Source organism: Pagrus pagrus (genome assembly GCF_965226575.1).
Source record: "Pagrus pagrus genome assembly, chromosome: 7".
NCBI lineage: Eukaryota > Metazoa > Chordata > Actinopteri > Spariformes > Sparidae > Pagrus > Pagrus pagrus.
Window position 1 is genome coordinate 12,347,722 of NC_140191.1, and position 481,066 is coordinate 12,828,787.

Genomic DNA, 481,066 nt, shown 5'->3' on the forward strand with positions numbered 1-481,066 from the left:
TCATTTTTACAGTGCGGTGAGGAATGCTCGCTCTACAGGGTGGCTGGTGCTCAGTGGAGCGACTCAACTCCCATGTCTCACACTCATCCCATGTGTCTCCTATTAGCTACACTCAGCAAAGAGAGGAGGAGGAGGAGGAGGAGGGACGGAGAGAAAGAGGGGGAGTCAGAAAGAGAGAAGAGAGAGAGGGGGAGGGGGAGGAGAGTGAGGAATTTGATATGCTTTGTGCATGAGTGACTTGTATAAAACAAAGAAAGGGCAAATAGTATGAATGTATGTGAGAGAACGGGAAAAAATAGTATGAATACGCAAGAGACTAGCAAAAAAAGATTATAATTTATTTCCAGATTTTTTTGCCTTCATTTGCATCTTGTTTCACAAGGTAAATTGAAAATAAAAAATAAAAATAAAAACCGACTGCCATACCATGAAAATGTAAAAAAATAATACAAATAATATGTACTGTATATATAATTATATCATTATCAACAAACAGACAACATTAATCATAATAACAATACTATTGATCATAAACATAACACTAAATTGCTGGTCTCATGCATATAGAACGCCCCTCAGATACAAAAGAGGGGGGAATTACTAAAAATAGAACCAAAAGTTCCACCAGTTCAGAATAAGCGCCTAGCTACATGCAATGACATAAAAGAGACTCATTTACACATTCCTTCTGGCATCAAGTATTTTACACATACTTCACTATTGCCGCCCCCATCTAATATACTGTACAGTGCACGATACAAAACAGGACTGGAGTTTGAGAACATGATGCAGGGAAGCGCTGGAGCCTGGACCTTCAACGTGGTGCAGTTAGCAGGGACCGTGTGCGACGTTTTCACGCCATCCTCCCTCTTCTGTTAATCCTTTAAAATCTTCTTGTTTTCTTCAGTCAGTTCCCCCGTCCATTAGTCCAGCTTTTGTTTCGAGTCTTTGTTCCTTCATTGTTTTTCAGTGCTTCTGTTGTATTACTTTTGCGCACATTCTCCCTCGGTTTTCTCCATGCTGCTCTTTGTCGTGCCCCTCCCTCACAGGGTCTTGTCACTTTCTTTCTTCAGGTGACTGGAGGGGTCAAAGGAGAAACAATGTTAGAGTGCAATTTAAAGTTTGGGACACACTTTGAAAGCTTTATTTGAATCCATAGATTGCATTTTGCTGGATTCCAATATGTACAGAGATTATGTAAATTTCTCACTCACGAGTAGAGAAAACATCCCCTGTGCCGTGGAGCCAAGCTGCCTTTTACAGCTTAAATACATCAGAATCTTGTACAGCATTTTAAGAGTAAATTCAAGCAATCTCAGGGTACCTAAAGCAATAATTTCTTTGTCATCACATCTAAATTCTTACTATAAATGCTATTACAACAAAGGAAGTTAATAGAATTCCTTTAAACCCAAATCAATCAAGTTATATTTGCCACTTTCTTTCTTTCTTTCTTTCTTTCTTCAAGTGACTGAAAAGGTGAAACAATGTGTAATTTAAAGTTTGGAAAGGTGCTTTTGGGACACATTTTAAAAGCTTTTTTGGAATCCATAGATTGTGTTAAACACGATTCAAATACGTACAAATGTTATTTACATTTTGCGACAATTCAGGGTAGAGAAAACGTCCCCTGTGCCAGTTTAAATACATCACAATTTTGCCAGCTAACTACAGGGTTCGTAGAGCTTTCTAAGAATAAAATTTAAGCACTTTCAAGGTACCCAAATAAAAAATGAAGCAGTTAATATCACAACTTAAGGCTCATTTATGGTCAACGTGCGATACACTTATGCATACCAACAGTGCCTTCTGCGTTTATTTCGGAGCAGTACCTCCGGTAGTCGTGGGGGGCAGTGTAGCAGTGTAGCCGATAGTTAAACGAGACAGGACCACAAGACAAGAGGAAGAAGTTCTTTTAAAAAGTTATGTGAGTTGGTGAGATGTTTTAAAAAAACTTAAAACAGAACAGATGAGAGGAGGTTGGACGGTGGCGAAGGAAATATGAAGGTGACTGATTTGACTCTGAGCGGCGCCCTCTAGTGGTTGTATTGCTTAACATCCATGCCGACGTGAAGGACGCATAAAAGTACAGTATTTGGGCAGTGTTGTAGCTTGGTTTATTGGCCCAGATATTCACATACACTTTGGTTGTATGCTTATTTAATTTTTGCTAATTTCGATTGGAGGAGACGACAAACTGGATTGTTTCATTTCAAATATAAACAGGATTTTTGGTTTCTTGAGTGGCTGTGTAGAAATGTTTACAGGTTATGTTAACAATCAAGCATTTTTCAAAGAGTATATTCAAATTCAAGTGTGTTCCTAACCTTGAAAACATAAATTACGCATTATCCAAACGTTCAAGATTTGTACGAACAGATATAGAAAAAAACAATCCACAGATGAATCGAGGATGAAAACAATTGTTAGTGGAAACCTTAAAGACTATATTCAATCTCTACTGCATTAACAGTGGCAGTTACACAAACACACAGAGCGTTTGTACCTGTAATACTCGTCCTGGGTGAGGGAGTGGTGGTGATGGTGATGGATCCACTGTTGTTCCAGGGCCAGTCTCTGGATCTGCAGCTCTGCGCTCTGGGCCTGCTGCATGGCCTGGAGCTGATGGGCTGCTGACATTGGACCAGTGAGGGAGGACGGCTGGGGCAGGTCACGGAAAGGAGCGCCTGCAAAGAAATGGAAAAAACAGAGGAAAGAGGAGGAGCAGGTGGGGACACAAAAAGAAAACGACACCAAGGTCAGTCATCATCATCGTATTCAAAAAGTCTGCTCAGAAACTTTTTTAGCACTGGAGTTTTTAGAGAAAAAAACTGAACAAGTACATGGACGAGGAGCCTTCTCCTCACCGAACAGCTGTTGGCGGAGCACCTCGCTGTCAGTGAGGGGGTGAGCCAGGATGGGGGTGCCTAGTGTGGCTCCTGGGTAAGGGAGGCGTGCCAAAGGAGACCCCGACGCCAACGGGTCCATCAGGGGGTGAACCCCGCCCGTCGCTGGATGCCAATGATGTAATAGGAAATACAGGATATATTCAATAAGAGTCCAAGCAGTGAAATTCAAAACAACAATGATTAACATGGCATGAAAAGACTTTAATGCTGCATTTAATTGATGTCAGATTCTTGCTGACACATTATAAACAGTTGAACAGTCACAGAAGTCTGGATTCAGTTTACTAAAGAGGACCACAAGTGTCACGGAAATAGTGATTAAAGCCTTTTTTATTAATTATTAACTTACTGTGCAATAAAAATAGCGAGAAATTACAAAGTAATTCATTATTTATTGTTTTAATGGACAAAAAAAAGAAAACTGGCAATAAAAAGAATTTCAAATTAAATATGAATCCATTATTAAAAAGGGATTTCCAAAAACAACACAAAACAGCCAAAGTGCATCATTTTAAAATACATGAATGGATTCATAAATAAATAATGGCAGTTATCTAGAACTTTTTTAGATAACTGGATTCACAAATTGAATCAAGACTACAGATTTAAATTACTGCTTTAAAACTATTTCCATGTCATTCTTGGTCCTCCGTCGAATGCAACATCAATATTTATATGCACATTTATACTTCAAATATGTTTGAGTTTGATCAAAGAGACAAAGACCTTCTCTTATTTGTCAGACATAATCTGTTGATTGGTGTTAGCAGACTGAGATCTGAGTTTACAAACATCTATACATAGATATATGCGATAAAACGAGTGAACTTAAACAAATAGGTGAACTCTAAATCAAAATATCACTCAAAATCATGTAATTTCTTCAATACTGAACTGGACTAACACAAAAATAATTTCAGTTAAAGGATAAGGCTGGCTTTCCTCTTTGATTTTCTACTTTCAGTGTCTTCTCTTCTAAAAATGTACTTTTACTGGAAAACATCCTGATTTAATCTAATTTGCCTCCTTTTTTCATGTTGTTTTAATTAAGATTTTTGCTCTTCTTTTTGTTTTTTTATGTTAAGCACTCTGTACTTTGGTTTGATAAGTGCTCTGACATTTAGTGTGTTATTATTTATATTTATCCCTCCAGTCCACAACTCCGATGAAAAGACAGAGGCTGCTGTCGAGTAGTCAAAAATATTTCGTCCTAACGTCTTTTCCTATACAATTTTCCTTGACTTTGATCGAAAATGTTACAAGGTCCTGGAAATATGTGAAGGAGAATTCATAAGAACTGAGGAAAAGCCAATTGTGGCTCAAAGCTATGACTGCACAAGAAATTGTGGGACAGCATTACCTCCTCTTCTTTCATAAAGGCTGATGTATACCAGTGTGATATCGATACCTTGACTTCGATACCAGTTCCTGAACAATACTTTTTTCAATACCAATTTTGTGAAATACCTTTTAACAAAAGATTACATTACACAAACACGTGGTGAGCCACATCTCTGGGCATAGCCTAGTGTCTTTCCTGCATGCCTCGAGACAGCCAATCACCAGCACTATTAGATCCTGGCACAACAAGCATGCTGGATGCTTACTGGCTCACTGTCGCTGATGAGATTAACTCCTTAGGTGTTGAAATTTAGTACTGAATGACAAGACATTTTCCGATACTCAATAGTATCAAGGCACTTCAGTCGGTGCCATAAAAGTATCGAAACTTGATGCCCAGCCCAAGTCAGGTGTGATCCTGGCTAAAGGAGATAATTAAGGAAGTATTTAAGCACATCTCCTTTGCATTTAGAGAGTTGAACTAGCTCTTATCATGGCTGCCATGATTTGCTTCCTGGGCAAAAAATACTATTTGACTGCAGCCTGAAACCATCAATGTATTAGTCTGTCTCTCAATACTTTTCTACTCCTGTGGCAAACAACCCCAATCCCATCTGTGCCCACTGAAGGTGTAAATGGGTAAAAAATGTGTCATAAATCTAGTTGCTAAAACAGCTGGGCATTTTAGTTTTAAGTAAATATTACTAGAGGAATAAATACTGCATTTCTTTGGGATTATTTTCAGATGCAGATATGGACACATTTGATGTGTCAATCCAATGTACACGGCAACACAGTATGGCTAAAGATGGAAGATGTCATCCAGTGCAACGTTATGGCTCTGAGACTTGTTTTGAATAGATTTTGAACTTTAATGGAGGTCAATAGTCTGTAGAGTATCGCTAACCTTATCCTTTAACTTTTAGTACACAATACAAGGCAGTTGATAGTGACAATGACAGCATTGTTAGTAACAGTGGGTACCTGTGTCTTGCTGGTGCAGGTGAAGATGTGAGTGGATGTGTGAATGCTGGTGATGATGAGGTGTCACGTTTAACATCTGGAGACGTCCCAGATTCTCTCCTCCACCTCCTCCACCTGATCCTCCTCCACTTCCCCCTCCTCCTCCTCCTCCACCACTTCCCCCCCTTTCTCTCTCCCTTTCTCTTTCTCGCTCTCTGTCCCCAAATGCCGGCAAAGTTGCTCTGTCTCTGTCTCTCTCCCTCTCCCTCTCTCCACTTCTTTCTCGCTCATAAGAGGCAGGAGAGCGAGTGGGAGTGGGGTAGGTCTCAGGGGGAGCGGCTGGGGCAGGGGCGGGTGGCAGATGAGAGGACAGGGAGCTGGGAAAAGAAGAATGGGGGACTGGGTGATGGAGTGAGGCGGCGTTGGAGGTCGGTGGAGCAGGTGGAGGTGGAGGTGGAGCTGGCGGAGGAGCAGTGGGGCCTGCTGGGGCTGGGGGGGCAGCCGGGGGTGCAGATGTTGGGTGAGACGGGAGAGAGGGTGGGAGGAGAGATGAAGGGGGTGGATTGGACAGGGACTGAGGGGCAGGAGGGTTGGGAGGTCGAGTTATTGGTGCCAGAGCCGGGTTCTGGAGGTGCGGGGGGCCAGCGGGAGCAGGTGGGGGAGGAGTGCCATAGAGTGATACCTCATTAGCTCCTGCTGCACCTCCTGCAAGGAGCAGAGAGTGTGCATGCGCTTGAGCATTGGCGTGGGCATGATGAGAATGAGAGTGAGCAAGGGCAAGAGCTGCAGGATCAGGTATGGACCCTGGTGGGTAAACCCGCTCATCACTCTTAAATTCAAACCCCTGCTTTATTCGCTCTCGATGTGCAGCCATTGCATGCGGAAAGCCGACTCCTCCCAACCCTGCACCCCCGATCCCTCCAGGTATCGGGCCTCCTGCTACACCAGCATGGCCTCCAACACCTGGACCACCTTCAAGGCTGCCACCATACAAAAAGCCCAAGATGGCTGCAGCTGTAGCTGCATCAGTAGGCAGGTGGTGCGGGTGGCCTAAAGCGTGATTCTGGAACTGAGGAAGGAAGAATGAGGGGTGGACATGGGGGTGGCCGTGGTGTACTTGTTGGTGATGTGCTTGGGCACGGCTTGCTGCCCCCAGTGGAGACATAGCATGAGGGCGGGCATACTCGCTCAGGGTTCTCAGCGCTGGGGTGTCAGGGCCCAGATATGGACCTCCTATACCTATTCCTAGTGCCCCCTGAGGGCCAACCACTGTTGTTGCCCCACCCATGGACGGCAGGAGGAGGGAGTGGGGGATAGAGTGAGCGAGGGAGGGGTGGATATGGTGTGCTTGAGCAAGGTGAGCATGCGGGTGTGAGGGATGATGCTGGGGGTGAATGGAAGGGTGGGAGACAGAGTTCCCAGAAGAAGACGAGGAAGAAGATGAAGGGTCAAGGATGATTGAAGACGAGGAGGGGAAGAAGAGAGAGGAGCCCTGGCGACACCCTGCAGCGGCATTGACATCCTTCTGCTGCTGCAGAGAAAACAGTAAAAGACAGTAAATCACATCTGCCCTGATCTGCTTTACTCCCCATCCATTAAAATGATCAATTTAATCTACATCAAATCCATTCAATCTGACACGCTACATAATTATCACGCTCAAATGTGCACACCTGTAGATGTCGTTCCAGTTCCCTCTCACGCTCGCGCTCCCTCTCTCGTTCCCTCTCTTTTTCTCTTAAATCTCTGGCCCGCTGCTCGACCTCCCTGCGCGCCCTCTCAATCACCTCATTCCTCTTCTTCCACAGTTTGGAGCCGTCCAGTGGGACAAAGAGGACATCACTGCGGGCACACGAATTCCCACTGCCACGGTCAAGGACCTTGTGAAACCTAGACAAGAGTGACACAGCAATTAGTGGATCATTACTACAACCATCAGGAGTCAGAATCACCACCATAACAGTTACCATTACTGCTAATTACATCTGATCACATAAAGAAGGGCCGAACAAAGTATCAAGATGTAATTTGGACTTTACCGTGCTGATTGGCTGGCGTGGATGGGAATGTCTACAAGTTTGGGTTCAGGGGAAGGGCTTCTCAACACGGGTGGTGGGCTTTCACTCTCTTCCCTTTCTTCTATTGGTTCCTCTTTGATAACAGGTGTCGGAGGTGGGCCTGAATCCGAATGTCCATCTCCACCAGGGAGTGAAGAACTAGAGCCAGGGGTCGAAATACTGTTGTTGTTGTTGGCTGAGTTACTAAGAGGTGGAGGTCCTTTTGAGACATTCTGAGGCGAGAGCGATTGCGAGTTGGTATTGCTGCTATTGGGCGCGCTGCTGTTGCTATTGCTGTTAGCCATGTTACTGCCACTATTCCCATTGGAGTGGTATGTTCCACTGAATGGAGGGTGGTTGTTCAAAGTGCCATGGAAAGGGGAAGGGCGACATCCAGGTGAACAGCTGGATGACACACCTTGTCCAGGAAGTGGCATGTTGGGTCCAGAGGAGGAGCCAGGGGGGAAAGATGAGAAGCCTCCCATCTGATTTGTGGATGGGCTGGGCAACGGAGAGAGAGGTGTTGGAGGAGTCTGGTTGGAGGACTGGTAATGTGGCGGACGTACATTGGGTGCTACACCTGATGGAGGTGGCTGGGTGTGGGAGGTTTGAGGTGGCGGTAGAGGAGCTTGAGGTGGTGGAGGGGGATAAGGAGCATTTGGAGGGTGTCCATGATGGCTGGAAGAGGAGGAAGGAGAGAGTGCAGGAGGCTGATTTGGGCCTCCGCGGTTTTGGTACAGTGCAGACTCTCGCAGGTTTGAGTCTCTCTCTGTGTCTCTGGGCCTGGACTGGTAGTGGGGGTGAGGTGGGTGGGGGTGATGGGCTCCTCCAGGCCCTGAATACTCTCGTCCGAGGTTCGGAGTCACCCCAGGGGGGCTGAGGTACTCTCGATTTGTGCCAGTCGAAGGAGGTGCCCCAGCAGGAAAATCTTTCCCTCCAGTGGATGGGTATTCTCTGTGAAAGTGGTCCGCTCCAGAGGAGGGGGTTTGTGCCTGGTCCATGGGAGGAGGGAAGTCTCGGTTGGATGAGTTTGGGGGATGTGGGTGGGGGTGTGGGGGCAGGGAGGAATGGGAAGGGTGACTAGGGTTGTTTTGGGGTGATGCAGGTGGGTCTCGGTTCAGCATGGGGGTGACAGGTAGTCCGCTGGTTGAACTTGGGGGGTTTCCCTGGGGGATGGAGTTGTTGTTTGGGTTACTGTTGCCTACATCTCTTGTCTGGCCCCCAAACTCAACCCATCTGCCTCCATCTTTGTCTCTGGGATGCCCCCCTCCAGTTCCATTGGGGCCAAAGTCTCTACTCTGGTTTTGGTTTGGCAGAGGAAACTCCCTCCCTGCATCTCGGTCTCGGTCCCGTTCCCTTTCTCGCTCTCTGTCTCTGAAAGCTGGACCAAAGTCTCTTCTCTCAGGACCCAAGGTAGGTCCATCTCTCCCAGAACCTTGAAACTCCCGGTTCTGACCCACTGAAATTCCCCCAAACTCCCTCCCTTGGATGCTGTTGGACCCAGCCATCCCACCACAAGTGCTATTACTATTGCCCCCACTACTATTGTTGCTGCTGTTGCCAATGGGAGCAGAGAACTCCCTGTTGATCTCCCTCCCCCCACACTCCCCCCTCACTCCCCTCTCCCTCTCTCCTGCAGCACCCCTCTCTCTGTCCCCTCCCCCTCCAGCGTACCTGGGAAGGTACTCCCTGTGGGGGTGAGGGTGAGGATGGGGGAGGTAAGAGGGGTGGGAGGAGGAATGGCGAGAGGATGGAGGGTTGTACACAGAGGGGAGTTGCTGCTGCTGCACTGGGGGCTGGTGCTGTGGTTGGTGTGGGTGGTGGTTTCCAGTGTAACGGCTGTAGCCCCAGCTCCCCTGGCAACCAGTGGTTGTGCCACCCTGCCAGCTGGTGGAGCCATAGTGGTGAGGAGGGTGGGTGGAGGGTTGGGTCTGAGGCTGGGACTGTGGCGGTGGGCCGGTCTGTGGCAACAGAGAAGGAGGAGTGGACTGAGACTTGTCCAAGAGCTTGTCTGCCTTTTCTATTTTGTCTCTTTCCGTCTTAACCTCAGCAGGCAGGTTTTGTCCGCCAAGCTCCAAGGGCTTCAGCGCAGGTGGAGGAGGAAGAGGAGGGGGTAAAGAGTGGGGAAGGTTGGGGCTGTTATGGGAAAAATCTCCTCCAGAGATAGTTGTCTTGGTCACACACTGTGTGTTGGCTTTGGAATTCATTCTGCTGACACCGAGTGCACCGTCAACTCCAGCCGGTCCACCGTACTCGACTTTACACATCAATTTGGAGTCCAGGGAGAAATAGGACTTCCTCCCACTATTGCTGTCATTTGATGAATCCCCTGCTCCACGGAGAGAGGGAGTCAGACCAGAGGAAGCGCACGGAGTGGAGGGGGGCTTAAGAGACGGACAGTCTTCAATTCGTACATCCACTTCCCGCTTTTCTCCGTCTCCACAGGACTCCTCACCTCTCCCCTCTCGTAGTGCCCTTCTATCCTCTCCTGTCACCTTCCCCGCTCCTCCCTCCTTTCCTTTCTCCCTCTCTCCTTGCTTTGGTGAGTCGGGGCCATCAGAATCAGAGTCCAGGCTACCCAGAGGGGATGCAGAGAGACTTGGGGATGAGGAACGATTGTCCTGGTCTATATCTCGCCCACTGCTCAGACTACTGCTGCTATTGGCCAGGCTCCCTACAACTGAGCTCCTGCTGCCCTGGGATTGGCCATCTTCATTGTCACTCTCACGGGATTGGCTGGCAACTGAGGTTGGAGGTGGGACAGTGGAAGGAGCCGAGCTTTCAGTCGAGTGTGTTGATGTTGGAGGGTTTGGGGTAGAGGCCGAATCCTGAGGATGAGGTAAAAATGTATATTTTGTGAATGTGCTACTATTGGCTGTTTCTGTATTTGTAGAAACAAAGAATATAACTCTTAACTGAGCCTTTTGGGAGATTTAGCTGAATCAAAGCTTCATAATTAGTCTTTATATAACAGGTTGATGAAATGTAACACAAACCTGAACTTTCTGCCTCTTTGGAGGAGACACAAGTTCCTCCCCCTCACTCTCTGATGAATCATGCCCTTGTGATCTGCGACTGAAGCGATTTCCAGCCAATTCCTCACCAGCACCTCTTTGCTAAAACAACACAAGACTTTTTAATTCTGTAGTGATGCCTTTGAATACCTAACAGGCCTATGACTGTTTTTAGAACAAAGCCACACACACACATATGCAAAACATCAATGTCAAACATAAAAGATTTCAAAGTGCTAGGCTGTAAAACACACTATCGAACAATACTGACACTGCAAGGGTATGTCTGTGGCAATCATACTGATGACTCATACGACAGCGCACACACACACACACACACACACACACAAAATGCAATACACAGAGGCAGCTCTTTATTCTAAATGACTCCTGGACTTGCATGTACACACTTATCCTGTAAACTTAAGGCCAAAGCAATGACAGGAAAGAAAGGAGACAAAAGAGGAAGGCGCTAACCGTCTGCCTATCGTTGCGTTCGGGGCGAGTGGGGCTGGGGTGAGGGCGTCTACCCCTTCTCTCCTCGCTTGCCCCCCGCCGTCGCCCACTGCGCATGGGCATCTGCAGAACCCAGAGTCCAGCAAAGGAGGAAGATATGGAAGGGAGGGAAATGGAATTAAATGTTAAAACAGGGTAGAGTTAGAGAGAAATGTAGTGATAGAAAAATAGAGTTAACACAAGCCAAAGAAATGTCACGTTCATTCAATTGAAGGCAGAATGTAGCAGCGGCAACAACAAGTGAAGAGCAAGAATAAAAAGGGGAGGGAGGTGAAAAGAAGAACAGGCCATAATAGAAAGAAGGCAGAAGGACAGAGAGAAGAGGGAGAAAGAGCAAAATATGAACCTGGAATCTCAAAACCAAATAAATTACTTCTTAGTCATCCTGGTCATTATGAAATACTATCACATATTGAACTAATTATGATGCAGCCATACTCCCATATGCACTACATAAAGTACAAGAATGAAGCAGGTACACTCCCTGACATCATTGTGAAAAAAAAAAGACGTAGGCCTTGTTCATACCGATTCTTTGTGTGTCCGTGTTTTCATTATGTCTTCTTTAAAACATCCATTTTACAACACAAGCCATTGCCAGGACTGAACTGGTTCCGTTTGCTGACTGACTGGGATGTTTGTTACACCATGAGAGCTAGCAAAACCTGTAAAGAAGCATAAACAAAGAAGGCATTAATAAATAAAAACAGGCTTTATGTAACAATTTGTAGAAATTTACATGTAGTAATCACTTTTTTTTATTGATCACATGCAAGTGGATTGTAACGGCATGTAAAAATGAGACCTTCCCCGTCTCTGTTGGTTGCGGACAAGGCACGTTCTTGAGTGTCTCGTCTCAGTGCCTCTCTCAGAAAGCAACAGTAACTAACGTTAGTTTAAAAAAGTCCACTGACATAATAAAGAATAATCCAAAATAATTGTTTTGTTTATCTCTGTGTAAGTATTCTGACAAGGTCTGTCAGCCAATAGAATAAGGCAGGTGGAATCATGTGGTATCTGTGTTTTGTCAGCATCAAGAGTCTTGGTAGTTGCCAGTTTGTGGGGAAAAAAAGTAAAAAAAAAATGGATGAGTTCTACAGTATGCACCTACAGTAGCATACTATGCTGCCCTAATGTTAGCTAGCATTAGCGACGTTAACCTTAACTAGCGTTAGTAATGTTAGGTAGTGTAACCAACTGTCAACCACTTCAGGGGGCAGATGACTCATCAGTGCATGGAAGGATGCAGAAATAAGCATTATCGTTTGCTATCCGCACTGAGTAGGAATAGGAAAATAAAGGATTTTATCGTGGATCGTGATAAAAAACCCTCACAGCAGGTTGATCGGTAATTGTGAGTATCCTCACGAGTGACTTGCAAAGCCGTCTAGCTCACTGACGGTGTACAGTACAGTCCTATATTGCTTTCATGATTTATTTTGAATTGCCTAAGCCTGTCACAATGGCTGAAGGCATGGCCTGCAGTTAAATCAGATGTGTGTAATTATTACAGATTCCAAACTACGTAACGACAAGGTGATGAGGTTTATTTGCACAGGAAGATCTCTGATTATTTATTTAAGATTATTTGATTGTTTATTTTTCACTGTGTGTCTAGGGGCTCCAGGCGAACTTTTCCCACTAGCAGCACTGGTGCTCTCTACTGAAAATTTTAGGAGCACCAGCACAAAATTTAGAAGCACCACTTAAATCGTCATGCAACATAACATATTCTCCGCTATCTTAACTTAATCACTGATAAATGCTTTGGTAATAAATAGACAATTTCCAAAAATAACAATGTTCTTCATTTTAGAGGATGAATCCACAAAGTTTAGTAGCGCTGGGCAGCAACATATACTGACAGACTATGTATTGATGACCGTATACTGATTGGTCACGAAATCTTTTGTTTTCTTTTGTGATTTAAAAAAAAATGTAATGATGTGGCGGCCATGGAAAAACCGTCAAAAGCAGAAACACTGCCGTTTCACATGATATATAATGATATTAAAAACAGGGGGCATACATGCAAGTGCACTGGTGGTCCTAGTTATAAAATTTAGTGCACTGGTAAAAAATGGTAAAAAAAATGGTAGCAACATGAGACAAAATGGTCGTAGTCCTGAACCCTGGTGTCCTATCTGTGATGCAAAAAAAAATATTTGTCTCTGAACTTAACGTAAGGTTAAAGTGATTCCAGTGTGTTTTAGTACAATCGATAAGAGTTTTAAGAATATTTTGATGATTATCTGGATAATATCATGAATTGTAGTTATGTTGGACAGGGTAATCGTGACATTAAATTTTCATTTTGTCCCATGCCGAGCATCGAGTGTGGCATTCAAGAATTTGTGACACTATAAAAAGGATCAGAGTTTAAAACTGCAAAAGCACTGTTACAATATTTAAATTCCCAGCATGCTTCACACTGTATTGGCACAACTGCACTCAAGACAGTTTCCTCTCTGCCTCCTGTCTTCACCGACAGGCACAAAAGGTTAGCCCACTCACAGTAAGAGAATGCACTGGTTTGGGTGGTATGACATTGAAACAACAGATAGAGAAAAGGTGCTGATTGGTGGACTGCATTTTGGTTGGCAGTCTGCAGAAGACTCCTGCAAACATCTTGGGAACATGCTGCCACACCCCCCTCCTTCCTTCCACCTTCACCACAACAGCCCAAACCCACAGCCACTTGTGGTTAACCCACATGACCTGGTTATGGCCGCCAGAATCACATGCTTATTTACCCAGCCAGCCAACCATTAGGGAAATGTACAATGTCAAGATCCATTATCCATTTGGGTGTGCCATGCTGACAACATAGGTGGACTAGTTTGCGAGGCCTCGTCTAATCCGTTCATTCATGGACCACTATGATGAAAAAATGGCTCATGTATATTGAATGAGGATATAAATAGTGCACACCACTGGATGAAAAAAGGATATATTTAGTGAGCTGATGCACACTCTATAGTAGCGACACACAGATTTTTACAGACAAGCTCCCTGCTCCACTACACATGGCTATGCATTAATTATTAGTGCATGCTGCAGTGACCGATTCAATCAGTCTTAAGAGCAGAACCTTAACTGTCACAATCACTGCTCACACTTCATATGCATGGAAGATGGCACATGTCTTTACAGGCGATGATGCAGCGGCTTAATGAGTAGAAAACAGTCAGAGCCCGGTGGGTTACTGTGCACATCATGCATCTCAGTTACAGGTGGCAGCTACTGGCCTGTCTGTGGTGTCTGTGGTCAGTAAACAACACACACCAGCCCTACACTGCACATGCATTATCAACAAATTGACCACTGCATGTGATGCAAAGCAGCAGCATGCAGTTGCTGTGCTTACATCACCAGCGAGCGGGCACTGCAACGACTCTTTCTTCTTTCTTCTTCCTGCGAATGTTATTGATACACATGCAGAGGAGACCGGCCGAGGCTGCTGCTGCTGCTGCTGCTGCTGCACAGCCTCGGCGGAACACGGTCCACCTACGACGGAGGGGAGTCGTGTTCAGCAGCACATACATGTTCACAATCAGAATGGATGCCTCTGCAGGGCTGTTTCTTCCAGACCTTAAAAAAGAAAGATGATATGGAATGGCGAATCTCTCTCTCTCTCTCTCTCTCTTTCAGTCTCTCTGTGTGTCTCTCTCCCCTTTTGCTCGCAGGAATGTGGGTGCGCGTCGTGCACTCTATTAGCATTAATTCACCGGGACATAATCTAGCCATAACGCAGGAGTATGCTGATAATTAACGCACAAAGGAAAAAAAAAAAAAAAAAAAAAAACATGGGAGGGAGAGCACAAACGTGGCCAGCAGGAATAGCTACCAAAACACAAGAGTATAAGCATCCATTTTTTTCCCCCCTTCTCCTTACCTATGATATCCAGCGATGCGTGCTCTCACTCTCACTCTCCCTTTGCTTTCCTTTTCCTTTCTCTCCCTCTGTTTTGTCGTTTTATGTTGCACGCTGACACGCACACCTCACAGCCCAGGCGTCTGTCAACAGAGGCTCGGGCTGGCTCATATTGCAACGGGCTCCGATCATAACAATAATGCAGAAGAAGAAGGAGAAGAAGAAGAAGGAGAAGGAGGAGAAGAAGAAAATCTCTTTCTATTCGTTGCAGGGAGAAAACTGGGGTGCCAACTGAAGACTACAAATTGATGCGTACCCTCGCCTCTTCCCCACCCCCTTTCGCCCCCTTTTTTCTTTTTTTTTTTTTGTTGCCCCCCCTCTCCCACCCTACCTACTCCCCCTCTTCTTCCTCTAAGACGACTTGCACTTTTTTTTTTTTTTTTTACAGGCTACCCCTCTCCGGTCTTACAGTCACAATTTTTTTTTTTTTTTTAGCGGAGGGGTGAGCCGGAGAGAGGGATGCACGTCGGGTGAGAGAAAGGGAGAGAGGAGAGGGCGTGATTTGCATGAGGAGAGAGAGAGAGTGAGAGAGAGAGAGAGAGAGGGGGGAGGCTTGAAGAGGAGGAGGAGGAGGAGGAGGAGGAAGGAGGAAGAGAGGCGCAGAGAGAGGGCCAAAACTCTGAAGAGGGAGGGGATCAAGAGGGAGGGTCTCTCTCTCTCTCTCTCTCTCTCTCTCTCTCTCTGTGTGTGTGTGTGTGTGTGTGTGTCTGTTGCCTGGTCCCTCCAGAGTCACCTTTACTGTGTGGAGAGGCTCGGCTTCACGCTGAATATGTGGCTTTTCTCGCGATGAGGAGGAAGAAATGTCCTGGAGGTCTTTGTTCTCACAGGCCTCACCGCCAAACGAGCTGAAACAGAAAATATGAAGCTGGCCGTGTGAGCGTTTTAATGACTTAACAAAGACAGCTCCAACTCGTTTGGGATAATTAATGAATCAACGAACAGACAATTATATCGTGGTGTGTCTGTCTGTCTGTCTTGTCTGTCTGTCTGCATGTCTGTCTGGGAAAAGCTTGCAGCGGTGTGTCCAGTCAAGCGGCTCTGCAGACCTCCTCCTCCTCCTCCTCCTCCTCCCCTCCGCTCCGCTGCTGTCGTTCTCTCCCTCTCTCTCCCCCTCGCGCAGCCCCCTGTCCCGTCTCCTATTGTGTGGTAACCATGGCAACCCGGCCGGAGACTGTACCCGGTGCGCATGCGCGGCTCTAGCCTTCCTTCATCATCATCAGCAGCAGCCCGGCACGAGACAGGAACAGACGAGAGGCCTCGTCGCGCTCGCGCTCCCCCCGCTGGTCAGAGTGCGTCACGACCGGCGCGTGCAGGCAAGCCTGATGATCGATCTGCAGCCGCGAGACGTTTCAATACAGCTGATGTGATGCTGTCAGGGTCGAGTGTGAGCTCAGGATCCACTTATTACGAGGCACAATATTTTAAATATGTTACAATTCTAATGAAAACATTTAATGAAATATATCCTTTTTTATACAGGCCAATACAATTATCGATCTTCTACTGCACGAGAGAGTGGTGCAGCTATAAAACCACCTATATTTATTTATTTATTTTAGATAGGTAGCGATGGAGCACTGTCTTTCTCTTGCCTCATAAATATATAATTCAAAACAGAATCAAAGAGATTATATCCAAAATTTTACACAGGTACTATCCTGTAAAAGACAATATTTGTTGGGTTTTCCCTGATGTAAACAACAGATGCTCTTTTTGTGATTGTGAGGGAGAAACTACTGAACATGTTTTTACAGATTGTTTCCTTACTACTGCCTTTTGGCTTGATTAACAGAGATACCTTTCTTCTCCCCAGATGAAATGTATATAATTCATTTAATTATTATTTCAGCAAAATATTACATTCATAAAATGAAATAGCTTGAAAGATTGCTTGAAAATTTAAACCTAAAAAAACAGAAATTGGCAAAAACAATTAGACTATTTAGACATTTCAAATTTACTCCTTTTAGTTAGCAGACCTCTCAACTGTATTTTGTTTTGTTTGGTGAGTGGTGTAATTTGTACTCCGGTTCTCAAAGTCTGAACTGATTTTTGGTTAAATGCCCAAAATAAGGTCTGTGGTTACCACAGACTTAAGATATTTACAAGTTTTGTTCTACGGCAAATCGAATTCAAAAATCCCATAGGCTTTTTGTCGAGAAAACCGCCAACACAATTTCATACTGTTTTACTTTGTTTATGTGTGGCGGACCCTGCCACCTTTCTAGCTTCAAACAGTGTTCTGGACCTTATTTTCCTCTGAGAACAGATTGTTATTCAGTCAAGGAAAAGATAAATACTTCCGAGTTTGTATTATTACCTCATTAATATTGTAAATATTAAAAATTTGAGTTTAAATTTCTCCTCTAAAACCAGTTAGTGCACCTTTAATGTGTTATTATCTATATAGGCTATAATTAAAAAGAAATATTATAAGAATGCCTATATTTTCCTGCAAAGTCATAACAGCTTTTCCTTCCTTCCTCCATGTCAAGACCTCGAGAAAAATCTTTTTATAATACTGAAGAAAATTCAGACAATACTTCCTGAGTTACTGCAGGATTCTTACTGAATTCTCGTTGGCTCTCTTCTAAATTCCCAAAGGATTCCTTCATGAGTCTTAAAATATTCTGCAGAAAAATTTGCAGGATTCCTGTAAGTCATTTTTTTTCTAAGAAATGTCAAACAGCTACTGTGACTTTAATATTTAATGTGCAGTGAAGAAGTGCAACATGCTTGAATGTTTCTACTTTGTAGAGAACATTGCAGCAGTGGTTTCCTGGTTTTCAGCCATATAGAAGCAAAAAAATAAATGACACACGACTCTTCTCATTTTATTTTGTGTCTCCTCTTCCCCTCTCTTCCATCCTCCTTCGTGTGACCTATGAATTGATGTCAGTGCACCATCTTGAAAGATGTTTCAATTCCTAAAATGCATCTCGAGGAGAGAGGAGGCTTGCCGGAGGAGCAATGAGCGAGGATGCACAGCTGTATCCTTGCAGAACATCTTTAATCGTGACGCAAAGCTGGACTATGCAAACCATTGTGAGAGAGGGTTCTACAACTGTTCCTGTGTATTCAGAAGATGTGAAAACGATGCTCTGAAACACACACGTCTCAGTTAGTTAAATGCATGTTAACTCGACTCCTCTCTCCTCAGGTCTCTTCTTTGCCTCCTCCGCTCGCAGGTGAGGAAAAGAATCGAGGGTGTACAAACTGAGAAATGAGAAAAAGAGAGAGCAGACCCTCGTCTTTGAACAAACACACAGAGATCTTTGTTCCAGTTGACATGTATCCATCTCTTTATTAAGCTTAACCTCAACAGACAACGTAACAGATACAACTGCGTGGCAAGCTGCTGAGTGTTCACATCAAAAACAACATGAGGAACGGGAGGAAGTGGAAACGACAGGGCACGAAAGATCAAAACAACTTCTGCCATGAGTCAGAAGGAGACAGCCAGAGGGATCAGGAAAGAGAAAGTGCTCGTCTGCTGAGAGGTGAAACACTGATTTTTTTTCTCCAGGCTTTGCTGCAACCGGCTGCAGTCAATTAAGTCAATCACTTACTGAAGCGTGAGGTCAATATACTGTAGCCACAGTGCATTATCTTTAAGGTTTTTGAAAACTAATTAGTCGCAATGCTTTAAAGTGTGTTTGGAGTGTTATTATGTAATTACTATGCATGTGTCAGGGGAGTATAACATGATTTGTATGTATGCAGGCTTTCTTGTTTGCCATTGATAATGACACTGGCACTCAAATGGCACTGGGGTTGCGGAAGTTGTGCCCAGCATAACGGGCCTGCTCACCCAACTCTTCCTCAATCCTGAGAGGAAGAGGGGGTGAGGGAAGCAGGTTGTGAAACAGCAGATGACACAGAGAGGGAAAGAAGAGGAGAGATGTTAAAGTGGTATTAGTGTTATAAGAGATGTTAAAGATTAACTCTACATACACACACATGCAAATCAAGCTATGAATACACACCTCATGAGCTGATTGTACTTGGCCAGACGTTCTGATCGACAGGGAGCTCCAGTCTTGATCTGAAGGGAGACGAACATACCAAGGATCACAGAGCGGCTGCAGTATTACCAACACTTCATGTTTGGACAGTGATTTACAGTTATTTTCACTATGAAGAGATCTTTCGGTTGCTTTTTTAGATGAATCATATAGTCTGAGTTTTGTTGGTTATTGAATCCCCAAATAAAAATTACAAAGATGGCTCTTTGGATAGTAACGACAGTCAACCATGTCTTACTTAAACACCTAGATAAAGTATTCACATTTCAGCGTCTGTAATATTATATTTTGAAGCTGTAATCAGCAAATGTCTGAGTTTTTTTCTTGAAGTTATTTAGTAATATAACTGATATTGCGAAAACTGCAATACTTACCTGCCCTATTTATTACACGACCTTATACTTGAGCAACTTTTGCACTGTTTCATGAAGTATTACTGCAGCAGGATTTTCTCCACTCCTCTAAAGTTAGTTTAAAAATTGAGTCCACTAACTTAAACTAATGAGTGGCTTCCAGCACAACACAGAAGGTCCACAGAGCCCCTTTAAATTGGGGACTTGAGATTGGGCGACCCTCCTCATTGTGTTGTGTGTTTATGCGTTACCTGTCCAGTGCAGAGTCCAACCACCAGGTCGGCTATAAAGGTGTCCTCTGTTTCTCCTGAGCGGTGGCTCACCATCACACCCCAGCCGTTTCCCTGGGCCAGCTTACACCTGAGAGGAAGAGGCAGTTTAACTATGATGCACACTCTCACATGCAGGTACGTACAATGTCTATGCATCAAATGCACACAAAACCAACTCACGCCTTGATGGCCTCTGTAACGGAGCCGATCTGATTGACTTTAAGCAGCAGGCAGTTGCAGGCCTTGTCGTCCACGGCTCGTTGTATCCTGCGTGGGTTAGTGACCGTCAGATCGTCTCCAACCACCTGCACAGTTTGTATGACACAGTTACAGACAGACTGAAGTGCATTTTGTAGATTTAACACTGAAGAGATTTATTGGTCACACGCATATTTGGACATCTACAACTGCAGTGAAATGAAACTGCAACAACTCCGTCAACCAAATGAGGATAAATCTGGAAGCAGTGAAATGATAATGATTTGTCACAGCAGTGTGACATTTGAGTGTCCCACCCTAAGAGGGACATCAGAGGAAAATGGCCACCATGTGAGTAGGGTCCATTGGGTTTCATTATGGACGTTGCAGAATCCAACATTTTGCAGCCACACTAGCAACTAAAAATCAGGATTTCAAGTTCAACAGTCAAAACCCTTTAAGGACCATCTGAACTAATTCACTTCCACATAACAAGGACATGGTGTGATATCATACCTGGATGCCCACTGAGGCTGTGAACTGTGACCAAGCAGGCCAGTCGTCCTGGTCAAAAGGATCTTCAATAGACACCACTGGAGGAGAGAGCGGTGATTATTTATGTGCATGAGTCGAACATTACCACCCGCTTTGAGAAGCCCTCGTTTTTTCTCTGACTCACCTACAAGTCAGAGTGCCAGTGGTGTTGCCATTAAAGGTTCGAATGGGAGTAATGTCTTAAAATGCACTCACATTTCACACAAACACACACTTGTCCACACAAGCAGGAAGCACACCATTGACAGGGTAAAGAGCCACATCAGAGTAGGTCCCTGCTGGCCAAATGTGCACTGTAGCGCATAATTAAAACCTCTTTAACAGACCCAAATGTCAGGAGCAGAGAGGAGGCTGTGGAGACATTACGAACGCTTGTTCTCTTCGTTTATTTGTTAAGAGGTGATGAAAGAAATATGGGAATTGTAGAAATATGAAAATTACGCTGGTGTTTCCAGTTTCTGATAGAAGTTCAATCAGCTATTAGCCCTGATTGTGTTTTTCCATGAGCATGTGGAATCAATAGGTTTATCTTATTTTAAAGGAACAGTTCACCCCAAAATAAAAATACATATTTTTCCTCTTATCTGTAGTCTGGAGTTTTGGAGATATCAGCCGTAAAGATGTCTGCCTTCTCGTGAACATAATAGAAAGGGCAATGAAAAAGGGGAGTCTCCGGTTTGGCAAGTATGCTCTATCTAATATGTGTATTTTAGGTTTTGGGGTGAACTGTCCCTTTAAATGCCCATAATGAATCAGATTTGCCCACATCATGTTCTCTTTGTGAAACTTTCTGACATGTATTTGACCCATTTCTGGCCAGAAATCTGACACACAGACTCACACACAGCACCTCACACCTGGGTAGTTGTTGATGAAGCCCTGGTAGATGCTGGCCAGCTCGTCAGCGCTGATGTTGCGGGCAGCGTTGGGCGGGGACTTAAAGTCCAGGTCGTACTTGCCCTCACTGAAAAACTCTGAAGCGGCAACATCCATCCCAATCACCACTTTGTCTGTGAAGCCAGCTTTCTCTATAGCTGTCTTTATCAGCTCCAGGGCTGATGGAGAGAAACAGAGAGATGGAGGGTAAAATCACAGGAAATCAAGAGAGGGACTACATTACATTATAGCTCTGCTTACCTTCACTGTTCTCTTGTATATTAGGAGCAAACCCTCCCTCATCTCCCACATTTGTAGCATCCTGACCATATTTCTCCTTGATGACACCTCTCAGAGTCTGGTAGAGCTCCGCCCCCATGCGCAGAGCATCACGGAAAGACTCCGCCCCTACAGGAAGTACCATGAACTCCTGCATCGCCAGCCTGTTACCAGCATGGGATCCCCCGTTGATCACATTAAAAGCCTGAGCCGGGGAACAGAGAAGGAAGATTAGATTGTGTTCGGGCTTTTGTGTTACATTTACATTTTTGCACAAGGACTCACAGGAACTGGGAGCACCAAGTCACTGTTTCCTGCTAGATCGGCAATGTGACGGTACAGGGGGACACCTTTCTCTGCTGCGCCAGCTTTGCATATGGCCAGCGATACTCCAAGAATAGAATTGGCCCCAAACTTAGCTGGGAGGAACACACAACACGAGGACGCAGTCAGTGGTGCGGAAACATGTCATAGCACAAATATTAGCCACCAGTACATGAGGTATGAGTGAGGCTTACATTTGTTGTCAGTGCCGTCCATTTCAATCATCGTGTTGTCCAGTTTGTCCTGCTCCAACACACTGATTCCCTGATGGAAAAACACAGCATCCCTCAGAATAATTCTTCAGTCTTCATTATATTGATTAAAATGGATAAAATTCTGCACTGCTACTCACAGACTTTATGAGGGCAGGTCCAAGGGTGTCATTAATGTGATTAACAGCTTTGGTCACACCTTAGCAGCAGGACAGAGGGAGAAGGAAAACGAATACTGTCAGACCACATAAAAACAGCCTCAAAGCAAAAGCAGACACACCAGCAAAGACAAGAGACGAGAAGCACGGACAATACATCTCATTATGAGTGTTCACCTTTGCCCTTGTAGCGAGTCTTGTCTCCATCACGGAGCTCCAGAGCCTCGTAGATGCCGGTGGATGCACCGCTGGGCACAGCAGCCCTGAACAGACCTGGCATGGAGAGATGAGGATTGGTGGGTGAGGAGAGAGGTTTTCAGCCTATACAGATAACCGATAATTACCTACTACTCATGACCGATACTGATCAGAAATTATGTTTACATTTTTGTATTGAAAAAAAAAAAGAGTCCTAACCTGTAGTTTCTCCACACCTGTGCGTTACAAAAGGCTAAGATGTCTGCCCATACAAATGACAACATTTTGGCTCTCTAGTCTACACTGGGTGTCTCTGCCCAGGTGCAGCAATGAGCTGTGCTTTCTCTTCTTCTGTGTTTTTTTGTTGGATCACAAACCCACTTTAAAAGGTGCATTCAGCTGCCTGCCTAAGTCAATAAACGCTTTTTTGACTTGGTATTATTGGCTCCATTTAGTGACTATTATTTCACAGATAACAATATAGCAGGTAAAATAATATTTCCAATATCGGTCCAATACATATCAAGCATCACTATTAAGATCACCAATGGCTTACACCAAAAAACCATACACCTAAAGTGTATATTCACACTCAGCTGCTCTGTTTTGTGCCAGTTCAAGTAGTGCAAAGAAGCAGTAAAAGTGGTGCAAAGATATAAAGAATAATACTAGATAAATATGCATACATGGGGTGGATGGGGTATGTAGGTTTAGATTAGACACGGTAAACTGTCGAGCCCATTATCAGACAAAAACTGTTGCTTTTGATAATGTGTAACCACCAATTGTTCGCATAAAAGTGTGTTTACAGCTCTGGAGGAAGCTGCATGTAATCTGACGAATTGCTTCCAGTGATGTCACTCCATGCTAAGGGTATTCTGGGTAAAGTAGGCACCAGGTTTTGAAAAGCAGTCCACTGGTCTAGTGTTGCTCTCCTATAACACTGTTGGACTCATTGTGAAAAGTTTAAAAAATAAATGATAAAAATCGATGCAGGAGAGCCACAGATATCACCTTCTTTATTCCACACATCCTTCTTCCTTTTCAAAACCTGGTGCCTACATTACCCACAATGCCTATAAGCCACTGAGTGACATCACTGGAGGCGATGTATCTGCTGACATGCAGCTTCCTCTGAAGCCACAAAAGGCTTCATACTGTTTTTTTTCCACATTTGTAGTAGTCCTCCCCAAGACCTGTAAACACACTTTAATGTGTAAAACAGGTGGAGTTACCCTTTAATGGATTTATTTTTTTAACCTTTGCCAGTATGCACATCCACTTCCACAGTTGGGTTTCCCCTGGAGTCCAGGATCTCCCTGGCAACAATATTCACAATGGACATCCTGTAAAAAAACAACAACAAGAAAACAGCTTTATGTAACCATGAGCAGACACATTACAACTCGGTGCTCACACACAACATGTTGCAATCGTTCCATCTCTTTAGATTTTTAAAGAGGATGAGGATGAAAAAGGGAGACGGACGCATATGAAAAATCTCAGACAAATATTACATTTCATCACAGCTAACAGTGTTGTTGACGTGCCCTAATTTTGCATTATTCACAAGGACTTCACACCCCTCTTCCTCTACCTCACATACACACACAGTGTGATGATAGTGACGCTGCCTTAGGGATGGATAGCTGTGGAAAATACGCTCCCTAGGAAGATGCTGGCACGCACACCCACATATACACATACACACCTATATATACAGAGAGAAGGAAACATAAATCAAAAGCTAATAAAGCATACCTATTTATGGATCTACTGTCAACCTGTTCCGGACCACAAGCCAGTTCAATTTTCTGTGCTGTTTCAGTCAGTGAATATGAATATGAACCAATGAAGAGGGAGCAGACGGTGAGAAAACACAGAGCAGGAGGAGGGGGAGGAGAAGGATGGAGGAGGCTTAGAAGGATGGAGAGTATGAAGAAATAGATCAATCTTTTTAAACGTTACCTGCAGCGTGTTTGAAGCCTGCTGGTGGAGAAAGTGAGCGAATGTGGGCGAATGAGAGGGAGAGATAGAGGGATGGGGAGGTGGGAGGAGAGGGGGTGAAAGCATATGACACGCAGGGGGGAGGGGGAGCGTGTGAGTCATTGGAAGATGCAGAGAGGAGGGGAGGGAACGAAACTGGGAGAGGAGGAAAAAGGATGGAGTGGCAAGAGTTGCTTGTATGTTTCAGTGATGATGCAGGAAAATAAGTCAGAGAAAAAGCAAGATGTGCACTGAAATCTTTCAGTCTTTGCATTTCAAAATTGTCTTCCTGACTTCTTACAAGCCCCGTGATTCGTTTGGCACTCCTTGCTGTGCATACATCTGCTCATCTGCTAACTCACAACAGCAGCACTCATGACATGTGTGCAAATATTGTCCCAGCAAACCGCTAAAATCAAAGCATAACTTGCTGCCAAATCCAGGCGGTGTTGTCATCGCTGGCTGAAAAGTAAAGATGGGCTGGAAATAATGGAAACAAACATCTGTATATTTAGACGTGGCTGACAGGTATAAAGGAGGATACATCTAAGGGAAGGCTGATGCACAAAATGAGCTGCCTTGTTGGAGAACTTTAGAGATCTAATGATGGGGATTAAAGGAGACAGGAAGACAGGTGACAAGAGCAGTGCATGCTGGAGGGGAGGAAGTGCATTTAAAAATAGTTGAGGTGGATGTAATTAAAGATACAGCGAGCACAGACGGAGGCAGGCAGGGAGCCTGCTATGGGAGTGATTTGTCAAAAGAGAGAATGGTTTTCATTGGCTGCTCCACTTGTGTGCTCCATCTGGATGTCACATGACCTGCAGACATGGTGGCACTGGGAGGAGGAAACATACGGATGGAGGAACATGCAGTTCAGGAGGGAACAGCAGCAGCAGAATAAGAGATTTGCACAATGAACAGCTGCAGCAAACCAACGACTGTAAATACAAATGACAGAGAAGCAAAAGAGAACCGCGTATTGACAGATTTTGTTGCATATATTAATTGTTTTCAAGCTCAATTCGGTTTTCTAAAACACACACTTAAGACATCAGATCTTTAACAACCACAACAGAGACACATTTTGTAATTATCTAACAATGTTTAATGAACTTTTATTTAGTTAGATTAATTAGTTAACAGTATACAATTCAATTCACTGACACACTAGTGTCTTCACAAACATAAAATGGACTGTACAGCAGATGTACTGTATACTGTAGCACTTTAGTGCAGTGGGCAAAAACACATGTCAAGTTTTGAGAATGAGTATATATAAAGTGAGTGTAGTTAGACCCATGTTTACACAGGGGTGCCACTGTGTGTGTGTGTGTGTGTGTGTGCATGTGTGTGTTTGTATGTGTGTGTGTGTGTGTGTGCAGTGTAACAGTGGAGAAGGAGAGCTGGAAATGTAACTAGCAATTGTGTGGGGTTTTGTTATGTATGTGTGCATGGGTGTGTGTGTGTGTTTATGTCGTTTATGTAAAGACAGTCCAGTCATATCAAACATTTATGACGGGCAGTTGTGACGATCATCAACTTCCGTCTTCAGCGTGGTTCACAGCATCGGGGAAATCTTCCCTCCACTCCTTACGTCTGGTCGCTCACCTGGGACACCTGCAAGGAGAGTGAGCAGTGATTAATATGGCAGCTTGCATCAAAATGAATAATTTTAACTCTGCTGCCAAGATTTTGCTGCCAATGCCCTGGTGCAAGATGCTCGGGACAGCCCCAGAGGTCCTGTGTCCACGGTGGGGCCTTCATGGAAGGATAGGCTGCCATTGAGGGAGTGGCAGTGCCATGAGCAGTATCGGGGGTTACACGTTACATAGTAAATACTCATAACTTTTTTTGATGTAACGAGAAAGGGAATGCAATAGTTTTGCGATTTCAATTAATCAATTATGTAGTTACATTTGCAGATAAGGAATCCGTTATTTCACCGTAATTCTTGCATATTGCCCCGTCCATTTTGTTGACGCACTAGCACTTTTTCTGATTCTCTCCTCTTCTTGGCAGGCAGTACGTGGCCTCTTGCGGATGTGTAAGTGCTGTTGTGTTCTGTTGGTGCGCCGGTCAGCTAGCAAGGCAGCTGTTACGTCGTGGAGGTATTCGCATTATATTGAATTTGTAGAGGAAAGGGACAAGAGCATCACAGTGAAATGCAAAATTGTGCCTGGTTGATAAGCCATAAGGCTGCGCAGCTACTACCGGTCAGGAACCCTCCATTTCTGTCTACTTTCATGTAGCCTACAGCAAATACTTAAACCCTTTTCATTGCAGATGAATTGCAAAAAAAAAAAATAGTTATGTTAAATGTTAATAGAACTTGCTAGGCTTTAATAAGCACCCCTGTACAGATTGATTTTACATAATCAAACATAAAGTGATTAATCAGGAGTCGTGAATGGGATATTGTGTCATTCCTGTTATTAAAAGCCTGCAGATTTATGGCTTGTAATATATGATATCCAATGTCAGTAGAGTCAATAGATTCAAAGGAAGATGTGCATCCTCTGGGCAATATAAGCAGCAACACGTGCAAGGAATCGCAAAAGGGTTTTCATTTTTGGTAAGGCAAAAGTTACTTTTCTCTGTAGGCAACGCTGTAATGTAACTAGTTACTTTCAAAAGTAAGTCTATCTAACTGGCCACGAGGAAGTGTAATTTGTATGCAACTATGTTTATGTGGGTGCTACATGTCAAGTGCCACATAAATGTCAGGACTCAACATTTCCCAGCAAAGCGATGCATTGTAATGAGATGATCAATGTTTTCCACTTCACCTGTTAGCAAAATTAGAACCAGATCCCTCACTAAACCCATGAGGTCGGGCTGAAGTTGACTGATCCCGGCCTGAGAACCAACCCTGTAAATACTCTTTGCTCGCTCTTACCTCTCACCAGTCGTAACGTGGACGGGTGTGAGTCTGACGGTGTCTGGGGGACTCGTGCCGATGGCCTGGTGGGGACGATGAGCTGGGAGGGGCAGTGAGGGCCAGCTGCTGTCCTCCCCGTCGATCTCGGCCATACTCCAACGCCCGGACGTTCGGGTTACCGTATCTACCTGCCTCCCTCCTCCACTCCTCATCAAACGCGTCAGCTTCACCTAGTGGGGGCAATGGGCAGGTTGTTAAGTGACACAAATAACATATCTTCTCACTGCAGCAATGTCAAATGTTTTTAAGTGTTTTACTACCATGGAGTTAGCCTAGAACGTACCCTCATCAAGGTTAATATAGTCTTGGCGCTCCTCGCGGTCTCCGGTGCGGCGATTTCGTGAACGCTCCATGATGTGTGCACGATCCCCAATGTGGTGACCGATGGCAAGACGCTCGAGGCCACTCTCACTGTCCCTCATGGACTGCCGTGTCTCACGGAGCTGAGGTGAGAAGTGACAGCAGGTCAGTTTACTAAAACTTGCAGGATGTTCTGCACTCTGGATGAACTCTGACTGAATTGTTTGTATGACAACTATGATATTTATACTGTACATGATCTATTTATTGTCACTACAATTACAGCTGATTTCTTGTGTAAATGAGGCCAGAAGGAAACAGTCATGCCTTGACTAACAAAGCATGAAGGCCACATGTCCAGTCAGTTATTGGAAGTTGAGGAAAGTAAGTATGCGCTGTAATAAATGAAAAAACTGCTAGTTATTCTCACCCCTCCAGGGCCGGTTCTCGTTTGACTGGTCTGTTGATAAACTTCAGGAGGCCCTGAGTCTGAAGAGGAGTAAGAGATCACTGTTGAAGAGGAAAACGTCTGACAGTTTGGTGAACCGGACATTCTTTCCTAAAAGAAGAAAATAATACAGATCAAAGACGTCCTGTTCAATAAACAGGTTTCCCTCGTGAGGGTAAATACTTTCTGCTAATTTGAAACTGCTTGACAGAACTACTCACCATGTTTCCCATTATTTCTCCCATCATGCCAAACATATCCATGAACCCTCCTCCACCCTGCAGAAAGAAATTAAAGGAGAGCTTTTAGAGTTTTGTTTGATTTAACATCAAGTCTAAACAGACTGAAACATCTCGAAAACAACAGCGCTCATTGTCAGTTCAGTGCCGCTGGGGTCATTCTTTGAGCTCTGCCCTCGTCTTTTCAGAACAAAAAGATGCATTAAACACACTTTTCATTTGGCAAAGAAACCATTCACGTAATCTTATTCTTGATTGACAAAAACAAAGCAAACATGGTTGGTTGTTGGTCGTGTCATTACTGGTAATGCTGTTAATAATTTTCTCAACTCATTGTCCGCTTGCTTTTGGCCATATAGTGTATACCTGTTGACTGACTTTCACACAACACTGTGCTTTCTACCTAAAGCTCTTTTTGATGACACTGCTAAGTAGTGTTGTTGAACTTGAGATCAGTCTCGGTCTTGAGACCGGTCTCAAGACTATTTTTTAAAACTCTCGGTTTTATCTTAGAATTGAAAGCATTTTTCTTGGTCTTGTCTCAGTCTCAGAAAAATAAGATTCTGGTCTGATTCAAGACCACAACCGCAAGGATATCGCTGTGTTGAATAATTGCTTCATGAAAGTTTGTATTGAAAGCTAAGAATCACCCAGAAAACCTCATGCGTTACAAAAAATTGTATTGTGTTAGGTGGATGGTAAAGCACAGATAAGGAGGGTTAAAATCAAAAAAGTTAAGTTGATTTTTGCTCCTTCGTGTTTGTATAAGTCTTGGTCTTGTCTCGATGTCGGTACAGTCTGGTCTAGGTCATGACTTCTTCTCAATTTATGAAGTCTCGACTACAACATTGCTAAGTCACATGATAGTACAAGTGTAATCTAATATCTGATTTCAGGAGATACTTTTAAACATATAATTTCTATTTTTGCAGGTATGGAAGGAGGTCTTAAAATGAGCTACTCACCATTCCCATCATGCCAAACGGGGCCAGTGGACCAGCCTGGAGGAAAATGTACACATTAAACTCAAAAATATAATTTAGCAAATGAGAATACCAAATTGATGAGACACACAAAACACATGAAAACAGTCTATCAACATAGACATTTACCTGTCTGCGCGGTGCGCGGGGTGGCTGTATCTGGGGGGCGAGGGCAAAGGGGTCCATGCCAAATGGTCCAAACATGGCCCTCATCTGCTGCCTGTGAGCTGCAAATGGATCCCTAGAAGAAATAACAGATTACGATGATAATGTTTGACTTCTTAAGAGTTTCTGTGAATTGACTGAGTGACCAGACTCACGTACAGAATGTGAGTGCAAGCTGAAAATAACATGCAGACGGAGGCTTGTTAAAGTTACGAGTAGCATGTGATGGATCAGTAAATGTGTCCATATTACAGAAAACCTTGGAGTACTGAAAACGGGCATAGAGTCTAATCTTGTTAATCAATTCTTTTATCAGAATTGGCTTTATTGGCCAAGCATGTGTAAAAAAAAAAACTAGGAACAATGACTCCGGTTTACATTACCCTCTCCGTGTACTGCACAGAAACAGACAGAGCAAACGAGGACGACTAATAAACTGAGCAAAGAGGTAATAAGATGATAAACAATAAAGAATAAGAATTGTGAATGTTCAGGAGTGTACTGTACAATAGCATGTGACAAAGAAAATAGTTGTGTGTACAGTATATTAAAAAACACCATGGCCAACACCATGAAAGCATACGACATAAGTCTGTGCACAGGTCAAACGTTCTGTACAAAGTACAAGTACTGCAAAGAAGCAATAAAGGTAGTGCATAGAAATATAAAATAAACATTGGTTAAAATATGTTCACATGCGTACACACATTATCAAATGCTGATGGATTTCAATCCTTACTGCACCACTTATGGACTGTATTTCATTTCTTAAATAGCTTTCATGATGTAATTTAATTGAGAATTTATTTTTGAAAAGGAAAAACAGGTTTTGTAAAACAAACATGTCTATTTTTGTCACAGTAAGGTGTCGAAACAAATACGACTTTGGAATCAGCGCCAAAACTCCAGATTTGAATCCGTCTCAGATTTAAAAATGTCAGAATGATAGTTCACTCTACATATTAACAGAACACAGTTCCCAAAGACCTAATGAAGCCAGAAATTAATGAGTTGTCATTCAAGTACTTCATCATATTTTATATTAGTCTGGTGTAAATGGTTTACATATGCTAGATTTGCTGACCTTGCTGCTAGTAATCAAGTCACACCAATGCCACTTTCACCCTGTAATATTACTTTTGTTGCTCTTGTTCAGCTGCTTAGTTTCTACTTAACCTTACTTGAGTCTTGTATGCATGTCTTACTATTTATTTTGTTTTAGTTTCTCTATTTATCTGTACTGATTGACTGACTGTACTGACTGAATTGTCCTTCTGCTGCTGTGACAACCAAATTTCCCCTCTGGAGATCAATAAAAGTTTATCTTAGCTTATCATATTGAGCAGCTAACACCTATTTTTAATTTTGGTTAATATATTTATTATCTTTTCAAAGTCTACAAAGTGTTAGAAAAAAATGAAAAATGTCCTAAACAACTTCCCAGACCCTGAGATCTTCACTTTATAATGATATTAAACCGACAAAACCACAGGTCCTCACATTTAAGAGGCATTTTCACTTAATTGTCATAATTGTTGCCAGTTATCAATTATCATCAACTACAAATCAAGTCATACATTTGAGCATGATTTCCTACTTTTGTTTTGCTTTCAAGAGCATGGAAGGAGTTAAAAAAAACTTCAACACACAATCAACAGAAAATTGTTGGACAACTACTAATAACTGAATAACAGTTTTAAAACAAATGAAACAAATTTGCTCTAATGTGAAGATTTGACGCTTTTCTTTGTCATACATGATAGAAAACTGGAGATCTTGGGGTTTTGGACTGTCAAACTAAATAAGACATTTGTAAACATCACATTGGGCTGTGGGGAAAGTTACTATTTTTAACATTTAAAAGACAAAATGGTTCATTGAGAAAACACTTAGACTTTACAGTGATGGTAATATATTTCTGACCCTCAGTGGCTTTTATCTTGTGCTGTTGCTAATGGTGTGACAGGTGATGAACATGCTAGAAGGAAACTGAAAGAGAGCCACCTAAGTTTCAGTAGAAGTGCATCATTTAACAGTAATGATAAAGCATGTCTGTACATAGAACCAGATTTACTCAACCCTTTCAAATCAGTCTGTTGTCAGTGCTAATAAATATACATTTTATCAGCAGCAATGTTCAGCTCCGTGCACTTGGCATCATGTAGGAAAACACTCTTTAGGTGTTATGTAAGGGTAGAAGATCATCCACCATCTGTCCCCAATTAGCTACATTTAAATCTCAAAGTTATGTTGGAAAACAACGTTAAGTTTTACGTGATGCTAATCTGATATTTTAGCTACTGATTGGTGAACAGAGTCCTGTTGAGCTTTGACAGCTTTTTTTTGTTATTGTCTATCCAATATGGTGGACCACTGTAGGCCCCCACAGCTGGCTACAGTAACGTTAGGTACCTGCTGAAGACACACAGAAAAAATGACCTAGCGTGCCAATATGCACATTTTCCATCTCCTGCTATACGCAGAGTGATATCAGTGTCTTAACTAAAGGGAGTTAAAGTCAATACTTACATCATGAAGGGGTCGTCATCAACGTCATTCAAGAACCGAAACATGCTAGGTGATTTAACTCAGCTGGCTGATGCTAGCCAGCTAGCTAGGTAAACAGTCGTGTTTTTCAACGATGAAATAAGATGACGGACGTTTACTCTGGCTAGGTTGAAATGAAGGACCTTTTACCAGCTCCGTCACGAAAACCCCAAATCACTGCTACTGTTTATCAAAGTGACAGACAGCTCAGTCTCACAAGACAGTAAATTCCAGAAACCTGGACCAAACATGAAAACGGAAGTCGGTCCTCTGACAAAGAGAAGCAACACTGCTGTCAAGTTAGCATCAGAGCTAACAACGGCCACTTCCGGTTGCTATAATTTTCCAAAATAAAGTATTTCCGTGGAGGCTTCAATAAAATAATGTGTAAAATTAAAGTAATTGTTCTAATATAATATACACGACTCCAAATTAGTTATGGATATTAGGAGATGTTGGTGTTCCACTTGTTCATTGTGTGACAGATCTGATCTTTTATTTTGTGTTTTGTGAATATTTTTGGTCCCCAAAAATAATGCAACACATTTAATTTGACTTTTATTACATAGCCATGCACATGCATGCACCCACATCCCAGTATCCCAAACTAATTTGGAGTAGCTGTAAATATAAATATGAGAGGGGTAGATGATATTCAGCATTTTTTCGATCATTGGTATCAGTGATTTTTTTTGTCAGATTGCTGATTAAATATACAAATTTAAGAAGGTGCTACTTTGGCTCTGATGCAGCATCCTCTCATACAATGTCCCCGCTTACAGCAATATCTGATTGGTAACATAGCCAATAAAAACTGAATAATCTGAATCTGCACAGTAACTAGTAACTAAATGTATCAAATAAATGTAGTAGTGGAAGTATAAAGCAGCAGAAAATGGAAATACTCAAGTAAAGTACCTGAAAATTCAAATAATCAGTATTGGTATTGGCCCTGAAAAAGCCATATTGACCCCTAAAATATAATTTTGGGTGTGAAATATTGTAAACTAGATTATTAATTATTATTATTATTATTATTATTATATTATTATTATTATTATTATTATTATTATTATTATTATAATTATTATTATCAATAAAGCATGTCATAACTGACTCATACATGAGTTTATTTTATAGAAGTTGAGTTTATATCAACAGATGCCAAAACAGCGCTATGCTATTAGATCTTTTTCTATAGAAGACACTAGCACTGGTGACACTAAACATGGCTCAGTGTACTCAGTGAGCAGGTGAGCAACTCTGAGGCAATTAAATGCACCCATCATTAAATTTATCATTTAAACCTGTGTCACGTCAAACTTCCTCCATGAAATGGCTTAACAAGGAGGACCAAGACTGCAGGTTCAACTGTGATATTAAGTATGTCATAGTTTCATTGATTTCAAATGTCTTTTTGTAGCCTATATTTTTTTCATATTGTTCTCAGAATCAACTTTAGTGGCCAAGAATGTTGAATTTTTAATCCTGTTCTCAGGAAGGAATGATGGGATATGATACTGGTAATCACTCTTTACACAGAGATGGTTTTGTGTGCTTATATTGAAAATATATACATACACAAATATACATTCTGCTAAGACCTGTATGAAAGGATATTAAGTACATGCTATTGTACAGTATTTTCTTACACTATTATGTACATGCAGCAGTGTCCAGCAGTGTTATTTCACAGGAATTGTTGAATGAAACATTTGAAGATGAGAAAATGTTGGTAATATGTCAGCTGAAGTTAATTAATCAGTAATCACACTTAATTTAAGATTATAGACAGACAGACAGACAGACAGATAGATAGATAGATAGATAGATAGATAGATAGATAGATAGATAGATAGATAGATATCGATCTGCTGTGTGTGGTTCTGTCCAGCAGGCGGCGGTGTTTCGATTCTACAGCATGGACCGTGGCTCGTTTGTTCTGCGCCTGCGCAGAAAGTAATTCGACCCTCAAACCCGGATGTAACCAACGCCTAACCTGTCTGAGGAAAAACGGTGAGTAGAGTTAGAAAAACAGTCTCAAATAACTATTTATGCTTTACTAAGCTGCGGGACACATGTAGCAGAGTCCCTTCGACTGTATACAGTTTGTACCGAGAGGAAAAGCTTGTTCATTGTTTTATTTTTCATAAATTCGCGGTGTGTTAAAGTTTCGTGGCCATCAGGTTAATTTAGTGTTGGCTAACATCGATCTGGTTAATGAAGTTGTAACAATCACTACCACTGATAGTGCGATTAGTTTCTTGTGTTTGTCGTTAAACGTTGAGCTTTTCCTAGTTTATGTATGTATGCTAACTGAGGTAACACTGACAGTTGACAGACTGTCTCTCTATATCAATCTCAGCTAATACAATCACTTATTAACTAAAGCCACAATCAGGCTCAGCTAAAACTAATGGTTTCATGCTGGTTATCGCCTCTAAATGTCACGTTTCAACACTTTTCAGCTCTCAGTTTGTCCGATGAACTGCTCATTTAGCGGAAGTGTGGGGCAGTATCCGCTTCTAAATTAGCTTCATTGGGCTAATAGGCCGTGGGTTTTTTTTTCCTTTAACATCTCTGGTATGTAGTCTATGCGGAAGTGATTCACATCATCAATAATCTTATGGCATGCACATGTAATAACAAGTATAGCACGACTAATGTGAAGACTCTTTCTTTTATCCTCCACTGCCCTCAGCCACTGAGAACTCGTTTTACTTACCATCCAAAATAATACAAAATAGGAATATAAATATTAAATAAGAGTACTTTTAAACTGTGTAAAGTTGTCAGCTAATTCAGGCCTAGTTACTAAACTGTAGTAGACAAACTATATTATTTTTACAGTTGATACTAGCTCTGTTTGTGTGCTTTAATAAATAATGGTGTAATTGGCTGGTCTTTCAATTGACAGCTCACAGAAAGAAGATTTTAATCTTTCTTAAATCTTTCCAAAAACACCTCAAGACCCATACTACAATACTTCTATTGTCTCGTTCACCCCAATTCTATAATTTAAGGCTAAATAAAAAAAAAAAAACACCTCTATGTAAAATGTAATACAGTTCAACAGCACCGCAGACTACATCTCCCTAAATGAGCATGAAGTTGAATCAACATCCCTCAACAGTTTCGACAAAAACTGAACATTATCATGAAGGTACAATTTACTGTAGGACCGTTGTATTAGACTACATAAGGTTTTAAAATCCTAAAACTAAAAAATACTAAGTTACTTAAGCTGTCAAATAAATCCAGTAGATAAAGAAATTATAATATTTAACATTTAAGGAACATTCATTGTTGTGGCTGGTCTAGGTGGAGCCATGTTAAGTAATCAATAGTCTATATATACCACAAAAAAGTTAAGTTTGCACAATTTTGTAAGTAACAGTATGTAAGTATTATTGGCAAAACACAGTAGCAAAAGTAAAAATACTCTGCAAAAAACAGGCAGTGTGAGTGTTATTATATTTTTTAATCAAAACTCACCCATAATTATGTGGACTGATTCCTCTGATCTTCTGTTAAATTGTTGATAAAATAAGCTAATTTAAAAATGTGCTACTTTGGCAGTGACGCAGCATCCTCTCACACAATGTCCCACCCACAACAATATCTGATTGGTAACACGTCACAGCTCACAGCCTATAAACACCGAATAATCTGAATATGCAAAGTGACTAATAACTAAATAGGTGATAAAGTAACCAAAAGGTACTAATACGTTAAAATTGTTTTTTACCCTTAACATTGCCTGGCCTGTTGATGTTAATATGTGGCCATTTTTCACATTGTTTCACTCGTATATGAGGCCATATTTCATGTTTTCTTTGTGGAGATAATATTTAGCCTTGTTGTGCATAACTTCCTCTCTCAGTGTGTGGTTTAATGTGTGGTATACTGTATTCGTCAAAACAGTCTTTTGATGTTTCCTGTTTTCTCTTTGTCCCTGTAGATGCAGACTATAAAATGTGTAGTGGTAGGGGACGGTGCAGTAGGAAAGACCTGCTTACTGATCTCCTACACAACCAACAAATTCCCCTCGGAGTATGTGCCTACGGTAAGAAGATTTAATATAGATCAAGTATTGTTTAAAAAGTACTGTATGTTGAGGTAGAACCACACTTTCCTTTTAATACTTCTTCATGAATGCAATCACACAAGCTGCCTTTTGTTTTAATCAAATTATTTGTCCTCTTTTCAAAGGTTTTTGACAACTATGCAGTGACAGTGATGATTGGGGGAGAGCCCTATACACTTGGCCTATTTGACACAGCAGGTAACACCAATGTCTTCGAAGTCTCTCTTACATCTCTTAACTGTGTCACTCTGAAAAAAAAGGAAAAACATTTCTCTTGTGATTGTTGTTCTCAGGTCAGGAGGATTACGACCGGCTGCGTCCACTCAGCTATCCACAGACAGACGTATTCCTTGTATGTTTCTCCGTTGTCTCACCCTCATCGTTTGAAAACGTCAAAGAGAAGGTCAGTTTTCAGATCATTTTTTCACTGAATGTGGAGAAACATGACTATGACTGTTGTTGTTAAATGCACTGATGCATCATTTGTTTGACAGACACGTAGAAGAAGGATTGTTTTCATTATCAATAGTTCAGCAGATTATTTTCTTAACTATTTGATCAATCGTTCTGTGTATAAACTGTAAGAAAAATAGGGAAAAATACCCAACTAAATTTCGTTGCTCTTTATGACGGCGTCATATTAAAAGGCAGAGGATTGTATTAAATGTTTTGAAACTAGAGCAGTACAGTGCAATACAATACAATACAATACCTGAGTTATGGCACTGATATTAAAAAGACAATTTTTAGAATTCCTGACTCTTTTTTTTTTCATTTCGCAGTGTTATTGATAACATTCAGCCACTAAACATGGCACTCCATTTCTCCCCTTCCATTGTATTCACGTTACAACACCGCTGTTGTTCAAATCAACTGCCCACTCAAGTTTTTTCCAGTTTGTGCACTAGCTTACGTTGCTCATGCTAGCTAGTTAACATTAGTGCATCACAGTATGTTGGGTGCAAACTGTCGAAATAAATTGGCACCTGCCAAGACTGATGATCGCTGACGAAACACAGATACCATGTGATACCAAAGGTGTTATACTATTGGCTGATAAACATTGGGAAAAGCTAGAACCAACTGTCAAAATCATTTTGGACCCGACAAACATTTTAAAATGATTGATTCATAATCATAATAATGTTTTTAAGGAAAAGAGATGCTTTTATTCACCTCCCTTGAACAAGATCTGTTAATATATTATTTTTGTCAAATTATTTGTCTACATAAAAATGTTATCAATATGACCTTTAACAAAAAAGCACCACACAAAGTTCAAAAATATTAAACGTTGAGGAACAATCTGATCAAAAAATAAGAACAAGACTACGAATGCGACCAGAAATTCAGTGCCAGCTTTAGACCGTTTTTTACAGACATTTTGTGAAGGAAGGAAGAAAATGTTTATTTAATCTGTTTATCTTCTTTTCCCCAGTGGGTTCCTGAGATTTCTCACCACTGCCCACGCACACCCTTCCTGTTAGTGGGCACACAAGTGGACTTGCGGGAAGACAGCAACACGATCGAGAAGCTGGCAAAGAACAAACAGCGCCCCCTATATCCTGAGGCAGGAGAGAAGCTGGCTCGTGAGCTGAAGGCTGTCAAATACGTGGAGTGCTCTGCTCTGACACAGGTACGTGTGTTACCGTTGTTGCATTGTCATGACACTGTTAAACTGAAATCAGCAGAGTTTAATTTTTGCCCTGTGTCCTGTTTCCTGTTCTTTTCAACCAGCGAGGGCTTAAGAACGTGTTTGACGAGGCCATCCTGGCGGCCTTGGAGCCTCCTGAGACCAAAACCAAGAGAAAGTGCATGCTGCTATAGATGAACAACGGCAGTGAGAGGTGTGACAGTATAAGAAATAGGCTGGGTGAATCAAAGCGTCAGAAAGATCAATGGCCATTATGAAAAAAAAGGACGAAGCAAAAGGGGAAGGGAGGTACAATGCCATTGAGAGTTATTCTAATACAAGTGTACACTGATTGTGCCTTCAAAATAAACTTTGAAAGAGGCTGAGGAAGCAAAACTTCAGCAAGCAGTCAATGCAGCAAGTGTCACCTATCTCTTTTTCTGAAAGCTTTTAAAATTGCAGTGTTCTCTCTACAATTACTCAGGTGGGGCGGGCCCCCCCTGCCTGTCTCTGTCGCTCCACTTAACAGAAAAGAGATTTCTTTTATTTAGTCGCCTTCGGCCTCCTCTGTGTTTGACTTTTTATGGCTTATTAACGCTTTTAAACCCAGTGTTGGGAAATAACAATGGGAAACACTTTACACATTGAGTTTTTTTAATGAACTTTGGTTAGTGCGTTTAAAGGGGCAACTTAATGTTAAGTGGTACTCTGTTTGCTTTCTTTTCTGTCCCTTTTGGATTGAATAATGAAAGCACAAGAGATTTATCATCACTCCAAACTAAGGCAAATGTCTGTAATGCTTCCTCTTTTCCAATTCTCTGAGACTCCTGCAGAGGCCAAGAGCATTTTCACCTTCAATTTCCCTTCTTCAGTTGACTCACGAATTTCTATTTTATTCTTCTTTTGTGTATATTGTATTAATTCTGTGACTCTGTTTTGGGAAATTCTGTTAGCAGTTATTCATTTTGAAACTTGAGTTTTTATTTTATCAAGATTTTTTTTATTGCTAAACAACCAACTTTGAGCGATGGATAATATAACAAATTAAGTTGTAATAATGTAATATTTTGAATAGATCTTAATCTTGATAGAGATTGAGATGATAACCTTTGCTAGTAAAATTCTGGGTGTTTGTAATCACAGGATATTTTTAATAAAAACAGTTTAATGACATGGAGAGTAGCCTTTGTTTTGTGTGTTTGAACCAGAATGCTGATAAAAAACATGGTAAGGGTGTCGTGTGGTGTTTTTCCTATGAACAAGTAGCTATGTTTACATAGTTATTCTCACTAAGCACATTGTGTATCCTTGAGGCCTAACAAGTGTGTTAAATTAATTTCCTTCTCCAAAAAGCAAAGCCAGAATTTGTATATTTTGAAACCTACATCAGTTGTAGTTTTTTTTTAAACCTTTATGTATTCAGGGTCTGTTCAACGAGAGCATTGCTCTCTTTTCCAGGAACGCCCTGATCACATTCACATCTGGAAGCTGCTCGGTACTACACAGTAGACCTACTGGCACTGAGCAGTTCCACTGAAGTGGTTGGGGTTAAGGGCCTTGCTCAAGGGCACCTCAGTGGTGGTAATGAGAAAGAGGGAAGCGCTGCCTTTTACTTTCCTCACTCAGATTTATCCTGCTGATCTGAAGATTTTAACTGGTGACCCATGTGGTAGTGAAGAAATAACACACATACATCATACAAAAATCTGCACATATTTCAATGACGCAGCCCATGAACACTTCCAAACTGAAAATGTGTATGTTCCAGCCTTAAGGCCGGAGATACACTTGCTTTTAACAGCGCATTAGGATGTGCGTGAGGGCTGGCCTGCGTATCCTTCGTCTGATTGGAGCGTTTGTTGTGCACGTCTTCAGAAACTAACACTTTGCGTCCGCAAGATGCAATATGCACATGAGCAGTACGAGGATGTGACAGGGTCAGGATTCAGTAAGCACGTCAGCAGTAGCAGGGACAACAACATTGTGCGCCATCTAGTGTTATCCTCCAGTAACACGTGTAGTAAATGGGCAGCTATGTGAACAGCTACGTTCAAGGCCTTCAACTGGCCAGCGACATCAAAACATTGCTCCATACTGCCTCCAGTGGTCAAAAACTCCACAGTGAATCTTTAACTTTGCAGCTTGCCTATGTGCCCCGGTGAGAACATTTCACACGTGAAAATATTTTACACACATCCGGTCAATAAAACAAACTCAAGAAACGCATATTTTGGATAAAACTACTGTATTTATTAGATTTTTTTGAACAGACCTAATAGCACTGCTTGTATAGGAACATACAGAAGAGTTTCACATGAAGGTGAGGGACAAAAAAAACAAGACAGACACTGATGTAAGTAGAAGTTATTCTCGCTATTTAAGATATTGCTGCTGGAGGCTGGAGTGAAGCAAAGACTCAGATATATAAATAAATAAACCAGAATAGAGAAGAAGACATAAATACAGCCAATGTTCAAAGACCTGCTAGTCTATGATACAATGTGAATAGTTTGCATAAAATCAAAATAGTGCTGCTGTGTTTCCCTGTTAGTTCTGGTTACGTTCAGCTTTAAAAGCTTTGTCAGTTCAATGTGAGATTAACCGTTGCGTGTGCTCGTGTGTGTTTGTGTAAATTCCCACCTGTCGGTCTCTGAAGGTGATCTTTGTTTCTACCTTTCTCTCACTATTGTTGAAAATGAGTTGACTGCTCTCAGCCAGACTTTAAAATAATTTGGAGCTAAAGGTGTTTGTGTCTGTCTAGTGGTTTGCTCAGGTCTTTCTGCTCAGGCGGTTTGGTCTCGTGGGGGGTCTCTCAGACTCTGCAGGTGTGAATGGTGACTGTGTTCTTGCACTGCTGGCAGCGGACTGAGCAGCACCAGGAAAACTTGCAGGAGCAGCGCTGCACCACCTCGGCCCGGCCCGCTCTGTAACCCGGCCCGCAGCACACCAGCTCACAGCCGTCTGGTGCCAGCCGAGAGGTTCCTGGGTTTGTTTCAGAAGAGAGCGACATCAGTTTCTGTATTTTTTTTAAAATAATGTGTTGGATTTCTTCAATGCCTTTCCTGTGAGATGGTCTTGCTCTTACCGTTACATCTCCTACCAGCAGTCCCAGGGATACCGTTGTCAGGGTCAAGATGGCAGAAATCCGGAGAGGGCGCAAGGTACAGAAGGTCTCTGGCAGCAGGAGGTTTGACCTGGGGGTCACGGGGGAGCAAGGCTGTCCTGGATCCTATGCGTGTCAGGCGAACCTAAGAGGAGGAGGTGTTGAGAGAGTTAGACAGACTGAGAACCTCCAAAGTTTCACAGGAGGTTGTGGTGTACTCTGATACCTCTGTGGCTCCATCAAAGCGTTCCTTGAGCACGACGCCAACACGCCTGAAAGGAGGCATGACCTTCCAGCAGGTCCTCAACTCACAGGAGCCAGAGACGCCATGACACTTACACTCCACCTGCATGTTGTGAAGGATGGCCTGAGGATGAGAGGATAGTGCATATAATTGTTTCATTTATAAAATAACCTCAGACCCTCAGCTGTGCCCTCCCTGTCCATTCCTAAGTCCTGCCTTGTCACAAACCTTGCTTTTGCAGCAAGGGACCCCTCGTTCATGGACTCCCTACCTGAGGATCTAAGGCGAGCAACTTCAGTGTCCTCTTTTAAATTACATTTTAAAACCTGGTATTATATAAAAGCCTGACCAGTAAAGCTTGGAAATTTAAATGTGTCGAGACAATGCACTTTTTCATTTTTTCTTGTCTGCTGTGTTTATTAGTTTTCACAAGTGGAAAAAGAAAAAAATAGTACAGGAAACAAACAATGCACATTTATAATCTAAGAACTAGGTGGTCTGTTTGATTATTGCATATTCCCTCTGCTTCAACAGCCTGTTAAAGTGTGGCATACATCCCACAGACCGCCAGTTAAATAGGTCTGTTCCACAAGAAGACAATGGAGTGGAAGCGCTGCTATTTCTGGTGATCACATACAGGTGATCTTTGTAAACTCCTGGTGTACTTATTCCATCTTGTGAGGGGCTTATGCATGAGTTAACTATAATCTTGATAAAAAATATAACATGCAAGTCTCCTTCAAAAGCATTCCAAGACACACTGCAGGATTTGTGTCAAATTAAAATGCGTTGGTCTGTTCTACATGTTGTGCATTGTGTAACGCCCTCCACTGATGACGCATCCCAGACAACAATGGTTGTGCTCAAAAGTGGTGGAAACGTGGGCCGGTCCGCTGGATAGCACCAAGGTTCCAAGAGCTTTGAACAGAGCTGGTTCGAGAAAATTTGTAAAGGAGTGCTACCACCAACCTTTCGACCAGCCTCGTTGTTATGGAGGTTCATGAGTGGTCGCCCCGCTGACAGCCCTTTGGCACGTTCTGGTTCATCCACAAATGTTTGGGAGAAAGCCACGCCATAGGACAGGTTGTCACTGCACCCTGACCACTGGAAACCTGTGGAGAGAGAGTGTAGAGGATCATTGCACCCTTGAAACAAATGCACATTTAAATTCAAAGCTGAAAAAGATAGATTGTAACTCAGCTCAGGTGTAGTACCTGTGACAGCTGATGGGAAAATACTCTGACATCGCTTCAGGGATATGGACATTAGAGCTTCATACTTTAAAGTTTTAAACCGACAGAAAACAGTGTAGCACCAGTGTTTTTGGTCTGGTGTTTGTGGATTTATCTGTTACATTTTCATGCAAGCTCACCCTCGGGGCTGACCCCCCTGACCTTCCTGTCACAGCCACACCTCTCCAGCTCCCCGCGGGTGCAGGCCCGGGTCACAGCCACTGCCACGGCTGCTGAGGACAGAGCATGCACAAAGGCCGCCTCACGAGTCCCTGAATCCAAAATAGAGATGCAGAAATTCTTATTCTCGTGTGCATATGAGGGTTGCAAAATGTGTGGTAATTCTCCATGACACATTTTCAATTTACCTTGGTTCATGACTCTGCCAAATACATTGATCCCACGTGGGGTGGTGGAACAGTTCCAGCGGCGATTCCTGAACTGGTGCTGGCACTGAGTAAGACAGTAACATGCAAAGCAGTGAGATCGGAGGCTCTCATGTAAAATTCATCAGGCCCAACTCACACTACTAATGCTGATAATGATAGCATTATGAAATTAGTCTGGGCTTTGAGTCAAGCGCAGGTCATGACCCTGAGACTTAATGCCCTCTGACCATACCTCTTCTATGACCATCTCGGCTGCCTTGCGTACCGACTCCATGACCTCCCCTCGCGCCCTGCACACCCCCACCTGCCCTGGGGTCAGCCCCCTCAGCCGCGCACATGGGGCAGCACCGGACACGGGCCTGGAGCGAGGCAGCCTCGCCAGGGAGCTGGGACACAGAAGGTGGGGAGCGTTATAGTGACTCAGAGTGGGCTCGGAAGGGGAAATTATTGGGCAAGGGGGGCAAAAAAGCGAGGATGCATAATGAAGGAAAGGGGGAGGGAGTGAAAGAGGAAGAGAAAAGGGGGCACAAAAAGGATGAAGAGGTAACGACCGGGCAAAGAAGACAGAGCAGGCAGAGAGAAAGAAAAGAGAAAAGGTCACCAGGAGTGAGACAAAGGAAGCGAGGGGAGTGACTGAAAGAGATTTAGAGACATGTCACCATCTTTTAAAAGTTATAGCTTGACAAACAAACTCCCTCTTTCTCTTCCTCCCTTGCACGCTAGACTTACAGCCAGTTGGTTGCCATGGTGGGGTGGGTTGCCCATAGCAGCAGGAGGAGGAGTGGTGCCGTGAGATTGACAGTGGAGACAGTTGGCATCAGACTGTCCGTCTGTCTGTCCGTCTCCGTGCGTCAGGATGGGTCTTTGGACAGCACGCTGCCCGTCTCCACAGCTGAAGAGATCTGTCTGTCTGTCTGTCTGTCTGTCTGGGCGTCTGTTGTTGTTTTGGTTTATGCTTGTAGCCCAGAGTCTGGGGATGATCCCCGCATATCTGTTGAAATTAAAAAGATAACAGGTCAGTGACTGTGTATCATCCCTTCTTTATTTTACAGATCATTATTCAACAATTTTTGTTTTGTTTGTTTTGCAATAGTAACACTGCCTCTTACCAGTTCATAGTCCTGTGATATCCAGCTATCCTTCTTTTCGATATTGAGTTGATCAAATTGAAATTTAATCCCAATTTCTTTCAATAAAGTTGTTCATCAGTTTCTTCCCTTGTGCTGTCAGTGACAGCAAAAAGCATGCTCACGGGAATGTTTTACAAACTGCAAGCAGCACTCATCCTTCCAACACATAAATAACTCCACGTCCCAATTTAATTGAACTAACTACCACCCAAAAAGCAGAACTTAAAATCCAGAAGTGCTAGTAAAATAAAAAGTAAAAGAGCCTTGTGTCAGCAAGCGCTCAGATTCGTTCCCAACAAAACAAACGTGTCCATTCCAGGTTGAAAGAGCGAGAATGAGTGAGAGCAGTGAGATGGGAGTGATGGGTTATAAAGGAGGTAGAGAATGAGGGTGGGAGAGAGAGGACAGGCGTGATCCAGGGTGTGGAGTGATGCCGAGGGAGGGGAGGAGGAGGCTTTGGGAAGGATAATAGCTGCACTAAGTAAGTATTAAGAGTGCAAGTATGCTTTTTATTGCATTTGTTTGGCTTGAGACCTCAAATCTGAGCCCAAAGATAAGATCATTTGAATGATTATCACAAATGTGTTTTTTTTTAAATCCATGCATGTAAATGTGTGTGCTGAAAAACACTACATGACAACACAAACTGTAGCCTTTTCAGAAACACTCAGCGGGAACGTTGATCCATCAGATGCCCCGCAGAATCGCCACATCAAAAACTATGACACAGCACTTCTGTTACCACGTATATGTATATGCATGTGAAAGAGTGTCTTACCTAATGTTTAATTTTCCCAAACTTTGTTGCTCATTTTACGAGTTTCCCCCCTCCTCCCCTTCCTCTATTCCCCCCGCATTTGCCCTCTCGTTCTCCCTCTCTCCCACTCCCTATATTGTCTTAGAAGAAGGGGTGACATTTAGACAAGGGGAAGAAAACACACTGCCGACAAATATTGGAACTGGGGCAAATAAATCACGAGATAGGAGGGGAAGGAGGGCATGAGGAGAGAGAGTTACACTGGGGTTAGGAAGAAAGCAGTAAAGAATAACAAAGCAGGTTTGTGACATATGAGAAAATGAATGACATTATGTGTGTGGGTTTAATAGTCGAGAGGGGAAGCTAAATTCATGTTTTATTAATTTATGTTGGCACTGAGGAACACGCAGCATAACATGTAAACTATATTGCATTATTAATCTTTATGTACTGAAGATCATTTGCACAATGTATAGTTATTAAACTTAAGAGACCTTTTTTTGTACTGTTTATTTGGTAGATTTCCCTCCTTTTGTCTCTTTCTGTTTAACCAATGATGTAACATTACAGAGAATCTCTCACACTTCTAAGAATAGGATGTAACTGCAAGGACAAGGCTGGACTATCACACCAGCACGCATTACCCATATATAATTTGATCTGTCGATAAAAGACGTGTTGCAGCTCCACTTTCAATTTTTGTTCATTTTTATTTCTTTGAGCTGTATGAGTTGTAGCCGAAAAAGAGCATGAATTCTCTTTTATTCCACAGGAGAGTTGACATAATCCCAATTCTGTGCTCAGTTTGAATGTCTTTTTATTGTGCAATAGACTTCTACCCAGTCATGAATTTTAACATGATCATTTTATGCCTTTTTAGGCTGATTTTTCCTTCCTTTGCCTTAAAAACGAAAAAGAAAACCATCCTCTGTAAAAAAAAACAAAACAAAACATAGGCTTATACAAATTTTAGCCAGGAGTTTATTTGTTTTTACTTTTACCCAATTATGATGATATTTAGGTTAATTTATGGAGTATAACAAACTCATTTAGGGGCCTATTAAGATGCTGAAGCATGAAAAATATATTTCACATGAGACAGGTAGGTAAAAGTTGTTAAGCTAGCTCTAACTTTAGGGCTTGCTGTGGCTATCTTACCGGCAAGGTTTAACTAACCAGCAGGCACTCACTGCTGTGTCATTTGCTGTGTTGTTTCTTTCAAAAAATACATATTTCTATGGCATAATAATTTTGACTCATATGTTGGATTCTTCTGTGTTTTGGCTCTGTTTTAGGCCTAGGCTTTGTTGTTTTATTTTATGGGTTTGTGTTTAGTGTCTCCTGTGTTCAGTGTTGTCTGATGAAGATGGGAGCTCACAGACATTTCTTTAATCCTAGAGGCCATTAAAGTAAAAAAGGTTGTGCTACAACCTTGTCCCACCTGATGAAACTTATTTACTGCTCTTAAGGGCTCATTTGTTGAATCAGATGAGTCAGTGCAGCACTGGAACCAAACATTTGCACTCTGTCGCAGTCCCTGTCCAGGATTAGGTGGCCCATTTACCTGAACCCTGTGACACCCAGCTCCTGAGTAAATGGTCACCCCATCCACACATCCTCCCTCTCTTACGCACACTTTCCACTGTCTATATCTGCAAAGACAGGTTTCTTGTAGGCCCCCTTCCCTCCTTTTTTTTGTCCTCCTCATGTCGTATTCCTCCTTTGTGTCCCCTGTTTCTCCAAGTGACGTCTTCCGCTGTCTCCCACAGCAACGCCATGGTGATGAGCTGGCCACTGTCATGTCCGGCGCCTCTGTTATGCTCATCCCTTCACCCCTCTCTCGTAAATAACTTGCCCTCTTTTTTTTTTTTATCTTTATCTTTCCCCCATTTTGTGGACATTTTATCATGCTGAAATGGTCCAGTACTGATTGACTGTAGCCAGGTTGCAGAGCCTAAAGAGATGCTTGTTAAAGCTTCAGCATGACATATATGCTGAGATGACTTGCATTCCCTTTGTTGTAGTCGGAGGACGTAGCAGACTTTGAGAGAGCCTGCTGTGAGGTGGGGCAACTCTCAACTAATCTCTGTCCACTGATGCTTGCCATGGGAAAGATGATGGGCCTCATTCAGAGATGGTTGCCTCAGGGTGACTCGGGACTTCATGAACATATTTCCCGCCCAAGGTCACTGTGAGAGAGAAATGTGACCCACCACCACCACCTTTTGCTCTCGCTCCTTCGTTTGCTTTGTTACTTCTCTGCACTTGAGGGCTACCTGCCTCAGCAGCCTGAGTGCAGATGGAATAATCATAGCAGGCAGAAACATGACTGCTGTGCATGAGCACGCTCACATTGCTCAGGCATCTCTGCCAACAAAGGGCTGCATGCACTGCTGTGTATGAATGTGTGTGGAGCGTGTGCATGAATATTATGGGATGGCGGGCGGTGGTGTTGTCAGGCAGGGAAGTGGGGGTGGCAGAGTGGGAGGTGAGCTGTGTGCACATGGGGGGAGGGGGCAGAGGGAATGGACGACCCATGAATATTATGGAATGATGGTGGTGGTGGTGGTGGTGCTGAGGGGGGTGTGCAGTGCATGTGAGGTGGAAAGATAGCTGTGCATATGGGATAGAGAGAGTAGGAGGAGGTGTCGGTGACGGCGTTGCACGTGAGTGCCTGTGCACGCGCATACATGCGTGTGCAAGGGGCATTCAAGCGATGGTAACAGACAACGGCCAGACATAGGCCTTTGTTGCTATGCGATCTGCATGTACTGCACTATGGGGAATATTGCAGACTGGACATCGTAGAAGAGGAAGCAGTCGAAGGCCTCTGGGCTCACGTTTTGACTGTTCCTGCCCTATTCTCTCAGCCCAACATGTGGAAAATACCATCTCTGACACGAGAGTAATCTCAGTTGTTATGAGCAAAGACCTGAATTAATACAGCCTTTGCATGAAATATTGTTTTTTGCGGTCAATGCATGTATTTCTGGCCTTCAGGGAGCAAAGGACAGACCTACAAGTCAAAAGGTGTTAGCTCAGAACTTACAGATCACATCCATGTTATTCTAGCACCTAAAACTAAAGCACACGTGGAAATGCAGTGTGTTATCGCAGTATTGTAATCTATGGTTGTCAGTAACAATGGTAACTTGTCTTAACAAGCAGCAGCCTGCCAGTGGGTCAGCAAGTCATTACAAAACTCTTGATCAGCAGCCAAACACAGTTCAAACAAACAAAACTGTATTTTGAATCCAAATAAAGATCACAAAATGTCTTCACATATCAAACGTGTCAGGCTTAATTTTGAGTAAATGTTAAAATGATGCACAATACATCTAATGAATATCGCCATGAAACACATCATCATAAAGCTTCAAAACAGAGCTGGTACAAGATGATGCCAGTGTGGGTTGAGTTGAGATGAGAGGGGAAGCAAAATGAAAACATTTGTATGTTACAAGGAGATTAATTAATTCCTAATTTTTAAGATTTTGTCTGACAGCAGCCAAAATGTGTGTGTAGACAAATGCCTCAAATTCCTGTGTGTGTGTGTGTGTGTGTGTGTGTGTGTGTGTGAAAGAGAAACAGAGAGGAAGATGTTGTTAATACTGTCACATATTTGCACACGTCCAAATAAGATTCTGTGTGATTACAAAGTGCAATTAAAAGCAGCAGAAAGGACTGAATGCCTCTCACATTGTTTCAGTGAATTGCAGTGTGATCATGTGGCCTTCAAGTTCTCCTACTAAGCTCCAAACCTTTCAAACTGGAACTGTTCACTATTCAAGTGTTGCCACTTTAAAATATTGTTAAAAGACAGAACAAAAACCCTGAGATGCCTAGTTGTTTGGCAGACATTTTTATTTTGTTTTGTAAAGGTTTTAGAAATCAAGCAGCATTAAGCTTCGATGTGCTGCAGCAACAATAACTAAGTGTAGAAATGGGGCTTTTTAGCCTTTATTTGACAGAACAGCTAAGAGAGTGACAGGAAACAGGGGAGAGAGAGTGTGGGCTCGTTATTGAACAATTTTTACAGGTATAGTTGTGTCCTTTAGTTGACATAACTTCTATGTCACATTATTGTATCATAGAAAAACCATGTGCAACAGCTCTAAGTGTATTTACTGCATTACAAGCTGACCTTGAAGGCAGCATTTTGCATCCCACAACAGCCCAACAAACTAATGGGTTGGGACCATTCTTGTGTTTTTGCTCACCTCTTGGCCTTTCTTCTCAGTCAGTGGGACATGCTGTATGTGCTGCTGTCTAGCTGTAATGACAACATTATGACAGAAGGCCTCAGGCTACTTCAGGGATGCTGAGCAGGGTTGTTAGCATTGCTATAGCTTAATCTGATTCAGTTACATAAAAATAAATAAGTGCAATTGAGAGAGGGGGAAATGAGTCTCTTACAGCATATCAATAAAGACTCACATGTGGCTTTAAAGGGCTCTCTCTTAGCTTTTATTTCGACTTGTTGCACATTCAAGTGCTTTTATTTTGAAATGGTGTTATGAACAACAGAGACCCTGCCGAGCAAAGACTCAGTGGCCACTTGTATTTTTAAAAGATTTTAGAAAGCAAGCAGCATAAATCCAATGAGCCGCAGCACCAGGACTTAGCGGAGAAATGTGCAGCTGTGGCAGACATGCAATGGATGCTTTAGTTAATTTATGTGACACTTTTTGTTCTGTTGCCTACAGCATAATTGCCATCTGTAGCTGATGTGCTCAGATCCTTGGATGTCACATTGCGGCAGTTCTCGTACCACTAAATAAACTATCTTTGACAGTCTTAGTAACTGTTTTGACTGTATTTATTTACTGCATTACAATCTGAACCTGAAGGCAACATTTTGAGTGGAGTTTACTCAACTTTGACCTGCAGCCCACAACATCAGACCAAATAGGATGTGTACCTGCCACCACTCTTGGGTCTTTGCACACCTGTTGGCCCTTGCTGCACTTGAAGGACTCGACCCAACATTGTAAAATCACAGTGTTGGTGGTGGATGATACAGATGTGTTGCAGTGTAACTGTAACAACACCACTGTGACAGGAGGCCTCAGCGTGCTCCAGGGATGCTGAGCAGGGTTGAAGACATCATCAAAGTATTTGACACACATCCAGCTCTGTGGCTCTGCAGGCCTGTTTGACCTGCACGCAGCACATGTAGCGCACCTGTGTGTGGACTGCAGGAACAAAAGTCTTTGACTTCTTGTCAGAGTCACGCTCACTCTCAGGTGGATGCTCAGTGAGTATTATGGGCTGTCACCAGTGGACTTGAGCTCCCTTGGAGACCATGTGACTGGTATTTTTTCTTTCCTGGCTTTTTAGGAGTTGTATATTATGGGATGTATGCTGCTACTGCTGGAGTATTATGGTCTGTCGGGGAGCTGCAGGGAGGGGGTGTCACCATGACAACGGGGTTGCTAAGGGGGCTGGGACTACCAGTGGAAAGGGGAAGGAGTGTGCGTGCAAAGAGCCTGGTGCATGCACGTGTGGTGGTGGTAGTGTACGTGCGTATGTGCGTGCGCTCGCGCGCCTGGTGGAGGGGGGTGGGGGCAGGCAGAGTATTATGGTCTGTCCGTTGCGAGGTAACTATGCAGAGTCCTGTGTGAGTGTGGGAGGGGGGGATTATTATGGGATGTCTGCCCCCTTTGTGTGTTTGTGAGGATGTTAGCTAAGCTCTGCCTGTAAGGTTGGGGGAGAGAGAAGAGGGGGACGGAGCAACGTGTTTTGGGTCATTGACGGCTCATTTTTTTAATTTCGCTGATCACTGGTTCAGCCGGAGCTTAATGAATGAGCACTAAATGACAACAACTGCCGTGCAAACAGCCTGACTTGTATTAATTCCTGCACCGACAGAGAGAGAGAGGGAGAGAGGGAGGGAGCACACCTCGACCCGGGACTATTACACACACTACAGTAAGTTTCTAATGTGTGAAGGTTGGCTTTCAACGCTTAAACTTTTCTTTGATGTATTGTTTTAACTCGACAGCGCGAATTTGCCGCTCATACTTGAGACAATGATGGATGCCACACTTAACTTCATTCACTCCTGTGTAGAAAAATACCTGCGAATCAACAACACATAATGTCAAAGCGTGGATAATCTAGTTATCCAACTTGTTTGAGCACGCAGGTGGTCAATTACACGCAGTGTAAATAATGAGGAATAAAGCAAGGATTAGCTACCAACCAATGCCATTTATTTATTTATTTTTATTTTTTTCCCCAGCACCCTCCACCCCCTCCCTTCCTGGACACCCCCGGTCCATTCTCCAACAGTCCCACGTCATTTTCCCTCCTCCCTCGCCGACCGAGGAGCAAGGTTTAGGGGGGATTAATTCGACCAGCAAGGAATAAAATAAAAACGCTGGGAAAATGTCGGGCAGCGAGGATGAGAGGGAAGACTTCGGAGCCGCGGAGGAGCACTCACTTCTTCACGGTAAGCTCGCTTTTCTCCCTCTGAAGAAGGTCCATCTCTCTCTGTCACTTGAGCTCGCCGAGGCTAACGTTAGCTTAAAGCTAGCCATGAGTAGTCTGCTCGGGCCGTCCGTCACTCGCCGTCAGTTAGCTAACTTGTCAAGCAAGTGTTGATAGTTTTGCTTTCATTTCTCCAGCCCCTCATGTACCCCAAACCTCACACGTGTCCTCTCGAGTGCGGGCGTGAACTGTCAAAGTTTCAAACACACAAGTTTCAACCTGCGCTGTTGTGGCATTCACGGTGCATGTGTGTGTGCGTGCGTGCACGGGCATGGTGCTAAGTCGTGCCAGTGCGCGGGCTGCTCCTGTCTCCCACCGGCCTGCAGCACTGCCTCCCGTCCGTGTGTGTGTGTGTGTGTGCGCACCGTCTCCTCGCGCTAATTAAAAAGCGTGTCACCCGCAGGTGAGGACGAGCCGGAGGATGCTGTGTCTGATGTAGACGAGGTACCCAAGTCGAAGAAGAAGAAGAAAGCCAAGAAGAGCAGCCGTGAGAGCAGGAGCAGCAAGAGGCAGAGACCCATCAGAGAGGTTAGTTTGCTGTTTTTGACAAACTTTTCATGTTTGAAGTAAAGGATACTCCGAGATTTGACCAGGTAAACAATTCTCTCTGCAGCTGTCAACTCACCACGTGGGGTCACAACAGGGGGGAGTTTGGTGCCTGCCTAATAGGACACACTTAAGCAATTAGTAGGGACGCCTGTGAGTCAATTAGATCAGTTTAGGACCCACAGATCTACAGGACATTCACAAAACATCCCTAAGTGATGGATTTTATACAGCCAAATAGTGAGTTAATCCACGAGTTCACAGTGGACGGTAAACCAGCTGTGAAAAAGATTTAGAAATCATCTTTTCTGTGGATGTGTGATGAAATTATCAATATATTTATTTTGTGTTTTGTGAATATTTTTTGGTCCCCAAATATAATGCGACACATTTCATCTGACCTTTATTTCATATTCATGCTAGTGTACAACAAGAGTAGTAACTACATTTCCTGAAATTAGGTCTGCAACAAACAATTAGTTTAATTGTTGATTATATTATAAAGTATCTTTTGGTAGTGGAGAATGGAAGATGACACATTCAAAATGCTTGGTTTATCTAAACATCCAACTGTCCTAAAGGCAAACATATTCAGATAATGATGATACCAAGTGATCTAGTGCTGCAACAATAACTCAGTTTGTCAATCAATAGAAGATTAATCAATAAAATCAGTTCAAACCATGCATGGACCAATGCAGCTCCATTGATGACTTCCCCATCTTAAGTGGCATAATTATCACAATAAATCAAATATAAAGGAACAAACTTTAATTTATAATTTATATAATGTATAAAAGTATACAATACCAGTGTCTTCTTGTAATTTGCAAAGTTGCATTTTGTCTTGCAGGAGTTGCCAGTCAGCTCCCCGGAGCACCTGATTGGAGTCGAAGCAGCAGAGAGAGATGCAGACGAGGGAGGTGTGCGGTCAGAGAGTGAGGGAAGTGATTATGCCCCCGGGAGGAAAAAGAAGAAACGCTCCAGCTCTGCCAAAGATAAGAAGAAAGGAGGTGCGGCAGCAGAGAAAGGAGGCTCATCCAGCTCGAAGAGCAAACGCAAAGATCCAGAACCAGAAGATGACGAGGATGATGACGATGATTGCCAGGTAAAGATTTATTCAGATGTGATAGTTAGTTAATTCTGTCTTTCTGTCTTCATGACAAACTGACCTCTCCCTCTCGCCCCGCCTCAGCCTAAAAGCTCTGCCCAGCTGCTGGAGGCCTGGGGCATGAAAGACATTGACCATGTCTTTACTCAGGAAGACTACAGCTCCCTCACTAACTACAAGGCCTTCAGCCAGTTTGTCAGGTGAGTAAACCCATTTTATGTTAACCATAGATATTATTGTTTTCCTCAACCTTGTTTTTAAGGAACTATTAATGTATGAAAATAAGTTAACTATATTTCTTGTAAAATTTCTGTCCTTAGGCCTTTAATTGCAGCTAAGAACCCCAAAATTGCAGTGTCCAAGATGATGACGTTAATGATGGCTAAGTGGAGAGAATTCAGCACCAACAACCCTCTGAAGGTATTGCAATTACAAACAAGGTTGGAAGTCTGACTTATAATGAGTGAGTCATTCAGAATTGCTGTCCTCTTGTGTGTTTGACAGTAGAGACCAGAGTTTCTCACTCTGTGCCGTGTCCCCTTGTAGGGCTGTGCCACTGCCAATGCAGCCCTGGCAGCTGCCAATGTGGCTGCCGCTGTAGAGAACATGGTGGTGGCAGGGACAGACGGAGGGGCAGAGACCGGTGCTACCGCTTCACCTGCTACCACTCCTGCTCCAGCCCCTGCTCCTACACCTGCTGCACCCCCACCACCCCCGGCACCTCCGCTACGCAAGGCCAAGACCAAAGAGGGAAAAGGTAAAGTAGGATAAACGTAAAACACGAATATTTTGCTTTGTGTGATAATTGTGTCTTTGTGTCATGAAAATCTGCTATTTCAGAATGTTTTTAACTAGTTCAATTGTTGTATTGATTAAACTTTAATCTCTGTTCTTCTCAGGTCCCAACGCTCGCAAGAAGTCGAAGTCCGCGTCTAAGCCTCCGCCGAAACCCAAACCTAAGAAGGTGGCTCCACTCAAGATCAAACTGGGGGGCCTCAACAGCAAAAGGAAGCGCTCCTCTGTAATATACTTTCTGTTTGGCAGTTTTTTGCTTCCCTCTACCTCTGAGAATTAAACAATCTTTGAATCAGAATTTTGATAATATGTACCATAATATAACCTGGTGTTTCGCTCATTCTCAACGTCTGTCAGAGTGATGAAGATGAACCCGATGTCGACAGTGACTTCGATGATGGGAGTTTCTCCGTGTCAGATGGTTCCAACCGCAGCAACCGTCCCAAGAAGAAACCCAAGAGTGCGAAGAAAAAGAAGAAAGGTTCGCATGGAAATATTACAAAAATAAAAAGTTTGTTCTGTTATCTATGCATCAGGCCAGTGCAGGAGGTTTTATTTTGTTTTGTTGAATAAGATCATCATTGTCCTCACTTTCTTTCAGTGGAGACGGAGGACGGCGATGGCTACGAGACAGACCACCAGGACTACTGTGAGGTGTGCCAGCAGGGAGGAGAGATCATTTTGTGTGACACCTGTCCCAGAGCTTATCACATGGTCTGTCTAGACCCTGACATGGAGAAAGCACCTGAGGGCAAGTGGAGCTGCCCACACTGTGTGAGTACCGTGAGCTCAACTCTCTGTGCAGACCATTATATTGTATGTTAGAGAAGATTTTGTGTGATTCCTGAAGTATGAAACCGCAGGGCAAAAATTACACCTGTCTGTAAAATACTGCTGAAGTGTATCAGTGGAAAGTTGTATTGACAAGAGAGTTGATTGTTGGAAAATAGACTTTGTTAAAGGTGATTTTAACATTTTTATATGATCTCTTTGTCCTCTGCTGCCCCCCCCACCCTATTGCTCATGTTCTCGTCTATCCTCTCCTATTCCACACCACACGTCTCCCCCCCTCCCCCATCCCCCATTTCCTCTTCTTGTCCCTCCCCTCCCATTCCCTCCACTATCGCTCCACACGGCAACATGCACACGCACGCAATGCACCCCCCCACACACTCCCTGCGCTCTTGAAAATCACCCCACACCCCTCCCTTTTTTCCTTTCACTCTGTTCCGCATACCTTCCCTGCCTGTCTGCCCCCCCCGCCTTCCTCCCCCTCACACACTCACACCACCTCCCTCCGTCTGTAATTCTGCCACCAGGAGAAGGAGGGGATTCAGTGGGAGGCCAGGGATGAGCTCTCTGAGGCCGAAGGGGAAGATGAGGAAGACAGGAGGGATGAAGGGGTGGAGGAAGAAGATGACCACCACATTGAGTTCTGCCGGGTGTGCAAGGACGGAGGGGAGCTGCTATGCTGTGACACTTGCCCCTCCTCCTACCACATCCACTGCCTCAACCCTCCTCTCCCTGAAATCCCCAATGGAGAATGGATCTGCCCCCGCTGCAAGGTGAGTGATGTGCACTGGTGCACACAAGTCTGCGCATGCATGTGCTCATGTGGGTGTGTGGTGATGCAGATTCCATCTTGTGCATGCCCACAGCATTTTAGAGAAACCATGGCAGCCTTTTAGTTTTAATTTGCTGGTTTATCATGTCCTAAACTTGGTATTTTTCCAAACATAATTTTTTATCAGACAAATGGCATTTGCTAATTAACAAGCATCATATCCTTAATTATTTCCTCTCCTACTTCCTGACAGTGTCCGCCGATGAAGGGCAAAGTCCAGAAGGTTTTAACATGGCGATGGGGGGAGCCGCCAGCCCCCACGCCTGTCCCTCGTCCTGCTGACCTCCCTGCTGATGCTCCTGATCCCCCTCCGCTGGCGGGCCGCAGGGAGAGGGAGTTCTTTGTCAAATGGTGCAATATGTCCTACTGGCACTGCTCCTGGGTGCTGGAGCTACAGGTACCAAACACTCTCTGTAACTATATCCACGTGTAGTTGAGAATATAGATTTTTCTGTGCACTTCCCTCACATAGACTCACACAAACCTAATGGTCCTTTATTTATCTCCCTGCTGCTCGTCCTCAGCTGGAGCTGAACTGCCAGGTGATGTTCCGCAACTACCAGAGAAAGACTGACATGGACGAACCGCCGCCTGTGGATTTTGGCGGTGAGGGTGATGAAAACAAAAGCACCAAGAGGAAGAATAAGGATCCTCTCTTTATCCACATGGAGGAGGAGTTTTACCGTTATGGAGTCAAGATGGAGTGGCTGATGATCCATCGCATCCTCAACCACAGGTAGGACAAGTATAATCTCATTATAAATACACAGTTCATCTTTAAAAAGAAGCCTACTGTAGATTTTGTTTGCGCTGAAGGTGTGTAACCAGACTGAAATTGTATTTTAGCCTTCAAATTGTTGTGTTAACAGGTGATTATTCTGTTTTGATGTGAATTTCTTTAGTTAGTGCCTTAGAAATTGTACGTCTTAAAAAAAGCAAAAAGCACCTTACTACAATATAATTTAACCACCTAAGAAAGATGAATGAAGACAAACTTGTTTTTATTATTATCTATACTTGTTAACACCTGAAGAGCAAACACAGTAATCATGCGTTATCATAACTCCATCTTTTCTGTCTGTTTTTTTTCTTTTTATGTCAGTGTTGATAAAAAGAACAACGTACATTACTTGATCAAATGGAGGGATCTGGCTTACGACCAATCAACCTGGGAGAGCGAGGAGATGGACGTCCCAGAGTTTGACACCTACAAACAGACATATTGGAATCACAGGTAAGGGGAGATTTACAAAAGCCCAGATAATTATTCTGTTGTGGTACAGGTTGAAAATATGTTTTATCTCACATACTGTCATTGTCTTTCAGGGAGTTGATGGTGGGTGATGAGGGCAGACCCGGTAAGAAGATAAAGAAGGCAGTCAAAGTGAAGAAGGCAGAGCGACCACCTGCGAATCCAGTTGTAGATGTAAGTATTTTGAAACTTTGAACAAAATATAAATTAATGGTTTATTTATGATAACAGGAAGCAACACAGTCGAGCGCTTTCACTTGGCAGAATAAAAGCAGCTTGAATCAGGATGGATGTCGAATTGATATTCTTCTGTCTTCCTTCCAGCCCACCATCAAGTTTGATCGGCAGCCTGACTACCTGGACAGCACAGGAGGCACTCTGCATCCTTACCAGCTGGAGGGGTTGAACTGGCTGAGGTTTTCTTGGGCTCAGGCCACAGACACGATCCTGGCTGATGAGATGGGTTTAGGCAAGACTGTGCAGACGGCTGTCTTCCTCTACTCATTGTACAAGGAGGTAAGAATTATGATATTTTTGATTGTCTTCAAATAATTTTAAGCATGTTCTTCGTAATTAATAAGGCTAAAGATTGCTTTAAGCCTACTTATGCAAACATGTTAAATATAAAATGAAATAAAATGTATTTCCTGCAAGTTCCTGATGCAATTTTGTCCAATCTGCCCTCCCCTGTCAATCAGTGTTAGTGGGTGGGTTTGCAGACATGTGACACACAGTAACTCTGTCCATTAAAGGGGATGAGCTCTAAGTAAGGAACTCTATCCTAAAGGCAGGGCAAGACAATTACAGTTGTTTACATATCTTGAATTTTTGCTGAATAAACTGCGGCTGTGGCTCAGGAGGTAGTCTGGGCCAGCACCTGTAAAGCTCTTTGGATAAATGCAGCTATATAAATAACATGACTCTCTCTTTCACTCTTGCAGGGTCACTCCAAGGGTCCATTCCTGGTTAGCGCCCCCCTGTCCACCATCATTAACTGGGAGAGAGAGTTTGAGATGTGGGCCCCTGACATGTATGTGGTGACCTACGTAGGGGACAAAGACAGCAGGGCTGTCATCAGGGAGAACGAGTTCTCCTTTGAGGGAAATGCCATACGAGGCGGGAAAAAAGCATCCAAGATGAAGGTAAGGAAGAAGTAGAGAAAAGAGCAAGAATGATGATTAATTTGTTCAAGCTCTCTTAAAGGAAAAGTGATGAAAAGAATAGTCTGTTTGAATTTGTAGCCTGTAAACTAGCACTTGATTTCTTGTAAAGAATTGATGGCTACATTGCTGCTAAATTATATAAAAGTTCGACTAATAATTTTAGTTTGTGGTGCTATATTAACAGTGGAAACAATTCCTTACAGCCCTAGTAATTGTTTTTTCTGTTTTGCGGCTCTACTAATGTCCTCTTTGTCTGTGCTTTACAGAAAGACTCAACAGTCAAGTTCCACGTCCTGCTGACCTCCTATGAGTTGATTACCATTGACCAGGCTGTGCTAGGCTCCATTGAGTGGGCCTGTCTGGTTGTTGACGAGGCTCACAGACTCAAAAACAACCAGTCCAAGGTGATAACATATAGTACTTTCAAGTAGAATTCTGATTGATCAAAAATGTGTTTGCAACTGTATCACTCCTGTTTTTCACATGCTATAATCAGTCTTATAAAAAGTCCTGCTTGAGTAAAAGTAAAGATATCGTGTCAAAATATTACGTTGGTAAAAGTGAAAGCCACCCATAGGAGTATTACTTGAGTAAAAGTCTTAAAATATCTGATATTAAATGTACTCAAGTATCAAAGTAAAAGTAAATTATACACATGTTTGGCTCTGATGCAGCATCTAATCTGCAAAGTAACTAAAGTTATCAAATCAATGTAGTGTAAAAATAGAGGAAAAAGCAGGAGATGGAAAGTCAAACCACCTCAAAATTGTACTTAAGTACAGTACCTGAGTAAATGTGTTTAGTTACAGTCCACTCCTGGCTATAATGCTAACTGTTATGTGCTGTCATGTTTTTATTATTAAATCTGGTGCCTCTCCTTTCTCCCTGCCTGTTATTAGTTCTTCCGAGTGTTGAATAACTACCCGCTGCAACACAAGCTGCTGCTCACTGGCACTCCCCTTCAGAACAACCTGGAGGAGCTCTTCCACTTGCTGAACTTCCTGACCCCAGAGAGATTCAAGTTAGTAGCCCCATATGCGACTATATTGCAGATGCAATGAAAACACCCACGCTTCCCCTATGTTTATGTATTTTTCTTTTTCCTTTTTTTTTCTCTCTGCAGCAACCTGGAAGGGTTTCTGGAGGAGTTTGCAGACATTGCCAAAGAGGACCAGATCAAGAAGCTCCATGACATGCTGGGACCACACATGCTTAGGAGGCTGAAGGCTGATGTTTTCAAACACATGCCTTCAAAGACCGAGCTCATAGTTAGAGTGGAGCTGAGCCCCATGCAGAAGTAAGCTTAGAGACCATGTGTAGAAATATAGTTACAGTTGTTAAAGTATGCACCCATGAAAGTTAAAGCAGGCTACATACTGAAGACGATTGGTGTTTTCCCACTGGCACTTTTGGTCTCACTGAGGCAAACCAAGTCACAATGATTTGCATTTCCATTACCAGTTTTACTGTGCCAAGTTGAACAAAGCCACAACTGGGATGGACCTACCCTGGAGTAGGGCCTCTAGGCGGTCCGCAGAGACGTCCACCCAGTGACCACCCCCTTTTCTTCCTCAAACAAGCCTATGTTGCGAGACTTAACTCATGTCTGTGCAGGGAATCTGAGAGAAAGCTGCTTTTAGTTTAGTTTATCTTGTGTCGTGTTAAGTTACTGCTGGTGAAAACCTACCATTTCCTGATTTTGCTGATTCATAAAAGCTTCTAAATAACAAGACAACGGAGGAGTTTTATTGTAAAGAATTTGCAGGAAATTAAACTTTTTTTGATAGTGCTGTAGGGAGGAAGAGTGTTTACAGCCGATCCCCTGACCGCTACACAACCCAAGCACGTCATCAGTTAAATTCACACCTTCAACAGGTAGCCCTGTTCTAATGAAGATGCAAATCCTGGGCTGATGAGCCGAGTGAAACCAAGTAGAGCCAGGCCGACACATGTGATATATAAACACTATATGGGTTGGCATTATTCATTTCTAAAAGTTCTGGATCGTGTAGAGTTTAAAGTTTTCTTTTCTCATTAGTTTATAACATTGTGTCTGTGTTCTAACCCAGGAAATACTACAAGTTCATCCTGACTCGTAACTTTGAGGCCCTGAACACTCGTGGAGGAGGAAATCAAGTCTCTCTGCTGAATGTGGTGATGGACCTGAAAAAATGCTGCAATCATCCCTACCTCTTTCCTGCAGCTGCCATGGTACGATTTAAGTCTTTTTTACACAATTATATGGAAACAAATAGTTTCTTGTGTTCTGTTATCACACTGAACTATGTCTGCATATTGAAAAATGTTTAAATGCAGTTGTATTCAGAATGTTTCTCTGGATTGTAGGAGGCGCCGAAACTTCCAAATGGCATGTATGAGGGCAATGCTTTGACCAAGTCCTCAGGAAAACTGACGCTGCTGCAGAAGATGATGAGGAAGCTGAAGGAAGGGGGCCACAGGGTTCTGGTCTTCTCCCAAATGACCAAAATGCTAGACCTTCTGGAGGACTTCCTGGAAAACGAAGGATACAAATATGAGAGAATTGATGGAGGAGTCACTGGCAACTTGAGACAGGAGGCCATCGATCGTTTTAATGGTGAGACATAGACATAGACTGTTTGTGTAGTCTAAATCAGCTGGTATGGTGTCTTATCAGTGTTCTGACTTTCTGTCCCCTTTTCAGCTCCCGGTGCTCCTCAGTTTGCTTTCCTCCTCTCTACCAGAGCTGGCGGTTTGGGCATCAATCTCGCCTCCGCTGACACCGTCATCATCTACGACTCTGACTGGAACCCCCACAATGACATCCAGGTATATAAGCTCTACATCTCACATCCACGGCAGTATGTTTGTTTATGATAGGATGATATTTTGATGTTTGTTTCATGCTTGTCCTTCGTAGGCGTTCAGCAGAGCTCACAGAATCGGCCAGAACAGGAAAGTGATGATTTATCGCTTCGTTACCAAAGCCTCTGTGGAGGAGAGGATCACACAGGTCTGTGAGAAGGAACACTGCAAGAGATAACACACAGACCATGACAGGATTCTGTGATCACCTGCTCACCGGTTGTCTGTCTTCCCTTTACCAGGTGGCGAAGAAGAAGATGATGCTCACCCATCTGGTGGTGCGTCCTGGTCTCGGCTCCAAGACTGGCTCCATGTCCAAACAGGAGCTCGATGACATCCTCAAGTTTGGAACTGAAGAGCTGTTCAAGTATGAACTTGGAGAAGGTGAGTCGACTTTAATCACATGAATCTATTCTTAATCTGTTTATAATGTTTATTTGCATTTCATTTGTTATCACGACAGTAACCTGAATATCTTTTATTTCAAACAAAAAATATATTTGAGGATGTCACCTTGGGCTGTTGAGTTATTTTTTTTTCACCATTTTGTGGCATTTATGGATCAACCAACTAATTCAATTGATCGAAAAATGTTTGACAACTTGATAATGAAAATAATCGTCAGTTTATAATATAAATAAGTCCCATTAAGATGTAATTTACAAGAGAGACCTGAGAACACATGTCGGTCAAAAAATACAATTCAAGAAGCACCGTGTCATAATTAAAATATTATCAATAATTATGTGATGATCAATATTCAATCGTGATGAATAAAGATACAGTAATAGTAACACAATATTAATGTATGATAAATATCCTTAAATTAATTAATACACATAAGGCATTAAAACCAGTTTAACGCCCTGTTAAAAACATTTGCAGCCCTGCAGAACATCAGAGGTGACTCATGAATCAGATCCGGGCAAATTCACATTGATATTGGCAATTATGAGCAAAATCCAATTTTGAGCCATTGCTTGTTTTAAACCATTCTGATCTAGTGTCATATCAATCATAAACCAATATTATCCATGGCTTGCTGCAGCCTATTTGTGAAAGTCGTGAATTATATTTTATTGTTTGCTTGTTTTTCTGAAAAAAAAAAAAAAAAGAAAGCCATTAGTGTAAATCTGTTATTGTTGTTTGAAAACCTAAATTGGATAGGTTTTTGATAATTTAAATGTACTTTACTGCACATTGTTATGCTTGTGTTTTGCAGATAAGCAGTACTCTAACACTAGTTTGATTTGATAGTTTGATTTGAGGGATTGAGGCTGAACACGGGGAGTGACTTGGGTGGAAAGATCATTTCATCACTGGAATATCTGATGTCTGATTTCTGATTTCTTCTTCCTGTATTTATATTTGACTTATCGTTCTTTTAGGGGACAACAAGGAGGATGACAGCAGTGTGATCCACTACGATGACCATGCCATTGACCGCTTGCTTGACAGGAACCAGGATGCCACAGATGACACTGAGCTCCAGAGCATGAACGAGTACCTCAGCTCGTTTAAAGTGGCCCAGTATGTGGTCAAAGATGAAGACGACGAGGTATGAGCTTCCCAACAAAATGTAGGGTGAATATATAACTTAATATAAGTTGATTGTATTTTTCAACTTTTTTATAACCAGGAACAAGATGCCTGTCAAAAAATGTCCTGAAATGAATGCATTTTAGTCTTAAATGCAGCTTCAGACACAGACCAAGCTTTGACCTAGATCTAGCATTATTCTAAGCTAAATCCAAAGGCTGTGTGTGCATTCTTAATATATACATCATATTAATTGCTCTTGGCCTTTTTTTGAGGAGGAGGAGGTGGAGAGAGAGGTGATCAAGCAGGAGGAAAGTGTTGATCCCGATTACTGGGAGAAACTTCTCCGTCACCACTATGAGCAGCAGCAAGAGGATCTCGCCCGAAATTTGGGCAAAGGCAAACGAACTCGAAAGCCGGTCAACTACAATGACGGCTCCCAAGAGGAACGAGGTATTAGACAGGGTACAGAACAATATCTAAAGCAACCTCTTCTTGTGTGTGTATGTGTTGTGCAGTGCTGTTGGTGATGTTGTGTTGGTGCTGCAGATTTACTTCTCGCTCAGAACATGCATGTTTAACAGCGTGAATTGAGGAAAGGAACATTACAAAGTTGTCTGGGTAAATTTTGTTAAATAATATCTCTTCAGAATCTCTTCAGATCTGAAACATAGTGATGTATGAAGAACTGCCTCGATTTCTCCTCGGTGCAGTTATCCAGCTGACTTTGTAATCCTGCTTTATGAGATATGTGCAAACTAAATAACCAGAGTAAGAATCACTGAAGTAGTGAGTTCAGGTCCTATTTAATTAATTTATAGTTGTATTAATATAATCCAAACCAATTACAGAAATGACCCCAAAGAGGGTGCTAGTATAGCACAACTGTTGGCCTCGCCTGTTTGATTGTTAGAACCAAAAACAAGGAGCAGTAGCAGATTTTGCAGGATAGAAAGGACGTCAGCATCAGACCAATAGTAGATACAGTTTTACTGATTCACTTGCAAGTAGGCAAGGCAACCTTGTATCACACTACATACATCAGGGCAATTCACTGAGCTTAACAGGGTAATAGAGAGACCGAAAAGGTAAAATATTTACTGTTTTGAAAAAGTTGATGCAAGCAATCCAAGAGATCAAAAATTTCAAAGTAAACTAGTTCAGTTTGAATAAACTGAAAATAAAAAGATTAAAGAGCACAGCAAATCTAATCAAATCGAAGTTTATAGCTGTTACTGGGTAACAAATGTTGTAGCCTTGACTTAAAAATTGTTAGTTTTCAGGGCTTGTCTAATATCAGATGGTAGGTTATTTCAGGTCTGCGTTGGATGATAACAAATTGCTGCATCATCATATTTTGTATTTATTCTTCCTGGGACAACCAGTGGATGTCCTCAGGACTATTGGAGGTTGATATACTACAAGCACATCAGAGATGTGTTGGTTTTTAGCCTAAAAATAAACAGCTATTGCATTTGTAACCGTCATCACATCTGTTTGGATGAATATATTTCTATCAATCTATTAAATAAAAATGTATAATGATTCAACAATATTGCACAAAAAGAAGCATTACAGCTGCATGTTTATATTTTCTCAGAAAATAGAGCAATGACGTAAGCCTACGAATGTAAAATTTTACTGGCAAAACCAAATTGAAGTAAAACCATAATAAACATTCTCTTTCCATCCTCATCCCTTTCGGTTCGCTTTATACAGACTTATTTGAACAAAGTGAATACAAGATTACAAAGACAGCAGCAGCGGACTATTAAAAAAATATTTACTAAAAAAATGTAATTTAAAGAATTCTTCTGCACAAAGAGTAAATCATCAGCACTGTATGTTATGTGTGTTGAATGTTGTGACTTGAATTTGTTGTCATGTTGTGGTTTATTTTATCTATCAGGCAGTACAAACTAAAAATCACTTAGGCTTAATCCAAAGCAGACAAACAACAGGTGTAACTGTACTCATACACATTAAGAATAAGTTCTAGTCTAAAGTTAAATGATAAAACGATTCCCTTGTTGATTTTGGGAATATTTAATAAAACTGTGGTTCTGCAGCAGTGGCTCCCCCTGCTGGCTAAAAGCCTGGATGACTAATTTAATGGGGCTGCGTCTCCACAAGGAGTTTGGATGTTGCCATGGATCAATATTTTTATTTTCTCCCTCCTTAATGTTTCTCTATCTTTGCTTATTTCAGACTGGCAGGAGGATCAGTCTGATAACCAGTCTGACTACTCGGTGGCCTCGGAGGAAGGCGACGAGGACTTTGATGAACGGAGTGAAGGTAAAGCTCAGCATTTTCATCACTGCTGTTAAGAGAAGAGCGAGTGTGCTGGAGTGTGATTGCAACCAAATTCCAAGTTATTATGTTAACATATAGACGATACATTGAAGTTAGTCATTAAGATGTACCTGAGTTTAAGATCTTAAGGACTTTCCTGTTAATAAGGAACCTCTACTGTCCCAGTTCTTTCATCCACTAACATCCTTCAAACCACCCCTGCAGATGTTTATTCAGATTCAGACGACAGCTATGATGTCCTCATTGACAACCTCAACAACAACTCAGGGAAAAACACTTGTATCTGCGCCATCTGTGTTGGGCGTACAGATGCAAGAGAAGAGAAAAGGAAAAAGAGAAAGGAAGAAAAGAGAAGGAAAAGAGCAAAAAAACAGGAAAAGCAAAGAAGGAAACAGGGAAAGAAAATTCAAATGAATGGTTTCTCGGCCAGCTGAACTGTCCACTTGCACTTTAAAGGGATCGTTTGTGTTCATTTCAACTGTTAATTAAGTTCTTTTGAAATGCACTTTACACAGTTTTCTTCCAAACTTATTTAAGAACAAATTGTTCCCTTTGTATTTATACAGTTTCTATAAGTTTATACAAAACAATGTACATGTTTTGTTTTGATTGTATTTAATAATGGCTCTGTTACTTCACTTTCATTAAATGAAGTATAACAAATGACCACTTTCAGTTGTTAATGTTCTGAAAGTTTTACGCTTCAAGAAGCATTGAATGTAGAAGTGCCGAGAGATTGTGAGGAGGGAGAGCTTCAGCAGGATCAGATTGTGCCGTGACGAGCCGTAAGTGGAATATCCTCACCGAGCACTATAGGACGTTAAGAACACACATGATGATACAAAATCGAGTTTGATTTTAACTTCACAGCTTCAGTGAAACGTTGCTGCCTTGAATATGTTTCTGTAACTGTCTCATTTTGTTTTCAGCTAATGCCCGCAGACCAAACCGTAAAGGGCTGAGGAACGATCGGGACAAACCTCTGCCTCCACTGCTGGCCAGAGTGGGCGGGAATATCGAGGTGAGTTCCTACAGATGACAAATGACCTAACAACAAAATGCAAAGCGAGGATGAAGGCCTTGAACGTGGCCTCTTATCACATGTTCTTTATGTCACCTCACCTTCTGTTATTTCCTTTAAGCATTTGCAAACATCTTGACCCTTTTTTTCCTTACCTGTCAGGTTTTGGGCTTCAATGCACGACAGAGGAAGGCTTTCTTGAATGCAGTGATGCGTTATGGGATGCCTCCCCAGGATGCTTTCACCAACCAGTGGCTGGTCAGGGACCTTCGAGGGAAGTCTGAGAAAGAGTTCAAGTGAGTTTCAAATTGATATTTTTCTGCTCACTTGCATATTAAACCTCAATACTTTTGGTATTATTACACAAACTGTGTCTGGAGCACAAAGTAGTGAAAACTGTCCAGTACCGAAACTAAAGCAGGTCAGAATCATAACCTTTTCTACTTAATCTTCAATTGCAGTGTTCCTGATTTTAAACTTCAATTTGCTTGTATTTGCAGACCTTTCTGTCAAACCTGTGTCTGACTCACAGATTTTGACATTTTCCGTATAAATATTCATGGTTACATCTCTCCACCTTCTTCTCCACACTCTCAGGGCCTATGTGTCTCTGTTCATGCGTCACCTCTGTGAGCCGGGGGCTGATGGAGCTGAAACTTTTGCGGATGGTGTCCCACGCGAGGGTCTGTCCCGGCAACATGTGCTCACCCGTATTGGTGTGATGTCACTCATAAGGAAAAAGGTATGATTTACCTCAAAATATGTTGAAATAATAAAAGTATTTAAACACTGAGCTGTGGACTGATAGGTTCACATGTTGATGAACAGGTGCAGGAGTTTGAGCACGTGAACGGTCAGTGGTCGATGCCCTGGATGGCCGAGCTGGAGGAGAACAAGAGAGCTGCTGCTCTGGCTGCAGGTGAAGACCCGAAGACTCCTTCTACTGGGACACCTGCTGACACTCAGCCCAACACTCCCATCCCAGGTACACACACCCCCTTCATACTTAGTCTGGATTATTAAAACAACATGTTAAATTCCCTTTGAGTTCTTTCAACGTAGAAACAAACGATTACTACAGTCAGATAATTTCATTTCAGCTTCATGGTGCACAAGCTGTAGTTAGACTGAAAGAGAAACTTCTGTTGCGATGACAACCATCACAGACACATAAAATATATACTGTATGTTGTAACACTTTTCTTGTGGGGATCCTTTAACAAATGACATGCATTTCCTTTTCCTCTCTGCCTAACCTCAGCATCACATGCTTTGCCTCTAACTTTTAAGTTTGAATTGTAAAGTTTTTTGAGTTGCACTGAAACATATTCTGTTATCATTTCGTCTCAGTTCAGTCCCAAATAAAAGTACGTCTTGACTGCCGGCTCACTCCCTGATCAGAAAACAAACAATGACTTCACAAGACAGACTTTTTTGGCCTATTCAACCATTTAGCCTCGGAACTGTAATTATTTATTGAGTGACAGCTACAACAGAGACGGGATATAAATACTCACTTTGCAGTGTGTTCTGCTTTGTTAGAAGATTTGTCTAAATCAGACGACAAGGAAGAAATGAAGAAGGAGGGTGAGGATGGCAAAGGAGCCAAGAAGGGAGATGATCCAGAGGTAAATTCTGCTTTTATATCCATGTCACTCGTTTTTGTTGTCTAATCAGTTTTGAGCAGTGACATTATACTTGTATTTGCAGATTTTTCTAATCTGAAAGTGGCTACCCCTTCTCTCCTTTTAGATTATTGAAATCCCGGATGAGTCTGAAAAATCCCCTGTCCTTGAAAAGAAAGAAGGCGAGGTAGACGCCACTACAGCGAAGGAGGAGAAAGAGAAGGAGACAGGAAATGGAGATGAAGGCAAGGAGAAGGAGGCTGAAGATGCGAGCAAGGAGAAAGAAGAGAAGGAGAAGACTTCAGAGACAGACAAGGACACTCCTGAGGTGAAGGGCGAAGGTTCGGAGGGCAAGACGGAGTCAGAGGAGGACAAGGTTAAAGGTGAGGCAGGTGTTCTGTGTTTTTTCACTGTGTCTCGCTTCCTTTGTTTTATGTCTTTCTGACAGTTCTTCTCTTGTTTCAGCTGAGGAGGGAAAAGATGAGAAGATGGACACCAGTTCCCCAACAGAAGAGAAGAGAGGTGCATACATGTCACCACTCTCTCACACACACTTTGCAATGAAAGGAAATTTAAAAGTTAATAGTGTCGAATTAGAATTTATGAGGTCTTAATTGACACAAACTTTTCATCTTATTTCATTTATCTTTTAATTTTCATTTCTTTTTGTAAAAATTAGTCAAGCTCTTCTGCATCAAAGTCCACTTTTCTGTTGTTGGAAATCTATAAATATAATAATGTCGTTTTACTTTATGCCTGCACTTACTTGTTGGCAAAATGTTAGAGGAACCTAAAAATAAAGAGCACTCTAATAATGATATACTGACATAAAACCTGCCTCTCGATTACTTATATATTACTAACCTTTATATTTACCTGCTATGCTTGAATAAGAATGATCCGTTCAAAAATCAGCCTCTAATTTGGTTAAAAATTACCTTGAAATGTCTGAAAAAGCATTTAATTAAGGCGTCCGTAGAGATCCTGTAAAAACGTACACATCAAACGTCAATAATTTAATTCCACCCATGTGTCTTTAATGAGTCTTAAACTTTGCTGCTGACATGTTTCTGTTGTTTCCTCACAGAACAAAAAGAGGAAAAGGACGGTGTGAAAACAGACGAGTTTAACAAACTGCAGAACGGAGAGAACACCAAAGAAGGAGCAACAGCTGCGCCGGTGGTTAACGTCAGTGAAGAGAAGAAAAAAGCCACCAAGCAGAGGTTCATGTTCAACATTGCTGACGGCGGATTCACAGGTGGACACACACACACACACAAACACTTTTTTGTCCTCTCTCTTTCTCTTCTCTTTTTTCTATTTAGTTTCTGTCGTTTGACCTTTCTGTCGTCCTCTCCAGAGCTTCACTCTTTATGGCAGAACGAAGAGAGGGCAGCCACCGTTACCAAGAAGACCTTTGAGATCTGGCACCGTCGCCATGACTACTGGCTGCTGGCTGGCATCATACAGTATCCTTTCAAACGGGCACACAGATCCTGTTAAACTCTCATGTGTGATTGATATCTTCCCATCACATTAGAAATTAAATTCTTAGTTGACTAATTCATTAAATGGAGATGTTTTGGTTCTGACTTCTTATATATGAATATATTTGCTGGTCTTTTGAGGCCACTTTGATAGAAAGTTGAAAATCTGTGGGGTATCTTTGCTGTTGGCTCGACAGCACTACTCATTTGAAGGGGTTAGTCTGGGGTTTGGGAATTTAACTGTTAGTATGAAGTACACAAAAGCCATGCTGCACTTTCAGCCCTTCTTTTATAGTCTGCTGTAGCGAGAGTGAGGTGTTTATGTGGATTAATAATTAATTAGTCTGATTTATTCAAAAGACCACAAATTAAAGCCAGGTTCTCCCAGGAAGGGTGTTTTCAAAATAAGAGGAGGAAGTTAACTTCAATTAATTAGTTTAGGAATATTTGTAGTGCACATTGATTTGCCCAAGTCCCTAAGTATAAACGTATCCACACACAATAATCAGCATTTATTGCTGTATTATAATCCTTCACAAGACCCTCATGAGACAGTTATGTTGTTACACTTGACCTTGGCGTCTCTCAGACACGGCTACGCTCGCTGGCAGGATGTGCAGAACGATGTGAGGTTTGCCATCCTCAACGAGCCCTTCAAAGGGGAAATGAGCAGAGGAAACTTCCTGGAGATCAAGAACAAGTTTCTGGCCCGCAGGTTCAAGGTGAACTGAGTGCACTGACTATTATCACGTTACTTCACTGTCTGTGTTTCTGTCAAATCTCACTGGTCATGTTGTGTTTCTTTGCTTCCTGTATAGTTACTGGAACAGGCGTTGGTGATTGAGGAGCAGTTGCGTAGGGCAGCTTACCTGAACATGACAGAGGACCCGGCCCACCCCTCCATGGCCCTCAACACTCGCTTCAGTGAGGTCGAGTGTCTCGCAGAGTCCCACCAGCACCTCAGCAAGGAGTCCATGTCTGGAAACAAGCCTGCCAATGCAGTTTTGCATAAAGGTAAAACATTATGAGGGTTCTCATTGACCTGGAATAGAACAAATTGATCATCAAGGAAAATAGTTTAAACTATTATAAATTGTCATCTTTCAATAATTTTCCTTTATCTTGAATTGAACAGTCTGTTGCGTCTAATGCAACAGTTTCCATTCCTATAAAAAACTACGAATAAGCAGAAGTTGTGTTTGTGTGTGTGCTGTCATGATGGTATCAGTAGCAGGGAAAAAGGAGCTATTATGTAAACACATATTTAAATTTGTGGCCCTAATAATAGCTGCCAATGTAACCAGCAACAGATGGACATGTGCAACGCTGTGGTTAAAAATACAACAGCTCTTTCATTACCTCTTCAGAAAATAAAAACTACACCCACCCGGTCGCCATCTTTGGGGTTCTCTCGACCTCTAATTGGATGGAGGAAGCTTTTTGTTAATTATGTCGCTAATCAAAACCAACGGCAACAACGCAACAGGTGCACTTTGATGTTTGTACAAAACAATGGCTTGAGTAGGCCTACGTTGAATAGGACAGGTTGCATCATAATCGGTGTATTTACAGGAGGGATGTAACACCATAGAGCGTCTCTCTCTTTCTCTGCAAAGCATGTGTGATTGACAGGAGACAAGAGAGGAAGCGCAAGGGCAGATTGTCCACTAGATAATTGATCGCGGATGGCACCTTTCTCTTGGATGGTTAAAAGAAATTTAAGTGAAAACTGCTGAAATGGGTCGCCAAATATACCTGGGTGGGTGTTTATATACCTGGGTGGCTCACCCAAGTAAAATCTGTATGTGTGAAACACTGCATAAAGCACCTTCATTTGTAACTCTCAATATTAAAAGAGGTTTAAGTGATTAAAATGGATTAAAAAAATCTACAGTCACACTGCTAAAAATCTATTAAAGAAGATGTAAATAGATTAAAAGGGATCAGCTTTTCTAGTTTCAAGAGTTTTAGCACAATGACAGTAAAATGTCTGATTAAATGCTGGTTGTTAGCAACTTTGTGGACTGCTGTTAGCCTGCTAGCTACATTAGCTTAGGCAGTGCATGTTTACAACCCTGCCAATACCATTTCCTGTCCCGTTCTGCATTTTGTTGCACCATTTGTGTAATTTCTGTCAGATAGAATCTGGTCTGACTCCAGTTTAACACTAAAATATGGTCATTTTAAATCTTAAAGTTCACCAGACACAAAAGCAACTAAAAAACTAAAACAGTCCTGCATTTTGATTATCATGATGGTGCTCATAGCTGATTTAGTTGTTGTATTTCCAGTTCTCAAACAGCTCGAGGAACTGCTGAGTGACATGAAGGCTGACGTCACGCGTCTCCCGGCAACCATCGCCAGGATACCCCCTGTCGCTGTGCGGCTGCAAATGTCCGAGAGGAACATCCTCAGCCGACTGGCCAGCCGGGGCCCCGAGGTCACCGCTCAGAACCAATCACAGACCTCACAGCAGATGCAGGTGCAGCGCTGACCAATCAGCTCACACGTTTCACTCTCACTGACTGAGGCCAGTCGCTGTCACCTCACCGCCATGTAGCAGACGTCCTCCCCCTCATCCACCATGTACAGCACAGTCAGGTTAGTCCTCCTCGTTCTGCACCCACAACCCATCTCTGGACTCAGAAGAGCTTCAGCTGTGCTGCTGGATGTGAAAAGACTGAACCTTTTAGATGTAGGATGGGAGCGAATGGAAGAATCACTACTTTCTGTGGCAGACTAGAGACAAGTCTTTCTCCTCCACTGGGATTCAGATTCAACTCCTGTAACCTGAGCACTGTCGGACTGCGGGAAGCTCCCCTGACCTGTCCTGCTCTGTCTTTACAGCAGGGTCAAACGTGTGTTTGTAACTATATGTAACATGAAGCTGAAGACGTTAGACAGGAGAAGAAGCAGCATGTTTGGAGTATACTGGTGCTTTGTAGTAATTTTTTGGATTATTAAAGAATTCAAGGGATTTTATTGTGCTCATTTTCACCTTTAGAAAATTGTGAAACTTTTTTTTTTTTTAAAAGTCATTCAACTCTGGTGTCCTCACCTGTATGTGTGTGTGTAGAGAGGATGAATGTTTCCAGTACGTATGTATAAAATAGGGCATATTAACGTGCACCTCTACTGCAGAATACTGACACTGAGAGACTGTTACTGTCACTTTTCTATCAGTCGGTCAGGTCTGTTACCTCCTCCTGCCTCCTTACCCTCTATCCCAAACCTCCACCTCTCTCGTCGTCAGGTGACCCAATCCAGGATCAGCTCTCTGTGCTCAAACCCAAACAAGCACCTCGACATTCCTAACGGCATCACAGATTCCCCCCCTGGAAACTCCCCCTGCGTTTGCCCGAAATACGGACATGCAGTAGCTCCACAGCTTCTAGGTACTTGGCATGGTTCTGAGAACGATGGCAATCTTTAAGTTAATTTAATTTCTTACTGTCCGTTGTTATGTTGTTTTACATTAAATACAATATTATTATTATGGTTACCACCTTGTTGTTTTTATCATTGCTGTTCGTTTTTATGGACTACAATAAAAAGTCAACAGTTTTTTCATGTTTTTGTCAGTTTTTTAAAGAATTACTTACATATTTTTGGTAGCGCTCGACCAAAACCCGTTTTTTGGGGGCAAATGCAGATACCAACATTAGGAAATAAAAAATTCTGATATTGATATATGGGCCGATATATATATACTCTGAAATATATATATTATGTGACATATGTAATAAAAGCTGGAAATATTACAGTTAAACAATAATCCATATTGTCCAAAATAACATCAGTGCACTGTGACAGTAAATGTCACTAGGAATGTAATAATTAAAAATGACTGTAATCATCTATTTCTGCATTATTTTCTGGAAAAGAGTTTCAATATCGGCGCAAATAGGACAACATAAACACCAACACGGTATATGTGTGATACGCCTCTAACAGCTGATGAAGTCCGCAGGATACTATTTTTTTTTTTGTCATCTCAACAGTTGGACTGATTGTCATGACATTTTCGACAGACCCTGGGAGGGTTAATCCTCGGATTTTTGCGCTTGCGCCACCCCGACATGGACATTTGCTGCACGATATGGACAAAAAATCATATTGCCATCATTTTAATAAATCTGATTCACAACAAGTAGGAAAGATAATTTTTGCATAGCAATTAAAATTTTCATTTATTTGGGTCTGCACCAAACAAACCTGGCAGGGACGTCTCTGCAGCACTACTGTACTTAATTTGAATGCTGTTTTGTCTCATATGTTACCTTTGCAGCTTCTGCGATATGGATATTGCACTGACCTACTTCAATTTTTATAATATTACAATAACATGTGTAGCCCTATTAGTTGGTTACAAAATATCTTCCAACCTGATAACATTCTCATAAAACCTCCGCTGAGCTTTATCATAAATGCAAATTAGCAAATGTTAGCATGCGTTCATGCTAAACTAAGATGATAAACATTATACCTGCTAAACATTAGCATGTCATACTGTTATTGTGAGCATGTTAGCATGCTGACGTGCTGATGTTAGCACTCCAGCGCCACTATGCCTAAATACAATATCATAAATCTGATAGTACGAACACAATCTCTCAAATTGGATTAATTAAAGGGGAAATTTTACTGAACTGACTGTTGGGCCATCATGTCTTGGCACAGATTATTCAGGTGTCTTCAACTCTACTGGAGGGATGAACACTTAACACAATAAATCTTCCTAATCTCTCCCATACAACTCCTTTAATACTTACTCATCAAACCTTTCAGTGACCCCTGTATGTTTTTGTTCATCTTTAATTGGTCATCCTTGCTCATGTAAGAAAATAATGCTGTGGATGCTTGAGGGAAGTATAACTGTTCAAATGAACAGCATAAAGAGCGTGACATACTTTGCATACAAGCCTCAAAGACCAGGCTGAATTTACATGGAGGCAAATGTTGAAATTCAGGGGATATGGAAAAGCAGGAGAGCCTTTACGCATGGAAGAGGTCCTGAGAGGAGGAGCAGGAGAAGAAGGGAACCGGAACAGGCAGATTTTCTCCAATAGATAGTCGGCTAATTAAGAAAATTAGAGTAAATTACAGGGCGGGAGGACTGGCTAGGCTGGTAATGAGCCTTGATGTGTTATCATCAGAGAGTTGGAGGCTAAACATGAGTTAGGTTGGGCACAAGTGAATACAGGAAGTAAGAACAAGGGAAGCAAACTTGGACTGGAGAAATGCAATAGCTGCTATCAATGTGACCTGACGGTTTCTGTGAGTTGTACTGAACATCATCAGAGACAACACCGCGGAGAGAGGCTGGATTCAACCCGTCACTTCCTGCTACAGAAGAGCCCGGACTGCCAGTGAGTCTCAACAAAATGTCTTGTCGGTGAGTGTCATGATTTATTATTTTGTGTGTGTGTGCTCAAGCTAAAAACAAGTACAGTGACATGTATTTGAATTTTGTCAACTCTTGTTTACAGTCCTTTAAATGTTATTTGTCAGTGTTTGATATGTGCTTTGGTGTTACTATTAAACACCAGTGTCTGTCAACTACCTCTGCACCAAGGCCGTAACCATGAAGTCAACATAGGGGGGACCAGACCTGCTGTGAGGTCTGAGGGTCGGCCCTCAAAACATTTAAAAAACTCATTGCTTCAATTCTAAAATATCCAAACATTCACTAACACTTTTTATTTTTTACAATAATGTGAACTGCATAAACAAGTGATGGGAGCAATAATATATTCTAACTTTATGCAAAGCAAGCGAGCGTGATATGCTCAATGTATGGGCTGTTTGCTAGCTAATTTAGGCTAGCTAGCTAACGTTCTGGCTGGGAGACGATAACTACTCATAAAATGAAGACTAACAAACAAAACAGACAAAAGCTACCACAGTCAGTGATACAGCCTACGTAACGGCCATATTACATTCTCATATTGTTCGACATTGATTGTACTGACCCACAGCAGTCGAGCCAAGGAAGCTGCTGGGGTGTGGCAACATCACTCAGACAAACTACACACACAAGTTCAGTACAGTGTAGTAGTAATAAACAGCTCCAGCTCCATAACCATAGGGGGCAGCATAACTGCTAACTGCTGCTCACTATAGCCTTTTCTGTAGTTATCTTTGGTTGAAGTGTGCAGTCGCAAGCTAAGTTGCCCTTTTAGCTGACGGATGCCTACCTGGATCACTGAAATAAAACCAAGAGTGGCTAATACGGATAAATTCTTCTATCACAGTATATGTGGTTTTATATTGCAATATATATCGGGATATACTCAGTCTTATGGAAAAAAAAAATACTAAAATGTAATAATAAAACATCTGCAATGACAATGACCTAACACACCAAGACATGTTGTATACATACTGGGAGAGTAACCAGGGTATAAGTATCATTACAAGATTTCTTACACTTTCACATTGTCTCATGGTCGTACATATTACACAAAGTTCCCCAAAACGTGCCTCTGTGATTAGAATAACATTTGTGAAAAGTGCAACTCAAGTGCTTGAAAATAGTACAAAGCTTTCACAGTTTCCCAGAGCCCAAGTAACGCCCTCAAATGACTTCTCTTTAATTTACAAAGATATGAAATGGAGAGAAGCAGCAAATCCTCAAGGAGCAGGAAGCAGTGACTTTGGGGAATAATTAACTAATTCTTTGTTATATTATTAAAAAATATATATTATAAGATTTTCGAGGTGTGGGCAGAGGAGGGAAGGAACAGAACAGCATGTACAGTGAATTCCTCTAAACAGACACAATTTGACACATTGCAACAGCCTCACACGTTGCAACACTCAAAACGAATGACCAAATCTTGGAAACATCTTTGTTGTCACTGAGGCTGTGAGAAAAGAAACCCCACCGCATGTGTGTTTTCGTTTGTCACACTACTGCGCGAGTGAAGCTCAGTCGTGTCAGAAGGGAAGAGACGTCAAACCAGACTCAACTGTTAGACATACGACTCTGTGAGGAGGAGACTAATGCAAACTGCAATAGCTGGCGTTAACCACGACACCTGCCTTGCTTTGTGTGTGTGTGTGTGTGTGTGTGTGTGTGTGTGTGTGTGTGTGGAGGGAGAGGATCGGGGTGGGGCTACAGCAAACACTCTCTATATTGTAGTTTTTCCCACTTTTTCTTTGCTTTTTGTCCAGAATTTTACATATTTCTGCATTTTTACATCACTCAACACTATAACGTAGCTTACAGTTCACAGTCTAATGAGAACGATGTGTTTATAGCTGAAACACCGTAGTTCTCATGAATACAGATGCCTCCTCGGAAAGCTCTTGTTGGTAAATATGATTTGCAAGTTAAATGTAGATTTTTCCTGTTTGCTTCACAGGTGTCAGATCAGGTGTTTGTGGTGTTTGTTCAACACGTTGGGTTTGCAGCAGTGTTGTTAAAAGTAACCAAAAGTCTTTCTTGAGTCAAAGTAAAGACATCATGTTAAAAATATTACTTTGGTAAACGTGAAACCACCCGTAAGACCAGTAATTATCAACATAATGTGAAGAAAGAAGAGTTTTGATGTCATATCATAGACATCTTTTAACTGTGCTGCACAGAAATCTACTGAAGTAAGCATGCTAACCAGCCTAGACCTGTCCTTTTTCATAACACTCCAAGCTTCCAGTCCGGACCGCTAGCTGCAGCTACAGTTAGCGGCAGTTAGCAGTTACTTTGGTGAAATGCTGCCCCCAGGTGGCCAATACTTACAAATTGCCCATTTAAATGTATTTTACCATCAAAACTAATTTTCTGTAACTTAAATGTGCAATATGTAAGAATATTAGTTCAAAACATTCAAAAAATAACAAATATTATCAACAGAATAAAAAGAAATAACAGTTCTGACGTAATGACTGTTGTTGTGTTGCAGAGCTATTTACTGAGGTTAGCATGCTAACCAGCTAGCCCCTTCACATCCTCATTCTCACTCCTCCAGTGTTTCTAGCTCCCAGTCTGGACTGCTAGCTGCACGGCTAACTGAGCTAACTAGCGAATGGCAGCTTCAGTTAACAGCAGTTAGCAATTACTGGTGATATGCTGCCCCCTATTTGTTTGGAGTATATATTCAACTGGTGGCCAATTGTTATATATTGCACCTTTAAGTTCATTTTCCTGATTATCAGAATCAGTTTTTTTCTTGTTTTTTAACTCTGATTGCTGATAAAATAAATCCATTTTAAAATGTGCTACTTTAGCTCTGATGCAGCATGTAGTCTGCAAAGTAACTAGTAACTAAAGTTATCAAATAAATGAAGTACAAGTACTTGAATGCAGTAATTGAGTTAATGTAACATCACTTTTTGAGCCCCCCTTATGGTGCAGTAGAATTATGTTGCATTATGGGGAAGCTAATGTCTCTTGCAGCTGTGGATTAAAATGAAAACACATTTAAAATTATCAGTCTCACGTCTTCAGTCAGTTGCTTCAGTTGTCTGATAATGAGCACACAGTTGCAAATGGTTCACCAGCTGAAAGCAGCTCTCACGCACACAAAGAGATGCATATATATAGAGAGGGGGAAGGTTGAACTGCAAATAAGGAAGTGTTCTCCGACTTTGACCTTTGTGTGTTACATTCACACACACACACACACACACACACACACACACACACACACACACACACACACACCTGGAAGTAAAGAACAAACAGACAGCTATAGTAGCAGACAGGTGGGCAGACTGAGGGGAAAAGCTTTGCAGATAGCTGACTGAGAGGCACAGTTTCGGCTCGAAGGAACTGTAGTTTTTGGGGATTTTTTTATCACCAAGGTGGACTTACTGGACAGACACTCTCGCTCATGATTCACCGATGGATTGAACAGTTTGAACCATCAAGACCGGTGTGATGGGACATCAGAGAGCAAGTTCCCAGACTTTAACTCTACTCTGATCTTAAATATGATGAGTTTTTGTTTTGGTTGTCTTTAAAAAAAAAAAAGGTCTCTCTCTGTTAGAGGAATTCCAGCCTGTCAGCTATTTTGGTTCCTGTCTTGTTGCTTTCACTATTTTGTGAAAGGAGACGTAAAAAGGAAGGAAGGGGAGAGCTTGAACAGAGAGAGGAGGAGAGAGAGAGAGACGTATACGGTCGCCGCGTCTCGGCGGGTGTCAGTTGTTTTCAGAGGCAGCTGTGAAGCGTAAGTGTTTACCTGCTTTCCTATTGGGACGGAGAGAGAGGCTGGATAGGAGGGGGATTGGGTGGAGGGAAGCGTAGAAGGAGAGGAGGAGGAGAGTGCGGGTAGTTTGAGGGTTGATTTGTGCTTCAGAGAGTTTTGTTATTAGATGGATGTTTGTAAGTGTCAGAATAAGTGTGTGAAAGAGCAAAAAAAACATGAGAATGAAAGTGAGTTACCGTCTATCCAAGCGAGTGTGCAGCTGTAAATTGAGGAAGTGTTGAGGAACTGGCTGTTTCTTTTTAAAATCAGAGATAAAGAATACTTGTGCACATGTGCAGGTAGATGTGACTATCTTCTTCTTCTCTTCTTCTTCTCTTTGGTCCCAGAAGAAGTGAAAAGGCAACATGGTTCGGTGAGTCAAGCCCCCCGACAGACCGTCTAACGCTCCGTTCGACTCTTATTGTGTACTCTGTGTTTTGTGCAAGGCGTGATGACAACTTCTCTCTTTCCATTCCTCCTTCTCTGTCTTTCCCCAGCTGTCGACTCATCCTGCTCTGTTCCTCTATCATGTGATTAAATGTCTGTTTAAGTGTGTCATGAATGACTTGTACGTACAGTGGTTGAGTGAGAAACACTTTATTTATATCTGCAGGCTCTTCAGAGGTTTCCTCTCAAGGTTCCCTTCACCTTGGCTCGATGAGTCTTTCCTTCTGTGTATGAACAGTTGTCGTATACAAGCTCTCTTGTGGTGACCCAAAGTTGAAGGGGAACCACATATTTAACTGCACACACAACCTAACTGTCTAAACAAGGGCATATACAGGGTTCCCTGTGCTTAAATGTTGTATGCCACGAGATTTCAAGCTTTAAATTGTACAATTTAATGCTTCAACTGTGAAGAATAAGTTCAATTGTCTGATATTTTTGACTACAAGCTGATTTTCTTTTTAAAAAAGCAGCAGGCTGCGTTGCAGGGAAGCTGTTGTTATGAGAAATTGTTAGCTGAACATTCGGATGGTATTTTTATATATGAGCGGCTTCTGGTGCTGCAACTAACTTACTATTTTCAGTGTCGATTATTTTCTCAATTCATCGCTAAAAGTGTCAGGAAATGGTCAAAACTGTCAATCAGTGTTTCCCACCACCCAAAGATATTCAGTTTACCGTCACAGGGGAGGAAAGAAACCAGAAAATATTCATATTGAAGGAGCTGGAATCAGATAATTTTGACTTTTTTTCCCTTAAGAAATTACTCAAACTGATAAATGGATTGTCCAAATAGTTTGTGATTAATCTGATGATTATCTTCTTGAGTCATTGATTAGTTGTCGGTCAATTAAATGTCAGAAAATGGTGAAAAATGTTGATCAGTGTTTCCCAGAGCTCAAGATGATGTCCCTAAATGTCTTGTTTAGTCCACAACCCCGAGACATTCAGCTCACTGTCGTAAAGTAAAACAACTCTAACCATTAATAAGCTGGAATCAGATCATTCTGACTCTTTATCCGCTTTAAAAATCAACTCAATCTATTAAAATAGTTGGTGATTTATTTAATAGCCGACGACTAATCGACTCAACGTTGCAAACTTAAAAAAAGAAAAAAAAAAGTCTTCAGATGTTTTCGGGTTAGCTCAGAGGTTGTGTGCCAAGTTTGACCACAAGGCACTTTTTCCACCCTCAACGTGCTCCAGGAAATGATAAAATAGCAGATATTCAGTCCGAAGTGATGCAATTATGTTACACTGAGTTGCTGAATCCAAGCCAGAGCTTTACTGCACTTTTCTGTGATGAAGTTACACAGATGTACGGTGTAATGTTGTTACTATTAGTAAAAGTGGGCCTTAATTGGGCGAGTGGTGACGGTGTTGACAAAAGTTTTTACATGAAAGGCTCATTTGCAGAAATATAAATCTTCATTTTGATTTATTTTCCTAAATCATGTTTCTTTCCAATCAAATCAATCAAATGGGTGTTGCTTTATTAATTTAAGACTGACTTTTATGTGTTTTTACTCATACTACTTCATATACAAGTGAAATAATGTGGTTAAGCGTATTAGATAATGTTCCTTCCCGTCTATCAGAGCTGTGGTTGATACGGAATGAAAATAAACAAATATTTATAGTTTGTATAATGAATAATAATCAACCAACTGATGGTTTAATCCTAAAAGAATGACAAATTCTCATCACAAGTTAATTGTGCTATATATTTATAAATAACTGATAAGATTATAATAGTTGTTCGTTTTCATTTTCATCATTTTGTAATCATTTCAGAATTTGACAAGACTGTGGTGAGACCTGCTGTGTGGAAAAACATTCATTAACAAACACGATCTCTTTAAACAGACTGAACATTTTGCACGTGTACTTTATATTTAGACTATTTTACTAGACTTATTCTTATTCTAGACTATTCTATATTTAGATTTATAAAACAAACTGAATGTTGCGAGGAAACAGTACTGGGTGTGTATGTGTATGTGTGTATGTGTGTATGTGTCAGTAAAGGCATATTCATTTTTATTTTTCTGATTCAAGTGTTATCTTGTGCTCGCTGCAGTTACATTCACGGTATTTGTCGAGTGTATTTTGACTTTATGCACATGTGTGTCGATGCAGGTGGTTCCACAGAGACATCACAGGCCTGCAGGCCGAGGAAATGCTGAAGACTCGAGGCATTCATGGCAGCTTTTTGGCACGACCCAGCAAGAAAAATGTGGGAGATTTCTCCCTGTCTGTCAGGTAATAATGTCTCCAAAACACTCTTAGGAATAAGAATACTTACTTATTGTTCCTTTAAAATTGTGCTTTAAGCTCACTCACGTTCTTTATCCACTTACCACGCCTTAAACCAGATCATAAATGACAAGAAATTCAGTTTAAATGTCACATGAAGAACCTGATCATCTGTCGCACCTTTACTGCACGTCTTTAAAGTCATCGTCATGCGCCTTTAAAACTTTATTACCAAACTGTGTTACGACTTAGGGATTAAGAGATGTGCTGATAATGTGAATACTCTTGCTCTGTGATGACGGATATCAAACTTTCCACTGCTCTGCGTGCGTACGCCAAAGTCACACCTCATATTTATAAATGTGATATTGCTACATACATGTGTACAGATAAGAGCTGATGACGTATTTTACTTGCCCCACTTTAAGGTTTCAATTCAGAATGAAATAAAAATACTCTTACAAATGAGTAAAATAATTGGACTTTAATGCTGAATGTGTTGAGAATTCTGACAGGACAAAGAAAAATACTCCTTGCTTAAATTAGGTTTGACTGTTGAGATGTTTTCATGTTTGTTTGTGTGGTTTTATTGATGTAAAGCGTACATGCCTGAGCGTCATATACTGACCACAGGGCTGTGGTCTGTGCTTCAAAGGGGTGAAAGTTTAAATTTGTGTAAATGTACTGCAGTTGTATTGAAGAAGTCAAGTTTACTGGATGTATGGCCATTTATATTAATAGCAATCTAATACAGAAGCCAAATCTTCACAGAGATATTTGGGTCATATGCACGTAACTGTACGGTACATTTATGAGAAATGCTGTTCCTATGTTAATGTTCCTGTTTAGCAGGGACTCTGAGTGCTTGAACGTATGAGATCATTAAGCTGTCGATCGCAGAACAGCAGGCTGTAGGTGTACGAGGAAAAAGTTTAAGTTTTTCCGAATAATTGACCCCCACAGTAGCAGCATTTCATACTCGCGCTACCCTTCCAACAAGCCTTCTGGCCTTTCTGAGAGGTTTTTACATGTTCTCATGTTCACAGGTTTTTTTTTTGTACGTACAAACTTATCAGGTAGACTTGAGTCTTTAAACTGCATGAACGGGATGCGTTCGTTTTGTGACGCTGGCTCAAAAAAGCCCTAAAAATAAACAAAACTTTGGCGCTGACAGAAATGTCTTCTTATTTGTTGTGGGCAGAAAATGGACGTGTTTCAGACAGAAGCGATCATCAGTACTGATCATCAGCAGTCGTGGAAAGAGTGCTGAAAATCTGTACTCAAATACGAGCACAGTTACATCACTGAAATATTACTAAAGTACAAGTAAAACTACTGCTATTAAAACAATACTTCAGTAAAGGTGCACATTATTCTTCTCAAACGCTGCTCAGAGTACTAGTTACATTTAACCGTTCATGTTTAATGTGTTATAAATTAATTCAATCAATTCTTTCTGATTCCTCAAATCTTCAGTCTGAATGTTCTGCTCACTGGTCACAGTCACCTCTTCAAACCTGCGCCTGCTGCAGAATTTTGTGTTTTTGTCTGTAAGTCAGGTTGATTTTAAAATAACTGGCTGGATTACATAGTGTCATGCATACTTAAGTACGAGTACAGTACAGAAAAAAATGACTTTCAGTAATTTGAGTAGATATAATTAGTTACTTCCACCCCTGATCATCACAGCTGTCGATGGCCTCTAGCTGACACATTTGCGTTGTTTCGAAGACCTGTTCTCTGTGAGTGCTGGAGTTTAGTTTATTTCTTATCCTTGCTACGACAGTGCACCCATATAATTGTTAAAGTTTTGAAGCGCTGCTATTTATTCATGCCCCAAACCTAGAAAAGAATTCAAAATAATGAACCTTTAGGTTTGCAGATGTTTCTCTTTACCTCAGTTTTGCTGTTTTTACTGTATGTATGATTATCTGACAGTTGGACCTCTTCTTCTCAAAACTACGTCCATCAAAACTCTGATTCTCGGTCTTAAATAATAATACACTGTCAAGTTCAAAAATTGACTTTACTCTAAAAAAGTCAAGAAACCTGTTTCCTTAGTTGTACAAGATAAAAATGTTTTTAAAACGACTTTACTCGTTAATCGGTTTTCTCGATTTTACAGTGTAGGAATCAACAAAATCATAGAAGCTTAAGCTAATAAAAGCCTGTCTGACTGTACTGACTGTCTTTGCATAATGACAGAGAATGTGCCGATAAGTGTGCAGAAGTGGGACAGATAAATATAGCTACTCTATACAGAGCATACAGTACACGGACAGGGTTCAGCTGCAGAATCTGTGAAGATCAAATCAGGCTCTGAGGATCTGATTTGTGCAACGTTTCTTGCTGTTCTAACTTTTGAGGCAATAAAAAGGTCTTTAAAAATATTATTGTTCAGTTTTACCTCCTAAAATAGAAATGTTTCTCTTTAGTTTTTCATCACGGAAAATCTTGTGTGACCTGACCGGTTTATCTCCTCAGGGTGGGCGAGATGGTGACCCACATCCGGATCCAGAACACAGGAGACTTCTACGACCTGTACGGCGGGGAGAAGTTCGCCACCCTGTCAGAGCTGGTGGATTACTACACGGCGGAGAACGGCATCCTGCAGGACAAGGACGGCACCATCATCGAGCTCAAATACCCCCTGAACAGCTCCGACCCCACCACAGAGAGGTGTGTGAGCTCTTACTTCACCTTCCAGGCTCACTGCGGGTTAATGTGGCCCACGCTCACCGGCTGCTCTGAGCTGCCTCCACCTTCACTCTCAGCTTCAGAGTACTAGGTTTGATTAGGCGGTTCAGTCAACGACAGTCAGCTATGATGTTTATTTACTGGGGGTAATAAGTGTCAATGTTTTCCTCTGGTCTAGAAGCATCTTTGTCAGAATGTGAGTCAGTAAACAAACACCCACACTCCAGACAACAAGAGCCCACAGCTGGCGAGGCTTCGTTCCTTCATCAGCTTCTCTGCTGCAGTTGCTGGGTTACATGCTATCAGGGTCGACTGTATCACATGTACAGGACATCTACTCCTGTACGATTAGTGGACTTTTCTTTTTACTCAGTGACATACACAGTACAATTGTAAGTGTTATATTGTAGGCAACTGGACTTGTTTCAGTTTCTTGAAGACATCTCACCTCTCATCCAAGAGGCTTCTTCTCTTCTAACTAACTGGAGGGGAGTTGCTGGCTGTTAAACTCTGTGTGGGAGTGTCCGTACAGAGATTTGTTAAGGTCACGTGAGAGCTCTGAGTTTCAGAGTCGTTAAGGCCACTTGTGGGTTCTTGGCCCAACCGTCCTTCATGTGGGTTGCGAACCCAGGTGTGAACTGCATTGTAGGTGGGTGATAACTTGTGTTGTAGACTACGATACTACTTATCACCCACCTAGATAGCTCAACAACCATTCACATCTGGGCTCACCTAGCCCTCGCAACCCACATGAAGGACGGTCACCGACATACGCAGTGCACATACACAGCATTTTGTACCACTAAGAAATAAAAAATCAATTGATTTTGTATATATTATTTGTATATACATCATGATTTATCTGAAAGTTTATAATAGCATACATCCTAAAAGGAGTGTAACATTTATGGCAGCTGAAAGTGTTCGTGTTCGTGAGGTTGTGTGTGCGCGTGTTCATATAGATGCATGTGCGTGCAGTATGTGGTCACAGAGATATAGAGCTTCTGTTTTATTAATTAAAGACCCCAGTCCAGAGATGTTTAAAGACATAAGTCTGCGTGGAATAATAATCATGACGTCCGATAGGGTTTTTCTAATATTGCATGTTCTCCCAAATCTATGAAATGCGAATATTGTTTATTTCACACTTTCACCACTAATAAGCACAGGATGTAGCTGCTGCTTTACTAAAAAGCTCACGTCTTAGATGCATATTGGACAACAGTAGGCCTCTAGACCAGTTTTGATGACACAAATTCATGCTCGTATATACACGTGGTAAAAGTGGCTGCAGAGAAACTTTCCATCGTCAGCACCTGAGTGTGAAAAACACCTTTCTGGTGTCTTAACATGCACACACATCGTTCTGCTCAGTGTAGGTCAAACATCACAGTGAAGTCGCTGCAAATAAAACACGAAGGCAGGGTGTAACTTTTTCCATAACCGAGCAAGCCTTCACACATGAAACTGGCAAATACTGATCAAGGCTGTCCAACAGGTAGACAACACTATCTGAATGTAAAACTCCTCATTAAGAATATAATAGAAACATTTACTTCCTTTCATGTTTTCTTCTTTATATAAATTGAAAAATGAGACCCATCTCTAATGATTATTAGCTGTTGTGATCAGTGATTCAAACGAGGCAAGATCTGTTGTGATTTTTAAACATTCTGGCAAATCAGGTGTTGTCTGACAAACCTGCCGGTGCAAGTCCAGTGATCCGAGAGGCTTGATGGGAAGATTCTGGAAATGATCTATGCAACCTCCCCCCACTTGATTACTCATCTCCAAAAAGTAGAGGCAAAAGAGTGTTTCCACATTCAATAAAGAACCCGCCTCAGTCAATGCATCTTCTGTATCTGACGGCTGTACTTCCTGGGTGCCTTGCAGACTAAAATTTAATATTTAACATGAGATAAAAATATCTGCATGTCGGGAAGTTCTCTTGTATCTCTGTGTTGTAACACGCATATACACAGCTTTTTACTCAGCACGTGCAGAGAGTAGCTTGAATTTCCTCTCAATATTTCCTCTCAATTAAGATTTGCAAGATTTTACTTTAATTAACGCTTTTGAGTACAGGACTTGTTGTGCTGGAGGTAATTTTTTTATGTAGGTGGACTCCATTTCTAAACTAACATTAGCTTCTTTTGCTCTGAGAACATGCATAATGTCTCAGTATTTGGACTTCCAACCCGAGTCCTTCATAAAGAAATCCACAGTCCAGCAGCACTAAACTCAAATGAATCATCCACAGGCTTGAATAGGCAACAGAGAGAGACGGGCAAGGTCTTGTTTTTTATTTCACGTTACAATCCGCTCACACATGGCCTATAAAAAAGTGATGAATACATGTAAAGGCCTGTAAATTGACATAGAGCCTCTTCAATCAGTCTTTGACTTTTATTTTTCACTGGTAGTAGCTGTCATTATCTTGCATCTACCTCTGTTAGCTAAATATAGCTGTCAGATAACTTTACAGATAATTTTCTAACGTAAGTGATTGCGTGCAGAGCCCTCCACATTAAAGACTCCTCCAGACTGTTGCCGTAAATGAGATACAAATCTTGAAAGCTATTTAAAGTTACAAAAACATTTGATATTCGTGTTTGTATTAAAACATTTTCTCCAAGCCGGAAACATTGTGCAACTGTAGGCTGCTTGAAGTAGGTTAATGTCCAACTGGTACTGATAAATAATGCTTTTATGAGTCAAGGAGGACACTACTTTCTATCGTGTGTGTGTGTGTGTGTGACAGTGTACTTTACCCGAGCTGGAAGCTCTACCCTCTGCCCCCCCTTCTGTCAGTTGTCTAACTTCCCTTTTGTTGCTGCGGTTGGAAACTTTAAGTTTTGACACTTTTGAAAGCAATGGCCAGACCCTGCTCGTCTTCCTCTATTGCACACTCCATCATGTTCTTGCTCACTCGCTGTCTTCCTCATCTCACCCAGCCTCCCTCTAATCACCCGATCTCTCTCCGTCACCTCAGCAGGTCAACGTGCGTTTGCTCTCATACTTCAGACAGCTTATCTCTTCTCAGAAAATACGATGAATACGATCATTGTCGTCTTAAACTTGTCCACTCACTGTACAGCACTCCATCAGTTATTCCTCTGCACAGCTTCTGCAGATATGCACGGTCTGTACATGCTGCAGATGCTTCATGCAACTATTTTTAAAAAGAATATAAATATAAATATATATAAATATATTTAAAAAAAACATCAGGTGGAGTCTAATTTCAGCATAAACTGTGATTTGACAAGCATGTAAATCAAAGAACGAAATCGTTAAAAGGCATAAAGAGAGCGGGCATGGTGTGTGGTGGAGGGTGGGGAGGTGTGGGGGGTTATCTGTGGATGTTACATATCGAAAGGGGGGAGGGAGGGAGGGGGGCTTGAGGCTAAAAATACTTTGTCCTCTTCAGCCACGAAATCTGTCATCAGAAATTTTCCGACCACAAAGCAGGAAGTTTCGAAGAAGAAATCGAGAACAGTGCCTAAAATTAAGTCACAGCCCAGCAAGGCCGACTGTGCATATTCACTAATTCACACACTCTCCACAAACACACACACTCGCACACAGACAGAGCACGGTGGTGAACAAAAATAAGACCTGCATCTAACAGCAGCATCTGTACATGCTGTTTTTAACTATCCGCCATAACGCACCTGATTCGGTTGTGGCTTTCTATTTCTGCTCACTGTATTGTGCTCACAACAGTCCAGCGTACCACATCAGTGAGTGACTTACAACCGCTTAGTCCTGAATAGATGCTGCAGTAACGGCTTCTCTGCTCTCATACAGTAAGAAGGACCCAGTCAAAAGAAAAGTGAAGTTGTTTAATTGTGACAGACAATTTGCATCAGACAGAAGATGTTTTGGGTTATTTGTGTTTTTGCAGGTCACAGCAGTGAAGCGTGACAAAAAATGACACACATATTTAGCGAAGTGCATAAATAAAACTAAAACATGTTGATGTCACATAGGCCTCACCACAAACCCTCAGCAGAGATGTGGACTATCAGAGTCCATGTGGCTCAGGCTCACGTTGGCTGGAATCCCTGTTCTGATGACTTACAACTTGACCTGACAGACACTCGACTTCAACTTCAAAGTTAAAGGAAACATATTATGCTAGTTTTCAGGTACATTATTTTATTTTGGGTTACTATTGGAGTAGGTTTTCATGCTTTAATACTCACAAAACAACAAATAGAAACTAAGAAATATTTATTTTTCCCATAACTGAATAAACAAGCTGTTCTCAGAGGAAAATAATGTCCCCATAACACTGTTTGAAGCATATAAATGTAAAACAGTATGAAAATTTTGTTGTGCTTTAAGGTCAGTTTGTTTATTCAGTCATTGAAACAAATAATTTATTTATTTAGTTTGTTTAGGCATAAAAATCTCATTCAATGAAGATCTTTATCCTCTGATTACAATGTCTTCCCCAAAACTACATACTGCACCTTTAACTAATGACTTGACTTCACTTGTTGACTTGCACAAGAAAAATCGACTTGGGACTTGCTCGACACTCGGCCCAAATGTCTTGAGTCTCATGTCTGACCCATTGGTGCCTCTGTGTCTCAGGTGGTATCACGGTCACCTGTCTGGGCCGAACGCAGAGAAGCTGCTGCTGACACGAGACGAGCCGGACACCTTCCTGGTCAGAGAGTCGCTGTCCAAACCTGGAGACTTTGTCCTGTCGGTCCTGACGAACGAGAAGAGCAAAACTGGAGGGAAGAGGGTCTCCCACATCAAGATCATGTGTCAGGTGCTTGCTCGTCCTTGTGTTCGTTCCAGTGTGTGATCATGTGTGTCTGGGACATACAAGGTGAAGCGTTGCTGAAACTAGAGGTGGTTTTGATCAGTGATTTGTTTTAAAAAGGAGTCTCCTCAATAGATTCACATCATGTAGACATGCTGAGGGGTATTCCCAAAGTTGTGTTGTGCTCTTTGAAATAGGTTTAAAGTCTCATTTCCCCTGTCTTATGCAATAAAAGACTGTTGCTCAAACGTCAGCTCAGCACAGTTTTATTTCCTGGTAAAACCAGATTTGTGAAGAGCCTTTATTTTATTATTAGTTAATATAGTCACATTGATGGGCTGCTAATAATAGTCACAGTACAGAAACGGTTCACACTGCGGTCTCTCTAACTCATTTTCATAGTCGCCAGTCACCGTCAAAAGCTTTGCATTTTTTTTCGAGCGGCAGCTCACCTCATAGAAAACATCCGTCAGCTTTCATTTAAAAGGGACACATTGTTTTTGTGCAGGAGATTAATGTCAGATTAGTGGAAGGGTCACAAACGCCTTTTCATGAGCACGTGGCAGAGATCAGGAGAGTTTCCTCCGCTCTAAACTTCAGCCTGTTAACTGCTGCTGGTACCAGATGAATGTGAACACAAAAAAATTATTTTATGTCCAGTGTCATTTATGTGGTTAAAGTATTGATTAAAGGATATATACAAATAATTTTACAAAGTCTTTCATTAAAGTGCCCTTGTTTTCATTTTTTGCATGATTGCCTCCCAGCTGGTCAGTCCCTATTTAGAAAATGCGTTCTTTATTTTCACACAATTTGGCATGACCAAATGTATCCAGAAAGATATATTGTCTTGTTTTTGTGTGTGTGCTCAGAATGACCGGTACACAGTGGGAGGTTCAGAGATGTTTGACACGCTGACGGACTTGGTGGAGTACTATAAGCGCAAAGGCATCGAGGAGATCTCTGGGAACTGGGTGTATTTCAAACAGGTAAACTCTTTATTGCATCCTAACAATGTAGATGAAACATGTCAGAATGTGTAACATGTCTCACAAAGTGAATGTCAGGGAGCTGTGAAAAGTTGATGGATTATTTGAAAAGACAAGCAGCCCACATAAAGGAAATATTACTCACATCTTTGAGCTTGTCTTAATGTTGATGACTGATGATGACGGTGTTGTCTAATGCGCTCACTGGCTCCTCTTTCATCTCTATTATAAGATCTCTCCTTCCTCACTGTCTCTCTGTCTCTCCCGGCAGCCGTATTACTCCACCAGAGTGAATGCAGCAGACATCGACAGCAGAGTGAGACAGCTGGATCTGACCTTACAGCAGCAGCAGGAGGCCGAGGGAGAGAAGAGCAAGGCGGGCTTCTGGGAGGAGTTTGATGTAAGATTTGACCTGGTTATTTTCAACATGACTGTCTCGTACCACCTGAGGTGTAAGAACCAGGGGGGTTGTCCTGAAGCGGGAAAAAGTATATTATACATTAGACTTACTACAAAATGACTGAAGTGTCTGAAAGCCTTTAATGTCCCAGAGTTACTTCCTTACTGTGGGCACAACTAGAGGTAGTATACTACCATCTTGTGGTGAAGGAACACACTAAAGTCTCAGTGCTGTATTACCAAGTAACACTTAGTTCACACTGAGGGGAGAGACCAAATAAAGCTAACTTAAAATGCTTATTATCTTACTAAAAAAATGTAGTACTTACAAGCAGCACCTTTAAGTAAAAGTAATAATACCACAGTATAAAAAGGCTTTGTTACAAGTAAAAGTCCAGCATCCAAAATCTTAAGTACAAGAGTATTACCATTAAATAAGCTACTTAAAGTGCCAAAAATAAAAGTACTCATTATGCAGAGCGGCCCATTTCAGAAAAATATATCACATATTATTAAATTATAATTTTGGATGTGTTGATGTGTTCATCACTTTAATAACGCAGCTGTTAAAGAAGAAGGTAGTTTTAATCACTTTATATATTGCTGGGTGGCTTAATCCATAAAAATACATCAAAACGATTTATGTTTTTGTAATTATTATCTGAATGTTCAAAGATACTAATACTGTCAAATAAATGTAGTGAAGTAAGAAGTGCAATATTTCCCTCTGAGCTGAAGTGGATAGTAGTAGAAAGTAGCAGGAAGTGGAAATACTCAAGTAAAGTCCAACTAAAGTCAAGTAAAAAAAATTGTTTTGGTTTTTCTGTTTTTTTAAAAGGGGATGTTTTTTTCATTTAACATAGTACACAGTGTACGGTAAGAAAAGACAAACCTCACAAACGTTACAATAAGTAACATAGGCCAAGAAAATATATGTCTTTATACATATATATGTATATATTAAAATAAAATTTGGGAGCAGGAGCAACATTATCTGAGAAAATGCACACAGTCACAACATTTTAAGAGATAATTTAAAGTGGCTCACATATGTCGAGTCAAATAGATTAAAGTTAAAGTTAAAGTTACTTTCTACCAGTGATAAAATGTCAGAAAATTGTGAAAAATGGCAATCACAGTTTCCCAGAGCTCAGTGTGACCTATTTAGATTTCTCATTTTGTCTTACTGTAAGATATTCAGTTAATAATATCAGAAGAAAAAGAGGATAAGGGCCACAAACTTCACAATCAGGAAGCTGACTCAAGAAGGTTTGGCATTTTTGCTTCAACTTAAACGATTATTAAAACAGTCACCATTTAATTTTCTTTCAATCAACTAACAATTAACTGTCTCATCTCTAGTGGGGAAACAGCTCCACTAAGATCTTGTACCCTTTTGTGAGGTTTTATCAGTAGCTGCACCATCGAGTCACAGTTTGATTGACACATTTTATTATTTCCTGTCAGAGGAAAACTGTAAAACATGTACCGTTGGTTCTCAAACCTTTTCTGTCATGTCGTCCTTCAAAGGGTGGAAAAAAGTAAATGCGCCACAATTTTTTTTCAATCTATTAACAATAATTATGGAAGAATAATTAATAATCTATTTACTAATAAGGAAAAGGGATCAGAGTTGAATTTGAGTGTGGTAAAGGTCAGTGCGATAACAATCAGCAAACTTTTTTAACCCCTGTCTCTGCATTAATGATATTCATTCAACTTAGTTTCACTTCATAGTTTCCCTGCATATTAACATGCAGTCTGACAGTGGGTGTGAAACAGTCATCTCTCTCCTGCAGGCTCTCCAAAAGTTGGAGGCGAAGGTGAAGAAGAGCCGAGAGGAGGGGCAGAGACCTGAGAATAAGAGCAAAAACAGATACAAGAATATTCTTCCCTGTGAGTTTTTAACCTTCTCAGTATCATTATTCACTAAAAGAACCAAATCTTATGAATAAGTACCGAGACAGTAAGACAGTACCGACGTTAACCACATGCTGTTGTTTTCCTTCACTCCACCCGCTTGTTTCCACAAGTCAATGACACCAGGGTCATCCTGAAGAGCGCTGATCCTGATGTTGTGGGTTCAGATTACATCAACGGCAACTACGTCAGAGTGAGTGTCCCGAGTCACTGTCCTCATGGTAACAAACAAACTGTCAGGTATTCTGGTCTCCATCATTCGTGGTGTTTGTTTACTGAAGAGCGTTCACTGTGTGCGTGTCTGTAGAACACTCTGTGGGAGTCCGGAAATCAGAAAGTTTACATCGCCACCCAGGGCTGCCTAGCAACGACTATCACCGACTTCTGGCAGATGGTGTGGCAGGAGAACACGAGGGTGATCGTCATGACAACAAGGGAGGTGGAGAAAGGACGGGTCAGTACCAAAACAACGATCAGGAAACTGTCAAAAAGGCCCAAAAGTCCAAACTTTTGTTGAGATTTGGTGCCACAGTATATAAATACAATTGGTTTGACTTGATTTGGCTTCATATGGTTCCAGGGTTTCCTTATAGAGAAACCCTTTTCCCTGTGTCTCCTCTGTTTTTTTCCCCATAATTATAATAGCGTAATTTTTCCATGTCCTCAGTGAGGTCACCGTTCCCCGCGGGTCACTTTGGTTTCTTGGTTATAGTTTTCGTATTGTTGTTGTTGCAATGTGAAGTCCTTTGAGAATGAAAGTGTAAATAATGATCATATAAATAAATGAATCAGTGTTGACTAGATTTTGGATTCAAATAGTTCACACAGCTTTTGACTTAAAAAAAACTATAAAGTTTAGTGGAGTTTAATTGAGTTAACTTCATGCAGTTATAATAAACATACAAACAATAAACCTTATTATATTAAATGCACAAAATACCTCAAATCTCAATAAATACAGGGCGTCTACAGGTCCCCAAAAAGTCTTCAAATGTTTTAAATTCAATTTTGAATTGCCTAAAAAAATCATGTTACAGTCTTAGTTTTTGTTTTGTGAAGTTTTACTGCCACAAACATTTGATCAAATTTTATTGATCAGCTTTGTAGTTTTTCTTTTTGTGAGAGGTTTCTTTAACATGACATATGCCCTGCTGATAAAGTTGGAATATAATTGATTTATTCTTTATTTTTATGCAGAATAAATGTGTGCCATACTGGCCCGACAACCAGAGCTCCAAGGAAGCCGGTCCATACTTGCTGTCCTGTAAATCAGAGAGGGAAGCTACTGATTACAAAGTGCGAGTTTTGGAGATCACTCCTGTGGACGAGGTAACCTCCAAACACCGGCCTCTCTCCTCTCTGTGTATGCTCTATTATTACTATTACATTTATTTTTGTAATCTTTTCTCTTTCTCAGCCAAAACTAAGTCGCACCATCTGGCACTACCAGTACATGAGCTGGCCCGACCACGGCGTCCCTCAGGAGCCGGGTGGTGTCCTCAGCTTCCTCAATCAAGTGAACGCTAAGCAGGCTGAATATCCTGATGCTGGTCCCATGATCATCCACTGCAGGTACCAGACAGCTGCGGGATGGAGACCCGACTTAATGAGTGTGGGGCCCCAGAGCCGAACGCCACAGGCATCGTTGATATTTTTCATTGCGTCAGAGCAAATTAGTAGCGGCACCTCAGCATGAATCCCCCATTAAAGTTAGGAGGGGATTCAAACTGTGAAGGTGGGATTTTTAGAGCATTGATTGCAATATTATGGCTGCAACTGATGATCATTTTCACTGATTAATTAGTTGACCACTTTTTAAAACACGGATTATTCCACACGTCAGAGATCATAAATCCTCAAACTTCCAACATGTGATGTGCTGGAAGACATCTGTACTGGGGTGATTGTGAAAAACGCCACATCACTGCGTTTACCGTGCTCATATTTCACAATGAGGTGATAACACTCAAAGGTTTAAGATTAAAATGATCCTAGTTTTAGGATTTAGATTAGTTTCAGCTGAACAAAAGGTTTTGAGTCGACCGACAGATTATCCTTTTGGAATTTTGCCCGTGTGATGTGAGGGATACTGAGGCCGCTTGTGCTTTTTAAAAACTTGTTGTTTGAATGATTATATGCCGCTTGTGTAAGTATTTTGGTATGTAAGCGTGTTAACAAACATGTTTGACATGTGACCCCCTCACCACCTCTTGTGACAGGCAGCAAGTCTCTGAGTCACGAGCAGGGTGATGTTCCTTTCTAATTTTATTTTATTATTTAGTTTCGGTGGCCTGAAGCTAAATAACTACCACATATTTTTATAATTCGGATTTAGCATTCAGTTCAGCCTCACAGAGCTGCTAGCATGGCTGTAGACTTTTAGTGGAGTTAGTACGTTTAATTATGTAAACTGATATATCAACTTTGTTCTTCTGTGAATTTTTGCAGCGCTGGGATTGGTCGAACAGGCACGATTGTGGTGATTGACATGATCATCGAGACCATTGACACTATAGGTTCATATTTATATTTATATTTATATTTATATTTATTGTTTATTTTCCATTTCCTCATACCACCTCCATTCACTGCTTTCCTATCTCACTTCCCTTTGCAGGTCTTGACTGTGATATCGACATCCCAAAATACATCCAGATGGTGCGAGAGCAGCGCTCTGGTATGGTGCAGACAGAGGCTCAGTACAGGTTCATCTACCTGTCTGTGTCCGAGTACATACAGACCACCAAGGCCAAAGACTGTGCCTACATGGTGAGTAACAGGGACAGAAAATCCAGGAAGACGACGAAGAAAAATACAGAAATATTTTTTTTCTTGTGGATGAAATATAGATTGATTACATGAAGGGCAAACAGGAGCAAGATTAAATGTATGTATGTCAATAGGCCTTTGCACTTCTGGCTGCTGATTCGAACACCAGAGCCGATTAGTTCAATGCTAGTAGAGTGATAAGTTATCAGAGTGGCTTGTGAAAGACGAACGTTGACCCAGAGGCAGAAAAAAAAACAGCCACACAGACTAAACCAGCCGCATGACCTCTCTCTTTGTTTGAGTAATCAGTCGCATCCGAAATGTCTCTGTTTCTCTCTTCCCCAGGAAACTGATACAGAGTATGGAAATCTGCAACTCAAACATCAACCAGCGAGCAGGAAGGCCTCAAAGTGAGTGGGCGGGTGTGTCTGAGCGTCTGTGTGAATTGGGTGTCCTTAAAACATTCACATGTCTCCTCTAAACCTCACACGGCCGCCCTACTTTCTTTTCCAAAACATATCTTTGTCAGCGTCTTCAGCCTCGTGTCAGCAGTCTCAGTTTGTAGAGAGGAGGAGTGGTGGGTGGAGGGAGAATGTCACTGCAGCTGGACTCGATTTCATCAGTTCAGTTTTTCAATTTTTAATCTTTGGGACTACACTGCAAAAAATTATTCATTTTATGACATGATTTTATATTTATTGGCGTGTTTAAGGTGCGCTATGAAGATTTGGGGAAGACTTTTTGAATCAAATATTTAGCTGACCTATGTTCTTATATTCTCCCAAATATTTCCAACAGTGTTAAAAGGCAGGCTCATGTATCAGAATGAAGCCATTAGATGTTGCTGCTTGATCTGACTTGCTGATAATACACAAATCAATCTGTGACACTGACCGCAGATTACAGCCAGTTATCACCACATGACACGACAGCAATGTTACATAGCACACATTAGATGTCTCTTGTGTTTGGTGTGCACGGAGAAATTAAATATCTCGTGGGAGAAAACATGAATGCTTTTAGTGCTATTTAGAAATGGAGTAGTGGTGCACTTCAGCCTCTTGTGGTCCAAATGAGTATTACAAAAACATAAGAAAATTCTCCCACCAAAACTTGTTTTTCACTCTTCACTTTTTTTCACTTGATTTCACATTTAAATTTTTTTTTTCTCTAGAATTTTTTTTGTCACGTGCTTTTTTTTTGTTTGATAAAACAATTTGGATCTTCACTTGCCCCTCAGAGCTTCCGTATCCGCCTGAGTCACGTCAAATATATTTTCATCAGCAATAGTAGCTGAATAACAATGAAGACAACAATTCCCATGATCCCATGCTACTTTACGACATCATCAAACTCCGTCTTTTGTTGTTCATTTGATTGCGGGACCCTAGCAGCAGAAAAGAAGAATGATCATAATCAAAGCAACAGAGGCTGAGATATCCTAGCTTTTATTCTATATCTTGGGTTAAGCTTCAAATAATGCTGGATCCTACAATTCCCATAATGCATTTCAATGGTCTTCTCTGGTTAACATCATCATCGCTATTTTTCTAACTTTGGAAAGTCCCTCCAGACCAGCAGATTTTCAGTTTCTTGACGCAATCCACCTCCCATCCGTGAGCCTCTTGGATGAGAGGTGAAACGTCTTCAGGAAACTGAAACAAGTCCAGTTGCGTATGATACAGCACTTAGAGTTACCATAACCTGGATGACTGAGAACCTTCATCAACATTTAAGATAATATACAGAAAGTAAGCAACTCAACAAAATATAGAAAAAGGTCTAGAAGTTTTAATGCATAAACGTTACATGTTACATCTTTAAAGGGGCACTCCACCAGTTTAACACATGAAGTTCAATTTACTCGTATCGAGGACAGAAAATTGTAAAATAACGTAACATATTTCCAACAATGTTCAAACCCAGATAAATCTACAATGGTGCATTTCATTTAGTCACCTGTTGCAATCATTTCTGGGATAAAGGCGGCGAACAAGAGGAAACATAACAAGAATACAACTTTCACACGTGACCTTTTCTGTGAGAGTTTTATCAGCAATTGTGCTTGATTAACAATGAAGACAACAACTCGCATGATCCCACGTTACATATGTTTCTTTACTGGGGGCCCCTATTGGCAGAAATGACATAGTGTCCCTTCAATAAATCTTTTTCTTTTTTTGGAGTGACACCCAGCTCGTCTGATTAATGGCCCCCAGAGGATTTACCCTAATGACCTTGGTGGTCCTCTTACATTTCCTCCAGTTGTTGTGTCTTAATACTTTGGTTTATCGACCAAATACCTGCAGAAGTGACAGCTCTACTTTTTTTGCTTGGTTGTTTTGTTTCTTTTAGCAAATATCAGCTTGTCAAAACATTAAATTAAGCTCGAATAAGCTCGTCTCTGATCTGTTGTCTGAATAATGTTTCTGCGACCTGTGACCCCTGTGAGCTGAGTGTTGTTCTTTTCTAATTAAGCAGTTAGAAAAGATAAAACAACTGAGAACAATGAACTGTTCAGCCCCCCAACACTGTAAACTTTGACCCACTTGGAGCGCTGAGTAGTTGGCTGCCAGCTTTGAGTGATTGATTCACGGTTGGTTGGTCTGTTTAAATTGTTCTGATGCTGCAGCCTTTCCAGTGTCACTTCTCACAAAACTGTATCCAATCAGTGGTGGCAAGTGTATAAAACTATACAGGATGGAGGAAATCGCTGATCAGCATTTTTCTGTGTCTATTTCCAGAAACAAGGAGGACGTTTACGAGAATCTGTCAAAAGCGAAGAAGGATATGAAGAAGCAGAAGTCCGACAAGAAAAGTGGCTCAGTAAAGAAAAGATAGAAGAGGCTGAGAACGTTTTTATCGTCATTTTGTTATATTTATGCAGGCACTCTTTTGTTAAAGATTTATATTTTAGTGGAGAACTTTTACAAAATAAAATGTGAGGTGTAAAATCAGAAGAAAAGGAAACCTGATTTGTCACATGAAAGCTTGGTTGATGCTTTTGTTGAAAATAAAGGCAGAGCATTAGTAAACACTTTGTCGTTTAATCGTCTTTATTTAAACATTTTTTGTGATTTGAATAAAGACACCATCATCTTTGTGGGATGCTTCAATGTTAAGGACAGAAGCTACTTTTTCATCAGGGACTTTGTTTGATCGGCTCTTCATTTTTCAATCCTCTAGCTTCATGTATTTTATAGTTAGACGCATATTAATAAACAGTAATGCATCAAGAGCAGGACATTATATAATGGGAAGCACATTTTGCCAGTTAAAGAAAAAAAATGTTTCATCAGTTCTTTTTCATTTTTTTCACTGTAAAAATGCTGTACCTTGTTAATACTGTATGATGTGTCCTTCTTACTTTATATGTATGTATTTTTTCACGTTTTGTCTTTATTTAATCTTTTTCTGTATTATTTAAAAACAAAAGAACACAGATAGGGATGTTACAAGCTCTCATTCCCAACACTGATTGACATATTTTATTTAACATTAACATCAGACAGTGTTGTTTTGTTAAAGGTTTGCTTACATCAGTGTTTCAGTTATTTAATCCTATCAGCGTTTTGTCAGCTGCTGTTTCCAAGGTCAAGAATGAACTTTGAACCTCGGCTTTTAAGTCCTTCAAGCTCTCTGAACGACAACAGCAGTACTGTTTCAGGCAATTGATCAACACAAAATGCTCATAGGTTATCTAAAAATAAAATTCATCCGTTTTTTTTAATGAGGCTTTTACAGATCCAAAAAACAAAGCAAAACCCAAAATACAGATTGAGCTTTTGATCTTGTTACTGGGAGGTGGAGTGTTACAGAATTTATGTATTATATGAGTGTGTTTTTCCAACAAAGGGATTTGAACAGGAGCGTGTCTCCCTAAATCTGAAACAGCAACAGCAGCAGCAGCAACAACAGTCATAATAACTTTATTTGTAGAGCTTTTCTATAAACAGTGTTTGTGCTTTACATGGCAAAAAGGCGACAACAAATAAACAACAGACCAACAAACGAGATACAGTTAAGAACATATTTAAAGTAGAATACGAGAAAAAGAAAATACAGAAGACTGAAACAGCACAGATTCACATAAAAGCCTTTTTATAAAACAGAGTGAAGAAATGAAACTTTGACTTTTGACCCCGTTCCCACTTCCCGCAGGTAAGGCAGCTCCTCTGTTATCTGAAGCGTTACGTTGCTCGTCACTGACGTCACGAATGCGCCGGAAACAGTTGTGACAGAAGAGAAAACAACAATAGACCCATTGTGAAAGAAGCCTCTGTAAAACGGTGGATAAATCATTTTGAGCGTCACAACCCCCGCGAAATGACTCGTTTCACTATCATCATTTGAGCCTTTTGTCCAATAACATTTGGAAAGTCTAGAAAAGCCGCACAATTACATTATTTTATCGCCCTTCAAGTTACCCGGGCGCTAAACCGGAAGTTAGCCGGCTCGGTCGGCGATCCAGGTGTTTTCATATCCGGGAAGTCGATCTTTTTTCAGCTTTCATAGGAATGAACGAGGCTCCACCTCCGACACTGTGTCCAGTAATTAAACCTACTTAATAGATCGCATCCCAAATTCATTCTTTATTAATGCACCACCACCTGATGTTGATAACGCGTCATCATTTCGCGCGGTAGATTTGAGCGCCCCATGGTTCACCCGGGTCTTACGTTGAGATCAATGCCAAGCTGATGTGAAACAAACCTGTGTACTGCAGAGTCATCTGACCCGGGTGTAAATGCAGAGTGTGCACATTCCCATTGCACACAAAAGCCTGATCTTAGAGGGTTTAAGTGGGATTTTTGACCAGTGTCGGGGTATTAAAGGTGCACTACGTAGTTTTGGGAAATACATTTTAATCAGAAGAGAAAAATCTTCATCGACTGATTTTTTTTTTTATGCCTGAACAAACTAAATAAACAAACTATTTTTGTTTTCAAGACTAAATAAACAAACTGACCCTTAAAAGACAACACAATTTCGTACTGTTTTACTTTGTTTATATTTGGCGGACCCTGCCACCTTTTTATCTTCAAACAGTGTTCTGGGGACTTTTTTTCCCCTCTGAGAACGGCTTGTTTATTCTGAGTTTGTATTATTCACTCATTAATATATTGTAAATATTAAAATCTTGATTTTTAATTTCTTCTCCAAAACTATATAGTACCCAATTAAGTAAGGAAATGTGAGTATTTCTTGCATCCCTGAGACACCCTACTGGGACTGGTAACATACTGGCCAGCTCCCATTATGAACACACGCACACACACACACACACACACTCCCCTCCCACCACAATGTTAATGACCCAAAGCACCGCCTCTGCCTGCATATGATCCCTCTGAGTACAGACAGATGCATGATCCTCCCCCTGCATGTGGTCCTGCAGGAACAATCCGACTGAGTCACAGCTGCCTGGAAACGATTTCCACAAATCCAGAGTGAGTCTCCGCCAGAGAGGAGTCACATACATCCAGTGAGGAGCAGCCGAGCTTCAAACTCCGAGCAACGGAACAGCAACAGGCTCATTTTACGCACATTCCCGTCGGTCCCAGGCTTTGTCCAGAGACGCTGCGTCAGTGAAACTGATATCAAACCAGGCGACAGCTCATCTGAGGGATCCAGACTCGAGTCGAAGGAAAGAAGGAGGGAAAGTAGAGATTTCAGCTCGTGTGGATCAAAATGTCTAAACCTAATTACTCCGGTGTGTTTCACATGGTGGAACAGGACAATATGGACGCCTACCTCGCAGCTTTAGGTAAGACTCTTATTGTTGCATTAGTGTGCATTTTAAACAATTTCGCTGCCCTTTATTTTAAACAAATTGCATATTTGTATTCCTTTGTTGAACTGAGGTCATCCTTTATTGTGATCTTCTTTATTGATTTCAGTGATGTGGTTCATTTTCATTTGCAGCAGCACATATCACAATCATGAAGTCACCACCTTGTCCTCTCTATGACCCCGGACTCCTCCACACACACCCACACTCACTGTCTCCAGCTCATGTTTCTATTGATTTTTTTTTTTTATTAATTCCAGATATTAATTTTGCTCTGAGGAAGATTGTGTGTCTGCTGAAGCCCACCAAAGAGATCACCCACGACCCGGCCACAGGAAGCATGAAGATCCGCACTATCACCACCTTCAAGAACTTCAACATGGATTTCAACATTGGGCAAGAGTTCACTGAAGATCTGCAGCCGGTGGACGGTCGAACCTGCCAGGTGTGTGTTGATGTGTCTCTGAATATGCACATTGACTTGTGTGGACATGTGTACAGGCCTCTTGATACAGCGGATATACAGTATCACTACTTGCTGTACAAGTTTTCTCTTTGTGTGTTTAATTTGGAATGTCTCGGGGAAGTCGACCCACCCACCGCTGTGATTTCTGTGTTGTAACCACCCCCTGCTGCTCAAAGCCTGGCGATGAAAAAACCCCCTTTCATAGTCTTCAGATTACAAATCCCTTCATGAAACCAGTGCATGAATCAGAATCGGCAGCATCTTCTTACAAAAATCGAGAGAAAAGAGCAAACGGAAGTAAAAGAACAGGAAAATAAATGGTTTTGAATTCACAGTGACCCTTTCACACCGCACAAAGACTCTTGTCCCTGTGTGATCGAACTTGTGAGCTACTTTACATACTAATTACACGCATTAACACATCATCTCTGTGCCTGTGCAGACTACAGTGAGCTGGGAAGGAGACAACCTGATGTGTGTACAGCGAGGGGAGAAAGAAGGACGAGGCTGGACGCACTGGCTGGAGGGCGACAAGCTGCATTTGGTGAGGATGTGAAAAGAAAAGAGGGAGAAGGGAAATGGACAAGGAAAAAGATGCCATAATAGATATGCTAAATGAGGGGAGAACATGCAAATAAGGCAGAGTTTGGAAGTTATTCATTGCCTCATTCAGCTGCACTGCGCTGTCTTTGTGAGAAGAGGTACTTTATGAAAAGGTTTGTGGAGCTGGAGGGGGGGAAAGAAAGGAAGGCGAACACAAAAGAGGGAGAAGACTGTTGAATGCATGTCTTAATAAAGTGCTACAATAACTTTGAACCAATGGCGAGGGTTGGTTCTGCTCATTTTGAGAGTTTCAAGCCTATAGATGATCTGTCGATGCCGATTAAGATTTAAAACAATCAGTATTGTTCCCGTAAACAGCTCTCAAAGGATTTCTAATACCTCTGTTGCAGCGAGGACAAAGCGACGTGTTGTTGACGTCGAGAGAATTGGGAAAGAAATGCCAGCGAGGATCAGGGCTCTAAAATGGTGGATTTTTTTAAAGGTTACACAAAGCAGGAGAAGGGAGCAGCGAGAGGCTAATGAAGAGTGAGTGAGGGGGGAGATAAGTAGATGGAGAAAGAGTGGGAGACGGATTACGAGGTCAAAGGATGAGGGGGGGAGGGGGGGAATGGGATTGAATTTTGGATACACTCCCAGGTTTGTGCATCACTCATTTAACGCTCCCTTGATGTGCCAAACTACTCTTTACACCCCTCACCCCCTTTCCCTCCCCTCCTTCTATCTCCTTTCCCCCTCCTCCTCCTCCTCACTGGTCATTTCCCTCTCTGCAGGAGATGAGAGTTCAAGGCGTGGTGGCCAAGCAAGTCTTCAAGAAGGCTGATTGAAGTAAATGAAGATTTTTTTTAGCGGATAACCTCGATTTATTCATAATGGAATATAGTGATGGACACAGTACAACATTTGAATAATGTTTATAGTTTTTTTTATTTTAATCAACATTAGTCTAAAGCATCACATGAGACCGAATATCTGTGAAAATCACTGATCTGTACATGTTTCTGTCCGATGGTACTAACTGAGAAGAGAGCAGTGGAGCACTTGTACTTGTGTAAACATTCCCACCGTGCTTCCTCATATTGCACTATCTGTCTTCATAATGTCATAAACAAATCATACATCTGCTGGCTGTCACTGCTGCGTCATTCTCCAGACTTTAAATGTCAGTATGTTGCTGGTGCATATCTTCAACGTTTCATATAAGTTCATAAATACTGAAAGTCACTAGAAATTCACATGACAATGTACAATTTTAAGATAAACAGAATTTTTTGGTTGCTTGAACCAGTTTTCATGTACAATTCTCAATCTGGTAGGAACAATATAAATTAAATTAGAAATTCTTTAAAATAAAATTACAACAACACATCTTACATTACAGTAAAACAAGAATTCTTATATTTTTCTTATTGTCAACAAATCCCATGAAAACACCAAGGATTGTATGTATGAGTATGTACCCCCAGTATGTATGAAATAAATTGTCCTCAAGGGTGAAAGGAACAAAAAAGAACTAGAGAGACGTACCCTCAAGAACGTCTTTCAATTTCTGACTTCTCTGTGGCACTCAAGCCCGTTTGTTCTTACAAAGATGTAATTTTTTTTAAACGGGCCAAAATATTTAGTTTCTTTTTTTTAAAAAAAACTATATTTTTCCAGAACAGCGGGGCACTGTAGTTTTTAGCAAATGTTACTCAATCAGCAGTAAAAAGAGAATTTCTCAGGGACTATTTTCTGCTGCGGATTGATCCATATTTAGTGAACATTTTTTCAGCAACAAAACGTGGGCTTGATTTATTAAACTACAGTGCACATGTTCGATGTAATGAAGTAACATAGTCACCCAGTGCAACAGTGTGGCTCATTCATGCGTTTTAAATAGTTTTTTGGACAATGGAGCTCTGTCTGAGGATAAGCCACATCAGGCTTTGATTACACATACATACTTGTTGGCACATTCATTGTCAACTATTGGTTTTGGTCTTTTTCATGAGATTTGTCTAAAGTAAGAAAACTCTAGAATATACAGTTATTTTTAAATAGAGACACCTCTGAGCTGTCGGTAAAAACACTTGGGAAGCTCCCATCTAAGACTAATTCACATCAAAGGAAAATACTCAAGTACAGAGCTGCGCCAGTGGGCTTTACACACAGAATTAGCACATTATTTGTGCTGAAATTCTCATTGAAGTCCTGCAGGGGGCAGCAAACTTTCTTTTTTTCTTTGGTATAAATACTGTAGGTCCAGTTTGACGCTGGAAAGAGACTCGTGGCTCTGGGTAAACGTTGGTGTAACTTTGACTTGATTATGTCCCACACCACTCGTCCTCCTGTGGCTCTGAGTGGGTCCTAAAGAAGCTGTTGCAGTGTACGGCATTTCCATTCCTGTGGTTGGGTTCAGTGAATGAAACTGACACCTTCAGTGGAGTTATCGGACTGTAGCTGTCCACGCTGTCCTGCGGGCTGTCACTGACCACATTATCATCTGAGGAGGAGATTAGAAAAATCAATATTTAGTGTGATCATCCTTCAGAGTAATGTCTCGTCAAATGCTTTGGTCTCTGTGGTTTATGGCCTTCTTAATGGGGCTTATAGCACTTATGAGCATGGAAAGTTTTTCACTCCAAATATACAGAACGTTGACGATTTAAAGGCAAAATGAACATAGTGTCTTAGCTTGTGGGGGGGCCACAACGAGCTGCCTGAACAGCAGCAGTGCTCTTTGGCATAGATACTCGGAGACTTTGAAACACAGGAGGGATGAACAACGTTTTTTAAAATCTCCATTCCTTTACTCAGGGTTCATTTTAACTTGTCACCCGTCTGCACATCTTCATGTTATTCAAACATCCATGCAAACCTTGTAATAATGACAGAGACAACTGGGTGACATCACTGGAGGTTATGTCAGGTTATCAGATTACATGCAGCTTCCTCTGGAGTCACAAAAGGCTTTATACTACTTTTTTTCCACAAATGCAGCAGTACTCTCCAAGACCTATAAACACACTTGAGTGTGTAATTTGGTGTACTTACCCTTTAAAAGTAAAGGTAGTGACCATGAACCACAATGTCACTGATTTAAGTCTGGCTGGAGACGTCTCTAACTCTCTCTTCTGTCAAAACCTCTAACAAAGGCATAAAAATGCCCCCCCAAAACAAAAAACCCTAAACTAAAGAAATGATTTAATATTTTTTAGAGTTGGTGTGTGTGTGCATGTAGCAGGTTGAGAGATTTGTCACCTTGCTTAAAAAGTGGTAAATCGCAGCCGTCTACAGTGCAGCTCTCTTGGCAGTAACTTTTCAGCTCTGTGGTCGGTAAAGGCAGATCCAGTGGACTGTCGGGCGCTGCTGGAACCATATCAATCAAGGTAACTGGAACAATGGGGATGGCTGTCACACAGAAGATAACACAAATAGAGTCAAAAACAAAAGTCTTCAATATCACTCCTACAAAGACAACTTTATGATCATGATCAAGAGATTGCATTAAATCAAATGCATCATACAGCAGATTAACAACTTTTAACTTGGTGACTTGTTATCTGTTATGATACTGATTGGCCTATAGGTGGCACTTGAATCTTTAAAAAACAAAACAAGTCACTCAGATGTGAAGTGTGATCCTGAAAAATATCTCAACAAGCACATAAATCTCCTTTCTAGGAAAACTTTGTCGCACTTTTTCATTAATAAATCTGTCAATTTCAAACAGGTCGTTGTGACTCAATATTGGAGTGATACTCCTCTCCGTTATCTGAGGATCAAACACTCACACTCCTGTACTTGTGAAAGGTGCTTGTAAGAAATTTGTAGTTTCCTTTTTCACAGAAAAAGGCTGTGGTCAGATTTGACTCACAGCATTTAAAGCATATGGAGTGGAAAAATGTGTCAAACTCTTCAATGAAAAATTGTAAATTTGCCCCAGCAGCATAAATCTCTTCTCTGATGTCTGTATGAATGTTCAGTATTTTCCAAACAGTCATCAGTTTGCCCTTAAATGGCTTAATGAACTGCTTTTTATATACTTGTTGTCAATACTGGATTCCAATGAAGTCATAACGAAGCTGAGTTTCCTCTCTGACAAGGTAAATGTTTTACAGCAAACTCTCAAACCTACAGGAAGCAGTACTGTAGTACCAACCAGGTGAAGCTGGCAGCTGAACCTCAGGGGCCTGAAAGAGCCCTTATCCATTGTGTGTAAGGTGGTCAGTTTGTGGTATTTCGATTAATTGCAAATAGACTCGGTAATGTTTACCACTATTGCACACTATCACCCGAACTGATAAGGGGCTATGCTTTGCATCATTATCTGTCTTGTGTAGCAGCCTTGTAGAGACCTTGTTGGGTCTAACCAAATACACTACATAAAGGGGCTTATTTAAAGCTACTAAGCAACTTTCTTTTCTTTTCTTTTTTTTAAACCCATGTGGACAAGAGGATGAGTCATTAATCATCTGTAACCACTTTCCTTTCGCCGAGTGGCGAGGCACACCCTGTCGCCAGTTAATCAAAGGGCTGACATATAGGGATAAACAACCATTCACACCTACGGGCAATTTAGAGTTACCAAGTAACCTCACTTGCATGTCTTTGTACTCTGAAAGGAAGCCGGAGAGAACATGCAAAGAGCCGGGTCTTGAACCCAGGACCTTCTTGAGGTGACAGTGCTAACCACTGCCCTAAAAGAGGATGATGATGAAAGAAAGTAAGCTCTGTTTTAGTGCCATACAGTACCACCAGACTACAAAGAAGTGTCTTCCCTTAGGCTGTGAGACCCCTCAAAATCAGCCTCAGCAGGCAGCTGCTATTCAAATCTGTGCAAAATAGCCTCTGTAACAGGTTTTATCTAATCACTCTGTACACATTTATTTTTGTTTCCCTGGAAGGTTTTTTAAAGTAATTTTTTAGGGTTGAGAATTGTGCCTCTCTATTAGAAAATAAATGTACACATGTACTTATACAGTGAATCAAAAACTCATTTATTACTTGTTGTGTAGTTGCATATTGCAATAACAATCAAGGGTTGTTACAAAATCCCACGGCACACTTGGACTTGCCTCACAGCACATCAGTATGGAACCACTGCTTTAGACCACGATTTCTCCACTACTATTGTAACTTCCAGTCTCAGTGTATGTGAACTACAGGTTTCCACATCACACATTAGTAAGTTGCATAATGGACCATGTCAGTTGTGATGTCACAAGCTCCTGCTTGTATGTACGTGAGTCAAACTCAGATTTAAGGTGAGCGCAGAGAACCTTGAAGCAGATGAAAAGGAAAACAGACGTCTTGTGTCAAAGTCTGCATGCACATCATTCTGCATCGCCGAGCTCAAACATCACAGTGAAGTTACAATAAACAAAACACTTTTTTGTGTTCGACAACTTGCTGTTCCAGATGAAAAAAGTCCTGGTTTCTGTGCTAAAGCTGTTTCTTTGGAATACATTTGTGGTTATAAAGAGTGCTTGCTGCACAAACCATATCTTAGCAAACAAAACCAAAACTATGTTCATGGCACGCTACTACATCAAGTGGGAAAATACCAGTGTCCTTTTTAGTAATTTGCATGTAAATAACCCTTTGAAGTTACCTCCATACTGATAAAGTTAGATATAAAGAAAATCCAGATGTATTATGATAAGCATAGAGACTCTTACTGGCAATCATAAACATCATCACAAACATTACCAACTAACACGGATGCAGTCTTTTCAAACTGGCCCTTTTGATTGGAAGCACAGATCCGACTTTCAGATTGTCAGAACCACACACTTCTTCAAGCCCGACCTTCTCTCGTTAGTTGTACTTCATGAGTAAATTCCAGTATTGGCACATGCTTCAGTGGAAATACAGTAAATGTCAATGAAATACGACAGAACGTCAGGCAAAACAATCAATGATGGGACTGTGCCGCATACGTAGGATCTGTTTCTCAGTATGAGTTAGCTACCTGTGAAGTGTGCGTCACATTGTACCAAATAACTATGTCAGCCTGAATATGCACAGGATGTGGTTTACCCATTCAGTTTGTCATGTTTGCTGAGCTTGTTTAGTAACACAGTTCCTTATTTATCCTGTCTGGGTTGTACTAACTCATAAATGTTCTGCTTCTCTGCAAAAAACAACGTAAATTACGCTTATTTGAACTTCACACTTGATTCAAATTAATAGCAGATAATCAGGTATGAATAGAGAGCTTTTTAATGAATTCTCTGTAAAGGAAGCTGTGCGTGGGTATGTTTGAAAGAGACGAGCAGCGACCTTCAACTGTATGACTTCAAAGCAAACTGTGTCTCACAGTTGTGGCTGACAACGTGCGTAGACTGCCAGTGCGTAGGCCAGCCTTTGCACTGCTTCATCGCCCCTTCAGGAAGACTTTTTTAAAAGCGTGAGAGCAAAAGTGTCAAAAACAATGATGAAACACACCCACACATGTTACATGTTGTACACACCTGTTCTGTATGACTTGCGTTTTTCCCTCCAGCAGATAAGAATGAACAGGACGACTGCGGTCAACACGAGTCCCGACCACAGGCCTGCGGGTAATATCCAGTTACAACCTGATACGCAGACAGAAAGAAAGAGAGAGGGGTTTTCACAGGGACCCAAATACATAATAAGCTTTTCCTCCTGATTGCACAAGTAACTTCTGGTAAATTAAGTGGGAGTGAGTGATTACTAAAAACCGCTCGTGTTTCCGCATTAATTATATTGTCAGCAAGGTGATGAATGAAATGAATGTGACTATAAAAGATGACAAAAAAGCTTTCAGCAGTTTCCTCAACAAAGGCCAATATGAATGAATAATCATTCAATTTGCATTTCATTCACAATGCTGACATCAGAACAGTCACACCTTATTTAACATTTATAAGCAGCATTTAAACACCTAATAAGGGGTTTATAACACGCTATAATACATTTTTGAAGTGTTTATGGTTGTCTGAAACATCCATAACTGTAGAAACAGTTCACTCATGCTTAATAACCCTAACACCTTATGATTACAGACATAAACAAACCCTTAGAGTGTGTTATAAAGCAACATTATGTAACTTTCTAACCTTAAAATAACAGCTTCAAAATCATTTTGATGGTACAGTGTCTTGTAATAGGGTGAGTGGTGTCTCTGTCTCAGCCACTCTGCCCCCCATCACTTGTCTCTGCTCTATGTAACTTCAGTGAGAGGGTAGGATCACAGCGTTACATACATGTTTACTTTACATAAAAGGTTTCAACACACTGTGATGATGTAATGAGTTTTGTTTGTAGTGAGCACCTACATGATGTCTGACAAAGCATTGCAGACCTGGGATTTGTATTTATGACAATTGTGGGAGTGTCAAATCCCACAAAATGCTAATTTCTACATAATGTGGCCTTAAAAATATACATATCTTTTACAGGCGGGTTTAAAACTGTACAAATGTTAGCAACATAATCATATACACACGTGTATATAATGCCAGTTTGTTATTATATTTTCAAGCAGTAATTGTACTGTACCACTTACAGAGGTGGGACGTAACTAAGAACAAATACTTTATTGATGTACTTGTCAGTAGATTTTTCAGGAATATGTACTTTACTTGAGTATTTATTTTTCTGAAAATGTTTTACTTTTACTCGCTACATTTTAACAGAAATATCTGCATTTTATACTCAGAACAGGCTCGTTACTTAAACGTTAATGCAACTGACGTAAATTATCGATTATTTTAATCTTGCGTCATTGCACGCTACCTTCCCAAGATCACAAGAGTGATTTCAACCTACAGTATCAGTGCTTATCACACGTCACCAAATGACGTCAAAGATGTAACGAGACAGAAATAGACGGAGAGGGAGACTCACATGCAGAAAAAAACCCGCTGACCCTGCCGCCCTCTGCCTGAATTTTCCTATTTTGTCAATTTGTCGCCATGCTTGTGACGCTTTATCAACCCAAAATGTCGCTATGTGACGTCCTGGGAATGAGACTCAACAATAAAATATCTTTCTGGTGCATTTCTGAACAACTCAGACAAATCCTCCTGATTCTGCCTTTAAGTTTAACAGTGTTTGAAACATATTACTATGACGGGAGGTTCAGTTAGCTCTGCATAAAAATGTCCTTCAGATGGATACTTTGAGTACATTTCAGAGCCTGTACGTTCTTACTTGAGTAAAGAAGTTGAATCAGTACTTCTACTTTTACCAGAAGGTTTTTTTTATACACATATATGTGCTTCTACTTTTGCCGCCTCTGACGACTTATAAATAGGTGGGATTAAAACAAGAGTTACTGCTGCCTTCTAAGCACCTGTGGTCGGAATAACCTTTTCCTTTTGCGTTATGAAGTAGTTTTGTTTCCACGTAAAAGTCACTGGCAAATTTTACACACATGTTAGATCTGTATATTATGCTCATATGATGTGTTTCACTACTTTTTTGACTGGAGTAAAGAGAACAGCTGGTTTCAGACAATGATGTGACTAAAACACACGAATAGGAAAGTTTTTCTGAGTGCACGTTTTGATGTCTAAAATCTGACTGAATTCGTAGACCTGTCCTAGTATTCATTCTGTTGTCAGCTCTTTGTTTTCCTTGACACATACTAACTCTCATGACAATTCAGAGCCAGCCACTTCCTCCCGCCCTGCATTAACCCCTTTCCCGCCACCCCCCTCACCTGACCTTTCCCGCCCACCTGCACACCTGTTTCCCTCTCTTGCAGTATGTGCATGCCCCTTTCTTCTCATTCCCTGCCAGACAGTCTATTGTGCTTTGTGCTTTCCAGCCTTTTTTCTTCCTGTCTGACTTTGCCTGCGTGATCTCCGTCCTGACCGTTGGACTTCTGTATCCCTGCCTGACTCTTTTGTTTTAGATACATTTGCTTGCCTGCCTTGATCTGCTTCCTGGTATTGATCTTCGCCAGTTTTTGACTAAAAGTAAACACGTACCTGCCGGTGAGTCAAAAGATAGTTTGGATTCAAGTCTGTTCTTCTCTGAGCCTTCACAAGATCACGTTTACTTGTCTTTAATCTCTTTAATTGTGGACACTGGTAAACAAAACTCAAGACAAATGGCGCCTGTGTGCACATCATGGATGTTTTTTATAGATGTATATTAACTTTTATACAACCTGTCTTCTATTTCTGTTGGTGGTCTGAGTTTAGCTGCGTAAACTTCAATAAGTCTCAATCATTCTTCCTGTTTAACACTGCTAGGCAAGTTGCTGGCAGGTAGAAGTGAGTATATGTGGGTCTCATGACTCACTAGCACCAGCTTCGGAGTAGTGGACTAGTTTTGAAGACCAAAACAAAAAAATCTCTGTAAAGTTTTTGAAGCATAGCAGGTCCACAACAGCCATTAACTTTCACCACACTAGCTGCATGGCTCTAGGGATGGCAGTGTCGGCTGGTCCACCACTTTGGTTCAGACTAAGATGTCGCAGCATCTCCTGGATGGATCTGGAACTGGAATTTTTTTTCCCAGAGCATGAACCCTAATGACCCTCTAACTTTTCTCTTGTGTCACCATGTGGTTGACATTTGTGGTTTTCAGCTAAAAGTCTGGATAACTTTTAGATGGATTGCCATGGCATTTGGCACACATGTTCTTGTCCCCCTCATGCTGAACTGCAATCTTTTTGGTAACCCTCTGACTGTTCGACCCAAGCCCCCAGGACAAGCGGCAGGCTTTGAAGCCAACACTCATAGTGGCCAAAACGTGTCATCACAATGTCACATCATGCACTGGGGCCATAAGCTCACATTGTGAAAGAAGTGGCTCAGTCTCATTCCCTTGAACCTACAATAAATTATGTTCTTGGCCACTCTGTGTCATCAGAATGAATTGTGACAAATTTAAGCTCATGTGATGCACTTGTTAGCAACAGTTGCTTTTTCAACACATCCAGCAGTTACAGAGAAACATCGTTCTTTCAGTCATTTTTCAAGTCCGACACTCGTCCTCTTTTATCCCTGCTTTTGGTCTTCTGCTGGAAATACGTGGCTCTTTAGCTACTAAATGCTCCACTTCTGTACATTCACCATCTAGTTGACAATTATTGGTGGGTTTTTAGAGCTGTTTGGTTACAAAAAAACATGTGCGTTGTAGCCGAGAGTGGTGAGAGTGAATCAAAACAGTCAAGTTGTGGGCTGGACATCTAAACAATGAAACTCACTATAAAGCTCTGTAAAGCCGAGGGTAGCCACAGTTTCAGATGACTGAGTACTCTGCAGCTTCATCTTCACCCCCTTTCACATTGTGATACTGTCATCTGATCAGTCACAACTTTAATCTTTATCCTCTAAAGGAGAAATGACTCTTTGCAGCCAGTCACAATCACATAATCACTCCTACCTCCTGTCAGAGACTAATACTGATGCAACAAGTGTCTTTCTCTGGAATGGTTTCCCATCTCTACTCTACTTCCTCTCTAAATAACTTGGTCATATGACATATTGGAACTGAAGGTCAACAGGAACTCTCTGAGTCGCTAAAACATCCGCTACATTGCATTGCAGGATTTCAAGATCTGAAAATCAGATACACATTTGAAACAACAGCCTAGAAGTAAAAATGGAGACCTACGAGTTATGAAGTCACCACAGATGGCGTCAGTTTTGGCGGTTCCTCTGGTTTTCTGCACTTTACCGAAGTCCTCACATCTGGAAACAGCACACAGAGACAAACAAATAAATATTCAGGTTTTGTTTATTTTGACGTTTGTCTGACTAAAACTGCATCAAATTTTCAGACGTTACACCATTCCTACACTGTGGATAACATATAGTCACAGTAGGTGTGATGTGGGATGTTTCGGGTTTGTAGACTGAGGATGTGGACCAAAATAAAACTTCTGCAGTGAGTCGTTGGATGACTAATGAATGATTCAGCCACATTTGGTCACAATACATGTATCGATATCCTGCTTGCACTTTGATAACAGTAATGAAAGTATTAGCGGAGATGCAGTCTGACCTGGTATGCGGTTTACAGGATGAAAGGAAATCTGTTACGTTGCTGTAGGTCCCTTCTTTACACGGAGCACAGATTGTGTCATTCATGCCAATGGCTGCAAGAAGGAATGAAATGTTTGTACTGCGTTTTGGCAAAATGTGAATGAAGTACATGATGATTTATTTTGCATTTTACAATGTAAGCCTACCTGGAGCCTCGACCCCATAACCCTCAGAGCACCGGGTCGCTGGCGTACAGTGGTCACAGACATCATTAGCGCAGTAATAACCAGTCACGCATTCGCACACCGCATCCTCGTGAGCTTTACACTCCGTTACATTCCTCTGGTTGTTACCTGAAAGAGACAAAGAGTGAAAGAGTCAGTCCAGTAAGAGGTGTCCATCTTTTGTTGCTCCTGCAGAGGTCACACCCACATTGTGTGTATGACTTTCTTTGTGAGAATCAGTTTGAGTTTCAGACCTTGGAGGCGAGGACATTTTTGGACAGACCTTTAAAACGCTGTTTAAGAGTTCAAACTTGGTTTTAAAGGTGAGGTTTAGGTAAAGGTTGGGATTAGGCATTTTATTTTGATGGTTAATGTGGGTTAATAAGGGTCCTCAGTAGAAGTACAAATGTCCTTGTGTCTGAACGTGACTTAGACCAATTTCAGGGACACATTTCATATTCAAGACCAGTTGGGGGACAGAAGTTATGTCCCAAATTGGAAAATAGCTGATTTTTGGGTCACAGTTTGGTCAAGTCAAGGTTAGGGTTATGGTTAGGATTAGGGTTAGACAAGTAGCGGTTAAGATTAGGTTTAGTCTCCAGGAAGTGAATACAAGTCTATGAATTCCCCAAAAGTGACCTAAGTAAGACATGCGGCTGTGTTGTTTTGAGTCAGAAGAGACAAAACAACCACTCAGGCAACTACCAGGAGCCACAAAACAACTTCAGAGAGAAAAAATTCATTATAATAGAATTAACACAACCTGTTAGGTCCTCTGATACAGATCATTTTAGGACACATAAATAAAACTGAGTGGACTTGACTTGAGAGTAAATGACAAAGTTAAACTGTCAACGTTTTTCTTCTTTCATTTCCACACTGTGAAATGGAGCACAAGTCCCCCGACTGCCTTAGAAATGTGACTCACAGAACTAAACTTGAACTAGAATGGCTCTCGGTGGAGCGCATACCTCCACCAAGGCCTCTGATTCAATCAAGCCTAATCCAATATCAAACTCGATAGCCTTGTATCAATCTAAACTTTAAACCACCCTTAACTGCTTAATCACAATTTAAGCTCACCAGATCTAAGATCCACATCAAATTGTACTCACTCATAGATATCAGCCACTCGTCCCACTCTGATACAATACCCCCATCATATGCCTTTGACTCACATTAGTTACTATAGATTTAAACAATAATGTGTTTTTCATAGTTAATGAATGAATAGTTAATGTGAAAAAAACAAAGACCTAGCCAGCCAGCCACTTTTGACTGTACTGTGTACAATCCGCAACTCCCCCCCAGCCAACTCAAGATTTACATCTTTGACCCCATCTGGCCGTCCCGAAGAGGAATTACTTGGGGCACCACTGGTTCACTGAACTTAAGTACAAATTCAACAGGCTCGAAATATTAAGCAACTCTAGACCACAGTTAGTTTTGCTTTCCGGATACATTCTCAGTTCGAAAAGGTCACACAGCGCTCTGCACCAGAATTGTTTAATTAGACGTGTGGGAGGTAATTACCTTCAAGGCTGTTAAAATCATCTTTACAGCATATTTTCATGTACAGGCTTGTTCCAGCTCTTGACTGAAACTACATTACGTACAATGAGTGGCATATTCAAATCAAAAACTGCAGCTTTTTTTTTTTTCTTTTCTTTTATACCTGCAGCAGATATATTGTGATTCACTATATACGTATTTCCCCCAAACTAACACTAGAATACTTGGTATTTTTCAAAACTGAAAATTGTGCCACACATCTCACCCTGACTGATCCAGTAATACATGGTAAACTATATATATATATATATATATATATATATACATCGTATAACTACAGTACAAGTATTACAAACATTATTTGCAACTTTATGATAAATAATTTCTTACTAAATGGTTTATAAACCATTTAATTATTTGTTAACTGTAAAATTACTATCAGCTAAGGTTTAATTTACTGTAAATTTACAATTTATTAATAATGGTTATTATAAGTGGTGTCAGTGAGGGGTTAATGGATTAAAAAAGAAAAGAGGAAGATGTTGATTTGTGATGGTGTTCACATGAAGAAACCATTGCAAAACATACATCTATAGTCTATTAAAAGGCAACGGGGGTCTGAAGAGGAAGGAAACGGCTTTTGTTTGCAGTACAGGAAAGCGTGTGCGTCCGTGCATATACAGTAATGACTTACTGGAACTGCAGACCTTGCAGAAGTGACAATTTCGCAACTGATTCATTGTGGCTGTGAATTGTCCAATTTCACATTTGGCACACTCGATTGCCTTCGATCCATCACACCCAGCTTTCAGGTACGTCCCTGATGATGACAGTTGAGAAAATAGAGATATACAGAAGAATCAGATGTCATGCAAATACAGTGTGAGACGAACACTGAAAAGCTGAGTGTTTACACAGAACAGATACACAGTACAAAGCGTGCCGCGGTTTGCACAGTCCTACAAAGAAGTTTGTTATCCAAACAGAAAAGAAATGTAAGTAATGAAAGCTCTAAGGTTTCGACTGACCTGGTTTGCATTGATCGCAGCATTTCCCATGTCTGTTGAACGGAGTTGAGCAATTTTTCCCATCCATTTGTAGCCCATTCGATTACAGTCCTCCACCTGTGTGTAAAATATCTTCAACAACCGTCTTCCTGTACACTCTTCTCCTAAACTTACTCCTCACCTTTGAACGACAGACGTTTAATTTATCTGAGCTGACTGAGCATCACTCAAGGTGCAGTATCTTCCTCTTTTTCGGACGTTCACTTATTCACTGCTCACATTCGTCTGTCTCCTCTCTCTCTTTCTGCCGTCTGAGCTGTCTGTGACTGCATGTATGTTGCCCCCTCACTCAGCCTTACCTACTTCTCATGTCTTTTCTAACCCTACACGGTGGAAAACCCCAGTGACCCTTATCTGCTGTTTTCCCCTCAGTCTCTCTCTCTCTGTCTCTCTCTCTCTCTCTCTGTGTCTCTGTCTCTCCTCATTTCCTTCCTGTGCTAGCCCTCTCACTGCGAGGTAAGCAGTGCGTGTGTTTCCGTAGAGCTACAGGACCAAAGGCTGATTTTGGCACTCTTTAACTACGCAAAGCAACGCAGCACAATGAAACATTTCCTCTCTCCTCTACACCCTTTCCTTTCACTCCATCTCCATTGTTCCCACTGAACCTTTGCCCCAGTACTGCAGGAATGTTGTTGAGTTAAAACTGCACAGAGATGATGTAGTAACAGTCAATCTAAAAGGTTTTTTGGCCAAGTCTATCTTCCTGCCATCCCATTTACCCACAGCCACTCCTTTGTTACTGCAAACACACAAAAACAGTCTACAAATAGATTTATAAAATGCCTACGATCGCAAAATATGTGTGAGAGAGAAAGGGGGGCAGCGAGGAAGAGCGAGGGATGGAAACTAAATTATTGTGAAAAGGGGAAGGAGAGATTTTATTTGGGGAGAGATTTGATCGGATCACGATGTTGCGATTAAGGTGGGTCTGGATTTTTTCATTTTACTACTATTAAACAGATACTTACTACTCATAAAGCTTAAAGTTGATGATGGATTTGGTCATAACATTGTGATTTTGTGATTATCTTTCTTAACTTTGTGGACCATTTTCCTCACTTCCTTCCTTAACAATTTCCACTCCCTTTAAATTTCTTATCTTCCATCCTTCCATCAGTCTCCTGCTTCTCCTGCTCTTACACTTGACGGCCTCCTCCACGCTGCTGGGATGGGTGGAGTCTCCAGGGTATCCCAGTGGATACCTGCCCCACGCCAGTCTAAACTGGAGCAGGTGTGCCCCCAAAGGTCACACCATCTCCATCAGGCTCATCCACCTGGACCTCGAGGACAGCCAAGACTGTGAAAACGATGCCGTGAAGGTCAGGGGTCAAGATTTAAATGCTTTTACTTTAAGAAGTCAGTACTAGTCAGTACTACTAATTGATGCCAGTGCTGTTATGGTGTCCTGTTTTCATCTTTTCCAGGTCTTTTCAAATGGAAACCTAATTTCCGTTCTGTGTGGCAGAAGGGAATTTGAGGAGCTTCAGTCCACTGTAAATCCCTTGCTCCTCTCTGCGCCGGGCGGCTGCCTCTCTCTGTCGTTCCACTCCGACTACTCAAACACCAAGAGGCACACCGGCTTCAGGGGCTTTTATACCGATCAAGGTGAGACATAGATGAGAAAAACAAGTGAGTCCCACCAAACTCCATTGTATTTGTGTCCAATTGTTTTTTTTCCACATTCCTCAGGAGAGCCCAGTTTTAGTACATGGATGTATTTCACCATTGTGGAAACTTTTGTAATCATAATGCTGGAAAGGTAGTATTTTTAGACAACAATTCACAATGGTTTATATTGTTTAAAACATACTTGGAAACAGTTTGACATGTTTTTCATGTCATAAATGAAAAAAGCAGAAATAATTGGTGTGTAAAGTATGAGACTATCAGTTTCAGCTCAAAGGTGCTGACAGGGCTGCAGTGACTAATGTCTCATTGAAACCTAAATTCAGCCTAACAGTATCGGTTAACACAATCTCTTCTGTAGAAAATGAGTGATTAAAAAAATGTCAGTCTTTCATGTATACAGTAACTTGTGATTCAGTGTGTGACTATGGTGTAGATTCATTAATCAAACATCTGTAATTAAAATCCCAAGAGGGTAGAATCGATGCAGTAAGCTGTCTTGACTTTAACCCTCGTATACTCACTTCTGACTAATACATTCTGCTTGCTCGTGCATAAACAAGGTGAACAGATACAAAACTGTAGACAGCTCTCAGATATGTTATCTGAACATTAAGTGGCAATAATATACACATAATTTTTATTTTTATTTAAAAAAAATAATTTTTCTGAGATAATCAAGAGTTTTGATCCAGATGTTGGGTAAATATGAAGCTACAGCCAGAGGATGGTTAGCTTAGCTTAGCACAAACACTAGAAACAAGGGTAAACTGTTAGCCTGCCTCTGTCAAAAAGTAAACAAAACAAAATAGATATATAAAATGTTAATCAGCAAGCTTTAGAGGTGCTGGTAGGCTGTTTTTGTTACCTTTTTAATGGGGCAAGTGAGAGTTTACCCCTCATTTCCAGACTTTTTTATGCTAAGCTAAGCTAACCAGCTGCTGGCTCCAGAGGATGTTTTTTCTGCCAGCTGTTTGAAGTATGTTGCTACATGTGAATGTGTGTGCGTTAAAGGAAAAGCAATTTAAATTAAGTGAAAAAAATGCCGCAAGAAATGTATCAAGAAATTGATTTTTACTGCTCAATACTTGAGCTTCTAATGAAATAGTCATACTTTAAAGAACTAAGACTGACAGAGCAGTATGATCTACTTGAATATCTCCTACTAACCTATCCCACGACCTGATTAAGAAAAGTACAGCGATGATCAGGTAACCCATAAACGTCAAACAAAGCAAACGGCATGCTTTCTGATGATTCCTGTGCAGCAAGCTTTTCTACATCTGACCTTTCATCAATTTATCTCCCTCAGACTTTGACGAATGTCAGGACGACCCTGACAACAGATGCACACAGTTCTGTCACAACTTCATCGGAGGGTACTACTGCTCCTGTCGCCATGGTTACCACCTGGACACGGACAAACACACTTGCACTGGTACAAATAATTGTGTTATTATAAACGGTGCACAGAATGAGACAAATAAAGGAAGAAGGAACCAAACCGAAACATGAAGTGAAACATGGGGAAAACAGAGGAAGCAGAAGCGAGCAATCGAAGGGGAGGAATAAGGAAGGGAAAGAGGGAAATTAAATGAGAAGACAGCTGATTTTGTAATAATTATGTTGATTGAGATCATGATAGTGATGAGAATGAACTCTTTGCTTCAACACAGTGAGCTGTGCTGAGGATCTGTCAGGGCTGAAGACAGGTGACATATCCAGCCCCTCCTGGCCTGCTCCGTATGCAGAGAACGCCAACTGTCAGTACACCCTGTCCGTGGAGAATCATCTGCAGCTGGAGCTGCACTTCTCTGAGGGTTTTGATGTGGAGCAAAGACCTGATGGTCAATGCATAGACACACTGAAGGTAGGTGTTGATCAGAATATTCGAACAGGAATATGGTCTAGACCTGCTCAATAAAATAATGAGTGATTGATTGATTGATTGATTGATTGATTGATTGATTGATTGATTGATTGATTGACCTCCTGGAGGTGTGTCTTTCTAAAAGGTATAACTTTACATAACAGAGAACAAAGAGGAAGTTCAGATTAAAGTGTTGAAACCGTCGATTTGAAAAACTAGTACACAGCTTATTTTAGCCAAAGTCTATCCGTAACCAGTGATGCATGAGTTTCAATGTATGGTGTCTATCCAAATAAAGGGAGGATATACTTTGCAAACATGTATTTCATATTTGGGGTGAATAATCTTTAACGGCACTCTAAATATTGGAGGACACAAACATATCACAAAACGTAAATGTTGTAAGATTACCATCTTGTGTTGCAGATTGAGACTCCTTCTGGGACTCTGGGGCCGTTCTGCGGCCACACGCCTCCCCCATCTCCCTTCCTCACTCACTCACATCATGTCCGTATCCACTTCAGCTCCGATGGTTTTGGCACGAACAAAGGCTTCGCTCTCCACTTCAAGACACAAGGTACTGCAGCCTCCTCAACTGTGACGCAACAGGAGAGGAACGTTTGTTGAAAAATTGATCACAATTTATTGTTCTTTTCATATGTTAATTGCAGACAAGACGTGTCCTACAGTGGTAACCCCGCACTCCACTGCGACTCCTCAGCTAGCAGAATATCTTCGGGGTCAAACAGTGACAGTCACCTGTGATATTGGCTATGTTCCGAATACTGTGAGTGTGCAGAGAGCCAAAATCTTTCATAGCTTTATGATAGATGTATTTAAGTCCGTATCAGGCTAATTATTTTCTCCTTTTGCGTAGCAGGAAGGCACCAAGACAATGTCATCACAGTATGAGACGACATGCCAGACTACAGGAATATGGACTCCCAGTTACATCTGTGAACGTGAGGACCACTGCCTTTTATTGTTTTTCCAGAAATGTTTTTACGCTGTCTTTCGTAATATTTGGTCTTTTGTCCCCGACATATTCTCACATGTAGCGGTGGATTGCGGTTTTCCTAACATTCCAAAAGATGGCATCCTTCAATTGGTGGACTCGGAAAATTCAAACACTCAGTACAAAGATCAGATCCACGTGAACTGCAGTTCAAACTACTACAAACTGGAAGGAGATGGTGATTATAGGAAGCTTGTCTGCATCATTTGTCTGTTTCCTTGGCTCAAATAACTTTAAAGACTACACATTTTTCTGCTTTTATTTATACACTTTCTTCAATCTTTCAGACACTTACACTTGCAATGCCAATGGTGAATGGGAATCAGGGGACGGCGGAACGGAGATGTCGAAATGCATCGAAGGTACAACTTTAAATTGATACTTTCTCATATTTGCCATACTTTCTTTAGAGATGTTTCCTTTTTAATTTTTTTTATCAATGATGATTCTTTGTTTATTTCAGTGTGCGGGGTGCCTAAAAAACACCCTTCGAGTGCAGGCAGAATTTTGGGAGGTCAGAATGCAAACCTGGGAGAAATACCTTGGCATCTTTTGATAAAAGAGCCGAAAAGAGGAGGAGCATCATTGATCAATGACCGCTGGGCTGTTACAGCAGCTCATGTTGTGGAAAATGTACCGCAAACCTCTCTGCGCCTGTACGGTGGACTGGTAGATGGAAGATTAACAAGCAGTAGATCGTCTGGTGTAGTTTTCATTAACAGTGAGAGGATCATCATTCATCCCAACTACATCCAGGGCGTTGAAGACCCCATCAATTTTGACAATGATATTGCTCTAATCCGATTTGCTTCCAGGGTGACTTTAGGCCCAAATCTCCTTCCCATTTGTCTTCCAGAGGGAGGCGGGAGCTTGGTGGATGGTGAGCAAGGCACAGTGTCAGGCTTTGGATTTACAGAAGGGAGGAGTCATAATTTTGTCACGTCTGCCTTCCTGAAATACGCACATATTGGGGTGTACCCCCTTAGCGAGTGTCAGAACACACCTACCACAGCTAACAACAAACGCATGCGCTTCACTGATAACATGTTCTGTGCCGGAGCACAGGGAAAGGACAGCTGCAAGAAAGACAGTGGAGGTCCGTTTGTTTCGCCAATGTTGTCTGAAGGCAGAGAGCCTTATTATCTGACCGGCCTTGTGTCCTGGGGACCCCCCTGTGCAGAGAGACAGTACAAGGGCTACTACACCAAGGTGGAGAATTATGTAGATTGGATTAAGGCGACAATAGACGCAACAGAAAAATCTTTAAGAGAGTAAAGATGAGGGAGAAAACACTTTGCAACTAACCATGACGATGTAATACATGCCAAGACTGATTCAGAGCTCTAAAATGTAGATGAAAATAAAGACTATATTCTTGTAATCAAATGTAACCAACATTAACAACTCTGATTACTGACTTGAAAATTCACTTTTGTATTAAAGGAATTTGCAAATCAACTACTGAGAATGTGCGTTTTATCCAACAATAAAGTGTTTTCTTCATACACTGGAATACTTCATTATTTACTACTACATTAAAATCTATAATGTTGTGAAGCCTTGTATGGACACAGTGATATGTTTGGAAATAGTAGAACAAATTTGACTTGGCACTTTTTCACTATTGATAAATATCATGGTATAGAAAAAAAACACAAATAAAATCAGCAAAATGATTTTCAATGCAGTGTGTTTCTCTGATAATGCTTTTTTTTTTATTCGTACCATAAACTGCTGAAACAGTTGTCTTAACTTCTATGACGTGGACTAAAAACACATGGGTCTGTTTATACTGTACCAACAACCTGCATGAGCTATACACACACATACTGTATATTGTTTTCACACAATCTTTTAAACCACTGCATATGCCCACTTTTTTAAATAAATACAGTTTTCTCATTATGTGCAAACAAAATCTTACTCTCTCTCTTTAAAAAATATGGTTCTGGTGTCACTTCCCGTAAGTTACGCTGCAGCATTTGGAGAACAGGCGATGCTCTACTACCACTCAGTGGTGTCAGAGATGTATTGAAATCTTAGCATCAGTTAAAGCTCTTTGTCTTTTTTGCTGTATCTACCTGTAAGTTTCCATATCTTTATTATTCTGCACTTTATTCATTCCAGGATTCATTTTTACGTTTGTATTAATGTATGCTTTTCGTATATGACCATAAGGAGGCAGAACCATGATTTTTGGGCCTCTATTTAATCAACCACAGTAAGATATTGTCTCAATTAGATGTTGCTTTGTAGAAAAAGAGAATGATGAGATCAATTTCATCCTATGCTGTGCCAAGCAGCAATCAACCGCCTCAATCAGCTGCTTCATGCACTGTTAGGACACCGAATGTTTCACCAACATGTCTGAAATTGTTTACGTGACTGAGGATGCTGAGAAAGTCTACCAGCCCCCTCTGGTGGTAGAATTCAAATATCAGGAAAAGGCTTGAGAGCCCAATCAGGCCAGTTTTTAAAATATTTTGAGTTATTCTGAGGAGATAAGAATCTAAACAATTAGATTTGCATTTTACCAGAGGTGTCTTGTTCATAAGATCTTCACAAATGTCTATTTTAGAGGAACCAGTTTCCCTACAATTGAAAGTCAAGTGTTCATTTGATTTTGCCAAGACAAACAAGGCATATTCCTGGCATTAACGCAGTGAGTTGCTAAACACTGGAAACGACAGACTTTGAGGCATTAATGTTTCACTTGATTGTGAGACATTTGCTCCTGCAACAGCAGATCAATTCACTCACGGATTTAGTATTTGATGCAGAGATGGGGTGGACCTTCTGTGTCATCTGGTAAGTTTAGATGGGATTTTGAATTAGTTTTTATGTTGTGCTTAAAAGTTATTGTAGATTTTGAAATTAATTTCGAGATTTATTCGAAAATTGACCGTGTATACCTACAACTGTGGTGCTGCTACTTAAACCATTGTGTGCTGACTTCTGTACATTATTACAGACGAGCAAAGTGTTATAGGATGACTGAGTGATGCATCTCAGTATCCATATATAAAGCCTCAACAGTATTATATGGTTGCGACAGCTGTGTTGATTTCGTCACTGTTTGCTCTTTTTCTGTTTGCATCAACTTTGGACCACAAACTGATAAACAGATCGAACTTTCTCTGTTCATGCACCTTTCCAGGTTTCTCTACATGTATGTGTCAGTGAGTGAGTGTGGGCCGCTTCCTGACTCTGAGCCTCTAATGTATGGGGAGGTCCAGTCCCCCCAGTATCCCCAGCCGTAACCGCAGATTCCACTGGATACGGTACAGCTACGTTACGGCTGCGTTACGGCTCCGGTACGATTGTGCTCCGTCGTCCTCGTCCGGCAACCCCCACCAGTTGCGTTTTGAGTCCGCTACGGCGCAGCTCCGCCGATCAGCTGGAGAAACGAAACCGAGGAATTCCCGCGATAATTACATAATCACACACGAACGCAGTTATCTGTATGTGTTATAAACACAACAACACGAAGTGTTCCCGACCGACAGATTAGAAGAAGAGCTTGTATTTGTCTCTTTTTTGAGGTTTTTGTGTTTGTATCAACACGGAGTGTTTTATTTTGAAAATCAACCGGATTTCTTGTTGTTGTTTCGTGTCTGACTTCCTGTCTGCTCTGTGCTAAATTCGGCTGAATTGCTGCGTTGTGTTGCGGCGTCCGCCAGAATAGAAGTCCTGCGTATCTGCTCCGCAGGGCTGCGGACTGCCGGAGCTGGCACGCAGCAGACACGCAGCGCAGCGGACCTGGTGGAAATTAACACATAGACTAAAGTGTTACGGATCAGCTCCGCCGCCGTGGCGGAGCTGTAACGCAGCCGTACCGTATCCAGTGGAATATGGGGGTTACCCTCCCAACCTGCAGCGACAGTGGGACCTCAGCGTGCCCGAGGGATACCAGATCCGACTCACCTTCACGCACCTGGACATCGAAGCTTCTGCAGGCTGCCATTACGACGCCCTGACAGTCAGAACTACATTTCACATACGATCACAAACAATAGAGCATTGTTAAAGTGTTTGAGTTCTAGACTTCAGTATGAATCAATATACCAGTTTTGACAATCTCCGGTTTCAACATTGAGGACTCAAAGGGTCACTCCACCAATTTAACACATCTAAGTACAACTGCATTTGTTAAAAAATCCAGAGGAAGCTGCATGATTAATTGCCTTCAGTGATGTCACTCAGTGGCTAAGCTGAATTGTGGGTAATGTAGGCTCCACATTTTTGAAAAGCAGCCCGCTGGTCTAGCCTTGCACTTTTGGACTCAGTGTGGCCACTTCAAAAACAAATGATCAAAATCGATACTGTAGAACCAGAGATATCAGCTTTTTACTCCACGCATCCTTCATTTTCAAAACCTGGTGACTACATTACCCACAATGCAACCTAACCACTAAGTGAGTCAGTGGAGGCAATAGAGAGACAAAGTCACACTGCTTCCGGTGTGCCCCATAGGACCTTATTTCAGAAAAAAATATGTATGGTGGTGAATGGCGAGATAAATAATCTCTTTATCCTGGTTGAATTGAGCCATGAATCACTCATATGATGGTTGTCAATTTAAAAGGTATTTTTTCTGCTGGAGAAAGTTGCAGTTTGTTGTAAAGATAGTAAAACACCACTTTTTTTTACATGTACACTACTCCCCAAGACCTGTAAACACACTTTAATGTGTAGTCAAAGTTGGTGAAGTTACCTTTGAACCTACAATACTTTCTCTAGCATCTACGTACACACCGTTTCTCTGTCATTGCCAAAATTTGTGTTGGTGTATCCCAGTATGATACATGACGGTTATTTAGGTAAGCGATTTGAGGGGGAATGCTATCTGCAGCTGAAAACAATGTCGATGAAAGCAGTGGGACTTAACAAAAACAGTAAAGTTGTGGGCTGTTAAAGCGAAACATGACTAAGAGATGCTTAAAAACCTTCATGGAGCTGAGGGGAAGTACAGATTCGGGGGATAACTGTTGGTGGGTTCTTCAATAAGAGCACGTCACTGATTATCATATCAACTTGTGTTAATATAAAAAAAAAACAGATTTTTAGCAGCTTTAAGCAACAGAGCATCTTGAGACCTAGACTCACATTCAAAGATAGCAGACTTAGGATGCGACTTTGGCTCAAGGTTTGGTGTCTCATCAAAAGATTTGGCTGCTGATAAGTGCTGCGTGGTGCATTACATCTTTATCAGCATTTGTGTGATAAATAACTTTCTAACAACTTCTGCGTCACAAAGCACAGACTCATTTAAAATTGTCCTCATCATGATTACAATAATATCCCTTATATGATCCTTCAGGTTCTCTATGATGATAAGGTCCTGGAAAAGTTTTGTGGCAACGAGTTCTCTGCTGATGGGCGTCACCCAGGCACTGAGCCCATATTGTCTCCAGGCAACAGACTCACCCTCCTTTTCCAGACTGATGACAGCAACCCAGAGCGCCGCCAGAACGTTGGCTTCTCTGCTCAGTACCAGGCAATAGGTAGCACTTATCCATCTACTGTCAGCTTTTCTGTAACTGCATTATTGAACCACCTCCCACTAACTTCATGTCTCTGTGATTATTAGACATAGATGAGTGTTCTCTGCCAGAGCCTGCAGATGGCTCAGGTCCACTCTGCTCTCAGATCTGCCTCAACACCCTAGGCTCATACCTCTGCTCCTTTCACCACGGCTACGAGCTGCGCTCTGACCAGCGCACCTTTCTGTGAGAGTATTGAACAAAATACAATCTCCTTCCCATTTGTCTTCCAGAGGCAGGCAGGGGCTTGGTGGAAGATGAGCAAGGCACATTGTCAGGCTTTGGGTATACAGAAGGGAGGAATCATGATTTTGTCACGTCTGCCTTCCTGAAATACGCACATATTGGGGCGTACCCCCTTAGCCAGTGTCAGAACACACCTACCACAGCTACCAACAAACGCATGCGCTTCACTAATAACATGTTCTGTGCCTGAGCACAGGGAAAGGACAGCTGCAAGGAAGACAGCGGAGGTCCGTTTGTTTCACCAGTGTTGTCTGAAGGCATGGAGCCTTATTATCTGACCGGCCTTGTGTCCTGGGGACCCCCCTGTGCAGAGAGACAGTACAAGGGCTACTACACCAAGGTGGAGAATTATGTAGATTGGATTAAGGAGACAATAGATGCAACAGAAAAATCTTTAAGTGAGTAAAAATGAGGGAGAAAACACTTTGCAACTAACCATGACAATGTAATACATGCCAAGACTGATTCAGATCTCTAAAATGTAGATGAAAATAAAGACTATATTCATGTAATCAAATGTAACCAACATGAACAACTCTGATCACACAAGGTACTGCAGCCTCCTCACCTGTGACACAATGGGAAAAGAACGTTTGCTGAAAACTGATCACAATTTCTTGTTCTTTTCATATGTTAATTGCAGACAAGACGTGTCCTACAGTGGTAAGCCCGCACTCCACTGCGACTCCTCAGCAAGCAGAATATCTTCAGGGTCAAACAGTGACAGTCACCTGTGATACTGGCTATGTTCTGAATACTGTGAGTGTGCAGAGAGCCAAAATCTTTCATAGCTTTATGATAGATGTATTTAAGTCACTATCAGGCTAATTATTTTCTCCTTTTGCAAAGCAGGAAGGCACCCAGACAATGTTATCACAGTACAAGACGAGATGCCAGACTACAGGAATATGGACTCCCAATTACATCTGTGAACGTGAGGACCACTACCTTTTATTGTTTTTCCAGGAAATGTCCTATTTTTTTACACTGTCTTTCGTAATATTTGGTCTTTTGTCCCTGACATATTCTCACATGTAGCGGTGGATTGCGGTTTTCCTAACATTCTTAAAGATGGCATCCTTCAATTGGTGGACTCGGAAAATCCAAACACTCAGTACAAAGATCAGATCCACGTGAACTGCAGTTCAAACTACTACAAACTGGAAGGAGATGGTGATTATAGGAAGCTTGTCTGCATCCGTTTTCTGTTTCTTTGGCTCAAATAACTTTAAAGACTTCACATTTTTCTGCTTTTGTTTATACACTTTCTTCAATCTTTCAGACACTTACACTTGCAATGCCAATGGTGAATGGGAATCAGGGGACGGGAAAACGGAGATGTCGAAATGCATCGAAGGTACAACTTTAAATTGATACTTTCTCATATTTGCCATACTTTCTTTAGAGATGTTTCCTTTTTAATTTTTTTTTTTATCAATGATGATTCTTTGTTTATTTCAGTGTGCGGGGAGCCTAAAAAACACCCTTCGAGTGCAGGCAGAATTTTGGGAGGTCAGAATGCAAACCTGGGAGAAATACCTTGGCATCTTTTGATAAAAGAGCCAAAGAGAGGAGGAGCATCATTGATCAATGACCGCTGGGCTGTTACAGCAGCTCAAATCGTGGAAAACGTACCGCAAACCTCTCTGCGCCTGTACGGTGGACTGGTACATAGCATATTTACAAGCAATAGATCGTCTGGTGTAGTTTTCATTAACAGTGAGAGGATTATAATTCATCCCAACTACATCCAGGGCGTTGAAGACCCCATCAATTTTGACAATGATATTGCTCTAATCCGATTTGCTTCCAGGGTGACTTTAGGCCCAAATCTCCTTCCCATTTGTCTTCCAGAAGCAGGCAGGGGCTTGGTGGATGGTGAGCAAGGCACAGTGTCAGGCTTTGGATTTACAGAAGGGAGGAATCATAATTTTGTCACGTCTGCCTTCCTGAAATATGCACATATTGGGGCGTACCCCCTTAGCGAGTGTGAGAACACACCTACCACAGCTACCAACAAACGCATGCGCTTCACTGATAACATGTTCTGTGCCGGAGCAGAGGGAAAGGACAGCTGCAAGAAAGACAGCGGAGGTCCGTTTGTTTCACCAATGTTGTCTGAAGGCATGGAGCCTTATTATCTGACCGGCCTTGTGTCCTGGGGACCCCCCTGTGCAGAGAGACAGTACAAGGGCTACTACACCAAGGTGGAGAATTATGTAGATTGGATTAAGGAGACAATAGACACAACAGAAAAATCTTTAAGTGAGTAAAGATGAGGGAGAAAACACTTTGCAACTAACCATGACGATGTAATACATGCCAAGACTGATTCAGAGCTCTAAAATGTAGATGAAAATAAAGACTATATTCATGTAATCAAATGTAACCAACATTAACAACTCTGATCACACAAGGTACTGCAGCCTCCTCACCTGTGACACAACGGGAAAGGAACGTTTGTTGAAAAATTGATCACAATTTCTTGTTCTTTTCATATGTTAATTGCAGACAAGACGTGTCCTACAGTGGTAAGCCCGCACTCCACTGCGACTCCTCAGCTAGCAGAATATCTTCAGGGTCAAACAGTGACAGTCACCTGTGATACTGGCTATGTTCTGAATACTGTGAGTGTGCAGAGAGCCAAAATCTTTCATAGCTTTATGATAGATGTATTTAAGTCACTATCAGGCTAATTATTTTCTCCTTTTGCAAAGCAGGAAGGCACCCAGACAATGTTTTCACAGTACAAGACGAGATGCCAGACTACAGGAATATGGACTCCCAGTTACATCTGTGAACGTGAGGACCACTACCTTTTATTGTTTTTCCAGAAATGTTTTTACGCTGTCTTTCGTAATATTTGGTCTTTTGTCCCTGACATATTCTCACATGTAGCGGTGGATTGCGGTTTTCCTAACATTCCAAAAGATGGCATCCTTCAATTGGTGGACTCGGAAAATTCAAACACTCAGTACAAAGATCAGATCCATGTGAACTGCAGTTCAAACTACTACAAACTGGAAGGAGATGGTGATTATAGGAAGCTTGTCTGCATCCGTTTTCTGTTTCTTTGGCTCAAATAACTTTAAAGACTTCACATTTTTCTGCTTTTGTTTATACACTTTCTTCAATCTTTCAGACACTTACACTTGCAATGCCAATGGTGAATGGGAATCAGGGGACGGGAAAACGGAGATGTCGAAATGCATCGAAGGTACAACTTTAAATTGATACTTTCTCATATTTGCCATACTTTCTTTAGAGATGTTTCCTTTTAATTTTTTTTTTTATCAATGATGATTCTTTGTTTATTTCAGTGTGTGGGGAGCCTAAAAAACACCCTTCGAGTGCAGGCAGAATTTTGGGAGGTCAGAATGCAAACCTTGGAGAAATACCTTGGCATCTTTTGATAAAAGAGCCAAAGAGAGGAGGAGCATCATTGATCAATGACCGCTGGGCTGTTACAGCAGCTCAAATCGTGGAAAACGCACCGCAAACCTCTCTGCGCCTGTACGGTGGACTGGTAGATGGAAGATTAACAAGCAGTAGATCGTCTGGTGTAGTTTTCATTAACAGTGAGAGGATTATAATTCATCCCAACTACATCCAGGGCGTTGACGACCCCATCAATTTTGACAATGATATTGCTCTTATCAGATTTGCTTCCAGGGTGACTTTAGGCCCAAATCTCCTTCCCATTTGTCTTCCAGAGGCAGGCAGGGGCTTGGTGGACGGTGAGCAAGGCACAGTGTCAGGCTTTGGGTATACAGAAGGGAGGAGTCATAATTTGGTCACGTCTGCCTTCCTGAAATACGCACATATTGGGGCGTACCCCCTTAGCGAGTGTGAGAACACACCTACCACAGCTACCAACAAACGCATGCGCTTCACTGATAACATGTTTTGTGCCGGAGCACAGGGAAAGGACAGCTGCAAGAAAGACAGCGGAGGTCCATTTGTTTCACCAATGTTGTCTGAAGGCATGGAGCCTTATTATCTGACCGGCCTTGTGTCCTGGGGACCCCCCTGTGCAGAGAGACAGTACAAGGGCTACTACACCAAGGTGGAGAATTATGTAGATTGGATTAAGGCGACAATAGACGCAACAGAAAAATCTTTAAGAGAGTAAAGATGAGGGAGAAAACACTTTGCAACTAACCATGACGATGTAATACATGCCAAGACTGATTCAGATCTCTAAAATGTAGATGAAAATAAAGACTATATTCTTGTAATCAAATGTAACCAACATTAACAACTCTGATTACTGACTTGAAAATTCACTTTTGTATTAAAGGAATTTGCAAATCAACTGCTGAGAATGTGCGTTTTATCCAACAATAAAGTGTTTTCTTCATACACTGGAATACTTCATTATTTACTACTACATTAAAATCTATAATGTTGTGAAGCCTTGTATGGACACAGTGATATGTTTGGAAATAGTAGGACAAATTTGACTTGGCACTTTTTCACTATTGATAAATATCACGGTATAGAAAAAAAACACAAATAAAATCAGCAAAATGATTTTCAATGCAGTGTTTCTCTGATAATGCATTTTTTTTTTATTCGTACCATAAACCGCTGAAACAGTTGTCTTAACTTCTATGACATGTGGACTAAAAACACATGGGTCTGTTTATACCAACAGCCTGCATGAGCTATACACACACATACTGTATATTGTTTTCACACAATCTTTTAAACCACTGCATATGCCCACTTTTTAAAATAAATACAGTTTTTTCATTGTGTGCAAACAAAATCTTACTCTCTCTCTTTAAAAAATGTGGTTCTGGTGTCACTTCCCGTAAGTTACGCTGCAGCATTTGGAGAACAGGCGATGCTCTACTACCACTCAGTGGTGTCAGAGATGTATTGAAATCTTAGCATCAGTTAAAGCTCTTTGTCTTTTTTGCTGTATCTACCTGTAAGTTTCCATATCTTTATTATTCTGCACTTTATTCATTCCAGGATTCATTTTTACGTTTGTATTAATGTATGCTTTTCGTATATGACCATAAGGAGGCAGAACCATGATTTTTGGGCCTCTATTTAATCAACCACAGTAAGATATTGTCTCAATTAGATGTTGCTTTGTAGAAAAAGAGAATGATGAGATCAATTTCATCCTATGCTGTGCCAAGCAGCAATCAACCGCCTCAATCAGCTGCTTCATGCACTGTTAGGACACCGAATGTTTCACCAACATGTCTGAAATTGTTTACGTGACTGAGGATGCTGAGAAAGTCTACCAGCCCCCTCTGGTGGTAGAATTCAAATATCAGGAAAAGGCTTGAGAGCCCAATCAGGCCAGTTTTTAAAATATTTTGAGTTATTCTGAGGAGATAAGAATCTAAACAATTAGATTTGCATTTTACCAGAGGTGTCTTGTTCATAAGATCTTCACAAATGTCTATTTTAGAGGAACCAGTTTCCCTACAATTGAAAGTCAAGTGTTCATTTGATTTTGCCAAGACAAACAAGGCATATTCCTGGCATTAACGCAGTGAGTTGCTAAACACTGGAAACGACAGACTTTGAGGCATTAATGTTTCACTTGATTGTGAGACATTTGCTCCTGCAACAGCAGATCAATTCACTCACGGATTTAGTATTTGATGCAGAGATGGGGTGGACCTTCTGTGTCATCTGGTAAGTTTAGATGGGATTTTGAATTAGTTTTTATGTTGTGCTTAAAAGTTATTGTAGATTTTGAAATTAATTTCGAGATTTATTCGAAATTTGACCGTGTATACCTACAACTGTGGTGCTGCTACTTAAACCATTGTGTGCTGACTTCTGTACATTATTACAGCCGAGCAAAGTGTTATAGGATGACTGAGTGATGCATCTCAGTATCCATATATAAAGCCTCAACAGTATTATATGGTTGCGACAGCTGTGTTGATTTCGTCACTGTTTGCTCTTCTTCTGTTTGCATCAACTTTGGACCACAAACTGATAAACAGATCGAACTTTCTCCGTTCATGCACCTTTCCAGGTTTCTCTATGTGTCAGTGAGTGAGTGCGGGCCGCTTCCTGACTCTGAGCCTCTAATGTATGGGGAGGTCCAGTCCCCCCAGTATCCCCAGCCTTACCCTCCCAACCTGCAGCGACAGTGGGACCTCAGTGTGCCCGAGGGATACCAGATCCGACTCACCTTCACGCACCTGGACATCGAAGCTTCTGCAGGCTGCCATTACGACGCCCTGACAGTCAGAACTACATTTCACATACGATCACAAAAAATAGAGCATTGTTAAAGTGTTTGAGTTCTAGACTTCAGTATGAATCAATATACCAGTTTTGACAATCTCAGGCTTGAATATTGAGGACTCAAAGGGTCACTCCACCAATTTAACACATCTAAGTACAACTGCATTTGTTAAAAAAATCCAGAGGAAGCTGCAAGATTAATTGCCTTCAGTGATGTCACTCAGTGGCTAAGCTGAATTGTGGGTAATGTAGGCTCCACATTTTTGAAAAGCAGCCCGCTGGTCTAGCCTTGCACTTTTGGACTCAGTGTGGCCACTTCAAAAACAAATGATCAAAATCGATACTGTAGAACCAGAGATATCAGCTTTTTACTCCACGCATCCTTCATTTTCAAAACCTGGTGACTACATTACCCACAATGCAACCTAACCACTAAGTGAGTCAGTGGAGGCAATAGAGAGACAAAGTCACACTGCTTCCGGTGTGCCCCATAGGACCTTTTTCAGAAAAAAATATGTATGGTGGTGAATGGCGAGATAAATAATCTCTTTATCCTGTTTGAATTGAGCCATGAATCACTCATATGATGGTTGTCAATTAGGTATTTTTTCTGCTGGAGAAAGTTGCAGTTTGTTGTAAAGATAGTAAAACACCACTTTTGTTTTTTACATATACACTAGTCCCCAAGACCTGTAAACACACTTTAATGTGTAGTCAAAGTTGGTGAAGTTACCTTTGAACCTACAATACTTTCTATAGCATCTACGTACACACCGTTTCTCTGTCATTGCCAAAATTTGTGTTGGTGTATCCCAGTTTGATACATGACGGTTATTTAGGTAAGCGATTTGAGGGGGAATGCCATCTGCAGCTGAAAACAATGTTGATGAAAGCAGTGGTACTTAACAAAAACAGTAAAGTTGTGGGCTGTTAAAGCAAAACATGACTAAGAGATGCTTAAAAACCTTCATGGAGCTGAGGGGAAGTACAGATTCGGGGGATAACTGTTGGTGGGTTCTTCAATAAGAGCACGTCACTGATTATCATATCAACTTGTGTTAATGTGAAAAAAACAGATTTTTAGCAGCTTTAAGCAACAGAGCATCTTGAGACCTAGACTCACATTCAAAGATAGTGCAACTTTGACTCAAGGTTTGGTGTCTCATCAAAAGATTTGGCTGCTGATAAGTGCTGCGTGGTGTATTACATCTTTATCAGCATTTGTGTGATAAATAACTTTCTAACAACTTCTGCGTCACAAAGCACAGACTCATTTAAAAATGTCCTCATCATGATTACAATAATATCCCTTATACGATCCTTCAGGTTCTCTATGATGATAAGGTCCTGGAAAAGTTTTGTGGCAACGAGTTCTCTGCTGATGGGCGTCACCCAGGCACTGAGCCCATATTGTCTCCAGGCAACAGACTCACCCTCCTTTTCCAGACTGATGACAGCAACCCAGAGCGCCGCCAGAACGTTGGCTTCTCTGCTCAGTACCAGGCAATAGGTAGCACTTATCCATCAACTGTCAGCTTTTCTGTAACTGCATTATTGAACCACCTCCCACTAACTTCATGTCTCTGTGATTATTAGACATAGATGAGTGTTCTCTGCCAGAGCCTGCAGATGGCTCAGGTCCACTCTGCTCTCAGATCTGCCTCAACACCCTAGGCTCATACCTCTGCTCCTGTCACCACGGCTACGCGCTGCGCTCTGACCAGCGCACCTGTCTGTGTGAGTATTGAACAAAACAGAGCAACCAGGATGTGGAGCACAGGAAAAAAAATTCTCAGTCAAGTTTCACCTACTTTGACTCAAACCCAGACATCTATTTCTGACCATTCATGACAAATGGTTGTACAATTAGATTTGGCAGTAAAGGATTTTCTCTTTTAGTCTCCAATAATCTGAGCAGTTACATTGGCTCTGCTAGAAGTAATCCCCACTTAACAAACACATTAATGAAGAGTTGATTTTAGTAAAGTCAACAACACCAAAAGCCTAACCTGGCAGCAAAAGGTACTGGAGTGACTCTATCAGCAGAGGAGTCACTTTAAAGTGTGGGATAATAAGGACAAACTCTACACCTGTTTGAATATGATTGGATGGTATTAGTTTGCTGATAGCCAAGCAGCTCCAGGAACTTTTCCAGGTGCAAAACTACTACCCTGACTCATTCAGAAATACACCTATCAACAGCGGACAGAAAGTAAAAAAGTGTACCAACTCTTAAACACCTGGTTAAAGTTAATGGGTCAATTTGTGAGAAAGTTACTACTAAAGACACTGACGCTTTGGGTTTCCCAACTCGTCAAATACTGATGCTTTGGGATTGTGGGTCGGGTCGGTAGCCCAAAGCATCAGCATTCAACAAGTTGTTAATTTGAATTCTAAGCAAAAGTTATTTTCCGATTGCCCAGTGGCCTGCAGCGGTGGTATATTTGATGAGCCAGAGGGACATCTGTTCAGTCCAGGATACCCCAACCCTGCACCTCATGCTGTGTCCTGTCAGTACATCATTGCTGTAGAGTCTGGCTTCACTGTCTCTCTTAACTTCACTGACAACTTCCACATTGAGAGCGTGGACACTGAGCAAGGCCCAAACTGTCACTATCACTGGTTGCAGGTAATGATAAGCAGCTTCCATACACTATAAAAAGAAAAGCTGGGTCAATAAACAGATATGTTATACAATAATTGAGCTGTGTACTCCCTCTATTAAAAGGTGACCATTCCAGACAAAGAGCCAACGAAGCTGTGTGGTGGAAAGAGTCCAGGTCTGATTGAGACAAACTCCAACACTGTCACGCTGGAGTACCACACTGATAGTGCCGGCCAGAGCAGCGGCTGGAGCCTGGACTACAGCACACAGAGTGAGGGGGAGAGGAATGAGTGTAGAAATAAGCCAGTGAACAATTAAACCGCATTTAGTGGCCCTGAAATAGATTTTCTAGCATTCTGTCTGATCGCAACTTATAGCTGGATAACTATAGTTACGCCATTGATGTTAACTGTCTGCTTGTCTATGATGTTTCCAGGAGTGAAGTGTCCACTTCCCGGTAAAGTAGCTAAGGGCAGAGTGACTCCTAGCTTGACTGAATATCTCTACAGAGACTACATCTTTGTGCGCTGTGACCAAGGATACAAGCTGATGATGGTTAGATGTCTTGTCCTTAACATCAACAGAGGGCACTTTCACAAATTTCCCCATTTGCGGGACTAATAAAGGAATTCTGATTCTTGTTTATTTGTTTGTTGTTTGTTTGTTTGTTTATTTTTCTCTGTCAGGAGGGGCAGGAGATAAAGAGTTTCTCAACCATGTGCCAAAGTAACGGACAGTGGCACCTCCCTCTGCCAGAATGCCAGAGTATGTTACATTTGAGCTCGGAAAATTGCAAAATCTATGAAAACTTCAAGTTAAGTGTTCCTGATCATTTCCTGTGTCTCATTTGCAAAATATTAAAGTGAACTTGTTTTGTTCCTCTGCAGTATTTGACTGTGGAGAACCCAAACCTTTGCTGAATGGTGGCGTGAACTTCCTGTCTGGATTTCAGAATCAGTACGGTTCTGTGGTTCAGTATTACTGCAATGAGCCATTTTACTCTCTCCTTGGGGGATTAACTGGTGAGATATTTACAAAGTGTTCCATGAAGTACTATTCCCAACTGATTTTTCTACCAGCCATTGGTTTCCATTAGCAGACTCTGAAAACTTGTCTGATGTGTATAATTCATCATGGTAAACAGTGTCACATTATCGATGCGTGGTTATGTAGTTTAATAATTGATTTCTCAAGTGCATGGCTTCTTTACATTAATGTAGATTTCACAATGAGTGTTGCAGACTTGGTGTCAACAGAGTGCTTAAAGGAAACCAATGTAAGCCGGGGAATACATTTAATAAAAAATCTATTTAAAAAACATTTACAGATACAGATTTTTAAAGCAAGCTATTAGCAGAATGGTTAGCTGTTGAGTAATGTATATATGATTTATCATAAATGGGCTAATGCATGCAAAGTACCTAAAGAGTAACGCAAGACCAAGCAGAAAACCATAACTGCCCTCAGAGCTTCATTAAGAGGTGTTCTCAGAAGTGTGCTTGGTTGCATCTGTAACCACACTCACCGGTGATGTCACTGCGTACTGACACACCCTGGAGTGCACTTCTACATCACTGAAGATAAACATGAAACTATTTCTGTTTTGTTGTCTCTCTACTCTTCAGTTGTCTTCACCTGTGACGCAGACAGAAAGTGGAGATCCAACAATGAGATTGTTATCAGTCCGACATGTATACCAGGTATTTCTATTTGCCTTTTCTAGATCTTAGTCTAGAATAACTTGTTTAACTGGAACATGAAGTCTTCGATGAAACTTTATACCAACGTGTTCATCTGTATCACATCTAGTCTGTGGCCAGCCTACAAACATCATCCCTGCCTACCAGAGGATCATTGGAGGTAGTGAAGCTCCAGAAAATACCATCCCTTGGCAAGTGTTACTGAGTATAGATGGACAAAGAGCAGGAGGCATGGTGGTTGCAGACCGCTGGATTATGACTGCAGCTCATGTCCTCGTACATGGAGGAAACAGAGTACCAAAGGAGTCTGTACGGGTAAGTTGACAGGTATAGATGCTATCTGCATGCCCCTTGCTTCGATGTTTTTGAATTGAAAAGTATTTACTCCTGTGTTGTTGTTCTGCAGGTTTACATGGGACTCACGAATGTTAGAACCCTGTTGAGCTCTCCTGTGTTCGCTGACTCAGTCCACGTTCACCCTGAATACAGCAACCCCACTGATGAAGACTACAACAATGACATTGCTCTGATCAAACTCCAGAACCCAATCACGTTCAACTCATCCGTTATGCCAATATGTTTGCCAGCAGAGGGTTCCACCTACGTCACTGGCATGATGGGGTAAAGAAACAACTGCTGGGTTTCAGTGAATAATGCTGTATAATCAACTTTAGATTATTTAATTGTCTCTGCTTTAAGTTTAGTGAACTCAGTCGTGTCACTTTATTTCCACCCTACCGTCTTCTAAACAGGAAGACCTGATTTTGCGTTTTCGTATTGAGTTCACCATCACTGTCTCTTCTACATTTGTTTTTCAGACTGGTGTCAGGCTTCGGGCTCACAGAAAAGGGTAGACGACGGATTTTAACAAATAAGCTGAAGTACGTGCAGCTGCCTGTGGTCGAGCAGGATACATGCAGTAATTCAATCACTTTGGCGAGGAGGACGAGGGAACATGTACCGAGTCTGACAAATAACATGTTTTGTGCTGGAGTCCCTGAAGGTGGGAAGGACTCCTGTCAGGGTGACAGTGGAGGCCCCTTCGCCATGAGTGATGACGACGGACGGTTCTGGGCTGCTGGTGTTGTCAGCTGGGGGGTTGACTGTGGACGGCAGGGAACATACGGAGTCTATACCAGAGTCACCAGCTACGTGGACTGGATCAACAAGACTATGCAGGAGAATTAAAACTTACTGTGATTAATTACAACAAGATGCGAAAATGCTGATTGAACAAAAGTAAAACCAAAAACATATACAATACAATAAATACAAAATTTGCTCTGAAACTACTCTAGGTTCAAGCACATGTTGTGATAATAAAGCTATGACTGTGTACAATCTTCCATGTCTACTTATCATGATTGGAACCAACTTCAGAAAATGACTGAACAAATGTCATAATGATTGTAAAGTAATCACATTGTATTGAAATCTCCTAAAAGCATTTTTGAATAAAGTGACATAATAAAGACGTGCATGTGCCTTTTCATCTATGTAGCTCAGATCTGTGGTTAAGACAATAACCAGATTAGTATCCACTTCTACTACCTCTCACCAAATTTGTTGCTGTCACTGTAATACACTAAGGCAGATGCCACTATTTTATGTTGTTGTTAATTATTGTGTGTCTACTACATACTGTAAGGACTATTTACTTTATCTCCATGAACACACAAAAAACAGTAGGCTCTGCTTTCGTTGACCTTTTTGGGTCTTCTCTGTACTGTGCACTGTGCTCATAATCTGTTTTGGTCTTGTAGTTCTGTAAGTCAAACTTACTGAGCCATTATTGGCCCTGTTCTTCTACAGCTCATACCTGTATTTACTTTTGCCAAGACAAACAAATCCTGGAGGCTAAATCCCATTGCAACAGACTTAAAACTACAGCCTGTGTAATGTTAATGGTCGAGGTGTGCATGAGACATTTTGCCTAAAGCTGCAGTCGAACCGAGACACACTTACTGCAGACATGGGATGGACCGTCTGTGTTACATGGTAAGCTTTGACCGATGTTTTACACCTTCATGTTGCATGTCTTAGTGAGTCTTTCTTTTTCATGAATTTCTACCTTTAAGAAAAAGTGCAGTCTATACATACTAATAATGTTGAACTACACTACAGCACTGTCTATGAGCATTGTTAAGGGGTTCATTTTAAATGATTTCAAAGTACCATATACAAATCTAAAACAATATGATCTGGTTGCAAAAGTTAATGATTGTCTCTTTGTGTTTGTTCTGTTTCTGTTTGCATCAGCTTTGGACTTGCACCTTTATTTCAACTCTGTTTATGCACAACTCCAGGTTTCTGTGTTTGTTGGTGGCCGCCTCTGAGTCTGTATTGCATGGGGAGGTCCACTCCCCTCAGTATCCCCGGCCATACCCTCCCAACCGGCTGAAGAAATGGGACCTCTCAGTTCCTGAGGGCTACCGTATCCAGCTGTCTCTAACACACCTGGATATTAAAGTGTCTCCAGGCTGTTCTCAAGACTCTCTGACGGTCAGAGCCATACTGTATTGCAAACTAATATTATACACTATTCCAAAACCAGTTTTCATATTCTAGTCCAGAACCTGAAATTTTAGTCTCATATTTATCACTTAATTTTGACTTGAATATTGATGACCTGCGCAAATTCAGGTCGCAAGTTGGAATCAGGGACTATACCACTTTTTTGACAAACTAGAAATCATTGCAGGTCAGTCCCTATTGTGTAACTCTCCTGATATCCAGTAACCTCTTGTTTACTGGCAAGCTCTGCCTTTCACTGGGCACACGGGGATGAAATGGGCGGCCTGCAAATGTGGAAGTGACGTGGATGAGTGCGGAGAAATGGCACCCAGGTTTTGTTCCTGTCTGAATTCAGTGGTTTGCTGCTTGTCAGAGAGTGCCTTGTCACGACCTAGTCTTACAATATCTATTTTGCTCTTTACACATTTCAGGTTCTCCATGATCAAGAGGTCTTGGGGGAGTTTTGTGGGCAGAAAAATTCAACGGATCACCCAGATAGAGAGTCAATCCTTTCTCAAAGCAACAGACTGACCCTCATTTTCCGAACAAGTGGCTCCACGTCTGAGCTCCAACAACACACTGGCTTCTCGGCCACCTATAAGGCAATAGGTAGAGTCTTTATCATCACTTCCCTTTTCTCTACAATCCGTTACTTCCTCCAACCCTTCAAGAGAATACCAACCTTAAAACATCATTAACATGGGGTTTTACCAGGCATTTTGGTCAGTCTGATCAATATCAACCAATATACTGTATATCTGTAACAACTGCTTCTTTGTGCTGGAAATAAGAGCATCAAAACTTTCAAAGACTCAAATCGAAATGTGCCTGTAACGCAGTGAATTCACCACGACTGCTGTCATTATGTGATTTCTCTGTATATAAAATTACAATGTTGATCCTGTGCTGACCAGCCTGACATGAGTCACCTTCAAACTCACAAAGTTGTTCCTTATTATCAGACATTGATGAGTGTTCAAAAACAGACCCTGGAGATGGATCAGGTCCACTCTGCTCTCAGATCTGCTTCAACACTCTTGGTTCTTATCACTGCTCCTGCCACAGTGGTTACAAACTTCATTTAGACCAGCGCTCATGTTTGAGTAAGTAACATATACGGTAAATGCATGACATTGAACATACCTTAATGTATGTATTATTGATTCTGCTCAGTTATTCTGCTCAGCGGCATAGACAAGGTCTATGCCGCTGCTTTCTACAATAATATTTGCTTTTGTCATGTCCAGTGTCCTGTGATATTGCCGTATTTGACAAGCATGAGGGACACCTATCCAGTCCAAGGTACCCTCGCCCCTCACCTCCTTTTCTGTCCTGCAATTACATCATCTCTGTGGAGTCAAGATCCAATGTCATTTTAAATTTTACTGACAAATTCCACATAGAGAGTGTAAACACTCCACAAGGCCCCAGGTGTCTACATCACTGGCTGCAGGTATTGGCAAAGGTCTTCCTTACAGCAAATGACAATAAAAAGGGGGCCCCTCTGATATACCAACATATCTATAAATAAACTTTCTACTCCCCTCCCCTCCTCCCCTTGGAGGTGACAATCCCAGGCAGCGAGCCCATCAAGCTTTGTGGCAGAAAGAGTCCAGGTGTCATAGCTACAAATTCCAGTATTGTGAGACTGGACTACCACACTGAAGATGAAGGTCTGAGTCACGGCTGGAGCCTGGACTACAGCACACAATGTGAGTGATGAAGGGAGACAGACCAGCAACAATCACATATCTACAACTACAATATGTTATGATATATGTTATCATGTCCTTTTCTACAGGTCAAATATCCATTTGATGTGACTCCTGTCTTAACTGAATATTTCTACTACATCTTGTGAGCTATAACCAAGGATAAAGGCTGTTGATAAATTATTATGTCCTTGTTTTGTTCCTCTACAGCAAATGACTGTGGAGAACCCGAACCCTTACTGAATGGAGGGGTGACCTTCCTGTCTGGAGTTCAGAATCAGTACGGTTCTGTTTTTCAGTATCACTGTAATGAACCGTTTTACTCTCTCCCTGAGGATGCAAATAGTGAGCTATTCACCTATATTATTCCAAAAATATAATAAATACAATATAAAATGTTTGATGTATCTTAACTGAAAAATATATTTTTAATATTCTTCTTGTCTTCAGTTAGTTTCACCTGTGAAGCAGACAGAAAGTGGAGATCCAACCACAGGGTCACTCCAACATGTATACCTGGTATTGAAACACCCTGTTTTACTTTTTTATTTTTTTTAAAACGTGAAGTCTATGTCTGTGTGAACCTATTTTTTTTTGTCTATCTCATCCAGTCTGTGGCCAGCCCACAAAACTCATCTCTACCTATCAGAGGATCATTGGAGGCAGTGGAGCTCCAGATAATACCATCCCCTGGCAAGCGCTACTGAATATAGATGGAATAAGAGTAGGAGGCATGGTGATTGCAGATCGCTGGATTATGACAGCAGCTCATGACCTAACACATAATGGAGCAGTATCAAATGGGACTGTACTGGTAAGTGCACTGTTACAGATATTATCTACATGCACATTGCTTCAGTGTGTTTTAATTTCCTCCTGTGGTGTTAATTTGCAGATCTATATGGGACATACTGATCTTAAACCACTTTTGAGAACTCCTGTGTATGCTGCTTCAGTCCATATCCACCCTGATTACAACAACCCCAAAGGTGGCGACTACAATAATGACATTGCGTTGATCAAACTGCAAGACCCATTGACGTTCAACTCATCCATTATGCCAATATGTCTGCCAGCAGAGGGTGCCACAAATGTCACTGACATGATGGGGTAAACAAACAACTGAGAGTTCTCATTCCATAATGCTACATAATTCATTTTACAGAGGTTCATTTATTTTCTTTGATAATTTTATCTAGCATTTTTTTCTTTTTTCTTTTTTTCTCTTGCTGTTCCAACATGTTAATCTTCTTTTCAGAATGGTGTCAGGTTTTGGCATTATGGAAATTTACCCGCCACGGATAACAAAGAAGCTGAAGTATGTGCACCTCCCTGTGGTGGAGCAGACGATATGCCATAATTCAGTCGATAATCTGAAGAAGACGAGGGGCAATGTACCAAGTCTGACAAATAACATGTTTTGTGCTGGACTCCCAGAAGGTGGGAGGGACACCTGTATAGGTGACAGTGGAGGCCCCTTCGCCCTGAGGGATGACGACGGACGGTTCTGGGCTGCTGGGATTGTTAGCTGGGGGGTTGACTGTGGACAGCAGGGGAGATACAGAGTATATACTAAAGTCACTAACTACCTGGACTGGATAAACAAGACTATGCAGGAGAATGGAAATTGAAAGAAGAAAACTAATTCTGCTCTAAATATATTCCTTCTCCAATGTTAATGCACATGGTGACAGTTTCATTAAAATGTATATTGTGTATGTTTCATAAATTCATGATTATTTGAGTTCATAATGTAGTTAAAAGTGATTAAAATTGTAATAAATATGGTGCTAACAGAGTGAAAAGGTTGACAAGAAAGGTGTCTAAAAGGTTTTTCAAATGTGTGGTCAAAAATGTATTGCTTTTTATGTAAAAACTTTATTTAATGTAGAATATAACAAGACCACAGTTTAGTTCAGGGCATTGTGGGAAAGGTCGTGATGCCGTGTGGTGATGTCACAGGTGAGTAGCATTATGGGTCAGAACCAACATGGCTGCAGAGGAAGAACGTACGGCTCCAAAAAAGCGTTATTCTATATGGGATCCAAGAGGCTCACACGTTAATTGTCTTTCATTTGTTTCATAATTATGTATAATGTTGTTAACATGCTCTCAATGGACATTGGTGATACATGTTTGGTCATTTTATTTGGTTTCAGTACATTCCTGTAGTGCTAACATATGTGTTTACTTTTGCTATGACAAACAAATGCTGAAGGTTAAATTCCACTGCAAAATCCAACCACAGCCTGTGTGATACCAATGGTTCATTTGTGCAAGAGACATTTAGCCAGTGACACTCAGATAAACTTATTGCGGTCATGGGATGGACCTACTCCGTTATATGGTAATCCTACATGTTGCATGTTTCTGTGAATTTTCTTTTTTATGATTTTTTGTCTTTAAAGTGCAGTATATACATCCTATTAGTTTGGAACTACACTATAGCACTGTAGGGAAGTTTATTTTAAGGTTGAGTGATCAACTTCTAGTTAGTAAGCTAAGTACCACAGTGAAATATAAAGCAAAAGTACATGGTTGAGTAAAAAAAACCCAAAAAAACCCAAAACGTGCCACTGTGTTTGCTCTTTTTCTGTTTGCATCAACTCTGGATGCGCACCTTAGTTCAAAATCTCTGTTTATGTTTAATTTCAGGTTTCTGTGTTTGCCAGTGAGTGAGAGCTGGCAGCTGCTGGACTCTGAGCCTGTAATGCATGGGGAGGTCCATTCCCCTCAGTATCCCCAGCCTTACCTTCCCAATGTGCTGAAGCAATGGGATCTCTGGGTGTCTGAGGGCTACCAGATCCAGCTGACCATAAAACATCTGGATATTGAAACTTCTCTGGACTGCCATCAAAATTCTCTGACGGTCAGAGCCATATTGAAACCGAATATTATACAATATTCCAAACAATAGATCAGTGTTTTTGAGATCCTGAGGTATTCCCAAGAAGGATGGGGTATATAATCTCTCCATCTTGTACTGGGTCCACTCCAGGGTCTCCTACTACCTGGTAGTTGCTAGAAAACGGCAAAAATGGCTCCTTTGACATAACGGAGCAGCTGTTCAACTACAAGACTCTCTGAGCTCTGAACTCCCTGTTTAATCGTTGGTCTAACAACGTCTTTTTGGCTCTTTGCATTTCTCAGGTTCTCCATGATCAAGAAGTCTTGGGGAGGTTTTGTGGGCAGAAAGATTCAACTGATCACCCCGACAAAGAGTCGATCCTTTCTCCAGGAAACAGACTGACTCTCATTTTCCAAACAAGTGACTCCACTCCAGAGCTTCAGCAACACACTGGCTTCTCGGCTACCTACAAAGCAATAGGTAGAGCTTTTCTGGTCACTTCTCTCTTCCCAGTAATGCGTTATAGCCCCAATTTAAGATAAATTCTTAAAATCTAATCAACATGGTGCTTTTCCAGGTATTTTGGTCAGTAAGATCAATATTAACCAACATATATAACAACTGTATCTCTTGAGCTGGAAATAAGACTACCAAAACATCTAAAGAATCAAACTAAGATGTACCTGTATCGCAGTGAATTTGCCATGACTGTTGTCAATTCAAAGGGGCTTTATTGACATGAAAGTTTTACAACAATGTTGCCAGAGCATCAATTTGGGATGATCAATTTGTCAATTTGTTCAAGAGCACTTAAAAACTAAGCCAAACAATATGAATGTACATGAATAGCCTAAATGAAACTTTAGGTTAGGTTTTCCGTGTAATTACTTTCTCATTATCAGATGTGGATGAGTGTTCAAAACCAGACCCTGGAGATGGATCAGGTCCACTCTGCTCTCAGATCTGCGTCAACACCCCTGGTTCTTATCGCTGCTCCTGCCACAGTGGTTACAAACTTCATTTAGACCAGCGCTCATGTTTGTGTGAGTAAATGAATGCTTTGTACAGTAAGTACCTTAATTTGTACCATGCTGTGAAGCTCAGTAGTTAGAGCAAGGCTGCCGAGTCAGTGTAAAAGAGATACTTTATTTTGAGGTGAAGTACTGAAGCGCTTCCTCTTTCTCCAATAATACATGTCTTGGCTCCATGTTCAGTATCCTGTGGTGGTTGTATATTTGACAAGCAAGAGGGACATCTATCCAGTCCTGGGTATCCTGGCGCTTCACCTCCAAATTTGTCCTGCAAGTACATTATCTCTGTGAAACCCAGATTAACTGTCACTCTCAACTTCGCTAACAACTTTCACATAGTGAGTGTAAACACTTTGCAAGGTCCCGGGTGTCTACATCACTGGCTGCAGGTATTAGCAAAGGTCTTTCTTACATTGAATGAGAATAAAAAGAGTACAACTCTGAGATGCCTCAGTGTACATAAATGAACTTTACACAACTTCTTCCCTTGAGGTGACCATCCCAGGCAGAGAGCCCATGAAGCTTTGTGGCAGAAAGAGTCCAGGTGTGATAGTTACAAATTCCAGTACTGTGAGACTGGACTACCACACTGATGATGAAAGCCTGAGTCACGGCTGGAGCCTGGACTACAGCACACAAGGTGAAGGATGAAGTGAAAGAGATATGGCGTCTTGTTTAGTCAGCAACTGTTTTACAACTGCAGATACATGATTAATGATGTCATTTCCAGAGGTCAAATTACCATTTCTGGGGAATGTGGCTAAAGTGGCTCCTGTCTTTATAACATTTTTTGACTCAAATGTAGCTTAACCATATCATGTGATATTCGAAAATCAGTAAACTTAAAAAACAAATATTACTGGGACCAATACAGAACATTTGCAGATGAACATTTAATATCCAGGAATTTACATTGTAGACACTACCACTGACTATCCGTGTCACATTTTGGCCACAATATAACATGACATCTAGTACACTATCCAGCCGTATACTAGGCTTAAAATACACGCCTGATTAAACTGTGCACTCAAAGATGAAAACATACAGCAACTGCATCATCAACAAATGTCCACAGCAAAAAAAATACACCCTCAAAAGCACACTACTCAATATTTCTGTCATATAACAACTACAACCTAATGCATTTCCCTGTGTCACTGGCAGCAACATAAGAATATGTTCTTGTTTTGTTTTTCTGCAGTCATTGATTGTGGAGAACCTGAACCTTTGCTGAATGGAGGTGTGACCTTCCTGTCTGGCTTTCAGAATCAGTATCGTTCTGTTATTCAGTATTACTGCAATGAACCGTTTTACTCTTTCCTTGGGGGTGTAAATGGTGAGATATTTAACATATTATTGTGACAAAATCATTAATTAAATAAGATTGATACATCTTTACTTGAAATAAATGAAATCATCTTGTTTCCTCTGGTCTTCAGTAAATTTCACCTGTGAAGCAGATGGAAAGTGGAGATCCAAACACAACGATGTCACTCCAACATGTATACCTGGTATTGAAACAACCTGAGATAACCAATATTATTTCTTTTATTTAAAATATGAAGTCTACATCTGTGTGAACCTATCTTTATGTCTGTCTCATCCAGTCTGTGGCCAGCCTACAAACCTCATCCCTGCCTACCAGAGGATCATTGGAGGTAGTGAAGCTCCAGAAAATACCATCCCTTGGCAAGTGTTACTGAGTATAGATGGACACAGAGCAGGAGGCATGGTGGTTGCAGACCGCTGGATTATGACTGCAGCTACTTCCCTCGTACATAAAGGAAATATAGCACCAAAGGAGTCTGTACGGGTAAGCTGACAGGTATAGATGCTATCTGCATGCCCCTTGCCTCGATGTTTTTGAATTGAAATGTATTTCCCCCTGTGCTGTTGATCTGCAGGTTTACATGGGACTCACGAATGTTAGAACCCTGTTGAGCTCTCCTGTGTTCGCTGCCTCAGTCCACGTTCACCCTGAATACAGCAACCCCACTGATGAAGACTACAACAATGACATTGCTCTGATTAAACTGCAGAACCCAATCACGTTCAACTCATCCGTTATGCCAATATGTTTGCCAGCAGAGGGTGCCACATACGTCATTGGCATGATGGGGTAAAGAAACAACTCCATAGTATATTATTTTATCTTCTCTGCTTGTACTGTGGTTCAGTGAACTCAGTCCTTTGAACTTGCTTCCACACCACCATCTTCTAATCAGGAGGCTCTGATTTGCTTTTTTGTATCGACTTCACCATCACTGTCTCTTCTACATCTATTTTTCAGACTGGTGTCAGGCTTCGGGCTCACAGTAGAGAAGAAACGACGGATTTTAACAAATAAGCTTAAGTACGTCCAGCTGCCTGTGGTCGAGCAGGATACATGCAGTAATTCAATCACTTTGGCGAGGAGGACGAGGGAACATGTACCGAGTCTGACAAATAACATGTTTTGTGCTGGAGTCCCTGAAGGTGGGAAGGACTCCTGTCAGGGTGACAGTGGAAGCCCCTTCGCCATGAGTGATGACGACGGACGGTTCTGGGCTGCTGGGATCGTCAGCTGGGGGGTTGACTGCGGACGGCAGGGAACATACGGAGTCTATACCAGAGTCACCAGCTACGTGGACTGGATCAACAAGACTATGAAGGAGAACTGAAATTTACAATAATTCATTGGAACATAATGTGACGATATGACACAAAAGTAAAATCATATCCAATAAAATCAGCAAAAGCAACATGTTTTTCTCTAAATATACTCCTTCTTCAATGGTAATGCATACTCTGACAAAAAAGGTTATGAATAACATAATCTGTCATGTCTTCATAAAGTCATTGCATTGCACACTTAAAATAAAGTGAAATATTACAAATCTCTGGTAAAAACAATAACTCTCAACTCCCTCTTACCAACTTGGTATTTGTCAGTAGCTGCAGTACCTGTGTATATCTACTGTGTGAGTATTAGTTACTTCATCTCTTAGGAATTTACAAAGTCAGGAGGCTCCACTTCCACTCTTTTGGGTCTTCACTGTACTGTGCGTTGTGCTCATAGCCTGGAACTTTATAGTGTGTACACACACACACACACACACACACACACACACACAGTCCTCTGGACCATATCAGACTTGATCCCATGACTGGCTTTCACTACAGGTTCCTTGAGGCTCCTGAGCTTGGTAGATCTGCTTTTAGTTTTTATTCCCGACCACTCGGAATGTTTACAAAGCAGCTTAAAAATGACTACTTTGGTAACCCTTAGTGTATTCAAATCCTTGATCAAAAACCATACCGTCTCTGTTTGTTCCTGTTTTAACTGATCGTTTTTGTATTTTGTATTTTGTTTTACGTACAGTATTTACACACCTGTACACACTGGCAAATAAAGAAATCGGCCTTGCTCTGCAGAAGACAAACAAATCCTGGAGGTTAAATTCCACTGCAAATTACCAGAAACCACAGCCTGTGTTACATCAGTGGTCCATTTGTGCATTAGACATTTAGCCTAAAACTACGGTCACACTGAGATAAACTTATTGCCGACATGGGATGGACCTACACTGTTATATGGTAAGCTTGATAAAAACAAAATTACCTTCATTTTGCAAAATTTAGTAATTTTTTCTCTTTCATGACATTTTTTTTTATTAATTTGGAACTACAAAACAGACCGTCTTTTTTAAGGTTCAGTATAGCTAAGTACCATCTATAAAACTAAATCAGTAGTAAATGGTTGCAAACGTTAAAAATGATTGTGCCTCTCTGTTTGCATCAACTTTGGACTATCACCCTCGTTCTAACTATCTAACTGTTTATGCACAATTCAAGGTTTCTGTGTTTGTCAGGAAGAGGGAGTTGGCAGCAGCTCAACTCTGAGCCTGAGATACATGGGGAGGTCCACTCCCCTCAGTATCCGGGGCCTTATCTTCCAAACCAGAAAAAGGAATGGGATCTCTGGGTTCCTGAGAGCTACCAGATCCGGCTGTCTCTAACACTCCTTGATATTAAAGCTTCTTCCGGCTGCTATCAAGACTCTGTGACGGTCAGAGCCATATTTAAACCTAATGTTAAATTGTCTCACTGTAACTGAATTTGAAGGGGAATGAGTTTGTCTTTACACAATCCAGGTTCTCCATGATCAAGAGGTCTTGGGGAGGTTTTGTGGGCAGAAAAATTCAACTGATCACCCCGACAAAGAGTCGATCCTTTCTCCAGGAAACAGACTGACTCTCATTTTCCAAACAAGTGACTCCACTCCAGAGCTTCAACAACACACTGGCTTCTCGGCTACCTACAAGGCAATAGGTAGAGCTTTTCTGGTCACTTCTTTCTTTACTACAATGTGTTATATCCCCCAACTTTCACGAGAAATCCCATCGTAGAACATAATTAACATGGTGTTTTTCCAGGCATTTGCTTCAATAAGATTGATATCAACAAATATATAAACATAACATTTCCCTGATATTACCTTCTCATTGTTAGACATCGATGAGTGTTCAAAACCAGACCCTGGAGATGGATCAGGTCCACTCTGCTCTCAGATCTGCGTCAACACCCCTGGTTCTTATCACTGCTCCTGCCACAGTGGTTACAAACTTCATTTAGACCAGCACACATGTTTGTGTGAGTACTGTTAAAACCTAAATGCACGTTTCTTTGTATGCAGCTTAAAGAGGCATTATGTAAGATATGACCAGAAATATATTTTAAAACATTGAAAAAATTTACCGACAATATAAACAGAATGTGAAGACACAACAGTGTTGACGTTATGTCAAAGATTTCTTTGTATTGTACTGAAATGCAGAAGTTATCATGCTAACTAGCCAGCCACCAACAGCATTGTCTTGCAATACCACTTTGTATTTCTAGAGGCAATAGTTTAGTGTAATAAATAATCAAAATCAACTCACAAAATGTCAAGAAAGTAAATACTCTTACACATATTTCTTTAGGGACCTAAGACGAACTTAACTGCTTTGTTATCTCATCGCAAAACACAGCCGTTGAAACAACAGACACAAAAAATACCAAAACTATTGAATCTCTTGCTGTTGTCATAATAATACCTTCTTTTCCCCCTTGTCCAGTCTCCTGTGTTGATTGTATATTTGACAAGCATGAGGGACATCTGTTCAGTCCTGGGTATCCTGGCCCTTCACCTCCGATTCTGTCCTGCAAGTACATCATCTCTGTGGAGCCCAAATTCACCGTCACTCTAAACTTCAGTGAAAACTTCCACATAGAGAGTGTCCACACTCAGCAAGGTCCCATGTGTCTACATCACTGGCTGCAGGTATTGGCAAAGGTCTTCCTCACAAGAAATGACAATATCTGCCTCAGTGTACATAGATAAATGTTCTACTGCTTCTCCCCTTGTAGGTGACCACCCCAGAAGGGGGGCCAATGAAGCTGTGTGGCAGAAACAGTCCAGGTGTGATAGCTACAAATTCCAGCACTGTCAGACTGGACTACCACACTGATGGTGAAGGCCTGAGTCATGGCTGGAGCCTGGACTACATCACATACAGTGAAGGCATGAGACGTGGTGTTTCGTTTGTTTGACTGTAACAGTTGAAAAACTGCATATGTTAATGTTTGCGTATCATGTTCTTTCCAGAGGTCAAATGTCCATTTCCAGGTAATGTGGCTAAAGGCAGAGTGACTCCTATGCTTACTGAATATTTCTACAGAGACTACATCCACGTGACCTGTAAGCGAGGATACAGGCTGATAATGGTTCGACGTTTTCTTTCTTTCTTTCTTTCTTTCCTTCTTTCACCGTCTGCTTTTTAAGACCAAAAAGACATAGCTTGATTTTCTTTTCTGCTTATTTGTTCCACTGTGTGAAGTAGACGAACATTCATGAAATGTAATTCACTCAGTGAATCCAATTTCTTTGCTAGGATGGTCAAAAGATCACGTGGTTTTCAGCCATGTGTCAAAGTGATGGACAGTGGCAGCTCCCTCTGCCAGAATGCCAGCGTAGGTCTTTTTTGAGCCCAAATTATCTTAAAGAGAAAATACTAGAATCAACTACATTTCTTGAGTCATTAGTAATTTAATATATCCTTGTTTTGTGTTTTTACAGTAATTGATTGTGAAGAACCCAAACCTTTGCTGAATGGAGGGTTGACCGTCCTGTCTGGAGTTCAGAATCAGTATGGTTCTGTTGTTCAGTATCACTGTAATGAACCATTTTACTCTCTCCCTGGGGATGGAAATGGTGAGATATTTACATATATTATTCCAAATATATAATTCATAAAAACTGTTTTTTTCATAAAGCTTAATTAAAAATAAGTGCCATTATCTCGTTCCCTGTGGTCTATAGTTACTTTTACCTGTAAAGCAGATGGAAAGTGGAGATCAAACCAAAACGATGCCACTCTAACATGTATACCAGGTAAATAAAACCCTATGATACTTCACTTTACTTACTTACACTTTCATTAAAACATAGTCTTTTTGTTTGTTCAAATCTGTTTTTGTCTGTCACATCCAGTCTGTGGTAAACCCAGAAAACTCATCTCTACTTATCAGAGGACTGTTGGAGGAAGTGAAGGTCCTGACAATTCCATCCCCTGGCATGTGCTATTATATATAAATGGACAAATAGGAGGAGGCATGGTGATCGCAGACCGCTGGATTATGACTGCAGCTCATATCCTAACACATGATGGCAATCTAGTATCAAAAGATGACGTACGAGTAAGTGGACTACCGTAGTTGTTATCTGCCAATTGCCTCAATGTTTCAGAACTGACATTTATTTCCACCTCTGCTGTCGATTGGCAGATTACCATGGGACTTATCGATGTTCAAACCTCGTTGGGCTCTCATGCGTATGCTGCTTCAGTCCATATTCACCCTGAGTACAACAACCCCAACAGCTTAGACTACAATAATGACATTGCCTTGATCAAACTGCAACACCCAATCACGTTCAACTCATCCATTATGCCAATATGTTTGCCAGCAGAGGGTGCTTCATACGTCACTGACATGATAGGGTAAAGAGCTATCAACTCCCAAATATTTCATGCCTAAATGCTATCTAATTCAATAAATCAGAGTTATTTTTCTTAACTCAATCATTTTGTTTTTTATCAAAATATAAACATTCAGCTTGTCAGACTCTGAATATTTATATTGAGTTCACCATAACTGTCTCCTCTACGTTTTTTATTTCAGATTGGTGTCAGGCTTTACCATTAGAGACACTGACAACTACCGGATTTTAACAAATAACATAAAGTACGTGCACCTCCTTGTGGTGGAGCAGGAGACATGCAGTACTTCAGTGAATGAGCTAAAGAAGACAAAGGACAACTTACCAAGTCTGACAAACAACATGTTTTGTGCTGGAGTCCCTGACGGCGGGAAGGACTCCTGCCACGGTGACAATGGAAGCCCCCTTTCTGTGAAGGATGGCGGGCGGTTCTGGGCTGCTGGGATTGTCAGCTGGGGCGTTGACTGCAGACATCCAGGAACATATGGAATCTATACCAGAGTTGCTAACTACCTGGACTGGATCAACAAGACTATGCAGGAGAAATGAATTAACTACACTTCATCACTCGGCTTATAAAACTGTGTGTGCTGCTGAACAAAAACAGTAACAAATATAGCCGAATAAAAAAAAATTAACTTGACTCGTATTGTCCTTCCTTATCCAACTTACAGTAAACATTATACTTTAATAAGAATTTTGCATTTGAAATAGAATTAAATTATCTCAATTACATCATACAGTAAGTAAATTCTTCTTTGAGCACAATTAACCACAACACGGTCAATACACAACAAATCACACAGTAAGGAAAGGTCACCTATTGATACATGTTTTTAAATTAATGAAAGCAGCATTAGTTGTATTGTATGTTTGTCAGTGTGGTTCCTGAAATTGTTTTGAATTTGTTTTGTTCCAGCTTGCAGGGTGTGTGATATTTCATCACGTAAGAACCGATGGGGGTGCTGTCCCGTGGGCGGCTCTGGCCCGGGTGCCTAAAGGGCTTTGCACCTTGGTGTGGAGCCTCCCGTGTGCCTGGGCTGGGGTGGTCCCTGTTGCAGCGCCCCCTGCGGTCATGGACCATGATTTCTCTCGGTGTGCGTGGCCCCCAAAGGTAGCTTCTTCCTCACCTCAGGTCTCGGTGCCCAGCCATGTCTCCTCAGTCACAGCCAGTGTAGGTGTGTGGGTGTGGGTATGAGCGTGTGTGTGTGTGTCTGTCTGTCTGTCTGTCTGTGTGTATGCCTGCGTTTGTGTCTGAGTGTGTATGTATTTCTATGTGTTTATTTGTGGGGGTGGGAGGTTTGGGTTTTTAAGGTTATTCTTTGTTGTTCTCAGTTCTTCTTTTATGTTTTTATCCTCTGTGAGGCACTTTGTGTTACTATATGTATGAAAAGTGCCATACAAATAAAAATAAAGTAAAAAAAATAAAGTTAAAGAAAAGTCAACAGCAATGACCACTGGTGAAATTGAGGCAAATAGTGAACATTAAACAACATTGTGGTTATAGCCCTGATTTAGACTGGCAGCAACCCCCTAAAATCCAGTTACAACATCAATGTGTCACAAAAAACACAAATCTGTGTAATCATTTTTATAATTTGTTTATTTGTAGGTTGAAAGGAAGACAATATTGATTAGTATTTCTCCAAGTCAAATTTGGTCTACATGAAGATGTAATTGAAATGCATTTAATGTTTCATATAAAATGTCATAATAACGGAACTATAAGCTATCATTTGATCAGTTGATAATATAAAATTATTGATTATTGCATTTTCCCTAATTGCACCTTTTGATAGTGTAGTGGAGTTTAGTGAGTTTACTCCTTATGATTTAGTAGAAAGGAGTAAACTTAAAAACTTTGCTTTTTCGCAGAGATATATGAGGAAACCATCACCACTCTCACGTTACTGTAGAGGTAACACTACAGCTAGCAGCCAGCTAGCTCAACTTAGCTCAAATATGATTAGTAACAGGGGTCAGAAACTAGCTTGCTCTGTCCAAAAGTAACAAAATCATTCTACTAGCATCTCTAAAGCTCACTTATTAAGATAGAATATCTCATTTGTATAGCCAAAGTGTAGGATAGCTGTTTTCAGCATTGTTTACACTGAGTTAGCTAGCCGGCTTGTGGCTGTAGCATTAGCATGTCGGCAAAAAGTTATCAACCGCACTTCTACTACCATAACTACGGGAAGCTCCATCCACGTTTCAAACAAATACAAATTAATCCCCTTTTAAGGACTTCATTACATTAAAAAGCTTTTAAAAAACGAGCTTACAGGTTGATTTCAGTGAAAGACGGTGTGCTGGTGGTGCCTGTTTCCATAGTGACCCATGACCCGCCGCCTGCTGCTCTGTCATTGGACAGATCCTGTCTGCTCACTTTCACTTTTGCACGTTCACTGCTGCTCTGTGCGCATGCGCCGCACAGCGAGACTGGCTCGTATCTCCTCGACTACCTCAAGAGTTTAACAATATATCATCTTATATTCATCGCTATTATATGTATCGCAGCACAGCTCGTGATCGATGGGATGCCAGAAAAGCTGTGAAATAGTCCGTGTTGTGGCTCAGTGAGCTCTCGTTAGAAATCAAAAGTGAAAGTGTGGAGGTGCTTGTGTGTTCTACGCAGTTATTTCAGTTTATCTTGTTGTATTAACGTTTAACATTGTCTGCAACACTTAAAACACAAAAACTAGACTCCATGATGCTGTTTGAAGTACTTTTCTTTGGATGCTTTCTGACGTGCGGTTATGGTAAGAGCATTGATCTTTGCATTTCGATGCAGCACTGATGGTAGACATGGACGTAGTAGTCCTAAAAATGTGACCTTAAGTTGGCTGTCGAGCTCAGTAATAAACTTTCATGTCACAGTGTCTGACAGAGCTCATTATGTTATTGTTTTATAATGCAGCTCTGTGAAATCCTTAAAAAAGAAAGAAAAAAAGAAACACACACATAATTGGCACTAATTATTAATTTTAAGCAAAATAGAGACAGTGTTCATTTTGTACACTTCCATTTAATTAATTAAATTAACTGCTTATCTTGTGTAGTCTGTAATATTAAGTCAGTGCATGGCAGGTCAGATGAACATGCAAGAAGTGTCTGAAAGCAAGTAAACAGTTGAGCACATATGAAGAAAAAAGCTTTCAATAATGAATGAATAAATATTTATTTGGGCTTGAATCCACACAACTAAACAAATAGAAATAGGTCTTAGAACTCTGTCTTATATTTATTTATTTATATTTGTCTGAATATGTGCAAAATTAAATTACATTTCCAGGAAACTTTAAATATATTGAATAGTAATGTAATAATCTTTGTCCTGGTTAATAAAACTCTCTGGGATTAATTTACCTGATTATGTTAAAAATGTGAACTTTTCAGTAAGTTAAAGATGGTTAATCTCCACTATTTTACTGTGTATAGTTAAAACTTGTCACTTATTAAATCCAGACGACAACATAACATTTAAAGATTGTTGATTTATTTTAATCTGTCTTCTTTCTCAGCTAATGGCGTTGCAGATGTGGTACTGTCCTGCAGCCTGGTGGAGGAGGGAGTTGGAATGGGTGGAATGGGAGGAGGCTCCCTTTTCACACGGACTCCAGCCACTCTCGTCTTAAGAGAGGTTGCAGTGGCTCCTGACGAATCACTTGAAACACTCACTCCGTTTGTCCCGCCTTCTGTCCCGGACCCAGATGCCATCCTGTTAGAAGCCAAAGGTTTTCCCTGCCCTCTCTAACTATAAAGTTTGGTGTAATATAAACACAACCCGTGTTGAACTTCTCCTCTCATCCCTCTGTGACAGTCTCATCACCTGAGATCCCCGATGCAGATGTGTTGCTCCACGCCGACTGCAATGAGCAGGAGGTGATGTGTGAAATAAGCCGTTATTCCCCTCATGGATCCCAGGACAGTTCAGACTCTGCTTATTTCATGGTTTCCCTGAATGTGGAGGGAGTTGAGTTCAGCACTGCGTTGATCCTGAAGGCTTTGACGGTTAAGAGGGACCAGTCGACCATCATACAAAATAAACTGGGTCTGCCTCTTAGCCAGTCGGGGACTCTTCTGACTGAGGGTGAGATCTAGAGTTTAACTGTTTCCATTTTGTTTTGTTAGACAGGCAATAACATCAGTCTAACTACTTTGTTGTCTTTGCTTCCTTCCCCTCAGTATTATTCCTGGTGTTTTCCCACATTAAGTCTGTGTCTGCACCTCTGAGAGGTGATGTTCTCCTCAACTGTGGCTTCAAGCAGCAGGAGATACCTTTAGCACAGGAGTTGGGCATTGAATGGCGACTGCAGCACAGGGGGAAAGGGCGAAAAGTGCTTGAAATGAAGACGAGGCTGGACGATGCAGAAGGGAGCACAGTGGGTAAGTGTGTGCCAGTGTCCCTATCCAGGGTCTTAACTGTAAGGATAACTTTTTGTGGCTCTTATGATGGTACATTAGTGCCACTTGGCTTAATTGGTCTGGAAGTTCATGAATAAATAAATGCAAGTGGACTCTAAATGCTAATTTTTGGTGAGAGTTTGAGAAAAGTGCTGGCCAACTTCAGAAACAAGAAAGGAGCCTTGCCAAGCAGCAGTTTTAACATTAAACAAAACTAAATTTTAACTTAACTTATTTGGGATATACGGTTATTTTTTATCTGTATAACTCAGTTGATGCAGAATAAGTAAAAAGCATTTAAATTTGTGTTATTTCAAAAGTTGCATTAATCAGCAGAATATTGCATCATGAAATGAGCTGTCAAACCACAAGACCTACAACATGAATTATGGATAATTACAAAAGTTACAGACAAAACATGAATACTATTGATGTGATCCAGTCTTTGACACCTTCAAGACACCAGTTTGTGTGTTCAATTACTTAACAACATTACTTAACGTAATTTTATTCAAGGTAATGGTGCATTTCAGTAGTTCCCTGGTGACTTCCGGGGAAACACCAGATGATACGATGATGTTCGAAGAAGCACTGATAAAACTTGTTAAATCAAGTAAAAGTAAGAAAGTACAGGCTCTGAAATGTACTCAAGGTATAAAAGTAAAAAGTTTCCCTCTGACAGACATTTCTCTGCAAAGCGAACTGGACCTCACGTCATCTATGTCATTGCCTTTCTCACTACACACCCTTTCTCCCCATTCGAGTCTCCCTCTCTGTCTGTTTATGTCGTGTTACGTCGTTTCATCTCGCTATGTCTGCTGCGTGTAAAATGCACTGATGGGTTGAAATCAGTCACTTGTGATATTTAGGAAGGCGGTGACGCAAAATAAAAACAATCAATGATTCCCCTAAAATGAATTAAAACTGAAGTAATGAGCCTGTTTTTAAAAATACAGATAGAATATAAGAGTATAGAATGTAAAGTAGAGATATTGGTGTTAAAATGTGAGGAATTAAATAAGAAGTCCGACAAAAAATACTTTTAAGTACAGAACGTAAAGTACAGATACCTGAAAAATTGACTTAACTACAACAAACAGCATGTAAGAGGATATTGATTTAAAGCTGTTTATCAACTGTTGTTGTAATTGTTTGTCCTCAGTGCATGAGGAAAGGAAGGGCTCAAGCATGGATGCGGCCCGGGTCGTCAGTGAGGGAGACACCTCTGTGACTCTGACCAAGCTGAAGGTTTCTGATGAGGGGACGTACATCTGTACTGTCAGTGTAGGTCCCTTCCATGCCCAGCAGGTCATTCAACTCCTCATTAAACGTAAGTTTCAATCTAATCTCTCAATTCAGAAAAAATCCACAGAATGTCTTTCACGTCTTCTCTCTGTTGCTCTTTGCTTCAGAACCGCCGCATGTTTTACTCTCAGAGGAGAAGTTGGTAATGAGGGCGAGCTCACCTCCGACACTGAGCTGCCACTGCAATAAATACTATCCACTGGATGCTCAGGTCTGTAACTAGTATGTTCGTAGATAGTACAGTCTTCTATTAGGAGCCAAATCTGTCTCCAGATATGTAATCACAAAAACCTCTATGAAAGGTGCAATACAAATAAAGTTTGATAGATTTATGTTGTTTCTGTCTTTCAGATGGAGTGGTTATCCCTCTCTCCAACAGACACAGAGCCTACATTGTTGCCAGATCAGGGCTCTCTATCCAGCCATCGACAGCATGGTGATGGGACTTATTCCCTGTCATCTCAGCTCACCGTGCCCTCCAGTGTCTCCCCTGGGACTAAAATCATCTGCAGGGTGTCCCACGTGGCCATGGACACTCCCCTGTCTGTCAGTCTGGTGGTAGAAAGTCCACCACCAGGTATTACACTGTACACGTGTGGCTGTTGTGTATTGTTAAAGAAATAGTTTGACATTTTGGTAAACAATCTTTCATCGAGTTAGCATAGGTCACAGGTCTTTCTGTGTATTGTTCTCTTAACTGTTCTGTGTCTTTCTCTCTACAGATTCCTATTGGTGGGTTTTGGGTTTCCTGATCATCACTGTGCTTTTCTTCTACCAGGTCATGAGATAAGTTAGAAGGGGATATTCTTGCAAACAATCCTGACTGGAAACTGAGCTCAGAAAAACATACTTTGTGTCATATGCAGGTCTGTAAGTTATAAGTGATTTTATTAGAAGCCCTCACTGGTTATTTTAACTCTTCTTGCCTTTAACTGAACTGAAAAAAAATCAAATTTGGGGGGAAACTACTGTATTTGAATATTTAGATGTATCATTTTCTATGCTCCGTAAATTTGTTTTTCAATATCATTGGCAGAGGTTTATCTACTTACTGAAGTTGCACTGAGCAGGTTTGGAGCTTGAATTTACGTCACCTGCATAATATGGAATTGTAAGCATTTGCCATAAAACCCACATTTTGAATCCCAAACGATACTTTGCAGCAAAAAACATGAATTACCCACTGCAGTTTCATTATTTCTCAAATACTGTGCTATGAACCGTGCCTACCTGTGGGTGGTGTTGGAAACTTAATTTACATTGTTACATCAGAGTATCAGAGGACTTAAGTTTCTTTTTTACTCTCTGAAGTTTGTAGGTAGTGATAATTAGGTTGAATCGTGCATGTGTAGGCAGTAGGCCCTCTCAGCTCCTCCAGGCTGTGCATTACTGCTCACACAAATTTAATCATGGCACTCATTCAATCTGTGGCACTATGAATATGGGTATCTAAGAGATGACTTTAATAGTTATGTAATTCATTTTGTTCAATTTGTATAGTATATGAAAGACTTTTTTTTCGATGCTGTTGCCCATCAATAAATTTCCAAAGTTGTATCAATCCTAGACAAGACAAGCATCTTAGACTGAAGCGAGATGTTACACGCTAGACGACATGCAATAAGACATAATGTTATTGGTCTGATTCAAACAGGATTGAGTTATTCAAGCCTTTCTTTTTTTTCTTCTTGTTCACACTGTGAATTTTTAGCTTCTTTGTTCCACTGATCAGTACAGGGCCATGGACCTTTTTCCTCCCTTTTTTAAATTTTTTTTTTTTCATGTGTTTCACCTGAGTACTTGTAACTGCTGATATACTGTAAGTTGCCATTTTACTTTCCAACCCCACTCAACCGCCAGTCATTACAAACTCATGCTGTGTGTCCAAACATTGTTAAAACCAACAGAAATTTGTTTTAAACTCTAGTTGAGGTAAAGTGTCAGAAGTTTATTTTCCAAATATGTCCATTTGATGGATTGGTGCAGCTATTAAAAAAGAGTTTTGGGTTCGAATATTTGACTCAGTGTGAATAAAATGCAGCTCCATTGAAAAGTTGCAACATACCAACACATAATATGGAATTAGGGAAATCTGAGGTTTTTTTTCCTGTTTGCACTGTTTTCATTGGTACCATTTTAAATGTTTGTGTGGCTTGTTCTTGCTTGTTTTTGTGTGTGGTATCGATATTGTGACTGTTCTTGTAGTTTACTTTTCACAATGAAAGATTTTGTGACCTAGCAACATTTTTTAAGTTATTTGACAATATCAATATAAGTACATTTATTTAATTAGCTCTATTTTTAATTTTGTTGATTGATGCTTTGTGGTAGACAAATCACAGGGTTTCTCATTTATAAAATGGCTTCCATCAGAATGTGTATACCAGACCTATTCAACTGGCAGCCCTTTGAAAACCCCATTACTGCTCTTTGATCATTTTGTTTTTTGTTAAATCATTAGTTGTGTCTGTTGCTGATCACAAAAATACTAATTTTTTCAAATCTAGCCCTTCTTAAAGAGTAGTTGAATACGCCTGGTGTATACTGTAATAAGAAAGAATTTATTTTTTTTAATAAGGTCTGAATCGGCCTGATGTGTCAAGAGTATATAATAAAGGTCAGCACTCAGTTCGGTTGATGTTTTATTTATTGGCATCAGCAAAAGTGTTAAGCATGCATTTGTTTTTTTCGCAAATCCAGTTGCATCTCATACTGCATTTTCAGGTTGTAAATCACGAAACAATGTTCTCATATCTCATGTGGTAATTACCTAATAATATGTTGCACATTATTATCAGATAATTATGGTTATCTGCTACAATTATGCATAAATGCATTTTTCACATAAAGGTTGTTCATATTTTCTTAATTTGATCAGCTCTCAAAATCAGTCCGAAGAGAGGAGAATTAACTTTTCTTTTATATCCAACAACCCTCCCAGAAAACCTGAAAGAATCTATAAACACATTTTCAGGAGCATAATCTGACAGATGGTACTATTGTTCTATCCATACAATACTACATGTTTTTAACAGTTCACTATAGTAGCAGTTGTTTGCAGTCTCTGAATATTATTTTTGTCTCAAAAGCAGGTGAAATTAACAAAATCTTAACAGACTCTTGAGCATCATTGCATTGCATAAGCAGTAATTATCAGATCAGAAAGACATTATACACAGGTCCTTTAAACGACTAACAAAAGAAAATGTACAATCGGCAGTTAGATTCAGAAATGGCAGATACACAGGTCACACAAATAGGCAAAACTATGGACACCGTTTGCCATGCAAGTTAGAAACAAACACCTCATTTTGGCCGTTACCATACTGCAGGTGACAGGTGAGTCTTTTCATGTGAGTGAGGGGGGGAGCGTTTCTAAATCATGTCCTCTCTCCCGTTTTCCTGCTTTTTGAGGATCAGCTCAACTCAAACAACAATCAAAGAAACACTTTGTCTGCAAACCTTTCCAAACCTGTTTGCTTGAAATGTGACGCTACACATTCATCTGTCTATGGCTGTGACTCTGTCGGAGCAGTCTGCTCATGTGTACGGTAGATTGTCTGTTAGTGGCTGCTTGTCTGTTTGTCTGTGTGTGCATGTTACTATGCCACCACCTGTGGTACAAAGAACCGAGGTAAAGTGAAGCATAGTTATACACCTAATTTATAAATAATTGTTTATCAGTCCAGACTTAACTGTTTTATTTATACAGGACATAAATGCTGCATTCTTACATCTTTTCCCTGAATCATTTCTTCCTTTCCTCATATCCTCACACAGTCTCGTACATTTTTCAAATTTCTTTCTCTTATCGTCTTATTATTGAACATTGCAAACTACATAAGAGAAAGTTAGACAGGAAACGAAAAACGTTACTAATAAAAGCTTATCAGCTAAACTTGGAAAAAGCTATTGGCTACAATGCTTCGAATCACAAATACACACACACGCATACAACAAAAATATCCATAATCTTAATCTAACATGACCTTGTGTTAGTAATTAATGGTGGGAGCAGGTGTGACAGGAGGAGTGTGTTAGTTGGGCATGTAATATCAATTTACAAATGTAGGACTCTCAAAAAAGGTAATATGAACAAGCTTTGGCGTATCTGGGGAAGAAAGGACTGCAAACTCTTGTTCAATCTCCCTGCACATATTCACCACCTGTACATTGTTCATTTCCCCCCAGTGCTCCCTTCAGAGGGCTTAGCCCTGTGTGTTCCCTGTGTCACATGAATTTTCTCTCTCCCTCCTTCCCTTTTCTTTCTTCCTCTTTCCCTCCGCCTGCTGCGTCCTTCAATAATACATGAGGTGCAGAGACAAGAGAGAGTGAGTGAGACTAGACGCTCAAAGGAGTGGAAGAAAGCAAGAAGAAGGGAGGGAAAGGAGGGACGAAGAGAGCAGAGACACCTAGAAACACTACTGTCATGTGTAAGTGCAAGATGGTTTGATGGAAGACTGTGTGAAGAGAGGAAGGAGAGGACGGATAAAAGGGGGCGCTTGGGTTTCTTTTTTTTTTCTCTTCCCTCTCATATCATTCTCAAGTCCGTATCCATCCGTATTGATGGGCTGAGCTCAGTAGAAGAAGTACACTGCAAATGAAGGAGAGGGGAAGTCATTAGTCTAATGGATCTGGCAAAACATCAGCAAATACAGAAGAGTCAGCCGAGCTCTCTCCGTCTGATAAAGTGTTTACAGGTTTGTTTTTACATTTAAAAAAGACTGGTCAGATTGGTGTTATATCAATAATTTACTGTAATGAGGAGTTATGAATAATTGACAATTAGAGCAGAAGCAGGCCGGCCAGATGTGGGCTTGTTAGAGCAGAAATACAAATGATATCTCGGTTCCTCTCCGTGTTTTTCCAGCCAGTGCTGTTTGATATCTACCTTTCTACTACTGTGGTACGTACATTTTAAGTAATGTTTATTGTCTACTTTATACTTTTTTTATACTTTTATTTTAGGTTACTACTAGAATAGGTTTACATCCTTAACACTCAAAAACCTCATCCGATTTCTCAAACTGTCCGGTGCTGCTGCACTGTATTCCCCCTCTGTCTCAAACACTCTGTTTTAGCTCCTGTCTCTTTAAGGCCCCTCCTCCTGAATACCCAGTCTCCTCTGATTGGTCAGCTCAAACACTCTTGATGACAGCACCGGCAACAACATGCCAAACTAGCCGCTAGGCATAAATGTGTGACATGGTGATGTAATGTGATGTCACAGAGTCACAGGATTAAAGGAGGGGCTACTGACGAGGCGTTTCAGGAGCAGTGTTTTCTGTGGGAGAGAGGAGCTTCTGTTGGTGCTATGACCTATTTAGCTTTCAAGATCTCTGACATGCACATGAACATAAAACACTGAAGGGAAGGAAAAAACAGAAAAGCGTATTAAGTCTCCTTTAAGGGGGGATTTCTAAATGGATGCAACTTTTTCTATTGTTGAGGCTTATTGTTGTTCATGATAAGTTGATCTTCTGGGAATTTTACTAGTATGCCTATCAAGTCAACCTTTCTAATTGTGAGCCCTACCTACCTCCAGCTGGTGCTGGATTAGGTCCTCATCAGGGGTTATTAAAGAGTATGTGGCTCTTTGTACTGTTTGGCATCAAAACGTTCACATTGAATAAAGTTTGTTGCCCTAATCCATGCGCTTGGTTTGTATTCCTGTTTTTCCTGATAATTTCTTAGTGCCATCTTTTACCTGCCAGCATCCTTTAAAGGAGCACTATGAAGATTTGAAGAAGAAATTAAAACTCTGAATTTTAATATTTACAATATTAATGAGGTAATAATACAAACTCAGAAATATTTATTGTTTCCATAACTGAATAAACAAGTTGTTCTCAGAGGAAAATAAGGTCCCCAGAACACTGTTTGAAGCTAGAAAGGTGGCAGGGTCCGCCACATATAAAAAAAACAGTATGAAACTGTGTTGTCCTTTAAGGTCAGTTTGTTTACTCACCTTGTTCAGTCATGAAAACAAAGAGTTTGTTTATTTAGTTTGTTTGGGCATTAAAAATGTGTGAAGATCTTTCACTTCTGATTAAAATATCGTCCCCAAAACTACATAGTGCACCTTTAAAAAAATCATCTCTGTATCTTAATTTCCTGTAAAATTAACAGCACTAATACATAAACACTATCACATACTGACAGGCTAACACCATATGAGCAGTTATATGCTATTCATAAAAGCCTGTACATCAACCTGTCTGTCATAGACAGTCAATAGTCGTATCAATCTTTGTATTAATATCAAGATCTTCTACTCACAGAATATTATTCCAACCACAATGACTCCAATGATCCCCATCATGATCATCATCTGAAAGGAGAAAACAACAACATTAAGTGACCCTCCGATTGTGTGTGCAGTTCTAAAAGAAATATTAAAAGACACCTGAGATTATTTGCGTTTGCTGTAGTGGTGCAATCTCTTGAGTATTTCTGAGTTGCTACAATAACAGACCTCTTTTTTCTCATTTTCCCCAAAGCATCTGCTCAGTCTTCCACAGCAGCTCATTAACAGATTAGTGTGTGGAACAGACGCTGTGTGTTCACCTCAGCATGAACAGTAGTTTGATGCTCTAAAATAAAAGAGCTGAGGATCTGATTCAAACACTCTAATACATAATATACCTCTGTACATCACTAATAGATTATATTGTGAGTATCTTTCGGTAACAACAATCTGTTTAATGCACCCACACTAATGTGCTCACCTTGCAGTTCTTCCACCAGTACTTGTTCTTTAGCTTGGCTGCGCAGCTTTCAAACTGGGAGGCTCCGGCTTGGAGAGCGTCCGCCCTGTCATCCAGCTCTGAAAGCTTCTGGTCCCTTTCCAAAACCTTGTCAACATTCACCCTCATGATGTCCACCACCTAGCCCACAGCGGCGAGGATGAGAAAGCATTTGGCAGGGGTGGGGTGGGAGGGGGGAGACAAAGAGGATGACAAGCATGGTTAAAGGAAAGCAACATGGGGGACAAAAGGCTTTCTGAAGCTACACCCCATATCATAAATGAGTAGACGCTATGCATTTGCAAATTGCAGCATTACATACGAGGCTATATTTAGTATGTTAAGGAAAAGCCCCACAGATTTCTTTTCTGTTCAAGGTAAAAACCCAACATTTGTTTTGGAAACCGTCAAAACATGTGGCTGCACAAACTTTTGAGTCCACATATTTATCTTTCTTTATTCTTATCCAAAGTTGATTTTCTTTTTAAAATGCAAGAAGTCTGAACACAAGCATTTGATGTAACTCCTTGAAGTTTATGAGTTACTTGGTCATTAGTCAAATAGGTTTTCTTCTTTATCACAAAAAACCTTGTATTTTAAGTGCTGTAAATTAAATTATAACAATCCATTTTAATAGGATAGAATAAGAACAGAGTTTTCCAGAGAACATAAGAGCAACAACAGCATTTTTACATGCTGGTTTGTCTCTGGCTTAAGCACTGTGCATACACAGTAAATCCAGATATTTCTTGACTGACGCATCGGGCCTGCTCCAGCTCACCTCTTCGACTTGGGCCTGTGTCTGCTGTAGCCTGCGGTTGCTGGAGGTATTGGGTGGGCCTGCAGGTGGGCCGCCGCCTGGGGCTCCATCTGCACCGGGGGCTCCTGGAGCACCGGGGGCTCCGGCTGCGGCATCTGGGGCAGACCTAAGATGAAGCACGAGGAGGAGGAGGAGGAGAAATTGAGTTGATATTCTGATAAGTGATGTATGTTCATCTCATGTAGAGAGCACTTGACTTTATTCTCATTGGGAAAAAAAATGCTGAGATCTAACCTTTAGCACATAACAAAAGAAGACAACTGCACATCATGCAAGGGATGTAAAGGGGATGAGAGGATGAGGAAGAGAGAGGATGAAAAAAGGAGCAGGTGAAGGATGGGATAGGATAAAAAAAGAAGATGCACCGGTAAGAAAGAAAATATAGGCCACATATGGAAAGCAAGAAACATAAAGTCCTCTGAGAGCAGGAGATTATGGTGGGAACAAAAGAGGGGAGAAGTTCTTGTGATGGATTACAGCGAGCTGGGCCGGATTTAGAGGAGAAGGTAAGGCTGGAAAGTGAGGTGTGGAAAGGGTGAAAGGGTTAATCCAGCAGAGGGGAGAGGAGGAATGGGTACCGGAGGTTTAAAACTGAGCAAACAAGCTCCTCAGCGGATCATGCCTGGTGGACAATTTAATATAAATCACAGCCACTGCAGCAGCAGGACGAAAAAGTCATGAAGCATCAGTCATTTGACAACAAAGCAGGTGATGGTGACCTCAAACCCTCAGAACCACAATGAGATATAACATTATCATTTTTTTCCGTGTAAAATGATCTAAAAAGCTCAAAATAACTCTACCCGAGGCTCTAGAGTGGCAGCAGTCAACCCCTGCATACATAATTCAGTGATGCTGTGACGGAAAATTTTACTTGCGTCAGCAAAATCCATCAGGCTGAAAGAAATCAGTTCAGTTTCAGAGCCCCTCATTGAAAAACATGCAAGGAAATGAGCTGGTTTGAATGCATTTTCATCTAGAGCAGCTTGAGAGAGGTTTTGCATTTTGTTGTAGTGAAAAGAGCGCAGCAGAAAAGCCGCATTAATACTCACATCTTCTATGCAGCTGTTTGAACTGACTCACGGCCAGCGGAGGAGGATGAGGAAGAGGAGGAGGAGGAGGAAGAGGAGGAGGAGGGGAGGCAGGAGAGGGAGGGTCTGAAGTACAAGAAGAAGAAGAAGAAGAAGGAGAAGAAAAAAACAACAGCAGGATCAATGAAAAAAAAGAGACGAGGATTTCCAGGCAGTGGCGCAAACAAAAGTCCAATTTCTCAGTGAGTGAAGTGAGTAAAGTGGCGTGCGGACAGTCAGCAGAGGAGGGGGACTCTTGGCGCAGTGGAGCAGATCTTCTAGCGGTGCGTTTATACTGCAAGTCGTCAGCAAAGTACCGCAATACCGAGACACGTTCAAAGGCTCAGGTGATAATTCACTGTGTGAGCAGGAAGTGAGGGAGCTCAGGAGAAAAGTACTTCTGAATTATAATCCATGCAGGATGAATGGTCATAAAAAAAATATCCACGGATGCTGCTTCCAGCTCGTCCGAGTGATGATGCTGGCTTTATAGAGTCCTTGCAGAGCTGCTGCTGCTGGAGGCTGAGGCGCAGCGGTGATTGGCTGCTCGCTCGAGTTGCCTCTTCTGAGAGCTACTGGCAAATGCGTGCAATTTCAAAAATTAAGGGAGACGACAAAAAAAACAGAAGAAGAAAAAAAAAGTCCAGTCATGAGAATTCAGTTGTCTGTCTTGGATTTCTGTCACCCCCCACCTCTCTCTCTCTCTCTCTCTCTCTCTCTCTCTCTCTCTCGGATGTGCGTGTTGTGCGGTAGTTTCGCCCGTGCAAAGTGCTGTGGCACTGTAAGGCTACTGCAATAATGCGTCTCTCCTCCTGCCTTCTCCACTTGGACTCGTAACGACAGTGCGGTACCCCCCTCCCCCTCTTCTCCTCTCCTCTCCTCTCCTCGTCTCCCCTCCTCCCCTCCTCTCTCTGCCTTCACACTTTGCAGTACTGCAGCTCTCTGTGTCGGATAGGGCGGCAGGACGACACTGCGGTACAGTGGATGCCTACAGAGTGTTGACTCGACTGTTTCCTCCCAGGCCTGGGATTCTCCCCCATCCTACTGCTCCTGCATGACATTTCCCTTTGTGTTTGCTCTCATTTAATCCCGACTCCCTTTGAGCCTGCAACCTCTGCTCCCTTTTACATTGTGATCATCAGTTCTGTGCATGTGTAAGAGTGAAGTCAGCCGTGAAAAAAAAAAAGGGAAAAGTCTCAGGAGAAATGGCCATCAGAGGAAGGGAACATGAAACAAAACAAAATAACACATATACTCTATATTGCCAAATGTATTTGGACACCCTTATCTGCATATTCCTTGCACTTTGGTTCTGTGGATGTTTTGGACTTCCATCCAAGCACACAAGGACATTTTGGACCAGTGTCTCAAACCTTTTTTTTCCACTGGTGATCCCTTAAATCAAATAATTTGTTTTTCCCACAGTTTGTATATGTTTGTGAGCTGTAGAAAGACAAACAATGTGGCACAATTTGTAGCAGATGCATGTTTTTTTTTCTTTCTCTTATCTCAGGGCCACTCAGATGTACCTTATGGTCAAAGGTTAGTTTTAGGCTTTCCACAAAACTCCCTGTACTCCCTTTTTATCAGAGAAGTTGTTTGGCCTGTACACAGCTCTGACCTCAACTCCATCCTTCACCTTTAGGATGAAGGATTCAGGTTTTATCAACCAACATCTGAGCCTGACCTCACTCGTGCTCGTGTAGTGGAATAGGAGAAAATAGCTGCCATCTAGTTCCATATTCCCCTCAGCCCTTGGTGTTACATTAATATTGTGGGAGAGCTTTGATGAAAAGCATCAAAGTGCATATTATTAGAATTAAATATTCTTAATTCACATCTGCTCTCGTGTTCACATGCTGGGAGATAAAAGGGGATCGTGCTTCAGCTGGTTTAGCCCCGACACTGTGAATCAAACTCCCCGTTAATATCAGATCAGCTGAGTCAGTGCAGTTTTAAAAACACACCTTACAAACAAGCAAGTGGATATTTACATGTCTCCCTCAAATGTTTAAACGGCTTTTGTTAATATTGATATTTTTACCTATGACAAGGAGGTTGTTTTCACCCGTGTCTGTTTGTTTGTTGGTTGGTTTGTCAGCAGGATGAAACAAAATCTATTGAACGGATCTCCACAAGACTTGGATGCAGGATGGGTCTCAGCCCAGAATAGAACCCATTAACTTTTGGTGTGGATCCAGATAGAGGAACAAATGCAGGAACATTGTGAAACAGGGCGTTTTCGACATTTTCCTTAATTTCTCAGGGAATAATGCATGGATCTTAAGGGGAAAAAAAACAGGCGTATTAGGTGGCTGGTGTCCATGAGGGAGTACAAAAGGGGACTGGTCTCTACCGAGTACCATTCTCGTTTATCTACATCTTTCTGGTTTTGTTGCTCTTGAAATCTGGTTGCACCAATTTCTCTCTGATTTGCTATCTTCGTAGCTATATTGTATGGCAACTCTGGTTTTAAAAAGGCGCTTTAGAAAGAAAGTTTATTATTATAAATGTCATCATTATGGAAAAAACTATTGATGCACATATTCATTGATGCTTTGAAAATGGTCTGTGGCTTTAGAGCAAACCCGAGCATCAACACTGTATTCATTGTTGGCCCGCGAATAAGCACACTCACCGTTTATTTAATATTTTAATGGCTCCCCTCATTCTCATCTCTGAACTGTCTGAGTTGATGCTCATTCTTTATTCTGAGATAAGAATGAAAGAAGAATCACAGCAAATGCAACCAGCTTGTTGGTGTCTGGGAGATAAAGGAAGTTTGTTGGTTAGAATAAGTAAAAAAGAAAAGGCTTCATTTCTGTTTTTTATATCATGTATTTCAATGGGACCAAAAACAAACAAACAGGAACACAGGAAGTGTGCCACTCTGAAACACACACTATTTCTCTTTATATGATATTAACTTAGAAAAAATGGCAATATACAGCTATTGACAGCATGAAATCACACCGATTCAAACAGTCCTTATTGGCTGGTCTGATGTATTTGCCAGTTTAGTTTCTTCCATGTTAGCGGTGTTTGCCAGTGCGGTTGAAGCGTCTGTAGAGGAAGCGGAGCCTCTTCTCCAGGTTATGTCTGTCCAGAGTCATCATTCTGTCTCCCACCATCCTCTTCTTTCTAATCAGACGCTGCAGTTCGTTGCCTTTGAAAGCCTTCACCCAGCAGGGAGCCACGATTAGGTCTTTGGGATGAGCTTTAAAGTCCCCTGCAGACACAAAGTGAGGAGATAGGTTTGTATATGCACCGTAGTTGGGATAAAGAAGAGAGAAAGAAAGAAAGGCTTTAACTGGTTCTGGAGACTTACCTAAGATGCCGATGTTATCATAAACTCCATACATGCTCCTCTTCTCAGTCCACCTGTCCACCTTCTTCAGCTCAGGGATGGCATGCATCCTGATCAGGCAGCATGTACCTGAAGCAGACACATCGTTTCATGTCAGTATTGAGTACTTGAATGTGATTTGCACTTAGTGCTGCTACAAGTAGATTGATTACAAGATCAACATAAAATTAACCAAGACATTTTTTGCAATCCTTTTTCAGTAAGTCATTTATCCTGAACTGTTTCTACTTTGTATCACTGTAAACTGGACATATTTGTGTTTTAGACTGTTGTTCAGACAAACAAAACTAATTATTTGAAAACATTTGGACACAGTAATAGGCATTACAAACAATCATTTTATGCAATCATTTTAAAAACAAAACAATAATGAAAATCACAGATGGATCGGACCACTAAATCATCACCATGTTTATCGGGATTATCTAGCCGATAAACAGAGCAGAAAATATGAGGCTAAATTGCCTACATTGACTTATCAAACGCAGCATCGCAGCACCCTCTGAGTTTGTATTGTTACCTCAATAATATTGTTAAGTTTAATATAAAACTGAGTTTGAATTTCTTCTGCAAAACTACATAGTGCCCCTTTAATGCACACTGGGAAGTAAATATAAGTATACTGACCTTAGGTGATGTATAAAGCTTTTCCTATTGTACATTTTTCCATCTTAATGTTTGCTCTCCTTTCCTTCTTTATACTGGCAGACGGTTTCTAGTTTTGATTTATGGTGCCGTTGTACTAGTTTTGGATCCCTATGTGCTCTGTTTCTGGTGCTGTTGCTGACCTAATTTCTACAGTGGGGAATTAAGACTGTCTTGATTGATTTTATTTCACCCAGTGGCCATGCATAGTCACTGACATAATTAACAAGAGTATGCACTGTAGGCATAACAAGTAACGCTGATGCTGCAGTGCAGACACAAAACAAACCGATTGAGGCTACACATCAATTATCAGTACATATTAAAATCAGTAACAGTGCTCACCTGTAGAAAAGGTCCTTGCTGTGTGGAGCAGAGTCCCAGCAGACTGACAGAAGGACGCTCCAGCCTTCAGTAACCCTCCCAGCGCAGACATGACTGACGTTGTCTACGTGAACACAATAAAATTCAGCTTTACATTTAAGGTTTTCCGTTTTAAAATGGTTATTCGACGCTTATTCTCTGTGTTTTAACGTGTTATTAGGTCAGGGTTTCTTTCTATCAAACACAGCATTAGCTTCGTTAGCTTTTCAAGTATCTTCACATTGACCCTTAGCTTTAGCTTTCGCTAGCACGTTAGCTACATTAAATGCGGTATAACCGCGAACATTACCCGTTTCCAGCTCCAGCAGCGATGATGTGTCAATTTAAACTTTGATGTTGTTACAACACAACATAAATAATAGCCTTATACAGTTATATGACACTTAAAACTTTATGTTATTGAGGCTTCAACATGCTCCTGCTGGCCGCCTCCATCTTACTCTGTGTCCCACAATGCATAGCGCTGGTACCGTATTGTCATTGGAGAGGCGCAAAAACAATCGCTCGACAGTCTTTGCTGTTTTTACTACATTTTTAACCCAGTAGAGGGAGTTAGCAGTACCAGAGGACCAAGGTAGAAAAACACTTGTCTAGAAAGTCATGAGCTCTGAAAAACAGCCTGTTTTCAGCTTTGTGTTTTATTATGGCAAACTCTATATTACATGAAGAAAATGAGTACACTGTCAGCTTTCATGTGGCCTAGTTATAATGTATTTAAGTGTTGGAGAACTGAAAGTTTGCAGGTCTTCGTTCAAACTAAAAAAAAATCTGAAAACCTGATCAGTTTTAATTAGTGAGATCAGCTGGTATGAAAACATTAAAACCTGCAGACATCCATGATGTTATCTACTCTCTCTCTCTCTGTCTTTGTCTCTGTCTCTCTCGTCACACATACACACCCAAAACACACAGACGCACATACACAGATACTGATACTTTCAGTCTTACTGTTCTAAAGACCTAGATGGAATATTTTGTCATTTTCAAAGAAGCAAGTACGCCAAAACTGATCTTTGTCTTAATTTCATTATGGCTAAGACGTCGGTATGTGTGTGGAAATTCAAACCAGACAAAACATTTTTTAAAAAAACATTAGATTCCATTCAGCTTTAACGTAAACCACACTGCAATGACCTGTGCAGAGAAGAGCTGCTGTCTTACTGTAAGTGCCTGCATGTGTGCTGCAAGAAACTTTTTTAACCTTCTTTTAAATATGCAAAAAGATAGCTGAGAGACTTTGGATCCACAGTAGCCTAAAAAGACACAATACAAATGATAAAGGATAAATCGATACGTACGTGCAGGATGAGTAATCAAAGATTAGCATGCAGTATTTGTTTACCTAATCATTTCCAGAAGAAACTTTTATTATGCATTAGTTGTTGCATCACAGATAAGCAGTCATGTTTCCATGTCGCACTCAGCACAGCGCTGACCAAAATGCTGACTTAACAAAATTAAGAATTTCTCAGTAGAGCAGCATGTGTTAATCTGAGTGCTGCTTCCTCTGCCAGTAAAACCCAGTGGAACATCATAAATCATCACCTACACATACGGTCCAGAATACTGTGAAATAATCATGTCAGTTATTGAAATTATACCAGTGTTTACAATAAGTCAGACAGTCTTACACCTGAGTATTTAATGTGTTTTCTTGCTTGTTAAGGGTTAATGCAAGAACAATGACGTGAGAGCTTGAAACAGGAACAAACTACTCACTTGCTGTATTTCTACAGAAGCAATCTGATTTGACTATTTTCCAAGCGTGTCCTTATTAACATAATCATCTGCATTTCCTCACGCTCGAAGCTCAATTGTTTCCATGTGAGGGGCATTTTCCTTCGCATAACTTTCACCTCATATTCAGATACAGTGCAGGTGACTAATCATCAGCTCTAGGAAAGACCACCTCACACATGTGACCCACAGATGCCCCCAACACAGCCCCCAACACAGTTTGAACAGTTTGTTCTTATTTGAAGCCCCAGTCTGAAACAAGTGCGACACTGATTTAAATTTGAAGGCTGACAGCCTTTAGTGCGAGTAGGAAGTTCGAGGTGGATGAGATGAAAAGACTTAAGGCTTACAGTATCACTCACGCAGCAGTCACACCATGGCGGTTACCAGGGAAAACGTCTCCACAAGATTAAGAAAAACAGCTCTGTGGTTTCACCCACATATTCTCAGTTGTATCCATCTATGCATCAATCTGTGTATCTATCACAATCAGCTATCTATCTAGCTGTGCTTTCGACTTAAAGTAGTTTTCCCAAACCTTTTTTTCATTACAGTTTTTCTAGACTTCTGTGTTTGTTGAAAAATGCAAAAACACCTGACACATGAGCTGTAAAGCTAACTGTTATATTTTCCTGATTTTCCTCTGTAAGGTAACCTTTCATTTGTCACAGTAAGATCAGCTTTTCTTTTCTCTGTCACAAGTGTCTTATATCAGTTGATCAATTCCCCAAATCTTTGTCTTGAAGGACCTAACAGGACCCTTAAAGGGTAACTCCACCAATTTTACACATTAAAGTGTGTTTACAGGTCTTGGGGAGTACTACTACATATGTGGAAAAAAAGTAGTATGAAACCTTTTGTGGCTCCAGATGAAGCTGCACGTTATCTAATAAACTGCCTCCAGTGATCTCACTCAATGGCTAAGTTGCATTGTGGGTAATGTAAGCACCAGGTTTTGAAAAGCAGTCTATTCCTGTAGCATTTCACTCCTTTAAGAGTGTTGAACATAGTATGGAAACAAAAATTGGCTGTTTTAAACTATATATTCTTCTTCTCTTTCAAAACCTAGCACCTACATTACCCACAATGCAACTTAGCTGCTGAGTGACATCACTGGAGGCACATATGCATTTTCACATATGTAGTAGTACTCTCCAAGACCTGTAAACACACTTTAATGTGTAAAATTGGTGGAGTTACCCTTTAAATAGTAGTTAAAGTTTAAGTATTGGTAAGTGTGCGAGAAAAGTCTGGCTAGCGAAAAAAGGGGCCGATAAAAAAAAGAGTAGCATCTGTATGTTGTGGGGCACCAGCACGCAGAAAGTCATGACATGGGAACTTCACTACATTTTTTCCACTGGAAGGGCACCCTATAGGATACTTTATCATGTTTTCTCCACTAGAAGGGCACCTATGGGCATTATGCCAATAAAAGCTTAAAACACAGGCAGAGCTAGCACCAGTTGTAAAACAAAATAAAAAGATATTACTCTATAAAACTCAACCTATTTATTTTTTTTTACTTTCACATTTACAATGAACCACAATCCCTATGGTTGACATTCATTGAAATATGCTAAAACCTAGGCTGTTAAACAAACATTTGACTGGCAGTGTAGGCCTGTTTCGTTGCTGTAAGAACTGACGCAAAAGGAAAACAGAGAAGTGAGAAAGATGAGGATGATTCACTTTCATGAATATCCACCAGAACAGGATACCATATTACTGAAGGGCCTCGTTCTCACCAAACTGCTGCTGCTGCTGATGGTTATGATGGGAGCTGTGAGTTAACCAGCGGTGACTGGCAGTGACGGAGGAGGATTGGTTTGGCGTTGCACTTCTGCCATTTCGGTTTCAAAGCAACAACTAGAGCTTCCGTGAATCATGCTGAAGTGATTTGTAAACAGGTAACATTCAATGCAGTATGAAGAATAATTGTGACATACTACTTATTTTGGATAAAAGCATTTTCAAAATAATTACTGCATTTTGAGGTACAAATACAGTTTGTCTTACTATAGATGTTACTGCACTTTGTCTGTGTTTCTTGTGTATGCTGTGGCTTTCAACTTGAATAATGTTACATCTTTTTGGTAAGGTAGGCTATTTGATGTGAAGAAACCCGAACGAATGAGAGAGAATCCGTGGGCGAGTGTGGGTCTCCCTGTTTACATCTCTGTCTTACAGTTTCCAAGCTGACACAGACAGACCACATCAAAGCCAGAAGTCACATGATCAGACAGAGGAACATATATACCTCATCAACCCCACCTACGAAAACACATGAGAGAGCGCATCGAGCAGAGAGAACGACAGACCTAGGGAGGCTGAAAACAGAGTCAGTAGAAGCTCAAGAGAGGGAGATTAAAGTTACGTTTTTACCAAAACAAAAGCAACAAAAAGATGCTGTCGGAGTGTTTCATCTTTGGTGTGATTACCTTTCTTATAACAGGTAAATTTGTGACAACTTTTGGCAATAAAATGTTCATCAGATGTACATTTTTGGCAGCCTTTTCTTTCTTTTCTTTCTTTTAATTGTTTCATGTTTTCTTCCTCAGGGGCTCAATGTCAAGAAACGGTGTTCGCTGAAGCAGGCTCTCAGGCTGTGCTGCCCTGTAAATGCAGCTCTTCATCCAGATTCGCCCCTGCCATCATGTGGAGCAAAGTCAACAAAGGGTAAGACACAAGTTTAGTTTGCTGCCTCTCCTTGCTTTGTGTATCCAGCTCCAAACACCCTCACTATCTTCCTTCAAGACTTAAGACTTGTCTCTGTACACTGATGACACTGTATTGTTTGTGACACCTTCCTCTGCAGCACTGTTTGGAGAAAGGAAAAGAACGGTCTGCAGTACTGGGGCTCTAGCTGGTCACCCAAAGGGACCCAACGCGCAAAATGCCCCCACTCCCAGTTTGAACGAGGCGACTTCAGCCTGCAGATTAACGACGTGAGAGAGGAGGACGGAGGAATTTACTCTTGCAGGGTGGCAAACGATCACAGGGCCACTGAAAACATGGTCAAGCTCATAATCATTAAAGGTACGAAAATAATATGCAGCTTTAAAGCCCCCGAATTTTTGATTGTCTATTCTTGAATGGTGGTTTTCTTTGTTAAATCAATGCAGAAGAACTTTTTTCACTTTGTTTATTCAGTTTTTAAAGCAAAAAAGTGAGTCTCATCCCCAGGTCTTCAAAGACAGATGCTTTGGGTTGGTGTCCGTCCTGAGCTGCCAACCCAAAGTGTCCGTGGGATGAGACTCAAAAATCAACTGTCTTTCGCTTTAAAATAGAAGTCAGTCATTCATAAAATAAAAATTTACTACAGAATATACATTTTTGATGTTACAGAACCCATGAACTAAGGGCTCTCATTTCATTAGACCTGAATGTGTACATCTGGATCAGAAACCAGCTGTAATACATGGCAATAATCTCATCCTCACCTGTACCCTTTACAGTGTCTGTCTCTCCGTTGGAGCCCATGTTGGGGAATGACGTTTCAATCAGGTGTGACATGACTCCAGAGCCTTACGGAGTCACTGTGCGGTGGATGCTGAACAACAGCCCATTTGGGACTGCTAAAAGTGTTCTGGAGGAAAAGGCATCTGCGACAATGACAGGAAACTGGACCTGTGTCGTGGGCTACGAGGGCAAAGAGGGGCGAGCTTCGGCAACCCTGAATGTGAAGGGTAAGACTCAAAAGAGATGCAGAAAACTGAAATATCTTGAGCTGTTTGGTTCATCTTTTTTCATGACAAATGTTCCTAAACCCTCCTCTTTCTCTCACAGGAATCATCCAACCATCCAAAGACGACACTAAAGTCTACGCTGCTGTGGGATCTGCCGTCACGCTCCCCTGTGTGTTCAGCCCTGAGTTATTGCCAACTGAACCAGCCTGGGCGAAACTCAAACCTGGGTCTCTTTTCATACACACTCCTGATCGCCTCCCTGCTTCTTTCATTGCATCCTCGCCGTCCTCTCAGCCCACCTTGGATCAGTCTGCCACTTTGAAAGAGGTTGAGTTTGAGGACGAGGGCACGTACAGATGCTCTGGGATCGTAAAGGAACATCGGCTGGCTCGAAACATGCAGCTTGTCGTTGCTAAAAGTAAGCCTCCACAGATTCAGTTAAAGCTCGAGTTTCAGCTGTTTGTTTTTTTATCTTAAAATAATACATTTAATCGTCCTGTTTTTCTCTCAGTTGACAGCAGCACCCCGTCAAAGAAAAGAGACTCCATGACACTGACCTGCCAGCTGACCGACACAAGCGAAGTCGTCGACTACGAGTGGGTTCATGTGGTTTATGACCTCAACGGCACCCAGTCAGTCGGGCCCATCCAGAAAGGGAAGACGCTAAGCTTAGGCAAGGTGTCGGAGGAGAACCAGGGCGAATGGACATGCCGTTTCTATGGGAAAGAGGGCATTCTGGGAAATGTAACACACCATATTCCACTGATGGGTAAGCTATGAATAAATATACTCAAAATATATCAACATACTGGATTGATGCCATTAATCATATTGTGCCTTTATCTGACTGTGTTATTGTTGTTTTTCCTCGCAGGTGGTCTGAGTGGACGAAAATCATCGGGTGTCTCAAATAACACCATTGCCGTGGTCGGTCTCAGCATTCTCCTCCTCGTTCTGCTGCTGGTTTTGGTTAAGATGTTCCTGAACCACCAAAGGGTAAGACCAGTACTTCATAGTGCTGGGAAAAGTCATTTAACCCTGTATTAAATTTTAGAAATTAAAATCCAAAAATTAAAAATACAATTTTTGTTATTTTAGAGAAGGAAAAACAAAACAAAACAAAGACAGATGTATGGGATGATTCCAGTTTTCAAATGTCTTGCAAAATCTTGAAATAAGGGAACATTTTGTGTTGGATTCAAGAAAATGTTTTGCATTTGTTTTTTAATGGAGTGAAATGATCTTATCTTATTTACCGATTTCTAATGTTATATAAGAAATAAATGCTAAACATGAATTATAGATACATGCATTCACGCATCACATTTTTTGAAGTGGACTCCAGTGTTGCTCATTTAAACAACTTTACATATCTTTCTTCCCACAGAGGAAAAGGATCTTCCAGTACCCCGCGCTGGAGACGATTGTTCATACCACCTCCAACGAGCGGGAGGAGAGAGAAAGGAGCCGAGAGAAAAAGTAAAGACACATTGAAGCAGAGGCGTCGCAGGACAGATCTCACGGTCCTAAACTGAAGTGAGATCCGTCTTCTTCATGCCTTCAACACCTTGGGAAACTGTTGTTTGCACAAGTTTTGTAAATATAATTTCAGAGCAGACGTTGTAGCAGCACTGTTGTCGAATTTGAAATGTATTATCCTGTAATCTGAGTTGTAACTGTTTTTGGTTGTTTTACTGTATGTGAGGATCTGTTTCTATATGTAACTACTAAGAATAAAATGTTTTGAAATAAAGCAAACGCAACAGAAATAGATCTGGTTTCTTTTATTACATTATTTACAAACACAAGCTCTCTTTCTCATGACTGATATAAATAATATATACAGAAATTTACAGTGTCCGTCTCTCCGTTGGCGGCCGCATCAGCAAACAATGTTTCAATAATATATACACTAATTTATAAAAATAATGTTTCATTATATTAACACAAAACACTGACCACATGTTTATGTATAATTCTAAATACTCATTATACATTATTATACATTAATTACAGGATTATTGTGGCCTATAAATTCAGATTGAAGACCTTTGTGCCAAGTGCTGGGAAGATGTTTAATTTACTCTGTTTGCAAAGGTCCATTTCCTCTTCTGTGTGCTTCAGTTTTTCATGAACAATCCCTCTGTCCTTATTAATTTGTCTCTGCAGTTCATATTCATGGACTGAATTTTGAGTTTGCATTATTCAGTCCATTGGCAGTCTAGTTCTGGATCCAAACAGTGACTACAGGACACAGTACAGCTTCAGAGCTACACCTGACTACACTCTCCGTCATCATGTCCTTGAAGGTCCCAAAAGGCCAAAGATCGGCTGATGCCCTCCAGAAGCCCCTCATGTCCGGGTTCTAAATGATCCATGACTTCATCATCATCAAAGCACCAACCGGACCAGTCCACGTTTACACCGTCCGAAAAGACAACACTGAAGGACGGATGGAAAACAGAAGGTCAATCTCTGTATCAAGTTGCATTGTAACTTTATAATGATAACTGCAAAGACTAAATGCTGTCTATGGGCCAAAAAAGTATAAAATATTGGCATGCCCAATATGATAATCAACACATTATCCAGGGTATTCAACATCTGAAGATTATGAGAAATAAAAGAGACAAAGAGCTTAAACAATGCTCTGTACAGAGTAAGACATTAAATCAGTAGAAAGCAAAAACAAAGTTTTAGCAAACGTTTCATGAGATACAACATGCACTTGTTATGCAAATTAGGACTTGAGCAGGCACACAGCACTCTGAGGTGAGAAACATGGAACAAACGGTAATTTTATGTTTCCATTCTCACCGAACAGTCTGTCCATTACGAGCCTACTCAACACCGAAAACTAATTTCAATAGTAAAGATCTGACTGCAGTTTAAAAATACATGTCCTTATTAAGGGGAAAACAAACTGAGAATATATTAAGAGCATATTGAAATCTAACTGTCTGTTATTTAAGAGAGAAGCAAAGAGAAGCGAGACATCTGTGATGCCAATGACATGTTCTGCGTCAAAGGCAGTAAATGGAGACTCAGACAATGTAGATCATCTTAATAACACAAACAATTTGAATCTCAAAGAACATCTAGATTGTGTAAAAAGAGGACCTGGGCTTTCGTCAGAGAGCATCCTACACCCTACTGAAGCAAAATGATGCATCAACACTAGTTCAGCCTTTTATTCTGTCAATTGTTGGTTTTTCTCGTGTTGTTTTTGTTCTGTTTTCAACAAGTAAACTGTTAACTTTGTACATTGTGCCTTAAAGTTCCCACACTCAAACTAGAATTTGCTGTTCTTGAGCTATGGCGTTGAATAATGGTAATTTTTACCAAAATATTATAATGTCACAGAGCATTTAACCTTCATTTCATTGTTCTGCCTCTCCTGTCACCGGCACAGAGCCATAGATGATCATTTGCTTAAAGCAGTGACTTTAAGTATTTTAATAACATATTATATATATCATTATATATATTATATATATACTTATGTATGTATTTTAATGTAGATTTTCCATCTGATTTTATTGCACAAGTTCAATGTAAAGGGTCACAGTTAATGCAAGTGTTTCTAACATGTTGATTCAATGTGAATTAATTAAATAACGTATTAAAATACATTTAATGCAAACTTATACATAAACGTGTTTATTTAATACTTACATATAAAGTTAAGGGGGAACTTCTACATATCATAAGTGTTTAAGTGTTTATTATTCAATACGTATATTCATAAATAATAGTATTGCACTTCAAATAGGTTATTCTGCCTCTTGTGATAAATCACACATCACAAAGTTTACATGTAATTAAAATTCCTGAAGTCAGTGTTTTTCGGCAAATTACTTTTTTTGAGGGCAGATAGCCGGATCAACAAAAACACACACCTCCGAGAGCCTCACTCGCTCTACTTACTTTTGCTAATCCAGTTATGTGCCTGTTCTGGGGCTCACGGGCTCACAGACTGAACAGACTAAACTGCTAGATAAATAAACAAACAGGTAAAGTTTCTTCATGTGTTGAAAACTGGGGACTGCTTCTACATGCAAAACTGTGGCTTTCAGATGCCGAGACTGAGAATACTGAAGTCCCACCACGATTTGGAAGACAAAGGGATATTCCACTCTTGAGTCACACATCAATTTCAATAATTGACATGTGACACCTGCATGTTTCTTCTTTTGACAAATTTTGAAGCTCTCTTTTCATAATCACTCCCTTCTTTATTGTATTTTTGTTTATCAATGACTGCCTATTTGGAAATGCGACAAATTGTGCTTTCTGTTTCTAGTATTGTAGTCTGACTTGTTTTGCACTGTGAATGGGCGGCCAGATGCTTTTTTTCCAGACATTACCCACCTAATTAACAACTTGTTAATTAGTCAAACAATGACTAACATGTGAAAGTAAAGCACACTTCGTCATACTAACCTGTCCCTCTTCTCATCTTCATCTCCATCCACCAGCTGCTCCTTCCATCCTTTACTCACTGTGAGAGCTCTATGTCGCATCAACGCCACCTCCTCCTCCCACCCTGTGTCTCTGTCTCCATCACTGGGCGGTGGTGAGGGTGTGGTGGAAAACGAGGGGGAGGGAGAAGGATTCCTTGACCTTAAGTTGGTTGTTTTGAAGTTTCTGTCTCTTTTGAGTCCGTCCTTTACCCTCACTCTCCCATTGGCTCTTTCCAGAAGACCCTCCAGAGGTGAATTGTGTCCATTGGGATCCTGTCCCGAGATGGTGAATCGTGCATCCTTTGCTTGGGGTATTGTGTAAAGACTATTAGAGTACAGACGAAGTCCATGGTCTCCTTCAATGATGATGTTAGGATTGGACACACTCCTTTGGGTTTTTATTTTGGGCCTTTTGTTGTTAAAGTTAAGATCGGGCAGCTCGGACTCAGACATTGTTTGGGGGTCTGAAGAGTCTCTATCTTCCCTGTTCCAAAACATCCCCTTGTTCGGCTTCAGGGAGCCCAGCTTTAGCACCCGATGTGAATCTGAGCTTTGGCCAGAAGGAAGAGAGTTTCTCTTGACATTTGTGTTGTCGTCTGAGCCAGAGTTGGAGGGAGAGGAAGCCTGTTCTGAACTCTGAAAGAAGTGCCGAGTAGAGGGACCCTGATGGATGCTGACTGGCCTCCTCCTGCGTAACCCAGGTGACCTCAAATTTTTGGAGAAACTCCAAGCCTCTTGAGACGTCTCCATGTCTCCAGACTGGCTGTAGATGGAATTTCTCCTTGTGTCCTGGTTCACAGACTGGGAATCTGAGCCTCTCCATGATGGTATTCCTCCTTCTTCCGGTACTCTTAACAGCTCAGGCCCCTCCTTGGATATTGTTGGTTGGTTAGCAGGTTGTGAACTACTATCTTCGTCAATTGGGTAGTCAACATCTGGATATCCACCTAGTAGGAGAACGTGCGGTCCAGTTGTGTTGTATCTTAATGGATCAGATGCGCTACTACGAGCAAAATGATCCAGGTTAGGGGCAGATTGCCTGTGGCTCCAGGTCACAGTTCGCTCTTTAATCATGAGAGATTCAGCTTCTTCCTCCGTATGGATCCCAATTTGTTGTCTTCTCACTCCCATTTCTATCCATTCACATCCTCTGATTGCTTGTTGCCGACCAGCGAAGCTCCTTCGCACTAATTTACGATCATTGTCGTTGGGCTTGGAGTTCATAAAAGGTACAACAGTTGTCTTAGTGGCATCAACTGGAGGATTCAGTTCTTCTGCTTCTTTAGATGCCAGCCTCCCGTTTATCGATTGGTGGATTATAAAATCCTTTGTAAGTTCATCCACAAAAGTCTCTTCTCCCGATTGATTAAGAGGTCGCTCTTCTGTCTCCATATCGTCTGTCTTGGCTACTGTAACAGGTTTGGCCTCCAGCTGCTGGATTTTCCAGATTTCCATTTGTCTTTTGCTCTCCGCCTGTCTCCAGCTCTTCAGTGTTTCCTGACAACATGAAATCGAAATAAATAGAAAATTCAACAATGAATGTTAAGAAATCTTACTAGATTACTATAATTTCAAAACTTTTGGTCAGGTACATCAGTTTTTACCTTTGCCTGGTGGATGGTGGAGACCCACGTGGAGCAGCTCTCTGAGGTGCTGGCTGCAAATATGTAGACATTCATAGCACTCTGGAGCTCACCTACCTCCACAAGAACAAATGAACCTGGGAGAAAGGAAACAACCATTATGGGATCTATTATGTATGTACTCAGAACTGTCCAACTGTCTCGTATCTTGACCATAAGAAAGTGTTACTCACAGCCATCTTTCAGCGCTATACAAAACGTTCTGTCGAGGGCCAGAGGAGGTCGAACCACTTTCAGTCGCTCTCCTTTCTTCTGGACTTTGGTCATTAGAAGAACATCTGAGAAGAGTAGAGCCACCACCTCCAGCTGCATCATACCATGTGCGAGGGAAAAAAAAGTAAGTTAAAAAGCAATGACAATGATGTTGTGAAGAGATGAACAGTAACTGAGTGCACTGGCTGTCCTCACCTTACTGTCTTTTCTCCCCCGAATCTTCAAGTTCTCCTCCAGCAGCAGCTTACGTACGACTTCAGGACCCACTCCTCTGATGGGGCAAGAAAGGTCAAACTGGCAGACCTCTCTCACATGCTGTCAAGGAAATCCATCATGAGTAATCATTATGTAGAAAAACATTTTAGTGCAAACATTAGTTTATCTCTGTAGAAATCTATAATGTTCAGTATTGTTAATGCAGCCTGACATTTTGCATGAACTCTCATATCCTGTGTGATATTAAGAAGTAATAAAATAGTTTTTTTAAACTGTATTCCAGTGATACTAAACTTAACTAACCAACCTATTAGCCTTGTTTTAAATAGTTCATTTTGTACATATTAAATACAGCACACAGAGTATACAGAACCTTGTGAGCTTATATTTCTTCTGCATTGAAAAGAAATATACAGCCTTTACTGGAAAACATCATATTTTACCTTGTCAATCTCTTCGTTTATTCCCTCCACCTCGTATCCCTCCACCCTCTGAGCAGAGATGTTGAGAGCGAGCTCCTCATCCTTTAGTCTCAGGTAGTCATTGATGCCCTCCAAAAAACTGTTTACACTGGATAACTGGAGAGGAGCAAGCAGGATGGTACAACTGAAAATACTTGATACGGCTTCATTTAATTTAAAATATAAGCCATCCTTTTAATTGGTAAAGCTCTTCAAGATTTAAAAGTATCTCACCATGCCTCTGATGGTGTGTTGCACGTTAGTGTCCTCAGTGTATTTCAGCACAGCCTTGAGCAGTAGAGGGTACTTTGTGACCCTCTGATGGGGTTTGGCCTGCATGTCCCCAAGACGCATCCGCTCACACTGAGGGTGAGTCTCCACCCACTGGACACAAATGAGAAAAAATATGAAAAAGTCTGAATTTATACGGTTATACGGTTAAACGATGTTTTAAAATGTATTTTGTTTGTGCTTCTCAGATGTTATGTATAGAGCAAGAGGTTTGTTTTCAGGGATGTCTGTGGATTAACTTGATTAACCAAGAAATTACTCTTTCATTATTCAACGCCACAGCATTAGATTGATGGCAGACCAAATCTACCAAAACAAAACCTCCCACAAGGTATAAGTGAGTTGTTTTTGTTTTGTTTGATTCGGATGAGAAGACCCCTTAACACCCTACACATTTTACCAGGAAATGGTCCATTTCCTGGTGAAATGTGTCTGCTGTGTTGTTAAACAAAAAAACATCACCTCCCACTCTGGTTGAAGTGTGATGGTGTGACATAAGTGAAAAAGCAGGTGTTAAGTAAATACATTTTACAGGGGTGGCACCTGGGTCTTTACACAAGTGCCGGGTTTGTATAAAAATGTGATTAAAATTCTGGCTTTTCGTCTTCCAGGCTTTTATGTAACTGTTTTAGAAGTGCTTACAGGGCACACTTGTCTTGCAGTTCCTGAAAATGTCTTGACCTCAGTTCTGTGAACAAGAAATCATTTTAAATGCTGTCGAGCTCTGAATCATTTGGAGAAGACGTTAGTGACAAGTTGTGAACTATGACAGTTCAATCACAAGGATGTGAAAGCATCACAAACCACACTGTGCCACCATTAATAATACAGCACTTAGTCATTACAGTGAATTCCATTGAGGTGTACCGAATGGTAATAACGGGGTTTGTGTGTGTGCTTGTTCAAGTGTGCGAGCTTTGAATGTTGTGCATGTGGGTGTCGGCTGCTCATTGTACCTGGACGAACGTGAGAAAATGTTGGTTGCTCTCCATCTGTCTGCGCGTGAACTCCATATTGTTTTCCTCCTCCCAACAATAATGCTGATAGCAAGAGAAGCGCTGATGGAACTGGGGACACAAATGAAAGGATATATAACATATAACATCAGTCCTGCAACCAAAAGTGTATGGAAATTTAGTGGTACCAGGTACTACAGCATATGTGGAAAAAGTAGTCAAGCTCTAGAGTGGAATGTGCAAACTCTGATTAAAAAGTATGTGGGACGCAGAGTAAGACTGAAGAAGTGATGTCATGTGATGAGACAATGTCTGAAGACAACAAGGACAACAAGGTGTGGGTGTGGCGTTAGAAAGAAATGAGCTTCAGGGTTACAAGGATCCTTGAAATCAGTGAACATTTGTGAATTTCAAGAAAAGATTAAGGCCTTAACATTTTTGGTCAAAGATGCTAAATATTTACATTTTGTGCAAGAACAAAAATTGAAGCTCTTTTTTTTTTTCTTTTTACTTAAAGCAGTATTATGTAGAAATTGTCAACACCGCCGTTGTGAATGCAAATCTCAGGTCCGTAACTATTTGTCACACGTAATGTAGGTGCTAACTACAAGCAAACTCATTGCATCATAAAAATGTTATGAGTTGACAGAGACACCATTCACCCTATTACAAGACACTGTACCATCAACATGATTGGGGAGCTGTTATGTGAAGGTAATAAAGTTATGTTTATGTATACATAATGTTGCTTTAACGTTAGTAAATAGGCTTCGTTCAGCTGTCTGCATGTATGTCTTCTGTTTTCAATTGTTGTCCGTGAGCTTCTGTAAAGCCTGCTTGTTCTCATCATAACAATTCTTAGTATTGTTACAGTAGTTAACCTTGATCCGTGTCTCAAAATATGCCGCGTTGGATCCTTGAACTTTAGAGAATTTGGTCTGGAAAGTCCGTAAAGAGTCATTGAATTAGATGTTTAAGAAGGCGTGGGAACCCTTGAGCTCACAAGACCTAAGGGTAATGTAGGTGCCAGGTTTTTACAAGCTGAAAAATGCATGCGATCAAAAAAGATCTTATCTCAGGTTCTGCTGGTTCAAAAAAAAAAAAAAAAAAAAATTTTATTGCAAGGCTGGCAGTGGTAAAGGAGTACAATGCTTAACAATGTGGAGTACTCTTGTCAACAAACATTGTGGAGTCGTCTCTAGCTCTGTGACTCCATTTCGGACTGAAATCCAAAGCAACCAACAAAAAATATTTTTAATTGAGCTGATGTGAGTAAGCTGACAGAACTTGAAAGTAGGACGAATGATAAATACTTACTGAGAACGCTGCTCTTATCTCTCATCTTATTGTCTTATCAGAAATAACTTTCTAAGAAGTGTCGGACCAACTTAATACCCGCGGAGAGAATTACTCATAACTTGAGAATCCGGAAGGCTTAAAGCTCTAAAGTGATTATTCATCCACATTCATTACATATTATTTTATTTACCTTTAATTCCCGTACTGAGGATTCTTGATTCATTTTAGATTTTTTCACACATGTTAAAAAGGTCCTTCTGATTTTGTTTTGTTTATTTGATCATTTTAAAATGTCAGTCAAAAGAGAATTCAAGAAAATAAAATGACTTTAGTGCATAACTGTTATAAGCAATTTTTTATTAAAATATGTGGAGTTAAAGAGCTATTTGTGAAATAGACTGGCTCCTTTTATGTTATTTTGTCACATTATGTCCTGTTAAATGATTACATGTTATATTATTGGACACAGTGATGGAGTGTAACTAAGTACATTTAATTTTATATGATTCTGAGGTACTTGTACTTAACTTGAGTATTTCTATTTTCTGCTACATTATACTTCCACATCATTTTTGGGGTAGATATTGTACTTTTTAGGCCACTACATTTATTTCATAACTGTAGTTACTAGTTACTTTGCACACTGCGTGTTGCACCAGCACCAAAGTTAAGAAAAATTAATTAATGCATTTTATCAACAATGGGATAAAAAAAAAGTCTTAATTTTGAATATTGAAGCCAGTAATCAATCGATCCTTGGCATGTAGTGTACATGTTAATATAAGTACAATTTACTTTTACTGTTACTTTTGATACTTAAGTACAGTTAATATCAGATACATAAAGAGTTTTAGGTGACTTTCACCTTTGCCAAAGTAATACTTGAACACGATATCTTTGCTTTTACTTTTAAAGTAGGACTTTTGGGTATTTTTTACAACACTGACTGGACTTATTTCTGATCATTTAATTGGTAACCAGCAATTTGATGTTGCAGCTGGTTGTAGTTGGAGCTTTTTTAAACTATTTTGTATGCTGTTGGGTCGTTTTATTTAAACTCGTACAATCTATTAGAATTTACATACACAAATATGTTCTTGGAAATCTTTACATTACGATGAAACTGGGAACTTGAGCTGTCCGATACATTTAGTGGAGTAAAGAGTATAAAAGGGTGTGGTAAAAAAAAAAGTATAGTATAGGGGAATATAAGTATAGTAGCATAACATTGTAATACCCCCGTGAACTGTATGTAAGTAAAGTACTTGCATAAAAGTACATAGTTACATTCTATGAACACACTTCTGAATGTGTGTGTGATCTTGCAGACAGTGAGTTCATACCTGCAGGCAGCCGGCCTCTAACCTCATGGGGTCAAAGGGCATGCCTGTCCTCCGGACCTCGTGTAACATGGGATAAATCACCTCCTGCCAGAACAGCTGGTGTGCGGCGAGGATGGAGGAAAGGTTGGAGAAAAGCAGCTCAGGGGTCGCCTGTCACAGGAGGAAGTCAAAGCAAAATAAAAATCATAGCGTTAAAGTTTAACGCCCCTGCTTTTTGATATTTTTCCATCTGCTCAATGGAAATCTGTCGCTGTGCTTCATTTTCCACTTGTGTGTTGTATTCTGTATGAGCCTGAGCGGATGTTGTTGTTGTGCCAGTCAATATATGTCAGTGGTATGCAGATCAGTGGAAAATAGGCCTTTAGACGAAGTGTGTGTTGTGCTGCATGTTTGTGTGTTTCCACTCTAGATGAGGCTGCATGCTCTGCACACTGACCTCCAGGAGAAATCCATGTTGGTGCATGTTGACAAGAGCTGCCATAACCAACTGTGAGAAGCAGACACAGCTTTGTTAAACATCCTGTGGAAAATCCCTCGTCAGCTCTGACATATATAAGAAGAAATAATGAGACAATGTCAGCAGGTAGAGAATGAGAAACGTACGTCTTTTATGATAATGAGCTTGTTGATGTAAGTGAGCTCAGTGTGGACAAACTCCCACAGCGCCTCCTGCTGGTGCCTCTGCGTCTTTGTCATTGTCTGAAAAATTAAAACAAAACAGAAAAGGGGACAAGAAAGAAGAGATGATTACGAGAGATGCATCATGAATTGATTGAGTCATTTTACAGTAAGAGCAGAAGAATATGGCAAGAGTCTCAAGTTCAGCAAATCCAATGACACCACAAAGCACTCGTAAGTGGTGGAACGTATATTTTAAAGTACTTTTACTCAACTAACTTTTGAGGTGCTTTATTTGATTCTTTTCATATTTTGCTTTTTTGTTTGCTGCAATTATTTGATCACTTACAAGTTACTGTACAGATCTAGATTATTGATACAAAATCAAATACAAATCATCGATTATGATGTATTATTATAGATTAAGAAGTAATGGTCATTAGCTCCGTCTTTGCCAGCTGCAACATTAAACAAATAAACACATTAATGTGTCAATAATTACAATCCAATAATATGATATATAATTCTGAAATGGCAAAATGATCTGAATACTTTTCCTCCACTGGTGTTATTTCATTTTTCATTTTTTTCCCACTTCCCCAGCTTGTTGGAAGCTCTGAGCTCTAACCTATACCCATTCATTCCTACAATGCACATAAATCTTTAAAAACTGGTCATGAAAATGCTCTTTTATATTCAAATAATGCTAAATAATTTCCCAGAAAAAATCAGGGCACTGTAGTTGCTCCAATAGGAGTAAATAGTTGTTTTTGTTGGGGACTATTTTCATTCATTTTGAACTACAATGCCCATGTTCATAGTAATTAAGGAGCATGTCACCAAGTACAACTGTGTGGCTCAATGATGTGTTTTTTCCTTTATAGTTTTGGACATTGAAGCTCTTTGACACGGAGGAATAAACTACAGCATATCAGGCTTTTGATACACGGACAATACTTGTTAGCAGTGCTGTGAAAAGTACCCAAAAGTCATGCTCGAGTAAAAGTAAAGACATCTTGTTAAAACATTACTTTGGTAAAGAACTTGAGTAAAAGTAAATTATACATCTGTTTTCATGCATGTAGTATTTACTGTATACTATAGGTCGACCGATTATCAGCCTGGCCGGTTGCCGGATCAATATTCAGCATTTTTCTGATTATTGGAATCAGTGTTTGTCTTTATCCTATTGCAGACACAATAGAAGTAACTTAAGTTATAAAATAAATGTAGAGAAGTAAAAAGTACAATAATTGCCTCCAAAATGTAGTGGAGTGGAAGTATACAGTAGCAGAAAGCCAAAATACTCAAGTAAAGTAAAAGTACACGTGAGTAAATGTACTTAGTTACATTCCATCACTGCCTGTTAGTAGGATCAATTCATTGCTGGTTTTGGGGTTTGTTGACAGTGACAAAAATGTTAATAGTTAAATGAGTTATACTCTACGGGCCCGTACAGAATGAGAGTCCACTATCTCTGTCCAGTTCTTCTCCAGCGTTGTTCCCTGACTTTCCTCCTTCCACCTCCACCTTAGACTAACTGGCACAGCGTAACTCCCCAGATCCTGTTTCAACACATCCAGCTGACCTCGCTCCTAAGAGGGGGGGAAACAGAGATGACAAACAGAGGAATTAAGAATAGGAAGAAAAAAACAGAAGTCAGGGAGAAAAAAAACAGAAGTCAGAGAGAAAAAAGAGGAATTTCTGAGTCAGTGATTCCTTTGAAAAGGTCATTAGCTGTTCTTGTGAATACCGTTCACAAACAGAGCAGTACTGTAGAAGCACTGCTGCAGGTTCTTTCAGTCATATGATTGCATGGACACAGTTAGAGCAAGTCTGTATCTGTTTTTGAGCATGTCAGCATGTAGTGTGACGAGCAGGAGACAAGATAATACCTCAGACGCAGGGTTTTTCTCAGACACTCCCTGGCTGAACAGGACCTGTCTCAGAGCAGCTCTGGGTTTGGCCCCTGCAGACGTTCCCTTAGTCACTGTTGCAAAGTCAGTCACCACCTTCTGCTTCGTGCGGCGCTGGAAAGACAGAATGTCAGGCGTTTCTGTTTCAGGTTGATTTACAAACATGGACAAACTCAGTAAAAAAATACATTAAAAGTAACAGTAATAGTCACATTTTAATGAACATTTTCACATGAATTACATATTACATATGCAATTGGCTTTTTTTCACATGTGGGTCAGTAAAATATACTTAAAGTAACAAAAGTAAAATAGCTTGTTATGTAAAAGTCCCTTTTTTAGTGTCAGGTATATAAGAGGATTATTATCACTGATGCAGTAATGTGTAAGCAGAATGTGATGCTTTCTTAAACTGTTCACTCTGCAAAACCCTCAAAGTTATATAGACATTAATGTCTGTAAGAGTCCTCAGAGCTTTTTTTGCAGAACAGTGAGAATATTTTGACCTGTTTTTAATTATTAACCATTTTTTTAAAGTATGTTTTATTAATAAAGGTCAGTATCTTGAAACAAGAGAGATTAAGGGACTGTCGCTGCACTAGAATCATAAAAAAGTTGATTAGGAAAAGTTGATCTGTGTTAAAATGAGGTTCAAATATTAATAAAACATTGGCAGAAAGAAATACAACTTAAACGACTCAATTCCAGACTGAAACGTCTTGATTAGAGGTATTTCTCTCACTGAAAAAAGTCAGTTTTAGACGAGCAATCATATTCTTAGAGTTAAAAACTCCAGGTGAAAGTAGTGGAGTAAAAGTACCTCTCTGAAATGTAGTGGAGTCTGGAAATACTCAAGTAAAGCAGCACAAAACTGTATTTAACCACAATGCTTGAGTACATGTGCTTAGTTGCATTTCACCACTGGTGATTTCAGGACAGGAAGCTGCCACCACCCTCACACTTCTGTTTCATTTCCCTCACCTGATAGCCAAACGTATTGAACCTGTGTTTCTCGTGTTTCTCTGCTGACCCCCGGCGGTGAGTGTTGATCTCTGCAGCTGCTGTCGTCCCTTCAACAACATCTGGCTCTCTGGTATCCACGTCCCTCTGCCTTTCCCCGTCCACACCGTCTCGCCACGGCACCATTGTTTCTTCCATCAGTGACTCATTTCCCCCACCGTTGTTTACATGCGGTGCTTTTGAGGAAAGGCTGAGGACAAGCACACAGGGTTACTCATTACCAAAATAAGGTGTGTGAGGGAACCAGAGAGAAGAGTGGGTTATGACAAAAGGCTTCCCATGAGAGTGGACGACAGAATGGAGGAACATTGTGGGCTTTGTTATCATTTCAAGCAATTTACTAAAGCTTTACAAATGCTACAAAAACTAACAAACACAGAAGACTTAATCTTTTAAGACAGTGGCTTCTAACATTTTTACTTCTGACCCTTCAAAATGAAGGATGTCTGCTGTTTCATGTGTCTATTGGTTGTGAACAGCTCAACCAAAGAGTTTTTTCCCTTTTTTTTTTATTGTTTAATGTTTATTTTTAAAGAGACAAGTGAACCAGTGCCACACGCTACAGCGTTTATTGCCTAAACTAGATTGCAGTGGCACTGGATTAACTTTAAAATGCATAAACCTTAAGAAGGAAATAGCACAAACCACAAATAACCAGATTTTTTAGAAAACTTTTTCAACTGCATTTCAAAACAATCTCAGATTTGACAACAATCTCACATGTTTCACATGTCGAACCCGTGAACAAAAAAATGTCTGAATGAAAATGTACAAAAAGGCACTGTATGGTTCCTTGTCTGTGTTTCTGAGCCGGAAAACCTGAGAGGTACCATCAGAGCGCTGAGCACATGAAAAGCCTGCTTATTCAGGCGTTAATTGATGAGCTTAAAGGTTAAGTTCACCCAAAAATGACCCTCAAGGACAGAGGATATTGTTCACTGTACTGATTGTAAAGCCCACTGAGGCAATGTGTTTGTGATTATGGGCTATATAAATAAAAAATTGATTTGATTTTGATTATGAGAGTTAGGTGAATTTTTGTAGCCCACAAAACATCTCTGTGACATACAGTAACAGTGTTTCAGCATTCTCGTAAACAACTGACATTAAAAAACATGTCTCCATACAGCTCGTCCGCCGTAATCCAAATTTGATTTCCTTCACCCGTAGCTGCTAAAGTGGGTGCACAAGTTGACTGGATGTCCAGGGTGTAAACGATGTCTTTTGAAATCATTTTGGGATCTCAGGACTTCCAGAGACTTGGATTATGCTGGGCGAGCTGTATGAAGCCATTTTTTTTCTTCAGTTGTTTTTTTTTTTTTACATGTTTTAAAAGAAGTCCCCATCTGCTTCAGTTATTTAGGAGAATGTGCAACACAGTTTTGCTGTGAAGCTCCAGAAATGTTTTGTTTCTACGAAACTTCACTCGACTTTCCATCAGCATTGCAGATAATGACTAAATTGTTATTTTTTGTTGAACTTATCCTTTAATATTGGCAAATTTAAGAAAGCAATCAGAACTTAACATTTCACTTTCTTCAGAATTGGTTGGTCAGATCTAAACGGCATCCTGTACCAACTTTTTATGTATTACCACACGACCTGAACTTCTCCACTCATCCAGTTACTTACAAGAACTTTTGTATGGCAGAAATGTGTTTTTCTTTTATCTTATACCATTTAGATTTATCTCGCATCCTAAAACGCTCTTGGATTGATTCTTTACAACGAACAGACGCATTTTCTTTTTCATTGGTTGTATGCTTTTGTGATGCCCCATGTTCTTTTGTACGTTGTTTTTTTGTTTTTTCCCACTTCTGCAAATCAAGCTTCCCCTTGAGGGACAATAAACGTCTGAACTGAACTTAACTGAACTGAATCCTGAGCCTGAAATATCCTGAAATATAGCACAGTATATGTAGATTTTATATCATCTTGAAAAGAAGAAGAAGAAGTTAACTATTGCTTTCTAAGGACTGTCAGAGATGTACAGATTAAATACCAGAAGTCAGTCAGATAACCAGGCTGTCAGAGAAACAGAAATCACCACTGTTGCGTCTCACAGACAGTGGCACTGATTTAACAGGACACCAACAGTTTCACATAGTTTCAGCTCCTGTTACACGGTCGTGCGGGTCAAAGTGTAACTCCAGGACTCATCTGACATCAGTTCCCACAAGTCCAACACCGTCCTAACTTGCAGAACGTCCTGCTGCAGATTTAAGTTACAGCAAAGAGAAATGTGTCTGCATTCTCGATATGTTTGACCTCTTACTGATGTAGCCGTTAAAAAAAGTGACCTTTTTACTGTAAGTGTGGTGTGAGTTTACTGCAGTAACTGGTAATCACGATCCTATTTAATCAGTTAGTAGAGGTTACTCCAAAAGCAAACACACTGCTGACAGGTACGCGGCACTAATCTGCTCAGCCTATGCTGTCAAACATCAAAGGACTGACGCAAGCGTTTTCATCACGGTGTCATACCTGTTTACAATCACCGTCTGTCCCCCGGTAACACACGAAAGACGGTAGATCATACAGCAGCTGTAAAACTAATTTAAAGATTGATAATGGGTCTGATTGATAATGAACAGGCCTTCAGGAAGTTTTATAGCCTCAGTAAATCAATAAGACAGCACACACAGGACAGTCCGTGGATCCACAGAGCAAGTGACTTACTGTAATGAAGACATGAGGTAAAATGTTCCTCTTAAATATCCTGCACCCTCGCCTCCTCACCTTCCCAGCAGTTCCTTTTAAATAGATACAATTATAGACTTTACCTGGGCTTGCTTGAGTCCATTTTGTTTCACCCAGTCATCTTGGTTTCTGTTAGCTTTCTCCTCCTCTTTGCTTCTCTCTGCCTGGATTCGGTCCCTCCCTCTCTTCCTTTCACCTGCACCCCTGCCCTCTGCAACTGGCCCGACGGGAACGACTGGATTCTGCAGCCAACAAATCAGTGCTCAGGGCTGGTTAATGTGTCGCAGGTAAAAGTGCTTAGAGGAGTGGAGGCGGTGACTGATTTTTCTTTGAGGATGGTCTATTGTCATTTCATGTCAATCAGGGTTATTGATCACCTTGAGCAAACAGGAGGAAAGCATTTTAAGAGGGGAAGTGAGGTCTTGTGTGTATTTATAGCAAATTTGTAGCACATCAGTGTTTTTTTGTTTTTTTTTGCTCATTACTTGACAGAAAGAGAGGTATTCATGTGAAATTGACCATGACAATCTGGTGTTATGGGCAAGTGGACAAGATCAAAGAATGTACTTACAGGAAAGACAAAAGGTCAGGTCAAAAAAGACTTAACAGTTAAACGTTAAAGAGGACAAATGTTGTTACAAACGTGACTAAATGTTTGAAAGCTAGAGCTGGAATGTCGACCGGCAGCGTCCCTGAGGTTAAAGACATGATCACGTCCTCATTAACACTCAAATATTTTCTCACATTTACACCTCATCCACACCCTCTCATGTGATCTCAGCCTGTTGATGGTGTTTTGAACCTCCAGACAAATGTACTGCACAATTCAGAAACACACATGAAGATAAATTATATAATGATTTATTGAATGTTTTTGTATTATACAGGGTGATATAGAAAAAAAGTGCTTTGGAGTGACACGTCTTCAGTCGCTACTGATTCATATCTGAATCTGCACGCCAAGACTGGTATTATATAAAAGTAGCTTGGCTGAGGCATACTGAGACAAGGCGTGTCCTGGTTTCTCCAACAGTCATTGTAATGCTTGTATGAGGGGGCTTAGAAGAATGCGAATGTGGCTGTGAAAAGCCTGTGAAAACTGACAGGGGTCTGGTCTACATTAAGGAACTATAAACTTCCCTCGCTTTGTTATTGTTCCTGGAGAAGATGACTAAAATTGCTTTCAACAGCGTAACCAGGAACTACTGTCATATACATACACACATAACCAGTTACCCTTGTGGCTGATCAGTCTTTGGGTTTTGCACTTCCCTTTGCTCCCCCCAAAAAACTATTGGCAATAAATGTAGCTTAAGTTTCAGGAAAATTGGATAAAACAGTTTGTGGTTCAGAAAAAAAGCAACACTGATACAACTTATTTTTGCTGTATAATAATAAAAAAGTGATCAGTCTATAGTTACCATATTCCCAAAGCAACAGCACATCTGAGAGAAGAATTAGTTTGACATTATGGGAGACAGGCCTTTTCACACTTTCATGTTTGTATTGTATGTACAAAGTTGAAGTTTAGCTTAGCATAAAGACTGGAAATGCTAGCTAACATGGTCTACCTGTAGCTCTATATCTCTGTCTCAAAGCCAGTGGGCTTCTGAATGGGTTTTTAGTTAAGTGCCTGAAATAAGGTCTGTGGTCAACACAGGCTTAAGAGAAAAAATACTAAGTGGTGAAAATTATCTTGCTGAACAAAAGTATTATAAGCTTGTGTTTGCCACGAGGCTTATTTTCAGCAATAATTCAACCAACTCAAAAATCCCACAGGCTTTTTGTCGAGGGAACCATGGCGATGCTAACTCCCAGGTTAGCCTACAAAAATACGTCACCCCAGCAGCAATCTATAGCTCACTGCTCCAAAACAAGAAATAGTTCCAGCACCAAACTGATCCTTTAATACTTCGTTTTTTTTTTTGTTCAGATTAAAGAACCAAGGGGTAACCCCCACCTATACACCACTTGGTAGCGCTGCACCCCGTATAAAGTCTGAGACCTCAGCAATGGCCGCGTCGATTTTGACCCAATGGCACGTTGCTGCAAGATCTTCAGCTGTCCTGTCTTAATCAGGGCACAAAAAGAACCTCAAAAGGAAAAACAAACGAACAAAAAACGAACAAGAAATAACATGGTATTCATCGAGCTTTGAAGGTGCTGGTAGGACGACAGAACCATTTTGAGTCCTGTTGAGCTAACTGTGCAACAAAGTGAATAAGCGTAGTTCCCCCAAATGTCTAACTATTCCTTGAAGATTTTAAAAAAACATATACTGAAATGCTAAAAGTTCTTTACAAATTTAAAGCAGTGAAAAATCACATTGGTGTTCACTCTGCCTCCAACACCCATTTGATCTGTGGCTCTCAGTAGTCTGACCCTGTCAGCTCAGCGAGTGACTGGCAGGACGAGAGGTAGAGTGTTCAGTGATGCTGGTTGCTGTGAAATGAAACTGCTTTGGTGGTAGCACCGTGTTGGTTTGTAGGCTTGGAGTCTGTCCGTGAGAGAACAATACTTGGTTTCATGAGCTTTTTGATGCACTTGGCAGGCATTGAGAATTCACTGAATGCCGTACTTTGTCCCCAGCTCCTCTGCTGCCCGTCCCAGGTGCATCTTTCTCAGTTCGTCCAACATGTCCTGCAACAGAGGCCAGTGCAGCATTCCACCTGCACGTGACCCTCTCTCTGCCCACACCCTCAGCATCTGGTAGTGAGCCTCCCGACAGGAGTGATGGTCCAGCTCTGCTTGTTCGATCTCTGTGTCCCTCACACCGAGAGAACGCACCAGCTGCTTTACCTGCAGCACAGGAACCAGATCCAGCACGGTGTAGATCAGGTCAGGGACTGAGAGTGGTAAGAAGAAGAGATAAGAGTTAGAACAATAGTTTCCTGTATATTTGAGCCAAAGCAAACTGGACCTGTGCTATGTGCAGTATAAAATACACTCACTCTTGATTTCAAACGGGACACAGTCAGGCAGATTGGACAGCTGCTCTTGTTCGCTCACAGGACTTTCGGGAGTAGCCTTGACATTGTTGTTGTCTGGAGCATCCCCGTGTATCAGGACCTGCTACGAGACGAGGAAAAATCTAATTTTATTGACTGTTGATGTGCATCCAAGAGAGAAAAGTAACCACAGACAGTCCGATGAGCGTACCTTGCATGAGTCTGTGGAGACTTCAGATGACTGGGAAGACATTCCCAGCAATCTCTTCTTGGTAGACCATTTGGTGACCATGTGGGTGATGGCAACCGCCACCGCGAACACTACCGCAATCGCAGCTGTAACTCCAGCAATTAAATTTAACAGATTTTTCGTATCAGGACCAGGAGCTACAGAAAATAAGAAGCACAATAAAATGATGAGTTTCATTAGTGAGGTTCTCGTACAGCATCAGAACAGGACAAGAGTCATAATGCTTGACTGCTACGCACGGCTGTGGCTATCTATAGTACTGCGCTCGCACATGTACATGAAGACCCATCATTGGACAGATTTTAGTTAAAGACAAAAGATAAAAAAATATATGGCATATGTACAGGACAGTGAACCTGTGTTCGGCTTGTATTGGACCCTTCATGTCAGACTGCTCTTCAGTACCTGGTTGCGACTATCTTTACAGTGCAGATGTGGTTCACTGCACATACACATCTCAAAACCACAGAATAATACCAGATCTTGCATTTTTCATAGTGACAGTTAATTCTACACTTTCTGCTAAAGCTTCAGCGTTTTTGCAAAATAAGAAGAACAAAGTCTATGACTAAGTAGGCTAAAGGTTTTCAGCAATATTTACAGTAGGGTGACTGTATGGTTGTGCTCACCTTTTGTATTCAGAGGGGGAAGTGGTGAACAGAGATGCTTGCACCCAGTGGTACAACTGTGGAGAACAGAGAGGACGTTTCACAACATTAGGGAGGAAGTAGCACATCTTAAGAGGAAGCGATGAACACAAAAGCCGATGTACTTTTTTAACGCCAGCGAGTGAGTTGAAAGAACCGCTTGTTAAGTATCGCTTCACAGTCAAACAGGAGACTGCTACTAACTGAAGTAGATATGATCATCTGTCACAATCACAAGTAATGGCTATGTTCTTGCCTTTGTGTGGACAAGAGTGTAGCTAAGAATTATGGGAGATATGGGCAGTTGGTTCCACTGGGCCCCCTTCCTTTTTCACCTTTTATTTATGACAAATATTGGTGTCTGTCCACCAACTTAACACTTAATAAACACCTCTTGATCTGATAGGATTCATATTGCTGCCCTGTTCATATCTTCACTCGTAAATCACCTTTTCAAATGCCTATGAAATAAGTATTATTTTCGTCAAATCACATGTATCTCACATGTGTATGTTACTGATTTTGAGGGTTTTAAAATGGATCTCTGTATTAAACAAATGAGCACTTGTTAAATGTCAACATGGCAACGACCCAGTCATAGTGTCGTGTAACTTCTCTTTTGTTGCAAACATGGAAAGATTGAACAGTCAGAAGTCGGACGTGTGCTGCAAGTTTCAATTCAACAAACAAACTTCCGCATTAGCAACTTTAAATAAAGCTGTTGCAAACAGAAGGCTGGGAACAATGCATGTGCCAAAACCTCATAAACATTAGTATACTCACTTGTCGCAGTGTTCACACTTGACTTTGCCCTTGACTCTGTAGTAGTTCTCTTTACATTCACACACGGTGTTATTGTCTGGTGTACCTGTGCACAACAAAAATACTTCTATTTAGACTGGGCGAACTAAGTATTACTGTAATTGACTACATTGCCAGATGTTAAGACTTACATTTTTGTATTTCCTTTTCATCTGGTCCACACGGTCTACATTTGCGACAATCGTATGTTTCTCTGTCGATAATGAATTTGTAATAACCGTCCTTACAGCGACAAATAGTGTTCTGGCGTCTTCCACATGCTGTTTCCTCTACCTCATTTTTTCGTGCTGTGAGAGAATGGACGTGAGAGAAAAAGTGAGCAGAGCAAACCAACACCTGAGACAGTACTGCCAAATCAAAGTGGAAAAGTCACTCTACCTCTGCAGCGTCTGCAAGATTTGCAGTTGGGTTCGTAGTTTATATTGTCCATGTATAGTCCAACATCACAGGGTGTGCAGTTACTTCGCTGGCCTGCAGAATGGCACTTTTCTACAAGCCTATAACCTGAAAAACATTAACATCACATGTAAACACAATTAAGACTTGACTTGAGAGACTGGAATTGATTTAACAGAGGAAGAAGTGTGATGTTTCCAATAATGAGCCTGGTACCTGAAGGGCATTTGGGGCAACAAATTCCCTGATCAGTGAGAATGTCCCCCTCTGGACACAGCTTCTCATGTGAAGGCTGTACCAACGTCAGCGTGGGGATAAACATGCACTGCAACAGAAAACATGCAAAGAAATGCTTTATTGTCCACCACAAGGAAAATTTCAAGAATTCATGCTACTCCAAAGTATTAAGTGAATTCGTTTTTTTTTTACCATAAGGAGCAGTATTGTGCCATTCCATCTTCCTCTGTGGACACCTCCCTCCATTATCTCCCAGGTTTAACTCAATCCATCTGAGGCCACCTGCAAGGAAAACAATGTAATTAGTAATATCCCTCACAGGCCTCGTGACTTTTGGGATGAGTCCTTCTTTTGCTGAATGATGGGCAGAAAATTAAGTACTATTTAATTCCTTAAATGGCCTGAAAACAGAATCAAGATTATAACGACGTCATTGAGGTTGTGTTTTCATCCGTTTGTTTGTTTGTCAGCAGGATTACACACAAACTAATGAACAGACTTCCACAAAACTTTTGGTATTGATCCTGATAAAGGAACAGATCCTTATCTTTCGATATCCAGTTTTTTCTCACTTTTTTTTAACTTTGCGAGATGGCGCATTTTTCAACATTTTTGTTAATTTTTCAGGGAATGATGCATGGATCTTGATGAAAAAAAATAGGCATATTTAGGTGGCTGTTCTCTAAGAGTTAGTTTGATTTGATGTGGATAAAGGTGACTCTTGGTACTTGTCAGAGGTTTGTGCAATACATCAAATTTCTATTGTTTGTGATATGAGACTATATATCATATTAGATTATGGATATTGTTAATTCTTGATATGACATAAGTGTTGTCTTTCCCTGGTTTTAAAGGCAACATTACAGTAAAGTCCCTTGTTACCTACATCAGTAATACGGCAACATGGAACATAAACACGAGCCATATCATATAAAGGTCAAGCAAAGACTGTACTTCCTCAGGCAACTGATGTAGTATCTTGTCAACAAACACCTGCTGGTCCACTTCTCTGAAAACATCACAGAGAGCATCCTCACATCATCATTTCTCATTGCCTGGTAGATCAGATAGTCGCTCCAACATAAAACTGGACTGTCAGTAAAGCCTCCAACATAATTAATTGGCAGTGACCTTTCTTCAGTCAGCTCACTGTATATAAAGCGGACCTTCAACCGAGCAACTAAATTAACCAGCAACACCTCCCACCCAGCCCACAACCTCATTCAGCTTCTTACCACTCGATTCAAAAACAGCGTCTTTCCTACAGCAGTCAAAACACTTAACGGCCCTTGCTAATATCGCCTGATCTATCAATTACCACCAGCAGGTCACAGTTTGTCTTACACAACAGTCCATGACAGGATATTTCTAGAAACAAAAATTACCATCAGCTCAGCTGCACTCACATGAAAACATGAGCATGCTAGCATTATAAATATTAGCATTTTAGATTAACAGAAACATGCAAAAACAAGAACAGCTGGGCTCTATTATTAGCCCCATTAATCCCCCAGTCCTCCCATTCTCCACTCCACTGCCCGACCCCAGGTTTGTGTTGTGTGTAGTATTTGATAAAAACAAAGTACTCTGAGAATATGCAACATACGTATACTGTACACACAAGGTCAAATTGTGCCCATTTAGTACTGTGAGGCTTGAGTCCACCTGAGGCTGAAAAAAAAACAAAAAAACTCTGATGTAGTCTGATGTAGAGTTGAGTCAGATGAGATGAGTCCTAACACGACCAGAGTAAAGAGACATAATCTCTAAAAACAGAAATCTGTATATGAACGCAGAATCTGCAGGCAATGGACAGGACTGTGATATCAGAAGTGTCCTGGTGTCCGTTTGTAGTCTGAGTAGCGTTGACCAGACATGTTTGAGTAGGCTTTGGCTGCATGGAGCTGCATGTCTGTGTGGAGAGCAAAAGAGGTGGAATGCAATTGGCAAAATTCAATTTCAGATCCCATCAGCTATTGTCTGAGAAGTTTTATTACTTTTTTCTTTTTTCCATTTTATCTGCATTTATATGCCCATAAACAAATGAAACGCTGAGGTTGTAGATGTCATCTCTTAACTTCTGAAGTTGCTAATCAGACTGTAACCAACAACTGGTGCTAGGAAGAGGAAGTCTTGGCCCTGATATCTGTTATCTGTATATTTCTGCTGGCTCCACCTAAAACCCTGAAACACTGGACAATGAGGATAAATCCCTCTGATCTTGGTAACAACAGCCTTTACTCACGTCATATTTCAAATGTTTCTTTCTCTCTATTCTTGTATTCACTGATAGTATGTAAGGAATTCAAAGAATTTACATTGTTCAAATTTGACATTTATCCAAACTCAATCAACTCTTGATTCTTGACCTGATTACCTTAAAGGGCCAGTGTGTTGGATTCAGTGGCACTTAGCGGTCTTAGAAGACTGCAACCAACTGAATACCCCTCCCTTCACCTTCGTCTTCCAAGTCTATTTTTGATGGACGCAGACCACAATGTGCACCGAACAGATTGAGCAAGACAGGAAGTCAGGCAGCGGAATGCCATAATGCATCCAGTCAGTTTTCAAAATAAAACAACTGCGTGCCGACTCAGGATCTACAATAAACACCCTCAAAACAGACAAATAATGAAACGATTAAACTATGTAGCCCACTCAACCACAGTAGAAGCACAAAAATCAAAGAAAAATTATAACTAAAGTCAACAACATCAGGCAGGCATGACGCTCTGCTTCTGAAACGGTGTGGTGGACAGGACAAATCAATGGCGCTAACGGAGACGGGCCCGGTCGAATCAAAGGTTTAGTAATTATCTTCAACCCCCCCGCCCTAATCCTACATGGTGGACCTTTAAAGGGTCATTTCACCTGGTAATTTATTTTAGATTTACCTGGTGAGATTTCGAGGCGGGGGGTCCCTGGGGGGCCCCATTACCCCTGTGGCTCTGCCCCTGCATCCACCTCGATGCTCTAATAAACACAGTTTTCTGAGAAAGTACCACTTTGCCAAGAAATACTCTGAATGAAAACAGCTCAGATGTTTGTTGATTAACCTTTAAACCATCCAGCAGAGTGGGCTGCAGTTTCAGAGGTGACTTTTATCAACAACCAAGCAGGTAAATCGAAACTATCTTCAAGTTCAGAAATAGGTAAACAACAGTAAACGCCACCATACCATACATGCCAAACATGTTAATTCACCCGTAAACTGAGATTAATTGCCGGCTTTCTTAGCTGAACTGTTTATAAAATTCCTACCATGTAGGACTAAGTAAACGACTGCCACAGACAATCACATATTTCTACGCCACTTGGCAGCTCCAACATCCCCTCCACCCTCCCGTCGCACTCAAATACTGAGATTAGACTGAACTTTGGACCGCTGCGGTCACTTTAAAACCTCCAAAAACGAAACGACCACCGATAACGTTGAAATATTTTAATGCTAAAAAGGCACAGTCGAGATTTTAGTGTTTTTGTTTCTTGTCTGACTGGTTTCGATTTGTCTAATACACCACATAACGCCCACTACACTCAGCCTCAGGTCTGATATGAATCTGCTCTCCCCACAGACCGATATGCAGAGGAATGTTTACCGACACTTACCTGGACATTCACCGTTACAGCGACGAGCTACTCGTTCATTCCAAGTCCATGAATCCACATTAATGTCCGTTTTGTTGAATGTTTCAGTCAAAAAGCAGACTGGCTTAACCGGTTCCCCTCTCCTCTGAGCGCGTGCGGGGGCGGACTAAACGGGAAATAGCTGCGTCACGAGCTGTTTCAAGGAATTGTGTATCAGAGAGAAGCAGGACTGGCTGAGGGCAATAACACTGCAACACATCAGAGCACAGGTGAGCGCCCCTACACCACTTTATAATATCTGCACATCCACTGCACTCACTCCACCACATTCATTTTTCCCAAATTAACAAAAGACGCCATAAAACTACTTAAAAGGGGAAAAAAAGGCTGAATTACAGAAAGAAATGTATAGATTTCACATTAGTTTGCACGATGACCTTAAACGACTCCTTGATTTTCTTTAACCTCATCTTAAGGTCAGGGGAAAAGTTGGAAATTTGTCATTAAAGGGTAAGTTCGCCCCAAAAATGAAAATTTAGTCATCATCTACTGACCCAATCTCAGGGATGAATAGGGTGGTGTAGCAATCACGTATTTTTGTGGGCTGACCCGGAAGTTAGCACCGCCCTGGTTCCCTCGACAGAAAGCCTACGGCATTTTTGTATTGGATTTTGGAATATCGCTGAGGTTTATGACACTAAACTGTTTTGATGAACACCACTTTTTTTTTTTTTTGATGAACACCGCTTTTGTGATTATTTAAGTGTAAATGAAATCGCTACAATAAAAAGCAAATATTAGGCTATAAACAGACTACATGCGGTCGCATGGCTTGAACGTCACCACCGCTAAGCGTCTTACTACACAATTACTATAGGCTACACGTTTTCTATAAATTGATCAGTCTACAAGTTGTAAAGTTCGAGTTAGAACAGTTTGTAGCTAAAGTCGGCCGGTAAAGACGGACTAGTGAGTAGATGAGTCTCTGTGTTTGGCATGATGACGTTTAATGTCCCTGACCTCTGTAGTCTCATTTAGCCACTTGTTAGCAACCGCTGTTTTAAGACACGTAAGCGCTTTATAATTAAATTGTGGGAGATTTAAAGGTATAGTTGGTAATCCTGTTCAGAAACACTGTTTGTTATACTGGGTGAAATGGTCTTCCCATCCTGAGAGTAGTCCATACATAATGTGTTCAGAAAAAGGAACGAAATAAATCAGACCTCTGTGGCAGCTGCAGGCCTGTAAAAACTGACCAATCCCTCCCTCTCGGTCCGAGTTGAAAGAACCAATCAGATGCCTTCATGTCTCGTCCTGCCTGCACCCCCCTCTGTCCCCCCCTCCTCCCTGCGTGCACTCATCACGTGTCACCGTTGCCGGATATATTCAGCACACTGCATATGGAGTTAGCAGGAGATCCACTCCAGGTCAGAAGGTGGCGGTAATGCACACCTAACAGTTGTTTGCCAACAGCCATAAAACAACTGAAGAAGAAGAGTTAGCACAGTTAGCAAGAGACAACAATGGCAGAGAAAATGCAGCCAAAAGTAGCACTTCCAGAAGTGATGCAGAGGTTGCTGTCTTTCTGTTGGACAGGTAATTATTTGTTTTGCTTCGGGGGATTTGTTATTTTCATGAAATATGTAACGTTAGCCAACTTAGCTACTTTTGTAGCTCGTATTAGCCCAATGCTAACGGCTCTCCTCTGCCCTGCTGACGGACCTTCTGATGCGCGTTCAAGTTTGTGGGGGCGGGGCTTTGGACGGAGCACTGACGGGAGGGGGAGAAGGGGGTGGAGCTTAGACGAGGTGCCACTTTAAAATCTTGCTAGCTCTCCAACATTACCAACTATACCTTTAATGATGAATTATATGTCGTAGAACAAAACGTGTAAATATCTTAATCCTGTGGTAACCACAGAGCTTATTTCAGGCAACCGAAAACCAATTCAAAAACCTCACAGACTTTGAGAGGAGGGAACCGGATGTGCAAAAATGCTAACTGATTTTAGGACTAAAAACTACACCACTCTATGTTAGCTAAGTATGTTACTGTTTCTTTATGTTGAAACTTTACGTTCGTTTAGGTTAAATTTTCTGTTTCTCTCTAGTCACAATGCTGTGCTTATGGTCTTCTTTGGTTTAGGCACAAAAAACACTTTGTTACGGGTCAGAAAATCATCATAGTTATGGCCTGTTTTGTTATGGATCCTATGTCTCACATAACCTCTCTCCAGCCAATCAATGGCAACAATGACAATTACAGGCACCATAATTAAGGACAAGAGTAGGCTGGAGTCTGAAGGCTGCTTGGCTACTGTATTCATGAGGCCAGTCGAGTGTAGCGTCACGTGTTTTTGCTGGTACACTACATGAAAGAGCTCAGTCAGCAGAGCAAGACAAGTGCTTCCTCAGAAAAACCACATCCTTTATCGCCACACTTCCTCTCTCTGTCTCTCTCCCTCTCTCTCTCTCTCTCTCTTTGTGTCACACACACAAACTGTCAAGGACCTACACTGCCACATGTGGTGCACTTAACTAGGTCTTCTCACAGCTCACACGCACGTGCAAACACTCACACTGGTGGTGAGTTTCATACAGCCTGTGAGGCCAGCTGTGATGACTGAACAGCCCAGCTCTGCATGGAGATTTTGTGGTTCAGGCCGAGCAAAAAGTAGATTTTTGTCAAGTATCTGTTTACTTCAACACAACACGGTCAACATGTTCCTGGCAAAGATGCCTCTGAGGTTCTAACGTATGAATCCTCACAGTCAAGGAGCCTAATTCTGAAACCTCATGATAAGCATGACCAGGTTTGCTCTAAGTCAGTTCAGACTGATTTTGATGCTCAGTCATCTCTTCCAGTCATCTCAGTACTCCGTTTGAGTGGCGCCGAGAGCCACACCGTGCCCTGGCAGCCCCTTTCTGTTCCTGCTTCGTCAACCTTAGGCCCCGTTTCACAGTTGACTGGAGGTCACGTGTTGTGGCCTGGTTTCTGTAAAAAATGACTGGGCTGTTGAGATAAGAACATGACAGCTGAATGGTGGACAAACTGAAGAAAAGCCTCAAATATCCTGCCACCCGCTGTCTAATTCGGGTTGAGATGGTGCTGAAGTGGAGACACAACTTTACAAAAAAAGTGGTTGATTCTTCTTTGAGCCGTCAGGTATCCTCTGGTCTTCTCAGGCTCCATGTCTCTCTCTCTTGGCAGGCAGTTTCACACAAAATTAAGAAATGTCTCCAGGTTTTCTTAAGCGCAGAAATGCTGTGTCCGCAGACAGGAGTTTGGCAGGCTTCTTTCATAAAAAGTTCTGCTCCCAGAATTGGCTTCAGCATGAAGCTAATGTCTGGGCGGCAAGTGGTCCAAAACATAGAGTCCACAGAAGAGACTACAAGGGGTGAGAGGAGCGTCCCAAAAAGAGAGCAATCCTAGGATTTCTTCTTTGTCTTACACTTTCTCGTGAAGAGGAGGTGGCAGTTTGATGTCAGTGATGCAACACCTCACACGTCCTCTGTAGCCCTCCTGTCTGACACTTTCTTAGTTCTTTCTAAGGAATTACTGACATTTGTTATAAGTTTGAGGTTAACATTTTTTAAAGCGTGGCACTCTGCAGAATTTACAGGATATTGGGTGTAAATGAAGTATAATGGCAATCAGGTTACAAATATCAAACATGTAAATGTATGTATCCATAAGTATATTTATATGCATGGCAAGTATGAAACAGTGAAACAAAATCAGAACATGTTGTTTCCTGGAATAGTCTCAAAGGATTTCCCTTTGTCTGTTTTCATTGTGTGGATTTGGAACTGCAGGAAAGGTTGGGTTGGCAAATAAAAGCAACATTGTGTAACTTTTTTACCTTAAAATAACAGCTTCAAAATCATTTTGATGGTACAGTGTCTTGTAATAGTCTGAATGGTGTCCCTGTCCCAGCCACTCCACCCCCCGATCACTTGTTTCTGTTTGCTCCAGGGAGGAACTCTTCTTCTTACTGGAAAAACCTAATACGTCGGACTACTTCCCAAGGTAATCTACTTCCTGCCGAGGTCTGCCAAAGTCTATTCCTTCTGTTCACAATAAAAATGTAACTTACTCCATATCGTGTCACTTGTTTTGTTTCTATTAAAAGTCTCTCCTTGAATTATGCTTCTGCATTGAATCCACATCCCACTTACAGTGTAGCTTCTGTGTAGGTGCATTCCCTACACCGTAGCCTGATGTGCACCTTCCCCAGAAATGTAACTGCACATGACAACAACACAGGCCATAACGACTCTAATTGGTCTGTTTGGTCAGTCGCATTTTCCAGCTGCTCCTCCGTGCTTAGCCGAGGAGCAAATAACGGGGACGGTGACCTGTAGTTTCCCCAGTAAACACACCGCACTCATCGGTTGTTGCATACCTTCCTGACCGGCCGGCTGCTGCTCTTCCTAGGGTTATACTTCTCCTCCTCCTGGACTAGAGAGAGTGGACAGGCTGGATGTGTGAAGGTTGGACTGCTCCTCTGCGAGCAACCTGTTGGCAAGCACTACCTTGCAGGAGCCCTGCACTTATTTTGCACCTCCCAATATGTTGCATCTAAAGCCAGACATTTCAGATCATCCCTACAGTAAATTTTGCATCTTGATATCTGCTTTTTGACATTTATAATCAGATGACTAATGTCACTTCCATATTAAGGAAGTTTGATCATATCTTTGCATCTAGTATTGTTTACAAGAATCTCCTTTTATTGCTCATAAAGGAACAGAGCAGCATCATCTGCATGATGCGATTTCTTGGAATAATGTTCTTCTCAACGGCTTTTTGTAAGAACAACAGGATGGCTTGGTCTTAAATGAGTGGTATATGATATTCTTACTGAAATGAGCTCATCATCCAAGTGGCAGAGAAAACATTAATTTGTTTGCAGCAAAAAAAAGACTGATTTTGGATGAAACGAGAGAGATGGCGCCTGTGGAAAAAAGAGGAGGCTGCATGGGCATGTTTTTGTGCCGAGCCAGGGGGTCGCAGCAGAGAAACAGAGAGAGGATGAAAGAGCGGGGCTGACAGATATCAAAGACAACGGTATAGTCTTAGCCTTTTTCGAAATGAGTCATCAGTCATCTCTGACATTTTATGAATAATCCCCTGACACACTTCTGGTCCCCTGTTCAGTCTTACACTCAGAGGGTCTCAGGTCACATCTTCTCTCGCCTTCTCAGCCAGGGTAAGTCAAGACTGTAGAAAGACTTTTTCAGCTGTATCTGTCACATAAAAGTGTCCTGTCGAGTTGAATGTTAGTAGATGTATTTACTAATGTTCCTGTTAACTCATTGGCAGTGAAGTTACTAGTGTTTGTACCGTTACCAGGCTGAATTTCTCTGACAGTTCTGTTGTATGTTATATGTCTTACAAATCTGAATCGTGAGTATACGGTGCATTGTGATGCTTCACTCCCAAATTCTGTATCCATTATCAATTGTGTGAATATTGAAAGCATTATAGACTTTGCCATTTTTTCAAAGATGCATGTAATTTCACTGTCTGTTAGTGTTAGTATGTGAATATATCTGACCACATAAATGACTATTTTCCTTTACCTCCTACCTTTCTTCTCATCCTCCTCCTCCTTTTCTTCTTCCTCTTGGTCTCTTCCTTCCAGATGCAGCCACTCTTTTATATCACTTTTACTTTCCTGTGCAGTCTGTCTTTCCTCCCTTTTGTTCTTTCTATGCAGTGTAATAAGACACAATATCGCTGGCCATCGAAACAACCCCAATTTTGCTGTGACAGTTGCCCACCAGGTACAATGACTTCTTTTCATCTTGATGGATGTCATTTTTCAGTTTTGATGCAAACAGCTCATACACTACTGTAACTGTAAATTACTGTGTGTTTTCCAGGTACACATTTGATCCGTCGTGCTATTGACAGTTGTAAAATTGATTGCAAATCTTGCGTGGATAAGCTTTTCAGTGATGCCTATGACGTGGAATTGACCTGCAAATTTTGTGCAAACTGCGAAAAACGTGAGTAATTGTACAGTTCTTCTCTCATATGTTTTTACTTAAGTAAAAGTAATAAAGTACAGTACTCTCAGTACTCTGACATGTACTCAAAGTAAACAAGTAAAAAGTATCCCTCTGAGGGACATTTCTACTCACCATTTCTGTGCATACTGTAGCTCACAGAACCTCACGTCATATTAATTTGATTCAAAGACTACTAAACTTAAAGGTATAATCAGTGCGATTTGTCCAAACTGTTCACCAGAAAGATGTTTCCAGGATGTCAAATACAGACATTTTGAGTTTGCAAAGCAAAAAAATGAGAAAATAAGAAGGGCTGCAGGGTCTCTGCAGATACAAGACACTTAACACGCCTGCTCTCCTCAGTCGAGTCTCCCTCTTTGTCTGTTTCCATCTTGTTACGTCAATTACGTAGTTTCTTCTTGCTACATCTGCTGTGTGTGATATGCACTGACAGGTTGAAATCAGTCCTAGCAATGAGGCAAAATAAAAAAAATCTATAATTTTGAAAATTATCTGTTTATTATCTGTTTTGAAACTGTAAGGAGTAGACAGTACAGATATTTGTGTTACAGTATAGGGAGTAAAAGTAAAAAGTACATACTCAAGTAAAGTACAAATACCTAAAAAATCTACTTAAGTACAGTAACAAAGTATTTGTACTTTGACAGAAACAGCCTGCAACCACAATATCATTATGTTTGTATGATGTTCAGCTCACGTGCCACTACTCACAGAGCTACAAGGATTTTTGAGCCCCCTTTGTTTTGATACTTTGCCTTGTGATAATGCATGTATCATAACCCATTATATAGAGAATAAAAGTGTCAAGTCTGTAGATTACCAATGCGCAAATACTGTATAAAATTATCAAATGTGCAGGTTGAGGAGGAAAGCTAACAATCCTAAAATCTTGAAAAACAGAGCTTAACAATGAAAAACAGAGCAGTAAATGTCATGTGTCACATCTGAAATTCAGCCCCATGTGAAACATCCTGGTTCCCTGTTTATTTTACGTGTGTGTCATGTGTGATGTCTGTGAGTCTGTCTTTTGAACATGAAATCTGAGTGACTCATCATTTCTTTCTAGTCCTGACCACCAACTTCGTCCAGTTACGGCACAAAGCCTTATAAAAGACAGGTTGTTAGCTGTTACTCAACTCTGTCTATAGAGAACATGATTTCAGAGAAATTTGCCCAGACAAAACTTAAGGTCACATCTGCAAGGGTATTCCCCTATGTGTGTGTCATGGTGGGATACAGTCAGAGAGAGATTCATAGGCGGAGGGGGGATGAGGTGGGTCTGAGAAACCCTCTGAGAAGCAGCTCAGGGGGGTATCAAGGTGGGATTCTGCAGGAGAACTTCATGTTTTACATGGTAATAACAGCAGTATCAGCACAACAGCCCACCAGTTGTGGCAAAGGCAGGAGGAGGTTCATAAAGCAGACCATCATTGTGTCAGTGGAAAAAAAAGAAAAACACAGAAAAGTGGTAAACATCGGAAAGAGGAGCAGACATAAATGTCATGTTCTGTACTATTACTCAGGTCTCTGCCCTGCGACAGGTGAGCAATAACAGCCTGTTTTGCTTATTTTCAAATGTCACTGTGGAAAACATAGAAGAGAGAAAACACACAAGTGAGATAAAGTCTGAATTTTTGGGTACATTAATATTTTAACAGAGACAAGACATAGCATATTTCTAAGTCGCAGTGCAGCAGTAAACAAACCTTTTCTGACCTGACCTTACATTCTGCAGTCTTTGATATCTGTTGTAGAATCTGAGGTGATGAAGGTGGGTGGTGAAAATGTCATAAAAACTTGAATCGTGCAGGGGCTTTATACCAATTAACGGCAATGGAAACTAATTTAAGTGGAAATGATTCGACCCACGCAAAAAATTCACACACTGCTCTTGCAATACAACAGCTTAATGTTTTTTTGGGTTATACTTTGGTCTTCTTCAACTTCGTTCTCATATCCCCTTTAATCCGTTGCATTATCAGTCATATCTGCTGCTCTGAATCTGCAGTCCCCCATAACTTTTACGCTTGTTTCTGTCTTCTACATTTACATTCATATCCGATGAGAATCCAGTGTAGATATCCTAGAATAACAGCATTTGAAGACTTCCAGAGTTATTTTTTTTCATTCACCTACAAAAGGTCATTGTGGCACAGCAGACGGAAGTCACCTCTTAACCCTGCTCAAGAACCCCTGTCAAATGTATGATTATGTTACTCACCTGCAGAGTTTTTAGATAATCTGCGCTAAATATCAAGTTTAAAATGTGCTCGTGGAGACATTTTGTCGTCAGCACTGGGTCACAGTGGGGTGTAGCACACTGAGTGCACTGACGATAATAATATAGTAGTAATAATGTAATTACACCCAGCAAACATAATGAAAACGTGTCTGTGTTTGAGGCTATAATTAAGTTTTGACTGTCGGCACGTGTGGTTACATCAGTGCATGCTCAAAATTTAAAGGGACAGTTCACCCCTAAATCAAACCAATTTTTTAGATATCGTAGAGAAGTCTGCCTTCTGTCATATCTAATGGGATTAGATGGCACTTGGCTTGTGGTGCATTTGAAATACGCTTGAAAAATTCAACAGAAATGTCTCTTTGCAGAAATCATGACCTGGTTACTAGCTACCTACCAAGCTAGCTAGCTAAAATAGCTAACACTACAGCCCAGATGAGGAGGACTCCATGAATATTTATATTCTGCGCTGTCACTTGCATAAAAACACATCTTACACATCAAACTGCTCAGGACAAGGTCTGTGGATTATCTTGAGTAAACGAGAGAGACATGACAATGACTCTCTCGACATGACAAGCCGAGTGCCGTCCAACATTATATTTGAGAGACGGCTGACATCTCTGCAGCCAATATCTCCAAAACACAGCAACTGACACAAAAATTATCTAGATGGATAAATATCCCTACAGGTAAGAGGAAAAATATATGTGTTTGATTTTGGGTTGAACTGTCCCTTTAACCACTACGATCCAAAGGTCCTCTCTGAACTATATATGACCGTAAAAGACACAAAACTTGATCATCATTGAAGCAGTTTTATAAACTATGTTGTATTGGTTATAACAAATGTTTTGTGATGACTATGGGGGCTCATTCAAGTAGTTTGGTCTTTGTTCATTTCTGAATTTACTTTGAAGTATGCGTGTTAAAGCATTTGGTAACAGAGAATGTTTTATCAAACTGAAACCCGGCTTTTACTGAGAAGTAACAGCTGTCTGTAAAAAATGGGTTTCTAGCGTGATAATATAACCGTCTTATGACTTTAATCCAGAATCATTACCTGCCATGCCTTGTGAGTCATTTTTCATTTTCTGATTTGTGTCATATTTCACCTTTGTGCATATGTGTGTTCATCACACACACTAACATACTCTTTTAATGATAATGTTTTTTGTTTGTTTGTTTCTTTTTTACAGCGAACATGGAGTATGAGTCAAAATGTAACCACACTCATAACGCTGTGTGCAGATGTAAAGATGGCTACCAATGCAGAGAACAACCCTGTCTGGAGTGTGAGCCGATACCAAGTACCACCACACCCATAACCCCTACATCGACTACAGGTAGGATTTATTCATTTAGATTGTTTGTACAAGGTGAGCTTTTTTTTAAATTTTGAGTTGATGTGAACATCGGACACCTGAGAGTCAGCATACGGTACAATACAGAAAAGACTGGGAACGCAAGGATGCGATGTGACCATAGAGGTGATCATACAGGTAGCCACCGACATCACTGTTGGGTTTGGTTAGAAATGCAAAATACATTCACACATATGCTGTATACACAATATAAACTAATCAAGAGGAATCTCTCTCTCACATAAGGTAAAGTCGCTAGGTTTTGGGTTTTTAATTTTAAAGCCACGTTGCCTCTTTTGGGCTTGTTTCCTTAGATCTGGTTGCTTGTTTCTCCCGTTAGATCTGGCAACACTGATAATAATGCAGCACTGCCAGCTGATGAACACAGTGGAGCATTAAGCAGCTAAAGAGCTAATTATTTCCCTCAGGGGTTGATGGAGGACAAACACAGCAAAACAAGGAGAGGGAGAAACATGAAAAATTACTCCAAATGAATGTCATGTTGCTGAGTGTCTGCTGGATATGTAAAAAGGCGATTGTTTGCTAGCTTCTGAGGTGATAACATGTCAGTGTTGTGTTTGTTTTGCTGTCTGAAAGCAGCCAAAACTTTGACTTTTACTGTTTTAAAGGGCCCTGAGCAGATTTAGACTCAGTAGTTGATGTCTTCCCTAATCATTGCTCCATAAAAAGTGGCACCCTTTTGTACTCCCTGAGAAAGGCTAACTTGAACTGCAACCGTGACAACATGTTGCGCTGCAGAGAGTACTTTAACCATGGCAACATCCTGCTACAGCATTCCAGGCTGGCTGCCAAGTTCAGCTGAAACAGATCGGTGCTGATGTAATCATTAAAAATAATACAAACAAATCTTTATTTAAATGTTCACAGTTAGCGAATGTTTTTATACTCTCTGGTATCCACTGAGTAAAGTCCTGTGTCCTATGACACAAGTTCATAATAAATCCTGTTTTGTGATAATAAATGACTTCCTGACCACAGAGTTAAAAATAAGAGAGTGAGCTCAATGACTAATCTGAACCATAAACGGTTTCCAATTTCCATTGAATTTTTAAATGCGTCGAAGTCTAAATGTGAGCTGATATAATTTTTAATCTCTTCCCTCCAGCCCTGAAACCTGCAACCAGCACTGCCACACCCCCGGACAGTAAATCACTCGGAGGTAAAGTACAGGTTTCGTTTGTGCCAGTACACAACAAGGAAATACTTGATCTTGATCTCTTGATCTTCATCTAAAAAACTCAGAAAATGTCTGTCTTCCTTGTTCTTGCAGATACAGTGTGGTTCCTGGTGATAACTGCCCTACTGACTGCAGTAATCTTACTCGTTGTTGTAACAAATAGCAAGCCCTTTCTGCGCTGGATCAGATGCAAGTGTGGTAAGTACACTGTTATCAAGATACAGATAACCCTGCACAAGAGTACACATGCAGGAGCTGCAATGAGCATTGTACTTTATCATTTTATAACACCTTAAGTGATCATTACGTCATAATGAATTCACGCTTCCCCCATTCTCTTGTTGCTCAGGCTTCAACCTTTTTCCTAAACCACAACCACAACCACCAACACCGTACACCCAGGACGGAGACGTATCCAAGCCTGTCCAGGAGGCAGGAAATGTGACCAACCTCAAGACAGATCCTGAACTTGGATTATCACTAATTTCACAGACAGTCATTCAGTGACAAGTGACTTGTTGCTTCGGACATTTTTATAACAAATGGCAGCAAACGTCACTCGGGTCATGCTGATGAATGGAACCACACAACATTTGTTTCAAGACTTATGCTGTTTGCTGAGATGAAACATGACTGTCTGACATCTGTGACGTTAAAATGAGTGTATAAAAGGACAGATTATGCACCTGAAAGACACTGAGATGCGACACTGTGAAGGTTATGCAGTATATTGCAAAACAGTGGTATGTACTATGGTACACAACAGTTAAAGATATTTCACATCTTTACATTTATAGGTGTATATAAATAGACTTCTTCCTGCATATTCGCAGTCCGATTATACATATATGTGAATGCTTTTAACTTACGTACATTTCTACATAGTTTGATTCAAAATAAAATTTCATTGCCAACCAAATGCCTATTATTTATGCAAAACATTAAACATGCAGGTACTTTAGAGATAGCTGCCAGAGCTTATTAACGAGTATTTACATCGTAAATTATAACTTACAAAGGAGAGTCCAGCTGTTCTTCCCAGAGTTAAAGTTTCTGATGTGCACTGAACACACGTTTTCCCAGAGCCTGCAGATGAAAATGTCTGTAGAACGCTGTGATTCACAGTTTGCCAGAGAAAGATAAATATGCTCCTCCCTCATCTGTGGTTTCACAATTTCACGGTCCCGTCCTTCTCAAAGAATGTTTTTGGAATCAGTCAGGACTGCAGCGGTCACAACCACCGCTACAAATCTTCTGAGGTTTTTACGGTGCATCATAGCGCCTCCTCTTTGGACACGTGGTAATCCTTCCCCTGCTCCTGGGCGGGAAAGAAATAGCTGTCAATCTCTCCACTCCTCTCCTCCTCAGAGAGATGAATACTGGGAGAGGATGTGGGATGAAACACAGGACAGTCCCTCTCTTCTTCTTCTTCTTCTTCTTCTTCTTTGGCGCTCCTCCTCTCGGCCGCCTTCCCAGCTTCAACTGTCAAACCAACTTGGCCTGTGAACTGACTGAGCAAGCTAAAGATGACCGTCCCCGGATTGTGGACATGTACTGGACCTACAGAGACAAAAACAAGCAAATAGTGCATTTAAAGGAATGATTTAATTGACCCATAGAAGTTAATTTACACAGTGAAACAACTAGTCACAACTCAGACTCATAACAGTAACACAGCTGCATCTTTTACATGTTTTGTTTTCAAAATGACCCCACAGAGTGTCAAGTATGGCAAATGAAAGTGTTCATTTCACTCATCAGTACCCAGATTGGCTGCTGAAAGGGATGGTGGCTGCTTTGCACTGAATGAGTCTCTGGGGAACTGATGCGTTGACTCCTTTGACTTGTGAGAAGCATCTCGACCTCTCTAAAGAAGAACACGTGACGATCATCAGTGTGGGGCAAACAAAAGAGAAATGGTGCCATATATGGAGGTACATGATAGAATGAAGGTTTGAAATTAGCCACTTACCTCATTGCATATCAGCAATGCAATAGCTGGGGAAAAAATAGATAAATAAATTAAAAGAAGAAAGTCCTTCAGGATTTGCCCACCAATGATGACTCAACATGTAAATGGTTTACACAGAAACTAACCATCTATAACATATCTGCAAAGCTAATGAAACATTTCTTGGTGACCATAAAGTTAGAGGGTTCGACTGGTTAAATTGAGACTCCAGTTACTGAACGTAAACAAAATCTTACCTTGCTTGAAACATGATTCGTCTCCAGGCCGACGAACGAAGAACAGGATCATGAGGGCCACACATCCAATGATAACCACTGGACACAAGATGGCTGCCAGCTGACCGCTCATCTTGTCTGAGAAAAAGAAACAAGATTAAGAGTCCACAGCTACTTAGTGGCTCTATGAGGCTGTACTAAGGCAAAGCAGTGCTTTCAGCTAAATGCTAACATGCTCACAATGACAATGCTAAGCGGGTGATGAAAGCAGGCAATATTGAGCAGAAACCCCAACATAATTTAGCCTACATCAACAGCACAAGTCAATGGTTAACTCAACAATGACTAAGTTATAACTCAAGATAACAAAGCAAATTTCTCTTGTGCTAGTTAATTAATTTATATCATTATGTAGAGAAAACAAAAGGCTGATTTCTCAAGATCAAAAGGTGGGGGAGACCAGGGGCAATTGCTGATCGATGTGGAAGCAGTGAAATAATAACTATATGTCAGATCCCTTGCGTCTATGCGGCTTGCAATCTGGAACACAGTAGTACCACAGTTGAGATTCCCACCCTGAGCGTGAAAAATGGCCGCTTGTAGCATTTTTTTGTTTTAAAGTCATTATTCAAAAACCTCTTAAACTATTTAAATGTAATTTTTACGTAGGTAACTTCTTTATGTGTTCTATGTGTTCACAGTCATCAGATGCTTTCACAAGCCATGTTAGAGTAGAGAGATGTAGAGATGAAAAAAAAAGACTCAAATTTGAAGTACAGTATAAGTCACTAGTTTGTCATTTGGCAGAAAGAGACGTGTCATCATAGAACATGTGTATTATCATTTTCATGGTTCTGTCTCATTTCTGCTTCTTGTAATTTGATGTTGCAGTTGCCCCCACTCTCCCGTAACTTATTGCAAGAAAATAACTTGAACTTTAACTTAACTAAGTTTTCTCAAGATCAGAGATAATTATGGAGAACTGAAAAATGAGTAGCTGATTGATTCATCCTTCAAGATCTGTGATGACTGTCAGGGAGAATTCATAACTAAATAGTACAGTTATATGCTGTAGTAGTACTGAAGGGCATTCGCATGTCAAGTTGCAGCCAGGCAGCTAAATGTAACTCTGACAATCCATCCCGCAGCTGTAGAGCCATTTCACATAAAACCTTAAACTTGAACCTCCTGGTTGTGCCAGTGGACACGTCAGAGGATCATCAAAGTCAGTAGAAATAATCCTCTGGGTATCATTAATGTTTGTTCAAATTTTTGTTCCAGTTAGTACAGTATATGTTGAGACATATCACAGCATGTAAAAGTTTAAACAGCTGATACATCATACTGACTTTGGAATCACCAAAGTCAGTATGATGTATCCTCTAGGAACCGTGAACAAGTGTACTTAATTCCAAGGCAATCCAAAAGTTGTCTGGATATTTCACTAATGGCACTAGATATATAACAGCTGGTGGCACTAGAGAAAAGGTCAGGGGATCACCCATGTCAACAGGATTCTTCCTCTGGGAATCAACAATGTCTGCACAAAAGCATTCATGCATTTGCAGAAAAATAAAGGGGAGGGGGGACAGTGAAGTCTGGACCCCTTTCCTGGAAAAACAGATCCTTGAGCCTCAAAACAGTAACAATGAATTATATTCTACACTTCCTGATCTCACGCTTTCTTTTTTTCTTGTAAACACTGACCTGGTTTGAGATGCGGGCTATTTGCTGTTGCTGGGACTGTCGGAGAGCCACATCTGTGTGAGATAAAAGTGAAGGGTTAAAGTATAATATGTGACCCCATGAACAAGGACTGTATTAATAACATCTGTAAAGTCTATTATAAGTCATCTAGACTGAATCTGTCATGAGAATGTGGAGTTTTAACACTCTGCTCTGTGAGGTGTTTATTATGCGCTGCATCGACGGAAATCCATGACTCACTTGGGGAATCGGCAGGGCTTGGCAGGAGTGCTGCTATGTCCTGAGGAAGCTGAGGAAGGCGTTTGTTTATCTCGGTCCGAGATAATGGCTCCTGCTTCTGGAGGACACAAATCATCACAACAGTAATGAATACATTTAAAAAAAAAAAACATCACAGGTTTGGTTTCAGATTTACAAAGAACAAACGAAACAGAACCTCACTGACATCTTGTGGCAATAAGTGCAACAAACGGTACAGATATACACAGATGTACATAAATGTGTGACACAGGGTCCTTTTTGTAGAATTGCCAATATAAGCCAAACAAAATCCAAACAATTACTCCAGGGGGGTCTTAAGGTAAAATTGGCTTCAATAAAATTCATAGTCGAGCAAGTGAAAGTACAATGTACAGCATGAGGCAGAAGAAATCTGTGAGGTTTAATGCTTTTTGTCTCAAAACACCCATATTTGGAACATTATTCCTTATTGTCATCCTTCCTTTATGTACTTTTGTTAAGTTAAAGTCCTCTCTTAAACCCCAGCTTGTAACGTTTTCACCTTGTGAGTCTGTGTGTTTGTTTGTGTCATCATGGCAAAATGTAGTCCCGGTGACACCTCTTGCGGCAGGAAACTACCACAGAAGCAGTTCTGAGGACTTGGCCAGGTGTTTATTTTTCTGTCTGTGGACAGATTTTGTCAGCACGATAGCGTCAAAGCCATTAAAGGTGCAGTCACAAAATTTTACAGGTGTGTACTTGAGGTCAAAATGAAGGATTTGAAGATGGGGTGGTCCAAGCCACTGGGCCAGAAGTAAGGACATGGCCCGCCTCACTTTGCGCCCCTGGCTCATAACTGTGTTCCTGGAGACACCTGATGTAGTGTTGACGACCACAGACGCAGTTTTGAGTATTTTGCCAGGTGTTTGTCTCTGTTTGCGGACAGATTTAGTCAGTGTGATAGCAACACAACTGTGCAAAAAACGTGACATCTGTGTAGCTGAGATAAAAATGAAGGCCGAGTTCAAAGATGGCTGTCATGAAGTAATGTATTAAATACTACTGAGTAGTCACGGGTCCAAATGTAAACATGATAGATGATAGAAGTGCTATATAAATAAAGTGGATTATTCTTATTCTTATTATCATAATATGTTTGTGGCACTTTAGGGGTCAACGGTCTAGGAGTTAACGCACTGACCATGAACTGCACGGGTTAGCGTCCGACCAAGGACCTTTGTTGCATTCCTGTCTCTCGCTCCCTCTTTCCTCATTTCCTGTCATCTCTCTCTCAAGAAAGGCATAAAATGTCCCACCAAATAGTCCAGTCCAGACTTACTGATACTGTGATAAACAGTCGAGGTCCAGCCTGACTGAGATGCACTTTTGATTGATTGACTTGTCTCGACCTGCATGTAACCTTACAACTAATCTGAAAGCATAGCATTCATTTCATTTGTTTCACATTTCCTCATCATCAGTGTTGAAGTTGTACATGAGACCTTTAACGAAAATTCATTAAAAAAAAAATTCATACACTATTTTGTTTAAATATTTGAGTATATTTTCTTGCCAGTGCTTGCTCATGTGTACTCAAGTAGGACTTAATACGGGACTATTGGTAGTAATGATTTATTTGTGGCAGTGTTCACCTCACTGAGAGGGGGAGTCCCCAGAGCTCACTTATAACTCACAACTTCTTCATACTGTCACATGTGTATATGACTAATGTACAGTCTTTGGGATTACTATAGGTCATTTCTTTTACAGTCAGCGAAAACTCCTGAAGTGTATTTTTTTTTGTCACGATATCCCCTGCTGGTTGAGGCCGTTCTCATCTGACAGAATTGAGTCTGTTTTGTATTTACCAGTTGTTCCCTGGATCTTTTCGCAGTATTTGCAGCGCTTTGAGAAAGAATCCCAGTCAGAGCATTTAAAACCAGCCTCACAGATGCACTTCACGTCGGACTTGCTGGTGCAATTCTGAACCACCTTCAGATGAAAAACTGAGACATAAAGGGAAAATAGAGACGATTTTAGGTATTTTAATCACAGGAAAATGTCATTTCCAGAAATGCAAAAAGGATGAGAGTAATAGATTTTCATTTTAATACAGAAACCTAAAGATCACTGGTATCATCACAGTCCTGACTGGGCTGGGTGAAACTGTTAGCTGGGCAGAAATGACTATGAGTTTCTGTACCTGATCTGCAGTCTAGGTAGCAGAGATGGCAGCTGTCTTCTTTGTTCGGTTCACTTGTGTATCTTTCAGCAGGACAGGGCACGCACTCTGTACAAGACTTCTTATACGTACCTGACAGAACAGAAAGAAACAAATGAGCCAACAACCGGATGACAAGGAGAGCGAGACAGAGACTGCTCACCCAGAGTGCATATTAATGAAGGATGTGGTCATACAGCATAAACCAGTGTGCAGCGTGCGTCATTTTTCATCAAGACAAACAGAGAGAAGTGCAAAAAAAAAAAAAAAACAGAGAGAAAGAGAGAGATACTGTATGCTTCACTGCTCTGTAATTATTTCCAAATATGAACATCTGCTGATTCAACCATTAAAACCAGTGAGTCAAAGCTAGATGAGGACAGAAACAGATCCAGAAACGGAAGAAACTCAAGCCCATATTGTGTTTTTCTCACCTGCAGGGCACATTCTTTCACACGTTGTGCCTTTCATAGAGTCCTGTTAACACATTAAAACAATTAGACACAAACAACTATACTAGAGCAAAGTCCTGATTAATTTGTTTACACATGTACAGACACAGTTTACTCATTTGCTCTTTCTTATTCTTGAAAAGCAAACAACATAACATTTTTCTGTGAGATTACAGATAAACTGAAGAGGAAGGGCTATATTACCGCCGGATAGGTGAAGGCCGACTTTGCAGATAACATCAAGACTATCACAAAACATTGCACGAGTCCCATCCTATAGAGAAACATTTACAACATAGGAAAATAAAAGGCAGATATCAAGTGGTCAGTTAGAAACACCATATTGAAAGGCAGGACACATTCTGTAAAGTCTGCAAAATGATAAAACAAGGCGTGACATGAACATTTCATGTAAATTTAACAGAAAAACATCATTTTTACCTTCAGTATGATGCGTCTTTTGTTCTCCTTCTATTGTTTGGTTAACTTCCTTAAGGTGTGACTCTCCCTCTCTCTTTCTCTCTGTCCTCACACTCACTCTACCCATCCTATGTCTCACTGTTTCCTTACCTGGTGACATCTTCCTGTCTCCCCCGCCCACTGATCTTTACCAGTCCTCTGCTGCTGCTGCTGCTGCTGCTGCGGTCCTGTTTACCCGTTCAGCTCTCAGGCGGAGACCCGTAATGCATCAAAGCCTCATTACTTTCCATACAAACTGTCAGATCTGACGAAGTCAAAGAACTGCTCTCTGTGCAGCGTGTCAACAGCATGATGGAAGAACAGATCTTTTAGATAGTGACGGTTACGATTCTGAATAAGTCATGTTTGGTTTTTTACCATATTTGTCTAGATTTCGTTAGATTTCCTTGATCAAATGGAGTCTGGAGGTCAATTAAAGGGTTAGTTCACCAAAATTCACAAAAAGAAATCAACAACTTATTCTTAGTGGTACCATATAGATAGTCGGTGGTTGTAGCACAGAAGTATCATCAGCTAAATAGACTTCAAGACTCCAAACTTAAGGGTCGGGCCTCCGAAAAGGGACTGTGAGATAATTGATGGTAGAGGAAAGAAGTAAAAAATGTGTCACTTGTTCGGGGGATTTTTTCTCTCTTTCTCTTTATGTGTAAATTACGCAATAATTTGACCTCTTTGGGCTTTGAGCAGTTATTTAAACAAAGCCTCTGAGAAATTTAGTGAGGAAATATCTCTTTGATGGAATGGATTCCAGCTCATAGACGTCTAAAACTTGACAGAGGGGTAACCCATCAGACATTGCTTGTAAAATGTTGGGAGGTTTGAAAAATAAAAGCATCATATGCAGGATTTGTCAGTTGTTTGAACACATGAATCAAAGTTGGCCCCTCCTCTCTCGTTCAACGGGCAAGACGGATAACCACTTTTACACCAGAACTGCCTTCACATTGTTAGTGGACGAGTTTGCCTTTCCTTTTTTTAATATTTCCTTTCTTGTGTGTTATGTTCGTCATCACGCCAGAAAAACAGGGAATAGTAGAAAGCGGCAGATCATATACCTCTTCAGACTTCATCCAGAAGGTTTTAACGCTAACATTCTGAATACGTCACATCGTAGTGAGACTTCCACTTCTTCTCTCATCTCTGTTGAGAGTTGCACATGCGCAGTACTGATCAGGCAGCTCAGAAGCCACCCCAGGGGTTTCTTTTTTTAAAATATATTTTACTTCAGTCTCTCTTTCAAACTCGTTAACTTTAACACACTGCATCGTGCCTGAAGAGTGGCCAATATTAGTGTGGTCACCTGGGCGGTACATTATAGCTGATACGAAGTGGAGACGATGTATACCTGTGACTACTGCAGAGTCACTTCAGGAGTGATTGCCCATTGTAGACATTCACACTGAAGACAGAAGCCAGATGTAAGGAGGTGTCAGCAGATTTTTTTGACCAGAAAACAATAAAGATTTGACTTACAAAATGCATTACCAGAATTTCCTCACTTGTCTCTCTGGACTTCTGTATAATACCGTATAATGCCCTCATCCTCTCTGGACTTCCCTATAAATATCTCACATCTTGAGAATTCAACACAATAGGTGCTTGCTTTTGGCCCGTAGTCCACCATTGAGTTGAGAAAAAGCCCCAATTTAAACAATTATTCTTTCTTATGAAGTCATCAGTGACGAAAATCTTATTCTAAAAAAGTAACTATAGTAACTATAGCTTTTAAATAAATGTAGTGAAAAGTGCAATATTTCCAATTCCTCAAATTGCACTTAAGGATGTTTCTTTCCACCTCTGCAGATAGTTTTAGTTTCAGTCACAAACGTTTTGAGATTTTTATCACAAACCCAACACAATGGAGAGCTGTAGTGTTCAGATTTACTCACTTTCCATGGTGGACAGAAAAAGCTGAATGGAAATTGTCGTGTATCGACTTCTTAATCTTTGTTTGTCCAAAAAGGTGTTTCAGAGTTTCAAAAAGTCACCGATAAAAGGAAATAATCTCCAGGAGTCCTCCAAAGCTGAGTGCAGTAATGTTTAATTGTCGACAATGAAACATGGGATCATATAGACAAAAGTTCATCCGATAAGACCCAACTTCTCAATACAAAACATACTCCTTATATTCACTAATTTGGGGGCTGGGCCGCATGGTTTGTCCAATCCTGGCTCGTTCTTTTGTTTACATCCAAATTTTGCTCACTTACTTTCCTTCTCGTGGCAAAAACAGGTGCCCCCTCCCCTTTCTGCTTGTGCCCGTCTTAAGACCTCTCTACGATATTCTCTGCTCATCCTTTTCTGCTCTACCATGGCGCCAACTTCAAATCTTGGAGGCCGGGCAAGGCGGAGCTGGAAAGGCGGGGCTGGCAGCTGCACTGACTCCTTATCTACATGTTTGGCCTTGGCTTTTCTGTGAGCAGAGCAACTCCTTCTCTCCTCCATGATCTGCTCTACTGACTGAACAACAATAATATAACATGACTTCACGCTTTCATTTGTGGTTATATTTCACTCCAAAGTAACACAATTCAGTAGTTTAATCATCACTTCAATCAATAGGTGCTTGTTCAATCAACTAGTGCAGAGCAATATGTGTTTTAACCATTCATTTATGATTCATTCACATTTAGATTAGATTCTTTAATATTTCAGTACTTGTTACCGGTTGTTATATGTTACCACTAACTACTTATTTATGATTATATGATTATATTACACTACAAAATACACAGAAATAACAAATAATGACACATTTTTCTTGTTGCTCAGTTGCATCTTTTATTCTATCAGTCTCTCTTGACACATTACATACTGTAGCTCTGCAGTGAAGCTTGTTTAGCCTAGATTACTGTCTTGATATTTAAAGCTGCATAGTCACACATCTGGAGTATTCAGTCAACATTATAATGAGAAAAATCGAATCAGAGTACTTTTGAAAAAAGGCTTCTCCTCTGAAGTGACAAGTTTTTGTCACTCACTGCCTTTGTTTACATTAAATAGCTAAATAGAGCAATCAGGTCATTTCATCTCAATTGAAAACTTAAAGCAGTTTTCTTTTCAGGTGCGTGACTGTGGACAATCTTCTTCTGCAGTCTTTGAAAACAAGTATATATCCAAAGCTATATTTCCTTTACACATATATTATCAATGCCATCAGTACAGTCATTTCGCTAAAGCATTTGCATTTCAGTATTTTTTTTACTTGAGTTATTTTTAAATTGACTTTATTTGGCAACCCCATACACTCATAAAGAAAGAGTACCAATGGAAAACATATCTCCATTGTCATTTGATTTGAATATCTACAATTTTGTCAAAAGACACTTCAGTCTCAAATTTCTCTTGTTAAGTCAATTGGACTTGTAATGTTTCCTTCTTCTTCTTCATGTTGTACATTTGCCCCAGTAAAAGTCTTTTTTAAAAAACACTCACGTTACAGACATAACACCCAAAAACACACACACTGACACATGCATACATAGAGACTCACTCAGTGTGTGAAAGTAAACCTGTACAAAGGGAAATGGTGTGTTTTTATGTCTCACACAGTTCATCTCTGACATCCTCCTTCTGTTTAGTGAAACATTGCGATTAGCGTTCAGCTGATTCCAACAGCCACACATGCAGGAGTTTATATAAGCTTCAATTAAACGGTCCTCCAAGTGAAATAAAGTCTTGAAGTCGCAGTCGAAGCAGAAGAAAAACATTTCACCTGGTTCAACCACACAGAAGAAACTACAGCCAGGACTACATTTAGTCAACAGTGTCTGATAATACAGCAGTGATAGCAGGGGGGCCGGTCCCCTGACAGTTACTGTAGCAGAGTGTCAGAGTTAAAGTTAGTTAAATGTGCACAGAAAACATAAATAAAGTAAAAATGAGGTGTTCGTGTTAATTTGTTATTCTAGTACCCCACCAGCAACATGTAAAATATGAGGAAATATGAATTGAAGAAATATAATTTTCTATTTTTACATTTGTCATTACATGTTCTACAATTAATAGTGCTGATTGTTTCATTTACATTTTTGCTTTGCTCTTCCTTTCTATGTGCAAACGCTTACAGGCTCAAAAATAGGTTTAGTTATATACATCAAGCACCTTGGTGAAATAGCTTCGGCAGCTATATTTAGTCAATCTTTTTTTTTTTCTTCCAGCAATTTCCTGTTGTTCCTTAACCTGACCATTTTATTTTGGCACTCAGCAGCTAACTTCTTTTACTATCCTTACACGGATTCAGCTCAACCATGCAGCTCTGCTCGAATAACACCGGATCCGTCTCTAATCGAAGCATTCTGTAGCAGTCACACACTTGTCACTTGTCACACTTGACTTTTCTTGTCTGGGTGTCAGTGACACAGAGAGCAGAAGGAACTGACTCAAGATCAGCTTTGAGAGGGTGCTGACTGAGTTTTAACAGCACAGGACGAAGATTGCGGCTACATTTAGAACTGAAAACAACACCTTTACGTTTCTTATGAAGCACCATGAATAGAAAATACACACCTCTGAATAGGGATGAGCGATATGGTGTCTTTTTGTAGCTAGTAAATACCTGCTTCTCATTGCCGATAAGATAAACACCAGTTTTATATTTTTCCTAACCTGTCCATAGCTCTAATAATGTATGTTAAAACACATCCTCTCTAAACCTTTTGCAGAACATTTATTGCAAATTGCAATCATGCTGTCTTCCTCCGAAACCGTAAAAAACGTGCATGCCGGCGATGACATGTTTGACTGGTGCTGCAGTTTGATGTCATGAGTTTGACAACAACGTGCTGCGCTTGTTGTTGTTCTTCTTCTGTGTCTATTGGTGGATCGCAAACCAACTTTAAAAGGTGCATATTGACACCCACTGTATCGGAGTGTGTACATGCTGCGCTTAAGTCAGTGAAAGCAACTTGGCTTTGTATTAACGGCTCTATTTATCAGCTATAGTTTGATTTTCGGCAGATAATCTATCAGTCCAGTATATATTGTGTGCCTCAAACTGTTTATCTTCGATGTTCGACGCATCTCAGATGTGTTTTTTGTTATATGATATAAATGGTGTTTCCCTAGTTGGGGTTCTAACTTTCCTTAAAAATGCTTCTGCTTCTACTTAGTTACAGACCAAATTCATTTCCAACAATTCTCACTGAGAAATTGATGTCGGTGCCTCTGTCTGGTTTCCTCTTTTCCTAAGCCTGACACCAAACAGATGGTGATTTTTAAAGCCAATAATGTAAGTACTGATTGTAGTGTGATATTTATTCATTCATAGGTTTAATGCAACGTTTACTGAGCTAGGAGCTCCAAAGTACCTCAGCGATGGATAAGATGGTTCAACTGTTGAACTGGTGGATTTCTCCCATAAACTCTAGTTTGGATGCAGCTAAATCAGAGCAAACAAACTTTCTTTTTTACTGTTTTCAGTATCATATCAAATTTATATTAGCAAGGAGGAGGAGGCACGAGGCAAAACTCTGCTGCTCCCATTTACACACACCTAAAGATTTGGTTGTTTCTTAAAATAAAATGACCACTTTTTGCTTTGCTGAATAAAGCAAAGATGTTATGATTTATTTATAACCAAGAGATGTAAGTAATTTTTCCATTTTTTGTTAAAATGTCTAAAAATGACTAGACCTTTCATATATTTTTTTGAGTTGCGTTTGTGTTACATTATATTCCCAACATTGTTCAAACAGAGAAATCCATAATAATTTTATCCAAGGTAACGCGCGTTTTATTTGGTTGCCTGTTGCTATAACTACCGGGGAAACACCAGAGGATATGGCGGGAGGTGGGGAAGGAAGTAGGCGAGGGTGACTAAACCTAACATGAGTAAAACTTTAAAACATGCCCTCATCCTTGAACTTTTCTGTCTCAGTCACATCATTTTCAACTGCAGTGGTGGTTAATAATAAAGACAACAACTCCCACGATCCATGAAACTTTTGGTCATTAGGTTTCATTGCAGCAACATACTGTGCGTTTAAGGTTTGCCTGTGATTTAGTCTGTTAGTGTACACACACAAGCTCAGAGGCTGCAGCTGTAAGGCAGTAAAATGCTGAATCATGACATCTTATTAGACATTCAAGACGCACGCTCATCATTATTAATACCAAACTCGCTGATCATTCTCAGACATACACTCATTACCTCCAGGACAACCTTTGTTGCACAACTCAGACCATCCTGCTCTGTTTTTTTTCTGTGTTTACTGGTAGAAGGTAAATAATCAGCCTGTAAATTGGTGTGAAACGGACATGAGGTTCCTCGCTTGACTAGCTGTGAGTTATCCACTATTCTTTTTATTGTGCGTGGGGTGAAAGTCATACTATGTTTTCCTGTATCCTACAGTACTGTCTCACTACACAACAAGACAAGAACAGCAATGATAAATTCAGGATCTGCAACGTTCTGAATCTTCACAGGACAATCATTTGTAATATTCATTTTCTTAAGCACCTAACACAAGATTACAGGGTCCAGCTACGAGAAGAGCTCTCCCCTCTTCAGGGCAGTGACATCTGCATGAAGGAGTCAGGACAAAAAATCAGCTCTGCTACTCAATCACAGTTCAAATGCTCAAAGTCTCCTCAGACCAAAGCTGACCGCAGGAGGAATAAACAGCATGACTCAGTAAATGAAAAGGTCTGTATGTAAACATGGTGTTGTCATAGTTACAGGTGTGTATTGCGATGGTGTGGTACTGTAGCGGGATGTCAGCAGAGGTCACGTCCCCTTTGCTGCCGGAGGGATGAAGTGTCAAGATCTCACGGCGCTCGAGGAAGATGGTGGAGATGCTGAAGAGCGGTCGCTGTCGTCAGTGGACGCAGGTGCTGCAGGGTTACTGTGATGAAGAAATACAATTTTATGTGGCACCGGAAAAAGAAAAGTGACAGTCTGCCAGTTTTCTGCCATACTTTGAGTTGCAGCGATGGCAGAAAACTGCAGGAAACCCACATGCAGACTATAAATTCAAGCACTCTCAATAACAAATGCCTATCAAAATCAAATTCCCATCTGTCAAGGATTTCAAGGACCCACGAGAATCCTGCTGTCAACTACAACTCCTCCTGTGAGCGCTCATGAGTGGAAACAGACCATGAATGCCTGTATAGTAAAGTACACTTGTAATCATTATATGTTAAAATATGTCTTCACAAATATTGTACACTAAGAAATACTTAGAAATGTAATCATAGCTGTTTAAAACAACATTGTATCATGTCGTAGACCATTTAGTAAATGTTTGAAAACTGCTTAAATGTGCTATAATGGGACTTAAAGTAAAGTGTTACTGTAGGAAACTAAAGGTCCTGTAAAATAAAGCGTTAGCTAAAGAAACAAAATGGAGGGACAGGACTGGCAGAAAGATAACACAGACTGAATCCAGTGTGTGTGAGTGTCACCTGTCTCCACTCTGTGTGATGAGTCTCCTGCAGGTCTCCATCTGAACATCCAGGCCTCTCTTCATGGAGCACATCTCCATGTACTCGTGCAGGTGTCGGTTCATGTCACTCTTCGCTGTGGCCAGTTCCAGCTGGAGTCAGAAAACACACGGTCAGACATATTTGGAATGTGTGTTTTCCATGAAAAAGTTTATTTATTTATAAGCTTCACATGCCTTTTATGTCTGCTGAAAGAACAATTTCTCAAGATGTTGAATTACTCATGTCAGAGATTGGGTAAGGGTGTATGATGTTGAAAGACCCGAAACACCCAATGACCCCAGGTTCCATCACTGATGATGTGTCTAAGTGCATCAATAGATGTATATTTAACTAAAGAAAATATGCATTACAATGCAAGTTAACAAGAAAACAGGAAGGACAGATGTATAATGGGGCTCTTGAGCCTTGATTCAGGAATGTATCAAAGCATCATGATTCACCATTAAAGATGAACAAATCAAAAACAGAAACAGAAGAACTGTGTGACACTGAATGCTGAGCCATGGCTTAAATTTGCAGGCAACAGAGCACTGCAAAAGCCTTAGGCGCATTTATAAGCAGGAAGAAAAGCTCTTGAGCTCAATGCACAATGCAAAGGGCACGATAAAAAAAAAAAGCTGACAGTACTTTTGTAACTATTTGTAATTTAGAAATATGGAGCAAGTGTCTGACCTCAATCTGGTCAATTGTCTCTTGGTATTCCTTCTCTCGGGACTTGAAAAGACATTCAGTGTCATTAATCACCTGTTCCAGACAGTCCTCCTGCTGGAGAGAAAGAGATTTTGAGTGTGTGTGTGGAGGTGGACATACATGTGACAAAATGCAGAAACATCGAGCAGTAAACAGAAATGAGTTTGTGTGCTAATCATTAAAGCAAAGTTTTATGCTCCATCAGCTCAGATTTCACTGACTAATGCAGCTCCACCCTGCAGACTGTTCGGACACCACACAGCCGGTGAATGAAAACAAACACCTACATGCATTTCTTGGAAACAAACACACTGTACACCAATACAAGCCAGACACTGCATCTGTCTCAGTGTGTGCGTGTGTGTGTGTGTGTGTGTTGTTCTGTCCTCAGATGGCCTTGCCACAGTGGAGCTGTGAAGGTCGGTGGATTCCAATGGACATCAGCTCTCATGACGTCAGAACTTTAAAAGCTTTTTTGAAATCTGAACCAACAATGTCAACACGCATGCAGCCGTCTGTAGGATGACGAGTGAAAAAGTGCACGGACTGATTCTGCTTTCTCAGCGTCGTCCTCCCTGAGAATTACACACACTGACTGAGTCAGACATCCGCTGCATCTGTAAGCCAGACATTAGTGGTGGGAGAAAAAACCCCAATTCTCAACATTATGATCACTGATAACAGACCGGGCTGTATGTCTCTTATGGCTGAATCAAGTGGATAACAAACATAAACATGTGTATCCCTTAACGTTCCAAGCTAGGCAATTTAGCTCTGCTTTGATTTGTGTATGTCTTCTTTATTATTGTCCTACTTGTTTGTCTTATATCTATGGCGACACATGGTTTTTCCAGCGCTCTGGCTTCATGGTTCTGCAGAGTGAGGCTGGACTCACACATTAAAATCCTAACCCATTCTGAAATTTAGTTGTGTCAACTAATGGCAAATCACACTACAGATTAGGTTATCATACCAGAGGGAGCAATGCACCCCCTCATGTGATCGCATGGGGTTAAGCTCCATAAAGTTCAAATATGTTGCAGCTGTTGTATTGGATTGCATGACTTGTCTAGGTGTTGCCTTTCGTTTATAGTAGAAAGATGTGTAACATTACCACATTAAAATGTCTAAAACAACTAGATCTTTGTTATTTTCTTTTGGATTTGTACTCAAATCATCCCACGTGTTTCCTACAATGATCAAACCCAGAGTGAATGTTTTATTCAAGGTACCGCTTGTCTTGATGTGTCAGAGAGTGAGGAAGGAAGTCAGCAACAGGGCTTAATGTAACATGAAACTTTAAAACATGACGTCATTTGTGAAAATTTCACGGCAGATAGATTTTCATTGGCAAACGCAGATGTCCAACAGTGCAGACAACAATTCCCATGATCCCACGCTACTTCAAGACATCATCAAGTCTTCTCTCTCATGACAGAAATGACATACTGATGGTTTAAAACCAGAGCTCAGAGGTCTCATTGGAGTGAGTCATGTGACCGCAGCCTACCTCTCCTGGTGGGTGGGTGGGGTCAGGAGGTAAAGTGCATCCTGGGAAGTCTTCCCAAAGAAGCAGCGTCTCCTCAGTTTCCTCCCAGGCCAGACTGTCACAATCATCCTCAAACTCACATTCACGCCTTAAAATAAAAACAGACATACGCACATTGAAATATAATTAGCCAAAGTGCAGGACTGAAGGACACTGACATTACACTCATCGTATCGCAAAGTCAGACCACTCACAGTTGGTTCAGCATCCTCTGCATCTCCTCATTGATCTGATTGGCCGATGAACTGCAGTGCTCTTCGTCTTTGACCACGCCCCCGTCAGTCTCAGAGGTGCTGACTGTTTTGTCACAATCACTGACGTTCAAGGACAGGGGCGTTTGTTTCCGGTGGCAGTTCAGGGGAGATTGGTTGTTTGGAACCTGCTGGGAAATATTCAGGATTCAGACCAACGATATCAACATATACAGCACAAACCTTCACAGTAAGTGGATTTGATAAATTAACTTCCTGGTACCTGGTACATCTGGATCACATCTTCGCAGTTCCTCTGCTGAGCGACGTCACAGAGGCGAGCGGTGATATCGATCCTGCGGCAGATGTCCATGTCGACCTTCATGGCTTTCTCCTGGATCTTACTGTCCAACTCTGATAAGTTCTACAGAGAGGATGCAGGGAACCAGATGAGACAGACAAAAGGGAAAACTTTCTAGAAAATACTTCTATCTACAGCTGTATAAAAGCCAAAAAATCACAGATTTTTGGATCAATGAAGAAATTAAATGAAGAAGAATAACTTTTGGGTTGCAAAAACTCTCTGGTTGACTGATTTCTTCCTCTAGCATGACCTCGTATTTCTATAACATACATATGTTTCTATTTGATAGTAATGCAGGTATAAATGTAGGTACTTCATGTAAGGTCAGTGGGTTTCTTTCTTATTCTAATAACCCACCCAGTCTGCAGGTGTAAATATGAATCAGTTGATAATAAGTTGACTGGCTCCGTAGCCCTGCATCAAATGGTAAAAAGGTTTGGCATTGGTCCAGTAGATCACCTCAGCTGGAAGTTGCAACGTTCATCAAAGTACGTCCACTGAAAGCGACTGTTTTTGCCACTGACAGACTGGCATTGTTGTTGTGAAGTGTCTGACAACATTATGGCATCCTCACAAAAAGATAAACCTTTTTATTCGAGAGTAAAATCCTAACCAGAATCAGATCTTAACCAGAAAGAGACACTATGCTGATCTCACCAAATCCACCAGACTCCATTTACAGACACATTAATCTTATCACCGTAAAACAGACTTCATTTAAACTCAGCAGGTTCCGCTTTCCACTGTTCCGACAACATCACCAACTCTGGTTTGGTCAAATTAAACCCTTAATTCACCACATTAGATGTAAGAATATCGGGAAAGGAGCAAGAGGGAGGGCAGACATCACTGTAGCAGTGGGGGGGAAACACAAGTGTGTAGAGCCATAACATTTTCTGATCTAACTTGGTGGACTAAGGGTTTAAATCAACCAAACCGTCTTTATCTTTATTTTAATGTTAATGTTGTTGAATGGTTTACGATAATAAAATTACTGTTTCTCTCCATTTTTTCCTCAGCATTATCAAACACTTATAATAACAATCTGAGCCAGTCAGGGGGAAAAAACAAGCACTTTTAGTGGACCTCAAAGGTAATGTTGCAGCCAGTGTCACAGCTGTGGGCTGAGGTCATCTACTGGACCGGTTCCAAAACCTTTTGTACCCATTAGTCAGTTGGTCAAAGCGTTGGAGGGGTCCTCCTCGTAAAGGTCTAGCTAAAAAGACGAGCTGGAGGAGGATAAACACCTCCCAGAGATCTCTTTCCACTGGCAACAAACCTGGCAACCCAAAGTTAATGGATTATTACTGACACCTAAAACATGACTCATTATGGAGTTTTGTTTAAGATATCACACTCAAGCCATCGGTTTCAACTTATACAGCTTTTATACAGGGTTTCTTAGTAACAATACATAATAATATAATTTTACTTTAGTGATTTAAAGAGTTGAATGCTAGGCTCACATTGCTCATGAGGCCTTTGAAGAGAACCAGCTCTGCCTTCAGATGCTGAACTCTGAGAGCCAGCTCGTCCTGACAGCCTTCACTCTCCTGCAGGTCCTGCACACATAAAGAAAGCCATGAAGACCACACATGAACAGTACATGTAAGTGCAAACATGCCCACATACACACACAGAGCAGGCCTGGCACATCAGTTGACTCTACTGGATATTAGCCTACGTCGGCAAACAGCACAAAAACATCGTAAATCCTAAATGCATAATCTTCTCAGGGGAACTGCAGATTTGACTGATGGCATCATAATTCTCTCTTCTCCCTGATGACTTATTCATACAGTATGTGCTGCAAGTCTGGTCCGGCTTTTTCAAGTTTCAGCTGGCGGTTTGCTGCTTGTGGTCTCATGTCAATGTGGTGCTGCAGGCAAAACAGGGTCAGGTGCAGATAGATTCCTGGCAATGATAAACGTGCACTCGAACTCACAAGTACATAAACACGTGCACACACCTACCCACCCACACAGGAAATCAACAAAGCATTTGTTGGAAGGAAGCACAAACACAACAGCAGGTGTCAGATAAAAAGCAAAGCTCCATTTTATCCAGAATAGAAGATTTCTGCAACTTTTAAATGAGACGAGTTCGTGCACTTTAATGAGTTGCTGGTCAGTGGTCAAAGACAAACAGAAAACAAATTATAAGAGTGCAGCAGCTTTGAATGAGTCAGGACTTGAACCAATGTAATAATGATAGATGTTGCAGAAAGGAGATGATCAGTGCCTTCAGAGTGAGAGCTTACCGCCTCCTGCAGCTGCACTATACTCTATTTAAACCAGCTCATCAGTTTAATGAGAACTAAACATCTAAGATATTTAACCACTGACCAGAAAACACGCCTGGTAGCTTGCTGTCACCACTTACAATTTATTTTGGTTGTCTTAATGAGTCATGCTGATGTCAAAGCTGTCAAACAAATATGAGGACATAAGACGCTTCGATTAAGACACACTGCATTGTTGACCTCCTGCCATGTGTACCCACACACACACACACAAAGATTTGCATAATGTTACCTCCTGTAGGTCAGCAATTTTCTGTTGCAGATCCATCCTCATAGTGTATTCCTCTTCCCATCTAAGAGACACACGGATAAAATGAGAAAACAATCTTTTAGTGTTTATCTTAATGTAAACAGAGAGACAGAGAACATACAGGCCATGGGTTACATCCATTATTGTGTACATATAAATATGTGACTGTGTATTTGGCCCCATGTGCCCAAGGTCACGGGCAGGTATAAATGGACCCATGACTAAACTACTTCAGAGGTGTTAAAGGGAAAAAAGGCTAAAATCACTCAAGCCAGATTTTATACAACTTTAAGTGGATCTGTCTTGCCAAACCACCACAATATGACAATCTCCTCCCAACACATATCATCACATGACGCTGGCGTTCAGGATTCTCCAAAAAGCAGACGGATTATAGAATTAGATGTATGAAGCTGTAACCTTTGACAGACTCTGTAATGGTGACACTGTTTCTAAATGACCTAAAATCTAGTTAAGCATTTCTGTACATCTGCTGAAATAGAAACAACAATAAGCTGCTATCGGTCCAGCTCAACATGAAAATGGCATCCGCTACTAACATAAAACATCTGACTGGACACTTAATTCACTTAAAAGTTCAAGTAGTGCTATGGCGCTGTGTTTCTGTGTGTGAGGTGTCATGGTTTCACACTATTCACTGATCTGCATCTGGTGCTAACACACCAAGAAATGCAGCAATGAACCAGCACAGACACGGAAGACAGCAAGTAAACATGGTTGTAAAGAGGGATGGAAACCAAGAAACAGAACTGTTGAGGCCCGGTTCCAAACTCTCTGATCCATCACAATCATACGCCTCTGAGCTTACCAATTCCTTGTATCGATGCGGGCAGGTTTTTCTGACAGCTGTGCATTGCAAAACAATGACATCACACCCATGCGTCTACCTTGGTGGAAACAACAAGGAGGAGTCATGACGTAGGGGAAGAAATGGTGCAAATCGCGGCTTCATTTCACCAAGAATGATGACAACAGTGCTCGTTGTAATTTTTGGTAAAATGGTAATTTCAAGCCAGGGTGGAAATACCAGCGATATGCTGAAACATCGGTCTACACAGCCTAAATTCCAGGAATGTCTGCATGTAGTTTTCGTGGCTTCATTTGACAGGACAGGTGAAGAGCAACAGAAAACGAGGAGAAAGAGGGAGAGAAGACATCTAGCAAAGGGCCACAGGCTGGGATCAACCTGAGCTGCTGCACCCAGGACACAGCCTCTGGGGTGCACGCTCTACATGTTGAGCTCCTGGGGCACCACAGCAATGCTATGTATCTCTACACTCTACACATGAGTGGCACTACTTCCCAAATAAGCAGCATGTCTGTTACTGAGGGTAAATGTCTAATGTAATAATAACATCAGTGCCACGCAGATAGGCTTCGCATATTTTTTCTATGAATATAAAAACCTAAACTAGATAGATAACCAATAGAAAAAGCTTTATTTTTAATAAGTACCCAGTTAAGTGTGGACATAATAATAATAAATAATGAGAGACAGTTGCTACAGCCAAATTGTGAATGTTTAACAGCTTTGCAAATGTTATTTGAACGAAAACACACTCAAGGACACACACAAGGCATTTTGGTGAGTAACACTGGATGTTAACATAAATGTTGTTGTTTACGAGAAAACTCCATATGGCACCTTAAGAATAACCCTAAAAAACTGCATTTCTGCATCAGTCAACGCCAAATGCAAGTTGAGGAACGACACAAGCACAAGAGGCTGACCATCAAGTGCTAGATTATCATTTTATATGCACAAAAATTGCAACTGGATTTCAATCTGGCTGATTGCCTCTCGATCTGACATTAAAATGTAAATGCAGTTTGCAAGTTGCATGAAACAATCGGGTGTAAATGGGAAAAGTGTGACTGAGTCAGTGAGTGATTTGCTTATTCACTCCCTAATGAATCGCTGGTTTGATGAATTGTGTGCATGAATCTGAGCTTTAATACATCTAAAAGCCTGAGCACCGATCCTGCATGTGACTTCATACAACACACGTGCCCATGGGGGGGACATCCACTCACTGCAGAGTCTGTAGCCTCTTATATAAATGCTGTTTGAAATGCAGAATGCTGCGGCACGTCTACACCTATAGGGAATACTAAATCTGAAAGAAACTGAGTCATGAAGCAGGAGTTGTTGTTGTCGTAGAGGAGGTGTGTTTGATCGGTAAGGTGAGAGCGTGCAGAAAGCAGAGAAGTGCTTCCTTCTGCAAGCCAAGCCCCCGTCCGGCCGTTACAGCTTGCAGTGCATGCTGCATTGCAGATACAGCGTGGAGAGGGGAGAGGGGAGAGGGGGGTGCGCAGTGGGAAGAAAGGGGGAGAGGAAGTGCTCAGCGTGTGAGGTTTCTGTGCGAAAGAGAAGGTGAAACTGTGGTGGGCAGAGTGGAAGGAATGAGGGGGCAGAAGGAGGGTTAAGAAGAGCTGGAAGAAGGTAAAAAAAAAAGATTGACTAAAGACGGAAAAAGCACCAAAATCTTTAGAAACAAATGGGATACATAGGTGGTTATTAAGTCCTCAAAAAGATGGAAAATGACTCACAGGGGCAACAAAAAGCATTTCATTATTGAATTGAGATCTGTTGTAAATATCTGACTGCATCAGTAATGATCATTTATCTGAACGAGCGAGTTTCGCTGGGAGGAACAGACTTAAATGTCCCCATTGTACCGAGGTAAACTGACACCTACAGTCAGCTCACATTGGCTGAGGAACAGCCCAGAGCCCGAACAGAAGGCTGAACAGAAACTGATTGAACACCGAGTGGGATAAACAAAAACAAACCAAAACAAAAGTGTTGATGGTAAAAACCATCCACTCTTGAGTCCCTGCGTACGGTTACATCACTTGTCTGGTGTCACACACTCCTGGGCAGTTTGTTCACAAAGAGCCCACTGTGCTGCGGTCGGTATCTCCTCTGTGAAGAATGCATGGCTGCTCATTTGGACCTAACTTGAGGGAATTCGGTGATGAATGTGCTGGAGGCTACTGGAGCTCACGCAGGGCAGATAACACGTAACCAAATTCACGATAAGTCGACTAGACGTGGGCTGATTTCTCCAAGAAAGAGAGCTCACCTTGTGCTGAAAAGTGATCAGCTTTCTCCTGGAAATCACATTTAAACAGGTGATGTCATCAGGTGACACACTGTTGTAAAATGGTACGATGATGATAAATAAGAAGTGACTGTGTGTTCAGGGAAGTTCTGTTTGAGTTCGATTGTTTTCATAATGAATAAACTGTTTTGTCTATAAAATGTGATTAAAAAAAGTCTGAAATGCCCCTCAGAGTGCCCCAGACCTGAGAGTAATGTCATCAAATTGCTCATTTTCTTCCAAAATGCAAAAATATTTATTCAATTGTCGTATGAATCAGAACAACACTTTCACATTTATCAAGTTAGAATGTTTATTAAATGTCACTTTATTTTGGAAGGAAACGAAAGAAGAGGAATGGCTGGATTTGAAAAAGAAGATATCTCTGGTTGTCCATAATGAGTCCAGCAGTGTTATAGGAGTGCGATGCAACCTGCCTTCTACATTACCCACAATGCAACTTAGCCACTGAGTGACATCACTGGAGGCAATTTAAGACCCCAAGACCTGGAAACACACTTTGATGTGTAAAATTGACCGAGTTACCCTTTAAGTAAAAAAGATAATCATATTCTGTTTTTGTCTGTTTTTGTCTCTCTCGCTGTCTTTCTTTTTTTTCCTGAGAGGTAGTAAATGTTTTTTTTATGTATTTAGGTTGTGTTTGTGTAGTTTTGGTGCTGTGTTTATCGTTTTTGTCTGTTCTTTGGTGAGTAATGTGATGTGTTTGTTAATAAAAGGAAAAAAAAACAGAACAATAATCTTACTTTCTGAGAAGCGACAAGACGGAAACAATTAATCTATTACAAAAATAGCTCCATCTAATCATCTCAGCTTGAGATCCAACATAAGTTTTAAGGCTGTGAATCACAAATGTCCCAGTAAAATCACTCTTGGTGCTGGTAAATTGGGTTGCAGCTAACAGTTAGTTTCATTGTCAGTTAATCAGAAGTTTATTTTCCTGATTAATCTGTTAATTGTTTGGTCAGAAGATGTCGATCGATGTGACGTCCTCACGTCTTGTTTTGTCCACAACCCAAACATATTCAGTTTACTGTGATAGAGGAGTAAAGAAACCAGACAACATAACTTAAATATATATTTTTCTTTAAAAAACTACTCAAACTGATTAATCGATTATCAAATAGCTAATAGGTGAAAACTAATCAGATCTACAGTTAAAGCACCAGAGGTTTGTTTCAATAAGAGGCCTGTCTGGACCACCTCCTAGATTTGTCTTTAGATGACATCATCAGTACCTCTTGACACCATCTTGTCCAGTTTCACAAGATAAAAACCTGCTGCTTAATCATCATGAACTCTGTTTGTGTGGATTTTCCCTAATATTCCTGTAACTGAGCCACCCATGGGTGAGTCATGGAGCTTTGAAGTGAACATTTGTGCCACAGACTGATCTTCACACCTCTCTTTTAAGCTCTGACCTTCATTCTTCTTTATATTTAGCTCATGACAGGTGGGTTTTTTTATTTTTTTTTATTTCTAGCAGCAGCACCTGCCTCGGTGGTCAGCCATGAAGCGGACGCAGGGTCAGGCTGGAGGTGATGGATGGATGGTTGGATGGAGCGGCTTTGTGCTGACTCTGCTTGGGGTGGAGACAGCTGGGCTGCAGCTGCTTTACGGCTCCAAAGCAGAACATTACACACACTTAAGAAAGCTACATGTGCCCTGCAGGCCTGTTACAAGCGTAATAAAAGGCTTTCACTCCATTTACCTGCGTTTGTACTCGTCTCTCTCCCTCTTCACTTTGGCCAGGACGTTGTACAGCGCTCTAATCTCGGGGGTGATGGTGTCAATCTGGACCCCGACTCCATCGGGGTGCATCCAGGACACTCCTGGGCTGGTCAGACGCTCCGCACCAGAGCCAAACTTGCGGGTGTGGTTGTAGGACCAGATGGTGCCTGGGAGGAAGCGTGGAGGAGGGTTGGTGGAGGTCCCCTGGGCTGTGGTGGTGTTGAGGGCAGATCTAGGGGCCGAGCCAGGGGAGTCCACACAGGGAGAGGACTGGCTGATGGTGATGGACGGGTTACAGGTGTTTGTTTGGGTTGAGCTGGAGTTTTCGGCTGCGGGTGGGAACAGTGTTGTAGGCCTCCTGGCTGAGTTGTTGGTGTTGTGGAAGGGGAGGGATCCGGGCCTCAGCGGTATGGTCCCCACAAATCCTGTCTGCACACCTGTCTCCTGGGTCTCACAGCATCCACCTTGACAGCCCTTGTTGGCATCCAGCGCCTGTTGTAGCTGCTTCTCTAAAATCTTATTCCTGCGCTCTAACTCGTGCACTTTCGCCAAAAAGCATCTGAACCTCAGGTTGAGGGTTTTCAGGACGCTGATGTTGGATCCCAGGTCGTTTCTGAGAGCCATGGCTGCGGGGGGATGCGGCACAGCGCGGGGCTGGTAGTGGCTGCTGGGGTGGAGGTAAGGTGACGTCTGGGAGGGTGCGGTGAAGTCAGGCCCCGGCTGATCAGGCCCGGAGTCAGGCTGCTCACCCAGGAGGAAAGACGCCGGGTCGGCACCGAAAAGGGCGTCGGGGAGGAGGCCTGAGGGCGAGTCTGGGTGTCCGGGAGTGTGGCTCTGCTGCGGATGCTGTTGGAGATGCGTATTGGCCCCCAACAAAGGATTCATGCTATGGTATGGAAAACTAAAGCGCTGCAGATCTGGCATGAACACGGACGGGAATTATCTTGCTCCAAATGACTGAATGAATAATAAATAGCTGTTAAACCAACGCCGTGCGCACAGAAGAAGCCAGTATTCACCTGCTTATATAACCGCCTCTAAATAAGAATCTTTATCCTTAAAGCTGAGCGGTCTTAACGTCGGCGGGTGGATCCGTGATCCTTCACCGTCCGCAAACTAAACACCAAGAAGCGGCTCCAGACGGGCTGCGAGCGGGGAGAGCAACGCGGGACCGGAGCCTCGGTCGGATGCTCTGCAAAAAACAAACGCGATTTAACGAAGGAAAAAAGACGCAGAGCGTGAATGAATAACAATGAAATCCAGTGTCACCGCGTCACTGAAGTTCTGGCAACAAGATGTGACCGCAGGCTGGAGGAGAGCTGCGGGATTGGAAGAGGGCAGCTACCGTAAATACCCGACCAGAGGCGCGCTGATCCGTTAACTCTTTGTTTTCTGTGGAGTACGACACTCATCAGGGCTGGACTTCATGGAGAAATAGGAGCCAGTCATGAGTGATAAACACAAACTAGAATACAATCTTCAAAAGCTTAATAAAGCACGTTAAAAAAAAATGGATTGATTAGGTTATTAATCAGGCAGCTGCCCCAAAACACAGGAGCCCAGAGCCAGCAGGCCTCACTTTCACTGTTTGTGATCACCTGATTATTGGAAGTTAATATCAACTGACATGATAATTGGAGCTGTGATTAGTCATTTCATTACTGTTTTTCAGCCATTTTTCAAGCATTAATGTAAGAAATATCCTTTTTCCAGCTTCTTAAAGGCACAGTTCACCCAAAAATCAAAAATATACAGGCTTGTTTTCATCTTATCTGCAGTGCTATTCATCCATCTAGATCAGTGTTTTCTCAAACGCTTTCAGACCAGGGACAGTTGAACCAATAAAAAAAAGACCACAGACCATTAAGGAATCTGAAGTTTTGATTTAAAAAGACAGTTAAGATGTTATACAGCATTTTTTTTAAAAGTAAATACACAAACCAAAGTGTAAAAATGACAACTATCTGTTTGAATGAGATGTCATGTTCCCAGAAACTGGACTATAGAGAGCTGAAGTCCCGCTCCCTCCAGTTAGCTCCATGGGACCTTATTTTTTGGAAAATAATTATATGGTGGTGAATGTAGAGAGACAAATTTTCAATCCTGCATGTTGTGCCATGAATCACACATATGATGTTTGACAATTTAAGATCATTTCCCAAGTCCAGACAGTCAGTTTGACATAAAACTAATGGAACATAAGACTGAAAATGCATAATTATAAAGACTACACAGTCAGTGTAGCTGCCGCATTAGCGTTGTCGTCTTGTTAAACGGTCACTTAAACCAGTAACTTAAACATTGTAGAGCTGGTCCTATATATTAGCAGCTCGCAGAACTGACAAAGTACCTTTTAACATAACTGCAGTTGTCAATATGACCAGATTTATTGAGAGTTTCACCTTTTTTGGTACCTTTTCTGTACCAAGTTGGCGCCATGTTGGTGTTGGGGATGTGTGTTGAGCCAGACGATGTAGTACAAAACTAGATGGTATTTCACTTTAATTACTACAAAAAGCGACTTTTTTGACTTGGAAAATTATCTTTTAAATTGACAAACATCATATGTGTGATTCATGACACAATCCAAGTGGGATCAAAAAATGACTTGTCTCACTACAAGTTTTTCTGAAACAAAGTTCCCTGGGGCGAACCGGAAGGGGAAGTTTTTAAATACGAATGACAAGACAACAAGAAAAGAAAGACAATTGTTTTGTTTGAGTAGAAGAAATAATTATTTTTAATTGTTGCTCAGAAAACTTGCACTTAAAGAAGGTTACTTAACGTCTTCAAGAAACTGAAACACATCCAGTTGCCTACGATACAGCACTTACAATTACCATGACCTGGATGACCTGGATGACTGAGAACCTTCATCAACATATCTATTATCTAGTAGCGTTATCTGGCCAGGAGTCTGTTCCCTCGCTGCTCCGTCGGCTCTTCTGCTTCTTCAGACTTCTATTTTTTCTTTCCATAGAGGAGGACATGGGGTGGCTCCTGTTCCTCCCAAAGCTCCGGCAGTAGGAGAGACTGATGCTCCCTTAAAGAAAAGAGAAGAAAAAGAGACTCAAGACAACAAAACAAAAACTTTCCTTTTAAAGACAACGACCTCAGGAAACAGTGATGTTGCTTACTTTCATATAAACTATCCCTTCTCGCCTGCCCCCGCCCCCTCTCTGCTTGGCCGAACACCATCACATAGACGTCATCCCTGAATTCCCGGTTCATGATCTGGTAGATTAAAGGGTTGATCATAGAGTGGGACTTGGCAAACATCGCAGGGATCAAGGTGACAACAGGTGGAAGAGCGGAGAACAGCTGGGGGCTCTTGATCATTGGCTCAGCGTGTTTGCTCGGGCTGGAGGTGATGGAGACTGAACTGGTGTTGTTCACTTCACTCCACTTGTTCTCAGGAGTGTAAATCTGTCTGTATCCTTCTGTAACGGTCCAGTTGAGCAATGAGGGGATGTCCAGGATCTTTGGAGCGTTTAGAGAGCTCGAGGCCACGGCCGTTGACTCGTCCACCACAGTCTGTAAAGTGCTGCCGGCCTCTTGGTCGTCTCTGGGCATGAGTGCAGAGATCAGAGACACGGTAGCATAGGGCAGCCAGGCCAGGAGGAAGGTGCTGCACACCACAGCAGCCATCTGAAATAAAGACACAGATTATTTTTCCTGCAGGATGTTTATCAAAGAAATGATCCTCACTAGGGTTTACCTTTGTAAGTCTCAGGTCTTTGCTGGTGTGACTGACAGAGGAGGACGAGATAGATGCCAGAGTTCGATTAGATTTGTAGACCTGGAAACAGAAGCAAGCGTTAATGCTGCTTTCTGTGATTATACCACAATTTACAAGCACTTTATTTCTCAGAGGACAACATATATAAAACACTCATGTACATATTTTAACATATGCATGTGAAGAATTTCTCATTTCTCTAATTATAGCTTATTTTAAACTATTCTGATGGCATACTGGACGTTGTTGTTTCCAGGATTCCTGATTTCACTGCTGTTACGCAAGTTGTGAGCTTTTATTGTATTATTTAGCAGCTTGTACTTATTTTACATACAGCAAACACATCTCAACATGACAATGTCAACTATTTTTTAGTAGAAGGGTGTTTGCCTTTACTTTTGTTTGCTTTGTTTCGATAGTGTAGGAAATCCCAGTCAGCTGATGGTTTATTATCCTTTAATCTTCATGTCAGACAGGTAGGTAGATCTGTTATATTACTGTGATTGCTTTGACACTTGCAGGCTATTATTCTTTTGTAGTTCTCCTATATTGTTTATTTTATGCGTCTTGATTTTTGGAGCCAGAAGTGACCCCATTTGGACGAGACAGGGAGGATACTGATTGGATCTGACTGAGAACCTGAGGGCATGCCGTGGTAGTGACTTGTCAATCACGAGGTAGCCTCGCCCTAAATCATAGCCTGCCTTTTGTCTGGTTTACTCCAAATGTGTGTCATGGTCCTGTCATTTCAGTGTTACTGCTTACTGTATTTACCTAACTGCCCCAGAATGCATTGCGTCTGTTCTGATGGCGGGCTCCAAGGCAGACAGTTCAAGCACCACTCTGGAGCTGCATTTATAATTTTCAGATTTATTTTATTTTATTTATTTAACTTCACTTCTGAGAATATAAACCTTATAAGATAATGTACAGATCCAGACACAAATCCTCCTCCTCCTCCTCCTCCTCCTGCTCCTCCTCCTCCTCCTGCTCCTGCTCCTGCTCCTCCTCCTCCTGCTCCTGCTCCTGCTCCTGCTCCTGCTCCTGCTCCTCCTCCTCCTCCTCCTCCTCCTCCTGCTCCTGCTCCTGCTCCTGCTCCCAGCTCAGCAGCCTGCTCTTCTGCTCATTAAAACAGACTGACAGGAGCTGTTAACAGCCTAAGTCCAGTCACGTCCATTCCCACTGTTATCTTTAATAAAACATCCATTGATTCGCCCGCCTGCCTGCCCTCTCCTGCATCGGATCCACCACGTCTGCTCTCAGCAGATGGAGGGATTATAATTTTCAGCATGGACATCATGCTGTATTGAAGAAGCCTTGAAACTTGTTATTGATACCAGCAGTTCATTAGGAAACAGTTGACTAAGGTAATAAATCAAGTGAGAAAAAAGGTCTTTTTCTTATGAGCTTACATACGAACAGACTTATTTTTGAAACCAGTGGAGTCGGCCTCTGCTGGCCATTAGAAAGAATGCAGGTGTAAGACATATTTCATACAGTCAGTGGCTCTAACAGTGCTTCAGGTTTGATATTCTCAAAGAAATCTACAAATGATATAATTACGACAAACCAATTGACACATAATGAATGAAGGTCCTTTGGGGCCCCTGAGCATCAGGGCTAATAGAGCTTTTTCACACTGTGCTCATCTGGAAATCCCCTGGGTCCCTGAGGAGGTAGTGGCATACACTGCTTTCTGCTGACTAATGCATTGAAACAAAATAATTACACAATATACACACACAGCTTCCACATCCACCATTTTGTTGTCCTCACCGTCAGCAGGATGACCAAATACGAGGTGATGATGGTGATGGTTGGAAATCCGAAGCACAAAGTCAGGATGAGGAAAATGTAGATTCTGTCATTTAGAGACGACCTCATTCTCCACCTTGAATCAAGAGTACAATTCAGAAACAACACAGATGTCTAGCTGTAGGGCATCAAGCAGCACTGAAAGTGAAATGAGAGATTACCAGTTGATGGTGCAGCTGGTCCCATAAGGTTCTGGTCCATAACTTCCAAAGCCAAAAGCAGGCAGGAAGGCCCAGAACAACGTGCAAACCCATACCAGAGCTATGGACAGAGACACATGGCGCCTTTCGATCCATTGACCTAGAGAGGCAAGAAGCAGGCAAACCACTTATTAACTATTCAAGCAGTGTGTTAAGGTGTAAGCATAATGTGCACTTGAGGGAATTCTTGACATTTCACTTTTCCGTTTTCTTGAAACATCAGCAAGTTTAATTGGTCTTTAGTGTCACATAAGCACGGAGCCGCTTTTAAATCAGTCTTTAAATCATTACAACAACAACAACAACAAAAGAGGTATGTTGTGTAAGAAGGCCAAGGAAGAGAGAAATCTGTTCAGGAAGAGTCAGATGGATTTTGAGTGCAGTAATGCCTGTGTGGATTGTTCAGCTTGTGTCTGTGTTAGAAGAAGTTGCCAGACTCGCCATATCTTAAGCAGCAGATCTTCAGGCAGCGGTCCACAGAGATGAGACAGGTGGTGAGCAGAGAGCCGATGCCACACACAAAGCCCTGGATGCCGTACCAGAGGCACCCAGCCTCCCCGAACACCCAGGCATGGCACAGGCTGACAGAGAGAGAGAAGGCTTAATGGATCATCACCTTCTGTCTCCGACAAGTGGCTGCTGATGTAACCCTTGTTAGTGTTAAACTCACCACAAATCCAGGCCTGGCTGCTTATTGGTTGATACAAAATAAAATAAAACATGTAAAAGTGTTCTGTACCTGGAAATGATGAAAAATGGTGCTCCCAAGAGGCTGAAGCCAAAATCACAGAGAGCCAGGTTGATGGTCATGAGCTCTGGAGGTCTGAGCTTCTTTCTTTTCCTGCAGTAGACTAACAACACTGTGCCGTTTCCCAGCACGGATAAGACACCTGCAGAGAGAGTAACTGAGGAAATTAAAAGGACATGTAGCAGAAGCTCACAGTGTCTGTAAATGTGTTGCACATGATTACATGAAGTGGGTCACAGAGTGGATCGATGCACAGTTTTTCCACCTAGTTTCCTCTAAATCACACACTAACAAGCCGCTCTCCACTCATGCTGCCCCACAGGGAGCAAACCAACCCGGAGAAAGCCCGACACAAATGAGCTGAAGTTTGACTGTGACAGGAGAACATCTGTTCTTCTGCACCGATTTGTTGTGTAGAGCAAACTGTGAGGTTGATGCTTGAGATTCAGAGTATTTTTCTCTTGTTCAGCTTGATGTTAGCTGTTTTCATCCTGCTGTTAATGAGATAACGTCTGGTTTGTTCTTTTGTGTTGAGCAAAGAACAAAAAGTAAGAGGGTAGGGAAGTGTGTTGCCCTTTAAGGTCAGTTTGTTTGTTCAGTTTAATCAGTCGTGAGAACAAAGAGAGTTTGTTTATTTAAAATAAAATCAGTCAGTGAAGATCTTTGTCTTCTGATTAAAACTTCTTCCCCAAAACTACACAGTGCACCTTTAAACAAAAACTTTTTTTTTATCACTTTATGTAATCTGGCCTGATATATTTGGTATTTTGGGGAAACCTGACCATAGATTTCAGTGTGTCTTCAAACCATCTCTCCTCAGAAAAATGAACCAGAGATTATTTAGTAAAAGTATTCTCTTGCTTACCCGTGAAGGTGAGGAAGGCAGCGACGGCGAGGTCTGCAGAAGGGGACAGCTGGGAGAGGAACAGCGGCTGGACGGACGAGGGGACGAACCAGGAGCCGCCCTGCGAGCCCGACTCTCCCATGGATGTACTGCACCGACCCACAGCAGCATACAGAGATGAGAGGCAGCCTCAAAGAGGAGAATAATAAAAAAAAAACTGCATAGATAAAGACTTGTCATGACTCGTGAGGAGGGAAATGTCAGGCAGCTGAGGAATTATTCTGTCAAACATGTCCTGATCTCTGTGTGGTCTCCGCTGAAATGCTCATTCAATTCTTATCTCTCCTCTGCTTTTAAAGTGCAGACAGAAATAACAGTAGAGCAGAAGATCAGGAGACAGTGACTGAGAGAGACAGCGGGATATTTTCAAAGTAGTATTCACTTTACAAATTATATTCATAAAATATTTATATTATATTATATCAGTTTTCCACATTATTTAGATTTAGACTTTAAAATCACAAGAAAACTCCAAGGCACTCTCTTTATAAGTATTAAAATAGCATTATTGTCTTGGTATAGTCATGTTAGAGCTGACATAAAGATATTTGCCTTGGAGTTTTCTTATGATATGTATGTCTACATTCATCCCTGTCCAAAGAGCACCTCTAACAAACTGAATTTAAGTTCAGGAAGCGCTCCTAGCCTTTCATTTTTTTTGATTATTTAGCTTGTCTTTCTAGTTAGCTTCTGTTTTCCTCTGCCAAAGCATTATCATGATGTAATGGATGATATCAGCTGACATTTACATAGATGAATGTAAATGAACGCAGATCAAACAGTCACGCCATCTTGCCTCTGCTGGCTGACAGATCCTCTCTGGATGCAACATAATTTGCATCTCTAATGGTGAAAATCTGACATTCCTTCAGACACTTCACAGTTTTGCACTGATTGTAAATATTTTGGTAATATCTCAGGAAACTTGTGAATCAGAAGAGTGTATCATTTACAAAGTTCAAGGTTCAAGGTAGCTTTACTGTTGCGATTTTTTTTTTTTTTTTTTTTGTAGCTCGTTTGTTTTGTTCCCTTGTGCTTTTAAATTAATTCATATTATGATGTGATTTTTCTACTGGTGTGGAGAAGAAGGAAGTATAGATTCTACCTTGGTAGTGGCTACTGGGGATCTGAATCAATCAATCAATCAATAAATAAATAAATAACATGCACTGAGCTTACCAATATAATGTGCGGTGAAATGCACTTCAGACACTCCAAGATCAGCTTATAGCTCGTAAAATTAAAAAAGTAGTGACAAGATATGGAGATGAAAAGATCAAGATAAGATATTATAACATGTCTACACACTGGATGCATGCATGATCACTGTTCTTGTACGATTCATATTGCCGTGTGTTTTATGCTTAATATTGTCATATTGTCACCTCTGTAGTAGCTCAGGCTATGCAAGTTTTTTCCTGCTGTAACCATCCTTTAAGATCTGCCCATTCATTGCTTAAAATCACACATGTTGAAGACTATTTAACTTGTTTCATCTGAGCTCCTGTGTCCACACCCCTTTCCAACACAAAGTGCTGCCCTTGTACACAACTATAGACAAATAGTAACACAAATAGTGAAAGTGGCAATGTGCAGTAATGAGTTAGATGGTGCAAACGGTGATATGAGGATACAAATGGATAAAATGGTTAAAAGTAGATTAACAGTGCAGTGCTCTTCATAATTCTGTCTGCCTAAGAGACAGAGCTTCTCCACGGCCTCTCTGTCCGTGCCTTCAGGCTGCAGAAGCAGCATCCTGACAATTAAATGTAACAATTAAAGGCTTGTTAATGATCCTTGTGGACATCACACAAGGACTCTTTTCTGCAGGACTTTATGTGATGATCCCTCTGATGATTGCAGCAGTTGGTCAGCTGAGTCTCATGAGGGACAGCAGGGTGATAAACTCAAACATAAAAAGATGAATGAACGCAGTCACATCAAGACAGCAAGTGAGAAACAAAAACAGAGGTCTCCTGAGATAATCAAAATCCCTCCACACTTTCCTCTATGCTCTCTCTTTATCCAAGATGCACAAAAGCAAACACACACCGGGAGGAAAACACATTACACATCACACCAAAACAAGCACCAGCACTCACCTTCCCCTTGTCTGTCTGTCAGTCCCCCCCCTGTGAACTCTCAGCTGGTCTTTATGTTAAAGATCTTCTTGTAGATTATCAAATAATCTTAATCTGAACCCTCGTGCTGTTAATCCATGTGGCATTTCTCTGGAGAGCTGGAGAGAAATTTTGCAGTTGTCAATCTGGCTTAGAAATAATCAGTGATGGAGAGGCACGCGAACTGAGAGTGTGTGAGTGGGAAACAGAGGGAGAGAAGAGAGGGGGTGGGAGTACTCGAGGCTTTAACCTCTGTCCCGCCTTTTATCTCCCCTCCATTATCCAATGTCTTTGTTTTGTTATCCACAAAATCCACACATCAATGTGTGTCAATGGGATCCAGTTTTACATCGCTTTAATTATGATGCTCATTGTTGTCACTCTAAAAGTACACAAAGGAACAGAGACATGGATACATTTGAATACAGTCTATATGAGCGTTCACACAGAAAGAACATCGTGTTAACTAATCAGGTGTTACATCAGAACTGTGGCCTCTATTCTGCAGGTGCAAGCAAAAGGTAGAGGCGTCAGAAAATAATGAGACTCATAAATAATAAATAATGGTATCCGATCATCAATTTGACTCTAATTGAAGGAATTACCAATCTGATGTTTTGATTACAGTTTTGTCCTGTAGTTTAAACACTGGAGCTCAATTTCTCCAACAGTCGACCATTCTGTCAAAATGAAAACACACTCTCTCTTGTCAAAGCTGATTCTCTCCACAGAAACGGTGTGCAGAGCTATCATATGAATATCTTTTGCAGCAAATAACGTTTTTTCTACATTTAATACACACATAACTTTGGGCCACAAAAAAATCCCCTAAATGTTACAAAAAACTGAAAAAGATACCAGTTTTATGGAGAGCTAAACAGAACAAAGCCGATATTGATTTTGTAAATATAGATGATGCTTATAGATGAGATTGAGCTGGATATTCACATATGAAACATTTAGACCAGTTAACTGGTGAAAGTTCTGGACACAATAAAAAAATGCTCTTTATATATTTATGTTATTTTATGTTCTATTATTGCTCATATATGTATTACTGGTAGATTTTATTTTATGGTGAGCTGATGGTGTCTAAGAATCCCATGTGACACACAAATACAAATTAACAAACTATACTTTTTTTGACCATTAATGTATGATGCATACAGTTTAAAGACTGTTGCAATAATGTAACACAAAACTGACAATCATTGTATCAGAGCAGCGAAGTTGTTCAGATCTAATAAGAAACATGGACTCGCCTTCATCTTCCTCTGTTTTCCCCAAACCAGTCCATGTCGCCTGTAGACCTCCTTCATGCTCTGACAGGTGATGGAGGTGTTTGGCCAGATGACTTTTCAACAGGTGAGTGAGACTAATTGGTGATCAAAGTGTGGCATTTTGAAGGCAAGTGTCTTCCAGGCGAACAAAGTGAGCTAAATAATGAGATTTGTGCTTAGAGTTTGGCGGTCAGGCATTTTGTTTTTGACAGATGAGCAAATTGCGTGCACAGTTCCAGTTGTGTGTACAATGGAAGAAAACTGACACACACACACACACACACACACACACACACACACACACACACACACACACACACACACACACACACACACACACACACACACACACACACACACACACACACACACACACACACACACACACACACACACACACACACACACACACACACACACACACACACACACACACACACACACACACACACACACACACACACACACACACACGGGACTGACTGAAAAAGACTCCGGTTGACTAAGCTCTTAAAACTGCATCCAGTCATATTCATATAAAACAGGGGGGGAAAAATAAATCATTAAAAAATAAATTAACAAGATTCAATGGAGGTTAAAAATCATCTTGAGAGCAAAATTGAGGGAAATACCATTAAATTTGCCAACAATGAGCATGTTCCTATCGGCATGGTGTTATAATCAATAAATTCTTCTCATTTACAGTCGATCAGCGGAGTTGCTCGAGGACATCTTATCCTCGAGCAACTCACCTCCATTAAAACCAGTGATTCGGACAAATGATCAAAATAGACGGATCAGTGAGCAAAGTCACAATAACAACTTGTTGAATGAACTTTCAGCGCTCTTGACATTTTGAGAGTGAATCACCAGCAGGCAGACTTCATAAAGCCTCTTATTGAGCCATTGTAGCTGGCTTTTGTCAGGTTGTTAGCTATGCTGCAGTACTCTCCCAAATGGACCAGGTATTGAACGGGACCAGAGGGAAATACATTTAAAAAATGGATTGTGTGACTGTTCTGAGAATTGATTTGAAAAAGGCCAACATGCAGAAATTATCCTCTTTAGTCTCAATTACTCAAGAAACCAAGCAATTAAGAGGTGTTGGTGTATTCCCACAGGAGGGAATTGATCTTAACTTCTGTTAGGCTGGAGTCACTGACCCCTTTAAAGAATCCATCTACAGATTTCAGCATTTATCCCTTAGGAGGAGTTTCTCTATAGGTCTGTTCGGTGCAGGGATAAAAAAAAGAGAAAAGGAGGACTTGAATCTCACAAACAGAGGACTTTATTCCACCACTGACTGCAGCACTTCAGCACTACAGACAGAATCTCTCACACCTTCACTCCATCTCACACAAGAACAGAACAGGGAATTTAAACAAATACAAAAAAGGTAATTGGTCACCAATTTGAATCTTTTTCGTTTGCTCTGTGGGTTTTTTTTTCCTCAGGCATCAGATGGGGGTCTACTATCTTGATGGAACCGGGCAGAATCATAGCAATACAATGTCTTATTGTACACGTATAACTCTGGTATCAGGAGAATTGTGTGTGGTGACGGTCGATCGGCAGGTTTGGTTTACTCCTTGGTGGCCATGTGGGCCATCAGGTCGCAGACACGGTTGCTGTAGCCGAACTCATTGTCGTACCTGGTTAAGAAACAAGAGAAAGGAGTCAAGATGAGTCTGTGGAAGTAGATATTTGGATATGAAAGCCATCCATGATGAAGGCGTACCATGAGACCAGCTTGACAAAGTGTTCGTTGAGGGCGATGCCAGCGCCAGCATCAAAGATGGAGGAGTGGCAGTCGCCGTTGAAGTCTGTGGAGACGACCTGCAGGAGAGCGAAAGAGGTTAACGAGAAAACTGTCAAACTTTTCCAAGATCATAGAGAAGAGACAAACGCATACCTGGTGCTCTGTGTATGCCAGGAAGCCCTTCATGGGTCCCTCAGCCGCAGCCTTGACGACCTTCTTGATGTCATCGTATTTGGCCTGTTGACAAGAAAAGAAGAAATGCATTTATCACACAAAATTACATTTGTTAGAAACATAAAATAACAGTAAAAAAGAAAAAGTCTAGCAATGTTCAAACACAGGCAACCAAATAAAAACGCATCATTATCTCAGTATTTGCAGTGTGGTTTGTGTTCACTCACAGGTTTCTCCAGACGGACTGTCAGGTCAACCACTGACACGTTGGGGGTGGGGACACGGAAGGCCATGCCGGTCAGCTTGCTGTAAATTACAGACAAACCAATAGGTGAATGTCACACTAAATGAAGAGGATTTAGTGCATTAACATACTACGCTGCGATACAAGTCATGTGTTTTTGGCACTGACCCGTTGAGCTCGGGGATGACCTTGCCGACAGCTTTGGCAGCACCGGTGGAGGCGGGGATGATGTTCTGGCTGGCACCACGGCCATCCCTCCACAGCTTGCCGGAGGGACCGTCCACGGTCTTCTGGGTGGCAGTGATGGCATGAACTGTGCTCTGATGGACACAGAGAGGAAGAGAAAGGAGGATGATTGAATATGGCTTAACGCGCCTGTAACTTTTTAATGTCATGTTGCCATTTTGGGCCGTTTGTTAATCTGGTTTTAGGGGCTGCTGAGCGTCTCTCTGCCAGATTGTTTCTCAGCCAGCGGAGTGTTTTAATCCTCACCATCAGACCCTCGATGATGTGGAAGTTGTCGTTGATGACCTTGGCCAGGGGGGCCAGGCAGTTGGTTGTGCAGGAAGCATTGCTACGGATAGGCAAAAAGGGTGAAAGCATCAGTTTTTGGTTTTTTTTAAATCTTGTAACACTTGAATTTCCCCTGCTGCACGATCAATAAATAAAGTTTCTATAATTATCCGAGTTCTGAGGATTTTCAAAATAAAATACAGAGTCATAGGAGTGTCAAAAAAATAAATCTGCTGAAGAAAATGAAAATACATTTGAAAATCTGAAGACTAAATAAAAGAATTACATAAAAAAAAAACGTAGAATTATAAAAATAAAGATTCTTAAATTATGACTCAATAATAATAATAATAATAATAATAATAATAATATGATTTTTTTGAACTGCAGCCTTCAGATTTAAAATCTCTGTTGCAAATTTTCAAGTTTAAAAACAGACATGGACACTAGTAGATTGACCAGACTGGCTGTCTGTGAGACACTTTGATTCTTACCTGACGACTTTGAGGGACTTGTCGTACTTCTCATGGTTGACACCCATGACAAACATGGGAGCGTCGGCGCTGGGTGCAGAGATGATGACTCTCTTGGCACCACCCTTCAAGTGAGCCTGCAATTTTAAAAAAAATATTTGTTAATCTACATCCTTCTTGGCCAAGTGCACATCACATGTCCCAATTATCTTTACATGATATTTTTGTAATGGGACTGAGTACGTACAGAGGCCTTCTCGATGGTGGTGAACACACCAGTGGACTCAACCACGTACTGGGCACCAGCATCACCCCATTTGATGTTAGCGGGGTCCCTCCTGAAAACAGAGACAGAGAGAACATGAAAGTTAGGGGTCAGTTCTTCCTTTTGCTAATGTGCATCTTTATAAAAATGACCATCCTGTCTACATTTAAAGCGAACTCACTCGTGGAAAACGGAGATTTTATGTCCATCGATGACGAGCTTGTCACCCTCCATCTTGACCTCGCCATGGTAGCGGCCGTGGGTGGAGTCATACTTGAACATGTAGACCTAAAGAGGAAAAATAAAAAATAAAACGGTTCAGTTTTCACTAAACGGTGACTGATGATAAATGCAGAAGAGATGCCAATTTGAAATTAATTTATATATAAAGATGACAAACGCATCTCAGACCACAAAAGACTTCATTAATATTTCATTTCAATGTTATAAAAAGTACTCAAAAGTCAAATAAAATGTTACCCATAGGAAAAGTACTTGGGTAAAAGTCCAGTTATCAGCTCCAATATTCAGCATGTTTCCTCAATATTTGAATTAAAACATTTTATTAAGAAATGCACTTCTTTGGCTCTGATGCAGCTGGTAATCTGCAAAGTAACTAGTTACTATAGTCATCAAATGAATGCAGTGGAGTAAAAAGTATATTTACCTCCAAAATGTAGTGAAGTGTAAAGATAAAAGTACCTCAAAGTGTTACTTAAGTGCAGTATTTGAGTAAATGTACTGCTTAAATTTAGCCAGTGTTCAAAGACACAAGATGCATTTGCCAAGTGAATGCACACCAATGGAAATGACATGAGAAAATATTTTACTTTTTTTTTTATTCACCATAATTCTGAGTAAATATCATCGTTTTCAGACTGTATTTTAGTTTCAAAGCTCCTAAAACAGCTGAAAAAGTTTCCAGCCGTCACCTACAGTTTGTTTGGCTGATGGCTGGTGTGAATTTCAAACCCAAACCCTGATGGTCTGATCTTTACGTACCATGTACTCCAGGTCGATGAAGGGGTCATTGATGGCCACAATCTCTACCTTCTTGGAAGTGAATCCAGCACGGGTCACCAGACGACCGATGCGGCCGAATCTGAAAAGTGGACAGTGTTGTTTTTTAGTTTGGCCTCTAGATGGTGGTGCAATACCATGTTAGTCTGACTAAAGTCAGTTGATGAGATTACAGTCATGTCTGAAATAATCAGTCATGAATATGTAGAATTGTGTTTCTGACACTTCAACCTAAGCGTGGCCTACAATCTGTTATTGTTGAAGCCTTCTCCCTTTGTGTGAGATAAATAACTCCCGAGGAGACCTGAAACAGCCGACAGAAGGCCAAGGTTCAGGAGGAGGGGCAAAGGGAGGTGTGTTGCCTTGCACACTCTCCTCTCTGGGGGCTAAAGTCGAACTGAACCTCTAATGTGGTAATCCTGGTGACGGCTGTGCGCTGTTTGATCAAGCGGCTGAGTTACTTTTTAACCGAGGGTCCAAAATCCTGGCACAGAAACGCTCTGTTCTCAGACAGTGGTGGAGGAGGAGGAGGAGGAAGAGGAGGGGCGGGGAGATAAAGAACAGATCCATGAAACAGATAGGGAGCCTTTAACGTCACATCATGCGTGTTCAATAATATTTAAGTTACGCAGGTCCTCTTCAGTCTGCTTCAGGCAGCAGAAAAACAAGAATGACCCTCGTCATGTTGAGGCCCTCATTGTTATCTGCTCAGGGGCAAAGTGCAACACCAGGTGACTGTTCACAGGTCGCCATTATGTGCATCTGTGCATGTCCTCCAGTACAGAACCTCTCTGTGCTGTACAGAGTCACCATTAGTTAATCACAAAGAGACTGTAGTTATCCTCAGAGCACAAGGTTGAGTCAGTCACAGATAAAGACAGTCTGTGCCAGTCTTTTTATTGAGCTCTTGCTCCATATTGAGGGATGTAAATGCTGTGGATTCTTTTGAAGTGTCCCACAGCTTCAGAACACTCAATATAAAGTGTTATTAAGGGTTAATCTTTTAACTGTCTCTAGTATCAATAAACTACAGACATGTTTATTTACTTTCAGTAGACAAAGTGGAAGAAGTTTTCAGATCTTTTACTTAAGTACAGTGGTGGATAGAGTACTGAAAATCTGTTCTCAAGTACAAGTATATTGCTCAGTTCTGTAACACGTAATTGAAGGTACAAAGTATTCTTCTGAAACACTACTCCGAGGATTAGTTACTTTGTTTACCGTTGATGTTTAGCGTATCATCAATAGCAGACGTTCAGTCGAAAGGGTTTCTGCTTGTGATCAGTTAGCCTTATTGGCTACAAAAATGAAGATGAAAGGTCTGGATATTAATTCAAATTATACTCAATTATGAAAAGGAACCAAGTAGATTGCATGGTGTCATGCATACTTAAGTGCGAGCAAAATTACAGACTTGAAAGAAAAAAAATGACTTAAAGAAGTCATTATGCTTTCGGGGTTTTTGCCTTTCCTTTACTGTGTTATGAACATTTGTGTGCATGTGAAAGGTCTGCAAAGTGAAAAAGCCCAAAGTCCACAACAAAGGGAGCGACTCTCTCCCACAGAAAACACTGCACTGCCTGAAACGCCTCCAAAGATTGAACAGAGGCGAGATGTCTCTCTCTCTCTCTCTCTCTCTCTCTTAAATTGAGCATTCAAGACAGTGTGAAAAGGGGAGCAGCAGCAATGCACCATGAGAGAAAAATATTGTTTTTTGAAAATTAAAGTTTGTAAACCTATTCTACTAAGACCCCCAAATAAAAGTATGAACCTGAAAATTAGTATAATATGATATATGGTTTGAGTAGTTGTAATCAGTTACTTCCACCACTGCAAAAGTAGCAATACCACAGTGTAGGAATACCCTGTTACATGTAAAAGTCCAATATAACTTAAGTAAAAGTTAAAAGCACATTACACAGAATGGCCCATCTCAGAAAATATATATTATATTATTGGATTATAAACAGTTGCATCAAGTGTTCATTTCTTCAGTTACAGCTGATGACAGTGGAGCTGATTCAACTGATTACTGGGCAAATTACAGTAGTCTCAAATGATACATCATAATCAGTGATATATTTTATATTCATGAACTGAATCTCCAAACTGAGAAGTAAATGTGGAAGAAAAAAAAATGGTATAAAGTTGCTTCAAATGGAAACACTCAAGTACAAGTGCCTCAAACTGCACTCAAGTACAGTACTTGAGTAAATGTGATAAGTTAGATTCAATCATTGACGGTAGATCTCTTTAAAGTGTTCACTGTGCACACAGAGGGGTGTGGCATTGTGAGTTAGGGGTGCAGAGGTCTACAAAGGTAGTGTTGCTCATTTAGTTGTGTAAGGGGACTAAGGGGATGAATGAAAAGGAGCTCTTACCCATTGATACCAACTTTCACCATTTTGCCTGGGTTGTTTTAGTCCTCTGTAAGGAGAAACAAGAGGAGGGTTAGTGCATCCTGTTAAATTAATGATACACCATCATTTATGATGCCATATATTAGCTTTAACTCAATGACAGACACTTCACAAAAGGTTGTATGTTGAGATAAGCAAAGAGTTTAAATGAACAAGGTAAAGACTTCCACTGATAAGCTATCTGTGACCACAGAACAAGAAAATGTAAATGCAAATCTGCAGACCAGAACTTTCCCTGCAAGGGTAAAACCTACTGAAAATCAACTTCACTGCCTCAGAAGTAACAAGTAAGCAAGTAAGCAAAGTCAATTTCATTTAACTTTACAACCACTTCTGCTTTAAAATTAGTTCCAATCAAGCCCCTGCAGATTGTCCCCAGGTGATCTAAATCAAGTTATCCAGTCATGCAGCCTGTTGCTGAGGCCCTGCAGGCTCCTGACCCTCTCTGACTGCAATCATTTCATCATCATTGCAGGTATTTACCGTTTGTGAGATGCCTCAGTCTGTCTTGCTACTCCGGGTGTGAGTGGGGAAGAGCAAAGTTTAGCTGTGTGTTTTTATGATTAACCAGAGGTTGAAGCCACGCCCCATTCTCATAGGTCACTGCTCCTCGCCCCGCCCCCTCTGAATGTCAAGGTCGTCAGCCTGCAGAGAGAAATGCAAGCTGGCCCCTGCAACTTCATGTGATTAAACAGACCAGAAGTTTCTGTCTTAGCATCCCATTTCTGCTGCTAATTATAGGTCCAAAATTGTCAAATGTGTTGTTTGGATTCACATTTTTCAGCACAAGTTTCCAACTTCCTCGTCTGAATATAGATACTCAGATATTAAAGTCCTCAGATAGTGGACTGAAAACAGAGAGGGGGCCCTCACTGACCTTCTCAGTAAATACAGACACACAGAAGGAGCAAGTGAGGGATCAAATCTCTGTCTTAGTGACTGTGACATTTAATGTCCAAAGACCATGACCCTTCACTTTCTGCCCTTCATCCTCTGTCTCCGAGTCTCCTCAGCAGAAGTCAAAGTTGACTCTGGGTTACTGAACATGAACGCATGATCATTACGCATGTGCAGAGGAGGCGTCTTCGGTCTGCTGGAGTCCATCTTGTTGCTTTGTCAGGTTAATTAGAAATGATTAACTCCAACAGACTCTGAATGCTAAAACATGTCACTGAGAGACAGTTTCCTTTGTCCGAATACACATGCTGCACTCTGTGATGCATTATGCTGCTGTCTTCACTTTTATTCATTATGCACAGACTACGTGACACGTCAGTTCTCTGAGTTCATTTTGACTTTTTATCTGGCAGCAGAGTTTGCATTTGAAAAGAAAATCACCCCAGAGGCTAAAATAAAATGTTGAATCAGTATAATGAGGATGTCACTTTGACCCAGCAGGTCGTTCAAGGTGAATCCTGCAGGAAATATTCCTGCTCCCTTGTGGAACAAGAATATTTTGACATATGCTGAAAAATGGAACATTATATATTAAAAAATACATTTAATTTAAGGAAAGAGGCCACATTTATCTGACGATGCATACATCATTTTGTTGTTTTGCTAAGGATAAGTTCTCCAATTTATCTACTCACCCATATGCAAAACAGAGTTTTTATTTTTGGGTGAACTGCTTCTTTAAAGAATATATGACAAAATATAATGAATTTACATTTTAGTCAAACATTGTTCATATATACTATATATATATATATGTATATATATGTGTGTGTGTGTGTGTATACAATATATGAAATGCATGTTTGTCAATATATAGAGAATATATAATTTATCAATATACTGCAAATACATTATTAAATATATACTTCAATATGTATGAAGACACTTAATTCAAACACAAGCTTGTGCCAACTCTTCACATCAGTGTGAAATGTCTTTACAAGTCAAAATAATCTCATAAAACTGTTGAATTAAAAAAAATAATGAAAAGAAACTTAAACATGCAAAATCTGAGGCCACCTCTCAAACTCCAAACACGTTGGGGGCAGCATATCACCAGAGTAAGCACGAACTGCTGCTAACTGCAGCTAGCTCAGTTAGCCATGCAGCTAGCGGTCCGCACTGGGAGCTGGGAGTGGTTTTATGGAAACAGGACGAGCTGGGGCTAGCTGGTAAGCATGCTGACTTCAGCAGATCTGAAAAACATTACATCACTTTGAACTAACGTCAAATCTCCTATTTATTTGCATTCTGTTGATAATTTAAGTTAATTCTCGAGTATTTCAAACTTAAATTCTTACATATTGCACCTTTTAAAATGATAATTAGATCTAGGTACAGTATATGTCAAATATAATTCTGTTACATCAGGGCTGGCTGCATACTGGGCCTCAGCAGCAGGCGGTCCAGACAGTGAACTGATACCTTACCCATGACATGGCATCTCTTCACCACAGCTGACCATAATGGTGCAGTACAATACAAAACTAACTTGACCAAAGAAAACATTCACTAACTAACACTATATATTTATATGTATTTTCCACCTCAGCAGGTCAGGTGGTCAGACATGTTTTGCAGCAGGCTAACAGACATGTAGCTCTGCAGCAGGACTGAACAGCGCATATTTTATGGCTGCTGTCCAGATGTCCAGGCATTGCTGAACTACCACAACCCCAAATGTGTGCCAGTCTTGGCCTCTGCTTTGCAGTTTAAGGTCAAAGAGGGGAAGTAAAGGTCAGGCTAAGATTAGATGCTGGCTGGCTAATCAACACTTGGACCATGTTGCGCTTCCAGTACTGTAAATGCTGCCTCATACAGATCACATGTTTTCTGGTCAAACTACCAACTGTAGGGAGAGAAGTGAGCAGCCATGGAATAAAATATCTGGGGGGATGATTATTTCAAGCTCAAGATTATAAGGAAATCTATCATTATATCACCATTTTAACTCAATCACAGCAGCATGTCTGTAAATTAGTCTTATTTCTCAAAATATCGGTTATATTTTAGTTTACTTTATCATGAAGTGCAGCGACAGCAAAACATAAGCAGGGCAGTTTGGTGATCTATGCACAGCTGAGCGCACATGTAAAAAGGGCCCTTCACTAGATTTATACAACTTGTGTCCTACACTGAAGTCCGGTGCAAAGTCCAGAGGTCAGCTCTGTGAGGTGGAGAACAAATAAACACATGATGGAGTTAGACTGCCATCTAGTGTGGCAACAGAAGCAATAAACAGACTATATGGTAGGAAACTGTTGTAATTGGTGTAAGAAAATGTGAGTTCAGTTACCTACCAGTTAGTTGATCAGCTTCAAGTAGACAAGGTGAACAGACCCTAGTTCACCCAAAAATATAATAAATCAGTGTTTATCTACTCACCTCCATGCTGATGAAAAAGTTTTGTAGTCCACAAAATATGCCTGGAGCTTCACGGTGGTCTCCTAAACAACTGAAGTAGATGTGGACGTTTTAAAATGTTAAAGGTCTTAAGATGTCTCTGTAGAGCTCATCTGCTGTAATCCAAGTCTCCAGAAGCTCAGAAATCAGAAATGTTTTGTGGACTGCGAAACGTCACCTGACTTTCCATCTGCACAGGAGCGGGTAGATAAGCTCATTTTTTGTTAAAGTTGACTAAACAGCCTCATTAAGTAGCTGCTCTGGAGCTTTCAGTCATATCAGTTTTTTTTTTTTTGTGACCTATTAGTGATTAATATGATGTGATATAACGAAATGGATCCCGAGGTGAGACAGCAAACTGCTGTTTCCAAAATTGAGAGTGAACTGTGTGTTAACTTTTAAACCAAAATGGACAGGAGCTCCTTAAATGCTCTGAACATTTACTTTCATAATTGGCTTCTTATTATGTAATACATTTTCAACATCAGAGATTCCTGTGTTTGTTTCTGTCACTGTGCTCTTGTCACTGGTTTAAAGTGGGTGGGTCAGTGGGTCCTTGCACCAATCAGGACTTAGGGAGATTTAAATCAGAATCTGATGACAGTCGGTGGCTTCATGAGTGTTAAACTCTCAATATATGACACCTAAACATGTTTTTTAGTACTTTGATTGCTTATTTAGTCACAATTTTTAAAGTTGTAGGAAATTCTTGCCATTCTTTGACCAAAGATTTCTCATGATTGCTCCAGAATAGCTTCTAAATGTACCATGAGGTGAGATTGATTTGGCACATCGCCTTTAAGTTTAAAATAATTCATTTGTTGTTCTCAAACTGGGCACATTGCTGGTGCAGAGACCAGCACAACTGCATCATATTTATCTACATTATACACATACTTTATAAATATTGGGTGGAATATTAAATGAGATTATCTGGAAAAAGTGCCAATATATTTAGATTTGTCTGCTTCACTCTTTTTGCTCTGGGAACTTGGCTGTAAAGCCAGAATCTTTTTTGGACGCAGCAGAGGGTCCTCATACATTCAGTTATTAGGATTGGCCACCAATCCTCCAGAATGATGTGGGAAGAAATGTGACTTCCTCCAACAACTATTGGAAGATTTAAGAAAGCATTAAGAGTAAAAAATAAATAAATAAAAAATCTATCAGAATTTGAAGGTCCGCTTTGAAGGACAAATTGAGAGAGTCAACAAACTGGGACTGACATGCGAGACAGAAGTGGACGACAAATCTCACACAAAAATATTGAGAACACAGCAAATGTCAAATCCATTTATTCATGCAAATCATAAGTGAACATAAAAACAAACAGCAGGAATTACAGGTGCCGTCCTTTATGGACCTGACTTTACACACAATCCCCCGACCACAAATAATCTAAATACTTTTACATTTACTGTACGCAGACAAGGCTAGAAACAGAAAGTGCCAATTTACTTAAAAAACAAGCCCAACAGCCAAAGATGATCATTTGATGTAAACATAGCTCACATGATCTAATACTCAGTTTACACATGGAATAAAACTACAGCTGCTCTGTCAGAACAGCCAGGATAGTGTGAAGCGTCTGATCTATGGCACCTACGCTGGATGAAACCACATTAGCTGCATGTGAACACCATACTACATGTAGTGTACACGCATGTAAACATCCCTCTCTGCATGGCAACACCTTTACATGTGTGTTTTCCCCTTATTTACTCTAAGAAGGATGTCATCAGTCTTTTTATTTTCTCTCCACTAACAGCCCAGTCCGCTCATGGACCCGATCCGATCCAGTTTGAGACCAAAGCACCCTCGGTTCCATCCCCTCCGTGACCGGTCTGGTTCTGCTCGCTTCTGATTGGCCAGAGCCCCCTTCAGCAGGCGCAGCCAGGGGGTCTCAGCCTGCGTTTGTGCGTCGGCCCATTTGGGGTACTCGGCTGCTTTGGCCCCCGAGGAGAAGGTGGACTGCTCCTCTGGCTGGCTGTTCAACAGGTTTTCCAGGTCGTCCAGGGTCAAAAGGTCATTGTAGCGTTCCAGAAACTGCTCCATGAACTACAGGAGGGGAAAAAAAAGATGAAATTTAATTGTCAGGGAGTGTGCGAGGGAGAATAATTCAATCAGTGATACATTTCATTCCCTGCTCCTCTTATTCTTTCCGTCACTCCCTCCCCTCCTTCTGGACTATTCTTTTATATCCTACATCCACTCTCAATCCACTCTTTTCTTCCTTTTCCATCCTCCCCCTCTCCCCTTAACCTCCCCCCTGTACCTGCGCGGCATCAGGAGAAGGGTGCAGAGCGCGAGCCTCCGTGATCTCCAGGGGCGTCAGGAGGAGCAGAGCGGCACAAAGCAGCACAGGACACAGCATGGCAGCAGCGATGTCGGGCAGGAAAAACTGGAGCAGCAGGACTGAAAATACACAAGCTGCAAACACCCAAATATACATAAAATGACTCGTGCAGAAAACACTCAAATATATACAGACTGTAAATATAAAATAATGGCGTTGAAATATCTTTGAGAAAATGTGAGAGGTCTCAATCCTCAATCTGTGTTTTGAAGATTTAAAAATAATGATTTGCTTCATTCATTTGTATACATTTCAAATACATACAGAAAAGCAATGCAACAGATGTATATAGGGCATCTAGCTGGAGCTAATCTGCAGCCCCCGTCTCTGGTAAGGCTTCTAAATTTAGATTAAAACAGACAAACAAATAAGTCGATAAAACAGAATCTGGATATATTTATCATAGGAGTATTATACTATATATAGTTTTTTCTTGAAGAAAATAAAATTGTTATGATTTAAGGGTCAATAAGTGTTTCAAGTAGGACTTATTAGATCCAATCCTTTGTAAAATTGGGAGGATTGTTTTGGTAACTGGTTAAAAATAATGAAAGAAAGAGCTTTTCAGAAAAAGACTTTAACATGTTTAACATTTTACATTACAAGTTTCGATTTCCTTATTTTATGATCGTACCTAAGGTTGCGTTCAGGTTTAAAAGCAGTATGAATTGTTTTCTCTCAAAATTTGTAGTTCCTTTAAAATACAGCTCCATTTGTGGCTACAGCCGATTTTAATTAACTTGATTCAGTGTTATCCTGTTAAAGTAACTATTTGCATTGATAAAAACTATAAAATAAAGTTTTACACAAATATCTAACCATTTTAAAGAAAATCTAAGCGTGCTCACCTGTAGTTGGTTTTCTCTCAGAGCTCGGGGTGTCTTCTTGCTCTCACAGGCTCTTCTCCATCTCCCTCGCTCTTGGTCTCTCTCTCAGCTACCTCTCACTTGTTGGCACCTGCTGGGAGCATCACTATCTCACTCAGCTGACTCCTCCTACTCCTTGCTCCGTGATGGAATTGAAAAGGATGATTTTCTTCCTCTTGCGTCTGTCCTCTTGGCAGGAGCTGAATGTTGGGGCATCAGCTGGGATGCTGCAGAGGTTTTGTAGAGCCAGAGATGACCCCCCCCGCCCATTCTTCCTCCTCCTCCTCCTCATCTCCTTTTCTTTGGAGTGATGTCATAGTCTTGGAGAGTGATTGTCATTGCCAAGGTGACTGTGTGTACCGTGAGCCATACTAGTGCTGCACAGGAGAGGTCAGAGGGCAGCAGTCAGTGAGCGCCTCGTCAATGAGACCAATGAGTTCTGAAGTGAGCTCGCTGGAGAGTCTCACGTGTTTTATGTCACGACTTAATCTGAATAATACATTTCCCATGTGGTAACAATGCTTCTTGCGCAGGTTAGCCTCCCTCTCTCCCCTTTGTCTCCGTGGTTGTTCCCAGCATGCACTGACCTCCCCTCTCTGCTGGGTAAGTTACAGTCTGTCAGTGCCATCTGCTCCCTGTACCCCCTGCCGCCAAATTACAACACTAGCAGGAGCTGCACGATCCAACACACTGACCTCAAAGTTCAGCAGCCTCTGATTATTTCAAGTAAATAAACCCCAGCAATTAGAAATGTACGTCAGAGAGCCAACGTGCAATCAGTGAATATTTTCTCTTAGAAATTAAAGCAGCTTCTGTGAGCAAAATGTGTTTTCATACCGGCACGAACAAGCATCAAATAAAGTTATGAACCAGGCAAATTTACTCATGTTTGCACACTTAGCACCCACTGAATACATTTAACTGAAATTTGTCCACAGATAAAACCTAAAGTGCTGCTGCAATCATACTGTTAGCCTGTTGTTGGCAAGTGTCTTTACATAACATATCAATCACACATACAGAAAATGCACCCCTCTCATCTTTTCGGAGAGGACAACGTGTGGGAGAGGGTGTAGGCGAAAAGGAGAGAGATTAGCGATGTGGGGAGGGGAGGGAAGGGGGGGGGGGGTTAAACTACCGTGCATGAGATGTCAGTGAAGAGAGGAGAGCTGTTGGAGGAGAAGTAGGCAACGGAGAGTAGGAGGACGGGAGGGAGGCAGAGAGAGCGGAGGGAGACCTACAAAAGAGATTGATTACAGGAGAACAGAGGCGGCCAACTAGGCAACAGCAAATGTGTCAGACAGAACAAGAGGGTAAAAAAAAGATTGTAAATAAACAACATGCAGCCACACTCACTGCTGAGGAATAGAGACTGGACTCTGATATGACAGAACATGCTGTGAGAAAGGAAAAGAAAATTGAGGAAAATGAAGTGGAGAAGCATGTGGGGTAGTAATTCTGTCTGGGCAAGCTGTGACAACCCATTAAACACCGCTGTCCAAACACATACATTCAAGACATTCAAAGTCGCTTGAATGATGGTATAAATTTACTTGACATAACCAGCGGACACTCAAGACATTTGTCAGTGTCAGCCCCTGGAGTTTTCTTCGGTGAGTGACGCAGCTCAAACAGACACAGACAGCCGTAGACTTCTTATGAAAACCAGAACCAGGTTTATTAAAAACAAGTCTTGATTCTATGTCCTTAGATACATCATCAGACTACTTTAGTTTGGTGCTATATGCCAGTATCTTTAAAAGAAATATACAAAAAGATTAAAACAAGTAAAAACATGTAAAAATGCAAGCTTGAAAGGGAAACAGAAAGGAGACAAGACAACAGAAGATGGATCAGTTTCTGAGGCGAGCTCGTCGGGATGTGCGGGCGATGGGTGTCGTCACTTTCGGGGTCTCACTCTCTGCCATTACAGCATCTGATGGGAAAAATAAAGATGATAAGAAGTCTAGAAAGCAAAATAATGCTGTCCTGGACTGTCTAGTTGGCCACAAATCTGGGCCCAGGAACAGTTTCAAGTGTTGTTGTCTGAACGAGGTGCGACCAAAGAGACTTGGCAATACCGTTTCCACTGGGAGCTATCCCTTGTGCCTCTGCTGTATATATTTGGGATATTTGTGAATCCAGCTGCCTTGCATGTAATGTGATTTGTGCAGCAGGACTGCTTACCACATTCTCACACCACGCTTGTGGTGGCATCGCACCTCTAAGCTGGTTTGCCACAGAACAGAGTGTTAAGAAGCCACGGAGGAGAGTGACATTGTAAATACAGAGCGGGAAAGCTTTCATTTTTGTTTTTAATTAACGTGTCATGTGAGGCAGTTCTTGTTTGTGTGGAAGTTCCAAATAAAAGAAGAAAATAATCAAATGTGATGAAGTACGGTATGATATGCTAATCTTAGAGCATTTCATTGAATTTACAGAACAATTACTGTATTGTGAATAATAATAATTTAAACAGGAGATTATTAAAAGAAAAACTTACCATGTATAAACACTATTAAACAAACATAACTCACCAATTTATTTTATTTTGAAGTTATCTTTGGTAATTCGTAGATTGATTTATTTCTTTCTATCAAAAGCATCCTCAGATCTTGGATTAGTACTGCTGCTACGCACTGCTCACTTTCAGTGTAAAAAGTAAAAGTCCTCAATCTTCCAGATTCTTCATGTGGTTCAGCTCAGTGCTCCGAACACTCTGAACTTTGTTGTATTGATCCAAAGTATAACTAACTTGTGCCAGATCATAATCACCTAAATTCTACACATCAAACCAACAGCTGGTTTTGGGTGATAAGTCAGACAAAAGAAGCAAACTGAAGACGTCACTTTGGGATTTAGAAAACTTTGATGGGTATTTTTCACTATTTTCTGACATTTTTTTAGCCAATTAATTATGGAGAAAGAGACTAATTTTTATGAATAATAAAAATAATTGGTCACTGCAGCCTTTAAAAATATATATATTTTATGTATATTAAAATGAAAATCATTACACTAATTGATCAATTGTAGAAAATGAGAATTTGAATTGGAAGACAGAAGAATCCTTGCGTCTCTGTGGCGGCACTCACCCTCTTCATCCTCCTCTTCATCACTGCTGAAGGTGACCACTGGCTTCTTGGACTTGCGAGTTCTCTGAGGCGTCACAAAACTGTCGTCACCGCGGTTAGAAACGGAGGGCTTTGTTTGACCTGTAACAAAAAACGAGAAAATGCTTGTGACAAAACAATAACCATTTTTTCTGCATGCACGTTTGCACACAACAGGACCCTTGACAGCCAAATCCTCTGAGAACCGACCTCTCTTTGCCCTGGTCCGACCCCTGGTGCCCAGAGGTGTCTGCACGACCGTCCTCTCAGAGGGTCCTCCTTGTTTCTGGTTCTCCTCATCCATCTCCGGACTTTCTACATTCTCCAGCCCGCGTGTGTGAACCGCCGTCAGCCGCTTTTCAAATTCATCTATCTGGGCCTGGAGAAACAAGACGTTACCCTCTGTAAACACAAAGATTACATCAAAATAACAAAAAACATAAGTAAACATAAAGCACCTTAAACTGAGGTTTGGCCCCACGGCGGAGCTTGGCAGTGATGGAGAGCAGAGGCTGGTAGACTCCAGGCTCAGTTAACTTGTCACTGTAACACTCCCAGCACTCCTGCAGCCTCTTGAAACCACGCTCACACATGGACAGCAGAGACAGAGACATGGCAACGTCGCACCACTGACGCTCCGTCCTAAGGAGAGAAGTAGGATGAGAGTCATCGGGACTAAACCTGATTAGAAACTATGTGAAATGCATATAAATTCTACATCCTCAACATAAAAGCTCATTTGCCCTGGCATTTGGACTAAATCTCATTTACCAGGAGCCTCTTGTATCTAAATTCACTTTGCCATTGTGTAATATAAAATGTCCTTCCTTTGAGCATGGATGATGCATGAGTCAGAGGCAGACCGAAGCCTGGCCAGGCCGATTGTTCTACCTACATTCTTCAACTACATGGGAAGATGGTTTCCATGACAAAATGAGTGAATAAGATGTCAGAGTGTATGTGATAGGTCACTCACTGAAAACACCCTCTAATTACCCACGTGTCCACCCCGTGTATGTTGAACAAATGAAATACTGCAGGATGGACTCAGAAATGAGCAGCGAAACACAAAAAAAGAAAAGATGCAGGTCAGAGGTGTGAGGATTAGAAAAAAAAAGGAGGTGGAGATGTACTCACTTGGCAGTTCTGAAGCGCTGACACAGTTTCTCTACCAGGGACTCGGTCTGCCTTTCTTTGGTGATGTAGGAGAATAGCTGTCTGAAAAAACACACAATACAGCATCTAAACAAAGCCCACTAAATAGCGAAACTGTCGATTTTCTCCTCCTCCTTAACAAGTCACGATTTGTCCCGGGGCTGCTGAGTGCTGCTCAGTGTGGACAAACCCTCTGCGGGCGAAGGCACCAAATGGGACTCGACATGTACTGAAAAGCCATCCAACTCACTTCATGATGGTATTGAAGTCCTCTGAGGGGATGCCTCTCTCTGGGTCTGACAGGCGACTGATGATGTCTGGGAGCAGGTTGTAGATGGCATTGTCCTGATGGGTAACACCAAGACCAGAGTTCAAAACCCTCCCAATTATTCAGGCTCCATTAAGGGTGTGCGTGTGTGTGTGTGTGTGTGTGTGTGTGTGTGTGTGTGTGTGTACCTTGGTGGCAAGCTCATTGAAGAAGTTCAGGGCCAGGCTGGTAATGTGAGGCTCAGGGTCAATTAGCAGCACGGCCACCTCGCTGACTTGACCTTTGACCTTGAGCACATCCTTAAGCACCAACTGAGTTAGAACTGTCACAGCTGTCTGCCTCACTGAAGGAACCTCGTCACTGAGCCTGGAGAAGAGGATATGAAATTACTGGCTGAATAATTTTCTGCCTTTTCTGTACCAAGAATGACAGTCTACAGTCATGCTAGCCGCTCTGGAAGGTTGAACTTGGAACAGTGGAGCTTTGAGCTGAATGCTGATGTCAGCATGGCTAATATGCTCATATATAGCGGGTATAACGTTACGTTATCAGTTTTGCAGGTATTTGGTCATTAACCAAATCAGAAAAACTATTTTCTCAATCGTTTTTTTACTACGAGTGATGGCATCCTATGTGAACACGTCATTTTCCATCACAATTTTGGTTATTTCCAATTTTCTGAACTGAAGTGGGTGGAGCACATTTTGAAGAGTGCAATGGCTGAAAGCTACTGGACGTGTGGACTTAAGTTGTATCTACTGTAATGTGCTCACTGTCATCACAACAAATCTCTAAGAGAGCAAGACTGCAAGGATAAGACACCGATAGACACTGTACCATGATGTGGTAAACATCATGAATGTCTGTGCAAAATATAATGACAATCCAAACTCTTGCCACCTGTGCATTTGTTATTTCCCAGTTCCAGTCTCAATTAAGCTCTCCGTTTATACTGGGTTATTAGGCAGAACGTTACTGAAACCAAACGACTGTCACAGCCTCGGGCTGAATACAATGGGATTGGACAGGCTGTGGCAGGGCAATCTGACAGCATTCGGAGACCAATTTAGACTTACCCTCGCCCAAAACCACTGAACAAAAGAAACTCATTAACCATTTCTCATTTATGCCAAAGTGCAAGACTCCTGGCAGAGGATCAAACACCCGTACATGGCACTTCCACATGCCAATGCAGGAGCTTACAACAGCAATGAACTGGTAATTAATTCTTAATGCGCTTATCAGGAGGCTCCAGGGCAGCAGCCTTGAGAACAGTGGAGGTGTTGGTGTGTGGGAGACAATTAGGGAACGCTATGAAATACTAATCAGGCAGAAAACACTAGAAGGGCAATGACGCATAAAAAAAGAACAATGTTTTACACTTCTGAAACACCTCAATGTGAACATTATCGACTATCATAATTAATACCATTCTTCATAAAACTACAGCTTCTGTGTTGGCTGTAGGGAAACAGTGCAACATTAGAGAAACACACGGAAACCATTAAAGGTTTTTAAATCAAAGCGTACCTACAAGCTTCAACCCTTGTCGAACCTTTGTCTTGACCCCAAATCATTCCCTTCTGCTCACCCAACCGGTCTGTATAATTACAACACACTAGTCATTGGTTTTAGTCACAATCTGTAACACAGATAGTAATTATGTTGTTCGTTGTCTAAAAGTGCCCGTGTCTGAGATGTCCAAGGCTCCACCCCAGTTCACCCCTGGGGGTTTGTCTTTTCTACTGGCCATGAATGAAGCTCTGGCTGGTTTCCGTGGCAACCAAAGAGGTCAGAATACGAGGCAGAAATCAAGAGTTTGCCCACATAGATCATCTAAAAGTTAGCTTCCCCCACCCCATTATAAAGTCCTGATGGAAAGAGTAAACTTTTCCCATCATGTGGCTCAGTGGAGCATTGTGACAGCCGCGTCACTTCAGTGGCTGAGGGGAACAACACACTGAGACATCGTGGTGGTGGGATCCAGATGAACATGGCTCAAGTGTACAAGCAGAGGGGGAAACGTCATTTACAGCACACCCACTCAGCTGAGCCACCAGGCATAGGATGTTCCTTATAACAAAACAAGCTACGGATATGATGTTAATGTTCGTCTTAATTGGGGATGATGAGCTTGAGCTGCTATGAAAATGACAAATTAGTTTTATATTGCAATCATTACATTACCTGGCGTAGAGATTCTGTGTCCAGGGCTCCAAAATGTTTGGAAAACGGACGGTGAGGTCTCCCAGGGCTATTATGGCATTTGCCCTGACCACGGGAAGAGCAGAGCGCTCCAGCACCGTAAACATGAGACGGATGTTTTCTTCACAGGCCGATGGGCTGACAAAGGATAACGAAATCACAGAATTAGACATTTTGGCAAACTTTTAACGGGGCAGTCTAGCAGCAATCTTAGAAAGTTTTGTTTAAATGTAATTTATGGTGCTCCATTTTGGCTCCAACACTATTAAAGAAAATTATGTAAATTGTTACACAAAAAAAACTTGGCAACCCATTTAATCCAATGAATCACTATATTGAAATTGAGGATTTTAAATTTATTTTAGGATGATGACGTTCAAAGCTTCATTCAAAAACATCGACAAAAGCTTCTAATGTAAAAAAAAGACTGGAAGGTCCTATTTAATATCAGATGGAGAAAACCAGCAATTAGATTAATCGATTAATCAACTATTTTGATAATCGATTCATCATTTCACAAAAACTATTTGTTTCAGCCCTGCATAAATACTTTTTATTAGCTACACTTGGTTAAAACTAATGTAGTCCAACACCAGTTTTCGAGGTGATGAGTCAACTTTATGATCATTTTGGAGGATGAACTGGTGCCGTTTTGTCTCAACTGTATACAAACTGTTCACTGTATATAATAATAAGTGGACGAAGTTATGGAAAAATCCATCAGTGTCACGTATATGGTGAAAGAACAATGAAAATGTGTTAACCTTATCATCATGAACTGAGAGAGTGCCAGGCAGGCAGCAGTGGTGAGCTGTGGGTGGGAATAGCGTCCTGGGGAGCTGCAGACTCTCACCAGCAGAGGAAGGAACGCACACAGCAGGTTCTCCTCTAAACAAGTAGAGGGAGGACAGTGGGGAGAAGATGTTATAGAAACAAATGAAAGCACTGTATTATCAAAATATGGTATTAAACCCAGTTTCATGTGGGGCAGAAAAACAAAATAAAAGAGGTTTTTATTACCAGCAAGTAATTCAGTCTCGCATATTTTTCTGATGAGTTCAGCCTCTGTATCTTCAGCAGAGGCACCCATCAACCCCAGCTCCTCCTCCATAGCGCTCTCATTAGCAGCTTGCTGTTGGAAAAACATAAAAGCTTCACAAAACAGCCACTTCTCTAAGAAACATCATGCTTTCTGACTTGTAGCACAGACAATGTATTTTGCTTCCCTTTCATTCCTATGTGGAACGGGGCAAGACATATTTGTATCAATCTGATTGAGCTCTAAAAAACAAAACTGTAAGGCTCTGTAAGTGTCTAGCCAGTTTCATTCAGGATATGTTTGTTGATCGCAGTTTTACAACTGCAGGCAAAATAATACAAACAGCAGAGAAAACTGTTTGGCTGAAGTGAGACCGAGGTCAGAGACGGTGTGATGTTTGACCATCTACTGTCTTTCTGCTTTTCACTACATCATGCAATAAATTTCACCTGCTGGATTTGGGTCTGACTGCAGCTTAAAGAGGCTTAAAGTGATACTTAGTGATATTAAGTGGACGATTTTTTGTATGAAGTACTGCCAATAGATTTGAAAGGAGGCTATAAGGGTTTCCAATAATTAACGTTTTTACAGGATACAGGAAAAAGTATTTAAACTAAATTTAAAAGTAAATTGAAACTCAGTTCACTCATGTGGCATTTTGCATGGACAATCACTCCTCCCAGCAGGTACACCAACTGGCAAGGACTAATTCTACGTGTGAAGCCACTTTCTGCTTATCTAAGCAAAAATGTGAAAAACTTTTAATGCTAATTAAGGCGACGTTTACCTTCCTGCTCCCTGATGGGCTGAACAGTTATGAGCCGTCACTCATCTGACTGTGCCACTATAATAAACCTTGTTTAGTCATCCTGCTGATTTTCAACACACAGGGGGTTGTTTTGTTTTCATTGTAACATTAAAGTGTCTGCAGAAGATCTTCTAAACAAAACAGAGACCTGACATTTAGGTGACACCTGATAAGACTCCAGTAAAGACAATATGAACTTAAATAGGGCTGTAACTAATGATTATATTCATGGGTGATTATATTTTCTTGATCAACCGATTAATTGTTTCGTCTATAAAATGCCACATCATTTTTACATAACCATCATTGCAAGACCAAAGATTCAGTAAACATAATAGGAAACCGAAAAGCAGCATATCCTCACATTGGAGAATACAATTGCTGGCACAATATTATTTATTCAAATGTAATTTTCTAAGATCTCCCAACAGTAACAGGGCTCATTGGAACTTCTGTGCTGTGCTGGAGGGCGATCATTTGTTAACATAAACTGACTCCAATTCCCAAATAATGTTAGCTACTGTTGTTCTCTGTTAGGCATTCGAGAACGTGCATAAAGTCACATTCTTTGGACTGTCCTTAACACAGAAATCCACAGTCCAGCTGCATTAAACAACTTGTATGGGCAACCAAGAGAGATGGGGAAGGTCTAACACTTTAGTAAGTCTTAATTAATACTGTGTATTGTAATGAAATAATATCTAGTTCTACAGATGCCTCTTTAGACCTTTGTATTCTCCAAAGTGAGAAAAAAACCTTTGAAGTTGTCCATATTGAAATGAAAAGTGGGCACGTAGTCTCTCATTGGTAGGTGCATGACCACGTGCTGGGGCGACTTGAGTAGTCTACGTGCTCGACACAAGAGGTGGATGACATCACTTTTGGCACAGCACCCTCCACTTTAGCCAACGTACTATTTCATTTCAAGGACATTGTACTACATTGTTTTATACAACTGTTCAGGTGTTATGTACACGTATCTGCAGCCTCATTACCTTAGCTTTGCTGGACGGGCCCTTTTCCTTCTCCTCCCTCTCTTCCGTCTCTCCTCTCCTCCTCCGCAGCTCAGCACTCACACTGCGCTCAAGGTGAGACACCTGCCAGAAAGCCACGCAGCCACACAGAGCCAACAGCTGGGCCAGACACACACAGTTCACTGCAGTAGAGAAACACATGTGATTAGGAGTATGCCGAGAGAGCAAGGCGCACTGGGACAGGTTACAACGAGTAGACAGAGACACACTGGGACTCACCTTGTTCACCTTGCTCATTGGACTCTTGAGATCCTTCTTGCATTTGGCTAGTATCCTTGTTGATCTCGCCGCCTTCTGCAATCTGATCTAGTAAGAGGCGAGCGCTGCGCTGGAGCAGCCGGGAGCACAGCTGGTCAGGAGATTCAGCCAGGAAGTAGATGAGACGGACAGCCTGCTCCATGAAGCCCTGCCAATATGGGTCCTCCATCACCACACCTTGAACAAGTACCAACAGACCAAGTCAGAGGAAAGAAACCAATAGTGGTATCTCAACAAAGGGCACATTTGTCAGCATTTACCTTCAGCAACAGCCTGTGTGAGGCAGGTGAAAAGCTGATGGTCCTGGGGCAGTCTGGATGGAGCGCCTTTTGATTGCTGGTGGTATGTAATAAGTGCAATAAATAAAAGATTCATACAGCAGCAAAAAGCAAAAATGAATGATGAGTAATTGGAAATGATGGAGGTTTTAGTTTTAAATCTCTTGTAGAAGAGAAGATGCTTGACCTACTGACTCAATCAACAGGCTCAAATCAATGTGGCCCTCTGGTAATAAAGAAGTGATTTAGAAGAAACCATGGTTTGTGTCCCCTTACCCTGACGTGGTCAGTGATGCTGCAGATGGTGATTACTGTGTCTCTGGCCAGAAGGAAGTCTTCAGTCACCTTTTCTCCCAGAGCCACGGAACAAAGAGTATCAAGATTACTGAGGACCACCTCTCTCTCTGCCCTGTAAGATTCAAACATAAAAAATACATAGATATTTTTAATTCCCAAATGATCATGTGATTATGCAAAGGGAAGTAATAACATCTCTGCCCTATATCACCCCAACTCCTGTGCGCTGGCCTTGCCAGTGCTAGGCTGCTGCCCAGATAATGCGTGTAGGAGGACGGGTTAGGAGAAGCACATAAGATTTAATAGGTTATGAATGCTGCCGGCTGGATGAAGAGAGGCAGCAGTGTGGGTGGATTACAGATAGTCTCTCTTTACTCTCTCGCTTGCTCACTCTTCCCTACAGCAGTGGCAGTCTTTGAGGTAGATTGAGGGGGAACACTAAAAAAAATATATATATATATATTCAGAGAAATACACTGGCAAGGAGCCTAGTTATATGGTCGTGACTTCGATTACAATGAAGAGGAGCCGAGGCTGAGCCTGTTTTCTGACTAATGAGAGGATTTGCTGAATGTCAAGTAGTTGAGGCAGCACCAGAATGTAGCAGGAAGTGGCTTTGTGCAGTGAGAATTTCTAAGATTTTACATGCTTTAAAAACTGTAGTCAACCAAACTTAAACAAAAAAAACAAAAAACATAAGATTTTCTCTGCCAATAGATGAAACAGCACCCCATTCATTTTAATATATGACAGGGAAGGTTTATTCTCGGGGCAAAAACATTTAAACTGATAAAATCCAGTTTATACCTGCATTTAAATACAGTATGAATTTGGATCTAAAACATTTTTTAGGCAAAAATATTACTAAACTCGTCAGTTGTAGCTCATTCATTAAAGATTATTAATGTGCAATCAAAATGCTATTGCAAGTCACAACAGAAATAAACCAACATGAGGTTTAGAGAAAGTATATTTGAAAAGCAATGCTACTGAGACTGCCACATTATTGTGCATTATTGTAACTTCTATATGACTTGATAGCCAGTAATACTGAGTTTATTCAAAATGAGTAATACTGTTGCTTCAAGATGAAATGCATTTTCTCATCCATAGCACTCTGTCAAAAATCTGATTATATTCCCATCATAATTTGTAACATCAGCCACATGTAAATGCAATTTACCATGTTGTGAGAATGGACCGCTCAGTGTTGCAGAAACATCATGACTCAGTCTGAAATTTGCCACACTCCTCAGCAGAGCTCCACTTAAATCTGTTCTTGCGTCAACACACCTCTCCCACATCCATAGTAAACAAGCCATAAGTATGCACAGCACCAGAAAGCACGACCATAACAAATACAGTTGCTTATGTTGCCTTTTAAAAAAACATTTAAAATCAATACAAACTGTAGACCATCATGTCTAATTATAATACAACTTTGATGCATTTGTTTTGGTTGACATCCCCACCTACTCTACTGCACTGTGTAGTGTGTGCAAAATGAGATCAGACCACAACGTGAACAGAATGAGAAAGTGAATCAGAGCAGTATCCAAATAAGGAGTGGGAATCAGAGTATTGCACGATACGATTCATGATACGTTGCCCATGATAACAATCAAATGATGATGAGGCGATTCTGCTGTGGTTCCCCACACAAACTTTACTCAGACAGGCCACCCGGGTATACCAACAGTCGCCAAAGTATATCTGGCAACCCATTTTAGCATTTCATACTTTTATTTTTTTTTATCCATCCGAGAGTACAATGCCATCTGCGATCGATTAAATAGTGGATAACCTGCCTTCTTTCCATCTACTGTGAATCAAACACGCTCTGCAGAAATAGAGAGAGAGTCTCTCTGGTATAACATCCCTCCTGTAAACATACTGATTGTGATGCGACCACTCCTATTTAATGCTGTAGTTTTGCGATGTTGTTCAGTGCACGTTGCTTTTGATTGGCTGCGTACTTAACAAGCTTCTTCCTCCACATGTGGCTCATCTGCTGTTGTCACAACAGAATCTTGTGTGGAAAAAACAAATCCTAAACACAAGATGTTTTTTGGCCGACTTCATAAAAAACGTACTTCTGATGAATAAAGCAGATAACGCTGCTGGTAGAGAAAACGGGAGACAAAGGGGAAGGAGAGGCAAGCCAGCGTGAGTGCATTAAGGTGGGGCCAGTGTTTCATTAATCGTACCGAAAATAAGCAAATCGATAGATTAGTATCAATATTTTGTAACACCCTCTAGATCTAGATTCAGATCAAAACACCAGGTGCGAATCAAGCAGATTTTGACTGACTGAATTTTACATTTCCATGGCTTAAACACAAAACAAAATGCATGCACACACTGTGACCACTTAACAACTCTTCTGACTCTACACACTCTGAGTAGGAGGGACTGAGTCACTTTGGCCTTTTCTTTTAGAGCAGAGTAGAAAATGTTACCAAAATTACCGGTCAGTCAAAGAAAAGTTGAAACCTCTCATTTAGTAAACATGCATGACCGTTTCTTCATCTTTGCAAAGGGGAGATTATTTCTTAGGAGCAAACTAAAAGTTGTCTAGTGTTCTTACCGTGCAGCCATGCCCAGCAGTAACACTGCAGCCCGCCTGTTTAGGCCAGACGTTTCTCGTTTGCCAGTAAACCTCTCCCACAACACCTGCACTACAGTGGACTGGAGATTGCTGCTACTGCCGAAGAACTCCTGCACCTGAAGAAACACCCAGAAACATGTAAGGTTACAACCCCAAAAAATACAGTAGAAAAGTAAAGAAAACACATGTATACATTTCATGGCAGGTACAAACATGTCTCAATATTCTGCATAGTTGTGCTCATATATCTGACTATCACACAGAAATAATCAATGTTAGAGTAATAAATGTTACTCACTATTTCCTCAAGACATTGGATTGTTCCCAGAGATGCATCCACCATCAGCTCAGACAGACTGTCCACAAGAGTCTGGGCTTTCGTCCTAATTAAAGATGAGACAGCTACTTTAAGAACACAAATCTGTCACAAGTGTTTTTAGGTTTGCTTGCATGCCCATATGGCATGCTAGTAATTTAGTAGGGGTGTCACGTTTCTCTAAATCCAGACTTAGATGAAAAATGTTCCCAGCACTGACCACTACGCTATTGTTACACTATCAAATCTGGACAACTTCCATTTACATTTTCAAAATCTCTATAAAATGATAGGGGTATTTCACAACAACTGCTCGACTTTATCCTGGTGGCTTTTTCAGGTTATCGTTAGGCAAGATTAAATAATATGTACAAACTAGAATTATGTGTGAAGGAGTTTTACAGACCTGACTGAGTCCCCCTGGGGGTTCAGATACAGGCGCCTGTAGGCCTGAACCACAGCATCTTTAATGGCAGCGTCAGTTGACCAGACCAGAGGCAACATCTTTCTCACCCCACTGACAGAGTTGGCGACGCTGAACTCACACACCGTCACGCAGAACTGTACAGCCTCCTGGACCACTAGAACCACACAAACACTTCAATTGATGAATGTGAAAATATTAAATAACTTTGAATAGGTTCGCCCTCTGGTGAATATCGTCTTCTACCTGAAGTGGTTTTCCAGTAGAGCATGGTGTTAATGACAGAAATTGCTCTTTCCACTTGTAAGGCGAAGGTTTCTGTATCTTTCAGGTACTGCACCAGCATCTCCTGCTTCTTCAGCTCCCCCTCCTCCCCCTCCTTCTCTCCCTCCTTCTGTGGGGTTGGTGGTAAGTTCTGACTGAGCTCAGAGGTGTCCTCATCAGAGCCTGAGGGGAAAAAAATTAAATCAGGGAACATAATGTTAAAGTAAGTTGAAAAACAATCGTCTAGGATTCAACTAATAAACCATTTTCCATTGCTGCTCAATAACTCAACACATCCTGCAGCTGCTGTATAGTAATTAAGTCAAATCAATTCTCTTCTCGAAGAAGCTTTTAGTGTGTGTAAGGAAGAAGTGTGAAACTTACATTAAGAGCACACTAAGGAATACGACGTCAAATTTTGATTGCCTTTGCACAGTGGTCTAATTTTTTTCTGTCTGTCAGTATTACAAGGCCAGTGTATATTAAATCTATATGAAGGCATACTCTGCTAGTTGATGAAGTGCTGTATCATAGGCAACTGGACTTGTTTCTTGAAGATGTTTCACCTCTCATCCAAGAGGCCTTCTTCAGTTCTAACTAACTGGAGGGGAGTTGCAGGCTTTAAACCCTGCATGGGAGTGTCCTTACAGAGATGTGAAGGACACGTGTGCACTCTAAGTTTCAGAGTCATTAGGGCCATTGACCCAACCGGCGTTCATGTGGCTTGCTAGGGCTAGGTGAGCCCAGGTGCGAATGGATAAGATGTCTGGGGAGGGAAATCTGAACAGAGGAGGTGTCTTACGACACCTACAATGCTGTAGTGGGTCATTCCAGCTTGATGTAGATGGATTATTTTACCCCTTTTTTTCCTAATCTGCCCTCTCTGGCCAAGATGTGAACATTGTTGGCCTCAAAGGAATGATTTTGCTAGCCCTCCTGTGTTGTGCCATTTGCTTATGGATTATAGATTAGTTCTATAGCAGCGCTTAGTTTGCTCAGATAATTTTTTTTTTAAACTCTTCTGATACCCAACTCATATATAGACTGTAAGAGAAAACCCTGCAGATGAAAAGACATAGACTTCTTTTAAAGCAGACATATACAGGTAATTATAAAAAAATCTAAAAATGATTCAGTATCAAGCTTTCACCACAGACTCAAAACACTTCATCAGCAAATCATCACATCATTTTAAAGAGAGTGCCTTGGAGTTTTCTTGGGATTTTTTTTTGTCTACATGTATTTGTATCCAAAGAGCCCCTCTAACAGACTCAATTTAAACCCAGGAAGTGCTCCTACCCCTGATTAGCAATTGTCCACACCTGACCTGTTGGATGCCAGAACAGTCACAACAAAAAGGCTTCGAAAAGGCATAAAACATGTCCTGTTTCAGTATAATGATGTAAAACAGGTTGCTAACTTCTTTTATGTAATGATAGCAACTTTTTGTAGCGACTCGACATGTGTATCATCTGACATGACTGTAAAACTGCAGCATAGCGTTGGTGGAAGTTGTGTCATACTCATCATAGTCATCAAGTGTTATGAAATATATCACGAATGAGATGGTGGTGTAGTGCTCTATGTTCTAAAATATATCCTGTACTCTAATGAATTGACACTGAAGGAAACTGATTGTATATTACCTTTCAGACAAGAGGAAATACAAAGAATTGACCCTTAAGTGTGTTCAATCTTGCTTCCATTAAGACTCACATCAGAGAGCACTTCTGATGAGTATATCTGGATAGAAATGTCTACGATGAACCGTGCCAGGGCTTTACCTTTGAAGATGAGAGCCAGTGTGTTCATTAAAGTCTCAGGGGTGAGAGTGGACAGAGAGGCAAACATCTCAGATTCTGGGAAGCAGGCGTGAGCTCTTATACAAAGACGCACAGCATTCCTGTAGAGGAGGGAAACAAGAAATTTCACACATCAAATTGTTGGCTAATTGACAGTGCGGGTGAAAAACATCCTTCAGGTAGTGACACTTGAGTCAACTTTTACCCAGGCCAACACTGGTGATTAGCATCACCTGTACTTGTTGACACGAAGGTACTGAGCAATCTTCACTGCAGTGGCTCTGTCGTCTTCTTCCTCCTTTTCTTCCTCCACATCTCTGCCATTGTCCTCCTGTTGCTCGTTCTCTGCTTCACTTGTGGGCTCCAGCTCTGTCCTGACAGTGACAAGCAGCTCGGGCTCCATGGCGGCCCACAGCTCAGATGCTTTAATCACTGCCACTGCCAGGCAAGAGAGGAAAGGAGGGAAAAAAAGGTCCAATGAGGCAATGACAACTTAAGGTAGAGCTACAGAGACAATTTCAGAGGAAAAAAGGGCGTAAAAGGAATTTCAAATGAAATCAACTAGCAGCAGGACCAGATGGTAAAACAACTGTTTTTGCATGCATATACAACAACAAGACTTTCGATACCTGGTAACTTTTGACTTAAAGCACTTTGTCTAATAAATTAACTCCTGGCACGTATTAAAAATATAGAATTTTACCAACTGTGATGTGGCTGAAAGTTACATGTGTACATTCGTCTTTTTTAGGGGACAGACCTGGTCTGTTGGGTTCAAATGAGTTTCTGAGTTTCTTTGCCCTCAGATTACCAAAGAAGCAACTCATGGCTGACTGAACCACAAAGAGAGCTGGGTGAACTCCTTGCCTCTTACACAGACACACACACACACACACACACACACGTACACAAGGCGCACACACACACACACACACACACACACACATACACACTGTTAGCTTCATCCCTGTGATTATTCCACCGTAACTTTAAAGGAATAATTTGGGAGCGAGCCAAAATTACTGTAGGCAGGCCCTTACAGCAGAGCAGGAACGCTTCTCTACCCTACCAAGATTACCTGCCAGTCAAGGCAAGAAGGACCCAACTCTCACTCAGTGAGCTCGTATTCGCCTTGGTCTCATCATAGGGCAAGTGTGACACAGTATGAAGAAAATGAAACTTCATTTTTTGAAAGAAGACAGGGTTCATCCTGACCTGGTGCCTTTCCCTCCAGTTTCTCTTTCAACTCTCGGAGTTTTGCCGTCTCTTTCTCCAGTGGTTTCTTCAGATCTGCACTGCTCAACTGAAAGAACAAAAATATTCTGGTGAGATTGTGAAATCTGAAGAGACATTTCTGCTGTTTTGGGTGAAAATAAAGATGCTTTTATCTACCTTGCAGCTATAGGGGTTGTGTGCAATGAAGGCTGCCAGTAACTGGATGGCACTCTTCACTGCATTTATAGATTTGTCCATCAGTCGTCCTACGGCAAGCTCCATCACTTCACTGTACCGACACAGGGGCAGTGCCTAAACACAGAGACACTTTTTGTTACCGAGAGAGATTTAAATAACATGCATTTACAGATACATTAAAAGTCTGAAAACATACTTTGCTGTTGACGATGCGAGTGTAGACCTGCAACACACGTGCCCTGACATGGGAATGTGTGTCATGCAGATGTTCCTGCAGTGTGTCAAAGAAGCGGTCGCGATCAGCTTTACCAGACTCGTCTAGGCCGTCACCACAGAGGACCCGCACAAGGATCTCTCCCAGCACCTCACACACCGCAACACGCATTGTGTGGCTCTGGAAAAACATGGGAAATGGAGAATAATTTGTCATTGAATCTTGTATCAGTAATATATATTAATCACAGACTTTTTCATGAGGATTTATGTGTTGTCGTATTTCACAGCAAATCTTAAGAAGATTAATTTATATTTCTCAATGAATTGTTTTGTCTTATTTTTCTGTTGTTGAAGAAAATAGGGTCAAATTATTTGATTAAAGCTAGAATATTTTCTGGTTTCTTCACTTTTCTACAACTGAATTTCTTTGTAGAAAATAATAAGACTTTGGAGGACGTCATCGTGGGTTTTGGGAAACATTGATCAACACTTTTTGCCATTTCGTACATTTTACAGAACAAAAAACGAATCAAGAAAATAACATTTATAAATCAACGGATTAATCACCATTGAAAATTATTGTTAGCTGCAGCCCTACATTAAAATAAACTGTTCAGAATAAACATTATTTTGTGTCCAGATGAGTTTCTGAATTTTGCCCTCAGATTACCAAAGAGGCAACTCATTACTAACTGAATGGCAAAGAGAGCTGGGTGAACTCCTTGCCTTATACACACGTTCACACACACACTGTCAGGCTTCTCCCAGCAATTACTCTCACTGTGACTGTAGAAGAATAATTTGGGTTGAGCCAGGTCGCTGTAGGCAGGCCCTTACAGCAGAGCAGGAATCCTCCCCTGCACTGCCAAGATTACCTGCCAGTCAAGGCAAGAAGAACCCAACTCTCATTCAGTGAGCTCGTATTCGCCTTGGTCTCATCATTGGGCAAAAGATAACTGAACATTAAAAAAAAAACACTCAAGGTGTGTGTGAAAGAGACAATTCTATTAGGATTCAAAGAGTCTGTGCTTTGACAAAGCTCATTTTGTCCCATCTGTGGAGCGGTGCAATGTCACACTAATAGAAAAACTTGACAATTCCTTCTTAAGCACGACACATTACATTTTTGCTTTTCAAGTTCCTTCTTCAGAGTCACCTCATAGTAAATGCAAACTCAAACTTGAAGGCTGTCTAAAACTTTATTGGGTGCTGTGAAGTCACTGCCTTTTTGTGTGACTAGTGGTCTGTTACCCTGTGAAGCAGAAAACACTCCACCACTCTCTTATCACAGAAAACGAAAAAGAGAAAGAACTCTGCTTCTTTTGGTTCTCTTTTGTGTCATTTTTTAATATATGTGTTGACATTACTGCACAAGCCAATCACGACCCAGGATAACGACTGGGCCTTAACAGCAGTTAATGAAATTTATGGACCAAACAGCTCAGTCCTTCCCAGACTACATAAACCTCTACATAGAAAGTCTTGACGGGCACAAAGAACAGTGATTTGTGGGGAATGGAAATCTCCCAACTCAATCAAACTGTGTGTGTGCTCTCATAGGGACTATTTTCATTGCATGAGCAGCCATGTTGCTCACACACCATAGTGATGAGTCATTAATATTAAGGTTTACCACTTTACATTGTCGCATTAACCTTTGTGCCATATCAATGTAGCAGCAGGTTTCTATTGATTTAAGGATGCTAGTTTTGCATTCAGGTCAGACGCAGTAAATTAATAATGCAACATTAGCAGGAACATGTTCAGCGTGCAGTACCTCTCCTTCCAGGTGTGTGATGAGCACACTGATGTTGGGGATCATTAATTCAGGCACCAGGGTTCCGAGTTCCGAAAGAAAGGTAGCAAAAGCTTTGACCCCTGACCCCTCCCGTGCCAGCTCCTCGCTCGACTTCTGACCAATCTCCCTGAAGGATCAGGAAAAATAACAAGACAAATTTCTATGAAAAGGGGAACAAATCAGATTCCCATGAACAGAATTACAAAGAGGATGGCTGGTTGTAACTTAATATGCATGCTGACCTTATTACTTCCCCGATGATAGCCCTCACTCCATATTCAGCGCTCCACACAGACACGGCCTGGGCAAACACGGTTGACAACTGCTCGAAGTGTTGCAGCAACTGGATCACTTTTACACTTGCACCTGTAAGAGTTTAACGAGAGTAAACACTAAAGTCAAAGTAATTTGCAACCTAAATCAGCTATGTATACTGAATAACATGAGTTAGTGTTCTTCTGCTTTTTGCTCTTTATACATAATGCTCCTGAAACTGACAGGATTGATATGCTCCCTCATTTATAAATCTTGTTTACAGCTTCAGATTGTGACTGAGAGACTAACCCAGGAGGTGATTGTACTTCTTGATTAGCACCCCCAGCAGGTGGATTATACAATCTCTGGTGGGTTTGCTCTTGACGTGGCTGATGGTTGGGTTTTCAAGCAGTTTGTAGCAGCAGCACGTCACACAGCTAAGAGAGGAAAGTGACAGAACAAAGAATTCAAAGTTTGTTCATGTTGTGAGGTAAAAACTGCATGAAAAGCGACTTGAGGCCAATGTCGAATTCTACAGTCCGTACAGAAAGTTTTCTATTCTTTAGAAAGAACTAGGCAGACTGTTTTTGATGATTATTTGCCAAAAGCTTAAGTATTAAGAACTTCTAGCGCAGACATGAAAACAAAAAACTAATCTTGTCCATAGGAAACAGTCACTTCAAAACCTGTTGAAAATAAAAAGCTGACATTGTGAGGAAGTGTTCCAAATGGAAGCATTAAATGAGGCAATTTCATGCAGTTACAACATCATCTAACTTTATTAGATTTGGTGTGACATTACTAATGGAAAGGCAATATCATACAATATTGTCTAGACCGGGCAGAGAACCGGAGATGAAAGTGGGAAATTACACCAACTAACTGAATTAAACCAGCTAAGCCTAATACTGCACTTTTGCCCAGAGCTCCCTATCAGCAGGGTACCTGATGAACTCTTCCTCCACCAGGGAGAGGCTCCAGAGGGAACGGATATCCAGCTGGAGGAGCTGGACAAGGGCCTGCAGCACCTTTTCTCTCTCCGAGTCCCACTGCAGCAGTCCTTCACCAGCTTTGCCTTTTTTACCACCCTGTGCAGGACAGACCAAAGTTGATAAATACAATCAGTTAAGTTTCATAGACACTAAACTCATATTACTTAAAACTGACATATAACACATGCCCTCAGATTACCAAAGAGTAGTTCATACCCACCAAACCAACTTGTTAAGACTATAGCCTCTTGCCAACTGATACACACACACACACTGTTTGACATCTCCTACCTGTCCCATCCCATTACTCTTGGGGGGTCAGAGGTTAAAGAAGGTGACATGTTTACTTTTGATGGGCCCTTACAGCAGTGCAGTAAAACTCCACTACACTTCCAAGACTACCCATCTAACAGCAAGCTAGAGACAACAACCTCTTGGTCTGACTGGATCATTAAAGTTGCCATGATCTCATCAGTGGGCATTTAAAATGATTAAACACAGAACAATTCGCTGCAAACCATACCTTTCCTGGTGCTGTGATGATACTCTGTCGACAGGAGTCACTCTCAAGGGTCTCAGTGAGTTTGCAGAGCAGGTACACACTCATTTTAACTGCATTCAGTTTCTCCTTGCGTTCCGCAGCTGTGACAGAGGTGGAGACGAGAAGGGACGGCAGGGTGGCAGCCAGGCCACTAACCACTGAAAGTGGAAAAAAATCCAGACACTGTGTGATCACCCATGCACATCAAGGTTGCATTTGTATCAGTTTAAACATAGAAACAAAAGGTCTAACCTTGCACCAGTAATTCCAGCAAATCCTCTTTCACACCCAGCTCCACTGAATTATAGTGCCTTGAAAAGAAAACATAGTAGCTTTATACTCATGGGGTCCTTAAGCAAAAACTAGACCAAGGAACCGTGGACAAATACTTACTGTAGTACGCTGTAGCCTGTGTCAAAGTGTTCCAGTACACACAAAGGACCCTGGCTTCGCAATGATGCCTTGAATTCTGTGTGGGGGGAAAAAACAAATCTTTAGCAAACAAAGACACTAGACCCAACGAAAAATGCACATGTTTACACATGTTTTGTAGAAAAAAGCTACAAAACATGTGTAGGTTCACTACTTACTACTGAGATAGGGAGGCAGCTGTTTAGGAGGCACCACATCCTGAACAACGTACTGGTTGATGCCCCCGGTCTTCACCAGGTCACCCACGCACACGGGCACGAAAAAGTCCCACGACATCCCTGAGTCGAGAAAAAAAGCAGCATTAGATTAGTTCAATTGCAGCGTGGACTGAACCAGCTATTTAATTAGGACTGTAAAGAAATGTACCTAGAGCCAAGCGGATGCGTCTTTGAACTGTGGCTACATGGTTAGCCAAGTATCGTTAGGATGTGTGTTCATCACATCAACAAGTAGCTAACTTAACTATATTTTGATCTGTTCTTTATGCTAACTGGGAAAGCTAAAGAGCCTAATTAAAAACACATGGTATTAACCTGCACACTACATGGTAGCCGTTATGACTGACTTTATTTTACAAGTCTTTCAATACTGGTAACCAAACAGTTCGGCTTTGTTGTTGTGAATGAAGCAAGCCAAACACACAGCAGTCAGCTAACTACTACTGTTAGTGTTAGCATGCTAACTAGCTGCGCTAACGCAGCTGTGTTGCTCAACTTGTGAGCTGTAACTTTGTTATTTAACAAAAACGTCTTTACTTCAACTTATTCAGCAATTGTTTTTCTAACTTTGAAACACAATACTCACCTTTGACGCCGGCAGTTCCGTTGGCCACAATTAAAACCTCTAAAACCGCGGTGTAGTCCGCTCTGTCTACCGTCTGCGAGCGGTTTGAATCTTCTGACTTTCAAATTTGTTTGGACATCGCGCCAAAGCAGTGAAGCTGTGACGTCATACACATGCGCCTTCGTTACAGGTAGTTTCACACAACACTGCCACCTACTGGAAGACAATTAACACTACAGCACGATTTTAGAGCGACCCAAACTATTATTGGTTACAGATGTACAGTATAATGAAAAACACAGAGACAAGGACCACAGAGGCAAGTTTTTGAGGTAGTAGCTGTATTCAAATGATTGACAACACAAGCACCCCCTCTCCCCTGTACCAATGTTTCAGCTACAGAAATGACAATACTTTTCACAAAATGTCTTACTTTCTATACAGCACTCAATCAAATGTTAAAATGAAATGGATGAACTCACTACCACAGATGACTAATACTGTGAGTATGCAGCATTTGTCTTCATATTCTGTTTCCCTCTTGTTATACTTAAAACATAAAACTAGTGTTCCCAGGCTAAGCACAAGAAACTAACTATGCAACAAAGCAAAAGAAAATAAAAAATATCCATGGCCAAACTTTCCAGAGAAAATACTTAAATTTTGTAGTTGTACATCAGAATGAAGTAAAAGGCAATGTGAAAACTTGAACTGTTAATCCAATAGGGGCAGTTGTAGTGTTTATTATTCACTCATAAAACAAAATATAAAAAAGAAGTCACAATAAGAGCACCAAAGTTAACTAAAAAAAAGTATGTCAACCGTTAACGAAAAAGAAAAAGAAAATCAATATTTAAATACTTTTGTAACCACTTGGTTCCTTCACACACACTGCATCAGACCAAGGCAAATTACGTAAACCAAAAGAAAAAGCACCAAATGTTAAGGAAGATGAAAAACAAAAAAAATTCTAGTAACTAATGAAGAAATATTCTTCTCGTTTTCCATCTGATCAACATCCAAATTTTGTTCCAGGACAACCAGGTGTTTTTATTTCCTCTTTCTGTCTTGAGAGCATCGTGGACAATACCTGCATGGCAGTGACAAAAAAAAAATACAGCGAAAAGATTTAGTTGACTTGAATGGGTAACAACTCACACTTTTATTGCACTAATGGAAAATGAGCTTGTACAGCCTCCATTTCAGATACTGAGTTTTCTTACCATTTGCCTCTTGGTTTGGTTGTCAGGCCCACGCATGCAAAATGGAACCACTCAATGGAGCACTGGAGTAAAGAAAAAACAAAACAGTATGATAATGTGCTGTTAAGTATCACTGCAAATAGAGCACTCAGTCCAGACAAAAACTATTCAAAACAAAAGATCAAAACCAAAATCTTGCAAAGGAGAGACATTACATATAGTATGCGTGGTGTGGCATCTGCTAATCAATCATTGCCTCTTTAATCTGTGACTTTATCCACAGAAGGAAAAGACTCCTAAACCTCTTCATTTGTGTTAAGCATGCCTCGGAAATACATATAAGGGACAAGGGTACACCTACTCTACGTACAATAACTGATATGACATTATTTGAACATCTATCTTTTATCATTATTCTTATCTAATCTTCTCAATTTCAGGCAAGTACAATGTTGTTGACCTTTGTGAGACTGGTATCTCATTTTAAGGTAATTTAAATAAATACACACATAATATCATAACTTGTTTGGACAGGGCGCTCACATTAAAGGTCCCATGAAATGAATAAATACATTTTCTGCTTTCTTATGTGCTCGGAGATGCATTGTTGTATATTTATTTTTTTTATGTGCAAAATGTCAGTAAAGGGCATTTTAGCATACCAACATCCCACCGTTCCTCTTCCATGTGATCGCATTTCTTTGCTGATAGATCTTGCTCTTGTGAATGTTTACAAATTCCTCCGATAAGATATGATTATAGATTTTAAGACAATGAAACTAACCAGCAGTAGGAAAAACAGATACAGAATCAACAAGGTACAAAACTACATAGAAAACCATAAACACACTCTAGTTTATTCCTACAAATGCAGGCGTCTGTAGTTATCATCTTTTGTCTCACAAAATTTTCATTTACTTTTATTACATACTTTTTATGTATTTTTGTTAAATTGGCTTCTGTACTTGCAATGAACATTATGTTGTGCGCTCTTGTCACTTTCCGCCTCTTTTGTTCAGTTTATTCCTTTTCCCTTTTTTTTGTGTCATTTTCCTTTCCTTTTTCAGTTCAAAACATCATCAACACCAATGACAGCTGTCTCCTCTACCAGAGGCCCAAACATACACAGATAAAACAGCTTCGCCCTTTGTACGCCTCCACTTTTTCTCTAAGTGCAACTGATGTAAAACATTATTTATCCACAAAAATCGAGCAAAGAGCAGCATCAGTGTCCTTTATGTAATGTTTATCCCATCTACTTTTAAATTCTCATGTCAAATCTCCACCCAAACATCACTTCATAGAACCCATGACTGACACTGAAAGGAGGCCATCGACCAAAACTCACATCAGTGTTGTCACAGCCGATCATCTCGCCATAAGACACCTGATGGCACAGACAGTAGGTGGGTTCGTTTGGGTCCACCGGCATGTCCAGCACATCAGATGGGTGCACATTCCCAAAGTTGGTGGTAGGGCTGTTGAATTCCCCTCTGATGATGAAGGAAATGTATTGCAAGAGAAAATGAATGTATGATTATAAAGTGAGCCAAGATGATTACATTTAAATGTGAAAGGTAAACACAAGCTGGAAAGTAGATGCATAACGTACGGCTGAAGGAGTTTGACTTTCTTCTGTGCACTCTTGGGACTTCCATCTTCATCTGAACTCTTCACTTTAGACCTTGTTTTAGCCGTCTTCTTTTCCTTCTGTCTGGTGTCAACTGGAATGACACAAGCATGCAAAATTTGGTTTTGGCTGCCCTGATAGTCCTCAGCACAAAACATAAAAAGATACCAAGCAAATATAATGGACACACACCTTTCTTCCCCTTACTGGAGGTGGAATCATAGTCTGTGCTCTCAATTTGCTTTTCCTTCAAGTCAGCCTCAAACCGAGCCAGGTCTGTGTCAAGACGTCTGATGTGTTTGTCGACCTGCAAACAACAGATGAGCGGACTTATTGTGGTGGATATTTCATGTCAATTCCGCACAGCAGATGTATGATTTGTTTCCCCATACATATCACCTACAGATGAATGTTAAACGTTATGTTTATTTCTAAGATACTAACCATTTCATAGGTCTGCATGGCCAGTTGCACCTTATCATCGCCAAACTCCTTGCATTTACTGTAAGACTGCTGAATCTGCCTCAGTATGGACAGCTTTTGCTCAGAGGAAAGAGTCCTGGCGTTGGCTGTGTACTCTTTAGCCAGAGAGTCTATCTGTCCTTTGAGATCTAAAAGACAGACAAAGAGTAAAACTCACAAAACAACACTACAATTGTTGAGTCAGTGTTATAGTGTCATAAAACTTCAATGTGTAAAATACTTTTAAAGTATCCAGAAAATAACTACCATGGTAATATTCTTTATACCACATTAGGTGTGTTTTCTTCTTAAACATGCATGGACGTTCATTGTATGAATGCCTGTAAACAACTCATGTTGAACAATACAGGACAGAGCATGATAGGAGCCTGGCAAAATGATTTTGAGAATTTAAACATCACTCACATCTTAGTACACTATATATTTATAATACCACAAGACTGTTCTTTAGAAATGTTTATAAACTCTTAAGGAGTAATATGAACTAGTCTGTTACTGAAGATCAGCGGTTACCAAATATTTTGGCTTGTGACGCCTAAAAATGGAGTCATGTCATGTCAAAGAATGATTGTACTAGTGTTGCGCGGATCAATACATAAAAATCAAACATTAAATCTCAAACATCTTTGTTCTAGGATCAATTTTCATATTATAGGATTGATATCTAAGCTCAGTAATTTTGTGTAGTTTACTATCAACAGGGGGAATCTAGTCTAAGCAGTACACAGTTGACAGTACCTGCTTCTTCATATGCCAACTACGGCTCTGTAAATGCGTAAATTGCCTCTGACAGAGAGTTGACATGGATGACAGCTGAACGCAGACGCAGTCATGTGTGGAGCTTTTTAGACCTCCTAACAGCATCAATGCTGTATTTGATATATGTGTGAGAACTGTGAGGTACTGTGTCAACACCATGAGGTTTAATCACAAGACAGAATATGAAGAAGTTGTGCAGCAACAGTCTAAAGAAGAGGGGAAGAAAGGGTAGGTGCTGCTAGGGCGACCTTATCCAGGTAGCCTACAGAGATATAGTGAGTGTAGCTATTTGTGATTTTATCACTGTCACTGAACGTGGGACAGTGATTCACGTCTGTAAAGTCACAAGTATGTGTGCTGATGTTCAAATGATGGGATTTCCCCCACTCTTACAACTACTGAAAGCCTTTTTATTGAGCTTCTGTACATAGTATCAGTTGTACTGGTATCTGTGATACCAGCCTTGTTTTACTTGGCATTGGATGGGGAAATAAATCAGTGGTATCGCATCATACAGTCATGGATCGTATAATTTTAAGGATTTTGCAAGGCCTAAAGAAGTTAAAGAATTCATTACTTTACCAAGGGCAAAACAACATTTTCTTATTCCTATGATCATGTTATGAACCCTCAGACTTTCCTTGGGATCTCTTTGGGGACCTCGACCCCCAGGCTGGAACCCCTGCTTAAATTATATTGTGTACAGATGTGAAATAAAATTGGCCTATTGAGCTTCAACAGGCCTCTTTTACAAAATGGAGTGCAGACCAGATGCGTTTTCACACCAGGTCAGAGTTAAAATCCACACTAGTTACAGTTCATTGTTCTCACCCTCTGTGCGTTGATCTAGATCCCTCATCAAATTGAAGTTTCTCTGCAACTCGAATGGCAAGTTTTCTATGCCTGGCAAGGTGGAGGTGGAGAAAACAAACAGTTTAATCACACTTTCAGTGAGATCAACATGAAACAGTAGTGTTAGTGCAAGCAGGATGGCTAGCTTAGTCGTATGCGCTGGATGCTGTTACAGCTGCCAGTAACCATACCGCGCGAACTAGCATTCACAAATCTTGCAGTGATTTCGAAAGGGCACATAGATAATTGACCATACTTGTTTACGGGATTTAAACTAGGTGGTACTGTATTGCTGGTGCAGTTATGTTATGTGTGATGTACAATCTCAAACAGCATCCTTTCGGCGCTACGAAGGGATGCGATAACCCAGCAAATAGACTGAGCCCAAATCCGCTGACCGTTGGGGAACGGTTACAGCAGCCTGTTCCGCACACGGGTTAGCCATGAGCTACATTATACTATAGTAGACAAAGACAAAGGGAGCTAGGTGTGTTTAAATTAATTATATCGTGTTTAACGCATAATAAATAGCTTACTGTCCAAATAATGCTCCAAATACATCCCCGCCGCCATCTTAGAAAATGTAAACAACACAGCTTCCGGTCCGAAAGGGAGCAATCTGATTGGTTGTTTCCACAGTCCAGACAACACTGCTGGAGGACTTTCCACCAAAAACTCATGTTTGTCAAGTTTATCAAGTCATAACTCATAAATATCATCAATACTACCTCAAACATGACAAATCTCCTCAGTGTATTTATGATCAGACAAACATGAATTTGAAGATGTAACTAATTACATTTTGAGCTTGTCAAAATTCAGATTTAAGAAATTTCTTCATGCATTCTGCTGATGACACTGAACCACTGAGTGCTATAGAGAATTTCAATTAAAGGTGTCAAATTGAATGTTTAAAAAACTGGCTACCACCAGCCAAAGTTCCCGTTATACATATCTGAAATTGGTATTGACTGATCGAATAAACTAAACCAACAAGCAAAAATGTGATCAAGTGAAACCTATTTGATGCAAACAGTGTTTTCCATAGCTGGCTTGACAATTTAGCTCTATCCATCAAATAACCAGTTGATCTAGGTAATGGTAAAGACGAAAAAAACCTTCCTATTAATGAATCAAAACAAGTGATGAGCAAAATATCTTAAAAGATTTATTGTGTTTCACAAATGTATAGACATTGTCCCACTCTGCAATTAAATCAACAGACAAACAGTGAATATTCTGTAATACAAATAAAAAAAGGCAGGACCAAACTCAGGAGAAAGCGTCATTGAACAGTCCATTTGTACATGAGCATTATAATCATATCTGACTGACACGAACGGTATCAATGCTCTGCTATGACAACAGAGATCACAAATCTGACTACTCATTAGCTGAAGGAAGGTGATCTGGGTCCGTAAGGAAGCTTTACAAAGCTCTTACATAATCTCGTACACACCATCAATCAATTTCTTGTTTTTCCAACATGTTCTTCAACTTTTTGAATTTATTCTTCCCCAATCTATTCTTTGCCTTCATGGGTGTGTTTCTGTTTTTGCCCTGCTTTTTCTCAAATCTGCTTCCATTCTTTTTGTTTGTTTCATCAGCTGTCTTCACTGCGGGTTTCTTGGCCTTTGCCCCTTTCACAGTCTCTCCATCCATCTTGGCGATCTTTGCCTTTTTTGGTCCAGCTGGTGAGTCCTTTTTGCCTTGTGGCTTTACATTCGCCATTTTCCCAGCTGCTTTTCCATTAGCTAGATTTTTCCCTTTCAAGTTGCCTTCCTTGCCAGGGACAATCTTCTTGGTCTTGTCATTCTTGGATGGTTTCTTTTCAGGAGAGTCTGTAACAACTGTGGCCTCAGGAGCATCCGCGCTTTCGTCTTCTACACAAATAACACACGTAGAGGATGAGTTCATGTTAAACGGGGGAAATATCGTGGTAAAAGTTAGAATGCTTTTATAGGAGGAAGTTTTACCTTTTCCTGCCGGTGCCGTTGGAACTACGTTTGAGAATTTCTTCAGCTTGGCCACAAAGAAGCCATCCATATTATGGGAATGAGGGTAAAAGCGCCGAGACAGTCGAAGAGTAGGATGGAATCTACGTTCTTTGAACCTAAAAGGATGAAAAAGAAAATACATTTAGAGCTGGAGATCAGAGGCTTTCAATAACTGAGTGAAAACACTCATTGGTTATCTTACTTACCTGGTGAAGCCTTCCTTGCCAAAGTCAAGTCCTGTGGGAACTAATTTGACGTTCCTTTTCTTCAAAGCGTAGTCCACCACCCATTCATTCTCCTCCACCTGGTGGAATACATTTTGATCAATATCCAAGACTCTGCTAAATACTTCAGACCCTACTCACAAACATGTAAACCTAAGAATGAAGGCAGAAGACATGGAACAAAACTCATTTTGACAGTAGAAGGGCAGAGGTGGGAACGTGTCATTGTTTTGCAAGTCGCAACTAAGTCTCATGTCTTTGCACTCTGAATGTCCGAAGTCCTGAACTTTGAGTTTAGAGTCCTAAAAAAGTCATAATGCGTTCTTCACCAAATCAAATTCCATTTTAAAAACAGTCTTGATTTACAGTTCTTTGTGCAACTTCATATGGTGTACAAAGTTGGAAGTTGCTGTGTCTGTCCCTTTTGAACCCACATGTTTTGTATACTGCAATTCATTTTTTTGTTGACCACTGCATAGTTTCTGTACATGAACATACCATTATTGAACATGTGCAGTAGACCAGATATCCTCCTGAAGGGGACTCAGCATTAACAGAGTCGATGGCAGCCAGAATCAGCTCTTTCTGCAAGTGAGCTGAGCGATGGATGTCCGCATCATCCTATCAGAAAATAGGAAAAAGTATTAAACACCATTCAAAACCAAAAGTACGCATCTATATATGTGTGTATACATGAACAGTGAATGGCGTTTTACCTTGCTGGTCTTCACAGCTGGATCCTTAGCGATGACTCCTGTGCCTGAGCACGGAGCATCGAGCAGCACTCTGTCAAACCCGCCCATCACCTGTAGACAACAGTTCAACAAATCAGTACACTAAATTAAACTACAAAGTGTATGTAAACCACAGAGTTAATGTTCCTCTACACATGTATGAACAATACCTTTGGAAACTGTCTTCCATCGTAGTTGGAGACAACAGTGTTGGTGACTCCCAGACGGTGGATGTTTCCCACCACACTCTTCAACCTTTCAGCATTGGCATCATTCGCAACGATCACTCCTGTGTTTCTCATCAGCTGAGCTAAAGGTGGAGCATTCACATACGTACATCGGTAAATAGGTTTGATGTTCATGTGACAAAAGTTTACATTTATCATAAATGATGGGAATATCTTTGGGTTTTCACTGTTAGTTGAATAAAACAAGTTGTTTAAATACTTCATGGTGGGCCAATTATAATGACCATTATCTGACATTTTATAGACACAGGTTAATTGCAGCCCTAGACTGCATTACACAGTTTGAAACACAGCATACAATTACTGTAATTGTCATTTATACAAAGTATAACTGCAGCACATCTTACCGATATAGGTGGTCTTGCCTCCTGGAGCTGAGCTCATGTCCAGCACTAACTCTCCCTCCTGTGGAGATAGCGCCATGACGGGCAGAAAACTGGAGGCACCCTGCAGCATGTACTGGCCAGACAGATACTCTGGGGTTGCACCTGATTTAAAATGTAGAAAGAATCGCAGTTAAAGCTTATGTGGCTACAGTCGTTCTTTGATATTCTCCCATAAAGATGCTCAACGGGAGAACTTAAATGGCCAAATTTACTGAAACTTACCTATAGGTACTGAGGAGTCATAGATGACCAAGCCCACTTTAGACCATTTCCCCAGTGGATCAAGGTTCACTCCTCTGTTGATCAAGGCCTAAATAAGGGGAAACAAAGACCAAAGAGTTCAAAATTTGACTCAGGCTGAATTTGACAGGAGACTACTTCAGTCATTTGTTGCCTTTGTGTCCAGTGGTGGTTACTTACAAGGTCAAAACTACAGCCAAACTATTAACATCTGTATCTTTGAATCTGGACATCCTCCAAAGTCTTTATATTATACTACAACTACTATGACTAGTACTACTACTTACTACTACTTCTACTGAAGAAAAAAAAGAGACAAAAATAGACAAGAATAATAAATATTATGAAGGACTTTATGAATTTTGACCCTCTCTCGCATTCTGAGCAGTTACCTGTGCAAGGTCCCGCCTCCTTGTTTTCAGTGTGTTGGTCCTAATGGTGACAGGTCTGTGAATTTCATTGGCCTCAAGGAAATCAACCAGCTGTAAGCAAGGTGGAGAAAAAAAAACATGTTTTTCTTATTGATTTTTTTTCCATTCAACTTGACACACAATCTCAATCAAGTCTCGACATCTGTCACATACTCAAACTAGGGACTGACACATTATTGGATCCAGTATTTTCCTATTATCAGAATCAGCAATTGTTTTTGTCAGATTGCTAATAAAATAATTTGTACTACTCTGGCTCTGATGCAACCGGCTCTCTCTAACTAAAGGTATCAAATAAAGTTACCTCAAAATTGTAAATTGTGCATAGTTACATTCCATCGCTACTTATTCTAAATTCTGGCACTTAGTTTTTCATTTTGACTTCAAGTCTATTGGTTGCAAATATTGGTCATCGGTCTCTTTGATAACAAATAAAACAGAATCTGTAACTACCCTTAAACAATTTTATGGGTAGAATTGTGTGCATCATTCAGTTCTACTCATCACTGAAATTGGGATGTTCTTCTCATCATAAGAACGCGCTTTCTTTCATACAACAGGGAAAAAAAGAAAAAAAATCACCCACCTCTGAAAGAGGAAAGAGGTCCATCAATTTCTCAATGAGGAAGTTGTTGTAGCTGTAATAGGTACAGAGATCCTTCTTCAGAAGAGAGATGTACTCTGCTCTCTCTTTGCCCTCCTCCCGTTTTGTTGAGAAATTACAAAGAACATCGATGTTGTCCTTAATTCTTTGATAGATTGTCTTGAGGTCCAGAGGCAGGACACCTATGGATGCAGATTAGAAAAACACTTAAACTCAATGCAAAACAATTACATTCACCACTTTAAAAGGGAGGAAAAAACTGTAATTCACCCACCTTCCTTCTCACTTTCCTCTGCCCCTGGTAGCCTAAATTTATCCATTTCATCAATGTTGGCCTGTACTGTGTCCTCCTCATCCATGTCAGCATCTGATTTCTGTTCCTCCTCCTCCTCATCATCATCATCATCATCATCGTCCTCGTCATCATCGTCATCATCATCACTCTCTAGGCCCATGGTTTCTTTCATCTTTTTCGCTTTCTTGGCTGCACGCTCGATGGGAAGAAGCTAAATGTGGAACAAAAACCAAAGAAAGTAGTCATTAATTATACAAATACAGTATATTCCCCGTATTAACTATCCTTTAAAGCACTGATTTAATACATTACTAGTGAAGTGTGAGAACATTTGGAGCTGTATATGGAAATTTGCAATCTGGGCAATAATAAAGTTTTGACATTTTGAATCACAACTTTAGTCAAATTTCCAGTCTTAAGTACAAAAAACACAACAAAGTCATGGTTGGAAAAAAGTTTAGGTAGTTAAAAGTTGGCAGAACTATTTCACGTACTTCCTCTCCATCACTTTCTTCTTCAGCTTCTTCCTCACCACTGCCGTCATCAAGGGTACCATAGTCATCAACCATTTCGTCGTCGTCGTCATCATCGTCGTCATCTCCCTCGTCTTTGTCATCCTCCCCTTCCTCCTCCCCTTCTTTCACTACTAATTTGGCAGCCTTCTTTCCTTGGTCTTTTCCTCCCTTCTTTTTCTGCTGCTGCTGCTGCTGCTCCTCCACCTCTTCATCATCTTCCTCTTGTTCCCAGTGCTCATCACTGTCATCTTCACTTTCCGGTTCATCGATTTTGCGCTTCCTCTTTGTTGGTTTCAGCCATTTGCTGTTTTCATCACTGAATCCTTCAGAGAAAAAGGAAATGTATATTTTCTCTGATTCATAAAATAACCCATTTATTTTCCCTTAAAAAGGCTCCAACACTCCATTCACTCAAAGAACACCCACAGAAGATCACATCCATGTCTTTTTTCATTCATTGAATCTTTATCATCTGTCACAACAGTTAACTGCAAACCAAATACACAGACACACATATGTGTTTAAGTTCTTTAGTCCTTTGTTACCTTTCTTTGGCTGTTTCTCAGAAGAATTCTTAGGCTTATTCAAATTCTGGACTCTTTTTGCAGCTCTGTAAAATGACAACATAAATGAGCAACTTGTAGACAGATTGATGTTATTTCATGGTATTTAATCAGTAATTCTCTCACCTTTTCCGTCCTCTACTTGACAGGCGTTTTGGTCCTGTTTCATCTGTAAACAGACAAGAAATACTTTTAACAACAAGCCATAATGATGCAGTCAGAAAGACAAAATGTTTTTTGTTAAATTTCATGGTGTGTATTTCGAGGGTGAAATAATAAGGGCACAATAATCACCATCCTCTATAAACTTGGCCAACTCTGTCTCTGCTCCTTGCTGCTTTTTGGCTTTTTTCCCTGGCCCCCTCTTCACCTTGCTGGTGGGATCCAACTTCCGACCCATGACTCCGAGCTACACAAATAGCCTAGAAAATGGAGGAAAATAGTGTTGTCAATATCAGTGTATTTGAACATAGGTCACTGTTAATGCTGTCCTTCATCCATGTTGTGTTGTAAAGGGACTTTGGGTGAACCACAAAACATTACATATACCTGCACATGCAGCAAGTAACAGCATGTTGTTTTGAGCTTGAGTAAATTCCACAACATCCATTAAACAATATCATTATTTAACAAAATTAAGATTGACTTCACCACTACCATATCATCAGGTATTGCTTTATGTAAATACACTGCAGGTTAAAAAGTCACTGACCTACATATATTCATTTTTAAATTAAGGAATTAAAGTAAAAAAAGCACAAAAAATATATGGTATAGATTCACCAGTAAACTCAGAAACTTTATTTGATCAGATAGGAGTTCTGTAATCAAGATAAAACATTAAACATTAATAATAATAATTCAATAAAAACAAAAAAATCCTTTATTGAAGACTACTACACTATCTGCTATTATTAGGGGAAGCAGAATTCAGCTTATTACAGCAAATATAACTCTCAGTATCTAAGTAATCAAAAGACTGTCAGACTGAGAAACTGCTAAAAACTTGAGCAGTGTGGCTGAAGTCATTAAAGGGAAACTGGTCGCTACAACTATGCAGACCAATCATATATTAGACAGGTTGTTATAATCATATGCACTCATAGGTATCTTATTTAAAAGTGACCAAGAGAGCTATACAATATTAGGCTACAATTTACTCAGTTCACCGTTGCTAACGTCACATGTTTTCCTTGTACTGTCTACTCATTTAACGGCGTTTCTTATAGATTCAAGAGTACATTACAGGAGACACATATACCCTAAATGTTCAAATATAAGGTATTCAAACGTCTTTGCACGTTTGCAGTGAGAAATGACAGAGTGAGCAGCTAATACACGAGTTAACCCAACTCCGCATGTCGTGTTTTCAAAACAAGACCTCGGTTATGAACACTCTAACTGAGTGTTTGCCTAATGAGCTCAGCAATAATTCTCCATATACTCACCGATTAATCTGCTTCTTTTTGGCCCAACTTCTGACTCTGCGCTGTAAGATAAAAACGTCCACACGTGAATTTTCCTTCAACACGTTGTAAAAGAACATCCGGCGCACATTAGTGACGGAGTGATGATGGCGCTGGTGATCACGCGCGCACACATAAAGACCGTTGAGGAGACACCACTTTTGTAAAAATAGAAAACAGAAAATGTTTTAACGTTATTACATTAATACAGTAACTAAAAAAAATATACAGGCTAAATTAAAAGGCGCAAACTAAGTACTTACTAGTTACTAGGCACCCTTTTCATGAACGCGCTTTTTAGCCGTGACGTACACATTCTGCGACGGTCCATCAGAAGGCATCATGGACGTTCCTATCTCGAAGAAGCGTGGTCTTGAACATTTGGACGAATATGAACCAAAACCAGCCAAACACCTCCGCAGCCTACACGACCGTATGGCAGAGAGGAGACTGGTTGTTATTCTGGAGGGGGCATCGTTAGAAACAGTGAAGGTAAATCGTCAGGGTTGTGTTTGTGTGCTGTTGTGATGCAGCCCCTACCTGCTACAAGTGGAAGTGGCATCAGTGACCGTACCTTTAAAATTGGGGTCACTAATACAAATAAGTGAATTTATTATACCCAAACAGTTTATGTTGTGTGTATTTTTTGTATTTGCCAGGTCGGAAAAACCTTTGAGCTGTTAAACTGTGACCAACACAAAAATATGATCGTCAAAAGTGGAAGGAATCCTGGCAACATAAGACCAGACATCACACATCAGGTAACACTCACAGAATACTGTGTACAACATCTTTACCTATGTCTGTCATGACTCATGACAGTGCCATTTTGTTTTACTTAATTATCATTAGAATCAGTGAAGAAATCTAAAAATTGGGCAGAGATACACAGGTCTGAATGAGGCCAGTCAAGATCCTGCTGTCACCTCAAGAATGAAGGCTAAAGTGTAGAGCCTGAAAGACATATTGGTTTCATGAGCGATTTTAGCTCATCAGAGATACGTCAGAGAAAACTGACATGATAAAGCAGTCCTGCACGTTTGCGGTACCATAGAAGCAGTGTCACCAGTACATAGTTTGTCCATCAGGGAGCACCGACTCCTGTGTGTTTATGATGGTGATGTAGCATTGTAGTCAATTTATTTTCAATCTATATAAGGTCTTTAAAACAGTAGAGCGATTAATGAAATTTTACTACCAGTATTTGCATCTTTGGTCTCTTTCACTGATTTGAAGTCAAATTGGCAAATGAGGGGGTTGATGTTTTTTAGAAAAAGAATCACTGATATTGGCACATCCGTACGGAAGCCCTAAAGGGCCATGCATTCTTACATTTTATTTCCTCTGTTTTTCCGTGATAATGAGTTCATTTCATTTGTTTTCTCAAGATCTCGAGTTATTATCTGTTATTATCTATTAGCTGGTCAGCTATGTAGTTAACGATGACATCAGGCTCACTTAGATTGCGCAGCTGATATAGCTGAAGCCTTGCTAACCGTCTTTTTAGATTACACACACTAATGTGTATATTATCTGCAATAGCAAGGCATAATGCTATTTCAGCCTGTGTCAGGCCTTGATTGAAAAGATATGTGACGCGGTGATCGATATGCTCCTGCTCCTCTGACATTGCTACACTGAATGATGTTTCCTGCAATGATTTAATATACTACACTTTAGTTTTGTTTTCTCAAGATCTCAATTCATTATATTGTTATCTCGAGATCTCGAGAAAATTATCCCCTATCTCGGGAAAACAAAGTTTGGAAATCTCAAGACAATTATCCCGTTATCTCGGGAAAACGGCAGTTGTTATTTCGAGATAATAACTCGAGATCTTGAGAAAGCAAATGAAATTAACTCGTTATCACGGGAAAATGGAGGAAATAAAATGTAAGAATGCATGGCCCTTTAGGGCTTCCGTACACCTGCTTACTATGCTGTAACTCTTATGTTTCTGTGTTGCTACAAGTAAGCAGTTTTTTCTTTATGTAAAGTTCTTCAAGGCATGTCTTCGAAAAAGGGCAATGTAAATAACTGAAATATCTTGTTTATTTTCACTAGTGTCTGCTCATGTTGATGGACAGTCCACTGAACAGGGCAGGCCTGTTGCAGGTTTACGTCCACACAGAGAAAAACGCCTTAATAGAGATCAACCCACAGACCCGCATCCCAAGAACCTTCACTCGCTTCTGTGGCCTTATGGGTAAACTCCTAATGTTGAATACTTTCTGTGGCTAAGTACTAAGCTGCCAGTCTTACTTACCTGAGCTGATCTCCTAAACATTCCTTTTTCTCTTCTTCTATCTTAGTTCAACTGTTGCACAAGCTGAGCGTCAGGGCTGCTGATGGTCCTCAGAAGCTTCTGAGGATGATTAAAAACCCAGTGTCGGACCACCTGCCTCCTGGCTGCCCCCGCATATGCACCTCCTTCTCTTCTGGAGAGGCCGTCTGCCCCCGAACGTTGGTGCCGGAGGGACCGGCTGCAGTGGTGATTGGAGCGTTTGCACATGGAGCGGTGAGAAATGGCTCTAAATGGAAGCTGATTCACTGCTTTACGCGTCAAATATATTTGTTGCTGATCTCCCTGTCTTTATTAGGTGAATGTGGACTACACAGAGAAGACTGTATCCATCAGTAACTACCCACTCTCTGGGGCGCTGACCTGTGCCAAGATGTGCTCTGCCTTTGAGGAAGTTTGGGGCATCCTGTGACCAACAGTCAGTGAACTACTGATGTTGACCAGCTGGAGGCAGTACAGTACATGGACATTTTTTAATGGACTAGAAATGGATATAATGGAAATGTTGGGCTGACTGTCCATTTCCCCAGTGATGCCACGTGGAATACAGACATGTATCCTGTTACACACTGTATGTGTAAATTTGTATGATGGTGTTTGGCCACTGTGTGAAGTATACATAGATATTTGTACCGAGTGTTCGCTCTTCATGTGGAAGTGTGGCTATATTTTCTACCATTATTAATTACTAAGTTTTGGATTATCAATCAATACAGTTATATTAAAATATACAACCAAAATGATGACTAGTTTTTGTTTCATATTAACTGAGAAGAGTTCACTAAAAGAAATGACAAGCACAGTGGAGACAAAATATGACAAGGTGATGAAAAACATGAGTTTCCCTGAGAACATGGAGGTATAAGACATTAGAAAAAAACATTTCAACACATCAAAAGAAAATACACAATTTTAGGATGCTTGAGAAGTTTGAGTTTATTAATGCTCACCATGAATTTCTCTTAATGCTAATAATAGTAAGTTCTTCTCCTAGCATCCTGACGTTGCCTTGTTTGTAATCCTGATCTTGTTTTGGGAATTCCTCATCTTGCTGGATGTCTTCTTTGGGAAGATTTTTACAGATGCCGGTTTTGGTTTGGTTGACGTCTCCGAGCTCTTTGAGCCTTCCTAGGTGCCTTTCGAACCCGCAGTGTTTTGTTCATTGCAGATAAGCTTTTCTTCCCTGCTGTGATTTTCTTCTTGAAGATGTGATTTCTCTTCTGAGTTTTGGTAAGTCTCCCTGTTTGTTTTACCACCTTCAACTGTGTATTTCCACTTGATTTAATGCTGTCATTTCACAGTGGGCTTTCTTGGCTTTTCAGTTGGTTGTTGGAAAGTTTGACAAGCAGACATGTCCTGATCTTCAAGCAATAATTTTGTGATTTGTTGTGATAAATAACATTTCTTTTGGTTGCTGTGTGACTGAACCAGAACTAACAGACAAATCTTAACTGTAGCTTAATTAGGGGCTCATTTTTAAAACTGAGTGGCAGTACATACAGGACAATGAAACACAAAGTGAAAATAGTTTTTCAAATTGACATTTTATTTTACACAAATACTTAACAGGTTGTGCATTTTATGGACATGCAAACATGTCTTAACAACAACTACAGATACAAAAAAAAGTCAGTGTTTTCTTGCTTTTTACATACTTTAGGTATCCTCACTATAAATATCTGTTATTTAAACTTATAATCTTTATCCCAACATCCACAGTGGGCTTAATATTATCCATAATAATCAGTAATTACAAAAACAAAACCTGCTGGACATCAGGAGTGTGTTCAGCATGTCTGTAATACATGCTGCTGGGTTTTATTGGGGCACTCCAGGTTTGTAGGACACAGGCCAGATTTGGCACAGACGACTGTAATCAGGAATGAGGGCTCCAAGGGCATGAATCCACGGTATGAGTCTGAGTCACAGTTAACCTGGAAAAGATACATTAAAAGGCAAGATGAGTAGTTGAGAGGAAAAGAGATAAACATTGAAATAACAGATAGCACAGTACCTGAGAAAAAGACGTGAGGAACAGACGAGTGTGTGATAGTCCTGAGAGGGAGGTGTCACTCGGATGGTTCTTTAGACTCTGATGATAAGCCTGAGGAAAGACGTGCACATAAATGTGGATTTATGAACCTAATGTTGTTGCACACACAGAGAACAAAGCCTGAAGATGGCTGCTCACCTGCAATGCTATCTGCAGTGCAGAATACTGCACCCACACCTCCTGCTGCTGCGCTGCTGAGAGAGAAAACACTCCACCTCGGCTGGCTTTTTCTGTCACAGTGAGGTAGTGAGCCCACACACATTCCCCCACAGCATGCACCGTCTCACTCTGAGAATAAACTACACCATAACAAAGAGATTAATATGATAATACATTAACAATCTATGAGTGGAGTGTAGAGGACGTTAAAGGTGTAATGTGTAAAATATGGCCAGGAGATGGCAGCACGTCACCAGAGTAACTGACAACTGCTGTTCACTATATTCTTAGGTGTAAATATCTCTATATATAATATATTATTATTTTTCTGCATATTTCTGGACTTTGAATGGGAGCAGCTGTAATGCAAGCAATTTCCCTTCGGGGATCAATAATGTATTTCTGATTCTGATTCAGACCAAATCCAACGTTGCAGCGAAAACACCACGAAATGCTAGTCTTGTATCCTGGTCATTTACTAATATTTCTTTGACCTGTTTACGTGGACAAACAATCACTCGTATGACCAGTATGCTAGTAGCAGAGCGACAGTGCAGCTTCTCCTTTTCTGCAAACTGATCCGCCAGGGTTAAACACCCCCACACCTCCACACAACACTGGACTAATCGCCACTATGCCGGATTCTGTCTGACTGCAGCCTTAGGAGATAGGACGGGCTGGGGCTAGCTGGTTAGCATGCTAACTTCAGTAGATATCTCTACTACACAATACATAAATGTCTTTGACACAACATCAACACTGTTGTTTCTTCACATTCTGTTGATAATGTTAGTTCATTTAAAAATAATGTTTTAAACAAAATTCTTGCCATATCTTACAACTTGCCCCTTTAAGGTAAATCAACTGTATTTGTAACCTAAACATGATACCAAACGCTTTTTTTTTCAAGTAGAGGACAAATGTGAGCTTCTCTTACTGTCAGGCAGGATCAGGTGGAGGATGTCTTTGGCGATAAGGAAACCTATTACACCATAATTCATTGCCCTGTAAAAAAATACAACAGTAAAACAAATATGTTTGTAATGTATTATAATGCTTAATAATAAGCCTAAAATAAAAAATAAACATTAATAACAATATTACCTCGGATACGTAGGATGGAAGAGAGGAGGGACAAACGTTCCCATGGGAAAGAGGAGCTCATTACCCTGGAGGATTGGTGTGACAGACAGGCTAAAAGAAAACGAGAAAATATTACATACATGCTGAAAACATTCATGTTTCTTGACTTTTAGAATATAGACAGACACTCACATATCAGCGGCCTCAGTCTGCTCTGTCAAGAGTTTACGGCGTCTCTTTTGCCACAAGGACAGTAGCTGGACATAGTTTGAGAAGAAGCTCTGTGGACCACCTGTAACCTGGAATCATACAGGCTGTAGAGTTAATGGTGTTCTTTGTTTTGTGAGTTAAGTGAGTTCAGGTGGGTTTAGCCGGGGTTATTAAGGAGGTAAAAAACTTTAAATACGTCATCTGTTAGAGCCAATTGTGGTCTGTAACATACCTCAGAATAAAGCAGGTCAAGCTCAGCCTCACTAGAGATCTCTGTTGTTGTCCAAAGTCTTGGAATTAAAGAGTGAACCTGCAGGAAGACGGGCTTTTACTGACATCCAAACACCAACAAAATGCAGTTCATAAAGGATAAGACAGGAAACTTGCGTCACATGTTACCTTTTTCATGACAAGCTGGAGAGACGTCTGATTTGTCCATTTGAGTTCGCGTAATTTTGACTTGAAGGAAGTAAAGATGTTTTGAATAATCTCCTCTGCCTGTTGAACAACAAATATTTTAATACACTTCATACTGGCCTTATAATTTCAAACACTGCTCAAATCATATGTTACAAATTCCCATGATTGCTACTTACCTCTGTGTGTGCTGTCCTTCTTTTGAGAAGGTCTGTAAGAACTAAGTCAAATCCTCTCTCAGTCTCCAACACACAGTCTCTCCAGCGAGGGGCTACCTGGTGAGGAGGCCCATAATGAAGATGTGACTCAACAAACCAACTCATCCGTGTCATCCTTTATAAAAGTACAGAAGGCAAAGTCTGCGTGTACTCACCCCTTCACTTTTACCCAGAGCCACAGACAAATTATTCTGTGTTTCAGAAAATCTGGAGTCTAGAGCGGGCATCAGGGTGTGCAGCAGATTGAAGACCATGTAAGTATGAAGTGGGCCGCTGAGTGGAGCGAAATGTGGCAGCACAAGGTCAAAAAAGAAAAAAAGGGGAAATATATTTGATTGTGGTTTGTTATGTGTCACTTTACAGTACCTGGTTCTCAGCTCATGCCTGTTCAGCCAATTGCCAATGATGCGGGACATTTGCACCATGTAAGGTAAGTTATGTAGAAGGACATGATCATCTTCAGTGAGGGGCAGTGGATGGAAAGTGGCCTGCAGACAGCCCAACCAATCAATGGCAGGGGCCTGGCTCTGTTGGCATATTTACATAAAGAAAATTAATTATTAAAGCAGATTTAGACACAGTGTGTGTCTACAGTGACACATCTTCCTCCTCTGGTACCTGTAGCTCTCTGATGGTCATGCGCTGATAGAGCTGCCCTTTCGACAGGCGATAGTGCAGAGGTGCAGCAGCCACGGCGAGCTCAGAGGACAGAGAGATGAACGTGCCCACGTGGATCATTCTGGTGCTGGGCGGGGCCCCCAACAGTTCCAGGTACCTCTGACATGATGCCAAGAAGGGACGTAACGTCTGGATGAAAGGAGACAGGAGAATGATAAAGAAATGCATTAGTCTGATAGATGAATATTATTATATTTCTTGAATCAATAGTGGTCTGGCAAAGTCAACAACCTGAGTTTTAGCTTGAGACTTCAGCGTCTTGCTGTTCCATTCAATGGGGATCAACAGATCTGGCTGATCAATCTGTTGACAAAGAGGAGACCGGAGTTAGGGAAATAAAACAAAACTGACTTTGCGGTGGCAGTGCTCCCACCAGCACTTTAGGACTCACAAATTAGCCTAATGGATACTGGCCTGTATGTATCTTCTGGTTGTCCCGCGGGCAGTTTCTTTTGGGTCTCTGCCCACAGAGAGGCTGAAGAATGGGAATGTGGCGTAGTCTCTCATTAGCAGGCTCAGGGTGGAGTTGATATCGGTCCGATTCCACTGGCCTGATACTGCCCAGCCTCCCAACTGCATGCAGAGAGAAAGAGACAATGATGAAATACAAAGAGGGAGAGTGGGACACAGGTTGGGCTGGGTAATATATACGACATATATCGTTGTCGTGATATGAGACTATAAACCATCTTATATTTTGGATATCATACATGTAGATGTTGTCGTTTCCTGGTTTTAAAGGCTGCATTACAGTAAAGTGATGTCATTTTCTGAAATAACCAGACTGTTGTACTTGTTTATACTTGCCTTTACCCACTTAGTCATTTTTGATCAGTATTTTGTGAATATCATCCCTACAATATTGTTGCAATACTGATATTGAAGTAGGGCCTATTTGGTCAAAAATATTGTGATATTATTTTAAGGCCATACCGCCCAGCCTGAGACACACATATTAAAACATTTACACATGTCACCTTTACAAATAATGCATCTCCAATCTGAGACAATCTGTAACAAATACGTGAAACTGCTTCCAAATACCTTTGTCAAGCAGGAAAAACTCAACTAAGGCCCCATTTACATGTCAACCGTTTTACTGAAAACGAAAAGGTTTCTACAAAGCTGTAGTATGCATGCCAGGCCAGTAGGTGGCGGTGTAACATTGCACTTAAACACCGTCAAATAACTTAATTTGTCTGCACACAAACACTTTCTTTGAATGTATGAATGTGTGTAGCACATCTCATCACAATTCAGCAGTGCAACAGTTGTTGAGGCATTTTGCTCCAAACCACAAATGTCAACCTCATGGTGGTGCTAGAGGAAAAGTCAGAGGATCACCAAAGTCTTCAGGCTTCATCATCTAAATGAACGAGACATGTGTCTGCTATTTTTTTTGTGTCTTGGAAAATCTGAACTGTTGCCTGAGATGCAGTACATAATGGACAAATGAATTCCCCTTAACCTTTAAAGAAGGGTGATAAGGGAACATTGTATTTGACATAATGTCTCTTTGGATTTATCATCCAAAGGCTCACATGTTAAGGGCATTTTATCTCACTTTCTGGATGAGTTCGAGGAAGGGCTCCGCTCCTGCTGTCTCTATGGATTTGGTGTCCAAACAGGAATGGTAGAATCCTTTGGCCTTCTGCACCGCTGTACTACCCAGTCTGTCCTTTGATTCTGACAGATAGATCACGAAAAACACAATTCAGTTTATATGATATGCTCTCTTATACAGCAATATGATTGGATTAATTAATACAACACAGAGTGGTGTACATTAGAGGACATTTTAGTGGCAACTCCTACCCAAAATCTCGCTGAGATACTGCAGCAGCACGGTATTTCTGTCCGGTATTTTATCCTCTCGCAGTCTTCTGTCTTCTCTCTTTTTCTTTTGTGCTTTCCTCTCTGGCCCCACGGCCTCTTCCTTCTGGTTCTGTGGATGTCCAGGGATGCCCTGACCCCTTTGTCGCCCCCCGCTGTCTGGTGAAAGTCTGTCAGAGCCACATGTGAACAGGAAGTAATCACAGGGCTGCGTGAAGGGATCAGCAGTCATGGACAGACGGGCTGAGGCCCTTTGACAGGCTGGGGAGACACATGAAGTCTCTACAGGAAAGAGCGAGAGAACAGTTAGACAAATTGGGCAAATTCTGAATTTTTGTGCTATGTGGTTGTGTCATTGTATTTCTCTTGAGGCCTACCAGTCCCCGCCAGGTTTTCCCTCCTATTTTGATGATCTTGATGCATGTAGTAAATTACTCCCAGAATGACAGCACATAAGGACAACCCCAAAAGAAGGAGAAGCAGCCTTCGATGGTTAATCCACACTGGTTGTGTTGGGTGCTGGTGCTCGGGGACATACTCTGACAGCTGTAGCTGGGGTTGGTGATGGGTCTCAGAGAGATCTTGGTCAGGGAGTGGCAGCTGAAACAGAGGTGGAGGCCGAAGCCCCCTCTCAGGTTCTGGCTGTGACGATGGTTGGACTGATAGCTGAGGCTGAAAGACAACAACAAGTGAAACAAGAATGTAACTGGTTCAACTGAAATACCAAAACATTTTTTGAAATATAATTTTCATGTAGTTGCTTCAATATTGTTTTTTAACTGTATAAATACAGAAATATACATGATTTTATGTGGAAAACCCAGCCTAGTGCAGACTTTTGTGTTGTGGTGGAAGGTGACCATTAGTTTATGTTTGCAGACTCCAATTCCAAACTAACGTTACCTACTGGTAATGCAGAAATCCTTCACAACGAAATCCACAGCCCAGCAGCATTAGGCAACTTAAATAAATCGCCAACAGGCTTGTATAGGCAACCGAGACAGATAAGGAAGCATCTCATTTTTCAGGTTACACTCCGCTCACATATGGCCAATAAGAAAGCAATTCATACATTTAAATTGCTTCGTATTGTTACATAGAGCTCCTTCAATAATTAAGCAATGTCCCAATGATGACCACCAATGATTTCGCAGCATAGATTGTAATGTCTACGAACAGTTCAACCAAAAAGTTTCCTTTTATTAAACATCTCCAGTATTTTGCAAAAAGCAAGTAATTAAGAAAAAGTTTGAATTAAAGGTCCAGTGTGTAGGATTTAGTGGCATCTAGCTGTAAGGTTGGTGACTGCAACCAGTTGAAGACCCCTCGTCTCACCCTCCCCTACATGAAAGGCCCTCTCTAGAGCTAGTGCTTGGTTTGTCCAGTCTGGGTTACTGTAGAAACATGGCGGCTCAACATGGCGGACTCTATGGAAGAGAACCCACTCCCTCTGAGGATATAAAGGCTCATTTTAAGGTAGAGAAAACACAATGGTTCTTAGTTTCAGGGGATTTTTACACTAATGAAAACATAATCCTGAATATTATATACCATTCTGCCCCAAACTCAACTAAATAATGCACATTGGACCATTAATAAGACGTTTTTTTCCCGTGTCATTAATCATCTGGTGACACCTTAGATTTGTCTTGCAACCCCTGGGAGGGTCCAGATCCCCAAGTTGGTAGCAACTGATGTAGCCTGTTTACTCAGTACTGACCATAACAGTGTATCATGGGCTACACATTAAACATCAGGCTATATCAAACATCCAGACTGATAAGCCACACCAAAGTGTTTGCAACAAAACACATGTAAAACACATCGGTTCTTAACATCTGATCACAGCTTGAATTATTTCCACCACTCGGCACAAGAGGCCTCTTAATGTTTCCTAAAAGAACCACTCAGGAATTTCTGCTCTCACTTTCATCGACAAATATCCCACTCAGATCAGAGACTTAACTTTCCTATGAAACATTATCAAGAGCTGCCACATGATATGGACCTCATTACAAAGTGGTATTAAAAACAAAAACCACACAACACAACTATATACTTAGATATCTCCACTCAAGTATACTTTGCTATTCAAATATTGCTTTACAGCTCGGTAAAAACATACCGCATGTTTTCTGTCATACTATCTAAAATTATTCAGAGTAACTGGAGAATGCAAATAAAAGTAAAAAAACAGTTTGTATCTTGGCATCCAACAACCCACAAGTTGGCACACTGCAGACCTCAGCAAACCACAGAATTTGAATCATATAACTCCCCAGGAACATAAATGACTCCAGTTTCCAGCAACAAAAACAATGACATTAGCATCATTGCCATGTGAACATAGTAAACTAAGCATCATAACATGGTCAACTTTTCATTTTTGGAGAGATCCTACCTCAAGCTCTCGTGGAATTTCACTCATTCTTAGTGTATGGGTGTCCTGCTTTGTGTTCCTCCAGCGTGTTGCATCCTCTTTTACATTTGATGTTTCACATGTGCTACGTCCTCCTGCTGTTCCTCCGTCAAACAGCTGTCATCTCAGCTCTCTATCTCCTGTCATCACTCACTTCTCTCCTCATCTGACACACTGATAAAAACAACTCTGCCGGCTACGTCTACGGCTACTCTCCTCTCCAGTACACAGATAATCAAGGAGAGACTGTGGTTCTATAACCCCGATTTCCAAAAATCCGGCACACTGTGTACAATATAAATTAAACAGAATATGATTATTTTCTAATCCTTTGACAGATACTCATTTGAAAACAGATGTTGGTGAATATATGATCATTATGGGCTTTGGAACACTAAATAAAACCGTTGTCAGTTAACACGGTTCCTTTGCAAGTGATTGCTCTTCTGTTTTTATTTACGTTTCAAACAGTCCCAACTTTCTTGGAATCAGGGTTGTAATCTGGGTCACGCATGTGGATGTTTGTGGCTTGTGAACCCGGGAGAAACTCAACACGAGGTCTCTAACTTGTGTTTTAACTGGCCAACCTTGCCCGCAGTGACAAAAGCTTGAGACCAGAAGGCTGGGACTGGTTACCAACTGACCAACAAAATGCTTTTGCACATACATTGTTACACGGCATTGAATGAGGGCAACACTTCCTGGAAAGTAAACACTCGTAGATGCACACACACACACGCGTCCGCTGTCGTCATTATCAGCGCAACACATGGTTGTTAACAACTGATAGAGCAGTTTGGCGTCTCCTGTTACGCTATGGCACATCATTGAGAGTGTAGGAGGAGACACGTTTCATGGATGTCACGTGGAGGCCGGCCACAGACTGAATATTTTGGCAAAAACAAAAATGACTAACTCTAATTGTGTGCAACTTTTCAATGACGCTGCACAGTGAAGGAATGTAACTACTCAAGTAATGTACTTAATTCAAATTCAAGGTACTTTACTTTTACTTTAGTTGAATATGTTCTTTTCATGCCACTTGAAACTTCTATCCCATTAAATTTTAGAAGGGAAATATTGTACTTTTCATTTAATTAGTTACTTTAAGATTTTTGCATACAAAACAAACAAGTGAAACTATTAGTCCATTAATCAATCAGTCAATTTAAGGAAATTAATCGTCTATTTTGGGATTTGTTAAATAATTTTTCATGCGAGTGTGTGAGGATTTACTGTTTTTATGTTCAATTATTTTAATAATTTAAGTTTAATTTTTAAATAATTTTGAGTTTTATACCATTGGGTTGGACAAAACAAACATTGTCACTTTTGGCTCTGGGTAGTTATGACGGCACTTGTCACCATTTTCTGAATTTCTACAAACCAAACAGTCAGTAAATCAAGACAATAATCAGATTAATGCCTTAAGAAAATAGTAATTATTAGTTAGGTAGATCTCCACCTCAACCAATGAAATGTTGGTTTGTTGTGTATGTTAATGCATTAACAGTAATGATAATCTAATGATATAATTTTCTGTATAATAGTATAGCAGCCACAGGTACACAGGTACATTTTTACAGTGATATTGTACTAATACTGCTAAATGATCTGACTCCGTCACCACTGCCTACTGCACTAATACAACATTTCATGTACTGTAGGTGTCTGTAGCTGACAGTTAGAAATCAGACAAGAATGTTTGGTATTTAGCATTTTATTTATTTGTTTATCTTTTGATACAGCCAAAGGAGAAGGGGTGGGGCTAAATAATGTTCTTAAACATATACACATTCACACATATCAAACAGGAATTTATAAAAAAGGTATATGAAAAGACAAGGCATCAGCATGTAATACAACAGGACGTAACACAACAAAACGCCAGATAAATGCAACTGAAGGCATCATCATCACATGTATAATATCACATAGTGATGACAGAGGCGGGGGCCACACAGGTGGCATAGTTGGTGCAAACAGAAGACATAATACTAGAAATAATGCCACCACCACCTACACAGCTAGCATGCAATGCTGAATAACTATTGCCATGTTAGTCACTCTGGTGCTGTACTGCACCAGGCTCAATGCAAGAACAAGTAACAACTGTTTTCTTATTGTGGAATGAATTTTTGTGGCTGCAAATCAGGCTCAATTCAAAAGGAACAATAGAATACAATAGTGGAGAAGGCACATCTCCAGGTAAAAAAGGAAACCAAATAATTGTAAGCATTTATCAATGAAATACAGTACAGTAAGTTAAGTATAAAATAGTATATAACCGACATGAACAGTACAAAAGAGGAATAATGGAAAGAATAGTGGTATTTACTGTAACAATACAGATCAAGACCAAAAACTGGGCTCAAACACAAAAAGATGATGAAACACATGAATGTCCAAACATTGAATCCCATAACTGTTTTATTGATTAACCTTTATCTTGCTGCTTAGACATATTTGGTCACTATGTCTTAACATCAGTTACCTAAAGCTCAAAGCTAATGCCTCTACTGTTCTACCACTCCTGTAAGGACAGGTTATTTTAGTACTGGTACTTATATAACCTTAACACTTAATGAAAAAAAAGGGTCCATAAATTAAATTATTTAAAGCAAGAAATTCCAAGAAAATGCATATCAAAAGCTACTGTTATGTTTCTAGATGGCTTCTACTTAGAAAACTAACTAAATTGATCATGTGTGGGGGCTTTAGAGTCAAAGTGACACTAAAAGGATTTTTTATTTCACTATGGAAATGTGCAACTATCACATAATAGGTCCTGTTTTCAGCCATGCAGCTGGCATTTGTAACTACACTGTTTTTTTTTATTATGAGATCCCTGGAATGGAATCTGTGCTTGGCAAATCTGTGCTTGTCTGTTTGTTCAAAATATGTGCATCCAAAAAGCATGCATCTAAAAATACGCTGTTAAATCAGCTCCGAACTATTTTTGAGAAGAAAATGGCTGATTTTTGTTCTAATCTCGCCCTTACACAGTATGCATGATCAAATAAGAGAGAGCAACGAGAGATAAGTCAACGCATGCCTGTAAATGATCAAGTTCACATCACACAAAAACTACGAGCAACATTCACTGTTTTAATCTTTTTTTTTTTGCAGTCAACGTTTAGCCCTCGATGACTTTAAAATGCTATCAAAGTAGATCGGCTGATATGAAGCACTTTGTAGACAGGAATGCATCATTAACCATGCTTGCAGGCACAACAACTGCCAAAGTGTTAAAGATATGCTCTACCGACAGCCAATCAGAGTGATGGAAGCTGCAGAATGGTCCCTGATACTCCTCTCCCCATGCTAACTATCTGTCACAGTAACACTGATATAGTTACATTGCTGCAAAGGGAAAGAGACCAGCCTTAAAGTCTTAAGAAGGAAATATTTCACTACATGATGCTACTAACAATATTGAGAAGAGATAAAGAAAGGCAACTTTTTATTCATCAGACTGCTCTTTTGACCAAACTGTTCTTGTGCAAGTTATGCTGGAATTTTTTAGCGTAAACATACAATTGGCACAAAAAATACCCTCTAGTACACAAAGAAGGCTACATGGGAGATTGGAGAATGATCAGGAGTGAAAGATGAGAGGAGTTTATTTCAATGCAGTACATTACTTCTGCACTGAAGTGGCGTTAACAGAGATGAAGGGAATACTACACTGTATCTGCATGCAAACATACCTTTTCACACAGCTCATTCACGCTCACACCTGCGCACATATACTGAATAAAGCCCTGTCGCAAAGGCAAAACCGGCAGCTGAATGAATCCTGTGCTTTTTGGATTTGGTTCATAGTTAATCTGAGTGATGCTGCTTCAGCCATTCACTGCGCAGCTTGCTTGGCTCGCTGGGTGTGGCACTTCATACACAGGATCCTACCATCCAATGGATAGCAGCCGTTTTCATCCGCTTCTATGGAGAGAGGGCGAGTGCAATCCTACAGAACATAAATACATTTCTTCATTAGCATTTTGTTTCTTTTAAGGGTGCACTGAAGAAATAAATAAAAATAATATTTTAATAAAATGTAATGTTTAAATGTCTTACCTCACAACGGTAACACTTAAGGTGGAAGTTCCTGTCGAGAGCCACCACTCGGACTGTCTCTTCGCTTCCCGCGGCTGGAATGATGGGTTCATTACAGCTCACACACAGAGGGGAGAAACGCCTGGAATAAAAAGGTGATGGCCTTCAGTTAAATTCTCACTCATTCACACCAAATTAACCATATCAAATATGATAATTCTGGGCCTGTTTCCTACTGATAGTGAGGATTAATCATGTTTGCACAATTCAATTATTTAATCCACAGTTTAGCATGCGACTTGTTATCAGCAGGAAATGGAGAGACAAGTTTCAGTTGGTTCGAATCAAATGAGTAAGAAGTGTTCCTGCCTGGTGCAAATGGAGAAATTGCTATGCTATTTCAAGTCTGGCTATCGTCAAAAATTGAGAAGAAAGATTTCGGTTTAGATTGTGTCTTGTGATTGTTGTTAAATAGATCGTGATGTTATTTTTTGGCCAGAACGCCCACCCCTGTATGGTCAGGTTAATCAGTGAGGCATAAATAGCCAGCATTCACCTGTGGTAATCCTGGACACAGTAGGGGTTGTTATTGTCATCAGTGATGAAAGGCGCCCCCTCAAGTACGCAGGAGCAGGTGCTGCAGCGGAAACAGTGGGCGTGGAAACACTGGCCCACCGCCTTCAGCACACGGTCTGTGATCTTCTCTCCACATCGGGAACACACCGCCAGGGAACTCTGAGGAGGAACAGAAAGAACATGAGATGTATGAAGCGACACTTTTTACTAAAAACACACAAAAGAAAACATAAAACTGTCATAATGTGAGTTGTAACTGTTGAAAGTTAAAATAATAAAAGAAAGACAATCATTATGTGCCTGTGTGTCTCTCCTCACCACATAGCAGTCCTCACACTGAGGTGAGCCGTCCCTGTCATAGAACTGCATGCCCTGCAGGGGGCGATGGCAGCTCATGCAACAGAAGCAGTTGGAGTGGAAGAGTTTATCCATGGCCCTCACTGCCGGCTGGGTACGGGAGAGAGCCTCGCCACACTTCCCACAAACCTCTAAAATGAGGAGAGAGAAAGGGGGTTTACAAAAGTACATATAATATATAATAATAATACATCCATCTTTCTAAATCATCACCTCTTGTGCTACTTACAGTATAATCTAATTAGCAAGGATAGTTTTGTGAAAATATTAATTGTAATAATATTAATAATGTTATGTATTTGTACTCGTACTCTTTTGCAAACAGTTTAATACAACACATGTGGCTTAATGGTCCACAAGGTCATATTTGTTATCAAACAGCAGATAAGGAGGAAAGAAACAGCAGCAAACAGAACCACAGTAGAGATAAATAAAAGTCTACAACACATACATTTTTGAAGATAAGAATGGACTGTGAATACATTTTATTATTTTATTATAATTCTCACATAACGCATCATTTTAGGAAATGACAAGTGTAATTAATCCAGAACCATGAATATTACAGCCACCACTGTGTGTGTGTACCTGTAGGAGGGGAGGTGATGACAGGTGCGTGTGTGTCCATGTCTTTAATGAAATCCTTGGTCATTCTCTCCAGCTCCTCCACTTCTCTCATATTCAGAGGAACACCTCCACCAGGGATCGCAACTGGGCCAGGTGGTGACGGCTGCTTGTACATGTACACACACACATACACACATAAGAGCCATTAGTACATACATATACATTATTTACATACCTACAACATGCCTTATAGAACATTTTGTTATTTATGACTGAGCAGTTTACCTTTAAAAACACTTACAGCATGTCCAGAGTATACGTAAATCTGATATGTTGCCTACAGACTAAATAATTTGTTCTTCCTGTGCTTTTCTACTGTATAAACAAAGCAAAGAGTGTCTCTGTGTAACTAAAATAAAACCGAAACATACCGTTGATGCAGGGGGTGTTTTCATTGGTTGGCTAAAAGAGGAGGGAGGAGACACCATCGTCTTGGGTTGAGGAGGAGGCACAGCAGCAGGAGGGTTTTGGTTTGCGTTCACCTGACTGGTAAAAGGAGAACTCTTAATGTGATTGAAGGCCGGGGCAGCCGCCATATTGTTTGGCTGAGCAGGAGGTGCTGGGGGAGCTGCTGGAGGTGGAGGGAAAGAGCTGGTGGCAGAGGAAGGGGAAGGGGAAGGTTTTGGTGTAACACTGATTGGGGTGGTGTTCTGGTTCAGGTTCTGGTTCAGTTTCTGTGCGAGGGCGGTTGATGATGTCGCCGTTCTCCCTCCGAAACCAGATTTGGGAGCCACAGCTGGAGCCTTAGCGAACGGCTGAGCAACAGCGGTTGGTGCAGAGTTGTTGTGATTGGCTTGTCGGTTTGTTCTGGCTTTGAGTTCTTCTGCCCAGGGTGCTGGAGGCGGGCGGTCTCCCATCTCAGGGGGTGGGAGGAAGGAGAGTGTCGGTTTGGGAGCAGTCGGAGGAGGAGCTGCAGGCTTGGGTGCTGGTGCTGCAGTATACTGGTTGGGTAACTGCGGATAAAAAGACAAACAATTCAAATGTTCTTTTCACAGGCTTATTCAGTGTGAGCCCATTCTGCACAAGCATTCAGCTTGTTCAGCAACACAAAACTTCCTTTCATCTTTTAACCATAATTCAACAGAGGAAGTTAATATCTAGTGTGTAACATTGCACACTGAAATGGTGCAAGCAGACACTTTTATTATGTTGAATGAGCTACTTTGATTAAAGTAAACATTGGAAGCGCTCCACAGTTTGTGCTTATCAGAAGTGCTTCGTCTTTCTGACATTTATTCTGTGGTTTTGAGCCAACGTTATTCTGCCGTGATCCAGTACCTCCCAGTTGGATAAAAACACTCTCCATTTATGGCCCTCTCACTGGGTCTCTGGCAGCACACTTTGGCTTCATCACACTCTCATGCTCCCCACTCAGTTCTGTGTGCATCACTCTCTCTCGCTCAGTGTGAATCACCAGCTACCTCACTGTTCGTTCCCTCTTTCAGGTCTGATGTGCTGTATATGCAGTTCACTTATCATTGAGCTTTCAACCTGAACAGATGAAGGGAGACTAATGAAACCAAGCTGGCATCTATCCAAACTATTTCCACTGACCTACCTTGCTGTTTTTCCCTTCTCTTCCCTCTGTGTGTGACTCATTCTCTTTTTCTACAGTGCGGCTCCTGTGAGTCAACGCCTGCTGTCATTTTCCCTCTCATCTGCTCTTTGGCTCATTTTTCTATCCGTAACGCTTTGTACCTTGGGGTTGAAAGGTCCCCTGGTCTCCATCTCAGACAGCAAGTCAGTCAGAGAGTCGAGCTGTTTGTCGAAGCTGGTCTGCTTTTCGATCAGTCTCTGGCGGAGGAAGACATAAAAATTATTTACACACATAAAGTGATCACAGTGAAGCAAAAGGAGGATGAGGTGAGGACGAGCCAAGAATAAAAAGGTGGATGACGATGTGAAATTGTTACAGACTGTTAGTAATGCCTCAAGAGAGTTTGGCTCTTTTATCAATTCCAAAATGCAGAATGAAATGTGGCAACGGTATAAAAAACTTCTGGCTGTTACTGGGGTGGAAAACCAAGAATGAAAAGACGAAACAAACAAACTCAATGAAGTAATTAATGATGTGAATGAATAAATGAATTTTACTTCCCTGGTTGGATGAAAGAGAATACTGATTAATTCAATTACTTAATTTCTGATTCATTGGATTGTTTGCTGAAAGGCACTGAATATGAGATGTTGTGCTATTTTCCTCAACGGTGGCTTACAACGTCTAATTCCCAACATGGATGTCTTTGTAGTCTGATAAACCAGCTGCTATTAAGCAGTCCTACAATAAACCTTTCTCCAATAAACCTTTTGTTACTTTTTTTTTGTTACTGTAAAAACTATTTCGGTAAAACAAATGGGTAATAATCCTGTTGGAAGCATGAAGCTGGGTGATTTACCCCAGACTAATGCTAATATAATTTGTGGGAAATTCTCAAAAGACAGTATTTCCTGCCAACACTCCATAGACTCACTATGGTCCTGCAACAATGTCCTCCAGTGTCCCAACTGATTATCAAATTATACTGAAATGCAGTTACATGCAGTGGAAGGAAGAAACATGCAGACAGGCAAAGCAACTTTAGATTCCATCATGACTCACCTGTGGGTTCCCAACAGCACTGGGAATACTGGTACCGGAGGTGGGGAGCGGCGGAGGGGGTGGGGGAGGAGGGGGAGAGGGGGAGGTAGGTGGACAGGCACTCTCCTCGGGGGGAGCTGGGAGAGGCAGGTCGTCTGCTACTGGAGGTGGGGCGGGGAAGGTGGGGGGGAAGGCGTCAGAGGCATTGGGTGTGGTTTGGCATTCGGGGGGAGGGGCTGGCAAATCATCATCCAGTGGAGGAGGAGGAGGGGGTGGGAAGTCTGACAGAAATGAGGAGGGTTGATTGGTTAAAAGCAGTGACAGAATTGTTTCTATAGGCCACAGTCACGCATACGCGAAATTGACATTAGCCTCCCATACATTTCTATTTTATGTGTACGAAAGGGCCAAAAAACCTTCACATCCAGTTCAATTTCTGTAAACTTTGACCGGCATGTGCTTTACACTCTGGACCAGCCAAATTCAGCACTGGGAGGCAATTTTCATTTGCCTACAGTCGCGTATGTGTGACTGCAGCCTCATACTTTACCAATCATTTATCAGATATACTGAGTGCTTTAACATCATAAGTTAATAGCAACAAAAAAAACAAACAAACAGCACAACAAAGGTAAAAAAAAAAACACAAAACAAAAAAAAACTCCAGTATTTGGCCATTTGGGAGGTATCTGATGAGCCAAGTTCTGCTTTGTAGGTGCTCTTCAGAGTATTCTTGTAAACAAATAAAATGTTTGTTTAGATTCACTGTTTCTGCTCTCCTTTCCAAAATGCACTGTGTGTATCCTTGAGGTCTTTGTTACAAACACGCTGAACAAATTTCTACCCTCATAAAACATTTGGGACTCAGATTTTTTATATATTTCAAATCCTGCACTGTTTACTTCCATGTTTGCTTGCAAGCAAGCAGCCTGTGTCCTCATACTCAATACACACAGAAAAGGGACCGCCTTGTAAAAACACTAATCCATAGTGGTCAAAATCTCCACAGGGTACCTTTAATTTGGCAAGGACTGACTGTGTCCATTATTTCTATCAGCTAACACGTCTTCAAATTCATTCTAGCGGAATAATTATGCACAGCTTTAAAAGCAAAAAAATAAAATTACCCCAAAAGCTAAGAAAACTCTAACTATCTCAACATTTGACTAAATGTCCGAAAGACAGAAATGATAGTAATTAACATAAAAACAACAGCACCACACAACTGAATCTATTATGTGCTCAACTGTGAAGCTCTGCATGCCATCGCGTAAAAAGCAGCAGGGTTGGGATTGGGAGGGCTGCTGACTGGTTATAACTTAAGATAGTCAGAAAAATGGTTCACAAAATAGTATAAATAATGTAAATACCATCACAGAGCGAAGGCGGTGGCGGAGGCAGATCTCCCACTCGACCAATCACAGCTGTGCCTATTGGTGTCGGTGATGGAGCGGAGGGTGGTGTCAGACTTTTGGGCCGTGGTGGTGCCACAGAAGCAAACTTCTTTGGCTGGTTGTAGAAGGACGGCGTGGTGACTTTGAAGTTCAGAGATGATGTCACCATGACCGGCTTGCTGCTGTTGGAGTCATCCATTTTGTGTGTTTATCTGTGGATGAATGGAAGAAACAGGATAATATTTATTTTTATAGCAAAAAGTTATGAACCAGGTTTGCAGTGAGGTTCAAACTCCAGACTCAGGAGTCACTCTCTCTCTCTCTCTCTCTCACCCCACATAATGACACCAGCATTAATCAGCTGACTAGTCAAAGGGCTTGCATTCCTTGGCAGTGTAAGCATGTCGAGTCTTTTGCTGGAGAATTAGTGGTGATGACACATCAACAAAACATTTGGCCAGTCCAAAGTGCATACTAATTGTAAGCAGATTTAGAGCATAATGCCTTAACAGTGAATAAGTGAGAAAATTAACAATACTCAGAGATACCAATTAAATTTGCTTGATGTTTTAGAGTTGTGTCGAAGGATAGTTGTCATTAAATGATGAGGCAGCTGTGGGAACAACTCACAACATTTTTAAAAGTAGAGTAATAAATGTTTCTTTCTCTCTGTTAGGTTTCCAACTTCAGAATGGCCAACAGCTTCCTAAAGTTGCAGCTTGATTTTTTCAATCTGTGCATATTGTTTAGCATTTCCTGGTAACTTCACCTATATTAACTGCAAAAACAGTCAACTATGAAGATTGGTACCTACTGTACACTTTATGACTGGGACACAGCTGTCTTGACCCCTGAAGTCTGAGAAAAACTAATTAAAATAGAGGTTTATTGTGGCTTGCAGTGTCTCTTAAAATGTAGTTTGGACTTGAACTATTTCTGGATTTAGTGAAATAGCATTAAAAAAAAAAAAAAAGTAACCAGCAGGCATTCTGCAAATCCAGTGTTACTCTTTAAGCTCTGGCAAATAGTTGACAGTGGAATGAGAGAAAAGTGTGTGAACATTTCCTCAGGCCATGTGTACAGAGCAGACATAGTGGCACTCCCAGATGCCGGAGACGGTTTACAATATTTAACACATGGCTGTTTACAGTGACATAAAAACACGATGACTGCAAGTTTTGTTTGAAGCGTGGACGATAGCAAAAAACTATCATAACATTTTCATGTGAGGTGCGTCAAAAAGAGGCTGAGCTCAAATATTTACTTCGCACATGCTGGTAGTTAAACAAATGTTGATGTTACTTCAGTGTCTCTATCGAGATTCCTCGCAAAGTCTGAACACATTTCCCTGAAGGCCACCGGCCCCGAACGTGACCTTTAGTCAAAAGTGTGGCTGTTCTTACTGACCTCCTCCACCAACGCACTAAAACACACAACTGTACACACACTGGCTGTCTTAACTCAGTGTTTAACAAAGTATTCGACCCTAAAGCTCTAAAATAACTGCATACTGCTCATAATAATAATAATGATTACAACTGAGACGATAATTAACACACTTGTGTTTGAACTTTTACAGGTTGTAAAAGATAAATGTCAGGCACAACACATAACCTGTAACAGAATGAGTCGCAGGTGGTAAAAGTTAGACAAATTGGAGAAAACATTTTCCAGCGCACAAACAATATGTGATTATCATCTCTTTGTTGTGTGGCATTTATCCTCTAAATCGTAACGAAGGCTACATGGCATTGATGCCTCCTTAAATGTCAAACTTACTATAAAAGAAGAGTGTTGTGATTATTTTCTCATCTATAATTCAATAGCACTTCAATAAATTCTCCATTTATTGTTTGTTCGCAAGACTAAAGCTTCACCAATCCTTGCAGCCAGAACAGATGAAAGAAAAACAGCGATTAAGGTAATTTCATGTGTCTTGATTCAGCTTTCTTGTGTTATTTTTAATACTTCTTTTAAAGTACGGGGGTTGAAGTGGATGGTTTTTACTTAAAAATGGAAATAAACATCCTAGTACGTTTGTAGTCAAATTTGCTGCTCTCAATAATAACATAATTGATGATGAGGTAAATAAAAGAGAACACTACAGAAAGAAAACAAAATATCAAAAATTGCAAATATTGAACTAACTGAAGGGGTAGCAGTTGTCTTTTATCCCATACACTAGGGCAATAAAATAGACTCCTTCTAGTTAAACTCACTTTATCTTAAGTTGTTACATTCAAATATACCCTGTGCACACACTGCTGAATTGTTGAGACATCTCCAAAAGCCACAGAAAACTTTGTTTGCACTGTGGGTTGAAATAGAGACTATCAGTGGTTTCCACCATTTAGATATAACTGAGTTTGCATTCGAGAAAATAACCTTTCCAAGAAGAGATCAAGTCTGACACAGCCTTAAATTATCATGCAGACCTGTTGCCAAGCTGAAATGAAAAAGTTAAACCAACCAGCAAATGTTTAAGTATTCAAGTAATTCATCCTCATTCCACTTTGTTGGGAAACACACGCAACGCTTCAAGTTCTGACAAGACAAGAAGCGCTTCGCTCATCAAAGAATCTCTGCTGCTCGTGATACAAGCAGCTTCTCTGACGTGAGAGAAGTGCAACGGCTTCTCTTCTGCTTCGTGTGTCAGCTTCCTTAAACGTACTAGGAAACTTTTAACTGATTATGAAACAGTCTCGATTTAATACTGATCCCTTTACATAACCTACATAAGCAAACAAGACTGTTCTGAACCATTATTATTGTTGCTCTTACATCTTATTCGGGTTTGATAAGTCATGAAATTGATATTTTTTTTTATTGGCGGAGTGCTGAGGATGAATTGAGGAGTCTCACTCTGTGGTCTGGTGATACAGCACAAAAATGTGTTACTTTATTTCAACGTCGTCAGCTTTTGTCCAAGTTATCTCCAGAATCAACAAAAAAATGAAGGTCCTTGAAGTAGCTTTAAATCAACATTTACTGACGTTGAACACTTTAAACCATATACAGTATATCCAAGGCCATGATGTCCTTTAGATATATGGAGGTGTCATCTGTTTCATTAGATAGTCTAAGATGTCCCATTATAAAACACTGATGTACTAAACCTCTTCAACACCACTTTAACTGTACAGCGACATCATTCATCATTTGTGTGTGCATGTACATGCATTTTTATCAGATATCTATGGTGTCCCTGAGGGTCATAATACAACAACATAATAAACTGTAACTGGTATTTGTCTAAAAACATGAAAAAATATACTGTCTCACCTTATTACATGATAAAACAGACATACATACACACACACACACATATAGAGCTACCTACGGTGGCCCTGAGGGTCAAAACACAAAATTTCACAAAACATGACATTTCAGAAAATATGACATTTTTGAAACGATTACATTTCACACTACGAAACATTTCAGGGAAAAAAAAACATTTCACAAAACATTTTTAGAAATGTTGTGTTTTCCAAAATACTGTTGTTTTGACCCTCAGGGCCACTGTAGTAGCTCTATATGTGTGTATGCACCAGTATGTTTATCATGTAACAAGGTATATGATTTAGACAAATACCAGTGGAAAGTTTCCTTTTTTTTCTCTTTTTCTTTTTTACAGCTTTCCAATCTTACTAGACACGAGAATGACAAGAAGAACAATCCCTGACGATGTGATCGGAGTACAACAGCATTATTGATTGAACATTCAGTGGAAAAAGCACTCCATTGGCATGAGACTCACTCTCAAATGTCACTGTCCCCTGAGTTACAAAAACATCAGCCTACAGAATCTTAGCTCCACTTCACTATCCCACTTAAATAATTCAGAAAATTGCTCCATGAATCAATAAGAGGAGGTGGTGAGGCTCTAATGGAGATGAAAACTGTTTTGGTTGCCAACTTTCTAAAAGGCACACAGGCAAATTGTGGTGGAGCACCTTGCATTAATGGAAAATGAAATAGCAAACCAAAGGAAAGAGACAAAGGATGGAGAAACAGCTGGCTACTTATTAACCTAGTATCAAGGCCTACTTCAAGTTGAATGGGAGTGGACAGTTAATGCAAAAACAGATTGACTGGTTACGGTCAAGATAAAGATCTTGGATCAATTAACGTTTGCAAAGGATGAATATTAACAAAGTACTTGAAACAGCACACATGGTGCTATGGCTTTCTAAAAGGAGTGCTTGACAAGGGTGGGTATAGACGGTGATTTAATCTTGTTGTTGAAGTACTTAAAAACTACCTTGTTTCTAAGAGACAATATGCAATAGTCCTCTCAATTATTCAACACTGATGATAACTTGTGGTCAGGTTCCATCTGTTTCTTCATACGGTCCTGAGGGGTTTAATACGATGAGATCAGCTCCACACTCAGCTCCAGAGGTCCTACTGCAAATCTATCTTGAAACCTGATCCTTGAGATGAGAGAGACCCTCGACTGAGGAACATATTTGGCGCTACAACTCAATGACATCACCTTTTTTTGTTTCTCTCCATTCAGCCTCTCTTTGCTTGTTTTCCTCTTTTTTTGTACTCCCTAAATAATGATGAAGTGCCTGTGTCAAGCTCTGGCTCGCTCTCACAATCTGATGTATAGACTGGTGTTGTGTGGTGGACCACAACCATTTTATCTCTTTCACTCTCATGCTTTCCCCAACCTCATCATTCATCTCTCACCCACCACTTGGACTGAATGACATCATTTGGGGCTGCTTTTAATCATTCTACTTTACAGCTGTGATGGAGGATGGCACTGTGTAGACTTTAGATATGTACGGCCCCAGCATAAATTACATACTGTTCTCTGTGTAAACTCCACATGGCAAGACAGCTTTTACAGGCTAGAAAATTGGTTCTCAACCCTAGTTTGGGTACAACAGCCAAGTTTACAGATTTACACATGAATGTACTCAACCTAACTACCTTAAAGGATATACTAAAAAGAGCATGGCTGCAGACTTGAGACTCGGCACTCATATGGACTGTTAAACAGTGCAAACAAACACAATTAAAACTCAGCTCTTTTTGTGCCACACTTTCTATAATCGTTTGTGTTTGTCAAAGTTTCACACAAACACCCACCTTCCTCTGAGGGCACAGACTACGTGATGCAGCAGCTGTTGACGAGAGAGCTTCACACTTTTCATAGGAAAACTGTTCAACTCAGCAGTGCTTTATTACTCTGTGGTAATGGAGGAACTAAATGTGGTTCATAAACTGTGCTTCTGCTTTTTAAAAGGTCATATGTGTCGAAGTCTTCTTTGTCCTCATCTTCTCTAAAACCAAAACATCTACCTATTGTGAGAAGACACATAGAGACATCTTCTTCAAGTACCAACACCAAAACAACACCAGTATAGCTAAGGGTCCCAAATCAGTAAGAAGTTCATTAGTTGCCTGCTAAATATATATGATTGGCAAATGCCCCAAATTTTCTGATTTCAGCTCCTAAAATCTGATAATTTTCTGGTCTCCTTAGTCCTCTATAGTGAACAGTGAACTAAATATCTTTAGTTATCAACAGTTTTTCGCCTTTTTCTCACATTTTATAGATCAAACAACTAAACGAATAATCAAGTAAGTGACAGACAGATTATCGATAATGAAAATAATCTTTAGTTGCAGCTCTTAAAACAGTAGACAAATCAAATAAAACCAGAGACTCAGTTCCACATTTATAAAAATGCAGGTATCATAATAAATAACCTGAAGAGAAACCTAAACAGTTTCCAATTCTTTCCATGTCTAGTCAGTCATTGTATCATTGACCGGCGTGTTGTTGATGAAACTCTCCATTGTTCGGATGCTAATAGCACACCCAGTTTCTGGGGAAGCGTGTCTAGGCCGGGGGTCACTAATGCGGGGACAAACAACCCTATTAAGTCCAGTCTTACAGGTCACTGGACATGCATGCAGCACCAGTGTTACGCTCACTCTCAGACTACAGTTAGATGAATGATTGAACAGACAGCGTTTCAAAACTGGTAATAACATCAGCGAATGGGCTCAGTGTCAAGCTCTCACCCAAACACAACCTTATCTGCTCGCACTGACATACACTAGAATGGAGCAGGCCAAACAAGAGTCACAAGACACAATCAAGGAGCCAGACATGCTTTGATTCTGGGCAAAGGGATGCCCTAAAATAGCCCGTTTATCTTGACTCACGTAGGCTACAATTAAGGGAGGATTCCTCATCACCCAAGTCAAGAAGATTGAGCACATAGCTGTTCATAGATCATCTTCATTCACAGATTAAATCTCTGTCTTTTCAAACACAAGCACCACACTAACCACAGGCAAACCCAAGCCCGAGCCTTCTTGTTACAAGTTATTCTTAAACACGGCTCTCTGTGGTCTTGGGTTGAGGCTCCCCTCCTATTTTGTTGATGAAAAGGCAAATTAGAGAGGCAAGGCACAAACACTGATAATCACAGGATTTTCACATTGAAAATCCTGTGATGAAATGGCCTTAATTCTCATGTATTCTCCCACCGTCCTCTGTTTAGTGCAGAGAGCTGTGGCACATCTCTTCACATCCACTCATACATGACCTGAAACCCAATTAGGCAGCAATATAGCTAGCTTAATTGTGAAGACTATACTTGCAGGCCTCCTCAAACGTGGCACCTGACAACAGATTTCCATGTAATTGGCACTATCAATAAGTTAAACATACTGTGCCAGGGTGCTCCACCCACCTCCCTCCATTGATTAGACAGGGTTAGCCAACTGTTAGCCACTGCTCTGACAGCTGACAGCTACGGGTGAGCGGTCACAAACACAGCAAATGAAGGCAGACAGCTATAGGTTAATTAAACACAACCTTTCACCACTAACTAGCAATATACAGAAGAGGGACAACGGAGGTTTCTAGCTCTAGCTCAAGCTGAAGCATGGACGTCATGGACTAGCTAGGTGGCTAAGAGGACAAATCACGTTTATGTTAACATTAGCCTACAGAGTGTTCGTTACCTACGCTCGGTAACGTTAGCTCGTCTTCCAGGTTGAATCAGGTCATAGCTTCAACACACGTTAGCGCAGACATTTAATCCACACACGGTTGAATGAGAAATCCCACTGACCTGCGAGTGTGAGGACCAGCCACCTTTTCTTTGACGATAAACCTCTCTGGCTTGTCATCAATCACACCACGGTAATGTTAGCTTCACTCGCACACACCCCTAACCGCCACTCCTGAGCTTCGGTCAGTTAGTTTCGGAGGCGAAACGCCGCCCCATTTTTTTTTTCTTACCTCATATGGCAAAGAAGACGGCTTCCCTTAGATGTGCTGTCATCAAGTTTAGTAATTTCGCTACTCTCTGAAGTGCATTATCGCTCACAGCTGCATTGCTAACAAGCTAGCTAGCTTGCTTGGTCAACTTTTTAGCTGGACTTCCTGTTGGAGCTTCCGCATAGCGCGATCCTTATCGCTCGGTGTCCATCAGCTGGTGTTGCAGCGTACAGTGCAGTTCAGAGAGATTTGTGCTCATTCACCCACCAAAAGGTATCTTTCAACAGGGAGTCTGCAGTAGTTTTTTTATATGTCACGTATAGCATAACCCACAGTGGTTGTCACTTCACAAAGATGTCATTCCCTGAGGTGGTAACAGCACCCTTCACCTTGTGATCAATAACTCTGTGCCATCATGATCCACGCATTGACAAAAGACTTTACCTTATTAGGTAATCTCCAACAGTCTGCCCCCCTCCCAAAAAAAAATATATGACATGCCAGCTATTATCCTCATTCACACACACACACACACACACACACTGTACTCACCCTGTTACTGCAGCTTCACTGTGAATCTCCCTTTTCCTTCCCCCTCTTCCTTTTGTTCTGCTTTTTCTCTTGGTCCAGGCTGAGTAAGAGTTGACTGTAATGGTAACTTCTCTTTCTCTCTTCCCCTCTCCAGCTATTAGACCCTCCCCCTGTGCTTTTCGGTCTGGAAAAGGAATGACACCATCCTTCCAAACAAGTTCTTTCTCGTTGGACTTTGGCTCAGGACTTGTGTATTACTATGTAAACAGCACCTCTCTCTCTCTCTCTCTCTCTCTCTCTCTCTCTCTGTGAGTGTGTGTGTATATATGTGTGTGTGTGTGTTCATAAACTGTCCAGTCAGACCCCTCCTCCTCCTCCTGCTCTCCTTTCTCTCTGGATTCTTGCAGCATTCTTCAGTCAATGACATCAACCCTGTTGCCTCTCCTTGTAAGGTCAGACCGAGGGAATGAGAGAGCGAGAGGGAGGGAGAGATAATGGGGCTAGAGGCTTGATTAGATACAGGCACTGAAAGCGGTCAGGGTTTTCAAACACAAGAAGGCATAACTGCTGAAGAAAGTATGTTCAGAAAGGGCTTGGCTGTGGAGAAGTTTCACTATTTCAGCTTTATTTACTGGCAGGAAAAAAATAAGGCAGGTTTTTATGCTTTTCTTCCACTTGCCTCGACAGGCAAAGCCGAGGATCAGATTGTAAAGGCGTTATTGTGTCTGCCAAGTGCGCTGCCACATCGTTATTTGCTTTGCACTAAGGCAGTAAACATGCAGAGGCTTAGACTGCTCCTCTGTACACGATTAGTACGCCTGATTATAGAGAGTAAGTACTTTTTATGGCTCTCTCTGAAGTCTTACTGTTGTTCTTCCTGACAATAAGGATGTGATCGCCCTCAAACTGGTGTTAAATGACACCTCCCATCCTGCACATCAGCCACTTCTATGACTTAATATCCTTTTGTGTGTCACCCACCCACACACACCACACTCACACAGACATCATGCTCTTGAAACCCACATTTTTTATCTTATCACACTTTCAGGTGTCGTCATTGCTTGTACCAAGCAAACAACGGAAACATTTCTATATTCATTTTAATGTTATTCTGACATTTGTTATATTACATTTTTAATTTTAGTGAGTGAGAGTGAGATGTTTCACCCTCTTCCTTATACAAAACAATTCAAGATTTTGCTTGAATTAATGTTAATTCTGTGTTATAGCTGAATAACAGGTCAGTTATTAAGGTAAAATACTTTTCTGTTTTTCTTATGTGACAATAAACTGAATATCTTCAGTTTTTAGAAAGGTGGTTGTACAAAACAAGCAATTTAATTATGTGTGACTTTTATTTTACGACATTTTATAGACTTAAAACTACTTAAAATTAGAAAATGAGAAATGTGATCCTCTGATGGGATCACACCAGCCAAACTAACCCATGACTATTCAGTAGTGATTACGTTATTATTTGAGACCACACCCATCTTTGAACTTGGCCTTCATTTTTATCTTGACTACACACCTGTAAAGTTTCATGACAGCTTCTTACACGGTTGTGACGACAAAATCTGTACACACACAGACAGGGTGAAAACAACACCGGCTGCACAAGAGAATGTGGGCCAGGGGTGTAACATTGGGGGCCAGTAGCCCCTCTCCTACAACCAACCTCCCTAGTTCTGGCCCCCTTGCTCGGTTGACACCCATCTTCTAATTTGGCCTCATTGTGATCTCAGCTGCACACCTGTAACGTGTGGTGACTGTATTTTGCACAGCTGTGAAGCTGTCACGCTGACAAAAATCTATCCACAGACCGACGGTAGACATATAATCACTTGGCGAAATACCCCAAATCGCTTCTGAGGAAGTTTCCATTACAAAAGGTGCCTCATGGACCACATTTAGCTATGATGAGAGACACACACAGAGACTCACCAAACAAAACCATAATCAGCAGATTAGTCATCTCGTCCTACTGTCAAGTTTTTTCTCTGTCATATCTTTACTAATGATAACATTTTCAAATTAATGTCTTTCAATTGAATGAGGTCATTTCTTCTGCACTTTTTATTCTGACTCATGGCACCTCTACAAGATTGCTGATCATCAGATGAAGTTCAGGTTGTGAAACTATAGGCTACAATCAAACCCATGCAGTAACCGTTGTGTAACCTGTTGCTGCCTGATTCATGTCTATGACCTACAGGGAGTGGTCATTGGGGTCTTTGATAGCCTATTGTCCCGCAAGGAATGTTTCCAGTCTCTCCCCACTTCCACTGGGACAAAAATCTGTGTCGGATTTCCACTCAGAGATTTCCACAGCAACTCTGGTGCTGAGAGAAAAAAAAAAGCACATCCCATCCTGGCTGCCGGCTCTCATGCAGGTGATATGCGAAGGGAAGAGGTCGTTCAGAAATCCAGCCAATTCATGGGCTTGCTTTCTGTCTGAGGGGAGTAAGGAAGCTGAAATGACAGACGTGTAACACTCTTCTGCCCTTTTTTTCAGCCAGCTGCAAGCATCAGGTGGTGACTGAAGTTTGGAAAGTTTGGATCAGGCAGGGAGAAGGCAGCTCTGGGGTCCAGTCAGTCTGGAGGTAAAACAAAAAAAAAGAAAGTAACAGGAGGCCGTCAGAATCAGAGCCAGACAGGCTGGAATGCAGCCAAACCTTGGAATGAACAGTTCCTCTCCCCCTCCCTCTCTTAAGTGCCATACTTCTCTCTCCCTCCTTCTCCATCTCTCTTCTTTATGCTGCATTTTTTCCCCCAATTTTCTCCCCCAATCCCTCTATTTCCCAGTCAGCCCTCCATACGCTGCACTTTTATTTCCCTTCCCATCTTTCTTTCCGCTCCACCCTTCCCACCTCCCACTGCTCATGTGAGTCAGAACCTGCCCATAATACCACAGTGATCAGAGTTAATATCCTGATCTTGGATCATTCCTGATCTGCACAGAGGCATAGTCTCTTTCTCTCTCTCTCTTTCTCTCTTTCTCTCTGGACACACTCATTTTCTCAACAAAGGAAAAGTTGGAAACCACTTGAATGTAAGGTAAATGTTTTTAATCGCTCACACCCAAAGGCAAAGAACATGGGCATGGCAGAGAAGGCTGTATGTTTGTGTTCTGTCTGAGCAGCTAAAAATTATAATTCTGTCATGCTTTCCACTTTTCCTCCATTGATATAAAATGTTGCACATACAAATTACTTGATGTGAGAATTGCGTTTTCAAGCTTTCAAATTTGAACAAAATGTACAAATAAACACACTGGTCCAGGCCCTTGCAACCCCAGGCCCCACATGCACAAGAAAACACACAATCAAAGGTGTTTTTCAAAGGTTAGACAAAGATGGTTGCATTATTTTATAACAGTTCCACCACCAGTTTTCATGTCTATGTCATCCAAATAAGGCTTGTATATCTTTCCAAGACTAAACATGAGCTTTTACTGTAGCTGTAGAGAGTGGGGGTTCAGACTTCCATATAGGGTTGTTCTGATGCCAATACCGGTATGGGAAAATGCCTCCTACACAGCCTTTAATGCTGGAATTGGTATTGTCGATATATTTTTAATAACAAACTGCAGGGGTGGTGAATAATGTAGGCCTGAGGCGGTTAAGCCTTACATAAATTTACTGCTAACTATTATTCATATTTAGTGACGTCGGATCGCAGTTACATCCACAGGCTAATCCACGGATTGGGAGGCCTGATCATAAAATCAACATTATGATTAATAGCAGATGGGATGTAAATATTAGTTATATTACCTGCAGCAATCCCCCAGTGGCAGTAACATAAGTGCGTCCCCCGTGTACATGTACGCACGAGACACAGCAGTTTAATTTCAGCGATTATTTAAATCTATCGACAGAATCGGTCAGAATCTAATGTGATTTAATTTTCCGTGTTCTTACACACATCCCAAAGGACACACACACAGACAGTCCAGATTCATACAGTGAAATTGTTTGGAGTAAAGCAGCTGTCCACCAGATAAATCCTGAGCTCCATCAGAGCTGTCTAAAAAATATTTATTTCAGCAGTTAAAAGTTGAATTCTGTTTCCTCTGGAGAGTTTCCTCTGTCCTGCCAAGTTTGTAACTATAGTTTTTAGTTTTGCTGCTTAAATGTGCCATGATACTTGCTGTAGTGACATTACTGCACGCAAGGAAAGGTTTAAAATACACAAAAAAAACCCAACAAGTATGAAAGAGCTTTATCCGTGCTGGATCTTGCCTTCCTTAAAACCGTAAACAGCTGTTTTTTATGCACCTCCTCTATTGATTTTGAGTGATTCTTGTGAATGCTCCAATAAATAAATGTACATAAATAGCTTTGTTTGTGATGACATTTTATTTTATCTTATATTCTTTTCGCTATAATCAACACTAACTAGCTTCCCTTAAAAACTAAAGATACAGTTCAAGATACAGTTGATGAAAGAGGCTTTAAAATAGTACAAACTACAAATCTTCCGCAATATTGTATAAGCATAAAGTGTAGCCTGCAATGGACGACGATAGCTATGCCCGCAAAGCATAAACCATTTAGCCATCAAGCAGAAATTCCCGGCGTACTGTAGACAGGATGAAAACCTGCATACTTGAGACAGAACATGGTCTCTTCACTCAGCACCCGGAGGAAAAATCTCTCTGCTGCCAAACTGGCTTCCATTCAAAGCCAGTGTGAGACTGCAGTGGCCCAGTCCCACCAGCAGGTGTCAGACTGATACACAGCATTACTGTGGCGTGCACAGCCAGACTAAAAATGCCTCTAGGGAAGAAGATTCTCCAAGAGTCTCTGACAGAAAGCAAATCCACATCATCCAGAGATGTGATAAAGGACAGCAGGGTGTGTGAAGAGGAGTCACACAGAAACTGACACATAAGAGACTTTTGAGGAGAATGTTTGAAATGATAAAATAGCTGGACACATGAGCAGCAGGAGGATGAACAGTGCAGCCGCAGTGGTGGGTGGTGGAGGTCCAGACAAGGAGGGCCGGAGCGGGAGAGAATGTGGGGTAATGTGCAGGAGAGAGGGAAAGAGGATTGTAAATAATGGAGGAGAGTTGGGAACTCCTCATACGCAAGGTCTTGTGTGAGTGCACAAACACACACACGGACATCATGAGCACAGAGACTCCTCATACCACCCACGCACACATAAAACACCCCAAAAATTGTGTGTGTGTGTTGAAAAAAATCCTGCCAGCCCAAGGCAGCAAGTAATAATACACATAAAGTGTATCTCCCACCGGCTAACACAAAGCTAATCAGATAAGCACAGCCATTAGAGAACACCGTATGAGAGGCTGCCTCTTTTCATAACAACATTTATATCTCTCCCTCGTCCCCACCCACCTTCTACGCCCCTTCTCTCCTCAAAAACAAGCCACATAATTTCCTCCCCCTCATTTTACTTCCCGTTTCATCTTCTTCTCGTCTCTCTCTCCGTCCACTCTCCCCCCCCTTCGCTTCTCCTTCCCCACATAGTTTCTCTTCTTCTTTTTCATATGTGAAACCCAATGCAGACACACACACACACACACACACACACACACACACACACACACACATTCTCCCTCTAACTAACTTGGTGGCTCCTTGAGGGCAGATGCGTAACATGTGGTTTCAATTAACACATGTAATAACACACTCTAGCAGCAGTTAGGCTCAGTGGAGCACAGAAGGAAGGTATGTGGAAAGAAGTGGGCAGTGATGAGGAAAAGACAACGGGCAATAGATATTTGCACGTTTAAGAGCATCTTAAACCAGTCAGAGCTAGTTTTCTCTAAAGAAAAATGATTCTCTAACCTTTAGAACGACTTTTCTAAACAGGCATTTCCATTCATCAGCGCAGAACATCTTTACAGTGCTTGAATGAGACAGTATTAAAGCTGTTATTCATTATCCTTGAGGTGCAACCTACATAACAGCCTGGAGCTGATAGACAGATAGTGACAGGTACATGAAAGTCACTGATTACAGGAATGAGGTCTGTGTGGGTCCCTGAGATAATATTAAACAGAGGCTGCTGCATTTAAATTCCACACAGCATCTTCGCCCCAGATAAGAAAACAAGAGACGTGCTGACAGGAACATGGTAGAAGTCGTACGTGTCATGTGTTGCAGGGAGGTTTCATGTTATTGCACATGCTTTGTTAGTATGTGGAAGACTTAGACAGGCGGTTAGAGGTAGTCATCGCTGTGTCATGAGTGAGATTAGTGTAAAGAATTTCTTCCCTCTGTGGCTGACCTTGTCTCGCATCGACGGCCCGTATCATAGATCACCATGTTGTCACAGGTGTACTGTATAGATACGAAGCATTAGAGTGTGCGTAATCAGGCTGCAACAAACGAGTATTTTCATTAGGGGTCGACCGATGTGGCTTTTCCAGGGTCGATACCAATAGGATTACTAGAAATCAAGGAGACCAGTAACTGATATTTGGAAACAATATTCATTTAGAGTAAAAATGACAATCTTACTGTTCTTACGTACAATTTTCAGATAGTTTTCTTGAGTATTTCCATTTTCTGCTACTTTGTACTTCCTCTCAGCTACATTTAGAAGATAAATGTAGTTACTAGTTACTTTGCAGATTCAGATTATTCACTGTTTATAGGCTGTTAACTGTGGCGTGTTATCAATCAGAGATTGTTGTAGGTGGGACATTGTGTGAGAGGATGCTGCATCAGAGCCAAAGTAGCACATTTTTAAATTAGTTTATTTTATCGCCAATCTGACAGAGAAATCACTGATAATCAGAGAAATGCTGAATATCTGCCCCAATAACTGTCCAGGCCGATAATCGGTCTATCCCTAATGTTCATCATAGATTCATCTAAAGCTCTCTATTTTTTATATCCCTATCTATGTCCCTATTTTATTAAGCCTCAAAAATGCAGAGAAAAATGGCTCAAGATTTTCTAGAGCTCAAGATTACATCATAAAATGTCTTGGAGTAGTTCAACCAACCAAAAGATATTCAATTCATTGTGATGTAAGAGAATGAAAGCAGCACAATCTCTCATTTAAGAAGCTGGTTTGCCATATGTGCTTGCAAAAGTAGTTGATTGAAAATAAAAATGGCACGAAAATCACTTGACATCACAGTTTTTTAGGAAAGAACGTTGTGCAGACGGAGATGGGAGTGCAGACTGAAGGTGTTGAATGTATTTCCCCACATCAAATTAACTTTTTCTTTTGTGAGGGATACCGTGGACAAGCTGTGCTGTCAGTCATGGGGACGGGCTTAGGATTTTGAAATGAAAATACGCTCCAACCTTGTGGCAATTCAAAATAAACCGGAAATCAATAAAGGACTGTACTTTAGCGAGCTAGACAGCTCCTTCAAGTCACTCGTGAAGATATTCATGATTCATGATTATCCTGTTAATGGAAAATTCACCACAATCAACTTTTCCTGAGTGTTTTTACGCTCTTTGTGAGCGTCTCAGTTGTCTGACTGAGCTTGTGCACTTTGATACAGAAGAGTGTGTGAAAGAAAATGAGATCCAAATATGAGTCACACTGACGAGGGACAACAGGTAGAGCAGGACGGACACACCGAGGGTTAACTGAGGATTTTAGTGAGGGCGCTGTGACAAGAGACAGATGACTGAATCATTATACGGACTTCCAGACAGTGTTGGGCAGATGGAGGGGGAATAGAGCCAGAGAGGGAGACAGGGGGTCGAAGACAATATACTCATTCTGCAATTACTCATATCAGAGGGGAGTAGTCCTGTTGTTTTTTTACCAACAACCCTGAGTAAAGCTGACCCCTCCAGCAGCCTACAGCCACGTCTCCTCTGTCCCAGTGGGAGAGAGGAGACACACATCTATATATAAACTCACAGCGCAGGGATTGGCTGGATTATGTATGATTTGTTATGTCTGGCAAGTCACACATCCACTTTAAACCCTTTCTTGCTATACCCATGCCCCTACATCTCTTTTTCGCATCTGTTTAATTCTCAAACTAGGCGGTTAGATTGTTGTCTTTTTCCTGCGGCCATTCTGGAGTGCTAATTCGTATTTCACACAGCATCGTCTCCACACCTCTCCCGCACATTACTCAACTGTTCTTTGCTTTCCTTCCCATCACCCCCCCACCCCCCCACCCCCATCTGCCCATGTTGTCTTTGTCTGTCTGTCCTTCCATCTGTCATGCTGTCTTCCTCTCTCTTTCTTCTTTCGCCCCATGTATGTAAAGTCAGCAAAACACGAGTGACCACACAGACACCGTCTTCACTGTCCAGACTGCCCCTGCTTCATTTTGCTGGAGCAAACACATACATGTGTAATCAGCCAAGAGAAGGGCATGGGGGTGCCCAGACAGAAGAGGAGTAAGAAATATAGGGAGGTAGGACTTTAAGGTGTGGTGATGTTAGAGATATAGATACAAGTCTAATGAGAGAGAGAGAGAGCTGTAAATGATGATGATTTTCTCCAGTGAAGATGGGATGAAGGGTAGGAAAACACTAAAGATGCAGGGATGTGACTCAGAAAGCAAAATATAGGCGCAGGGATGACTGAGGGGCGGATCGATACGGAGAGACGACAGAGAAAGAGGTGGAGACTCAGCACCGGCTGAGAGTGTGAAGGAAAACCCTCGCCTGTTTTTTTCAGGATTGTTTAGTATTGGTGTATGTGCTTACGTTTTTTCCTTTTTTTGTGTGAGGGATCGGTGTGAGGGAGGGTGATTGAGATGGAGATGGAGAGGAGAGAGGAGGTGGCGTGGAAACCGCTGCAGCACATTGTTAGGCAGAGCGCACACAGGAGAGGGAGACAGAGAGAGAATCCCCCATTTTAGCTCAACAATATTACAGCAGTGCAGAGATATCTACAACAATGGCAGCCCGGCACTCTCAGCTCTGTGCTATTGATCTTGTAGTGGCAACCCAATACACACACACACACACACACACACACACTCAGACACACACAGACACACACACACAGTCAATCTAATTGTTTGTTTTAACCATCAGTAACTCAGGTGAGTGTAATAATGACTGCAAATTGAACTGGATATTTTAAACATGAAATTAAAGGTGACATACTGGTGATATTGATACATAAAAGACATATTTATTTTAATGATGCCTCACATCTTTATTTAGTCCCAATATATTTCCCTCAGGCATACTGACTTACTAACCGGATCTCTTCTAAGACACTGCACCGGAGAGAGGGAGAGGGAGGGAGGGAGAGAGAGAGAGAGAGAGAGAGAGAGAGGGAGGGAGGGAGAGAGTGTGAGTGATCGAGTGGGTGCAGGAGGGAGAGAGGAAAAGAGAGAGCACAGGAGAGCAAGAAAAAGAAGCTCGAGCCGAGAGAAAGAGAGTCGCAGGAGGGAGAGGGAGAATGCACGGCGTCTGGGTAACACTTCCACGCTTGTATCCAGGGCCTTTGTGAATACACCATGGGATGCATCGGCTCCAGGAGACTGAGTAAGCACCACTTCTCTTCCCCCCTCTCTCTCTCTCTCTCTCTCTCTCTCTCTCTCTCTCTCTCATTGCAGGCAAGAGGGGAGGTCGGGTTGAGGGTGGTGGGAGGATGGGGTTCTTGCAGGAGCGAGGGTCTGTGTGGAGACTACGGACAGGCTTTGTGTACGTGTCTGTGTGTGTGTGTGTGTGTGTGTGAGCTGTTTGCTTCTCTTTCAGTGTATAAGCGAGCTGTGGGATGTATGCTCACAGAGGTTGTGTACAGAGCATACAGGCAAAATGTCAGAGACAATATGTGTTAAGATGTGCTACTGTGTGTGTGTGGTTGCATCCCCCACCTTCCCACTCTCCTCCCTCCTCCCATCCCTTGATTTATGATGCTGTTTGGCAGTATGTATATGTGTGTGAGTAGGAGGCAGAGAGAGGGATGGAGAGGAGAGAGAGAGAGAGAGAGAGGCAGAAGATAGGGCTTATTTATAGGGTGGTGTGGCTTGGAGAAAGAGAGGAAAAAGAGGAAAAGGATAATGCCATTGTCAGGGGTGTTTGCACAGTTAGTTATTATTTGCATGAATAATAGGGATAGAGAGGGATAAAGATACGAGCAGCAGAGGAAGAATTTCAGTGCATGCAGGCAGGGAGGCAGGGAGGAGGGGAGACGGACGGATGGTGATGGAGAGAGGGGGGAGAGGGAGGGGCGAATATGTGCAGGCGAGGTTGTGCGGGATTGATGGGAGTTTCAGGTGAGGACCCTCCTCGATAATTAAATCGACATCAGGACTATCGTTATGTGGAGAAAGATTGGGAGATTTTTGTCAAACGGAAAGCTGTTCGCACGAGTCTATTTCAGATACGGTGCGGTGCACTTTAAGGTCCTGCACGTCTTAACACGCTCAAAGGTAAAAATAAACACAGACTTCCTGAGCTGTTAAATATTAATGAGCCACTTAGCACATCGGTCCCTTAAACATGTTTATGGAAAGCGCCAGTCTGCAAACAAAAGTGCATAACCTTTACAGGGGTCGTGAATGTCAAAACCAGCTTGCAGGGATCTCCACAGCTTACCATGTTTTTGAGCTAAATTCTTGATGAAGAGGATTTTAAAAATATCCAGAATATGCGAGTGCAGAAGTAAGAGCACTAGCATGACACAGTTAGGAAGGCAGGTGTGAGCTGAATACAGCAGAAACGGTGTTATACACTAGCTCAGGCCCTTCCTCATGACAGTATTTGACAGATTGCAGAGCAGGAGATGAGGGTAGGATCCTCTGTCAACACTCGGGTCAAGACAGGAGCCCAGCGATGGGAAATAATGTGATTGAAGTAGACAGAAGGCTTTGGAAAGGTGCCACATTAATCTGATTGTCAGCCACCTGAATACTGATGCTCCTTTTTCTACAAGTGATCACAGAAGCTTAGGAATTCAATAAGACTGGTTTAGTAATAGCATTTTCTAATCAGGGATAAGAGATGGGGCGCTGTGATAAAGGAGAATATGCATAAGTACACTGAAGCCCGCTAGTCACATGTAGAAAAGATAGTACATCCGCTTAATGGAATATTTCCCTTCAGTTTGTCGTTATCTTAAGATGTGTGCGTTATAATCGAACATCAATGTGTAAATAAGCACTACTTGAGGGAAGTAAAACCAGCAGCTGGAGTCTGAGATTCCCCTGTAAGCAACAGCAGCAGCAGCAGTGCTGTCGGACTCGAGGCGCGGTCGTTGTTTATCCTGGGTGAGAATGGCTGTAGTGTGTGCTATTGATCGGCCCTCTCAACTGCAGTCCACACTGCCAAGCAGAGATCAACAGGAGGAGCAGCAGGGCTGGATCCGTCGCCGTACAGGAGTAGCCCTGATGTATCTGTCTGCCCGCTGGTAACACTATCTCTCCCAGCTCCATCATATCTGGGAGTGTGCTCCGTGGTTAGACTGCGATATCTGTTTGTATCCACACACTGCCATAGTATGCTATCTGTTCCTGTGACATACTGCACCAAGCTGTACATTTTACTTTGTTTTGGATGTCCTAGGTAATGTGACACCGAAGAAACTATAGTTGCATCTTGTTGGTAGTAGCGATATTAATAGAAACCTTTATCACCCCTTGTAAGATTAATGCTTTACCCTACATAATTCTGAAAGGGAAAGTTCACCCACAAATAAAAGAAAATACATACTTTTTCTCTTATCTGTAGTGCTATTCATCCATCTACACTGTTTTGGTGTGAGTTGGTGAGTTGTGGAGATAGCGATGTCTGCCTCCTCATAAATATAGTGGAACTAGATGTCACTCAGCTTGTGGTGCTCCAAGTGCTGAAAAATACGTTTGAAAATCTCAAGATAATCTACAATCCTTGTGCTGAATGTCATGTAGGAACTATTTTCTTTCTACCAAACTACACCCACCAATGTGCGGGGATACGGTTGGCGTGCATCTACTCATGGACGAGAGACTCATGCTCGTGGCAGCGCAGGATGTAAACATTAATGGTGTCTTCCTTGACAAAGCTGTAACGCTAGCTAGCTGTGATAGTTAGTGGGTATTGTTTGTTAGAAAGAAAAATAGTTACTACATAAAACTGCTCTCAACAAGGTCTGTTGATTTTCTTGAGTCACCGGGTCATGATTTCTGGAAAGAGACATTACTGTTGAGGTTTTTTAAATTAATTTTTTGGCTCTCTGAGCTCCACAAGCCGAGTGACATCTTGTCCCATTATATTCAAGAGAAGACAGACATCTCTACAGCTCATATCTCCAAAACTCTGCAACTCACACCAAAACAGTCTAGATGGAAAATTAGCACTACAGGAAAGAGGAAAAATATGTATTTTAGATTTTGGGTCAACTGTTCCTTTAACATTGATATCACTTGCTATTAGAGATCTTTCAGAGGCTAGACATAAAAAACTCAAGCCAGAAAAGCAGCAAACGTTGATACCTGCAGGCAGAAATAAAATGTAAACCCTGACTGCAATTTGTGAGGATAGTTGTTTTTACTGCAGGCGTGTGAGTTTGTGGCTCTTAATTCAGACCCAGATGGAAAATGAGGGCTGTAATAAATTCCAGGGTTGGGGTTAATTCAGTTTTACCATCCACAGGGGTTTTCTTTAGAGATTTTAAGAGTCTGTTTTGCCGATAACAGGTTCAGTCTGCAAATAATAACTCCCTTATCAATGCAGTTCCTTATTTCAAAGTCGAAGGGTGATTTGAATGGGTGTTTTCTTTGATACTGAAATTAGGTTGGTGGTTAACTCAAGCTTAAGAGATTTTCATGATTTGTCCTAGATCATAAAATACTCCACTTGTGAGTTCTGAAGCTTTTATGTCCTAAAATATTGGCTAAACGAGACTACAGAGGTTTTCAGGGACATTAAACGTCTATTCAACTTGGTTTATTGATCAATCTATAGTAAAGTGTATATAGTATAGTGTAGTAAGAACCTGAGTGGTAGAGACATTAAAGTCATTTCTCTGCAATGTAGTTCCTTTACAATCTAATGTTGGCTTTAAACTTCTGGTGTTTGCATTTACACTTCAAAAATCATCAACTTTTGTTTGCCACTTATTTTCTGCAACAACCAAAAATCAAATGAAAAAATCCCACAGGCTTTTTGTCAAGGGAGCCAGGGTCGGCCTACAAAGAAATACGTCATCCCTGCAGCACTCTATTCTGGGTTATGTTTTAAACTGAAAGTCTAAGAAAAATGTACTGACCCCAAACATTAAACATCTGCTTTAGCCCAGCTGCCCCTCATCAGCACTGCTTACTGGGTCAGGTGAAGACAGACACCGATGTACAGTAGATGAGGTGTCTGCATCCGTCACCGCTTCAGAGAGCAGAGGCCTTGAGAAGCGGTCGCTGGGCGGTGCACATTCTTCTTCACCTCATTGGCGAGGAAAGGCAACGAGATTTACTGCAAAGTAACTACAAACTGTTTTTTTTCGTCAGTGACTCAGCTCGGGTGTGCAGTACACAGCTTTTGTCCGCCTCATTGAGAGCAGATTTCAACAGCTGCCAAACACAGTGTTAGTAATTCTGTCACAGCACCATGATGTTGATCACATTTGTAGATGTGATGTTGATAATGCTATTACCCATCACTGTGCTAAAAGCACCACACCAGGAGCAGTTTTCTGTATATAGTAACCAGACCACACTGTGCATGCGAGTGCTGGAAACATTAATCATTGTGTAATTCAGGGCATTATGTGCAGCGTGAAGATAACTGCAGTGGGTCGCGCTGCAGTGCTGAAATTATAGATATGAATGTGGGACATTATGACCACTCTCACCTGTTTGTTCTGCCTGTGAGCAAACTCCTTCACTCACTCTTCACCTTCTCTAAGTTAGCTTTGGTAAAGTGCCACTGCTGACACACCACTTACTGATTCAATAAGCACTAATAGCTGATTCTGTTTTTGTGTGTGAGTGTCTGCACACATATTTTTCCGGTACTGACTGAAAAGTGTTTGTAGCACAAGTGCTGAAAGCTGGCATCAAATGTCTGGCTTAGTCTTTGATCTGATAGTTCCTGACTTGTGTCAACATTTTGCAAATTTTAGTCAAAGTTGTTGCACAGCAGCTGTGTTTAGACAATATTTGGGCAAGGCATGTTTATTTATATAGCATCGTTAAGAAAAAAAAGGCAATTCAATGTGCTTTACAGAGACATAGAATGCATTAAAAAGAAGACATTTAGAAAATGTTCATATTGCATTATAAAGACGATCAAAACAAGAGGGATTTAAAGTTCACCCAAAAATGGAATATCAGTCATTATATACTCACCCCTCTGCAGATGGAAGGTCAGGTGGAAGTTCTGTAATCCACAAAACATTTATGGAGCTTAACAGCAAAACAACTTTGAAGCGTTCTCCTGAACAACTGAAGTAGATGGAGACTGGCTAACACAACGCAAATGTTAATGTTGCTAATGCTAGCTAACATTAACTTTAGGGCATTACAGTATGCTGGGCACATATTGTACAACTCAGCCGTGTTTACATTGTTTTCCCCCACAATCTGGCAACTTGATAAAAGCTGATAAAACACGAATACCACGTGACACCAACAGCGTTAAACTATTGGCTGATGAACCTCGTTAGAAGCTGGAACCAATTCTTACACAGAGATAAAGAAAACAATCATTTTGAACCTGACAATCATTGTAAAATTATTAATTCACAGTCATAAAAATGTCTTTAAGGAAAATATATACTTTCATTCTGCACCTTTCTACAAGCTCGAAAAATTATCTGTCTACAAAACATGTTATCAGTATGACCTTGAAGATATTGAAACAAGGATCTCTTCATACTCAGTTATCATATAGCTGATTTTGAATCATTTCCAACAGTCCCCAGCTTGAGAGCCTCTGTTTCTGCATGTTTATGTGTATATATGTGTTCATGCACGCATCAGTGAATGACCTTAAGTTTACATCTCGCATGATCGTCCTCCTGCTGCTATATTTATGTGCATGTAGGCCCTTGTGTGGGTGGGAATACTGTATAGGCGCCGCTGTTGCTTCAACATGGTGTCCCATCACTCTTTTTTTCTTTTGCTGCTGCGTTACAGAGAGGGATTCCCTGCCATTAAATTTAAAAAAAAGCAAACACCCCCGCTGCACCAAACCTTCACACACATTCAGTCAACAACCATGTCCCAGCATTTACCAGTCCGCAGTCTGCCTGTTAACTGGCAAATCTGGCGGATTGAGGTGGAGGCTGATTGATTGGCTCGTGTCCAGGTTGGAAAAGCCTTGTTCACATGAACGCATTCAAGGTGAATGACTCAGTGATGTAGTACCTCAGAGACACGGCAGGACCTGATGACCCTTACCTGTGTGAGTGTGTGTGTATGTGAGTGTGTGTATGCTTAAACATCCAAGGACTCCAATGTAGCGCATGTAGCGGGAAGTCTTTTCCTCCTGATTTATGTGTGTGTGGGAGTCTCTGTGTCATATTCTGAACTGCGTGCTATTATGGTTCGCCTTGTCAATGGATGTTACAATCCTGGATCATTTCTGGAGGGGGACTGATTTAAATGTATATGGGTGTGTGTGCGTGCGTGCATGCCCTTGTACACATCATTCTCAGCCTGTGTGTGCATGTGGCAGGTCAGAAGTAAGAGGCTTGATTGTTTCTTTTAACAATGTGACTCACAGAATTGATGCGTATTTCTGTGAAACATCCCTACAATTTGATCCATGTGAGTGTGTGAATTTATGTGCATTTGTGGATGTGCTCAGCATCATCGTTATCTGCAGCGACTAAAGCCGCTTCAATGCTGATATAGAAAAAAGGCTGTGTTCTGAAAGACGGGGAGAAAATAAAGATTTCCCGGATACAATGCTCACAAGGTTGGTTTCCTCCGCCCCTGCAGGTTGTCGTCTCTTTGTCTATACACAATCAGCTCACAATATGTTGTCCTTTTCAGGTCTAAATGTCATTATATATTTAGTAGGACAGCAGGAAGTTTATGGGAGTGATCCAGGTTTATGATGCTGGGCTGCAGCTGCACGTGCCAAGCTACAGTTACCACAGTAACTAACCCTGTATCAGTGATGGAGACAGCCACATCCATGCTTAAATAGATTAATGAGCTGTGTTAGGCCTGTCTAAGACAGGGGCATGTAGATTGGGAATGCCATTTCACCAGGTAAAAGACAGAAACTCACGCTGTGCTTGAGTGTCTGCATAAGGGCCTGAGCCCCTGCATACGTGCGGATTATATCCTGAGACACACTTAGCTCCTTTTCCCTCGAAACAAACTCTCAAAACCATCTGGCCTCTGGTCCTCAGCTGTTTCTTTGCTGAACTCTGGAGCAACTGCACATATCGCTGCGAGAGGACTGCCATCCAAGCCGGTACCCCATCGTGGCAACCAGCCGTACTGCAGCTGTCACGGTAAACAAGCACCAAGCCCCCTGGTTCCTCGCCGTTAGTGCTGCAGGGCACAGGGACTACAAAAGACAGATGACGCTCAAACGCTTCCCACTTCAGCGAGAGCCGTCAAGCCACTACAGTCAGAGCCGGAGTTGACAGTGCAGCCGCTGCAGCTCTTTGGCTGTTCGTTACGCACGGCCGCCCTGCTCCCTCTTTTTTTCTCCTCCTCCATCTCCCCACCCGCCCTCACTCCTCCTCCTCGCTCCTTCTCCTCGGCTGAGCTAAGCCTGGCTCCCCTATGACCGCAGGGGGGTATCCAGCGCCGCACCGCTGTGTTGTGCGGGGGAGGAGGGAGAGCGCCAGGGGAAGAAAAGCTGGCTCAGAGCTCCGGTCATGTGCTCCGTTGTTGTTGCTGTTTCCTCAAGGAGGGATCCTGCTTGGCTTCTCAGGAGCAGAATTACGCATTCGTTTACTGTGCTGCTGTGAGCCCAAGAGCTTCACCTTCACGAGTATAGAAACACAGAGCGTGCAGTGGTCGAAGAGACCACTGAGATGCTGGGTGATGACTACTGACCCATCACCTATAGAGATATTCTGAGAACTATGAACAACTCTGACTAATCTCAGCATAATATAGACATCCAAACCCTCCTGGCTCCCTTCACAAATAGCACATGCTTTGATGTAATCTCATATGAGGCTGAAGCTCGCAGACATTAGATAATATACAAACAAAGGTGCACACAATGTACTTAATGATTCTGGTCCATCGCTGTGTAGAGGCTGTAGGGCTTCGTAGTGGTAGTTTGTGCTGCTGCAGTCCAGAGGACTCTTGAGCCATATTGTGATTCATGTGGGGAGAGAGTGACTGCTAATCTACTAATTGGCCCGACGAGGCTGAGGGGTGGAGAGGGGAGAGACTGAAGACTAAAGAGAAGCGGAGAAACAAGAGGCGAGGGAGCAGCATTGTGTGTGTCCTCGTGCCTGACACACTGTATGTCGCTATAGGCCCGATGTATGTGGGTGTGCATTCACGTATGTTCGGTTTGTGTTTTCAGGGCAGATTTTTAACCTAGATGGGGAAGAAATCTGGGACACTCTCCGCCGCCCAGGCAGAAAATGAGACATCTCTCCGTCTAACTGATATCAGCCAATAAGTAACCATCTCACACCGCACTCCACAGTGCCAAAAATCAAACACGCCTGACTAATCCTTCTGAGGTCACACAGAGTTCATTGCTAATAGTGAAAGGAGCGCTTGAATAATAATGTGTCCACCCACAGGATGCAAAATACTTTCATTATGTGCCGTTTTGTTTTTCAGGAATTGTGCCTTGTTCAACAGCTTAAAAGCAAAAAGATGCATTTGCAGCAGAGCAGCTGGTAACAGCTGTTCTCTTGTTGCCCTTAAATACAGTTAAAGTAGTGTTGGGACAGTACCTTAGTCCCCCTTCCACGAGAAAATGAATTTTCTGGTATCCCTGCCCACTTTATCCAATCAGGACAGAGGACAGAGGCAGTCATGTCTGCTTGTGAATGTGTAGAGAGCAGGATCCTCCTGTTTTGGTACCTGCACCAACAATGGCAGAACAGGGAAAGCTACCAGTTCTAGTGCTCCCTGTGACGGCTTATACTACCAAACAGGTGAAGCAATGAAAAATGCTTGAAGAAAAGAAAGAGGCAAAGAGAGCTGCCTCGACAAAAGAAAGGAGTCGCACAAGTGTGGTGACGTAGAGTGGAGGGAGGGGATTGTGTCAACGCTTGCGGCAGCTTTAAAACAATCTGAAACAGTGATGTTATAATTCAGTGTGAAGTTTGAATTTTTCTGTATCGCATTATGGTTCATCATAATGCAGGAAATAAAGGAGAAATGTCGAAGCTTCTCAGATGTAGAATTGGAGTGCAGATGGACTGATATGAGATTTTGGACATCCATTTTTCTTGTTTAAAGCAACATTGAGCAACATTACCATATACCAGAATGGGAATTGGTGCAGCCAGACCTTTCTGCAGTGCTGGACACAGTGATGTGGAGATCTGGCTATGCAAGATATTTGCTCTGGCGTGAATTGGTTCATTCAGACCTTCCTCAGCGCTGAGCAGAAAGGTCTGGACATGCTAGACTACACTTTCATAAAGTTGGAGGACTCGTGAGACGTATTTGAACAAAGCGCCCCGACTTTTAAACTCTTCTGTAGGTCAAGACCCATCTTGACCCTTTCTGTAAATGGTCATGTCTCCAGGCCCCCAATTTGTGAAAGAAGTGTTCAAATTGAATACTGTCATCTCTGAGTCCAAACAGAGATGATATTTTCCAGGCTGTGCAGCACTCCCCTTTGTAAGGAAATTAACTCACTGACACATAAAGTCGGTGGAGTGTCCCTTTAAGGTAAATGTACCCTGGTAATGTACAACTAAACAGCTATTTATACGTATAGTAACTGAGTGTACCTTCTGTGGTGATGTCCAGAGGTATTTCAGGAAACGCTAACTATAGAAGGAATACACAAAGTGGGTTGAGGGAAATTGGGTCAAACAAAACAGGAGATAAAACACTCCTGGAAGCAACTCCTCGCAGTCTAGTAAAGACAGATCCAATATTTGAGCGCAGTGTTAATTGTACATATGAAGCAAGCTGGTCCTGATGTTTTTTAGCTATCACACCCTTCCCTGTGCGAGTGAAGAGGGCCAGCTTCTGGAAATGACGTCTGTCCCTCGTCTCCTGCCCTAGCAGTGATCTGATGCGACTGGATGGAGTTCAGAGGGAAGGGTAATATCTGAGAGCCCAACAGAGACAGAGCGGAGCTGATGTTTGTGAATCACTGGGTCAGTGGGTCACAGACATCACTGGACATCCAGAGAGCCAACAACTCTCCGCGTTTCTCAGAACTCCCGAGGAGTCGCTCTCGTGATTGCCAAAATGCAGCTGTGAAAAATGTGATTGGCTCAGCAACATGCATGCAAACACTCAGACACACACAGAGTGCTGATACAGGAGTGAACCCCTCTGAGAGTTGCACACACAGACCCTCTGATATAGAGAGCAGGTACCAAGAGACCGAAGCTGTGTTTAAACTCTATTACCAGTACAGTCTCACTAATTAAACCAATGTTTTAATTAGGATTTGGAAAGCCAGGAAAGAGGAGCGATAATAACGTTCATTTATCCAACAGAGAACGTGTATTTCAGACGACTCCCATCGACATGGTGCTGGGTGGATGGCTTTGTGTGTGATCGGCCACTGACTCTTTAATATTAGCTGAAGTACAGGTGTCATGTACATGTAGAGGAAGTTCACTAAGGAGAGAAAGACTTTGGTGATAAGACGCCATTGATAGAGGAAGTGTAGGACAGACGGTGGCAATACAAACTCTCAGTTGAATCTCCTGGAGGTCATGGCGGTGATGGGTTGTATGATAGAAGGTCTGCAGTTAATCACAATCTGGCTCCAAGATCTAAATTGTGATTTCTTTAATCTCACTTTTCGCCAGACGTGAAATAGCTTATGATTTCCTCCATTTGCACCAAGGAAATTAAAAATAGTTATTTTTTGACTCAAGCTACTCCTCCACCACGTTGCTACCTCTAACTCATGTTGCTTTATTGCAGCAAAAAAACTCCCTGTAGACCACCGTTATAAAAGAGACATCTGTAAAACAGTTGACCGGACACCTCGAACTGCAGACAAGATACTTTCTATTACGATGTTTCCTCGAGCTGAGAAAAGTGATTTGAAAATCTGTGACGTCATCACAACGTTTCCTAGAAAACTTTTCTGCCGTACGTGTTAATTCCAACCAATTCTCTTTGGTTTGAGTGGGCGCCATCTTTGCGTCTGGCATCTAGTTCTTCTGAATAAATCTATGACATCACCAAATGAAGGGCCACATGAAGTAATTCGTCCAATCAGCATGGCTGTAGTGTCAGTGGGGTTATGTGAAGTTTAGAAACAGATTATCTCAATCTCTGTGATTTACCAGAAAAATAGATTGTGGGTGCCTTTAAGATTGATCACGAGCTGAAACTGTCAGATTGTCAACCCCCGTTTGTAGTAGTACAGCTGGTCTGATATCTCATCGCTGTCATCTGTTTAGTCTTATACGCCAACAAGAAAATAGGAGGAAGATTCTTATTTCTAAAACAATGACTATATATATATTTGACACCAGAATAGCTTCATTTACAAACTCTTAAGTAAACTGTTCTGCACGTGTGTTTGAAACTGTATTCATTTGTTTTCCTTCAGGAAAAATGTTGCAGAAACGTTCATCACACGTAGAATACACTTACAGAACTTTGTTTGTTTAGGGTATACTTAAAAGCTTACAACCCAAAACTTCCAACAAAGCCAAATCATGGCTTTGTTGGAAGACAGTAATCCCTCCTTTGTATCATTGTGGTTTAATGAGCTGTTTTCCTCTGTTCCTTTTGAAAAAACCCTTATGAGTTTTGAAAAGCTCGGGGTAACTTGCTAGACTTCATGGAAAAGCTTAATCCAGTTGTACTTTTATTCTTGGTGTTATTATTATATTTGATGATGCCCCCCCTCCCCCATGTTTTGACAATATGTTTACTGCTGTTGACATATTCATCTTTTATTTTTATTATGCCTCGGCTATGAAATTTGCTTAGTAAACTGTGAATCACTGTTAAGAGTGATTTATGTATTCTTTATGTGTGTGTGTGTGTGTGTGTGTGTGTGTGTGTGTGTGTGTGTGTGTTCGCTGTTCCTTTGCTGGGAATTGGGAACGTAGGGACTTTGACAGCCTGGGAACATGAAAGCGATGATTGACTAGGAAGAAAATAGCAGAGAATAGATCCTCCATATATTTTGTGATTTGATTAAGAATTTAATCGAAAGAATATTAAAAATGTATTTTCCTTCTCTCTTCTCTCTCTGTTTGTCTCTTCCTTTACACTCCTCTCAGCGGCAGATGGCGTGCCAGTCCAGAAGGATGGGGAGCAGGTAAGTCTTCAGCAATGGCTCGCCCCTCTTGTTGACTTCCTCTGACAGTGGACTGTTGACACTCCACCTGAGGAGCCAACATGGCTGCTGATTTAAAACCCGCAGCTGCTGTACGTGACGAGCTACAGCAGCTCAGCCCACCAGCTCTCTGTGGTGCCCTCAAGGTGCCCGCGCTTACGCTCGTAGATTAGTAGAGTGGCACACATCACGTCAATGTCAGTCGCTTAACTTCCGCTACGCTTCCCTGCACGAGGTGGGGCGGTGTAGCCGGAAGACTGAACAGTCGCTGGTTCGGTTGGCTCATTGCTGGTGCAATGACGTCTGTTGCTTGATGTCCATCAAACAGAGTCGCTGCTCAGTGTTGGTTCAAAGTAAAAACAGCAGAGGCATCACTTTCTCTTTCTCCAACTTCTTACACACCATTACTATATCCTCCTCCTCCTCCTCCTCCTCTCCTTTCCTCTCCTCTCCTCTCCTGCTGCTATACTGATCCCTTATTCTAAAACTGATCCCCCTGAGACAGGACACAGGAGCGGGAACCATTTTGGACTAAAATGCAGAGAACTCTACTTTTTTCAACAAATGCACTGTGGACTGATTCCATCATTTATTTATGCACAGTGCCCCAGAATGCCCTTCGGTCCAACTGAGAGGAAAGAAACAACCAGACACACACAAACACGCACACACACAACCACACATACACACAGTGTTGTCAGGGCTATTGGAAGGAACATAGGAAAAGCTGCTTCAAGGGGCCCAGCTCAACCACTCAAGTGTGTTAAATCTCTCATCACACCCACTCCTGTGCAGGGAGAGGATGAAGGAGAGAGAGAGATGAGCGGAGCATCAGAGAGCGAGGAAGTGGGAGCAAAGAATAGAATTACAAGAAAAAGAACGGGAAGAGGCCGATATCGATTAAGATGAGCTATCTGGACACACGCTGCATGTAGATGATGGACAGTGTGAGCGCTGCCTCATTATGTCACTCAGCATTGAATTATCTTTTCTTTACATTTTTTGAGAGGGAAATAAGTAAACATACAACAGCTTTAGATACTTGATTAAAATTTGACATTAGAAATGTAAAATGAATGTACAAAATATACGATTCTTATAGATTACACCACAGAAACGTATACAAAGTAGTTAAATATGAGCACAACCTCAACAAGCCTCAACACTAAAATGCTGTTTACATGTTAACCTAATGAGCATGATAGTATTACATGATGACTACTGCTTTAAAGTCAAGTCAATTTTATCATATAGCCCAAAACTTTAAATCACAACACCTCAGCAGGCTTTACAATCCGTACAATCAACAACGTCTGTCCTTAGATCATTGAGTAGAGTGAGGAAAGACTCCCCAAATATGAAACATTTCTGTTTTGGCATAAAGACTGGAAATAGGGGGGAATAGTTAGCCTGACTCTGTCCAAAGCTAACAAAATCTGCCAACCAGCACAACTGAAGCTCACTAATTAAAGCAGCTACAAGGAACTTGAATTTTCTGTTGATTCTGGCGATTCCTGTGGACAAATGTGGTTTGAGCACCACTGCCTCATTATGTCAAGTCTTTGTAATAAGCCAAGAGCAAGATATAACTCGCTAATAAGGCCAACAATAAATTGTTATGTTGTAAACCGTTTGTTCTGCTGCCATCTGGCAGGACAGAGGTATCAGCTGCTGCAGCACCAGACTACAGAGCAGCTTCCTTCCTCAGTGCAACACCGCTGTCGTAAATACAAAACAATTTGTCAGACGTAGTGTAGTGTACATCATGACAATGTTGCGTCTTGACACTTGTATGTTGAAGTAAACATGTATGTAACACTGTGATCCTACCCTCTCACTGAAGTTACATAGTGCAGAAACAAGTGTTAGGGGGGCAGATTGGCTGAGACAGAGACACCATTCACCCTATTACAAGACACTGTACCATCAACATGATTCTGAAGCTGTTATTTTAAGGCAAAAAAAGTTACATAATGATGCTTTAATAAGTGAGCTTTAGAGATGCTGGAATGTATTTTTCGTCAGCTTTGGGCAGTCGGTCTAGCTATTCCCCTGTTCCCTTTTTTTATGCTAGGCTACGCTAATGAGCTGCTGGTTCAAGCTTCTTATTTGCTGTACAAACATAAGAGTACTACCAATCTTCTCATCTAACTCTAAAGAATCTAATAAGGGTCAAACTATTCCTTCCTTTGAGCGATCTAAGTGCCTCTTCGCCCACTGCTGTTTACATTGCAGGGTGTTGAATATAGAAAAATGGAGACAGGCTAGGAAAACTAAAGAGCCAAATTCTAAGCAGAGCGCAGTTGGACCGGATTTACAGCATGTGTGGGGACCTGTGGGACGTTTCCAGTAAGATGGACAGGAAGGTGAACACATTTCAGCACAGCCACTAACCCACCAGTGTCCCCAGTCTAGTTAGTGTCAACCCAGCTGATAGAGAGGAACGGTGTGGCAGAGGCTGCTGCTTATCTGCTTTGTCCCCAGCATCTGCCTTCTCACACACACACACACACACACACACACACACACACACACACAGTGCCCTTCCTCCTGTTAGCCTCAGTCCCCTGTCTGTCTGTCTGCAGCATCAGATACCGTTCGACGCCTCACTGACATCTCTCTCACACACACACAATTTTCCGCTGGCTTTCAGTGTTTTTGGCAGCACATGTGACCAGAGAGGAGACTCATTCATCCGTAGCGTATTCACTCTGCTATACATAACTAAGCAAATTTACTGATCCCCTGTTTAATCCCCTCCCTTCTCCTTGTCATTCTGGTCCTTGACTCTTGCCTTCCTCGTTCCTGGAAAATCCTGTGTATCTGTCTCTCCCCTCACCCTTCTCTTAATTTTTTCCTCCTCCTCTGCATGTCTGATGTGCGCTCCCCCCTCTGTCCCTCCTCTCTTTGTCTTCTCCCATTTTCCCTCCCATGCATGTCAATGTTCTCTCTGTCCTGTCACTCTTCTTACTCTTTCCCCATCCCTCTCTCCTCCTATTTCTCTTCCTCAGCATGGACGTTCAGAATTTTCATGGGAAGGAATCAATGTAAGTGTTGTGACACCATTCCTTCATCTACTTTTTCCCCTCTTTTTGATTTCTTTCTTTCACCTGTTTTGATTTATCTCGCCCTTAAGCGATCAGCTCTTCTCCCCCTCACAACCCCCTCGGCCTTACAGTTCGGTTTACCGTAGTGGTGCACGGTAGTGAGCACAATCAGAACCACTTACTGGTGCAGAGTAAAATAAAGTAACTTGGAATCAGGGTCTGGGTAATGCAGATTTTTATCTTTTGTATTAACTCGACATCTCATCACCTCTCCTCTCCACTCACCCCTCTCTAACACACACTGTCTCGACGTCTCTGTGTGCCCCGTCACACTTCCCATACTATCCTTTTCCTTTTTTCCCCTCCTCCATTCCTCTGTCTTCTCTCCCTCTAGCTGTCTATGGAAGACACCACGTCAATCCTGCCTCGGCTCAAGAGGAACTCAAACGCCTACGGCATCGGCGCTCTGGCTAAGTCTTCTCTGTCAGGTGTGTCAGGTGTGTGTCTGTGCTGTAACTGGTAAACCGACCCCATGTTGGCTCCGCCCCTCCGCGGGCGCTGGAGTCAGCATGGTACCCGAAACGGGTTCCCCTGTATCACTTCCTCTCCACGCTGGGATATCACTTGTCAATGGCTCCTCGTGAGTCATTGATGGAATTAAATAAGCCTCAAACACACAACACGCACACACATAGTGCATCGTCATACAGCTTGTTGCTCTAAGAAAAGGTGAGTGGTGAGTGGGAAGTGTAGTTTTTTCTTTGTGTTAAGTGGTTGTGCAGTTGTGGTGTCCTGAACAAGTATTAGTCTGGATGTTTTGAACTGTGTAAAGTGCCGTGTTAAACAGATTTCAGTGCAGTGTAGTGGAGTGCGTTCTTTTAAAGCAGTGGTTTTGGTTTGATCCAGTTTTGTTTGTGCAGTGCAGTTTATTTGAAATGTATTACAGTACGGTGAAGTGTAGTGCAGCTGCTGCACTGTGTGGTGTGGTACTGATTTGTCCCATAATTTCTTCCCATAATTTATTCATAAATCTCATCTCCATGCGCCACCATCAGAGAGAATCAAACAACCAGGGATTTACAGTGTGTGTCATCATGTGTGGGTCACTTGAAATATGGAGCACAGCCATTCTGCAGATATCAGCCGGTGTTAGCTCGGCAGGGGGAAATGTAATGCTGCTTTAAAAAAAAAATTGTAGGCTCTGCAGTGTTTGCATGAGTTCTCAGACAGTCAGAGAGGAGAAAGAGAGCAGTTTTCTGCTTACCCAGCGCAGCTTAGCAGAGGTGTGAAAGCTATCATGTCAACAAGCCAACCTCTCATTACTCATGCCGTATCGCCACCTCACCCCAATTAACCTATTCCATCCCACGATGCACCTTTGTCAGACAAGACACGTCCATTCCCTCCTCGTCTCCCTGTACAGACGATGGCTCAGTCTCATTAAACACTCGAATGTCACCTCCACAACCCTTGTCATTTAGCGTTTCTCCTAATCCATGTTCATGAAGCCCCTCATTAAACTACAGACATTTGAATAGTAGGATTAGACTGATTATGTTTTTCTGAACTGGTTTTACCTTCCTTGAAGCTGCCAATAGTTGATATTTTAAGCTAATATTCACTATTTAAAGGGGCACTATGTATTTTTGGAAGAAATTCAAACAAAAGAATTTTAAGACTTATGATGTTCTCAGAGGAAAATAGGGTAGAAACAGTATGAAATTGTGTTGTCCTTTAAGGTCAGTTTGTTTTTGACTCACAATCATATCCCCCCAGCTGCCAAACCAGTTAATCAGTCTAACCCTACTGGACATCCATAGTTCCATAAGTCATCACAGCATCCAGGACCAAACAGCAACGCACACTCCATGATAACTTGTCTATCTTCTGTCCTTCCTTGCTGTTTCTTCTTCCCAGGGGTGACCCGCACCATGAAGGAGAGAGTGACCAAGCCTACGGCCATGGCCCAGGGTCGTGTTGCCCACATGATCGAATGGCAAAACTGGGGCATGCAGACGGTGGGCGCAGGGGGCATCCCGCAGGCCCGCATCACGACCCAGGAGCGGGAAAAGGAGCGGCGGCTGGAGAACGATGCCTACAGTGACCTCAGCGACGGGGAGAAGGAGGCTCGTTTCACTGCAGGTTGGAAGCACACACACAGAGGAGGACAGGCGCTCCAAAGAGCCTGTTAACTGTCATCAGCAGAATTATGTGCTCATCACCTCACTTTCTGGGATTTATGCCAGTTATTCAGCCAATTAAGTTTCATGCAGGCCCTCACAATGATCCTGGCTCGTCCTTTGAATTCTGACCTCAGGCATCCTGCAGCAGTTTGCAATCTCGGAGGCAACGCTTCTGGCCTGGTCATCGATGGATGGAGATAGTCCGCGGTCGGGCTCAAACCAGGGCAGCGTGGCCCATCTGAGCGAGGTCAACCAGGAAAGCATCACCAGTCGAGGTAAAGGGCTACAAATATGGCTGAGGTAGCTTGTGTTTAGGAATCTGACAATCTAATGCTGCATTCACATGCTCCCTGGATGGTCCCACTTCCCGAGATGGGAAATCGCTCTTCTGACTTTGGTGTGTTAGAACATGGACGCCAAAAAGAAGTCATTTTGCATTTTATCGCTCTGAACGTTTAAACAACACGTTGACAGCTGTTTCCAGTATTTGAGTGATAAGGAAGAGCAAAGGAAACGATACAATGACTGTACAATACACGACTTTGGTAAAAGTTTCTTACCGTCGCCCAATCTATGCTTTCGTCCGCCATGTTTCAGCGTCATATGATGTCAATTCAGCAAATCGTGTACCAAGTTTGAGAAGGCATTCACAGAGACTTCAGATAGTCCAAGGAAGTTGTAAGCAGGCAATTTAAATGCATGAATACAGAGAGACAGAAGTACAAAGTTTGGCAGTTGGTGGTTAATTTATCATTTGTTTAATGATTGATTTACAGTACTGGGCTGCTAGTATTTGCAGCTAACGTAAGGGAACTATTGAGAGGCTCCATTATCCGCCATTGCTTTTTCTACTCAACGGCTCTGGCACTGTTCAAATCTTTAGGAAGGAGGGGCGCTTAGACAGAAAAGGCAACTGCCAGGGGAGTTTCAAAATAAAATTGTAACCTAAAGATGATGATTAGGTCGTTAGTCATTATATCATATTGGATTATTATTGTTGATGAAGTGCTGTGTATGCAGGATGTTATGTTGCAGCTGGGCCAAGATATCATAATGTTTTCTACTTTATTTACTGTTGTAGGTAGTTGAATACAAAACAGTGAATCAAATTGTATCACCTGATCATGTGTTTTGTACCTTGATATTTAAAGTTTATACCCAAAAAAAGCTGTCAGATAAATGTAGAGGAGTAAAAAGTGCAATGTAACTATAAAGTAGCATAAAAAAGTATGCACAAGTAAAGTACAAGTACATCAAAACAATGCTTGCGCTTGAAAGAAATAGTGTAATAGTGTTTATTTGATATGCATTATGAGTAAATACTGTAAATATTCCACCATCAGTATTAATGATGGCCAGCATTCAAACAGCTGTGTCAAATGTTTGTGTAGGTGCAGAGCAGCAGCTTGCAGTATAGCATGTGTCACGACGCTTAGTAATGAGAACATACTGTTCCATCTTCTCTCTCCAGGCTGGAGGGTTCGCTCATTATTAATTTCACATTTTCCAACATGGACTGTTGGAAGGTAAACCTGCTGCACCGCATCTGTATGAATAGCAATTTTTGACATTTTCACACTGTCTTCTCTGTGTGCAAACTTTTTCTCGTTGTGAAAAAAACACACAAAAAAAATGCCTTAGGGTGTGATGTTTCGTTAATTCATTCGAATAAGATTATCTCATCACTTTTAGTCGAACAAACTTTTAGCAGAGGGAGAAAAATGTGAGGCTGTGTTTACTCTCTGACCCATTTTTTACCTCCTCCTCTTGAGAGAAAGATAAACGACAGCAAATCAAAGCTATGTCTGCACTATACAGTTTGACACGAGCCATGAATCAACAGTGAAAGGTGTGCCAGTGTTCACACTGTATTCAGTCCATCTAGGAGAGTTTCTGTCAAAACACTTATTCAGCCAGTGTGCAGATTTTTTTCTGCTGAGGTCTTTGATTTAGCTCCCAGTCAAACTGTTCAGCAGGCCAGATCAAAGCCAAAACTCAAACTGATTCAGTTTGCTGTGCGCCGAACAGTCCTGAGCTGCATGATAACAGCTGAAACCAGATTACCCCAACACAATTATAGATATGATTTACTCCTTAAACCTTCAAATTATATCAGCAGTCGGTCATTAGAGGCTGGATTATGCTGAAATAAAATGCTGATGTTTTACGAGATCGACAAAGATGTTTTTGGGATCAAGCTCTTGCAAAAATCAGCAGTATGGCATCAGGACTTCTACTTCATATTTTGAAGATCATATCATAAATCGGTTTTGCTCTAATAGCAGCTGCTGTCTTTTTCATTTTTTCCAGATCAGATATTGCATCACTCCTCAGCAGAGGTGTGGCCTCACACGTACGTCTCCCAGGGCCACTACTGCCTCTCCTCCTCGGATGCCTGGGAGCCGATCAACAACGATCCCTCCGTGGTGGCGACTCCCCCTACTGGCTCCTACATTATGGGGACTGAAGGGTACGACGGACAGGCAGCTGCTCACTTCCTGTCGCAGCAACAGCAGCAGCAGCAGTTCACTCTTCAGCAGCAGAGTCAACTACAACAGCTGCAGCAGATCCAGCAGATCCAGCACTACCAGCAACAGCAGCTCCTGCAGTATCAGCAACAACAGGTGGAGTCTCACGTCTGAGTGTGACAGTTTAACCCCTGTGAGATACAAGATGACATGGAGTTGACATTTAGTATGTAAGCATGTCTACTGTTGCTCTAAGTCACTCCAATTATGCATAAACTGTGAGCACCTGAGAATTCAGACAGGTACCCTTGTAAATCAAACCAGATTACTTTATGTTATGACACGTGATCCTTTATGTCCATCGAAAAATATGTAACTGCCAGGTCTTTACTTGCCTAAAAAGAGACATTGAGAGGGAAAGTTCACTTTTGACCTTGGAAATAGTAGCAAGACAAAATGATCTCAACTCAAGGTTTTTCTTATTTTCTTTCTTTTTTGTTGTTTTTTCAATGTTTTTCAAGTGTCTCAAAGCAAACACCTATAATTATAGTCTGCACACCTACAAAATAATTGAATAAATATCTTAATAAGATTCCTGGAAAGGACAGAGTAATTTGGTATTAATTATATGTGTTCAAAATACTTGCTGATTAATTGATAGTGTAACCTCAAGAGTCACAGCAATGCTAAAAATGCTAAAATGTCAAATTTGCATAGAGGCAAGCACACAATTTAACATTTATAGTAAAGAGAATAAAGTGAATTAATATTTACTTTGGTTTAAAGGGAATCTGTGAAACCTCTGACTAAACTTAGTCAATGTTAGTGGAGGGGAGAGGCTGAGACGAGGCACTCAAGAACATTTATAATGTCACATCCTTTGGACTGTTGTGTACAATGCGATTTGACTCCTTTAAAAAGAAATCCAGTCCAGCAGCATTACACAACTTAAACAAATCGGCCATAGGCTTGTATAGGCAACCTACGAGAGACAGGAAGGTCTCGTCCCTAACCCACCTACTTAATAACTTAAAGGTCCCATATAATATAAAATTAGATATTTTCTTGTCTTTTTTGATTATAAATCAGGTCCAGGCGATATATAAATCCTATGAAAGTATCAAAAGGCTCAATCCACAGAGAAATGCTCACAGCCTGTGCCTTTAAACGAGCCGTCAAGATTTCCATTAGCTTGTGATGTCACAACCATACAGTCGCTGCCCTCAGCCACGCCCCCCCAGCATGGCCGTGGTTACAAAAACAGTGGCAGAGCTGATGCAGAAACATGGTGAGCGGTGCCTGCTCAGGCCTGCGAGAGCTGACAAATCAGAGCAGACATGGCCTTTAGGGAGGAGGGCGGTAAAACGAAGCATTCAGACAGAGGGTGAATAAAGGGGGTTCAGCAATGGATCGCATGAGAAAAGTAGTGTTTACTTTTTACATTAAAGCATGTAAGCAAGTATAAACCTGAAAATCAGCATAATATGGGACTTTAAATAACTAGCAAAAACACTAGTTCTTGCTTAGTTGGAGCAAAAAATGAAATGATAAGCCTCAATCTCATATATTCATTAATAATCTCCTCCTGTACACAAGGAAAAGCAGTATTGATCACTGGCACAGTCAGACAGCGTCGCACTGTAAACTGTTCACTGTATCGCCTTCCTAATCCCTTTTTCTTGGCTGCCGACATGAAGCTTTGTGTGTTTTGTCAGACTGCTTGACACTGTGTCACCTCTGACTCAGAAAATAGACCTGAGTTAGAAAACAGGTGTCGAGCAAACAAGCAGCAGATCTCAGCTCTGCCTCTAACTCTTCCTCCTCCTCGCTGTGTTTGCAGTCGCTGGAGCACAGGCTGCACAGTGCCAACCACTCTTTGCAAGCGACGCCTAACAGTACCATCCACAGTCTGGTCCATTCTGCTCACCCACCATTGGTCGATCTGTGGAACACGGGCCAGATGGAGGCCTATCAGACGGAGGCTGGCAGTTACATGGGTGTGTCGGCGGTGGTGGAGCCGAGCCTCTGCGTCCCCTCTGGAGACGACATGGTGGGAACAGAACACTCGCCGCTACTGGAGCAGCAGGAGGAGGAGGAGGAGGTCAAGGTGAGGTGAATTTAGGGTTAGATGACATAAAATTACAGCTTCAGTGTTTAATAGTTGATCTGTGAAGTGCTGAGCAAGCACTGTGAAAGACCATGCTGGTGGTTTTATTCCATTAACCACAAATCATCTATGATTTAATTACTTTTTAAATAAGTTTTAAAGATTTATTTCCAGTCATTTCGGCATTGGTAAGGGTTGGTTTCAATTCATGCCAGTGGGATAAAAAACAATCAACAGAGCACTAATTAATACTGTGATCAATAAAGCCATCAAGCAACTGTGAAGATCTGCTGCTACTTTGATTTATATTTTTGTAAATTGATTTGGTTATGGGCTGCTGGCTGGACAAAACAAGTAATAGCTTCCTTGGGATCTGAGAATATGTGGTGAGCGTTTTTTTGGTTATTCTGACCCACAGTGTGTCTCGCAATCAAAACAACAGCAAATGACGGAGTATGATGATGTTGTGAAGTTGCGTAGGATCATGTGTATTAGTTATCAAACAACCAACATTGCTGAAAATGAAAATCAACATCAACTTGCAGTGATCAGTAAGTCATCAGTCATGTATCTGTTGCGTAAGAACGGTTTGAAAACCGCTTTTAATTGTTCTTGCAGGGAAACTTAGGAATTGACTTCTGACCAGCAACCTTCATGAAAAAGCACTTCCACCCACTAAACTGCCTGTTAAAAGAGTTGCATAATGACTTTTGTGACTCTGACGGGAGCTTTAAAGAGTTGTTAAAAATAACACTGGTGATGCTAACAGAAGCTCTGTGTTACAGGGCTTGAGACTAACGGCCTCCCTGCGTCCCAGGGATGATAGAAAATGTGCTTAAGACAAGCAGCTCTAATTATTATAGTTACTATCAATAGCTGGCCGTCGGCGCGAGACCTATGAAAGATTGGACGTATTAAAATCCAAAAGGATGCAGTAAACTTATAATGGATGGGGGATGCACCATATCTTTTTACGCCAAATAATGCTACATGTAAACAAACAATCGGCAGGAGGAGAGCTAGTTAACTGTTAGCTGCTAGGCTTGAGGGCAGTCCTGTGGTGTGTTTGGCTAAGGGAGCTAATAGCTTACAACAGAGCTAAACACACAGCAGGACTGAGAGTTTCTGTTCAGAGTAGGGCTGTCACAATGTCAGATTTCCACTGGATGATTATCGCGGGCCCAAATAATTCATGATAACAATATTTTCGAGATAAACAGAAATTTTGAATTCTTCTCATGTCGAATTCATCTTAACTTTTTCTCCTTCTTTTCAGCAGCTTCCTATAGCAGATGTGATTTAGCAAACCAACAATAATGACCGCTAAATTTTCATCTTAAATGTCAACTGTGATGGATTGCCCATTTCAAGCCTGGGAAGTCTTTTCCTGTGAAACTCGAGCTCTGCTGGTTGCCTGAATGATAGAAAATCAATCAATAAACCTGTGGAACTCAGTTGGCAGTAACGTTAATAATAAAAGAGTTAAAGTTGATGTGATAAAACCTGCAAGATTACCAGTATGGTTGTAAACTAAAGAGCTTGCGTGTGTGACCTGGTCTGACTTAGCCTTCTGTGTGTGTCCTGATCAGGAGGAAGAGGTGACACTGTGCATGGAGCCAGAGTCGGCCACGTTGACTCCGCCCACGCAACAAGGGGATGCCTCTGGAGGCAGTAGTCCGGGGCAACCGCCTGCAGAGCTATTCACGGAGCGGAAGGCCTCCGACGTCACCTCCGGCCTCGCTCAGACGCGAGAGGAGAGGGACGAGGATGGGCCAGACGCTTCCATGGCAACCAACTGAGTTCCTGGCTGTCAAGAGACTCCTTATTACAAACTGAGTTTGTCAGCGAGGAATGAGCGTAATAATACAATATATATCTATTAATCTGTTCCTTTTCAGGTATCAAAAACACCACTTTTTGGTTGCGAGATGAATTCTTCAAAATGGTGAGAAACAGATCTGGAAGTGGACTCTCAGTGAGACAGGAGCTGATGCAACAAAGGACACCTATTATTATTATTGAAAGCCTTACATCCCAAAGGTAACGGAGACACTGAAGAGGAGGAGGAGGAGGAGGAGGAGGAGGAGCACCAACTGTCCGAGTCATTTCCATCAGGTGAAATGAAACCAAGTTGAGATGAAGAGGAGGGGAAACGGAAACATGCATGCTTTTTATGAAGACAAGCAACTCGACCCTGTCATCGTCTTATAATAATAATGAAAATCTATCATAATAAAACATTATAATAAGAATAATTTTGTAATAAATCAACAAAAAAGAACGAGACAAAAATCTATGTATAAGTGTATGATAAGATATAACAGTTTTCCTCCGGGGGAACTACTCTGTTTACAGCTGTCACTCAACATATTAGTGTTTAATCAAATTAATTTCCCTGTTGCATCAAACACACACAGTATACTTTAATAATGGCAACCCAGACGATCTCACGTGTAATTAAAGTAGGCTCCGAAAATGTCAGCATTTCAGTGAAATGCAGATTAACCCTCCAAAATTAATCCCTCTATGATGTTGTGGCACCAGGATGCCCGAGGCACAACCCAGGGACAGGCCCGTCCTGCTGACTGCACACACTGAACTCTGCACAGATAAGGATTGTACTGTAAGATAGTGTGCTTCCTACTCTGTCTCTCTGTATGCATGTTTCTTCAGAGCACTATGGAGTACCTGTACTATACAGCACTGTATAGACTTTGCACTGAACCATAGTTTCCAAGGTGGGCCGTGAGCGGCGAGTGAAATAAAAGACAAGAGCTGCATAAAGCGAATCTCTTTTGCACTGATGCAATCCAACAGATCAGAGGTTGCCTTTGGACAGTTGACGTTAACCCCAGTACCCACTCTGAAAGCTTTCAGCAACCAAAACCGAGCCACTTAACAACACAAACCCTCAGCTGCTTTTCTCCATAGACGTAGTCGCGGTAAATTGAGGATGATAACCACTATCTGAATGTACTGGAAGACGGACAGACGGCAGTACATGAGCGATGTTTTTTTTTTTGATGTGTCCACTTGGGACAGAATCAGACAAAGATAAACAAGTCGAGTCTTTTAAACATGTGGGAGGGAGCTGTTGGGAAATAGATGCTTGCTCACCACCACTGCACACACACACACACACACACACACACACACACACACACACACACACACATACACACACATGAAACACACACAAATATCTAAATTGTAACCAGCAATAGGCAGGCAAAACACTGGCTTCCCAACTGCCCAGTGTCAGCCCTGTCATATAGATGTAAATAGAGTATATAAGAATCGCCTCTCACCTACAGTCACAACTGTTCTACTACAGTATGATTTCTTTATTTTTTTACACTTCTCAGTCCCGCTTTATTTTGGGATTGCTCTCGAGCTCACACTTTAGGCCTGATTTTGTTTGTTGTTGTTGTATTTCCTCATGTGTACGGTCACTCAAAGGCAAAGGAAACAGAGGAATGTTTGTGTTGTAAATAGAGCCGATCGCTCGAAGTCCAAGAACAGTAGTAGGTCTGAGCTACACGGGAGGGAAATTACAGCCTGTGTGCCGCTCAATCAGCCAATCAGGGAATAGGACAGAAGACTGGGGACTGAACACTAGAGCCGAAACAGATCGGTGTCTTCCTGCTCGTCGTGATTACTGTGAAGCAGCTGCCTGGAGCGTGATAGTGATTATTAATGATGTTTGAGGAAGCATGTTTTCATTTACTTTTTTTTGTTTTTCGTTCGCCTGAGGAAGGATGGGTGTTTCCCTGCGACAAGGAAGAGGAGGAGGAGTTATAAAGTCAAGAACTCACTGACAAACTTTACAACAACAACACACCACCACTGTTTTCATCTTTTCTCTGTCGGGGAGCACCTTCTCCTCCCACTTTGATGATTGTGTGAGAAAACTTTCAAGATAGAAAAAAAATAATGGTTTATTGACTTGAATGAATTTATTTATTGATTGCTTCTTTATGCAATGTTTGGGGGACAATGTTTATTTTTCTACTGACTTGTTGAAAATCCCTTCCAGTATAAGTTGGAATAGGTGTCATGGTCGTAAAGCAGTCTCGTCTCAGTGTGGTTTTGAGCACTTTAACACCAAGAAAAAAAACAAAAAAAAAACACCCTGACACCTTGTTGAGAGATTAGAGGTGGATAGTTTGGCAGCTCTCAATTATAACAAACCTATCATCATTTTATTTCACTCCAAGGACCCCTGCTTAGTGACTCGAGAGGGCTCAAAACTGCAAACAGAATGTCTTTACACAATGGCACATATTCATTTATTTATTGAACAATTACTTGGCGGGGAGGAGTAATGTGACAGCTTGTACAGAGTCTATACTTTCATGTAGGTAACAACCCTTCTGGGAGCAGTATCTTTTTCTTTATGAGTCATTCGGCTTTAAAGACATAATGTTGTGGGAAGACTGATGCTTTATATTTGCTGATCGCAACAACCGCAAGGCTAATTTGGCTAAAAAGAGATCACAGGAGGATGAAAAGAAACTGCTTCAATTTGGGTGATCTTATCGCTTTCCTTTTTTGTTTTTTTTCGTTTATCAAAATCTCAATGAATGAATAAACTAATAACAAGAAGCCAAATATATTTCTCTGGATGTTAAGGTTTACTGATCACATCTTTGTTAAAAACGACCGGTTTGCGATTGAGTTCCTCTTTTTGTATGATTCTACTGCCATCTTCCAAGAGTAAACGGTAACTTGTCTGCAGGCATGACGCTCAAAATCTGCTTCTGGTCCTCTGCCTTTCTCCTTCGACTCTCTCTCTCTCTTTCTATCTCTTTGTATCTGTTCTGTATATTCGTGTCCGTCTGTATGTCTTTCTGTCTGTCAGTGTACAGTAAGTTGTCTGCTGTCTTGTTGGAAGAATCACTGCCTGATAAAAAAAAAATTAAAAAAAATAATAAAAAAAATTACGTTTTCACATCAACCAAAGGGGATTTGAGGCAATCAGACATGTAACATAGATATAATTTGGAAATGTGTCGCAAAACAAGTAACCGCTGTAAAAAAAATGCTGTAAAAAAATTGGATGGCTTCTGTAAAAGTCTGTATAAAATTGGATTTATTTGTTTTGAAATGAGGCAGTGTGACTGGTGATACCAGTGTGCACTCATGACACTCACACCTATGCATGCTCGTTGGACGGTTGTCACAGGACGGTTCTTCCACGTGGTCCCCCCCCAACCCAACCCACCCTCTCTCTCCTCCTCTGTCAACAACTCTGTTTCTTCCTGTTTCTCCTCCTTTTTCCTGCACGACAGAACCTCCTGCGACCTCCCTCCCCTCCCCCTCCAGCTCCTCTACCTGTCTCCTCTTCTTTTCCTCTGGTGGAGAAAGAGCAAATAAACAAACCAACAAATGGCATTTTCTTGTGCACATGTGTGGATATCTTTTCCAGGGTGTAAATAATTACATTCTCACACGTTCACCCCTTTCTCTCTCGAGCCTTAACACGTGTGATGTGTCTTTTTTTAACCGTGTTTGGCGGCAGCCGCTGTCTCTGGCCAACTCATTGGTGCTTGTCAGACAAAACAGCAGTCACCAAGGACCTGGCAGCAGTGTAATCCAGCCTGTCAGGCTTTTCCAAAAAACATTCCTCTCCAGTCTTTATCAGGGATTTTATGCCAGGAGAATATTAATGACAAATTCTCAGAGACAGGCCTCCTCTACAGGGACTGGCTGCTTATTTGTTCAGGCTCACATAGGAATCAAAGACTGAAATACACTGTTGACCTTCACAGGACAAAACTGTGTAGATGTTCAGAGATATTTGCTTTTAAAGTCTGAATACTGGAACACTATTACTGCGGTTTTTCACCAGTACAGAGATTTCTTTTAAAGCCACACTAGTAGCATATCTGTCTGCTACTCCACCACTTTGGTCCAGACTGAAATATCCCAATAATTATTGGATGAATTGGCATGAAATTTGGTGGAGACATTAATGCCACCTGCAAGATGGGTTGTAATATTTTTTTATGATCTTCTGACTTTTCATTTAGCGACACCATCAGGTCAAATTTGTATTAGTTGTTTATGACAGACTAAGGGTTCAGACTAAAATCAAACCTGTGTTAAATAATACACAGGAATAAAAGAAAAGCTCACCCCAAAAAGAAATTTAAGTGATTATCTACTCAACCTCATGCCGATTGAAAGTCAGGTGAGGTTGCATAGTGCACAAAACTTTTCTGGAGCCTCACAGCGAAACAGCGTTGCAGCATTCTCCTAACCATCTCGAGTAGATGGGGACTTGCTTTAAAACATAAAAAAACAACCAAAAAAAACAACCAAACATAAAATGTCTCTGCACAGCTCGTTAAGCATAATCCAAGTCTCTTGAAGCCCTAAGGTCCTAAATTTATTTGAATGCTGCTTTGCTGTGAAGCTTTGCAGCGGACTTACAACAACTTCCTGTTTTACGGCCAATCATCGACCTTCCCCGTGCTGCCACGGTCACACCGTTCAACAAAAAAATCAAACTTTTAATCAGTTTATATCACAAAGCTGTTAAGATTGGCTTGTGAAAATGTAACAGAATATTGGCATTCCTTTATTCCTTTTCAGGTTAAAGCTGTAGGAGGAGTCCGTTAAAATACAACACGTACAAATAGCCAAATATGAGCAGAAAAAATCCAAATGGCTGTTGGGTTGAGGTTGTGGCATGAAGAGTTTTTTTTTTGTAGATGTAGGTATGATACATATGTGCACCAAATTCCATGTATGTGCATCAAACTAGCCGCAGGGGCTGTCATAAGAAGTATAGAAAAATGCAGTTTCCTGTTGCCACTAGGTGGCGCTTTTACTGTAACAGAATATTGGCATATCAGCGTCTTTAGGCCGGGACTCTTATCCAACATGTGAAGTTTGGGGCAGATTCGACTCTGTACAGTAAAGTTATGAAAGTTACAGAAACTTTACCAGTGTTTCCCACACATAGACTTTACTTGGGCGGGCTGCCCAGGTGTATCTGGTGACCCATTTTAGCATTTTTAGCTATTTTATTTTCATCCATCCGAGATAACGAGAGCGACCTCTCCTATTTCATACTAGACCTACTTCTGCTGTTGTTTTGTACAAGCTTGTAGGTACACCTGGTTGTTGTGATGTGGTTCAGTGCATGTTGGTTTTGATAGTCTACATAATTAACGAGCTTCCTGCAGAAATGGTTCACCTGCTGTGATAAGTGAAAAAAATCCAGAACGGTGTGTTTTTTAGGCGACTTTATAAAACTAACTCCTGATGAAGAGAAAGCAGATAACGTTGCTGTGAGAGAGAAACAGACAGGAGAGGCCAGTGTATGTGCTTAGGAGGACAATTAAAGCAACACTGTAGGCAAACTCTTAAAACAGTTCTGAAGAAAGATAATTGATTTTTGAGTCTCATTCTCAGGTCTTACTATCGGCATGGGGGTGAGTAGATAGTGACTGAACTTTCATTTTTGGGTGAACTTTTTCTTTAAGGCCTCCTTGAGCAACAGATATGTGACTTTGGAGGCATATCAAATGCCAAAACATTGCACTGTAGCTAATAAAAGTCACAGACAAGATTTTATAACTCTTGAAAGATTCATGGCGGCAACTTTTTAAACTTTTGTCAGTTGCAAGCTAAACAACAAAAATACAGCATTAATTTTTTTAAGTAGTCTACCAGAATTGTACACTTGTATTTGATTTGGCACCGAAATGCCTTGTTGGATGATGAAGATGCACTGCGGTAAAGCAGTAATGCCAAGTTCAACTTTTTTGCTAGAGGACTCCCAGTCCGCTGCATCGCTGGAGTGGCTCCACTCAAATGAATGAGATGACTGCGTTTTTTCAGGGCTGAAGTCTGAACGCAGCTACTTGCAAAACATTCCCATTAGCCTCACTTGTACTTTGTTTTAAATGCTAATTATTAGCTAATGTTAGCATGCCAACATATTAAACTACAACTAATTGTTGTAAATAATTAAAATAAGCTAGTAGACAATGTTAATATTTATTATCTTTAAAAATTACAGACAGGTAATAATGATTTGAATATTTACCATACAGAAAATATATGATAAGATATAAGATAAATTAACCTCAATCAGTAAACTTTAAATGCATGATCTCTTTGACCTCTGGGTCAAATTAATTAAGTCTTCATCAATATATCATTTCATTATCATACAGTTCATTGCTGTCAGTTAATTCTTGATCAAAGGTAATTTGTGAAATTAACAGACATTGATATATGATGTACAGCTACATTCAACATTTCCGAGATATGGATGGACATTGAACATCAGTGACATGAAGACTGAACGTGTTTGTTCATCTGCAGTTCAAAAGACACAGGAAGGCACCTGAGATTCTGAGTGAAAAAGTGAGATTGTCGTAAGAGTAGAAAAAATATCCAGTACTACAAGTTTCAGGAGCTGTTTGTGCACCAACCCGTCCTGCTCGCTGTGAGCTGAACGGGTGACCCCGACTCCTCCACCCAGACAGCAGCTGTCTCTGGGAGAAAGGAGCGAAATCAAAAAGTCTTTTCTCTTAAACCCCGTCTATATGGGCTCATCTGACTCCTCGCTCTCCCTCTCCTCCTGCAGGGAGGATAGTGTGAGGACAGGGCTGGTGGGTGACACAGGTGAGGCAGGGGGTGAAGGTGAGGTAGGGGAGGAGGTAGACGGGGACGCTGCTTCCTCTGAAGCACTGTCAGCTCCGTTCGTGGTAGGGGAGCTGCTGCTGGAACTCCCCACGCTGCTGGGGGAGGAGGAATCCGTGTCACACCCGGGAGCTCCTCGGGAAGATGACGCCTTCCCTTGGGAATCCTCCTTGGACTCCTTCCTGACCAGCTCCCCTTCCATCCCGCTCCCCTCCCCCCACAGGTCTCTGTCCCGAGTGGGCGAGGAAGGGGTGGACGAGGGAGGCTGGTGCTTCTTGGCTTTCCTGCTGGCATCTCTGAAGCTGGCCAGAGGGGGACGAAGCCTCACCCCGCTGCGAGTCGAGCCCTCTATAGCTTTCTGTAACTGTTAGAGGAGAAAAAGAGTTTGGAGCAAACACAGCAGAGAAACATGTGTTGAAGTGACAATGTTGTATCACTAAAGAGAACATCCGGGGAGATGAGTTGTGGGCGGTAAGTGGAATAACCGCATGAATTAGAGCGTAAAGCATGATGCACTCCGTGACAGAATGACTGCCCACAACATGAGATCATCACATCTCAATATCGTGATGCATTAAACCAAGAGAGCTGACAAAAACATGCAGATAAAGAGAAAAATGAAGAGGAGAAAAAAAAAGTGACTTTACCTCTTTCAGTGCCACGACGCCCACCAGCTTTCCAATACTGGTGACATAGGCGTGACTGAGACCGAGCAGAGAGAACAGAGTGTGGGTCTGAGTAATGAAAGAGAAAGGACATCATCCATTCAGTGTTAAACGCATTGTGGTGTGACAGTGCTCTGCTTGCATGACTGCTCTGTTCCTCGAAAAAAACATTTCTACACATGTAAAAGATGAGTTATATGGCTCTTTAACAGCACGAAATTCAGGGTTTCAAGCAGACATCCTGACTTTTAGGTTCAATCCCAATACATCCCTTGCTCCTACGTGTACCACTCTGTTTTTCATAGGCTCCTTTAAAATGTCAAAATTTACATTGTCCTGTGTTTTAATGCTTGACCAATGCTTCCCATGTTGGGATATACTTTTATTTGCATTCATGCCACGAGTTAAATGAAAAGACTGACCACTCCTGTGTCTGTATACTAAATATAAAACTACTGGCAGGAGACAGTTAGTTTAGCAGAAAGAAAAAAATCAAGCATGCTTTAAAAGTGGAGCCTGGTTATCCTTTTATCATGAGCAACCATGCGTTTTATTTGTGGAGCCCCCTGCGCTGTTACTCCCACTGAGCTAATGGATCCATTAAAATGAACGACAGGGCTGCGTTTATTCATTCACATGTGTTATCTTGTTAGTGACAAAAGTACAAGTACAAAAAAGTACAAAAACTTCTCCCAAAATGTCAAATCATTCCTTTAAAATCTGCTGCATGGAAATATGAAATGGTTACTGTGCACGACTTATAACTGCATCATCAGGGTGTGTGAATGTCAGCCAGGTGTTGCTGTGGTCACCTTGTGCAGAGACGTTCTTTCCACCAGCTGAAACGGGGAGGGGTCTATACGAATCTGCTCCATATCGACTGGTTTGTCCAGCTCTTCCTCTTCCCAGGCTTTGATCTGCAACATCCAATCACAAGGCAGAGAGATGGACTCTGCGTTCCTAATTTTTTCTTTGGATGGTTTGTCTCGTTATTGGCTGTGTGATGCTGAATCAATAAGATACTGTACCTCCTCTGGGGACATTGTGTCAGTCAGCGGCGGGGCCGTGGTCTCCTAAAGAAAGACGGGAATAGAAAGAGCGAGGGACAGATGGATGGGTAGTCAGTCAGTATGAAAAAGCCATACATGATGATAAGATGACCCCTGGTGGTTTAACGTCATCACCCACTGCACAACATGTCAACTCCTTTATGTATGCATCATGTCCTGGCCACCCCATCGCATTTGTGAAGTTGGCTCGAGCTGCCATGTTGGAGTGATGCCCCTGTCTGAGCTGTCACTGCCTCGCTCGACAGCAGATCAGTGATGCGCTCTGAGCTTTAGGGGTCAAAATGATGAGTATGCAAGGTTGAGCTTAGCGGCGTACCTGAGTTTCAGTCTGGCCTGATGACGACGTGGAGGAGAAGAGTCTCTGAAGGGTCCTCCTGACAGAAGGCAGCTTGCGCTTGTCTGAGGACGAGATATGGCAACACATGTAAGAGGAGAGAGGATGCGACACTTGATGGGTGGACTTGTCTGTCTGTGCGCAGTGGAAATGTCATGTTACCGGAGCCTGTGTGGTTGGTGGAGGGCTCCTGAGGTTTAGGGGATGGCATCGGCCCGTTACATTCTTCCTGTACTGGAGCAGTCTGCGGGAACAACATGGTTGGTAACTGCATGATAAATTTTTCAAGCTAAACGACTTCCTTTGAGTAAATCTATGTTTTTTTTTCACCTTGTCTGCGCCCTCCTCTCCGCCTTCCTCGTCTACGAAGCTGAAGGACTCCCAGCTGACTTTGGAGCCCTGGCCTGGTGAGCTCTGAACTCGTTCAAAGACTCGCCTCTCTGGTGAGAGCCACCAGTCAAAGACCGCTTGAAGCTCCGTCCTCTCGATGGAGCCCAGAAGAATCATGGACTCTGGGGAGAGAAGGTTTAAAGGAAAAGTTCACCATTTCCAGTCCTTATACTGAGCTAAGATAACTTTCTCCTGGCTGTAGCTTCAATTACTGAACAGACATAAAAGAGGAATCAATATCAGTAAGTCACCCGACCTTTAGAGTCGACCAGGGGGATGGTTTTCAGCGATGTGTTCTCCAGCAGATGGTTCAGTTCTCGATAGGTGGAATGAGAAGACAGGAACTTCACTCTGCGCACCATGATGTCCTCCACAAAGATGTTGTATTTGCTGAGGATACAGAGAAACAACAATAAATACTTCTCTTAGCTGTATGGAAAACATGAACACAAAGAATAAGGGTTGAACTTTACCTGATGTGCCCGAGGGCCAGCTCAGGCAGGTAGGGCAGCTTCTTCACCTGGATGATGGAGTCGTAGAGAGAAGGCTGCAGACCCTGGGCCACCATGTTCGCAAGGATGACCGCCACCATCATGGGCAGGATGTGGGAGATTTGACCGGTCAGCTCAAAGCAGATTACTGCAGTGGAAACGGTATGTGTGACGGCTCCCGTCATCGCTGCCGCACCTGGTGGAAAGCAGAGGGTAGGGGTAAAGTGTGATTTGAAATAATAATAGTATTAAATAGGCAAAAAGTATTAAAATGTACACATCAAACCAAGAGTTTTTAAAGACTTTAAAGGTTTGATTTGTGGAAATTGAAATGTTTTGGGTAAAATTATAAAGTCTTATACATAATTACACTGTTTCGAGACCTCATTTTGACCAAAGATGCTACCAAGTCAAGTGAAAATGGTGAAACTATTCCTAAACTGCTGCTGGATGAACATATTTGAACTGTAGGAAGAGCAGTCTTAATATCAGGATAGACAGAGGTCTAGGATGGCAAATGTCAGCAATTCAATATTCAGCCTTCAACAAGTCTCCAGGCCAATGGGAACCTGAGTTCAGCTCTAGGATTAAGAGACTGACCAATGACAGCGTAACCTCCCGGCAGGATGCGGTAGACTATCCCATCAAACAGGATTCCATTTGGGAAAAGAGTGGCCATGATCTCTCCTACGAGGCGACCAAAAGCAGCTCCTTGAGGACAGAGATAAGACATGCTGGTAAAGACAAATTGAACTGAAGCTCAGCAGGAGATACTGCGCTCGCATTACAAAATCCTCTTACCTAATATGAACACTGGCATAAAGGCGCCCGAGGGGATGGGCATCGTGGTGGAAACTGCTGACATCCAGAACTGCAGCACAAAAACAGGATCAAGGTAGAATCGAGACCAATCCTAGAGGGGTTTTTCGTGTCTCACATATATTTAAAGGAACACTGAGTGCACACAGCAGGGGGAAGAGGTACCTTCATGACGCAGAAGAGGACGAGGATGACAAAAACGCTGACGTGTGGATGGAGCCATGCAGATGAGCGACCCAGGCCGGGCGGAGGAGGATATCCTGAGATTTTGGTCCAGGTGAAATTATCAAACAGGGAGTTGATGCACTCCCTGGGCATCAGCTGCCAGAGGAAACAGACACACATAAACAGTTTAACATGATTCTTCCAACAATGCAGCTGTGTGCACATCACATTCTTCAGTAAGACCAGGAGCAGGAAAACAGATTCAATTATCAAATGATCACTTTCTATTTTATTTATGTTTCACACAGCATCACAACTTTTTTGGAGTCAGGGTTTTATGATCTAAGAAGAGTTGAAATAAGAGACTGGGCTTGAATTTCCAGTGGTAGTTCTGTGGTATTTAAATTTCAACAATAACTCTCCAGTTGTGATTAAATTTAAACTAGCATTGCACTCCTATAACATTGTCAGAATCATAATGGATCGTTTAAAAAATGATGAAAACTGCTGAAGCAGAAGATATCATCTTTATATTTTCACAAATTCTTGTGAAAACCTGCCGACTACCCAGGTTGCCCATAATGCAACTCTCCCACAGTTCAGGCAGAGATTCAGGTGTGTTTTGCTAGTTGACTTAACCACTTGATCTATATTCACCTGGCCTAGTTTTTCAAAGATATCAGAAATATTAATGAAAACACATTAAAAGGAGTCAGCGTGCGTGAGATTGTCTCACCTCTCCAGCCATAAACTGTCCAAATCCAGGAGGAAACGTGAAGGTGGCGATGATAAATGTCACTGCACCTGGATAGATCAATCGGCTGGGTGTGCACAAACAAACAAACAAACAAACAAACAAACACATACACACATTCAGTCATTAACAGGAAGCCTGGTGTATTCTCAGAAACACCCAACATGGAAAAATAAGTGATGCTTGTAACAGAAATAACAGTGTGAGAGCGAGTGTGTACCACCACTGATTGTACAGCTTTCCTGGTGCTGCTGCTCGCCGCTCTCTAATGGTGGAGACTAATGTTCCCTGACTGCTGAGTCTCAGAGGATAAGTGAATCTCCACATTGAGTGAATAACTGGCTGAAAGGTTGTTAAGGCTTTGCTGCTGTCCCGGCCAGTGTTGTGAGACTGATGAGTTCAGAGAGTGGAGCTGAGATACATTAAGAGAAATTGGCTTTGAATGCGCAAATGGTTTGAGTTCCTTGGAACAATGTCTGCTACCAGAATCACTGTAGTTTTAGAGCCGAGGGGTCCATTAATCCACAGCAGCAGGGAATGCATGGTTTGTGTTTGTGTGTGTGTGTGTGTGTGTGTGTGTGTGTGTGTGTTGGGATCTCACTGTTTGGTTAGGAAGCGTGTGAGAGCTGTCGGTCTTCTCATGAAAAGAACCACCTGTCTGTTCAGGTAGACGAAGAACGCCCCCAGGAAGCCACACGAGATCCTAAAACATGAGAAACAACTTGTTCTTACTGCTCAAACTGCATCACACGCACACAGGTGTGACTATTTCTATAGCCAGTGGTGGAACGCAAGTGAGTACACTTACTCAAGTACTGTACTTAAGTAATGGTACTTTACTGGAGTGTTTCTGTCCTTGTACTCCACTATGTTTCAGAGGAAAATATTGTGAGTTTTACTTCATGACATTTGACAGCTTTATTAACTAGTTATTTTACAAATTGATATTTGTGTATATAAAACAAAGGAATAGCTTATAACATGATGATTTGTTTTAATTTAAACTACCCAACAGTTTATAGATATGATGTGTAAAATACAATATTCCAGCTTCTTAAATGTGAGGCTTTGTGTCTTTTTGCTTTTAATTATTTTAATTTCAACAAACTAAACATTCAATCAATTAATATAGAAAATAATCAAATAATCGTTTGCAGTCCTATTCAAAATGATTCAAAATGAGTTCCACCACTGTTTTTACATTATTGTATGAGTTATAATAATCTAATGATGTAATATACAATAATATCAGCCACAAGACATATTTTAAAGTTCATTTTCCTGATCATATTATACATCATTTCACTTAAAGCAACATTATGTAGAAATTGGCATTTTGTGTGATTTGGCAGCCCCGGCAGTGCAACACCACTGTCGTAAACACAGGTCTGTAACAATTTGTCAGACGTAATGTAGTTGCTAACTACAAACAAAACTCATTACGTCTTAACAATGTCATGTGTTGAACTTTAAGTAAATGTGTGCTGTGATCCTACCCTCTCACTGCAGTTACATAGTGCAGAAACAAGTGAAACAAGCGAAGTGGCTGAGACAGAGACACCATTCACCCTACTACAAGACACTGTACCATCAACATGATTCTGAAGCTGTTATTTTAAGGATAAAAAAATGACATAATGTTGCTATAAGTAATTGTACCTACCTAAGTAACAGAACTGAATACTTCCCACTGCCCTACTGTCAATAGCAAACCAAAAATTGTTGCAAAAAAGGCATACATTATCATTGCACACACACATATTCATAAATATCTTCACCCTATTATTGCGAATGCAGGCAGCTCCTGCAGGTCAAAAGGGAAATCCATCCGGAAGTTAGTTTTGAAGAGAGCTGTGATTGTGACTGAGAGAAAAAGAAATATAACAAAGAAAATCATAAACTTCAAACAAACATTTGATCTCAGTCCCTCATTCTTTCTTAGCTCAATATCTTGAGTTTGAAGTGAACATCAAAGAATGGACATAAAATATAATAGATAATGAAGTACTGGAAGAGGGAACAAAGCCTTTTGTAATGAATAAAAGGGTTTATTCATTACAAAAATAACAAAATTACAAAACAGCAGTTTGAATATATTTTAAACATGTTTTGTAGTACTTTGAACCTGGACTTTTTTTTTTTGCCACACTCTGGGGAAGAAGAAACAATACTATTTATATTTAAGTTGATTTGGCAAACTTATTTACATACTAATAATTAATTAATAATTTATATTATTATTTACAAATCCTACAGACACGGAGCAACATTATTATCGCACTGGAGTCAAGTACATGTCCACCTGATGGATTCAAGCCCAACATTAACTCTCCTTTTAGCTCTGTTTTTGGTCCCCACCACCTCCTGAGGGAAATATCTTGTTCTTTAGTTGCTAAATGCTACATCATGTTCACCAGCTAATCGCTAACTGTTCCTGTCTCCCATTTGTTGCCGAGCTGGTTTTCATTTTCTTTCATTTTCTTTGGAAATAGAAACTGTAAGAACTTAACAACTAACCTCTGTTGTAATATGTTTGGGAAGATGAATATTGGACTTTTCGACTGAGTTGTAGCTCGTTTATAAAATGTAATATTTGGAGATTATCATGAGCTGCAAGAAGTTGACACAGTAAAGGAAATACATTGTGCAGTGATTTAAATGCAAGTTGTGAATATATGTATAATATATAATATAATAATATATAATTCGCTGGTGCTGGTGGATTGGGAAAATACTGTAAGTGATGACTTGAAACATTTCTGGTTTATCTAAAGAAGCAAATATTACTTAGCTGTCATATTCAGCTACTTTCCATTAAATGCCAGCTCAGCAGTCTTTTACAACAGTGTGTGTGTCTGTGTGTGTGTGAGAGAGAGAGAGACAGTGTGTGTCTGTGTGTTCAGCTTCTCACCAGCATCCTTGTTCCAAACAGAGAGCACCCTGAATATGAAGGCGCTGAACGTGGCGGCAAAATATCCCCGCCAGTAATTCCTCACCGCAAAGTAGGTAGACGTGACCTCAATACTGAACAACACCCCTGGTGGTGGTGGAGAGAGAGAGAGGGGGAGAGAGGAGAAGGACAGAGGGAGAGGAGGGATTAAAGAGGAGAGGAAAAATGAGGATGGATGGTGTGAGATATGAGAGGAGGAGGAGAGAGTGAGAGAAAGAGGGAAAGACGACAGGAGACAGAAATTAGTTAAATAAGCAGAATGAGTCCAAAAACACTTGAAGCTGAGGGTGTAATTATACACAACAGGAGAACTACAGGGAGTGAATACACACACTATAACTCAACCAAACACGCACACACTCACACACTCTCTCACACACACACACAGGGGCATAATCAGCATGTGAAGCAATAAAATAAACATCAGAGCCATCAGACACGTTATTCTGAACAAGATAAAAACTGCTGAACAGAAGAAGGTGATGCAATAAATAATATTTAAGGACTCACATTGTATTTGTTTTCTTTTTATGGTGATTAAAAAACTGAGTTGTAAATGTGGTTTTGAGCTTGTGCATATTGAGGGATGTTTTGTATACTATGTACATTGATAGATATTAAGTATAGTTGCAACTAACATGTTAAAGCTGCTTTAAGCGTTTGTTCTGCAGTCCTGCTTAATTCTAAAACTGACTGACAATATTATCAATAAATTATCAATATTGATAAATTATTGGATGTTTTAAACACTCAAATAACAATATTGATAGTGGTCTTAAAATTCCAGTATGCGTTGGGCTTTATTCTTACATGTAAGACAAGCAGTTGCAAAAGATCTTTGGTTCAATAAAAATATAGACTCAAATAAGAAAAAATTGATAGTTTGTGAAACTCTGTGCTACTGACACATTTCAGCTAGAACTCAAAGCCTTAGTACAGTGTGATCAAGTACAGAGGGATGTTGTGTGCAGTAGTTTTGATTGTAAGAGGCAGTGTGCAAGTCGTACAGTACCTCCTAATGGAGTGCCGAAACAGCATCCCACCCCCACGGCACAGCCAACAGTCAGAATATCTGTGTAACCATAAGGGTTCTACTGACACAGAAAACAGAGAGGGAGAGGAAAAAAACAAGAGGGAAATAAAGGGATGAGAGAGACAACGAGGGATGAAAGGCGTGAGATGATGAAGGGGGGAAATGAAGGTGACGAGGAACAAGGGCGTAGACAGAAAGACAGGAGAGTGAGTTGGAGGAAGAGAGAATAAAAGATCAAGGTGGAGAGGACATAATGGGGAACCACAGGGGGAGAATTGACAGAGGGAAGCAAAATGGAATAAAGTGAATAAATAATGTTCAGTGAAGTATGGTAAAAAAAAAAAGTAATAAAGAAGGAGGGAAAACTCAAATCACGAGAATATAAAGCAGAGGAAGCACGTGCTTATGACAGCAATCAGACTTAGTAGAAGCTATTAAGCAATCAGGAAAAGAAGTGGTCACATTGTCCAAAGAGACAAATCCCTGCAGCTGATTGCAGACCAAAAATCAAGCATAGCAGACATAAAATATTTGCATTTATTATTCATGACCTTGAATTATGAGGTCCTATGAAACTAATTAAAGAGTCTTTTATGATCTGTGTTGCATTATTCTTATTAGAAGAATATACATTTTTGAATCTGTCGCTTATTAAAAATTCAAGTTTAATTCAAGGCTCATGTACTGTACTGGCAGTCTAATCCGTAATAAATGTTTGTTCCCGTTGAATCTATTACTGCTGATGATGGACACCAATGTGAGGTAAGATAGAGGGAGGGGTTAAACATTTTGTGAAATACATGTATTTGTTTTGTAAGAAGATTGATACTCTTATGTCTGTACACAGGATATGTAGCTATAGCCAGGAGTCAATTAGCTCAGCTTAGCATAAAGTTTGGAAGCAGAGGGAAACAGCTAGCCTGGCTCGGTTTCAAAGCAAAAAAACATACACATGCACTTCAACCATGTTTCCTGCAGTTTGTTGATATTTTGTAGTTCGGTTCATCTTTTTTTCTAATCCATCTTAAAGGCTGACATGAACAGTTTTTGCCCCAAGACTGCACATAATGCAGTCTGAACAATATGACATCAGGCAAAAAAAACCCCACTGCATTAATTAGAGAGCTTCAGAGGTGCTGATAGGTGGATTTTTAGTCCTTATGCTAAGCTAACCTAATTCCCTGCTGGCTCTATTTAGCGTACACACAAGAGTGGTATCAATCTTCTCATCTCCCTCTCAGCAGAAAAGCAAATGAGTGTATTTCCCAAAATGTTGAACTGTTCTTCTAAAGTCAAACTTCCCAGGCTCAGCAGCTTTATTTCTGACAGGTTAATCTGTATATTTAAACATTCAGTTTATTCATCACATCTAGTGCAGAGCACTGGTCTGAGGTCAGATTTAACCTCCATGTGTTGCTGATGTTATTTCAGGAGGACAAAGCTGACCGCAGACCTGTGCCTGAGTGAGTCAAGGGGGAAGAGCAGGGCGGGACTTGCCTCCCACCGGGGCAGCGAAACAGGTGGCCACTCCCACGGCACACGCACACACCAACAGGTCCTGGTTATGGGTGTCATTCTGGGGTTAAGGGTCATGGGTAGAGATGGATAAGGAGCAAGGGAGGGAGAAAGAGGGAGGAGCGGGGACACAAACGAGCAGCAATGAATGAGAACGCCATGGGGAGGTGGAGATAGAGAGAGCAGGGAAAGAGGGAGACAGAGATATGGGAGGTCACTGTTAATACACATGCCAGACATTACCATCACACTATTAATACAGTGAGACACAAACACAGACGAGGTGCGAGCGGGCGAGCCAAAACAAAGACCAGGGAGAGGAGGGCAGGGCGTGGGCTGGGTGGGAGAGAGACAGATGGGAGACAACAACAGTCACAGGGTTCCCACTTTCATCAAATTCAAGCACCTTTCAATTAATTTCAAGGACTCAAAAATGGCATGTTTGGCGGACCCAAACTCGTTTGTAATTTAAAATCCTCTTGATGGTGAAATCATTTAAAAAGTGTTGATCAAAAACAAGAATTAAAGACTACAGACATGCTAGCAGCTCAGTAGGACTGTACCTAGGTACGATTATCTGTCTCTAGTAGATTTTATTTTGTTTTGGCATTATGGCTGTTGCTGTATTTGTTTCTTTTGTTTTTTTGGAGCCAGAAGTGACTTTATTTGTATGAGAAGGTGGAACTGCAATGGATATGCATTGCTTCGTCTCCATCCTAATCGACAAGTTACTGCGGTAGTGAATTGTCAAGCACCAGGCAGTCATGCCCTAAAGCATACTCATCTATTTTTACTATAAATTGGACCATAATTTACAAAATGAACATCTTGCTGCATTGAAGAAGACTTGAATCTAATGATTTATACCATAAACTCATGAGGAAAGTGTTTACTGAGGTAATGAACCAAGGGAGAAGTAGGGTCATTTTCTCATAGGCTTACATACAATCAGACTTCTTTTTGAAAGAATGCAGGTTTACTCGCATTGGCTTCACTTCTCAGATGGGTCTGATAAGTGGAGGCGATGCGGAACAAGGTCGACTATTTTGTACAGGCTTTGTGTGCAACGTTTGCTCAGTAGTACAGAAAGTGCAGCAGAGGCTCATGGGAATTTCATCAGCTATTTCCAAAGCATTGTACAAATTTAAATGTAAACCTGATAATGGTGCTAGATGATAAAGTCAGTGGATCACCAAACAACCAACAGTTGTTGATATATCTCTCACCATCAAAGTGGTGGACCAACCGACAGACATACATTGCCATTCCTTGAGACTTGAGACTAGCATGGTTAAAATCAATTGAAAACAATTGATTTTTTCAAACCTAAAGCTAAAGATTTTTAAGAGCCTGTGGGAATCCTGTAATTATAACAAAGACCACAACAAAGGAAGTTACAATGGAAAAACTGCATTCCACATCTTCATTAGTGCATTGATTGTAGTCAGCAAGGACACAAGGCTTCTGGGTAATGTAGGCTGTTTTGGTCAGGGCCTTGGCTTACCTCATAGACTCCAGAGAAGATGGACATGAATCGACTCAGCACAGCAGCACAGATGCTGGCGATGTGGACGAACGGACCCTGGAGGTGACGGGAGGAAATCACTGACACAGATGAGCGACATGTCATGTTATCTAAAGAGACACTGTATACTGTCTGTAAAACAGGGAGTCTAAACTAGGACATGTTGTATCAGAACAGATAAATCACTGTGTAATTGCTGGATGTGACAGTTGCCCCGCTAATGTAATGGGGAAAATGAATGCTCTCCTTCACTGAGGACTTGAATAATTTGCTTCAATCCCGTGAGAGGAGGGAAAGAGGAAAAACATGACAGAAGATAATTTATTATCCTCTGAGCTTGGAGAAAGAGCAGATAGAGAGGTGGAGGACTAAACAAAAGAGAGGAAGGAGGACGATAATAGTGATGCTGGATCAATAATAGTAGATACATAGAAAAACAGATCGTAAGAAGATGAAAAAAGGGGTGTTTGTTTACTTCTTTGCCCACTGGCATGCCACTGCCAAGGCCAGCAGTCAGTCCGATGACTTTAGCTACGAAGGCTTTGAGGGTCAGATATTCCTTCAGCACTACACCCCTCAGGATGGTTTTCAGCTCGGGAATACCAGAGCCTGTAGAAAAACAGAGGAGAGAAGGAGAAGGAGAGGAGACATCTGAGTGGAAGGATGGTGAGTGCAATAAATAAAGAAACAGTGGTGCTGCCATCTTATAACCAGAAAGCAGACAAATGTGGTATAACGAGTAAAAAACAGGTGCTGAGAGTGAATAACAGAGGCTGACAGGTGATGGAGCGCTTACCGATGGCCTGTGGGGAAACCAGGTGACAGAAGAGAGAGGCGAACATGACAAGGATCATGGGATAGGTAACCCAGGCGAGGTACTGGAGCGGCACATTGCCCTTAAGCTCCCCATGTATCCACTTATAGGCTGAAAGAGAGAAAAAGACAGAAAAAGAAAGAGAAGAGAGGTCAGAAAAAGTGCATTACACACAGGGGTATAAACTGAGTAATTATAGACAGCAGTAACCAGAATCCTCTGTTATCAAACTGCAAATCTGACATAATCTCTTTGACCTTGGCCTGTGTTACCTTGCAGGCTCTTGGCGCTGGCGTAGTCCATACTCCAACTGACCAGAGCCATAGTCAGTCCCAGAAGAACCAGGAATATCCAGTCCTCCCCCATCTTGGTCACTATGTACCGCCGCACACGAGCCAAACAATCTGGGACAGAGACTTACAATTAATGATTCATCTTTTGTCCATTTATCTCTTGATTTAACTTCAGACCATTTGTTATCACAATGCCTGAGAGGGAATCATGAAGTGTGGTTATGGACTCAGTGATGCTGCTATAGCTCATCACAGACACACAACACAGAATGATCTGAATGGTTTGTGCTTTTTTTTCCCATTTACAATTGAATGTATGTGCGTTTGCTTGAAAAACATACTCACTCACTGATTCACTGACAGTGGAGAGATGAAAGTGTTTAAATCATTCACTGCAGTAAAAGACGCATCTCATCCCAGTGTTAAAATACTCTGACTTCAAAATTGTGCTTAAAGAGGTTTTAGGGATGCACATCCATTTGACATTTAAAAAAAACCAGTGTGATAAAATTCGATGCAACACAGGCTGAGATAAACTGACTTTAAATCTACAATCGCTATAATAACACAGCTCAATGCGTCTTTTGTCAGAATTCCTTGCTTAAAGTATGCCTTTCAAACTGTTTCCATAATACAGATAATGCTATCTTTTGAAAGTCTATAGACTAGAAGCTCAGGATTTTGAATAGGAACGTTGAATAGGTAGCAAAATGACTAAAGTGATATCAGTTGAACGATTTTCTCACACTCGACAAACCTCCAGCAGAACAACAGACATCACCTAACAGCTGCACAGGCTTTGTAGTGCTCAATGTGATGAGTCCATTGACTCAGTGGAGAAACGTGTTCATGGTGTGAGTAACAGAACAGCATGAACACTCGACAATACACAATGTCCTCAACAATTACCAGACTGTTGAATCTGCCCCTATCTTACACAATGTGTTCACAATATTAATTTAGCAACCGCAAGTACTCACTCTAAAGACCTGCCCCTTTTCCAGAGCGTTAGCTTATTAATACATTGATGCAGATAATGGATAACAAGTTTTATTGTTGGTAGTTCAGGCAGGGCTGTAATTACTATTGAGAAACTGAGGTTAGTGGTGGAGGAAGTACTCAGATCTACTTGGTAAAAGTAGCAATAACACACTGCAAAAACACTTAAATAAATTATTATCATCATCATATCATTGGATTATGATTGCGGATGCATTATAACTATTTGATGTACACATATTACTAGTTACCTTCATTTTAAAGTAATATATTATGTTACAATATTACTGACTGAGTAGAGTGATATTACTTATTACACTATCTTTTAGTTACTTTCAACAAAAAGCCCAAATAATCTCTATAGAACAATTAAATAGCCGAGATCTTTTTAAATAAAGGAATGGCCTTGGACACAGGGACGAGCAGGCAGACAAAGGATCAAAGTCTGATATATTATGAGATGGGAATACATTTTTAGGTTCAGTCATATGAAACACAACAGACCTATACCTTCTACAATGTAGCCTATAATGACATGTCGAGACAAAAATCTCTTTTCCTATGCCTTTTTATTATAATCCACAGAACAAGGAGTGCTTGGGCATATGTGATTCAAGAATGTAAATTAAAGTGCGCTCAGAGGATTAGGCTTCATCATTAGGCCTACGAAATACGGCTCATTTCAGTCACACCGAGAATTAACAAAGAATTTATAGGCTCGGATATATTAAACACACGCAGAGCCTATATTAATATTATCATGCGCGGTGTGGATGGCTTCCTAAAAAAACAACAATAAATGCTTCACTTCGGTTGGTAACGTGGATTGTAACACAGAAAATACAGAAAATATGAGCTGCTGAATGATGACTAAAATATGAATAATCCAAATAACACATTTTTATAACAAATAACACTTTGTTTTGTTAGGTGTTGGTGGGGTACTTTAAAGGACACCTGACCCCAAATGGCCAGTCCAGACTTCCTCGTGTTCTGTGAGGCAGCCTAATTAAACTATAGCAGTGAATCATATTTTATGAGCTCATCGTGTTGCATGTAAAATCATAATGTGCAAAGTAACCAGTAACTGAAGCCATCAGATAAATGCTGCTCTCTCCGCAATGTAGTGTGATGAAAAAATAAAAAAATAAGTGAAGTAACAGCAGCTCAAAAATGTATTTAGTTTAGGTAAAGGTGTGTTATTCAATTTCACCTCTGTTTCCTGGATATCACAGGGGGGTGGGTTCGTAGCTGTATACAGGTTTTAAGGTGTACCATGGTATTTAAATTGAGGGTTATAATACTGTATACATTTGTTTATCTAATATATTGAATTCTACTGTATTATTGTTACTACATCATATATATTTAAAGTTTATTTAAAGTTTATAAGTTTCAAGTGATAAAGCATTTGTTGAGCCCCTTCTGTTTTCATTAATTTAAGGGTCCCTGTAACTGATAATCATAATAGTAATTGTGTAATATTGTACACTGTATACTGCAAAACCATGATATATACTTACTTTTATAAAGCAGTTGGATGTGTGTGTTTAATTCGAATAAATGCTCACCTTGGCATTTGGAGTAGGGACGAGGCTTCTTGGTGGAAGATGCGTGACTGTGATGCGACTCCAAGGACATAGGGTGATGTTGGTGATGCCGCCGGCCGAGCCCTCTTCGGCCGGTGGCTGCGGTGTTGTCCCCTGCCTGTCTCCTCCATTGTCTCTCTGTCAGCAAACGTGCAGCCTCCCGTCGGGCGATGTTTCCCAGCTGCTCCCTGTACTCCCCGTACAGCTGTAACGGAGGGGAAACACTGATAATAATACTTATAATTAAAAAAAAGTGATAGAAACCATGTGTTTGTTGGGCCCCTTAGGATTGTAAAGAGGGAAAACAAGATGCAAAAGAAGAGGAGGAGGAGGGAAAAGAAGAGAGGGAAGAGAAGGAAAAATACCTCTGACAACTGAGACTTGAGGGAAGGATAAAACTAGATCCAGTGCGAAGAGTCTTGAGATAACGAGAAAGAGATGGGGAATGTGCGGCGTGTGTGTAAGGGATACACACCAACCTGAATACCCTGGGCGACATAAATAGACAAAACGGGCATAGAGATCGGAAAAACCCCTCCCTGAGAGGAGGCAGGAGCTGGAGAGGTGCCAGAGGAACAGATCCTGGAAGAGAGGACATTCCACATCTTCCCCTTCCGACTGTGTGTGCACTTTACACCTACAACTGCACACACACTCACTTGGTCAGAAAACACGACACCCTGTAATCCACTGTGATCATTTTGCAGCGCACCACACTCGTTAAAACCATAAGAGCTGTAAAATACTGCAGATCCAGGTGCAGCTATGATGTGCAACTGAAACCTACAGATCACATGCATCCCACCACACAGTGAAGCAAGAGGCTAAATCATAAGGAGGGCTGACTGCCACACATTTCTGTCTCATGTTCACACAGGAAAAGAGAGCTGACACATCCAAGCATGAGGCCCAGGACCAGAACGATTGCATAGCAAAATGCTCACAACTACATCAAGCAATGACAAAATAACGAGAAAATGTTTAAACAATCACAGAATGACACAGACAAGCTGGTGTTTTCTCAGTTTGGTCAGATTTTCCTCAGTGTACGCACACAAAAACTGCTTTACACAAGCGGTCCACTGTTACACATGAGTCACTACAACCACATGACAAAGTGACTGATTTAGAAGCTTATAATTAATACATGAATACACCACATAGCAGGTGGCCAGCAGTTACACTGTTAAAGGCTCTTGAGAACTTTGATGCCTCTAAATCACATCGTTTAAAATCACAAGTTATTTTAAACCTCACTAAACACTATGAACCACAAACTGTTATTCAGAACAGTGCTGCACCACTCACAGCTTTTATGAGCACAAGTGTTTGTTACATCAGCTTTGTACTTATGCTGCACATTAAAAAGCTGAACTAACAGCAGCAGACTACTGACTAACGACTATACTCAGTTTTAATTATATGGCATTATACAAAGACCTGGGTGGATATTACTATTACTTCCATTTTTTTTTTAGCTTTGTTTGCTGCCAGAATAAAGGGACATGCTGCTAAGGGCAAGACAATGATGAATTTGTACGAAAAGGATTTAAAGTTATTTTTCGAGATAGAAAATTTACTTGCCATTAGATGAGTCGTCCAGATGTTTTGAATGTCATCCTTTGGTTATTCTTCACAGGTTAAACAAATTATTTGCTAAAAGTGTCGGACAAAAATCCAATGTACTGTCTTTGCTTCTGCGGTGTAAAGGCTTAAAGGATAACATGCAAATATACTGAATAATTTATCAAAGTTTTGATCTCATCTTTTTCATCTTATCACTGCTTTTAATAATAATGATTCCATTAAATTTAATCTCACATTAACCTCTAATCTGCTGCACAACGGTCAGAAACCATGCGTACCATTTACATTTGAGCTGTGTTTCTTGTGTTCTTCAAAAGAATAAGACCACAACAACAGAAAGTGCGATGAATTATAATAAAGACATACCACACGTTTCAACCGCTTTGGAGTTTCGATTAAAAATGATTTATCCAACTTAATTTTGTTGGTAAATTTCATATTTGATTTGGCAGTAATCTGATTTGAGTACATTTAAAAGAAATGTAACAATACATTAATACTCTGCATACCCTATACACTATTTAATTTTTCAGTATATTCTTATAAAGTATATTAATCTGCATCTAGTGTGAGAGACCACAAACTACAAACAGTCACACTTCATCTAGTTGCACAAACAACCCATTAAAGCCGTAAGTGGGAAAGAGAACTCGATCAAATATGTGAACAGATCCACAAAAGTAACTCGTGGAGATCAAAGAAAAAAGACACAGATGAGAACATGACTGAAAATCACCCTCCACCATCTGACCAGACAGACCCTCTGGTCCCCCTGTCTTTACCTGTTCCTCATCAGTTGTCTTAAGCATGATGTGTTAGCAGCTCTGTTCCTGTCCTGTCCTGTCTCCTGTCCTACACTGCAGATAACCTCACCACCACCACCGCTGCTGCACTACACATTAACACCAAAGCACTAATCCATCAACATCATCAAACAGCTACTGGCACCAGACACCATCAAAAGCAGGGACACGAGAGGAAGCTGTGCACTCCCACAGAGGGGGAAGGATTTGTTACTTAAATATTGTACTTCCCATGCAGTGTTTTCGCTGGTAACGTTTCACCATGGCAGGCCGCCACGGCAACATCTTTGCCACCATAGCAAAAAAGAAAGAAAGAGAGAAAATCACAAAAGAAACCAAAACAATACACAACCAATCATCTGATCCTCTTACATAAGTGGTTGTTGTTGCTGTTCAACGCGTTTGTTAATCTACCCGCGAGGCCTGATCCACCCCCCTCTTCCCCAAGGAGAGGAAGAGGGACGGAGCGAGAGGGTGAGAGATGTGCCCCATGACCAGATTTTCCGATAACTAGAATTACGGCCTCGCGGTTGTATGCCTCTGCCAACCAGTCGAGTTGCAGTTTACATCCATGTCTTCTCCAGCGAGAGACATGCTGTCTTCACTTCTAGACTATTTCACAGTACAGAGCACAGAAGACTGCTAGTTTTATCACATGGTGCAACCACAATCAACTGAAGCTCAGTATCAAAACCAACGAGCTTACAGTGAACTTGAATGCTTCAAATATGGATGCTGCTGCAAAAAAGCTACAACTTCTCAAACATGGATGCTTCAAACACATGTTCAACCCAGCAGTAGAGAAGATCTATACAATCACCACGGCTTCAAGATGGGCACCCAAGATTAGTGTCATCAATTCATCATCCAGCCAAATGTGAAATATGGTCATAATCTCCCCTTCTGTTCTTGAGTTATGGTGTTGAATATTGACTACTAAAGTCTTTTTGCAGAATGTTATGATGTCTAAGTGAAGTTGATCACTTCATCATTTTATTCTATTAGACATTTGTGTGAAATTTTGTCATAATTAGTTCACGAATTCTTGAGTTATAGCCTTTGACCTTTGACCCCAAAATCTAATTAGTTCATTCTTCAGTCAAGTGGATGTTTGTGGCAAATACAAAGACATTTCTGTGAGGTGTTTCTGAGAAATTATGTTCACGAGAATGGTACGTACTTGAGCTGACAGTGATCTTGACCTTTGACCACCAAAATCTAATTAATTCATCCTTAGGTCCAGGTGGACGTTTGCTGCAAAATTTGAAGAAATTCCCTCAAGTTGTTCCTAAGACATCGATATGGCACACAGACAGTCCAAAAATATGCCTCCAGATAAATAAAAATAAAATACAAAATACTGGTGTGACAAAACGTCCTTGTTCAATTTTCTACTTTTTAATGTATTTAATTTTAAACGTCAAACATGTTTCATATTATTAATAATTAAGTGATGATGGATTGTTAAGGCAGCAAACTATCAATCAAAGAAATTGCTTGAAATGTGCATCCCTAGTTGGGATATGTGAAATGCTTTTGAAATGACTAACTTCATACATCTTTGCTAATGTACCCACTGTTTGTGTATTTCTGTATCATCCCAGCCATTAATCAATGTCCTAGAGTAAAGTCACTTTTGCATTAATTTGGCTAATCTTTGATATATTATACATTCACTTAGCATTTTGTTTGAACGCAGTGTCTTAATGTAGCCAAAGCTGCATTTTAATATTCCTTTTGTTAGCTAGGTAGGCTAGCTAGCTAGTCAACTAACTGTGAGGTTAGCTAACTTATGTTGTTAATAATTACTATTTCGACTGGTAAAATAGAAATCATTTATAAAACTATATCTACTTCTTACATTATACTCTTCTAACATTGTTAACTCACAGTGGGCAGTCGTCAGGCATCTTCCTCCACATTTCCCTCTCTCTGTTGTCAAGACCTCGCGCCTACGCTACCCACAATGCATCATTATTTCCAACGTTCAGTTCGGTAGGAGATCCAGGTGTGTTATGCTAGCAGCGGCTAATGTAGCCTCCGCAGCCAGAGCTGAGATGAGGAACGGACTTCTGAGGTCTGGTAAGCTGTCTAACAACACACCAGCAGATTTTATTAGTTTGAAACGTGTAGTCAATGAAACCAACTTGAATGACAGTAATTTAATTGTTTTAATGGCGGTTTTTTATTAAACTTCAGACAGCAGTAGCAACTGCTTCCTGCAACAGACTTCCCCTATCAGTACCCCCTCTTGCTAAGGACCCTCTCTTGTCTGTCTGTTTTCTTGTCAGTTTTTCTTTGTTTCCCCATATTTTATATATCTACATTTTCATTTATTCTTTCCTTTGACTGTTGGACATATAACTGTGAGTATAATAGCCTAGTACAAATTATTAAGCACAAAAATATTTACAAAATGCTGTCAAATGTTTCTATAATCTGCCATGTTTAGTTTCGGAGTCTATTTTATTAAACTGGCAATAGACACGTTTTTATTTATTTTTTATTTTTTTTGTCATTATGATATAAAATAACGACTATAAACGTTTACATTGGTTCCCTATAAGCCTCACGTTCACTGTGCTATTTTGTTTTTGGCTATTTTGGCAGCCTGGCGCCATTTTTATCTGCTTCCATTATAGACTAATGAATGAATAAACTCACATTTGGCTGTTTGTAGTTGCTACTCTGAGGAGAATACCGGCAACAATAATATAACTTGGAACCGTTGGGGGGGGGTAAGTTCTCTCTTTCCACTTTAATTAATACTGATATTATTAAAAAAAAACATTGCGCTTGAAGCCCAAGTAAAATGTCAAGTAGCCAACTGCTGTAACAAGTAGCTGTTAGGCAGAAAATTAATCATAGACTATTTTAATAATCAATTAATTGTGTAAATTCACCTACTGATTGAAAGGTCTCTCAATCAAAACTCAAAAATTAAGTTGCCTGGAGTCAGTGGAGTTGCAGTTTTCATAGTTAAAGTAGCACCATTGCCAATGAAAGTCTATCTACGTGACACAGACGAGGCAAAGTTTTATTTGCGTTATGTTTAAAAACGTTCATCAACTTCCTTCCTTACACACGAACTCTTTCTTAGAAGTTATAGCCACAGGTGACCTTCTGAAACGCACCGTGACCTTAAACAAAACTATGTATTTCTCGGTGTCCGAACATTGTTGGAAACATTTGGGATAATTAGGTACATACACAACATATCTAGTCAGTTTTATTTTCATTTTGATTCATTTATCAAGTATTGTTTATCATTGTACTTTTAAATTTGGGGGTGGGGGGTGGGGGGGGGGTTTAGACAAAAAAACTATCTGAAGATGTCACCTTGAGCTTTAAGAAACTATGATGGACTTTATTTCTTGTAGCAATAAACTAGGTTGCAGCCGTAGTATACTGCCTTCTAAAGACTACTGAATTGTCAAAAGGGGAGGGTGACAGAAACAAAAAGAGGCAAAAGGCTGACAGCGTGAGAGAGACATTGAAAGCTGCAATTCATTCACATCAGGTGACTTTGCTGTCTCCCTCTCTCAACCTTATGTTTACATTTGTGTCACCATGTAACCTTGTACATCCATCTGTGCAACGCAGGGCCGAAAATGACATCAACAACCACCATCGCCCCAACTTTCACACGCTTTTGAACGACTCTGCTGCCATTGTTTGACTCTCCAACTGTGGAATGACCTTCCCACTTCAAGTCAAGAACACCAGAGAATATTATCACCCTCTCCCTACTCTTCTGCTCGCACTAATTTACTCTCAGCAAGATCCCCACTACCTCCCCTGGTGGCTTCTATTATTCTCCTGCACTTTTCTCTCTCTGCGGACACATGAAAGTAGTCAGGCGTTACTGTACAGCTCCGACACTGGCACTGCTCATTAGTTTCTTGTGCTCTACTGTAAGAACTCTTCTAATGTTGTGCTTATTGCCATCTCGTGGGATGAAGAAAATGAAAAAAATGTGAACCAGTCCTCCCTTGGCTTTGTGAGGAATACAAATCCTGTATTAAATTATGCCGGCGAGCTGTCAAGAGCTTTGAATATATTCATAGATCTGCCCTTTATGGGCCAGCTTTAACAAGGTGATACTACTCTAAAACATGAGAAAAAAGAGGTAAGAAAAAGCAAACAACAAAAATCAGAAGCAAGCCTGAAGAGAGAAAGAGAGGCAGAGCTTCAGTCACAGTGAGAGCGGCTAATAGATGGCGAGGTTGAAGGGCAGTGTGACATTGAGAGTTAATTAAAAAAATAATAGCACATTCCTGCGTCCCTCGTGAGAGGGAGTCAGCACTGCATATTCATAAATATCTGTGTGTGTTTGTGTGGCTTCTTAAGCATGCTAACTTTGTATTTGTGTCTGTTTATGAGCGTGCTAAATTAATGTTTGTGTGTGTGTGTGTGTGTGTGTGTGTGTGTGTGTGTGTGTGTGTGTGTGTGTTTCTGTGTGTGAGTGTGTGTGTTGTGAGGCCTTACAACAATATAGTCCTGTCCCGTAGCACAAGGTTAATGATAAAATCTGACCCACTCACTGACGGATAGATCAGGAGATTACCCCCTCCAAAACCCTCCCTCCCAACCAGCAGACTCGCACACAAGCACACACACATGCCTCCATATGAATACACTAATTAACCAGCATAATAACATTTCCATGCCTAGTCTGAACACTGTACAAGCTGTCGTGTTCTAATTAAGGCATGTCGGCGCGTCCAAAAGAGAAAAATAAACTGAGCTGTAAACTTACATGTGTTATGCATGAGCCCACAGTTCAACATTACGCGGAGTAATCCAGGAAAAAACAACGGTTGAGGCCCTTTCATGCGTTGTAAAGCTGGCTTACATGTAATAACTTAGATAACAACATGACATTTTGAATTTAAAATCAATAGACAGCGAGAGATTGTACACAAGTTGCCTTCTTCTACATCTCCCCTCTTAATCATTAATGCATTTTTTCTTGGAAAAGTAAGAAAACACCTCATTATACAAGATAATAAACCTTACCAGAAATTGATCTATATTGAGAACTGTTTCAAAAGTGTTGATCCGCTCCCTCATCTTTCCAGCCGTTCCTCCTGCAGGCTGCTGCTCACTTTCTTGCGTGTCTTTAATATACTGTAATCCCTTTCTGGATATCTTTGTCTTACATCTGTCCTTCCCTGTCTTTGTCAGTGTGACGGACACAGGCTGTACCTGCTACCTGCCTGCATACAGTATGGACCTCAGGTATCATGACTGACAGGTATGGTCAGTGCAGCACACACACACGCACACACACAGAGGGGAAAGCAGTAGAGGTTAACACAGACACTTGAGGCTTGACAATAAATTGTCAGCAGCTCTTAATTCAGAGGGGTAGATTCCCAGTCAGGTGGTTGATCCAGCAGATTCCTGCAGCAGGATCATAAATGATACCAGGCAGGCCGGACACAAGCTTAAGGTATGAAAATAATACCTGCTGACTGAGTGGACGCCATAACCATGATATCGGGATAATACTGACCTGTACTTTAAGTGCCTTCTGCATAGATGACATGCTTTACTAAAGCCTGACTGGGCTGTGGTACAGCAATCAGTATCATGTTTTTTGGGCTAACATTTGTTTTGTACACAAACAAGTACTTTTGGATGTGTATGCTCAAATTTGTTTATAAAGGATTAAGTTCAAGTTATGACAAAAAAATGTACTGAGGCAAGATTGTTTTCTTTCATGTAGCCAATATCAGTATACAGTATGACCAATACTGACTTATTTAATAAGATGTTATCAGCTGGTAATATTGGCTTGCTGTTATATTGATTGGCCTGTATTCTTGACCTTTATTTTTTCAAGCCGTTCTCCAACTGCAGGACCTAAAATGGGTCACTGACTGTTCTGCTGTGACCCAGTAGTTCTCACGTGGTTTCTGGGTCTTTGGGGACCAGAGTGCTGAAGGTAGCTGTTTGCTTTAATCTGAGAACTGTCTGCTTCAGTCAGTTTGGTGGATTATAGTGCTTTAACTTTGTGTCTGTTGGGATTAGATACTTGATCACCCGCAACTCTTTCCATTTCTACCCAATGTAGCCAAACAGAGTGTAAATACGGTGTGTCTGATTATACCTTATCCTGCGATAGAATTGTGTCCTGTACAGGGTGGTGCCCTGGCTTTTACCTGATGCATTTTGGGATACACTCCAACACCCCCATTAGTGACCTTAACCGGTAGAGAATGGATGGATGGATGCAGCTTTCAGTTTCTTTGCAGCAAGTGGAGCATTGGCTGCAAATCCAGAGAAATGTTCCAAACCTCATTTAGTTTAATCCATTTGTAAAGCTTTTCTCCTTCTCATAGTCAGCCTCAGTATGTACTGTGACCAATATCAGTGGTTTGGGGCAGCGTTTTACACCTTTATTAGAGTCAGCAGAGAGGTAACAGGATATGAGGTAAAAAAGAGGGGGAGTGACATGCAGCTAAGGTCCCATGTCAGACTCAAACCAGGGATGATGTAATGCCTTTTCCACAACAGACATTTTGACTTGTCATAGCAGGAAAGTGTCCCACTAAGAAAAAACAATAAGCCAACACACATAATACCAGGGCCCTGAGACCAAAATGCACACCAAAATGGAATGCAGCCATTTATTTTATTTATTTTAATTTTATTTGCACACACACAAGATTAGATAAATTCAGATGAGAGATGTGTCATCAGGCATATATGACTGACCCCCCCTCCCAGAAAAGAACAGAAAAAACAACAAAAACAAAACCTATAAAAGTTAATAAAACATATTTGGGAAAATACGACTAAAACCAAACAAAAAAAACACACGCAATAAACAGAAAAACTAACCAATCAATTGACAATGATCCAATAATAACATAGAAATGCTCAAAAATTTATAGGAGGAAAAAGAAAAAAATATGTAAGAGAAAGAGTGTACAAGAGAAAATTTGACTTGTGTGATAATAAAAAAAAGTGTGATAATTACATCTGCGCTTTCCTGTTGTGAAGGGACAAAATGTCTGCAGTGGAAACGGTCTATCACGTATATCACACCAATGTTTACAGTTTTAATAGAGTTGTTCCAATACCGCCATTGACCTCCAATACAACCTAAAATGCTTGAAACGGTATTGGCAACGACACGAGTCTATGCGCTGGTCCGATACCACATTAATTATTAGAAACGGGACCCTGCTACTTCCTGCAGCGTCCCGTACACCTGTATGCAACTCAACAGATTGGAACGGATTGTACTCGGTATCGGTGCTACACAAAGTTCAGGTTCGGTATCAGGAAGGCTCGAACATGATCAGATTTATAGATAAATCACAATGTCACAATAATATGGTAATAACAATAATTTTGCTGAATCATGAAATTACAATCTACATTTCAATGCAACATACAAAAAACCTTGCAGTCATTTTTAAACCAAATTACTGGTACTGGTACTGCTGGTTTAATCTACTTTATGTCTTTGTAAATAATTACTTCATAACAAAAAACACATTTATGGGTCCATTCTGAGCAGCTGCAACCAGTTTCTTGTGTTCTGGGACGTGTATCTTTAGGCAAAGACAGTTGTATTGCATTTCTAAGTGTATGTGTATTAATAACACCTTAGCCTTGAGATGCTTTTGGGATATAAACTTTTGTTATATATTCAGTTTAGCATTTTGTTTGTTTTCCCAATTGCACAGTCCCGTAAGGCAAAAAAGCATATTAAAAAATCAGATTTTTCTGCCCTTCGCTTCCACCAACAGATTTTCTCGCCCGCTCGTCTCCAAGCCGTCTCACCTCCAACTGAACTCGAGTGTGCAGCCTTTCACCTTTCTCCCTCACTCTCCCCCTGAAACTTTCCCTCTCACCACCCCCTTGTCCCCATCCATCCAACCCCCACCCCTGAGGTGAAACCTTACTCGTGGATAAATTTAGCAGCAGTGTGACCCAATGTTCACTGACACACTTCTCCGCACCTCTCCCTCTCTCACGCTGTTTATCTCTCTTTCGGCTCATCTCTCCCAGGAGGCCTGTTGTACAGACAGATGGAGGGCTTTAACCTTTACACAAAAACAATGACAAGTTATTGATGCTATTTTGCAACATAAACATGATGTTTCATCTTGTAACTATTGATGTAACGACTAATAATAGTTTAATTATTACATTATTGCCACCTCTGTAATTGAAAATGCACATCAAGTGACTGCGATATCATATGAAATTTAATGGCTTAATCGTCTACATCCCTGTCATTCCAGTCTGCGTGACATTTGGCAGGTGAACGCTATCCCTTTTAGTAGCCTGTAACATTTGAGACTTATGAGATCTATTTCACTGCTGTTGACATTCTCACAGATTGAGACTCGTCTCCTCACACAACCTCACTTTTAACCATCAAAAATATTGTAACACACAACCAGCTGTATCAAAGCAAGCACAAACAAATAGTAGGCACACACACACCGCTATGTGTTCTCGCCCACCATGCTGGAGTGTGTCTGTCAATGTGACACAAGCCCACAGAGGGTGCTTCCTCTTCGTTAAGGTCAAGGGTCAACAACAGCTGTGTGACTTGGAAGTAATTAACACAACTTTACAAACCCAGCAAGCAATACTTTGGTGATTTGCGGGTCAGAAGACGTCTAGACGTCTTTGTTTAAACTAACTAAATTCGTTTTAAAAAATAAAATCTTTTAGAAGTTTAACATAACACTTAATTTTGTGGGTCCGTAGTTAATTTTTGAATAATTCCCTAATTGTTGCCAAAAAGTTTTGTGAAAAGAGCTATACATTAGGCAGTAATTATGGGAAAACAACATGTTAAATTCTTACACACCAAGTTTATTAGAAGTTATGTACAAGTCTGTGACCAAAATGTTGCACCTTTATACCAGGTATGCGTTAAATAAAGCTTTGTTTGTACTAATTACAGCCACTGTTCAACTGGTACACTCCAAGTACTTACTAGTGTAACAGTCTTTTAGTCAGACAGTGCATAAAGGGTCAGCTAAACATTCAAAAGTATCAAATTTAACTACAGACAAAAAAAATTTGAATAATAAATGAATAATCAATTAATAAAAGCTTTGGTTTGACAAAATTACGAAGAACTAACAGACTTGTAAAATAAAACGTTGCCTGTTTTTCTTATCTTAACTTTTCCTTTTTTTCTTTTGACTCATATTTATTCAGTTCTTAGTTCTTTATTAATTAGTTCTACAACCACATTTAATTGTGCAATCCTGTAATGTATGATGACAATACAGCTGGAACTTTAACTAAATTTTGAAGGAAAACACTTCAGTATGAGGCAGGCCTTCACTGAGTTAAAAGGAAAGGTTTACCCAAAAAAATAAATTCAGTTATTATTTGCTTACGTCTATGCGGATGGAAAGTCGGGTGTAGTCTACAAAACATTTCTGGACCTTCACAGCAAAAGTGCATTGCATCCTAAAAAGCATCCTAAACACCTGGGAACGGGATTTGTGTTGAAAAAAACCCCAAAATGGCTCCATTAAGCTTGTCTGATGTATCCAAGTCTCCGGGGGCTTGAAATCCCAAACTGATAAAAGATGTTATTTAAATCCTTTTTAAAGCCTAAATCTTCACTGTAGCCGTTATGTTAAAAGCGTTCGTATGGGGTGGACACTAACTCGACTGCACATACTTAGATTTTGCTAGATCGCCTGTATGAAGCCATTTTTTGTTGTCCCCATCTACTTCAGCTGTTTAGGAAAATGCTGCAAAGCTGTTTTACTGTGAAGCTCCAGAAATGTTTTCTGGACTAAGAAACTTCAACCAACTGTCTATCGGCGTGAGGGTGAATAGATAATGACTGAATTTTCATTTTTGGGTGAACTTATCCTTTAAATTTTATTATCCAAATGCGATTACTTGTAACCTAAACATCAATAATGCTTTCACTTTTTTAAACAACAAATAAACAAATAAAACCCAGTTTTTAACCTCACTAAATCACAGATGTCTATTGTGGCCTTGCAGCATCAGTGTGCATCTGTGAAGATTAAGCGAGCTAAACCATCAACCCGAATATATACACGGCTGCTGATCAATAAACAAATTATATTCGGATGATCTATTAACAGCTCTACACATAAACTCCTCCAATCCTTCAAGGCTCTAATTTCCTCTCTCACAAACACACAGACGACATCACCACTTTCACACCTGAGAGATGTGAGATGTTGAGACATTAAGCCTCTAAATAGTGTGGTTAATTGAGATTTCTTATTTATATCTGACCTGTGGGGCCCTACGAGGGCCGGGAATTAGAGATTTGCTTTGGGCAATCGTCCATCGTCTTAGAGGAGGAGAGGAAGAGAAGACGGAAAAGACACTGTCACTGCTCCTCCTCACTTTGTCAGTTGCTCAGGCTGCTTTAACACATACATACACACCCCAGCTGCTCATGTATCTGTCATTCCCTCGTCTTATAATTCACATTCAGTTCTGCTGAAAATGCCCTTTAAAAAAAACCCTGAACACAATGCTTCAAGTCAACTGCTGAAAAAAGACAATGATGCTGTGAGTCATTTATGACCATAGAGCAGAAGAAAGTCAATGGCGGCCATGATGCTCGTGGGAGGAGTGACCATCATTCTGGATGAGCATTTAAACAGATGAACCAAAGGATATAGTGACATGACTTCATCTTAACGCGTACATCTAACCTGTCTGCTCAGGTTTCCTGTATATTGGTATTTATATCCGCCAACACATGAAAACAGCAATGACTTTACAAGGCTGCAGCTTGAGGAGGATAACAGATAGGAGATAAGACAGGGTCACGAAGTAGACATGAAGCCAAAAACAATAAAGGCAAGACATCAAGTAGGAGACTGGTGTCAAAATAAATTATAAAATCCTTGTATTATTGCAGGGATGACTTTCCATTTATCGCTCTCACTCAGTGTTTCATAGCGTGGGCGGTGTGAAAGCAGCAGAAACTGTGAATGTTTCAGGGCTGTACTAATAAACTTGACATTAAGTTGCAGAAATCTCGTTCAAGAAGTAACGAGAACAGAGGAGGTGAGAAAGCACTGCTGGTGGACAAGAAAGGATGCAGCAGGCGAAAAATGACTAGGAGGTAAAAGTGGAAGGAAAGTCTTGAAAGGTCGGTGGTGAAAGAATGAGGGAAAGTGAAGGATGGTTGGAACAGACTAAGTGACAGGTGGGTAGATGGATAGATGAGGGAGAGGCAGGTGGAGAGACATGAAGTGAGGAGAAGGGAAAAGACATTTAAAGAGACGGATAGGACGGCAGACAGGCAGGCAGGTAAAGGAAGTTTTGGGAAAGACCTACCAGGGTCTGTTGGTATCTCAGAGCCTTCCTTTGCGACGCATCTGCAGCCATTGACACGCTGTCACTGATCCAAAAATAACCTCGCTGGACACCCCAGCATTTCCAATGGCGTGGGCAACACCATACACAAACACACACACTCTCTCTCCCTCTCTTTTAAGTACACACACACGCAGACTTCACACCAGGTCAAATAAACATCTTCTAAAGTTTCTCACTCTCCTATAAACTCATTCTCAAACACACTCGTTACACGGAGAAAATCAAAGAACGCAGATGACGTCCTTCCCGAACGCGTTCTTCTCCAGATGATCCAGAGGCTGCAAGCCATCCAGCTCCACTGCAGACCTGACAGACACACGGACAGAGATCAGACAGGCGGACAAAGCAGAGCAAAGCCATCTGATGAGGCAGTGAAGGACGCAGCGCTTTCCTTTATTAGAACTGCAGACACCTAATAACACACACACACACACATACACACACACACACACATACACACACAACTTGTTGCTCTGAGCAGCACCCTCCCTGCCAGTCAGCTATTAGGTGTGTGTGTGTTTGGATGGACTGTGCTTGTTTGAAAGGGTGGGTGGGGGCAGGTGGTGGGGGTTGGAAGGGCACCCCCCCATAGGGCTGCCCCTGCAACGTGAGCAGGAAGGTGCACACGACACCCCTATGACAGCTCACACCTAATCAGCCAATGATGCAAGGCAATCCCCATAACGCTCACATGCTATGACAGTCCTCCCTCACAGGAAAAAAAAAAATCACACTGAATGCACCCCCCCTACATTAAGACACCCTCCCAGAAACCGCTGTGGAGCATGGTAAAGTGATCTCCATATTGCTTAACCTCCTCAGCAGGTTCAGATATCTAGAGGAGCTACACAGGAAGGAAGCTAAGCGTAAAAACGCCACACATCATTCGCTGAAAAGCTCACAGGCCTTCTGGTTAGACCACCACCTCTCCACACCCTCGGAGGAACAACATCCCATGCAGACAAGTTAATCTAAATGTCTCTAACTCGTCCTCTGGTTCCTCCTCTCAGGCTGATGAGACTGGCGGCCATTATGACAACCACAAAGACACACAGACACACGTAGATCCCTCTTAACCCCGCCCTGCTTTGTGGTCCACACGCCAGCGCATAACAGCCTAATCTCACAGCTACACCGGAGGCCAGCGAGAAATGTGTTACTCCGACCGCCGGCGTGTGTGTATATATGTGTGTGTCAAGGGAGAATGACTGTGGACAGCTGGCCGGGCCTCTATCTGATACACTAAGAACATTATCACTGGGCGGCGGGCAGTGTGAGAGATACATACGTCCCAGTCACAGCATGGAGAGACCTGAGCGCAGCGAAATAGTGGGGAGCCAGTTATACTATACCTGAGAACGGAGAGGACAAGCTGTACGCCGGGAACAACACACACAAACACAGCAACAAGGAGGATCAAATAATAGTGGAGCATGCACAGGAGCAACATTCGTGCAGAGGCTGCACACTCTCTGTGCAGGATTCAGCTTAAGCCAAACATATGCACATGCAGCTGTAAGAAAACAACCAAAAGCTTGTCTTGTTTAAAACGCATGGGTAGTTTATTGTATAGAACATTTGGCAGTCATTTGACAGAAATAAAATCCCTCTCAGCCCCCCAACACTTGGCAGCAAACAGCAATCCTCAAAACGTCTCACCTTGCAGGAGAGTTACCCTTTTATAGCACTCCAAAATTTTCATATATTAAATCATATTTCCTCATTACAAAAAACAAAGGATTAGAGGAGTGAGCACCTTCCAGACAAGGGTCAACTCTCCTACAAGCACCTCACACACAGCTTAAAGGCATCTTTGTTTACAGATGGTTAACAATCAATACTGTTTCGACCACATGTTCTGTTTTCTTCATTACAACACTCTTGTAACTAAACACACTTTGCCTAGTCAGGGCCTTTCTGGGAAACATCAATGCTCACACAGCCTTGAGAAATTGATTTCTGTGTGTGTGGGGTTGCCAAAGCGATACAATATACTGTAAGACCTCCATGGTCATAAATTCATTTAACAGATCGTCGTCACATGGCACAGACTGCTGGAGAAAATTGCATATCGTTTATGGAAGACATAGGAAATACATCTTTTATCCTTACTGTATCAGATACAGTAAAAAATGTAAATGTGCACCTCCCACGTAGAGAGAAACACTATTAGCAGTCAGAGTTAGCGTAAAGGTCAGAGTTCATACTTTAGGTGTATGACCCCACAAGTAGCACCACATTCCCCTGGCAGCCCACCACCAGGACACGAGGACACACACAGTAACATAGCTGATATGGAATGAAATTTACACTGAGTGCCTTCAGGATATTTAAGGTTAAAAAGCTGAAATTTCCTGAATTTTACAAATAAAAGCGGAATAAAACTGAAACAATGCGGGATCTTTATTTGAAGCTGCCCTGTAGGTGTCTTTGCTTTTCATAAGGCAAACTGTGAGAAAAAAATGTGAACTTCACTTATGAGAAGCTGCAAAGATTCATCACGGTAACTGACTGTAATTACAATAAAAGCTGTCTGCAATTATGACAGTAAATTTCATTTTAAATTGCAGGAGATATGAATCATATGGATGAAATGCATTTGTCTCTGCTGTGCTGCCCCCTGCCTGTCACTATACTAAAAACAAGAGATGGACACAAATCATAACAAACATTATATACAAAAAAAGGAATGGGCTTAAAAATCCTTATAAAAACAATTTCATACAAAATAAAGCCACAAAAATAGATCTGTGTACAAAATACATTTTAAAAAGCGAGTGAAACCTCAAAGTAGCTGTGCAGTAGGAAAACAAAAAAATACTATTTTGTTTTTGACTACAAAGGATTAACATCTAAACCCTCTAACTGGCATAGACACAGACATACAGATACATGAGTACATGTAGATTACCATAAGCTCGCTCCTTCTTCCTTTCCAAACTTTGCGTGTATGCGGGCATGTCTGTGGGTTTGAGGAGGCAGTATTTACATAGAAAAAATTAATGAATAAATCCTCTGTTTGGATGTGAGGTTGTAACAGGGGAATGTTTGAGTGTGTGGCAGTGATTGGAGTGGAATGAGCAGTTGTGCGCCCTTCATTGAGAGGCCTCAATGCAAGGAATGGTCTGTGTTTGTTTTTAATCTGTGTATGTGCATTTTTGCAAATCAATACTGGTGCTGGTACTTGGGGAAAAGGAAGAGGTCTTTGCACAATGAGCTGGTGAACTCCGACATCTCTTTGCAGCGATGGTGAGCTGTGCCAGGAGCATAACCCTCCCGCTCCTTAATACGCCCGTTGACCTGGAGACAGACAAACAAAAGACAGGAGGATTACAGTAATGTCAACTAAATAAATAAATAGACAGCACTGTGAATGCAGTATAAGTAAGTATAGGATATTTGCTCACCTGCACCAGGATGTCTGCAAGGTGTTTGTCTCTGGCATGGAGGCGTAGCGCTGTGTTGATTTCTTGAATGAACCAGGATCCTCTCTTGGTGTTACGCATGGCTGCTGTGCCTTGAGGAGGAAGAGATCAAACAATAAAAAGCTTAATACAGCGAGATGAGATGCAGGGAGACAGAGCTAAGGTGGTGTCTGGTATTTACATAACTGGAAACAGAAACTGTGAGTCACAAAACAATGTTAACATCTAACGCTGAGATAACTGTTGTGGAAATGTAGTCAAAGTGCACTCAAACCAAAGTGGGTGATGGTAGAGGTCAAAGAAAACTTAACTGACCAATACAATTTTAACCCCCAACACTTTTGTTCTTATGCTGAGAGAGAGTACTCCACTGATTTAGCATTGCACTTCTATAATGTTGTCAGAACTACACTAGTGGAACTACCACTACAAAAAGTTCATACCAAGTATGAAAATTGATGCAGAAGAACCAGAGACGTCTGTTCTGGTCAAACACATCCCAAACATTACAGCAGGAGACTCAGGCTTGCTTGTGCTTGTAACTGCAAATGTATTCCTGAGACATAGCTTCAAGCAAAGACGAGGAGCTTGAAAATTAAGAGCCTGACCAATACTCAATTTTTTGGGCTGTTGCCAATAATGATAAACAATAAAGCGAAAACATAAAGGCTGATATGATACATCTGTGATAGGCCAATATCGGCAAACTAATATATCGGTTGAGCTCTAATAGAAAAAATAAATAAATAAAAATGCCCATCACAATTCCCCAGAGCCTGCACAGCTTCTTTTATCCAACTGACAGTCCAAAACCCAAAGACTCTTTATTTAAATAACAAATGACAAAGAAAGGCAGGAAATCCTTTAAGAGGCTGGAACCAGCAAATGTTTGACATTTTCACTTAAAAACGACTGAAACAAGCATTCACATATGCACTAGTATTCCCCAACACCAATAAACAGACTCTGATGTGTTGAATCAGTGGACTTTCCCTTTAAAGCCACCACTATGATCCATTTTGGTTTTGCTGCAGTTATTTGTTGGAAAAGCTGCATGCACATTAAGCCACAGTTGGATACAGCATTGGAAAAAGACAGGTGGTCCACACACTGATTTGTTTTTGCTGGTTAAAATGCTGCTACCTCACATCTCTACTGCTGCATTCATTTTCCCACACATTTCTTTGCACAAATCTTTCACACTTCAGTTAAATAGTCCACCCCATAATAACAAAAGGGACAAACTTACTAATTCTCTGACCTTTGAGAGATGCGTAGCCACAGATCATGTCAGACCGCTGGGGCAGTTTAATTCTGGGCCGGCCCATGTCCCCTCTCTGTCTGGAGTCTGCATCCCCCTGTCCTTCCCTGCCAGCATCCCGCTGTTCACAGCTGGGTGAGCAGGTCCTTGCTGGCCCATCTATCTGCTCCACGCCACAGTCCATCTCCTCTGGAAGACAAGGCGGTTTCAAATTAACCTCAAACATCCATCAGTCTTCTTAACATCTGGTTGAAAAACCAGAGCTGAAGCACTTTAGCTTGGATTTGTTCTACTTCACCTATAAAAAAGGAGCAAGACTACAGTCTGAAAAACATTGATTTGTTTTGAACACAGATTTAAGGGGGCTTGGACTGCAGCCTTGATTCTTGAAGTAATATCTGAAACAGCCTCTGTTAAAAAGCCTCAGTTTTTTCCATTCAGCACCTTTTTTCATTAATTTGGAGACCAAATCGTTAACCTGCATAATTTTTGGCAGGATTTTCATGAATACTGGAACAGATTAATTATTCGTTTTGACTGAAGCTATTTGCAGAAGCAGAGGCCAACTTCATCTAATGGCCTTTCATCAGCACACCTGTGGTGGAGCGAGGGAGCGTGTGACAGTAATTAAGATTGCTCCTGAGGGGTCTGTGGATTTGTCAGGGGCATCATCAGCCATGTAGTCAGATCATAACCTCCATCACAGAGACTGACTAATTAGCTGGGAGCCTGATTAGTCACAGATTAAATACATGTTTATGGACTATTATTGTACTACTTTGAATTCAATTTTGCTAAAGTCTACAACAGAACATTGAATTCTGACCAGCTGGAGCTGTGGTGCTGATGGATAGCTGTGATGCTGTCACCCGGGTAACCTGCCCCAGTGGCTAGGAAGGTGACAGCAGACAACATCTGGACATGTGGAGGGACAGGCTGGCGTCTGCTTTTTTTCTCTCAATCTTACAGTAAAAGGTTTTTATTGCATGTTGCACAGATCCTGCCCATTAAACAAAGGGTAGTCTAGCACACATTCTAAGCCATTTTAACAATAATATACTCGGGTAAGGCCAAACACTCAGTAAAGGATTATGGAACCTAAATCAACTGTTTCATTCATTTATATATAGTTTAGCATATTGACTGGCTATTGTAAGAAGTCTATATAGGTTTGCAGATATTGATAAATATATTTTCCTAATTCATTTACATGTCAATGAGTCCCCCACTCATTGACATGTAAATGAATTAGGAAAATATATTTAATAAGACAGCCTTGAAGTTGCGGGTGTTATGCTAGTCACAGAGACCCTTACCTCCTCTGCAGGCCTGGATGAAAAACATCTTCGGCTTGTTCTGTAGCAGCGGACAGTGCGAATTGTCAAAGGCCTCAAACACCCAGTCCAACTGAAATTGATTAAGTGACACACAAATTAGGTGTCTCATCTTTACCCTTGAATGGCATTACATACATCGAGGCAGAAAACGATCACCCAAAACACACCTGCAGGAGCTGTCCATCTGTGCCATATATAGCTCCTTCCACTCCGTGGGAGAGCAGACACACCACACAGCTGTCCACTTTCTGGTGTTCTGGTCGTCGACAAAATTTCTCAATACACGTCCTCATGCCCTACACAAAGAATGAGGAGTCAGGAAACCTGCAGTTAACACAGACGAGCAAGTGTCCGAGGCTTTCCAAGTCTTTGTTTGCAAGTTGCTATTTTATACTGAAGAGGTTGGTAAGGGAACCATGTGGTTATATACAAGCTGTGTAAAACAATAATAAAAACAGCACGCAGTCATTTGCATACTGTGTTTAAGACAATGGTCTGACAGTCTTCCTGAGCCCACGTAGCAACAGCCTGTAAACAATCGTGTTTCACAAAGTGAAACCTGTTTACCTGTGGAATGTTCCAAACAGGTGTTTTTGGAGCATTCCAAATCCTTCAACTCGTTTGAAACATGTTGCTGGCATCAAAATCAGAGGTAAAATTATTCAATATTGAATAATTGTCTTTGTACTGTTTTTAATTGAGTATAAGTCGAACAGGATTAGCAATCAATTTATTTGATTTACACAAATTGTTTGGAATTAAGGCTGTAGAAGATGCTTATTCATTCCTCATTTTCTTTTCTTGGAACACGCTAAATGACTGAGATGTTAAATGTGTTTTCTTTGTGATAACACACTGAACGGCACTGAAAATGGGGAGTGAGCGAAACAAACCTGCCAAACAAATCTTATTTGAAAGCCTCCTTTTCAACAAGCACTGGCTAGGTAATTTTCTGAAAATGATTCAAGGTCAAAAGGTTGCCCCTCCCACTTCTACAACTTCCTTTTTCAAGCTTTGTCAACTAAATAAAATGGATGTTTTTTTTGCGTTTCAAACCCTCTGTAAATACAAAGTGTGAGTGTGTGCTACCTGAGCAGTGAGGTCTCTGTGGACTGTAACCAGGTAGTCCAGCTCTGTGAAGACCTTCCTGAGGACTTCGTCATCCACCTCACCTCCCTTCCTCGGGTCAAGGTCAGGCGCAGCACAAGGATCAAAGGTCACGTTACTGATCACCAAAGCAAAACCACGAGGGGATGAATTCATTCTGTAAGACTGGAGTGGAAGAAGAGAAAAAAGGTTTTAACACCTTGTTTGCATACATTACATTATACCATTATTACTGTACCATTAGTATTTATTAATCTAATTCATAATCACTACATTTGACTGCATTTAATGCTCTACATCAAATCATATCTAGATAGGTGATATGAAGACACTGAAGTATTTCTCTAAAGATCACAGATAAAACACAACCTAGTTTGTTGCTGCAAACCTGCTGAGCTGACAGAGAAGTATTTTACCTGCTGGCAGTGAGAGAGGTAAAAGTCAGGTGTGCACGGGAGCACGGGAGTGGTAATGGGACTGTCTGCATCCAGACTAAACTCCATGGACTCTGACACACAGAGAGAAAGAGAGACACACAGAACCACAATGTTAAACTCTGCTTGATACAAGATGAATTGCTGATGCAAAGTATTCACATCACTGCAAGCTCCCACCAGCCATTGTGCGACAATAAACTTTGTACTACAATGCTGTGAATGAGTCACTCTTGGGGCGTGGCACTTGTAGGTACAGACAGAAGCCAAATACTAGAGCAGCTACACTCCTACGCTTCTCTCAGTGATACGATTATATAATAAACAATTCACACAGACTGAACTCTCTCAGGCTGCTGAGGGTATTGTTTTGTGTTGAAGTATATTCAATTACCTGTCTGTTTAAACTGGACAAGAGATAAACACTTCTCCCGACAACACCCCTTGTCTCCACGGAAACAGAAAAATATTGACAACAAGAGAAATCCATTTTACCCTGAATGCAGGCCATGCTACAATGCCACTCACCATGTGTCCTTGCTCTCTTGGCAGCGATTCCTTCTTGTGTAGAAAGTGGAAGAGAAGAGTCCACAAACCTCTGAAATTCAAAATCATGCATTAATGATTAATGACAAAACATCAGCTGCCTAACACAAACAACTGAAGATAGATAATGGAGGATTTTGTTCTTTGTTTTCAGCAGCCGCAGCTGTTATTTGTTGAGGGAATGTGTGAATTACAATCATAACTTAACTATCAAAGAATCTCCTGCCTGTTGTGTGACCACCTCAGCAGGCCATGTGGCTGTGTAACAAAAGACGGATGCGGTTTGTGTGCCTCACATCTGTCTGCTTATCTCTTCGTCTTTTCTTTGTCCTGTGTCCCTCTCCCTGACCGGGACCATCTGAGGCTTGGCCTGGGCATGATGATGTGCTGCTAACCTCGCTCTTTTCTTCTCTGTCTACTGAGGATGTCTGCAGACAACCATGTAACTGGAGCAGACAATTATCTAAGATGTGTGAATTTTTCAATGAACTGTGAGCATTTACAACTGAGCTGACAATTATGAAGCCGCCTTAAAAAGAACTGATAAAAAAAGTGTCCAGATAGCTTTTGTTTCACCAAAGTCTCTAAAAGGGACAATGACTGTGGTAATTCTGGTTGAGGGATTATAAGCACTCTCCTTACCTTTCTCATCTTTTCAGTTGCGTGCATGACTAGTCGCCCTCCCTCTCCCTCTGGCTCTTCCTCAGGCTGAATACTCTATGAGCAGAAAACAGTCCAAGAACTGCACCAAGTCTGGTAATAATCTGCTGTGTATACTGTAGCTTTCTGTTCTGTTCTGTTCTGTGTGTGTGTGTGTGGGGTGATGTTTGATTAACTGTACACTCACCTCTACACGTGTCTCTCTGCCGTCTTTTTCTGGTGATTGTGTGAGCAGATCACACAGGTGCTGCTGCTCAGTTTCTTGCAGAGCTGAGCAGAAGCTGCTAAAGGCTTTTGGCCCTCGCTTTGGTAAAAGTAGTAGTAAGCGCCAGCTTCGTTTCTGAGATGTTGATTCAGCCTAGAGTAGAAGAGAACAGATCAGAAAAATTAAGATCACTGACAAAGATTAAATCTAATTGTACATTTGATTTACTACTGTTGACTCTCCAAAGTAGAGTGCCACCATAATCTGTCTCAACAATAAAACAGTGTTCACTCAGACGCTGGTTGTTTCAGGACGAATCCCAGGTGGTAATCAGTAATATCAGCCAGGGAGACACCAATGCATTTACATGGAATAGTTTAAAAACTGAACGCTTCATTGTTGGCAATTTGGGCTTTTTGTAAATTTAGCCATGTTAATTCATATGAGACTAATCTCAAATTCACCTCTTACTTTACTTACTGCTGGGAATAACCCAGCAATTTCTAACCTGTTTGGCTAGTAATGCTTAAAAATAAGCAATGTCTGCATGTAACTCATGACTTTAAAATGTTAAATCCTGTGTAAAAATGAATGGCAAGCTATTCTGTGCGTTTCATTTAAAATATGATTAAAGGCTGAGAGAAGTTTAAGTATCTTGTGTTTTATGAAATATATAAGCTTTTAAAAGTTCCCTATAATCATATTTTGAACCCACAGAGTTATCATGGGACCTGTAAGGTGTTTTGACTCCCAGAGTGTTGAACCTACTGGCCTGAACTTGACTGTACAGTACCTACTGACTAGGGGTGGAGCTAAATATTGATACAGCAACATATGGTATCGCTTCCTCTTGCTATACAATGATCAATACACTGGTGCCAAATATTTATTAAAACATGCAGACGCTCTGCACAGATTCCTCTGCCAGTTTGATTTACCAGAGTCACTATTTGACGACTCTTTGTGGTGTGAAATTCTATATTTATTTTACAGGGATTGAAAAGATTTTAGTGAGCCATAGTTGTATCATTCCTCATTCATAACTCCAGAACTGTTCTGCTTTCTGTCAGTTTGGCCTTATGCCAGCTTTTATGCATTGTTTCATCTCAGTTCATGTCAATTACATACAATAAGTCCTGCACTTTGCCTTTTTATTAGTATTTTCTATGCTTCAGTCACACAGATATTGAGATGCGTTGTTTGATTTTTGTCCTGTGATAAATCAATTACTGCAAAATTGCTGTATCGTGATACTATCGTCGGCAATCGCATCGTGAATCTCTGTGACTCCCACCCTTGTAGACATCAATTTAAGCAGGTATCTAACATACAAGATGTAGGCAGCTGGCATAAGTCACAGTTCAACAACTGTTAACAGTAAACTGATATTATTCTTTCTTGACAATCAGCTGATTGATCGATGACAGTCAGACTGCTTATTACCTAAATACAACCATGGCTCACTACAAACTTTTAGTCCTAAATGAAACCACATCCACACATCCTTGTTGTTAACATACCATGATGCTCTCTGCCATGCTCTCTGTTAGGACTTCGTCTGCCTGTAAGGACTGAATGAGCAGCGCATCCACCACCAGCTGCTTGCAGAGAATGGCAGAGCGTCTCCGCAGAGCCCGTCTGTCCTGCTCCAGCATGCCGCACTCCAACATTTTGCTCCAGCAGCCTGGGAATAGGACAGATAACAAGACTCATGAACCTCCATAACTAAAACATGGAGGTTCAACCACAGTACAACGAACTGACAGGTACTGTCATCAACTTCAGCTGTCTCAACTCACAACAACACTGTGTTGTCGTTTTAATTTCTTTCTTCAGGCAGCAACGAGGCAGTATTGCACTTCACTGTTGCTGGGCTTTCTCAATCGGAAATGTCGCTAAATAGTTAACGTTATACATCAAAATACTTATGAATCAAGGTTATCATGAAGCCATTTAAAGTACAAACACAATCAATGCCTGCTGAACAACGCAGGTGTAAACAAAGAAACGGTTAATCAATGCTTCTGCGAAGACACTGATTAAATGTACGGTTCCGTTTTAATCGTTTTAACAAAGCGTCGTGCATGAGACCAAAGTTAAAATACATTTAACTACAGTTACACGTTGATGGCTAATTACCCATGCTAGCTAGCTAGCTAGCTAACTTCGGTTTGCCTTTTTTTTCCTCCCTTGCATTTAAGTGAGCGATTTATAATACCTTTCAAACCTACGTATCGCCGTTCCTCTGTTTCTGCAACACCAAACCGCCCAGAAAAACTACAGAGAAATGTCGACGCGTTTCACTATTTCACACAAATTGACAACATCCCGTACTCACTCCACAAACCAACTTCCGCGGGGTATGCACTGCAGCTATGAGAGGGGGCGGGGCTGCACAAGTCGTTGTTTTGGATTCCGGCCAATGAGAGCAGAAGAAATCTTGACTGGCGTTCCAAGCCTCCAATCACCTGGTCTCTTTCAGACAGGCGCCGCCCAAAGTGAAACTACTGTAAATAGTGGATTGAAGGGCATTTTGAATTTGAATCTGTGGTCTGTAAATAAGTAGCCAATTGATAAGGAGCGCTTTGAAGATGGGAACAAAGAGTTAACTGTATAGATCTAATAGAGTGGGAGTCAACATACACAGATTTCCATTCATGATGACCAATGTTCAAAAACATTTCATTAACATATATAATTAACAGTGTTGGAATGCAAAATGACATTTTATTCAAATACTTAACTTGAGTAAAATTTTGGGGTACTTACATAAACATAAACAAAAATAAAAACATAAAGAACAAATAACATAAATATTGTGCATTTAATTCAGCTATTTGACAGATATATTTGTTGTTACATTATTACAGATTAAACTACCCAACATAATAGAAAGTAGTTCAAATGAGCTCCACCATTAAAATTATGCCTACACATTAATCATCAGTAATAACGATCCAGTGATATATATAATAATACAATTCTGACAAAGTCAGCTCTAATATTTTTCTGTTCAAACGCATTGGATTTTTCGAAATGTTAATTGTGTGTGTTTAAAACCTTAAATATCTGCTTTAGAAATTATTAAGAACAAGTTTAGATACAGACATCACAGGAAAAGGAAGCAAACAGTGAAGTAAGTTGCAGCAGAGAGGGTCTGCTGCTGGTAGAGGAGACACAAAAAGTTACAAGTAAAACTAAAAGTGTAAAAGGGGGAATTTTGAACGGAAATCAGCAGATGGAGAAAGCAAAAACAAAGTATGTACCAGCTTTATTTGCGTCATTTTCAAAGTGGTATAATGTCTTATCCAAAATGTGCTTGTTTATGATAACTAACAACAAAACAACAGCAGTGTCTATTGAGGAATACAACTTCCTAATTCTGTGCGTAATCTATTGCATCAAAGATATTATTCATCATGAGTTGACCATTAGTATACGTTATTGTGCAGTCATTCCACACCGTGTGTCAGAGTGTTTGTCTCTGTCTATCTTCTGTAGCCATCTAAGACACAACAACATACACTTAACCAACTTGTTTGGCTCTTATTCTTTTAAGACAAAAGTACTAATGAAAAATGTCCTCTAAAATCTACATCTACATCTTTACTGAAGTACTTTCACCTAATGATGCTTTATACTTCTACACTATTTAATGGGAAAATATTTAACTTTTAACCACCTCCTTGGGCTGAACTAAACCATCTAGCTCCATATAAAGTAATAAAAATAGCTCCACCTCGACAAACTACAACCGCAAAATACTACTTACGCATGAATGCATCTGTAATAATAGTCAATCATGTAATACATAGGGCAATTTTTCATGCAGAACAACTACTTTGGTAGTTCTGGTGCTAAAGATCTGTGTTTGGCTTCGACCTTTGGTAAAAGGACGTGATAAAAACTTTGTGTGCAAAGTTTGCAAGTCAGGCTAAAATTAAAGCTAAAATTCCATGTTTGTCCAGTTGATTGATACAGAGCCTGCACACCTCTTTCACCAACCATAGTAAGGTTACAACGGATGATTATTTTCATTATTGATTAATCTGCCAATTATCGTCATGTTTCAATACTAAATTAGTCTATAAAATGTCAAAAAGCTTTGAAAAATGCTATCCCAATTTTCCAGAGCCCAAAGTGACATCTTCAAAGTGCTTCTTTTCGCCAACCAACAGACCAAAACCAAAAGACTCTCCATTTACTCTCCTAAATTACAAAGAAAAGCAACAAATTCCTCCATTTAAGAAGCTGGAACCAGCAAATGTTTGACTTTTTTGCTTGAACAATGACTGAAAGGATTGATCCATTATCAAAATAGCTCGCAACTAATTTTGTTTTGGTCGACTAATTAACTAATCCACTACTCGTCGCAGCTCTAAACCATACAAACATTATTTAATTGTTTGTATGGAGACACTATTTAAATGTGTGAACCCTCTCTCGTTCATCTCTTTCTTACCTCCCTTTCTCTTGTTCCCCCTCTCTCTCCCTATCCTTCACCCTCCCCTGCTGTCTATCTCCTCACCCTCACTGTGTGCGCTGTCAATAATTGATGATCCTCACCGACTCAAAGGGTAACAGGTCCCCGGGAAAATGTCTCAACCATTTCTTTATTTATTTACAGTCTATCCTTAAGTTCAGTCAGTCTGAGAAACCACCTTGAGCTTTTATTCAAGTATGACTATCGATGGGCATGATGCAGCCCGACCGTGTCCGTTATGCAGGTTGTGGCGGCAGCTGCACCTGGGACCATGAGCGGGTTAATAATGCCGCCTGTCTGGCTGACAGCAGGACAGAGAGAGGAAAGGGAAGCTTAAATGAGTGAGAGGCAGGGGGCAGAGAGTAGGAGGAGTGACAGAATGATAGAGTGAATTAATTCAACCTTAGCCAGCCCTGATTGACTCGATAGCAAACTGGCATGTACAAACATTACCAGTGACACCAAAGCCATGGAGAGAGAAAAGAGGAATGATATGTCCTTCTCAAGAAAGAGAAGTTTCACTTTCGGGGCATATGGAGGGTGAGTAAAGACACAGTTTGTCTCATGTTAGAGCTGACATTTAACAACACAAGTCAGTTAAGTAGCTACATATACTTTATGAATGTTATTTTTAGATTATTCTGTGTAAGGTGATTCGTTTTCTTCTTCGAGTCGTTCTCACTTCCTTGTTTACAGTGTGGACAGATTCACGTGTGGGGATGAGACGAGGTGAGGGTTTCTTTTCCATTTTATTGCAGCATTTTTTGAGCAAACGTTCAAAGCTTTGTTGTGTATACTGAATGAGAATTTTGTGAATGAACCTGTTGCTGCAGACCTGAATGTCCAGAGGACAACACACTGGACACGCTGGACTCCCCTGCCAGTGAGAGCATGCCTTTCGTCTCTGCCAGCAGCAACCAGAGGGTGATTTCATTATCATATTCAGCTCCCCCTCTCATTTAAATTGCATAATGTATTTCCATGTTCTGCGTTTCTGAGAAGTCAAGTTTCCAGTCGCAAACTAAACAGTTTGTCATGTTCCTCTTCCCCCCCTGTGTGTCCTTCCCTTTCTCTATGTCTGCATGTCTGTCTGACGTCTGCTGCCTGTTGCTCATACCAGGACACAGAGCTGTTTGAAATCATAGAAAAGCTGCAGGTGAGTGACAGTATGATTGATCTTTTATACTGGGAGAGTTTCTAATCATCAATACTCCTCTTGTCCATCAGGGCAGCCGGATCGATGAGCAGCGGTGTGAATTCCCTCCTCCTCTGAAGGTTAGTCTTCAATATGAGAGGCTATATATACGGGTTTGATCCCGCATATGTGTGTGTGTTTTTGTGTTGACAGTGACCTTTCTACGAACGCCATGACATTGGTTTGCCAAAACAACAGTAACGACAGGCCCTCATCATCATCGGATGTTTCTTTGTGTCTATGTTAGTCTCAGCTTTTAACGATGGGTGGAGAGCTGCTGCTCATCCTCCCCTCTAAGTTGGGTGGCTACTGGATAGACCCCCCTCTGGAGAGGCTTGTAGACGTGAGTCCCACCGCTTCCCACCATGGACTCAATCCAGACAGCTACGACATCATGGAAAGAGACAGAGAGGCGAAAATCTACCAAGAGTTCTTCAGCTCAAGAGTAAGTAGACTATATGTAAAGTCACATATTATTTTTCTATGACTGGTATTTATGTTTCATCATCTTTTTTCCCTTTAGTACCACCACTCATTCACAGCAGTAGATCCATCTCTGGGACCGCTGGTTCTCTCTGTGTGTTTGGAGGATGAGGAGAACAAGCTGCGGGTGATACTAAGGTTGAGATCTTCAGCAGTTTCAGTCATTCTCACCTCATTTGGATGTTTGAGCTTCACTGGGCAGAATGATGTGTGTGCAGAGTTTGAAACTAGAAGACAGTTTACTCAATCATCTGCTGAAGGAGGAAAGTTTGTCTCCTCACCTCAAATCTTAGTTTAAAGATCCAGTGTGCAGGATTTGTGGTATCTAGCTGTGAGGGTACAGATTGCAACCAACTAATCACCCCTCACCACAATCTCCTCGACAATGGCCGCTAAAAACGGGAATATGCAACAGTCCCTCTCCAGAGCCAATGTTTGGTTTGTCCATACTGGGCTACTGCTGAAACATGGTGTCAATTTAAAATGCTCATTCAAACACAAAAACAGAAAGATTGATAGTTTCAGGTGATTGTACATAGATAGGATGGAGAACCTCTTGCGTTGAGATCACACTAGCCATGACGGCTGTCACCATGCTGACAATCCGACCCATGACTACTCAAAAGTCATTATGATATTATTACGAAACCGGAAGTCAGTCATAGTTGGGGGAGCTTAGAGGTTAGTGATGACATCATAGTAAATGGTGCACAACATGAATGTTATTTTGTATTAATTTGAATGGCGAGGACAATAGTTATATAGTTATTAACAATTTACAACAAGAGAAGTTTTGCACTACAGCAGACGGCAAACGTGAACACCAACATAGGTCAGAGCAGCCACAGCAACTACAGTCAACAACAGCAAGGAGATGAAGAGGGAGAGAAGTACCCCAGACTCCCTTATAAAACTGCTCAATTTTGAGTGTTGTTGAGATAGGAGAAACTTTATGAACTTGTGAAATGCTGACAATGGGAAATTCTTAATTATTTGGGCCTTCCTGTAAATGTGGCATGTTATACTAGGATTTATTTCTTTTCTGTGTAAAAATGTTTGTGTTTATTTGCATATCGAGCTGGAAAATGAGATCCAATCACACTTTCTAAATCAAGTAATGGATTTTATAATGCCTTGTTTTAGGGGGTGCTGTACCCTCCTCAGCACTCCCAGTTCTCGTGTCCATGATCTCAACTACACACCTGTGAAGTTTTCATTGCATTGTAGCTGTTACAATAATTTCCTAGGAATTCTGCTCACATTATACAGAGATTGTGTTTCTTCTCTCACAGGATGAAGGAGTGCTCTCTGCATGGAGTTTTCTCTGTCTCTCTTTTCCCCAACATCCCATCTGCTGTTGAACTGGCAAAGGTATCAAACTCCTTATTCTGTGGTGGAAGAAGTATTCATATCTGATACTTAAGTAAAAGTAACAGTACCCAATGTGCAAATACTGGGTTACAACTAAGTACAGACGTATTGTTAGCACATTACACTTCAAGTATCACAAGTAAATGCTGTCATTGTCCCTTTCAGAGTATTTATTTGTTGTAACATGTTACTGGATAATTTAACTTACTTTATGTGCACTATTGTTGGCTAATTTGATTTATAACAATTCATTATGTTTTATAAACTGATCATACATGTATGTAAATGTATGAAGAAAAATTCAATGTAATTAATAACCAAAGCATTCAAATAAAATCTCTCATCTTCTCTCTAGATGCTCTGTGACAGAGTGACTGTCTCAAAGTTTGAAGTGGTCAGCTACCTCAAGGTAATGCTCTAAAATTACCAATTACTAAAAATAAGAACACTTATTTCAAGCAAATCCTCTCCGATCTCACTCTCACTCATGCCTCAGGCTCCAGAACTCATAACGGCATTTGATGAACACAGAGTGTCTCCTAATTTCAAGTTTGGCATTTTAAGCCAAAAGGACGGGCAGGTGAGAAATCGCGCTGTAATTGTGCATAAAACGTTCTGCATTCATAAAAATGACTGAAATATGGCACCATGTCATAACTACTCCCTCTCAGACAACATCCATCTCTCTCTAGTTCACTGAGGAGGACATACTCAGTAACAACGAGGAAAGTGACGAGTTTAAAGAGTTCCTTTCCATTTTGGGAGAGACAGTTCAACTGCAAGGCTTCACCGGGTAAAGTGCAGCATGTTGATGATGCTTAGCTGGACAAATGACACATGCAATGTGTAAAATCACATGAGTCTGTCTCCTCACTCCCTTCTCTCAGGTTCAGAGGAGGACTGGATGTGTGCTATGGTCAAACAGGAAGTGAGGCAGTCTTTACGTCCTTTCAAGGAAGAGAAATCATGTTCCATGTCGCAACTAAACTGCCTTACACAGACGGTGACCCACAGCAGGTCAGTTACTGCATCACCCTCAGCCTGCTGATGATTCACAGGTGATGTTTCTGAGAATATTTTTATGACTAGTTGGAAAACAAGTTTCTTGACAATCCTTTTCTCTTCTCCTCAGTTGCAAAGAAAAAGACACATTGGTAATGATATTGTAGCTTTAATCTACCAGGAGGGCCAAACCCCTTTTCTGTCAGATGTTATCAAGTCTCACTTCCTGCACTGTTTCCTGGTGGTCCGGAGGATTCAGAGGGCGGAGGACTCAGGTGAACCTGCGTACCAGGTGAGCGATTTTCAATAAAAGTGGAGCGACTGGCATCTTGTTTTTCCAAAGATGATTTACCTTTTTATTAAAAAGCACAGAATATTTTACAGGGGCTAATATAAATAAGAGATTGAATAAATTCAACAAGATGTCGGATGATACTCATACATTTTTTGACAAGCATACCTTAAATTGAGAATTTTACAGCATTTTACAATTAAAAAATAAATTTGACACTGCCCTCTGGTGGACAAATTATGCAACTCTGTTTTTTAAATGACCTTGGCATTTCAGTCGGGCTCTGATATTTTTTCTCCTCTTCACAGGTGTCTGTCACAGCCAGAGAGGATGTTCCTCCCTTCGGTCCGGTCCTCCCAGATCCTCCCATCTTCACAGAGGTCAGAAACAATACCGGCATCAACAAGCTGTTTTCATTTATCTCACGTAATGTCACAGGAACAACCAAATCATCATTTTCAGCATCTTTTTCTTTTTGTTGTCAGTCTGCCACTGACTAATACGGTGTTATTTTCGAACCTGCCAATCCTTCATTGTCCAGCAGTTGTCTCCAAAAGACCCTGTTATGGAAGACATTTTGATTTGTTAAAGCAGGAAGAGCACAGGTGTAATAATGATAATAATGATAATAACAATGTCTATCATGAAGAGGGTCGGTGTGAGGAGTCCTCCAGTGCTCTGCTGTAGGCCCCTTTCCACAGAAGACATTTTGACACACTACACAAAAACACAGGTTTAATTAATAAAATCAAAGACGTTTGAATTCATTTAGCTGCTTCAGTTTTAGGGTCTTGTTGTTGTGCATGCTGGTTCTAACTGTCGTGACTCACTGGATCACTTTAATAGATCAGAGCCAACTCACTGAGCCATCGGCCAAAGCACGTTCTCCTTATCTTTTTCCATAATACAGCCATGAGATGCTTAGCATGGAGGAGGCACATGTTAATTAAAGCTTTCTTTTGTTGTCTTGCTTTGATGATCCATCCAGTAAACTTTGTTGTAACTCCAGTGAGCATTTTGGTCCACACCACACCTACCTGATTCCCTAAAGTACAAATCAATTACTGAGATGCTACATAAGTCGTTGTTTCCTGTGTCCTGTGTTTCAGCGTTCCCTGCTGAGAGAATTCCTTCTCACCAAACTCATCAATGCAGAGATCTCCTGCTATAAAGCTCAACAGTTCAGCAGACTTGAGGTAGAGGATAAAACTTTTTATTCCTCTTCGTTATTGGGGAATATCCAACTTCATGTGCTCTCCTGTCCTGTCCCTTCTCTGTTATGAAGCTCCGGACTCGTTCATCGCTCCTGGAAAGCTTGCAGGCTGAACTCTCCACCCGTTCCCAGTGCATGATGGGGGATCGATCGCTGTCTGCTCTCCCATCTTCTGAGGGTGTAAGGGGGGCATCTGAGGGGAGTGGGGGGTTCATTGAAAACTTTAAGGTAAGTTTTAGAAACTCTCTCAAACTCGACCGTACTATTTTCACTTTACCATTTATTATCTGAATCTCTGTCATCAGAGAGCCATAAGAGTGCGGAGCCACTCTTTTGAGACTCTTGGGGTACCGAGGAAGGTTGGTAGCAGTGCAGCACAGAAGCCGAAGGTAAAACTTAACAATGGGAGTGAATGAGTTTGACTGAATAAGCACTTATTGAAAGGTTTGAGCTTATTTTTTTCTCTAACTTCTTTTACAGCCAGAGAAAGATGGAGAGAGGTAAGACTTTTGAAAACAGAAAGTAGTGTGGTCTTTTGCATGATCTGAGTCATCAATAGAGATTATTGTTTTCTCTGCTTTTCAGTGACAAATCTCCTGGACCTCTGCCTGCTCTCTCTGACAGTTTGGGACCAGCTGAAGTCAAAGACCAAGCTAGTCCTCAAGAGGAGACGTAGAAGGAAATATTCATTTGAAGATTTTAGATGTTAATATACCTATAGACGTTGCTAGCCTATATGATTACTACTTTATTATCCTGGTGGGTGGCTTATATGTAAATAGACTGTAAAAGTAAATAGTATTTCTGAGAATATAATTATTTTACTGTCATAGAAGTGATATTCTATATTCATGATAAACTGTACATTGTATTTCAGTGAGGTGTTAAACATAAAAAACTGCCAGAGAAGGCTGAAGTGTTGGCACAGAGTTTACACTGGTGTGTTTGTATTGTCAATAAAAACCTTTTACTTTGATGAGGGATAGAGGTGGAGAAGAGAGACAGATTTCAATTAGAATAAGCACAATATGCAGAAAATAAAGAATGCTCATTGTTTTAGAAACATTTTTTAAAATGTGGCAATTTAAGAAACAAACATGCAATAGTAACATAAAAAGAAGCAGAAGAGAGGAGGAAGAAAAAGGATAGGCCTGATCAAAAACAACCTGTCTGCAGTTCCTTCCTGGTTATTTATGATGTCGTGCAAACATTTAAATCTGTTTCTGACATTAAAGGAGAAATCTGAGTTTTTTGGAGTGTAAATACTACATACAACAATCTGTTATACTGGACAATATTCATATTAAGAGTCACAGAAAATTATAATGTAAACAAGACATTGCGCTTCAAGTGTGCTGCACATATAATTTGTGGAAGGCAGCAGCTGACATTTTGACTTGTCAAAGTGGGAAAGTGACTAATAACATAAACAATGGCTCTGATTTATTCAAGTGTCTAAAATGTAATTCAGCCGTCATTTAATTTATTGACACCTGTGGTTCTTCCTACTGTGACATGTCGAAATGTCTTTTGTGAGAGGGACGTTGAGGATGTAAAGATACTGGCTTGACAGTCACTCAAATTAGAGATGACCAAGCGTTTCACAAAATGAAAGAGTAAGACATCTGTATAAAACACAAAAGCATGCTGGAACTCAAAGAATACAGGACAGAAACCAGGAAGCAAGTGGCCATCATTACCCGTTTGAAGTTAGTGTCAGCTAGAAACACCTCAGCATGTGCTACTGTCTTGAATGTAATGTTTATGATGAGGAGTGAAGGAGACCAGCGACAGTGGCAGAAGTCTGAGGATCTTTTACATATGTAGAAATATTTAAAGTAAGAGTCTACATTCAAAATTTCACATAAAAGCAAAAAGGTATTGTTAAAAAAATACACTAAGTACAGAATATATTTGGAATTATGATTACTGATGCAGGAATGTAATCTGCAAAGTAATCGTCCATATACTGATTAAATAATCATAGTAATAAAAAGGATTTTAATAAAACAGGCAATAACACAGAAGAGTAAGATCATACAGACAGAAGCTGGTACAAAATTCAAGTTGTTTTTGTGTTAGTGGGAGATTATATAGATATTTCATATTTGTGTAAGTATTTTGTGAAACATGTATGCATTAGGGTGACAACAGAAATATGCCGGTACAACAAAAACAACAATAATAATAATAACATAAGGCTTTATTTATCCCTCAGCAGGGAAATTCAGTTTAAGGGTCATAGGCAGAGGGAAAAGAACAACAGTGACTGATTGAAGATTATAAAAAACAGTAGACACAAGACAGAAATAGAATGATATAAAGATAAAGTGAAAAAGTAACAATAATAATAATAAACACATTTAAGACGTGAATAAATACACATAAATTTGAAAATATCAATTTAATAATCTAGAAGTTTGTTAGTGAAACTCTTTGTCACTGCTCATGTGCTGCTCCACGCTCCGCTTCAGGAGGCGCTGACATGTAAAGGCTGTCTTGTCTACCGCCATTAAAACCGTAGAAGAAGACGAAGACGCTCGAGTAGAAGAAGAAAATAAAGGTAGGTGGGTTTACGTGGAGTTGTTGTCATTCCAGAGGAGGGCAGTAATGGGGCGTTGAGTTTGGATTGTGTCCATAAATACATTTCGACTTTTATCTTGAAGTGCATAATGAAAAATAAAACCCTTCCTCCTCTCATTTCTTTCCTCACCCTGGTCCTTACACTCTTCTGTAACTGAGCGGTATGTGTTGCTTGCAAATCTAGCTAACTGAAAGCTAAGCTAACCTACGTCTATATCCATAAATTATAGCTCTCAACGATTTAAGCTAACTCTGAGCTGATATCTGCTTATTTAATCGTGTAATGGTGCACTGATTGGACCAAACATTACAGTCCTCCCTCAACTCAGTTGAACTTTGACACACTGGGCGGTGTGCAGACTGGTTTGCAAGGAGGCTAGAGGAGACTGTCCCTGCGTCATTCACACATTACTAAACTGTTTAAACTTCACATTTATTTAAGCGTCGTGCTCCTGCGAGTTAAACTTAGAGCCACTGACATCCAGGATGACATCCAAGAAAGTGGTCGAGTTGTTCTACGATGTGGTTTCTCCCTACTCCTGGCTCGGCTTTGAGGTTCGTGTCTCTTTGTTGTTCATGTTCATTATCAGATCCACTGTCTTGGTTAAAAACGAGGGTTTACACAGGTCGTCTGTGTTTACAGGTGATGTGCCGCTACAGACACGTGTGGAACATAGAGCTCAAACTGCGACCTGCTTTCCTGGGTGGCATTATGCAAGGATCAGGTACTGAACTATTAGTAATTGCAGTGTACAATATACTATTTAAAACGAGATCCACTTTGAGCAGCTGCAACTGTAAAATGATGCTGACACAGATTTATAAATAGTTATGAGCAATAATCCAAAATACTGTATGTTATTCTGAAACTGGCTGTGGGGCAGAATGAGTACTTAAAGTGTATTTTTGATGCTAATACTTGTGTACTTTTACTCAAGTAATATTTTAAAAAGGGGACTTTCACTTTTAATTCTTTATTTCTTGATTGCAGTGTCCCTACTTTTACTTAAAGGGGCACTATGTAGTTTTGGAGAACAAAATTCAAACTCTGAATTTTAATATTTACAACATTAATGAGGTAATGATACAAACTGATGGATAACTAAATTCTCCATAACTGAATAAACAAGCTTTTCTCAGAGGAAAATAAGGTCTCTAGAACGCTGTTTGAAGCTAGAAAGGTGGTAAGTAAAACGGTATGAAATTGTTTGTTTATGCAGGCATTAAAAAAAATCAGTCAATGAAGATCCTTCTCTTCTGATTGAATTGTCTTCCCCAAAACTACATTGTGCACCTTTCAGAAAAATATGAGTACTTCTAAAAATAAATAAATAAATAAAAATTGGATCTTGAAAACTATTGTAAGGCATGTTGCATATTCATATCTGTGTGGAAACTGTTGGTGCTGTTGTTTCTCATACAATATGTGTCTTTCATTACAGGCAACAAGCCTCCCGGTGTGGTTCCAAACAAATTCATGTACATGACGAAGGACCTGCACCGCTTAGTGGGGTATTTTAATGTTCCCTTGCAGCATCCAGCTGACCCCTTTGAGGCCATGTTCAAAAAAGGTAAACACAAACAGGATCTGACATGATACATCATGAAATGTGTGTTGATAAGACCAAAGCTGGGTTAACCTGCTTGGGAGCCCCAAGATTAAAATGAGCTGCTAGGACTCCCCTCTCTGGGGATTGTGTACACTTTCACGGATCCTGGTTTACTGTTTTGTCATTTAACTAAAAGCAAATTTGTTTAGGAATTCAGGGCAAGTAAACATAATATAAGCTGAAATACTGAAGATCCTAAACAACACTAGACTAGAGCCCAAACAATTGATCAACAGGAAATGAATCATGTCAGTTGATTTTGTGCTCAATGATGCATTTTCCCATATAATACAACCAACCAAATTATTGCTATAAGTGAACCTGGGGCTGTGGGTCTGAGGGTCTGAGGGTCTGAGGGTAGTTGCTCATTTCCCCCCGGTTGGTAATTCAACCTTGTACAAGACAGTGGCTAGTCCTGTTTCTTTTAATTGGCAAAGCTAATAAGGTAGTGAGTTCATCAGTTCTTCTATTTTCCTCTTCTAGGCTCCTTGTCTGCAATGCGATTTGTGACAGCAGTGCAAGAGAGAGAGAAGGGTGGAGACAAGCAGGTCGAGCAGGTGTCCCGGGAGCTGTGGAGAAGGATCTGGAGTGAGGACAAAGATATCACTGAGCCTGCATCGTTGGCCGAGGTACCAACTTACCCAGCCTGGTTGTGTCCGAGAAGATTAATAAGCACCATCTAGTTTTGTCACAATGGTGTTTCTCTTTGCTGCAGGCGGCAATGAAAGCAGGATTGTCTGACAGCGAGATTAAAGAAGCGCTGGCACTGTCCACCACCAAGGGGATCAAAGACAAACTGAAAAGCTCAACACAGGATGCGCTTGATTATGGGGTCAGTTGTCCTTCAGTTCTCCTTGTTGATTCAGGCAAGAGAGACAAGATATGACGATGTCATGAACTAAATCTTTCCTGCTGTCTCTCCCCAGTCGTTTGGCTTTCCCATGATGGTCTGTCATGTAAATGGAAAGCCAGAGATGTTTTTTGGATCTGACAGATTTGAGCTCATGGCCCACTGCATTGGTGAGAAACCTGTACTACACATCATTAATAAATAAACACAAATGCACGTCATGCAAATGTGACATTTGACAGCCTTCATCTACTATTGCACTCTCTGTTAATCACCCCTGATAAGAACCTGATAAATATTGATATACTGTTTTGACACATACAGCTTATTTTTTTAATTTTGAGATTGACAACATTACAAACTGTATTGCAGCTTTTTTCTCCTTTTGTTTCTGTGGTTTGTACAAAGTTCAGCATCTCATTAGCAATTCAGGCTGAAGCTGCACTGAGATTCCTGCCCAGTCTCATGTTCGTGTTCTCTGTTTCAGGAGAGGAGTGGCTGGGACCTCAGCCTCACACATCAGCTGCTAAGCTGTGAGAGAAAACGCTGCCTTCACACACTGCTGGTGTGCTCACAGATTTTTGAATTTGCATTTCATGATTTTCACTAATTCTTCAAATATCACATTTTCAATGCTGTGCCTTCTGAAATCAAGCCGTATATTTCTAACAAACAGTAATGTAAATAATGTATCATGCAATTGTACTGTTAATTATGTGCCTATTAAAATGAACTTTAGCAACTTGCAGATGAGAAAAGCTTGTTTTTTCTCTGTTGAACTACAAAGGCATGAAAAGAAGAATTGTTGCATCGTAATATTATATCTTTAACCAAGCTAGAGCCGGGGCTGTATGGATGGTAGGACGGTCGGTGCACCACTTTGATCCAGTCTCAAAAACTACTAAATTCAACTACATTCATTGTCCCAACAGGATGAATCATACAGACTTTGTTGATCCCCTGACTGTTCCTCAAGGGGTCACCATGAGGTTTTTGAGTTGTAGCATTTAGTGCAGACATTCATGTTCCCCACAGGATGAACTGTAATATCTGGTAATGTTTTGAGTTTTCATCTGGCGTCATTGGGAGATTCTTGTGTTACGATCGTAGGTTATCCAGGCATTTCATGGGAACATAAATACACTTTAAAGCAACATTATTTAGAAATTGTCATTTATTGCGAGAGAAACATACAACAGAAAAAAAAATAAACAACACATATCAAAATAAGTTAAATAGCTGCATACAGAAAATAAGAAAAAGCCTCAGCATACTCCTGAAATGCAATAAGATAGATAGAATACACTTAATATAAAAAAAATACAAACAGGATAACAAACTATACATTAGACAAGTGTGCAAAGTTAATAAGGTAAACACTACACCTGCTTCACATCAGCATGTTAGCATGCTCACATTAGCATTCAACCCAAAGCAGCTGTTAAGATACTGTTTGTGGTGTCCAACAGTTCATATGTTCTTTACAAAGATTAGATTTTTTTATCTGACTGCAACATTTTTGTCACTGTTGTTCTTACATGTAAATCAAGCAATTCATAATAAATCATCACCCTGCGTACATTAATATTACTTTGGCTCAGTGGTTTCTTCTCAGTCAGAAGGTCTCGAGTTTAAACTCATTTTCAGCAGAGGCCTCTCTGTACTGGTTTCCTCCACCTGTCCAAATATATGCAGGTTATGTGGAAGGGAAATGAAATACCCATAGCTATTAATGTGAGTGGTTAGAGTCTTATTGTGTTTTCTTTACGGTAGACTGACAAGCTGTGCAGGGTGTAACCCTCCTATTTACTAATGTGAGCTCACATCTGCTCTACGTCCTTATGAAATTAAACAGGATGTGGGTGTAGATGGTGGTTGGATAAAACCCTTGTTATGAAATCTCAAATCAAATGTGTCACAACAATTGACAGCACCATGGGACATACAGTATTCCCACACTGTATGATAACATAATTTTGTATCTACTTGTTCAAACAGATCTTTTCAGCTGTATGATGCCATAATCATCAAGCTGAAAAGATCCGCCATAGTTTTCATGGCTGCAATAAATCATCAAAACTAAATCATCTTAATCTCTTTTTGACAAATTCAGTTTAGATTTTGACTAGAATTTCAATTTTTTTTTCATTCTTGCATTAAGTCCAGGTTGAAGAGATTTAAATTAGATTGTGTACTTTTATTTCAGTATAATTTTGAATGCAGGACTTTTATGTGTAGTTATTAAATGTTTCAAAATGTTGTATTGGTACTTTTTCTTAAGTAGAAGATTAGAGTTCGTCTTTCACTGCTGTAACAACGCATTATCCTGACAGTATACTTTCATATATTTTACAAGATGTGGGACCATTACCTATGCTTAATGTCTTTAACCAGCAAGAAATGCAGTTTATTATTGCTGAATAAATCCTCCAGAGGCTGCAAAACCTGTCATACTTGTTCCAATACAATTCAGAAAAGCCATGCCTAACAAAAGGACTAAAAATGACAAGGACTGGCAGGACCTGTTTTTTCCCAAACAAAGACAAGAAAGGCGGGGCCAGATATAAACTAGGTGACATATGTCGACTCCAGAGAAGTGGGTAGAGCAACTGAAAGAGAGGCAGGGCAAGACTGGATTACCATCAACCTGATATCAACCTGACACATCACCTCTTAAACCGAGAAGGAAGGAGACAGAGAGGAGGAAGAGGTAAACAAGAGAGAAGAGGGATGAGGTGTAGGTGAGTTGGGTGGAGTTAAGAAAGCACAGGAGGTGGACTAACAGGGAGCAGCTCACTGATCCTCTGAGAGAAACAGAGACAATGAGGATCTGAAAAGCAAAGCTGAACCCGGACTCGACATTCAGCTGGGAGGATGTATGACAAGTGCCTGCAAGACAAGTGTATGACAAGAGCCTGGAATAACAGGATTTAACATTTTCTTTGGGATTCAAGACACAACTGAAGGGAGCTGAGGTAAGGACTGTTTACACTACATGTCTTTGAAGTCATGTAATAGATTGTTGATGTAGCTCTGAGAGAGAGTAGGTTAATGTTTAACATCAAGACTGTCTATCTCCTTCTGTAATGATCATGACATTGCTTCTAGCCGAGCGAGCCGGTGCTGTTTTTCCATTTGTGTTTGCCCTTTGGGTGTGAAGAAGCCTCCAGCTGTAACATTTCTGTGCCATAAAAATGCAGATGAACAGGTTTAGAGATGTTGGATCTGACGTTTAAGGATGAGGAGTTTCCTTGTGTGACTGCTGTGTCATCTCTCTTCCTATACGCTCTAAACTCAGATATACAGAATACAGATTCCCCAGGTAGAGATTATACTTTTATTTTCATGTATACAGCTTTTGTAAAGGGTGTATGTTATGGCTAAACTAACTCATACAGCTTTACTTCACCTTTACATAGAGCAGTGGGTGAGATCTGTGCTAAAGTCCTGAGATGGTTAAATTAAAAACAACAATTCAGTGAGGTGTCAGGGTTTTTTGGCGATCCTCAGAGGTGGTGTACCAACAGGTGAAGTTTCTGGTCTCAGTTACACATTCGCTCAGACACCTTCTCATGCTGGATACCTTGTAAAGTGTCATGTTACCATTCACTGATTCAACCCAGGAGACAACACAGGTTTCAGGACGACTACTGTCACTTTGTCTCGTTTTTATTCATCTACATCTCTTTGTGTAGCCATGACAGAGATTTTGGCAATTTTGTGTTTTTTGTGAATAGAAAATATCATGAAGCTATAAAACTACGCATGTGGAAATAGTTTGTGTGAATGAAATATTCTTTAATCTCTTTTTACATGTGCCAGGATGTCTTCAGTATCAGAAGCAGACTTCCGCTGCAAGCATGGAGATACAATCTGTGGTGAGTTTTAATCAGAAGAGATAACTTGACTTGAATAATTTTTAGCCTTGTTCGGCCATTAGACGCTTTCTTCAACCTTGACATGAGATGAACAAACAGCATACCAGCTCAGGCAAACATGTCTGCCAGTGTATCTCAGACTTGCAGAGTGATTTTAAGGATTGTGTCTGTTCCTGTTTGCAGAGATCCGTGTGTACGAGCAGGAGGTGATCATTGTGCCCACCCTGCTGCTGGCCAGCTTCCTGGTCACCCTGGTCTTTGTTCTCCTGCTGCGCTTTTGTCCGGAAAAAGTCGATCGAATCCGTCCACAGAAGACCAGGAGAGTGCTGCATGGCGTTGATGGTAAGACATCAGAAGCACAAGCTTATTACTGTTGATTTAATTCAATGAAATCATATCACATAAATTAAACTGGATCGACACAGACAGCAAGCTGTTTCTAAATGTTTATCTAAGTAAGTTGGTTTTTGAGCCTCATTCCCAACTCATCAAATACTGAAGCTTTGTTATATCCATATAAATCCATCCCTTTATCCAGAATTGATTATTAAAACACTTGTCAATTCTTTATTCTTAATTTTTCTTCTTTATTTTTCATAAATCAGTGACATGACTGGTGACAAGTTATCCACAAGCTTCCTACTCTCATGTAAATCCTTTCATTTATCTCTATTGATAATTATTGTCCCTCTCTCTCCATTCTTAGCTCCACCAGGTATCAATGTCCTGGAGCATGAAAGCATCGCTCTGGACGTGCCCAGTTCCTACTCCACCTTCCACCCCCCGAACACTTATGCCTCCAGAAACCTCTCCATGTCTGTGGTCACACCCTCTATCCCGTCCAGCCCTCCGCAGCAGCCCTTCAAGCCCAGTTTCACTCCCATCGTCCAGCCAAGAGAGTTGCCCCGCCAGAGGCTGCCCGAGTCCTTCAACCTGGTCACCCCTATGCCTGGTGCCTTCTCCCTGCGCTCCGACTCCGCCGTGTCCCTCTACAGGGCCCGTATGGAGAACAGGAACGTGGTGCTGCGAGTCCTGAATGGTGAGAAGCTTGAATTTTGTGTGAGAGTATTTGTTTTGAGGTTTCTTCTGCGTTCCTTGATCTCCCTCTCTTTTTTGCCCCTCACAGACTCTGCTGATGCCACAGAGAGACACAGCTTCCTGGGCTTCGCATCCTTCCTGGCACAGCTCGGACCACATCCCTTCCTGCCAGAGCTTCTTGGTGTTGTGTCACTTCGAGCTCCTCTGGTCACAGTCGTTGAAGAGCTGGAGAACAGAGACCTGCTCAGCTGCCTGTGGCGATGCAGACAGGTATATTTGTACAGAGGGTAGTGCACTGCTGCAGTGTGTGTTAACTCACTTTAAACATCAAAGCAAAATAAGCAGCTCCTCTTGTTTTTCAGGACAATGTTGATCCTCCATGTGAGATGACTGAGAGAAGAATATTTACCATTGCCAACCATGTGGCCTCTGCACTGGTTAGTATACTACTGTATGTACTGTATGTCCTCACCTTTTTTAGACCTTTTTTTTTTTGTTTGACTTTCAAATCACTGACATGGGACTACAGTAACCGTGTTCTAACCCAACCTCAGCAGGGACTTGATGACAGGGTTTCACTCAAATAACCCTGACAGTCCTGAAAATGACATGAATGTGATTTTCATGTGTTTTTGTATAATTGTCTTATTTCTTTTACCTTGTTTGAAACAAACGATAGTCTCACAGGGACAATGCTAATGTGATGATGTTTATGGGTAATGTTTACCTTGTTGCACCAGCTTAGTTTAGCAGGTTAGCGTGCTGAGGGATCTGGGGATACTGGGGATAATCATTTTTTTCAAAAATGTTATGCCAATCCTTCCAATGGCTGTTGAGGTATGTCAGTTTGGACCAAACTAGGCTTACGTGTTTAATCCTGAGATGCCCCTCATCTTGTTCCCCAATCAGGAGTTCCTTCACAGCAAAGACCTCCTCCATGGAAACATTCGTGCCCGCAGCGTCCTGGTCACCAAGGACTTCACGGCCAAGCTTTGGGGCCTGCATGGGGTTTACACAAGGAAGAACCAGGGAGCCTCTCAGAAAGATGATCCCAGCATGAAGAAATGGCAGGCACCAGAGCTGTTAGCCAGGAGACCTGCTGGTCAGAGCAGCGACATGTGAGTTTGTTTTCTGACTGAATTTACATCTTTCAACACAGACGCTGCAAAAAAAAAATATATACGTTTATTATTAAGAGTGTTAACTGAATGGAGGGATCTAACCAGTGTTTGCCTCTGTGTGTCCATCTCTAGCTGGTCATTTGGCGTCTTACTGTATGAAATGGCAACATTGGGTGAGTAGAATTTTAACTTTCAGCAAGATACAGCGTAAATAATTCATACTGTGTTGTCACTTCACGTCACGTTCATCATTTTAACACAGAATCTCTGCTTGAATCAGGCAATTGTAGGCAATGTATTTACAAACCCAGAAAAGGACTTCTTTATAGCAATATTGGATTTTAATGGGATGAAGTACCTTAATCTGCAAATGCAATTGCTGTATTGACTGAAAACAGACATGTCCATCTTGATATCTTACCCACAATCATACTCTATTGATTTTCCAGAAATTATACCATAATATATATTGATATTGCAATGAAAAAGTACATAAACTTTGATCGAAGATTTTCTCCATACGCCTCACTCCCACCTACTGTATTTACTCCTTTCACTCCAGGCGAAGCTCCATTTGCAGAAATTCCAGTTACTGAGCTTCTTCAGTTTCATCAACGAGGGAAAAGTCTGAAAAAACCTTCCAACTGCTCCAACACGCTGTAAGTATCCAGATAACACAACCAACCCTGAAGCAGAGTTTCTCTCCTAAACAAATGTGCTGTAAAGCTCAAACTATTTCCTCTCTGCCTCAGATACACCATCATTAAGGGTTGCTGCCAGTGGAAGGATCAAGATCGACCCTCTCTGGCTGAGGTGAGCCGCAAGCTCAGCTCAGGAGAGAAAAGTGCCTCTGATAAAGTCCTGAAGGCATCGGGGACGGTTAACATTGAGCAGTACCTGCAGGAAGCAGGGTACGGGGAAGCCAACAGCTACACTGTTTTCTGATCACCGCCCGTGTCAGCGGGATTCATTGCACTATTCTCCCCAGTGGTACCTCAATGGTGCACTTCAAAACAATATCTCTCAAGTGCAATAAAAGTGCTCCCAGCTCTATTCATAAGAGCTTTGGGCACTGAAATTAATCTTTTATAATGTTTTGTTTGTCTCCTACTTCAGTTAACAAGTAAAACTGTGTAACTTGTTTACCTTTGGGGACCATCATTCTTGGCAGTTCCTAAATCTTTGAGGTTCAGATGGGGGGAAAAACAAACTGTAATTTTGTAGTGGTACACTTCAGGATATGTAAGCTTGATCAACGTACAGCTGCTGCATCGTGAACTTGTAGTCGATACTGTCAATATATGATGGTTTACAAATCTTGTTTACAATCTATAATAAATGTATATTAACAGGTGTAATATATGTTATTACATTTTTGTATGATTCGATTTGGAAGAGTTATGGAAATTAAGGGCATTTAAATGTATTTATGCTATTATTACACTCACTGTCTCTATAAGCTCAGTATATGTGGACATCTGAGTAAGAAATGAGCTCAAACTGTTTACACAAACTCAAATGTGAATAAAATATCACAAGTCCTGCAGTATTTTTCATTTTCAAGTGGACATCATGGAGGTAATAAACACATTAACAGGTCCAGTAACAGGTATTGTTTATTGGTAGTACTGCATACATGTACACAGAGCACTTCCACTCAGCCCTTGAGAGAGCAAACCACGAGGAATACCTATTTTCAGGTAGTTAAGTTGATTAAAGCTACTAAAACTATATCATATTCATGAAAAAATAACTTTGATTGTAGTACAAAATGGAAAAGATACAAAACTAAACTTTAATAACTAGTAAAATTAACTAATTAAAATAAACCAGGCTTTCTGAGTGTCTTCTGCTTGATGTGATTGGAGCCTGGATTAGACATCTATGGTAAAATAACAACTAACTAGTAAAAGACTGAAACATTTAAAAGAAGTCATTTGACATCACTCCAAATCATATATCACTAAAGTTAAAGCACCGTTTGAAATACAGCCAGAAGGCAACATTTCTTTCTGTTTAACCCAACAGGTGAACTGTCCTAGTTAAAAGACCTAGCACCAAGTACTGCAGGCTGGATTTGCACAGTTTCACAAGAGTTTACATACAAAAGGCCTCTACTCACAGCGACAGGAAAAAAAAACTGACAAACACTACTGACTGTCCACTCTCCCCGCTCACATGTTACAGTATACATACATGGTTTTGCACATTCAACGTCCAGAAAGTAAACTGTCCATCCCCATATCTCCATATGAGTGATGGTGCACCACTGTTTAGTAAAAAGCATCCTCACAGATCTCAGTCTTTTCTTACTAAAAGAGGAGCAGGTCCAGGTACTGATTCATCAATGAGAAAATGAGCCTGCTTATCCTTCATAAGCGCCGACTCCATCACTCACGCAGGCTGTTGATGGAGGCACAGATCTTGAGAGCGGGACCCAGCTTGATATTCATGGTGGAGATGAGATGGTCCTCTCGGAGGAGCAGCAGAGCCTGCCCGTCTATTTCCTGTGACAGGAACTGGGCAGCCAACTCTTCACAACCTGGACACAGAAAAGGAAGACAGCATTAGAACAAAATGAGAACAAGAGACACGGCGAAGGCTTACCAATCTGTTATACAATCAGCGAACACCAACCTTGAAGTGAAGAGATGAACCTGCAGACTTCCTCCACGCTCCACTGAGCAGGAGTTGCTGAGAGAAAGTTAGCTCCCTCTAGCGGGAGGCTACCAGGAGCTGAGCTGTCAGACGGAGGAGCGCTGTGCTCAGCTCTTGAGCAGGAGTGTGAGGAGCTCGGGGACAGTGAAGGAGAATCGTCCTCCTCTCCTTCTCCATCGCTGGATACATCCTCTGAACGACTGGACTCAGAGTGACACTACGTGCAAAAGAGTTGAGGCTCATTGATTGCTTTTTAATGTCATCTAATAAAGGAATCCACATACACCGGTACAGAAATATAGAACATCAACAGCCTCATCCCTTAAACTACAGATCTTACCTTGACAGGTAGATGCCTGCTTGATAGTTTGTTACAGCTGTTATTAGAACTGCTCCTGCGAGAGGGGCCCCTCCGCCTCGCAGCGCTCTCGGTGGGTGCTGGAGGTGGTGCCGGGCCTGCACCGCTCCTCCCTCTGCTGGTCTTAAAGTGTTGGCTGCAGCTCACGTTATACCTGTGGATCCAGGAGCACAGTCAATACTTAGAAAGACATTTCCTAGGTTTTTCGTTCGACTATGTGCACAAATCTTGCAGTTTTTTACTCCACGCAATGTGATAATTAGGTCTATAATAATAGTGAACTGACCAACATATAAAGCACAGTAGAATCTTTGGAGGTGTGTATGACATGACTAAACAACAAAACAAAAACAACGCCAAGAGGGAAAGCTAAAGTACAACATACCTCTTAGCACAGGTATTTGAACAGAACCTCTTTGATCCTCTGAACTGGCTGGCTGGTGCGAGGCTTCCACAGTACTCACACTTTAACACTGAAGAGGAAGAGGAAAGGATAAAAGTATGCTACACATTTAGGAGATACTGACCATGCACACAGATTTATGGTATCATCTTTAAAAGTAAGAGTTATTCCACCACTTACATGGAGGTCCATTCTCTGAGCGGCCGACCAAGGCAAAATCTCTGTCTTTGAGGAGTCCAGCAACCTGTCAAATCAAATACAAGCCTGACAGTGAGGAGCAGTTTTACATGAAAAAGTAGATGGTGCAGATGTGATTTAATGTGTAATTTGTACGCTTACAGGGAAAGGCTCAGCTCCCTCCTGGATCACAAAGCCCTCTATGAGATGGGTGAGGACTTGAGGTTTGACCACTGCCTGGGGAACAGGCGCTCTGTTGTCTCCAAGCCCGACTCTTGACAAGGGCAGAGGCAAAGACAGGGTGGGAGGAGACGGGAAGGCAGCTGCTACAGAAGGAGCTAGTGAGGATCGAAAGAAACAGATTTTACAGTTAAAAATTTCAAATATTGTTACTAATAAATGTATGTTTGATCTGGTGATGGCAAATCGACATACCCGAGTCCTTTGTAGGGGCAGGGGATAAGGGAGGAGCAGAATCTTTCATGGGTGCAGAGTCTGAGCATTCTGTTGCCATCTCATTTGGTGCGTCACAGTCAGATTTTCTCTTCAGAGAACCAATGGCAGGCTTTATCTAGTGGTATGTGGAAGAAAAAAGCAGGAGAAACTGTTAGAATTCCTTCTACACTGATAATTATCTTTATGCCTATCCAACAAAGTATACATAAGTTCATCCCTTCAATGCTTGATCTTACCATAGCACTGTTGCTGGAGACTGCATTAACATTCCCGGTGGTTTCCTGGCCTGTGCTGCTTCGTACTTGTGCCAGGGCCACAGCCTGTGCATTTCCTGCTAAGCCCTGCCTGGCTCCCACAAGCTGCACAGGGATGTGGGGAGTGCCCTGGCTGTTGCCAGGTGGTGCTGGAAGAATAGGAGGTGGGTGTCGAGGGGGCAGCTGCACAGGTAAGCGGTGTCCCTGAGCTGTTTTGGGCTGGATTGGCACCGGACCTTTGTCTGCAGTAGTGCTGGCCTGCTGCAGGGGCTGCACCACCAGAGTCTGTGTGTTAACGTTGGCTTTTTGGGTCACTGAGCCGATGGAGTAGCCCTGGGTGGTGGTAGGAACATTAGTGGTGGGTACCAGGATCACAGGGGCAGCAGAGGAGGACAGGAGGAGTTGAGAGAGAGGGAGTGCTGTAGAGGAGGTGGAGGAAGGAGCTACAGAAGCAGCGGGAGTAACAGTCATGGCAGCCTGGTTTCCAGTCTTTACAGTCATAGTGTTGGCGGTGGACTGCTGAGTAAAGTTGGGTTTGGCCATTTGTTGCTGCTGTTGTGGTTGCACTTGCTGCTGCTGAGTTCTCTGGGTAAAATTCTGCTGCTGTTGCTGTTGACCCAGAGGAAAGCCAGCAACATCTTTCCTCTCTGGAAGCTCAGACTTGACAGCAACTGCTCTGGGAGCACAGTGCAGGGCCAGATTTTGCACCTGGAAGATAAAATAAAGAGTAGGGTGTGATGAAAAGAGTTTAAGTAAGTAGCACGAGCAGACTTGGTGGAGTCCTCCGATGACCACCATGTCTCTAAAAATCATATATTTTAAGGCAGTATGACTTTAAATAGCTCAGATTACAAATAACAAGTATGTGATGGTCCTCAAACCTGATCATTGTCAGACTGGGCACTCGCAGTTGTAGGAGCAACTTCATGCTGTTGCTGCTGCTGTTGCTGTTGTTGTTGCTGCTGTTGTTGCTGCTGCTGTTGTTGTTGCTGCTGCTGCTGCTGCTGCTGGGGCTGTGTTTGGGCAACTGTTGCTACAGTAGCTGTTGCTGTACCACCAGGCATGAAGATGAGCTGAGAGGCAAGGGGAGCCCTGAGAGAGCGGTTTACCTGTGTGAGGAGCAAGACAGGTGGATCAACCTTGTAAAAGACAAATTTGTCAATGACTGACTCCGTAGCTACACAGAGTACTTAATAATTGCAAATGTTCTCTCTGTGGTTGTGCCAATTTTTTTTCTTGCAAGAGATCATGCATTATTGCTTGTTCTCTTGAGAAGCCTCGTACATTGTACATTTTTAGAGTACCAATTCAATAACTTTCACAAACAGAATATAAGATGAATTGGTAACACAGACGAGAGCAATATGCACTTTATTTCTATTTCACACTATTTCTTAAAAAATGGACAATATGCATGACCATTTTAACTCACCCGAAGATACATCTGTCCCTGTCCTGCAGAGTTTCCACCCAGCAACACTGACTGGTTGAGAGCCGTTGTAGTTGACGTGGCCGGGCCGTGGGGACGGGGATTAGTCATGGTACCTCCCGCAGATGTAGTGCTTAGGTTGACCTGTGAGGAACAGGTTTTTAATCAAACCTACATTACTATTATTGTTGCCTAAATCCTCTCCGGTAGACTTCGGACCACAGAATTTTTCTAAATGTCTCTTCATACTAGAATGCCCTCTTCCGAGTGTGTGTTAAACATCTACCCTACTATATAAAACAGTATAACTTACTGTGGTGGTCGCCTGGGACATGCTGTTGCTTGGAGTATTGGACTGACGACTAGCTGCAAGTGTGGCCTAGATTAGAGAGAAATGAAAGGGATGGGATGTAAAGCTTTTGCTTACCGTATTTCTGTACTGACTGTATTTTCCTGTCATATTTATGGTTACCTGTTGCACAGCAGCCAAGTTGTGGAGTTGGGCACTATTGATCTGCTGCTGCAGCATGAGCTGCTGGAAGTACTGAGCAGCATTCGGCTGTCTTTGCAGTGCTTGAAGAGCCTAGACAAAACACAAAGAGAGACAAATATTGTTTCAAGAATATTCCCAAAGTCTTAACATTATCATCAACCATTGAAGATTACGAACAGTAATCACATGCAGTTGTTGACGCACAAAAAGACTATACACACCTGTACAGCCTGCCTTTCATATAGAGACATGTGGGCTATCTGGGGTGCACGAGAGTTGCTGCCTGCTTGAGGATTTCCATTGGTGGTGCCTGTGTTTTGGTCTTCACCTGCGTCCATGTTTGCTGCTCAAAGCACAGAAGCCACTGGTCAATAACAGTGGAGGCTAAACACTTTCAAAGCACACAAAACAAATATTTCTATTAATTCAAAGACTTCATTGCTTAATATTATATAATTAAAATGCCTGAATAAATAAATATGAAAACTCAAATCATCAGTTTCTAGCTGAAGTATAATACAACAAAACAGACACTGCTGGAATTATTATAAAAACAGCTGCAGCATTAGAGGACCACAGTGGATCACACTGACAATATCCGGTACTCGGATTGTTTAACAGAGCAACAGAAGGTTTTTCTTCACAGGGCCCATAAATCACAGCTTGCTACACTCCTGCACATAGAAAAAGCTTTGACTACATATGAGCTCAGCAGACGTTTTCACTATGCCACCAATAATCGTGGCAAGCACGGGCACTGTTGTATTTTCATTAGCAGACGAGCTGTCAACATGATAGATGGGTGAGAGAGAAAGAACAACATGGAGGAAAGCTCAAAGCACCAAGTGAGAAAGAAGCTAACCAGCTGTGGCTAACCACAATGGACTTTGCTAGTTAGCTAACCAATCTCCAAACAAAAGTCTGACAGACCATGAAAAAGTGCATAAACATTTGTAACTGGGCTAGAAACACGGGGCGAGTGCCGGAATGTCAAATAAAAATGGATATGCAGTTAATTTGGCGCTAACATGGACGTTTACGAGTAGAAAAGCTGCAGCGTTAGTTCAACACAGATAAGCTAACTAACTAGCTGCGCTAGCTTCTTACTGCAGGCACAAAGCTAGCAACTAGCTGGCTAACACCCATGCAAGAAGTCACCGTTTAGTGTTTTTCAGCGTGCTTGTGTGTTTACCTCTCCTCGGTATTTCTGTCCTTTTCACAGTTAATTGCAATCAAGTTTATCATGCGGTCTTGTTTTTGACTACAGACAACGATAGCCCCTGGCAGGGTTTTTGCCTCCAACGAAACCCCGCCCCTTACGAGTCTTTTCTTCTTCTTCTTCTTCGTGGGTGTTTCGGCGGGTGTCACAGCCCAGTTAAAGACGCATACCGCCTCGTGCTGCGTGGACGTGGCCACATCCTCCACAAGCTCGAGTAAATAAAATATGATTTGGTTGTCGTTCAACATATTTGGAAGTATGCTCATTTTCTTTCTGTTATTTCACGGTTAACAACAATTAACAACTATATAAACTTAAAAGATTGATAAACACTGTAGTTCACCTATAAACATTACTTGAATAGCCAAATGTTTATAAACTTTAACAAATGCTTAATAAATGGTTTATAAGGCATTTCCTTGTTACATAACATTGAAATAACCATTCAGTGAAGTTTCACTAACTAAATTTCACTAACTAAATTTACCAGTCATTAATTATGTGTTTTATAAAATGTTGTTGTTGTTGCCTTTGTTGAATTCAGTGACTCAGACTGGCAGATCCTGCTGAACTGCTGCTAGTGATCTGATACAGAAAGTCCTCCATGGCTTATGCAGAGAGTTTCTCTGGCTGGGTGGCGCCAGTGTTGAATAATTGACCTGGGTTCCACCTGGGGTGATGAAATCCTAGACCTGCAGCCAGTGATCTGAGGGGCATCAGAGCTGTGGACTCGAGTCGACTCCAGTCACTGTTTTGATGACTTACAACTTCACTTCACTGTTTTCTATTCAGAAAATAAATGACTTGAAAATGAAAATGAAGATGAAGAAGTAGAATAAAAAAAGTGATATCTATGGTTCAAAACCTGGCGCCTACATTACCCACAATGCAACGTAGCTACTGAGTGACAGCCTTTAAATATGTTTTATTTGATAGTGGGTTAGGCTTGATTGAATTAAAGGGGACTGCTGGGCCTTGGTGCAATTCTAGTTTTCTCTGTTCTCACGGCACATGTAGAGTATCAAATTTTCTCAGTATCTTTACTGTATAACTGTAATAAAACAAATGGTTCCTCCTGCTGGAATACTGAAATACAGGTCTTCTGGCTCCCATGACGGACTGGAAGCTTAATTTACGTCACAGGTCTTGTTCGTCAAGGCTGCTCTGTTCCTACATGTCTTAGCCCACTGTTTACAATCATGCTCATGCAGATGTGCTGTGTCTTGAATTTGTGTTTGAAAATCGCAAGATATCTCGTATGTCACAGTCCCACAAATACAGACGACATCAGAGGCAGACTCGGGCTGTCTGGGGGACAAAAAAAATAAAAATAAATGTCATTTTAAGGGCACCTATTAGGGCACTACATCACATTTTCTCCACTGGAAGGGTACCAAATCTCTGTTTTGAACAACTTGGGGCAGTAGTGATTGATCCACCTAAAGCTTACCAGGTTGAAGGGCTTACTATGGTAATGGGGTCAGCAACTCATGTTATTGTTTTTAGCTTTCAGGAGATATGTTGAACAGTTCATGTTGGGGCTCAGCAGGTGGTGGTAGAGGAGAGTGAAGAGGCAGTGTGGAGAGGAGACAGGAGATTAGTAATGTCAGAAGTTAAGACTATTTGAAATTTTGTGCCTAAAATCAAAAGATGTAATGTATTCTTGAGGGAAGTCTGTGATTGGACAGCTTTATTTACCCTCTCTACATATTACCTCATCGTGGCAGATGTTTTTATTTAAAAGCTGAAGACTGGGTACACTTAATGACACAAATGTGGAAGTAGTTTAGTGTAGGTTTTTCTACTGTAGTAATGGAGTGTACTGAATAATTTCTGTTAGTCATACACTTGTTTCTGTTTCCATCTAAATGTGCTTTTAGCTTTTAGGCATGGAAGAAGAAGAAAATTCCCCTGAAACATCTGCCAGAAAGTGTATGGTCAAAAACACCACTGGACATTAACAAAGAAGATCATAACAACTAAGTCCACTTCAATACACATTAATAAAAAATTGTTCTGCATGAAATGTTTTTTATTAAAACATTTTTACATCCATTAAATCTCCAAAAGGTGAGTGCACTTGGGTGTGTACGGAGTTCACCACTACAATGGGCGTGCATAAAACTTCTGCCATCTTTTATTTTTGATGGACTCAGACAACAAACCAAAAAATGTTTGTGGCTCCAAATCATCGTTGAACCAAACAGGTAATTATATCAATCTAGCGAGTGTACATTTCACGACAACCGCAGGTGTAACCGTCTCTACCGCATTGAGATCTGGGAGCTGATTTGCTGAACTAAGCAGAGAAATGTCAAGTTTAACAAACACAATAAGGAAGTGATAGAAACAAACCAAAACGAACACAGATGATCACACTGACAATAAGGAAGTAACTGGATACACAACTTAAATTTTCAAACACAAGTTTTCCATTAAGGTCCAAAGCTTTAAGCTTTCACATCAATAAATGGAAATTTCTAAAAAAAAAAATTCCAAACCTCATTATTGATATCCTCAGAGCTGTAACATTCCTACAAACACACAGACAATTAAGTGCTTTCATTGCTGCTCTATCCTCCTGAAGATGCAACGCATCAGACATGAAGCGGCCTGAATATTTGGTTAAAGAACAAAGTACAATCTACTCTTGCCTAGCAGCGCATCTGGTGCTTGGGTCCGTTTTATCATGACAGGTCAAAGTTACTCACTATAGTTTTGCGATTATGAACGTTGGTCTTTGCATGCCAGTGTTCATTCTTCCTAAGAAAATACAAGTACATATACTACATACAGTATACACCCTTTTGAAATAATAAATTATTACTATTATTAAGAGCAGAATTCATATATAAATTGCCAATAACAGTTTAATATTGACGCCTATTTATGCCAGTTGAAGAAAAAAGAATTGCCTTGATGAAATAAAAAAATATATATATAAATAATCTCATGGAAAGTCATAATTATGAGTCCAACAGTCAAAGTTTTGAGATGGATGATGACATTTTTATCTCAGCACTACAACTTTTATCTAAAATTCCACTTCTTATATCATGAGTAGGACTTTTATCTCATAATTATATCTTACCATGTGAATATTTTTTTTCATCAGGCTTAGTTTTCATCCTTTTTTTCCTCCAACGGGCAGAAATGGGTTTCTATAGTATTGCAGCATTTATGAGCAGAAATTAATGATTTGAGATAGAATTAGGTTTCTGATTTTAGTTGGATGCCTTTAATAGCATTGTTGACCTTTTATTGTTTTTTGTTATTTGTAGAAGCTTTTCCGTATAACGTGGAATAAAGGAAAATGGTACAGATCAAATTCAGTCAAGCTATGGTTTTTACAGTGACTTTGATTTCAGTGTGTAGCAAGGCTGTAAGCATGGCCACAGTACTCAGAATCAAACATTTACGTTCTCATGTTGTGTCTCAAACCTTCAAAACTAAAACATACATTGATTAAAGTCAAATGACAAAACCAAAAGCACTTGTGTGTTTTGTAATCTGTCGGTGCACAACCAAGACCCCTGCAAGAGGAACGCTTGCTTGTTTCAACCTGCACCGACTTCAAACTACAATCAATCATCAGCTAAGCAGAAAAACATGAGCAATATGCGTTTGTATCACATGTATCATGTTGAAATCCAACTTCTTAACCACTTTTTGCCAGATTTCCATGGAAGAAGAATCACTTTTATTGTCACTCTTTAATCTCGGGCGAATCATTCACTTGTTTGACACCAAACAGTTGAACGAAATGCACGGGGGTGGGAGAGGTGACAGGTCTGTCAGCCTATGGGTAACATGCCCTCTTTAGTGGCAAGCAGATCATACGGTAGTTGCCCTAGGCACAAGTCTGGAATCAACACACAAAGTGTCAACAAGTCCTAACCTAAACCAGCACAAGAAAAACAAGACTTGTGTCTAACAGCAACTTCATCTAACCTGTGAAAGAGATCTGTGTCACACAGTGAAACTTTCTGTCCCATTTCTAACGTTTTGAGGTCACATAGGTAGTAAGTGGTCGTCTCTCTCCTCTGGCTCTTCTTCCAAAGGTTCTGCGACCACGCCTCTGTATGCCGGGGCCTCTTCACGATTTCGTGACCGGCAGATAAAGTCACACCCATCCTGTAAGGGGGGTAAAGTTTGCCATGAATTTCCAAAAAACAAACAAGCCTGATGGTTTCATGACGTTATTTATAAAGTGCTCCAGGCTTACCGCTGTCAGATTGCCAATCTCAACCCAGAAAGCATAATTCGGGAATTGCTCCATCCCTTTGGCGCCAACAATCAGTCGCTGGTAGAGGAAACCTCCAATGAGGTAAACAGCCAGAAGACAGAATCCACTGAAAGAAGAGAGGGCTTTTAATCAATGATTGTTTATAATATTAGAAGCTGAGGAAATTTGTGTCATTACCTCTGGCAATAAGATTATGTTTTCACTCTTTGTTCGTCAGCATGATTACACAAAAACATTCAACAGATTTCCACGAAACTTAGATGAAGGATGGCTCGCAGAATAGACCCCCTCTCACCTTTTTTAAACATTGCCAGACAGGACTTTTTTCAACATTTTCGTTAATTTCTCAGGGAATAATGCATTGATCTTGATGAAAAAAATCGTATTTAGTGGCTGATATCCATGAGGATCCTGTGGATCTTAAATCTGGTGATCTTAAATTGTGGTTAAGCAGTTATGTTTGTAATGTAGTTATACAAGTGATGCAGGGCTATCCAGTCTGATATTTGATTAGGCTTGACTGAATTAAAGGGGTCTGTTGGGACATGGTGGAGGTATGCATTCTACTGCGTGCCATTCTAGTTACAGTCTGTCTTTACGCACATGATGAGTATTATGGAGCCAGTGCTGAGCTGGGACTGAAGAGGTGGACACACTGCACTGGAGTCCATTTCAAAAAGGTAGAAGCACTCCTGTCCCCTTGCCCTGTCCTCCAGCACCACATCCAGCGGACCCTGGGAGTGAGGTGGAGAGAGAGAAAGGTAAATACAAGCCAACACAACCTGAGAAAAGGAGACAGGGGAAACATTTGGCCATGATTAGACCATTACATTAGAATTGGTTGGTGACTAAGTTATACCCAGAGCAATGCAAAGAGAGGGTTACAAACCTTATTTTCAGGCCAACGTGCTGAACTTTTTAAGCAGCTTTTATCAGATTTGACAGGTGAGTCATGAAGTTGTTATGTCTCTCATATGTAAAGTCATAATGGCTCACCTCATTTATTTAGATATGAGCCTGGTCTTGTAAGCCCAAAATAACTACCTGGTGGCATTGCCAAGTGGCAAGCCTTGGCTATAAGCACTATGGTATCACTCAGAATGGGGACACTACCATTCTTATACGTCAAACACTTGATAGTGATTCCAGCTCATAAGAATAGCAGTAAACACCTGACGTAACATGAATAACTGAGGGTTTCACTCAAAAAGCAATCCTATAAAACATGTATGCATTTAATGCATCACTGTTATATTGTTATTCTGTGTGCACAGAGGGGGGATTTCTTTTAATTTTATCTCTTATTATATATATTTTTTAATTATCCACTTTTGTCCGTGTTGTGGATGTATCTATTATTGTTTCCATCTTATTTTAGAGCTCCATGTCAACTTTTCATGGTCAAATTTTATTGACCACTTGCCTTTATTTGTCCAGCATTTTTTCCTCTGAACAGGTGGTAACATTTCTTTTCCCAGATTTGGTGATCTTACCACGTCCATTTTCCTGTTGCAAGAGATCATGACATAGGCTTTTCTCTTTTCCTTGCCGCAGAATTCACCATATGCAGTGCCGTTTTTGTAGATCAACATCACCCAGTCACCTGCAAGGGCAGTAGGGTATAAAAACAGACAATGCAAAGACAGTGCTGATCTAAAGCGCCCTATGAAATGGTTAGTCTCATTTTCAGAGTTAATCCAAGTATGAACAGTAAACAATTGTAAGCTTCATTGTGCTCATCGTTCGTCTCTAATCATAATGCAATTCTGCAACCTTAAATCCCACAGATGATTAACATTCTCACATGGGATGCAAACATTTGAAAACACATCAAAACACAGTCAGGTTAAAGTGACTATGAGGAACTTTCAGTATTTGTTGATTTTAGCGCCCCCCTTTGACAGAAGCGGTATGACAACAGTGCCTGCTGTTGTAAAGATCTTTGCTAGCGTGTGCCGGCGGTGCATGCATTTGTTTTGGAAGCGAGTGACAGAGAGACCACAGGATGGATTGCAATGAGGTAATGAATTGATATGTAATTTTATATGTGATATATGTGATCAGACCCGAGCACAGACATTAATAATTACTATATAAAAATTCCAGTCTTTTCAGTGATGTTCTTATTTGCTGTTAGAGGTCTCATATAATCATCACAGGAATCACAAGACTGTTTCATGAACACAAGTTCCTCGTAGTCATTTTAAATAACGATTAAATTCTTGTATTTTGCAGAGACTTACTTCCTCCAATGGCCTGTGTTGCATTATAAATGCCAATCACTTTTGGTTCAGCTTTCGGATGCTTTTTGTCATACTGAACAACCCCAGCTCCTGGAATACCCCCTGCATCTCCACACAACTGGAACACATATGTGTAACTGTCATCTCCGCTCTTGGTTTCAACTGTAAAGCTGTCCACATGAAGAAGAAACCCAAGGAAAAAATTAGGAAACTGCGAGACAGACATTATCAGTAAGTGCTGATTTTCTGATTGATAACATATCGATGACACTGAATGTGCAGGTACACAACTGAGTCACTGCTTACTTCTTATTGGCAAGCGGCTCTAGTCGACTGAGGACTTTCCGTTCTGACTCAGACTCCTTTAACAGCTGGCAACTCTTGGTGCTGTCGGTAGTGTACACTCCACTCCCACACAGGATCAGCTGAACAACCATGGTCCAAATAAGGAAGGACCCTCCACTGTGACTGTTGACCACCTGACAAAGATGATTATTTTACTAATCAGCACAAACAATCATAATAAAATTCCTTACTATTGATTTGAAATTAAGTTTGGACAATAAGATAACAATGAGAATATATAAATTGTCTACCATCAAGTTTGAATAATTTATACTAAAATTAGGGGTTGGGAGGATATAAGATTTTATCGAGGTTGCAATAAAGAGATAAGTTGATTGTGGTGAATTTCCATTAACAGGATAATTGCGAATCATGATCATCGTGAATATCCACACAAGTGACTAGAACAAGCTGTCTAGCTTGATACAAACAGCCAACACTGACTTCCTGGAGGGAGACCTCATGATTTATGATCACCTAATTTAAGATTGTTCAATTGGTTTTTACTAAAAAGGAAATTCACATAAAAGATATGTGTACCATGCGTTTTGAAGTAAAAATGTTTGTTTCTTACCAAATATAATGTGATTCCAGTATGTTTTAGTGCCATTTTAAGAGTTTTAAGCATTTTAATATCTTAAATAGCTATTTTTATGGCCAAGTTAATCTTGATTCGTGACATGAAATTCTCATATCATCCTATGCCTAGTATAGAGTAGTCGTTTAATTTATCAATTCACAAAAACACTGATAAAATAAATTATTCATTATTTCATTATTTTTTCTTGTGCTGCTTTTATAAGCAATACACAAGCTATACACTAAACTGAATAACTCTGGGTCAACTGTTGGTCGAAGGAATCAATCTGAATATGTCACCTTTGGCTCTTTATTATATTGGCCCTTTTTGACTACTTCATTGATTAATCAATTCAGGTGATTACAGATAAATCTACAGTGAAAATAATTGTCCCTAGATGGGCAGAACAAACAATATAAAACAAAAACTGTTTTTCAATCGACTTTCCAGAAAATATTCTCTAACAGCAGTTGTAGAAAAAATACTGAAAATCTGTACTGAAGTATGAGTACAGTTACATTACTGAAATATTACTCAAATACAAGTAAAACTACTGTTATTGGTGAGTATTGGTTACTTTTGATTTGTTGATGTTTAATGCATTATCAATAGCAAACATTTAATAAAAAGGTGTTTGTGTCTCTAAATTACTCCAAACTCCTGCTGTCTTCTGCTCACTGGTCACCTCTCCAAACCTGCATCTGCTGCAGTTTTGTTTTTTTGTCTGTATGTCATGGTTTTCATTGGCCTGTTTGTGATTGTATAGGCTACACAAATGTAGATGAAAGATGTGGATATTAATTGAAATTGTGCTCAGTACTCAATAGCTATTTTAATATCAACTCAGTAGATTACATGGTGTAGAGTGTACTTAAGACAGCCCAAAATTACAGACTTGAAAAAGTACTATAAAAGTACAAGTACCCCCCCCCCTTAATGCTAGTAATTTGAGTAGCTGTAATTAGTTACTTCCACCCTTGTATATCAGGACATATACTAAGTGAGATGACTGCATCCATATGGTCCATTCCTGTTTGAAATACATTCAAATTTGAGTGGTGAGACTTTCAATTGCATATCTCCTGATCACTGTCAGCAACCACATCATGGTCATTTAATGGCTTCCTGAACATGAAACACAACAAGGAGGAAACGACCTGTCGGTTTCTTGGAAAAAACTAAAAACTAGCAACAATATGTAAAGACAGAAAAGCAGAATACGATCCGTATGAGCTCATCCTGTCTCTGGGATACTGAAGCCTTCGTTAAATGTACAGTATGGGCATGCAAAATGTCTGTTCATCTCCACATGAGGCAGTAACTTTTCCTGAGGAAACAAATAGCCTCCTAACAAGCTTAACAGAGTTAAACTTTTGGCTGCTGCATTGTGCACCTACCTCCATGACTTCTTCGACTGTACTTTGTTAGTTACAGTTGAACAGAGAAGCTGACAGCAGCTTAAAAATATAGCCAGTTGAGGATGTAGTGTGCTTCCTCACGCTAACGTCGCTTCCTGGTTTACTTGATCAAGAACAAAGCTGTTATTTGGATGTTTCAGATCAAATAAAGTACATTTGAACGTAGCCGCGAGTTTTAAATGAATCTTACTGGCTGCATGTTTTTCTGTCCTGGACAACAAACGTGCTTTTCCTCAAAAATGCGCGAAGTTGCATCCAAGAGGCTAGCAGGCTAACAGGCTACGGACAGTAGCGTAGTGCGGAAGTGAAACTAAACACACACGCGCATGTGACCGTTCGTCCAAATGAAGCGCGACCAATGAGCGGATCTAGAGCCTCTCGCGCTCACGTCACCTGACCAGAGACCTGACAGCAGGGTTGAAAGGCGGAAAACCTCAAACATGTCCACAGTTTGTCTTTGTGCTCCACATCTACATCTTTTTAATCAGCATTAATAAGATGCGGCTCCACATGCAGCCGGAGCTGCATACTGAGTGATTCTAGTTACAGTCTGTCTTTACGCACATGATGAGTGTTATGAAGCCAGTGCTGAGCTTGGACTGAAGAGATGGACACACTGCACTGGAGTCCATTTCAAACAGGTAGAAACGTGTAACTACAGCGTCATGTGATTCCCTGCGACCTAAAAATACTTTTCCCCATAAGCTAACATTGTGAAAGAAGGGTCTGTAAAACAGTTGGCGTCACCAATCACAAGCGACCTTTAGCCACGCCCACATTCGAATTCCAGCCAATCACTGGCGACCGTTAGTCCCGCCCCTTTCCGCAGGCTGCAGATGGGTATGCTTCAAAACAGTGGATACATTTTTTTTGATCGCGAAATGACATTATGTCACAATTTGAAACATGCGGTCCAATAACATTTGGAAAGTCTAGAAGAGCCGCATGATTCAATTATTTTAATCTCATTCAAGTTAGCCAAGCGCTAAACCAAAAGTTAGCCGGCTCGGTTGGCAGAAGTCTCTAGTGCGCACGCTCTGTGGGCCGCACAATCGGAAGCTATGCGGAAGAACCCCGGCTGGAGCATGGCTGGAAGTCGAGCGTGTCTGGCTTCATACGCCACTGAGCAACTTTCATAGGCGGTCTCAAGGGCTGTGTCAACTAGTAATAGGTCCATGAGATATCTATTGAAGTTAGCATGCTAACCAGCTAGCCCCAGCCTGTCCCAGTCCAACGCTCCTGTGTTAGTAGTGTAAACATCGATACTACCCCGGTGCTCTGAGCTCCAGTTCAGGACTGCTAGCTGCACAGCTAACTGTGCTAACTAACGGCAGCTATAGCAGCAATTAGCAGTTACCCTATGGGCCCAATGGGCTGCCTGTTATAGTGGTGGTGTTGGAATGACATTTTTTTTGTAGGCTAACCCTTAAGTTAGCATCGCCCTGGTTTCCTCGACAAAAAGCCTACAGGATTTTTAAATTGGATTTGGGAATGTCGCCGAAATTGGAGCGTAAATTAAAGAACAAGCAGTAAAAAGCTAATATTAGGCTATAAACAGGCTACACTGCTGTCACATGACTTAAACGTCACCACCACTAAGCGTCTTACTTCATGATTACTATACACATGTTCTGTAAATTGATCAACCTACAAATTGTAACGTTAGAGTTAAAATAATTTGTAACTGAAATCGGTCTGTAAAGACAGACTAGTGAGTAGATGAGTCTCCGTGTTCAGTGTAATGACGTTTACTGTCCATGACATTATGTCATGATGACACAGAATGACATACATTTGTTTTGAGTATGTATTTGACAGGTGGCCAATTCTTACATATTGTACCTTTAAAGAAATATTTCAATTTCAAAGAGTTTTATTAGATTGGCAGTTAAAAAATATCAATACAAGTGAGTGAAAATTGCCTCCAGTGGTGTCACTCAGTGGCTAAGTTGCATTGTGGGTAATGTAGGCTTCAGGTTTTGAACAAGGAAGAAGATTGTGTGGATTTAAAAAGGCAAAATCTCTGGTTCTGCTGTATTGATTATGACCATTTGTTTTTAAATTTCCTGTTTTTCAAAATGTAGCACCTACATTACAATCCAACTTAGTCACTGAGTGACATCAGTGGAGGCAGTACATGCAGTCTTCTCTGGATACACAAAAGGCTTAATACTGCTCTTTCCCCATATGCAGTAGTACTCCTCAAGACTTGTAAACACACTTTAATATGTGCAATTGGTGAAGTTACCCTTTAAAATCCTTGCATCTCGTTCCACTTTGGGTTTAATTATATTGCCTATAATGTGCCAGGGGTCTTACCAACACGGTTTCCTTTTTTTTTTTTATTTATAGAAGTGTAGCAACAGTCATGCAATAAAAGAGGTGTTTTTCAACTTTTTGGTCATCTTTGGAGGCTTTAATTTGTGATGTTGTTCACATGTATTGATTTGTACCGAGAGGTGCTTCTAATATTTAATGTACCCTCTTTTGTATAACTGGGGTGGCCAAAATATTATAATAATCACTCATTATAATGCAATTCAACATGGCCACAAACAACAAATAAGGTAATCATCATATTTGTAAGAGTCATCAAACCTGTGTTTATTCTGGTTATAACTTTTATTACAATTTTTTTGATGATATTGTAAATGTTCATAGCATTGTTGGAGATGATGTCACCTAATCACCCCTTTTCTGCTTTTCAGGACCCAAATAAGTCTCAGACTTTGTTTAATCCTTGACTTTACATAGCTGTGATTTAATTTCCCTCTAATGAGACCAAACTAAACTAAAGCTCCCAAAATGACCATAAAGTTGATTCAACACCTCTCTAAGACACTTTCTCACAAAAACAAAAGCAATCTAATGTTCATGGTGGCAGGATTTATTTCAGGGCTGTTGTGTTAGACTGCATTTGTTGGATTTTTGTGTTTCAAATTACCTGGTAATGGTGACAACTGCGTGTATTTTGTAACTGAAATTTCTGTCAAATGATGGTGATGCAGTAGAGATATATACTACCATTCTTAAACGAAAGCCCTGTTGTTAAAATAATGATCTTATGTGCGTATTTGACTGTGTGAAACACCTGCTCTGGTATCCAGTATACTGCTTCAAATGCAGCAGCATTTTTCAATTGCATTGGCTACACCAAATTTGTTATCCTCATTCCTTCAACTTATCATCAAGAATTTGAATACAAGACAACCTTTAACCTGTTTAAAGTTTGATAGGTATATTTGCCTTTCCCCTTTCTTCTAATCACAATTCAGTTTGTAAACTAAAAGAACTGTTTGAAATGATAGGATTAAAGGTGATGAACATTCTTCAGCAGCATTTGTGTTTGCTCAGTGAATTTAGGCACTGTTTTCTCTAATTTATCTCAGGGAGAACTGGCTTATACAACAGTCAACAGTCTAAAAATCCATGGGAAGAGAGTTTAGTTTGTTTGGTGATTACCTGGCAGATTTTGTGAATTTGCGTTAGAAGCAGGCAAGCTTTTTCTCCTGCTTCCAGCCTAAATGCTAAACTAAGCTAACCAACTGCTGGCTGTAGTCAAGTCAAGTCAGTTTTATTTATATAGCCAATAATCACAATCACATTAAGGCATTAATACAATATATAAAAAAGTGATAAATACATGTAATTTGCGACACATTGTTACATAGAGCCCCTTAAAATGAGGATCAGCCATGTACACTCAGTTGCCATTTTATTAGGTATACCTGGCTAAGACTGATGCCTTTATGGATGTAAATGAGAGGATAAAATACTGTTTTGTTTATCAGCTTGACACCATTGTAAATGAGGATATGCCATGCTTTCGGATGGCGACTGACCCGACCGACCTACAATCCGAAAGCGTCAGCATTTGAAGAGTTGGGAAACCCAGTGTCAGTATTACTATCTTACCAAAAGGAGCTTTAAAGCAAAGGTTTGCTGAAAAATTGAAATTCAGTCATTATCTACTCACCCTCATGCTGATTGAAAGTCGGGTGATGTTTTGTAGTCCACAAAACATTTCTCAACAAAATGTACAAAAACAACTGCAAAAAAACATAAAATGCTACAGCTCGTCCACAGTAAACCAAGTCTCCAGAAGCCCTGAGATCCTAATTTGAATTTGAAAAGATGTTGTTTCCACCCACTTAAGACGGTGTACATTTTAACGCTTTTAGCTTAGCAGCTACAGTGAAGAATCGGCTTAAAAAGAGTTTTAACAACATCTTTTCAAATCAGTGTGGGATCTGAGGGCTTCTGGAGACTTGGATAATGCCAGATGAGCTGCATGGAGCCATTTTATGTCCTTTTTTCCTTTTAAAACAAGCCTCCATCTACTTCAGTTGTTTAGGAGAATTCTTAAACTGTGAAGCTCCAGGAATGTTTTATAGACTACAAAACTTAACCTGACATGCCATCAGCATGGGGTTGAGTAGGTAATGACTGCATTTTCCTTTTTCCTTTAACACCTGAACAAAAAACCCTCGTGAAGGTAGGATTTATTGCAGGGATGTTTTAATAGACTCCTTTACTTAAACCTAGGTGTAACAAATAAACTGTCAGTTTTAGATGTAAAGTTGTGAAATTTTAAAGGCCGTCAAGAACAAATCTGAATGAGAGCGTGTGTAAATGTTAGTAATTAGCTAAGTGGTATTAAGGTGAGGTACAACAGAGTAGTGTTAATGTAGTGCAACAAAACAAGGGAGCAAGTAAATGTGTTGTGGACAGGTCAGAGGTTACTCAAGATCCTAATACTAACAGGTATTTCTCAAGATCTAGGTCACATGTAATCAGAAGCTATTGGGTGCACCTGTGATGTTCTCCCTCAGCTGGCTGCAATCAGTCAGCTCTGAGACTTGTGTGTTTTCAGGGAGGCAACACCATCAGTTGGCTCTCTGCATTTTCTGTTTGGGTGAAAATCTGGGTTGAGTGTGTTTGAGATTTATTTTTTTTAGCCATTTTATTCCCACTGCCACCTTTTAGACACCAAGGGACCCTTGTTGTTTGGACCCTCTTGTGTTTTGTGCAGTGCTTTGTTAGTTTCCCAACCTGCAACCCCTGACCTTCAGGTTTTGTGTTCTGGGGAACTGCAACAATGGTGGTTACCTGGCAGATTTTGTGAATTTGGGTTAGAAGCAGGCAAGCTGTTTCCTCCTGCTTCTGGCCTAAATGCTAAGCTAAGCTAACCAACTGCTGGCTGTAGTCAAGTCAGTTTTATTTATATAGCCAAAAAAATTACAATCACATTAAGGCATTCATACAATATATATAAAAAAGTGATAAATACATGTAAATTGCGACATACTATTACATAGAGCCCCTTAAAATGAGGATGTAGTGCAACAAAACAAGGTAGCAAGTAAATGTGACAGGCTTGAGTTAGGCCTTTATTTGGTAACGTTAACGAGACAGACCTTTCATCTCAGGTCACTTCGGCTCTCAATCACCACAATAAAACAGTCATTGTAACACAAATTAGTCACTAGTCAGCCCTGTTATGCGCCTCCCTTGGTTTCCTGATCTGTGATTGCTTAATCTTGTTTTTTTTTTTGTTTAATCATAAGAAAGAGTTTGTGTTACCACTTTTCTTTCCCTCTTTATTACCTCTCAGGGGAATGTAGGGGAGTTTTTATAGGCCTCAGTGAGCTCTCCCAAAGCCTGTGTGTGCTCTAAACCTTCGCTCTCTGTCTCCCCTCCCCCAACTCTCCCTTGTGCTATCACAGCCTTTACCTTACCTGGCTGTGTGTGTTGTGCAGACACACCCGGCCTATTCCATATCAACCAATCGCTGCTCCAAGACAGAGACACCAAGGAGGTGTACTTCCTGTGTTTCACGAGAGAAGAAATGGGGCAGGAGAGAGGAGAGAGTTATGTACTTTCTTTTACCAGAGGGGGTCCACATAGGCGATCACGTCGGTAGTACTGGGAAGGGAAAAGGACTGAAGTAGTGGGCAGACTTCAGGTTGATTTATTGGAGATCTTCCTGTTCAGCAACAGCGTCTGAGAGGACAAGACAGAGAGAAAGGAGGAGGGGAAAGATAAGTGTCAATCTGTTGAGACTTGTTTGGGAATTTGAGGAAGGAGGGGAGGTGGGGAGAGACAGAAGAGAGGCAGCAAGAGGGAAAAGCAAGGAGAGCTCAGGCGTAAACATTAAGTTTTTCACCAGAGTTGAAGTAGTGAGAAAAGTAGATAACGTTTGATTTATCTGAAGAAAAGGAGGACATTTGTTGTGTCACTTAGACAATGTGAAAACAGTGAATGAATTCTTGTGTGTTGTGCAATCCCATGCTTTTGAGCTGAGCTGCACCGGAGGGGGAGACCACTGATCTCCCCAGGAAACTACATTCAGGTGAGTTACTCTGCTATTTATTTATTTGTAAATGATTTTCAGATAAACACTTGTGTAAATGGCTTCTAGTTTGGACACAGATTTGGATCTAGCCTAGTTGTGGTTTACATGTTACATGCCTTGCCTATGTGTCACAGGGCTCGCTTTCTGAAAGTGTCTTTTGGTATGTGGTACTTTGCAGGTCTGTGCTGCATTCTTAGTTAACAGTAAGAGGGTGTCACCTTTTCTGAAGCCTGTATCTTACCTTTCTACTGTAAAGTTATTATACAACCAGACTGGATTAAAGTGTCACACTCTTTTTAGCTTCAATGTACAAGTACAATTTTGTGTTTGACAAAATAAAATAACAGAAAAAGCCTGGAAAGCTAAATGGATGCAGTTTTTATGCTTTCTCAAAAGTAGCAGTAACATGAGTGACATATAGTTTTATACTCTACTGTGTGACATTAACTTAATATGTAAAAGTTTGCACGGCCTCCTCTTTGACCTGTTGCTTAACTTTTAAAGGGGCACTATGTATTTTTGGAAAGGAAATTCAAACTCAGAATTTTAACATTTACAATGTTAATTAGGTGATTGTACAATCTCAGAAATATTTATTTTTTCCATAACTGAATAAACAAGCTGTTCTCAGAGGAAAAACAAAAGGTCCCCAGTACACTGTTTGAAGCTAGAAATGTGGCAGGGTCTGCCACATATCATGTAAAACAATATGAAATTATGTTGTCCTTTAAGGTCAGTTTGTTTATTCAGGCATTAAAACAAAGAGAGTTTGTTTATTTAGTTTGTTTAGAAATGAAAATTTGGTTAAAATTTCTTCCCCAAAACTACGTAGTGCACCTTTAATGTTTGTTTTCTAAACTAATTATGTGGGGTGTTACTGTCTTTTAGGTTCTCCAAATTATGATACAATGGGGACCAAAAGGCCCAGCTGCACCATCTTCGACACATCTAACATAAACACATCTGACCGCAAACTTCAGCCAGGTGGAAGAATCTCCCGGGATCCAAGTCCACGGCCAGCAATGACTGCCCAGTCGGAGCGAGAGAGAGACGCCAAGCGGGAGGAAGACCGGAGAAGAGAAAGAGAAACTGAGAAAATGAGGGACAAGGCGAGATACAAAGATATGGACCCACGGGAAAGATATTACGAAAGGGACAGAGGTACTCTGCCGCGGCCTAGAGAGGGAGAACGAGATTTGAGGGTGAGAGAGAGGAGGCAAGAAGATGACAGGAGCAGAAACGGGAGGCTGGTGTCGAATCTAGAGAAGCTGGCTGAGAGGGAGGTGGAGAGGGGCATGAAGAAAGGCGACACATTTCCTAGAATAAGAAAAAGCAGCCCATATGGCGACAGAAGAATGACTGGCTCCGCTGAGATGGACGAAGTGAGGAGGCAGAGAAGAGCAGAGACCGATGACAGAGAGAGGGCTCGACAGAGAGAGTGTTACAGAGAGAGGGAGAGAGATGAGATCCGAGGCAGGGCAAAGGAAGAGGGGAAAAGAAGACCTGCAGAGGAAGAGAAATCACGACAGAGGGAAAGATATCAGGAGCATGATGTTGGCTTTCAAGACAGAAGAGAAGTGGTTGATTCATGGAACAGAAGAGAGAGGGATGCGGATAGACAGAGAGAAAAACTGAGGCCTAACATGGGGGAGAGGGAGGCCAGGGTGCATTCTGCGCAAAGGAGAAGAGACAGAGAGATCCACTCAGACAGGAAGGAGAGGGGAAAGAGGGACACCAGGAGTGAAGGAGACAGTGACGAGAGAGAGCTGAAGAAGGAGAGAGCGAAGGACAGAGAGAGGGAGGAGTTGACATATCAACACAGCAGAAGTGAGGGTGACAACGGGGGCAAAACAGAGAGGGAGAGAGATCAAGATAGGCGAGGATACAGGGAAGAGGACAAGCAGAGATACAGAGACAAGGATAGAGAAAGAGAAGCAGATCGATCCAGGAGGAGGGGAGTGGAGAATGATCGGGAGAGGTACAGGGAGGAGGAAAGGTGGAGGGAAAATATGAGAGACGTGAAGGATGACAGGAGAGAGGATGACAGAAACAGAGAGTACAAGCAGAAGAGAAGCAAGGAGAGAGATCCTAGGTGGGATGATTCAACAGGCAGGGGCAGCCGACCCCAGGGCGAGACGGCTCCTAGGGTGCCGCCGCGAGCCCAGAGCAGCGGAGAGTGGAGCACCACCGAAAGTGACAGAGATGTAGAAGAACAGAGAGCTGCTGAAAGAAGTCACAGGGAGAAAAAACGAGGTGAGAGACAAGAAAGAGACAGAGGAGACACGAGAGGTGGCGTGCCAGAGCAGAGGAGGATGTGGTTAGAGCCACAGAGGGGCAGGAATAGTAAAGAAGAGTTTGTAGACAGAGAGAGACAAACGAGGGGCAATGAGAGGAGGAGAGAAGCAGAGAGGAATAAGGAGGCACAGGCTGAGTGGGGAAGGGAGGGGAGGAGAGTAAGAGAGGAACCAAATGAGAGGTACAGAGGAAGGCATGGAGGGAGAAGTGAGTGCAGGGGAGACATAGAGAGGGAGTCAGAGGGCGTGAGGGTGGATGGAGAGGAGGTGGGTGAAGCCTGGAGAGAAGTAGATAAAGGAGGGAAGGAACATCTGTCTGACAGCGATCGAGGGATAGAGGGAAGCCAGCGGAGGGATGCAGAGGGAGAGAACGTGACAGATAACACAGAGGAGAGTGACAGAGAGGAAGAGGGTGGGAGCGATTACTGGGTCCGCTCCGAGAGCGAAGGAGGAAGTGAGACAGGGTGGAAGCAAGACAGGGACATAATGCTGTCAGGAGAGGACGGCTTTGTAACCGTGTCTAGCGGCGGAGATGAGGAGGACGAAAGAGAGGAGGATGAAGAGGAGGAGTTTACGGACTGTCAGGAGTTTTTGGAAGTTGCACATGATGTCAATGTCAAGTGGCGGGAGGCAGACGAGGAGAGGGAAGAGGAATGGACAAAGGGAAAGGAGGAGGTGGTTGAGGATGACGAACAGGGGAGGGAAAAAAATCCAAAGTACGTCTTCTGTGTGATTGGGCAAACGTTGCCCCGGTCAAAGAAGTCACCGTCACAAGATGAACGGACGACGGGAGTGGAAAGAGACAACCCAAACTTAGAAAATGATGACGCCACACTGCAACCTCAGGATGACCTGCATCCGACACGGAGTAGAGATGATGAATACCCGATCATCAACAACCAGGACATAGAGAGCAGGAGTGAGTGTAGCATGCCAAGAGAGGAAAGAGCAACTGAGGAGGATATCAGGATGAGGCCTAAAAAGGAGCACCCATATGCCGAAATAGGGCCGATAAACAGAGACTCACAGACTGAAAAACTCCTCACAGCGTGGAGAGAGAAAAATAATGAAGATGTGGAAAGAGAGAGGGGGCAACCTTCAGATTCACTCCCGACTAACCCCTACGCTGATGTCTTTTCTAAAGTGAATTTTGAACAAATTCAACCAATCTTGGATGGACTCAACACTGGCGCAATGAGCCCAGAGGAGGTGGAGGCCATTCGGATCCGACTGAGCGGGGCGTGGAGCTTGTCCGATGAGCCCAAGCGACATTCCCAAGCCCCCCACCTAAAATGGGCCAAAAATGTGGTGCGGGAGATCCTTGGACGTTCTGAGGATCAGACTGTGGATGAACCAAATGTACAAGGAGACCAAGGGGTCAACCAGACAGCAAAGGAGTACGAAGAACAACAAGAGGAGGTTGCACAAGAGCCTGGAGGGACGCCCGTTATTAAGTTGACAACGGATGAACAGCACTCAGATCCAGAGCTGGAGGAGGAGGAGCCGCTGGAGGAAGAGGGACTGAGAGGTATGGGGCAGAGCCAAGCCGACATGCATGCTGACCAGTTCTCAGCTATGCATGGTGACACACCAACACACACTCACGCTGACACACTGTTAGACACAGAAGGGAAGGAGGATCAGAGTATGGACAAAGAGACTGAGCCCTCTGGTCTCCTTCAGTTAGAAGAGGCAGATATAGAGGTGAAAATTAGTGATCAGGTCGAATTATCAGAAAGGGAAAAAGAAGAGCGAGAGAGGAGAGAGAAGGAGGTGGAGATGTATTTATCTGTGAGCAACACGCTGTACAAGCCACACAGCTGCCCCATTCTTAATTATGAGACCGAGTCTGCCTCCGGAGAGGGTGAGGGCCAGGAGGTGGAAGACAGAATGGTTGAAAGTGAAGAAGAGAGGCAGGGAGAGGAACCTGAGGAGAGGGGTGCTGCAGAGGAGGTGGGAGAGATGAAGGAGGGAGAGGGAACTGAGGTGGAAAGCAGAGAGGGAGAGGTGGCGGAAGAAAGTAAAGTAAAAGCGGGGACTCTGACGAGCACCTGCAGTTTCCGAGATTTGGGTCCTGAGGCCCGTATACGAAGAAGGGGAATCCGTAAAACAACTGAAAGAAGAAATGGAGTGCATGTAGAAGTGGAAGAAGCGGAAGGTGTTGGAAGGGATCGCAGGACCAGAATATTCTCTACAACAGGTAAAGAGTAATGGAGATGCTGCTCAAAATCAGCCTTGAGAAAGCCACATGATTACCTCTCCTTTGGCTTTCACCTGTAATTTCTGTCTCTCGATTTTTTTTAATCATCTAATCAGGTTGACCTATTCCAGGCCCCACGTGGGAGGCCCCCTTTAAATGAAGTCAACTGTTGATTTTACACACAGACAATTTTAATCACAGACTATCTCCCACTCGTTTCCTCTGTCTTGTTTTCTGTCTGACAGTTTCTTACATCATTCTGTTGTCACGTCAAACACATGAACCCAAAATCAAAGGCGGACATCTGGCAGTAGACCTAATAGGTGCAGTTTCTGAACGCAGCATTTTGCCATACACTGGAAACTGCGTCACTGTGTTGTGGTTACAGGTAGTGGGCGGGGAGGAGCAGAGGTGGAGACTGGGAGGGGGGGCAAGAAGCATGAGCTAAAAGGCTCGGGTTGATCCTGCTTTGAGACATAGCAAGAGAAACACGAGTTTTGGAAACACACTGATCCTTTCTGCGATGCAGGATTTTTAATTGAACTAACATTATTTATTTTATTTATTACCTATTTATTTGTGTTATTTAATAGATATTTTTTGTAGTTCGTTTCTTTATTCATTCAAAAGTCCACTGTAGTGAATCAGAACAAGGTGCCCTGATGCTGTTGTATAACATTTCGACGAACGGATACTTTTTTATTCCAGATGATGAAGACGATCGGAGCAAAAGCTGGGGAGAAGTCGAGCTGAGGTGAGTGAAACAATCGCACACAACATGATACATTTGATGGTGAAGCAATACCACATGTTGACATACAGCAGTGGTCAGGATGTTTGACTGCATGTCCCTAATCTTAAAAGCTGTTATGGTTTAACACTTTGTACGCTCAACAAAAATATTTTCCCTCAAACTTTGACTTTATGTACTGCAATTACATTAGTTCTGTGTAAAGTATGTCATTGAATGCAAAGTATTTCTATCAGGTTGTGTTGATGTGAATAAATGAAACAACTTTGTCAGCTTAAATGTATAAATACGTAGTGTCATTTATGATGTTCATGTGTTTGACTTACATGGAAATTGTATATGTAATTTATGTAATTGAAATACATATTGTGTTTTAGGAAAATAATTTTTTGTGTGTAGGATGAAGATATTTAGTTTTGTAATGTCAGGACATGGATATTTTGAATGGCAGCACAGCCCTGATTCTGTATATTCAGTGTAATTGTTACACACTAAAAATACATTTCAGACAGTTACAGTCTGTACAGTCATTAATGTATGTTTTGTCTCTTTTTTTGCACTATAGGAATGTTTTAGAAACTATCGACAGACGAAAAAGGAACTCAAGATTTTTCAGTGAGTATCTCTGATTCAGTTGTATTACAGTTTTAATACTAAACTTCATTAGTTTTTGTTTCGTTTTTTAATTTTGGTTTTCAATTCAGTGGGTTTGCTTGTTTTAGTTTGGTTTTATAGTTCATAAATAATTTTAGTTTAGTTTTTAATTATTCCAGTATTAGTTTTAGTTGTTTTTTTCTTATTAGAATATGCAGGAATTTGTCAGGCAAGATTTAAGAGGTTCAGATGAGCTATTATAATACAAACACAACACTTTGTGAAGGTAATTGATCATGTAGACATCCCAGTCTGAATACACATATTCACCAATGCATCATCGTGCTTGTTCTGTAGACAAATTTGACAAACTTGACACAGTTTCAACTGTAGTGACCTCGCTGTGTTTTAACCTTGTTATTGCGTCATTCAGGTCATCAACATAAAAGTACTGAATGAAATCTTTAAGCACAAAACCAATTCATTAATACCAATTCATTTTATTTTTTTTTTAAATGTTGTTGCATATGATTTATTTTACAGCATAACTATTTTTTTTATTTATCACTGCCAGTTTTGTTCAGATTGAATCATAAGATTGATAGTTGGAAAAAGGCTGTGTGGGCAGCACAGTGACGCATCTTCAGATCATATCTTTTTTGGCCGTGGTCGGGGAAAGGCCTGACGCGGTTGAACATTTCCTTTCAGCGTGCGTGATTAATCTCTGTGTTAATCCAGACCCACTAACTGTTTACCTCTTCCTCAGCAAATGCTGGCTCAGAGCTTAAATGAAATACACAAAGGGAATCTGTACAGTTTACTGTTGGCTCACACCATTCAAAAATTATAAACTAAACAACCTAAAATGGCAGCGAAGCTTGATCTATGATTCACATGGATTTTGCGAGAAATGGTGCAGGAGGGTGTGTGAGTTGTTGCTGTGTATATGTGTGTCTGTGCAAGCCACAGACAGGTTTCTGCAAGTATTCATATCTCCTAACTCGAGGGAAAAACAGCTGCCACTTCGACTTTGCATTCCGACAAGTATGTGTAAAAGGAATGTCAAATGCAAACAAGTCCTCTTGGCTAACACTTCTTTCCTTTGCTTCCTGTATTTTTCAACCTTCTTTTCTGTTGCTCTCTCTTCTCCTCTGTCTGTCTTACTTCCTCTCTTTCTCCCAGATGCTGCCCAGCTCTACCAGCAGTACAGCGAGGCCGCCCAGAACTTTGAGATCCTGCGCCAGGCTCGCTCCGATGTCGTCTCCGTGTGCGAGGACTCCACCCCATCCCCTGCTCCTTCGCCTCCTCCTGCCCGCAGACCCCTTCCTCCCTTACCTCCTGTCCGGCACCCCCACTCGTTGTCCCACACAGCCTCACTCACCAGTGTCAAAAGCTTGCCTCTCCCTGAGCCCCCCAAATGTGAAGGCAGGCCTACCTCCCCACGTCTGTCCCTCTCTCTCACACAGTCGTCCACGCTGTGGAGGGAGCTGCCTGGAGTCAGGAACAGCGCAGAGCTGGAGGAGCTCACAGAGGACCAGAGGCGACTACAGGAGGTAATGCTGCACATATGAACGTCTAGTCACCATTTGGTGGTAGAAAAGACTTCACTTTCTGATCCCCCTGAATTTTTCTGAGACAGGAATGAACAGTTCCTTAATAAATGCTGGGAACTTTCCAGTGAATGAAACACTGAGAGAGTGAGCTTTTATCAGAATTCCTAATCTTACTCAAAACATGGATTCACACTTCTTTGGAAAGTTGCTGGCACAACATTCACACCTCAGTGAAACATGATATTAAAATATTATAGAAACAGTGAGGTTTGTGCTTCATTCTCTGGAAAGTTATTGGCATGACATGCATTATCTTTCACTTTTCCTTCTGCGTAACATATCTGATGTTTACGAACTGAATAGTTTTCATGTTAACTTCTTCCAAAAAACTTTAATGGTTTACTGATGTGGCTCCTCGTGCTTATTTACCGTTGAACTGTTTTGAGTGTCATTTTACATCAGGATTGACTTCTGGGAAATGGCTTACATGAATCAGCTAGTCACCGTTATTGCCTCACACATCAAACCATAAAAACACAAGAAATCTTCTGACTTGCCACATCTCAGAATAACCCGACCAGTGATCCACATTTTATAGGCAGGCAGCGTGATTGCTTAAACATGTTGCATTTCTCTGGTACTGTAGGTGTTTCCTTGTAAACAGGCATGTGTCTGAGCTGGACTACTTCTACTGATTGCGAAACCATCCTCCTCAATTAGTCACATCCTTGTCAAAATGCCCAGGTTTATAGAGAGTCAACAACTGAGTGCTGATGAGCAATAATTTACTGTCTAGCTTTTGCTCGTGTCCAGTGTCTTTTGCATTTATTTATCATGTGTTTCTCTTTTTTTCCTTGTAGATAAGATTTGAGGTGGTAACCTCAGAGGCATCCTACTGCCGGAGTTTGGACATTGTTGTTGAACACTTTGTCAAGTCCAAACAGCTGGGGGCGCTGTTGACCACACAGGACAGGAACTGGCTGTTTTCCCGGCTGGCAGATGTTCGTGCCATCAGTCACAGGTCAGACATGTTACACATTACTTAGAGCAAGTTGTGAATACAAAGTCTACGTTCACGTTTAGGTGTTTTAATCAAGTTAAATTTCGTCTTTTAGATCTGACGTGGAACATACAAGAAGTGATTGTGTTGCAAACATGTGGGGAAATGAACCTAAAAGCCTTGTTGTTATTTTTTTTTTTTTTAGTTTTTTATCAAAACTGGAGGAGCAGGTGGAATCAGACATTATGGACTTTACTGTGTGTGATATCATCGCTCGGCACTGTCAGCGCTTCAAAATGGTTTATGTGCCCTACCTCACCAACCAGTCCTACCAGGACGCCACCTACCAGAGACTAATGTAAGACATTCTGTCAAGCCATCTGTGTTTCTGTCTTTCTTCTCAGATTTCAGGCAGCGAAATGACCTCTGGTTCATGAAAACTTCAATTGCACTTTCTCTTTTTCTTTCAGGAATGAGAATCAAGGCTTCAAGAGGGTTGTGGAGAAATTAGAGAGGAATACTGTTTGTCAGAGGCTTCCTCTTCGTTCCTTCCTTGTCCTTCCTTTCCAAAGGATCACAAGAATTAAGCTGCTGGTCCAGGTGTGTGTTGGTGTGTGTGTGTGTGTGTGTAAGGCTGGTGGCTCACAATATGTTCGATCCTGCACCTTGTATCTCACTCTAACACGCACACACTGTTTCTGTCCAGAACATTGTGAAGAGAACTACTCCTGGTACTGCCGAGGCGACTCAGGCCATCAAAGCTTTAAAGCTTCTGGAGAAGGTACAGCAACATCCACCTTTCACTGTACAATAAAGCAGAATTGTAACATAATAATACTGCTTAAAAAATATCCTGGATGTCTTCATGGTGACTAACCTGTCTTTTGTTTAATTTCTCCCTCCATTAGCTGATTCAAGAGAGTAACGACAGCATCACTCAGATGAAAAGCATCGAGTCCCTGGTGTCGCTCAGTGCTAAGGTGGACTTTGAATGCAGGGTAAGTAATCAACTGATCACATCGTCATGACAGGAATGTAACGTGTCTGGTGCTTTAATCTATACAATCTTTCACCATGAAATATGGTTTAAATCACCAGAAAAAGTTAATTAGTCGACTTTGAGTTAAGATAATTTTGTCAAACTGTTTCTATCATGAACAAAAATTAAATAAAGTGCTGACATGATTGTCTTTTTGTCTGTCTATTTTACAGACTCTTCCTCTGATCAGTCAGTCTCGGAGGCTGGTGCGAGAAGGGCCGGTCACTGAACTGATGGATTTCTCTCTAAAGGAAACAGAGAGAAATATTTATATGCACCTATTCAATGACTACTTGCTACTTTCACTACAAAAAGAGTGAGTCCACAAACATGTTCTGTAATGTTAGAATAAATCATCCCTAGCTGGCATCTCTCTCATTACCGTTTCCTTCATCCTGTTTACCTTCATATCTTTACAATCAAGCTTATCACAGTCTTTCCTTCCGTCGTCTCATTTCCCTTTTGTGCTGTTTCCAGGGGAGGAAGGTTCACCGTAATTGACCACTCTCCCGTATCAGAGCTGCGTGCAGAGAACTGCCGTGTCAAACTTCACTCCCTCCAAAAGAACCTGTTCCGGTTGCACATGTCACACAAAGCCCTGCTGCTACGGACTGACACACAGTAAGAGACTAAGTCAATGGCAGGGGAATGTCTTTGTCGGCTGTTGCGTCACTTGAAGCAAAATATACAAACATCTTTGCTTTTTCTCCCATCAGGAGTGATAAGCTACGTTGGATATCCGCTCTTTCCCGGCCACATCCTGAAATCGATTTTTCTGCTGCACAAGGTAAAGATTTTGTAAAAAGTTGTAGGTCATAAGCTGCCTGAAATCCCTGCCTAGCCCACTCATTCCTTACATCAGGCATTCCCAGACTTAAGAATGACACAGCCCAATTTGGGAAATCTGAGACCCCACCTGAAGGCAAAGCAATGCAAATTAATAATCTATCCACATGCACATAACAGTTTGCGTAAACTTGTTTATCTTTCAACACATTTTATTGTATTTTCAAAACAAAAAACGAATTTTAAAAACATTTTATCTATTTATTGTTAATGACCTCTCGTGGCTATTCTAAATCCATCATCATTTTGCGTCCTCACCCAAAGGTTCACTGTCACATGAAAGTAAATGAAAAAAAAAATGGCTGCATTCCATTTTAGAGATCTAGTGGCGGGGCCCTGCTAATGTCCATGGTGGCTCAGAAGGCTTGTAAAACGCACCATAAAGTTCCTTTACACGTTTCTACATTTGAATGAGAAATGTAACGTTAAAAGCATGCACACTACTTTTAGCTAAACATCCCACAGTACAAGATTCATAGAGTTGAATGACACTACACCTGTCAGTGACTACTATTCATAACTGCCTTATATTGAGTAAACTGCTGTGCGCTCGTTTTTTGGGAATACATACATTTCCTGCATTACATAGTTTGTAATATGTACCTTCTCTTTTGTCCTTGCAGATTTTCCACAGATGCAGTGTATCAAAGCTTTTGTTGCCCAGCAGCCCGACGAGCTGTCGCTAGACAAAGCTGATGTCCTTCTAGTGCACCAACAAAGCAGCGACCGTAAGTCCCCTACACTATTATTTCCATCATTCCCCTGCAGAAAGTGCAATTCGACCATGTTATGTTTCAATGATTGTAGAGCTTTCCTGAACCTGCATTGTTAGAGAATAGTTAATCAGTTACTTAATGTTGGATTATTTTTTCTTCCAGATTGGGTAGAGGGGACCAGACTGTCTGACCGGCACCGTGGATGGGTGCCTGAGTCCAATTTGACCACCATAACCAACCCTAGAGTCAGACAACGCAACCTGTCAGATGCCCTCAAGCTGACAACGGCCACAGCTGCTGTCTGAGCGGGATGCTCAGAGTGGGACTCAAATGAGGGGCGTCCTGGCTGCGCCGTCAAGAATAAGAATCAGTTGTCTGCTTCAAACTGCTGGAAACAGTGCCATTGTCATTCAGTGCTATAGAATGGAATTGTTAAGAAGCGTGCAGCAACTGAAATGCTGTAAGAGTTCATCTCAACGTAGCATTAGGGCTCACTTGTTTCACTCGGTGGAACGGTATGTGGCCTTTGAGCAATGCATGAACTGCTGAGGCCTGCCTGAAAGGCGTTAAGGTAGATGTGATCTATTAACTGTTATCTACAGTACATTACAAACATTGTGTGTACATCAATACATCAATGAACTGGTGTTTTAGAGAAATAGTTTTAAAGGGGAAATCACCTTTTTCCGAGAAATGTTATTTTTGGAAAATGTATTATTATTTGTGTATATTGAACAGAATCTAATAGTTGAGTGAATGATGCAGTGTCTATTGCAAAGCTGACCCCTGCATGCAGGAGAGCTGATGGAAATCATATCGTCACACAGTGATAACATTTCATGGTGGAATAAAGACACTTTTGAACATATTCATGCCTTATTGAGAGTGAGCTGTGCCTTTTTTACTTCATCATAGCAGCTGTTTTGGTATGGAAACATTTCTTACAGTTAAAGGGAAAAAAACTATTTAAAAAAAGGGGGAGTGGGGGGATCTCAATTCTGACTTTTTATTTAATAATTTGGACTTTCTCTCATAATTACGACTTTCATCTCAAAATTTCTTATTAACAAGTGTAACTTTCCTTTCTTTTTTTGGTCAATAATTATGACTTTTGAATCCCTCAGTTTCAACTTTTTATCCAATAATTTGGACTTTTTTTTGCTTAATTCTGACTTTCTATACTATCATTCTGACTTTTATCTCAAAAATTCGACTTTCTAGTGTGACTTTTTAATCTCTGTTTTTACTTAATGTCTCATAATAATAGCTTTCACAATTTTGACTATGTCATAATTATGACTTCTGATCTCATAATTACGACTTTTTGTTTCATAAATGACTTTCTATTTGATAATTATGACTTTTGTAAATCTATTTATTTCGACTTTTAACTCATAATTATGACCTCTTACCTCAAAAATATGACTTACAATGGGAATATTTTCATTTTTCATTCTTTTCTTTAACTGGTAGAAATTAGCTTCCGTTGTTTTGGTCATTTATAAATATAACTGATAAAACTGCACTTTAGCGGCAGTGTTGCACGTTCACTGCGTGAGTTTCGTGTAATCACCCAGATGTGTGTGCAGCAGCTGTTTACAGAACAAACAGTGCAGATAGTGAAAGAAAGGCCCTCACGTCGACCACGTAGGCTGACCAAGGCGCGACCAGAGGCGTGACCCCGCCGTTGCCTGGCCCACTTTACAAGAGCTGCTATTGGTTACATGTGCCATCAATCATAGAAAACTAGGCCACGTCAAGTGAAGACGGACGGCAGTGCTCATCCAATGAGCGCACTGAAACCCGGCCTTTTGCTTCTTCTGATTGGACAAATGCGTCCATCAGTCTACACTCTCGTCTCTGATTGGTTACAGATGTGGTGGGCGGGCGTTGCAGTATTTGTTGTTGTTGTTGTCGTTCAGCAGTCGACATCTTTGATATATATATCGCGCTCCTGTACGTTATGACAGTATTTTGAGCCAATAATTTGAACGAAGCTTGACGACATAAGGGACCAGTGGAGTTTGTCCGGATCTGTCCTGTTTTGTGAAACGTGTTTTTGTCTTTTTTGAAGGTAATAATACGCGAGCAGCAGCGTCCTGTTGACCCGTTAGCTGCAGTTGTTAGCGCTAGCTAGCAGCACAAACAGCCTATTTTTGCTACAGTTAGCGAAACCATAATTTGCATGCTGTATATTAAATGTAGAGACGTTGTTTAGTCAATTCAAAATCTTCTTGTTAGTCAGCGTTAGGTGGTTGTGTTGCTTTCTGTGTCGGTTTTAAAGGGAAGGTACGTTGAGGTAGCTGATTTCGACACCGTTGTGTAAAGTGACGTGGCCTCATTTCACGACGAGCCAAACCTCCTGAAACCAAAAAACTCGTGATCACATCAATCTTTGCACTAAAAAAATCGAGAAGTATGAGGAGTTTGGTCCTCATTAGGCCTGTATAGTTTCAGACTATTAAGCGATATTGTTACTGACGAGTGTTTTCACCGTTAGCTTCACTCTCTCACCACTGACACTGTTGTTTACTCCAGCCACAGCTGATCTGGTCGCCCAGCCCTAGTCGAGAGTTAAACTCCTCAAATCACACGATGTACACTCCATAATATTCATATGATGTTATATTTATTTCCATATTTTTACATTGGAAATTAATTTAGAATCCACTCATAGTTAAAATGACCTTATTTGACTGTTTTGGGGCCGATTCAGGAGATTAAATTAGGGTTGTGAAGAATGATTGTTCTCATTACTGATTAAACTGCAGACTATTGTTGTTTCTTTACTCCATGACACTTAAAAAAGTAGGAATAATGGCCATCCCATCTCTGAGTTTTGCAGTGTCTTGTTTTGTTATCAGTTCACAACAGTATATAAGATAGTAAAACAAATAATTGCATGATTGATTAATCAACGTTTTTTCCCTAAATTAAATGCTAAAGAAAACAAAATAATAAATCACACTGATGCAAAAATCCTGTCAAATCAAATGTTTTGCTCAAGGATCAGCTAAAACCTTTGGTTAATTAATTCAATCAGTCAGTTGAGTCAATCAACATTAAGGATTGATTGCCAACAGTTTTGATGATTGATTAATCCTTTAAGCCATTGAAATCAACAATAGCTAAAAGCAGATAAATAGAGATACATGTCAAAGTGTATATAGTGTAGAATATACCCTCTACAAAACCACTTGATTAAAAGATGTCTGCATTTCATCTTGCAGTAAACAATGATGTGCTCTTCAGGCTGTCAGTATCACTTGTTGCCTGAATGCACTGGTGCACTGGTTGGTGAAGTCAGCCAGTGCTCTTTCTCCTTTGTCTGCTTGGTAAATAATGCCATTGTGAGGGACTTCATGTTTTCTGGTGTTGTTTTCTGTCCTTGGGTTGTTTTCAGATGGGCAGTCAGTACCAGCGCTCAGTGCCACTCGAGGTGAGGAGAGCAGAGGGAGAGAGAGTTCGGGCCAAACATCCTGACAAGATACCGGTCAGTATGACATCTAAGTTTTCACTGTTGTCATGTAGACCTTTTCCTAATGTCAGCTCTCTCACTAGAAGAGGATAGCTATGAGTCCTTAAATTTATTTAAACTGTAAAGTAGTGTGAATTATTTTGTTATTGTTAGATTTCAGTGATGACTGATTACTGTTGGCTCTTTTCAACCAGATCATCGTGGAGAGGGCCCCGAGGTCACGAGCTCCCGAACTCGACAAGAAGAAATATCTAGTGCCCTCAGATTTAACAGGTGAAACAGAAAAACACGTGCAAAAACTTCCGAAGCCCAGTTTTATTCTCTCAAGTAACATATTTATATCCAGCAGTCTCATGAGCTAGCCAAATCTCGCATATTTACACATCTTAGAAACTATAGGTCTCCCTAAAGATTTAGAATATAAAAAGTCAATCACCAACATTTTATATATGGTTATTATAGCCTGATTAATTTATATTGGATACAGATATTGATATTTGGATGTTCAAGAAATCGGATTGGGATGGGCAATAGAGAGACTGTTTCTCAGGGATATCAAAACAAGACTTTTTTGTTACTTACCTGGTGACATATCCAAAGACATATCTGCGATTAGTGAATACTGCTTTGTTTACGTTTGGTTAGAGAGATGAATAAATACAGTAAGTGTGGAATAACTATAAATACATAATAAATGTGCTATTGTTTAATGTTTTTAAGTTACTACTTCTAAAGGAAAATAAACTCACCACATATGTTCAGAATGTTCTTCCCTGGTATTTGCTGACTTTATTGCCACCTACTGGCTCGGCATGCTTTTGTGGATGTTTGGAATTGTTTTTGGATTTTTGTGCATGCAGAGATATTTTGTAAAATGAAGGTTGTGTGGACAGAATAAAAAAAAGAAATATATAAGGTCTAAATGTAACTGAGCCATCGTTAATGTTATTAATTTCACCTGTGCATTCTCTGGTGTGACAAGTCAAAATGCCTGCTGTGTAAAAAGGTCCATAGTGTTCTGCAAAGTAAAACTACAGGATTCAGCAGGCTAGTGTGAGTGTTGTGGATCACAATTTGCTTGTAGTTTTTTTATTTGGAACGTTTTGTTTTCTGTCACTGAATCTGTCTCGAGGCTGACCTGTGACCAGGTCATGTCCCACAGCTACTTGCTTTCTCTGTCTTCAAATGAAATGAAACTACTGAACGTGACCACTGACCAGTCCTCTCTCTGTCTCACCTTCCTTTTTTTAGTCGGCCAGTTGTGCTTCCTGATACGCCAGCGTGTGTCTTTGAGACCGGAGGAGGCACTCTTCTTCTTCGTCAACAACTCCCTTCCCCCATCCAGCTCCCCTCTCTCTGCTGTTTATGAGGTAACTGCACCCCTCCACACACGTTCACATGGGGATCCTCTCCAACACACACACAAACACACCCCACCAGCAGGAGTACAAGCATATTTACCAGATTGCCGCCCTCTCGTGCAGCTATTTGTGAGTGCGTATTAACACCTAACATAATTGCAAAGTTTCCACTGACACACAAACATTTCCCCCCCTTCACACTACATACCAGAAGTGTCATCACAGCCAGACTGTGTTAGACAGATCTGCTTAGACAGCAGTGTTGCTTCACTTTTCCTGATCTCACAAGTATCCTGTCAGTAAACCACAAACATTTCAATGGGAAAAAAAACAGAGAAGAACCAGAGGGTTGTGGCAGGCTCAAACAAAGCAGTGAAAAGACATAAAGTTTTAGTCATTTTTCGATATGAAAATTCTAAGAAGCTTTGTATTCCCGCTAAGTAATCAAATGAGGCTGACAGATCATGTTCGAACAATACTTCTGTGGGTGTGTCGGTCCATGTGCACATTCTTCAGTACGCTTGTCGTGCTGAATTATGCATTTTTCTCTTCTTTGGTGTGTTCCAGGAGCACCACGAAGAGGACCTGTTTCTCTACATGACCTACAGTAACGAGAGTGTGTACGGTGCCTGAGGGAGGACAAACGACTGCAGAAGGAGAGAGAGACAGAGAGAGAATGAGAAAAGTCAAAGTGAGACTGAGGAATTAAGAATTATGGCTGTTTGTAATGCTTCACACCACTATTATCCTTTATATTAGTTTTGATAAGTAACTTCAGTACAAGGTGGAAGGAAGGCTTCGCACAAGGCAGATGGGTCTGTTAGGTTTACCTTTGTCAGTATTTCGGGGTGACCGTAAAGCATTTTAGCTCTCGTAGTCATGTTGATTCCTTACTTGGTGAAAGAAAAAAGAGGAAGAGTGAAAAAGGAAGGAAGAATGCATTGCAAAAGGAAGTTATTAAATTTATGTTGAGGGAGCTCTCGTTATCTTTCTCAGTCATCTGTATTTAATGCAAATAGTATTTTTTTTTTGTAAATTAATATCATAAACTTTTGTGGAAAATAAAGATGAAAAATGCATAAATTTCTCTTTCTTTTTATATGATTATTTCTGTATGCGTGTGTCTTTATCTGCAATACCTGTGGTTTTAGATGTCAATAAAAAAGACGTCAAAGTGAAAATATGAATCAAAACCTTTTTATTGCTAGTCGAGCCTTTGAATTAAAGCTGGTCATCACACAGTCTAATACTTAAAAAGCATGTTGAGATAATTTAGGATATGTACACACATGCACTTTCCCTCAAAGCTACTTTAACATTCATCACATGTGGTTTAGAGGAAGATAAAGACTGAAGAACTCCTCATGGGGAAGTGGTCTGTCTTCACGGATCTGATGAGTCACATACTTAACTGGACACTTGTCATGTTTAAAACATAATTCTGCAACAGGAGTCTCAGCTGCATTTGTGTCTGCTTGACAAAAGGTTACATAACCTCGTCAGTTGACTAGCCAGTCCTGAAAGACTTTCAGTGCAAAACGAAAGTTAGAGAAACAGAAGAGAAGAGCCATGGAGATGGACGAAATCGCCACAGAGGAGGAAAGATATGTAGAAGATGTTCGAGCAAGTGAACCGACACTGGAGGTAAAACCAGAGGTAAAACCGGAGGTAAAACTGGAGTTAAAACTGGAGGACAAAACTGAAGGTACAAGAAATTTTATCAAGTCAGGACACAAACACATGCTTACATTGTAGAACTGAAAATTCTGCATGTAATGTATTAATTGTTTATTTTATTTTCTCCAAAAAGTTTAATAAAATACTGAGATTGTGCTAATATTAACACATTTCTTCTATATTGTTGTGTTAATATTTGTAAACAAATTCCTGATGTTTTTAAAATGTGTCTGTCTATTTTTATCTGGCTTTAGGGGAAGCTGAGCCAGACCACTATTCTGAACTACAAAGTCCAACGGATGACATCTATTCAGAAGCTAATTATGGTGGCGCTCCAGTGAAAGAAAAAGCAGGTACCTTTTTATATGAAATGCACGTTTATCATCTGCAGAAATCTTATTTCAGCACGCCTTGACGCATGCATGCGTGTCTGTGTGACAGAAACACAACACTTAATTTTGTTTAAACACTTGCTTTTGACACTGCTTAGTCAAATTTTACCTTACAGTAAATTTAAATTCAAAGTAGAAATAAGGTTCAGTATGTAGGCTTTGCATCAACTTCCCTACATTGGTGAGTAATCACAAATGTGTTGTCATCATTAATGTCACCATGGTGGTGCAGATGAATAACAGCTGCCTTTTTAGGTGATTTATAAGAATTCATGACTCGAGTGATTCTCAGAAAAAAGATTCAGGCAAAAAACAAATGAAGAAAGCAGAAGTTGATTGTGACAGTTATAAACCACAAAAACGTTCATGATAAAACTGCTGTTATTTAGGTAGGACACGTATACTACTTAAATACTGACTCTAGTTGTTTAATGTTAAGTTTTAACATCTTCTAATTTACTGAAGAAAATGTAAGCACCTAAAAATAGCATAAATAACATGTTTAGGTATTTTCTTCTGTGTAATGTAAAAGAAAAACAGATATCGAGGAACTTTTTGTATAATTTTACTTTGCTATTTGCTGTCTGCAATTCTAGATAAACATTGAAATACTCAAAATGTTCACAGTTTAAAAAACTACCCCACTCAATGTATGTTCTCCTAATGTTTTTAAACTTTCCTCTTTCACAAGCTAAGTTAAAATGTATAGTAAGCAGTGATGTCATTTAATTAAGTACCTATATTTAAGTTCTGTACTTAAAATCTTGAGGCGCTTGTACTTTACTTCAGTATTTCTATTTCCTGCCACTTTACTTCTGCTCTACTTCTTTTTTTAGGCATATATTGTGCATTTTACTCCACTAAATGTATTTGCTACATTTTGTAACTAGTTACTTTTTCAGATTACATGAAGCATCAGAGACAAAGTAGCTCATTTTCGACAATCAGATAAAAAAACAAAACACAGACTTTGATGATCAGATCCGATAACCTACAACACGCGGTATTAACTCATGTACACTTACTTTACTTGTACAAATACATTTATGGCCAGAAAATTACTTTAAATTCTTAAATACATTTAATATTAGATACTTCCGACTTTTACTCAAGTACTGTTCATATGGGTGTCATTCACTTTACCAAAGTAATATTTTAATTTTAACACGGCAGTATGTATGTTTGACTTTTGGGTACTTTTTACAGCACTGACAGTAAGAAATGTTGCAACTTATGAGTATGAGTAAATGTATTAATTGTTTGGTCGGTATAAACTCTGAACAAAGAAAAAAATGCCCATCACTGAAGATTAAGAAAACTTTAAAAAATCCACATATTTTTTGCATTTTGTCTTAGAAATGACTCAAAAACCATCATTAAGTCAACAGATGGTTTCAGCTCTAGTAAGTAGAAATTGATGATTAATTAAACATTACAAGTTTTTATTTCACATAATCATTTGCCTCAGTTTAAAAGCCTGTTTTACAATGATGAGAGCTTCATCCTTGCTGTGGTTAATTCTGGCTCCAAAAACTTTAATGTGAACCGGTAGACAATGTTTTTGAATTGAACATACTGAAATATGTACAGATATACATTTATGATAATAATGCTTTGTATAAACAAAATTTCTTGTGAAACAAAGACTTATACAAACAGAAACTAGAAATAATTTATGTGTTTTCTGAGGCTTTAAGTATTTTGTCTACATAATTAATATTTGTAAGCGTAGGTGTAAAAATAAATTTCTAAATTATACTCAGTTGACAAACATAAAGAAAATTATTATTTATGTGAATATATCTAAATCAAAGGTCAAATCAAAGGCTGCAACTGAAAAAGGGTGACGACTCAGCAGACATTTTGACATGTCACTGTCAGAAGTGTTAACGTTATTGGTAACAGTTGGGGTTTTCCTGCCATGACGAGACAAAGTTTCTGCTCGGAAGATGAACTGAAGTATCGAAACACTTAATCCAGTTGCTACGCAGCAGCAATAACAATACTTGTTGCCCTACATACATAAAGTAAAAAAACTGTTTGATGGACAAAAACAATGACGTGATTTCATGAAATGTGTGTCATGTCTTAATGTCTGTACATTCTGACACCAAAAAATGTTTTTATGTCTTTTGTTTTGTTGTATTGCACCAATTCCATGAAAGAAAATGTAAGAAAACGAGAAAAAATGCGAGAGAGAAAGAAAAAGTAAACAGACGTGGCAAAACTAACGTTACTGTTACTGAAAGATATGCCTGTCATCCAAATAGTGGTCAGTCGACAAATACAAATAGGTTGAAGCAATAACTATTGATGTACACTAGTTACTAGTTTACAAAGCACACTTAAGATACAGTATCACAGTTTATTATTTAAATAACATAGTTACTATGTAATTTTGGGGAAGAAGAGAAAAGATCTTTATTGACTGATTCTTTTAAACAAAACTTAACTAAAACCAAAACAAACTCAATAAACAAACTATCTTTGTTTTCATGACTGAATAAACTGAATAAACAAACTGACCTTAAAGGACAATTTCATACTGTTTGACTTTGTTTATATTTGGCGGACCCTGCCACCTTTCTAGCTTCAAGCAGTGTTCTGGGACCTTATTTTCCTCCGAGAACAGCTCGTTTATTCAGTTATTGAAAAATAAATATGTCTGAGTTTGTATTATTACCTTGTTACTATTGTAAATATTAAAATTCTGAATTTGAGTCTCTTCTCTAAAACTACATAGAGCCCCTTTAAAGTATTTCACCAATATGAAAACTAACCAAAGAAACATAATATATCACTGCTCTCGCTGTTTTTTGTGAGGTAAAATGCTTTTTAAATATATAGGATCCCTTGATATTTATTATTTTTCATAATCTGAGGATGGAGAGCAGAGTGTCACTTTGTGCAGAAAGTCAGTCATTTAAGGGAATTTGGATCTTAAAACTAATTTGCATCTTAACAATACAACTCAACAGGTGTTTGCTTTTGACCAGTGGCCCTCGAAGGGAAAAAGTTTGAGCACCCCTGGTGTAGACAGTTTGTTATTAAGAAGTGTCCTCAGCCATGCCTTGTCTAATCCTTCACCTTAATACAGTGCACAATATTATGAACATTAATCATATATGTAGTGTCTCAAAACTCTATCAGTTGCAAAGACAGGATGTACAGTCAGTACATCCTGTCTTTGCACTGAGTTTGACACTGAGTATCTGTTGTTTTGGAGTACGACGTCTCCTGACCGTCAGGATCTGTCTGGCCCTCTCTCTCTCTCACACACACTTGTCCTTGAAGAGAGAGACAAAGAGAGATACAGTCAGAAGTTAAAAAAGAAATCGAAGGACAAGTCGAGCACTGTGCCCCATGAATAATTCAATAAATGTCATGTTGCTATGGTGATGAGACGATGAGGGGAGGGGGGGGGTGCGTCTTTTAAGTGCACTGTTGCCAGCTGAAGGAGCAGGACGAGGTAAACAAGCTCCAGAGCAAAATCCCAGGACACGTTTCTCCATGTATATCAAATTTTGTCGCAGTTATGGTGAGGATAAAAAAGACGAAGCCGATGAAAAATTGTCACCCGGGTTATCTGTTAAACTGGAGGGCGAAAAAGGTATGACAAAGCATTTCTTTTGTGTGTGTTTTTTTATAGCCTTGATGGTGGTCTCTGCTGCATTCCTTAAATCTCTCAATGACATCCGGCTGATTCTTTCTTTACAGACAAACCGGCCGAGGGAAACACACGTCTGTACCGTGCTATGTGTATATTCCTCACTTTACTCTGCCTGATCCTGTTGCTGGTCGTCATTGTCCTCAGTTTGAAACGTGAGTATCTGCGGCCATGAGCCTGACTTTATGTGAAAACAAACCACAGCTGGAGGGGTTATGTTTGTAACACCAGAGCAAAGCTAGAAAGGATTGTAGTTCCAGTAATAAAAGGAAACATATGTCAGAATCACATTGCTTTTATTCTATTTTTGCTCATGACAACAGACATCGATCCAGGAACACAAAGCTTATCCTGTTTTTTTTTTTTTTTTTACAAAGCTTATCCTGTTGCTTTCCAGCCTGCAGGCATTAGTCTGCTTCCTAACAACTCCTCCCTCTTCTCTCTGATTTCTAGTCCAAACTGGATCTACAGCCTGCCCACAGACAGTAGTGGGAGATACTTGCAACTATGAGCGGTGCCAGACTTTCTTCCCCAGCGCTCCACCCCATCGTGAGTGTGATGCCAAAGGGGCGAAATGCCAACCTTGTACAAGCAAGATAAACATCTATATCAAAGAAGAACAAACATCTTTTCAATCACTGTGTTTTAGTGACAGTTCTGTTTTCTGTTTCTGCCTCAGAGGAAGTTGGTTCACTGTTTTTGGAGAACTGAGAGCACTTTTCTTAATTTAACTCGAGATTCAGCTGAGTTTAATCATTTTTGTTGTCTCCTCGTTTGTGATTGCAGACATATGCGTGACAACAACACGTAATGTTAAAAATAGAGGCGAAACTTTAAATGGAACCAAAAACTATAAGGAAAACCAAAGCTAATTGAACACGCAGATAGTTCAACGGGTAACTCCACCAGTTTTACACATTAAAGTGTGTTTACAGGTCTCTGGAAGCACAAATACATATGTTAAACAAGTAGTATAAAGCTTTTTGTGGCTCCAGAGGACGCTGCATGCATCCTGATGATACCCTCAAAAATGTGTGAGTCAAGGACTGTTTACTGCACTCTGGTGTCATTTAAAGAAAGAAAATATAGAAAATACATAAAATGCAGCTGCATTTTTGCATCAAATAATTCAACTTTTCTTTGAATTCTCAGAAAACAGTGCAGAATGCTTCTTTTTCTTATAAACTTTTGGAAATCTGTGGCATAAAGTAATATTTCTGTCTTCAAAAATTCTTTGAGTTAGTAATATTAACTTTTAACTTAGTAACTTCATTCATTTTTTGCCAACATTTCGCAAACTGATGTTTTGTTTTCAGATCCCGCTCCAGGTCGCAGGTGTCAGCAGTGCGCTGACGGGTGGCTGACTTTCGGCCGCTCTTGTTTTTTCCTGTCCACCTTCAGGCTGAACTGGGATGAGAGCCAGAGGAACTGCAGCGCTAGCGGAGGATCTCTGGCTGTCATTAGCAGCCTGAGTCTTCAGGTGGATCTGATATTACCTGTTCCTGAAGTACAACCATGCAGTTAATAAGAAAGTAATAACATGCACATGATATTGCAAATTTTGATTTGTAAATGTCAGTGGTGCTCTGTCTCCTAGCGTTTTCTGACTAAAGAGGGGAAGTTGCAGTACTGGATCGGGCTGAGACAGAACAGCAGCACATGGACCTGGGTCAACAACACAGCGCTGCAACTGAGGTGATTCTTGGAGAGTGACGATTGATTGATTGATTGTTTGATTGATTGACTTTTTTTGTAAATTTGGGTGGGTTAAATATAAATATGTACGATTTTCATGGTTTGTATGAAAGTGTTCTGGCTGGAAAGGAGAAAAATAAGATAAATAAAAGGTACTTTTATCTTCATGAAATTGTTCTTTATGTATTTAAAGGTCCAGTGTGTAGGGATGTTTAGGGGGATCTAGGTGAGGAGTGTTCAGTTAGGTTGCAATATGCATCCTCACTGCTAGATGTCACTAAACCCTACACATTTAACACAATTAAAATACACAATCAGTTGATTAATTTAGTAAGGTATATATTTTAGCTTATCTATTTATATTTTGGTATTCACACACACTAGTCATGTATTCATTCACGTATAGCTCCGATGTTTATGTTTAAGAAAATAAATGTATTAAAGATATTGAGATTCTTTTTTATCCTTATATTTTATAAATATTTCAAAATGTATGTTAAACATTATTTAATTTAGGCAGTCGATGTTCTTTTCCCCTCTGTCTGCGCCCCCTAGTGGCAAGGAGGCCAAGAAGGCCTGCGCCTAGATCCTGCACAGGCTACAGTATAAATAATGCAATATATAAAAAAACAGGAATTTTCACTTTAGATAGATCTCATGCTCGTGATATCGCAGTCGGTGGAAGTTACCACGGCCACAACCACGAAGTGGCAGAAAGTGTGAGTGGTTATATTAACATAACGTTCAGCTTCAATCCGCAAAGTAACTAAGAACTAAGGTATTTACAATATTTCCCTCTGAATTGTAGTGAAGTAGAAGTATCAAGTCTTTGTAAGTAAATGTACTTAGTTACATTCCACCACTGTGTAACATTCAATATTCTTTTCTTTTGCAGTTTTTGGACAGGAGCCGGGTCAAGAGGGGACTGTGGGGTCCTCGGCAGTGCAAACCCAAATGAGAAGAACTGGTTTGCAGCCCCCTGCGAAACCTACACCTACTTCATCTGTCAGCTGCAGATGTGAGGACATCAGTCGTCTTCTTCAACAGAATAATGAGCAAATTAAAATTCTGTCAACAAGCATCAACTCCTCCATAACATTTCAAATCATTTCTCTTTCCACTGCACATCATAATCAATAGCACCAGCAAAGAAAAACATTCTTTTATATTAAAAGCTTGAAGCGCAGTTTATTCAGATTTTTGTACGTTTTCTTGTGTTGCCTGATTTGTATTCTAACATGTCAGCTGCGTCTAAGAACTAATATATACTATAAGTACTTTACTCTTATACACTGTGTGATTCTTTATACTGCTGTCAGACGAATAAAGGCCAGTGCGCTAGTTTCAACAAGGTTTTATTCTCATATAAAAATGTTCATGCAACTACATAATAAGTTGAACGTCTATGTCTCACTTTGTTCTAGCTTAACATATATAACTGCTACATAGTTTCTACGTTGCTATAAAAATAAGGCACTCTTCTCTATAGCATAATACTGCAGGAGTAATTGCACCGTTGACCATACAGACAGTTTGAGCCGTTTGAGTCCACGGCTTGCAAGTTCATTTTTGTTGATTTTCATCAACACTTTGTATGTTCAGGAATTCACTTTGGGCTCAGGAAGCTTCTCTTCCTAAACATATTTAATGTCCAGGTCGTCCTCGGGCTCTTCCTGTCCGAACTCCAAACCCAAAGCACTGTTGCGAATCATCTGCCACCCTGTCAGAGACCTCCTGTTGTTAAACCCTCCTCTGTTTTTAGGTCTTAGCTTGGGAGTCCCTGCCATCGACCCCTTCAATGTGTCAGTCTTCTCTTCCTTTTCATCCTCTTTAGAGAAAGCTTTGATGTAACGGCGCATCTTCTGAAACATCGGGTCGTTTCTGTCCTCCACCCTGCAAAGACACGAAGAGCCAAAAAGTAGTTACAGTTGCTTCACGTGGAAATACTCTCACAATGCAAACTCATGATGATACTCGTGATTTTTAAAGTATTTAACTTCCCTAAAGTTGGAGTGAAAGATCAAACTGAACCAACATTAGCCAAGATAGCCTGACTTTTGGTCCCTACAGGGATTGTACAAAGTCTTGAAAGTTAGAAAAACACTTGACTTTAACTGTTAGGATTTCAAGGTTAGGAGTATGCTTGAATTCAAATACAGAGCTGTTTGAATTTAGGTGGAGGTGGTGTGATAATAATAGCTCAAGATCTGTGAGAGTGAGAGTTTCGCTTCTTACTCACAGCACAACATGACTTGTGGCTGAGGTGCATTAGAGAAGACTTAGGTTGTGGTCATTGGACAAACTTCTTCCTGTATGATTATTTTGAGCAAAAATAGCAAGCCTAAAAAAAGTTTTAACTGATGATGTCACTGCACTTAAAATGTCTGGATACAATCTCTTTGCTATTTTGCTATTAAATGGTGTTTTGGTGCGTTTCTTCTTTAAAGGCCCTTAAAACCTTTGTTGAAAATTCAGCATCTTAGGCCCAGTCCACACATACGTGGGTACTTTAGGCAACAGGGTTTAAAAAAGGAAAATCTCCATCCAGCTGCTGCAGCTGCTCTGAGTACAGTACAGTAGGTTCACAGTACGTTCTGTATACTTTTATGCTGATGATGCAGAGTTTTACATTGGAAAACTGGCCAGATCTGGAGGAGGGCCTGTTTATTAATTATTATTTATATTATTATTATTAATTATGTAATGTTGACTGCCGACTGGAGCTGGAGGGGAAATGTACTTTAATCAACGTAGAGACGAGGGAACAAATGAAACCTGTCGCCTTGAGTAAACTTGAACTTGAGCATTGAACATTGTTGGAAACATTTGGGATAATGTATGAGCAGAACTCATCAAAATATATAATGCAGGTTTATTTGTTTTTAGGCACTTAAATGCAGAATTCTTACATTTAATATGTTTCTATTTCTGCGCCTGTTACCGCTGTATCGTCTTACCTGAGATACCAGCGCTCCCTCAGACCGTAGTTGAGCCCACACACCCCGATTCGAGGCCACAGGCAGCGGGGCAGCCTCCTCTCCAGCATCAAAGTTGTAGCTACCACCTGCACAACATCAATACAGCTGTAACCTCATAGTGGCGCACAGGGACATGATGATGAAGTGTTCCCTGCCTTTATGATTTTATCTTACCTGAGTCCTCCAGAGCTCGTCTCTCTCCTGGGCCACCCTCCAGTGTGTGTCACTCATCATGGCGATCAATAAATTTAGCAGCAGGATGTAGGAGACCACAGAGAAGGCGCAGTGCAGCACGTGGACGATCGGTGGGGTGGCGATGGTGTGGTCCACGGGCAGATCTATGAGGCCCACGCTGAGCTCAAACTGGGAGAAGAGGGTGATGGGGAAGGAGCGGTATGAAGGAATGGACTCTGGCTCCTGGGTCATATACACCATCCACAGAGCTGAGAGGAAAATGTTTAAAAAAGTACGTGAGTGAGTAGAAAATCCTCTTATTTCTTATCTTTAAAGAGTTCTGAGGGTTAAAGTCTGTTTGTACATGTCGCCAAGAATATACTCACAGGTGGAAAAACCAATGAGCACAATGAAACTCAGCCACATAAACTTTGTCAGGTCTCCAAATATAATCTAGAAGGAAATGAGACACATGGCCGGTCAGTCTGCAAACACAAATAGGTGAACCTCAAAAACCAAGACAACAACAGGTGTCTGTGAAGCAAACTACTACTACTACTACAACATGACTCATGAGCTCACATAACATGCGCCGCAATGTCTGACTCCTACCTTCTGTATCATGATGACATAAGGGCCGAGCATTTCAAAACCTCGGGCGAAGAACATGACGTTGCTCCAGCCGAGAACTAAACACAGAGCCATCACCACAGCCTCTCCCTGCACCTCAGTGGCTCTGAAAACACACAGCAGCACCACTAAGCAGGCGTAGCTGATCCTGGTTAAATAAAACACCAGAAGATTAGATGATATTTCAGAACAGTGTGATTTATTTTAGAGCTCAGATGTGTTTCTACTCACAGGATAACATGGAAGGGGCCTCCCAGTGCTGTCTGGCCAAAATAGCGCTTTGCTCCCACTCTCAGTATATCAGGAATCTGTTGGTGTTATAAAGGAGGATGTGGCAGTGAAATTAACTGTACGTACAGTATGTGTGAAGATGAATCATGTTTAATAATTCACCTCCAGCAACAGGATGACAAAAGCTCCCAGGACGCTGATGATCTCACCCGCCAGCCGCAGGTTGTCCTCATATGTCACATAACTCTCCTGAGAGGAAACATAGATGTATTAATATTAAAAGTATATTATTATTAGACTGTGTGTCACATGCAGGTGCACAGTGACATTTATACACATACACATGAACAGGTAAGGCCCAATTATAACCTAAAGCCTGCTCTTTTTCTGTAGTTATTTTGGTTTCAATCATGTTAATTACTCTGGTAAAAATGAAAATCACCCATATGAATAGTATTTGAGTCTGAAAGTATCTAATGTAAATGTACTTAAGTATCCAAAGTAGGAGTAAAAGTTAATCATACATATATTTATATAAATATATTGTGTATTATGGGTAAGTGATTATTGGCCTGGCTAATTATCAGATTAGATTTTCAGCATTTTTCTGATTGTTATTATATTATCATTATCATTTATTATCCAATTGTCAATAAAACACTGAACAACTGAAGTGTCATGTCATCTGCAAAGTAACTAGTAATTAAAATGATCAAATAATCAAATAAATGTAGTGGATTAATTATTTTTCAATGGCAATATTTTCAACGTTTAATTTTGAAATAATTGCAGCTGTGAAATACATGTAGTGGAGTGAAAATTAAAAAAAATGCATAAAATGTAAGAACACCAGTGGAGTACTTCATGAAAGTACTTAAGTATGATTACTTAGTTATATACCCCAACTGTATATATTCTTGCAAATATATCACAACATAGGTAACAATGAAATATCACATTTACAACTCTAACACACATCAAGTGTTTTCTGGACTCGGATGGTTTTGTCCATGTCTGATGTTGTGTAATTCTCCGGAGCGTCCTTTAGAGGGCGATATGCACAACACAGTGTGAAGGTCCCAATGTACAGGAGGTACAGTAACAGCAGCAACCTGAGGCAAGAAAAACACTCTGTTACAGAGACTTGGTGTGTGCACCAGATATTTTACATGACTGACATCAATTTTACCTGAAGTAATGTTTCCCATACAGGTTCCACTTCAGACTAACCAGCTGCCTCACAGGGGTCACCTCCAGTATCCCTCTTGCCTGAAGAATTATGTAATTTATTTTAATGTTTAGGATCTGTTATGTGTCATGATCTCTGATCAAACAGTCTGTGTTCCAAAATACTGTACATCTTGTATGGTACCTCTCTCTGAGGACTGCCCACGATGAGCTCCAGCACTGACATGTCGTCGGCCCATGAGTCGATCTCCGTCAGGTCGTACAGGTAAGAGGTCAGAGGGCCCAGACTCCACTGGACTAAACGCCTTTTATTAACCAAGTGCTGAAATGCCTGAGTGAGACAGAGGGAGTCACAGCAGTGGGGAGAGGATTAGTGACATAATCTGCTTCACCTTTCATGTTGGGTTCTCACCCTGCGAGCCCCCTTCCCCCCTCAGGCTGCACTCACTACAATGTTTCCCTCTTTGGCAGCCAGTTTAAAAGGTGTAAGGCCTCGGTAGTTGGGCACCATGTCGAGTGGCACAGACTGGTCCAGCTCTACATCGCGTGCCATAATCAGGTCAATGGCCTGGCACGCAATCGTCTTGTTGGGCTGCAGAACCAGAATGTGAAGCACTGTGTTACCTAGACAGCAAACAGGGGAATAAAAAGGAGGGAGTGTGTAGACAAGAGACAGGAGGTACAAGTAGAGGAGACAGAAGGGCATTAATAATAAAAACTATCAGACTGATACACAGATCTAAAATAACAATGTGCTTTTCTCTAGGAAGTGTTAGTACCACGGTAGTCCTGGATCCTGGTGCTGGCTCCTGCGTCGATTACCATGGAGATAATGTCCTCATTCCCAGCACAGGCAGCAAAAGACAGGATGTGCTCACCTGTTCACCAAATATGTATTTAGAGAAAAACACCACTTGTTTTGCGTCACTGAGCAAAAAAACACATATCACATTTATTTGGCAAATGCTTTGGTCTAAAATAACATAGATTTGTATGCAGGCTACAGCCACCACCTTCATTCTACTGTTTAATGGACCTGCTGACTTACCATAATAAATGAGTCCTCCTATCCTCTTCCTGAAGTACAGACCGGTGACTCGAGGTGTAGCCACGTCACCCCCGCGACTAATTAGATGATGAACCAGATTGATGTTCTGATTCACCACAGCGATGTGGAGAGGAGTAACGCCTAAGAGACAGAGGGGAGGAGAGAAGAGTACATTAGTAAATGAACCGTTTTGAATTTCACCAGTGTCACCTGCTGCGTGACGCTTACAATAAACGTGTGTGTGTTCTTCTGTTAATAGACCCGCTCCTTATGAGCTTGGCTGTGACCAGTGGGCTGAAGGAGGAATCAAATCATTAACTTAAAGGAACAATGGCCACATATAGAATATTATATTCATAATTATGTTTTTATGAGTGTATAATCACCTGAAACTGAGAATCATTTTGTTTTTGCTACCTTAGAATAAGCCTTTTATATATACAGAGGGGGCAGCTGCTCTTCCATGGAGTTCACATGTTGTGGTCTTTATGTTTTCATGTTACCGTTGGAAAGGAGGGGGTTAGAGGAGGGGTATTTAGTTGGTTGCAATCTGCAACTTCACTGCTAGATGCCGAAATCATGTACACTGGACCTTTAAGTAAGAGTATCAATACCACACTATAAAAGTATCACAAGTAAAAATCCTGTGAAATGCTACTGATGATGACACGTACTTATTCTGAGCAAAGAAGAAGCAGCATACATCCATATTTAATGTCTACATCTTTAATATCTTATCTCAGTCTGTCTCCTAAATTCTTCATTTTCTTAGTTGCTACCCATGAAGCTCATATCTGTCACCACATCCAGTAAAATTCAAACCGCTTCATGTGTATTTGCTGCTTCTCTGTGTCTGTGAGTTCATGTATGTGAACCTTGGAAGAGCTCGGAGGTCATGGGCTCATTGATGAGTTCAGGAGCTCCGTCCATCAGAGCCACAGCAGCGTCGAGGTTGTCGTTCATCACCGCCACATGAAGTGCCGTCTCACCAAGAGACCCTGAAGGACAGGATTGCAGTGTCACAGGTCACGTCTGACACTGAATAACAACACAGTGAAGTCCTCACAGTGAAGTCTTACCTCTCTCGAAGATGTTAGTGGATGCACAGCTGAGCAGTTTCTTGATACAACCAACACTGTTGATTTTAGCCGCGTAGAAAAGAGGGATGTCGTTGATACTGAGAGATAAAACAATAAATAAATACATGTAATATACTTAAAAATGTTGACCTGCGAATAATTAATTCAGACAAACATTGAATTTTATGTTGAAAGAAGTTGAAAATGTTTATCTTCTATGAGTCTCTTACTGTTTGGTGTAGAGCAGAAACGTCTCATCCAACATCTCGTTCCATCCTTTCTTATTTTGGAGGCGAAACCTCAGCTGGCTCCACCAATGGTTGAGCTCGCTAGGAGCAGATCTGGCCAGAGATGGAGACATTGACACCTGATGTTCGACTGGAGGAAGCAAAAGACAGGTGAGGTCCACGTGAGATTAAAAAAAAAAGCAATTACTTTTAAAAAAAAGTAGAAAGCCAGTTATTTCATAATTTAGGCCTTTTTGTTTTGGATAACTTTTTTGTATTGTTTTCAAAATAAAATACAAAAAAACTATCAAACAAAATAGAAGAAAGTGTCTCAATCTTACCCTTAAACAATAAAAGTGCCGCTCCTCAACTCCTTGTGCTCCTTAGTCATAACACTCAGTCAAAATTGGAAACAACACCTGTGAAATGTCCCTGAGGAGAAGTGAAATCCCTGTGGCATCACCATTATATATGAGCCAGGGGGGAGGAGACATGTGGAGGGGTTGAGAATGAATGGGTGGAGAGGAGGGAGGATGAGGGAGCAGCCGACAGGTAAGGCAGCGAGAGTGAGGCTTTAATGAGCAGGTTGACTTCCACCGCAGGTCAGGAGGTCCACAGAGAAAGTTGTGCTTTAAGATTCAACTCATCGTCGGAACAAGAACTCCTTTATCATGCTGATCTGAAGTTATCGTCTGTATTATGTCACCTGTGTCAATGGTTCAGTCTCTAATCCCAGTACATATCTCTGGTATCACCAGGCCTGTCTGCATTCCTCTATACCACCAAAACCTGCATGGCCACTATGAAAATTCTGCAACATCATGACAGTCAACACACTGCGGTAAGAGTTTCAAGTGAACCGTTAAGGAAACCAGTTTGGAAATTGCAAGCATGTAAGTCTGAGCACAGGTTTGTAACTTAAACCTGATATTAAAGCACGATTGTGAAGCTGCATTCGTTGTTTCTGTTCTGTTATAAACTTCTCCAGGTGAAGCTGGGATCATTCTTCGGCGTAAACATGGACATGATGCACGATTTCTCCAACATGTTGCATCTTGCACACACATGCATCCGAGCTGCTTTCATTCACAGTGATTTAACATGTTGAGCACCATTGATGTGTCAACAGGAATGCTCACAAACACGGTAATTGCCACATTACAAAGACCATAATGAGCATTTGGAGGTTGGCAACATCATGTCACTTTCTTCTGAAGGCTGAAAACAAAGATACATGTAGTTTTTTGTATTTGTGAGACCATCACTCTTTATTTCAGGAGAGTTTGTTTGGCAAAAAGCCACCGACTGAACCTGAATCACAGAGTTAATTTCCACTCATGTGGAGTATTTGTAAACTGCTGAATCAGTCGACTTATACAACATCTCTGGTCAGCGGGGACAGATCGCGCAGGTGTTTTTGCTGCACCATTTATAGTTCATGACTAACGGGCCGGTCAGCCGCAGGATAAACAGGGTTTAAGGAGACTCTATAGGAGGCCCTGTTAATGTGGCAGTCATTTGGTACTGTGGAGATAATAGCTGTTTACCAGACGGAGAGCACCATCTTTAAGTAGCGTGATAAAGACCAGTGGTTTCCAGTCTGTTAATGTCTTTATAAAGAAACAATAACGCCATAAAAACATGATTTGGTGGTTTGTGTGTCTACTGTTTCTGCCAGCGCTTCTTTCACAACACGGTGTTAATTAGAGTCACGGCAAACAATTATTACAGATGCCTCTGGTAGATTTGTGACATGACAGGTGCTCTCACACAGAGTGACTGAACACAACAGAGCTCAATGATCATTATTAAAACAAAAGTATCACAGTAAATAAGAAGGCTGCAGTGATTTCAGGAGGTTCGGCATGGAGTCATTATAACACTCCTCTAATACAAACTTTAAGTTAACCTCTAAAGTACCATAATCAATACACAGTGATGAGAAGTAACTAAGAACTTCAGTACAATTTTAAGTATTTTCATTTTCTGTGACGCCACACAAGGAAATATTTTACTTTTTACTCCACGACATTTATTCGACAGCTTCAGTTACTGGGTATTTTGCAGGTTATTTTCCTTTATAGCAAATGATGAGCTACTAAAAACATTGCTCATCGAACATTTCTCTTGATTTGATGCCTTAATTTGTAAAGTGACAAAAAATCTGTCATTGTGATTGAGTGGAATATTTAAACATTTTCTCTCTGCGAATCAACCTTGACTTCATAATCTGACTCTCAAAATTCTTTTGTTTCAAGATACAAACACAAATATCTCAAACATACTTTAAACAACTTGGTATAAATAAAAAACAAACATTTGTAATATTCTCACAATACCGCACCGGTTTTTAGGACTCATTGACATTGAAATCATCATCACATGAAAATGAGCTTCACCTCGACCAACTAAAACAAAAACACTGCTTACACATTAATGCATCCATGATAATAATTATACATCAATCCTTCTTCAAACTCCATCTACACTCTAAAAAAATGCTCCATTGCAAGTAAATGTTTTGAATTCATAATGTAACAATGTAAAATAATAAAATAATAATAATAGTACAACAAAATTACTTTCAACAACTGAATACTTTCTGTGTTTGGAAACTTTGTGATCTGAGCCATAACTTACAATAAAGTTCTGAGTGTTTGAATAATTTTTAACGACTCAGCATGCCTTCGTAAAACTGACATTGGGCTAATGTGAAGACCGGTGACTGGGCTGCAGTCTGACACAGTAAAATACAGCACCAGCCGCGTCAGCCTGGCAGAGTAATGTGGGGGTTGTGTAAGCGGTCTTACTATCAGTCCAGATCTGCTGTGATATCAGCGGCAGCGGGACATGTGGGAAACCAGTGTCTGTCTGCGGATTGCTGCTGATCCCAGCAGATCCCAAACTGAGATTCACCTCAAACCTGCTGATCTGTTCAGTCCTTAATGCTGTCAAGGTGATATGAGTGCATCAAGGTGAATGAATTCATGTTGTAGCTGACGAATTCATGGTTTGAACCACATGAACCAGTGATAGTATCAAACACTCTAGTGGGTTTTCTGTGATGGATGTCATTATGAACCACTGACTGTTCATTTGTTTGAGATAGTTTTATATCAGTTAGCCATTAAAACTGCAAATGCTGAAACTCTGAGTCGTCTTTCATTCGGTGTTGAACATATTAATGCGAGTTGTCGTTACTATGATCCAATAAAATATTCAGTTTTTCCACAATTTGTTCCTTCTGGTTTTAAGGCACCACTTTGATACAGACTGAAATATCTCAATAATTATTGGATGGATCACCATTAACTGTTGTGCAGACATTCATGATCCCCAGAGAATGAAGCCTAATGACGATGACAAGTCTCTGACTTCTCCTGTAGGCTATTGGATGCATTTCAATGAATTTGGCACATTTAGAAGCTGAATTTTATCAATAACACCTTTAAAGAAAGTGAGAAAAAATCCTGGATCCGTTCTAAAAATGAAAGGGGTCTAATGTGAGTCAAGACACATCCTCCATTCAAGTTTCGTGGAAATCAGTTTGGTAGTTGCTCCTGCTGACAAACAAACAAACAAACAAACAGGCATGGAGGAAAACATGACCCCCCTGGGCGGAGGTCACAAGGATTGTCCTAGATACGGCTGTTTTTAAAAAAAAAAGTACAGTGGCAGGTAAAATATAATATTTTATATTTCTCTAAAATGAAAAGCAAAAGCAACATTTTAAATAAAATCATATCATTTATTTTACAAATTTGCACAATTATGGAGTAGTGGTGAACACTCGTACAAGTAAACACAGCTAATAATGTGTGTGTAGCCTGACACACTTGTCTCAAACACTCTCTCTCACACACACACACACACACACACACACACACACACACACACACACACACACACACACACACACACACACACAGCATCATGTACAGCATACATCTGATGTACACATTAACACAGCCTCATTTATAGCACACATATGTTACAGACACACGTACTTACAAAGCATTTTGCCTCCTTCCTTCAAGTGTAAATCAGATCAGACTTTGTCCATCTTTCCCATTTCACACATTCACAAAGCTCCAATGACTCAGTGTCTTTACTCTTGCAATCAAACAAAAAGAGGTGAAGTGTGAAATGTACACATAAAGGTGGGTGCTGTTCGGTTCTGTCCTCATCACAGATTTGTGTTTGCAGCTGAGGTGAAGTTTGTAGCATCGCAGTTCATGAGCTCTGTTGTCGCTGAGAGAGTGAGAGTGAGCTGTACAAACAGGGCTGCTTCAAACCCTGGATATGTCTTTTAAAGAAGGAAAACATGGCTTATAGCTTTCAAAAACACCTTCTTGTATTGGTTTTGTTTTCCCAATTTCATGGCAGTGATTCATATCTAACCTCAGGGTTTGCAGTGCTGATTTTGGACTTTATAGCATTTTTTTTTTCTAGAACATTGAACGAACTATACATTTTTCTAAAAGATGGTAATACCTCATAAG

At 41.0% G+C, this 481,066-nt stretch overlaps 43 protein-coding genes and 3 long non-coding RNA genes across 78 annotated transcripts; 22 read left to right on the plus strand and 24 right to left on the minus strand.

The window, feature by feature from the left end:
• Positions 1 to 324: 324 nt before the first annotated feature.
• Positions 325 to 15,808, minus strand: atn1 (atrophin 1). 5 transcript variants are annotated; one of them, XM_084357424.1, is made up of 12 exons: positions 15,679 to 15,808; positions 15,468 to 15,579; positions 14,696 to 14,817; positions 11,329 to 11,465; positions 10,762 to 10,863; positions 10,267 to 10,386; positions 7,253 to 10,098; positions 6,887 to 7,103; positions 5,235 to 6,744; positions 2,844 to 3,011; positions 2,507 to 2,687; positions 325 to 1,077 (listed from the first exon to the last, which is right to left on the minus strand). In XM_084357424.1, exons 4-12 carry the CDS (start codon positions 11,353 to 11,355, stop codon positions 1,044 to 1,046), a joined length of 5,205 nt encoding a protein of 1,734 aa, XP_084213550.1. In that variant the 5' UTR covers positions 11,356 to 11,465; positions 14,696 to 14,817; positions 15,468 to 15,579; positions 15,679 to 15,808; the 3' UTR covers positions 325 to 1,043. The 5 variants fall into 5 exon arrangements, with proteins under 5 accessions (XP_084213550.1, XP_084213551.1, XP_084213554.1 ...); XM_084357425.1 differs by lacking the exon at positions 14,696 to 14,817 and having other exon boundaries at positions 15,468 to 15,808; XM_084357428.1 differs by lacking the exons at positions 15,468 to 15,579; positions 15,679 to 15,808 and having other exon boundaries at positions 2,868 to 3,011; positions 5,235 to 6,741; positions 14,696 to 14,996.
• A 2,210-nt stretch (positions 15,809 to 18,018) lies between these two features.
• LOC311259247 (gamma-enolase-like) lies at positions 18,019 to 24,258 on the minus strand. 2 transcript variants are annotated; one of them, XM_084356261.1, is made up of 13 exons: positions 24,153 to 24,258; positions 23,445 to 23,530; positions 22,164 to 22,259; positions 21,969 to 22,027; positions 21,811 to 21,880; positions 21,578 to 21,711; positions 21,275 to 21,497; positions 20,995 to 21,192; positions 20,099 to 20,175; positions 19,565 to 19,689; positions 19,364 to 19,472; positions 18,721 to 18,779; positions 18,019 to 18,562 (listed from the first exon to the last, which is right to left on the minus strand). In XM_084356261.1, exons 2-13 carry the CDS (start codon positions 23,527 to 23,529, stop codon positions 18,493 to 18,495), a joined length of 1,305 nt encoding a protein of 434 aa, XP_084212387.1. In that variant the 5' UTR covers position 23,530; positions 24,153 to 24,258; the 3' UTR covers positions 18,019 to 18,492. The 2 variants fall into 2 exon arrangements, with proteins under 2 accessions (XP_084212387.1, XP_084212386.1); XM_084356260.1 differs by lacking the exon at positions 24,153 to 24,258 and adding an exon at positions 23,946 to 24,082.
• A 997-nt stretch (positions 24,259 to 25,255) lies between these two features.
• Positions 25,256 to 32,100, minus strand: mlf2 (myeloid leukemia factor 2). The gene is made up of 8 exons (XM_084356959.1): positions 31,776 to 32,100; positions 29,211 to 29,322; positions 29,064 to 29,099; positions 28,081 to 28,137; positions 27,842 to 27,970; positions 27,395 to 27,554; positions 27,070 to 27,281; positions 25,256 to 25,790 (listed from the first exon to the last, which is right to left on the minus strand). Exons 1-7 carry the CDS (start codon positions 31,817 to 31,819, stop codon positions 27,073 to 27,075), a joined length of 747 nt encoding a protein of 248 aa, XP_084213085.1. The 5' UTR covers positions 31,820 to 32,100; the 3' UTR covers positions 25,256 to 25,790; positions 27,070 to 27,072.
• Positions 32,101 to 33,706: 1,606 nt separating this feature from the next.
• cdc42l (cell division cycle 42, like) lies at positions 33,707 to 38,686 on the plus strand. The gene is made up of 6 exons (XM_084358031.1): positions 33,707 to 33,809; positions 35,755 to 35,859; positions 36,006 to 36,078; positions 36,174 to 36,283; positions 37,319 to 37,516; positions 37,618 to 38,686. Exons 2-6 carry the CDS (start codon positions 35,755 to 35,757, stop codon positions 37,705 to 37,707), a joined length of 576 nt encoding a protein of 191 aa, XP_084214157.1. The 5' UTR covers positions 33,707 to 33,809; the 3' UTR covers positions 37,708 to 38,686.
• Positions 38,687 to 39,795: 1,109 nt separating this feature from the next.
• On the minus strand, positions 39,796 to 43,924 carry wnt4b (wingless-type MMTV integration site family, member 4b). The gene is made up of 9 exons (XM_084357179.1): positions 43,591 to 43,924; positions 43,211 to 43,472; positions 42,714 to 42,867; positions 42,461 to 42,545; positions 42,233 to 42,364; positions 41,830 to 41,972; positions 40,843 to 40,983; positions 40,599 to 40,761; positions 39,796 to 40,495 (listed from the first exon to the last, which is right to left on the minus strand). Exons 2-9 carry the CDS (start codon positions 43,297 to 43,299, stop codon positions 40,326 to 40,328), a joined length of 1,077 nt encoding a protein of 358 aa, XP_084213305.1. The 5' UTR covers positions 43,300 to 43,472; positions 43,591 to 43,924; the 3' UTR covers positions 39,796 to 40,325.
• A 6,103-nt stretch (positions 43,925 to 50,027) lies between these two features.
• Positions 50,028 to 71,744, plus strand: chd4b (chromodomain helicase DNA binding protein 4b). Of its 5 annotated transcripts, none has more exons than XM_084358593.1 (40): positions 50,028 to 50,299; positions 50,613 to 50,822; positions 51,264 to 51,388; positions 52,260 to 52,514; positions 52,602 to 52,717; positions 52,838 to 52,937; positions 53,064 to 53,274; positions 53,417 to 53,538; positions 53,670 to 53,793; positions 53,914 to 54,086; positions 54,632 to 54,877; positions 55,130 to 55,333; positions 55,461 to 55,672; positions 56,039 to 56,170; positions 56,263 to 56,362; positions 56,513 to 56,704; positions 57,130 to 57,330; positions 57,618 to 57,755; positions 58,251 to 58,372; positions 58,475 to 58,648; positions 59,421 to 59,562; positions 59,698 to 59,947; positions 60,035 to 60,159; positions 60,251 to 60,343; positions 60,438 to 60,579; positions 61,584 to 61,753; positions 62,010 to 62,199; positions 63,943 to 64,029; positions 64,977 to 65,068; positions 65,231 to 65,364; positions 65,666 to 65,810; positions 65,897 to 66,053; positions 66,611 to 66,696; positions 66,821 to 67,076; positions 67,159 to 67,215; positions 67,781 to 67,951; positions 68,054 to 68,162; positions 68,770 to 68,902; positions 68,999 to 69,194; positions 70,472 to 71,744. In XM_084358593.1, the coding sequence occupies exons 2-40, from the start codon at positions 50,759 to 50,761 to the stop codon at positions 70,672 to 70,674; spliced, it is 5,949 nt and encodes a 1,982-aa protein (XP_084214719.1). In that variant the 5' UTR covers positions 50,028 to 50,299; positions 50,613 to 50,758; the 3' UTR covers positions 70,675 to 71,744. The 5 variants fall into 5 exon arrangements, with proteins under 5 accessions (XP_084214719.1, XP_084214721.1, XP_084214722.1 ...); XM_084358595.1 differs by having other exon boundaries at positions 66,614 to 66,696; XM_084358596.1 differs by having other exon boundaries at positions 62,010 to 62,187.
• A 5,554-nt stretch (positions 71,745 to 77,298) lies between these two features.
• On the plus strand, positions 77,299 to 96,656 carry ptpn6 (protein tyrosine phosphatase non-receptor type 6). Its single transcript, XM_084357264.1, has 16 exons — positions 77,299 to 77,350; positions 77,719 to 77,741; positions 79,955 to 80,077; positions 82,556 to 82,750; positions 87,371 to 87,554; positions 88,421 to 88,537; positions 88,809 to 88,937; positions 90,736 to 90,832; positions 90,970 to 91,049; positions 91,164 to 91,310; positions 92,054 to 92,185; positions 92,274 to 92,428; positions 93,305 to 93,372; positions 93,474 to 93,625; positions 93,971 to 94,035; positions 96,370 to 96,656. The coding sequence occupies exons 2-16, from the start codon at positions 77,734 to 77,736 to the stop codon at positions 96,464 to 96,466; spliced, it is 1,749 nt and encodes a 582-aa protein (XP_084213390.1). The 5' UTR covers positions 77,299 to 77,350; positions 77,719 to 77,733; the 3' UTR covers positions 96,467 to 96,656.
• Positions 96,657 to 98,972: 2,316 nt separating this feature from the next.
• rbp5 (retinol binding protein 1a, cellular) lies at positions 98,973 to 101,567 on the plus strand. The gene is made up of 4 exons (XM_084358288.1): positions 98,973 to 99,392; positions 99,677 to 99,861; positions 100,325 to 100,426; positions 101,217 to 101,567. The coding sequence occupies exons 1-4, from the start codon at positions 99,317 to 99,319 to the stop codon at positions 101,268 to 101,270; spliced, it is 417 nt and encodes a 138-aa protein (XP_084214414.1). The 5' UTR covers positions 98,973 to 99,316; the 3' UTR covers positions 101,271 to 101,567.
• LOC311260460 (tumor necrosis factor receptor superfamily member 5) lies at positions 101,352 to 114,590 on the minus strand. Its single transcript, XM_084358287.1, has 8 exons — positions 114,163 to 114,590; positions 113,829 to 113,954; positions 111,605 to 111,751; positions 111,418 to 111,511; positions 111,028 to 111,104; positions 106,902 to 107,009; positions 103,687 to 103,836; positions 101,352 to 102,928 (listed from the first exon to the last, which is right to left on the minus strand). Exons 1-8 carry the CDS (start codon positions 114,227 to 114,229, stop codon positions 102,750 to 102,752), a joined length of 948 nt encoding a protein of 315 aa, XP_084214413.1. The 5' UTR covers positions 114,230 to 114,590; the 3' UTR covers positions 101,352 to 102,749.
• Positions 114,591 to 115,024: 434 nt separating this feature from the next.
• Positions 115,025 to 120,170, plus strand: LOC311259469 (complement C1s subcomponent-like). Its single transcript, XM_084356653.1, has 11 exons — positions 115,025 to 115,123; positions 115,319 to 115,520; positions 115,626 to 115,806; positions 117,140 to 117,265; positions 117,504 to 117,697; positions 118,124 to 118,274; positions 118,369 to 118,484; positions 118,578 to 118,659; positions 118,756 to 118,890; positions 119,000 to 119,074; positions 119,176 to 120,170. The coding sequence occupies exons 1-11, from the start codon at positions 115,110 to 115,112 to the stop codon at positions 119,985 to 119,987; spliced, it is 2,088 nt and encodes a 695-aa protein (XP_084212779.1). The 5' UTR covers positions 115,025 to 115,109; the 3' UTR covers positions 119,988 to 120,170.
• Positions 120,171 to 121,494: 1,324 nt separating this feature from the next.
• Positions 121,495 to 126,800, plus strand: c1s.2 (complement component 1, s subcomponent .2; the record flags this gene model as incomplete). The annotated part of the gene is made up of 9 exons (XM_084357619.1): positions 121,495 to 121,520; positions 121,870 to 121,968; positions 122,571 to 122,691; positions 124,033 to 124,216; positions 124,303 to 124,441; positions 125,145 to 125,164; positions 125,540 to 125,674; positions 125,784 to 125,858; positions 125,963 to 126,800. 9 exons carry the CDS (start codon positions 121,495 to 121,497, stop codon positions 126,772 to 126,774), a joined length of 1,611 nt encoding a protein of 536 aa, XP_084213745.1. The 3' UTR covers positions 126,775 to 126,800.
• Positions 126,801 to 127,038: 238 nt separating this feature from the next.
• LOC311259472 lies at positions 127,039 to 127,718 on the plus strand. Its single transcript, XR_014622867.1, has 4 exons — positions 127,039 to 127,128; positions 127,222 to 127,303; positions 127,400 to 127,534; positions 127,644 to 127,718. It is a non-coding gene; the product is annotated as an uncharacterized lncRNA (long non-coding RNA).
• A 1,636-nt stretch (positions 127,719 to 129,354) lies between these two features.
• Positions 129,355 to 136,509, plus strand: LOC311259468 (complement C1r-A subcomponent-like). 3 transcript variants are annotated; one of them, XM_084356651.1, is made up of 14 exons: positions 129,359 to 129,437; positions 130,101 to 130,162; positions 130,512 to 130,725; positions 132,053 to 132,236; positions 132,323 to 132,463; positions 133,150 to 133,355; positions 133,455 to 133,602; positions 133,768 to 133,886; positions 134,018 to 134,096; positions 134,219 to 134,353; positions 134,957 to 135,031; positions 135,141 to 135,346; positions 135,438 to 135,652; positions 135,850 to 136,509. In XM_084356651.1, exons 2-14 carry the CDS (start codon positions 130,137 to 130,139, stop codon positions 136,217 to 136,219), a joined length of 2,118 nt encoding a protein of 705 aa, XP_084212777.1. In that variant the 5' UTR covers positions 129,359 to 129,437; positions 130,101 to 130,136; the 3' UTR covers positions 136,220 to 136,509. The 3 variants fall into 3 exon arrangements, with proteins under 3 accessions (XP_084212778.1, XP_084212777.1, XP_084212776.1); XM_084356652.1 differs by lacking the exon at positions 130,101 to 130,162 and having other exon boundaries at positions 129,355 to 129,437; XM_084356650.1 differs by lacking the exon at positions 129,359 to 129,437 and having other exon boundaries at positions 129,941 to 130,162.
• Positions 136,510 to 137,003: 494 nt separating this feature from the next.
• On the plus strand, positions 137,004 to 145,824 carry LOC311260108 (complement C1r subcomponent-like; the record flags this gene model as incomplete). Its single annotated transcript, XM_084357620.1, has 20 exons — positions 137,004 to 137,029; positions 137,338 to 137,533; positions 137,977 to 138,154; positions 138,508 to 138,648; positions 138,793 to 138,953; positions 139,110 to 139,257; positions 139,468 to 139,542; positions 139,869 to 140,071; positions 140,153 to 140,367; positions 140,516 to 140,761; positions 141,913 to 142,126; positions 142,408 to 142,585; positions 143,008 to 143,148; positions 143,320 to 143,525; positions 143,629 to 143,776; positions 144,278 to 144,497; positions 144,600 to 144,628; positions 144,669 to 144,952; positions 145,044 to 145,258; positions 145,430 to 145,824. The coding sequence occupies 20 exons, from the start codon at positions 137,004 to 137,006 to the stop codon at positions 145,797 to 145,799; spliced, it is 3,594 nt and encodes a 1,197-aa protein (XP_084213746.1). The 3' UTR covers positions 145,800 to 145,824.
• Positions 145,825 to 146,689: 865 nt separating this feature from the next.
• Positions 146,690 to 152,599, plus strand: LOC311260109 (complement C1r subcomponent-like; the record flags this gene model as incomplete). The annotated part of the gene is made up of 10 exons (XM_084357621.1): positions 146,690 to 146,715; positions 146,974 to 147,187; positions 147,621 to 147,765; positions 148,152 to 148,444; positions 148,531 to 148,693; positions 148,790 to 148,861; positions 149,240 to 149,394; positions 149,608 to 149,838; positions 149,878 to 150,161; positions 150,343 to 152,599. 10 exons carry the CDS (start codon positions 146,690 to 146,692, stop codon positions 150,707 to 150,709), a joined length of 1,950 nt encoding a protein of 649 aa, XP_084213747.1. The 3' UTR covers positions 150,710 to 152,599.
• Positions 152,592 to 160,459, plus strand: tapbpl (TAP binding protein like). Its single transcript, XM_084356654.1, has 8 exons — positions 152,592 to 152,919; positions 153,682 to 153,894; positions 153,981 to 154,250; positions 154,346 to 154,546; positions 155,727 to 155,894; positions 155,977 to 156,080; positions 156,221 to 156,446; positions 156,592 to 160,459. Exons 1-8 carry the CDS (start codon positions 152,868 to 152,870, stop codon positions 156,657 to 156,659), a joined length of 1,302 nt encoding a protein of 433 aa, XP_084212780.1. The 5' UTR covers positions 152,592 to 152,867; the 3' UTR covers positions 156,660 to 160,459.
• Positions 158,499 to 165,331, minus strand: vamp1b (vesicle associated membrane protein 1b). The gene is made up of 5 exons (XM_084356655.1): positions 164,488 to 165,331; positions 163,397 to 163,541; positions 162,598 to 162,756; positions 162,149 to 162,200; positions 158,499 to 160,463 (listed from the first exon to the last, which is right to left on the minus strand). Coding segments are annotated over exons 1-5 (375 nt in total). The 5' UTR covers positions 164,490 to 165,331; the 3' UTR covers positions 158,499 to 160,446.
• A 1,988-nt stretch (positions 165,332 to 167,319) lies between these two features.
• Positions 167,320 to 169,378, minus strand: mrpl51 (mitochondrial ribosomal protein L51). Its single transcript, XM_084356738.1, has 4 exons — positions 169,191 to 169,378; positions 168,863 to 168,965; positions 167,834 to 167,941; positions 167,320 to 167,734 (listed from the first exon to the last, which is right to left on the minus strand). The coding sequence occupies exons 2-4, from the start codon at positions 168,951 to 168,953 to the stop codon at positions 167,538 to 167,540; spliced, it is 396 nt and encodes a 131-aa protein (XP_084212864.1). The 5' UTR covers positions 168,954 to 168,965; positions 169,191 to 169,378; the 3' UTR covers positions 167,320 to 167,537.
• Positions 169,379 to 172,425: 3,047 nt separating this feature from the next.
• Positions 172,426 to 176,036, plus strand: lag3 (lymphocyte activating 3). The gene is made up of 9 exons (XM_084357185.1): positions 172,426 to 172,545; positions 172,826 to 173,090; positions 173,197 to 173,314; positions 173,454 to 173,674; positions 174,094 to 174,324; positions 174,425 to 174,742; positions 174,836 to 175,093; positions 175,199 to 175,320; positions 175,712 to 176,036. The coding sequence occupies exons 2-9, from the start codon at positions 173,042 to 173,044 to the stop codon at positions 175,805 to 175,807; spliced, it is 1,413 nt and encodes a 470-aa protein (XP_084213311.1). The 5' UTR covers positions 172,426 to 172,545; positions 172,826 to 173,041; the 3' UTR covers positions 175,808 to 176,036.
• A 162-nt stretch (positions 176,037 to 176,198) lies between these two features.
• On the minus strand, positions 176,199 to 191,595 carry plekhg6 (pleckstrin homology domain containing, family G (with RhoGef domain) member 6). The gene is made up of 15 exons (XM_084356337.1): positions 191,547 to 191,595; positions 188,725 to 188,953; positions 187,723 to 187,857; positions 187,285 to 187,422; positions 185,813 to 185,908; positions 185,646 to 185,696; positions 185,210 to 185,359; positions 182,568 to 182,678; positions 181,555 to 181,704; positions 181,303 to 181,437; positions 180,839 to 180,958; positions 180,604 to 180,736; positions 180,392 to 180,507; positions 178,768 to 180,284; positions 176,199 to 176,766 (listed from the first exon to the last, which is right to left on the minus strand). The coding sequence occupies exons 1-15, from the start codon at positions 191,564 to 191,566 to the stop codon at positions 176,595 to 176,597; spliced, it is 3,273 nt and encodes a 1,090-aa protein (XP_084212463.1). The 5' UTR covers positions 191,567 to 191,595; the 3' UTR covers positions 176,199 to 176,594.
• A 713-nt stretch (positions 191,596 to 192,308) lies between these two features.
• tnfrsf1a (tumor necrosis factor receptor superfamily, member 1a) lies at positions 192,309 to 200,512 on the minus strand. 2 transcript variants are annotated; one of them, XM_084357517.1, is made up of 10 exons: positions 200,373 to 200,512; positions 196,956 to 197,045; positions 196,743 to 196,851; positions 196,509 to 196,634; positions 196,262 to 196,417; positions 196,092 to 196,176; positions 195,291 to 195,346; positions 194,623 to 194,798; positions 194,415 to 194,532; positions 192,309 to 194,309 (listed from the first exon to the last, which is right to left on the minus strand). In XM_084357517.1, the coding sequence occupies exons 2-10, from the start codon at positions 197,007 to 197,009 to the stop codon at positions 194,026 to 194,028; spliced, it is 1,164 nt and encodes a 387-aa protein (XP_084213643.1). In that variant the 5' UTR covers positions 197,010 to 197,045; positions 200,373 to 200,512; the 3' UTR covers positions 192,309 to 194,025. The 2 variants fall into 2 exon arrangements, with proteins under 2 accessions (XP_084213643.1, XP_084213642.1); XM_084357516.1 differs by having other exon boundaries at positions 194,415 to 194,535; positions 200,373 to 200,511.
• A 17-nt stretch (positions 200,513 to 200,529) lies between these two features.
• Positions 200,530 to 211,715, plus strand: LOC311260023 (uncharacterized protein). Of its 4 annotated transcripts, XM_084357520.1 has the most exons (9): positions 200,530 to 200,620; positions 204,327 to 205,421; positions 205,512 to 205,563; positions 205,999 to 206,140; positions 206,240 to 206,365; positions 209,831 to 209,977; positions 211,122 to 211,175; positions 211,287 to 211,391; positions 211,543 to 211,715. In XM_084357520.1, the coding sequence occupies exons 4-9, from the start codon at positions 205,999 to 206,001 to the stop codon at positions 211,698 to 211,700; spliced, it is 732 nt and encodes a 243-aa protein (XP_084213646.1). In that variant the 5' UTR covers positions 200,530 to 200,620; positions 204,327 to 205,421; positions 205,512 to 205,563; the 3' UTR covers positions 211,701 to 211,715. The 4 variants fall into 4 exon arrangements, with proteins under 4 accessions (XP_084213646.1, XP_084213645.1, XP_084213647.1 ...); XM_084357519.1 differs by having other exon boundaries at positions 204,327 to 204,380; positions 205,267 to 206,140; XM_084357521.1 differs by lacking the exon at positions 205,512 to 205,563 and having other exon boundaries at positions 204,327 to 204,380.
• Positions 211,716 to 212,459: 744 nt separating this feature from the next.
• LOC311260022 (uncharacterized protein) lies at positions 212,460 to 218,506 on the minus strand. The gene is made up of 11 exons (XM_084357518.1): positions 218,421 to 218,506; positions 218,184 to 218,253; positions 217,962 to 218,004; positions 217,510 to 217,620; positions 217,175 to 217,312; positions 215,328 to 215,424; positions 215,088 to 215,140; positions 213,402 to 213,518; positions 213,166 to 213,191; positions 212,958 to 213,060; positions 212,460 to 212,753 (listed from the first exon to the last, which is right to left on the minus strand). The coding sequence occupies exons 2-11, from the start codon at positions 218,250 to 218,252 to the stop codon at positions 212,467 to 212,469; spliced, it is 1,044 nt and encodes a 347-aa protein (XP_084213644.1). The 5' UTR covers position 218,253; positions 218,421 to 218,506; the 3' UTR covers positions 212,460 to 212,466.
• Positions 218,507 to 221,214: 2,708 nt separating this feature from the next.
• Positions 221,215 to 237,440, minus strand: iffo1b (intermediate filament family orphan 1b). 4 transcript variants are annotated; one of them, XM_084358116.1, is made up of 9 exons: positions 236,109 to 237,440; positions 231,237 to 231,297; positions 230,169 to 230,264; positions 228,622 to 228,762; positions 228,342 to 228,526; positions 228,109 to 228,235; positions 226,581 to 226,670; positions 225,867 to 225,997; positions 221,215 to 225,304 (listed from the first exon to the last, which is right to left on the minus strand). In XM_084358116.1, exons 1-9 carry the CDS (start codon positions 237,050 to 237,052, stop codon positions 225,220 to 225,222), a joined length of 1,860 nt encoding a protein of 619 aa, XP_084214242.1. In that variant the 5' UTR covers positions 237,053 to 237,440; the 3' UTR covers positions 221,215 to 225,219. The 4 variants fall into 4 exon arrangements, with proteins under 4 accessions (XP_084214242.1, XP_084214241.1, XP_084214240.1 ...); XM_084358115.1 differs by having other exon boundaries at positions 228,342 to 228,529; positions 236,109 to 237,439; XM_084358114.1 differs by having other exon boundaries at positions 226,581 to 226,673; positions 236,109 to 237,438.
• A 1,504-nt stretch (positions 237,441 to 238,944) lies between these two features.
• opn9 (opsin 9) lies at positions 238,945 to 243,780 on the minus strand. The gene is made up of 8 exons (XM_084358117.1): positions 243,496 to 243,780; positions 242,622 to 242,772; positions 242,324 to 242,463; positions 241,844 to 241,982; positions 241,644 to 241,758; positions 239,847 to 239,927; positions 239,266 to 239,776; positions 238,945 to 239,171 (listed from the first exon to the last, which is right to left on the minus strand). Exons 1-8 carry the CDS (start codon positions 243,614 to 243,616, stop codon positions 239,017 to 239,019), a joined length of 1,413 nt encoding a protein of 470 aa, XP_084214243.1. The 5' UTR covers positions 243,617 to 243,780; the 3' UTR covers positions 238,945 to 239,016.
• A 4,424-nt stretch (positions 243,781 to 248,204) lies between these two features.
• gapdh (glyceraldehyde-3-phosphate dehydrogenase) lies at positions 248,205 to 254,400 on the minus strand. The gene is made up of 12 exons (XM_084357747.1): positions 254,286 to 254,400; positions 253,764 to 253,809; positions 251,365 to 251,464; positions 250,544 to 250,650; positions 250,345 to 250,435; positions 250,119 to 250,234; positions 249,604 to 249,685; positions 249,280 to 249,431; positions 249,095 to 249,173; positions 248,847 to 248,930; positions 248,673 to 248,770; positions 248,205 to 248,586 (listed from the first exon to the last, which is right to left on the minus strand). The coding sequence occupies exons 2-12, from the start codon at positions 253,784 to 253,786 to the stop codon at positions 248,517 to 248,519; spliced, it is 1,002 nt and encodes a 333-aa protein (XP_084213873.1). The 5' UTR covers positions 253,787 to 253,809; positions 254,286 to 254,400; the 3' UTR covers positions 248,205 to 248,516.
• A 4,041-nt stretch (positions 254,401 to 258,441) lies between these two features.
• On the minus strand, positions 258,442 to 260,595 carry nppcl (natriuretic peptide C-like). The gene is made up of 3 exons (XM_084356849.1): positions 260,367 to 260,595; positions 259,438 to 259,592; positions 258,442 to 259,220 (listed from the first exon to the last, which is right to left on the minus strand). The coding sequence occupies exons 2-3, from the start codon at positions 259,534 to 259,536 to the stop codon at positions 258,924 to 258,926; spliced, it is 396 nt and encodes a 131-aa protein (XP_084212975.1). The 5' UTR covers positions 259,537 to 259,592; positions 260,367 to 260,595; the 3' UTR covers positions 258,442 to 258,923.
• Positions 260,596 to 262,037: 1,442 nt separating this feature from the next.
• Positions 262,038 to 282,824, minus strand: ncapd2 (non-SMC condensin I complex, subunit D2). The gene is made up of 32 exons (XM_084357709.1): positions 282,705 to 282,824; positions 282,059 to 282,178; positions 281,862 to 281,937; positions 281,721 to 281,779; positions 281,451 to 281,626; positions 280,881 to 281,023; positions 280,245 to 280,372; positions 279,923 to 280,046; positions 279,660 to 279,807; positions 277,863 to 278,060; positions 277,646 to 277,780; positions 277,469 to 277,556; positions 276,487 to 276,691; positions 276,236 to 276,354; positions 274,434 to 274,634; positions 274,170 to 274,344; positions 273,746 to 273,830; positions 273,427 to 273,563; positions 270,819 to 270,951; positions 270,525 to 270,600; positions 270,226 to 270,441; positions 269,968 to 270,128; positions 268,146 to 268,257; positions 267,890 to 268,013; positions 267,108 to 267,263; positions 265,109 to 265,286; positions 264,903 to 264,997; positions 264,635 to 264,715; positions 263,956 to 264,139; positions 263,708 to 263,876; positions 263,480 to 263,599; positions 262,038 to 262,320 (listed from the first exon to the last, which is right to left on the minus strand). The coding sequence occupies exons 2-32, from the start codon at positions 282,174 to 282,176 to the stop codon at positions 262,238 to 262,240; spliced, it is 4,203 nt and encodes a 1,400-aa protein (XP_084213835.1). The 5' UTR covers positions 282,177 to 282,178; positions 282,705 to 282,824; the 3' UTR covers positions 262,038 to 262,237.
• A 180-nt stretch (positions 282,825 to 283,004) lies between these two features.
• ing4 (inhibitor of growth family, member 4) lies at positions 283,005 to 288,254 on the minus strand. Its single transcript, XM_084357710.1, has 8 exons — positions 288,146 to 288,254; positions 287,589 to 287,660; positions 285,960 to 286,126; positions 285,708 to 285,822; positions 285,498 to 285,609; positions 285,234 to 285,378; positions 283,907 to 283,968; positions 283,005 to 283,773 (listed from the first exon to the last, which is right to left on the minus strand). The coding sequence occupies exons 1-8, from the start codon at positions 288,180 to 288,182 to the stop codon at positions 283,734 to 283,736; spliced, it is 750 nt and encodes a 249-aa protein (XP_084213836.1). The 5' UTR covers positions 288,183 to 288,254; the 3' UTR covers positions 283,005 to 283,733.
• Positions 288,255 to 288,764: 510 nt separating this feature from the next.
• On the minus strand, positions 288,765 to 295,427 carry nop2 (NOP2 nucleolar protein homolog (yeast)). Its single transcript, XM_084356508.1, has 16 exons — positions 295,295 to 295,427; positions 294,141 to 294,268; positions 293,973 to 294,015; positions 293,829 to 293,893; positions 293,263 to 293,606; positions 292,748 to 292,979; positions 292,456 to 292,655; positions 291,831 to 291,920; positions 291,421 to 291,508; positions 291,160 to 291,300; positions 290,735 to 290,874; positions 290,547 to 290,636; positions 290,329 to 290,451; positions 289,813 to 289,910; positions 289,586 to 289,722; positions 288,765 to 289,492 (listed from the first exon to the last, which is right to left on the minus strand). The coding sequence occupies exons 2-16, from the start codon at positions 294,244 to 294,246 to the stop codon at positions 289,071 to 289,073; spliced, it is 2,319 nt and encodes a 772-aa protein (XP_084212634.1). The 5' UTR covers positions 294,247 to 294,268; positions 295,295 to 295,427; the 3' UTR covers positions 288,765 to 289,070.
• Positions 295,428 to 295,598: 171 nt separating this feature from the next.
• emg1 (EMG1 N1-specific pseudouridine methyltransferase) lies at positions 295,599 to 298,357 on the plus strand. The gene is made up of 5 exons (XM_084356509.1): positions 295,599 to 295,804; positions 295,972 to 296,073; positions 297,377 to 297,518; positions 297,625 to 297,830; positions 297,913 to 298,357. The coding sequence occupies exons 1-5, from the start codon at positions 295,655 to 295,657 to the stop codon at positions 298,024 to 298,026; spliced, it is 714 nt and encodes a 237-aa protein (XP_084212635.1). The 5' UTR covers positions 295,599 to 295,654; the 3' UTR covers positions 298,027 to 298,357.
• Positions 298,358 to 299,162: 805 nt separating this feature from the next.
• Positions 299,163 to 306,790, minus strand: kel (Kell metallo-endopeptidase (Kell blood group)). The gene is made up of 18 exons (XM_084356845.1): positions 306,667 to 306,790; positions 304,643 to 304,937; positions 304,248 to 304,547; positions 303,997 to 304,118; positions 302,847 to 303,005; positions 302,664 to 302,735; positions 302,373 to 302,561; positions 302,121 to 302,281; positions 301,910 to 302,027; positions 301,716 to 301,811; positions 301,519 to 301,617; positions 301,352 to 301,429; positions 301,102 to 301,208; positions 300,931 to 301,020; positions 300,764 to 300,831; positions 299,806 to 299,966; positions 299,629 to 299,718; positions 299,163 to 299,548 (listed from the first exon to the last, which is right to left on the minus strand). The coding sequence occupies exons 1-18, from the start codon at positions 306,691 to 306,693 to the stop codon at positions 299,402 to 299,404; spliced, it is 2,379 nt and encodes a 792-aa protein (XP_084212971.1). The 5' UTR covers positions 306,694 to 306,790; the 3' UTR covers positions 299,163 to 299,401.
• A 2,981-nt stretch (positions 306,791 to 309,771) lies between these two features.
• Positions 309,772 to 324,294, minus strand: zyx (zyxin). Of its 3 annotated transcripts, none has more exons than XM_084357387.1 (10): positions 324,077 to 324,294; positions 316,249 to 316,484; positions 314,900 to 315,159; positions 313,999 to 314,094; positions 312,672 to 313,253; positions 312,262 to 312,403; positions 311,635 to 311,804; positions 311,297 to 311,475; positions 310,762 to 310,882; positions 309,772 to 310,651 (listed from the first exon to the last, which is right to left on the minus strand). In XM_084357387.1, the coding sequence occupies exons 2-10, from the start codon at positions 316,469 to 316,471 to the stop codon at positions 310,538 to 310,540; spliced, it is 1,887 nt and encodes a 628-aa protein (XP_084213513.1). In that variant the 5' UTR covers positions 316,472 to 316,484; positions 324,077 to 324,294; the 3' UTR covers positions 309,772 to 310,537. The 3 variants fall into 3 exon arrangements, with proteins under 3 accessions (XP_084213513.1, XP_084213512.1, XP_084213514.1); XM_084357386.1 differs by lacking the exon at positions 324,077 to 324,294 and adding an exon at positions 323,546 to 323,870; XM_084357388.1 differs by lacking the exon at positions 324,077 to 324,294 and adding an exon at positions 323,376 to 323,490.
• Positions 323,369 to 327,898, plus strand: LOC311259948. Its single transcript, XR_014622960.1, has 3 exons — positions 323,369 to 323,446; positions 326,274 to 326,451; positions 326,574 to 327,898. It is a non-coding gene; the product is annotated as an uncharacterized lncRNA (long non-coding RNA).
• Positions 327,899 to 333,341: 5,443 nt separating this feature from the next.
• Positions 333,342 to 360,585, plus strand: fam131bb (family with sequence similarity 131 member Bb; the record flags this gene model as incomplete). Of its 4 annotated transcripts, none has more annotated exons than XM_084358281.1 (9): positions 333,342 to 333,521; positions 345,331 to 345,368; positions 348,398 to 348,433; positions 348,828 to 348,930; positions 350,351 to 350,575; positions 350,751 to 350,891; positions 352,927 to 353,240; positions 354,925 to 355,191; positions 356,781 to 360,585. In XM_084358281.1, exons 1-9 carry the CDS (start codon positions 333,494 to 333,496, stop codon positions 356,988 to 356,990), a joined length of 1,362 nt encoding a protein of 453 aa, XP_084214407.1. In that variant the 5' UTR covers positions 333,342 to 333,493. The 4 variants fall into 4 exon arrangements, with proteins under 4 accessions (XP_084214407.1, XP_084214408.1, XP_084214409.1 ...); XM_084358282.1 differs by having other exon boundaries at positions 348,828 to 348,921; XM_084358283.1 differs by lacking the exon at positions 348,398 to 348,433.
• A 2,597-nt stretch (positions 360,586 to 363,182) lies between these two features.
• On the minus strand, positions 363,183 to 393,478 carry clcn1b (chloride channel, voltage-sensitive 1b). The gene is made up of 23 exons (XM_084356666.1): positions 392,977 to 393,478; positions 379,241 to 379,463; positions 376,650 to 376,781; positions 376,360 to 376,488; positions 376,039 to 376,172; positions 375,543 to 375,620; positions 372,503 to 372,581; positions 371,452 to 371,577; positions 370,319 to 370,403; positions 369,142 to 369,243; positions 368,523 to 368,607; positions 367,787 to 367,942; positions 367,604 to 367,673; positions 367,403 to 367,513; positions 366,785 to 366,998; positions 366,568 to 366,701; positions 366,252 to 366,433; positions 366,084 to 366,165; positions 365,904 to 365,986; positions 365,546 to 365,590; positions 365,330 to 365,434; positions 364,500 to 364,586; positions 363,183 to 364,216 (listed from the first exon to the last, which is right to left on the minus strand). Exons 1-23 carry the CDS (start codon positions 393,025 to 393,027, stop codon positions 363,752 to 363,754), a joined length of 2,958 nt encoding a protein of 985 aa, XP_084212792.1. The 5' UTR covers positions 393,028 to 393,478; the 3' UTR covers positions 363,183 to 363,751.
• Positions 383,654 to 403,622, plus strand: LOC311259482. Its single transcript, XR_014622868.1, has 3 exons — positions 383,654 to 383,730; positions 386,836 to 386,905; positions 403,544 to 403,622. It is a non-coding gene; the product is annotated as an uncharacterized lncRNA (long non-coding RNA).
• casp2 (caspase 2, apoptosis-related cysteine peptidase) lies at positions 395,408 to 404,751 on the minus strand. Of its 6 annotated transcripts, none has more exons than XM_084356672.1 (13): positions 404,212 to 404,751; positions 403,514 to 403,677; positions 401,976 to 402,146; positions 401,771 to 401,845; positions 401,425 to 401,556; positions 401,111 to 401,180; positions 400,565 to 400,656; positions 400,131 to 400,313; positions 399,209 to 399,337; positions 399,021 to 399,111; positions 397,693 to 397,893; positions 396,426 to 396,535; positions 395,408 to 396,318 (listed from the first exon to the last, which is right to left on the minus strand). In XM_084356672.1, exons 2-13 carry the CDS (start codon positions 403,661 to 403,663, stop codon positions 396,184 to 396,186), a joined length of 1,539 nt encoding a protein of 512 aa, XP_084212798.1. In that variant the 5' UTR covers positions 403,664 to 403,677; positions 404,212 to 404,751; the 3' UTR covers positions 395,408 to 396,183. The 6 variants fall into 6 exon arrangements, with proteins under 6 accessions (XP_084212798.1, XP_084212796.1, XP_084212795.1 ...); XM_084356670.1 differs by having other exon boundaries at positions 401,425 to 401,574; positions 404,332 to 404,750; XM_084356669.1 differs by having other exon boundaries at positions 401,425 to 401,574; positions 404,212 to 404,750.
• Positions 403,675 to 413,167, plus strand: rap1gapl (RAP1 GTPase activating protein-like). 2 transcript variants are annotated; one of them, XM_084356668.1, is made up of 19 exons: positions 403,675 to 403,759; positions 407,173 to 407,205; positions 407,310 to 407,400; positions 407,597 to 407,632; positions 407,704 to 407,751; positions 407,919 to 408,116; positions 408,195 to 408,292; positions 409,447 to 409,525; positions 409,881 to 409,934; positions 410,022 to 410,105; positions 410,218 to 410,318; positions 410,413 to 410,542; positions 410,658 to 410,819; positions 411,128 to 411,199; positions 411,929 to 412,015; positions 412,105 to 412,260; positions 412,338 to 412,421; positions 412,513 to 412,532; positions 412,618 to 413,167. In XM_084356668.1, exons 3-19 carry the CDS (start codon positions 407,368 to 407,370, stop codon positions 412,706 to 412,708), a joined length of 1,533 nt encoding a protein of 510 aa, XP_084212794.1. In that variant the 5' UTR covers positions 403,675 to 403,759; positions 407,173 to 407,205; positions 407,310 to 407,367; the 3' UTR covers positions 412,709 to 413,167. The 2 variants fall into 2 exon arrangements, with proteins under 2 accessions (XP_084212794.1, XP_084212793.1); XM_084356667.1 differs by lacking the exon at positions 403,675 to 403,759 and adding an exon at positions 405,772 to 407,016.
• Positions 413,168 to 414,615: 1,448 nt separating this feature from the next.
• On the plus strand, positions 414,616 to 424,623 carry styk1b (serine/threonine/tyrosine kinase 1b). The gene is made up of 16 exons (XM_084357622.1): positions 414,616 to 415,170; positions 415,259 to 415,340; positions 416,058 to 416,186; positions 416,709 to 416,854; positions 416,941 to 417,057; positions 417,152 to 417,245; positions 417,563 to 417,608; positions 420,898 to 420,953; positions 421,137 to 421,295; positions 421,660 to 421,992; positions 422,080 to 422,261; positions 422,354 to 422,428; positions 422,901 to 423,109; positions 423,245 to 423,285; positions 423,675 to 423,771; positions 423,865 to 424,623. The coding sequence occupies exons 1-16, from the start codon at positions 415,102 to 415,104 to the stop codon at positions 424,055 to 424,057; spliced, it is 2,028 nt and encodes a 675-aa protein (XP_084213748.1). The 5' UTR covers positions 414,616 to 415,101; the 3' UTR covers positions 424,058 to 424,623.
• An 87-nt stretch (positions 424,624 to 424,710) lies between these two features.
• phc1 (polyhomeotic homolog 1) lies at positions 424,711 to 430,654 on the minus strand. Its single transcript, XM_084356900.1, has 14 exons — positions 430,533 to 430,654; positions 429,562 to 429,683; positions 429,320 to 429,430; positions 429,161 to 429,226; positions 428,851 to 428,991; positions 428,300 to 428,527; positions 427,401 to 428,126; positions 427,144 to 427,279; positions 426,871 to 427,046; positions 426,712 to 426,775; positions 426,514 to 426,601; positions 426,111 to 426,282; positions 425,750 to 425,987; positions 424,711 to 425,654 (listed from the first exon to the last, which is right to left on the minus strand). Exons 2-14 carry the CDS (start codon positions 429,676 to 429,678, stop codon positions 425,503 to 425,505), a joined length of 2,415 nt encoding a protein of 804 aa, XP_084213026.1. The 5' UTR covers positions 429,679 to 429,683; positions 430,533 to 430,654; the 3' UTR covers positions 424,711 to 425,502.
• A 1,916-nt stretch (positions 430,655 to 432,570) lies between these two features.
• Positions 432,571 to 439,707, minus strand: m6pr (mannose-6-phosphate receptor (cation dependent)). Of its 3 annotated transcripts, none has more exons than XM_084357535.1 (8): positions 439,582 to 439,707; positions 439,371 to 439,494; positions 437,355 to 437,527; positions 437,049 to 437,218; positions 436,299 to 436,408; positions 435,409 to 435,539; positions 434,785 to 434,911; positions 432,571 to 434,693 (listed from the first exon to the last, which is right to left on the minus strand). In XM_084357535.1, the coding sequence occupies exons 2-8, from the start codon at positions 439,374 to 439,376 to the stop codon at positions 434,571 to 434,573; spliced, it is 840 nt and encodes a 279-aa protein (XP_084213661.1). In that variant the 5' UTR covers positions 439,377 to 439,494; positions 439,582 to 439,707; the 3' UTR covers positions 432,571 to 434,570. The 3 variants fall into 3 exon arrangements, with proteins under 3 accessions (XP_084213661.1, XP_084213662.1, XP_084213660.1); XM_084357536.1 differs by having other exon boundaries at positions 439,371 to 439,486; positions 439,582 to 439,705; XM_084357534.1 differs by having other exon boundaries at positions 439,371 to 439,705.
• A 5,355-nt stretch (positions 439,708 to 445,062) lies between these two features.
• On the plus strand, positions 445,063 to 457,607 carry arhgef5 (Rho guanine nucleotide exchange factor (GEF) 5). 2 transcript variants are annotated; one of them, XM_084356931.1, is made up of 15 exons: positions 445,063 to 445,743; positions 446,635 to 450,240; positions 450,949 to 450,994; positions 451,557 to 451,606; positions 452,768 to 453,138; positions 453,999 to 454,159; positions 454,344 to 454,496; positions 454,609 to 454,738; positions 454,845 to 454,919; positions 455,047 to 455,136; positions 455,351 to 455,493; positions 455,655 to 455,798; positions 455,894 to 455,964; positions 456,647 to 456,751; positions 456,902 to 457,607. In XM_084356931.1, exons 2-15 carry the CDS (start codon positions 446,655 to 446,657, stop codon positions 457,042 to 457,044), a joined length of 5,268 nt encoding a protein of 1,755 aa, XP_084213057.1. In that variant the 5' UTR covers positions 445,063 to 445,743; positions 446,635 to 446,654; the 3' UTR covers positions 457,045 to 457,607. The 2 variants fall into 2 exon arrangements, with proteins under 2 accessions (XP_084213057.1, XP_084213058.1); XM_084356932.1 differs by having other exon boundaries at positions 446,635 to 449,568.
• A 1,034-nt stretch (positions 457,608 to 458,641) lies between these two features.
• LOC311259404 (gamma-aminobutyric acid receptor-associated protein-like 1) lies at positions 458,642 to 462,759 on the plus strand. Its single transcript, XM_084356547.1, has 5 exons — positions 458,642 to 458,813; positions 460,143 to 460,232; positions 460,412 to 460,490; positions 461,469 to 461,587; positions 462,146 to 462,759. The coding sequence occupies exons 2-5, from the start codon at positions 460,143 to 460,145 to the stop codon at positions 462,209 to 462,211; spliced, it is 354 nt and encodes a 117-aa protein (XP_084212673.1). The 5' UTR covers positions 458,642 to 458,813; the 3' UTR covers positions 462,212 to 462,759.
• A 282-nt stretch (positions 462,760 to 463,041) lies between these two features.
• On the plus strand, positions 463,042 to 470,094 carry LOC311260112 (uncharacterized protein). The gene is made up of 8 exons (XM_084357624.1): positions 463,042 to 463,283; positions 463,510 to 463,608; positions 467,051 to 467,257; positions 467,365 to 467,469; positions 467,768 to 467,863; positions 468,631 to 468,794; positions 468,912 to 469,009; positions 469,905 to 470,094. The coding sequence occupies exons 1-8, from the start codon at positions 463,148 to 463,150 to the stop codon at positions 470,029 to 470,031; spliced, it is 1,032 nt and encodes a 343-aa protein (XP_084213750.1). The 5' UTR covers positions 463,042 to 463,147; the 3' UTR covers positions 470,032 to 470,094.
• Positions 470,095 to 470,240: 146 nt separating this feature from the next.
• Positions 470,241 to 476,987, minus strand: trpv6 (transient receptor potential cation channel, subfamily V, member 6). Its single transcript, XM_084357953.1, has 17 exons — positions 476,906 to 476,987; positions 476,568 to 476,715; positions 476,338 to 476,435; positions 476,134 to 476,256; positions 475,259 to 475,399; positions 474,990 to 475,088; positions 474,659 to 474,834; positions 474,395 to 474,541; positions 474,212 to 474,291; positions 473,999 to 474,134; positions 473,185 to 473,271; positions 473,023 to 473,099; positions 472,774 to 472,939; positions 472,548 to 472,614; positions 472,162 to 472,430; positions 471,967 to 472,073; positions 470,241 to 470,902 (listed from the first exon to the last, which is right to left on the minus strand). The coding sequence occupies exons 2-17, from the start codon at positions 476,696 to 476,698 to the stop codon at positions 470,644 to 470,646; spliced, it is 2,163 nt and encodes a 720-aa protein (XP_084214079.1). The 5' UTR covers positions 476,699 to 476,715; positions 476,906 to 476,987; the 3' UTR covers positions 470,241 to 470,643.
• Positions 476,988 to 481,066: the final 4,079 nt, after the last annotated feature.

Excerpts from the sequence above, each read along its gene's own strand:
- atn1 (XM_084357424.1), bottom strand. The coding sequence starts at position 11,355 with ATGAAAACACGGACACACAAAGAATCG. Across the intron at positions 7,104-7,252 it reads CACGCCAGCCAATCAGCACG|GTTTCACAAGGTCCTTGACC; the intron begins GTAAAGTCCAAA and ends ACTCTTGTCTAG. Across the intron at positions 1,078-2,506 it reads ACCCAGGACGAGTATTACAG|TCACCTGAAGAAAGAAAGTG; the intron begins GTACAAACGCTC and ends TGACCCCTCCAG.
- LOC311259247 (XM_084356261.1), bottom strand. The coding sequence starts at position 23,529 with ATGTCCATTGTGAATATTGTTGCCAGGGAGATCCTGGACTCCAGGGGA. Across the intron at positions 21,712-21,810 it reads GGACGGCACTGACAACAAAT|CTAAGTTTGGGGCCAATTCT; the intron begins GTAAGCCTCACT and ends TGTTCCTCCCAG. Across the intron at positions 21,193-21,274 it reads TATACAAGAGAACAGTGAAG|CCCTGGAGCTGATAAAGACA; the intron begins GTAAGCAGAGCT and ends TCTCTCCATCAG.
- mlf2 (XM_084356959.1), bottom strand. The coding sequence starts at position 31,819 with ATGTTTCGGTTCTTGAATGACGTTGATGACGACCCCTTCATGAT. Across the intron at positions 29,323-31,775 it reads GATGACGACCCCTTCATGAT|GGATCCATTTGCAGCTCACA; the intron begins GTAAGTATTGAC and ends TATTTCTTCTAG. Across the intron at positions 28,138-29,063 it reads CGTTTGGCATGATGGGAATG|GGTGGAGGAGGGTTCATGGA; the intron begins GTGAGTAGCTCA and ends TTCTTTCTGCAG.
- cdc42l (XM_084358031.1), top strand. The coding sequence starts at position 35,755 with ATGCAGACTATAAAATGTGTAGTGGTAGGGGACGGTGCAGTAGGAAAG. Across the intron at positions 36,284-37,318 it reads TTGAAAACGTCAAAGAGAAG|TGGGTTCCTGAGATTTCTCA; the intron begins GTCAGTTTTCAG and ends TCTTTTCCCCAG. Across the intron at positions 37,517-37,617 it reads AGTGCTCTGCTCTGACACAG|CGAGGGCTTAAGAACGTGTT; the intron begins GTACGTGTGTTA and ends CTTTTCAACCAG.
- wnt4b (XM_084357179.1), bottom strand. The coding sequence starts at position 43,299 with ATGCCAACTGTCTCCACTGTCAATCTCACGGCACCACTCCTCCTCCTG. Across the intron at positions 41,973-42,232 it reads CAGGGGGGTCAGCCCCGAGG|GTTTCCAGTGGTCAGGGTGC; the intron begins GTGAGCTTGCAT and ends CTCTCTCCACAG. Across the intron at positions 40,762-40,842 it reads GCTTTGATGGAGCCACAGAG|GTTCGCCTGACACGCATAGG; the intron begins GTATCAGAGTAC and ends TCCTCCTCTTAG.
- chd4b (XM_084358593.1), top strand. The coding sequence starts at position 50,759 with ATGTCGGGCAGCGAGGATGAGAGGGAAGACTTCGGAGCCGCGGAGGAG. Across the intron at positions 50,823-51,263 it reads GGAGCACTCACTTCTTCACG|GTGAGGACGAGCCGGAGGAT; the intron begins GTAAGCTCGCTT and ends TGTCACCCGCAG. Across the intron at positions 58,649-59,420 it reads GAGCTGAGCCCCATGCAGAA|GAAATACTACAAGTTCATCC; the intron begins GTAAGCTTAGAG and ends GTTCTAACCCAG.
- ptpn6 (XM_084357264.1), top strand. Across the intron at positions 91,050-91,163 it reads TCAACGGCAACTACGTCAGA|AACACTCTGTGGGAGTCCGG; the intron begins GTGAGTGTCCCG and ends GCGTGTCTGTAG. Across the intron at positions 93,626-93,970 it reads CCAAAGACTGTGCCTACATG|GAAACTGATACAGAGTATGG; the intron begins GTGAGTAACAGG and ends TCTCTTCCCCAG.
- rbp5 (XM_084358288.1), top strand. The coding sequence starts at position 99,317 with ATGTCTAAACCTAATTACTCCGGTGTGTTTCACATGGTGGAACAGGAC. Across the intron at positions 99,393-99,676 it reads CGCCTACCTCGCAGCTTTAG|ATATTAATTTTGCTCTGAGG; the intron begins GTAAGACTCTTA and ends TATTAATTCCAG. Across the intron at positions 99,862-100,324 it reads TGGACGGTCGAACCTGCCAG|ACTACAGTGAGCTGGGAAGG; the intron begins GTGTGTGTTGAT and ends GTGCCTGTGCAG.
- LOC311260460 (XM_084358287.1), bottom strand. The coding sequence starts at position 114,229 with ATGGATGGGAAAAATTGCTCAACTCCGTTCAACAGACATGGGAAATGC. Across the intron at positions 113,955-114,162 it reads CTGCGATCAATGCAAACCAG|GGACGTACCTGAAAGCTGGG; the intron begins GTCAGTCGAAAC and ends TGTCATCATCAG. Across the intron at positions 111,752-113,828 it reads CTGCAAGGTCTGCAGTTCCA|GTAACAACCAGAGGAATGTA; the intron begins GTAAGTCATTAC and ends TGTCTCTTTCAG.
- LOC311259469 (XM_084356653.1), top strand. Across the intron at positions 117,266-117,503 it reads GGACAAACACACTTGCACTG|TGAGCTGTGCTGAGGATCTG; the intron begins GTACAAATAATT and ends GCTTCAACACAG. Across the intron at positions 117,698-118,123 it reads AATGCATAGACACACTGAAG|ATTGAGACTCCTTCTGGGAC; the intron begins GTAGGTGTTGAT and ends CTTGTGTTGCAG.
- LOC311259468 (XM_084356650.1), top strand. The coding sequence starts at position 130,059 with ATGTTTCACTTGATTGTGAGACATTTGCTCCTGCAACAGCAGATCAAT. Across the intron at positions 133,356-133,454 it reads GTCACTATCACTGGTTGCAG|GTGACCATTCCAGACAAAGA; the intron begins GTAATGATAAGC and ends CTCTATTAAAAG. Across the intron at positions 135,653-135,849 it reads TACGTCACTGGCATGATGGG|ACTGGTGTCAGGCTTCGGGC; the intron begins GTAAAGAAACAA and ends TTTGTTTTTCAG.
- tapbpl (XM_084356654.1), top strand. The coding sequence starts at position 152,868 with ATGATGCTGTTTGAAGTACTTTTCTTTGGATGCTTTCTGACGTGCGGT. Across the intron at positions 154,251-154,345 it reads GGGGACTCTTCTGACTGAGG|TATTATTCCTGGTGTTTTCC; the intron begins GTGAGATCTAGA and ends CCTTCCCCTCAG. Across the intron at positions 155,895-155,976 it reads CATTCAACTCCTCATTAAAC|AACCGCCGCATGTTTTACTC; the intron begins GTAAGTTTCAAT and ends TCTTTGCTTCAG.
- vamp1b (XM_084356655.1), bottom strand. Across the intron at positions 162,757-163,396 it reads CACAGGCCCAAGTCGAAGAG|GTGGTGGACATCATGAGGGT; the intron begins GTGAGCTGGAGC and ends GCTGTGGGCTAG. Across the intron at positions 162,201-162,597 it reads ACTGGTGGAAGAACTGCAAG|ATGATGATCATGATGGGGAT; the intron begins GTGAGCACATTA and ends TTCTCCTTTCAG.
- mrpl51 (XM_084356738.1), bottom strand. The coding sequence starts at position 168,953 with ATGTCTGCGCTGGGAGGGTTACTGAAGGCTGGAGCGTCCTTCTGTCAG. Across the intron at positions 167,942-168,862 it reads AGCAAGGACCTTTTCTACAG|GTACATGCTGCCTGATCAGG; the intron begins GTGAGCACTGTT and ends TGTCTGCTTCAG. Across the intron at positions 167,735-167,833 it reads TGATAACATCGGCATCTTAG|GGGACTTTAAAGCTCATCCC; the intron begins GTAAGTCTCCAG and ends TTGTGTCTGCAG.
- lag3 (XM_084357185.1), top strand. The coding sequence starts at position 173,042 with ATGCTGTCGGAGTGTTTCATCTTTGGTGTGATTACCTTTCTTATAACA. Across the intron at positions 174,325-174,424 it reads GGCAACCCTGAATGTGAAGG|GAATCATCCAACCATCCAAA; the intron begins GTAAGACTCAAA and ends TTTCTCTCACAG. Across the intron at positions 174,743-174,835 it reads GCAGCTTGTCGTTGCTAAAA|TTGACAGCAGCACCCCGTCA; the intron begins GTAAGCCTCCAC and ends TTTTTCTCTCAG.
- plekhg6 (XM_084356337.1), bottom strand. The coding sequence starts at position 191,566 with ATGGACTCAAGCAAGCCCAG. Across the intron at positions 185,360-185,645 it reads AACATGGATTTCTCCTGGAG|GCGACCCCTGAGCTGCTTTT; the intron begins GTCAGTGTGCAG and ends CTCCTGTGACAG. Across the intron at positions 176,767-178,767 it reads GAAGATGAGAAGAGGGACAG|TGTTGTCTTTTCGGACGGTG; the intron begins GTTAGTATGACG and ends TCCGTCCTTCAG.
- tnfrsf1a (XM_084357516.1), bottom strand. The coding sequence starts at position 197,009 with ATGGAGGGAGGTGTCCACAGAGGAAGATGGAATGGCACAATACTGCTC. Across the intron at positions 196,418-196,508 it reads ATCTTGCAGACGCTGCAGAG|CACGAAAAAATGAGGTAGAG; the intron begins GTAGAGTGACTT and ends ATTCTCTCACAG. Across the intron at positions 195,347-196,091 it reads AAGTGTGAACACTGCGACAA|TTGTACCACTGGGTGCAAGC; the intron begins GTGAGTATACTA and ends TGTTCTCCACAG.
- LOC311260023 (XM_084357520.1), top strand. The coding sequence starts at position 205,999 with ATGCAGCCACTCTTTTATATCACTTTTACTTTCCTGTGCAGTCTGTCT. Across the intron at positions 211,176-211,286 it reads GGACAGTAAATCACTCGGAG|ATACAGTGTGGTTCCTGGTG; the intron begins GTAAAGTACAGG and ends TTGTTCTTGCAG. Across the intron at positions 211,392-211,542 it reads CTGGATCAGATGCAAGTGTG|GCTTCAACCTTTTTCCTAAA; the intron begins GTAAGTACACTG and ends CTTGTTGCTCAG.
- LOC311260022 (XM_084357518.1), bottom strand. The coding sequence starts at position 218,252 with ATGGGACTCGTGCAATGTTTTGTGATAGTCTTGATGTTATCTGCAAAG. Across the intron at positions 218,005-218,183 it reads CGGCCTTCACCTATCCGGCG|GACTCTATGAAAGGCACAAC; the intron begins GTAATATAGCCC and ends ATGTGTTAACAG. Across the intron at positions 213,061-213,165 it reads CATTGCTGATATGCAATGAG|AGAGGTCGAGATGCTTCTCA; the intron begins GTAAGTGGCTAA and ends GTTCTTCTTTAG.
- iffo1b (XM_084358113.1), bottom strand. The coding sequence starts at position 237,052 with ATGCCAGATCTGCAGCGCTTTAGTTTTCCATACCATAGCATGAATCCT. Across the intron at positions 226,674-228,108 it reads CCACCCACCCACCAGGAGAG|CAGGAGGACTGTCTGGAACA; the intron begins GTAGGCTGCGGT and ends CTTTCTCTCCAG. Across the intron at positions 225,305-225,866 it reads ATCACACAGAGTGGAGACAG|TAACCCTGCAGCACCTGCGT; the intron begins GTGACACTCACA and ends TCTTCATCACAG.
- opn9 (XM_084358117.1), bottom strand. The coding sequence starts at position 243,616 with ATGGGAGAGTCGGGCTCGCAGGGCGGCTCCTGGTTCGTCCCCTCGTCC. Across the intron at positions 241,983-242,323 it reads GATCTGCTGCTTAAGATATG|GTCAATGGATCGAAAGGCGC; the intron begins GCGAGTCTGGCA and ends TTGCCTCTCTAG. Across the intron at positions 239,928-241,643 it reads ATTTGGTCATCCTGCTGACG|GTCTACAAATCTAATCGAAC; the intron begins GTGAGGACAACA and ends TTCTGTTTCCAG.
- gapdh (XM_084357747.1), bottom strand. The coding sequence starts at position 253,786 with ATGGTGAAAGTTGGTATCAATGG. Across the intron at positions 250,436-250,543 it reads AAAATCTCCGTTTTCCACGA|GAGGGACCCCGCTAACATCA; the intron begins GTGAGTTCGCTT and ends CTCTGTTTTCAG. Across the intron at positions 248,931-249,094 it reads CAGTCCGTCTGGAGAAACCT|GCCAAATACGATGACATCAA; the intron begins GTGAGTGAACAC and ends TCTTGTCAACAG.
- nppcl (XM_084356849.1), bottom strand. The coding sequence starts at position 259,536 with ATGCTGTGTCCTGTGCTGCTTTGTGCCGCTCTGCTCCTCCTGACGCCC. Across the intron at positions 259,221-259,437 it reads CTTCTCCTGATGCCGCGCAG|TTCATGGAGCAGTTTCTGGA; the intron begins GTACAGGGGGGA and ends CCCCTCCTGTAG.
- ncapd2 (XM_084357709.1), bottom strand. The coding sequence starts at position 282,176 with ATGTCGTGGGACTTTTTCGTGCCCGTGTGCGTGGGTGACCTGGTGAAG. Across the intron at positions 278,061-279,659 it reads TCACACACCTGGAAGGAGAG|AGCCACACAATGCGTGTTGC; the intron begins GTACTGCACGCT and ends ATGTTTTTCCAG. Across the intron at positions 264,140-264,634 it reads CAGCGCTTCAGAACTGCCAA|GACGGAGCGTCAGTGGTGCG; the intron begins GTGAGTACATCT and ends TTCTCTCCTTAG.
- ing4 (XM_084357710.1), bottom strand. The coding sequence starts at position 288,182 with ATGGCGGCGGGGATGTATTTGGAGCATTATTTGGACA. Across the intron at positions 283,969-285,233 it reads TCGGCTGTGACAACACTGAT|TGCTCCATTGAGTGGTTCCA; the intron begins GTGAGTTTTGGT and ends TCTTTACTCCAG. Across the intron at positions 283,774-283,906 it reads ACCAAACCAAGAGGCAAATG|GTATTGTCCACGATGCTCTC; the intron begins GTAAGAAAACTC and ends ACTGCCATGCAG.
- nop2 (XM_084356508.1), bottom strand. The coding sequence starts at position 294,246 with ATGGGTCGGAAGTTGGATCCCACCAGCAAGGTGAAGAGGGGGCCAGGG. Across the intron at positions 291,509-291,830 it reads GGAGGCGGGACCTTGCACAG|GCCTTGATCAACAGAGGAGT; the intron begins GTAACTGCTCAG and ends CCCCTTATTTAG. Across the intron at positions 290,875-291,159 it reads AGGCAAGACCACCTATATCG|CTCAGCTGATGAGAAACACA; the intron begins GTAAGATGTGCT and ends CTCCACCTTTAG.
- emg1 (XM_084356509.1), top strand. The coding sequence starts at position 295,655 with ATGGACGTTCCTATCTCGAAGAAGCGTGGTCTTGAACATTTGGACGAA. Across the intron at positions 295,805-295,971 it reads CATCGTTAGAAACAGTGAAG|GTCGGAAAAACCTTTGAGCT; the intron begins GTAAATCGTCAG and ends TGTATTTGCCAG. Across the intron at positions 297,831-297,912 it reads GAGCGTTTGCACATGGAGCG|GTGAATGTGGACTACACAGA; the intron begins GTGAGAAATGGC and ends TGTCTTTATTAG.
- kel (XM_084356845.1), bottom strand. The coding sequence starts at position 306,693 with ATGAGTGAAATTCCACGAGAGCTTGAG. Across the intron at positions 303,006-303,996 it reads TCCTCGAACTCATCCAGAAA|TTGGGAGGCTGGGCAGTATC; the intron begins GTGAGATAAAAT and ends CTCTGCATGCAG. Across the intron at positions 299,549-299,628 it reads TCCTCACGTCTTTTTCTCAG|GTTAACTGTGACTCAGACTC; the intron begins GTACTGTGCTAT and ends TATCTTTTCCAG.
- zyx (XM_084357387.1), bottom strand. The coding sequence starts at position 316,471 with ATGGATGACTCCAACAGCAGCAAGCCGGTCATGGTGACATCATCTCTG. Across the intron at positions 314,095-314,899 it reads GTGCTGTTGGGAACCCACAG|AGACTGATCGAAAAGCAGAC; the intron begins GTGAGTCATGAT and ends TTCCTCCGCCAG. Across the intron at positions 310,883-311,296 it reads TGTGTCCAGGATTACCACAG|GCGTTTCTCCCCTCTGTGTG; the intron begins GTGAATGCTGGC and ends TTTTTATTCCAG.
- clcn1b (XM_084356666.1), bottom strand. The coding sequence starts at position 393,027 with ATGGCTGCAGATGCGTCGCAAAGGAAGGCTCTGAGATACCAACAGACC. Across the intron at positions 366,434-366,567 it reads CCCCCTGGTCGACTCTAAAG|AGTCCATGATTCTTCTGGGC; the intron begins GTCGGGTGACTT and ends TTCTCTCCCCAG. Across the intron at positions 364,587-365,329 it reads AAAGAACGTCTCTGCACAAG|ACCCACACTCTGTTCTCTCT; the intron begins GTGACCACAGCA and ends TTCATTACTCAG.
- casp2 (XM_084356670.1), bottom strand. The coding sequence starts at position 403,663 with ATGTTGGAGTGCGGCATGCTGGAGCAGGACAGACGGGCTCTGCGGAGA. Across the intron at positions 401,181-401,424 it reads GAAGAGATAAGCAGACAGAT|AGGTTTGTGGACTCTTCTCT; the intron begins GTGAGGCACACA and ends TTTGAATTTCAG. Across the intron at positions 396,319-396,425 it reads TTGCAGACATCCTGGTGCAG|GTCAACGGGCGTATTAAGGA; the intron begins GTGAGCAAATAT and ends GTCTGTCTCCAG.
- rap1gapl (XM_084356667.1), top strand. The coding sequence starts at position 406,946 with ATGGAGAGAGAAAAGAGGAATGATATGTCCTTCTCAAGAAAGAGAAGT. Across the intron at positions 410,319-410,412 it reads CAACTGCAAGGCTTCACCGG|GTTCAGAGGAGGACTGGATG; the intron begins GTAAAGTGCAGC and ends CCCTTCTCTCAG. Across the intron at positions 410,543-410,657 it reads CAGACGGTGACCCACAGCAG|TTGCAAAGAAAAAGACACAT; the intron begins GTCAGTTACTGC and ends TCTTCTCCTCAG.
- styk1b (XM_084357622.1), top strand. The coding sequence starts at position 415,102 with ATGACATCCAAGAAAGTGGTCGAGTTGTTCTACGATGTGGTTTCTCCC. Across the intron at positions 417,246-417,562 it reads GCTCATGGCCCACTGCATTG|GAGAGGAGTGGCTGGGACCT; the intron begins GTGAGAAACCTG and ends TCTCTGTTTCAG. Across the intron at positions 421,993-422,079 it reads GGTGCTGCGAGTCCTGAATG|ACTCTGCTGATGCCACAGAG; the intron begins GTGAGAAGCTTG and ends TGCCCCTCACAG.
- phc1 (XM_084356900.1), bottom strand. The coding sequence starts at position 429,678 with ATGGACGCAGGTGAAGACCAAAACACAGGCACCACCAATGGAAATCCT. Across the intron at positions 428,528-428,850 it reads AGGGACAGATGTATCTTCGG|GTAAACCGCTCTCTCAGGGC; the intron begins GTGAGTTAAAAT and ends CTCCTCACACAG. Across the intron at positions 426,776-426,870 it reads AGGGAGCTGAGCCTTTCCCT|GTTGCTGGACTCCTCAAAGA; the intron begins GTAAGCGTACAA and ends TTGATTTGACAG.
- m6pr (XM_084357535.1), bottom strand. Across the intron at positions 436,409-437,048 it reads AACACAGGCCATTGGAGGAA|GTGACTGGGTGATGTTGATC; the intron begins GTAAGTCTCTGC and ends CTGCCCTTGCAG. Across the intron at positions 434,694-434,784 it reads AGATTGGCAATCTGACAGCG|GATGGGTGTGACTTTATCTG; the intron begins GTAAGCCTGGAG and ends CCCCCCTTACAG.
- arhgef5 (XM_084356931.1), top strand. The coding sequence starts at position 446,655 with ATGGGGACCAAAAGGCCCAGCTGCACCATCTTCGACACATCTAACATA. Across the intron at positions 454,739-454,844 it reads GAATTAAGCTGCTGGTCCAG|AACATTGTGAAGAGAACTAC; the intron begins GTGTGTGTTGGT and ends GTTTCTGTCCAG. Across the intron at positions 455,965-456,646 it reads CGATTTTTCTGCTGCACAAG|ATTTTCCACAGATGCAGTGT; the intron begins GTAAAGATTTTG and ends TTGTCCTTGCAG.
- LOC311259404 (XM_084356547.1), top strand. The coding sequence starts at position 460,143 with ATGGGCAGTCAGTACCAGCGCTCAGTGCCACTCGAGGTGAGGAGAGCA. Across the intron at positions 460,233-460,411 it reads AACATCCTGACAAGATACCG|ATCATCGTGGAGAGGGCCCC; the intron begins GTCAGTATGACA and ends CTTTTCAACCAG. Across the intron at positions 461,588-462,145 it reads CTCTCTCTGCTGTTTATGAG|GAGCACCACGAAGAGGACCT; the intron begins GTAACTGCACCC and ends GGTGTGTTCCAG.
- LOC311260112 (XM_084357624.1), top strand. The coding sequence starts at position 463,148 with ATGGAGATGGACGAAATCGCCACAGAGGAGGAAAGATATGTAGAAGAT. Across the intron at positions 468,795-468,911 it reads TTAGCAGCCTGAGTCTTCAG|CGTTTTCTGACTAAAGAGGG; the intron begins GTGGATCTGATA and ends TCTGTCTCCTAG. Across the intron at positions 469,010-469,904 it reads AACACAGCGCTGCAACTGAG|TTTTTGGACAGGAGCCGGGT; the intron begins GTGATTCTTGGA and ends TTTCTTTTGCAG.
- trpv6 (XM_084357953.1), bottom strand. The coding sequence starts at position 476,698 with ATGTCTCCATCTCTGGCCAGATCTGCTCCTAGCGAGCTCAACCATTGG. Across the intron at positions 475,400-476,133 it reads GACCTCCGAGCTCTTCCAAG|GCGTTACTCCTCTCCACATC; the intron begins GTTCACATACAT and ends TCTGTCTCTTAG. Across the intron at positions 470,903-471,966 it reads AGGGAGCGCTGGTATCTCAG|GGTGGAGGACAGAAACGACC; the intron begins GTAAGACGATAC and ends GTGTCTTTGCAG.